The sequence below is a fragment of the Myxocyprinus asiaticus genome, chromosome 36, assembly GCF_019703515.2.
Source record: "Myxocyprinus asiaticus isolate MX2 ecotype Aquarium Trade chromosome 36, UBuf_Myxa_2, whole genome shotgun sequence".
NCBI lineage: Eukaryota > Metazoa > Chordata > Actinopteri > Cypriniformes > Catostomidae > Myxocyprinus > Myxocyprinus asiaticus.
Genome location: NC_059379.1, coordinates 33,032,025 through 33,608,740, shown reverse-complemented (window position 1 = coordinate 33,608,740; position 576,716 = coordinate 33,032,025). Strand labels below are relative to the sequence as shown.

The 576,716-nt window shown below is 39.6% G+C and overlaps 3 protein-coding genes across 6 annotated transcripts in view; 1 reads left to right on the top strand and 2 right to left on the bottom strand.

Moving 5' to 3' along the window:
* The window catches only part of pcdh15b (protocadherin-related 15b), a 423,399-nt gene extending 245,506 nt beyond the window's left edge, over positions 1-177,893 (top strand). The window contains exons 20-38 of the mRNA XM_051673714.1: positions 11,598-11,903; positions 16,505-16,732; positions 20,736-20,852; positions 41,940-42,080; positions 42,312-42,424; positions 87,211-87,320; positions 95,018-95,158; positions 102,896-103,023; positions 117,239-117,454; positions 121,433-121,521; positions 135,163-135,339; positions 138,201-138,419; positions 139,324-139,332; positions 141,156-141,266; positions 168,750-168,771; positions 169,923-169,961; positions 170,331-170,404; positions 172,388-172,517; positions 176,611-177,893. Coding sequence (XP_051529674.1) covers positions 11,598-11,903; positions 16,505-16,732; positions 20,736-20,852; positions 41,940-42,080; positions 42,312-42,424; positions 87,211-87,320; positions 95,018-95,158; positions 102,896-103,023; positions 117,239-117,454; positions 121,433-121,521; positions 135,163-135,339; positions 138,201-138,419; positions 139,324-139,332; positions 141,156-141,266; positions 168,750-168,771; positions 169,923-169,961; positions 170,331-170,404; positions 172,388-172,517; positions 176,611-177,183 — 2,943 coding nt within the window. The 3' untranslated portion in view covers positions 177,184-177,893. The remainder of the gene's footprint in view (positions 1-11,597; positions 11,904-16,504; positions 16,733-20,735; positions 20,853-41,939; positions 42,081-42,311; positions 42,425-87,210; positions 87,321-95,017; positions 95,159-102,895; positions 103,024-117,238; positions 117,455-121,432; positions 121,522-135,162; positions 135,340-138,200; positions 138,420-139,323; positions 139,333-141,155; positions 141,267-168,749; positions 168,772-169,922; positions 169,962-170,330; positions 170,405-172,387; positions 172,518-176,610) is intronic.
* A 100,576-nt stretch (positions 177,894-278,469) lies between these two features.
* Positions 278,470-280,046, bottom strand: dkk1b (dickkopf WNT signaling pathway inhibitor 1b). 2 transcript variants are annotated; one of them, XM_051673778.1, is made up of 4 exons: positions 279,785-280,046; positions 279,554-279,698; positions 279,292-279,432; positions 278,470-278,997 (listed from the first exon to the last, which is right to left on the bottom strand). In XM_051673778.1, the coding sequence occupies exons 1-4, from the start codon at positions 279,986-279,988 to the stop codon at positions 278,747-278,749; spliced, it is 741 nt and encodes a 246-aa protein (XP_051529738.1). In that variant the 5' UTR covers positions 279,989-280,046; the 3' UTR covers positions 278,470-278,746. The 2 variants fall into 2 exon arrangements, with proteins under 2 accessions (XP_051529738.1, XP_051529739.1); XM_051673779.1 differs by having other exon boundaries at positions 279,554-279,695.
* Positions 280,047-285,650: 5,604 nt separating this feature from the next.
* Positions 285,651-568,294, bottom strand: prkg1b (protein kinase cGMP-dependent 1b). 3 transcript variants are annotated; one of them, XM_051673736.1, is made up of 18 exons: positions 568,035-568,294; positions 527,821-527,987; positions 461,768-461,881; positions 383,861-383,966; positions 379,145-379,208; positions 350,789-350,866; positions 347,577-347,671; positions 331,461-331,526; positions 322,736-322,810; positions 293,887-293,983; positions 292,224-292,363; positions 292,022-292,111; positions 291,675-291,816; positions 291,399-291,562; positions 291,160-291,282; positions 289,281-289,343; positions 289,122-289,188; positions 285,651-286,850 (listed from the first exon to the last, which is right to left on the bottom strand). In XM_051673736.1, exons 1-18 carry the CDS (start codon positions 568,292-568,294, stop codon positions 286,752-286,754), a joined length of 2,010 nt encoding a protein of 669 aa, XP_051529696.1. In that variant the 3' UTR covers positions 285,651-286,751. The 3 variants fall into 3 exon arrangements, with proteins under 3 accessions (XP_051529696.1, XP_051529695.1, XP_051529697.1); XM_051673735.1 differs by lacking the exon at positions 568,035-568,294 and adding an exon at positions 557,293-558,054; XM_051673737.1 differs by lacking the exons at positions 293,887-293,983; positions 331,461-331,526; positions 347,577-347,671; ... (4 more) ...; positions 527,821-527,987; positions 568,035-568,294 and adding an exon at positions 324,379-325,382.
* Positions 568,295-576,716: the final 8,422 nt, after the last annotated feature.

Here is a 576,716-nt window from a genome sequence, read left to right as displayed (position 1 = left end):
ATAGTTCCATTTATGTTATTCCATAGTTTTGATGACTTCACTATTATTCTAAAATGTGAAAAAAATTATAATAAAAAATGAGTAATTGTTTCAAAACTTTTGACTGGTAGTGTATATACACCGATCAGCCACAACATTAAAACCACCTGCCTAATATTGTGTAGGTCCCCCTCGCGCCGCCAAAACAGCGCCAACCTGCATCTCAGAATAGCATTCTTAGATGCTATTCTTCACACCACAGTTGTACAGAGCTGTTATCTAAGTTACAGTAGACTTTGTCAGTTCAAAACAGTCTGGCCATTCTCTGTTGACCTCTGTCATCATACAAGGCATTTCCATCTGCAGAACTGCTGCTCACTGGATGTTTATTTTATTTTATTTTATTTTATTTTTTGCCACCACTTGGAGTAAATTCTAGAGACTGTTGTGTATGAAAATTCCAGGAGATCAGCAGTTACAGAAATAATCAAACCCATCTGGCATCCATGCGATTATTTAATCAGCCAATCATGTGGCAGCAGTGCAGTGCATAAAATCATGCAGATACGGGTCAGGAGCTTCAATTAATGTCCACATCAACCATCAGAATGGGGGAAAAAAAATGATCTCAGTGATTCGGACCGTGGCATGATTGTTGGTGCCAGATGGGCTGGTTTGAGTATTTCTGTAACTGCTGATCTCCTGGGATTTTCATGCACAACAGTCTCTAGAATTTACTCCAAATAGTGCCAAAAACAAAAAAACATTCAGCGAGGGGCAGTTCTATGGACGGAAACGCCTTGTGGTTGAGAGAGGTCAACAGAGAATGGCCAGACTGGTTCAAACTGACAAAGTCTACGGTAACTCAGATAGCCATTCTATACAAAATAATATAATCTCTATTCTGAAATGCGGGTTGACGCTGTTTTGGTGGCACGAGGGGGACCTAGACAATATTAGGCAGGTGGTTTTAATGTTGTGGCTGATCGGTGTATAAAAAGCAAGCTAAAGTAACAAAAACAAGAAAGACTCATAACAGTAAAACAAGTTTTATAAAATGGATCATTTAGACACCTAAAATCAGGATGGGCCACATTCAAAACAGTTGTTAAATACATAAAACTCATTTATAATTGTAAAACTCTACCTTGTTTTGTGCCTTATGGTGCATTCACGTCATGTCAGAATTGTCGTTATTATGAGATTATGAATTTAAGCATTCATGTACTTGTAGAACATGTAATTCGAAGTGGTAAATTTGGAATTCTTTGAAAGCTCCAACTTGACAGTCGTAGTGTCAAGTAAAAAGTACCAATATGGCAACAGCCTCAACAGTTAAAGGTAGCTTACACATTTCTGTTGGATATGCAGTTTTATTATGATATTGTTACTTTGAGTGTTTTCTTAGTTCTTAAAGAATTGCTTACCCAAAAATGAAATTTATCTCATCATTTACTCACCCTCATGCCATCCAAGATGTGTATGACTTTCTTCTGCAAAACACAAATGAAGATTTTTAGAAGAATATTTCAGCTTTGTAGGTCCAGACAATGCAAGTGAATAGTGGCCAGAACTTTTAAGCTCCAAAAAGGACATAAAGGCAGCATAAAAGTAATTCAAAAGACTCCCGTGTTTAAATCCATGTCTTCTATAGCAATATGATAGGTGTTGGTGAGAAACAGATCAATATTTAAGTCCTTTTTTTTTTTACTATAAATGTTACTTCCTGCCCAGTAAGTGCTGATATGCGCTAAGAATGAGAATTGCCAAAAACAAAAGAAGAATTTGGAATTGAAAGTGAAAGTGTAGATTTAAAATAAAAAAAGGACTTAAATATTGATCTATTTCACACCCACACACACATTTTATAGCTTTTGAAGACATGGATTATTTTTATTCTGCATTTTTGTGATTTTTGGAGCTTTAAAATGTTGGTACCCAATTCACTTGCATTGTATGTACCTACAGAGCTGAAATAGTGTTCTAAAAATAATAATTTGTGTTCTGCAGAAGAAATTCATACACATCTGGGATTGCATGAAGGTGAGTAAATGATGAGAGAATTTTCATTTTGGGATGAACTATCCCTTTAAACATTTTGCAAGAACATATAGAGGCAAATAATTAATGTAGATATAAATATTTTGCTATTATCAACAACAACAACATTTTTGGCATTATGAGTGTTATCATAGAAACAAATAACTTCCGAGATCTCAGAGCTGCCATCCCGAAATTACAGTAACTCTAACCATTTAAATATATATATATATATATATATATATATATATATATATATATATATATATATATATATATATATATATATATATATATATATTCCTTGTCCTGACTAGTTTGGACACATCCAGCTCTCTATTTCCACATTACTCCTTCTTCTTCTTTCGGCTGCTCCCGTTAGGGGTCGCCACAGCAGACCATCCGTGATCTGCATATTTGACTTAGCTATTTCCACATTACTCCATGTTTCTTAATTAATTTTTAATAATAATTTGAATAAACATTTTTATGCCTAGTAATAAGTTCATTAGCCTAGCTGTAGACTGTTTACCACTGCCAAGTGCACTACCAGCGCCACTAGGTTTTGAATCAGGGCTAAAAAATATAACAGCAAAAAAAAGTTAGAAAATTAGCCAGATAGTAAAGGTTAGGATTAACTTGCAAAATGGATATCAAATTATGTCAAATAAATTAATTGGCTGATATTTTTTGTTAGTAAAATGTATCATCTGTTCATGACCGCCACGCTGCGGCTGTGTTTCCGTCATTGTTGGTCTTGTGTAGGAGAGGATAGTTTGCTGACGTTTCCAACTACTTACTATTTACGGTTACCATGCCTAATTTCCATAGTCACAACCACTTATCAAAATTGGGCAAAAAGTTTGTCTGTAAAAAAAAAAAGGATGGTATAAAATTGTAACCTGAAAAATGATGTTTAAAAGGAATAAATGTAGCTGTAATATACACTACCGGTCAAAAGTTTTGAAACACTTGACTGAAATGTTTCTCAGGATCTTAAAAATCTTTTGATCTGAAAGTGTATGCTTAAATGTTTGAAATTAGTTTTGTAGACAAAAATATAATTGTGCCATCATATTAATTTATTTCATTATAAAACTAAAATTTTTAGTTTTTGAAATTGATGACTTGGGCCAAATAATAAAGAAAAGCAGCCAATAAGTGGCCAGCATATAGATGGGAAAATGTCAAGAGTACATGTCTGCAAATTTTAGGCAAAGGTTGACTACTTTGAAGATGCTAAAATATAACACAGTTTTGATTTATTTTGGATTTTGTTCAGTCACAGCATAATTCCCACAGTTCCATTTATGTTATTCCATAGTTTTGATGACTTTACTATTATTCTAAAATGTGAAGAAAAAAAAATTATAATAAAGAATGAGTAAGTGTTTCAAAACTTTTGACCGGTAGTGTGTGTGTGTGTGTATATATATATATATATATATATATATATATATATATATATATATATATATATATATATATAATAAATAATAATATTAATAATACTTGAGACTTGTAACTGAAAAGAGTTTACTTTCATTAATGTTTCTATTTCACAGATTCAAAATACCTTAGACGCTATATTGGCTCCATAAACATGGCTCATCCAATCATAATTTATAGTCTGAACTGTCTGTTTTATATACTGTCATTCTGTCCATCCCTACTGCTAACTATAATTGTTCAACTCTTGACATCAGGAGATATGTGTGTGTGTGTGTGTGTGTGTGTGTGTGTGTGTGTGTGTGTGTGTGTGTGTGTGTGTGTGTGTGTGTGTGTGTGTGCAGCACAGTACGGCAAGATTGATGAGCAAACCCCCACTTGTTCTGAACTTATTTGGCGCTCCTGACACGTCAAGGCACATTGGATATGGTCCAAAGCTTAACGCTAGCTAAACATCCTCTTCGGCTAACGCAGAGCAGTGGAGGTTTCCATATCATTATATAAATGCCCACAGAGCTCCATATCACTACTATCACAGCAAAGCCTGCCGTTCCACTCACAGACTGGCTACTGTGCTCATTCCAAATTACTCCAATTATGCCACAGCATGAGAAATTTAAACTTATTTAAAGTCAGGTAAGCTCAGCCAGAGAGTCCACTCTTATTGTCTGGAGAGGAGAACATGTCGGTTGACTTGCTGTCCAGTTTTCTGTATTTGTGTTTCATCAGAAAGCTTTTATGTAAACGCATGTATTTTCTATTTTGATGTGGGCCGAAGCAGACACCTTAATTTTCTGCCAGCGTTCTCTTTGAAGTACTTGTCAGCATTTCGTCAAAACATGCAGTAATGATTTCTGTGAAATTAATAAGTGGACTTCTGTTGTCAACAGAGAAGATAAAGTTGGTGTGAAGTTTGACTGTTAATTAGAAATGATGGTGAGGACTTGACTTACTGTTATTACCCGCCTGTTAACACAGTCAGCCTTCTTAAAGTCAATGTGAAATGTAATTCGCAACCCATTTTACTTCAGTAATCTTGCTTATTTCTGTGTGAAATAGTATAATGAATGAGACAAAAATGTAGTTCGGGACTTGATTTTATCCATTGGGAAATGATTGGATTGTGAAAAGTGGGTGTTACAGTACATTAAGTACAGAATGAAGGTAGGTGGTTGGAGGGGAGGGGTTGAAAAGTAAGAGGGATTCATAACAGCTTCTGAAAAGGAAAATCATTCACTGCAAAGAATCTTTTTCTTGATCAGTATTTTTTGTGTTGTTTTCCAAAGAATGAAGGTCTAAAAGCCTTAAAACAAGATAAAGTTACTCGTAAAGCAACATTTCCCAAGATTGCATTGTGAATCCCATCAACAAAACAAAGACAAGAAGAAAAAGACCAGCCTGATCTAATGAACATTACGTAATAATGGCAGTATTTTTGCAAAACGAAATGACATGCCTTATTACATGTTTCGCCACAGTTTACTAGTAAAATGTCTAGTGGGAGGCACCAAAAGCGAGTGAAATGGTGTCATAATCAGATGATGTTTTCAAAGCTGCACTACATAACTTTGTGCTCTCTAGCAACATCTGTGGTTGAAACTTAAAATTGCAAGCAATGTGCGGAAGAACACTTTACGTCAGTCGTGATTCGGCACTGCTCCTCTGCGCGGATGAATCTCATGATTTGAGCTTACCTGGACATTGCTTGTGTGTGATCATGACTGGGGGTTATTAAGAGCCAGAGTCATAATAACATGCTATTTTCATGTTGATATTATGTTATAGGATTAAACATTTAAAACGGAAATATTTCTTATTTACATATTTTTAATTAATTAATTAATTTGACACTTATAGTGCTTTTCTGACACTCAAAGCACTTTTACATTGATAACAAACCACCACGAGTTGCCAGCATATTTTTATATGATTTTTTAAGTGTTCTGAATAAGGATGGATGACATAAGCCAGTGAGCCATAAGCCAAATCCGACCCGACAGCTCACAATACAAATCATTTTTATAGGCTTATCATAGTGAATTCAGGTAATGTAAGGACATTGTTTTGAACAATGATTGTTTATATACTCAAACAATAATGTCAATTTGTTCACTTTGAAGCAAAAAAAAAAAAAAATCTTATGTAGTGCAGCTTTGGGTGAATATTAGGTGGAGGTATCAAGGAGTAAAACATAAATCCCTCGCCTAAAACCTTAATCTAAACCTAACCATTAGTGTCTTCAGAGCAAATGAGTGATGAACAAGACAGACATCCTTACCCTAAACCAACACCTAAACCTAACCAATAGTGTCCAAAAATAGAAAATGTAATGAAAAGCACATTATCTGAAGCAACCACGTCACTTATGATACTTTTGTTTCTTGTGTCAGCTTGTGTGTTTGGCTGGGCTCGAACCTCAGTCTTCTGAGTCCGAAGTCCAATACTTTATCAGGTGAGCAATTAAGTTGAATTGTAAATGTGCCGTTTCCTAAAAAAAACACGCTACATGTAATGCAATATCCTAAATTCTTAACTTGAGGAATTCACAATAGAGTAACTTCTAAAATGTAGCCGATACTTCAGTATATTCATTATATGTTATTTCAGGAGCTCGGGTTTTCAGGAAAGTTTTCTCATGTTGTTTAATCTTACATATTAATCTTTACTTGTAAATATTTTATACATTTTCCAAAACATGTATACATATGGTTAAACATTGGTCTGTTGCAGAAGTAACGTTTTTTTTTTATTTATTTTTTTTTACTTAAAATTTTTGTTGCCGTTGACTGAAATAAATGAATATAACAATATAAAATATTCACTCAATTTCTGAAAGATTTCCATCAAAAGACAAAAAATAAGATCAAAGAAACATTTGTGTGAAAATTAAAACTGTGAGATAGTAAGACTTGTTTTTGGAGAATATATGTTGATATAAGTTTAGTTTTCTTACCCCATTAGCATATCGTTCTTTCTTGTTTTAAGCATAAATCTCACAAAGTTTAGAGAGGATTATGTTTAAAACAAGAAAAAAAAAAATCTTTCACTGGGATAAGACAAATACTTTAATCAAGATATATTAATGTATGTAAATGTATCTTGTTTTAAGCATGTGTAGGTATTTTTATTGGAAAACAAGACTTTTTTATTTTTATTTTTAGTTTTTTATTTTAGTTTTAAAGGCAAGCTATTAAGTTATTAAAGTGAGTTAATTATTGTTAGTCTTAAAATTTATCCCAAATTATCATGAAGTATTGAGAAACATTTTCTATTTGGAATAACATGCACAGATAAATAGTATGCGATGACGGCAGAAATGTGCTTTAAAAGGTCAGTACTGTCCATTTTAATTTTAGTGTTGGGTTTGAGTCCACCTTAGTCAAGTCAGAGTCAAGAAACCCCTTTAGTGGCTATACACTTACAATTATTAATTCAAGTTTTCGTAACGTAAGGGTTTCTTGCAACTGGGCCTTGGTCTTTAACCAATCAAGTTTGAGTCAATACAGAGTCTGAACTAGATTTGTTGAGACCGGAAAGTGAATACGGTTATGAATCTGAATTTAAATTGCAACTATAAACTCAACACAGCCTGTAAATCGATATTTTAACCTTCTTTTTAACCTTCACAATCAATGTGTCAATATCAGGGGCTCAGCTATCCATTTATGGTTATAGCTGGACTCGAGACCATACTCAAGTCCGACTCTGACCTCGAGAACGAGTCCAGACTTATTTGAACTCTATTTGATTTTGTGTTAACTTAAAGGACAGAGCTTCAGTGAACCCGATTTCATGTTGCCTCAAATTTTGGAAGCATTCAGGAGTGAAATACCTCAAACACAACCACAAGCACTCTGATACTCCTGCTTCTTCAAAGTGCAAAAATTCTAGCCAGTGGGCATGCAACTAGGTTAGTTTGGAAATAGGGTTTTGAGATGAAAACAGCCAAAAATCTGTGTTTTCTATGCTAGTTTCATGATACACATAAAGTGCACTGATTGATCATTCACAGTATTGCCTGGTCACATTAATAAAAAAATAGCTTTTGCAAGACTTAGCCATGCTTAAAATGAATGACACATGTCACAGAGTACATTTTTATTGGGTAAATGAGAGAGTCCTCTGGTCAGATTATCTCTAAACACAGGCAGACAGACAGGTGTGATTTCTCAGGAGATCCACTTCAGTTAAATCAATGATATTCCATAAAAAAAAAAAAAAATATATATATATATATATATATATATATATATATATATATATATATATATATATATATATATATAAAATCCATTATTGTGTACTAAGACAAACATCATAACGGGAGCAGCACACTAATGTTCCTACAGACACTGTGTGACTTCCACTACGCAAGCAAGCATCATGTGTAGTGCTTCTATATTGAAGTTTAATTAACTTTCGATTGATTACTGAAAAGATGAATGCTTTCATTACAGGCCTTTTGCTTACCTTAGCAAGCGATAAACAACGAACACAAAGTTCTGCCATATCCGTACTGTTATCTTTGTCTTGTTTGTTTTCCTATTTCATATATATATATATATATATATATATATATATATATGCACAGGGCAGTTAGCCTAAATATTTTCAAATAACCAAAATAATGATGATCTATTGCAAGCTCTTTTGGAATTTTTATTATGTGCAGGATATGAATTATATATATATATATATATATATATATATATATATATATATATATATATATATATATATATATATAAAATTCAGTTTTCACTTAAAGGTGCACTAATTAATTATTTCCCCATCAAAAGATTAATTGTAATTTTGAAACATATGTATAAAATAATGAGCACTCACATGAGATGAGGACTCTAATCATATCAGTAACCTTATAAAAGCTGTTTTATTCAGCATGGGGCAGGGGCACCCTCATGGGGGCTGCCATTTTAGAATCATATGACCAGGTGAACACTGCTCGCTTAATCTCAGTAACTGTCTTGTTATTGGACACTTTCACTCTTGGATTAAATTAATCATGGCTGATTGTGAATAGTACATTTCTACAATGGCATCTGTAACTGAATTCTATTGATTTTGAATGATGCTGCATCCACACCAATAGGTGTCACTGTGAGTCCAAGATGACACAAGCAAAAAGTTATTTAGTGAACCTTTTAAAAAAATGGCAATTCTTTATACTGTATAAGTAATCACATTTGCACTAGTTAAAATGTTAATCCTTGATTTAAAAAAAGAGACCATTAGTCACGAAAATGCCCATTCTTGATATCAAAAATGAAATTTCAACTAGAGGTCTGCAATTCCACGGAAGTATCACAGGAGTCATGGGACCTGATTAGATTGACTGCGGCGCGTGATAACATTTTCGTGGAAGTGGGAGTGGGTGGTACTTCTGTGAGTTGTGGGTGGAAGCGGGCAGTCAGAGAATAGCCTTTATATATGCAGGTGCATCTCAATAAATTAGAATGTCGTGGAAAAGTTCATTTATTTCAGTAATTCAACTCAAATTGCGAAACCCGTGTATTGGTGGGTTTTTGTTAAATGTGAGCCAAAATCATCACAATTAAAAGAAGCAAAGACTTAAACTACTTCAGTCTGTGTGCATTGAATTTATTTAATACACGAGTTTCACAATTTGAGTTGAATTACTGAAATAAATGAACTTTTCCACGACATTCTAATTTATAGAGATGCACCTGTATATATAAATTTATGGATGCAAAAAAAATTATATATATATATATATATATGTATATGCATCAATTTATCCAATCCTTATTTAGAGCAGACTATGCAAGTATATAATTGGGATTTAATCTAAAGTCTAATTAACATGATGTAAATTAACATAATGTTATCAAAGGATGTGATACTGGGATTGGAAAATGGTGAATTTAGTGTTAAGGAACCAACCACAGGCAAGTCAAATGGGCATCATTTTCACACGTCGTCTCATCTGGTAATAGCATTAACAGAAAAATAAAATGTTCTTTGTGTAAACTTGCCTATTTGTATGGCTTTTGCTCTCTGTGGAAAACTAAATGATAGAGAGCAAGTTAACATGGAGTAAAATTTATCGGGAGCAGGCTGATGCAGGATAGAAACTTGTGGGAGCAAACGGGAGCGAACATCTGGGATAGCATGAGGGAGTAAATGATGAGAGAATTTTCATTTTTGGGTGAACTATCACTTTAAAGCATTTGATCTCTTAATTATATATGAAACGCCTCATATCATGGAACACATTTCTGTGCAAAAACTTGAAATAGCATTCATAAAGCGAGCAGTTGAAGTAAACATTGAATGAACCTTTTGTCCCTGACTTCAATACATATTTTGGTGCTTGATTGTTGTAGATTGTTCTTTTAAGAATTGAGAATGTCAAGAAAGCCTCTTCAAAGACCTGTCTATCAAAAGGTTGAGTCTGTCATTGACTATTTCATCACTGTTTGGCCCCTTCGGGTTTTAGCTTTGGCAAAAGTAATTGAGTTTTGGCCCTACCCTTTGCCTAAGGAGAGTACACACTATCTATCTATGTCTGTAAAATTTATAGCCAGTCTTTGGCCACTTTGTTTTGTTGCTTATCAGAGCACCACAAAAGCACTTTGCTAAAGTGTCAAAGAGGTGCTTTCATGCACAAGTGCTGGAGTGATAATAAGCAGATAACACAGTTGGGAGTGTGTTTGATGCCATTAAAGCTGGTATTTAAGGGGGCTCTAAGTGGAGAAACTTGTGAGCCTGTGGTGGGGAAGGGATGTTTTACTGTCCTGATGGTCCATTTGTACATCCTGCAGGCCAGCTCTTAACTTTATGATTAAAAACTGTTGGCAGGCTTTATATTGGTGTCTGTGAGCTAAAAGAGACGGAATAGAACAGCACTGTGCACCAGTCTGACCACTGCAGGAAGTCGAAAATGTTGCTGGCATTTTTGTTGATTGTTTCATCACCCTGCTAGTAAAACAACTGAGTGTGTGTGTGTGTGTGTGTGTGTGTGTGTGTGTGTGTGTGTGTGTGTGTGTGTGTGTGTGTCAGACAGTGTTCGGAAAGCTCCTTCGAAACTGTTGCTTCCCAAGCTACAAGCTGCTCATAACCTAAAATAGATAAACTAAAGTCAAGTTACTCTTTTAAATTAGTATTTAGCTACACTTCAGGCTGCAAACAAAAAGTAACTAAATTTAAGCTATTTAAAGTGATAGTTCACCCAAAAATAAACATTCTTGTATCATTTTCTCACCCTCGTGCCATCCCAGATGTGTATGAATTTATTTCTTCTGCAGAACACAAATTAAGATTTTTAGAAGAATATTTCAGCTCTGTAGATCCATACAGTGAAACTGAATGGTGACCAGAACTCGGAAGGTACAAAAATGACATAAGGAGGCATAAAAGTAATCCATATGACTCCAGTGGTTAAATCCATATCTTCTGAAGTGATATGATAGGTGTGGATGAGAAACAGATCAATATTTATGTCCTTTTGTACTATCAATCTCCACCTTTTATCAGCCCCAACCAGTAGGTGGCTGAATGTGAAAGTGAAATTGTAGATTTAGAGTTAAAAGAGGACTTAAATATTTACCTGTTTCTCATCCACACCTATCATATCGCGTCAGATGATTTGGATTTAACCACTGGTTAATGCCTTTTGGGCTTTCAAAGTCACCATTCACTTGCATTGTGAGGACCAACAGAGCTGAAATGTTCTTTTAAATGTTTTATTTGTGTTTTGCAGAACAAAGAAAGTCATACACATCTGGGATGGCATGAGGGTGAGTAAATGATGAATCGGATAATCTTATTTAATTCTGCAATCCGTTCTGATTAATATTACTTTAGTAAAGCTGTCTGATATATGATATGTGTCAGCTTGGGAACAAATGCCAGTTACTAATGTTAATGTTTGGGAGTCTGGGGCATGTGCATAGATAGTTTGAGGGTTACAGTTACAGATTGCTGGGGTAACTAAAACGGAAAATGAAATCATTAACAAGGTATTCTTTAGTATTGTATAATGTGTAATAAGAAGCCTTTTTATCCTATATTTGATACCTACTGTGCCATTGTAGCATTGATAGTGTCAAAACAATAATTAAAATGTGTGTGTGTTTGTGTTCATGCAGGCCACTGATCTGGACTTGGGTGTTAATGGGCATGTGCGTTACCGACTGGTCAGTCACACTGATCTATTCAGAATCAGCTCTGATGGCAGCATCTTCACCATTGTGCCTTTGGACCGAGAGGAGAGGGGACAGTTTGATTTAGTGGTGGAGGCTTGGGATGGAGCCAAAGACCCTCGCCGGACCACCCTCACACTCTCCATCACAGTTCTGGATGTGGATGACAACAGCCCGGTGTTCTCCCAGTCTGCATATCATGCAACTCTGCCAGAGAACAGCCCAGTGGGCATGGTCATCCTTAATATCAGTGTGAGTTACACAGAGACATAACATGAATATTCACGAAAACATGACGTGAACAAATTAGCCTTTGGAAAACACTTTTTGCGCACTTTCTAAACTTGACAAGATACGTTTTGAATTCATGCTGTGTTTCTGAATGGAAGTTAATTTATGTGGAATATGTAGCCAGTTTACTTGTCTCTGTTGAGGGACCTTTAGAAAACGGCTAATATGCATGTACCCTGCTAAAAGGAGAAGCTTAAAGGGATAGTTTACCCAAAAATTTTAATTATCTGATCATTTACTCACCCTTATGTCATTCCAAACCTGTTTGACTTTCTTTTCTTTTTTTTTTGTGGAACACAAAAGAATAATTTTGAAGACTGTCTGAGATGTTGTTTTCCATATGATAGCATACAGTGAAAGCACCATAAACATGACTTGTGAGTTCTATTTCTTCAGAAGTCATCCGATTGCTTTGTGAGTAACAGACGTAAGTTTAATTGTTGTTCCCTGAAAATCTTTCTCTCTGCTCTGAAGCTCTGAATGTCATACAAACTTCCACATATTTTTGTTTAAGTTGCCCCCCCCCCCCCCCCCCCCCACCAAGTTATCTTATGGCTTCAGAAGACTTGGAGTATATACTTTGAACAGTGATGCTTGTCTTTTTAGCAGGGTAATTGCTTTAATCTACTTGTGAATTTTAAAAGTGTGAAGGTTTTTCTATTATGTTCCCTGCCAAACATAAAGCTATGGTTCTGTCATTAAACACTGGCAGGAGCTTCTACTTTCTGCCTGATTTCTCCCTCTGATAAGTGGCCATTTCAGCTACACACACACAATGACAGCATTACACACATACACACATTATCAGTGGTTTCCAACTGGTTTTGCTTCAGGGCCCATGTTTTTACATTGGACATCAAGTGGAGAACCTACACAGTACCAAAATTGTTTACTGTGCAAAAGTGGGATTTTGCGCTTTAGGCAATGCACTGTTTTGGTGATTTGTTGTGATGTGTTGAAATCATGTTGCTGTCTTTTGAAAAATGCGTACTTTTAAAAATTACTTTTTGGTTTCTAAATGTCTTTAGAATTTCGATGGTTTCATGCTTTCTGCTGCCAATAATTCACCACTCAAAATACTTTGTGGTCACAAGCTACATTTATTCTCAATGCAAGCGAACACAGATTTAATGTAGTCTTGGTTGTGTTTTCTTGTTCTATGTATAGTTTTGTTCATGGTTTTCAAAGATCAGGGCGTGAAATGTTGGCATCCATGTTGACATCCTGTCTAAATTGACTAGCTTCTATCAACAGACAAATTAATCTGCGGCAGAGAACCATAAAGTTTGATTGGACGCACAGCCTTCAATGTCAATAGCAAAAGATATGTCAGCAAAAGATACAGTCAGCCAGTTCGCTTCACGTCGGGGTCCTGACCACCCCATCTGCATTTATATTGCGAAAATGAACTGTAGATTATCCTGCTTATTACATGCCTACTTACCAAATAAAGAATTAAATGTATACAAAATATTAATTGTTGAAATTATGTTTATTATGTGAGAAGAAAGAGACCGCAGACTCTCCAGAAACAGCTAAATTCAACCTCCAGTTTGCGTCTGAGTTTTGTTGGTATTTTTTTTTTTTTTTTGGCAAAAATGACCATCTTGCTGCTCATCATCCCACTTATTTCAAGACTACTTGGCAAATAAATGGACATTAAATATTGATTTGAGTTGAAATTTTGTTATGTGAGAAGAAAGAGACTGCGGAGTCTCCAGACACAGCAAAATTACATCTTCGGTTTGTTTCAGAGTTCTGTTGCGTTCTTTTGCAAACAATTACCATCTTACTGCTCAGTATCCCGCTTATTTCACAACTGCTTGCCAAATAAGTAAATATATAGAAATCAAAAATGTATTTAAAGTTGAAATTATGTATTTTATGTGAGAATAAAGAGACCACAGTGTCTCCAGAAACATCTGAATTTTACCTATGGTTTGTGTTTTCACAACTACTTGCCAAATAAGTAAATAAATGGATTTAAGTTACAGTTATTTTATTAGTGGCATATTTAGAAATATTATTTTTTTTTAACATAATTTGCATCACGTATATATATATATATATATATATATATATATATATATATATATATATATATATATATATATATATATATATACGATTATATAGTTATTTGCATTGTATCAAATTCATTTAAGAATTATTATTATTATTATTATTATTATATTTTTATTGTCTGCATTATAACTAGAGCTGGGCGATATAGCTAAAAAAAAAATAAAAAAAAACATCTAAATCTTTTGACAATATTTGAAATAGAGTACTGCATATCTCAATATTCCAAAGGGTGTTTTTATCAGAAGAAACTTTTTAATTTGATCAAGTTAAAGCCAACAAAGGCATATTTTCCACACTGTTTTTCACTTGGAAGAATGAACATAATAATGAGTTTGAAGCATATTCATTTTATCCGTCAATATATCAGCAAACAGCAGTATTTACCTAAAATAATTTAACTAAAACATTGTGATGATTTATTGATTTTTGTGCATATTTTGGCTGATGATGCAGTCATCGAATCAGAGTTTTAAATCTAGTGAATGAAATGGACAGCTGTAATTGATTCACTGGCAGAAGTGAATGAAACTCAGCAATTCCAGTTTGAGTACCAAAGTTTAAATGTCACTGTTTTGTCGCTCTCATCCTTTTCACAAGACAAGGAAAGGTCATATAATTAATGAGACACTATTTAGGAAACTTTGTTGCCAACTAAAATCTCAATATTCACAATGTTGCTTGCTTTTATATTTTCATATATATATATATATATATATTATATTTATACACCGATCAGGCACAACATTAAAACCAACTACCTAATATTGTGTAGGTCCCCCTCGTGTCGCCAAAACAGCGCCAACCTGCATCTCAGAAAAGCATTCTGAGATATTCTTCTCACCACAATTGTACAGAGCGGTTATCTGAGTTACTGTAGACTTTGTCAGTTCAAAACAGTCTGGCCATTCTCTGTTGACCTCTCTCATCAACAAAGCGTTTCCGTCCACAAAACTTCCACTCACTGGATGTTTTTTGTTTTGTTTTTGGCACCATTCTGAGTAAATTCTAGAGACTGTTGTGCATGAAAATCCCAGGAGATCAGCAGCTACAGAAATACTCAAACCAGCCCATCTGGCACCAACAATCATGCCACGCTCCAAATCACTGAGATCACGTTTTTTCCCCATTCTGAATGTTGATGTGAACATTAACTGAAGCTCCTGACCCATATCTGCATGATTTTGTGTACTGCACTGCTGCTACACAATTGGATGATAATTACATGGATGATTGTTGGTGCCAGACGGGCTGGTTTGAGTATTTCTGTAACTGCTGATTTTCACATGCAACAGTCTCTAGAATTTACTCCGAATGGTGCCAAAAACAAAATAAATGTCCATTGAGGGGCAGTTCTGTGGACAGAAATGCCTTGTTGATGAGAGAGGTCAACAGAGAATGGCCAGACTGGTTCGTAGTCTATGGTAACTCAGATAACCACTCTGTACAATTGTGCTGAGAAGAATATCACCTCAGAATGCCATTGGCGGCACGAGGGGGACCTACACAATATTAGGCAGGTGGTTTTAATGTTGAAGCTGATTGATGTATATGACCACGAGCACATGGTTGTCCTCATAACTTACACTCTTCCTCCTTGAAACATCTTAAAGGAATGTAACGGGATCAATCCAAGTTAAGCTCACTCGACAGGATAATTATACCACAAAAAATTATTTTGACTCGTCCCTCCTTTTCTAAAAAAAAAAATTTAAAAAAATAAAAATCGAGCTTCCAGTGAGGCACTTAAAATGGATGCGAACAGGGGCCAATTTCTGAATGTTAAAATACTCACTTTTTCAAAAGTATTGCCACAAGACAAACAATATGCGTGTAAACATGATTTTAGTGTGATAAAATCACTTACCTTTTTTGTTTTAGGTTTACAACTTCATTGCCATGACAATGTAATGTCAACAAACCCTAAAACAACTGTAAAATTACTATTTAAACAATTTATAGCTCAAATAATATATGAGTTTTAACAGAAGAATTAATGTAAGTGTTTTTTTTTTCAAATTAAATGCTTCAAAATTTCTGCCTTTAAACCCTCCAAAAATTGGCCCCATTCACTTCCATTTTAAGTGCCACACTGTAAAAAAAAAAAAAAAAAAGAAGAATAGAAAAGGAGGGACGAGTCAAAATATTTTTTTGTGATAATCAACATTTTGCCACAAATGCTGTCGATTGAGCTCAGCTTGTTTTGAACCCAGAATATTCCTTTAAAAACCTGTATTCTTTTGGCCTGTTCATACAGTAGCCGTATTGGTTAATTCCTCAATTCTAGCTGTGCTGTGTCTGGCTGGCAGTGAAGCATATCTTTCTAATTCACTCATCGCTTCAGGGTCACTACTGGATCTGTTTGTAATCATTAATGTAACCTACTCATGTAGTTTATTCAGACAAAGTTTGAGAGTTTAATTGATGTTGAGAGTTGAATTATTCATTGGAAATGATTTGGTAATGATTGTCTTATGTAGGCACTGGACCCCGATCTGGACACAAACGTCACCTACCGTATCAGGACAGAGAGCGCACGGGAGCTGTTTGCCATGAACCCCCACACCGGGGAGCTGAGGGTGCTTCGTCTACTTGACTTCGAGAAACTTTTACCCAATGGGACATCACAAACCTTTGTGGTTGAGGCAGTGGATGGAGGCAGTGGGAACATGCCCCCAGGATTAGCCTCTGTTACTGTCACTGTAATGGTAAGTTTCAATCACTATATCCCTGATGATTAATCTGTCTATTTACAAATGAAATGTAGGCCTTCCAGAAATTATCGTATGCCTTGCTCTTGCTTTCACTGTGCAGTGCTTCGGTAGCATCGGTAGCCTGTCTATGTTAGTGATGGGGATTTTGATTCATCCCATTTTTTATTCATTCCAGACTTGATTCTTTTGAATCAATTCACCAGATTTGTTCAGATTCGCTCACTGATTCTTTCAGCGACTCTTCCTTTAGGTTATATCATTACACCAGTATTGTGTCTACATACTTTTGACCATGTAGTGTCTAAAGTATGTGTTATGTTCTTCTCTAATAAGACTTTGACAAGAGAGCTAGAGCACATAATCCAAGAGTGTTTATAATTCTTAGACATTTAACCAGTGTTCTGTCATATTTTAGGTTTACGTATTTTTAACATTAGTTTTAGTTAGCAAACAGCCTGCAGTGTGACCAATTCCACCTCAGCTTGAGCTTCAAAGGAAAAGTGTTTAAGCAAAAACACTTTCATGCAAGGAAACATAGAGCTTATTATGTCCTCTCAAGTCTCCCAAGAACACCTAATTGTGTCTGTGTTTGGAATATGTATTGATATTCCTTATGTGCACGCTGTGGCTAACTGATAATTAGTTGCTGTAGAAAATGAAAAAGCGTAAGTAAAATGAGTGTGCTACCTGATGCATGAATGCTCGGGATATCAGAGTGATTATGATGTAGGTTATATAGGCCCCAAGGCAACGTCCCAATGGAGAAAACGGTCCCAGCGAGAAAGCACCGTTGCAGAAACACTTCCCTTGCATATTTCATTGAAGGCAGTGGTTCCCAATTTATTTGGTCACACCCCCCATTTTAAACTAGAGAGACATTTGAAATAAATAAAAAAAAAAATCATGAACAGTTATTAAAAAATACATTTATTCGTTCAGCAGATGCTTTTGTCCATGGCGACTTACAAAAGGGGAGGGAAAAAAAGCAATTTAACATTAAAACTGGATTTTCTTTTAGCTTTGTGTAACTTTTTGGATGAAAAAAAAAAACATTTTTCTGAAAAAGACAATGAATACTGCTATTCTTTCTTTTTTTTCTTTTTTTTTTTTGCTGTTTTATTTAATAATGAAAAGTCGATGTGACTGTTACTGTTTAGTAAAATGGCTTTTAAAATATCTAAAATAAATGCATTTATAAAAAGTGACATTGATTTGCGTGAGCAATATTAAAAGAAATATTGATCTTGTGTGCGTCATCAACATAGTCATTTTAATGTGTGACAACCACTGCAATAATACCAGATGCCTTTTATTTTTCATCTGTAGAGGTAAAGTAAAAATAAGAGAATTTAGTTTTAGCAATTTCCCTCCAAAGTATTTTCCTTGAGACCTTTTATTTTGGTGATGTGAGAAATAGCAACGTTTTATTAGTCGCTATTCAAGTCCCAAGGACATTCTTGAATAAGCACACTCACAGGAAGGACAAAGGTTGGGGGGACTGGCAGGGGGAGGGGGGTGTAATTTGGATATCTGAACCTGTCTGGCCTCTCCTTGGCTTATAGACGGCTTCTCTATTGAGTGTATTAGTTCGCATTGCATCTCTTCTGTTTTCCGCAATCACCAGTGGCATCAATATTCACGGCCATCCACTCTATTCACAATGAAAGATACAGTATGTCCTTAGCAGTGAAGTGCAACAGTGACTGTTCACTTTAATTGCAGCACTAGTTTTAGAAAGAATTCAAAAACGAGTTGTAAGCCATGAAACAAAACTGATGAAGCACAACATTACAAACTTTGGTTTGAGGCTAAAAGTATTTGACAGTTGAGGACAAGAAACCAATAGTATAATATAATGAACTTAAATTTGGGAATTAACTTATCCCATGAAGCAATGCAAATTACATCATATAAAAAAAAAAAAAAATCAATATTGGGGGCCTGGGAAGCTCAGCGAGTATTGACGCTGACTACCACCCCTGAAGTCGCGAGTTCGAATCCAGTGCGTGCTCCAGCCAGGTCTCCTAAGCAATAAAATTGTCCCGGTTGCTAGGGAGGGTAGAGTCACATGGGGTAACCTCCTCATGGTCACTATACTGTGGTTCTCGCCCTCGGTGGGGCACGTGGTGAGTTGTGCGTGGATGCCGCGGAGAATAGCGTGAAGCCTCCGCGTGCGCTACGTCTCCGCGGTAACGCGCTCAACAAGCCACGTGATGATGCGTGGATTGACGGTCTCAGATGTGGAGGCAACTGAGGTTCGTCCTTCGCCACCTGGATTGAGGTGAGTCACTACGCCACCACGAGGACTTAGAGCACATTGGGAATTGGGCATTCCAAATTGGGGAGAAAAAAAAAAGAAGCCAAGCTTAACAAATTACCAATTAAGCTCTTGTTTCTGTTGTAAAAAATACAGTGCTTTTATATGAATAATCAATGACTATAGGTTAATAGTTTTATATTGTATTGTAATTACTGATTCCATTATGTCCTTTGCAAATATTAAACAATATTAAACTATTGAATTATCTTAATTCATAATAACTATAAAATATATTTTAAGGTTATTGCAATATATATATATATATATATATATATATATATATATATATATATATATATATATATATATATATATATATAATATACATTGAGATTGTAGCGAGGCTTAATTGATTATGTCATTCGCAATGCTTCATTTCAATGGATTGTCGCTGCTGAACTCTTTTGCCATGGCTTTCATTTTGAGAGTAACATGGTTGACTGCTCTGCATGGTGAATCTCTCTTCAGGCTTATGGGTAGTTCAGATCTTCACCAGGAATTCAACTATTTAAAATAATTTTTACTGCAATTTTCTTTCCATGATAAAAGACACTCGTCTTTTGAATAAATAAAAACATTCCCTGTCTGTCTCTTTCTTTTGCGCTAGAATCTTTGCCACTGTGAGAACTTGGCAGTGCGATGCTGCAGATATTGTTGACTTTTGAATGACAAATTCAAAAGTCATAACAAGCTTGTTATGTTCCTCATTTGTAAGTCGCTTTGGATATAAACGTCTACTAAATTACTAAATGTAAATGTACAGTAAATCTCTCTTCAGGATTATGGGTAGTGTAGGTTTTCACTGAGAATTTGGCTATTAAACATGGATTTTGCTGCAATTTTAATTTCCACAGTAACAGCAAATCCTCTGATTGGTGGATCTCTCTCTTCAGCATTATGGGCAGTGTAGTTCTTCACCAGGAATTCAATTATCGAACACAATTTTTGCTGCAATTTACTTTCCATGGTAACAGTGACTCCTCTGATTGGTGGATCCCTATTCAGAATTATGGATAGTGAAGTTCTTAAGTGAGAATTTGGTTATTAAACATGATTTTTGCTGTCATTTTAATTTCCATATTAACAGCGACTTCTCTGATTGGTGGTTATCTCTTTAGCATTAGAGGTAGTGTAGTTCTTCACTGGGAATTCTACTTTTAAACATTTAAAAATTTAAATTACACTGACTAAAATCACACTCACATGACGCTGGCTTACTAAGTCACATATATCATCGCTTAACAATCTCAAAGCTCTTGCTAGGTCTGTCTTGAAAGCTTTATGCTTTTTTGTTAAACATAAAATCCTACTAAACCTAAATTCCAGAATCCTACTGTTGCGCTTTATTCAAACCCTTTTTTTCAGCATTGCCTCTTCATTCTCTCTAGCACCGTGGTCTTTTCTTCATCTGTCGTTAGCATTCTCTCAGTGGCTATAATTATCTACCACCCAACTTTTTCTTAAAAAGTCCCTGGGCTCCTAGTACTGTGTCACAGACTTAATGCACCACATAATCTACCACTGAATAAATGCCATTTTAGTTTACTGTTGTAGTGTTTGGAGCTAGCTATGAGGGTCTGAGCTAGCACACGTGCTGACAGTTGAAAAAGAGTTAGGCAGGCGAACTGAGAGTGTGAGGAGGCACTAATCACAGTTTGATGTTCTGTGTCTGCGCAGGACATGAATGACTTCTCGCCAGTGTTCACTCGGACGCTTTACCGGGGAATGGTGGCACCCAACGCAATCAAGGAGACCATAGTCACCACCGTGCACGCAGAGGACCTGGACCCACCGGTGAGTTGCCTTGATTCTTTATGTGCAAGCATGTGTTTGTTTCTTAAACCCTTGCACTTGAGAAAGCATTTTAAAGGAATAGTTCACCCAAAAAATGACAAATCTGTCACAGTTTACAGATCCTCATGTCATTCTAAACATGCATGTGTTAATTTCTTATGCAAAACACAAAAGGTAAAATATGTATGAATATTCTGGTGCATTCATGAGTGCTATGACAGAAGCTCACAGTGGCTTGCGTGTTCATGCGCAAACTTGTGTGCTTTAATACAGTGCAAGTGAACCATTCCTTTAAACATCAGATCGCCAAGCACTGGTATATGTTCTTCACCTCCTAGTTTTCTGTTTTAAAATCTATTATTTTTATGAAGATTGTGTTTTGGGGTGAATTTTTTGAAGGAAAAAAAAAACAAAAAAAACATTGCAAAACTTTTTTTTTTTTTTTTTTTTAGACAGTAAGTGGAAGTTTTTAATCCAACACAGTTCAACACACAGAAGTATATGAAAAAGTATTTATTACAAGCAGTACGGGGTCCGTGTACGTTGCTTTCATTCATTTTTCGAATAATTAAAAATAATAATGCCGTGAATTTTGGTTCTTCATTTCAAAAGAAATAGGCAGAAATTGAAAAACGGCTTGTTTTTTTTATTTTTCGTTTTGTTAAAAAAAAAAAAAAAAAAATAAAAAAATTAATACATTTCTCATGTTTATTGCTCATGGATATAATATGAATATACAGACTGAATATTTGATTTGCACATGTGGGTGGGTCTGAAACACGATTGGTCAGCCTGCACTGTCATCTGTCCTGTCTCAATCAAACCCATCCGAATAAGAGTTCAACACGATTTGCTCTGCAGATGGATTAATCTCATTTTTAATTCAGAAAATTAACATTCTTCCAAATATTTGACAGTTGGTTATTTATTACATTCTGATAAATACATTCTGATTATGTATTTGCTGGTATAATCATAAAACAAAAAAATCTAAATTAACTATCTCTATGTTATGTTGTATATTTAATTTAGCATATATTTAAAATATAATGTATTAGCATAAAACAAATATATTTATTTATTTGTTTATTTTATAACAGAATAGCACAGAAAACAGCTGAACATCATTTGAAATTGTTTTTGTGTATATAGAAAAAGTTTGACCACTAATACCAACATTATGAAAGTTTTTGAAGGATGGAATCATTTTTCAATAAGTAAACATTGGGAAGCAAGAAAAAAAATTATTGATGTGGCCTGTGACCTTTTTATGTGACTTCAGCAAGCTGTGGCAGTTAACACGCATTTTTATTTCTTGCCAAATCTGTTGTTTTGATACAGTTCAAGTGACCCATTTGAAAAAGTGAAACATTTATTTGATCCATATTTAATATAAATGACATACTATTTAATTGCTTAATACAAACGTTGCAATTTTGCTACGCTGGGTCTATAAGGGTGCAAGGGATCATATCTTGACAACCCTCATTTTTCTTGATCTTTTGAAATAAATAAGTTTGATGTACTCTGATAACCTTTGGTAACTGTCAGAACTCAAAACTTCCTCCTTTGTCCAAAAAGAGCATTTATTCAAATAAAGTGAACTTAAGCGACTTTCTAACATCAGCTAGATACAATACATAGAGTAACACATAACCGCCCACATTTACACAACAGTGATGCCTATTTGGTATTTGGTGACACTTATCATGCCCAGTCATGATAAGGTAATAAGGAGGAAGTAGGATAGATACATTATTTCCTGAAAACCAGAAGGAAAATAGTAATAGTTAATAATAATAACTAAGAATAATAGTTAAACTTGGGAAACTCTGTCAAACCTTATGCTGTTACTGGCTGTTTAGCACCTACCGCTCTGCATATCTTTCTGAAGAATGCCAATGGAAAAAAATCAAGTATCTGAAGTTTATTTCTAACAAAGTCCTTGATCGTTTCATTATTGACATTAAAAGTTTGTTCAGCACATTTCAGCACAGAGTGAATTTTGTCAATCAGTCACAATGTGCCTGTAATTGCTGGTTGGGGCGACACAAACTACATTGGACTCGACAGCAAAAGTTCAACATTTGTGAAAGTGTTCAAAAGAACAAAATTGTCACTTCCAGAACAAATGTAGCCACTGTGACTCTTTTATTAATAAAATACTCACGGATTAGAACATGCAGACAAAACACTGTAAAGAATTTGTCTCATGTCGGGGAGCGACAGCACATCACACAGTTCTGGGAGCACTATGTGTGTGCGTTCCTCCATCCTTATGACTTTACAGTGTGGATCTATAAAAATGTTTCAAAAGTGTTAATAAACCTGCTTTTCTGCACAGTTCAAGTTTGTTTTGGACTTATTTGCACTGGAAACTCTGCAGGCTTTGGATATTCAGGACACCATTATGTCAGTATGACCAGAGCAACATTTCAGATGCTATGATTGGTCCACTGATTATTCCACTTATGAATTAATTATTCAGTCACATTATTTTTTTATGCGCATCTTGTGTTCCTAATAAATTCAGTAGGAGTTTATTCAGTAAACGTGTTTCCGTCATAGTATGCACATTTATTTGTATTTTTTTTTTTTTTTAAAGTATCCACCTCAAGGGAGTGTATACTTTTCATGCACATTTTGGAGATTTTATTCGCATCTTGGTGTTTCCATCCAGCAGTTTGCATGTGGTATTCTAAAATGTGCATACAAAATATGTGGATGGAAACCCAGCTAGTGTACACCAAACCTGCAGATAGGAAGAGTCTGGCAAGACAGGACTTGATTGTCTTTTTACAAAGTGTAACTAAAAGTAATCCGAGTGTAGCATCAAGGTCTTTTTAGTTTAAAGTTGAGTGTCATTGACAATCCGTATTATTGGTTGTTGCCTGATTTGATGTTCAAGTAGCGAATACTGTATGTGTGATGTTGCATGACTTCAAAGAGCTAAGAGCAACAAATCAAAGATAAGAGGAGAGCCAGAATATCAGCAAAAGTCTGATGTGTGGATGTGTGTTCAACTGAAGAGGACTGAAGCAACTTCACCAGCCCAGTCTTCAAAAATGTTATGTAATTACTGAAATCTAAGTACTTTGTTTTTGTTTTGTTTTTGTAATCTGATTATGTAATCCACATTACATGTACAGTTGTCTGCTACCACCCAACATATAATTTCAATTTTTTTTCTTAAAAACAATTGTACCTATTCATTTAGATATCACATATTTATACATTATATTCATGTTGTCATTTCTTAATAACTGAGTCACGATGTTCTCTACAGAGGATATATAATAAAATATTAATTATTATATATATTTAGTAATATTTTGTTCAGTCATGGATCTAATGCTCGGACACCATAATGACACAGAATAATGACCTCCTGCTGGGTCCCAGGATGTCATACTTTTCAGAAACCACTGTCACACACATTCCGAACATCTGCCATAAAAACAACCTTTCTTCTCATCATCATAAATTTGGCTTCACTCTTTTTTCTTTTTTTTTTTACTCTTTCACTTCCATCGGTCTCACTATCTTTTCCCACTTGCCAATCTATCAACTGCATATGTTCGTGGAGTTTCTGTTGGTGTGAAAGGCACTCTGCAGATGTAGTGTCGCTATGCTTTCAAACCAAGGAAAGGAGCAATTGTGCCTCTCCATTCAGCCCATAACTCAGCACACATGCCAGGGCTGGTGAGGGGCAGAGGAGGTCAGTGGCACCAGCTTCGGAAGGAAATTGCATTCTGTGTGTCAGTCATGCTAGCACATCATCAGCTGCAGTATAAAACATCACTGATATGACTTTCTGGTTTTGATTTCAATATGTCTATATATATATATATTACACACACACACACACACACACACACACACACTGCGGCCAAATGTTTGGAATAATGTACAGATTTTGCTCTTATGGAAAGAAATTGGTACTTTTATTCACCAAAGTGGCATTCAACTGATCACAATGTCAGTCACATATAGTCAGGACATTAATAACATGAAAAATTACTATTACAATTAGAATTTCTTTAACTAATTCAAAGAGTTCTCATCAAAAAATCCTCCACATGCAGCAATGACAGCTTTGCAGATCCTTGGCATTCTAGCTGTCAGTTTGTCCAGATACTCAGGTGACATTTCACCCCACGCTTCCTGTAGCTCTTGCCATAGATGTGGCTGTCTTGTTGGGCACTTCTCACGCATCTTACAGCTGATCCCACAAAAGCTCAGTGGGGTTAAGATCCATAACACTCTTTTCCAATTATATGTTGTCAAATGTCTATGTTTCTTAGCCCAGTCTAAATTTTTCTTTTTGTTTTCTGTTTCAAATGTGGGTTTTTCTTTGCAATTCTTCCCATAAGGCCTGCACCCCTGAGTCTTCTCTTTACTGTTGTACATGAAACTGGTGTTGAGTGGGTAGAATTCAATGAAGCTGTCAGCTGAGGACATGTGAGGCATCTATTTCTCAAACTAGTGACTCCGATGTGCTTATTCTCTTGTTTAGTTGCACATCTGCCATTCCCATCTCTTTCTTGTTAGAGCCAGTTCTCCTTGCCTTTGAAGACTGTAGTGTACACCTTTGTATGAAATCTTCAGTTTTTTGGTAATTTAAAGCATTGTATAGCCTTCATTCCTCAAAACAATTATTTACAGATGAGTTTCTACAACCAACAATCATGCCACGCTCCAAATCATTGAGATCACATTTTTCCCCATTCTGATGGTTGATGTGAACATTAACTGAAGCTTCTTACACGTATTTGCATGATTTTATGCACTGCACTGCTGCCACATGATTGGCTGATTAGATAATCGCATGGTTGATTGTTGGTGCCAGATGGGCTGGTTTGAGTATTTCTGTAACTGCTGATCTCCTGGGATTTTTACACACAACAGTCTCTAGAATTTACTCGGAATGGCACCAAAAACAAAAAACATCCAGTGACTAGCAGTTCTGTAGACTGAAATGCCTTGTTGATGAGAGAGGTCAACAGAGAATGGCCAGATTGGTTCAAACTGACAAAGTCTGCGGTAACTCGGATAACTGCTCTGTACAATTGTGGTGAAAAGAAGGGGGGGGGGGGGGGACCTACACAATATTAGGCAGGTGGTTTTAATATTGTGGCTGATCGGTGTATATAAATAAACACCGATCAGACACAACATTGAAACCACCTGCCTAATATCGTGTAGGTCTCCCTCGTGCCGCCAAAACAGCTCTGACCCATTGAGGCATGGACTCCACAAGACCTCTGAAGGTGTCCTGTGGTATCTGCCACCAAGACATTAGCAGCAGATCCTTTAAGTCCAGTAAGTTGTGAGGTGGGGCCTCCATGGATCAGACTTGTTGGTCCAGCACATCCCATAGATGCTCAATCGGATTGAGATTGAGAGGCCAAGTCAACACCTTGAACTCTTTGTCATGTTCCTCAAACCATTCCTGAACTATTTTTGCAGTGTGTCAGGGTGCATTATCCTGCCATCAGGGAATACCATTGCCATGAAGTGGTGTACGTGGTCTGCAACAATCTTAAGGTAGGTGGTACGTGTCAAAGTAACATATCCACATGAATGCCAGGACCCAGTGTTTCCCAGAAGAACATCTTCCCATAGTTCATCCTGCTGCCATCTCTTCCCCAGGTAAATGATGCACATGCACCCAGCCGTCCACATGATCTAAAAGAAAATGTGATTCATCAGACCAGGCCACCTTCTTCCATTGCTCCATGGTCTAGTTCTGATGCTCACATGCCCATGCATGGGCACTCAGACTGGTCTGCGGCTACGCACACAGCAAGCTGTGATGCACTGTGTGTTCTGACATCTTTCTGTCATGGCCAGCAATTTGTGCTACAGTAGCTCTTCTGTGGGATTGGACCAGACAGGCTAGCCTTTGCTCACACACAAAGAGCCTTGGGTGCCCATGACCCAGTCGGCGGTTCACCGGTTGTCCTTCCTAGTACCACTTTTGGTAGGTACTAACCACTGCATACCAGGAACACCCCACAAGACCTGCCGATTTGAAGATGCTCTGATCCAGTCGTCTAGCCATCAAAATTTGGCCCATGTCAAAATCGCTCAGATCCTTACGCATGCCCATTTTTCCTGCTTCCAACACTTGAAATTCAAGAACTAACTGTTCTATTGCTGCCTAATATATCACGCCCCTTGACATTTTAATGATATAATCAATGTTATTCACTTCACCTGTCGTGGTATTAATGCTGTGGCTGATCAGTATGTATCTTTCCACAAGTCTGGTTCATCCTTGGGAGCAATTTTTAAATGCCTGAAGGTACCACGTTCATCTGTACAAACAATAGTACGCAAGTATAAACACCATGGGACCACGAATCCATCATACCGCTCAGGAAGGAGACACGTTCTGTCTCCTAGAGATGAACGTAGTTTGGTGCGAAAAGTGCAAATAAATCCCAGAACAACAGCAAAGGACCTTGTGAAGATGGTAGAGGAAACAGGTAGCCAAGTAACTATATCCACAGTAAAATGAGTCCTATATCGACATAACCCGAAAGGCTGCTCAGCAAGGAAGAAGCCACTGCTCCAAAACTGACATAAAAAAGCCAGAATACAGTTTGCAAGTGCACATGGGGAAAAAGATCTTACTTTATGGAGAAATGTCCTCTGGTCTGATGAAACAAAATTGAACTGTTTGGCCATAATGAGCATCATTATGTTTGGAGGAAAATGGGTGAGTCTTGCAAGCTGAAGAACACCATCCCAACCGTGAAGCATGGGGGTGGCAGCATCATGTTGTGAGGGTGCTTTGCTGCAGGAGGGACTGGTGCACTGCACAAAATAGATGGCATCATGAGGAAGGACAATTATGTGGATATATTGAAACAACATCTCAAGACATCAGCCAGGAAGTTAAAGCTCGGTTGCAAATGGGTCTTCCAAGTGGAAAATGACCTCATGCATACGTCCAAAGTTGTGGCAAAATGGCTTAAGGACAACAAGGTCAAGGTATTGGAGTGGCCATCACAAAGCCCTGACCTCAATCCGATGGAAAATTTGTGGGCAGAACTGAAAAAGCATGTGCGAGCAAGGAGGCCTACACAACCTGACTCAGTTACACCAGTTCTGTCTGGAGGAATGGGCCAAAATTCCAGCAACTTATTGTGAGAAGCTTGTGGAAGGCTACCCAAAACGTTTGACCCAAGTTAAACAATTTAAAGGCAATGCTACCAAATACTAACAAAGTGTATGTAAACATCAGACCCACTGGGAATGTGATGAAAGAAATAAAAGCTGAAATAAATAATTCTTTCTACTTTTATTCTGACATTTCGCATTCTTACAATAAAGTAGTGATCTTAACTGACCTAAGACAGGGAATGTTTTCTGTGTTTAAATGTCAGGAATTGTGAAAAACTGAGTTTAAATGTATTTGGCTAAGGTGTTTGTAAACTTCTGACTTCAACTGTGTGTGTGTGTGTGTATATATATATATATATATATATATATATATATATATATAAACTGAAATAAAATATATATATTTTTCAGGGAGTCATGTCCAACAGAAGTATCACGTATCCAAGTAAAGAGTGAAAAAAGAAATAAATAATAATAAAAATACAAAGACAATCAAATGTTAAATTAAATTACTGGCACAGTCTCCACAGCATGGTTATTTTAGTCAGTGCATTAATATTAATTTGCTGCTGTCTGAGTTTGACTGCGTATCAGGCCTGTAATTAAAATTAGATCAAAGTGTGATTTTCTATTTAATTTTTTTCTTCAGTTTTTGTGTTTGAATAATAACAATATTATAGGCAGCAGTAAGTCTGTTACACAGTTTCGTAACCAGATGTGAGCTGACAAATCGATAAGTGAATGGACAAATTGTCATTTCTTTTTTTTTCTGTTTCAACAGCATTGTGCTGGTTAGCCCCGCCCACAGAGAAATCTCATCGGTCCAAGATCCTGTTCTACATGATTGTACATTAAACATTAAATATGTTCTGATTGGCTGTAATTGTGTTATGTCACACAGCATCTTCACTTTCTATGTGGACAGACAAATTGGAAAGTTATTGCGTTGCATTTTTACTTTGTGAAAATTGAAGTTAATAGCACAGAAATTTGCGTTTAGCTACTTAACACTTAACTAAAATATATGAGTGATTTGAACAAATAATTATGTGTGCGTACTGTTTCATTTGTGGCATTTAATTAACATTCCAGGACTCTTCTAAGTTGAATGGTCATCATTTATTCACCTTCATGTCGTTTTAAACCCATACTGGTTTTTTTTTTCTTTCTTTCTTTTCTGTAGAACACAAAAGTAGAAATTTTAATGAAAATCTTAGTCCTTCAAATACAATGCTGGTGGATAGTGCCTCTCTTTAAAGCTTAAAAAGGACACAAAAGTATCACAAATTAGCATGAACTATTCCTTTAAGTGAATACTCTGGTACAGTTTAGTTTGCTCACTGCATTCACACGAGCAAACTAAATGTGTGAAAGTGACACTTTTTCTGTCTTTGAAACTGAGGGTTACTTATCCTCTTCACTGTATCAGATCATGCCGAAAGCTGTTATCAGTCATGGGAGATGTAACATTTTGTTGCACACGGTGGTTGTTGAATGCCACCTACTGTATATCTTTTGAGTCATGGAAAACATCTAGCCACTTGACAGTCTCTCACTTCCTCCCATAAATTACATTTCAATGGGTCAATTTTACCAGGAAAGCACTACTGAAGAAAACAAGGCTCCACTTTGAATCGCTTCACACACGTAATGCATTTTTTGATATTTTTAGAATAGTCTTCTGATATGCTGCTTGAAAGCAGTCTTTTTAAATAATATTTCAGGAAGTTGTATCTTCTAGTACCTTAAGCAGTAAATGGAAAACCAGATTGAAAAGTTGCTAAGAATTCTTATTACACAAAAAATAAATAGAATAACTAAATCCACAAAATATATTTTAGTCTGTGTGTGTGTGTGTGTGTGTGTGTGTGTGTGTGTGTGTGTGTGTGTGTATATATATAAATAATTGGCATTTTTTTCTTGTTTTCCAGTAAAAATAAATATCTAAACCACTTTTAAACAAGATATTTTATTTAAGCAATATCGAGAGTATATATCTTAAATTGAGTTTCTTTTTCTTCTTGGTTTATGCATAAATCAAACAAAAGTTAGTAAGTTCTATTTTTTAAGTAGTTGGCAATGGGGTAAAATAAAAAAAATTATAATTCAAGATAGTATATGCTGTTATCTCTGTTATATTGTGTTAAAGTGTTAGTTCACCCCATAAGGAAACAGGCCTACAGTTTTACCCAGTAGAGACCAGTATGTTACAAAAATGACCAGAATCAAAGTTGAAGTTCAATCAATAGAGAGAGAGTTTACTGAAGACAAAGTTCCCCACATTTCCAATGGTAAAAAACAGAAAGAGAAAATGAGTTGAGAATCAAACCTCAAACTAATTTAGATTACAGAAACAACAGTAATTATAGGCATATGCAAATGAATTGACATCATCTCTTATGAGTACAGAGTTCTGATAAATTAACAGTACAGATAAATCTAGAAACATACAACCATGGTGTTCTGTTTAACTATGTGAATGCAATCATTCAAAAGATTATATTTTTTAAAACATTAAGTCAAGTTGGTAAGCAGAAATGGGTCAGAGGTGAGTCTTTTCTTTAGATACACTGGCGTCCAGTTCCTCTGACTTAGTCACATGATTCTGAAAACTGCAAACAACCCCTGCAATGACATCATTGGACAGAACACAACATAGACTATCTTTTCTCTCAAGGATGATTCAGGCCACATCCAGCTGGAACAAACATGACAATAAAACAATTAGGTCCAAACGCAACAGAGCAAAGTTAGGCAGAAATATACTTTTAGTGATGAATTAGAATGTATTTGTGTCAGTAATGAATGACCTAAAACTTCAACACAATACAACTCTTACTTAAATTGAATAAGGGATCAATATTAAATGCACATGTATATTTGTCCTTTGGGAGCCGGGCTAAATGAGTAAGCACTGTTAACTGCATTCCTGATAGAAATCAGACCCTCAGTCACATCTCAGTGGACAAATACACTGACCTGCAACATTCATGATTATAACATAACCTTAATAAATGCACATGATTAAAAACAAATTGATTACCTTTTGATTAAAACAATTGTTAGTAAAAGTATTTAACTTATTAATAGGCTGAAGAGACAGGGGTAAACCAGCCCCTTCAACCCAGAAGGAAATATTTTGAAGAATGTTGCAGAAATGCATAGGCTATCACTTGTCCTTTTAGAAGATAGTCTATCTGATTAAAGGTCTGTTTAAAAGCCACTATAGGTGCAAGTTACTACAATGTAGTTCTCCATGAAATGTATGCTCATCTCAAGTTGTTTAAAATATACAGATTTCATAGCACAGTAATGTTAATTTGTTTAGCATGTAACCATCTCTCTATTATAACTTTACTGCTAAACAAACGATAAAGGAAAAATATTGTTTTAATTGTTTTATTGCATATTTCTGCATATTATTTTCACGTTTAATAAAGTATATTTCAACATCCCCATCATTATTGAATCCTCGTTTTATGTTTTTAGTTTACAGTGTTATTGTGTGCAGTGTATAGGCATACTATTGTAGTATCACGGTGTACTTGCATTATCATCTGGCTGTACAATATAAAATAAAAATACTGGTGTCTTCCATTGAACTCGTATCAGCCATATCATGAGTTTCACCTGTTAAACTGATAAGTGTAATACAATACAAACATAAACGTAGATAAAGCACTTGAATAATCATATTAAAATATGCTGGTAACTGATGGTGGTTTGTTATGAATTTAAAACTGCTTTGAGCGTAGTGTCAGAAAAGCGTTATAAGTGTAAAATTAATTCATTCATTCAAATTATGTAAATGCGAGTATTGTTTATTTTCACCAAAGCAATAAAAATATCTGTTTTAAATGTTTAATAGAAAAATATATCATCATTAAAATAGCACAATTGACTCCGGCTCTGAATATTTCCCAGTCCGATGTCCAGGTAAGCTCAAATCATAAGATTCATCCACCTGAAGAGCAGTGCTGAAACACGACTCGAGTAAAGTGTTCTGCCGCAAATTGCTAGCAATCTTAAATTTCAACCACAGATGTCACTAGAGAGCACAAAGTTAATTTAATGTGCTGCTTTAAATTATGATTTTGATATTTTTATTGGAAAACAAGACAAAAATACTGATTGATAAAGTGATTTGGTGTAGTGTTCTAGTATACTACGCAGTAAAAGAAAAAGTATTCCATAAAGTTTCTAATATTTCGAATTAGAAAGTATCCGTGTCCCTCATTACATTGTGTTGTTGTTTTCTCTAATACAAGGCTTACTTGTGATTACGCACTATGATTGCTGAAATTTTCGAAGTGCTATATCTTAATGAGAGTAGGGTAATCACAGTCTACTGGGCTTTTAGTATCAAGAGTTCAATTACCATTCTAATTTATCATCTTGCCTAATAATGTCTTCAACACAATACTCAATTAACAAAATCCTATAAACAGCTTGTGCGGTAATCATTTACTGAAGTGGGATGAAACAATGCATCCCGAAGTGAAAGCCTTTTGCCCTATTAATGTGACTGATTTGTGTTGTGGATCATTTGAATTCCGCTCCCCTTCTTGTGCCTCAGTTTATATGTTGTACTCCTACTGAACTGTGCATGTTCACAATATGTTCTGTATGTATTTGTGACAGTTGTGATGGTGCACGCACAGTTCTTTGTGTGTATTTGCACTCATGGGTCCAGGGTCAGGTATATTTGTGTGCCTCATGTCCCTGAGGTTTTCTGTAGCAGATGGTGATTGAGTCTATACATTTAAACATATATACATATAGTGACATAAATAATAATAATAATAATAACAAAAAATACGATATAACAGATAAAAAAAGAGAAATATGAAATAGCGCAATAATGTTGTTAGAATATTTTATATACAGATATACAGTTATGTGCCAGTGATGTAATTTATTGAAGAAGAGGTAGGATATGTTATAGAATATAAATGAAATATGGATATAAGTAGGAATGGATGGACTGAATATTGCACATGGTTGTATTGACCAAAGGAAAGTATTTGGGGGCAGTTTTAACTGTTCATGAGGTGGATGGCCTGAGGGAAAAAAACTGTTCCTGTGCCTGGCTGTTCTGGTGCTCAGTGCTCTGTAGTGCCGGCCAGAGGGCAACAGTTTGAAGAGGAAGTGTGCTGGGTAAATGGGGTCAAGAGTGATTTTACCAACCCTTTTTGTCACTCTGGATGTGTACAGTTCTAGCAGGGTGGGTAGGGGAGCACCAATAATCCTCTCAGCAGTCCGAACTATCCTTTGAAGTCTTCTGATGTCTGACTTGGTAGCTGAACCAAACAAAGACAGTTATAGAAGTGCAAAGGACAGACTCAATGACTGCTGAGTAGAACTGTACCAGCAGTGCCTGTGGCAGGTTGAACTTCCTCAACTGGCGAAGGAAGTACAACCTCTGCTGGGCCTTTTTCAAAATGGAGTCAATGTGGGTCTCCCACTTCAGGTCCTGTGAGATGGTAGTGCCCAGGAACCTGAATGACTCCACTGCTGGCACAGTGCTGTTCAGATTGGTGAGCGGGGTTAATGCTGGAGTGTTCCTCCTAAAGTCCACTATTATCTCCACTGCTTTAAGCATGTTGAGCTCCAGGTTGTTTTGACTGCACCAGACAGCCAGCTGTTCAACCTCCCATCTGTATGCAGACTCATCGTCATCTTGGATGAATGATGACTGTAGTGTCATCTGTGAACTTCAGGAGCTTAACAGAGGGGTCCTTGGCAGTGCAGTCATTTGTGTATAGGGAGAAGAGTAGTGGAGAGAGCACACATCCATGGGGGGAAACAGTGCTGATTGTACATTGCTGGAGGTGAATTTCCACATTCTCACTAGCTGCTGCCTGTCTGTCAGAAAGCTGGTGATCCACTGACAGATAGAGCCAGGAAGAGATAGTTGGGTTAATTTAGTCCATAGGAGAGTGGGGTTGATGGTGTTAAAAGCCAAACTGAAGTCAACTAATAGTACCCTTGCATAAGTCCCTGGTCTGTCTAGATTTTGAAGTATGTAATGCAGTCCCATATTGACTGCATCATCCACAGATCTGTTTGCTCTATAAGCAAATTGAAGGGGATCCAGAAAGGGTTCAGTGATGTCCTTCAGGTGGGCCAACACCAGCCTCTTAAATAACTTCATGACCAAAGACTTCAGAGCGACGGTTCTGTAGTCATTAAGTCCTTTGATCTTGGGTTTCTTTGGAACAGGGATGATTGTGGAGTATATGAAGCAGCTGGGAACTTCTCACTGCTCCAGTGATCTGTTGAAGATCTGTGTGAAGATGGATGCCAGCTGGTCAGCACAGGATTTTAGACAAGTGGGTGAAACACCATCTGGGCCCTGTGCTTTCCTTGTCTTCTGTTTCCAGAAGACCCGCCACACATCATCTTCACAGATCTTAAGTGCATGTTGAGTAGCAAGAGAGGGGCGGAGGGTGGTGGCAGGAAGTGTAAATGTTTGTGAGTGGGTGTGGAGTGTGTGACTGGGCTTTTCAAATCTACAGTAAAACACATTCAGGTAATTAGCCAGTTGTTGATTCCCTAAAGTGCTGGGGGATGGTGTCTTGTAGTTGGTAAAGTCTTTCAGGTCTCTCCACACTGATGTAGGGTCGTTAGCTGAAAACTGTTTTTTCAGCTTTTCAGAATAACTTCTTTTAGCCACTCTAATTGTATATTGTGTGTATACTGTGCAGGGGGATAGCAAAGAGCTTCATACTAGGTCAAATAAGAGCACACTGTATGTAATACTGTATCATATACCACATTCCAAAGGTGTTCTATTGGATTCAGATCTGATGACTGGGAAGGCCACTGGAGAACAGCGACATTGTCATGTTCATGAAACCAGTTTGAGATGACTTTTGCTTTGTGCCGTGGCACATTATCATGCTGGAAGTAGCCATTAGAAGATGGGTATATTGTGGCCATGAAGGGATGCACATGGTCAGCAACAATACTCAAAATAGGCTGTGGAGTTCAAGCAATGATTGATTGGTATAAAAAGGCCCAAAGTGTGCCAAGAAAACATTTCTTACACCATCACCACAAGCCTGGACTGTTGACACAAGGCAAGTTTGGTCCATGGATTCATGCTATTGCCACCAAATTCTGAACCTACCATCTGTGTGCCTCAGCAGAAATTGAGATTCATCAGGTCAGGCTACATTTTTCCAGTGTTTAACTGTCCAGTTTTGGTGAGCCTGTGCCCACTGCAGCCTCAGTTGGTGGCTTTTTGTTAAATGTGAGCCAAAATCATCACAATTAAAAGAACCAAAGACTTAAACTACTTCAGTCTGTGTGCATTGAATTTATTTAATACACGAGTTTCACAATTTGAGTTGAATTACTGAAATAAATGAACTTTTCCACGACATTCTAATTTATTGAGATGCACCTGTATATATATATATATATATATATATATATATATATATCACACACACACACACACTACCGGTCAAATCGACCATTTTTCTATTTTTTTTTTTTTATTTTTTTTTTACAAATCCAGCAAGCAATCATTCTATTTTTGAAGGATTGTTGCATACTGGCACATAATGTCTTTTTTTATTTTTTATTTATTTTTGTTTTTTTTTAAACAGGAGCTGTTATTAATGATATCTCCTCAGCCCGCTGGTTTGTTTTGCTGTCTATCAATATGGTTCTGGTCATTGCTCTCCTCTCCCCTATTCTCAGTGCATCTGTCAGCTGGCTCTTCACATTGACATCTGATATCTCGTCCTGCCCATCAGTGTGTTTTATTCATTAGCCATCATCACCAGCACTGAAGTAAATCAGAATTAAACCTGGTCGCTTTCCTCACCGTGCCTTTCTTAATACATATCACCTCGTTGAAAAGAAGTGCTGACTCTTTCTGGGCACGGTGCATTCACATCTGCAATTATTTAGTCTCTTCAAACTGAAAATTCATAAAATATTAAAGCAAAGTGAAGGGAGTAAAAAAAGTGTCACAAATGAATGTTGCATTTATATAGCGCTTTTCTGACACTATACTCAAAGCACTTTACAGAGTGAACAGGGACCTCAACCACCACCAGTGTGCAGCATCCACCTGGATGATGTGATGGCAGCCATTTACATTTACATTTTTCATTTGGCAGACACTTTTATCCAAAGTGATTTACAAAAGAGGAAAACAAAAGCGAATCATCTTAAGGAGACTGTGGTATGAAAAGTGCCATACTACAAAGTTTCACTAGCATCAGAATAGTATTCAAAACAGATTAGAGTTCAACAAGATTTATTTATTTATTTTTTATTTTTGACTGGTTAAGTGCTCATGGAAAAGATGTGCTTTTAGTAGTTTTTTGAAGACAGGGAGTGAGTCAGCTTCACGGATGTAGTTGGGAAGGTCATTCCATCATCATGGTATGATGAAGCTGAAAGTCCGGGAAAGTGTTTTGGAGCCTCTTTGTGATGGTACAACAAGGCGACGTTCCTTAGCCGACCACAGGCTTCTAGTGGGCGCGTAGCTCTGCAAAAATTATTTTAGGTATGCTGGAGCAGACCCAGTGACTGTTCTGTATGCCAGCATCAGAGCCTTGAATTTGATTCGTGCAGCAACTGGCAGCCAGTGGAGAGAGACAAGGAGTGGTGTAACATGCGCTCTCTTTGGTTCATTAAAGACCAGACGTGCTGCTGCATTCTGGATCATTTGCAGGGGTCTAATTGCACATGCAGGGAGGCCTGCAATGAGAGTGTTACCGTAGTCCAGTCTAGTTATGACAAGTGACTGGACAAGCAGTTGTGTGGCATGTTCAGAGAGGAAGGGTCTTATCTTCCTGATTTTGTAGAGTGTAAATCTACATGATCTTGCGGTCTTTGAGATGTGGTCTGTGAAGTCTAGTCTGTTGTCGATGGTTACCCCTAGATTTCTGACTGTTTTGGAAGGCGTTACTGAGCTGCACACAGCTGCATGGTGATATTGTGTTTTACAGCAGGGTTGGCTGGAAAGAAAAGGAGTTCAGTCTTGTCTGGGTTGAGTTGCAGGTGGTGTTCCTTCATGCAGGCCGAGATGTCTGCCAGGCAGGCTGAAATTCGATCAGTCACTGTGGTGTCGTTGGGCTGGAAAGACTAGTAGAGTTGCTTGTCATCAGCGTAGCAGTGGTAAGAGAAACCATGTGCCTGAATGATGGGTCCCAGTGATGTTATGTATATAGAGAAGAGAAGTGGCCCAAGCACTGATCCCTGAGGTACCCCAGTAAGTAGCTGACGTGGCTTGGATACCTCACCTCTCCAGGCTTCCTTGAAGGACCTACCTGAAAGATAGGAATTAAACCAGTCAAGCACAGTTCCTGTGATGCCCAGCGAGCAGAGGGTAGAGAGTAAGATCTGATGATTGACTGTGTCAAAGGATCAAGGATGGGGATTATTAGGAGGCCATGATGGATAAGGGCCCATGTGGGGATTTTGGCCAGGATGCTGGGGTACACCCTTACTCTTTTTTTTTTTTTTTTTGGAGGGGGGATTTTTTCCCCCCTTTTTCACCCAATTTGGAATGCCCAATTCCCAATGTGCTTTTTAAGTCCTCGTGGTCGCATAGTGATTTGCCTCAGTCCGGGTGGCGGAGGACGAATTCCAGTTGAGACTGTCAACCTCTTATCACGTGGCTTGTTGAGCGCATTGCCACGGACACATAGCGCGTGTGGAGGCTTCATGCCATCCACCGCAGCAACCACGCTCAACTCACCACGCGCCCCACCGAGAACAAACCACATTATAGCGACCACAAGGAGTTTACCCCATGTGACTCTAACCTCCCTAGCAACCGGGCCTATTTGTTAACTTAGGAGACCTGACTGGAGTCACTCAGCATGCCCTGGGATTCGAACTAGCGAACTCCAGGGGTGGTAGCCAGCGTATTTTACCACTGAGCTACCCAGGCCCCTGTACACCCCTACTCTTTACGAGAAGTGCCCTGGGAATTTTAATGACCACTGAGAGTCAGGAGCTCGGTTTAACGTCTCATCCGAAAGACAGCGCCTTTTTATAGTATTGTGTCCCCATCACTATACTGGGGTGTTAGGACCCACACAGACCACAGGGTGAGCACTCCCTGATGGCCTCACTAAAACCTTTTCCAGCAGCAACCTTAGTTTTCCCAGGAGGTCTCCCAACAAGGTACTGACCAGCCTCAACCCTGCCTAGCTTCAGTGGGTAACCAGTCTAGAGCCACAGGGTGATATGGCTGCTGATATGGAAATGAGAGCAATGTTAATTAGACTCCTCTGGATTCAAAAAGAGCGGCAAAGAAATGCAAATTCATGATCTGCCAGTATGATAAAAACACAGTGTGGCCTAACTCCTTGCTTTAGTACACTCCATGACCCTAATCCTCTCTCTGCACCCTGACATCAGCTCTCATATGCACACTCATGACTTTTGAAACTCACAGCAGGGGGTGGGACTTTAGAAAAAGAAATTAAAATGGGGCAAATTGTGACTGTCCAATTCATTTAAATCCTTTTAAGAGTGCTTGACCATTACTAGAATTTCCGGCAGACTTAGACAATGAATATGACACGCCCCCTCTTTCCAAACCCTGCCCTCTAAAGATACAGTTGTATTGAGGCCATTGAATGAATAATCATGTTTACATATTTCCGCTTGTAGAATAATACTTTGAAGCTTAAAAATGAATCCAAAAGTGTCCTTAAAGTTGTCCCTGTGACTCATGTGTTATATTTTAAGTTTTCTGAAGGCAAATGAAAGAAACAACTTGAAATTCATTTAAAACCTCAGAGACACCCCCCCCCCCCCCAAAAAAAACAAAAAAACTGATGTTTTGAAACAGTTCAGTGTCAAGTACTGTTACATGCTTTTTTTCATGAAAAAATGCTGCAATTCTGTTACACTGTGCCTCTCAGGATTAAGTAATTTTTCAGTAAAAAGCTTGATGTCCATTGCACGTTCATGAGCGCTGTAAGAGAACCTCTATGTTTAATGCTTAAAACAGTGCTTTGAACACACAAGCCACTTTGAACAAGCTTCTCTCATAGCATTCATAAACACGCACCAGATGTCAAGATTTTTACTGAAAAATAACTGACATTTTAAGTTGTTATTATTATAAGTAGTGATATAATTACTGAATCGACACTTAATGCCCAAGCAAGCCTAATTTTAACTGCAGCATGACTGTTTTGTGAAATGAACATCAAAAATCATAATTTTTCATACAAATCTACCAAGGAGGTCTATATTACCTGGAAAAATATATCTAATATTATTTGCGATTTAAATGTTGCTTGCAATAAATTTAGTTTCATCAGGGTACACGGTTATGCTGCGTTCCATTCAAGTTGGATGTGGGATATTCCTACTTGATATCTCCGACCATAAATGCATTCCATTCCCCGATATTCAGAACTGCAACGCTCCCGTTAACTTTAGGTGTACAATGTTTTATACACCTGTTTCTGCAGGCGTTTGTTAAACAAGCTTTAATATCATATAATGTGGAAATTAACTCATTTAGCGATATTACTTAATAAAGTGAATGTTTATCACTGACTTTGTATATCTCCCTGAGTGTCGACATGTTTGTGTGACATCACTGAAATCGGAGTTGAGAATTTCTGCACAAGCTTGCAAGTTGTAATTCTGACTTTAAGATGCATTCCATTGCATTCTTCCACTCACCACACACCCCACCAAGAACGAACCACATTATAGCGACCATGAGGAGTTTACCCCATGTGACTCTACCCTCCCGAGCAACCGGGCCAATTTGGTTGCTTAGGAGACCTGGCTGGAGTCACTCAGCACGCCCTGGGATTTGAACTAGCGAACTATCAAACTCCAGGGGTGGTAGCCAGCGTCTTTTACCCCTGAGCTACCCAGGCTCCACCTCTCAAATTACATCACTTAAAGCATGATTGAATCACTCAAGGCCAGCTGGAAGGCCTCAACTGGGACATATCCTAAAGATCACACCTACCAAGAACAAATAATTCAAATCTGATTGGCTGATGAATCTGACAATCTGACTTTAGTTGCTCATTCATTTGCACTGTTGAGGGATTCTGTGGTAATTCTGAAGGTCTGAGGTGGTGGAGCTCAAATTCACGCACTGCTTCGGCTAACGAGCATGGCTTCAGGCATGCGATTTGTGAAACAGTTGTCACACTTTGCTTGTAAACATCAAGGAATAAATTCTGACTGGATAAACTTTTAGTTTTTCTCTATTTGTTTGTAGATTAATTAAGAGTGGAAGGCGATTAAAAATACATAGGCAAAAAGGTGATTGAGAATGAAAAGATGAAAAATATTTATTTATTTGGCATGTTAGGCCAGCAGAAAAGGCTTTGATGGCCCTGAGAATTTGCCATATAGTCAAATTATTAAATGAATAATCAACCTAAATTACTAATAACTCAAATCAACCCGGACATATCATATATATATATATATACTGTATCTCTCTTTTGGCCGCCATTGTAAATATATACACTGGTGGCAAAAAGTTTGGATAATGTACAGATTTTGCTCTTATGGAAAGAAATTGGTTCTTTTATTCACCAAACTGGCATTCAACCAATCACAATGTATAGTCAGGACATTAATAACGTGAAAAATTACTATTACAATTTGAAAAAAAAAATTTCATAACTTCTATAACTACTTCAAAGAGTTTTCATCAAAAAATCCTCCATGTGCAGCAATGACAGCTTTGCAGATCTAGCTGTCAGTTTGCCCAGATACTCAGGTGACATTTCACCTCACACTTCCTGCACACGCTTCCTGCCATAGATGTGGCTGTCTTGTTGGGCACTTCTCACGCACCTTACAGTCTAGCTGATCCCACAAAAGCTCAATGGGGTTAAGATCCATAACACTCTTTTCCAATTATCTGTTGTCCAATGTCTGTATTTATTTTCCCACTCTAACCTTTTCTTTTCTTTTCTTTTCTTTTCTTTTCTTTTCTTTTCTTTTTTTCTGTTTCAAAAGTGGCTTTTTCTTTGCAATTTTTCCCATAAGGCATGCACTCCTGAGTCTTCTCTTTACTGTTGTACATGAAACTGGTGTTGAGCGGGTAGAATTCAATGAAGCTGTCAGCTGAGGACATGTGAGGCGTCTATTTCTCAAACTAGAGACTCTGATGTACTTATCCTCTTGTTTAGTTGTACATCTGGCCTTCCACATCTCTTTCTGTCCTTGTTAGAGCCAGTTGTCCTTTGTCTTTGAAGACTGTAGTGTACACCTTTGTATGAAATCTTCAGTTTTTTGGCAATTTCAAGCATTGAATAGCCTCCATTCCTCAAAACAATGATTGAATGGTGAGTTTCTAGAGAAAGCTGTTTATTTTGTCCATTTTTGACCTAATATTGACTTTTAAGACATGCCAGACTACTGCATACTGTGGCAACTCAAAAACAAACACAAAGACAATGTTAAGCTTCATTTAATGGACCAAATAGCTTTCAGCTGATATAATGTCAAGTGATTTTCTAGTACCACATTATCAATTTAGCATGATTACTCAAGGATAAGGTGTCAGAATGATGGCTGCTGGAAATGGGGCCTGTCTAGATTTGATCAAAAATGACATTTTTCAAATAGTGATGGTGCGATATTTTACATCAGTAATGTCCTGACTATACTTTGTGATCAGTCGAATGCCACTTTGGTGAATTAAAGTACCAATTTCCTTCCGAAACAGCAAAATCTGTACATTATTCCAAACTTTTGACCACCGGTGTATATACATATAAATAGTTAATTTAATTAAACATTTTCTTTTTCAATTTTAACAGCTAAGGATGTTCCAGTTTGAACTGGTTGAAACAATAACATGTACTTAACACCTGTTACTCTCGCCACCTATTATCTTGATGTAATGGTCACTTTTTCTTTATGACTTTAATTTTTTAAGTCAGTTTAACAGGTTTTTCTATTTTATTTGTTTTTATTATCTTGCAGGGTACTGCGGCCAGTCGAGTTCACTATAAAGTAGATTTGGAGCAGTTTCCTTACAGCACCAGCATCTTTGACATGGAGGAGAACTCAGGCAATGTTCTCACCAAAGTCAATCTCAACGAGGAACCCAACACTAAATTTAATGTGAGTACAGCACAACATCTTTTCTTTGGAACCCCATGAAATGGCTTGCCAAAAATAGTTTTATATCCTGCGCTGACATATTTCCTATTAAAACAGCTATATGAGGCGGGGCATATTCAATAGACATATTTAATATTTACATATTTAATAGAAAATAGACATGTATCCCGATGCCAGTTCCCAGTCCTCCTTGCTTTTTTTCTAAAATTGATTTTCTCTGTTTCTAAACAGTTGGCGGTTATTGCTTATGATGACGGGGAGCCCATGAAGTTTAATACGAGTCTAGTGGAGATCACTGTCCTGCAGCCTTCAGTCATTCCTGTCTTCACACAGGAGGAGTACAGGTGAAAACACCATTGCCTTCTGCCCCAGCTGCTCTGCTTTCACTCTGTGCTATGTTGTTTTTTATTCCTTCATGATAACTGAAGGCAAATCTAAATGATGTTCCATTTTAGCTTGCAAGCTAGCGATCAAGCTAACGATAGCTAGTAAACTCGCTAACGATAGTTAGACTAGCTCGCTAGCTGGCTGCTGACTCGTTATGATTTCTTCACTGTTGACATGCATTGCACTGGCTGGCGAGAAGTATCACAGCTACCTTAATATTTTAATGGAAATTAAATAACAGTTGCCAGCAATTATGAAGTTTTTGCAACAAGTAGAACCGACCATCACATCCTCACCTTATCTTATGCTGCGTTCCATTAAACTCGGAAAGTCGGATCTTCCAACTTCCTACTATGAAATGTGCAATGGAACGCCACTTCAAGTTGGAATTCCAACTGGGAAACTCGTGCGGAATGTTTCAACACTTGTGCCCTTCAAATGGAGTTGGAAATATCGTAATTACAAGTTCCGAGCACATGACTGACTGGGTGAGTCAACTAATGACTCACCCTTCATGGTTTGTTTTAAGCAAATTAATTAATGATATGCTAGATACCATCCATTAATAAATCATATATGTTGCTTATAAGTGATGCAGGTTTATTCACTAATGTTTATTCACCGGTACAACAGAAAAAGTTTGGCTTCTTCGGTATTTTGTTCCCACATGAATGTGTGACGTCATTGTAACAAATGCCCGACTTGGAGGTACGAGCTTCCTAGGTGCACTTGAAGGCAGCATTCAATTTTGAGATCTAGGTGCATGACGTCACACAAACATGTTGGCACCAGGGAAGATATACAAAATATATTGATAAACATTCACTTTTATTAAGTAATATCGATAAATGAGTCAAAGTTCCTACATGATATTAAATCTTGTTTAACAAATGCCTGCAGAAACAGGTGTGTAAAACATGGAATAGTATACTCTCTTTTGATAACCACACACATGTAGCACAAATGCTAGTGTTGCAGCATTGTTTCTAAATTGGGTTGCTAGGAAACATCTCTGGTGACAGTCAAACAGCTGTTAAGCTAACGGGAGCATTGCAGTTTTGTTTTTGTTTTTTTCAAACAAAGTACAAAATAGTATTTTGTATTTCAAATACGTATTTGAAATACATGTATCTAAAATACTGTCCATCCCTGACCCCAGGCAACAAAGCTTGAAATCAGAAGGTTTGACGGTAGCAAACAGTAACACAAAATATACAGTACATAATAGCAGTTTACTGCCGAATTACACTGACATCAGCCACAAACTGTACAGAATTGCATATAAACTAAACCCTAGAGCCCACTTTTTTAATATACTTGAGTGTGTTTTCTTTATGCGCATGTGAGTTTAAAAGACTATTTTCCTACTAATCAAATTTAATGGTCGATCGATCCCAAGTGTGCATCAAAACCTCTAGTGTGTAAGCAACATTGTAGCCCTGCTTGTGTCAACATGACATTCATTATGGTAATCTGATGTATTTTCAAGACAAATATTTGATTTTATACACTGGACATTGATTGGAATGTGAAAAGTGAGGGGAGGGGATAAAAAGTTGTCAGCTAAAATGAAAAGTTGTTTCAGAGGTGAAGCAAGTTATTAATTTTTTTGTTAAATCATTACAGAGATATTTTCCAGTTGAATAATGTGCACTGATGAATGTTGAACAGTAAGGCCATTCTGTAGTAATAAAGTATAGAGGGTCAATTTTAATTTCATGTTGACTTTAAAACAGCACCATGGCAAGATTCAGTCTTTAGTAGTATTATTCAGTATATAAAACTGTCAGCTGAGTTTTAATCATAAGCTTTATAAATATGTATAATTGCTGCAAGGTAAAGTGCACTGCAAGTGTACAACATAGCATTGTAGAGACACTACTGTGTATTTACTGAAAGGACATTTGCACTGCATCTGAATGCATTGCTGTGCTGCTTTATTCAATTACATGTTAAATATAATTGATACAAGGGGTAATCAGTTCAGTTCACTTGGTTTCCGATGCAAATAACACTTGTACTGGCTTGCCTAAATTGATTTAATGCTAGAAAAATTGCATCTGAATTTCTACACAACCTATTCACTAGTATGCTCAAATACAAATGGCACTGTCTGTGCAGTCTCTGCAATCAAAATGTATGTTATTAATTTATCTTATATAAGAATATTACTTGTTTTCTAGTAAAAATATCTAAACACACTGAGTAAAATGCAAAATGACAAAAGATATTAAGTTTTGTTATTATTTAGTGATCTTTATCCCTTAAACAAGAAAGAAAATGCTATTTGGATAAGTGTAACACAGTCAATTTGTGGATAAAGAGGAGATGGGGAGCAGTGATCCAGTCAGATAAGGCTCTTTATTTCTTTGCCTCTCTGTACAGTGTATGCACTCTTCTTGGTGCTTTTACTCAGTTCAATAATTAACACTCTCAAATAAACTTAAACTTCTAGAAACAATAAGCTTCTCAATAACACTCAGTAAGATCAAACACTCAATAGATAAACAGACACCAGTGTTGCACACTCGTTCTCTGTCCCATTTCTGGCATGTTTGGCTGCTTTTAAGGGCTCTCTCCGCCATCACTGTAATGAGAAACAGCTGTTAGAAATTATGCCAACCAGCTTGACGAGCCACACCACTCCCTTTCTCCCACAAACAGACACACGACCACGCCCCCATCCCCACAGTAAGAAAAATGAACCTTATTAAAACATTTTTTTTCTTACCCCATTGACAAAATAGGTTTTAAAGTGATAGCTCACCCAAAAATGAAAATTCTATCATCATTTACTCGCCCTCATGCCATCCTAGATGTGTATGACTTTCTTTCATCAGCAAAACGCAAACAAATATTTTTAGAAGAATATCTGAGCTCTGTTGGTCCATACAATGCAAGTGAAAGGTGATCAGACTTTTGTAGCTCCAAAAATCACATAAAGAATTCATAAAAGTAATCCATATGTCTTCAGTGTTTAACCCTTGTACGTCAATTTAAAAAAGTTACTCAGAGGTCCTTAGAGGACAAAAATGTCCGTGTCAAAAAACTGCAATAAAAATATTATATATTAATATTATTTTCCACTTTCACTGACTTAGATTTTTTAACCAGCATCAGTCCTGATCATAACTACCAAATATTCATTCATTTTCAGGATTTTAACCCTTTAAATGCCAGTTTGTTTACATAATGCCACTGTTGTTTTTTTACACACTGTGGCAGGGTGAGCAAGAGACAGACACAGTGGGTATGGCGTCAAGCCTCGGGGAGGCATTTATTGGAAACAATAATAAATGTAAAAGTGTCCAAAAGGGGTAATAAAGTGTCCAAGGGGGAATAGTGTTCATAATAAAGGGGGAATCTGGCATCCTCGCGGTGAACAGGGCTTCGTGAAAGGGGCGGGGTAGTGTCCATAGGATACTACAGGCATGGGCTGGGTCAGTCGGCTGCTCACGCTACCCTCCAAGGTCCATGGCACGTGGGCCGCAGGCGTCACTGGCGGCCTGTGGCAAGCGTGAGGGGAAGGCGGCCCGGCATCTAGCCTGTCGGCGGCAACGTGAGCACACACACACACGTTTCTCTATACACACATACAAAACACACTCTGACATCCATACCAACACACCCACACAATTTTAGCTGCATCATTTATTCAACTGGTCTGCAGTGCTCTATAATACAGCAAGCAGAAAATAGGAAAAAAGCATGTATTTGCTCCATAGGCTGAATATGAGAAAATGGCACCATCTGATGGAAAATATGAAAAATTAAAAAAATTTAAGCCAGGGCTCTGGAATGAAAGCATAATATCATAGAATTCATGATTTTATGCTTTAATGGCACTGATATCAAATATTGCAGTTTTAATGGGTTTCAACTGGGATATTTTTGTCCTGAGTGTAACTATTTTGTGTACACAGTGTAATATAGATGTATTATAGGAACTGAGGTTAAAATATCAAAATTCCCCAAACAATACACACCTTTAGCCAAATGTATGACGTTGGCATTAACACAGCCAAAATTATTGAAAAAACAAAAATGTCCCGAAGGTCGCACAAGGGTTAAGTCCATATATTCAGAAGCAATATAAATGGTGTGGGTGAGAAACAGATCAAAAATTAAGTCAATGTCCACTTTAACTTTAACTTAAACTAAACAGGCACCACATGTGACTTTCAGATGTGAAAGTGAAAGTGGAGATTGACTTTGAAATTAGATCTGTTTCTCACCCACACCTATTATATCGCTTCTGAAGATATGGATTTAACCACTGGAGTCTTATGGATTACTTCTATTTTTCCTTTATGTGATTTTTGGAGCTACACAGGTCTGATCACCATTCACTTGCATTGTATGGACCTATAGAGCTGAGATGCACATCTGGGGTGGCATGAGAGTGAGTAAAAGATGAGAGAATTTTCATTTTTGGGTGAACTATCGAGTATTAACCTTTCAAAATGTTCTTAAATTTAAATTTCTCTGAAAACATGACATAATATCTTCTCATTTTGCTTTTCAAGTAAATGTTTCTTGTTTTAACGATGTTTTACTTTTTACTGGAAAACAAGACTGAAACTGAATAAGAAAACTATATTTTCAGTGTAGTAGTTGTACGCAGTAATGCAGGTTTCGATGAGCTACAGGGACCAATGGGGTGCAAAATGGCCTTGATAACAACACCTCCTTATCTATTGATTAATCAGAGCCACCGAGTCAGAAACAAGAAGATGAAAAGACTTGGCCGAAGTTCTGAATTAATGCCGTGTCCTACAGAGCTGCAGAAAGGTCGCAGTTGATAGTAGCTTTGCTGTGCAGCAAGAATTACAATAACTCTGAGATGCAGGTGCTCTGTCCGCTCTTGATTATGACCAGTGGACACATTTGCCAGGTGTCGGTTGCCACTATGTGGTGAGCACAGGGCTTCCTAAATTTCTTTTCATCTACCCCAGCTTTAGTGGATCAGGAACCTGGTCTGGGTGGGATCATCTAGAGGCAGACTGGAGATAACCCTGCCTTCATAATTACCTGGTCACAGTGCAGTGTAGCAGTACTCTTTGTTGTTTTCAAGTTGTTCCAAATGAAGTAGTTTTGTTTAGTTTACTTAGCACACAATCTCATTGGTGTGAGAAAGTAGAAAGCTGTTTCAGTTGCCAGGTCTTTGTCACATTGTTCGTGGTGTTTGCTAAGGCAGGGGTCTCCAACCTTTTTTGCACCACAGACCGGTTTTGTTTTGGAAACATTCTCACAGACTGGCCTGTCCGGGGGGTTAAGTTAGTAACAGTACAGTAACTTCATCTACAGGAAGAGTGGAACTGATGTTTTCTCAAATCGCACCTTTTATGTCAATTTGGATAGTGCCTCATAAAGGGCAAAGGGCATATATCAGTGCTGCACAGAAATTTTTTCCCAGAACATTCTCGCGACCCGGTAGCAACTTTTCCACGGCCCAGTACTGGGTCGCGACCCGGGGGTTGGGGACCTCTGTGCTAAGGCATTCAACGTTTTTCAGTGGACAGAAGTACTATTTCAAATACACGCGATGTGTTGCTTCTAACTTTAGCGTGTTAGCCAACCTCGGTCCAACACTTATATCTCTTAATGTAAATATTCACACTGCGTGGGGTGATGGTAAAGCATTCAACTTATATTTGTAAGATGTTGTCACACTGAAGTTTTGCTAGTTGCCACATTCACCATGAATATCAATCGGTTTGTCAGTCCGCACCTTAACAACCACATTACACCACTCACAACACCCTAGCATTGTGGCGACGAGTTTTGCATGGACCAGCACCATTCACGTTTTCCTCCGAAAATCTAAAAATCAGTGATAATAAGGCTGGCACTCCAGGGAGTAAGATTTTAGTCAATAAAAATAATAATAATATGCGTTTATATATATATATATATAAACTCAGCAAAAAAAAAGAAACGTAACCATAAACAATTAATGAACATGCACCTGTGGAATGGTCGTTAAGACACTAACAGCTTACAGACGGTAGGCAAAAAAACTTAGGACACCACAGCACTACAGGGAGACAGGAAGGACAGCTGATCATCCTCGCAGTGGCAGACCACATGTAACAACACCTGCACAGGATCGGTACATCCGAATATCACACCTGTGGGACAGGTACAGGATGGCAACAACAGCTGCCCGAGTTACACCTGGAACACACAATCCCTCCATCAGTGCTCAGACTGTCCACAATAGGCTGAGAGAGGCTGGACTGAGGGTTTGTAGGCCTTTTGTAAGGCAGGACCTTACCAGACATCACCGGCAACGACGTCGCCTATGGGCACAAACTCACCTTTGCTGGACCAGACAGGACTGGCAAAAAGTGCTCTTCACTGACAAGTCGTGGTTTTGTTTCACCAGGGGTGATGGTCGGACTCACGTTTCTCGTCGAAGGAATGAGCGTTACTCAGGCCTGTCCTCTGGAGTGGGATCGATTTGGAGGTGGAGGGTCCGTCATGGTCTGGGGCAGTGTGTCACAGCATCATCGGACTGAGCTTGTTGTCATTGCAGGCAATCTCAATGCTGTGCATTACAGGGAAGACATCCTCCTCCCTCATGTGGTACCCTTCCTGCAGGCTCATCCTGACATGACCCTCCAGCATGACAATGCCACCAACCATACTGCTCATTCTGTGCGTGATTTCCTGCAAGACAGGAATGTCAGTGCAATATTTGCAGCCTGTGCATTTTCTGTGCAGTTTATCTCATAAAAATTCTTAATGAAGCTCTGTGGCTTTTACTTAATAACAGCTGAGCAGCCTTATTTTATGCTTACCGGATGTTTTTGTATAAATTCTATTTCCTTTTTAGTTGTGCAGAGATTAAACATGAAACACACTTTTATTTTTTTTTATTCTTGTTCCAGGTCTTTGTGCAAAATCCATTGGTGCATGTTAATAGTGTGTCAGTAGGAAATATCAATTTTAGATTTTCAAACATTCATTTTGCAATGCTATGGCCCCCACATTGCCCGGATCTTAACATCACTGAGTTAGTCTGGGATTACATGAATACACAGAAGCAACTGAGACAATATTAATACATAGAATTGTGGCAAGTTCTCCAAGATGCTTGGAACAACCTATTCACCATTAACCTTGAAAAACTGTGCCTAGGAGAAAAAGTGTACCTAGTAGTATCGGTGCTGCTTTAAAGGCAAAAGGCGGTCACACCAAATATTTAATTTAATTTTAGTTGTTTTTTTTTTGGGATGGGGGGGGGTTATGTTATATATATATATATATATATATATATATATATATATATATATATATATATATATATATATATATATATAAACAAGGGAATGATGACAGAATAATTATTAATAATAAAAACAAATCCTTAAAGATTCGCCCAAATCGAGTCACGTGGGTGCAGCGAACAAGATGGCTGCTTTTTAGAGATTTCTTTACTGCTTAGGAGTTAAATCCACTTTTATTGTCTAATATCCCACATATGTAAGTGCATTTAAGCTCAGCCCAGCTAGCTAAATAACTTCAGTATTGTGAAGACCGTGCCAGTAAAAGAAGGAAGACATGGCAACATCAAAATATTGTAAAAATTCAAACCGCCGGCCACGCGGAAAACTCCGCCACTCGAACTCGAGGATGAGGCCTCACAGTTCCCACTGCCCTACAGACGTGACTGTCTCGAGAAACTGTTCACAGAAATGACAAAAATGAGCTCCACAATGTCAAACATTGTGACTGATGTTTCAACTATTAAACAAACAATGGCAGAGTTGAAAGCAACAGTGATGGCTATTCAGGAGGGGCTGGGGGAAGCAGAGGCGCGCATTACCCACTCGGTGGATTCCTCAGAGTGACTACTAAATGACAGCGGTGCCAGAGACAAACAAATGGATGCTTTGTGGAACTGATTACAAGGCCTTGAAAACCACAGTGGACGAAATAATGTGAGGCTGGTTGGTTTGAAAGAGACTTACGGCACAAACATAATATTGTTAGCCTGTGTTCAGAAGATCCTGAGTGAGGGGCTCAATGTTGAAACAGGTGGAGAATTTGAGATTGAGAGGGTGCACCGGCAAATCGCACCAATGCCATACCCAGATCAGCCCCCCAGACCGGTTTTGATCCACTATATGAGACAGTCAGCGAGAGACGAGGTGATTTATGCAGCTAAAGAAAAGCAAGGAATTGTTTGGGAAGGATGCCATCTTTCCCTGTTTCCAGATATGTCTAAAGAACTTGCTATATGGAGGAAGACATTTACACCTGTGAAACCGAATCTGCAGGACCTCAGTGTGCATTTCTCACTCACCTTTCCTGCGATACTACACTTCAAATGGAACGGGAAGAACGAGAGCTTTCCAACTGCCGCAACAGCTAAAAAATTCATTAATGAGCACTGTCACGTAAAAGGGGACATTTGAGGACATTAAATCAAGGTGAACCAGTGTTGTAATAAGATCTGACTATGGGTATGTATGAAGTAAATTCAATGTAACTCTGGGTAGCATAAGCAGAAACGACCAAGAAGACAATCCTGCGGACCGAAGGGATTTCTTTCTTTTTATTTAATTTTCCCCTCTCCCTGTGAACTTGTCACTTCAGGATGAATAGAAGGGAGCAGCTGGTCACTTTTCTTTTTCTTATTTTTTATTTTATTTTTTATATTCATATGTTCCAAAGTTTGTTTTGATTGGAATGTTGCTGTTCTGTTTTCAATGTTCAAAAATCATGAGGGTATTTGTTAACAACAAATATTCATTCAAAGGGGCTCAAGTGTTTGAAGGCAGTATATGATAACAAATGGTTAATGGAAGTCACAGATTCAGAAAATAACATTAATAAATATAACAGATACATTAGATATGTCCAGGAGGCTAGTTAAATTCATCTCATGGAACATCAATGGATGTGGTTGTCCAGTTAAAAGAAGGAAAGTGTTGTCATATTTGAAAAACAATCAGGCAGATATTGTCTTTATGGAGGAATCTCACATGCAGGGCAATGATGCAGAGAAATTTAAAGTGGGGTGGGTAGGCCACATTTTTCACAGTTCATATACAAGTAAACATAATGGTGGGATAATTCTGATACATAAGAATGTAAGTTTTGTTTTTCTGAAACAAAGGACAGATGCAGAGGGAAGAATTGTATGTATTGAGGCCATGGTAGAAGGTACGCAAATGGTGTGTAATATTTATGCACCCAACAAGAGCGACTCGTCTTTTTTTCCCACAAAGTCAATAATATTTTGGGTGATACAGAGGGTCAGATAATCCTAGCTGGTGACTTCAACGAAGTGATGAATCCTGTCCTAGATAGACGTTCACGCCAGGCATATTTATTGACCAAGGAAAGAGAAGCATTACACTGCTGAGTAGTGACAATTGTCTTACAGATATATGGAGGATGACTAACCCAAGCAGGAGAGACTACACATTTTTCTCCCACTGTCATAAAACATATCCAAGGATTGATTTTTTCTTAATAACTACTCCCTTGATAGCTTGCGTAGCCAGCTGAACAATTAAGGCAATAACTATCACTGATCATGCACCAGTGGAACTGAATTTGAAAACAAATATCGATACAGAGAGAAAAGGCAGATGGAGCATAAACACTACCTTATCGTTAGATCGCCCTTTTAGGAAAGTGTTTGAGGAAGATTTAAACTATTTTTTGAAATTAATATTGGTAGCACTGAGGATATGTCAACTGTTTGGGAAGCCTCCAAGGCCTAAATAAGAGGGAAACTTATAGCTCAGGGTGTACAAAAGAAAAGAGAAAACTTAAATAGGTTACAAGAACTGGAAAAGGAAATAAAAGATAAGGAACTAGAGCTGATTAATCATTTTTTTGATAACCAATATCAAGAGCTTTGTAAGCTAAAATATCAGTTGCACAAGATATATAATAGAAAGGCAGAATATGTGCTGTTTAGATTAAAAATGAATTTCCCTCAGACAGCTGAGAGAAAAAAACTTTTCCAATGCAATACCAGTGATTAAACAGGAGGATAGATAGATATGTGCAGCTAAAGATATAAATAAAGCATTCCAACAATATTATAAAAAGTTATATATGTCGACAACATATACTAATTCTATCTGAGAAGAGATTGAATGGTTCCTTTCAAATGTGAAAGTACCTAGGCTTTCAGCCTGATGAGGTAGATGGAATGGAATCATCCATAACAGTAACTGAAATTAAAAAAAGCAATTTCTTCAATGGAAAATGGAAAATCACCAGGTTATAATGGTCTTCCGGTTGAGTATAAAAAAAATGTATTGACATTCTTGCACCGATACTTCAGGAGTTGTATCAGGAGATGTTTAGGAAGCGGCATGTACCTCCAACATTTAATGACGCTTTGATCTCTCTAATTCCTAAGAAAGGTAAAGACACTATAGACCCCTCTAATTTTAGACCCATCAGTTTGCTTAATCTTGATCTGAAAATTCGGACAAAAAGTTTAGCCACTCGTCTGCAAAGGGTTTTGCCAAATATTATTCACCCCAACCAAGTGGGTTTTATGAACAATAGATCTTCATCCAACAACATGAGATTGCTGTTTCACCTTATGTGGTTGTGTCAGTCTAAAAGGACCCCAATAATTGCTTTCTCTCTGGATGCAGAGAAAGCCTTCCATCTGGTGGAATGGACATTTTTGTTCTCCACCTTATTGCACTTTGGTTTTAGGCCCAACTTTATCTCATGTGTAGAAATGTTATATAAAGTACCAAAGAATGCTGTGATTACTAATGGAGTAGTCTCTCCCTTTTTTAACCTTTCTAGATGGGCTACTACTCATTAAGCCTACACATACTACTTAATGTGCTCATTAAGCGTACTACTGTTCATAATGTTTTTGTTTTATTTTTTTTAGAGAAATTGGCAATTACTATCAAAGCACACCCTGGGATTAGGGGGGTTGAGGGAGGCAACAAGGAACACAAATTACTTCTTTACGCAGATGACATTTTAGCTGTGGTAATTGAGCCCTTGACCTCCTTACCATAAAAAATTGTCAGGCTATACAGTTAATTGGAATAAATCCGAAGCCCCTTTCCAATCTATGTTTACCATATATGGTGGAAAAGTTCACATTTAAATGGGTCCCTAAAGGAATGAAATATTTAGGAATAAAATTGTCTCAGGACTTAGAGGAGATAACAGCACAACATTTTCATCTGTTGCTACAGAAGTTAAAAAACAATCTGGAGAAGTGGGAGAAGATTAAACTTACATTATGGGGAAAAATCAGTATTATCAAGATGGTAGTGGCCCCTGAGTGACTCCAACCAGGTCTCCTAAGCAACCAAATTGGCCCGGTTGCTAGGGAGGGTAGAGTCACATGGGGTGACCTTCTCGTAGTCACTATAATGTGGTTCTCGCTCTCGGTGGGGCACGTGGTGAGTTGTGCGTGGATGCCGCAGAGAATAGCGTGAATCCCCCACATGCGCTATGTCTCCACGGTAACGCACTCAACAAGCCACCTGATAAGATGCACGGACTGACAGTCTCAGATGCAGAGGCAACTGAGATTCGTCCTCCGCCGCCCTGATTGAGGCGAGTCACTACGCCACCACGAGGACTTAGAGCGCATTGGGAACTGGCATTCCAAATTGGGGAGAAAATAAAATAAAAAAAATAAAAAGATGGTAGTGGCCCCCCAGTTCAGTTACATATTAATGATGCTCCCTATTAAAATACCAACAACAGTTTTTAAATGATTTGACGATATAATGAAGCATTTCCTGTGGGATGGGATAAGGACAAGGATTAAATTAAGTTATTTTGGGTTTTCCTGACTGTAGACTATATCATTTATCTTTTGCAATGGCAAAAATAGCAAAATACTGGAATCAGGTAGAGGATAAAACATACTGGATGGATGTTGAATATAAATTGTGTTCACCTTTATCGCAGACTGCTGTTAATATTACAAATCCTGTTCTCTTACATTCAAAGGATGTCTGGACCAAAATTCATAAAATATAGCTATAAACTTTAACATAGTTCACAGAAATATTCTTCGCTATGGTACAACCCTGAAATCTGTATTAGAAAAATGGTTTATTGTAAGCATTGGCGTCACCAGGGTATAAGTACAGTTGATTATTTGTATGAGGATGGGTTTTTCAGGTCATATGAGAATTTAACAGAGTGCTATAATCTAGTGGGGAAAGATTTTTTCTGGAAGTACTTACAAATATGGAACTGTATAATGGCCAAATTTTGCAATGTGACTGATAATTTCATCAGCATATCTCAAACAACCACAGAAAGCTTGTAAAGCCTCACAATTTTATAAAATGGTTAACACTTTTAGGAACAGTGATTTTGGAAATGTAAAAATTATATGGCAAAGAGACCTTGGTGAAGAAATTGATTCTGAAAAGTGGTCTAGCATTATGGCTGGGTGTGGGAAATATGTAAAAGAAGCAAGGGGGAAGTTCACACAATACAATATATTTCATAGATTATACCACACTCCATCAAGACTTTGTAGGATGAAACTGATGAATGATCTTTTATGTTGGAAATGCCGGGTAGAAACAGGAACTTTCTTACAATGTATATGGGAACGTAGTTTTGTTAAACAATTTTGAATACAGGTTATAGTTGCTGGTTTTTATCTAAAATATCCTTTACACCAAAGTTATGTCTAATAAGTGATCAGTCCCAAATGCCAAATGTATCAAAATGTGCATTTTCTGTTATTTTGGTGGGCATCACAACAGCCAGTAGAATAATTTTAAGACATTGGAATGCAACTATAGCCTCAGAATTGAAAATGGGCTACTGCAATGGTGGAAGTTGCATCATATGAATCTATGCTTAGTAGAGTAAAAGTTCTGGATGTACATACAAATGAAAGATTAGTTTGTTTGTTTGTTTGTTTGTTTGTTTTTCTCTGTATATTATTTTCTCCCCATGTAAGAAATGTGCCTTGTGTAAATGGGACCCTAAATAGGTAGATGGTTGTAGGGATGTGCCCGAAGCCGAATACTGCATTCAGAACACGTTGTGATTTCATATCGGATGGCTGCGGTCTCTGTTAATTGTGCATGTCTGGAGCTTGTCAAGTGTAACATTAAGATACGACATCATATAAACTTTCCACTTCTTGAAATGTCTATGTTAATGTATAACATGATTCATACGTGATTATCATGTGTTAATTTATAGCCTTATTATCATTATTATTATTATTATTATTATCATAAAAATTCCTGATAGACTTACGGGACTTTCACCTGTTTGTAGGCTATATTGATTTATTTTCATTTTTATTAATGTATGAATTTGTATGTATTATTCACTGCAAAATGTGTGTTTAACACATTTTTCTTGACACCTCCTACCTCCAGAATAATGTTGTTATATGCACATACAAACAGAAATACCAGGAGAAACCACAGTTAAAACATATTCCAAATTCATCTTGTAAGAAAAAAAAGAGTAAAATAATAATTTAATTAATAATAATAATAATAATTATTATTATTATTATTATTATTAGGCTATTATCATGAATAGGCATATACAAGGCATATTTTATTAATAGAAACTATAAATGTAAGAGTAACATTTACAAATGGCCGTTTCATGTACCCCTAGTTGTTTGCATGTACCAGACCTTCCAAAAATCAATAAAAACTTTAATTCCAAAAATAAAGAAAGATTTGCCCAAATCGATTTGATATGCATCTATATCAGTTACTCGTACCAGTTAGTGTTACCGCAGTAAAAACATTTTAGTTTGGATGATGATGTGTATTTTTAAAAACTTGTAATCGATGTTGATGCATGGTACACTGTTGTCTCTTTACCTCGTCAGTGCCTTTTATTGTCAGGGCTGTCTGGCAGTTTGGGAGGTTCGACTTCCTCCATATAGAGCTTTATACTAGAAAGTTTTCTGTAGAATTCAAATGGGTCACATAAGTTTTGTGGTCACCGTGATATCGCGTGAAGCTCAACTGAATCACACAAGTTTCGCTCTGTGCTGTCCCAGAGCTCTGGCGATCTTATTTCTGGAGCATGCTGACGTGCCCTGTGGCGGTTCGTGCGCTTCATTCGTCCCACACAGATGTGTGTGCAAGTTAAGAGAGGCATATGTTTACTACTTATAAAGCGCTGTACGTGAGACGAATACAATAAAGTGGCTAGTAAGAGGGATGGAGTTATCCACCACTGCTAATTTCTACCCGCATTTGGCAGGTGGGCATGAGTTAATTAACATGTGGAAAGGGAAAAATAAAAAAATTCAGAAGAATTTTTTACTCTGGCATTTTTGCATCCACATTTTGAATTTCTTGGGCATTTCTGTAATTCTTGGGGCACTTTTTGCCCTGAGCCTCCCTTTATTTGACACCAGTTTATCAGTAGCAGCAGTGGAATCGCTAGATATCTGTTGAGATCTCACAAGCCATCCATCACGAGACCTCTGCTGCCAGAGTGCAGATTGTAAGCCCCTTTCTGTGGCTTCATTTGGCAGTGAATGAGCAGCACTTGAGCCGTGGCTGAACCACAAGTATGATTAGTTTCTCTGAGTAAAGTCATGTGGGCAGCACTACAGCTCCTCTCTTGACAGAAACAAATTACTTTGATGTTCATCCTCAAGTATCAATTTTGGTTAAGATTTGTGAACAATATCCGGCTCCTCGCAGTGGTTCAAAAGCATTTGGCTCGCAGTCGGAATGTGTGTGATGGCAGCGAGTTATGAGACTAGTTTTGTCTGGAGAGCCGGTTGATGATACATCCCTTGATCTGGAGTGCTGTTATGCTGTCAGGTCGCTCTACAGTGTATCACTTTCATGTGAGCTGAAGCGGCACATTGGCAGAATGTAATCTGCCATGGATTGCTGTTTCGGGAGCCATCTGACTCTAATTAGCCACATGGAGAGCCGTTTCTGATGCTCGCGCTGTCTCCTGTCATCCCCACCTCTAGTCTGGCGGAGGTAATGGATGCGTTTGGCCTGCCTGGGACTCCTCCCCGTCTCCATTGCGCTGTTGCACCTGCATGATTAGTATGCAGACATTCGTGGTCCCTTTGAGCGGTCCCACCAGCTCAGGGTTAGACAAACAACCACACCATTAGCACAGAATTCCTTATTAGCATGTAAAACCCCATTGCTCGTGACGCTTTCAGACCGCCAAACTGGCATGCTGGCAGTAGAATTGATAATGAATGTAACTGAGATGTTTTTCGATTCTAAGCTTCGTGTTTGATTATGCATTATCATGTTTGCATCTAGTGCTGTGCATAATTACGTAATTAGATGTTATAAGATTGGGTTGTGGATAATGCAATATCTGGTTGTGCTTGAAATGCTGTACAACTTTTATGTTTTGGATTAAACTATCATCATCATTGTCCTAAAACATTCATTTGGATGTTTGGGGAAATTTTAATTGATTTTGCTGATGCAATATTTTCTTGGGTGAATCTTGATTGCTTTCCTTAAGATGTTGAGATACTATGCTAGCTAACTTTTGCATCGTAAACAAAGTTGTTATAATGTTAGCACTCTACAATAAAGTTGTAATAATTAAAATTATTTAATGCATTATCATGAACTTCCTATGAAGTTCCTGTTGTATTGATCAAGTCACGGGAATGCTTTTTACATCAAGGCTCTTTTGTTGGTTGCGACTCGAGTCTCTGTGTGTGTGTGTGTGTGCGCGCTTGCCGTATGTTTGTGTGTGTGTGTGTGTCAGTGTGTGTGAATGTGTGTGTGTATGTGTGTGTTTGCATGGGTGCATAGGTGTGTGTTAGTGTGTGTGTGTGCGCGGATGTATGCGTGTCGGTGTGTGCGCTCTGTATATTTGTGTGTCAGTGTGTCTCTGTGTGTGTGTGTGTATGTGCTGCGTGTGTGTATGTTTATGTGTGGGTGAGTGAGACGAGAGGGAGAGAGATAGAGAGAGCTCTTTTCAATAGAAATTTAAATTTAGGATATTATAGACATTGTCATTCTTATCCAATGTTCTTAGCCAGTGTTTTTGTATTAATTAGTTATTTTGCTGTGGTAGCTTGTACTGCTCTTTGAATGAACTGAAATAATTTGGTGACGTGATATAGAACCATTATGTGGTCAGTACCTGGAACTACTTCGTAGCCGTGCATTTACTGGAAAATTGCACACCTTAGAACTGGTCAGTCAACCAGTCAGAATCAAGCATTCAACAGACCCGTGGTATAGCTAATGTTAACAAACACAACCTCATTTTGAAGTGTTACCATTATAAATGATAAATGTTCCCAAATGTAGCGGAGTGGAGGGCAATGAAAAATAAACTAATTGAGGTTTAAGTTAGAAAAAGAGTTTCACTATGCCACCCTGTTGTTAAAAGGGAAATACTGACCCAATCACAAATAGAAAGGGCACACAGGTTCGTTGTTTCAAAGCAAAAGAGCAAGTGACGTGGATACCAAATGACAAAAATATTTTATTTTAACAAAACTCAAACAAGGGTTTTAACACACATAAAACAATGTTAGTTTAAGGGCAGGGGAGAGCTGATGACGAATCACCCTGCTAAGATAAACTTCACACAAACAATAACAAAATAAAATAGTTTCAATAGGAACAAAATAACACATCTCATTGGCTCAAAACATACACATACAGAGGGAATGATCACACTTTTCTCTGTGAGTCCCAAAACAGCACTTTCGGAGCCAGAGTTTTAACTGTAAACGTAAAAAAAAAAAAGCAAAAGCAAAGTTAAATGCAAAACAAAAACACAAAACAGTGTAGTAAAACAAACAAAACAGCAGCGTTGGATGTTCAGCCCTGCAGCTTCAGTGCAGACAGACACATTCTGTTGAGAAGTTTTTCACTTATAAAAATGACCAACAATTACAAATAGCAAAAAACATTAAACCCGCACATGTTATAAATGGCCATTGTGTATGATTAACGATTTCAGGTACCAAAAATTATTGAGCCACAGCCATAAACACGGCCGCGAACACACAGAACTCCAAGAGCACAAGCAGACTGGAGGAAGGCAACAGTCAGACAGCGAAGCTCGATACGAGCCACGCACACACAACCGCTATCACATAAAGAAAAACTAGCATAAGCACTGGATACCAGAGCCAAGTGGTTAGCTCAACATCAAACAACAACAATATACTTTGTGAGCGGAAATGTCCGATAACGGAAAAGGGCGGTCATTAGACCATGACGCGTGTGTAGTTGGCAGGTAGCCGCCCTAATATACCCCACGAATGCACGCTGATAGGCTACCACAACCCACTTAATTCCGAGGGGGTGTGATACAATAAAACAGACATTGTATAATGCAAGTCGCATTAGTGTTAAAATATATTATGAATAAAAGGGGCGGAAAAATCACTATCATACACAACATAACAGAAATGACAAAACCAGGGGAATAATAAAAGACAGCAGTCTATCTCACTACACAAACAATTTTTGCCATTCATTTCTGAAGTCACGATAACCCCCCAGTGTGATTGATGCATTAGGCAAAACATTGCATTACATTGCAACTTTGTTTCTTTTTTATTTCATGGAAGTAAGCTAGACTTAATATTGCTTGTTAATTTGCATGGTTAATAACAAGCCGGTATTTCCTGCTAGTGCTGTAAAATATTAAGGTAAAAAAGTATAAATACCTTTAAATTTTTGAAGCTTTTGTTCATTTCATGTCTTTTAAGTGCTGAACATTCACACTCAAATTAGAGAATAGAAACATCTCATTTACATATATAACCCTGGTTCCGTGTGTAGAGAAAGAGAGGATGCATCGAGCTGACGCTTGGGAATCATGTATTCGAGTCGTGAGATCTGAAGTCCTGTACAATCATGCCAATTTATTGACTGATGGCGCCTCAAGCGACCCCCAATAAGGAGCTACGTCGGGCTCCTTTTAAGTGCTCGCTTGCTGCCATCCTCTCAGATTTTCTGCAAGAGGCACTAGCCTGTGCAGCAACCAGGGTGTATGGCCAGATACGCAGTGTCTCATTCCCTACTCAGGGAACCAGGATTACATATGTAACTGAGACGTTCCCTTTCATAGTTCACTTCGACGGTGTGCCGTGCTGCCACTATAGAAACAGCATTCTATAATGCCATATGACCAGTAGTTGCCAATGCTATCAGCCCTTGAGGCAATTGTAGAGCAGTGCACAAGCGGACAACACTTACAGCAATTAGATGGTCACCCCTCTTAAACCCTTGTCCAGATTATAAAATCTGACAAAAGTATGCGGAGAGGCCCAGCCTGCCGCCATAAAAAACATCCTCCAAGGACAAAAATTGCATGCCTCCTAAGCACTCAAAATTGTGTCCACAATCCAATGTGACAGCCCTGTCTAGTGACCAAAAACCCTCTGGCGGCCACCAAAACATAAAAACAACTGTTCTGACTTAAGCCATTGGTTAGTGCGATCAACATGAACTCGCTTAGCTCTAACAGGGCACAGCATATGTAACCTCTCACTCTTACATACAAGAGACGAGGTAATTATCTGAGATAACATTGCTCTGTGGCAGAATTTCTATATTATTAACATCAACTCCATATGACAGAATTAAACCTAGCATATGATTATGACGATGAGTTGGTCCTGTCTCCAAGAGAGTTGAGAATATCGATTAATGCTAATCCCAATGTGTTATTTTAATTATCTGTGTGAATGTTGAAGTCACCAACAATTAAAACTCTATCCACAGTAGCTACTAGATCTGATAGAAAATCTGCAAATTCACCAAGGAAATCAGAATACGGCTCGGGTGATCTATATACTGTAGCAAGGGCAAAAGGCGACACATTTTCTATGTCACATTAAGCATTATTAGTTCAAACAACTTAAACTTGTATCCTGTCCTCTGAGTAACACCTAAAACCTTCACTGTAAATTGTAGCACCACCTCCTCCTCGGCCCTTCAGGTGAGGCTCATGTTTATAACAATAACCTGGGGGAGTTGACTCATATAAACTAATATATTCATCCAGTTTAAGCCAGGTTACAGTCAAACAGAACACATCTAAACTTTTATCTGTAATAATTTAAATTATAATTAGTGCTTTTGTTGAAAGAGATCTACTGTAGTAGACCTACTTTAATGTGATGTTTATCTTCATTATGTTTTTTTTTTTATTTTCAAGTTTGACCTCAATCAAATATTTTTCTAAATGATTTAGTGAGGGGTTTGTGTTTGGTAGTGCAGAGAACAGGCACAGTAGTGCGGATAACAGACACAGTCTCTATGTTTTGTAGTTTATGTCACCTGTGTGACCAGCTTTCAGAAGGATGGTTAAGCCATTCTGTCTGCTTCCTGACCTGGGACCCAGTTAGTCAAATACTATCACTATTAAGACTATGAGCCATATTGCTAGATAGGAGAGTGGCACCTTCCCTGGAGGGATGGAGTCCGTCTCTCTTTAGCAGGTCAGGTATATCCCAAAAACTCTTCCAATCATCTATAAATCCTATGCTATTCTCTGGACACCACTCAGACATCCAGCCATTCAGTGACTCTAATCTATTATAAACCTCATCACCATGATGAGCAGGGAGGGGGCCAGAGCATATTACAGTGTCTGACACAGTTTTTGCAAGTTCACACACCTCTTTAACATTATCTCTAGTGATCTCTGACTGACGAAGCCAGACATCTTTAGTGCCAACATGAATAACAATTTTAGAAAATCTATGTTTAGCATTAGCCAGCACTTGTAAATTTGATCTGATGTCAGATGCTCTGGCACCCGAAATGCAATTAACAATAGTGGATAGTGTCTCTATTTCCACGTTCCTTACAATGGAATCACCTATAAACAGGGCTCTATCAAAAGGCTTCTCAGTGGGTGCATCACTGAGTGGGGAGAATCAATTGGAAATCCTAACAGGAACAGGAGAGTGGTGTCGCTTTGCTGAGCGACTATGCTGGTAGCAATAACATGTGCGGATCCCATAAGGTACCACAGTTTTTTGTTGTTGTTTTTGTGGTGGTGGTTATTGAGCAGCAGGGGTTTGAGATCGATGTGAATTCTTCACGCAATTGTTTGCTGTTGTTGTGGTGGTTCCTGATCAGCAGAGGTTTGAGATTGATGCAATAATCTATGTAAACACGGAGGAGTAAACCAATGCATGCAGTCAAATAGCGAAATGTAGAAAAGCAGAAAAAAAAGAAAAAATGGATGTGCGCAGTAAAATACAAGCAGTTGAAAAAGTAGAAAAGTGGAAAAACCGCGGTAAAATGCCAAAGATTAAGGATTCAACGATGAATGTAGAGGAATAAGCAATGATAAGCAGACTAGCAAGCTACAAATTGTGACTAAATGTAAATGTAGATATGTGAATTATCAACAAATATTATCATATTGGAAAAGGCCCTGAAACTTATTCCCTCTTAAAAGTCAGCAACCAGACTGTCAAAAATAATTAAATCTTCCCCCTTAATTAAAATTTATTGGTTACAATAGCATAATAAAAAAACAGCTAAAAAGTGCATTTGTTTTGGCTCTCAAAACATTGTGACCTTGCAGCACTTGAAATACAGTCATATAAACAAAGATATTTTATGTCTTTAATATATATGCCGTCAAGATGTTGTACTTCTTTGGTAAATCTCATCTCTTTACACTGCTGCTATTTTATAATGCAGTATAATATACTGCATGTGCTGTATTTCTCACCCATGTGAGAGAGAATAAAAGGCAGTCACAAGACATGTTTCCCATTAATCATCTCAATGGGCTTTTGTTTCTTTTATCCCAGAACGTGTCAATCAAAGTGCGATGCCTTACCACATATTATTTTATCTGGCTTTCACTAGGGCCTCTAATCAAATATTCATAGCTTTTTTTAATAATTTATCTCTCATACACCCTTATCTCATTTTAGGACACTTGTACATGTGATTAGTAAACTTCAAAAAGTGTTCTGTGTATGGAAATCAGGCCAACAATTTCAGCGAGAACAGCTGAGAGTTTATAGCTACTCGAGCTTTCAAGTGCAGCTATGTCATTTTCACATCATCTGTAAGTACCAGTTCTCATTCTAATTTTCCTCTCATTCCTTTGACTATTAATTTTTACCATTGACCCTCAAACATAATATCCCTAATATCCTTACTGGCCCTGTTTACACCTGGCATTAACATCCGTACTGGGTAATCCAATCACAAGTGGATAGTACTAAATAAAGGACCAAACAGGATACAATCTGGGGTGCATATCTCAAAAGCACCATAGCCAACTATGGATGCAAGTTCCATCATTGCCAACATAGTTCAATGATTTGAATCGCAAACAGCATCACACAGTTTATTGCTGGAACTACAGCTCTCCTCTTATGGTTAAAAGCATAGTCTCTTTTTTTAGTTTGCGGTGTCAACATCATTTGATTTCGCTGATGCTTCTATATCTTTCATCCCACATATACAGTATCTTTCATTGAAGGCATTAAGAGAAAGCAGTGTTACACACCTAGATTTCTGTCTGAGAATGTGGCCTATGCTCTTTCGAAAGGAACTTTAATTCACCAAAATGGCATTCAACTGATCACAAAGTATAGTCAGGACATTACTGATGTAAAAAACAGCACCATCACTATTTGAAAAAAGTAATGTTTGATCAAATCTAGACAGGCCCCATTGCCAGCAGCCATCAATCCAACACCTTATCCTTGTGTAATCATGCTAAATTTCTAATTTGTTGTTTGGTTTTGAGTTGCCACAGTATGCAATTGACTGGTATGTCTTAAGGTCAATATTAGGTCAAAAATGGCAAAAAAAGAAACAGATTTCTCTAGAAACTCATCAGTCAATCATTGTTTTGAGGAATGAAGGCTATACAATGCTTGAAATTGCCAAAAAACTGAAGATTTCATACAAAGGTGTACACTACATTCTTCAAAGACAAAGGACAACTGGCTCTAACAAGGATAGAAAGAGATGTGGAAGGCCAGATGTACAACTAAACAAGAGGATAAGTACATCAGAGTCTCTAGTTTGAGAAATAGAGGCCTCACATGTCCTCATCTGACAGCTTCATTGAATTCTACCCGCTCAACACCAGTTTCATGTACAACAGTAAAGAGAAGACTCAGGGGTGCAGGCCTTATGGGAAGAATTGCAAAGAAAAAGCCACTTTTGAAACAGAAAATCAAAAAGAAAAGGTTAGAGTGGGCAAAGAAACACAGACATTGGACAACAGATAATTGGAAAAGAGTGTTATGGATCTTAACCCCTTTGAGCTTTTGTGGGATCAGCTAGACTGTAAGGTGCGTGAGAAGTACCCGACAAGACAGCCACATCTATGGCAAGTGCTACAGGAAGCGTGGGGTGAAATGTCACCTGAGTATCTGGACAAACTGACATCTAGAATGCCAAGAATCTGCAAAGCTGTCATTGCTGCACATGGAGGATGTTTTGATGAGAACTTTTTGAAGTAGTTTAAGAAGTTCTGAACATTTTTTTCAAATTGTAATAGTAATTTTTCATGTTAGGGTTAATGTCCTGACTATACATTGTGATCAGTTGAATGCCACTTTGGTGAATAAAAGTACCAATTTCTTTCCATAAGAGCAAAATATGTACATTATTCCAAACTTTTGGCTGCCAGTGTATATACTCACAATACCAAAATTACAGTAGTTGGAAGTGAAATTTGATGGTTCTCGATACCAGCTTCAATACCACCACAAATAATAATACTACATAATTAGTTAATTATGTTTTAATTATTAAGTAATTATTCAAGACTAGTAAAGCGTTAGTAATAAAATAACAATAGGAAATGAATAGCAATGAATAGAATCAATTTTAAAACAATAGAACAAAAAATGCAAATTAAGAAAACAGTAAACAGCTTTAAAAGTTTTTAACAGCAGTATCAAGAATTCAAGTAAACATTAAGAATGAAATGTGACATAAGATTAATACTGGTCTTCACTGTATGAGTATAATATATCAGTACTTTTCAAAGCCACTAAAGTTATCCAGGCAAGAGCAGTGAGTGGTTTTCTCATGTTCTTATTATGGTTGTTTGATGAATATTAACAACACACTACATCAGCAAGTCTATTAGGTCATATTTACTCTCACAAGTCCGACATTTTGTACAAATACACTTTTCCCCACTGCTTATGTTCACTTTAGACATAACTTACTGTTTATACGAATACCTCACCAAGACGGGCATTTTGGTGGAATTTTGAAATGTACTGTATTTCATTGTTCAGGCATGTATCCGCATTACCAGGAGTGCTCTCAGAGCTCTCAGTTCCTGTGGATCCCTATTATAACAAAAGTCTTAATTATCATTTAAAGACGTCTGAAATTTGGGGGTAGAAAGACAGGAATCAAGATGTGACCTAATTTGATTATCAAACTTCAAAAGAATACGATCTAATTAAATAAATGCATGTGCTGTGTCCATCAGAGTGAAAATGTTGCTTGTGAGAGATTCCACCTGTTGTGGAGCAGTTTGCAATCATTAGGACATATCGTAAATGTATGACAAGCGATCACTAATGATCAACTATTGATGATGATGATATAGTGTTGATGAAATATGTTTACTTTTAATTGTTTATATTGTAATATTGTAATAAATTGTAGATTATAGGAGTGCACATTTTATTCCCCTAATCTGTTTGAATGAGCAGCTGGAAGCAGTTTTTTTTTTCCCCCTTGTTATTGTTATTTTGGTTGCACCATAAACTGCATCTCTCCCACACTTGCCCCTGGGCATCAGGCCACTATTTTTCTTGAGACCTGGCTAACGTACCTATTTGCTGTACACTGGTTATGCACATAAAGCACTGCTCTCTTAGTATTTATGTATTCTGCAAGAGTGAAAGTTGTTTTTAAATGGAGAAAGATGATCCACAGTTAAGCAGAATGAAGCCTTCCCTTTACCTCTTGTTTGGAGAGGACAGACACAGTATGCAACCTGTTTGCCGACTGCACCAATCGCAAATAGTTTGAAAAGGTCAATGCCTAATCCACAGGCAGAGCCTTTGAAAATGCTGGAAAGGGCTCTTTCATTTGATGAGGGGTTGAGTAGTTTTGCAGTGTCATGATGCTGCCTGGTTCCTGTTTTAAGTGCTGATTTTTGGATAAACAGTGGGTGTAATCGCACAAATGTAAAGATTTTATGCATCTTCCCTCACTTCCTTCATGTTCACTGAAAAAATGCTGTTCCGGTGAGCTTTTTAATCTTAATTTATACTAATTTAAGTAATCGATTTATTTCGACTTACCAGTCATAAAAACTTTAAACTTTACCGCATTAAGTATTATCCTTCACTAGTCAGAAGGTATCGGGTCCTTGATTCTCTCAATTGTTTAGGGCACCCAGCTGCTAGAACATTCATTGGTTCCTATGCATACAGTCCATTACCGTTAGCTACCGATGTATAATGAATGGGCTGTCTTCATTTATAGCTTGCACTTTGGGCACACAATTTCACCATCCCACTTACGTCTAGACTTAGTGCATGCTTGCACGAAAATACCAAATCTCCTTGGCCCTGCCCACTGATTTTGCACATATGGCCAGAGGTTAAATTGGGATTTCTGTCTTTTCGGAGGTGTGGAATCTGGTGGAGATAGGACTGCTGTGGCAAATTTAATGATAATCACGCATTCAACACTTCATATGCACAAACAAGTTCTCAACTGCAACAGGATATTTTTGCGGTGCGATTAAAACTTGTTTTTCAAGTGAGAATAACGGAACAACTCGCGGCAATTATCTGCTTTATTCTAATCTACTGTATCTCCGGCGTGCACGCACGAGAATCAACGCCCATTTGAATTCTAGTCAGAATTTTCTAGTTTAATTCACTATGGAGGGAGTCAAACCCCTCAAACAGTAGACAGCCCCAACATTCTAAACAGCACTGCGCCTAGTGAGGAACACTGCGCTATGCGGCAAAATAATGTTTTTTTTATTTATTTATTATTACACATCATCACCCTTACAAAACTGTTTCATGATTTTACAGTAATGTATTAGGCAGAATCTATACTGTTTTTCATTAACACTATAATGTATTATTATTATTATTATTATTATTATTATTATCATTTTATTACTATTAGAAAGAGCTGCATTGACATCATGGCCTTTTCTCTGCTTATTTGTCATGGCACTGTAAATATAAGGGCAAGTACATAAAGGGCTTTAAAGTCTGGACCTCCAAGGATTGTGGACAAATTATGAACAAAGTTTTACTCCATATATGTTTTATTTCCCACTGTATACTTGCTAGAAATCTTTTCTTTTCTTCCCAAAGAGAAAAAAAAAACCTGCACACAAAATAAAAAATAAATGCTGAATCAACAAAAATGGAGTACACATAAATATTCAGATAACAGTGTAACCTTTTAGACAAAATATTAAGAAGCCTAACTTAGGGCCTGGGTAGCTCAGCGAGTAAAGACGCTGACTACCACCCCTGGAGTCATGAGTTCATATCCAGGGCATGCTGAGTGACTCCAGCCAGGTCTCCTAAGCAACCAAATTGGCCCGGTCGCTAGTGTGGGTAGAGTCACCTTGGGTTAACCTCCTCGTGGTCGCTATAATGTGTGGCTCTCGCCCTCGGTGGGGCGCGTGGTGAGTTGTGTGTGGATGACGTGGAGAATAGCGTGAGTTGTGTGTGGATGACGTGGAGAATAGCGTGAAGCCTCCACATGCGCTATGTCTCCACGGCAACGCACTCAGCAAGCCACGTGATAAGATGCGCGGACTGATGGTCTCAGACGCGGAGGCAACTGAGATTCATCCTCCGCCACCCGGATTGAGGCGAGTCACTACGCCACCACGAGGACTTAGAGCACATTGGGAATTGGGCATTCCAAAATTGGGGAGAAAAGGGAGAAAAAAAAAAAAAGAAGCCAAGCTTAACAAATTACCAATTAAGCTTCTGTTGTATACATAAAAAAAAATACAGTGCTTTTATATGAATAATCAATGACTGTAGGTTAATAGTTTTATATTGTATTGTAATTACTGATTCCATTATGTCATTTGCAAATGCTTAATGGCATGAGTTCATTCCCCTAAAAAAAACTATTGATTTCACAGTCTTCATATACAATTTTTTGCTCCAAATGAAAGTTTGTAATGTTGTGATTCATCTTGGAGCTGGTTCGTTGGCTTTATGGCTTAAAGCTCTTTATTGGAAAATATTTTGAAATTTCTATAGAGAAAATTAATGGAAAAATAATTCCATAACCAAAGCTGCAGAAATAATTAGGCGGTCACTATTGTGTTCTATAGACTTCAGTTGGTAACACTTTACAATAAGATTCCATTCGTTAACATTAGTTAAAACATTAGGTATCATGAACAAACAATGAATAATATATTTTTACAGCATTTATTAATATTTGTTAATGTTAGTTGAATAAAGTACAATTGGTCATTGTTAGTTCATGTTAGTTCATACTGCATCTAACTAATGTTGACATATACAACATTTGATTAAAAAATGTATTAGTATATGTTAAAATTAACATCCACCAAGATTCATAAATTCTGTTAAAGTATTGTTCACTGTTAGATCATGTTAACTAATGTTGTTAACTAATGTTAACAAATGGAACCTAATTGTAAAGTGTTACCCTTTAGTTGGTACAAATCACATCCCAAGGAGGAAAAAAAATAATAATAATAATAATTTGTTACATACTATTACTAGTTGGTTGCAGGAGGTTTTAGTGACCGGACATTCTCATCCTACAGAACATTTTACTGGACAAACAAATGTATTCACCCCAGCTTCTAGGAGAACTTGCCACTGTTCTTCTGTCAAACAACAAGTCTTAACTGTTTCTGTCTCTTTGTGTATTCCCAGACTGACTCAATGATGTTGAGATCCAGGCTATCTGGGGATCATACCATCTGTTGTAGGGTTCCTTGTTCTTCTATTCAATTCCATTTGCAAAGGGAATGTTGAACTAAAATTGATATTTTGTACTGATACTGATACTGATTCTGTTAAAAGCAGAATATATAAAATAACTGTTTTAAGACAAATGCTTTTGTGAAAAATATAATGCATTTTTGCACAGTACTGTATTAGAATGTTCTGGTGAACCTTATAAATTGATATAAATAAAGGCTGACACTGTAGTTCTCTTATCATATGCCAAAAAATAAGTCTGCAGATCTAGAGGCATTTCAGATAAATCTGTGGTCATGCTATTTATACAAACAACCATATTTTATATTTGGATCAGTGTATATGGTATGCCAAAGTGTCACGCAATTAAGATCAGATCCATTCATGTTGCCAGAGCTCCTCTGTTTGGGAATTCGACACAGGGATTTAAAAAAAAAAACCATTGGCTTTGATTCATAAATGACCTTTTTTACTCCTAAATGAATTTGCATTCAAGTGGATTGGTGTAGATACCCTGAATAGCAAGTGTCTTTTGTTTTATTAAATAGCAAAATTAAATGTCCTGATATCTGTCATGTATTTCCATTTAAGGCATGTTGTTTTTCTCATTTTATAAAGATGAAGATCAAAGAACACGTTACTCAGGATTCAACTGTTTCACGTCATCAAAGCGAAACACTGCAAATCTACATGAAACACGTGTGATTTGTTCATTACAATCATCTTTTATGTCTAGATGGGAAGAGGCCAAAGGTTTAGAATTGCTTCCACAAGATATTTTGATATCAACATCTGAATCTGACAAACAGAAAAGTTAACATTAAACAAATGTGAACCAAGTTAGAAGCTGCCCATGACCCATCCTTAACTTTTGGATTAAACAAAGTTCATTCCTGATTAAATGCCCCATAGTGTCCTGGGCAAATAAAAAGTGGTTGGATGAAATTATGACATTGAAATGGATGTGATGATGATATGAGGTTGCAGGCTCAGTGGACCTAATTAGTTTCTAACATTTTAGTGTGTGTTTGTCTGGCGCAACCATCAGGATGTTAGTCAACTTATATTAAGGATGAGTGTGTTATAAAACTGTTTAAACAGTGCAAAACTAAAGTGAATACAGGTCCAGATGGAATTGGTGGTAGAGTGCTCAATCAGTGTGCAGAGCAATTGGGTCCAATTTTTATCTTTATTTTTAACTGGTTGAGCAACACGCATTATGTTCCGAAACTTTGGGAACAGTCCATTATAGTTCTTATTGCTAAACATAATCGCCCTAAGAGTTTGAAAGACTGTAGACCGGTCGCCCTGACTTCACTTGTTATAAAGACATTTGAGAAATTGATAAAATATAATTTAATAGAAAAAAACAAATAACTTACTGGACCCGATGCAGTTTGCCTTTAGAACCGGTAGAGGTGTTCAGGACGCAACCCTGACCTTGCTTGATTTATTATGCAAATATCTGGAGGTAAGCGATAATCATGCAAGGTTATTATTTGTAGATTTCTCTTCAGCATTTAACACAATCAGACAGAGTCTGTTGGTAATTGCTCATTGAGTGTTATGGTGTAAACTTGGATATTTGATTTCCTCACAAACAGATCTCAGGCAGTTATGGTTAACAGTAGTTTGTCAGGTCCAATAACTACATCAATTGGCTCTCCTCAGGGGTGTGTACTTTCTCCGCTCCTTTATATTCTTTATACCGATGAATGTCGTTGTCAATTTGAGAATCGGTATATCTTGAAGTATGCTGACGACACAGTAATAGTGAGTTTGTTGGTTGGCGAGGAGAAAGATCACTGCCCTGTTGCTGAGTACTTTGTTAAGTGATTTCGGGAGGCAGGTCTATATCTGAAGACTGGAAAACGAAAGATATGTGTATTGATTGCCGGTGTAATTCTACACCCAACACAAGTACTCGTATTGGTGAACACACTATTGAAATTGTGAAAAGCTATAAGTATTTAGGTACTATATAATAGATAACAAATTACATTTTGAGATGAACACAGACAGACTGTGCAAAATGAGTCAGCAATGAATCTCTTGTTTGAGGAAGTTAGCTAAATTTCATATTGGCAGGACATTGATGAATGTTTTTACAGGGCCTTAATTGAATCATGTCTAACATTTTCAATGGTTTGCTTCTCTAAAAGTTACACAAAATAATTTGTAAACATTTGTAGTAAAATTGTTGGAGTTAATCTGCCCGGACTGTCTGATCTATTTACTATGTATGTGCTTAGGAAAGCAAACAACATTATATCTGACTATACTCTTCCTATTCATGATGCTTTTCAGATACTGCCTTTAGGGTCTTTATACAGGGTTCCTTTTTGCTAAAATTCACAGATTTAAATTTTCATTTGTACCATATGCTATTTCTCTGCTTAACTCAAAATCAAAAAAGGTAGCCTTCATATCAAGTTTTCAGGCTGTAATGATGATTTCCAGCTGATGTCCTCTTGATTTTATTATTTTTAATATTTATTATATGATTTTAGTGTAATTTGTATTTGTATTGTTTTTTATGTATGTGTTGTATTTCACTGCTGCAGAACAACTGCCCTCATGGGGGACAATACATTTTAAGTAAGTATTAGAGTGCTGTCAGAACAGAGCGTGAACAAGGTTTCTTTCTATTATCAATGCAAACACAGTAGCGGAGAAACGTAACATGTGAATCAGGCCGGTTTCTATTTGTGAAAGCAGTGCACATTTATTTTAGCACCTATTGTAAGTTTCGTATTAACAAAGCCCGGCCTTGTGTGTGTGTGTGTGTTGGGGGGAAGGGTTAATGCACTGAACTCAGCGGAAAGCGTTAAAAACGCACAATGAATTATTATTTATTTTTATCAGAGCAATATTTTTTTATTTAGCCTTTTATGAAGCAACACAAAATACTGCAGTGAACTATTCACCCATTGTTTGAAACAAAGATGTCTGTTGGGCTTGATACATGCCAAAAAAAAAAAAAAAAAAAAAACTTTTTTTACTTAATCTTCCCATGTTCATATTACTCAAAAAACCATATAACAAAGGGAATTTAAATTAACTAAGTTGATTCAACTTTAAAATAAAAGTGTCTCGTCAGTTTTACTTAATACATTTGCTTTGGGACAACATATTTTTGTTTGGTTAACTGAAACTGGACAGAGGATTCACATTTGGTTTCAATTAAAATTACCAGGTAATGTCAACTTAATTACTTCAAGTAGAGGGAACCTAACTGAATCAAGCAAACCTGACAAAATTTTACATCTCAAAATAACTCAAATGAAACTCTTTTAGTGATATGCTAGCTAGTGAGAGGAAATGTTAGCATGCTAAATACATGCTGGTTGGAAGCACTACTGAGTGCAATTTGTTCACTATGTCTGTCTGTCTGCCATTGGTTGGGCAGTTGCATTGATCAGATAGTCCGTAGTTATGCAGTCTTCACCAATGTTGCTATGTTGGGCTTGTCAGGATGCTCAAACAAACCTTGAAACAACTCTTACTTATAGTTGTCTCTACTTATTATGCTGGGATTGGAGAAAATATTTTAACTTTGAAAAAAAAAAAAGACACTTCAGTTCTAAATGCTGCTGTTCATCACTTTGTTTTTGACTTGTTTTCATTTTTAGAAGTGACGATTCTGGTTTCATCAGTTGTATTTACTAAACATTTATCTGTTCAGTTGAATGTTGTCACCCTAAACAAGATCTTCATTGTTTTTGTACATGGCAAATACTGCTCTAATAGCAGAATCAAATAATTACACTGAAAATTAGGGTTGGGAATCAAGAAACTGTTCCATTCTTTTAAAAATACTGGAATCGTATGGTCTACATGACTTTCAGTTCCGTAAACGGTTCCCCTTCATGTCATTTTCTGCCAATGCGGATAGAACACTGTGCTAAAATACTCTGACAGCATTTCCAGCAGTGCATTTCTGCAGCAGCGCTGCCTTTTACTGGGTCTACAGCAGTGCTGTAACCACAATAAACATTGAGGGGGACAAATCCCCTCCAATAATCAGATATGGCCAAATTGTCCCCCCCAATAATTTATATCCTTGTTGCTGTTCTGATGCAGTCCATTATGTGCTGCTGTTTAATTGTCATTAATTTGTTGCAGGAATAACATAAATGTTAAAAAAGTTGCATTTTTAGTGTGCACAGTAGTCTAACACCGCTCGCCAATATCATTTGTGATAGCCAATCAAATCGTTGAAGGCGGGACTCAAGTTTAAGATACAAAATGGGAACCTCATGATGGATTATTCCAGCGCCATGCATCAGCTAGCAGTTCAGGTTAAGAGTGATTTTGTCATGTGAGATGTAAGTATCTAACTAAATATGCCAAATTTGACCACTGTTTTATGATTAAAATGTTGTACCAACCGTAAGTAATTTCCAAGTGTGCAAACTATTCTCCATTTTGTGAAATTAGCTGTTTTTAATTGAAAATATGCCATGTACAGTACATTATTCGGATGTCATTAATAATTGGGAATGGGAAAACATTAACGGAGCCGTTTTCAGCATATCAGGCTTAAGACAAAGAGCGAATGTGTGTATATTGTAAAGGAATTGAATGAATGTGGTTATCTGGCAAGCTTTTGAAGGAACTTTTTAGAAAATTCCCATTGTCTAAGAAAATAATTGATAAAACACAAAGTAGAGCGTTTCCACCCTCAGATTAGAACTAGAACATGGTAAGACTTGTGGCTTCCATTGAGTTTTTTAGATTGTGACAGTGTCATATATGTTTAGTGCAAATAGTATTAGGTAATAAATAACAATCAGTTTAAGATTTTCTAAATAATGACTTTAATTCTGAATTTTGTACAGCATCTCCTAAGAGTTTACTTTTAAAAGAGACCATTGTATTTTGAGGATGTCCTTATCAGGTCTGAGCTAAAAAAAAATGGAAAATGTACTTTTACTCACTCATTTACTCACCCTTATGTTGTTCAAAACCCATATGCTGTTACTTTTTCTTGGAACATAAAAATAAATATTTTAAGCAGCTCTATTCCATAGAATAACAGTTAGTAATGAGCAGGAGCTGTCAAGCTTCATAAAGGACAAATACTATAAATTATTAATAAAGGTTCAGTAATAAAGACATCATAACAGTAGTACATATAATTATGATTTTTTTTTTTTCCCTCTTTGGACCTTGACAGCTGTGGTCAATATGAAGTGTTTTTGTATGTAAAAGAGCAGCATTAGGATTCTTGAAGAAACGACTGTTTTAAGATTCTATGGGGGAAAAAATACAGTGAGGGACAACTTGAGGACAGTAAATCATTTTGTGTATTTTATTTTTGCTTGCCAGCTGATGTCACGTCCAGCACAAAAAAAAAAAAGAAAGAAAAGGTCACTGAAATAGGCAAATTTCACACACAGTTTTTGTCTTGTACTGTGTGAACTAAAAAAAAAACTAAAAAAACCCCATATAATTTAAAACCAAAAACTATCAAATTTTGGTCACATTTAAAGTCTTTATTCAGAAAATTATTGCATTTACCTAATTTACTATTTTAAAGGAGTGATGACACCCATGACCCCCCCACTCCCAAAATGGTTTGGTCCTCCCCAGTGTTCAAGACATGGTTACGGCCTTGGTCTACAGTGTAAACACACAGCACTACCAGTATATTTTGATTCCTGAATGAATGACTCTTATGAGCCAACTCTTTTGAATCTAAAGTTCAAAACATACGCCGCTTCCAGTATAGTATGTTTCCCGAAAGAATGATTCTAGTGAGCCGGTTCTTTTGAATCTACAGCGTGAAACATACAGCGCTTCCATTTACAGTCCGATATACAAGTAATCTTATAATTGTTAACGATGCACAAGTTTTGTTGTAATAAGTGGAATTTTATAAAAGAATAAATTAATTATGCCCTCACATTTTTTTGTTTGTTTGTTTGTTTAGATTTTTTTTTTTTTTAAATAGTCAGGATCAATTATTGGATTGTATTAATGTCACAAAAAAGTCTGCAAACACACCTTTTACAAGAACTGTATTAAATGTATTTCTGATTTGTTATATCTGCTCTGCAGAAATCTGAAATGATCTCATTATTTTGCAACAGACTGCAGTAGATACAACAAGAATTGTATTTTTCATTTAATAATGAAAATATTAGTAATCTCATCAAATAATTCTTCCTCAACAGTACTAAAAAAATTACTGGAATCGTTACTGGAACTGTTAAGGAACCGGAATCGTTAAGAGGAACTGGAATTGTCTCCGGTATAATTACATTTCTTACGATTCCCATCCCTACTTAAAATATGTACAGATCGTGGCAATTTGTCACGCTGTTTACAGTGTATTTCTCAGGGTAGGTTTATTTTTGAAAGTCAGTTTCTGTATTGACACATACCTTGAAGTTTTGGCTACAAATAAAATCAGTGAACAGTTTCACCGTTATTACCAGATAAAGGATACAAATCACTGATCACACGTTGCACTTTTGTGACAACTTGCCTCAATAGTGGGTCATATTGTCATTTTATATGGGGCAAGTTGTCACAATGGAGCGTGCCACTTAAACAGTTGTAGTTTAATGTGAACATTGGAGAGTGACAGAAGAATGCGTCCCCACCATCAGAGCCAACAAAACAAATTAAATGCATGCATTAAACAGCCTATTGTAGTCTAATGATCCATTAAACAACAACATCAAGTAAATAAATAAGTTGTGTACATTTTTGACATTTTGACTTTCATGAAAATACCTTTGTCCTAAGAACACATTTAAACCTTTCATTAAAATCTGCCTTAAACATAATAAAGTTGACCCTTGCTTTGATGTATGCCTCTTTATTTTGATTATGTTCACTTTTTTACCCAATAGATAGAATACAAATAGAATACAAATATGATGATAGTGAAAAGTTTGAGGAGTTTATTCAATTATTCAAATTTAAAAGGGTTTTGAACTTGGTGTTTGAAACCAACATACAGTCCAAAACCTCTCCTTGAGAAACACACATTTGACTCCAAATCTTATCATTACTAAAATACAGCTTTGATGACAACTTCCCTGTGTGACAACTAGCCCCAATCTCCCCCATATTTAAAAGATTTTTCCCACTTAAATAAAAATTAGCTTATAGTGTAACGTCATGGTTACTGGTGTAACCTCCGTTCCCTGATGGAGGGAACGAGACGTTGGTGTCGATGTAGTGACACTAGGGGTCACTCTTGGGAGCCCGAGACACCTCTGGTCTTTGATAAAAGGCCAATGAAAATTGGCGAGTGGTATTTGCATGCCACTCCCCCGAACATACGGGTATAAAAGGAGCTGGTATGCAACCACTCATTCAGGTTTTACGCTGAGGAGCCGATATAAGGTCCGGCCATTTCAGCGGGTAGTTCAGCGTTGTGGCAGGAGGGACCAACGTCTCGTTCCCTCCATCAGGGAACGGAGGTTACACCAGTAACCATGACGTTCCCTATCTGTCACTCACTCGACGTTGGTGTCGATGTAGTGACACTAGGGGTCCCTATACAAAACGCCACAATTGGCTGAACTGTGTTACGTGAACTGGCGGTGTGTGGTGGGCAGACTTGCTGTGTGCCTCATAGCCAGCGCATCAGGTCGACACGTAACCTCCCCCAACACAGTTATGAGTGTCAAACGGCCCTTTTTGGGGACAAGTCGACTACCCAGAGATAGAGACAGGCTTAACGCAGTCGTGGCCTCTTTCCCCTTCTCTTTTTCCACTCCCTAAAAAAGAAGGGGGATTATCTGACTGGGCCGCCAGGTCTAGTCTGGGGGTGTCCCTCCCAAGGGGAGGACACCGCGGAGACCACACCTCGCCCCAAGAGAGGGGGGGATATTTAAGTGGAAGAATACATCACATGGTCTTTCCAACCATGTGGAGAGCCTTCAAGGTAGATCCTGCCCAATGGGGGAGGAGTTACTACAACATGGAGACTGAGGAGCTCTGCCCAAGGAAGACGCAGTTTGCCAGTAGGGAAACGAACTAGCGGAAGATATAGATCGCATGGGGTTAGCCTTACAGGGAACCGCCACATGCGGAGCACCTACCTCAGAACCGGGCTCTTAGTTAGCGCGTGTACTGGGCCAGCAGCGAGTCTCTCCGAAAACTCAACTGCCACAGGGCTCGGAGGAAGTCAACCAGGGAACAACTTTTGTGAACACTACTGGGAATTAACAGCGCACGTCTTCAGCTCAAAAGGAGGTGGAAGGCGCTATGTGCAAGCGATACACCCGGCCGGCTATCCCGGGCTTATCCACTTGTTGCGTGCCACTACCTGGGATGAAACCGGTTCCACCCGGAGGTTGTAGAACCTTGCAAAAGTGTTGGGTGTTGCCCAGCCCGCTGCTCTGCAAATGTCTGTTAGAGAGGCACCTCTGGCCAGGGCCCAAGAAGCCGCTACACCACGGGTAGAATGGGCTCGTAGTCCTACCGGGGGCGGCATGTTTTGGGTGAGACATGCCATAGTTATGGCGTCAATGAGCCAGTGGGCGATCCTCTGCTTGGAGACAGCGCTTCCTTTCCGCTGTGCACCAAAGCAGACAAAGAGCTGCTCAGAGATTCTAAAGCTCTGCGTGCGATCCAAATAGATGCGTAAAGCGCGCACCGGACACAGCAACGACAGGGCTGGGTCTGCCTCCTCCTGGGGCAGCGCTTGCAGGTTCAGCACCTGGTCCCTAAAAGGAGTGGTGGGAACCTTGGGCACATAGCCCGGTCAGGGGTCTCAGGATCACGTGAGAATAGCCCGGACCGAACTCCAGGCACGTTTCGCTGACAGAGAACGCTTGCAGGTCACCTACCCTCTTGATGGAAGTGAGCGCAGTCAGGAGGGCAGTCTTCAAGGAGAGCGCTTTAAGCCCAGCTGACTGCAAAACTCAAAGGGGGCTCTCTGTAGACCCTGAAAAACTACAAAGGTCCGATGAGGGAACAAGGTGCGGCCTGGAGGGATTCAGCCTCCTGGCGCCTCTTAGGAACCTGATGATCAGATCATGCTTCCCTAAGGACTTACCGTCGACTGCGTCATGGTGTGCTGCTATGGCAGCAACGTACACCTTCAAGGTGGAAGGGGACAGCCTCCCTTCCAACCTCTCTTGCAGGAAGGAAAGCACTGATCTGACTTGCACACCTCTGGGGGTCTTCCTGACAGGAAGAACACCACTTAGCGAACAGACGCCACTTAAAGGCATACAGGCGCCTCGTAGAGGGAGCCCTAGCCTGAGTGAACGTGTCTACCACCGCAGGTGGGAGACAGCTTAGGTCTTCTGCGTCCCGTCCAGGGGCCAGACATGGAGATTCCAGAGGTCTGGGCGCGGGTGCCGGATGGTGCACCTTCCCTGAGAAAGAAGGTCCTTCCTCAGGAGAATTTGCCCAGGGGGAGCTGTCACGAGGAGCATGAGGTCTGAGCACCACGTCTGGGTGGGCCAGTAGGGTGCTTACCAGGACGACCTTCTCCTTGTCCTCCCTGACCTTGCACAGGGTCTGTGCGAGCAGGCTCACTGGGGGAAAACGCATATTTGCGAATGCCAGGGGACCAGCTGTGTGCCAGCGCGTCTATGCCGAGGAAGGCCTCGGTGAGGGCGTACCAGAGCGGGCAGTGGGAGGATTCTTGGGAGGCGAACAGGTGCATCTGTGCCTGACCGAATTGACTCCAAATCAGCTGGACCACCTGAAGGTGGAATCTCCACTCTCCCTTGAGGGTAACCTGTTGTTACGGCGTGTCCGCCGAAGTGTTGAGGTTGCCCGGGATGTGAGTGGCTTGCAGCGACTTGGTGCTGCTAACTCTGTTGGAGGAGACGGCGGGCGAGTTGTGACATACAGCGGGAGTGCAGACCGCCTTGGCGGTTGACATATGCTGCCGCTGCCGTGCTGTCTGTCCGAACTAGCACGTGCTTGCCCTGGATCAACGGCCGGAACCTCCGCAGGGTGAGCAGAATTGCCAGTAACTCGAGGCAGTTGATGTGCCAACGCAGCCGCAGACCCGTCTAGAGGCCGGCGGCTGTGTGCCCATTGCCAACAGCGCCCCAGCCCGTTTTGGAGGCATCTGTTGTGACCACGACGCGCCTGGAGACCAGTTCTAGGGGAACACCTGCTCGTAGAACCGAGAGGTCGGTCCAAGGGCTGAAAAGACGGTGACAGACCGACGTAATGGCCACGCGGTGTGTCCCGTGGCGCTATGCCCGTCTCGGGACTCGAGTCTGGAGCCAGTGCTGAAGCGGCCTCATATACATCAACCTGAGCGGGGTGGCCACCGCCGAGGATGCCATATGCCCCAGGAGCCTCTGAAAAATTTCAGTGGAACTGCTGTTTTCTGTTTGAACGCCTTCAAACAGGCCAGCACCGACTGGGCGCACTCGTTTGTAAGGTGCGCCGTCAAGGAGACTGAGTCCAACTCCAAACCAAGAAAAGAGATGCTCTGAACCGGGAGGAGCTTGCTCTTTTCCCAGCTGACCCGAAGCCCTAGTCGGCTGGGGTGTGAGAGCACCAGGTCCCTGTGTGCGCATAACACGTCTCGAGAGTGAGCTAAGATTAGCCAGTCGTCGAGATAGTTGAGAATGCGAATGCCCACCTCCCTTAACGGGGCAAGGGCAGCCTCTGCGATCTTCGTAAAGACACGAGGAGACAGGGACAGGCCGAAAGGGAGGACTTTGTACCGATACGCCTGACCCTCGAACGCGAACCGCAGGAAGGGTCTGTGTCGAGGAAGGATCGAGACGTGAAAGTACGCATCCTTTGGGTCTACCGCCACGAACCAATCTTGATGCCAGACGCTCGCTAGAATGCGTCTTTGCGTCAGCATCTTGAACGGGAGTCTGTGTAAGGCCCGGTTCAGTACTTGCAGGTCCAAGATTGGCCGCAACCCACCGCCTCCTTTCGGTACAATGAAGTAGGGGCTGTAAAACCCCTTCTTCATCTCGGCTGGAGGGACAGGTTCTATTGCGTCCTTCCACAGGAGGGTAGCGAACTCCACGCAAGGTAGCAGCGTTTCCGACTTTCACCAAGGTGAAGTGGACACCGCTGGACCTGGGCAGATGCCCGGCGAAGTGAATCGCGCAGCCGAGTCGGACGGTCCGGACCAGCCCTCGTGACAGACTGGAAAGCACAAGCCATGCGTCCAAGTTCCACGCAAGGGGGACCAAAGGGACAACGTCATCGGATGTACCGGCGGGTGGGGCCTCGCAGCGGGGTGGAGCTCGAGGTGCCACACCACATCGTGGCCGTGCTGAGTCCGAGGACATCGAAGCACTTACCTGGCTCCTTGTGACCACCCCTGGAACAGCCTGGGACGGGGGAGGAAGAGGCCTGTCCTCATGACCCGTGGAGACTGTCACATCGGGGGCGGATTTGTGCCACAGCTGGGCGCTCAGGACGGGATACCGCTGCTGGAGCGCCAACCTGCCAAATGGAGTGGTGGACGGTGGTCGTGATGCCAGCCGTACACACCGGATATGTGACCCAGGGAACAAGGAAACCACTCTTGCGGAGCTCTTGAGTACTGCAGCCACTTGGGCATGCAGCGCAATTAAATGCAAAAGGTAACAAAAAGATGGAGATCTGCTTACCAGCTCCAGAGCAGCAGGTTTTGTTGTCCCTGGGTCGCTCGTCTCAGGGGCGCTTCGAAGACCTCTGTGGGTTCTTCGGTGCCGGCTGTGAGACGGGTGGTGTCAGCTTCCTGCGGTGGGCTCCACGCCGGGGCCGGGCCGGAGGGGCGGGCTGCGGCGGAGCCGGTGCAGTCACCACAGGGGGACGCCCTCGGCGATGAGTAGATGGGGTGCGGGATCTTGAGCCACGCCGGGGCAGGATAAGCCAGCTAGCATCCATCTACTGCTCTACCATCGAGAACTGCTGGGCAAAGTCCTCGATGGTGTCGCCGAATAGGCCCGCCTGGGAAACGGGGGCAGCAAGGAATCGTGTCCTGTCGGCCTCACCCATCTCGACCAGGTTGAGCCAAAGGTGGCGCTCCTGGACCACTAGTGTGGCCATCGTCCGCCCAAGAGACCGCGCCATGACCTCCGTCGCTCGGAGAGCGAGGTCGGTCGCCGAGCGCAGTTCCTGCATCAATCCCGGGGCGGAACTACCCTCGTGCAGTTCCTTTAGCGCCTTGGCGGACTTGCAGGAGAGCCATGGTGTGCAGGACGGAGGCAGCTTGTCCAGCAGCACCATAGGCTTTGACCGTCAGAGACGACGTAAACCTACAGGCCTTGGACAGGGGCTTTGGGCACCCGCGCCAGGTGGCGGCGCTCTGCGGGCATAGGTGCACCGCGAGCGCCTTTATCCACCGGGGGATTGCCGAATAACCCTTGGCCGCCCCACCATCGAGGGTAGTGAGAGCGGGGAAGCTGAAAAGATCAGGACCGGGCAGTAAAAGGTGCCTCCCGCGACCTTGTCAGCTCTTCATGCACTTCCGGGAAGAAAGGAACGGGGCGGGGCGTGGCTTTTTTTTTTTTTGTCCGGGAAAGCATGTCGTCATCTCCGCGTCAGCCTGTGACTGGGCGATCGACCCCGAAGGGAGGAGCCCAGCTGAGGCTTCCGACTGGACGAGCCTGCTCTCCGATGCTGCGCTCGAGAGCTCATCACTTTCGCGGGCTCCGAATAAGAGGTTGAACTCGCCGTGAGACGAGCCGGCGGACTCACCCGGAAGCCCGATCGGGGCAGACGAGCGTGCTGGGGAATGGGAGGTCCGCGGGGGGATACCCGGCGGAGGCGGTCCCATTGAGGTCCCCAAATCACCCCCAGTGCTAGCCGCGCTGGCCTCAAACCCGTGGGTAAAAGGACCGAGGCGGGAGCCTCTGGGGTGGCTCGCTTTCTTACAAAGGCGAGCCGCGACCGCAACGTTGCCATGGACATATTCTCGCAATGAGAACGTGACCATCCACAAATGCTGTCTCCGCGTGAGCAGTGCCCAGACACGAAAGACAGTGATCGTGACCGTTAGAAGGCGAGAGATAACGAGCACAACCAGGAATAACACACAATCGGAAAAGCATCTTTAAAAAGACGCATCTTTAAAAAGACGTTCCGTGTGTGCGCTCTTTTAGAGAAATATATACTCTTTTAGAGGGGAAAAATGCTCTTTCAGAAAATATACTCTCTAGTTTTTCTGCCAAAGCGCTGGGGCGTTCTCTGCAGTGCACCAGTGCAGAGGAGGGAGAAGCCGCTGAAATATGCCGTCAGATCCAGCAGGTGAATGAACAGTAGTATTCAGCTCAGTGAGCATGACCGTTCGGCTCCGAAGAGAAAATCTGAATGAGTGGTTGCATACCAGCTCCTTTTATACCCGTATGTTTGGGGGAGTGGTAAGCAAAAACCACTCGCCAATTTTCATTGGCCTTTTATCAAAGACCAGAGGTGTCTCGGGCTCCCAAGAGTGACCTCTAGTGTCACTACATCGACACCAACGTCGAGTGAGTGACAGATAGGGACTTAATTACTTGCCTAGCATAATGTAGCTTAATTACTTCCGTATGGGAAAAGTAGCTTCCCCAAAAGCAGTGTGGATGGAGGGATTACATAAAAGCTACTCTATAATCTTTCTGAATAACCCTGAATTGCAAAAGCCTGTGTATCCATGCAGCAACCCAGGGGACACAAATCAGCCTCTTAGCCTGAGTACAACAAACTCTAAGTACATCAAATCAAGGATGAAGGTTGTCTCACCACAAAATGAGTGTGAGCGTTCCAATGTTCGGAAATGAAAATTATGATTCGTTACTGAAAGGAACAGATGATTCTGCAACAGGATTATAAGCTTTTGTATTCAAATTGTCCTTGACAGTTTTGTCCATGTTGTTGGGTATTTAATGGAAGACAATGCTTTTAACCTCAGTGTTTACTGGCTATATGTTTTGAAAGGCTGCAGCATTGCTTTTAGCAGACAATGAGCTTTGAGGAAAAAGCAAAACAAAAAAACCTGACTTTGTTGGTGTACTTTCAGTGGTTAATATTTGTCTTACAGAGGTATGAACAATATGACAGTGGAAAAAGGTACTTCTTACTATCAGTTAACATGTGCGGACCACTTCAGTGATGCATGTCAAAACAGAAAATCTAATTAAAAGAATGGATTATTATCAGTGAATAACTGCTCATTCAGAAGACTTAAAATGGAGTGCACAAGTCATATGTCCTACTTTCATGATACATTAATGGTGCATCTTTGGACCTTGACAGTCGTTGTCACTTTGAACCGTCATTGCAAGAACTGCATAAATATTCTTCAAAAATTTTATATCACCTTCTCAGATTATGTTATAAACCTGATCAGATTTAGTTGAAATAACTGAATCGCAAATACTGTTCTCTACACCCACTGTGGCTTGAAGTCTAATATATTTGTACTGAAGAAGCAACAGCTTATTTCAAGCATGCATTTCACTATACAGGTAAGGTCAGGCTCAGTCGACTCCCACACACTCATTCAATTAAAACCCTTTATTCTGCTTAGTTTAGCAACTGTGTAGGATGCCCAGTTAACACTGTGATATGGTTAATTTCCTGATTGATTAAATTTGTGTGGGTATATATACAGTAATGTTCAAAAGTCTTAGGCACATAAGATGTTTCACAAAAACTTTTATCTTTAGATAGTTATGTATATCTTCAGCTTTAGTGTGTCAATAGGAAATATACATTTTAGACTCCCAAACATTACTTTTGTAAATAGAAAAGATTAGAATAGAAGAACAGGGAGCCCTACAACAGATGGCATGGCCCCCACAACCCCCCCCCCACTGAACATCGAGTCAGTCTGGGATTAAATGAAAAGATAGAAGCAATTGAAACAGCCGAAATAGATAGTAGAACTGTGGTGAATTATCCAAGAAGCTTGGAACATCATATCTGCCAACAACCAAGAAAAACTGTGTCCAGGTGTACCTAGGAGAATTGGTGCTGTTTTAAAGGCAAAGGTGGTCACACCGAATATTGATTTAGCTTTTTTATGTTTACTGGACTTTGTATGACATTAAGTGATAAATGAAAACTATTTATGTCATTATTTTTTGAAGACATCCTCACTATGCAACATTTTTCACAGGTGCCTAAAACTTTTGCACAGTACTGTATATATTTTGTGCTTTGTAATAATGCACCAGAGTTCATTATAGCTCAAATGAGTTTCACGCTGCAATTTTGCGGACCCTGGCTCTTACTCGTCCCATCGGCCCCAGTAGTATTTGTGGTTTTGAACTCAATACTGACACCCATCATCCTGGATACTGGAAGTTTGTTTACCAAATGCTGCCGCTTTACACCGAATATATTTGTTTATCCTCTGTTTTGTTAATTTTAGTCTGTGTTTTTATCCATCTCTAAATACGCACATCCCTATAATGGACATTCTTGTATCCAATTTTGAAATTGCGCATTATAAATACTAAATGGAAATGCCTGATATGCAAATAAACTTTCTAAATTCGCTTAAAATTTAATGCGCTAGGAGGAGGTGGATTTTCTAGAGTTTCGCATTAGTTAAAATGCACATTAAGGTGATGAAAACAGTTTATTCACAAATCAATGACGTGTTTTGACCATTCGTGCATGTGTTATGAGTGTGCGATAGCTTGATGTGACTGTCCCAACGAAAGGTCCGACCTCACCACACAATTCTTTGAACATAGCCCTTGTCATTCGGAAGTGTTTAACCCACAGCTGCTTGTCAAAGTGGGTCCTCACAACCTGCCAGAACAGTTTTGAGAGAGGGCATTCCCAGGTATGCAGAGACTGGCAGCATGTGGGCATCGCAGCTATTTCAGCCCCATTATATCAAATATTAGGCTACACTTATTCTGCGGTGTCTCGTGGATGCATTCAATAAAATTAGATACTTGCTCCAATTTTGCAAATAAAACTGTCCCCAAAGCAGGGAGAGGTCATTCAGCTGCTCCATCATGACGTAGTGGATGGAAATGCATAGCAATTTGTATTTTCTTAAGTCGAATTTTTAGAAATGCGCTCTAAAAAATACAAAACATTTCGATGGAAACCCAGCTTGTGACTGTGCAGCCGCGGCTTGCAAGCTCTCTGCCCCGTCTCATCACCGCCATGTGCTCACGCTTGGCGTTCTATGTTGCACCGCGTATCCGTGAGAGCTGCAGGTAGTAGCAGTTTGTTTCATGACACCAGCAGGAACCTCTTGTTTTGACTTTTTAACTTTTCACTTGCACTTAGTCTGTTATGACTGTCTGGTGGATCACAATCCTCTTTATCAATATCATACATCACTCTAGACACTCTGGAGTATACAGTTGACTTGGGCTCCACTGTAAGTATAACGTGCTTGTTGTTCTATTGTTTGGCTTGCTTGTTTTGTTTACATGTACTTTTATGTTTGAGCATTGGCTGAAAGCGCTATGTGAAGTAAGGATGATATTATTATTGTCATTATTAGTGGTAGTAACTTAGTTAATTGCATGACACAGGTTGTCATGTGCTGTCATCATGGCAGTGCCCATGAGGGGGCGATCCGCTCAATGTAAAATTAAACAGCATTTATTAGGTTTCTGATATGACTGGAGTCTTCATCTATTGTGAATGTACATCATTTTCAACATATTTCTAAAAAATGCTATTCATGTCTTTGTTTTTTTGTTTTTTATTTTACTATTTTTACCATTACACTCTGTGTTAAAAACTCAACACTCATGGTGCAAGACGTGATGTAACGACCATATTTGCATATATACTGTACATAAAAGGGATTTGGGATTTATCAAGTTTAACATTAAGATACGATATCATATACACTTTCCATTTCTTGAAATGTCTTTGTTAATGTATCACACGATTCACACGTGATTCCCATGTATTCATTTATAGCCTAAACATAAGTGCGATGTTAAATTCCTGACCTGAGGTGATGATTTCACATCGGAGCCCATCTATCTGTCTCTTAAAATGGACCACATTTATGTCCACATCAGCGATTAAGGAAATTATCTGGTTAAGGCTTAAGATTAAAATGCTCCATAAAGGTTTAAATGCTCCATAGAGTATTCATATATTAGGGAGTAGTCCTCCTTATGTAAAATGAAGAAACTGAAACATGCTTCATCTTTTTTTCTTCATCTTTAAACTGTGCTACCTCTGGTAAGGCGCTATATTATTATTTATTTATTTATTTATTAATTATTATTATTATTATTTAATAATGGTGTCTTATCTTACAAATTCCTGATAGATTTACATGACTTTCACCTGTTTGTAGGCTATATTGATTTTATTTTCATTTATTGTAATGTTTGAATTTGTATTTATTATTCACTGCAAAATGTGTGCTTGACATTTCACATTTTGCTTGACACATCCTGCCTTCAGAATAATGTTGTTATACATGCACAGACAAACGAAAATTCTGTTTCATGCAGATATTAATATCATAAATACCCGGAGAAACCACAGTTAACAACATATTCCATAGTTAATGTTGCCTTCAAATTCAGCTTCATCTGGTTAGAAAAAAAGAATAAAAGAATATTTTTTAAATAATTGTTGCATAATAATAATAATAATAATTATTATTATTATTATTATTAGGCTATTATATGAAAAGGCATATACAAGGTATATTTTATTAATAGAAACTATAAATGTAGGAGTAACATTTAAAAATGGGCATTTCATTAAGTTTTGACACACTTCCGGTTTAACCCCCCCCACCCGGTTCAATCCGAATACAGATACAGATAATTTTGTCATATGAACAGATACAAATACAGATAATGGCTTCACTGCACACCCCTATTACATAATGTATATATGTTTTTCAGAAACTCATTAGATGCATTGTTATGTGCAAGTGTCCCGTCATTAATGCATTATATCATGTGTGTGTAGGTTCTCTCCAGTAACTGAGAATGCCCCCGTTGGAACAGTCGTGGGAGTCATCTTGGCAGCCGCCATAAACCAGACAATTGTCTACTCCATCATTGAAGGAAATGATGGTGGTGAGTAGAACATTTATACTGTATAAGCTCCATTCTACAAGTCAGAGCTCTTCTGAAGAGATTCAGGCCAATACCACTGACATGCACAGATTAGAGTATAAAACAGAGGCTTGATAAGGATTTTCTCTGAGGGGTGGATTCACAGAAAAGTTGCATCACTATTGTGCACTGAAATAAGGCCCAAAATCCTGTTTCTTATTTACTAACATCCCACAATCCAGTTTAATTTAAGTCATTTTTATTTGTATAGCGCCTTTCACAACACACATCGTTTCAAAGCAGCTTTACAGAAAATCGTGCATTAACAGAAAATGAAACTTTATATTTAACCAGGCAGTTAAGTGTCACTCTGTAAATTAGGCTGAATATACAGTAGATTACACTTTTTTTCACAAAAGTAACTGCCTCAACTAATGTTGCACTGTAACTGCCTGTGGAGAGCAGGCTTTTCTTGTACAATTTTGTACATTTTCAAGTGAACATAGCTGTAATTCATCACATGGTGGATACAGGCATTATACCTGGGCCTACATTCAGATGCATAGCATAGTAGAGTGCACTTTCGGCAATTCAGTCAATTCAGGTTACTGGATTGCAGTGTGGAGTGATGCTGTACTGTCCCTGTAAAGTAAGCCAGATCAGGGTAGTCTGCTGCATCCTCTACAACCTACAATTCCGGACCGACTCGATTCGAACCAACTTTTCTGTCATGCTCTATTTTTATCCATCAGTAGAATATTGTAGTGCTTGCTATTTTTTATGTGACAGTGATATCACAAGAACTTCTGTCACAAAAGCCTTGGCTTCTCATTTTATTCTGCACTTGCAATGTGAAAAAGACAACAGACACTGCAGTCTTGTGATCTGGTCACCTGATTTAATGAACAATATTCCATGAATTATTCCACTTAGAGGATACACTTAGAATCTCTTGTTTCTCTCCTCAGATCCTCACTTAAGTCTCTCTTTTGGTATATTTTCACTTTAACCATTAAATGCATAGGTGTTTTGCCAATCATTATTACATACCTTGGGTCTTTAGTAACCCAGCACATTATACAGTATATATCACAAATTGATCTATAAAATGCATTGTGTAACATTTTCAAAGCATTTTCAAGACAATTAGAAAACAATAGAATAGAATATAAATTGTTATATTCTGATGTTTAATGTTTGGATAATCAAAGAGATGATGCTACAAATGATAATTGATAGCATGACACATAAGAAACATAATAGATAAGCTACGCATATGTACTGTATTTTGTATTGAGTCTAAATAGATGTACAAATTAAATAAATTCAGTAGTACGACTAAATGGCTTGTTCATGTGTTGTACTTGCTATAGTTTAATTCCACGTTACTTCTTTGTCTTGCAAATCAAGTTAATCACTGAATCACCAGTGCCACAGACAGAAATCATAAGCTTAGTACTGTATACAATAGCATATATAAAGTAATGTCTTTTCAATAAATGTATTCTTAATATTCTTAATATTAATATTTAATATTAAATGTAATATTAAATATGAATACTTCATATTTTTTATATTTTTTTACATTGGTTTTTAAACTAGCTGTTTTTCTTTAGAATCAAAGCGCATGCTTAAATTCTACTAAAAAGAGAAAAGCCAATTGTTTTTTTCGGGCAACAGGAAGTGGTGTAATTCTGAAAAGTTACTGTGATAAGCCCTTTGGTCTTTCATTTCATGAAAAAAAAATATATATATATATATATATATATATATATATATATATATATATATATATATATATATATATATATATATATATATATATATATATATATATATATATATATTGGAACAAAATTAACCAGTTATTAACCGGCTACCAGAATTTAAAAATAATGTTTTCACTCTGGAACAATTGAAAGGGATTTCATTCCTGTTTTGGTTACGTTCTGCCAAAAAATATGTTCGTTTTCGGTTTTTGTTCCTTGAACCGTTTTTAGTCCCTGGTTGCTAAAGTAGGAAAACACAATAGACCATATATATATATATATATATCAGTTAAAATGACAAAAAGCATAATGAATTACCTGTCAGTGTTTTTAAAATTCTGTAAATTACAGAAATCAGTCTGTTAACCACCGAAATAACTGCAAGAAGTGAGTTAGAGTAAATGTGGTTTATTCCTTTCTCAGAAACCTTCCAGCACAAAAAGGCAAGATTGCGGTAAATGTCACACTGGTCTTTTATGAGTTTGATATTATTGTAATGCAGTGAATGACAGTTTGTAGACTTCAAGCACGGCGTAATGAAAGGCCACAGACTCCCAGACTGCAATTCTTAGGTGGCTGTCAGCCGAGTTATCTAAAGTTCCCTATCTGTCACTCACTCGACGTTGTATGATTGTAGTGACACTAGGGGTCACACTTGGGAGCCTGAAACACCTCCGGTCTTTGAAAAAAGGCCAATGAAAATTGGCGAGTGGTATTTGCATACCACTCCCCCGAACATATGGGTATAAAAGGAGCTGGTATGCAACCACTCATTCAGATTTTCTCTTCGGAGCCGAACAGTCGATGCTCACTGAGCTGAATTCTCACGGCTGTTCATTCACCTCTGCTGGATCTGACGGCGCATTTCAGCGGCTTCTCCCCCCCTCTGCACTGCTGCACTGCAGAGAACGCCCCTGGGTGCTTCGGCAGAAATAAAAGAGTATATTCTTAAAAAAGAGTATATTTCTCTAAAAGAGCGGCACACATGGAACGTCTTTTTAAAGAAGCGTCTTTTTAAAGATGCCTTTCCGTTTGTGTGTTATTCCTGGTTGCGGTCGTTATCTCTCGCCTTCTGACGGTCACGATCAGCCCACACGGAGACAGCATTTGTGGATGGGTCATGTACTCATTGCGAGAACATGTCCATGGCAACGATGCTGTCATGGCTTGCCTTTGTAAGAAAGCAAACCACCCCAGCGGCTCCCCGCCCCGATCCTTCTACCCGCGGGTATGAAGCCAGCGCGGCTAGCACTGGGGGCGATTTGGGGACCCCAATGGGACCACCTCCGCCAGGTATTCCCCCACAGACCTCCCATTCCCCAGCATGCTCATCTGCCCCGATCGGGCTTCTGGATGAGTCTGCCGGCTCGTCTCACGGCGAGTTCGACCTCTTATTCGGATCCCATGAAGGTGATGAGCTCTCGAGCGCAGCATCGGGTGCGGTCGCCCAGTCACAGGCGGACACGGAGATGATGGACATGCTTTCCCGGGCAGCCACAAGTGTCGGCTAGAGTGGAACCCTCCGCTCTCCCCTGAACCCTCGCGGCTCGATGATTGGTTCCTGGGCTCGCGGCCCAATCTTTCAGCTCCCCTGCCCTCACTACCCTTGATGGTGGGGCGGCCAAGGGCTATTCGGCGATCCCCCCGGTGGATAAGGCGCTCGCGGTGCACCTATGCCGCAGAGCGCTGCCACCTGTCAGAGCATTGTCCCCTTGGTCTCCCTTGCCCGGAGCTTGGACGCGTGGCTTGCGCTTTCCAACCCGTCGCGATGGCTGGTCTGGACCGCCCGACTCGGCTACACGATTTAGTTCGCCAGGCGTCCACCCAGGTTCAATGTGCAGAAACCTCCTACAGTAGGGTGAAATGCAGCCTATCCCTCCAGCCGAGATGAAGTCGGAGTTGTACAGCCCCTACTTCATTGTACCAAAGAAAGGCGGTGGGTTGCGGCCAATATTGGACCTGCGAGTACTGAACCGGGCTTTACACAGACTCCTGTTCAAGACGCATTCTAGCGAGCTTCCAGCATCAAGATTGGTTCGCATCGGTAGACCAGAAGGATGCGTACTTCCACGTCTCGATTCTACCTCGACACAGACCCTTCCTGCGGTTTGCATTCGAGGGTCGGGCATATCAGTATAACAGGACTTGCCGCTCCTGGCAAGGCTACAAGCCCATTCTGCCAGGAGCATGGCGGCCTCCTGGGTCTTGACCAGTGGTGCCTCTCTAACAGACATTTGCAGAGCAGCGGGCTGGGCAACACCCAACACCTTTGCGAGGTTGTACAATCTCCAGGTGGAACCGGTTTCGTCCCGTGTAGTGGCAGGCACAAGCAGATAAGTCCGGGACAGCTGGCCGGGTGCATCGCTTGCGCATAGCACCTTTCATCTCCCCTGAGCTGAAGACGTGTGCTGTTGACTCCCAGTAGTGTTCACAATCTGTGTTCCCTGGATGATTTCCTCCCCCTGTGGCAGACGAGTTTGTGGAGAAACTCGCTGCTGGCTCAGTACACGTGCTAACTAAGCCCTGTACTGGGGTAGGTGCTCCGCATGTGGTTGTTCCCCGTAGGTAACCCCATATGACGTATATCTTCCGCTAATTCGTTTCCCTGTTGGTAAACTGCATCTTCCTTGGGCAGAGACCCCTCTGCAACAGTCACCATGTTTGTAGAAACTCCTCCCCCGTAGGGTAGGACTTACCATGGGACCTCTCCACATGACATACTTCCGACAAAGCTCGGCAAGACCATGTGATGTATTTCCACTCAAAATGCCCAACCCCACCGACCCCCCAACCCCGCCCCAGTCGGTTAACTCTTTTTTTGGGGGAGAGAAAAAAAAAAGAGAGGATAAGAGGCCCCGACTGGGATAGCCTGTCTCTATCTTTTGGGCAGTCGACTTGTCCCTGAAGGGCCGTTCGACACTCATAACAGCGCTGGGGGAGGTTATGTGTTGGCCTGGTGCGTTGGCTACGAGGCACACAGTGGTCTGCCCGTCACACACCGCCAGTTCACGTTATACAGTTCAGCCAGTTGTGGCGTTTCGTATAGGGACCCCTAGTGTCACTACATTGACACAACATAGAATGAGTGACAGATAGGGAACGTCCTGGTTACTTGCGTAACCTCTGTTCCCTGATGGAGGGAACGAGACGTTGTGTCCCTCCTGCCACAATGCTGGACTACCTGCTGAAATGGCCGGGACCTTGTCTCGGCTCCTCAGCACAAAACCTGAATGAGTGGTTGCATACCAGCTCCTTTTATACCCGTATGTTCAGGGGAGTGGTATGCAAATACCACTCACCAATTTTCATTGGCCTTTTTTCAAAGACCAGAGGTGTTTCAGGCTCCCAAGAGTCACCCCTAGTGTCACTACATCAACACAATGTCTCGTTCCCTCCATCAGGGAACATAGGTTACGCAAGTAACCAGGACGCTCTGTGAGAGGGTTTTTGTTTTTTTTTTGAAGCAGTGTACTTCCTGTTGCTGCGTGTCATCGGAGAATGAGAGAGAGAGCCCGACAAAGGAGGTGTGCATCATTAGTGTGATTAATTCCTCTACTCTATCTGTTCAGAGTGTGTTCAGCTGAAGTTTGCTGTCACATTTGAATACATCTGGCGCTGATTTGAAATGATGGGGAAATTGATTTGGTACATTCCCATTAAGCGAAATCAAGGAGCGTAGATAGGTTATCAAAGGGCTGTTTTCATTAGGCAAACTAGAAAAAGAGAAGAAGCATAAGGTAATCATCACACATTTTAAGATGTTTAATACAATGGCATCACCTGAGATCAGAGCTAATCCTTTATAAATGTTAATGAGACTCAAGATGAGGGGGCATTCTGGGTCTGAAATCCCAATATACACAATATACACAAATGATACGGTGAGAGGAAATGGTTAGGGATGAGTTTTAAGACACAGTCCAAGAATGAGTGTTTTCAATGGAATTGTTGGAAATTAAATGAAAAAAAAAAGTTTCTATATTAAATATCCATGTGGTAATGCCGATGTTGGATAATCCAGTGAATGAAAGGTATTTTATCTAATTTAATTATGATGCACCTTGATGCAAATTGAGAGATAAGGTTATTCATAACAAATAAATCATTAGTCTCTCATTGTATTACACCTAACTAAGTTTGATTGTATAATGGGTATGCTCTGGCACAATGCAAAGTTTTTATAAAATGACAGTAATACCGATATAACAAGACACCGATGTTTCAATTAATAGTTGCATTTATTAATAATAATAACTGAAATAAGCATTTTTTGTTCACCAATATTAAAGTTAATTAGTAACTTGTCTCATTCATGTTTGATAATGCATGTTAATGTTTATCCGCATTTTATAGCGGTTTGAAATGTGGCATATCCCATCAGAATATGGATTCAGATTCTTCAGTGTCTGTTTTTTTACCAGTGCTGGTTGTAATCTAGTAACAAAGTAATTCATTACAATGACCCCGTTTAAACGCGGTATTAAAATGCATTTTTGGTTATCCGATCACATGTGGTCAGCACTAAATACAGGTCTAAAAGGGGTCTAAAACGTTTTGTGATCGGATAACCAAAAACACATATGAATGTGGTCAAAAACGCATGTGACAGCATCGCATTAGAAGTGTAAACACTAGTCCGTCCTGAATGCATCCCGGCAGCAGCAAAGTACCACCCCTCACCTGTCAGTCAATCACCGCGCTAAAACAAGAGGTTATGAGAAAAGGTTAAAAAGCAAATACATACACAAGCATGAGAACTTTACGGATCATCTTCAGTTTGTCTGATATAATACAGGTAATCCACTAAAATAACAGACAGTTCTGCTCAAATGTTGCATTTGTGGTTAGATTATCTTTCAGATGCATCTAGGAGAAATAGCGTGCCATTTTTTTTTTTCTGACTTTGTTTTGCTTTAATGTCATGCAGTAACACACTGACATTGTGACTGATGAATGTCGTCATGAAACAGAGACCCTCCCCTCCAAATCCGATCACAAGTGGTCACAAGAGACATATTTAAGTGACCAGGTGTAAACAGTGATGTGTCTCACCTGACCACGTGTGATTGGATCACCCGAGAGGCATCTTAATACCAGATTTAAACGGGGTCAATAATCAAATTACTTTTTAAGCCAAAAAGTATTGTAATACATTACATTTAAAATTCTTGTAATCAGATTAAATTTACTGGCATTCAATTAAATTCATAACTTTTTTTAAATTACTTACTTTTAGTCCATTACTATGGTTACACATATTTCTCAGAAGATAGTATGTAGAATACATTTTAAACAGATTTTAATATGTACATCTGTTTTAATTTGTGACAACTATAGGGCGTGCACCCCATAACGAGAACATTCAAAACATTGTTTTGAATTCAGTGAGTGGCAAAACCAAAACCTTTTAAGAAAGTAACTTAAAAATAACATAATTAATAATGTGATTACTTTTTCGATGAAGTAGTCATTACAGTATTTTAAATGTATTTAACTTTAGAGAGGTAATTAGTAATGTGTAGTTGATATATATAGATATATATATTTTATTTTTTTATTTTTTTATTAACTTACCCCACACTGTTTATAACTAACATTATGTGAAACCTGTGACTGTACATAAATTGAATTACATTTTAATGTGCCAACATTGCTTGGCAACTGTAAACAAACTCTGCTTTGTGTTGTGCCTAAAAAACATACCTTCAAAATTACTTCATACTGGTCTTGTCTTGTCAGGAACACATCCTGCTCATTATTTTCACATTACTCCATGTTTCTTTGTTGCTCTCACATGTAAATAATGTGAAGCAGTCATGTACAGTAGATCTCTCATTATAAACAGTAGATCTCTGATTTTATAGATCTCTGATTTTATAGTGCAAAATCTCTACTGGTTGACATATTTCTGTTCTGTTTCTGACACTGTTCTCTCTTCGTTCTTCACAGGTGAATTCAACGTGAACAACATCACTGGAGTTATCAGCACTGCCAAGCCACTGGACTATGAAAGCAACAGCGGTTACATCCTCCGTGTGGAAGCTGACTCCACGAGAGTGGTGTCATCCAACCTGAGAGCCCCGTCCAAAAGTGAGCTGCCTTCCCTATCCAGCCCAAAACTACATAAGATGTTAGTTATTGGAGAAGAAAAAAGCCTTGGGAAAAACCATGCTCAGCTGGGGGACCCAGTTCCCCAATGGCTTTGTGTGTGTGTGTGTGTGTGTGTGTGTGTGTGTGTGTGTGAGTGTGTGTGTGTTTAGTTTTTAAAAGAAAAGTCATAGATATGTGCAATTTATATTTGTACACAGAACTTATTTTAAAGGAATTTTCCAGTTTCAATACAAGTTAATCTCAATCAACAGCATTACCACAAAAATTTATTTTGACTCGTCCCTCCTTTTCTTTATAAAAAGCAAAAATCAAGGTTACAGTGAGAGACTTACAATGGAAGTGAATGGGGTCAATTTTTGGAGGGTTTAAACACAGAAATGTGAAGCTTATAATTTTGTAAAAGCACTTGCATTAATTCTTCTGTTGAAACTTGTGAATTATTCGAGCTGTAAAGTTGTTTAAATCATTTTTACTGTCATTTTATTTTAGGGTTTGACATTACATCATCATGGCAATGAAGTTGTAAAATTGGCTATAACTTTAAATAGAAAAGGTTAGTAAGTGATTTTATCACTTGTTTACAGGCATATTGTTTTCGTCTTGTGGCTATACTTTTGAAAAATTGAGTATTTTAACATTGGCCCCCATTCACTTCCATTGTAAGTGCCTCACTGTAACCCAGATTTTTGCTTTTTTTATTGATTGATTGACAGCTTTATTAATCCCTGTGGGGGAAACTCATTTGCCACCAGTTCAACTCATACATATACAAGCAGCAAACAATATAGACATTGCATTCACAGATATCAACAAATGAATAAAAAAGCCATAAAATCACAATTGAGACATGATTATCAGCTGAAGGTCTATAAATCTATACCAATTCTATGAGTGTTCATTGAAAAATCTGACCGCTGCTGGGACAAAAGACCTTCTAAGTCAGTCAGTAGTACACTGAGGCATCACTAGTTGCTAACTAAATGAGCTTCTAAGTCCATTAAAAAACAGTGTAATGGATGACCTTCAAAATACAAAGCCATTTTTAATTTGGCCCTTGTTCTCTTTTCTACAGTGACCTCAAGTGAATCTAAGTAAGGCCAATCACCGAGCCAGCCTTCCTAATCATCTTATCGATCCTATTTTTATCATTCGCAGTGATTCTAACCCCCCCCCCCACCCAGCAGAGCACAGCATAGAAGAGGACACTAGCTAAGATTCCCTGATAAAAAAACATGAAGAAGCTTCTTACTAATATCAAAGGATCTAAGCTTCCTCAAGAAGAATAGTCTTGATTCTTGAATACGATCTCACCGTTCTTTTTCCAGTTGAATTTACTGTCCAGATAGACACCAAGATATTTATAAGACTGGACAATCTCTAAATCTTTTAAAGAAAAGGACGAGTCAAAATATATTTTTGTGGTAATCAATATTATGCCACAAACGCTGTCGACTGAGCTTAACTTGTATTGAACCCGGAATATTCCTTTAAGCATTTAACCAATAACCAGTAGTTCAAAAGGCTTATTTTAAGATCATGACGAACCTTAATTTAATCAAGTGTATCCAAAAATGTTGACTGATAGTGTTTGTGTGTGGCAATTAGTTATTTTTGGAGACAAGTTTGATTTATCACACAGCTGGCATGTTTTCATGGATCTCATACAGGGCCGCACTAGCGTTTTTGGGGCCCTAAGCCGATTTTCAAAATGGGGCCCCCCTAGCTACAAGTACACCTATCCAAACACACCCAACATCAATAACTAAGCAAGTTTAAATTGTGCAAATAAACAAGACTATTTATTCAAATGCATAAAGCTTAAAAATGCAGAACTATCAACTGTAGTTTATCAGCACAGGTGTAACCACTTCAGAAGCACAAAAAATAAATATATATAAAACAAATTTAAACAAACCAAACACACATATCACATGCACAAAAGTATAAATATAGCCTACCTAATGAAATTCTGTGCAAATGAATAATAAAAAAAAATAATTACCATATTGAGGTATGGTACAATAGATGCTATTTACACTTACTGTAAATAGTGGCATATGCTATTTGCACCCTGGTGTAGGCTATAATAAAACAATATATATACAGCCTCCGCCACCTTTTCCCATTTACCTGCCTGTTCCTGTTGCTGACGGCATGCTGCGCGAGTGTTTGTAGCCTTCTAGCCTGTTTAGCATTGCTTATTCTTATTCTTATTCTCATATGTTCATCATTTTATCCTTTGTCATTTTACCGTGAGTTTCGGGTTTTTCCGCTTTTCTACTGTTTCAACTGTGTGTATTTTACCTGTTGCTGCTGGTGCCTAGCTCAAGTCTGTGTTTGTAGCCTGCTAGCTTTTTTAGCATCGCTTATCTATCTGTTTTTAGCTTTTAATCCTTAACATCTGCCATTTTTCAGCACGCATCGGGTTCTCCCCCGCATTATTCTCTTATCGCGATTCAACTGTGTGCATTTTCCGTGTGCATCTGCTTTCTATTTTTATCGCGATTAAACTGCGCCCATTTTACAGCGCGCACCCGTTTTATTCCTCTTTGGTACACGGATTATTGAATTGACCTCAAAGCACCGCTTATCAAAAACAACCATAACAACAAACAATTGCGTGAGGGATTCACATCGATCTCAAACCCTCACCGCTCAGGAAAATCCAACAACAACAACAACAACAAACAATTGAGGTAAGTCATGGCATCCACTCATGTTATTTTTTCCTGCATTGCATGCCACGTATACTATAGCTTCTTCCGTCATCAGTGATGGATTCACATGTGATAAATGTAAGGAATTAGTCAGGCTGACGGAGAAGTTTAACGAGTTAGAGACACGCATCTGAACGCTACTGGAGGTCAGTGAGAAAGAGAAGCCAGTAGATACTAGTACAATGAGCAACACACACACTTTGGTTACAGCTCTAGAGCCCCCGCTGCAGGGCATTTGGGTAATGTCTCAGCAGCATACTCGCTCAGCAAAGCGACACCACTCTCCCGTTCCTGTTAGGGTTTCCAATCAATTCTCCCCACTCAGTGATGCACTCACTGAGATTCATGTTGAAAGAGCCTTAATAATTGGTGATTCTATTTTAAGGAACGTGGAAATAGAGACTCCAGCCACTATTGTTAAATGCATTTCCGGGGCTCGAGCATCTGACATCAGATCAAATTTACAAGTGCTGGCTAATGCTAGACGTAGATTTTCTAAAATTGTTATTCATGTCGGCAATAATGATGTCCGGCTTTGCCAGTCGGAGATCACTAGAGATAATGTTAAAGAGTTGAATGGCATCTATGCTAATATTATTATATTTGTATCCCTGTCTCAACCTCGGGACTCCTATTCTGAGGTCACCAGAACTGGCTGGATCCAGCTCCATTCCTGCTTCGTGTTGGACTCCACTGCTATTTTTCTCTGAGTGATGACGACTAAATGCAGCCGGTGCCAGACAAACATCACTTCAGTCTATTTACGATGGACTTCAGAGGATGAACTGATGCCAACTCCAACCATAAGACATGGGATACGTCATATGCCATTGCCTGAACCTTGGATTTAGGATAGACCTCACCGAAATTACTAGCCAGTTGAACTGCGATGCACCTCACTGATCTCTGCCTGCATCACCTCAGTCTAATGATGGACTACACTCTTATAATGGAATACACAGACTAACAATTAATTGCCAACAAAAGCCTTCATCAGCCAACTAACAAAGGACAAAGCATCTATGTGAACTTCTGCAGTTAATCCAGGATGAACTTCAAAGACATTAGTCATTCATCTTACATTTCTTACAAAACCTTTGTTTAAACACTGACCTTTAGCACTTACTTAGTTTAATAATTTTAAACCATGACTTGCACTATACATAAGTAATATTGGTCATTATATTCATGATGTTGATATAATGAAAATAACCTTGGGAGAAACCAGGCCTGGTTTCTCCCAAGGTTATTTTTCTCCATTAACCAACATCTTATGGAGTTTTGTGTTCCTTGCCACAGTCGTCTTCGGCTTGCTCACTGGGTTTCTAAATACAATTATTATTTAATTACTTATTTTTAAACACAATTCACAATCATATTTTATTAAACTACACAATGATGACTCTAAGACATTGTATATATTACAGTTTCATTTTCTGTTAATGCATGATTTTCTGTAAAGCTGCTTTGAAACTATGTGTGTTGTGAAAGGCGCTATACAAAAAAAAAAAATTTGACTTGACTATATAATCTAATAAATATTGTGACAGAACTGAACTACATCGCTGGTTGCGGGAAGAAATGCACCTGAGGTGTCACGTTATGGTACCTCGTCACTGCTGTCTTCAAACGCCAAGCGCAGCTTTAGAGAGAGCGGTCTCTTCAGTATCTACTCAACACAAACTCCAAACGTAACCAAACATGATACACAAAGTCAACACAACATTTTGAAGATGTATGCAAAGTTTTGTACCATTCTGCCCATAGGGGGCCCTACAGCTAAAAAACTGTCATAACTCAGCAGCCATTTGATCGACATAGTTCAAATTAAATATGCATGTTCTTTGGTTCAAGCGCTTCAAAATAGATTTGTCAAATCAACAAAAATGGCCACCAGCAGCCAATCAAATTTCAGCACCTAATGACTCTTATTGGGAATGGCCGATGGTCATGAAACATATTTTACACAAGCAGGATGTCTATGTGAAGCAGTATATAACATTTTGTGAGAATCAGCCACAAGGTGGCACTATAATTAGCTAATTTGCATTTTTGCGAATAACTTGTGAACCGTATAGGCTAGAATAAAATTTTGTAGTTCCTCTGAAACCATCAGTGCCCCCAAATAATATGTTTCATTTTATACATTTTACATGAACAGGAATATTCTGAATAGATTAATACTCTAAGGAGCATTTAAACCTTTATGGAGCATTTTATTTTTTTCAGAATAAAGTCTTAACCATGTGGTTCACTTTAAAAGATGGATAGAGGAACTCCGACATGAAATCATCAATTCAGGAATTTAACATCGCGCTCAGGTTTAGGCTATAAATACATATATGGGAATCATTACATTGTGTGATACATTAACATAGACATTCAGATCTTACACTTGATAAGCTCTAGACGCACACAGCTAACGGAGACCGCAAATGGAGTCGAGACCGTGCCCATCCAATCTGAAATCACACCGTGCACATTTCTATTCATAAGGTTTATACATTAAACATATTGGCTGCACAGATTCATACATTTTTTTGTAATTTTGGATATGTTTATTTAAAATGTCGCTTTATCCTTGTGCTTCTTGGATAATCAGTCAAACGAATATTTTTTTTTTTCTTCTATTATTCGGATGTATCTGTTATTCGTTTTGAAGTCATTATTCGTGCTTTTCCAAATAAGGCATTTGGCTTTGGGCACATCCCTAATTACTACTAATTGACCTGTATCATGTGAGTGCAGTAACCAAACTTAAAACATAATACAAATGGGAAGTAGACCATTCTGAGGTCACATACAAAATGTATTCAATTTGTGATGCTAGGGGGCGATATAACATAAGAAAAACTTTTTGTGCTACTCTAAGGCAATTAGGGTTAGGGTTACCTAACCAACACCAAAACTGCTGTGTCGACGACATCCACTGGATCTTTTCTGTCAAATTAGTTCATTTTGTTATCTCTCCATTTGTGCTTGGACCCTGATAATTGCCGCTTGTGGCTATATTTATTATTATTATTCTCCCCTAATACTGATCGTGCAGACCAAACTGTCAGGCCTGGAGACATGAAACTTGGAATGGTAGTACCCACACAATAAACTCATATGCATGTTCTCACACCGATCGGCTTATAGGTGGCGCTATAACAAAGGCAAATGCGTTTTGGGTCATAACTCTTGAACCATAACTCTGAATTTGAGTCAAGCCCTACAAAACTTATATCTCCGATTTCATTTCTGTCTATAATTTTTTCCGGCATTTTGAATTTGTTGAAAAACCTACTTTTTCAAACTCCTCCTAGACCATTATTCCAGTCGGCATGAAATTTGGTATACATCATCTACATATTACTATACACAGTCAAGGTCTCAACTCCAAGCTGCATATCAAATTTTGTGACAATCAGCCACACGGTGGTGCTATAATTAGCTAATTTGCGTTTTTGCTAATAACTCTGGAACCGTTTAGGCTACAATAAAAATGTGTAGCTTCTCTGAATCCACCAGTGGCCCCAAATCATATGGTCTCTTGAATTTCTATTTCCACAATAAATGTTTTCTACAATTTCAATTTATTCGAAAAACCTACTTGTTTGAACTCGTCCTAGGCCATTTGCCCAATTTTCACGAAACTTTGTATACATCATCTACAGACCCTTCTGACAAAAATTTATCAAAATTGCAATACATCAAATCATTCCAAAGATATAAGCAAATATGTTTTGGAGCGTGGCCTATAATTACTAATTAGCCTGTATCTTGTGAGCGCAATTTTCAAATTTAAGACTTTGTACACATAGACAAGAGAACACTCTGAGGTAACAGGCCAAGTTTTATTCATTTTGATGCTGGGAGTGCTGTAACTTTAAAAAAAAATCCTAATTGTGCAACTGTGCTTAAAGCAGTTGAATTAACTCCAGAACTGTATAGGATAAAAAAAAAATGTTTTTATGCATTTCTGCAAAAAAACATGTGTACCATCTTGCTTTTTTTGAAAAACCTACTTTTCATACTCCTCCAAGGCTGTTTGCCCGATACACATGAAACTTTGTATACAATATCTACTGACATTCATGACAAAACTTTATCAAAATAATATTTGATATGTCAAATCGTTCAGAAGATATTAGCCGACAGGTTTTTGGGTATGGCCTATAATAACTAATTGATCCATATCTTGTGAGCACATGTTTTAAACTAAGCAAAACTTTGTATGCATGCTCAAAAGAACATTCTGAGGCAACATGCAAAATTTCATCAATTTGGCATGGCTATAACATAAGAAATACCTAATTTCTCAACTGTATTCAGGCAATCATAGCCATAAAATGCTATTGTAATGTTTGTCCACCAGATGGAGCCACATCACAATAAATCATTGAATGTCTTCAAAGAGTAAAAAGGGAAATATTCAAATATCTTGCCACAGCCATTTATTGTGAACAAGATAAATAAAAATAATAATAAAACATGTATTACTGTTTTATATATTCAGAGTGTGCTGATGTTTAAATAATTTGATTTTTACCTTAAAAATGTTTCCATGTTCATAACTGTGTAGTCTTTTACACACTCAACAGACTTCCCATTTATTTATCATTAAAGGTTTTAGATCTACATACGAAAAGGTTATTTAGTGTTTGACAAAGAAGCGCTTGGTGCAGATGTAACCTGACACCAGTTCTTGCTTGCACTGCAAAGCTTAATGCACAGATCATATCTGAACATATCCACACAAAAAAAATGTGTCCCACCTGTTTTCACTTAAGACATATTTGATTGTGTTTACAGACTTTTTACAGAGTGTGCGTTCCTACTTACTATAAACCTATATTGCTTTAGCTCTATTTTAGTGCTTACAAGCTACAAGCTGAATAATGATTTAACATCGTGACACATGCACTTAAAGGCCCTATGCCGCTTGAACCCAGATAATTGCTGCTTGCAGCTATATTTCTAATTATAGTTTTCTATCTGTGATCTTTGCCTGTAGGCAATACAGCGAAGGTCTTCATTCACGTGCAAGATGAGAATGACAACCCTCCTGTGTTCACAAAGCCCCTTTATCTTGGTGGGGTTGCAGAGGATGCCAAGACATTCACCTCTGTTTTGCAGGTCCAGGTAAGTCATCTTGCCCCTCAGGATTGTAACTCTATTCATGCTTTGTGTAGTCTCAACCTTGAGTCGCCCACAGACCATTCACTGACCATCGAATGCATGTTGCACACAAGAAAGGCAAGAGTTGGCTGAAATCGCCAGCTCCAATCTGATTGGCTACTATGCAATTTCAGGGAGTCAGGGTGCACAGGTTTGTATCAGTCAACCAGGAAACAAAGATGTGTTTACAGGTTCCCAAACTGTGACAATGAATGCTTCTAAGAAAGAACGAGTTACTAGATTTGCCAAAGTTTGAGAAGTTTGTTGCATTGAATTTTTTTGAAAAATATTAGAGAGTTTTGTTTAAGACTCTTAGCAGCAAATAAACTAGACTCATTGAGGAAATGTACAGTTGTGCTCAAAATTTGCATACCCTGGCAGAAATTGTGAAATTTTGGCATTGATTTTGAAAATATGACTGATCATGCAAAAAAAGTATATTTTATTTAAGGATAGTGATCATATGAAGCCATTTATTATCACATAGTTGTTTGGCTCCTTTTTAAATCATAATGATAACAGAAATCACCCAAATGGCCCTGATCAAAAGTTTACATACCCTTGAATGTTAGGTCTATGTATAAATAGTCAATGAGTTTGTTAGCTCTCATGTGGATGCACTGAGCAGGCTAGATACTGAGCTATGGGGAGCAGAAAAGAACTGTCAAAAGACCTGTGTAACAAGGTAATGGAACTTTATAAAGATGGAAAAGGATATAAAAAGATATCCAAAGCCTTGAAAATGCCAGTCAGTACTGTTCAATCACTTATTAAGAAGTGGAAAATTCGGGGATCTCTTGATACCAAGCCAAGGTCAGGTAGACCAAGAAAGATTTCAGCCACAACTGCCAGAAGAATTGTTCGGGATACAAAGAAAAACCCATAGGTAACCTCAGGAGAAATACAGGCTGCTCTGGAAAAAGACGGTGTGGTTGTTTCAAGGAGCACAATATGACAAAACTTGAACAAAAATGAGCTGCATGGTCGAGTTGCCAGAAAGAAGCCTTTACTGCACCAATGCCACAAAAAAGCCCGACAACACCTTGACACGCCTCACAGCTTCTGGCACACTGTAATTTGGAGTGATGAGAACAAAATAGAGCTTTATGGTCACAACCATAAGTGCTATGTTTGGAGAGGGGTCAACAAGGCCTATAGTGAAAAGAATACCATCCCCACTGTGAAGCATGGTGGTGGCTCACTGATGTTTTGGGGGTGTGTGAGCTCTAAAGGCACGGAGAATCTTGTGAAAATTTATGGCAAGAAGAATGCAGCATGTTATCAGAAAATACTGGCAGACAATTTGCATTCTTCTGCACGAAAGCTGTGCATGGGACACTCTTGGACTTTCCAGCACGACAATGACCCTTAGCACAAGGCCAAGTTGACCCTCCAGTGGTTACAGCAGAAAAAGGTGAAGGTTCTGGAGTGGCCATCACAGTCTCCTGACCTTAATATCATCGAGCCACTCTGGGGAGATCTCAAACGTGCGGTCCATGCAAGACGACCAAAGATTTTGCATGACCTGGAGGCATTTTGCCAAGACAAATGGGCAGCTATACCACCTGCAAGCCTCATAGACATCTATTACAAAAGACTGCATGCTGTCATTGATGCTAAAGGGGGCAATACACAGTATTAAGAACTAAGGGTATGCAGACTTTTGAATAGGGGTCATTTAATTTTTTTTCTTTGTTGCCATGTTTTGTTTTATGATTGTGCCATTCTGTTATAACCTACAGCTGAATATGAATCCCATAAGAAATAAAAGAAATGTGTTTTGCCTGCTCACTCATGTTTTCTTTAAAAATGGTACATTTATTACCAATTCTCCAAGGGTATGCAAACTTTTGAGCACAACTGTATATGTTCTTGTTGCAGTCCAAATTTGGTTACAGAGTCATGTCCAATTTCAAATTTACCTGCCCATAAATGTCATTTACAAAATAGGAAATAGTTCAGTTAGATTGCTCCTTTCTGTGTAACTGGACAGTGTACACAGAATTAGCTTCAGCGCATCAACTGCTCAACATTACAGTGATATTGAATCAAAAAGAATGAAAATAAGTTTATTGCAATATATTCAGATATGCAAATTTAGAAGTAATTTGAAAGTGTAGGTAAACTCAATCATGGTTAAATTGCAATGAAAAACAGTTCAGTTCTTCAACGATGGATGTCTGGAGAACATATGACATCATATTACTCTAGTTTATCTTTGTTCTGGTGTTGTTCATAAGTGAGTTGTTGGTCCCTGTAGCTGTGTGAAGTGTTTATTATGCGGTCAGTCGGATTTCTGGTCCTGGCTGAGGAGCTTATGTCTGACTAGCTGGGGTCCCAAAGATTGTATCATCTCAAGACAGCTTGCAGCCTGTAAAATGCAACGTGCAGATACAGATCTCAACACAACTGTCAATAGTGTGGATAAGAGCGGCGCATTCAGTGGAAGAGAAAATGAATCATAGATCCTCATAGATCAGGCATGCTCTCTCCTAGAGCATGCAGTGTGTCCTTTCGCAGAAACTGTTTCTCTGCCCTTCTCTGTGTTATTCCTTTGTTTTCTCTCTCTGTCTCTGTCTCTATATCTTTGTCTGCATGAGTACTTTTCTCTCTTTTACAATGACTTTCTCTTATTTTTCACCCTGTTTGTATGTGAGATTGTATTGTGGTGGCTTTTTTTCTAAGATTGAGACTTAGACCAGAAATACACTCACTGAGCACTTTATTAGGTACACCTACACCTACTTATTCATGTGATTATTTAATCAGCCAATCGTGTGGCAGCAGTACAATGCATAATATCATACTGATACGGGTCAGGAGCTTCCAATAATATTCACATCAACCATCAGAATGGGGAAATGTGATCTCAATGATATCGACCAAGTGATTTCGTAATGATTTTGTATTTCTGTAACTGCTGATCTCCTGGGATTTTTATGCACAGCAATCTCTAGAGTTCACTCAGAATGGTGCCAAAATCAAAAACATCCAGTGAGCAGCAGTTCTACGGACCGGAAATGCCTTGTTGATGAGAGAGGTTAATGGAGAATGGCCAGAGTGGTTCGAGCTGACAGAAAGGCTATGGTAACTCAGAAAACCACTCTGTACAATTGTAGTGAGCAGAATTGCATCTCAGAATACACAATGTGTCGAACTTTGAGGCGAATGGGCTACAACAGCAGAAGACCACGTTGGGCACTTTATTAGGACCATAGTGTTCCTAATAAAGTGCTCGGTGAGTGTATATTTTATGCCAAGGAGGTCTGTAATACCTGGAGAAAGCTATCAGTTACATTACCATTGAATGGCAGTTGGCAAATGGCAGTTTCTTGACTGGTGCAGAACCCTCTTGAAGTTTGTGATTTTTAATTTTTGCTCATGGGACATCAGAACTTTTTGAACCAAAACATGTGCCATCAATGTCATGCGACTAATCATTCTGCAGTCCCAGAAATATAATATCATGACAGCGCTGATTGGATGATGACACCAGAAGAATGCGTACAGTCCCAAGTCTTTGACTAGCTGCTGTCCTGAGCATTCAAGTGAAAGGCAGCAGATAGAACATTATAGCGGGCTATAAGACAGTAAACTGTCTCTTATGTTCAGTGTTCTAATTCAGCTGTACTACATGTCATGTTGGAGCAGCAGTTTGAAGAAAATCTTACTAAACAAGTTAATTAAACATCAACAAGTTTATAGTTAGCTACCTGAATAAGAACACATCCAGTTAAATGGTACAGATATTTTGATAACTCCATCGCCTTCTTGAGGTTTGTTACTGCCACAGTAGTCTCGCGTAGCCAGACCTTTGACTAAAATGGCGAAGGTCTGGACCATATATATTATGTCAGCATAGATTGGCCAAGAATCAATCACAGTCAGTTTTGCCATTATGTGAGGTTTAGGGATGGGGCTATACGAGATACTGTATATACAATACCATAATAAAATACAGACATTGGGAAATAAATCACTTATATATTGGCACAACAATGTCCGTGAATGAATAGCAGAAAATGTGTAGAGAGTCCAGCATAGAAAACCTCATAACAGATAATTTCAAAGACATAACAATAACAATAAAAAAGTCCTGTGTGCTTCTACTCATGGAAGTTCCATCAAACCAGCCAAACAGATTAGTACTGATTAACTTCAGAAAACGTTTTCCAGTTTTGTGTGCTATGTGCATCAGACGTTTGAGCAGTGATTCCCAACCGGGGGGGTATGCATATACCAGGGGGTACGTCAGCAGGTTCCAGGGTGTAAGGGGCCACCCACTGGTCCAATGGCGGCATCCAATGGTGTGGCTGAAGGTTTCCTGCGTGTTCTGTCTTTTTGTGCGCATTAAGGTTAAGTTATTTTGTTCCAATTAAATAACTATATTATTAGTTTTATGATCCCTGTTTATTTTATCTGACTCCAATTATAAAAGTTTCCAAGGATATATTAATGTTCCAATCTTAATTATTATTATTAAATTTGGTTTAACATTTGATCATCATATTTAACTCTATTTTATATTGTACTCATTCATTCAGATTCCTGTCACTTAGAGAGTCTCGCGCCGGCCATGTACGCGGATCTCACAGTCACAAATACACCAGTATTGGTCAGTAAAACAGTAATTGACTAAATACTAATTAGATGGCTGCTCATGCTTGCCTTTTTATCTAAAAGTATTTTGTTTAGTCCCCTTAGATATTAAACACTTAATTAGAGTAACATTATCTCTACCCAGAGGTCATGACCACTAAATTTACAAAGGTAGACCAACAATACCTAAGTTAAAATAGCTTTATATGATCATACCATAGTTTCCTATGTACACTTAGCTAGAAAATATTACAATAACCAGGGGTTTAGACTTCACCCTATTTAGGCTTGGCCAACAACTTTATGTTGTCCTAAACAGAAATTCCATAACAAGCCTGTACACTCTAAGTACACTAGAAGTAATGCCAGTTTGTTAGTCAGAGCTCTAAAGTCTCAGTCGGTGTGCCCCATGCTCCACTCAGAACTGAGCTTTAGTCCGCTACTAACCTGGTCGTAGATTTGCGGAAACATGGACTTAACATAATCTACTAAAGACAATAGTTTCAGAGTAAATCAGAATAAACTCAAATGTAACAATTTATTTACTAGGTAAAAAAATACATTCATCAATTCCAATTAGATAATATTAAGTCAAATTTAGACATGTTATCAAAACATAAGAAATTCAAATTGCAATTATCTGGTAACTACACACAATGTTTTCTGGGTGGGTCATCTGGCTACAGAGACCCTGATTCTTTTGTCATCTATCCTTAAATACCAATTCTATTGTTATTTCAGATGTGTGTGTTTGATGTTATTCAGGATTTGGTTTTACAATTTAGGCACCTAATCTGTATACAGCATTAGGTCTCTGTGAGAGATCTGGGAGGGGTCATGCCCCTGATAGCATACAGTATTGTACTAAATTCTTAAATCTTACTTGTGATTTGACTTTGCTGAAAGGGAATGAAACCATTTTACCAGTTGCACTGAGACCTCTTGAATGATACCAAACATGTATGATCAGAAAACATTTTACATTACAGAACAAGATAAGTCATAACTTAGTTTTTTGATGTCCTTAAAGTGACCTGAGGTGAGAGAGAGAGAGCAGATGTGAGTGTGGTTTGCGTTTTATGGTACCTAATCAGTGGGGTGTGTTGTCTCAGGTGGAGATGCTCCTCTGTGTGAGAGTTTTATGACGTTGGTTCTCGCAGAGTTCTTTGACTTTCCCAGAAGTGATGCAGACAATTTTGTGCCAGTCTTACAGTTCCTCTGCTTGGACCCCCGGGGACAGTTCCAGAAACTTCCAGGTGGGGTCATTGTAAAATGTCTGCTGGGCCTTAGTCACATTTTTTTATCTTAGTCGTTGAAACATTTGCAGATACAGTGGGCTGAGGGTCAGTGCCGCATTGGTTGATGTTCGTAAGGATCTGATGAGGCATATGAAATAACAGTACAATACAGCAATAGCAATACAGTGCTGAGCGTGTAGAGGAACTGGAGAGGATCTGTGCAGTCTTTTTGGCCAGATTTGTTTTTATCTGTACCTGGATGAGGTAGTATTCCGTCTGCAGGATCATTCTTTGTGCCAAATCCATTGTGTCTGCCACAGCTTGTGCGCTGTGCTTGTAGAATGTGTCATCCCACCATGGGGAAATTTCAGTGTCCAGGGGTATCCTCCCTAGGATGTTGATCTGACCCATAGAAAAGTCCTCTGTTACCTCCAAGCAAAGGAGTGATTGGTCTCCATAAGTGAATTAATTCATCTCACTGACGACACACCACTGAGTATGTGACACCTGGACTGCGTCAGAATGGCCATACAGTGACTGAACATTTATGAGTTTAGTGTCATTGTGAGAATTATGAGGTTGTAAGGTGTTACATGTACAAACAACATAGTGATGAGTTTCATGACAACATGTGCAACTGGTAAACAAGGTCTCAGTACCCTTCAAGGTTGTGTATCATTAAGGTGATCCCATTTTACTATCTGAATTTTTCACTACCACGCCAATCGGGTGTATAGTTGTGGAATTTGAAAAAACAAAACAAAAGCTTGATCTGGATGGATTAAAGGAAAGTTGGTACAGAATCCAAGGCAATCAGAACATTCATCACCAGTATACATCATTAATATATATAGTTCTAATAATAATAAATAGTAATAATAATTCTATGATTATAGAATCACAGTTACATATATAATAATCACAGTGCTAGTTCAAAATTATCCAATATGTGTGATTTGCTGGCTAAGTCACAATCGGTGATACATGTCTATTTTCAAAGTGTGTAGTGGATCGATAGAAGTGTCTGCACTTCATATCATCCACTTCTTATTACATTTGCATTGTTATTAGTGATGTGTTGAAAACCAGGTGCCCTCTGATTTGCAACCATGCCAACAATGATTAATTGGTTCAATTTATATGTAGGTAGAAATGTTGAAATTTGGGTGGCAAGTTTGCTTGCAATTAGTAATTAAATCATCGATGTGTGACTGTAGCCATGCACATGTCCCATGTACATTACAGTGTTTCAAATAAGTTGTCAGAAAGTTGTAAATAGTGTATGTAATGTGTGCCATAATTATGACTGTTTTATGGCAACAGGTTTGTAATGTCATATATGTGAGAGGCTATGTGTATGTGAGAGGCAGGCCGGATCTTCAGTAGATTAGTACTTTCGGAATCTAGGCCATTATTTTGTTCCATGTGTAGTGGTGGAGCCTGGCTAGTTTTACTGTCTGTACCAGGTCAAGATGTCACGAGAGTGTAATGATGAAAGTGTGTGCTCTGTATGTTCATGTCTGGGAGATGGGTGGAACCTGTTCTAGAGCAATTGGTGTTGCACAATTTGGTTCCGGTGCTAAACCGGGTGGCCATATATCTATTTTTTGTTTGTGTAGTGCTGTGAGGTGTAAATGGCCCCTTTAGATTGCCTTCGCACCCATCTCCTGCATGGTCAATCCGTTGTCCTGGCTTGAAGCAAGGGGCTCAGAAACCTTTTGGCATCTGTCCCTCACGAGATTGCAACCTGAAATGGGAACAACCACAGAGAGAAAACAGTTAATGTTGAACCTTTAAATAATTTGCATTTAGACATGTGGTACTTTATTTTCCTCTGATGGTCACAGCCAAGCTGTTACAGACATCTTCAGTATGGTTTGTGCCATCAGGGGGAAGATGCATTTTGCTTTACAAAAACATGTACCAATACAATGTCTAATGCAAATTTAGTTTCAGAGATCAAATTAGACTGTGAACAGTGATGGTGTTCACCTTTGAACAAATGATGGTGTTTTGTGCACGCGTGATATTCATACATGTCGACCTTCAATGATAAATAAATTCCACCAAATAAAGACTGCAAAGACCATATCATTTTTGTCAAATGTCCATCTGGATTTCATTTATAAACAATAATAAAGAACATTGACATCATATTTCTCTTGCAAAACTATTAACGCTTTAAAATGTCAATCATTAACTGGTTAATTTTGATATATACTCTTCACAATAATGATTTGAAGTAAAATGAAAAGAATATACATGCTTATTCAGCATATTTAACACAACGCCTTTGAAAATTTGTTGATAATTTATCACATTGCCCACATGCGCATGAGGTACTTTCCCTACCAGTTAACACTGCCTGCTGTGACAGAGAGATTGCGTGAGAAATACTGTACCTTGCAAGTGATAGCCTAATAAATGGTTGATTTCAACTGAGAAAAGACAAATGTGAAGAACTGCAGATTATTGTCTCGGGGCTGGACTGATTATTTTGATTTTATTTAATCCTCCTATTGCCTTCAAAATCTGCATACACCTTTTGCATTTGCGGGTCAGTTTTGATCTGGTGGAGTTTTAAGCTTATAAAACATTCATAATCCAGTTGTTTTCATCAAAAACCATGTTGTAGCTCATTGTTAATTTCTTAGCTGTTCATACATGTAAAAAGATCTATATTTTTGGCATGTTAACTGAAAAATATAAAATGTTATTATGTATGATGTCAGTTTTCAAAATATACATTAACTACAGCTAAACCAGTGTGACACATGTGAAGATATATATTTTTTGTCAAGGTTTATATGAAATTTCATTTGAATATAACATTGCATTCAGTTTATATAAATATTTAAATTGAGAAATTCTAGTAATTCTCCTATTAACGTCCATATTAATTAATTACTCATTACTGCTGAAAAACAACTCAGCAGTCAAAATATATGCAGCCAAATCAATTATATCCCAACCAAACAACATCAAAACAACACAACAACATAACATCTGTACTTATGTACAGTGTTTTTAAACAAAATGTATTCCATTTTGAGACAAAAAAAAGTATGTGTGAGAGTATGGGAAAGAGGCTAAATGTAAGTGAAGTATTTTTTAAGAAAAATAGAATTCGTAAATGTGCGAAAATATCTGCATAATATCATGTGTAAAGCCACAATTGATGTCCGGGTCAAAATTGACCCGGGGACGCAAAAGATGTAACAATTTTATAAAAATGGTTAAATCTCTTCAATAATTTATTTTAAAATCTGAAGAAAAAAATGTTGATGTTCATTTTGGTAGTCTTGACAAAATTACAAAGTTTGATTCCCATACGAAAAATTATATGGCATACAAAAATTATGATTTACCTCTACCAGGTCAAAAATGACCCAAACACAATAGGAGGGTTAAGATACCTGCAACTTTGTCTTTTCATTGTGGATTATTCCATGAAATCAGTGCCCTTTCTCATTTTAAAAAGGTCATTTTTAAAGTAGATATCTGTAAGGTTATAAATATTCTATCAGAAAAAGAATGTCTTTAATAAATTGCACTGTGCCATCTCAAGCTCAATTTATTTTTCTAAAATATATTGGGATATAGCTATACTTTAAAAACAGTAACAGGGTTGACAGTTTAACAGTTCATTTAGTCATACTAGAATTATGCTCAAGGTTATGACACTACAAGGTGTTTATTCGAAAGAAAATTTAGTCCTGATATTTCTTCAAATCAAATATCCACTTTTTAATTATCAGTTGTTTTCTGTACAAATTTATAGTAACAGGGATGACAATCTAAGATCGTTTCTTCTGGAAACACCTAACAAAATATAAGAAAGTGATAAAAAGATTTTGTATTTGTAGATCACATCCTGAGAGTTTATTTATTTTATTATTATTATTATTATTATTATTATTATTATTTATGAAATTGTATGTTAATAATGGAGCATTATGATAGTAACAGTGTTGACACATAACTTGGGGACACAATTTTAAGTCTTTAAAAATATATATTACATCCACTAAAAGAGAAATATTTAGAGAGAGATTAAATACTAAATACTAGCTTTTAATTCTGTTTCTTTTTTCTTTTTCTTTTTTTTTTTTTTGGTCAAAAAAGAAGTTTGAAACAGTCAGGGCGAGCCAAAAGGCATCATCATGTAAAAAAAAAAAGCACTTAAAAAGTTAGTTCACACATAAATTTTACTCATTTACTTATCCTCATGCCATCCCAGATGTGTATGACATTCTTTCCTCAGCAGAACACAAACAAAGATTTTCAAAATAATTTCTCAGCTCTGCACGTCCATACAGTGCAAGTGGATGGCGATCAGCACTTAAAAGCTCCAAAAAGCACAGACAATCGTAAACCCTTTCTGCAGTGTCGGAAATAGGTCTACCAAGTATCGACCTTAACATGTCAAGTCAATACTCAATGACCGCAATGTGGCTGCTTTTAAACGCACACATGCATAGAAAGTGCCGTGAGAGCGCTCAAGGTGATGCGGCTTCATTTACAGTATAAATGGTTATATGCACATGGTCAAAATGCCCATACTGGCAATAAATTAATGTAAACGGATGTATTCATATCTTGACTGAATGTAAACATGCAGGACAAAAAAAAAATGGATGTGTCAAAATGTTGAATCTCTTTATAAAATAGCAATACCGATAAGAACACAAGGAAAACCATTCACTTAGTATCTTGAGTGGAGAGTTTTAGTAGATTTAATAAGCCTGTTCTATTGCTCATTAAGTGTGTTTTTTGCTGTGGTATCAAAATTAATATCAAGACTTTCCCTGGTATTGGTATCGACTACTAAAATTTTGGTATCATTCAACCCTAGCAAGAATGTCCTCTCAAAGTCATCCCATTTAATTATCTCATTGTTACACTAATCTGACATGCTCCAATCACCTGTAGGTGAGGTCACATGCTGCAGCTCACACTGGAGTTCACCTTATATGGCTTCACCCCACCTTAAGTTCATGTGCAGTCTAGAAGAACAGTGGCAGTGATGCTATCCGGTGGCCAGCGTCCTGTATTTGTTCAAGGAGACCTTATCAGCCAAGAACCCAGACTGAGTTAAGCCACGCTGCAGAAGCCGAGGGTATTACAGGGTCACGTTCATTAGTAATACAGATTACTATCTTCTGTTTACTTGTAGAAAATGTTTAAGCCGCGAACTTTAGCGAGCAGCATTAAAAAGCCATGCATGCTGCCTCGACTCAGACAAAGTCATACATTTTGTCCATTTCTCAGTTGTTTCACAGTTGTCATGGTCATGGATTTGCTATGGATTTTTGTTCAAGCAGCTCAGCGGCTCATAGATTAGACAAATCTACTTTGAAATCCCTCTTTAAATAGTTTTGAGGAGAAAAAGGTGAGAAAATTGAAACTGTTCCTTGCTCTGTCAACCCTAAGGACAGGAATGTCGGTAAAAGGAATGCTTTTACTTAGTAAAAGCCATTGTGCTGTCCCTGATTAGTCATGTATTCATTGTTCCTCCCTGATCTGATAATTAGTTTATGTGATCTATCACCCTTCTGAGAAAACATAGCTTTTCTGATGTTCCTCATGTTAAATCTTAGGTAGAAAAGGACAAAAAATAAATAACAAAGGCTTTGCTTTGTCGTAGATCAAATTCAATTTCACGGGAGTTGCGGCTCAAATCTGCACTGTAGCAGCAATCAAAGGTTTCTACTGTTGAGTTGTGTGTAGAAACAGTCTGTCCAGGATTTTATCCACCCTTAAACTTGTTTGTACCAACAACCTCTTTCATACCCCAAACTGTTTGCGGACCCCTCACTCATATAACAAATTGCTAATGAAGTAATCAAATCTGCTTCCCTACACTTCCAATCAGCTTTGCAACCTTGTGTTCTCAACATGAGCTTTTGATTTGAGTATATTGTAATCAGTGTTGGGTGTATGCTGATGACAAAATAATTAGTTGCTGTAATCTTAATTACTTTTTAGTACAAAAAGCAGTGTAACACATTACATTTTACATTCTAGTAATCAGATTACATTTACTGACATCCTATTTAGTTAAAGCGACACCATGTAATATTTATTTTTTTTATTAGAAATTAACAAAATGTTATTAATGAGCAAGTGTATATGTGCGGTGATAGGCGTGGTGGTAGTTTGAAGCTGACAGCTTGTATCCACAACAAATGAGCAATACTGACCATGGATCATTCAAAAGGCAACCCTCTGGGAAATCACCCGTTTTCAAAATTAAGAAACCTCGAAATCAAGAAGAGTCTGTAAGCAAAAAGGGGAAAGCATCAGAGCCCGTTATAAAACACGGCTTGGCTTTTTCATAGGTGGTGACAACTTCGAGAAAGGATTTAAAACCGACCCAGATATGGAGTTTTTCTCGCTCAACAGGTAAGATATTTGATTGGACCGATACAATTGAGAGGTCTGGACCATTTTATTGGACCATCTCTTAGCTCGGTAGTTCATTAAATAATGTTAGCCACACAAATGGGGCATTTTATTTATGGTACTGCAGTGCTTTCAATTTCATTTTCGAGGAAGGACAATGGGGGAAAAAACAATACTTTATGCTGGTAACAATGCCAATTTTTAAACCAGTTACTACCTTGGTCTGTTTGCCTGCTACAGTAGCTAAGTTATCATTTCCACCATTTGCACTGTTTCCACTGTTTGACTTCATCTGATATAACTAGCAATCGTTATGTCTAATGTCATCGTTGCCTAACGTTTTTAGCATTTTTTATTTTAAAACAATTGTTTTCAAGTCAAAACAACAGTGGAAGATGTGCTACTTATCTGCTATTAAGACACATTTTTCGGATATCTGTCTTTTTCTTCCTTTCGTTATTTTTTTTATTTTTATTTTTAGGGTAGGGGGCGAGTTTTGTTGTTGTTAGTGACATTTGCACAGATTCATCCGCACAGAAGAGCAGAGCCAAAGCCTGACTGACATAATTACCAAAAAAGTGTGCCTCGGCAAGTAACTTGCAGTTATATGCTTCAACTGCTAGAGGGCCAAAAGTTACATAGTGTAGCTTTGCTATCTTGTAAATAAATTAATATTTTCTCAACAAATATAATGTTTAATACATTAAATAGATTAATTATGTTAATATGTATCTCTGGTTTTTGTTTCTGTGACTGCTGAAGGGCATGCATACCCAAACGAGTTACTCATTGCAAGGGAGAAACATGTAGGGTTTAGTTTATGTGCGCAAGGATGAACAAGGAGGAAAAATAGACATAATTTTGAATTCGCTGAGTGGAAAAACAGAACCTTTTCTGTGAAAAGTGTTTTAGAAAGTAAATTAAAAAGAAATAAATAATGTGATTATTTTTTCAATAGAGTAATCAGTAAAGTCAGTAATCTTGTTACAATTTTAGAGAAGTAATTGGTTGGTAATGGATTACTTTGTTGAGTAATTTACACAACTCTGTTTGTAAAAAAAAATAAAATTAAAAAATAAAAGGTATAATATTTATACTTCTAGTAAAGTTTTATATCGTATGCCATTGCTGATTTGACCTCTTTCAGAGAAACGCTGCACGACCTCAGAAAACTGCAGAATTCCTTTACTTTCAGAGTATGTACTGAAATTGATGAAGAATGTACTTCTTGATTGTTAATCAAGTATTTTCCTTTGGTATGTAGGTTTGTAGTAAATACATTCCCTGACATACTACACATTTTCTTGTGAGCCATATGTTCGTGGACCTATGATACATTAACAACTGTGAAATTAATTTACACAGATTTGGTTAAACAAGCAGTTTACCACAAAGAACTACTTTCTTGGCATATTTAGACATCTTACTCATTTGGCATACTGCTTTAAGGACCCTGTATATTTGGGAAGTATGCATATTTGGACGTGGGGTTAGTCACACTTCCTGGTCCATTCTCAGCCACACAAAATGGCCAATTAAAAGGGCCTTTGTTTGCAGGGCCTTTAATACACTGTTATTGTGGCTGTATGTAGTGGAATGGGTCTTCCAGGCATACTGGAAAAAGTCTAATTTGTGTTAATGACTCCTCCAGGGCAGGGGCACCCTGCTATCTTTGGAGCTGCGTGTCTCATTCGCTTGTAAAAAGCTAGTATAAATCATTCTCACTGCAGTGGAGCACTTTACCGTTCTGCTGAGTTGGAGAAAAATTGATGTAGGTGGAGTGAAATCGTAGGTGGGAGCTCCCCCTAAGGGCTGAAGGGAACATCGGGTGACGGCAGAGGTTAAGCAGCTCTGTGTTTTAGGTGATAAGTAGCTTGTGGCTATTCCTCTGTTCTCAGAGTTTCTTTGACATGTCTGTGCTCTATTGTTTGTGACAGGCTGCGGATAAGGACACAGGGAATTACAGCACCATGCTGTACAGGCTGATTATCCCCCCAACAACTGACGGCAAAGACGGCTTTGTTATTGAGCCGTTCACAGGCATAATCAAGACGGCCATCATGTACAGGAACATGCGCCGCTCCTACTTCAAATTTGAGGTAGTTGCCACGGACAACTATGGTGAGGGACTCAGTAGCAGCGCCCAAGTGGTGGTACGTATATGAAAAGCTGAAAGTATACTTGTCAAGGCAAATTTCAAGAATTGTCTCTCTTTTGAATCACGAGTTGGAAATTCCACAGCATGCTGAATTTGAATTTAATGAATTGAATTCAAAGAAATTTAACACAGTCACACTACAGAGGACATTAATTTCATTTTTTTTTTCTCAACTGGTATTTATAAGGTATATTTCTTTAAACTAAGTTCACTACGGTTACAACTATAAATGCAGCCTTCAAAACTAATTTTAATTTTGCCATATAGAACCATAAATGTCCACCATGTTGTTTTTAGATACTACTACTACTACTAATAATAATAATAATAATAATAATAAAATCTAAATTAATATCAAAATTGTAATCTATGCATTATATCAAATAGTAAGTAAATTACTGGCCCATAAAATAAAAGTTACTTTATAAAATATAATGTAGAGTGGAGCTATACTGTACTTTATTTTTACAGTATTATATTATATAATATAGCACCATATAATAAATATAATAATTTATACTATTATATTTCACATTTTAATTATATTTATAAATATAATACTTTCTCTTATATAATAATTTTACTTCAAATCTAATTCTGCATCCTGTTTGCTACATTTCCTGAAATATAGGAATTTAATTGGAATTTCAGAGCCATTCTCAATATACTTCTGAATGGCGCACAACCCTCGTATCTGTGTCATCTACTCTCCCACTGTTAAATACACTGTAGAACAATCCCAAGCTACTTTTAAACAGATTGATTAAAGTTTAAATCAGTAATCTGTCTAGAGATGCAATCCATCATATGAATTTACAGCAGAGAGAGGCAGCTTTGCCCGTAACCTCCGTTAGCTGATTTTGATTAGAAAAATACAGTCCCTCTAAGCTCTCTTGAAGACCGCCCAAAGCTGATGCATAGTAGCATCGATTTTGTTGTGGGCTCCGGGGCTCGAGCGGTATTCAAACCCATAAATCAATCTCATAATAGAACTCAATATCCTGAACCTGCACTTTGGCCCAGAAGTCAAATAAATGTGCTTTTTCCAGCATGCTAGTGGGGGCGTCAAGTTGATGCCAGTTGGACCGCTGCAAATTTAGATTTGGAAGGGTAACTAAGAGCCAACTCACTGAGTCCCCTGCCCCACAAACAGACAAATAATGACATGAATTTCCTGTGATGCTGTACCATTACTGAATTTACAGCACCATGGCAAAAAGAAATGATGTTTTAGCTGAGTTGTCAGAACTAAATGTGATGAGAAAGACTAGGTGGTGCGAAATAATAAAAAGACAAAGAAAAAAAAAACACATCTTGCTCTCGCTGCAACAACAAACATACAGCACGAGCGGTGTAGTCAGACTCAAATCTCTCATGATTTATACGTTTGAATCAATATATTGACTAAATTGGTCATGTCCAACCAGGGACGTGCACAGACATTTTGAGGGGCTGGGGCTTTAAACCTTTTTGAGGGGCATTTGCTTCAAAAATGTCTTTTGGAGTTGGGAGGTGGGCTGGGGGGGTGTGCTGTACAATCTCCGTCGGACTGAGTGTGTGACCTCAATTTCTTTTCCGCTGTAATTTTTTATTTTATTTTATTTTTTTAGCCAATGGAGTAGGCCTGTTAATATATCAAAATTTTCGCATGTTATAAAATATATCCAAATATTAGAATGTTATAAAATATTGTCATATATTTGCTGAACCAATAACTGAAAAAATAAATAAAATCTTTTATACAGGCACATAAGTATGGGCTCGTATTCACAAAGATTTTTATCTTACCACTAGATGTTCTCCAAAGAGTTCCTAACTAAGAGTTTGTGCTTAAAATCTATTCGCAAAACTACTAAGAGTAAGTAAGTTTTACTAAGGAAATCTTAATGTAAGAGTAAGGCGGAGTTGACCTCGTTGCTATGGATGACGTCACATTTTATGAGCACGCTCTTTTTAATCGGCCAAAGTGATTGGTAGACAGGGAAGCACAATTTGTCAGCAATTTGTCTTCATAGACAGACAGTGGTGTATATATATATATATATATATCTCAAATATAATATGGATGGATGGATGGATGGATAGATTTGTGCAATGAAACAAGCATGCATCTCATCTACTGTATCAAATACACCGGTGAGCCCCACGATGGCTGTGAATGCTGCCTTTTTTTCTCTGAAGTGAGTGCACGTCTGCAGGAAGACATACACTATGAATTGTTGGAGGATGTGTGGTCTGGAAAGGGCATAAATAGTTTGGTACAGTAGATGATTCTGCTGACGCATGACAGAAATTCCCAATTCATCCATATAACACAGTTTCATTTTGCCTGTGGCCAGAGAGCACAGAGTTGCCAAAACCAGTGTAATTTGGTTGTTTCAGTTCATGGGAGAGGTAACTGCATCTCTAACTAACTTTACAATAATAAAAACACCCTCCCGATCTAGACGACACATTTTTTAAAGGTCAATGCCAGTACTATAATGTTAATAATATTATAATGTTATATTATTAAAATACATCGACTCAGGTGATACCTTTCTAAAAGGGTTATGTCTTAATATTCTAAAACATTGTTTTTAATGTGGATTGACGACAGCAGGCATGCTTCGGAGGACTTCTAAAGTGTTATGGGATTAGGAGCTACTTTTAGCATTAAAATGCTTCATAAATTACTCTTCCGATAACATTTTTACCAGTCCTAAAATTAGGAGTGACACACCCCTAATTTTTAAGAGATGCTCCTAAATTTCCTCGTTAGGAGCTACTTTTAGCATTAGGATTTTTTGTGAATACGGGCCCTGATCTTTAAACCAAGCAGGCTCACAGAATTAAAAATGTAATGGCATGTAACACGTTAATGACAAATAATGATCACGGTTCAAGACGCAGTATTGCCACTTTTCCAAGTGTATTCCCAAGATATTCCACAATATGCATAATATATCGTAATTGGGGGAAAAAGAACATCACTTTACTTATTTTGCTGAAATAGATGCACTCAGTTATGAACAAAGAGGCAGAAATCTGAACTAATTAATTTAAAGGTTTGTTTCCTCAGTCACACGGCGCACGTCTGTTGCGAGAGTTCACGTGTAATCTGAGATGGCCTCTGTAACATATTGGGCAGTATTATAGTCATTATAATTGATTATTAAATTCAGTAATCGATGCATTGAAGTTTCAGCATAATTTTAATGTATTTTTACACACCTACATACTATTATTAAGCTTAAAAAATCATAATTTCATTTGAGTTTGCAAGTTTTTATTTTGGGAGGCATTTGAGGGGCATCTCAGCAAAAGGGCAGGGTTTCCAGCCCCTAGAGCCACCCCTCTGCACGTGCCTGTGTCCAACTCAAAATTAACTTTGTTGTGTACTTAAGGCTTGTGAGACTTGTGCAGTTATTGACCAGTTGTTCGAGTTGTTCTAGTGGTTTTTTTTTATTATTATTATTTTTTTTTTAATAAATGGTACTTTTAAAAAAGTGTTGCCACATGTTACCAAATTATTACTATTATTATTATTATTTATGTATTTATGTATTTTATTTTATTTTTTCAAAAAGTTAGGTTGATTTTCTTTAGTATATTTGTTAAGTAAATAGTATGGACCAATTCATAATGTACTTAAAGAATCATTAAGGAACTAGAACTGTTAAATTCCTTATGATTTGCATCACTAGTTAATAACCACCTCAAGCAACACTGTTTCAAAAGTGTATATGAAAAAATACATAAACTGCAGGTTTGTATGTTCACTTGCAATTTTTTAGTCCTGAAATAAGCATGGACTTACCGTTAATGGACCATCTAGATTAATTTTACTGATTTCTGTCTCCCATTTTCACCTACCATAGAAACAACATATACTGTATTTAAATGTTATTTATTTATTTTTTAAATAGACCTTTCATACTACATCTTCTGTCTCTCTTGAACGACTAAAGATTATTTATGTCCTGTTTCCCAGGTGTCTGTGGTGAACCAGCTGGACATGCAGGTGGTCGTATCCAACGTGCCGCCCACCGTAGTTGACCAGAACAAGGATCAGCTGATTAGGTAATATATGAACACACACACTTCTTCAAAGATAAAACAGAATTTCCCAATATAGGCAGCCAGAGGGTGCTTTATGTTGTAATGTATACATGAGCACTTAACTCCTGCAGACACAGATGTTTATGTTGGGGATAAATCAGGGGGCAGCTTGACTCTGTCAGCCTCTCATACTCAGAATCAGGACCCTGACTGTGTAGCATCTGCCTCCGGAGCAGAATATCCAGATACCCCCTGTTCCTCTGTGGGCCATTAGCCAGAAATGATCATCACCTTCCTCTCTAATAATATGCCATATTGTAAGTGTGGATCTCATGAAAATATGTCCAGGTCACATTTCACCCCAGAATTAAAATAAATAAAACAAAAAAATATACAGTATAATTTGCATAAATAAAATGAAGCTTTTTTTTATTAAGTTCAATATAATAAAGATATTTGTATTGTGACATTGTGAGCAGTGTGTGGCATCAAAAGCAATAGAACCCCATTATAATCAATGATGCTGTCTACAATAAACGGGTGTTGCATTCCATTTTGCACTGCACACGCTAGCGCTACTGCACAAATTAAATGGTTTAGAACATCCGTTTCGACGCGTCCAGTGTAGTCAGCCTCAAGCCGTTGCATCGCGCAACGTCAACGGACGCGCCTAGTGTAGACAGGGTGTTATGCCGTTGATTAAACATGTTAATTCTGTACAATTAGTTATATAAAAATAACACTTAAAAAAATAATGCAATTAATCAAGCCCCTGAACAATAATAAGGAGCTTTCCTACCATCTGGGCAGTCTCGGCTTGAAGTACCACCTTTATGTCTGCACCTTCATGTTGAGTCTTAGGGGGCTTTCACACTGGGCACGTTTGCTGCGGTCCAAATCCAAGTGCGATTGTTCCCGGTGCCCCCCGCAGCTTTGGTCTGGTTTCACACTCACTTGATTCTATCGAACCCCGGTCCATTTGCGTTCATCTTACGTGACACAACGTGACTCATCATACTTTTTGTTTTTTTGTTATTTTGGTGCCATTATGCACAGCAGAGTGAACGACAACTGTGTATATGTGCGCTTCATGGTGTAACTCATGAGGTGTCCAGGGGAAGGTGGCTTGCTGCTGCTCACAAACGGCATTTTTGAGGAGACAGCTGATTGCAAGGAATTAATTTGCATTTTTGTTTACACTGCACACTTACTCACGCTCGTGTCCAAGGTGAAGTTATCGCCACTGTCATCTCCTATTATACCCTATATTTATAACCTATAATAGTATTTATATATACAGTGGTGTGAAAAAATCACTTTTTCACACAGGGCCATGTAGGTTTGGATTTTGTTTTCCCTTAATAATAACAACCTTCATTTAAAAACTGCATTTTGTGTTTACTTGTGTTATCTTTGACTAATATTTAAACTTGTTTGATGATCTGAAACATTTAAGTGTGACAAACATGCAAAAAAATAAGAAATCAGGAAGGGGGCAAACACTTTTTCACACCACTGTAGTATTTATAAGGTGTATAGATAGATAGATAGATAGATGTCATCATCGGCTAAAATGCATGTGCAGGTTACTTTACTTCCTGATTGAATGCGCACCCGAGTCCGAGTTGCTTTCACATTCACGCAAATCGCGCTACAGTTCCATTGCAACCGAACTCAGACCACCTCCTACAGGTAGTTTCGGGTTCAGTACCATGGTGCGCTCCCCGGTCCACATGACAGCTTTCACATTACCAATTTTTCATGCGAACCTTGCTGTGATTTGAACTAAACTGCCAGTGAAAGCACCCTTAGTCAGCAGGGGGCAGTAAGCACAACTCCAGCTGTACAAGCAACAAACCACACTCATCAGCACAGATGAGGACTTGTCCATGTGTTCAAACTAGGGGTGGGAAAATGCATCGATGCATCAATCTATCAAATACATTTTGATGCATCGATTCCGAAATTTAAGAATCGATTATCATTACATATTAATACCCAATGTGTCTGTCTCATATTACATGAACCTTCTCGCAACAGACACAGAGCAGAGCATGCAAGATTAAAAGGAAAGAAAGCACACTTTGAAGTAAGAAAGCTTGTGCAGCTGAGTTCACCCCGTGAACCTACATAAGATAATATGAATGGATGGATGGATGGATACTGCGAGTTCGGCTTTCTGTGTCATTATTCGAAACAGTTTGCATCCATTTGACCAATGTAAGTTCATTGTTGTTGCCATCTTTCCCGATTATGATATATATTATGTTAATATTGCTTTTATATCTCCATAAAATTTGTAATTTCTCCATAAAACAGTTTAACCATGAATAGAACTTGGCTTAAATAAATGTGACTGGTGGGCAGACATTGGCTGTGAACGAAAACGAATTGATTAATTCTCTTTATAGGGAATGTCACAGAATAGGGAGTGATTTCAGACTGTTCTGAAGGGAACTAACCAGTTGATTACAGTTACCTGTGATTGGTCAATGACATGCCGCAGCCACAAAAAGATAAAACATTTTTATCTTTCGCAGTGTTTGCCGCAATCCGTCCTGAATGACAATGCGATTGATTTCTCGTGAACAGGCTTGACAAGCGGAGGTGTCTCCGTTTAATATGTCGCCTCTTTCTCTATCCCAAAATGAATAGGGAACTCATGGTTACCACATCCCGTGTTACTGCCTTTACGTGCTACTAATAGACAGTTTTTCATTTCATGAACCTGCTCGATTAAATTCTGGATGTATCTGCCTCCACTTGACATTTCATCTGTAATTACTGGTTTCAGATTTCAGATTGCACGATGCATCGCAACGCATTGTAATTGTTAGGTAGAGAATCGTAATAGAATCGTTGAGAGTGAATCGTCACACCCCTAGTTCAAACACAGCTGGACGGAGTTTAACTCTGAATGCACTGGTCTCGAGAAATGTTTTTTCTTAGTTTCAAATGTAGGTTAACTTGAAACAGTTTCTTAAAAATGCTGTATACAATGCAACACAACCAAAGTGAGATGCTCCAAAACATCCGTCTGATGCCTGTGTACATAGAAGCGTCCATAGAAAAGCCCTTATAATAAGTGGACCTCGGACAGATTGACGAATTAAATTGCAAAATGTATTGTTGTGTTCAGTAATATGGATATAAACAATATATTGCTTTTTAAAGCCACTTTTTGTATTGTCTAATCAACGCTTTACTGGTCTGCCACAATAATGTAATGCATGTTATCTGAATTATTATATTTATTTAATATAATAATAATGTATTAATTATATGACATTTATATTTATTTAAATATAATTATGTATAATTATTTAATCATTGTATTTGATTACTTTTTATTTGTGGGCCTTTTGTGGCAAATATTGATGTGCAATTGATTGTGATTAGGGCTGGGAAATTTAACGCGTTCATTTCTGTGATTAATATTTTTTGTGTTAACATGTTTAAAACAATTAACACAATTAATGCAGTATGTGTTTTTTTTATTTTTTTTTACTTAAAACTTCACATGATAAGAGTTGGGGGTTCCAAGTTGGGGTGGGGTTAGGCCATCTGCTGCCTGCCAGGAACATACCCAGGCATCTTTGTACAATGGGCAAAACTTCACTAATGTTTTTCCCCACTTGCTGTGGCTAAAACTGGCATATATAATATTTTAGGAGGTACACACTTGACTTGACTGCATATCCTCGCACAGAAATTGATTGTGTGGAGCAGTCCACACATATTAATTATGCGCAACACATGTCCCTTGTATAATAAACACGGGAGTGGATTAACTGTATGGAGAATGGAGACTTCACCCACAAGCGGTGAACCACGTGTGCGAGCAATACGGGCAAGCTGCAGTATTGCTTTGCATCATCCCAAAACGCTCATTCACATTCATCTGAACCACTGTCAAAAGCAACGCCACCCGAGTGAGACCCAGCGTGTGCGTGACAGAGACTGAGAATGACCTGGATGTTCAGCAAGCTGCAGTCTGGTGTACTTGTAGAGACTGACTGGCAGACAGAGATTTTTAATAGTTTTAAGATTTTAAACTTCAGCATTTAATGTTTTATATCTGTATTTATAGTGTCTAATTATGCATTGGCAATGTACACTTAAGTTTCTCTTGCCAATAAAGTTTGCTATGAATTGAATCTGCCCATTTGATCCTTTTTATATAAAAAGTACACTGGAAAACGGCAGATGTATTTTTCCCAAATTGTAATTACAACATTCCCACTGATTTTATGGCATGTATACATATACTTGTATGAAAGATTAATACCTGTAAAAATGTGTCTAGCTCTATCTGAAAAAAATTAAAAATCATGTACTTATTTAAATAATTAAAATAAATGATGACTAACCAATTTCTTGCGAGTTCTTTGAGACAAAATGTGCAATTAATTAGTTAAAATCGATTCACAGCCATAATTGTGATTAATTTGATTAAACAATTGGCATCTCATGATTAGATGATACAAAATATGGCTTAAGAAGAACTCAGTATATTTTTTGTTTTATTTTCATATTATTGAATATAATATGCTCTGCTTTGAGTTCGTAAATCTGTCCTAGTGTTCTTACAGAAGGTGTTCTTGTGTTCCGTCTGTGCTATTTTTAATTGTCGCTCTATGTAGATGTGCGTGCCTCAGACGGACGTGTTTGGAGTGTCTCACTGGTTTTCAGCATCATAAACGCCACGTATTTAGGATGCTGTGTCAAGTTAAAAGTAGTGGAAACTTTGAAAATCGTGTCTCAAGATTCTTCTATTCTGTTGTGCTTCGCCTACCTGTTGTGCTTTCTCAGTGAGCGCTTCTCATTCTGTGGCTGCACTGCTTGTGAGGTTTGTTGAGGCGCACTGCCACCTATTGACATGGCTCGTAAAAACAGATGTACTTCAAGCTTGAATTGCTCGTATTGTAGGAGAATTCGTACTTTTATTCTGGAAGATCCATACACGTCAGGGGGCATGATTAATTGAATTTATTTTTTTTAAATCGACAGCCCAAATATATATATATATATATATATATATATATATATATATATATACAGGTGCATCTCAATAAATTAGAATGTCGTGGAAAAGTTCATTTATTTCAGTAATTCAACTCAAATTGTGAAACTCGTGTATTAAATAAATTCAGTGCACACAGACTGAAGTAGTTTAAGTCTTTGGTTCTTTTAATTGTGATGATTTTGGCTCACATTTAACAAAAACCCACCAATTCACTATCTCAACAAATTACAATACATCATAAGACCAATAAAAAAAACATTTTTAGTGAATTGTTGGCCTTCTGGAAAGTATGTTCATTTACTGTATATGTACTCAATACTTGGTAGGGGCTCCTTTTGCTTTAATTACTGCCTCAATTCGGCGTGGCATGGAGGTGATCAGTTTGTGGCACTGCTGAGGTGGTATGGAAGCCCAGGTTTCTTTGACAGTGGCCTTCAGCTCATCTGCATTTATTGGTCTCTTGTTTCTCATTTTCCTCTTGACAATACCCCATAGATTCTCTATGGGATCAGGTCTGGTGAGTTTGCTGGCCAGTCAAGCACACCAACACCATGGTCATTTAACCAACTTTTGGTGCTTTTGGCAGTGTGGGCAGGTGCCAAATCCTGCTGGAAAATGAAATCAGCATCTTTAAAAAGCTGGTCAGCAGAAGGAAGCATGAAGTGCTCCAAAATGTCTTGGTAAACGGGTGCAGTGACTTTGGTTTTCAAAAAACACAATGGACCAACACCAGCAGATGACATTGCACCCCAAATCATCACAGACTGTGGAAACTTAACACTGGACTTCAAGCAACTTGGGCTATGAGCTTCTCCACCCTTCCTCCAGACTCTAGGACCTTGGTTTCCAAATGAAATACAAAACTTGCTCTCATCTGAAAAGAGGACTTTGGAACACTGGGCAACAGTCCAGTTCTTCTTCTCCTTAGCCCAGGTAAGACGCCTCTGACATTGTCTGTGGTTCAGGAGTGGCTTGACAAGAGGAATACGACAACTGTAGCCAAATTCCTTGACATGTCTGTGTGTTGTGGCTCTTGATGCCTTGACCCCAGCCTCAGTCCATTCCTTGTGAAGTTCACCCAAATTCTTGAATCGATTTTGCTTGACAATCCTCATAAGGCTGCGGTTCTCTCGGTTGTGCATCTTTTTCTTCCACACTTTTTCCTTCCACTCAACTTTCTGTTAACATGCTTGGATACAGCACTCTGTGAACAGCCAGCTTCTTTGGCAATGAATGTTTGTGGCTTACCCTCCTTGTGAAGGGTGTCAATGATTGTCTTCTGGACAACTGTCAGATCAGCAGTCTTCCCCATGATTGTGTAGCCTAGTGAACCAAACTGAGAGACAATTTTGAAGGCTCAGGAAACCTTTGCAGGTGTTTTGAGTTGATTAGCTGATTGGCATGTCACCATATTCTAATTTTTTGAGATAGTGAATTGGTGGGTTTTTGTTAAATGTGAGCCAAAATCATCACAATTAAAAGAACCAAAGACTTAAACTACTTCAGTCTGTGTGCACTGAATTTATTTAATACACGAGTTTCACAATTTGAGTTGAATTACTGAAATAAATGAACTTTTCCACGACATTCTAATTTATTGAGATGCACCTGTATATATATATATATATATATATATATATAATGTTAACACGCCTGTTGCTACTACCGATTGGATGGTTTAGTGAGGTCCTCAGATTGGCCCCGCCAAATCAAACCAGCCCATTTGGCACCAACAATCATGCTATGCTCCAAATCACTGAGATCACATTTTTCCCCATTCTGATTATTGATGTGAACATTAACTGAAGCTCCTGACCCATATCTGAATGATTTTATGCACTGCACTGCTGCCACACAATTGGCTAATTAGATAATTGCATGGATGCAATTATCTAATTGGACTCAAGATGGCGCCGAGTATGGCTGCTGCGTTGCGAGCTCCGACACAACATAGTAGTGTTTTGTTTGTTTTGTTCACAATTCTTATGTTTTTTGTCTTGGATGTTGTTGGCCTTATTGTCTACGACAGACAAACACTTTTGGACATTGGTTCAGCAATTTCACACCATAAACCGGACTTCAAATTTCTCAATGCCGACCCGCTGTTTACAAACACGCAAGCGGAGCCCTTTGTCTGGGCAGCACGGCAGCGGAAACGCAAAAGGAAAAGGGCCGGCGTTCTCATCAGAGTAAGACGCTGCGCAAATCGACCCCCGCTACCCACTATTCTACTGGCAAATGTTCAGTCTCTGGATAACAAGCTCTGCAAGCTGAAAGCGCGGATCTCTTTCCAACGAGATACAAGGGACTGCTGCATTATCTGCCTTACGGAAACTTGGATGTCTGCGGAGATTCCAGACTCAGCCATTGAACCTGCGGGGTTCTCTGTGCACCAAGCGGACAGAGCGAAAGACCTCTCAGGTAAAACCAGAGGTGGTAGTGTATGTTTATGATCAACAAATCCTGGTGTGATCAGAGGAACGTACATTCTATCAAGTCTTTCTGCTCTCCTGATCTGGAATTTCTCATGCTTCTGTGTCGACCATTCTGGCTACCGAGGGAATTCACAGCGGTCATTATCACTGCTGTGTACATCCCGCCACAAGCCGACACAGACCGGGCACTCAAGGAACTGTATGGGAGTATAAGTGAGCAGGAAACCACGCACCCTGAGGCCATGTTCATTGTGACCGGGGACTTTAATAAAGCCAGTTTAAAATCAGTCGCACCAAAATACCACCAGCACATTAGTTTCAACACACGAGGGGACCGGGTTTTGGACCATTGCTACTCTCCCTTCCGGGATGGCTACAAATCCCTCCCCCGCCCACCATTTGGCAAATCGGACCACTCTTCCATTCTGCTTCTGCCCGCTTACAGGCAGAAACTGAAACAGGAAGCACCCACCCTCAGAACGATCCAGTGCTGGTCGGACCAATCAGATTCTACGCTACAAGATTGTTTTGATCACACGGACTGGGAAATGTTCCGGTCCGCCTCTGATGACGACATCGAGCTTTACGCTGATAGCATAATGTGTTTCATCAAAAAGTGCGTGGAGGACATGGTTCCAACCAGAACTATACGGATCTATCCGAATCAGAAACCATGGATAAATAACGATATTCGCACGACACTTAATGTGCGGACCTCTGCTTTTAATTCCGGGAACACGGAGGAGCATAAACAAGCCAGTTATGAAAAACGATCAGAACCGCAAAACGCCAGTACAGGAGCAAGATTGAAGGACAGTTTAACACCACCAACTCTCGAAGCATGTGGCAGGGAATTAACATCAGCACAACCTCTCCCTCAACGTCAGTAAGACAAAGGAGCTTGTGGTGGACTTCAGAAGAAAAGACAGAGAACACAGTCCCATCACCATCAATGGAGCACCAGTGGAGAGAGTCAGCAGCTTCAAGTTCCTGGGTGTCCACATCACTGAGGAACTCACATGGTCCATCCACACTGAAGTCGTTATGAAGAAGGCTCATCAGTGCCTCTTCTTCCTGAGACGGCTGAGGAAGTTTGGAATGAACCGCCACATCCTCACACGGTTCTACACCTGCACTGTAGAGAGCATCCTGACTGGCTGCATCTCCGCCTCGTACGGCAATAGCACCGCCCACAACCACAAAGCACTGCAAAGGGTGGTGTGAACTGCCAGACACATCATCGGAGGTGAGCTTCCCTCCCTCCAGGAAATATATACAAGGCGGTGTGTGAAAAAAAGCTCGGAGGATCATCAGAGACTCCAGCCACACGAGCCACGGGCTGTTCTCACTGCTACCATCAGGTAGGCGGTATCGCAGCATCAGGACCCGCACCAGCCGACTCCATGATAGCTTCTTCCCCCAAGCAATCTTCCCACAATCAAAATACATCAGCACTGCACTTTATTACCCTTACTCTTATATCTCACACCGGACTGTCATAAATTATATTATTATTATATTATATTCTCTCTTAACAACTGACTATCAACCGACAGCCTGAATGTCAATACAGTACAATACTGTACATTCTATATATACTACTATATATACTTTTTTATATATTTTTATTTTTTATTTTTATTGAATAATGTGTATCTATATAGTGTGTATTGTATACTGTACAGTGTATGCTATTATTTGTATATTGTTGAGTGTAATTATGTGTATATCAGATGTTTAAATTGTGTTGTGTTAATTTGATGTTATTGTAAATTGGTATATGTCTCATCACTGTCACGACTGCTATGTTGATCGGAACTGCACCCAAGAATTTCACACACCATTGCACTTGTGTATATGGCTGTGTGACAATAAAGTGATTTGATTTTATTTGATTTGGGATGATTGTTGGTGTCAGACGGGCTGGTTTGAGTATTTCTGTAACTGCTGATCTCCTGGGATTTTCACACATAACAGCCTCTAGACTTTACTTCGAATGGTGCCAAAAACAAAAAACATCCAGTGAGCGGCAGTTTTGCGGACGGAAATGCCTTGTTGATGAGAAAGGTCAACAGAGAATGGCCTGACTGGTTCGAACTGACAGAGTCTATGGTAACTCAGATAATTGCTCTGTACAATTGTGGTGAGAAGAATATCATCTCAGAATGCTATTCTGAGCTGATTCGACAACGACAACGAATTTCATGATCGATTAGTTGGATATTTGCAGTAAGCACGGAGAAGCCCCGTCAGTGACGTCATTTCACAGCCAAGTGAAAAAAATTTGTTGCATGATGAAACTCGTTTGAAAAACAGCTGAGACGAGTTAAAATGGGAAAAACACGACCCAAGATGTCCAGTGCACAAGAGCACTTTATAAACACTTCAAAGAAGATCATAATAAGCATACAGTTTAATGTGGAGCAGTTGCTGCATCAGGTGCATTGACAGAGTGATTGTCTCGTTTGATGTTTGAGAGTTGTTTCTCTCCAGTGCATCACTTACATTTTACTGCTATTTTCTATATTTTATAATGTAAACATGTTATGAATTCAAAATAAGCTGCGTATTTCACAAAACGTTGTTTTTACCACAAGCGAGTCTCCGTTAAACTCTAAATGAGCAAGCGAGCACGCGCATCCGAGTCAATCAAACCGATCGCAATGGAGAAACGGAGCACAATCATTTTGATTAAACTGTCCAACATCATACCATGATTTCAGTTTAAATGTAATCAGTTGTGCAGCTTTTATGGATATCAGACTGAAGTCTCAGCAGTCAAGGTATGCCGGTTTTTATGGTGTTTTCTCCTGCTCATATAAGCACATGTTATACAGTGAGCACCGGCATGAGTCTTTTCAGTGCAAGAGTGAATTTGCACTGCGTTTACAGATGATTGGACTATGTTAAACTGTATAATGCTTAATATAATGTATAATAATGCTAAGGGTCCTGATATTTGAAAGTCCTCCTGATACTGCCACATGAAATGTCTGATTTCACTAGTAAATTTATGCTATGGCAAACATTATTTTACTGGATGACCATACACATTTTTTTTAAAAGAATAGTTTAGAACACAGGTGCCCAAACTAGGGCTCATGGGCCAAAGTTGGCCTATGATGAACTTTGATTTGGCCCGCATTGCCATAGAATTTGTTTTATTATTATTATAAAAAAACAAATTACAAAAAAATGGCATTGATGCAGTTCTTCATTTTTAATTAATCTTTTTGTTTTAACATTTTTTGTTTTATTTTTGCATTACAAATACTATAGCTTATTTGATTTTATTTTTTTTTACATGTATATGTGTACTTCAATGACCTTTAAATAAGTGCTGTCTGAAAATTTGCTCCATTGGCCATCCCAGGTGCCACCCCAAAATCTATTATTTGCCAGCTCCAAAGTCGGAGGTGGGTATTCAATACCGCCAGACAAACCTAGTTGGTTTAAAACAGAGCGGGAACTGAAGCAGTGTCAAGAAATGACAGGTAATTAGGTGGACTCACGGAACAGTGCATACAGTCATCCGAAATGAAATATGTCTTGAACGTGTACTATACGTTGTGCAACATTTCATATTCACACGCACCCATGAAGCGGGTTTGATAAAGCCAGGTGATGGAGCGTTTCAGTATAAACAACGGTTCCATTCACTCCAAACACCGCACAACATTACGACAAGCACTATAAGTGAACAGACCAGTACTCTCAAAAATACCTTTTCTGCCAGCTAGACAAAAACGGTAATGCAGTAAACTAATTCTTCATATTTCATCTTATTCTGACTAAAACCCGTTTTGGGGTGTGTATCTGTGTGCATCGTACTGTAATTCATTTGTCAGATGTGATATCTCGTGTACATTTTACAGTATTGTCCTATCACATTTGGCAGTCCCAATAAATGGTAATACTGAGTGAAATCAAGGACAATGTGTAGCCTAGGTCTATGATAAGAAATATATTTAATATCTTCTTTGTCACAAAACAAAACTACATATATATTTGTGTGTGTATATATATATATATATATATATATATATATATATTTTTTTTTTCTTTTTTTTTTTGTGTATTTCTATATATACTTATATTCTATTGGCTTTATTATTATTATTATTATTATTATTATTATTATTATTATTGCTGTATTGTTTGTGTACTGGAAGCTTTTGTCACCAAGAAAAATTCATTGTACACTGGTGGCCAAAAGTTTGGAATAATGTTCAGATTTTGCTGTTTCGGAAGGAAATTGGTACTTTAATTCACCAAAGTGGCATTCAACTGATCACAAAGTATAGTCAGGACATTACTGATGTAAAAAACAGCACCATCACTATTTGGAAAAAGTCATTTTTGATCAAATCTAGACATGGCCCCATTTCCAGCAGCCATCACTCCAACACCTTATCCTTGAGTAATCATGCTAAATTGATCATTTGGTACTAGAAAATCACTTGCCATAATATAAAGCGCAGTTGAAAGCTATTTGGTTCATTATATTCCAAACTTTTGTCTGCCAGTGTATGTGTAAGCATACTTGGCAATAAAGCTGATTCTGATTCTGATTTTTTGCATTTTTGTTCTGTGATTGCAGACTAACTTTCTGGGCACTTAAAGGAATGTTCCGAGTTAAAAACATGTTAAAATGTATCAGTAGCATTTGTGGCATAATGTTGATTACCACAGACAATACTTTCAACTCATGCATCAATAAAAATAAATAAATAAAAAAAACCTCACAGAAATCCATGAGCCTGCTTGCTGGAGATTTTAAAAAGCAGCAATGTGAAGCTTGTATTTTTGTTAAAGTACTTACATAAATGTTTCAGTAAAACATTTTTATGTTTTACATCTTATTACATTATTAAAACTGGTAACTTTCACATGATATGTATAATTTTAAATATACTGTATTATTTTTATATGTAATATATGATTTTATACTGTAATTTTTTGCTTTATTTAGCCTTTTGATGAAAAGTCCTTTAAATTTAGTCAATGTTTTATATTGTGTCAATATGTCATTTTCAATATTGTAAGTAAATTTTACTGTAAAATGTCATAAAATTTTAGTTGACAAAAGTAACATATTTTAGTTGATGATAATGTGCAAAATGACAAAAACATGCATTGAACTGTACCAGACCAAAAATTAAACAAATATTCAAATATTTTATAAAAATATATGAAATGCTTACAATTATTTAAGCATTTATCAGACAAACACCAAATGAAAAAACTGTCCTGAAAACAAACCCTCCTGAAATAATAGCAAATAATGAATATACTGAAGTATTAGCTGATTTTAACAGGTCCCCTGTTGTGAATTCCTCACGTTTAGACAGTTTAGCATATAGCAGTATGTGTAGCATGTTTTTAAGGAAACAGTGTATTCACAATGCATGTTGTATGTATAGCTGATTATTCTCACATACAGTATATAGGATATGTTTGAATGAGGTGATTAACCCTTTTGTAAAGTTCATTGTAAAGGTGTTCAGCTCTTGCAGCTCACACAGTTCAAGCGGAAAAAACTCCCTAACATACTTTGATTGGATTATTTCAATAAATTCTTTCTAGATTTGTTTATCTTTATGGTGTTAGTGCATTGATAATATATTGCAGTATTTATTCTCATCATTTTCATCAACAGTATATTTTAATAAAAAATGTCTGATTATCGTCATGATGCGTCTTTTCCATCTCTTCATTATTATCGTTGGCAAAATCAAAAAACCCTTCATCAGCAAACATTTTCATCAGTAATTTTGTTAATGAGATTAACACTGCTTAAAGGGCACTTAGTCTATGGACCGTCAGGGCAGACACCATTTTTAATTTTACACAAATTAATATGAGGCTGAAAGGGGTTGACGAACAGTCTGTTCATGATTTGTATTGTTGAATACCACAGTGTTGATTAGTTAGCCAGCAAAACATTGAAAACAGAAAACATTCCAGTGGACAAAATTCTAGAAAACATGGGTTGTGAAAATTAAAAGTGGCATTATACGTTTATCCACAGACATTGCTTCTATCACTCATAGGCTCATTAACATTAAATATGGCATCTACACTGACTAATGTCCTCAGTGTAGCGCTTTCCTTTGATAAGTCAATAAAATATTGTCTCAAGTAGCTTTGAAAATTCACTTCCTATTTTTATTCTCTATATTTCTCTGTATCTCAATGCAGGATTTTAGAACATTTTGTCCAGGACCAGATCGCTGGAGCTAAAGTAGTTGTGGAGTCTATTGGGCCGCGGCGTTTCGGTGACAGTTACGAGCAGGAGGACTACTCAAAATCTGACCTGATGGTTTACGCCATCGATCCTCTGACCAACAGAGCGCTCTCAAGGCAGGAGCTCTTCAAGTGAGTGCCTCCTCTCATCCAACACACCCTCTCAAACACCTCTTCTGCTGTGCTCTTTCCTTTCTTAACCCCTGACCTTTCCCTCAACCCATGCCCTTAACCATGGTTGACACGTTTGTCAAGTCTGGCCTTTGAAAGGTCATCAATTCAGCTGTGCTCGGAATAAAGCTCTGCCCCATTTAAGCAAAGTACTCACTGACATGCTGGGAAAACCTTATTTATCAGAAATGTTTAGTAATTAGCTAGTTGTATCTCCCAGACTTCATTAGCATTACATTAAATGGTTACATTACCCAAACATGAAAATTCTGTCATCATTTACTCACCCTCATGTTTTATCCAAACCTGTATTGACTTGATTCAATAAATCGAAAAATAGAAATTTCAAGAATGTAGAAACTTTTCTTTTCCATACAACAAAAGCATACTAAGACCACAGACTGTCAAGCTTTAAAAATGAAAAAAAAAAAAAAAAAAAAAAAATCATAATAGTAAATCATACAACTTCTACACTATATTCCAAGTCTACTGAAGTCTTGTATTATGAACAGACCAAAATTGAAGGTGTTATTCATTGAAAATCTTCCCCTCTACCGTAACTTTGAAATCTAATTTGCACATGCGCAGATTCAAACTTGGCATGCCAAGATGCATTGCACCAGGTTTGACATTACTGATGTCAAACATTATTGGTTCTTGCATGTCTCCTAACCAAACAAGACATGCAAAGTTTGAATATGTGTCAATTTGTGGAATAATATCAGTTAATAGCTGCTTAAATTTTGGTCTGTTCCTCAAACAATGGCTTTGTATGGCTTCGGTATTGTCAATGGTAGATACAAATTGTGTTTTTATGGTATAGTTGCCAAAGTAAAAGATCAGTTAGACTACATGGCATTACATGGACTATACATAGTATTGTGCATGTATAGTGATGGGCATGCATTTTCGGGGCTGTATGCGGCAGCTGAGCAACTGCCTTTGAGATGAATGGTAATGCTAACTGATAGCTTTCTCCAGGTACATTAGACCTCTTTGGGCTGGGCTACTCAAGACTGCAAAATGTCTTGATGTGCACAGCCTGATTGCATGAACATTACATGATCATGGCAACATTTTTGCAAAACTAAATTGCGTGCTTCATTCCACATTTCACTGCAGTTTCCCATTGAAATGTCCAGCGGGGGCTCAAAAAGCAAGTGAAATGGTGTCGCAATCAGACGTTGTTTTTAAGATGGATATTTGATGGAGGTTTAACTGAGTAAAATGGACCTCCCTAACGTAAAACTTCAACCTAACCAATAGTGTCCTAAAAGGAAAAGTGATATGAAAAACACATTTTCTAAAGCAACCAAGTCATTTTGCGTTACTTCTAAGACTTTCGTCTGACATGTCAGCTTTTGTGCTTGGCTGGGCTTGAACTGCTGTCTTCCGAGTTCAAAATCCAACACTGTATCAGGTGAGCTACTGCAGAAGCTAATCTCTTTGGAATAAGTGTATAAATGTAGGTGGGTCTGTAATACAAGCGTTAACAGAACGTTTTTCAAATGATGTGTTAGATTAAAGTTTTTGGATATCATAACATAACAGTTTTCATACCTGCCAACATCGGATTGTGAAAAATAGGGAGATTTTTTTTTGTGGGGCATGGGGGTACATTGTTCATATGTGCGGGGAACTGCAGCTGGTGGAGTTTCTGGTGCCCCCTTAGGGTAATATGCGCATAGGGAATGGCAGTACCAGTCAGTGATACTTCATTGAAGATTAATAATAACAAGAAATGTATTCAGATGGTCCCTTACCACCATCTACTTTTAGCAATAAATATAAGTAATTAATTATAAAAAGTGTATATCCATTCTTATATGCTGAGAACTTTCCTGACCCATGACTTACAGAAAAATATAATTATTTGTATTTCTTTGATTATTTATTTTCTTTACCTTATTTATGTATACATCTTTGTTGGTTTATATGTATTTTAAAGTTTTTTTATTATTATTATTATTTACTTTATTTTTATTATTTATTTATTTTTCCTTTAACTGTACTTGTTCTCTTTATGACTTCATGACATATTCTTACATTGTTGGATCTGTGTACATGTTATTGAACATTTATATTAAACCCTCTCTTTTTTTTTCAATAATAATTTAAACACAATGTGTGGACTTTTCAGATGGTCCCTTACCACACCCTCCATAGTATTAGCACGTTTCAGCACAGTGTGTGGACTTTTCAGATGACCCCTTACCCACCATATGAAACATTTCCAACTTAAAACAATATTAAATTAATGATCTGGAACGATTTCGCTGTGACACCATCTGACCAACTTACGGGACAAATCACATCCCATATTGATTTGAAACGGGACACATCATTTCATACTTAAATACGGGACGATGGGTGGCCACCCTACCTGGAGGTCTAAAACATTATCATGAGCAAAATGTATTTGCATAAAATCATTTATTGGGAGAAATTACAGCGGGAGGAGGGGTGGAAAAATGGGAAAAACCCGATAAAATCGGGAGTGTTGACAGGTATGGTGTTTGAGTAATAGTGCGGAAAATAAGTGTTTATAAAGTCATAATCAGCTGTTGTAGCCTTGATTTGTATGAAAGTGAATAAAACGCACAGTTGTTGTAGCACCTCTAGTGTTCATTTCATCAAGAAACCACAGAAAAACGTAGAACTCGCCACATAAAGGTATGTTCGTAAAAATGTAGTCATAGTAAGGTTCATTCTTTGAGACTAGGTTGGTTGTGCTACCATGGTTGTGACTGGTGAGGACAAAAACTCTGCTTTATCGCTTTATGGAAGGCCAGATGTTTAATCATGCATGTGGTTTGCTACAGGTTTTTAGATGGGAAGTTATTGGACATCAATAAGGAGTTCCAGCCATACCTAGGTCGTGGAGGACGTATTCTGGAGATCCGCACGCCGGATGTGGTGAAGAGCGTGAAGAAGGCAGTTCAGTCTGTTGGATACACTGAAGGAGCCCTACTGGCCCTGGCCGTCATCATCATCATGTGCTGTATCCCAGCCATCCTCATCGTCATCATCACCTACAGACAGTGAGTGGCACCACCATAGGCTAGTCCACATGACAGCAACAATTAAAATGCTTGTTAAAGATCTAAAAAGGGTTGCCAAGCCTGTGTGAAAAAAGACAGTCCATAAAACCAGCCCTATACAAAAAATCGAAAGACACCACACATTTTAGAGTCTCTACTATGCAAATATATAGAAACTAGCTATCAACAAATTTATCTGTTGTGAATTTTTGATGATTTTCAATTTAGTTTTTAACAGAAATTTTAATTTGTTGCTTTCATACCTTGTGTGGGAATAAGGATTAATAAGTGGGAAGAGTGTTTGGACTGCAGATTTCTCACTTCGCAACCAAGTTAAGTTAAAAACCTCTTGTTGCATTAAGTAGGCAGCTACTCTCTGCTGGGATTTCAGAGCAACATTTTTACTTTTCACATTCTTTCTTTTCAATTCACTATGGTTACACCTTTGAGAACAGTCTAATCTTCTACTTTTTCAGCATGAAAGCAGATTAATTATGGCCATGAGAGGTAAAAATGAGACACTGCCTGTGTTTAAGGGCGAGTTTTACATTTGGTGTCAGCTGAGGCAGTGGCATATGGCAGAAGTGCAGATGTCAGGGGCACACAATTGGAAAGAGAGCAGAGAATTTTCAGGAAAGAAATGAGAAAGTTTGAGCTGGTGAAATGAGGATCACTCTGGAATCATTGAGAACTCAGTTCAGGATGAAGATAATTAATACTCGAGGGGAAGAACGAGGAGATTTCCTCATTCCTAATGCAGTTTTGTGGCTGGAATCCAGCACATGTTTGATACTTGTTTGATATTGTTGTGCAATACAGTGTGTCCTGTTTTTCCCTGTTGTTACACCATGAGTCATCGTCCAATTTATCTCTCTCTTTTCTTTTCACAATGCTTCGACTTCAGATTCAAAGAGTAAGTATGTTTCTGTACTGTCAGTCTTGCATTCATTATGATCCATTGGTTCTAAGTCTTAAACATTTCTCCTCTCAAGCATTCTCAAAGTCGGTGGTTCTCAGCTGGTTTTGCTTCAGAACAAAAAATGTACATTAAGTGGCAACCCAAAAGAGTCATACAAAGATATTCTTAAAATTATTGAAATTTATTAATGGTTATTTATTAAAATTACAGTGAAACACTTTTGGAAAAAACTCAACAGGCTTTTTTTACATAGTTTGAGAGTTTGGATTTGAGATGGCTCTTGAATTTTGATGGTTTCATTCTCTCTGCAGCCAATAATTCACCACACAAAACACATTGTGGTCAGTACAAAACTTGTTTTTTCTCATTTCAACCTGTATTTAAAGTAGTTGCAGATGTATTTATTGTATTATTATTATTATTATTATTATTATTATTATTTACCTTGCATAGTTCTGTTCATGGTTTTAAGGATAAGGGCATACCACACAAACTGCCCATATTGACATCTGCCTAATTTGGCTAGCTTCTACCAAGTGGCAGATGCATTTGCACCTAAATACTGTCAACATTAAAATATATGGGAATATCTTTCCTAACTATGCATTCGCCTTTGATTGATGGATTGTTGCATTTAGCTATGTTTTTTTTTTTTTTTTTTTTGCTGTCTGTGCTTTTATCAAAACAGACCTGTGTCCCAATGTTGGATCTCCACTACAGGTCAACATTAATGGATTTTGCTGATACCGATAAGGTGAACTAAGGTGGTGGGAAAGGCAGATAACCGATTAATTGGCCGATAGTTTTTAAAATCAATTTATAGAATGTAAAAACATTTTTTTATTCTTTCCTTACTATGACGGGCACCGACAAAGAGTCCTAAATGAAGAAAATCTCAGACGCAGTTTATAATTCAACCAAAAATCCCAAAATAACCAGGAAAAAAAATGAAGATTTGGTGCATAATGCGGAACTTTTAAGAATAAACAAGCCCAAAACACACTGAAGAGTCTTACTTTGAAATTACGAAATGGTGAAAAAAACTATCGGCAACTAGCGGCATATATTTTGCTGATAATGATAGTTCCAAAAAGCAACTATCGGGACCGATTAATCGGTAAAACCGATATATCGTATACCTCTAATCTCCACCCACCAACTGTGAACCAATGGTCTAATTTATTGTATCAGTATTATCCGAGAACTCTTTATCTTCAAAAACAGCTAAATGTTCAGAGGACAAAAACTTGGTAATTTCCCTAGAGCAGGACAGAAGTGCTTGGAACACAACTTGTTTAAAGAAAAGCTTTTGTTACCTGAGCTGTCAGACCCTACTGAGGTTGCAAGTTCATCTCAGCATTCTTGTAAAATTTCAATTAATGCAATTTTCAGTTTATCTTAAAAGAAAATATGAAAGCAGAAGTAGTCAAAAACAATTAAGGGTTTCATTAAGCACAGCATGTTACCCAATTACAAACTCAAACCACCCCAATTCACAGAATACATAAAACACTATCCATCAAACTCTCTAATATTACACTTGAAATAAGAAATATGCTTTCCTTTTTTCATATTGTGTTTATAGCCTGAATTAAATTTTTTAATTATTATTGCATGTAAAATTAATGAAGCTTTCTAATTATAGCCAAAGTTACATATTACAAGAAAATATTCTTTTTTTTAAATTTGGTTACTTTAAAATTTTTTAGATTGAAGCCTGAATTATGTTTTTGATTTATGAGTGCATATATAAATTATGAATGTTACTTAATATAAACCAGTGCTCTTACATTGTCAACTTGTTATCTCATTTAAAGGCGGCAGGCAGAGTGTGCAAAAACAGCTAGGATCCAAATGGCTCTTCCGGCCGGCAAAACAGGAGTTGCTGCCACTAACAATCTGTATGAAGAACTCGGTGACAGCACAGTGTAAGTTTAATACCTTCAAAACTCACTTCTTGGTAATGTCTTGGTTTTACAAAACATTACTTGTCCTGCTTACATAACAGGAATACATACACTACACTGCAAGTAAAAATCTGTACGTTGAGGCCTTAAGACATTAAGTGTGACTAAAGCTCTTTTTGTAAATGAAAAAAAGTATGTTACTCTGAAGCTGCATTTGCTTTATATTATATCTCCATTATAAATTATGTAACTTAATGGCCCCATGATTTTAATTCAGAAGACATTTTTTTAATATGACACATAATAAGACCATAAAACTATGTGCCTACCTGTAAAATTATAAAATTAACTTTTTGAGTAGGCTAAATGGAAATTTTAATTTGATCATTAAGATGCTGATTCAGTGTTGTTCTGAGTGCAGTAGTTCTAATTAGTAAAGTTCTAATTATGTATTGTGCTAATAAATAGATATGATATAATGCAACATACTTTTGCTTTTCTTGGGGCTTTGCAAAGCTAGGACATCTGTGCATTTTTTATAAAACCTCTCCTCCAAATTACTAAATATTCTCTTTTTTGACACAATAATTTCTGATGTAAAATGACATGTGTCAGCTCTTCTGACACATTTTGAAACATAGGTATATATTTGTAAAATCACTGGTTTAGCCAAAAAGTTTGCAGGTTTGTTCCCAGGTTAGGGGACCCATAAAGTTACTGACATCACCTTTGTACCCTTGAGCACATATCAGGAGAACTGTCCTTCAGTTACTGTAGTTCAAGTTGCCATGGATAAAATGTGTCTGAAAAAATACCAGGCTCCTGCTAATGCATAGTTTTGGTAAAATAAATAAATAAATAAACATCCTCTCCAAATGCATTAAAGGGGTCATATCTGACATTTGTATAAGTTTATTTTGTTTCCCTTTATTTTGTTGTTCACATATATATTTAGTCATTAATTATTGGCACAAAAACAGTCATAAACATAGCAGCAAATATGTGGGCAAGCACAGCAGCAGTGGACACATTGTACCTTAAGGATGATCCAAAGAATAGCAGACCTCAGATTATATGACAATAAGTTCAAAGGGCCCAACCAGATTTATTTTTAAAATAGGGCTATAACTTTTCACCATCAACAAACTCTTATGGTACCCTGAGGACATGGTCACAAGGTCACTAAGTTTCATTTCATAAGCAAAATTATCACCAAATACAGCTTCACAACCTGTTTAGAGTCTTTACAAACTTGTTTGCAAGTTAAAGAAAATCGGTTTGGAAAATTAAAAATTGGATATAATAATGGGGAATAATGGGATATGAATAATAATATAATTGACCCTTTTTATTATGCATAGTCTGATGATCACCTGACCCAAAGTTGGTGAAGATTAGACAAAGTTTGTGGGAGGAACAGTGAAAAACACAGTTTTCACTTTAATTCAAAATGGCAGATGTTGGAAAAATGGGTATTACTGTGCTTTGTGTTACCCATGGAATCTAAATAGAACCAAAAGACATGCAAAATAATACGAAGGCGATGAGCATATATATGATTTTTTATATGATTTGATATATTATTTTTTGTAAACTGTAGTTGGTGCTGTGCCTAAACTGCTCACATACTCTGTGGGCACATTTGCAATGACACCAAATTCCAAATTGTGGCAAATCTCATTTCAGGAGCATGTGGCTAAAAAGTTATTAGCTAAAATGTACATTGAAATTTTAACCACTGTTGATGCTAAAGGGTTGTAGTTAGAACCCAAAACTTGCATGATAGAAGTTGAGAATCTCTCTTGTGAGTGTGCCAAATTTCATAACTTTTTATCATAGTAGCTTCCATTGACTCCCAATGGACAGGAAAATAAATACAACAACGCAAATTAGATGTCTATTATTTCAGATGCCACTAATTAACCATTGTCCACCATCTCTCTTACTCTCATCATTAGCAAATGGAATAATAGTTTTTTGTTTGTTTGTTTTTCCTGGTGTGTAAACATAATAGCATCCCTCCTACTTCCCACGTGTTCACTGTGACTGAGAGGGCCAGGTTGCTGAACAACTACTTTCCTTTTTTAAAGACCATCACAAACATACTATCATGCTGTTACATATTTGTAATATCGCTTGCATATTTATCTTTTCTTCCTGTCCTTTCTTTCTCATTTCTTGGATATCAGACCAAAGTAAGTAGACAGACATCTGTCTTTTCAATTGTTGTGGACAGAAAAAATAATGCGCAGTTTACTTTAACAATGGTTTAAAGTTATTTGTATTTATGGTTTTACTTGTAGTGTTTGTCAACAAGCTGTTGAAGATTCCTTTCTTGCAATTAGTTGCCTAGCGTTGTGAAAAATAAATGGTTATATTATGGAATCTTACTCTTGATCAGTGGTTTGGGTTAGTGTGATATTAGCTAGTAACTGTATTGCCTTTACTGAAACCTTGTTGTATTGGGTGTTTGTGTAGGATTTGGCTTGCACTGTGTTGTTAGCACTCTAGTCAATCAAGTAGGTGCTTTTCATAGTGGGCTTCTCCTCTCCCAACTCCCATCTACCTTGCTGTTCACATCTTCTGTTAAGCCGAATTTTGTCTCTTTTGCGGTTGTACTGAAAGCAGGGCTAAGAGGTGTGTTCTTCAGGAGAGCGATCGCCAGCGTCTCATTAGCACATTTGCCTCCCGTGCCATCACTGCTCACAAGGAGTCTACTGCTAATGGTATCCTGCTCAACAACTTGCCCAAATCGGAGAGCAACATCACCTTTCTTTCAGATGACAACCCCCTTACTACTACCAACCCCCTGTACCATGATGATGGCCCTGAAAACCAACGTCAGAGGTACCTTCTGGGCATGTATTCACCCTGCACTAAAGGTCTGAGAAAGTCCATCGTGCGCTTCCCATCTTCAAGCTCAGGTCAGTCCTGGACTTTACCTACTAGGCTGCACAAGTGGGAGACCAGTGATGTCTTGCGGGGCCGGAAGGTGGTCATGGACCCAGTTCAGTGGGAGTTGCAGCTGACGAAGTCCGAGTTCAAGGACAGTAAGGAGATGATTGATGGGTATGATGGGCTCGTAGATGAAGACCAAGAGCCCAAGCTGACGGTAAAGGAGCAGGCAAGGCAGTTTGAGCAGCAGGTCCTGGAGGACACGAGACAGAGGCAAGGCCAGGATTCTCGTGGATCACTCTCTTCAGAAATTATTCTCTCTGTTTTCGAGACCCCGCAGTCTTCACTTATGGGACATAACGGCAGACCCCCAGCCATCATCATCACCCAGACTGATGGAACACCTCCACCCAGTCACAAGCCCACACCACCGGTGCTGCGGAAGTACAGCAGAATTGCTAGCTATCCTGATGTAGAGTCCTACGAGGTCAATGTGGAGATCATTCCAGATCCTCCAGATACACCTGCTCCTCTACCACCATCACCCACTCCACCTCCCTCTAGTCCCCCACCTCAGTCCGCACCTGAGCCTCCAACCCCTCCACCTCTTCCCCATGCCACACCTCCACCTCTTCCCCATGCCACACCTCCACCTCCTCCTCCCCTTCCACCTCCATCCCCGGCCTTTTCCCGTCCCATGACTGCTTCTCCATTCGTCCTTCCTGCCCTTCCCTCAGTCTCATCCCTCCGACCAGTGTCCTCACGGCCTCCACCACCTCCGCTACAATCCGAGCCAGAGCCTCCCAAGAGGGAACTCAAGGGGATCCTTAAGAACATCCAGAACATAGCAGATATAGAGAAATCCATTGCCAACATGTACAGTCAAATAGATAAAAAGCAGCAGCCTCTAAAGATTGTCCCCAAACCACAAGTGTCTGTCAAATCAGAGGTGGAGCCTATACAGGAAGCACCCCCACCACCACAGCCCAATCCAAACATGAACTCATTGGTGGAAGAGCTGGAGAAACGCTTCCCATCTCAATCCACTGTCCTGTGACACTCTCTTTGTCCATGTTGCTATTTCTTTCTTAGGGGGTGTTCACACTAAACATTCTAGCATTAAGAGACAGGTAGCCAGAGCGCAGCTAAATTAAACAGAAGGATTGCTTATAGGCATATTAAATTCCATACACCTTTGCTAATATAAACACTTAATACTCTTGTCTATATGTAAATATTATACCCTGCCTCCAGATTCATCTGATTGGTCCATTGTTTTAAAACTGACATTGATCTGTTGCACAGCTTGTCACTGCATCTTAAATGTGCATTGCTTATGGTATGAGATGCTAAAAAAAAACCACTGTAATGCCCGAAGACATGAGTTTTGCATATTAGTATATAGTAGAGTTGGGGTACTTGAGTTCATACCAGTTTTAATGGACTTGGACTTGTCACGGACTCGGATGCATTTTTACTTGGACTTGACTCGGGCCTTTGGGATTTTTTTGAGTCCATGGCATTTGATTTATGATGCAATGAACAAAATAAATAAATAAAAATAACAAAACAGAAATAAATGGACACTCTGTCTGCAAGCAGTTTTAGCACCCCCTGATGTCGTAGACGTAGCCAGAGTTTGTTTCACCATGTTGAGCAAACACACCTGAGAGCAGCACACTCAGTCCACCAATACAGTTGAATGTTATTACGGAGACTTCTGTATAACACTGATTACCGAGGTGGCTGGCATGACGAACACATAAAGACAGGTATGTAGCCAATGTACTAGAAACTACAAGCCAGTTTCACACAGCAGGGGACCTGACAACTGGTAAAATTGCACACAGCATTTGTGCAGCCAAGACGGTGCTTGCATCGTGGTTTTATCGTGGTTAAGAACTTCATTAAGTCAAGTTACCCACATCATGTCTCTCACAGTTTACTAAAACAACATATTAAAAAAAAAAAAATCTGAAAAATATTATTAATATTGGACTATTAAGTCTTTTTAGGTGTAATGTATCCACACGTTTAGGCATCTGTAGTCTCTTATGGTCCACGCAGTGTTGTCAGCTTGAACTGGTCCTTGATCAATTAACTGTAACTTTTTAAATAGTTTGGAAAAAAATTTTTATTGCTAAAGCAGACTGCAACTCTGAAAAAAGATAAACAGCACCTATTTATTGTTTTTCTGTTTTAAAAGCATTGACGAGCTGCTTAAAATATGTTCTTTACAGTTTTTCCACAATAAAATGCACAATGAAGTATGAAGTTATTTTGGCAGCAAAATGTTTTGTTTATAATTGAATTATAGATTGGGTGACCAGACGTCCCAATTTATTACACAGGACAGTTCTGGTTTTTGGTAGGGTCACTGATTTTTTCTTCTTTTTTTTTTTCCTTTTTTTTTTCTTTTTTTCTTTTTATCCCCCTTTCTCCGAATTTGGAATACCCAATTCCCACTACTTGGTAGGTCCTTGTGGTGGCGCGGTAACACCTCAATCCGGGTGGTGCTGGAGAAGTCTCAGTTGCTTCTGTTTCTGAGATAGTCAATCCGCATGTCTTATCATGTGGCTCATTGTGCATGACACCGCAAAGACTCCCAGCATATGGAGGCTCATGCTACCCTCCGCGATCCACGCACAACTTACCACGTGCCCCATTGAGAGCAAGAACCACTAATCATGACCACAAGGAGGTTACCCCATGTGACTCTACCCTCCCTAGCAACTGGGCCAATTTGTTTGCTTAGGAGACCTGGCTGGAGTCACTCAGCACACCCTGGATTCGAACTCGCGAGTCCAGGGGTGGTAGTCAGCATCAATACTCGCTGAGCTACCCAGGCCCCCTGATTTTTTCTTCTTAAATTAAATCTTCTCCAATATTGTCTCTGGTATCGTTTGCAGAGAAGAAAATCAATTTTGTTGTGTTGCACATTGATTTGATGATACATTCTAGTCTTCAGCAAATCAACTGAAATGTATCTGGTTACCATGGTAATGATGTCATGCGCTTAGCACTTGAACTCTATGTCACCCTGTCAGTAGTGTAACTTTTCAGCGAGTACTACTTTGTTGACTCATTATTTTCCCAAACCAGTTGGCAGATAGAGACAAAATAATTCTCATTATGTATTATTTCTTTAGATAGGGATAATTTTAGATAAAACTAAATTAAACTGAAAGGACAAATTGAAAATGAAGTAGAAATAAAAAACAAAATTAAAATTCGAAAAAAAATTATAACTCCGGTTGTAATGAATAATTGCAGCTTTCAGTTTCTTTAGTCTATATTTGAGTGGAGGGGAAAAAGCAACAAATAACTGAAATGTCAACAGAATGCACTAAGAAGTGTGTTGAAGGAGAGTTTTGTCTTCATACACCTAAAGCATATGCTCTCATTCTGAAATCACTTTCAAGTTTGTTCAGCAGGAAACTATTCATAAAATATAAAGGTGTTTTTGTTACATTTATATTGACAATTGTGTTTTCTTAGTTGTGAAAGTTAAAATAAGCTTAAAATATTGATGTTGAGTTTACGGTTACAATTTAAATTCAGATTCATGAACAGATTCATTCAGACTCGACTCAGACTCTGCCTGTTATGGACTCGGTCTTAAGTCAGACTCGTTCCCTTTTGGACTCGGACTCAACTCAGTCTCAATTGTTTAGTGACTCGGACTTGACTCGGACTCGACTAAGGTGGACTTGAACCCAAAATTAGTATATAGACCAACAATTAAAGTGTCTGGTGTGAACAGCCCTTAAAATTATCATCACTATAATGTTGTCATCTTTGCTTTTTGTTTATCATTGTGTTTCATCTTACTGTAACACAATATTCAAGTGTTTGTTCTTTACTGTTTTTGTAAAATAAGCATTTTTTAATTGGTCTGTAAAAGTTGTGCAAATATGTTTTATTATTTAGATTAGTTAAGCCAGGGTTTATATTTTACCCCTATAAACTGTGTTTTAGAATTCAAAAGACTGTTATTTACTCATAGGAATTACAGTATCTTATTAATTTGCTCTAATATTGGGCTATAAGTTACCGTCACTGGATGGGATAAATATCCTCTATAAAGCTTTGCTCTGAGGCACACTACATGTGCTCACCTCTCATTTTCTTTTCTTTCTTTTTTTCTGAGTCAGCACAGCATTTTTGGCCACATTTACTGTCTTCAAGTTCCATTTTTTTCCACCGATATGTGGTACAGATTGGATCTTGTTGCATGTGCATAAACAGCAAAAACTCATTAGATTATAAGATCGGTTAGGGCAGTTTTAAAATACAGATCTCATGATATTCAGTAATCTCATCAATCATAACTAATTTCCTTCTTCATTCGGAAGGTTTCGTCAATAATAAATACATGATAAATTATCACTTGTCTCTCAGGTAATGATAGTGAATGCATAGGAATTCCTATTTGTGAATCAAGGAGGGAGTACACACATATAATCATTTACACATGCACAATAAGAGTTTTTTTTTCTTCTTTTTTTTCTGATGAACAATTTTTATTGATTCACATATTGAACACAGAAAAGCAAAACATATATACACAGAATCAACAATTAACACCCACTATTACCCCTCCCCCTCCCAACCCTCAGCCCCCAGCCCCACCCTGGCCCCCAACAACATCCCAGTGGTCATACATGATTATAGACACACACACACACACACACACACACACACACACACACACAATAATAATAATAATAATATATATATATATATATATATATATATATATATATATATATATATATATATATATATATATATATATACAGGTGCATCTCAATAAATTAGAATGTCGTGGAAAAGTTCATTTATTTCAGTAATTCAACTCAAATTGTGAAACTCGTGTATTAAATAAATTCAATGCACACAGACTGAAGTAGTTTAAGTCTTTGGTTCTTTTAATTGTGATGATTTTGGCTCACATTTAACAAAAACCCACCAATTCACTATCTCGAAAAATTAGAATATGGTGACATGCCAATCAGCTAATCAACTCAAAACACCTGCAAAGGTTTCCTGAGCCTTCAAAATGGTCTCTCAGTTTGGTTCACTAGGCTACACAATCATGGGGAAGACTGCTGATCTGACAGTTGTCCAGAAGACAATCATTGACACCCTTCACAAGAAGGGTAAGCCACAAACATTCATTGCCAAAGAAGCTGGCTGTTCACAGAGTGCTGTATCCAAGCATGTTAACAGAAAGTTGAGTGGAAGGAAAAAGTGTGGAAGAAAAAGATGCACAACCAACCAAGAGAACCGCAGCCTTATGATTGTCAAGCAAAATCGATTCAAGAATTTGGGTGAACTTCACAAGGAATGGACTGAGGCTGGGGTCAAGGCATCAAGAGCCACAACACACAGACATGTCAAGGAATTTGGCTACAGTTGTCGTATTCCTCTTGTCAAGCCACTCCTGAACCACAGACAATGTCAGAGGCGTCTTACCTGGGCTAAGGAGAAGAAGAACTGGACTGTTGCCCAGTGTTCCAAAGTCCTCTTTTCAGATGAGAGCAAGTTTTGTATTTCATTTGGAAACCAAGGTCCTAGAGTCTGGAGGAAGGGTGGAGAAGCTCATAGCCCAAGTTGCTTGAAGTCCAGTGTTAAGTTTCCACAGTCTGTGATGATTTGGGGTGCAATGTCATCTGCTGGTGTTGGTCCATTGTGTTTTTTGAAAACCAAAGTCACTGCACCCGTTTACCAAGACATTTTGGAGCACTTCATGCTTCCTTCTGCTGACCAGCTTTTTAAAGATGCTGATTTCATTTTCCAGCAGGATTTGGCACCTGCCCACACTGCCAAAAGCACCAAAAGTTGGTTAAATGACCATGGTGTTGGTGTGCTTGACTGGCCAGCAAACTCACCAGACCTGAACCCCGTAGAGAATCTATGGGGTATTGTCAAGAGGAAAATGAGAAACAAGAGACCAAAAAATGCAGATGAGCTGAAGGCCACTGTCAAAGAAACCTGGGCTTCCATACCACCTCAGCAGTGCCACAAACTGATCACCTCCATGCCACGCCGAATTGAGGCAGTAATTAAAGCAAAAGGAGCCCCTACCAAGTATTGAGTACATATACAGTAAATGAACATACTTTCCAGAAGGCCAACAATTCACTAAAAATGTTTTTTTATTGGTCTTATGATGTATTGTAATTTGTTGAGATAGTGAATTGGTGGGTTTTTGTTAAATGTGAGCCAAAATCATCACAATTAAAAGAACCAAAGACTTAAACTACTTCAGTCTGTGTGCATTGAATTTATTTAATACACGAGTTTCACAATTTGAGTTGAATTACTGAAATAAATGAACTTTTCCACGACATTCTAATTTATTGAGATGCACCTGTATATATATATATATATATATATAATAACCACACACATTGACAACTACACCTGCCCCATTTCCCCACAAACAAGTCCAATTTCCCCAGTCTTCTAAATGACCCTTCTTCAAAGGCCGCCACCCTACCCATCTCCGAGCACCACTCCTGGAATGAGGGCGCTCCAGCCGACCTCCAACCACTTAAATCTATCTGTCTGGCAATCAAGACACTGGTTAGGACCCAACTCTTTATGTGTCTGTTCTCTATATTGATGGCCGCCCCATCGCCCAAAATACAGAGTCTTGGGCAAAATTAAACTCGAGTGCCCGATACGTCACACACAAAACTCTGAACCTTCAACCAAAATTCTTGGATCTTAACACACCACCAAAAGAAATGGGTTGTGTCTCCATCCTCTGATTGGCATTGCCAGCAGGTGGGTGTGTCTTTAAAACCAAGCCTATACAATCTAGAGGGGGTCCAATAGAATCGATGTAAAATTTGTTTGAATTGCATAAGGCGCACCCTTGTGTCTCTAGACACAGACTTGATGTTTTTTAGAATCCTAGCCCACATTTCCACCTCCAATATCAAGTTTAAATCTTTCTCCCGTAGTCTCTTGTTAGAAGTTAAAGCTCCATCCCCCAGACTCTGAATTAGTAGGGAGTAATACACTGATGCCTCATGACTTTTTCCAAAAGCAGTAATCACCCCTCCCAGAGTGTCTGCCACTTTAGGTGGGTGTATGCTACTCCCAAAAATAGTACAGAGCAGGTGGCGCAGCTGTAAATAACTAAAGAACTGAGATCTGTGAATCCCAAAATGTTGAACCAAATTTTCAAATGATCTCAACATTCTGCTCTCATATAGGTCACCGAGTGTAGTAACTCCCCTCACTATCCACTCTGTCCAGCAGAAAGGGGACTTATTAATACATAATTTTGGGTTCAGCTATATGCTCGAGGCAACATTTAAATAAATGTCCGAATTAAACACTCTGGACACCTTAATTTCTCCAGTTAGTTTTATAGAAAGGCTTTGTAATGGCGAAATAGGGGCAAGAAATTCCTGTTCAGTACAAAACCAGGGAGGGGCTCTCTCAGGTGGAAGTGACCAATGATCCAAATGTCTGAGACCGAACGCATAATAATAAAACAAAATCTTGGGTAGGCCTAGCCCACCTTTGGCATATGCAGCTTACTGAAATGTAATCTGGGACGTTTACCATTCCAAAGGAAGGACTTCGCTATGCTATCAAATTGCTTGAAGTAAGAGAAGGGGACATATATGTGGAGAGACTGTAGCAGGTAGTTGAATTTTGGAATACAATTCATTCTAATAACATTAACCTTCCCAATCATCGATAAATGTAATGAAGCCCACTTGCCCACATCGCTTGAAAACAATTTTATTAAAGGGTCAAAATTAACTCTAACTAAATCACACAAATTTGCTGGGAATAAAATACCCAAATACTTAATGCTCTGTTTGGGCCACTGAAAGGCGCCTGGCTGAAAAGCTGTTATCGGGCAGTACGCTGTCAGAGCCAAAGCTTTGGATTTAGACCAATTAACTCTGTATCCTGAGAACATAAAAAAGGAATGAATAATTCTGTGGAGACGAGGCATAGATCTAGTAGGGTCGGAGACGAATAATAAAATATAATTTGCGTGAAGCAAAAGTTTATGCACCACACCTCCCACCATCACCCCTGGAAAATCATCCTCCTTTCTTATCGTGGCTGATAATAGTTCCAGGGCAAGACAGAACAATAATGGGGAAATCCATTTGTTTGTACCGCCGCTACTGGGTGTCTATAAAGTAACTTAATCCATCCAATAAATGTATACCTGAACCCGTACATTTCCAAAATCTTAAAAAGATAATCCCGTTCTACCATATCAAACGCCTTTTCGGCGTCAAGTGAAATGGCAGCGACTGGAGTCTGATCATTTGCCACTGACCACATGATATTGATGAAACGCATAATGTTATCAGAAGAGCTACGGCCCCGAATAAACCCCACCTGGTCTATATGTATAAGAGATGTCATAACTTTATTTAATCGGTTAGCCAAAATTTTTGACAATATTTTAACGTCTAGCTGGATCAGAGAAATTGGATGGTAACTCTTACACTGGCTTGGATCTTTGTCCTTTTTAGGAATCAGACTGAGCCGGGCTTGTGTCATGTTTGTTGGAAGCTTTCCATTCTTTAATGATTCCGTATAAACTTCTAGCAAAAGTGGAGCCAATTCTGTAGCATAAGATCTAAAAAACTCAGTGGCAAAGCCATCTGGCCCCAGAGCCTTACCTGTAGGCAAGGCCTTAATTACCTCGCCCAGCTCCTCCAAGGTTATCTCAGAATCAGGAGAATTTTTTTGCTCGTTCGTCAGTTTAGGGATTTCTAATGGTTTCACAAAGTTTCTAATATCTTTATCAGTAGACAAAGATGTGGAACTATAGAGATCAAGATAGAATTATTTAAAAGCATTATTAATATCAATGGCTGAGGTAAATATTTCACCACCAGCAGATTTCACTGAGGGAATGGTAGAAAAAGACTCTCTCTGTTTTATATATCTAGCCAAAAGCTTCCCTGCTTTGTCCCCCAACTCAAAGTATGACTGTCTTGCCCTGAATAGCCAAAACTCCACCTTCCGTGACAAAATAGTATTATATCTATATTTCAATTGGGTCAGTTCTCTGAGGCCATCAGACGACATTCGGCGCTTCAGCTCTGCCTCAGCACTTTTAATATTCCCTTCCAACTCAACGAGTTCTTGTGCTTTGGATTTTTTGATGAATGAGGCATACTGTATGATCCAACCCCTAAGAACCGCCTTAAGTGCCTCCCAAGCCACGCCCACAGAGGATACTGAGGACCAGTTGGTCTCCATATAAACACTGATTTCAGCCTTTAACATTTGTTGGAATTCAGGATTTTGCAAAAGGGATACATTAAAGCACCAACTATATGATTTATTTTTCTCCATATGTGGCAATGCCTCTAAACTCACCAGGGTGTGATCTGTGAATAAAATGTTTCCAATTGAGCAATCAACAACTGATGAAATGAGGGACTTAGATATAAAAAAAATTTATTCTAGAATAAATCTTATGGATTGATGAAAAAAATTTATAGTCCCTACCGGATGGGTTCAAAAGTCTCCAAATATGTGTAAGACCAAGATTTTTACACATCCTGTGAAGCGTCAGTGTTGGTCTAGGGGGCTTACACACTTTTGCTTCACTATGATCAAGGACTGAGTCCATCAAAAGATTAAAGTCTCCTCCCAATATTATATCATGAGGGGTGCCAGCAGCTTGCAACATCCCTTCAAGATCTATCAAAAAGCCCTGATCATCAGCGTTAGGTGCGTAAATATTAGCCAAAATCAGACTTTGCCCCTGAATTTCTGCTAAAACAATAATGACTCTTCCTAATTTATCTTTAATCTGTTTGAGACATTTGAATTGTAGATGCTTATCAGTGTAATGACTCTTAACCCCTCTGTACAATTAGGGTGAAAGCTGTTACTTGAGCCAGCACTAAAGAAAACATGTCAACCCCATATCTTCCCAAATTTTTCAGCTTCCTGTGGGGAAAGATGCGTTTCTTGAATAAACACTATATCATATTTCTTATGTTTAAGAAGATAAATAACTGATGTGGAGAGAGACAATCCACTCATATTAACATTTGACATTTTGACATATTGGAAAAAATAAAGGCCATATTCCACATCAATGCAACAATCAAACCCGAACCTCCCCCCAAACCAAACAAACAGAAAAAGGAAAACTTGCGCATTAACCCTGTGCACAACAGCGCCAACCGGCGTCCATCCCTCTAAACTCAAACAGTCCATGTACGCCTACGAGAGTCCCCGCAACAACTTTGCCATCGGAATGCTCAAGTATGGTGTTTCTATACATCTTTTGTAAAACAGAATTACACAACAGAAGATAATCTATAAAACATTCTCCAGCCAATAGGTGGGATAAACACAAAGAACATGTAGATTCATCCACATAACTGTCCCGAAGGTGTGTTCCTCCACAAAACAAACTCTAGCCTCTAGCGGAACCAGCACGCACACACACAAAAAAAGGCTGTTCAGTTTCCTCGGACAGTCAAACGAATGTTCAGTGAGCCGGCCCATTCAGCTGCTACATGAGTGCAACAAATGACCTAATCACTCCAGTGTCCTGCAAGAAATACTCCACAAAACAAAGTCCAGCCAATAGGAGGTGTAAGCACAAAGAACATGCAGATTCATCCACAACACTGTCCTGAAAGTACAAAACAAATTCCAGCCGCTAGGTGGAACCAGCACAAAAAGAAACAAAAATGGCGCTCAGCTTCCTCGGACGATCAAGGAGATGTTCAGTGAGTCAGGCTCACTTGGCTGCAGCATGAGGACCACAAAATAACTTAATCAGTCATTGACTTTATGAAGGACATTGCTTGCTGGGGACTTGTAAATACTTTATGGCCATCCTTAGTATCTGTTCTCAATTTGGCCGGGAACATCAGTGCAAAAGCGACCTTCCGCTGATGTAAGAGTTTCTTGTGTTCCTTGAATCGATCATGTTTCTCTCTTGTTGAAAGCCTTCCTTTACCCCTCGCCTTGTGTAACACAAGATCTTTATCGGATGATCTCAGAAATTTGTCCAGAATTGATCGGGGCCTGTCTCTGATCCACTGGATCGGAGACAGGCCCCGATCAATTCTGGACAAATTTATGTGAGCTCGCTCAATTTCCAGACTATGGCCTGTTATGTCAAGCAGATTCGGAAAGAGCCCATCCAGAAATTCCACCATATTCTGACCCTCTGCTCCTTCGGGAATTCCAACAATTCGGACGTTATTCCGTCGGTTACGATTCTCCATATCCTCCAATTTTTCCCAGACGCACTCCAAATCCGCCTTGGTCGCTAGCGGATTAGCAGCTAATTCCCTCACCGATGACTCCAGATAATCATTTCTCGACATCCGCCACTCTTGTAACTATCTCAGTGAATTTTGTCTCCATGGCCGTGATTGATCGACGTATTGCTGCAAGATCCTCCAAGTCAGCAACGACCTTCGTCAGCATTGCCGATACGTTCAGCAATTTTCGCTGAATCTCTTTCACCTCTCTGGCCAAATCGAGTCCCTGGCTCGAGGCCTCCGGAGGGGCATCAGCTTGAGCACGTAAGTGTCTTTTAATGTCTCCAGAGCCCGAGGATTTTGAATTCTTTGACATATTGCCTTCCTAGAATAGTTATGGATCAGTGCGTATCGAATCTCACCGGTTTATGACCCAAAAAGTATCAAAACTATCAAAGTGCGAAGAGCTCGCCGTTCACACGTCCAAACCTCGCATGCGTCACGTGACTCCCTGCAATAAGAGTTTATTTTATTAATTCGAAGTCCTTAGGGTTTGCATGTCGAATTACCTATTCCAGTTATTGCATCATGAGCTGAATGGGATGCCAAACACACCAAAAGGGGGATGAAACTGCAATTCAACTGAACCATACAGCATGGACCAATATCTGTACAACCTACTGGACAGCACAGATCCAGCACTTTTCTGTCTGGCATTGTGTTTATGTAAATCTTTTATTGGATTTGTCAAAATATCAGATCTGTGCATTAGGCCTTGCAGTGCAAATGCTGGCTTTGTGAAACCTGATGATTTAAGATGTTAAGTCTTTTCAAGGAGTGCCACATAGCTCAAATTGAGTCAAGTAACTGCTTTGATTACACAAGAAAGAAGGTTATGAAAAAAAAAACCTTCTGTTATTTTTAATGCAGAAGTGACAAAATGTCAATTCATGCTGCACTTTAAAAGGTGACAGTCATCAGTGTGCAAAACTTGTATCACTGCCATAAATGTATATTTCAAGTACAGCAGTTTTAGAACATTGTGTCTCTCTCTATCTCTCTCAGAGCAACCATTTGCTCCGAAGTGTCTTGTCTCTGCTAAACGAGATATTTCGGCACTGAAGGAGAACCGAATTTGTTTCAAATGTTAACCCTCTGGGGTCTGAGGGTGTTTTGGGCCCTAGATAAGTTTTGACATGCCTTGACATTTGTGCGTTTTTTCAGTTGCTTAAAAACATATTAATGTCTAAAGTCTGATAACACTGTATTCAGCACAAACTGGGCTACAATAATATGTGAGCAACATGTATGTACGTTTGTATTTTTGAGAAAATAACGTTTATGCGTGGTTTATGAAAAAACAAACATTTTAAGTCACTGAAATAAGGCCATATAACACATACTAAACATTTGTTCACAAGACTTTTGAGAACTGTATCTTGTAGCCTAGAGTTTTTGCTACAAAATTATGTGAAAACCATCCTGATCACTCATTCATACAAAACAATATAGTCATTTAACTTTTGTAAGACACTTTTAGTGTTAGAAAGGCCATATGCGAGGAGGCGTGGATGATCATGAATATTGATGTGATTCACACCTGAGGAGACAAAGTCCCCTCCCCTGAGAGAGAATGAATGTGAGGAGACTTAATGATTGAATGTATTGTTTGTAGCTTATTCACAAAATCAAGTTTAAGTTAAAGAAGTAATCTGACTATATATTTTCTTTACATAAAGACTTAAAAACTTCAGACCTACACTACCATTTAAAAGTTTTAGATTGGTAAGATTTTAAGTGTTTTTAAAAGAAGTCTCTTCTGCTCACCAAGGCTGCATTTATTTGATCCAAAAATACAGCAAAAACAGTGATATTGTGAAATATTTTTACAATTTAAAATAACTGTTTTCTATTTGAATATATTGTAAAATGCTATTTATTCCTGTGATCAAAGCTGAATTTTCAGCATCATTACTGCAGTCTTCAGTGTCACATGATCCTTCAGAAATCATTCTAATAAGCTTATTTTCTAATATGGGCATATTTACAGCACATTTTACACATTTACACCCGAATAGATATTTGCAAGCACAGGCTTCGTTGATGATAATGAGGCAGCATAAACACTAGTTAAAATATAATCTAAACATTCATATTATTTTTATATCATATTACATATCATATTGATATCATACAGCATACAATTTAAATACCTGCTTTAGCCGAAACAACATTTAAATGTTATGAAAACTTGCCTATTAGGACATATTTCCAATTTCAATACTCTGAGTTCTGGCTGGCAAGTCTGGAAATAGTCCAACTAGTAAAATATGTACATGTTTATATAAAATAGCATGTCAACTAATGTAAGTAAATCTAAATGACTTACTCATCCGAAATTGTATCAAGTCACTCTTCAAAATGCAAACGTTCATCGTCGGAGTCCTGTCTTCTTCTGAGGAAAATGTGAACTCTTCATCACTATCCAGGAGCTTCCTCACCTGTGTAGCATGTCATCTAGAGCCCGACCGATATGGGATTTTAGAGAGGGAAAATTCACAGATTACGATATGGTGACCGATATAGCTCATTTTTGAGCTGGAATGAAAACAGACCTTTTCTATGTGGATTGTGCACCGATTTTGCACCGATATGACTATGCAAAGGTACTCAGAAGGCTACTTTCTTAAATATTTTTATCAAAGAACATTTGACATTATTACTATACATTGTCAACAAATTCTAGAAATGAAAATAAAGAATAAATAAAAATACAATAAATAGCTAAATAAACATCAGTACTGTTTAGTGTCAGTCAATTGCTGACCACTTAAATAAAGAATAAATAAAAATACAATAAATAGCTAAATAAACATCAGTACTTTCTAGTATCAGTCAATTACTGACCATTTAAATAAATAATAAATAAAAAATACAATAAATAGCTAAATAAAAATCAGTACTGTATGTTTAGTATCAGTCAAATTCTGACCATTAAAATAAATAATAAATAAAAATAAAATAAATAGCTTAATTAACATCAGTACTGTATGTTTAGTATAAGTCAATTGCTAACCATTTAAATAAAGAATAAAAATACAACAAATAGCTAAATAAACATCAGTACTGTATGTTTAGTATCAGTCAAATGCTGACCATTAAAATAAAGAATAAATTCAAATAAAATAAATAGCTAAATAAAAATCAGTACTGTTTAGTATCAGTCAATGGCTGACCATTAAAATAAAGAATAAATAAAAAATAAAATAAATAGCTAAATAAACATCAGGGGCCGGTTGCACCAACTATACATACGTTACAACTTAGACTAGTTGTGGCGTAAATGGGCACTAAGTCACAATTTACACTCTACTAAATATTTGTGAATTGCACCATAACATTTATGTAGGACATAACCCTATATATATAAACTAAATATATAGGGCAGCCTCCGATCAGGAGTAACTGATGGAATAAAAAAGTCATTTTTATGTCATTTAATGACATCAATGAGCTCATGTTTTGGTTGACAGGCATCAGTCCTTTCGACATATATGATGATGTTGGCATTTACACTCATTTACATTTACGAGAGAGAAGAAAAAAAAACATACTTTTAAGCGGCTCTTCAGCATGAAACCGTTCTAACGGTGCCGTTTTTAGGGTGCGTCGCCCGATGTCAAGTTTCAACACATTCAAAATATAATATATAGGATATTAAAATGAATAAATGTCTATTTTTCCAGCCAGTTGTATTAGTATTTATCACCCCTCATTTATTTTAGATACAGTTCCTATATATTATTATTTACACAGGGCAAATATACTATTTATTAAATCTACTTTTATTACGCATCCTATTTTAATGTCTGGAAAACCAGACTTTTAAATATTACATTTTGTAAATGCAACGACTGGAATTGTTCGGTTGAAGAGGGTACCAAACTGTGAATCCTGAACAAAACTGTTTGGTGAATACTAGGGATGTGCGAGACTAGTCGACTAAACGGTTCTGATGCTGCTAGTCGACACTGGAATTTCTAGTCGGTTAATATTTCCCCCCATTAAACTGATCATCATTTTTACACATTTACGTTTGGCTTTATATTTGTACAGAGGCTGCACTTAAATTACTGTCATATTAATGTTACATATTTTAAATAGAATTAATAATACAAATATTATTTAAAAAAGAGGATATCTGGAGCAGATATAGAGTTTAATTTCACCTCAGGCTGCGCGTGCTTCTTCCCTCTCTCTCGCGGCGCGCGCAGGAAAATGTCCTCTCGCTGGACAAGCAAACTCAGTAAAGTAGTTAGGAAATCACTTCGGTAGTGCGGGAATCGGCTTTCCAAATGTTTGAAAGTCCCTAAGGATGTCTTCACATTTGAGTCTTCTTTAAATCTGTGCATGCTTGTACGTTATTTTTCCGCTGAGCAGGCTTTTTCAAGCGCAGGATAGCCGCCTCAGGTGAGTCAAGTCCCGTCTTTCACCAGACCATGTCGACGTGTTAATTTTACTCATCAAAAAATTTATGCTTTTGAGTAAGTAGCCTAGAAAATAACTGTTTTAGACTAGGTATGCCATTTTTTTTAATCTGCTGATTAAGAAGGCTATTTTCAACGAGGTGCTGACTGCTTAACGTGTTAAACTATCTGTTATTCTGTGTGCACGTCATGTTTAGAATACATTAGGTTTATTGCAGGCTACATCACAGGCCTATTTTTTCTATCCTATAGCTACTATTTTATTTTATTTTTTTACATCGTAACTGTTATTGGTTAACGTTCTTTACCGAACAGCTGTCATATTAGATCAATGGCTAATACATGACTGCACGTTGTGAAATACGCACAACTTTTCAGCGCATTTTTTTTCACTCTCATAGATTTGGCTTAGTCTACCTGTTCATTATTTTCAACAATGTCCTGACTGTTTTAATATGTTAAGTAACTTTTACTTGGTGATTTCCATTTAGAACAGGCTTTTAGGGTTGTTCCATTAATCCTGCACTATTCATTCAATTGTTTTCAATAAATATGTCTGTTAAATATTCGCTAATGTTGATTCAGTGAATGCGTGTCATGTTCTATATTTAATGTACAATGATCATAATTCAAGGTGAGCACATCGCAGATGAATGCCCCTTTTCAGTGGAATTTAGCATCGGATTTGGAATAGATTAAGTATTTTAAATGGGTTGCATAAAAACATTTTATATATCGGTCGGGCACTAGTGCCATCTTCCAAACGCGCAGGAAAGTGAATGAACTTGATGCTTTTTAAGGCACTGTTTGCATTGATCGCCTCAGCACATTACCGTATGAATAGCGCCCTCTGCGGGTGGGTGGGATCACGTTAGCGATAATTAGCTGAGTCAGGAGAAACTATACATCTCTTTAGTTTCATACAGATTACATTGCAGGAGAATATTTGTTTTAAATTTGAATAGTTTTATTTAAAAGTAGACATTTTAAGCTTTCTTTAGACATACACTATATTGCCAAAAGTATTCGCTCACCTGCCTTTAGATGCATATGAACTTAAGTGACATCCCATTCTTAATCCATAGGGTTTAATATGATGTCGGCCCACCCTTTGCAGCTATAACAGCTTCAACTATTCTGGGAAGGCTTTCCACAAGGTTTAGGAGTGTGTTTATGGGAATTTTTGACCATTCTTCCAGAAGCGCATTTGTGAGGTCAGACACTGATGTTGGACGAGAAGGCCTGGCTCGCAGTCTTCGCTCTAATTCATCCCAAAGGTGCTCTATCGGGTTGAGGTCAGGACTCTGTGCAGGCCAGTCAAGTTCTTCCACACCAAACTCGCTCATCCATGTCTTTATGGACCTTGCTTTGCGCACTGGTGCGCAGTCATGTTGGAACAGGAAGGGGCCATCCCCAAACTGTTCCCACAATGTTGGGAGCATGGAATTGTCCAAAATCTCTTGGTATGCTGAAGCATTCAGAGTTCCTTTCACTGGAACTAAGGGGCCAAGCCCAGCTCCTGAAAAACAACCCCACACCATAATCCCCCCTCCACCAAACTTCACAGTCGGCACAATGCAGTCAGACAAGTACCATTCTCCTGGCAACCGCCAAACCCAGACTCGTCCATCAGATAGCCAGATGGAGAAGCATGATTCGTCACTCCAGAGAACATGTCTCCACTGCTCTAGAGTCCAGTGGCGGCGTGCTTTACACCACTGCATCCGACGCTTTGCATTGCACTTGGTGATGTATGACTTGGATGCAGCTGCTCGGCCATGGAAACCCATTCCATGAAGCTCTCTATGCACTGTTCTTGAGCTAATCTGAAGGCCACATGAACTTTGGAGGTCTGTAGCGATTGACTCTGCAGAAAGTTGGCGACCTCTGCGCACTATGCGCCTCAGCATCCGCTGACCCCGCTCTGTCATTTTACGTGGCCTACCACTTCGTGGCTGAGTTGCTGTCATTCCCAATCGCTTCCACTTTGTTATAATACCACTGACAGTTGACTGTGGAATATTTAGTAGCGAGGAAATTTCACGACTGGACTTGTTGCACAGGTGGCATCCTATCACAGTACCACGCTGGAATTCACTGAGCTCCTGAGAGCGGCCCATTCTTTCACAAATGTTTGTAGAAGCAGTCTGCATGCCTAGGTGCTTCATTTTATACACCTGTGGCCATGGAAGTGATTGGAACACCTGAATTCAATTCTTTGGATGGGTGAGCGAATACTTTTGGCAATATAGTGTATGTTTCATGTTTGTCTGATAAGTATTTGCTGAGTTTCAGTTCATTTACGTGACGTGTTTCAGAAAGATGCTCGCGGAGACAGAGATGGCTGAAAGTGCATCCTGTTTATTTTCTTTATTTTACAAAAGCACATGGTTTTTGTTGTTATTGTGAGTGTACATAAATAAAAGTAGACCGTTTATAGTCTCTAATGATGTCTTACACTTATCTGTATGCCCAAAAATGACAGAGTATTTTAAGTTGTTTCCACTGTTATGAAGAAAAAAATCCAGCAGGACGCACCGGCGTGTCCTTCGACCCCTGAGGGTTAAAACTCTAAGCTACGTGTACTTTGCACACTTTAGCAGCTCTGTGAAGCACCTGAGTTGCTTGTAATTACCGGTCAAATCAATTTAATGTGTGTGTGTGTTTGCGTGTATAAGAGTGACATAGCTTGTGCGATTAACGAGATGTCCTCCATATCCTCTTTCAAATGGAAACACACCAAATTAAATTCAGCAAACACCCAACTTATTCCTACTTTACTCATTATAATCCTAATGGATAGATACTGCACCATTACATCCAATTTTGTTGACTCCCAGCAGTGCACAACTCTTGCATGTTATTTTCATTTGTGTGCTATAGCACATTGAGAAGTCTCGGTATTATGTCTCTATGATGATTGACCCTTATGTTTACATTGCTTGCAAGGAAGCATTGTATTGATATTTCTTTCTATATTCGAAACCCCTAATCCTAAGTAAGTATTAAACCTCTATGATTATTTTAGCCAAGACGTACAGACTCCATTCAAACTTTTTTTTGTAGATCGTATCAGTTTTAGGCGTGCTATCTATTTTTGTTTTTTTATAAACTTGAAATTGAGGTCTTTTTAAATGTAACCAGCAGCGAAGGCAGCATCATAATATTTGCATACTGAATTGTGATTGGTCCACTTTATTTGATTTGTCTATACATCGATCAGCCACAACATTAAAACCAGCTGCCTAATATTGTGTAGGTCCCCCTCGTGCCACCAAAACAGCGCCAACCCGCCTCTCAGAATAGCATTCTGAGATGCTATTCTTCTCACCACAATTGTACAGAGTGGTTATCTGAGTTACTGTAGACTTTGTCAGTTCAAACAAGTCTGGCAATTCTCTGTTGACCTCTCTCATCGACAAGGCATTTCCATCAACAGAACTGCCCCTCACCGGATGTTATTTGTTTTGTTTTTGGCACCATTCAGAGTAAATTCTAGAGACTGTTGTGCGCGAAAATCCCAAGAAATTAGCATTTACAGAAATACTCAGACCAGCCCATCTGGCACCAACATTCATCCATGCGATTGTCTAATCAGCCAATCGTGTGGCAGCAGTGCATAAAATAATTCAGATACAGGTCAGGAGCTTCAGTTAATATTCATAATGGGGAAAAAATGTGATCTCAGTGATTTGGATTGTGGCATGATTCTTGGTGCCAGATGGGCTGGATTGAGTATTTCTGTAACTGCTGATCTCCTGGAATTTTCACCTACAACAGTCTCTAGAGTGTAAAGAGATTGGTGTGAAAAACATCCAGGGAGCGCCAGTTCTGTGAGTGAAAATGGCTTTTTAATGACAGAGGTCAGAGGAGAATGGCCAGACTGGTCCAAGCTGACAGGAATGTGACAGTAATCCAAATAGCACACATAATATATATATATATATATATATATATATATATATATATATATATATACACACACACACACACACACACACACACAGTTGAAGTCAGAAGTATATATACACTCATTTTTTAACCAATCCACAGATTTAATATTAGCAAACTATAGTTTTGGCAAGTCGTTTAGGACATCTACTTTGTTCATGACACAAGTAATATTTCCAACAATTGTTTACAGTCAGATTTTTTCACATTTAATTGACTATATCACAATTCTAGTGGGTCAGAAGTTTACATAAACTAAGTTAACTGTGCCTTTAAGCAGCTTGGAAAATTCCAGAAAATTATGTCAAGCCTGTGGATGTATTTTAAGGCCTAACTTCAAACTCGCTTGACATCTAAAAATCTAAAGAAATCAGCCAAGACCTCAGATGGTACCACATTCATCTGTACAAACAATAGTACGCAAGTATAAACACCATGGGACCATGCAGCCATCATACCGCTCAGGAAGGAGCTGCATTTTGTCTCCTAGAGATGAACATAGTTTGGTGCGAAAAGTGCAAATCAATCCCAGAACAACAGCAAAGGACCTTGTGAAGATGCTGGAGGAAACAGGTAGACAAATATCTATATCCACAGTAAAACGAGTCCTATATCGACATAACCTGAGAGGCTGCTCAGCAAGGAAGAAGCCACTGCTCCAAAACTGACATAAAAAAGCCAGAATACAGTTTGTAAGTGCACATGGGGAAAAAGATCTTACTTTATGGAGAAATGTCCTCTGGTCTGATGAAACAAAATTTTACTGTTTGGCCATAATGACCATTGTTATGTTCGGAGGAAAAAGGGTGAGGCTTTAAAGCCGAAGAACACCATCCCAACCATGAAGTATGGGGGTGGAAGCATCATGTTGTGGGGGTGCTTTGCTACAGGAGGGACTGGTGCACTTCACAAAATAGATGGCATCATTAGGAAGGAAAATTATGTGGATATATTGAAGCAACATCTCAAGGAAGTTAAAGCTCGGCTGCAAATGGGTCTTCCAAATGGATAGTGACCGCAAGCATACCTCCAATTTTGTGGCAAAATGGCTTAAGGACAACAAAGTCAAGGTATTGGAGTGGCCATCACAAAGCCCTGACCTCAAATCCGATAGAAAATTTGTGGGCAGAACTGAAAAAGCATGTGCGAGCAAGGAGGCCTACAAACCTGACTCAGTTACACCAGTTCTGTCTGGAGTAATGGGCCAAAATTCCAGCAACTTATTGTGAGAAGCCTGTGAAAGACTGCTCAAAACATTTGACCCAAGTTAAACAATTTAAAGGCAATGCTACCAAATACTAACAAAGTGTATGTAAACTTCTGACCCACTGGGAATGTGATGAAAGAAATAAAAGCTGAAATAAATCATTCTCTCTACTGTTATTCTGACATTTCACATTCTTAAAATAAAGTAGTGATCCTAACTGACCTAAGACAGGGAATGTTTTCTATGATTAAATGTCAGGAATTGTGAAAAACTGAGTTCAAATGTATTTGGCTAAGGTGTATGTAAACTTCATAAATATACATATATACAGTTGAAGTCAGAAGTTTACATACACATTAGACAAATAAGTCCCTTGAAAGTCAAATATTATCGTTAAAGTCTGCATGAAACGGAAGTTGCGACCGATTTTATTTCCGTATTGTGATGTATTTCCGAGTGAAACACCTTATCAAACAAGAAAAAAAAAAAGATTATCTGAGATTATACACTGGTTGTTGATTAGATTCTCGAAAATATGGGCATTGTGTGTCCATGCTGCTGACCAATGTCTAGCTTTTGTCCTCTAGAGAATTGTCATTGACTTATTTTATACTTTGAATGAGAGGTGTTAACACAGATTCATGATGAGCTGAGGCCTGCAAGCTTCATTGTCATTTAGTGCTTACCACTGCTTTAGAAAAGTCTTCTTGTCCTAGACACGATCTGGCTCATCTGACGATGGTGGCACTTATGTGTGGGCAGCTTAAGTCTAAATCTGGCTTGGCATATGGCCTGATTCCATTTAATAATATAAAGATAATGCACTGTAAAATAAACAGGCATCAAAATTACATACTGTAAAGCCTGAAACATGGTCCCTGTTTTTTTGTTGTTTTTTTTACGGTTAATTTTGGCAAATTTAACATGTTTTGTTTTTACAGTGTAGCCTTAGTGTAATGTTCCTGGACACATCATACAGGTTCCGCCCTATTCTAACCAGTCTTTAGAATTCACACGAAGCTGAATAAAATGTTGAAAATTGATAAATGTGCTAATTGAGTTAAAAAATTCACGTTTAACATTTTTTATTAATTGTATGTGATAACATGTTAATTTTGACAGCTCTATATATTTGAGAGTGGGTGCAAAACTCCACAGATAATGCCAGAAATTTACTGTAAAAAATAAAAATACGGCAACCACATTTCAGGCTTTATGGTATATAATTTTGATGCCTGTACATTTTATAATTCACTACCATTTATATTATTAAATGATAGAAACCTGACATACTAACATTCTGAAACTATAAAAGTCTGCTTTTCACTTTGCTCAAAATGTACTGATAAACACCATTCTAAAAAAACAAGGCTACACATTGACAAAGTTCATCAAGAGTGGCCTTTCTGGAGCATTTATTACTACACATGCAGAGACAGTGTGCACACTCACACAAACACAAAACACCAGCAGGGTAACACATGTGACACTAAAATAATGCAATAAACATTAAACTACATAAAACATAACACAGAACACCTCAATGTCCATAACTGATATTAAAACTAAGAAGAAAAATACTAAAATAAAATATAATGAAATGTGAGGGGTCACGCAGGGACTTCTAGGAGTCCCATATTATTGTTTTTCCACCATCATTTTTACAATAGTCTACCCTAAAAAGTAAATGTATTCTCTTGTTAAAAATAATATAAAATTTTACTGCTAATTATGCAGAAAATTCATACTGTTCACGTCTAAATAAAAATAAATACATTTACAATATTGTACTGTAAAATTAATGTATGTTTAAGTAACTACCCATTAACCAATTAAGTTTTCTTTTTTTTTTTTTTTTTACAATGATCAATGATCTATATAACTATGGAGGATTTTATTAAAATGTCCATTTGCAAAAATGTTTTCTTTAGCAATGTTTTTTGTAAAAATAATAATAATAATAATAATTAATAAAAATAAAATAATAATAATAATAATTCTTTAGCAATGTTGGGTAAACAAGAGAATAAATTAAAACCTAAAATGACTGGCATACACTTAGGCAAGAGTCTATAAAATGAAGGTAGATTTTAACTGGCAGGTTGAACTGTGTTCTCAGGATAAGGGTATTTTTCATTAATGTCTGGTCGGGGTGAGCATGTTTTTTAAGCGCATCAGCATATTTTTTATTATTTTGCACCTACTTTCAAAACATGGCCTATTTGCTTCACCATTTGAAGAGGGTTATGCAGAAATTCACTCATTTTACTGTCAGAAATAGATTTTTTCCAATAACAATTTACTGTTTAACTGCATGCTAATCCACACACACACTCTGTTTTTACAGTTCTACATTATTTTTCAGAGTTTGAGGAAACCGTAAAAAAGATTTATGAACATTGTCTTCGTAAGCTCATCTCAAGGAAACGCTGTCTCATAACAACAGTGCTTCCATAAAGTATTCAGACACCTTTATTTTTTCACATTGTGTTATGTTGCAGCCTTATGCTAAAATGCTTTAATTGATTTTTTTTTTACATCAGTCTACACTCCATACCCCATAATGACAAAGCAAAAAACAGATTTTTGATAACTTTGCGAATTTATTAAAAAGAAAAAAAATTAAATATCACATTGACATAAGTATTCAGACCCTTTGCAATGACATTTAGCTCAGGTGCATCCCGTTTCTCCTAATCATCTTTGAGATGTTTCTACACTTTGATTGAAGTCCACCAGTGGCAAATTAAATTTATTGGACATGATTTGGAAAGGCACACACCTGTCTATATAAGGTCTCACAGCTGAAAATGCATATCAGAGCAAAAACCAAGCCATGAGGTCAAAAGAACTGCCTGCAGAGATCAGAGAGAGGATTGTGTCGAGGCACAGATCTGGGGTTGGCTACAAAATGGCAGGGACTGTGGGACTGGTCAGGGTTGAAGGAAAGCTGAATGCAGCAGAATACAGAGATGTCCTTAATGAAAACCTTGTCAAGAGCGCTCAGGACCTCAGACTGGGCCAAAGGTTCACCTTCCAACAGGACAATGTCTCTAAGCACATAGTCAAGACAACGCAAGTGTGGCTTAGGGACAACTCTGTGAATGTCCTTGAGTGGCCCAGCCAGAGCCCGGACTTGAACCCAATCGAACTTCTCTGGAGAGACCTGAAAATGGCTGTCCACCGACGGTCCCCATCCAACCTGACAGAGCTTGAGAGGATCTACAGAAAAGAATGGCAGAAAATCCAGGTGTGCAAAGCTTGTCGCATCATACCCAAAAAGACTTGAGGCTGTAATTGCTGCCAAAGGTGCTTCAACTAATTACGGAGTAAAGGGTCTGAATATTTATGTCAGTGTGATATTTCAGTTTTTTCTTTTTAATAAATTTGCAGAGTATCAAAAATCTAGTTTTGCTTTGTCATTATGGGCTATGGAGTGTAGATTGATGTGAAAAATATAAATAATTTAAAGCATTTTAGCATAAGGCTGCAACATAACACAATGTGAAAAAAAGAAGGGATCTGAATACTTTATGAATGCACTGTAAATTGTCCATCTCATGCATTTAAATCTGCTAAACATTTGGAGCCATTGTCACATCGAATAGTCTAGTCATTGAATAGTCACACAGTTTATACAGAATGCTAAAACACTGCCAAGATTTTAAATATCAAGGTATTATCATGATAATCTTACTGACTTTATTTCCATACTGTTATCTCCTCACAGGAGAGGGTACGGCCATCATGAGGTAAGTATTTTTATTCTTTTGAATTTTATCAATTTCAAAAGATGTCCCATCTTAAAACAGTTTTATTGGCCTTCATTTTTATCAGTTGATGTTATTTGAAAGGATGGTGACAAGGGAGGAAATAACTATTTGTCTAGATTCCATCTGTAAAATTGCTGAAGGCTAAATCTGTCAATCTGGTGTTTGACTTGCTGAATATATTTTATCTTTGGAGGTTTTATTTTATCAATGCCGATGCAAGTTTAAGTTAAGCAATAAGCCACAAGCAAGACCTCAAGTGGCTTTTTGTTTTTGTAAAACAGCAATACTATAAGAGAGACTAATGTTTAATTAATGGTTACATTTAAATATTAATAATCTAAATAAATTATTCCACAAAGTAATATAGTTCATTGCTACACAGCTCTCTGGAATAATTGATTCTGCTTGGTCAATTACATAATTCTGCAGTTAAATATGTTTTGTATTTTATATTATGCATTTTGCATTTTAAAATAAACAATATACAATTCTGATATACAGTAGAAACTGTAAGCTTAATATTAACTCGGATGGAAACGTTTCTTGCTTTTCTTTCTCTACATTTCTTTTTCAAAAACTCTATATACAAGTCTGAGACTTCATTTAAACCTGAAAACAAAAAGAAAGTTTTAGGATTTTCATAAAATGTAAAACACAGAAAGGTATGATGTAATATAAAGAAGAAAGAAAGATTTAGCACTAGGTGGTTAATCATAGATAAACAAATTTGTGACATTAGTTAATTTCTTTGTATAAAAGGTTTCAATTGAAGCATGCAACATGCTCTTTGGAACATTCTCATATCATGCTGGTTAACATGGGTCATCAGGTTTTCAAACTTGTAAGTCCATGCCAGCTCGAGAGCATGTTTTTTTTTTTTTTTTAAGCAAAAGGAAATTCATGAAATTCATGTAAAAATTTTCAATTAAACTTTTAACTCAAATTATTATGCTGATAATATGTTATGCAATAAAAAAATAGAAAATGCAGAATGTAAGCATTTTACTAGTCTCAGACTTCTGAAATGCATTGTATATTTCCCATTCAATTCCACACAGATTCAGAAATGTAATATTCCTCTTCTTCTCTCCTCTTGTTTTTGCTCTGTTTATCTGCTACATGATCTGTAGCAACAGCAGTTGCTCCGGCCCTCTCTTTTGAGACCAGAGGTAGTGCATTCCTCTATTTCTCCTTACAGAAAACTTTTTCTCTGTTATAGTGCGTCACTTAATGAATATTGATTTTTTTTATTTTTTTTTATACACCGAGCCAATTTAGTTTTCAGCCTTATGATAAAAACAAGTTACATACTGTATATATGCATGCTTTTCTTGTTTCTTTATTTTTATCAGCATATTGGATTGTTTTGCACAAACTCTGAAAGCACAGCCTATATGCTGGTCACTCTTTGAAGAGGGTTATGCTGTTTTTACCATACAAAGAAATTCACAAACCAATTTGTATGTGCTGTGCAGCAGTTTCATGTGTCTTTTCCAAGGATTTCTAATAAAGTGATGCACTCTTTTCTTTGACCACAGGAACTCTCTATGGAGTCTGGGATTGACCCAGGACAGGACTATTATACACAGGATTACTATAATTATGACCATGGGTGAGTGCATGTTCATTTCACGATCAGAATGAGCTGCTGCCACAGATCACACCTTTTTGCAGCCTGATTTCATGAACATTACATCATCGTGGCAACATTTTTGCCAAACAAAATTACGTGCTTCATTACACGTTTTGCTGCAGTTTCCCAGTGAAATGTCCAGTGGGGGGCACCAAAAGTGAGTGAAATGGGGTCGTAATCAGACGGAGTTTTAAAGGTGAATATTAGATGGAGCTTTCAATGAATAAAACGTACCTCCCTAACCTAAAACTTTAACCTAAACCTAACCCAGAGTGTTCAAAAAGCAAATCAGAGGTAGACACAAAACAGACATCCTTACCCTAATCCAACACCTAAACCTAACCCATAGTGTTCTAAAAGCAAATGCGACATGAAATGCAAATTTTCTGAAGCAAACAGAGTTATTTCATGTTGCTTCTTTGACTCTTTCATCTCTCGTGTAAGCTTGTTTCCTTGGCTGGGCTTGAACCGCGGCCTTCCGAGGTCAAAGTCCAACACTATCAGGTGAGCTACAGTGGAAGCCAATCACATTGGAATTCATGTTTAAATGTAGGTGTGTCTGTAATACAATCATTAAAATGTATCGTGTTTCAAATTATCTGTTAGTAAAATTGTGAGTAACAGTATGAAAAATAAGTGTTTATAAAGTCATAATTGGCCATTGTAGTCGTGATTTGTGTGAAAGTGAATAAAACGCACAGTTGTTGTAGCACCTCTAGTGTTAATTTCACCAGGAAACTGCGGCGAAATGTGGATCGTGGCACGTAACAGTCATTTTGCAAAAATGTTGATATAGTAACATTAGTTTTATGAGACTAGGTTGCCTTTATGGATACCCCCATAAACACTCTTGTTTTCATAGCCGTTACCTCTGTATTCAATTCCGCACTGCCCTACTACTTCCACATGCTACTGAGGTGTTTGATTTAATCTGAATTTGGGATTTGTTAAACAATAATTATGCTGCTATAATTATGTCCAATGGGATGTGTTTCTTAGGGAGTGTTTGCATAAGATGTTCAAAAACAGTAATGGAAACAGTTTAGGCTTGTGACAGGATGTTCAAAAAGCAGCGTTAGACACAACGCAAATGATTACAATGGCCAGAGACATCTGTCTAATTGTGTATGGTTGGTGTGGTGGTGATATTAAGGATGAATTAAAAAAATATACAATAAAAATTAAGATAAGGTATTCAACCTCACTAATCAACAAGTCAGTTGTTGGACAACAAGCCGACATCTTGACACACCCCTAATCTGAATGTAGCTTAGTTAAATGCCAGGTTAGTGCTTTTTTTTTTTTTTTGGCTTCTGGATGATGAATTTTGTCATTTTCCACAGACGTTGTGGTCACACATTTGCGTCTATTTTTAATTATTTACTTATGCATATACCATATAAATTGTCCATATGGCATTTTAATGAGAGGAGAAAATAGGAAGAGATGCTGTAAATTAACGGCTGTGGATTTCTTGAAAGGCCCTGAGGAAGAGGATGGTAATTGCAGAGGATCAAAGACATTTGCAATCAAAATTTAACACTACCCAAGTTTTCTCAATCAAAAGCACATACATATTTGATTGGGAGCAACTGTCTCTTAAATGTTAACCTCTAAGTATTCCGTGGTTGAATATAAAGACCCTTCCATACTAGCAAATACAAAGGAAAGTCATGTCAAGAGTTTGTAGTCTCTGCGGGCTGATGAAGGTCAGTATAATCCTGGATTTCAGCCTGTTTCCTGTGAAATGAATGAGCTCTCTAAAATGCATTTTGATTCAGACACCTTGCTGCTCCCCAGGAACACTCTGTTGTGTTTTGTACTGTTATTGTGACCCTTTGTGAAGACCAATGTCTAAGATGGAAAAAAAAAATTGGGGTGATCCTGAATGTCATCATAGGAACAGCTGTTTCATTTGTTTGCATGTTTCCGGTATATTAATAAATATATATTTTGTTTTAGCTATGACTTACCTCAATATGGAAGTCGACGGAAGCTGATCTCTCCGACAGGGATGTATGATGAATATGGAGAGGTAATAATGGAAGATGACGGCAGCTACTACTACAGCCCACACGAATCAGAGGGAGAGGTATCACTTATCCTTATTTTTTGTTATTAAACCAATGCAAATAGCAGTGCTTTTGTTTCTAAAGTTACTTTTATCCTCTGACTCAAGGCCATTTCACATGACTCGTGTCAGGACTTCAACACACTCAGCAAAAACATTATAAACATTTGACCTCCACATGAAGAGCATTGCAGATAACCAGGTAGCAAGAAATGTGCACAGTAAATAGTGAAAACAATGAAAGCAATTGAAAGAGGTAACAAGTATTTGAAATAAAGTGGTTATTGCTTTGATGCATCGCAGACAATCTACTGCAGATAGAATCATCAGATGTTTTTCTATAAATGTAATGATATACCTTCAACATTGGATTGTAATGCTTGATGACTGCTTCATCTAGATAAAGACAGAATCAATCTGTATTTTTTAAAGAGTAACCCTCAATCAGCAGAAAACACTCACAACAGCACATTTGCTCCAACTAAGGTTGGGGTTATGGGGGGGGGTTAGGGTGAATCACGCTAAAGTTTTGCAGAGCAAGGGTTAGCATCTCGCCATACTAAGATGTTCTCACTTATATCTTGTTTTGATTTCAGTGCTTGCATTGCCAGTGTATTTGCATGTCATGCAAAGTGTCTAGAATCATTGGCTGTGCTTCAAAAGGTGAACAGCAAACAGGTCAAATTTGAAATAGTTTTAACTTTGAGCGTCGCATTACAATGATTGCCTGTGCACAACACAGCACCAGGAGGAACGCCGCAGCTTGACACTACCTTCCACAGAGTTTAATGTATTAGGGAATGTTGACACAAGTCATGTGAAAGGGCCTTATGAGAACATATTATCTATATATATTAATATATTATATTATATTGTTATTATAATGTGAAATAGATTATGGCTGAACTGAATTGTTGATCTCAGTATTCAGAATGATAAAAAGCCTGGACTGATATCAATGTAACAGGTTGCCAGGCAACACGGAAGTCTGGCTCCACCAACAGTTGGGGTTCCACCACGTAGGCCCCCTAGACTAGTGTTTGAAGACCAGCTTCCGAGGCTTCAGCAAAACATGCCTGAGCCAGCAGAGGGCAGCACACACCCTCATCACTCAATGGCGGAAACCAAACTCAAAGCGCCCATAAAACTTGGCCAAATGTTCGACAGAAGGTCTGGCCCGCCAGCTCCATTCCACTTTCCGTGGAAGAACAACAGAATATTTCCTGCAGGAAGTGCCCATGACCCGAAACTAACCACGATACAATGTTCAAACAGTGTGGACAGTAGCGTGGTCATTGATGGCAGCTATTTCCAGACAAAAGAAGCAAAGCCTTCTGCCAAGACAAGACTTGGCAAAGTTTTAAGCCAGATGAACATTTTAAATACATTGCAGACTCAAAAAACCTCTCTGAGCAGCACTAGCAGCACTGGAGACACTGGGAGTAATGGAATCACCTCGATCTCTCTGGCAGTTAGCGAGTCAGAGAGGGAATCAGAGAATGTCCGTAGTGATAGTGAGGGAAGTGACAGAGAGAGAGGTGGTGTCAGGGAAGGTGTCATTCGACAGTCTTACACTGGAAGCGCCATGTCACTCACACCTTACCATCCATACAGAATCCAAGAAGGAGCACATATGAGTAGTTTAGACTCCGATGATGAGCAATGCCAGAGTCCTGTTGACTCAGACAGAGAGAGCCAAACAAAAACAGAGCTAGATGACCAAGAAATGGAGTCAAAGACGGAATCAGAGGCAGACCAACACAGCGAAACAGAGACAGAACAAGAGTCAGACACCAAGAGAGTATCAGAAACTGAAAAAGAGTCAGAGACAGAAGATAGCACTGAGTCAGATGAGGAGACTGGGGCTTCAAAGCAGTCAAGTTCAGAAAGTGAGGGAAGTAGTAGCAGAGAGGCGGATGTCAAATCCAAGGATAGAGGAACAGGGTTGCCTGTCAAATCTCCTCAGGCCAAACACAGCAGCACAACCTCTGAAAGCTTCAAGTCTACAGCTGCTTCTTCCGGCAGCGATACCCAGAGATCAATAACATCCTTGTACAGGACAATCAGTAGCAGGTCATCGTCAGAACCTTCACTTAAATTCATCCACAGGTCCAGAGCATCAGAAGAGACTGATCTGCAGGAGAAAAATAAGGACGATAAAGAAGACAAAGAGCAGTCAGAAGAAGGTGACTCTCAGGTACCAAAATCCCTTAGATCCAGCAATAGTCATTCCTCAGAAAGAAGACCAGATTCTAGCTTCCACACCTTGAGCAGGTTCTCCAATGCCAGTAGTAGTGTGAAAAGAACTTCAGAGATCGACAAACTCTCTCCTATAGCTGAGAATGAAGATGGGGAAATGACACCAGGGAGCAGTGATAGCCCAGATGATGTTTCAGGCTCTGCAGATGGAAGAAGAAACCTAAAACTAGATGAAGAGGTTGAAGATACAGATGCAGTTGAGGATGTCGATGCTTCCTGAATTCTATTCACATATGTTGAGTAAGGTTGAGCATTGCCTTCATTTTTTATGGGGATTTTGATTGCCTTCATCTGACTGGGGCTCGTCTTCCTGTCTTCCTTTTACGGGGAACTTCTGGCATTTCTCCTTAACCTCTGCTAAATTTCATGCATGCTTTCTCCTCTCTAGTCTTTCCTTTACAGTTCATCTTTCAAAAGTTTAGACTAGCAATGAATGCTCAGATCAGATTTAGATGAGCTTTTTTGTTGTAATGTCTAAAAAGACAAAACAATCCCTGTAATTTTTTTTTACAAAATAAATAAATCTTGATTCATTTAGATTTTTTTAACTTTTAATTGTTATCAATTAAAAAATAAACTACAACATGATTCAAGTAACATTTTCTTTATTAGAATACAAGACAATCTGTTTAGATAAATCAAAGCTCAGTAGAACTTATTGAAGTTCTTATTGTATAGAAATTAGAGAAAACATAGGTGTGCAAGAAAAATGTACAAAAAAACAAAATGCACCTCACACGGAGTTGTCAGCATAGTGTAAATGTAAAATACATGAACTTTTTTCCGGTGTATGAATATCTTATTTCCTTTTGTGTCAGCGCCATCAAAGAACGTAAGTGCATGGGTGTGCATGTATTGATAGCAATATATTTTAAACTTGACCTACAAGGATAGGCTAATTCACTTGAATAAATTTGATGGTGCCCATTTATGAGTACTTATGTTAATCCTTGCATGTGGCCATTTATATGGATTCACAGTAATCCTGAGGTAACAGATGTAATAATGCATTAAACCAGGGGTGTCCAAACTTTTTCTACTGGGGTAAAAATGCAGCCAAAAGTGACAAAAAATACCTTAAATGTACTGGTTTCAATTCCCATCTGCTGTAACAATGACATAACGGAAAACAGCTAAACATACACTGGCAATTGTAACGCGTGAGCACGCAATAGTTTTTGGGAATTCTCTGGATTTTCCCCCTGCAAAGGTCACTTAAGGGGCTCTGTACAAAACGGACATGGAAAAGAAAAAAAAAACATCCAAAATGCTTTGACTACTGGGTAGTTTTGGCTTCTAATTGATTGTATTAAGATTTAAATTGCAGTACAGCCTTGTGCAATTACTAAACCGCAAAAGGGTGCAGTCAGAGTGATGCAGCGACACCCTCTAGAGGGTGTGAGTGGCACATGCTGAGCAGCAATAAAGTATTATGTTTATCATATTACAATTCAAATCACACATTTATTCAAAATTTTCACCTCCCAAATGTTGGCTATATATGCAATAAGCTTAAAACACGTCACAGATCAAAGCAATAATTAGCGGTCTATCAGAATCATCATGGCAAAAGAATGAGTGGTGAAGGTTTGTGATACTACTTTATCCATTTTCTAAATTTTTTACAATTTGAAAATCGTGTCAAAACCGATAATCGATAACATCGGAAAAAACACCTAGCCCTACCTGTATTGCCTTGAAATTTAGTCAATAAGGACATTGCATTTAATGAGCTAATGAAAAGACATTTAGGGTGTGTTTGGCTGTGTTGCTTTCAGGTGGCGTCTGCAGTGTACACATAAAAGCACACTGTTAATCTGTTGTTGTCTTAAATCTCTATTTGTTTCTTTTTCAGTATGGTAGAAAAAAGAGGATCAAGCTTATTGTGGACCGTGAATACGAGACCAGTTCAACTGGAGAAGAAAGTGCCCCTGACTCAAACAGAAACCGGCTGTCTAATGTTAACAGCCACAGCAACATCAACGGCAGCATCTACTTGGTCCAGAACGGCTCGATCATCCGGACACGACGAGTCGCGCACACTAACAACATCAAACTGAACTCTCCCATACGGCTTGGGAAGCACTTTAAGAAACTGGACAAACTTGCTGTTACGCACGAAGAGCGAATTCCTCTAAACAGCCCCATAATCACAGGCGCCTCTGTGGATGAACCGAATCTCATGACCAGGCCCTCCAGTGGGTCCCTGGCCTCTAGTACCACAGACCCAGAGAGTATAGCTTCAAAATCAAACATTGCGAAAGCAGGGGGTGAAAGTATACAGAATGTGAATGAACAGGAGTCTACAGTGGACAATCAGGAGGTGAGAGACCCATTAGGGTCGCAGAGTGACCGCACCCAGTCAGATGAGGATGAGCTCTGGATGGGGCCTTGGAATAACCTGCACATACCTATGACAAAACTGTAACTTCTGTCGTACATGCAGATGCTAATTTCTATTGTCTTAATGGAGGAACACACTGAATTTGCAGCATAATACTGTATGATGAAATTGCACTTTCATTTAGTATTACATATTTGCTTTTTGTGGCCCGGAGCATTCTCATTGATTGTTGCATTCATGTACCTAAAAAAATCAAACATGTTTTTGGCTCACTGATTGTTGCTCATCAGTGTTTTATTATTATTATTATTATTATGATTATTATTATTATTATTTAAGTTGCCTATGTACTGTATGCTCTCATAAATATTTATTTTGTGTTTTTATTTCATAGTTTAAAAGGCAAGAAAACAAATGTCTGCTGAAGTGTATTTTAGGTAAATAATCATCAATGAAAACAATTGTGATTACTCTAAGGTGCGCTTATGCACTGTACATTTGCTTAATGCCACAGTCATTTGGATGGACTTGCACCAGAGTTGAAAGTGCTATATTTTTGTGCTTTTTATACCACGTTATATAAAACACATTCAGAATATGATCTGTTACAGACCCGTGCCAAACAGAAGAAAACTTTTTTTGTTGTTGTTTTTATTATTATTATTATTGGCAGAATGATATGCGAAAGCAATGCAGAATCTCTTCTCATTGTGCAGCCTTTAATAATAATATCTGACTGTTTCTACAAAGCAGACAAATAGGCACATCAAATAAACATTCTGGGTAAAACAGCACCTATCCATTTGTTTCTTATTGTATTCTTGTTGTCACCAATACAATGAGAAGAGAGGAAGGCACATCACTTGTTTATGATTTAAATAATATGTGGATGACAATACATAAAATGAACTTATTACATTTACTTTCATAGGAAAGTATTTGAGTCATTTGATGTAGTCTTTTCATCACGGTTAAGGTGGAAATTGGCAGTGTGCAAAATACACAAACCACTCAAATGAAAGTAAAAACTTAACCGTGGTAAGATTATTTCTGGGAACACGTTTTAGTAAGAGCATTAGAAGATGCTTCTCCACCTCTATTCTTGATTCAAAGCAAGACTTATGTTTTTCAGCAGCAAGAGAAGTTATCATAGACCTTATTCACAAAGCATGGTATTTGATTTTCAATGTGAATGAAAACGAGGCTGTGAGAGATAGACTTACAGTGTCTTTAATGGCATGCAGTTTAAAAGGATAGTTCACCCAAAAATGAAAATTCTCTCATCATTTCCTCACCCTCATGCCATCCCAGATGTGTATGACTTTCTTTCTTCTGAAGAACACAAAGAATTTTTGAAGAATATCTCAGCTCTGTAGGTCCATACAATGCAAGTGAATGGTGATCAAAATGTCGAAGCTCCAAAATCCACATAATGGCAAAAGTACTCCAGACGACTCTGGTGGTTAAATCTGTATCTTCTGAAGCGATATGATAGGTGTGGGTGAGAAACAGATAAATATTTAAGTCCGTTTTCTTTCACTTTCTCCTTCTGTTTTTGGTGATTCACATTCTTTGTGCATAACGCCCCCTACTGGGCAGGGAGGAGAATTTGTGATAATAAATGACTTAAATATTAAATCTAAATTCCAGATGGAGCACATGGTGAATTAGCCTGTATATCCAACTTCACACTTTGCAGAACACTATCAGTACACACCCAAAAAGATTGCAATTCCGTCTGGTGCCTCTAGTGGCACAGAAATTGCACACTTCACCTTCAAGGCAGAGGTAGAGAAACACCAAAGCTGGAATGCATAAAGGTCACTAGTGAGAGAGAGAGACAAAAGACATTTTCCACAAGAAACACACTTAAAGCCTGTCTCTGAAATTGCCTCTGTTAGCTCTGTGACCTTAAACAGCAATTCTCTCTTCTAACTCCTGTCAAATTAGTTTCGTCAGATGCCTTTAAACACAACCAAACACAGAATCCATCATCATAAGAAAGGTAAAACTAAGACTAAACCAAATGTTTAGTCCTCATAAATATATATATAAAAAAATCTCTTTCCTTAAAAGATGAGAATGAGAGAATGAGTTTTATTGCCAAGTATGCTTACACATACAAGGAATCTGTCTTGGTGACAGAAGCTACCAGTGCACAAACAATACAATAAGACAGAGATAATAAAAAAAAAAAAAAAATAGAATATATATTCTAAGTATATATATAGAAATACACAATAAGAATATATATATACACACACAGTGCATCCGGAAAGTATTCACAGCGCTTCACTTTTTCCACATTTTGTTATGTTACAGTCTTATTCCAAAATGGATTAAATTCATTATTTTCCTCAAAATTCTACAAACAATACCCCATAATGACAACGTGAAAGAAGTTTGTTTGAAATCTTTGCAAATTTATAAAATAAATTAAAAAAAAATCACATGTACATAAGTATTCACAGCCTTTGCTCAATACGTTGTTGAAGCACCTTTGGCATCAATTACAGCCTCAAGTCTTTTTGAGTATGATGCTACAAGCTTGGCACACCTATTTTTGGGCAGTTTCACCCATTCTTCTTTGCAGGACCTCTCAAGCTCCATCAGGTTGGATTGGGAGCGTCGGTGCACAGCCATTTTCAGATCTCTCCAGAGATGTTCAATCGGGTTCAAGTCTGGGCTCTGGCTGGGCCACTCAAGGACATTCACAGAGTTGTCCCGGGGCCACTTCTTTGTTATCTTGGCTGTGTGCTTAGGGTCGTTGTCCTGTTGGAAGATGAACCTTCACCCCATTCTGAGGTCCAGAGTGCTCTGGAGCAGGTTTTCATCAAGGATGTCTCTGTACATTGCTGCATTCATCTTAACCTTGATCCTGACTAGTCTCCCAGTTCCTGCCGCTGAAAAACATCCCCACAGCATGATGCTGCCACCACCATGCTTCACTGTAGGGATGGTATTGGCCAGGTGATGAGCGGTGCCTGGTTTCCTCCAGACATGACGCTTGCCATTCAGGCCAAAGAGTTCAATCTTTGTTTCTCTTGGTCTGAGAGTCCTTCAGGTGCCTTTTGGCAAACTCCAGGCGGGCTGTCATGTGCCTTTTACTGAGGAGTGGCTTCCGTCTGGCCACTCTACCATACAGGCCTGATTGGTGGAGTGCTGCAGAGATGGTTGTTCTTCTGGAAGGTTCTCCTCTCTCCACAGAGAAATGCTGGAGCTCTGTCAGAGTGACCATCGGGTTCTTGGTCACCTCCCTGACTAAGACCCTTCTCCCCTGATCGCTCAGTTTGGCCAGGCGGCCAGCTCTAGGAAGAGTCCTGGTGGTTCCAAACTTCTTCCATTTACAGATGATGGAGGTCACTGTGCTCATTGGGACCTTCAATGCTGCAGAAATTTTTCTGTACCCTTCCCCAGATCTGTGCCTCGATACAATCCTGTCTCGGAGGTCTACAGACAATTCCTTGGACTTCATGGCTTGGTTTGTGCTCTGACATACACTGTTAACTGTGGGACCTTATATAGACAGGTGTGTGCCTTTCCAAATCATGTCCAATCAACTGAATTTACCACAGGTGGACTCCAATCAAGTTGTAGAAACATCTCAAGGATGATCAGTGGAAACAGGATGCACCTGAGCTCAATTTTGAGTGTCATGGCAAAGACTGTGAATACTTATGTACATGTGATTTTTTTCATTTTTTATTTTTAATAAATTTGCAAAGATTTCAAACAAACTTCTTTCACATTGTCATTATGGGGTATTGTTTGTAGAATTTTGAGGAAAATAATGAATTTAATCCATTATGGAATAAGGCTGTAACATAACAAAATGTGGAAAAAGTGAAGCGCTGTGAATACTTTCCGGATGCACTATATCTATATCTATATCTATATCTATATATATATATATATATATATATACATACATACATACACACACACACACACACACAAATACAAATCTATTATATACAGATGCAGAAGAGGTTGGAGATATTAGATAAATATAAATAGACTAAGCTGTATATTGCACATAGTTATTGCTCATTGGGGCAGTTTTAACTGTTCATGAGATGGATAGCCTGAGGGAAAAAAACTGTTCATGTGCCTGACGGTTCTATTGCTCAGTGCTCTGTAGTGCTGGCTAGAAGGCAACAGTTCAAAAAGTTAGTGGGCTGGGTGAGTGGGGTCCAGAGTGATTTTTCCAGCCCTTTTCCTCACTCTGGAAGTGTACAGTTCTTGAAGGGAGGGCAGGGGGCTACCAATAATCCGCTCAGTTGTCTGAACTGTCCTTTGTAGATTTCGAAGCTGAACCTAACCAGACAGTTATTGAAGTGCAGAGGACAGACTCAGTGACTGCAGAGTAGAACTGTATCAACAGTGCCTGTGGCAGATTGAACTTCCTCAACTGGCAAAGGAAGTACAACCTCTGCTGGGCCTTTTTCACAATGTGAAAAGAGTCAATGTGGGTCGCCCACTTCAGGTCCTGTGAGATGGTAGTGCCCAGGAACCTGAATGACTCCACTGCTGCCACAGTGCTGTTCAGAATGCTGAGCGGGGTCAATGTTGGGGTGTTCCTCCTAAAGCCCACTATCATCTCCACTGTTTTAAACATGTTCAGCTCCAGTTGTTTTGACTGCACCAGACGGCCAACTGTTCAACCTCTCTTCTGTATGCAGACTCGTCGTTATCTTGGATGAGGCCGATGTCAGTAGTATCGTCTGCAAACTTCAGGAGCGTGACAGAGGGGTCCTTGGCGGTGCGGTCATTTTTGTACAATGAGAAGTGTAGTGGAGAGACACACATCCCTGGGGGGCATCAGTGCTGATCGTACAGGTGCTGGAAGTGAATTTCCCCAGTCTCACTACTCACTAAGATCTGACTTGAAGTTCTGCTGAAAATCCATCCATTCATTCGAAAATTGTATGTGATCTAAAAGATGATTGTCTAACAGGAATGGTTGGTTCACTCAAAAAAAAAAAAAAAAAAAAAACTCTCATTTACTCACCTTCATGTGATTCCAAACATGTATGACTTCCTCTCTTCAGCAGAAAAATGCTATTTTGCCGAATGTTGATTTTGCTTATGTCCTATATAGTGAAAATGAATGTGAACGGACACAACAGAGCTCCAAAAATGACAACAACAACAAAAGAGCAGCATAAAACTATCATTAATGTAGTTAATACGACTGGTAAGCAATAATCCAAGACTTCTGAATCTGTATGAAAGATCTGTGAGGAACAGACCCAAAATGCAAGTTGACATTAACTGATAATTGTTTTCTCAGGGAACTTTTTGTTCTCATATTTGCCACTATGTGGAAGAAGTGTCCATTTGTATGATCCCTGTGTTAGGTAAAGGCTTTGCCACTAGATGGCACAAGACTCCTACATTTGTGCTATCATAATCTTTGACTGCCATAACACTTCAGTTTCTCTTAGTAAGCTAGCTAAACTGTTATTATTGGCATGTTTTAATAATTCTCTTTGATTCAGGGAGTATCAGAGAGGCTGTATTCAGAAGTATGCCCACACTGTTGAGTAAACTAACTGACTTCAGCTAACATGCAAACATAAGATGATATGCCTGAAAACTCAAATGTGCAATCAGTCATGGATAGAGTTACTGGCCTCTAAGAAAGATCTTCCTCTTGCATTAAACAGCCCTTAGGGGACACGCTAATGTTTGAATCATACAGTTAAAAATGTCAAATGCCAGAAAAAAAAAAAAAAAAAAAAAAAAAAGATTATCCTGGGCTTGTCAAAGTAATTACACTTTAAAAGATTATCCTTGTCTGATGAGCGCATGTTAATAGCATTTCAGCTCTTTGATCCTCAGATCACGATACCTGCGCTGCATTATTTCAAACAAACATCCGAAAAGTAAATAAAGTCAATAATTACAAGCTGGCGTACATGTTGTTAAGGGTACCTACCTACGCGTCATGGATATTTAAAATTCTATAATTAACCATCAGATGAGAGGCAGACGGAGTATTTCAAAGTATTAAACTGCACATCCTGGAGCCAATGTAAAGTGTCAGGGTGTGCGAACATGTCTTTAAAAGGACCAAATACATAAACACTGGCTTCCATCCAAGAGCTCCCAAGCAGCCAGTTTGGCCTCAGTGGTTATTGGGTTTGTGGTCATGTTTTAAATGTACTGAATATGGAGAATGTGTCTGAGACAACTTAAGTCAAGTTTCAAGTCAAGTTTATTTGTATAGCGCCTTTCAAAATTCATATTGTTCAAAGCAGCTTTACAGAAAACTGTTCGTTTAAAGGAATAGTTCACCCAAAAATGAAATTCTCTCATTATTTACTCGCCCTTATGCCATCCCAGATATGTATGACTTTCTTTCTTCTACAGAACACAAATTAAGATTTTTAGAAGAATATTTCAGCTCTGTTGGTCCATTCAATGCAAGTGAATGGTGGCCAGAACTGTGAAGCTCTAAAAAGCACATAAAGGCAGCATGAAACTAATCCATCCAACTCCAGTGGTTTAATCCATGTCTTCAGAAGCGATATAATAGTTGTGGGTGAGAAACAGATACATATTTTAGTCCTTTTTACTATAAATTCACCTCCCTGCCCGGTAGGTGGCGATATGCAAGAAGAATGCAAATTGCCAAAAACAAAATATTGTGAACATGGACATTTATAGTAAAAAAAGGCTATGTTCCTCATTTGTAAGCCGCTTAGGATAAAAATGTCTGCTAAATAAAAATATATGTAAATTTATAGTAAAAATGGACAATCTGTTTCTTAATCACACCTATCATACCGCTTCTGAAGACATGGATCTAACCACTGGAGTCTTTATGGATGGATTACTTTTACCCTGTGGGGGGAGACAAACCTTGGGAGGAACCAGACTCAGCTGACAAGGCACACTTTACAATAAATACACATATGTCAAATATTATTTAATTTTATAGTATGTGTTTAAAAAAAAAGAATTGTTCATTGAATAATTATTACATGATTTAATATGTTAGTGAGATCACGTTTAAATTGTAAGGATAATGATTAAAGGGATAGTTCACCCAAAAATTGTAAATCTGCTATCATTTACTCACCCTCATTTTGTTCCAAACATGTATGACTGCTTTTCTATGTTAGTTAACTTTGAGATAAATAAATAAATAAATAAATCTCATTATAATCTTTGAAGTCTATCTCAATATCAATATCACACACTCACTGGGAAGTTGAAGACTTGATTTTAGATTGTAATATTGAAGAGTTCTTATCGTTGTTGTCTGAAAGATGGTACTTTTGTTTTTATACACACATATAGGCCTACCTACTGGCCCAGAGACTTGCAATGTGAAACCAGACGTAGCGACTATTTTTGTGAACTGCGTATATTTGGAGCCATTTTTTGGTTTCCTAAACTATATGCTGAGTATCCCTCTTCCTGTGTAAATTATATCCATACAGAGAAAGTTAGTATTTGAAAGATGTTTGTGATCGTCCTGGTGGAAAAAAAAAAAAAATCACACACGCTGCTACACTTGCAAACGGCACATGCACTTGGAGAGAAAAAAATTTGATGGCATCCCACCCAAGCATTTTATTATTTCTGAAAGGCAGGGCATATAGAAAAATATAAGTTTGGCAGTCTGGCTCTCATAATGAAGGGGTTCATCAGGCACTGCTCCAGGGCAGGCATTTGAAGATATGTCTTGGCCATCATGCCACTATAACCAGTAATGTAGCATGTCACAGTGACAGGAATACAGAAAAGAGTTGCTCCCTGGTTTGATGTGATGCATGCCGTTTGTACGCTTGTCAGTGCCCTCGTTTGAGTTGCTTTTGTTGAGTGGAGTTGACATGTTGAAAGTAATCCCTTGCATGCTGTCCACTGCTTAAGACCTTCCTTTCACACTGAGACAGCGTTTTTTTTTGTCCAGCAAAAACTGAGCTTTTTGAAAATGCTTTCCCAAGTGGATACATATTTGAAAACACCATATATATGTTGAAGTGTGGACTGTTGTCATGTGATGCAGCCATGTGAACCCAAAACAGTCAAGTTGGCAGCCCATGTTGTAGCAGCATTGTTGCAACTGCTGTCCACTTTGATAGTGTTGTTAAAGATACATTTTACTTCATACAACCGTCTCATTGCATTCCTTCAAAGGTGACGGGAAGTCAGCTCGGAATTGCTATATGGCGGTGGAACACGAGAGACAATTGCATTTCAGATCACACTTCATGGGCCCTATTTTAAGAGCACTAGTGTTAAGCGCAGTGCTATGCCATAAGTTTATAAGCACAAAGTCAGTGGGCATGGCCATGAAATTTTGATATTTTTGTTCAAGCATGCGCTAAGTCTAGGCGCATGTAAATTTGGCGAAAGTGCTAATGGACTGGATTAAGTGCAGTTTAATTCTGAAGTTTTCTCCAGTTATTATTCCACCGTCTGTGTCCTATAATATTGTTCATTCCTTAAGTTCCAGCAATATAAACCAAGACTGCACATTCATAAGAAGTTGGCACTGTAAATGGACTGTATGCAATGAAATTGCGTTCTTTTGTGCATTAAAATGCATCCTTGATGATTGTTGGGCATATTTCTATGACAGTGACACGCTCCTTTTATATGCATGGAAAATGTGATTGTCCTCAGAATTTGGATGTAGGCTCTGTTAAATGACAGAGAATGTAAGTATAATGAATCATTTTCATCTACTGACACACAAATCATGGCTAGTATTAACAGTGATTGTATCAGCACGCACTTCACTTCTACCGGTCGATTTTGTTAAATTAAATAAATGATTTGAAACATGATAAAAACAAACCAAAATGATTTCTAAATTGAAATTACACTTCAAACGAAACAAAAATATAATCAACATAACTATGTGGTCAAAAAATCATAGCCTACCAATTCCAAAAAATTTACTTTCTCCAACTTCTTCCACCGGCCTGTTTTGCAATGACTTAAAAATCACTCTACGACAAAAGATGGAAAAAATACCTTTAGACTTACAAATTAGACCATAAATACAATTGAAAATTTTAACATAATAATAATAATTGAAAAATAAACCATGACCTATAAATAGTTTAACACATATCAAATAAAAAATAAATAAAAAATAATTCATATAAGACTCATATAAAACTCTGAAAATATAGTAGAACATCAAAATATGTCCCTGACAATCAGAGTTTGGACATTAACTTTATTACCACCTGCTGGTGGAATCTCCAAACTGCAAATGCAGGAACTGAGTTTATTATTGCGCTAAGACATTTGAAAACCACGTCTTAACTTAGCGCAATGACCTATTTCATAGGAAAATACCAAATTGCACTTTGTGCCACTTCATTAACATACAATACATCCACAGTTTGTGCGCATACACCCACAATAGTGCAAACACTCCCACCCATGCCCACTTGTGCTTTGCGCTGGCACGAAAATTGCAATCTCTGTGTCTCTGTGAGTCCGCTGGTTTGTTCCATTTGTGTTTACGTTCTCTTCATGTGTTTCAGGTGCCGCTGACTTGCGGAATCAGCGTTGGCATGATCATGCCAACTTTCAGTGGACGAGCTGCACCTGATCGTGATTTGTTTTCTGCCTATATTTACCCCACTCATTTTCGTGTTCTTTGCTAGATTGTTGTTGTGTGTTAGTTACTCACCACTCTCTCTCTGCACTAGTCGGTCCTGTTGCGTGTTTTCTATGTTGGTTGCCAGTCTTCGCAGTAGTGCCTGGATTGTGGTTACCATCCTGTTGGACGCTTCGCTCGCCTTGACTTTTCACCTGAGTAGTCCTCATTGGTTTCCTCTCTAGACTGGATCTGTTCTTCACACTACCACAATGCACACAAGCTTACGAACACATTCTCCATCTCCACACCACAGTCGGTGCTGAGTTCCCCTCATGCTTCACCAGCTCTGCTATGTTTAGTTATCAATAAAATCTGTTCTTATGCCTCTCCACTGCACTGATCTCTGGTCTCATACCTCTGACAGAACAATCTAGCCAGGATGGATCCAGTGGAGGACGCTGACCTTCGAACTGCGCTGGCTCAGCAGGGAGTTTTCTTTGGTGGCCAGCAGGACCAGATCTCCGCCTCCAACCGCGCCATTGAGATGATGGCTTCCCAGCTTGTGGAGCTCACGTCACTGGTCCAACAACTTCGCCTGCCTCCCGATACTGGTCCCACTGTGGAAGCTCCCGCACCAGCCCCAGCGGTTCCCCCCAGCATCAGATGCTCAGAACCAGGTCTCAACCCTTCTGCTCCATTCTCAGGTGAGGCGGGGTCATGCCGCACATTCCTCTCTCAGTGCTCCCTGTTTTTCTCGCTGCAAGCCTCCGCATTCCCCTCAGAGACAGCTAAGGTGGCTTTTGTCATAACGCTCCTGTCTGGGAGGGCCGGCGAGTGGGGAACCGCTATGTAGGACAATGGCTACCCCTGCTGCTCATCGTTCCAGGAATTCTCGGAAGAGTCTGTCAAGTTTTCGATCATTCGGCCCAAGGCCATGAAGCGGCGAGTGTTCTGACCAGTTTGTTCCAGGGTAAACGGTCAGTCACGGACTATGCCATCGAGTTCCGCACCCCCGCTGCATCCTGTGAGTGGAATGATCGAGCGCAGTGGGATCAGTTCCTCCATGGGTTATCAGATACCATCCAGGATGAAATCTACGCCTTGGACTTGCCTCACCATTTTGATGACCTGGTGGATCTGGCCATAAGAGTGGACCAGCATCTCGCACTTCGACGCAGCCACGTAGTTCTCCACATCCCAAGCTGGCTGACCATCACCACCATCCCACTCCTGCTGTTGGGCTATCGGAACTGCAGTCTGAGGCAGAACCCATGCAGATCGGGAGGACACGGCTGTCACCAGAAGAGAAACAATGGTGCATCACCAGAAGAAGGATGGCTCACTTAGACCCTGTATAGATTAGCAGGGGCTGAATGACATCACGGTGAAGAATCGTTATCCTTTGCCGTTGATGTCTTCAGCTTTCGAACTCTTGCAGGGAGCATCTGTCTTTACAAAGTTGGACCTACACAATTCTAATCACCTTGTTCAAATCAGGGAAGGGGATGAGTGGAATACAGCCTTTAACACCCATAGGGGGCACTTTGAAAATTCGGTCATGCCTTTCGGATTGGTCAACGCCCCCACTGTCTTCCAGGGGCTCGTGAAGGATGTGCTTCGGGACATGGTCGACCGATTTGTGTTTGTTTACTTAGATGATATCCTGATCTTCTCCCAGAATCTCAAGGACCATGTCCAGCACGTCAGGCGGGTGCTTCAGCGACTGCTAGAGAACCGGCTGTTCATTGAGGCGAAGTGTGCTTTTCATGCGCAATCGGTTCCGTAACGGGGGTTCATCGTCTCATCCGAGGGAGTGCGCATGGATCTGGTTAATGTCAGAGCAGTTTCCGATTGGCCGACCCCAGATTCCTGCAAATCCCTGCAAAGGTTGCTGGGGTTTGCCAATTTTTATTGCTGTTTCATTAGAAACTACAGCCAGCTCACCGCGCCTCTGACGGATCTCACCTCCACCCGTACTGAGTTTTGCTGGTCCCCATGGGCTGAAGCCATGTTTTGTAAATTAAAAGAAAGGTTTACTACCGCCCCCATTCTAAACACTCCCGACCCTTCACATCAGTTCGTGGTGGAGGTGGAGGTGGATGCGTCAGAGGTCATGTCGGAGCTGTTCTAGGAAGGTGCATCTGTTTGCCTTTTCTCGTACCGCCTCACCCCAGCAGAACAGAATTACGATGTCGGAAATAGAGAATTGTTGGCTGTCAGATTGACCTTGGGGGAATGGCGCCACTGGTTTAAGGGTTTGGGGGTACCTTTTGTGGTCAGGACTGACTATAAAAATTTGGAATACATTCATGGACTAAACGCGGTCTAAATTCCAGACAGGCTCGTTGGGCACTATTTTTTATGCACTTTGACTTCATCTTGCCGTATTGTCTGGACTCTAAGAATGTCAAGCCCGATGCCCTGTCTCGATGTTTTGAGATCGAGACCTCCAGTGCCCCTCCGGACACCATCCTACCAACCTATCGGGTGGTGGGCATGGTGTCCTGGGACATGGAGGCTAAAGTCCTCGCTGCACTGCGCAATGCCACCTCACCCACCGAGTGTCCAACGGGTCTGTTATTTGCTCCACGTATGGTCCAGACACATGTCCTCCGGTGGAGCCACTCGTCCAACGTCGCCTGCCATCTAGGGGCTGCTCATACCCAGGCGCCTCTATTCCCTGCCCTTATTCAATGGTGCCGTCACACTTGGCAGGTATCCAGAGAAGTCCTCCTCCAGACTGGCGCACACGTTAAGAAGTCGGCAAACCATCACTAGTCTAAGCCATCCAGCTTATATCTGCAGGCAGAAGGTCTGGTTGTCTTCTAAGGACATCCCACTCTGACTCCCCTCTCGTAAGCTGGGGCCCAAATTCATCAGACCTTTTCCCATCATGAAGGTCATTAGCCTGGTGGCGGTCCATCTCCAACTGCCCCCCTTCCTCAGTCGCGTCCACCCCGTGTTTCATATCTCCTGAGTTAAGCCTGTCATTCGGTCTAATTTACATCCCTCCACACCCATCCCACCTCCCCCTTGACTAGTGGAGGGCGCTCCGGCTTATTCCGTCAAGCGGTTGCTCGAAGTCAGATGCAAGGGCAGAGGGGTTCAGTACCTAGTGGACTGGGCATTCTGGACCGCGCCCTCATCGATCAGTTCCAGTTGTATTTACGTTCTCTTCATGTGTTTCAGGTGCTGCTGGTTCATGGAATCAGTGTTGCCATGGGAACCCTGATCATTTCCATGGGAACGCTGATCATGCCAACTTTCAGCGGACGAGTGGCACCTGATTGTGATTTGTTTTCTGCTTATATTTAACCCACTCTGTTTCGTATTCTTTGCTAGATTGTTGTTGTGTGTTAGTTACTCACCAGTCTCTCTCCTGTTGCGTGTTTTCTATTTTGGTTGCCAGTCTTCGCTTGCCTAGATTGTGGTTACCATCCTGTTGGTCACTTCGCTCGCCTTGACGCTTCACCTGAGTATTCCTCATCAGTTGCCTCTCTGCACTGGATCTGCTCTTCACACTACCACGACGCACACAGACTTACGAACACACTATCCTTCAGAGGATTCCTCGCAGATCTACGCTCAACACTACCACAACCAGGGTTGTGAGGGTTACTTTTGAAATGTATTCCACTACAGATTACAGAATACATGCTGTAAAATGTCATTTGTAATGTATTCAGATTACTCAAGGTCAGTAAAGTATTCTAAATACTTTGGATTACTTCTTCAGCACTGGTAGATTTTTTCACTTGTTTTAACTATAAAATACTCTGCCAGTACAGTAAGACAAAATACACATGTTAAAAAATACATTCTCTGAAAAACCTAAATATCTTATGCAGTGTTGTTTCTAAAACAAGAATAATCTAATTGATCTTGTTTTAAGGATTTTTTGATATTTTTACAGGAAAACAATACAAAAATTATTATCAAGAATACTATTTTTACCCTAATATCAAAGGTCTTACTAGAAAAAAAGAAATTATGACCCAATGTGAATTTTCTTGATAAAAAAATATGATTGTGCCTGGTAACGTGCATGTAAAATGGCTAGAAATAGCATTTTAGCTTAGCGTAAAGCTGACAATTTACACAAGGTTTATTTCTTCTGCTCCAAATTTACTTCAAACTTTCATAAGAAAGTGTTTCACAGCTGTTCAAATGCACTTTGGATCACATCATTTATATGTATAAATGTTTTCCATCTGAAAGGACTAAATATTAAATGAAACAAATGACAATAAAATGCAAAGTAATCTCTTCAGTAATCAAAATACTTTTTGAATGTAACTGTATTCTAATTACCAATTATTTAAATTGTAACTGTAGTGGAATACAGTTACTTATTTTTAGTATTTTAAATACGTAATCCCATTACATGTGTTCTGTTACTCCCTAACCCTGACCACAACACACACAAGCCTGCGAACAACACTCTCCATCTCCACGCTGCAGTCAGTGCCGGGTTCCCCTCACGCTTCGCCAGCTCTGCTGTGTTTAATTAGCAATCAAATCTGTTCCTTTACCTCGCACTTGGATCTCTGGTCTCGTCCCTCTGACATAAGTGCTGTCGTGAAAATTAGATAAGATGTTGTGCATAGTGCTGCACCTTGCGCACTCACAAAAATAGAGCCCCTTAAGTTTAAGAGAGTTTTTCAAAAAGGAAATTCATTTTTTTTTATTTATTTTTTTTATCCAGATTAATGGGATAGTTCACCCAAAAATTAAATGTATGTCTTTCTTTCTTGTGCTGAACACAAAAGGAACATATTTAGAAGAATATCTCTGCTCAGCAGGTCCTCACAATGCAAGTGAATGGTGGCCAGAACTTTGAAGCTCCAAAAACCATATAAAGGCAACATAAAAGTAATCCATATGACTCCAGTGGTTAAATCCATATCTTCAGAAGTGATATGATAGGTGTGGGTGAGAAACAGCTCAATATTGAAGTGTTTTTTTTTACTATAAATCTACTTTCACACAGCCTCTTCATAAGAGTTTTTCTTCTGTTTTTTGCCGATTTGCATTCGCCATGTATATCGCCACCTACTATTCGCCCCCTACATACTATTGCTACTACATATTTGCACAACAGCCCAGTAGTTGGCGACAGAAGAAGAACTCTCTTGAACATGCATAGTAGGGCTATGTGAAAGTAGATTGATAGCAAATAAAGGACTTTGATATTTCTCACCCAAACCTATCATATTTTTCTGAAGATATGGATTTAACCACTGGAGTCGTACAGATTACTTATATGCATTTTGGACCTTCAAAGTTCTGGACACCATTCACTTGCATTGTATGGACCTACAGAGCTGAACTAATCTTTCTAAAAATCTTCATTTGTGTTCAGCAGAAGCAAGAAAGTCATAAACATCTGGGATGGAAAGACTGTGAGTAAATGATGAGAGAATTTTAATTTTTGGGTGGATTAGCCTTGTAATGTGAACGTAGTCTTAGCCTCTCCTTCTGTGCTTTCATATATGTTTTTTATTTAGCAAACATTTTTTTAAATAATGTTATATTTTACTGTATATATTTTTTGTATTGTATTTCCTTGTAATTAATTTCCTTTAATTTCCTGCTGTCTGCTATGGTCTTAACCATCTGCAGAATGCATTATACCATTTTCATACCATTTTTGATTGAATGAGAGAAGCTTGTTCAGTGTTTCGCATGTTCATGAGAGAAATTGCATCTTTTTAGAACTAAATAACACAAGTTTCGTGTGAACATGCAAGCCACTGAACGAGCTTCTCATTTGCGTTCATGAATGTGGAAAAGACGTCAAGATTTTCACTAAAAATGTACAGTTTCGGGTTGATTCTCACCAATCAGTTGCCTTCAGAAGAGTTGGAATATGACGCACAAGTTGCAGGACTACTTTATGATACTTATCTGTCCTTTTTTAGCTTTAAAGTGAGGCACTATCCACTGCTATTGTATTAAAAAGATGGACCATGAAACATTTCTATTTTGATCCACATGAGAAAGAAAGTCATATGGGTTTGGAATGGCATGAGGGTAATTTTTTGGGTAAACTATTCCTTTAGCTAATGATCTGTTATCCATAATAATTAAATAATGTTAGCTGATGTTATTAATGAAAATTTTTATCATGTATTAATGAGAATGTTTTTACATTTGGGAGTCCCTGGATTAGTTAAGAGTCTGGGTGGGGGTCCCTGGACCTAATGGTTGAAAACCCCTGGCATAAAGAGTTACGTTTGTTTGACAAACATAAAAATATTGTACATAAAACCAGGGACTCACAGATTAAACGTGCTTATTACACAGTACATAACATTTTGCAGATGCTCTGTAAATGCACCAATTCACCATGTAGCCTATTCCTCTTTTATAAAGAATTATTCTGGTTGAGTACAGTTGACAAGGCCAGATTTCATTAAAATTACACAAGTTTGAGTTTATGCCTGTTTTCTTTTATTTATGGTTTTATCGTAGTACAAAAGCTGCAAATCTAATTCCTGGAGCGAAGGTCCCTCCTTGCTGTGATTTAAATGTGCTTCAGCTACTGGGTGTTCTCTGCAATGAAACAGCCATGGAGCTTGACACAGCGGTGCTTGGCCAGCGGCCTGCGAGTATTAATGTGCGCTGTGGCATCAGCAGGGCCTCTAGTTAAAGAGAAATGAGATGAGAGGAGTTAAGAGCTCTGCGGTACAAGCGCCTGCTGGACTGAGGTTAAACACAGATTTTGAAATGAGAATTTGACTATCTGCTCTCATAAAAGCCTCAGTGAGGGCCGAGCGCGAGAGAGAAACCGCGGCGTCTCTTTCGCTGCTTGCTCTCTGAGACTAAACAGAAGTCCCGTGTGTTTGCCAGGCCTCTGTGGGTGTTGATTTGCCTTTCTGTTTTTTCTTGCTTGCCAAAACAGAATTTAGTTGAATGTCACCAATTACTAAGCCCGTATGTTCTTAACCACTGCCACCCCAATATTCAGAGCGTTAATGAAACAGATTAAATTTACATTCCCTGCAAGTTTAGTATAATTCTTGTGGTTTGTGCGTATGCTCAATAGAGACTTCTGGTCAAACAATTGCTGAAGTGTGCATTTTACAAGTAATGACTTGTATTTATCTCTTTCCATTTCCATTACATTCATGCAATCAACTGACCCTTCTATCCAAAATTAGTTACAGTGCATAGAAGGTATACTGTACATTGTATCAGTAAGTGTGTTCCCTGGAAATCAAGCCCTCAACCTTTGTGTTGTTAGTGCCATCCTCTACCAGTTGGGCTACAGTAACTGTACAAGTAATTTAACTCATGGAGGACTCAGGAACTTTATAGGTGTCTCTTTGCAGCAACAGCAACTCTGTATTACACTGGGTCACTTAATGCGTTTTTGCTGATCGGTTTGCTTTTTGATCATGAAAAGACCAAGTGTAATTTCCCTCCAAGATGGATATACACTGATCAGCCACAACATTAAAACCACTGACAGGTGAAGTGAATAACGTTTATTATCTCATTACAATGGCACCTGTCAAGGGGTGGGATATATTAGGCAGCAAGTGAATAGTCAGTTCTTGAATTTCATGTGTTGGATGCAGGAAAAATGGGCAAGCGTAAGGATTTGAGTGACTTTGACAAGGGCCAAATTGTGATGGCTAGACAACTGGGTCAGAGCATCTACAAAACAGCAGGTCTTGTGGGGTGTTCTCGGTATACCAAAAGTGGTCCTAGGAAGGACAACCAGTGAACGACAGTGTCATGGGCACCCAAGGCTCACTGATGTGCGTGGGGAGTGAAGGCTAGCCCATCTGGTCCGATCCCACAGAAGAGCTATTGTAGCACAGATTGCTGAAAAACCTAATGCTGGCCATGATAGAAAGGTGTCAGAAAACACAGTGCATTGCAGCTTGCTGCGTATGGGGCTGCATACCCGCAGACTGGTCAGAGTGCCCATGCTGACCCCTGTCCACTGCCGAAAGCGCCTACAATGGGCAACTGAGTTGTGCTGACAAAGAGTTCAAGGTGTTGACTTGACCTCCAAATTCCCCAGATCTCAATCCAATTGAGCATCTATAGGATGTGCTGGACCAACAAGTCCGATCCATGGAGGCACAACCTTGCAACTTACAGGATTTAAAGGATCTGCTGCTAACATCTTGGTGCCATATACCACAGGACACCTTGAGGGGTCTTGTGGAGTCCTTGCCTCGACGGGTCAGAGCTATTTTGGCGGCACGAGGGGGACATACACAATATTAAGCAGGTGGTTTTAATGTTGTGGCTGATCATTGTAAATTCGATCACTCAGACCACCTCTGGAGCCATTCCAGATCCAAACAAAACTCGGTCAAGTGTAAATGCATCTGGCTGTTCAAACCACATTTGTAAATTTGACTCAGCCCAAACAGTGCTACGTCAGCATAGGGAAAATGTAAAACACGACAGCTGCTACCGAGTATTTGCGTAGGGATCATGTTGCAAATAAATAATAACAAATTAAGAAAGGGATGCATGTTGTAGGTGAGACAGAACATTTTTTCTTCATTTATTTAATGCAAAACTAAACACTGACAATGAGCGCAGCTGACGCGCATGAACATATCTTACCTACGACAAGTCATGAGGGGAAAAATACACTTGCACACACAGACACACGCGCACTGGGCAAAGTCACTTGGAATCAAATAATAAATCACATATTTTACATTTGCTACCTGGCATTAGCATAGTCATCGAAGTGAACTCTGTTTTATTTGCATATAGTGCAGGAATTGAAGATCGGATTTATATCCATTTGGCAGAGACACATTTAGCCTATGTGTCAAAGTGTAATTGGAATGTGCTTAATAAACCAGATAGCAATCCAATCAGTAAAAACACATGAAGTGAGTGTAAATACCCCTTATTTAATTAATGCACAAATCCAATCTTTTGACCATATCTGATTTTTTGCCCCTCCTATTTATATTCACTTAATACAACTGACTGTGTTTACATTAATTTCCTGCCAAGGTGCACTAGGCTGTCAGTCATCACTATGTCAACACTATTTAGTGTTGTTTTCATAGTAGTCCTAATAAGTATTTTTTCCATGAACAGCAATAAAAATGCCATCATTTTGCATGCCATTATTTTTAGAAATATCAATAAACATATTAAGAATTGCCTACAATTAACTCTTTAACCCCCTGAGACCCCCTCGTGACTGATGTGTGCATTTTCCATTTCCCTTTTTGATTTGTAACTAGTAGCACCTAATAAACAAGCAAAATAATAATAATAATAATAATAGTAATTTTCTAGATCAAATCGTTTTCCTAAAAATTGATGTCAACATATGTGGACAGTGGTACTATGTTGTGAAATTTTAAGTAATACCAAGCTATAGAAAGTCAGATTTTTTCATCAAATAGTTTATTATGTGTCCAGGAGTGTTTGTTATTCATGTTTTTGAGATTTTATAGACATTACAGCTGATTTTCTATAAAGCTGAATTAATAATTATTATTAAAAGTAATGGCCAGCATCATCAAATTTTGCACTATAAAATTCTGAATCTATGTACTGATTATCATTGTCCAAACATCATCTGCAGACTGAAACTGAACTTTTGGTTGGATTTTAGGAGTGAATGCACTTTGCTGCATAGAAAGCTATAGGATGCACCCTTGCTCCCTATTTAGTGAATGACTTAACCTCCAGTGTGGTCTCAGAAATGCACCTTATTTTCATTCTAACTCCAAGTAAAGCCTCTGAAAGCAAAAATTTTTCAGATTTTGCATGAATACATTTATTCTCAATGTGAAAATGCATAGTAAATAGCCTATATAGGCGTTAGTAAAATACGATTCGAATGCTTTATTCTGCCTTCCTCGCAGTCACTCTTCGATCAGGAGATGAATTCACCGGTGGAAAGAATTACACGGACACAGAATGTCACAAGCAGTTCTTCGATTCATTAAAAGCAAGCAAGGGGTTTAATATAGTTCTTGTCACACAAGGCTGGTTACACCCTTTACCTCGAACTTTCTCAATCCTCCATATACGGGGTTGTTTCCTCTTGCTTACAGAAGTACATTCTTATCAAGTACATTTTGTGCTCAAGACAATACAAAGCAGATAAGCAAGCATCGGCATAGAAAGGTCACATTGTTCCATCTAGGTCTATTTCTCACATTGCCCACTTTTGTCTCGAAGAGACAGGTTCCTCAGATGGCTATTCAAAAATCAAATCTTGTTTACCTTACATTCTATCTTTTACTCATTACCATCATATTCCTCCCGATGTGTCCCATAACCATTTCTATCAGCATCTTCAAGGTTTATCAGAGCGTAATTAGCATTCAAAGCGTTATCAATGGTCCTGTTGACCAATGCTTTAGCACATGGAATCACGCAACAAATCAGCAATGCTATAATAAGTAAAATTACTCCAACAGGTATTAAAGCATTAAAAAAAAAAAAAAATGTCAATAATTCGTTGTCATCATCTACAGTTTCTCTCGCTGTCAAGTCCGCTGCTATCTTCATCACGTTTTTCAGGCCCATTTCTATGGCATGTCCATCTTCATCGTTTTCTGGAATGAAAGTACAGCAACTCGTTCCCATGATAACACATACTCCTCCACTGGCTGCTGTTAACTGGTCAAGGACCAGTCTATTTTGTAGAACTGTTAATCTTAGGCCTTTTAGTCCTTGGCGTATTGCATCAATCATTGTTTTTGTCGAATTTATGAATGATATCAGTTCATATCTAGTCATTTCAACTTTCTGTATTACTGCAACACTGTTGTGGGAACAGTGCTCTAAAGAATTTATCTGTTCCTCTCCATAACCTGTGTTCTCTCGGTGTTGTATTGGGTTAACTTAGACTACTACTTCTTCTGTTTGTTGTTTTCTCAATAGCTCAGACCACCATGGTGTGGTCACTTAATTCTACCATGGCACATCTACCTGTCCACAATTCCGGCAGAGCAGTTTACAAATTATGACCATATTGCCAATATTGGTCTCCTATCATTTATGTTCCTTGTTTAGTAGGTGTTATGGGGTTACCTTTACGCTGATGCATACATAACAACTACCTTTCTTTCCTGTGTTTTTAGCCATAAAGTTAGCTCGTTTCCACCACAAATTGGTAGCATAGGTATGTGGTGCATCACCATCATCTATCCATGTCTCATTACCGCTAGATATACGAGTATCGACTACTGTCATAAGACAGAACAATATAATGAAGAACTTCATTTTTCATCCCTTCTAATTCTCAAGTTCCCGGTTAGGCAATGGCACTGCATGTTCAGCTCCTCCAGTACTTTCACCGTTCGCTTTCTAAATAGTCAGGCTCTCCCCAGGTGCGGGCTTCACACGGCTTGTGTGTATCCACTGTGGTTGCAGATCTGTCAATACCCCCGTCCTGGTTACTGCCAGAACCGTTGTTGGACCCAGATACTTGGGCTCACCAAGCTTCATTGGTTTCAGACACTTCACTAGGACCTTGTTGGGCCTCATGTATTCAGATAGAAGACAAAGGCAGGCCTAACACAGTCGTAAAACCTAACTCAGGCCCCCACATAAGTCATAAATCTTACTGATAAAAACCATGCCAAAATCAAACAAAGGGAGTCCAAAACAGACTACAAACCCCATGAAGCCTTGCTCACTAAAGGATCGAACTCTCAACTCCTATTGGACCTCAACCATGACATCATCAGGAGTAGAAATACCTCTGAAATGCTTCCGGGATTTGCTTCCAGCAACTTTGCTTGCCGTGTGTAGACGCAGCTCACCGCTGCTCTCAGGTGCAGCCTCGTGGCACAAGGAAGTAACGTCCGACTTGAAACTGTGGCCATACAATCTCCATCTCGCTGGACGAGTTGAGATTACTCTGTGTTCCACCGAACACTCTAACGGATCTGAAGGAGACCACCAAGCAATCCGCATCTTCATCCGTTTGCCTGCAGAAGTGAAGAGAGAAAAGATTTCTCTTCCATCTTCAATCAAGTCGACGTTGCTGATTTCTCCGCCAGCCCGCCGAGAATCAGCAGCCGTACCGCCCGCGTACAGAGCGAGGAAATGGCCTCCCGTCATCACCCGAGCCTCGAGGAACCGAGTCTGAGTTAAAGGACGGATGAACACACATTCTGCATCCTCATGCGATTCAAGTAAGAGGTTTACGTCTGGGCAGAGATAGAATATTATAGTGTGTTATTCTTGTGTATCAAGGTTATTGCTTGTACAGTTTACAGACCGCCATGTCTGCTCATTATTAATACTCAGGGTATTAATTATCACGAATTTGATTTGCTGTATTGTAGTCCAACCACATTGGACTGTTGTGCATTTCCGCCATCGCAGGTGAGACTGGCAAACTGAGTTTATCCTTTAAAGAATCAAAGACTGCGGGATGGATTACGAGCCGTCCACCGCGTCTCTGAGTGATAAACTAACAGCTGCTTTCTCTCCCACGATCGCGAAATCTGCTTTGGGGCCGTCACTTAATTCTCTCTCTCTCTCTCTCTCATACTAACCACACACACACACACACACACACACACGACCCCTCACAAACATTCTGGCACACATTTTTGGCTAGTAGATAGCTTCGTGATAAAGCTCAGCTTTGTCCCTATGCTACCATTGACTGGTTTCTCTCCACCCACATTCGCGGCAATATTCCCTGGCCGTTAGACTCTCCACGAGAGTTTAATCTCCACAAGATTTTAATAATTAATAATTATCTTTGATAATTATTAATTATTGCTGATAACCAAACCCGCTCCTAAACGTAGCGCACTACATTTACTGGAGCCCCATATGAGGTTTTAATGAGTTAGATTCAATTAATTAATTTCAATATTAATTAATAACTAAATAATTATTAATTATTTCTGATAGTAACACTGATCTAAACAACCAGTAAAGCCCTACAACCTGCTGGTTTGGAACAAATAGGTGAGTGGGCTTTTCTGTGGGTATGGGGAGAGAAAAAGAAACATCATCATTTATGCTATTCAATGTTTTGACAAGGGAATCCACGTAATCAGCTACTACCACCTTCAAATCACCTGTAGACAAAGAGCATGCGCGGCCTTTGACCCAAGGGGTCGGGGAAGGCCTGCCCATTAGTATTTCAAACGGAGACAGTCTTGTTAACAGTCTCTGTTAAGACTGCTGGTAGTATATCTACCCATTTTCGGGCTGTTTCCAGGCATGCCTTAGTCAACCTATCTTTTATTGTTCTGTTCATGCGTTCTACCACCTCTGCTGATTGTGGGTGGTAGGGTATGTTAAAATGCCAATTAATGTTTAGCTCCTTAACTAGGAGTTGTGTTATTTTTTAAGCAAACAGAGTTCCATTGTCACTTTCAGTGACCGATGGAATTCCAAAATGTGAAATTATGTCTTTTGTCAAAACTTTTACCACGGTTTGTGCATTTTCATGGAAGGCTTCTGGCCATTTTGAGAATCAGTCAGTTTAAACAGAGTAGTTTAAAATTGCCACACACCGGCATGTGTGTGAAATTAATTCGCATATGTTGGAATGGAGCCTCTGGATGAGATAATGACTCATGTGTTTTTGGATTGTTGCTGTTATTTTGTGCACACACTAAGCACGCATCTAGAATTAAAGAGACTGTTTTTCTCACATTTGCAATGCAATACAATTCATTGATCATCTATATCACCTTTTCTTTTGAAATATGTGATATGCCATGATAATGTCTGTACAACAGCATTATTGCTGATGTTGGTAGTGCTAATCATTTTTGTTTGTCTTTTAGCAGTCCCCTATCATCTGATACCTCATTGGCTGCCCAATTCTCTAAGTCGTGTGCTGTTGGGTTTGCTTGCAAAATTTTGATGTCAAGATCACTAGTCAAATGGAATGCATCATTGGTATGATGCCCGCTTTGGTATCTCATTCCCATATGTGTAGGCTATGAATTACTTCTTTTCCTGCCCACTTTGCTACTTCATCTGCAAGCCTGTTGACCTTTGCTTCTTTTGAGTCACCAGTGGCATGGCCTGCCACTTTTATTACTGCTAATTTGGAAGTCAGCTGTGCTGTTTTAATCAAATCAGCTACCACATTGTGATGTGAACCAAAGTTTTATAATTTCTTTCTTCCCATAATTCTGTAAAATCGTGCACTATCCCATATGCATACTTTGAATCTGTATATATATTTATGCATTGGCCTTTTGCCAATTGACAGGCTCTTGTTAACGCTACTAGTTCAGCAGCTTGAGCTGATTTGTATGGCTTCAATAATTTGATTGGGTAGCTCTGTAATTGCGTAACCACACCAGTACACATTGTCATTTGGTTGATAGCATGAGCCATATACATACCAGTGTCTCCCCTCTTGCAGAGCAGATGCAGAAACATCCAGTCTGCATGCAGTGGAAACCTATATTCTCTCTGTACAGTCATGCGAGTCATGCTCAAAAGTGCCCTGAACCAACAAATTATGCAGATGGATTGTTGGTCCGTGGACCAGACTGGTTGGTTTTAGAGTCAAATTAGCAATAGATGTTAAAATAGCTCCATAACCAGACCGTCTTTGTGCAGTCATGTGTTGTGTTGAAATATTGTGCATAATAGCACCTACCTGGTGAGTTGTGTGCACAGTCAGAGGATGTGAAAGCACAACTTATTCTGCATCCTGTACCACCATCGCTGTTGCAGCCATTGCTCACAGACAACCAGGGAAGCCCTTTGCAACCTAATCCAGAGTTTTAGATAAATATGCCACCGGGCAGTAAGAACCTCCATGTTCCTGGGCAAGGATTGCAGCAGCAGTCCCCCCAGCCTTGTGCACATACAGATGAAAAGGCTTGCTGTAGTCTGTAAGACCCAGCATTGGTGGTTTCCCAAGGCATTACTTCAGATGTTTAAATGCCAAGTCCATTTCCGTAGTCCATTGGATTGCATCATCATTGTTCAGTGTTGCGAAATTGTCTTGATTTGATCTGCAGACATGTGTACAGTCCCCTTTGTTAGAACATGTCCAAGGTATTCAACCTTTTCTTTGACCCACTGTAGCTTCAATTAATAACTGATGTTTTTCTGCTTTTCTGCAATCCTGTGTTTCAGCAGTAACCAGGATGTCGTCAGTATACTGCAACAGGCATGTGTCAGGTGGCAGTTTCACATCCTGTAATGTACAGTGCACAACAGCTGAGAAGACGGCAGGTGAATCTCTGTACCCTTGTGGCAATCTCGTCCATGTATATTGTTTGCCCCCGTAGGTGAATGCGAACAATGCCTGGGTCACAGGCGAAACAGATACACTGAAAAAGGCAGAACATAAATCAATTACATTAAAATGACCATGTGTTGATGGTTTTGAATTAATAATTGTTTGTACATCTGGGACTACTGGAAAAAGTGGTTCAATTAAATCATTCTTGTGTCAATCTCCAAGTTCCGTTAGCCTTTCTCATAGGATTTATTGGAGTATTTTATGCAGAGTGTGTTGGTATTAGAATACCTTGTTCAATCAATTGCTCAATGATTGGCGTAATACCTTCTTCCTTTTCAATCGATAGTGGATATTGCTTACAGTATACTGGAGTGGTTACAGCTAATTTAGCCGTATATGGTTTCACATCTATAAGGCCAGCTTCGTCTTTGTGCTGAGCCCATAGTCTGGGGTTAATTATTGCTTCATCAGCCTCCAGCAGTTGCTGTCCGCTCACTTTCTCCCCCACACCTCCTGTAGGCACAGTGACTAAATACACAGCAGGAAACATGAGTTGCAGAGAAGCATTGTCAAAAACTATTTGTGCACCAATTTTATGCAATAGATTTCGGCCCAGTAAACAAAATGGAGAGTCTGGTATGATTACAAAAGCGAGCATTTTTAACAAATCTGGCAAAACATCTTGTTTACAGTCTGATAATTTAATTAGAAATTCTGTCATATGTGGACATCTGTGGGTTAGCCCATTTAATATCTAGTGTTCGTTTTAACATTATTTTACTGTCTTTCCATTTTCTTGTGATTTTAATTTCATGGATTTGGCTTTTTCTTCCATTTTTCTTTCCGGTAGATCGTGCGTGTTAGCCAATTTGGGGACTTCATCAATTAATTCTTTCTCGGTCACCTCAAATGATTTTTCATATATTTATAATCCCATTCTGGGTTGCCCCATCCTTTGATTGCCAGTGAATTGGCATTTTCTAAATCTATCTTTTTGAACGACCCCTCTTGTGGAAACGGATCTAATTGCGTTTTTCCCTCTGACCATGGTTTTTGTGAATTTATCGTTCTACGACTAGTGACACATACTGCAGTTGTGTCACGGATGGATGCTGACTGTCGCAGAGATACAAGGACGTGGTTTTGTGAATTTATCATTCTACGACTAGTGACAAATACCGCAGTTGTGTCACAGATGGATCCTGAACATCATAGAGATACAAGGAGTTTTACTTGAATCGTTTTATAACAATGTTTAATAGATATCTCACAGACAGGCAGATAAATTATAAAAAGATCTTACCTGTCCGGAGATACCCCACTTTCTGACACCAGGACTGTTAGTAAAATACTAATTTTACTTTTACTTTTTACATTTCACTGTAAAATAGTAAAATACGATTCGGACGCTTTATTCTGCCTTCCTCGCAATTCACCAGTGGGAAGAAATACACAGACACAGAATATCACAAGCAGTTCTTCGATTCATTAAAAACAAGCAAGGGGTTTATATGGTTCTTGTCACACAAGGCTGGTTACACCCTTTACCTCGAATTTTCTCAATCCTCCATATATGGGGTTGTTTCCTCTTGCTTACAGAAGTACATTCTTATCAAGTACATTTTGTGCTCAAGACAGTGCCGAAAACATACAAAGCAGATAAGCAAGCATCAACATAAAAAGGTCACATTGTTCCATCTGAGGCCTATTTCTCACAATAGGAATGCATTTACTAATGTTAACGAATAGAACCTTATTGTACAGTTATAATAAAATAAATAACAAAATTTACATTAAAATGAAGCAAATTGACCCACAGATGTGTTAATGTTAAAAAATATTTAAAACTAACATGTTTTTTCAACTTTAGAGGGAACGCACTAATGCACGAAAAAATGAAAGGATTTTTTAAAGCAGCATATCAAACAAAAATAGAGATGCTACTCTTTACAACCAAACAGGTTTCAATCAAAAAACGTAGAGGTTTCTTACCAGAGGCACTTTTGTTGCCACTGCGCCAGCAGTAGCGTTTCCTGGAAATCAATGTCACGCTGTTGTCACGTAACGCGGTGCGCCAAAAGTTTAACCCTTAAATGACAGTGTAGAGTCTTGTGAACAGTATTCGTCATTTTAATTCAAAAATTATGCGTTGCATATAGCGAAGCCAAAATACAACGTCCACGCATGTGGACGCGGGGTCGCACGAGGTTAAAGGAGAAGATGACTCAAAGGGGAAGACGAATTACACGTAAGAATTCCCATGCTAACATTCATTCACCAACCTAAGTGCTACCAAATGATAATTACACAACAAAACCTGCTGTCTGTCAACATAGATAAAGGTAATTAATTATACTGGATAAGTTTTTATTCCAAAAATAAATGTTCATGCTCCATAGATCTATTCAGAATATTCATGTACACATTGTTACGGATAAACTAAACCATGTCTGTTCTTTTACCACTGTTTTCTTCTGGAAATACTGGAGAGGCTCACTCTTGCCATTTATTCCACTGCATTTTGCTATATCTGCATTTTAACTAAATAATTATCATTGATGTCCTCCTTGTTATGCTAAAATATGTGTTCACACAATCAGCCTTGAGCGTAACATAAAAAGTTCTGATATACTTACGGTGCTTTCACCTGTTTGTATAATACTGATTTCTTTTCCATTACAAAATGTATGCTTGACACTTCACAATTGCTTGACATATCTCCACTCTCTACAGCTGAAGGAACCCTGAGTGTCACTCTGTAAAACTGACGGAATTCTACAAGTCACTTTTTACAGCTGGAGGAACTCTACAAGTCACTCTACATATATAGGAACTCTTAAAGCAACTCTGGAACCCTGAATGTCACTCTTTACAGCTGACGAAAATCTACAAGTCACTCTTTACAGCTGGAGGAACTCTACAAGTCACTCTCTACAGCTTCAGGAACTCTAAAAGTCACTCTGGAACCCTCAAAGTCACTCTCTACGCTACAGGAATTCTAAAAGTCACTATTTACAAGTTACTCTGTCCAACTACAGGACCTCTTTGTCACTCTCTACAGCTACAGGAACTCTACAAGTCACTCTCTACAGCTTCAGGAACTCTAAAAGTCACTCTGGAACCCTCAAAGTCACTCTCTACGCTACAGGAATTCTAAAAGTCACTATTTACAGCTACAGGAACTCTACAAGTCACTCTCTACAGCTATAGGAACACAACAAGTAACTCTTTACTAGGGATGCAATGGTACATCAAATGCATGGTTCGGTACATACCTCAGTTTTGGGGTCATGGTTCAGTACGTTTCGGTATAGAAAGGAAAACAAAGAATCTTTCAACAGTGATTGATGGGCAACAATTCTTATTGTAAAGGCTCATTTATACATGACTGCACTATGCATATTTCTTCAACAAAATTACAATACAACATTTAAGAGCCTCTTATGTGCACATTTTATAAAGACAAATAATTAAAGTAAAAAAAGTGCAATTATACTAATTGTAACAACATTAAGGCATTAGCAGTGCAGATTTCTGTGTCTTTTGCCTCTCAGCTCACCACTTGTAGTTATCACTCAATTTTCAGTTTTTGTTTTTTTCTTTTTTCAGGAAATCAGAATATCCACATTATCAGAGGAGAGGGCAGAAAATTAATGCACGTGCTTATTTATATAGAGCAGGCACTACAGAATTGCTGAAATGTGTTCTTGTAGGAACTTTATAAAGGGGCTCAAACACGTTAAGCAGATGCTTCAATCCTGTGTTCTCCATGACTGAGTATACTGCATATCTGCAGCAATAAATACTCCTATGGCAAAAGGCTGCTTGAATGCCGTGGCGAGACTAACTTGCACAGGCTGTTTATGCTTTGCTCCCGTAAGCTCAAGTGAAACATGTGGATGATGTTGCCGCAAATGAGTCATCATGTTAGATGTGCTTACTGAGACATACCCGACCTCGGTGAAACAGAGCCGACACACAGCCTTTGTCCTGTTCGCTACTTGCAAAGTAGTACTGTAGTTTACTGTGAAACCATAATGCTCCCAAACAGATTTTAGATACTGGTGGTAGGTGGTGGGTCTTCAATCTCTGGCTTATTTAATCTGACATATTTATATTTTGTTTAGTTCTATCACAGTTGGGAAAAATAGCGAGCTAGTTAGTATAAAATTCACATGCATTTATCTGAGCCACAGTTTCTAGTGTACTGTGTGGCGCTCTGTTCTACTAAGTTTTGGTTCCATGCGGTCCTCTTGTTGCTCCGCAATCTTTTTTCATTTTAGTTTTACATGGTTTGTGTTGTTTGTTATATGTTGTACCCTGAGTGTGACTCTGTACAGCTACAGGAACACTTGAAGTCACTCTTTACAGCTGGAGTAACTCTTAAAGCCACTCTTTATAGATGGAGGAACTCTAAAGGTCCTTATGTACAGCTATAGGAACTACAAGTTACTCTCAACAGCTACATGAACTCTATAAGTTACTATGTTCAACTACAGGGACTCTTTGTCACCATCTACAGCTACAGAAACTTTAAAAGTCACTCTGTACAGCTGGTGGAACTCTCTACATGTCACTCTGTATAGCTACAGGAACACTACTAGTCACTCTTCAGCCACAGGAGCACTACAAGTCACTCTTTACAGCTACAGGAACTCTACATGTCACTCTCTACAACTACAGGGACTCTACAAGTCACTGCAGGAACTCTACAAGTCACGTACAGCCACAGGAACACTACAAGTCACTCTTTACAGCAACAGGAACACTACAAGTCACTCTGTACAGCCACAGAAACACTACAAGTAACTTTTTACAGCTACAGGAACTCTACAAGTCACTCTCTTCAGTTACATGAACTCTGCAAGTCACTCTTTACAGCAACAGGAGCACTACAAGTCACTCTTTACAGCTAGAGGAACTCTACAAGTCACTCTCTACAGCTACTGGAACTCTATAAGTCACTCTGTACGACTACAGATCAAATCAAATCAAATCAAATCACTTTATTGTCACACAGCCATATACACAAGTGCAATGGTGTGTGAAATTCTTGGGTGCAGTTCCGATCAACATAGCAGTCGTGACAGTGATGAGACATATACCAATTTACAATAACATCAAATTAACACAACACAATTTAAACATCTGTTATACACATAATTACACTCAACAATATACAAATAATAATATACACTGTACAGTATACAATACGCTGTTTTTTTTTTTTTTTTACTATATAGATACACATTATTCAATAAAAATTAAAAATAAAAATATATATATATAAAAAGATATATATATATATATATATATATATATATATATATATATATATATATATATATATATAGAATGTACAGTATTGTACTGTATTGACATTCAGGCTGTCGGTTGATAGTCAGTTGTTAAGAGAGAACATAATATAATAATAATAATATAATTTATAATAGTCCTGTGTGAGATATAAGAGTAAGGGTAATAAAGTGCAGTGCTGATGTATTTTGATCATGGGAGATCAAGAGTTCAGAAGTCTGATTGCTTGGGGGAAGAAGCTATCATGGAGTCGGCTGGTACGGGTACTGATGCTGCGATACCGCCTATCTGATGGTAGCAGTGAGAACAGCCCATGGCTCGGGTGGCTGGAGTCTCTGATGATCCTCCAAGCTTTTTTCACACACCGCCTTGTATATATTTCCTGGAGGGAGGGAAGCTCACCTCCGATGATGTGTCTGGCAGTTCGCACCACCCTTTGCAGTGCTTTGCGGTTGTGGGTGGTGCTATTGCCGTACCAGGCGGAGATACAGCCAGTCAGGATGCTCTCCACAGTGCAGGTGTAGAACCGTGTGAGGATGTGGTGGTTCATTCCAAACTTCCTCAGCCGTCTCAGGAAGAAGAGGCGCTGATGAGCCTTCTTCACAACGACTTCAGTGTGGACGGACCATGTGAATTCCTCAGTGATGTGGACACCCAGGAACTTGAAGCTGCTGACTCTCTCCACTGGTGCTCCATTGATGGTGATGGGACTGTGTTCTCTGTCTTTTCTTCTGAAGTCCACCACAAGCTCCTTTGTCTTACTGACGTTGAGGGAGAGGTTGTGCTCCTGACACCAGTGTGTCAGAGTGTGCACCTCCTCTCTGTAGGCTGTTTCATCATTGTCAGTGATCAGACCTACCACCGTCGTGTCATCAGCAAACTTAATGATGGCATTGGAGCTATGTGTTGCCACACAGTCATGTGTGTACAAGGAATACAGTAGTGGGCTGAGAACACAGCCCTGCGGGGCTCCAGTGTTGAGGGTTAGTGATGAGGAGATGTTGCTGCCTATTCTAACCACCTGGCGTCTGCTTGACAGGAAGTCCAGGATCCAGCTGCACAGCGAGCTGTTAAGCCCAGAGCCCGGAGTTTCTCATCTAGCTTGGAGGGCACTATGGTGTTGAATGCTGAGCTGTAGTCTACAAACAGCATTCTCACATAAGTGTTCTTTTTTTCCAGGTGGGAGAGAGCAGTGTGTATTGTAGATACAATGGCATCATCAGCGGAGCGGTTGTTGCGGTAAGCAAACTGCAGCGGGTCAAGATTGAGTGGCAATACAGAGCAGATGTAATCTCTGATTAGTCTCTCAAAACATTTGCTGATGATGGGGGTCAGAGCAACAGGACGCCAGTCATTTAAACAAGTTATTTTTGATTGTTTTGGTACAGGCACAATGGTGGATGTTTTAAAGCATGTGGGGACTACAGACAAAGAGAGGGAAAGGTTGAAAATGTCCGTAAAAACACCAGCCAGCTGGTTTGCGCACGCTCTGATGACGCGGCCCGGAATGCCGTCTGGATCCGCGGCTTTGCGGATATTCACCCGCCGGAAGGATCGGGTTACATCCGCTACAGAGACGGAGAGTGAACTAACCTCTGTAGCTTCAGCCACGAGAGCTCTCTCCACGAGGGCAGTGTTATTTCCCTCGAAACGAGCATAAAAAGTATTTAGCTCATCCGGTAGAGAGGCAGCGGTGTTCATGGCGGAGTTTTTATTCCCTTTAAAGTCCGTGATGATGTTAATTCCCTGCCACATGCTTCTAGAGTTGGTGGTGTTAAACTGTCCTCCAATCTTGCTCCTGTACTGGCGTTTTGCTGTTTTGATAGTTTTTCGGAGGGCATAACTGGCTTGTTTATGCTCCTCTGCGTTCCCGGAATTAAAAGCGGAGGTCCGCACATTAAGTGCCGCGCGAACATCGCTATTGATCCACGGCTTCTGATTCGGATAGATTCGTACAGTTCTGGTCGGAATCACTTCCTCTACGCATGTTCTGATGAAACACATTACGCTATCAGCGTAAAGCTCGATGTCGTCATCAGAGGCGGACCGGAACATCTCCCAGTCCGTGTGATCAAAACAGTCTTGTAGCATAGAGTCTGATTGGTCCGACCAGCACTGGATCGTTCTGAGGGTGGGTGCTTCCTGTTTCAATTTCTGCCTGTAAGCGGGCAGAAGCAGAATGGAAGAGTGGTCCAATTTGCCAAATGGTGGGCAGGGGAGGGATTTGTAGCCATCCCGGAACGGAGAGTAGCAATGATCCAAAACCCGGTCCCCTCGTGTGTTGAAACTAATGTGCTGGTGATATTTTGGTGCGACTGATTTTAAACTGGCTTTATTAAAGTCCCCGGTCACAATGAACGCGGCCTCAGGGTGCGCGGTTTCCAGTTCCTTGAGTGCCCGGTCTGTGTCGGCTTGTGGGGGGATGTACACAGCTGTGATAATGACCGCTGTGAATTCTCTCGGTAGCCAGAATGGTCGACACAGAAGCATAAGAAATTCCAGATCAGGAGAACAGAAAGACTTGATGGAATGTACGTTCCTCTGATCACACCAGGATTTGTTGATCATAAAACATACACCACCACCTCTGCTTTTACCTGAGAGGTCTTTCGCTCTGTCCGCTCGGTGCACGGAGAACCCCGCTGGTTCAATGGATGAGTCTGGAATTTCCGCAGACATCCAAGTTTCTGTTAGGCAGATAATGCAGCAGTCCCTCATCTCTCGTTGGAAAGAGATCCGCGCTTTCAGCTCGCAGAGCTTGTTATCCAGAGACTGAACATTTGCCAGTAGAATAGTGGGTAGCGGGGGTCGATTTGTGCGGCGTCTTACTCTGATGAGAACGCCGGCTCTGTTTCCCCTTTTCCTCCTGCGTTTCCACGGCCGTGCTGCCCAGACAAAGGGCTCCGCTTGCGTGTTTGTAAACAGCGGGTCGGCATTGAGGAATGTGAAGTCCGGTTTTCGGTGTGAGATCGCTGAACCAATGTCCAAAAGTGTTTGTCTGTCGTAGACAATAAGGCAGACAACATCCAAGACAAAAACATAAGAATTGTGAACAAAACATTGCTATGTTGTGTCGGAGCTCGCAACGCAGCAGCCATACTCGGCGCCATCTTGAACTAAGGGTACAGGGACTCTTTGTCACTCTCTTCAGCTACAGAAACTTTACAAGTCACTCTACAAGTGTGTAAGTCATTTTAGTCATTAATTTTTTGGGGTCGAAGTTGTTTTTACCTTTCTCACCACAGAAAATTCACAATTTCAAGATTATGCAGTATGTGATGATCCCTGAATAACACAATGCACAAGGCAAGATGCAGAAAAATCCATCAACCACTCCCTGATGCCACTGGAAAACAGGGTTTTTGGACAGTGCCTGGCCTCATGGTGGGGGTTATGCTGAAGGACATTGCTTGCCAGCTCAGTGTGGTAATCCTGAACTATGCAACACCAGTTAAACACTGAGTGCTCAGGGCTGTGGTCGATTGAGGCAGGGTTCTAGAGCATATGTCCCACTACATCTCTAAGCTTTATTCTCAGTTTATCATGGCAATGCAGAGCCTGGCGCCGCTGCTGCCTTTTAAAACGACATTGGTTAAATGATGTTAACATCCCCGTTCTTCTGAGGTTTGAACTCCAGTTTTCAGCAGGCTGGTTTGTTTGTGTCTTTAACGTATGATCAAAGCACAGAGATTTGTACAGAGATTTCTTACCCATGAGAAACATCACATGTCCAATTGCTCTAACCTATGATGTGTAATCCTAACTATTTATTAGGGTGTTTGGTAAGCTTTGTGCTTGTTATGAGTACTTTTTTTTAAGTGATAGGCTTAACAGAAGCAGTGGGGTGTGTTTAAATATATGACGCTGAAACTTAAGCCAAACAAAAAATTTATGAATTTCATTGCATTAGATAACAAAATATCAAATCAAGTGGCATCTGCAAACATATGATTCTAGAGCTTTTCTCAGAACCAACTTCACTTTATTTTGCAAATACTTATAACCAACTGGTCTCAAGTGTGTTATGGCTCTTGGCTTGAGTCCACAAACTTTTTGGAGCCACTGTATATGAATTGTGTGCACTATTGTCATTGGCCTTGCAATGAGCAAGCTGTCTGCTTCTGATATACAACAACTGTCTAACACTCTGCTGACTTACAATCAGCAGGCATTGGTTCAGATCCTCAGGCAGCACCGCTCCCATCCATCAATTCAGTGATGGGGAAACAATAGTGGGCTGTGCTGTCCGTCATTGGCTTTGTTTTGATCTCTCTGTAATGCTAATGAGGCTATCAGTCAGTCCGGCCAAACCCATTCTCCCCAGTACATATTAAAACAGCTGGAACATTATTTCGTAGTCTCAGATGACTCAACAGATGTTCTGAAAAGCATATGTGATCCTTAAATGTCAGCTTTGCTTGTCACTGATTATTGTGCTGTAACTTACTGTATTCTGCTAATGATGGCAGAATTTATGTGGTTAATCAGGGTGACATTATTTGTTCAAATACTTTTCAAAATTAACACAAGTATTTGGACATTCTCTGGTTTTCGGGTGTCAGTGGAACATTAATGTAATGAACTCCACCTGTGATTACTTTGCTAGGACACCTGTGTGAACTTGAGGGGAACTGACTTCATACATCCACTAAAAAGGACCTTGACACACCTTGGTAAAAATTATTGCATCAATTGTTGCAAATGGTTTAACATTTTGTTAGCTAATGCAATAACATTCATACATTTTAAGTTTAGCTCAACAAGTACTTTTTTGGGGCCACTGTACAAGCAATTCCAACCGATTACAGTCAATAGTGCAGACACCTATTAAAAGTGATGCTAATTTACTATTAATCTTAGGATCATAATACCATTTGTAATTATAAATGATAAAATAGAAGCTAAACAATGTCGACATATACTCTTTCTCTGGAGTCATTAGTGGTCAAAGAGAAGATTTTGTGGCGCCAGTGGTGAATGAGACTCTTTGATTTGTGACCTTCCCCAGGTTAATTATAAAGAAGCGGCCCATTAGAACTAAGGGTGCTGGTTTTCATCTTAGTCTTGCATGTTTGCCATAGTGCTACATCTCTGTGGCCTCCACTTAGTGCTATTAATAACCAAAATATTTAATCATATGTTTTGCTGAATTACATGTCACTCTACAGTATATAGTTCTCTAATGCTAAAGGATGCTCTTTTTTCAGGAATGGGCGTGTAACTCTCATTACCTTGCAATTTTCTGCTTACTTTTACCTTCTGGTGGTCAATCTTCATTTGTGGCAGGTTAACTCAATGCTTTCATCTTGTGGACAGAGAGACCCTTGGAAGAGTGTTGGTTTGAAGTGACGACTTATTTGAGTAGCTAAAAAAAAAAAAGTCCTGTTACTTCTAAACAAAGGTTATGCACTGCAAATTTGATAAACCATTTTAGTGATTTAAATGTTAATTTGTTTATTTCCTTTTTTTTTTTTTTTTTTTTACATTTCTTTATCATTTAAATGGAAATTAAACCTAAAGCTATATCAAATCACATACTGGATCAAGTGGTAATCCATTATGATTCCAGTGTTAATAATATGAATGTCAAATAACAAATGACATCTCTTTTATATCTCAGTTGTTTCTCCAAGACAAGAATGAGATTAACTTGAGAGCAAATGGACACTTTTTTCCCCCGAGAAATAGGCCCTAGTGAACTCACATGCTTTTCCACTAGTTTCAGAAGAGATCTCAACAAAGTCTCAAATGGTGCTTAGGTTTGCCAAGATAATAGATATAAGACATTTAAACATGAAAATTATATAAGCTATGCTTCCCACAGCAATTTTAAAGTTGATACTATACTTAAATAAAACCTAACTGAGAACTCCATGAAGCAACTCTGGGCATATGAAAAACACATTTATCCACGTTCTGTGATTCAGAGTAGAAGAAATTTATGTTCTTTTTTAGTTAAAGATTGCCTAATTACATAATCAAAAGGTGTTTACAAAGATCCAGCCCATTGTTTGCATAGGTGTATTCAAATGAATGCTCTTGAAATATTTTCATGTATATTTTCTTTCAATGGCATATGACAAAACATAATCCAAATTTCAAAACAGTCAGTGGTTACTGAAAGGCTGGCAGAAATGCATAGCCTAAACTTTTAAACATAATCCACAAATTGCTAATGGTATTGTCATAGTAACATAAACATGTTCTTTTCTCCCTTTACACCTTGCTTTGTGTTTGAACTGGCCTGTAGCTTCAAAAATGTTTAATGGATGTCTTGTCTAATTAAACGTTTTGTCTGTTATTTTGTCAAGTTTGCCACAGATTCTGCCGTAAAGCCCTGCTTCAATGACACAGTCATGATATTGTCATCTCACTCCTCAGTAAACAGTTCTTGTTTAAAGAATCTGAGATGTTTCCGTCAGACAGCGTGTGTGGATGGAGACTGCAGCAATAGGATGTTTGTGGCATTTCCTCTTGCATAAGCACAGCTGTGTTTGGTATGCTGGTCCTGTCACTTACACTGACGCCTACTCGCTCTCACAAAACATGCAGGCAGGGAGACATGACTCTGCTGTGGAAAGATAACAACAGTTTGTGTAAACCATTGAAATGATGACTGTGCATGACACGGCATCATTTATTCCGATAATTGGCCGTCCCACATGTTTTATGGGTCTCAAAAGCTCTAGTGAATGCCAGACATTTTAAACATAATTTTGGGAGCATGCTGTTGTGCTTGTGGTTTGAGACACCAGAAATGTGTAAATTGAAGTTTACCCCACTACAAAGTGCCCCTCTTTCTTCTCTTTTAGACATGAAAATGCAAGGTATGACTTGTTTTGTATGGTCGTGTCTCTATCCAATATTCCAAAAATTTGAGACCAATTGTGAGAATGCTTATCTTTAGCATTCTTTATTTTATAATATAAAACATACTGTATATTTTTTACAAACATTACAAATGATATTTTCAACATCACAGTAAAAAGTAAAAAGTACATGATTTTCACAATTTCTTAGTATTTGTTATGTCCCTTTTGGCATGCACTCGAGCTGGCGTGGACTCCACAAGTTTGTACAAAACCTGATGATCTATGTTATCCAGCAAGATTTGACAATATTACAAAGAGCATCTTGTGTGCTTCAATGGAAGTAAGGAAATCTAATCTTTTGTCTAAAGGTGTTAATATGGTTAATGTCAAAAAATGAGTTTACATTCGATTAGTTACCAAGAAATAGTTCGGAATCTTAAACATTTCTAAATTTTACATCATAACACTTCTGTTTTTGGTTTTCAAATCCCTATAGTCTTAAAACATTCTGTTTATATCAGTGTTTAAAAGAATCCCATATTCAGATCCAGCATGTGGTCTCGTATGTTTTGGCTCCACTGGATGTCATTTACAGTTATGCATTTGGCTAATGCTTTTATCCAAAGTGAGTAACATTGCATTCAAGGCATACAGTTCATGCATTCCATGGGAATCGAGCCCGTGATCACTCCATACTGTTTGTAAAAATAAAATTCATTAAAAACCTTTAACAGATAAAAGCAGATTCAGTTTTAGATTCATAAAGCCTGTTTTTTTTTTTTTTTTTTGGAAGGTTGTTGACTTGCAGTATCCTAGCTTAAAATTACAGAGTCCTTCTTTTCAAGAATGCTGGAGTTAATTGCTTATGCAAGAGTTACAATGAGTATTTTGGTCCAGTGAGATGTGCAGTACTAAAGAGAGGAGGTGCAGTTAAGGGTCCTGCCTCTAATTAAGGTCTCTATGGGCAGATAAATGGGCTGTCTAGGGGTTAGGAGCAGTAAGAAAGAGTGATGATGGCTTACTGTCTCTTACTGTCAAAGCGTGATATACAAGCTACTAAAGTCCTGTCAGAGAGCAGAGTTCCACACTCTGGTTCTCATCACAGGCAGACTGGAACAGATCACTACTGTTACTGAGACGGTCTGGAATGGACTTGGTTGGATTTGTCCCTGAACATGGTAGATGAAACTATTGCAATTATAGTTTATGTTGCAAATGTGATGGGGCACATATCTGTACCCATTTTCACAATGTTTTGGGTTGTCTCAGGGAGAAATCAACCTGGTCTCATACAATAAACATTACTCTCTATCATGGGCGGCTCCATGGGCTGCCGGGGCTTAAGCCACGAATGTTTTCCGTAAAGCCCCGAATGATTTTATCATCTTTTTGTAGTGACATCATAAGTACCAGTGCTTATGCGTATGTAGTGCTTATGTACCAGTGGGTATCAAGTTGATATGAAAACATATTACATTTTATTATTTTAAAATTACATTTTAAATTTAGGGTAATATACTGTATATAAATGAATGATTCCTGTCTTTCTATGGTATTGACAACACCAAATACAGACTCAGTTCAGTACCCACATGCTGTCTTGTCAGCAGCTGCTTTCCAGCTCTTATGTAGCCTTTGTGTATGCATGCAAGAAGAGAGTTTGAGGCACGCGATTGCGGCTGTGTTTTGGAAACTGTGTTGAGTTGGTCCATCCAGATGCAGTAAGTACCAAATATTTAGATGTATAACCCTGAAAACAAGGAGTAATATATATAGATGTATTCGAGGAATTAGCTAACTTTAAAGTCGAGCCAGACACGATGCAATAAACATAGCAGACTTTAGGCGATCTAGCTATCATTTTTCATCTCTAGTACCAATTTGGCTTGTTTACAACCTGCTGTCTTGTAAATTAACTTAAGAACCTGACAAATCAATGAAAACTGTATACAGCTGTACACAATGTGTCAAACTACGGAAAGCCGAAAGTGACAAGTGTTTTTTTGTTGTTTTTTTTTAAATCGCGTTTTAAAGTATAGATGATAAAAGCATGCAATTTCTGATCTTCGAGCGTATCTGAGACAATAGTTAGTGAGACTTTAGTTTACTATATAAATGATACATCATAGATGTATTCAGGTTTTTATTATAAAGTGTATTATATTCTGATATTTTATCAAAGGATGGCCCCATATCCACAGAGGGCTGGGCAAAGCCCCGAATGTCCACTGACACTAGTACCGCCCCTGCTCTATATACATTTTTGCAAACTGACTTGTACATGCCGCGTTCTACTTTCGCTGCAATCTCCTGGTGAAATGAACACTAGAGGTGCTACAACAACTGTGTGGTTTAATCATTGTCACACAAATTACGCTATGTTATGATATCAAAACAATTTTACTATAATGCATGATTTGAAAAACTAAACATTTGAACACTTATAGTACAGACCCACCTATATATTCACACTTATTTCATTATCATTAGCTTTCTTGGTAGCTCACCTGCTAGAGCATTGAAATTTGGGCTCGACAGCTGCGGTTCGAGTCCAGCCAAAGACACATGAAAAAGAAAGTGACATAGAAGCAACACATAAGGATGTAGTTGCTTCAGTTAGTGTGTGTTTTCTTTTTTCGAATTTGCATTTTTAAAACACTATCGGTTAGGGTTAGGTGTTGTTAAGAAATCGGAAGAGAATGAACAAACTCCACAAGAACATTTATAAAACTAAATTTCAGGATTTACACATAACGCACATCCAACAAATTGCATTTTTAATATATAAAACTATTCATCTCAAGCACAACTGTTAACTGTTGTGTAGACAGCCTCAAGTCATTGCGTCGCGTCAACAGATGTAAACAGTGTAAACAGTAAACGGTGTAAACAGTGTGCCACATTTGACATATTCATGAATGGAACTCAAGTGTTTTAACTTCCCCATTCTTCAATAACAATTCCTTAGCAAAGCTTGAATCGTTTTATGACTGGTTCACAAGCAATCAGGCTGATACGAGTCGACAAAACATGCAGTCCATGCTGAAATACGCTGAAAACACATCCACATGACGCACACACAAAGTTCAAAGTACAATGAAGATGCACACATCCAGTTTCCAGTATCATCCTGCACTGAAATGCACATCGCTGGAAACGCATCAAAACTGTCAAAGATGTCCATCTAGTACGTGTTTACATACACCAACAATTAAAAGTAGCGCAGATGGGCGGTGTTCAGGAATAGTTAGGCCACACTAGGCCTGTTTGTCCTGCTCTCTCTCTCTCTCTCTGAGTATGAACTGAGGCCCAGTGGGTGGGGCCAAGGGTGCAATGATGTAAAGTAGGCACTGATGTTGTTGCTGTAGAGGCGGTCATGAATTAATGAGTACCCTTTCTGACATCACAATATTACGGAAGTAGAGAACGAGGCATTTTGGCAGCTTGGATTCAATAAAGGCTATTATTGCATTGGGGATTAAGTTTTGAGTTCTGAAATTCACAGTATGTTTTTATAGTAGAAAGACCTCTTATTTGTCAAATTATCAAGGAAAATTTGATTCCTCATGACATGACCCCTTTAAAACCTCCATCTAAAATTCACAACCTCATTTCACTCAGTTTTGGCACCCCCCGCTGGACATTTAACTTGAAAACTGCAGCCAGACTTATAATGTAGCACGTAATTAACATTTTCAATGCTCATTCAGTTTTCAGTGCTTACATAAATTTCATGAGACCAGGCTGGGAGAAATCCTGGATCCAGAATGGTTCTCAGCTAGTGGGTTGCGACCAAAATAATGGTCACAGGTATTTTGTTAAATTACATTAGGTCACACTGTAGCATGGACAGCAAGGAAAAACAATGATAAATGCAAATATAATGTAACTAACTATATAATCATGCTTAAGATAGCAAAATAAATAAAGCTTAGCCTATCAGTTTTTTAAAAGAGGGAGAAAACACTTCCCACATTTTTTGTTGTAGTCATCAAAGGCCCTACGTCCAATCAAACACTACTGTATTTAGACACCAATTTGTCACTTTGTAGAAATGACAGAAATTATACCAGTGGTGATTGCTTAAGGACTCCCTATTTTATTTTAACATGGTTGGCAGTGATTTGATGATGCTGGCCATTCCTTTTAATCTGAATTATTTATTCTGCTTTATAGAAAATCAGCTGTGATGTCTGTAACATCTCAAAAACATGAACAATCAACACTTCTGGAAACAATTTGATGAAAAAAAAAAAAAATTTATAGCTTGGTATTACTTAAAATTTCACAACTTAGTCCCGCTGTCCACATATGTGGACATCAACTTTTTGTAAAACTATTAACTTTAGATTTTTTTTTTTTTTTTGGCTTGTTTATTAGGTGTTACTAGTTACAAATCAAAAAAGGAAATGAAAAATGCATACAGCAGTCACACGGGGTCTCGGGAGAATAAGAACTACGGCACTGATGAGTTTAATATACATTAAAATAATGTATATCACTGACAGGTGAACCGTTAATATTTGATGTAACAGGTGGAAAAATATTTACATTGTCATTTGCGGTGCGGGTGTGGGTCGGGAATCAATAGGCACGGGAGGACTGCAGGTCAAATAGCCAAGGCCAGTGGTGCCTGCAGCTGTACGGCAGTATGCACTGTGCGTACCATGAGCACTCTGAATGACCTGAGAAACATTTACTCTCAGAATATGTCATCAATCATGAAGTGTGTCCAGTATTTCTGTTGGCGAATGAATAATTATTTTGAGTCAGTTCTTTTCAGTGCATTGGCCAAACAGGCTTTCAAAACGTTCTGAATCGATTCATGATTCAGTATAATTTGTTCGGAGCGCTCTCTCATTGAATCATTTGGAGCGGTTTCTCACACAGTAAAGCAGTATCGGGATATTTACAAACACAGAACAAACAGCGCTGGATAAAGTGGAAATTTTCCTAAAATCAACTGAAACAAAACACTGTTTTTTTGAGAGGTAACTTTAAGAAATTTCAGCAAGTGCTGTGTCATGTGAACAAGGGGCTATTCAAAACGAATATGTTTTTGCGTCCGCTCTTGCTTTTTCAATCGTTTTCCATTTAAAAATTCCCTAGACGGATGACTTTTGACAACTGCGCCACATTTCACTGTGTTTTTAGCATCTCTCATGGGATCGCTGCATTTTTAGATGCAATGTCAAGTTAAAAAGAACTTCTTCAAATGATAAAAACTAGTTTCGAGACACCTGTGTTCTGGTCTATTCGTTGTGGTGCGCTTTGATTTTTTAGCGTGAAAACGAGATTGTTCCTAACGGTTACTGGAAGAAATGCTTTAGCCAATAGTTACATGAACGCTACTCATACTCGAGAAAAAAAAAAAAAAAATGCTTCTCCTTTGAAGTTACCAGAATTTAATGCTTTGGTGTTGTTTTTGCAAACAAAAATCTCCCGGGGAAGGCTTTTTTTTTTTAAATGTCAAATTTTCTCACCTTTTTTTCTGATGCAGATTTATTTTAATGCGGGTACGGTTCGGATCGTAGTCTTTATATTAAACGGGTCGGGTTGGGTACAGAATTAAAGGAATGTTTCAGGTTCAATACAAGTTGAGCTCAATCAACAGCATTTGTGGCATAATGTTGATTACCACAAAATTAATTTTGACTTGTTCCTCCTTTTCTTTAAAAAAAGCAAAAATCTGGGTTACAGTGAGGCACTTATAATGGAAGTGAATGGGACCAATCAGTAAATGTTATAATACTTTCTGTTTCAAAAGTATAGACACAAGACATAAAGGATATGTGTGTGTAAACATGACTTTAGTGTGATAAAATCACTTACTAACCTTTTCTGTGTAAAGTTATAGCCAATTTTACAACTTTGTTACCATGATGATGTAATGTCAACAAACCTTAAAACCCTAAAATGACTGAAAAAATGACAATTTTAAAAACTTTACAGCTCAAATAAAACATGAGTTTTAACAGAAGAATTAATGCAAGGGCTTTTTTAAAATTATGAGCTTCACATTTCTTTGTTTAAACCATCAAAAAATTGGCCACATTCACTTTCATTGTATGTGTCTCACTGTAACCTCAGTTTTTGCTTATTTTAAGAAAAGAAGGTGTCAATTCAAAATTAATTTCTGTGGTAATCAACATTATGCCACAAATGCTCTCAATTGAGCTTAACTTGTATTGAACCCGGAACATTCCTTTAAATGATTGTAGCTGTCGGATAACGGGGTTGGATGTTCTGTTATGTACTGGGGGGCTTTGCCACACAGGACCCATGCAGGACTCTGACGCATGCAGATAGCTGTACCATTAGATTTGCGTAAAGATCAATATTCATTGGATGAGAGACTCTAAACACAACATTCTAGGTCTCATCCAGATGGTGAGGAGGAGGAGTCTATGGGAGTCTATGGGAGCTTCTTGAGCACTGTTGATTGAATCTGCATTGAATCTGTATCTTTTGGACATTGAGCTTTCAATCAATGTAATTTGGCCCACCTGGAATCCTGGCTTCTCTATATGATGATTGGGAATTTGCAACAAATGGCCAATAATTAAAATGGTAATGTATGTAATTGAAATCGTGTAGGTTGTAAAAAATGTAAAAGCCTCGGGCTGTCAAACACAGCTGTTTGGTGGCTCGGAGGTACCCGTGCAGTTATTTGACGTAACATATTTATTTCAGCTTTCATCATTTTTGCCTCTTGACACTTTGTTGAGGTTAGTTAATTATTTTCATTCAGAAATGCAATGTTTGAGTAGCAGTTTCAGCAGCTTTTGTGTTAACATTGCAGAAACCAAAACCAATAGTCTGTGCTTCCCCACTCTTGAAAAGCATCAGCCATCATTGGATTAGACAGATGCCAGCATGACCTGCCCTAATGCTTGAAAACCATGAACAAAAAAATGCAAGGTAAATAAATACAGTACATTACAAAGAATACATTAAATACAAGTTCATATGCAGCGAGGATAAACATGGTTTGTGTCGACAGTGTTTTTTTTTTTTTTTTTTTTGCAGTAAATTTTAACTTCAAGAGACCAAACCAAAAGGATCCAGTTTTCTATCGAGCATATGTCATGTATTGTTGGGCCTATGCAGTTCTTGGAAAAATTAATTTACTTGATGTCCAATGTAAAATCTGGGTCCTGAAGCAAAACGAATAAAGAACCAGTGCTTTACTCCAGTTACCAATGAAATTTACAGTCAAGACTGTTCCCAGACTAACTGTTCAGGCTAAACAGCACAGCTCAAATCACCCAGAAACTGTGCTCCTGCTGTAGCTCCACCATGCCTTGCTGTAATCCCCCCACCAACACCCCACCAGTTGCACCAGCTCCAGTACACCCATCCCCACTGACAGATGGGCAGTCCTGGCGACAGCGGTGCAGTGGCAGACCGCTGCTGTTTGCCTTTCATGTTCTCAGGGCGCACGCCACTGCGCCCGCTCCCCCCTCAGTCAGCCAGTGACAGTTTGTCATGTCGCTGCAGCTTTTTCCAGGCTGCAGACTGCTGAGAGAGACAGAGAGAGAGAGAGAGAGAGAGAGAGAGTGTCTCCCAGATCAGACCTCTCTGACAGTGATGAAATTAGAAGCTTGGGAAATTAGGAGCAAGCCAAGCAAATGCATTATGCCGAGTGGCAGAGACAGTGTGTGCAGAGTCAGCAGCGACAACAACAGAACGAGAGGAGTGTGTGGTTTATAACTGTGCCAATTAGTTGAGATAAAGTTGTTTCGGATAAAGTTGACCCTTACAAATTAAATTAGTCAGAGTATCACATTTAGCTGTGCTCCCATCAGAAAGAAAAATTACAAAGGACATCCTACTTGTTTCTCCTAGACAGCAGTGAGATTCAATGGAGAGAAAATGGAGACTTTTTCTCTTGAGAAAAATACTCTAGTAACTTCTCATGTGTCTCCTCCAGAGATTCAGAAGAGATCTCAGCAATGCCAAACTCTTCTCAGATCTGTCAGGATGCAAAAGTCTGTAAGCCTCCCAAGACATGCTACTTTATGCTATCCACATTCATTTTAACCAGGCAACATGATCACACAGGAACTCAACATGTTGCTATACCGAATGTTCCAGTATCCTGAAATCAACCCCATTTTGCCCAGTTACTGACAAACGCCATGTCGCATTAGACATTTTGCATCAATTCAAATATGTTTACCTTTTCCTGTGGTGCTATTGAGCAGGCTCACACTGGTTCTGGTCCCATGGAAACCAGGAAGTAATTGCATTCACATAATTAATGGTGAGCGAGATTCAGTGGTTGCATTTCCCTATGAAATAAAATGTTTACTTCACTGACAGATATGTTTAGGGTTGGATTTTGTGTTAGGGGGTAAGGCCCCTGCACACTTTATACAAAGTCAAAAAAGAATGGGTGTGACATCACACAAAATCTGGCCAAAAAGAAGGCATTTTTTAGTTCATTTTGATGGTTTGTAACAGCTCGCTAAGGCAAACTTTCAGGAAAACTTCTTACCAGCTGCTAAACACCTTCTTACTGCCATTGGTTGACATCATCAGTAGGTGTGACCTGGAGCTTCCCCTACTCTGAGGCCGACCACTAATTCCCATTTGGTCAGCTAAGATCAGTCAACAAGATCAATTTTATCAACAAGATAACAGCGTGCGTTATTTGCGAGCTTGTGCAAATTCACCAGCATCTGTATGATCGTTCGGGTAGAAACATTTTCCAAGAGCATGTCATACTATTTTTCTTTTTTCTTTTTATCTACAAAAGGAATCATATATACTCAAATATTCTTAAGCACCCATTCACACATGTGCCTTCTGAGCCTAAAGCCATTCACACATCTATGCAAAGTGAGATATGCCTATCATTCTTTTGTCTGTATTCTACCCATTAACACCTTTTATACACCCATCTTTCCAGTTGTGTCCATGGCATAATAAAGTACAATAACAGAGTGTAATCAGCACATATTATGGCCATGTATAGCATGTTAGCACATTAATGCCATGAGTGCACAAGGTTAACAAATTACACATTATCTACATCATATATTTATTTAAATCATCACCGAGTGGTTAAAACAGCTTATTTTACTGATCTCTTGTGGATTCTACTCTAGAATGAGTCATTGATTACACATTTTAATGTCATATTAATTTATGTTTACATGTAGTCTTTAGCGTCCTCATATTTATATACATGTCTGAATGTTTGCTAACTTCGAAGAACTTTCGACCTACTGTCACCAAATTCACAGTGAGATCAGTCTGGACCAGGTGCTATGCACTAAAGAAACAAGCGATAAAGGCTATTTCTTCCATGTAAATCTGAGTTATATTCAAACCAACAGCAATGAGCAATAGGACATTTTGTCACTCGTTGGTTTCCCCTCTCACTGTGAAATCACATTAGCCCAAAATCCAGCTCCTCATAACAACTACAGTTGAAGTCAGAAGTTTACATACACTTAGGTTGAAGTCATTAAAACCAATTTTTTTAACCACTCCACAAATTTAATATTAGCAAACTATAGTTTTGGCAAATCGTTTTGGACATCTACTTTTTGCATGACACAAGTAATTTTTCCAGCAATTGTTTACAGACAGATTGTTTCACTTTTAATTGACTATATCACAATTCCAGTGGGTCAGATGTTTACATACACTAAGTTAACTGTGCCTTTTATCCACTTGTAAAATTCCAGAAAATGATGTCAAGCCTTTAGACAATTAGACAATTAGCTTCTGATAGGAGGTGTACTGAATTGGAGGTGTACCTGTGGATGTATTTTAAAGCCTACCTTCAAGCTCAGTGCCTCTTTGCTTGATATCATGGAAAAAAAATTGTGGACCTCCACAAGTCTGGTTCACCCTTGGGAGCAATTTCCAAATGCCTGAAGGTACCATGTTCATCTGTACAAACAGAAATTACAGCCATCATACTGCTCAGGAAGGAGACGCATTCTGTCTCCTAGAGATGAACATAGTTTGGTGAGAAAAGTGCAAATCAATCCCAGAACAACAGCAAAGGACCTTGTGAAGATGCTGGAGGAAACAGGTAGACAAGTATCTATATCCACAGTAAAACGAGTGCTATATCGACATAACTTGAAAGGCTGCTCAGCAAGGAAGAAGCCACTACTCCAAAACTGCCATAAAAAAGCCAGACTACAGTTTGCAAGTGCACATGGGGACAAAGATCTTACTTTTTGGAAAAATGTCCTCTGGTCTAATGAAACAAAAATTGAACTGTTTGGCCATAATGACCATCGTTATGTTTGGAGGAAAAAGGGTGAGGCTTGCAAACCAAAGACCACCATCCCAACTGTGAAGCATGGGGGAGACAAAAGGACAAAAGGTGTTACTGTATATTATATCAACAATTGTCTTACTTGTATCTATTTGTCCCCCTAAGGAGTTTTACGAGAAATGTCTCAGACAATGAGTTTTACGAGAAACATCTCAGAAAAAGTTGATTATTAAACAAAACAACAGACAGCTCCATTATGTTTCCTGTGCTATGAAAGAGCAACCACTGAGCAAAAACAAAATTCACTTGCTCATTTTTCTGTCCTGTCTGTCTCTCTCTCTTTCTCTATCTGTCTCTCTCTCCACTCCCCTTTATCTTACTCATCGTGTCTCTGCTCTCTCTGCTTTGAAGAAATCATGCAATTTTGTGACTCCACTAATGAAACATCATTTAGCTGTGGGCTTTGATGTATCATTCATTATTCTCTCTTTGGTTGCCTCACGTTTCCTTTTAGATGTTAGCACTGTGTCCGAGACCGTCTTTTGGCTGTTGTTGTCTAATTAAATGTCTTTTTTTTTTTTTTTTTGGGTTATTGTGCCCTGCCTAGCTTTGTAATAAGAGCAATTGCATGGATGGACCACAGAGGAACAACACCACTGACAAGATGTTCCTGCTGTCACTCCTCAGAACGGCCTGTACATCTGCCATGAAGGATCTTATCATTACCCTCCTCTGACAGAAACACACACATTCACACCTGCAGAGGCTTGCTGCTGACCTGGTGAAGTCACCCACCTTATGGGAAAGAACTCTGACTCCATGCTGTCACTCAAAACTTTTGTGCAATTGTTTTTGTTTTGCATGTTTACTGTGTGTGGTTCAACAGAGCTGTACTCATCTGTGTGTGATACCTGTACAAGATTGTTGTATTTCAATCAATTTGATCACACAGGAAATCAACAAGTTTCTTCCAAAAGTTCATGTACCTTGAAATCCTTCCCATACTGCCAAATGACTGACAAGCATCATCCCCATCAGATACTTTTTTCCATCAATTCAAATCTGTTTACATTTTTTGTGGCACTTCTGCACGGCATGGTTTCTAGTCCTGTGGAAACCAGGAAGTAATTGCGTTCACATTACGCATATAATTTGGAGGCCCTTACCAAAAATCTAGAATTCTGTGGCAAGTTTGCTACTAATTATTTTCACATGCTCTCTATTCACCGCAAATGTTCGCCAGAAGTTTGCTGCTATTCACCAGTAGGGGTGAACCTGCAGCAAACCTTTGGTAACAATCAAGAGTTTGCAGCAAAGCTCATTTGCATGTGAAAATTAATGAGTAGCGAATTTGTGGCAAGTTTGCTGCAACTCTAGATTTTTGTTGGGGGGAGGGGGTTGCATTTTCACTCTAAAATTAACATTTTACTCCACTGATGGTTACGTTTAGGGTTGAGGTTTGGGTTAAGTAGTAGAGTTAATAAAATATGCATCAGTGTTCGCCATATTACAACATTTACAACTGGGCCTGTCGCGATTATTAAATAATCATCTGATCGTAGTTATTTGTTCTAACAGCTGTTACTTGAGAAAAACCCAATTATTGTGCACTTCAAATTCCAACCACATTTTAATGCCCAAATAAGGACATTTTAAGCGAATATTTAAATGCCATCAATGGCGCGTTTGTGTGTCATTCAGTTGAACTCCAAGCGTCACTGAGCTGCACCACGAATGTCAGCCAGAGCAGCTCCTGTCCGGAAGATGCTCTGATACACGCACCCAAACTCCTGTGAAAATATAAACAAACAAATATAAATATTGATTGTGAACGCAAAGTGCTTGGGCTTCACTTTAAATGATCGTTTAATAGCAAACGTTCAAGCAGTGTTAATGCGCACGCTTACTCTATTTCTGTGTGTAAAGAACTTCACAGCAGAAGGGAAGGAGGACACAGGGAAGTGGGTTTTCCAGGCACAGGTAAGACTTTTAATTGGCCACTTCAGTGCTTCACAACTTCACAAACTCATCAGCTTCACAGGCACGTAGTCACTTAAACACATTAGCTTTTACAGGCACATAGTTACTTAAACACATCAGCTTCACAAATACAAATACAACAGAATGAACGCAACAGCTTCAGAAGCACCATGGCCTTCCTTGTGCCAGACTCTCTCTCCCTTCTGCTGGTGGCGTGGCTGCTTATATGCCGCTCTCCCCATGTTCACTGGAATTAGAGACAGGTGTACACATAATCTAGCTCAGGTGCAAGTGCCCTTACCGCTTTCTCTCTCTCCGGATGGATGCTTGACCACGCCCCCGCTGCCACATTGTGGAGTGATAAAATGATGGAACAAATTCTCAAAGGTTTTGCTTCATGAGAAATAAGGGCTTGTGGGTTTAGCATCAGAGCATTAAAATAACGTGTGAAAGTGAAGAAATAGGGCCTATGTATAATATAATATAATATAATATAATATAATGAAAATTTATAAAAATATATATTTATATATAAATATTTGACATGTAAAATTTACCAAAACTAAAGTTGACCAAAAAGAGAGACTTATTTTAAGTATTTAGAAATATTCTGATATTTAAAATATAATTTTTATGTCATTCATAAGTTTTTAAAGCCTTAAAAGGAAATCATATATCCCTATTTTAATATTTGATTTACATATTTGAAGTTAAATATGTAAAAATGAATTCTATGAATCACACATGCAATTTAAGAAATATTATAATATATATCAAAATTAATAATAAAAGCACTAAAAGAGACAAATGATCATCACGGACACTTGACCACGCCCCCGCTGCCACATATCCCCACCGCCCGACTCAGGCCAGGGAGACATCCGGCCTGTCTACCACTACCCCCCCCCCCACCAATTCTGGAAAGGAAGTCGGCAACAGCCATCTGTGCTCCCGGTCTGTGGACCACCTTGAACTTAAACAGCTGAAGAGCCAAATACCAACGGGTGATCCACGTGTTGGTATCTTTCATGCGGTGGAGCCATTTGAGTGGGGCGTGATCCGAGCAGAGAGGAGTACCAGAGAGTGAGGACCACCCACTTGATGGCGAGACACTCCTTTTCTACGGTGCTGTATTTAGCCTCCCTCAGCGAGAGCTTGCGGCTGATGTACAGCACCAGACGCTCCTCCCCCTCCACCACCTGAGAGATTACGGCCCCCAGCCCTCTGTCTGAAGCGTCCGTCTGCAAGAAAAAAGGGAGAGAGAAATCGGGTGAATGCAAAAGTAAGTGCGGCTTTAACCTGCATGAATGCCTGTTGACACTGCTCCGTCCACTGGACTGGGTCTGGAGCTCCCTTTTTGGTGAGATCAGTCAGCGGGCTGGTGACATCTGAATAAGTAGGCATGAATCTCCTATAATAGCCAGCCAGCCCCAGGAACTGTCTCACCCCCTTTTTGGTGTTGGGCCTCGGGCAGGTCACAATCGCCGCAGTCTTGTCAATTTGGGGACACACCTGCCCCTGGCCCAAGTGGAACCCCAGATACTGTACCTCCACCCGCCCAATCGCGCACTTCTTGGGGTTTGCTGTGAGTCCCAATCGTCACAGCGATCTCAGAACCGCCCTCAGATGCTGCATGTGCCGCTGCCAATCATTGCTGTAAATGATGATATCATCTAAATAGGCAGCGGCATAAGCCGAATGCGGTCTGAGGATTTGGTCTATGAGACGCTGAAACGTAGCTGGGGCTCCGAACAAACTGAACGGAAGTGTCACAAATTGGTGTAATCCAAACGGCATGGAGAAGGCTGTTTTTTCATGGGAAATTGGTGTCAAGGGGATATGCCAATAACCCTTTGTCAAATCCAGTGTCGAATAAAATCGAGCAGTGCCCAAGCGATCGAGCAACATCAACGTGAGACATTGGGTATGCATCAAATTTAGACACCGCATTGACTTTTCTGTAATCCACACAGAACTGTACAGACCCATCGCTCTTAGGAACTAGAACAACCGGGCTGGACCAGTTGCTGTGGGATTCCTCTATTACCCCCATATGAAGCATTTCATCCAATTCTTCCCGGAAAATTTTATTTTTGTGCTCGGGCAATCAGCAGTACGGGTACATACCACCACCCCCGGCTCGGTCTCGATGTGGTGCTGGATGAGGTTCGTACGACCTGGTAGAGGGGAAAACACGTCTGCAAACTCCTGTTGCAACTTGGCAACCTCTGCAAGTTGCCCCGGTGAGAGGTGGTCTCTGCAAGTGACCGGGGTGAAATTATTGTGTTTTGTATTCACCTCCGGCCCAAGCTCCACCCTCTCCGGAACTACCAAAGCCAGTGTCACAGGGACCGCCTCCCTCCACAATTTCAGGAGGTTGAGGTGATATATTTGACGTGTGCCCCCTCTATCGGTTCGCTTTAGCTCATAATCGAGATCCCCCACTCGTCGTGTGACCTCAAAGTGTCCTTGCCACTTGGCGAGTAATTTGGAGCTCGATGTGGGGAGTAATATGAGTACCTTATCTCCCGGTGCAAATTTCCGCAGCCGAGTTCCCCTGTCATACAGTCGGCTCAGTCATTCTTGAGCTTGGAGAAAATTCTCCTGTGTTAGTTGCCCCAGAGTGTGGAGTTGCATCTTCCTTTGTTTGAGTGTCCTGCATCACTCTATACAACCGCTCATTTATAATTGCGAAATAGGGATATGAAAGTATGATATTCGGCTGGAGTTGTTGACCATCGATCACTCTCACTTGGTCGAAGCTGTGCTTGAGGGTTTCATCTGGCGACTGCTCCAAAGGGAAATCCCCTTTGGGAAATCCCCTGAGTATGGGAGGGGCTGCAGCCTCTCCCCCCCCACGTCAACCTGACGTGGAGCAGATGAAGATGGCCCCGGATCCGCCTCCCCTGCCAGAGCATCGCACATTTCACATCTCATCGCTTTAGTGCAGAACACATCCACGCATATTCCCTTTAATACATTTCTAAATTCAGGCCAATTAGTCCCCAAAATCAACGGATGGGTGAGGCGGGAACTAACCGTGGCCTCCACTCTATGTTTTGTTCCCCGAAATTAAATGATAAGGGTCACCACAGGGTAGCTGTGAATATCCCCATGCACACACTTCACCCTCACCATTTTAGCTGCGCCCAAAGCCTCGTGTTGAACCAAGCGTTGATAATCACAATTATTTGTTTGACAATTTCATAATCATGACAGCCCTACTTACAACTAGGGCTGGGCGATATGGCCAAAAATGTTATCATGATATTCTTTTTCATATTGTTCAATATCGATATTTATCACGATATACATTCACATTTACACACTGCACTTTTATTTTACATTTCCAAGTTGGCGGAAGAAAAGAAGAAAAATATAAATTCTAAACAGTCAAAATAGTCACTACAAAACTGCACTGGGGGCCCAGAGACAGCCAAAGCAGTGAGGTCTGAGGGATCTTTTACCCAAATATTAAAATATTTTATAGTTTATCAATCAAGTGCATTTGAAAATGAATGTTAAAAGATCATCTGTTCGTTTTGAAGCATAATGACAGCAGTCCAGTATTTGTTTGAATATTTTTACATTAGAATGAAATATTTTTATATTTCCTTAGATACAGATACCCAAGTATAGGGGCATAGAAGCCCTTGTTACTGTGGAATGATGCTGTATGGGAGTTCAGGGGTATCCCCTGAGAGAAAATTTAGAAAACGTAAAAGTCTAAATGGCCCGTTTTTATATTTTCATTAAAGTGAGAAAGACTACGCTACCAACTAATAATTTCTTGTCTTTCCTTGTCATCCATTCCAGAGATGATGACATCTGATTAATTTTCACAAAATTAGAACAGAAATCGATTTGTTTATTATTAAAGGCTCGTAACATGATGATTAATAATGCTAAATTTAGAAGGACAAAACGTTATGGTCTAAAGGCACTTTGGAGCCACGTTAATTTATGCGGTGCCTCATGTCTACACACATGCATGGAAAAGAGGCAACGTGTGCAGAGTGGGACAGGGCATAAATGAAGCATGTTAGGTGCTATAGAAAAATATTCAAGACTACAGTGCAGAAAGATCAGAGCTGGTGTACACAGCACATTTTGTTGCACTTTTCACTAGAGATGATGAGAGGGCGCAACCATCGTCATGAAGTCTTGCTGTGTGGGTGGAATCAATCCAGGGTCTGGACCGGTGCCCAACGTAGCCTAATCATTAGCAAGGCAGCTAACATTAGCAAGTTCATCCAATCTGACCCTACGTTTCTGCTGGCACGTTATGAGCGAAGCTAAGAGAGCATTTTCAATTAATTCCTACGGAAGCGGAGTGCCACGCTCACAAGGTGGATTGCAGGATTGACAGCGGTGCGGAGCAAGCTCTTTCCTAGTGTTGTGAGCGTCTTTGAGCGGATTTTTTCCGCGCCAGTGGAAACGCAGCCTGAGAAAGCCGAACTGCTTGTGCTTTTAGCAACATGCACTAAATATCGAAAATTCCTCAAAAACATATCATCGATATCGTGGATTTTTTTATCGCGATAAATATCGTGCAGCCCTACTTAAAACTAAAAATACAACTCACCTTTGGCACCACCCTGTGGACATTTCACCTGGAAACTGAAGTTCACACATGCCCATACGTTCAACAACACTTCCAGCATCAGCCACTGGGGGCAGTAGTTCGAATTTTTGTAAGCACAGACTTCTCAGCAGAACTTTCAGCCTTCTGTCGATGAACTGTGTGATCAGCCTGAAATTAAAAATGACTTATTATGTGATATATGTGATTGTGTTTGCCTTCTCTGCCAGTTCTTTTTTTTTTTTTTTTACCTCACATGATGTCAGTTTTTCAAAAAACACAGCAGAACACAAATTCCCACCAGTGTCCTACAAAAGTATCCCAAATATTTCGGCAGAATTCCATAAGTGGCTGAGACACCTATAGGTTTCTCTGGAGGTCCACTGACTCACACAGATTGATGGAATTTTACAGAGAAGACAGTAAATTACAAGCCAAGAGGCGATGTAATGAGGACCAGGGAGCATGACCAATCCCTACAGGCGCTCGACTGAAGGTCTGTCTCGCAAGCTGGATAATTAATCACGGCACTGATCTGGAGTCAGCTCCTTTAATGACAGGCCTTCTCTTCAGCACTGAGCGCTCAAGACCTCTTTGCTCTGGTGCCAGGAGGTCTGCCACCGTGTGCACACTGGCTCCGGATAAGGTTTCAGCACTGTATGAAAGAGTCTGGCCTGGGTAACATGAGTGTGGACCATTTACACAGATCAATATGAATCACACTTCCTGCAGTGTAAGGAAGGGTCTTTCAATTAATTAATGTCATGTTTGTAGAGGGCGGTATAGTTGCATGCAGTCACAAGTTTATTAAATGACAATTATTTTTTTTGTAATTATTAAATCTGTTTTTCCCCCTCAACTTTGTATTATTATTAATTATTAATTATAATCATTTTTATTGTATTATATGTGAATGTATTATGTTTTAAACTTATTTATGCTTTTTGTTGTTTTAATACTAAAACTAAGAAATTATTTTTATACAATTTTATTGTATTATATGTATTTTTATTCTCTTTTTGATGTTTTATTAAACTATTATTGTTGTTTTTATTATCACTAGAAATTACTATTATACATTTTATTATATTGTAATATATACAAATATATTTAATATTATTATCATTTTGATATTTTAATGAACTATTATTTGTAATACAATAAAAAAAAATAAAAAATACAGTTGGAAATGTGTGTTTTCCTCTCAATATTTTATAGTATTACTACTACTAATAATACTGATCATAATATCATCCTATTAATTTTAATTAAAAAAATTTATTCTTATAAATATAAAAATGCATTATATATATATATATATATATATATATATATATATATATATATATATATATATATATATATATATATATATATATATATTTCTTTTTTTTTATTTTTTTTTATTTTTTTTTATTTTTTTTACATCCAAATACTTTCAATACTTTCAAAAATGTGTTTTTCCCTCCTCGCTGTTGATGTGTCTTGGACAGGCTCTAATTCTCTTGACCTGGACTATGTCATTATTTATCCATGAATCTCAATCTTGTCTCTTTCAACACTTTATAATGTCTCTCTGGCTCCATGCTGCCCTGTACTCCACTGAGCATATTCAGAGTCAGTTATAGATCAACAAATGACTCAACAGAGGATGTCTGGGCTCACTGCTACCCATCTGATGTTAAAGAGCTCTCCTCCGGAAGCCCGTTTCCACATGCATTGTCCTCAAGCCTCCTCTCAAACACCAGCAGATGATAAGATCTGTCAAACGCTGTTATTACAACATTACAGCCACTCTGACTATTTTCAGAGTAGTACACTAGTAATATTTTTCCTATCTTTGCAGTATGTATACATTGAAAAAACAAAAAACAAAAAAATAGTAAGCAATCTACAGTGCACACTGTGTAGTATTCAGCCAGTAGTAAGTTAGTGTTCCATTCCAAAAGCAGCCTCAGTTTTATTTTGTCTGAGTGTTCCAGCAGTGAGTCAGGCCAATTAGTAATCATATGAGGGTGTGGACCGAAGCCAGCCATGAGCTATTCAGAGGATTAAAGGAGGACCACACCTTCCATTTCTCCAGTTCATTCGCTCACCCTACCTTGACCTCTCAATGGGCTCCTCTTAGGAGAACCGTGCTCTTCGATTCCCTCCAACCCCCCTGTCTCTACGAGTGGAGTGTACGTCACCACTAATCCTCATGACATTTCATTAATGCCCAGTCCAAACACCATAATCCCCCATTTATCCCAATGCTTTCAAGATTCAAGCACTAGAGACCTGCAAATTAGATAAAGGCACCAAGGCGGAAGGAAAGTGGGAGACTTGAGGACAGGACACAAATATCTGGCTTTCCTCTTTAAGCTTCTGTCTCTGAGAAGACCGTGAAGAACATGTGACATCAATTATCATTAGCATTGCGGTCTGTGTGTCGGGAACTTCGCTGCAGAGTGGGCCATTATCATCCTGCTACAGTGTCTTTAAAGTATGGCAGATAGTTCGGGCTATAAGGCATTCTTTTTTTATCTTTCAAAGGAGGAACACTTTTTTTATACAATTAGTGAATCCAGTTGTCCTTTGCAAGCAGAATCCAGGAAGAACGTCAACATTCCAAAGCATCAAAGAATTCCTTGGCCAGTTTAAAGGGAATTAAATGCTTTGAGAAGAGTGGTGCTGATTGGAAATGTTCATCAACGTTTGCCAGTTAAGTTGATGCTATATTTAGCTAATGATATGTTGCATCCTTTCAAACTACAATATACTACCAGTCCAAAGTTTTGACACACTTGACTGAATTTATGATTCTCATGATTTTTATGTAAAGGATATAAAAATCAAATCAAATCCCTTTATTGTCACTCAATCATATACACAAGTGCAACAGTGCGTAAAAACATTGGGTGCAGTTCCAAGCAACATATCAGTATGACAATAAACATCTGATTTACACATAACACAGTTTACAAATCTTGTTACACGGCACAATTTATAATATACACCTAATAATATAGACCTACCACCGTCGTATCATCAGCAAACTTAATGATGGCATTGGAGATATGTGTTGCCACACAGTCATGTGTGTACAGGGAATACAGTAGTGGGCTGAGAACACAGCCCTGTGGGGCTCCAGTGTTGAGGGTCAGTGATGAGGAGATGTTGCTGCCCATTCTAACCACCTGGTGTCTGCTTGACAGGAAGTCCAGGATCCAGCTGCACAGTGAGCTGTTTAAGCCCAGAGCCCGGAGTTTCACATCAAGCTTGGAGGGCACTATGGTGTTGAATGCTGAGCTGTAGTCTACAAACAGCATTCTCACATATGTGTTCCTTTTTTCCAGGTGGGAGAGAGCAGTGTGTAGTGTAGATGCAATGGCATCATCAGTGGAGCAGTTGTTGTGGTAAGCAAACTGCAATGAGTCCAGTGAGGCAGGCAGCACAGAGCATATGTAATCTCTGATTAGCCTCTCAAAGCATTTGCTGATGATGGGGGTCAGAGCAACAGGACACCAGTCATTTAAGCAAGTGATTTTGGATTGCTTTGGTGCAGGCACAATGGTGGATGTTTTAAAGCATGTGGGGACCACAGACAAGGAGAGGGAAAGGTTGAAAATGTCTGTAAAATCACCAGCCAGTTGGTTCGCGCATGCTCTGATGGCCCGGAATGCCGCCTGGACCCTCGGCTTTACGGATATTCACCCTTCGGAAGGATCGTGTAACATCTGCTACAGAGACGGAGAGTGAACTAACCTCTCTTGCTTCGGCCACGGGAGCTCTCTCCGCGAGGGCGGTGTTGTTTACTTCGAAACAAGCATAAAAATTATTAAGCTCATCTGGGAGAGAGGCAGCGGTGTTCACGAGTTTTTATTCCCTTTGAAGTCTGTGATGATATTAATTCCCTGCCACATGCTTCTAGAGTCTTTGGTGTTGAACTGTCCTTCAATCTTGTCCCTGTACTGGCGTTTGGCTGCTCTGATAGTTTTGCAGAGGGCATAACTGGCTTGTTTATGCTCCTCTGCGTTCCCGGAATTAAAAGTGGAGGTCTGTGCATTAAGTTAGAGTAGATCCGTATTGTTTTGGTTGGCACTACATTATCTATGCATTTCCTGATGAAACAAGTTACGAGACCAGCGTTAACCTTGATAAAGGCTTATACTTTCAGGTGCACTGAGTAATTTTTTTGAATATGTTGTCTTGGACTTTCACCTAGGGGCCTGAATGCAGCATCAGTCAAACAAGATATAATTTTCAGGTAATGATGCTAGAAATTCACTATTCACAGTTAGCCGTGATTAATTTAGGTTCTAATCCATGACTGCAAGTCAAATAACAGTTTGGTTACTGAGATTAAGCAAGTAGTATTTGGCTGGTCATGTGATTTCAACATGGCAGCCCCCATGTGGGGACCCTCTCAATGTAGAATAAAACAGCTTTTATAAGATAACTGATATGACTGGAGTCTTCATCTTTTTTGTTAGTGCTCCTCATTTTATAGGCCTATATATGTTCCAAAATTACTATTCATTTGTTTGGGAGCAACATTTTTTTTTTTTTTTTTTGGAATTACCAAAGAAGGAATTACTGAGTGCACCTTTAAATGCTTTAAATTAGTTTTGTAGTTTGACTAGAAGGAAAAGCAGCCAACAAGTGTTCAGCATACATGGTAACACCTTCATGATTAAAAGATGATTAAAGAATAAATCACCTGGTGAACAATTTTCTTTCCTGTATTGACATATTTGTCTACCTAGGTTTTTAACACGTTTCATGCTGTTTTAGTACATACCAACAGGTTCTCCTGTGCCTCCCGACATGTGCTACCCATATTTTAACTTTACATATCACTGTTTTTACTTCTGGTAGCACATCCTGAGCAGGTAGCACAGAATGTCAGAACACCGGGTCTTCTGAAACTACATCGCGAAACATACATGCTTCTGATATAGTCCAGTCCCGAAAGAATGATTCTAATGATCCAGTTCTTTTGAATCTACAGTGTGAAACATACAACACTTTCATTTATAGTCCGATATACAAGAATTGTATACTGATTTGCAAGTTATGAATGTCCAACTCGAAATTAAATAAGAACTGTTGAAGTCTCACAAGTCTGAAGTACAACATTAGGCTACATGACACAGTCTAAACTGTCTTGGAACGGTTACTGGGTAACATTTTAGAATATTGCTCCTTCATTAATGGGTAACTACACAGGAACAAATAAGTAGCACAACATTAACATTTTAGTTACTACTATTAACTAACAAGAAACTGTGATTAACTAATTAGTAAGTAATAGCACATAGATGAATGCAATAGTTCACTATTAGGTAATCAATAACCACTATTTTTTTCCTCCTAGAGAACTACTAAGTAATACTGTTTCATAATTAATGCTAAACTAATCAAGAACTAATGTAGGACAAAGGACTAGTGCTATATTAACATCTTAATCACTACTGTTAACTAATACACAAGATTGTTCACCTAATCAGTAGGTATTAGCAGACTTATGATTGGGGTTAGCTATTAATAACTAGTAAATGTTGTTATGCCTCCTATAGAGAACTATGTACCAAGGGGTCATTTAAAAAAAATGGCCTGCTTAATGCAAGTTCAGGTAGTTACCTAACTCCTGTGTCAATTCTTTCAGAATTTCTCCACTGAAGTTTAAATACTGGACCAAAAAGGACTCATCAGCCAACATTACCACAAATGCCATTTAAACAGTCACTACACTGATTTATTTTCAGAAATTTTTATTTTTCTTCAGGGAGTAGGAGCAAAGTCTTTATGATGTCACCAATTCCAGCACTTGAATGACTAAATGTAAATGATTATATTTTATTTAGTGAAAAAAATAAAGTACATCTTTACAGAAGCAGGACAGTGTCCCTCTTGTGCTCTTTAACCAGAAATTAACTTAAAGAAATAACCCATCCAAATTACTACATTGCCTGGTAGAATGTCATTACTAGCCAACTTGCCTCACAGAAATATATATAGTGAGGCTCATGGTAACCCGCTAGTAATGACTAAAGTGTTACTACATGCTTCTAAAGGAGTTATTGACCATTTGGAACAGTATTCTAAAGTGAAGACCATGGTAACTTGCTACTAATGACTAAAGTGTTACTACATATTTCTAAAGGAGTTACTGACTATTTGGAAAAGTATTCTAAAATGAAGATCATGGTAACGCGCTAGTAATGACTAAAGTGTTACTACATGCTTCTAAAGAAGATATTGACTATTTGGAACAGTATTCTAAAGTAAAGATCATGGTAACCCGCTAGTAATGACTCAAGTGTTACTACATGCTACTAAAGGAGTTATTGACTATTTGGAAAAATATTCTAAAGTGAAGATCATGGTAACCCCTAGTAATGACTCAAGTGTTACCACATCCTTCTGAAGGAATTACTAACCATTTGGAACAGTATTCTAAAGTGAAAATGCATTATAAACCATTAAAAGTAACTGAGGTGTTACTTGTCAGTTAATATTGAATAGTCAAGTATTTGGTTCTACAATTTATTAATTTAATCCGATACATAAATCAGTTGCGTAAACATAAAACATTCAAAACATTCAAAACATCTTTCTATGACATTAAGTTAATTGAACATAAAATTCATAATAAACAATTTACTGCTTTACAATATCTTTTGTCAAACCTGTAGCAGGATATAATGCTTTTAAAGGTTCTCACTGTTGCAGCCTACTACACAGGCTGTGTGCTGTGAATGAGTGCTGGAGGCCTTCCACAAGTTTTCTACGCAGTGATTAGTATAAACATTAACTCCACAATCGGCTTTCAAAGCATTACTTTTCAACGTAAAATAAAAACTCAAGATGAATCTAAAAATAAAGTGTCTACAGAAAGTGCACTGATCTCCAAAAGTCAACGGACAACGACGCTTCTCTGAGGTCTGTGTACTTCCACTAAAATGCTTCTAAAATATATTTTCCATGTGTTCCTTTGCCTATTTTCGATCTGAACAGAACTAAACATATCTTAACTGTGTGTATGTGTTCATCGCAGCGCATGTTCAGGTGGAGCGGTGTGAGCTCAGATCAACACAGAAGAAGTGTGGCGTATTCTTTTCCTCCTTCAGCCCCACCCACCTCCTCAGTTCCAGCATCCAGTATTGTGAATGCTGATTGGATTAGAGGCGTGATGGATGTGTAGTTTTACGATTTTGATTATTTTATTAAACTAGATTTATTAAGTAATTAAAAAATACTTAAAACTGCTAAATATAAAAATGACTGGAATACACCTACTCTATGATAAACATATTCAAACATATTATATGACTCAAAAATTAATTGTAAAAAAATAAATAAAAAAATTGAAACTTTTAAACTAGATTTTTAAAAGATGTATCTATACAACATCCTTATTTGTCATTGACACATATACAGATACCAGACACTTCTTATGTTACATTCATAAGTTGATTCAGTTCTGTTCTGAAGAAAACAGAGGCACAATCATTCTTCTTTGAAGATGCATTTTCAATTTGACAATAAAAATATAATTCTTCTCATTTCAGACACTGTATTTTGAGGAGTTAATGTGGTGATTAGTAATTAATTAGTAGTTATTTTAATTTAAACATAGTTATTAGTTCTCAAAGAGGCAAATAAAATTCAGTAATTATTGATTGGCTAATAGTAAACAACCACAGTCATCAGTTTGTAATTACTGATTAGTTAATCGTGTTTCCATATAAGTTAATAGTAGTGACTTAAGAGTTAATGTAGTACTACTCATTTGTCCTGCATTAATTCCTGCATAGTTACCTGTTAATGAAGGAACAGCATTCTAAAGTGTTACCTGGTTACTGTTTATTTAATGATGATGACCTGTGTCTCTATTAAATCAAGCAGTGCAGTTGCTGACTGGTTGTTCATATGATAATGTATAATTAAAGATACACGAGTTTTGTTGTAATTAGTGGAATTTTAGAAAATAATAAATGAACGTATGAAATATGCCATCACATTTCTTGTTGGTTTTGATGTGTTTATTTAAAATATAGTTAGGATCTATTATTGTATTGTATTTATGTCTCTAAAAACAGACAGCAGAGGGTAGTAATTGCAATAAGAATTGCATTTCTCATTTCCAAATAACTCGTTTAAAAAAGTACTAAAAGAATTACTGGAATCATTACAGTAACCGTTAAGGAAACGGAATCATTAAGAGGAATCGGAATCGGAACTGGAATAATAAGAAAGAAAGAAAGCTGCGGAACTTCTGAACTGGAACGAAAAAATACAGTTTTTTCTCAGAACAGATTTGACTTATTTTCATTTAACAATAAAATAAACATAACAATGTACCATTTAAATGTTTTCTGCATGTAGCTTTTGGCCGACAAGTGGCAGCCAGTTATTTGTCTGGATTAAAGGCAAGTTCTAAAATAACTGTCCTCCTCAAATTCTCTGTGGCTTTCTCTGCTTGTTACCCCACAAATCTTTAGTGTTGAATTAAATAACAAGGTCATGAATATCAGCAGAGTGCTTGCCAATGCAAAGTATTCAGTGTGAAGTTGGGATCTGACACTCTGTTTTATATGGCAGTACTTAGTCAGCAAAGCTCAAAAGGAAAACTTATGTCTTTCAAGCTTTCACTATATAAATGGTCTTACCACATAGAGTTTAGAAAAAGGCTTATAAGGCTTATGATGTGCACAGCATGCAATGAAGTGACTCAGTCCTCGTTACAGTGAATAATTAGTATAATTTGAAGAAATTTCAGCCTGAAATGTGATTGATATCAAGGGGCTATCATGGCACATGCCGACTTGATCAAAGAAATCATTAGGTTAAAATTTCAATACAGACGAACAAAAAATAGAAACACGGCCATGTTTATGTTTTTCTAAACATTTAACTGGTGTGAGAAGACATGGTTATGGTTTATGATGGCTCTTGTGTCCTCTCTTATTACAGATGATTGTATTTATATTACAGCACACATCTCTAATTTAGAAGATTAGGCTTTATGTCTTCATCTAAACAGCACAGTTACAAACTGCTTTAAGCGGTAACCCCAACCATTCGTAGGTCAGAAATATATCTACGGAGGAGTGTACATAACAGGTCAAGACCACAGGTTCTTTATTTATGCTACAATGTTATTTCAGCCCTGAGAGTGCCATTAAAGCCTGCTGTTGTTTTGGTGTCTTACTACAGCCATCTGAGAAGGAAAAAAAATGCAGCTTGTATAATATGTCCAGTGTCAGACAACACCACCTGTAAACATAAAAAAATTATGGAAAACATTCTCATAATAAAGTAAAAAGAATAATGTTAAAGGTGAAGTGTGTTAATTATTATAATTTTTTTTTTCTTAAAAGTCATGCAAGTTTGAAATGGCATAAGGGTGAGTAAACGATGAGAGAATTATAATTTAAGGTGAACTATTCCTTTGAAAAATATCTCTCCGGACTATATTTGGGTTCATTAATCCTCTGTATAGAGATCCTCTTGAGACGTGGCCTGTCGAGACAGGGCGTGAGAACAGGGCAAAGCCAATGGAAAGTGGGGCCCTGAGAGGCTCGAGGGGTGGAGCCGATGAGGATGAGGACCAAGGCGGAGCCACAGGGATGGAGATCCCCGGTGGAGCAGAGGCGGGCCTGGACCGTGGAGCAGAGCCGGGCCTGGACCGTGGAGCAGAGGCTTGCTTGTGACAAGGCATGGAGCAGTCTGGGGCTTGGCTTAGACATGGCATGGAGCAGACTGAGGTTAGGATGTGACATGGCATGGCGCTGACTCTGGCATGGCTGCGACATGGCATGGAGCAATTTGGGGCTTGGCTGTGACATGGCATGGAGCAGAATGAGGCTTGGCTGAGACATGGCATGGAGCAGACTGAGGCATGGCTGTGACATGGCATGGAGCAGGTTGAGGCATTGCTGTGACATGGAATGGAGCAGGCCGTGGTGTGAAATGGCATGGAGCTGACTCTGGCGTGGCTGTGACATGGCCTGGAGCTGACTCTGGCATGGCTGTGACATGGCCTGAAGCTGACTCTGGCGTGGCTGTGACATGACCTGGAGCTGACTCTGGCGTGGCAGTGACATGGCCTGGAGCTGACTCTGGCGTGGCGGTGACATGGCCTGGAGCTGACTCTGGCGTGGCGGTGACATGGCCTGGAGCTGACTCTGGCATGGCTGTGACATAGCCTGGAGCTGACTCTGGCGTGGCGGCCATGACGTGGAACTCGGGCTTGGCAGCCATGACATGGAGCAAAGTCATGGAAGGTGGAGCCATGGGAGGCTCAAGGGATGAAGAGCTTGCACGTTTGCACGTTTCAGTTCAAATTTTCCTTCAAAATCAAAAATGTAAACGAAACTGAAAAAAAAAAGAAAAAAAAAAGTCTTCAGATTTCACATGGGTCTATTGAAAGGCAATGTAAATCCAGAGGAATCTTTATCATTAAATGTAAATGTTTTGACTTGTATTGCCTGTTGTTATGAACAGTTTTGGGAAGTAACTACTGAAACTAAAAGTAGTGATGCATGCAGCTACTAAAAAGGTTTTCTGTCGCATGACACTAGCTCAGTTTTCAAAATAGGGTGGCTTTTTCCAGTAACAAGCTAGTTTTTCCAACAAGTCATTGTGCAGAATGACCAAACACTACATCGTCATCAAATGTTTTTTGTCACATTGTATCACACGCAGCTTTACAGCATGCAGAGGGAATAATCAAATGCCCATTACAAGAATTTCCTCTCTTGCCCACATCAGGATGTTTCGATTAATTTTAGAGAATTGGTTAGTAAGGACTATTAATGTAAATAAATAAATAAATAAATAAATAAATAAATCTAATGATCCACTTGAGTCCATGCATGGAATTGAACATATTTTTTTAGAGAAATATTTTGTGAAATGATGCAGTTTACCACAGTTTTATATAAATTATGTTATTTTCTATTTTTACTTGTTGTATTTAGTGTAAATGTCTCTGTTCAGATGCTGGAATGATTTTATAATGCTGCTTATTACACGGCTCTCTGGAATACTCGATTCTGATTGGTTCAATTGCGCCATCTAGCGGTCTGATATTTCTCAGTAACAACCGCACATCCACGTATCAGACCGCTCATCTGGGTATTGCGAATTTGCGAGTCGTCTTTCCTGCTTCTCAGATCACTGTGAGATCCCTACAAGTAAGCCAATAAAATAATTTCAACTCAAATCAATGCTTCATTGTGCATTTATTTGTTTATTTGGCATGTAATCTTGTAATAAGATGCATAACGAGCAGAAAGACAGTCATTATTTACAAAACAAACACCAACAGAACTCTGACACAAACTGGAGGTAGATTTTCTTCTCACATAATTTCATAATTTCAACGCAAATCAACATTTAATGTCCATTTATTAATTTATTTGGTTAGTAGCCATGTAATAAGCAGATAATTTACAGTCAGCCGGTTGTTATCACAAAATAAACCCTTTCAGGGTGATACAAGACCCCTCTGCATCCTGATCACCCTGTTAGGCTTTCTGTCTACATTATTCCATACTAAACACACTAATTAAACAACATTCAAAAGCTTCAACGAAGTTAACTAGTTTTTGCTAGTCACTGAAAAAACGTATGCATTGGATTTACTTAAAACATAAGCCCTGTCTGGATGGCAATTTCACATTTACATTTTACAAAATTCATGGCCGACACCAAGATTGTGTTGTAATTTAATTACCGAATACACATCTCTGAGCACTTAGGAGAGAGCGCACAACTTAAGTGATGCAGGTGACGAAACATGCATATTGTTTCAAATTTGCCCATGCCTATTGAGAAATGTATTTGGCTTGCGTTGAAAAACAGCATTGTCCCTACAGTTTCTTGATTCATTTAATTGCTTTTCACAAGAATTTTGGCTTGTGCCGTATCTGAAAATGTACACTGTAAATGTCCGCAGAACTAATTAGCACGGGTCCTTCATGCTTTAAAAAATTTACTTTCATTTTAGTGTAATTCCAAACATATTTAAATGCAAATACAGAGGACACAGTTTGTGGATTGATGAATTTTCCATATAACAAGCACAACTGTAATCATGTGATCGACAAATGTGATCGCCCCCCGTGATATAATTGTCATCTGAACACATCTTGCAATTACAACTTGTAAATTCAGAATTTTCTGAGAGCTCTGACTTGTACCACTTGTACCACCACTGCAACGTCATGCGGAAACACTCAAAATGGCGGCGGCTTCAGCAGTAAAATGTAGTTAAGTAGTTATCTCATAATATTCCTGTGTAATAATTCATATAATTGACTATTACTAATATCTTAATAATGCAAGATTAATCAGAAAATAAACAAAAGACATACAGTACAGTTTAATGTAGCTAGCACAGAGTTGGATAACCATTTAATGTCCCGCTAAAACTATACGTTTATTAAGAAAGCATTTGCATAACGACTGTTACTTGTTGTATGGTGGTTTTGTCTATTGATTACTCAAATTAGGCTGTGTTTTTGTTATTAAATCTGATGGTATGTTCTTTATTGTATAGCATAAAAATGTGATTTATTGTTGTAATTATGTATTTTAAAGTTGTCAACAACATCATCTCACACGGATTCTTTTTGACATTAATAGTGTTGCCATAGAAATGCATAATTCCGAGTTCCCAGGGTGTGAACAGCTGCGGATAGAATTTCCGAGTTGCCAACTCGTAATTACGGTAATTACGACATGGCGTGAACACAGCTCTATATAGAACTGGATTGCTCATGACGTCGTATCAGTAAAGCCACTGCGCCGCCATATTGCTATGCCCAAAGATTCTAATTTCCCTATTGACTAAATAGGAAATCATCTAATTTCAGTGAGTAAACATTAGTCATTCAATCACCGATTTTATATCTGAAATCTGCATGTACATCCCTACAACGCAAACGTCCTACACATGAAATCATTTATTTTTCTAAAGTCGAGAATTTTTCCTGTTTCTTGAAAGCCCGAGCAAGTTATGTATATCTACAGAATATCAAACAGTATCCACCTCTAACAAACTTCATCAGCGAACTGTTCAGCTGAATGTAAACAAGATCACTGAAACTGAGGTAAGAGCAAACAGATATTTTCAGACTTATTTATTGTGATCATTGAAGTGTTTATTCAGAGTTACTTGTTTTATGTTTTTATCAAAAAGTGCCTTGTTCTCACGGTCACTTGAATAAGAGTGCGTACTGTCGCTCCCTCTATCACACACACAGCGGGCACTGAGATAGAGGGAGACATGCAAAGCAAAGCTGGTTAAAATGAAACTGATATGGGTTCGACTGGAGTACATTGAATTAAACTGACTACAGAGAGCACTTCAATGTGAAAACAAGTCCCTTTTGGGGGTAAGGACGTATTGTCACCCTAAACAAGCAGATATTACAGCTTTTCCTACTTACATTACAACTTGTGGACAGTTTTACCACTTCCTTTAGTGATTGTTGTGCTGCATTGATAGACTGAACAGGTGAATGCTCTGACATTGCGATCCGAGTATATCTTCTCCCTCGTAACATCCATAACATGCAAATCAAACATTAAACATGATTGCCACTAAAGGGCGAAATGCAACTATCATATCCGTAGGTCGGAGACAGTGAAACTGTCATTGTCGCTCTATGGCAGTTTGGGCATACTAAAATGGCCGCTCGAACACTTCCGGTGGCTTCACCTCCTGCTGGCAGATTAATGTTGTGTCAGCGATCCAGTTCTATTTATATATCAGTTTATCACAGAGGAGCCATGAAAATGTACTTTTACAGATGTCACCCTGAGAAACAATTTCCATCCAAATAGGGCTATATATGTATTTATGCATCACCTTTTAAGTAAACTCAACTTAGACATTTTACGTCAGCACAACTAGAAAACCTTTGTTAGATATACACAAATGCATCAGTTCATTCAACTTTATTTACAGTATTTATGTCACACGAATAAGATTAAAAACGAATAGCAAGTTGTTTCAAATTTAACATTAATATCATTGTTTCTACTTAATTTAATGGACTCTAAAGAAAATAATGACTGAGGTCAGTCATTAAACTTGATTCCCCAAAAAAGTGCACATTAAGCTGCACTTTAGCAATGTACTGTACATTCAAAATCAAAATATTACGGCTTGAACAGGATCCCAGTTCACCAAAGGGAACACTAATCACCCTAATGGTGACTTTACAAAACAATGAAATACTGTATAGTAAAACAACATCAATAATACTAAAAAGAGCTCAAATACAGTGCATCCGGAAAGTATTCACAGCGCTTCACTTTTTCCATATTTTGTTATGTTACAGCCTTATTCCAAAATGGACTAAATTCATTATTTTCCTCAAAATTCTACAAACAATACCCCATAATGACAATGTGAAAGAAGTTTGTTTGAAATCTTTGCAAATTTATTAAAAAGAAAAAAAAAGAAAAAAAAAAAAAAAAAAAAATCACATGTACATAAGTATTCACAGCCTTTGCTCAATACTTTGTTGAAGCACCTTTAGCACCAATTACAACCTCAAGTCTTTTTGAGTATGATGCTACAAGCATGGCACGCCTATTTTGGGCAGTTTCTACCATTCTTCTTTGCAGGACCTCTCAAGCTCCATCAGGTTGGATGGGGAGTGTCGGTGCACAGCCATTTTCAGATCTCTCCAGAGATGTTCAATCGGGTTCAAGTCTGGGCTCTGGCTGGGCCACTCAAGGACATTCACAGAGTTGTCCCGGAGCCACTCCTTTGTTATCTTGGCTGTGTGCTTAGGGTCGTTGTCCTGTTGGAAGATGAACCTTCGCCCCAGTCTGAGGTCCAGAGCGCTCTGGAGCAGGTTTTCATCAAGGATGTCTCTGTACATTGCTGCATTCATTTTTCCCTCGATCCTGACTAGTCTCCCAGTTCCTGTCGCTGAAAAACATCCCCACAGCATGATGCTGCCACCACCATGCTTCACTGTAGGGATGGTATTGGCCAGGTGATGAGCGGTGCCTGGTTTCCTCCAGACATGATGCTTGCCATTCAGGCCAAAGAGTTCAATCTTTTTTCTCATGGTCTGAGAGTCCTTCAGGCCTTTTACTGAGGAGTGGCTTCCGTCTGGCCACTCTACCATACAGGCCTGATTGGTGGAGTGCTGCAGAGATGGTTGTTCTTCTGGAAGGTTCTCCTCTCTCCACAGAGAAATGCTGGAGCTCTGTCAGAGTGACCATCGGGTTCTTGGTCACCTCCCTGACTAAGGCCCTTCTCCCCCGATTGCTCAGTTTGGCCAGGCGGCCAGCTCTAGGAAGAGTCCTGGTGGTTCTAAACTTCTTCCATTTATGGATGATGGAGGTCACTGTGCTCATTGGGACCTTCAATGCTGCAGAAATTTTTCTGTACCCTTCCCCAGATCTGTGCCTCGATACAATCCTGTCTCGGAGGTCTACAGACAATTCCTTGGACTTCATGGCTTGGTTTGTGCTCTGACATGCACTGTTAACTGTGGGACCTTATATAGACAGGTGTGTGCCTTTCCAAATCATGTCCAATCAACTGAATTTACCACAGGTGGACTCCAATCAAGTTGTAGAAACATCTCAAGGATGATCAGTGGAAACAGGATGCACCTGAGCTCAATTTTGAGTGTCATGGCAAAGGCTGTGAATACTTATGTACATGTGATTTTTTTCGTTTTTTATTTTTAATAAATTTGCAAAGATTTCAAACAAACTTCTTTCACATTGTCATTATGGGGTATTGTTTGTAGAATTTTGAGGAAAATAATGAATTTAATCCATTTTGGAATAAGGCTGTAACATAACAAAATGTGGAAAAATTGAAGCGCTGTGAATACTTTCCATCAAAATGTATCTATTGTATCTATAAATTCTTAAAAACAATAATTAAATGCCCCAACTATTATTTTGACCAAACAAACATGCTTTAATTATTCAAGTGCAAGGGCTTATGGGTATTCCTCGCACCCTCAGTTCTCTACTTGATTTTTGAGTTAGCGGTACTTAAAACCTTAATTTTATGGATTTCTAAGCCAAAGAAGTTCAAGGAACTCACAATTATTCATTTACATCAAGTTCACCTTATAATTGATATTTTGTTTTGTACACATTAATGAAAGTTAATTAAGGCAAAATGTTATAAATATTTACATTTCTGAATAGGATCTACAGTATTTATTTTCATGTTATCTTTTTTTTTTTTTTTTGAAAGAATACTGTAGCTTGACTGTAGTTTAACTACTTGTATCTTGGGAAGCTACGATTTCAAGGTAGCTTTGCCAACAATGGTTATGACACAGACAACACTGAACACCCATCCATCAAATTAGCAGAAAATACCTTATGGCACAGAACATTTGGTCCTCAACTGTCGGGCCCTGCATTCCACACACATGCCTTTGACCACATTAATCTGGAGACAAGGCTTGATTTCAATACTGCGGGGAATGTAGCAGCTCTGTGGCATGTTGACAGTCGCTACACTGTGGTCTTGGCAGTTATCCCTTGCCGCCCTCTCGAAATGCTTAAACATCCTGATTACCCTCTAATTGGCCGTTAAGTAGCATGTCATTTTAGTCTAGTGGCCTGTCCATTGGACAGCCAATGAGGTGACGATGAGGTGGCATGGTTGTGGCTATGACTCTGGAGAATGTGCTATGTGTGATCAGTTGATGATGGAAACTTTAAGTGGCCAAAACGCATCATAAATCAAAATCCTAACGACCCATTATAACTCTGTGGCAAGCAAGCTGTTGAAGACATGCTCTCGAGTGACTTTACAGCACCACATTCTGAGACTATAATTCTAACAAGTAGGCTGTCTTGTAGAATTACGGAAAAGTCTGTCTGAATACTACTTTAACAATGGGTTAGTCTCACCTGCTTGGTCTACACTCCCTGTGGTGACAAATGAGTGGGGTTTAAAATTGGTTTTAAGCAAATTATAGGATAAAATTCAGAAAATTATTAGAAGAGTCCTTTTAAGTAGTTGCACTGTAGTCTGGCACAAATAAACTGGATAACAATATTTTACACTAAATGGAGAAATTGTTTATGTAATGAAATGTTTATGAAACTAAGAAATAAAACAAAAAACATTATTTTAAATAGATTTAACATTTTCTGAAGTAAATGTCACTGTCAGTGATGCTTGCCTGTACCAAACTCACATCTGTCGTCATCATCATCATCCTTATGTTTGCAAAGACTTTTATGTTGACATTCTCAGTGGACTCTTATTATGTATTTTTGCCTTCATGTCTGGTTTCCTGGTTCCATTCCTCATTGTTTTCAGTTGTCTAGTTTAGCCCATTAGTCCATGTGTATTTATACCTTCATGTTCCTCTTGTTCGTATGCTTGTTTGTTGTGTGATTAGCCAGCATACCGTTTTGGAGTTTGAGTTACCTTCTTTGTATGTTTACCGTCTTCATTGAATGCCCTTCTTTTGTTTATTATTAAAGTTCTGCAATTGGATCCTCACTCTCTCACCTCTTCCCTACACAAACTCCCAACAAGGTGTGGGTGAGAAACAGATCAATATTTAAGTCTTTTTTTGCTAGAAATTCTTCTCCCTGGACAGTAGGGGGTGATATGCATGAAGAATGTGAATCACCAAAAACACAAGAAGAAGAATGTGAAAGTTAAAGTGGAGATTGACTGAGCAGAGAGGAGAATTTATAATAGAAAAATAACTTAAATATTGATCTGTTTCTCACCCACACCTATCATATTGATTCTAAAAATATTGATTTAACCACTGGTGTCTTATGGATTACATTTTTATGCTGACTTATGTGATTTTTTGAGCTTAAAAATGTTCCATTAACTTGCATTGTCTGGACCTACAGAGCTGAGATATTCTTCTAAAAATCTTAATTTGAGTTCAGCAGATGAAAGAAAGTCATACACATCTGGGATGGCATGAGGGTGAGTAAATGATGAGAGAATTCTAATTTTTGGGTGAATTATACTTTAAGTACAGTAACCGAGTATTTGTATACACCTCTGGTTGCCAGGTTGTTGCTTAATGACCAATGTCAAAACATTCCACCCTCAAATCCCCTAGTTACGACTTTGTCCTTTACATGTAAATATATGCAATTTTTTTGCCTGCTTTAATGTTTGCCAGGTGAAAACCAAATGTCAGTTTGCTTAGCAAAACTAACCTCTACTCAAAAAGCCAGACAATTAGACAGGCTGATCTCATTAACGCTACATGGCCGTGGCCAAATTTTAGCAATTGCGTGCCTTCTTACATGTTTTGCTGCAGTTTTCCAGTGAAATGTCCAGCGGGGGTGGGCAAAAGTGAGTGAAATGGTGTTGTTATCAGACAATGTTTTTTAAGGTGAATCTTAGTTGGAGGTTTTAATGAGTAAAACGTACCTCCCTAACCTAAAACTTTAACCTAAACCTAACCAAATGTGTCCTAAAAGCAAATGACATGTAAACAAAACAGACATCCTTACCCTAAACCAACACATAAACCTAAACGATAGTGTCCAAAAATAAAATGTGAACTGAAAAGCACTGTTTCTGAAGCAACCATATAATTTTGTGTCGCTCCTTTGACACTTTTGTGTCACATGTCAGCTTCCATGCTTGGCTGGGCTCAAACCGCAGACTTCCGAGTCCAAAGTCTAACACTATATCAGGTGAGCTAATCACATAGGAATAAGTGTGTAAATATAGGTGGTTCTGTAATACAAACGTAACATTTAAAGTTTTTCAAATGATGTGTTATAGTAAAAGTGTTTCAGTATCATAACATAGCAGTGTGTGAGTAATAATGTGAAAAATATGTGTTTATAAAGTCATAATCAGCCGATGTACACGTGATTTGTGTGAAAGTTAATAAAACGCATCGTTATTGTAGCTCCTCTAGTGTTAATTTCACTGTAAATGTCAGTTTGCAAAAATGTAGTTATAGTAATGTTCATTCTATGAGTTTAATTTGCAATTAGAGGCATCATTCATGTCAGTAACACAAACAATGCAATGTGCCGAAGTTTAGACTAACCCTACATATGAGCAACTGTAATAGTGATGTTTGCTTTAGCAAACATATGAGCATGATTTAGCAAATATGGCTAAAATCTCTCAGATTATTAGCACTTGTCAGATCTGAGTGTGGTATAGCTATGCAGTGCAGTTACAGGTAATACCTTCTTCTATAAATATATATCACTTGTAAACTTAGCTAAATATTTGTTATGGTACTTTTAGCATCACAGACTATGTTTGGAATGGACATGGATTCAGTTTTAAATCAGTTGTTCTTATTAAGTTTCCATTTACTGTAAACACATTTGTATGAAAGGAAAACACCTGTTCTTGGTGAATGAGATTAAGAGTATCTCTCCGACTAAGTTTGACTGATAAGTAATGCCTCTGAAGTCTATCACAAAGACTTTAGGCTACTTATTGACACACGGTCTCAATCAATGACCGTGTGTCAATGCTGAGATTAAAGGAATTATTTACCTCTACTTTTCTTCCATTTTTTAAACAAACTGGTCTCAAGATGATTTTTAGTTGATGTATAAAGTCAGATCCACTCAAGTTCACACAGGTGTCCTAGCACAGAGTAACCGCAGGTGTAGTTCATCATTAATATTGACATGTATACAGACTAAGGTCTGACAACTGGAAAGTGTCCAAATTATTTTTGTCTTCATTTTGAGCAGTAATGCATTGTTTTATTAATTAAAGCCAAACAATCAAACTTCTTTTACTTAAAATTTGTGCTTCTGCTTTCTTTCTTTAAAACACATGGCACTTGGTTTGATGTCATTACATTAAATGTGACTGAAGGGTCCAAATACTTTCCGTGGCCACTGTATACAGCAAATCACATATCTTTCACATATTAATGTCCTTCACTTACCTTTTAACCCATGAAAGCTGCAGTGCCATTGGCTAATGCAGGAACATTCACTATATTGTATATATCCGAATAACTCACCTGGCTTCTGTGGATCTGATCTTTATTTGGGTGGTCAGCAAGTAACATGGATATAACATTTTTAACATTAGTTCCCTATCTGTCACTCACTCGACGTTGGTGTCGATGTAGTGACACTAGGGGTCACTCTTGGGAGCCCGAGACACCTCTGGTCTTTGATAAAAGGCCAATGAAAATTGGCGAGTGGTATTTGCATGCCACTCCCCCGAACATACGGGTATAAAAGGAGCTGGTATGCAACCACTCATTCAGATTTTCTCTTCGGAGCCGAACGGTCATGCTCATTGAGCTGAATACTACTGTTCATTCACCTGCTGGATCTGACGGCGCATTTCAGCGGCTTTTCCCTCCTCTGCACTGGTGCACTGCAGAGAATGCCCCTGGGCGCTTCGGCAGAAAAACTAGAGAGTATATTTTCTGAAAGAGCATTTTTCCCCTCTAAAAGAGTATATATTTCTCTAAAAGAGCGCACACATGGAACGTCTTTTTAAAGACGTGTCTTTTTAAAGATGCTTTTCCGATTGTGTGTTATTCCTGGTTGTGCTCGTTATCTCTCGCCTTCTAATGGTCACGATCACTGTCTTTCGTGTCTGGGCACTGCTCACGCGGAGACAGCGTTCATGGATGGTCACATTCTCATTGCGAGAATGTGTCCATGGCAACGTTGAGGTCGCGGCTCGCCTTCGTAAGCAAGCGAGCCACCCCAGAGGCTCCCGCCTCGGTCCTTTTACCCACGGGTTTGAGGCCAGCGCGGCTAGCACTGGGGGCGATTTGGGGACCCCAATGGGACCGCCTCCGCCGGGTATCCCCCCACGGACCTCCCATTCCCCAGCACGCTCGTCTGCCCCGATCGGGCTTCCGGGTGAGTCCGCCGGCTCGTCTCACGGCGAGTTCGACCTCTTATTCGGAGCCCGCGAAAGTGATGAGCTCTCGAGCGCAGCGTCGGAGAGCGGGCTCGTCCAGTCGGAAGCCTCAGCTGGGCTCCTCCCTTCGGGGTCGTTCGCCCAGTCACAGGCTGACGCGGAGATGACGACATGCTTTCCCGGACAGCCGCGAGCGTCGGTTAGAGTGGATTTCACCGCTCTTCCCTGAACCCTCGCGGCTCAGTGATTGGTTCCTGGGCTCGCGGCACCGCTCAAAGCCACGCCCCGCCCCGTTCCTTTCTTCCTGGAAGTGCATGAAGAGCTGACAAGGTCGCGGGAGGCACCTTTTACTGCCTGGTCCCGATCTTTTCAGCTTCCCCGCTCTCACTACCCTCGATGGTGGGGCGGCCAAGGGTTATTCGGCAATCCCCCGGTGGATAAAGGCGCTCGCGGTGCACCTATGCCCGCAGAGCGCCGCCACCTGGCGCGGGTGCCCAAAGCCCCCGTCCAAGGCCTGTAGGTTTACGTCGTCTCTGACGGTCAAAGCCTACGGCGCTGCTGGACAAGCCGCCTCCGCCCTGCACGCTATGGCTCTCCTGCAAGTCCGCCAAGGCGCTAAAGGAACTGCACGAGGGTAGTTCCGCCCCGGGATTGATGCAGGAACTGCGCTCGGTGAACGACCTCACTCTCCGAGCGACGGAGGTCACGGCGCGGTCTCTCAGGCGGACGATGGCCACACTAGTGGTCCAGGAGCGCCACCTTTGGCTCAACCTGGTCGAGATGGGTGAGGCCGACAGGACACGATTCCTTGCTGCCCCCATTTCCCAGGCGGGCCTATTCGGCGACACCGTCGAGGACTTTGCCCAGCAGTTCTCGATGGTAGAGCAGTAGATGGATGCTAGCCGGCTTGTCCTGCCCCGGCGTGGCTCAAGATCCTGCACACCATCTACTCATCGCCGAGGGCATCCCCCTGCGGTGACTGCACCGGCTCCGCCGCAGCCCGCCCCTCCGGCCCGGCCCCGGCGTGGAGCCCACCGCAGGAAGCTGACGCCACCCGTCTCACAGCCAGCACCGAAGAACCCACGGAGGTCTTCGAAGCGCCCCTGAGACGGGCGACCCAGGGATAACGAAACCCGCTGCTCTGGAGCTGGTAAGCAGATCTTCTTTTTGTTACCTTTTGCATTTAAATTGCGCTGCATGCCCAAGTGGCTGCAGTACTCGAGCTCCGCAAGAGTGGTTTCCTTGTTCCCTGGGTCACATATTCGGTGTGTACGGCTGGCATCACGACCACCGTCCACCACTCCATTTGGCAGGTTGGCGCTCCAGCGGCGGTCTCCCGCCCTGAGCGCCCAGCTCTGGCACAAATCCGCCCCTGATGTGACAGTCTCCACGGGTCATGAGGACAGGCCTCTTCCTCCCCCGTCCCAGGCTGTTCCGGGGGTGGTCACAAGGAGCCAGGTAAGTGCTTCGATGTCCTCGGACTCAGCACGGCCACGGTGTGGTGTGGCACCTCAAGCTCCACCCCGCCGCGAGGCCCCACCCGCCAGTACAGTACCGAAAAAAGGCGGTGGGTTGCGGCCAATCTTGGACCTGCGAGTACTGAACCGGGCCTTACACAGACTCCCGTTCAAGATGCTGACGCAAAGACGCATTCTAGTGAGCGTCCGGCATCAAGATTGGTTCGCGGCGGTAGACCCGAAGGATGCGTACTTTCACGTCTCAATCCTTCCTCGACACAGACCCTTCCTGCGGTTTGCGTTCGAGGGTCAGGCGTATCGGTACAAGTCCTCCCTTTAGGCCTGTCCCTGTCTCCTCGCATCTTTACGAAGATCGCAGAGGCTGCCCTTGCCCCGTTAAGGGAGGTGGGCATTCGCATTCTCAACTATCTCGACGACTGGCTAATCCTAGCTCACTCTCGAGATGGGTTATGCGCACACAGGAACCTGGTGCTCTCACACCTCAGCCGACTAGGGCTTTGGGTCAGCTGGGAAAAGAGCAAGCTCCTCCCGGTTCAGAGCATCTCTTTTCTCGGTTTGGAGTTGGACTCAGTCTCCTTGACGGCGCACCTTACGAACGAGCGCGCCCAGTCGGTGCTGGCCTGTTTGAAGGCGTTCAAACAGAAAACAGCGGTTCCACTGAAACATTTTCAGAGGCTCCTGGGGCATATGGCGTCCTCGACGGTGGCCACCCCGCTCGGGTTGATGCATATGAGGCCGCTTCAGCACTGGCTCCAGACTCGAGTCCCGAGACGGGCATGGCGCCACGGGACACACCGCGTGGCCATTACGTCGGTCTGTCACCGTCTTTTCAGCCCTTGGACCGACCTCTCATTTCCACAAGCAGGTGTTCCGCTAGAACTGGTCTCCAGGCGCGTTGTGGTCACGACAGACGCTTCCAAAATGGGCTGGGGCGCTGTTGGCAATGGGCACGCAGCCGCCGGCCTCTAGACGGGTCCGCGGCCGCGTTGGCACATCAACTGCCTCGAGTTACTGGCAATTCTGCTCGCCCTGCGGAGGTTCCGGCCGTTGATCCAGGGCAAGCACTTGCTAGTTCGGACAGACAGCACGGCAGCGGTAGCAGATGTCAACCGCCAAGGCGGTCTGCGCTCCTGCTGTATGTCATAACTCGCCCGCCGTCTCCTCCAATGGAGTTAGCAGCACCAAGTCGCTGCAAGCCACTCACATCCCGGGCAACCTCAACACTTCGGCGGACGCGCCTAACAACAGGTTACCCTCAAGGGAGAGTGGAGACTCCACCTTCAGGTGGTCCAGCTGATTTAGAGTCGATTCAGTTAGGCACAGGTGCACCTGTTCGCCTCCCAAGAATCCTCCCACTGCCCGCTCTGGTACGCCCTCACCGAGGCCTTCCTCGGCATAGACACGCTGGCACACAGCTGGTCCCCTGGCATTCACAAATATGCATTTTCCCCAGTGAGCCTGCTCGCACAGACCCTGTGCAAGGTCAGGGAGGACGAGGAGAAGGTCGTCCTGGTAAGCACCCTACTGGCCCGCCCAGACGTGGTGCTCGGACCTCACGCTCCTCGTGACAGCTCCCCCCGGGCAAATTCCTCTGAGGAAGGCCCTTCTTTCTCAGGGAAGGGGCACCATCGGGCACCCGTGCCCAGACCTCTGGAATCTCCATGTCTGGCCCCTGGACGGGACGCGGAAGACCTAAGCTGTCTCCCACCTGCGGTGGTAGACACGTTCACTCAGGCTAGGGCTCCCTCTACGAGGCGCCTGTATGCCTTTAAGTGGTGTCTGTTCGCTAAGTGGTGTTCTTCCCATCAGGAAGACCCCCAGAGGTGTGCAGTCAGATCAGTGCTTTCCTTCCTGCAAGAGAGGTTGGAAGGGAGGCTGTCCCCTTCCACCTTGAAGGTGTACGTTGCTGCCATAGCAGCACACCATGACGCAGTCGATGGTAAGTCCTTAGGGAAGCATGATCTGATCATCAGGTTCCTAAGAGGCGCCAGGAGGCTGAATCCCTCCAGGCCACGCCTTGTTCCCTCATCGGACCTCTGTAGTTTTTCAGGGTCTACAGAGAGCCCCCTTTGAGTTTTGCAGTCAGCCGGGCTTAAGGCACTCTCCTTGAAGACTGCCCTCCTGACTGCGCTCACTTCCATCAAGAGGGTAGGTGACCTGCAAGCGTTCTCTGTCAGCAAAACGTGCCTGGAGTTCGGTCCGGGCTATTCTCACGTGATCCTGAGACCCCCGACTGGGCTATGTGCCCAAGGTTCCCACCACTCCTTTTAGGGACCAGGTGGTGAACCTGCAAGCGCTGCCCCAGGAGGAGGCAGACCCAGCCCTGTCATTGCTGTGTCCGGTGTGCGCTTTACGCATCTATTTGGATCGCACGCAGAGCTTTAGAATCTCTGAGCAGCTCTTTGTCTGCTTTGGTGTACAGCGGAAAGGAAGTGCTGTCTCCAAGCAGAGGATCGCCCACAGGCTCATTGACGCCATAACTATGGCATGTCTCGCCCAAAACATGCCACCCCCGGTAGGGCTACGAGCCCATTCTACCCGTGGTGTAGCGTCTTCTTGGGCCCTGGCCAGAGGTGCCTCTCTAACAGACATTGCAGAGCAGCGGGCTGGGCAACACCCAACACCTTTGCAAGGTTCTACAACCTCCGGGTGGAACCGGTTTCGTCCCAGGTAGTGGCACGCAACACAAGCGGATAAGCCTGGGATAGCCGGCCGGGTGTATCGCTTGCACATAGAGCCTTCCACCTCCTTTTGAGCTGAAGACGTGCGCTGTTAATTCCCAGTAGTGTTCACAAAAGTTGTTCCCTGGTTGACTTCCTCCGAGCCCTGTGGCAGTCGAGTTTTCGGAGAGACTCGCTGCCGGCCCAGTACACGCGCTAACTAAGAGCCCGGTTCTGGGGTAGGTGCTCCGCATGTGGCGGTTCCCTGTAAGGCTAACCCCATGCGATCTATATCTTCCGCTAGTTCGTTTCCCTACTGGCAAACTGCGTCTTCCTTGGGCAGAGCCCCTCAGTCTCCATGTTGTAGTAACTCCTCCCCCATTGGGCAGGATCTACCTTGAAGACTCTCCACATGGTTGGAAAGACCATGTGATGTATTCTTCCACTTAAATATCCCCCCCTCTCTTGGGGCGAGGTGTGGTCTCCGCGGTGTCCTCCCCTCCCCTAGACCTGGCGGCCCAGTCAGATAATCCCCCTTCTTTTTTAGGGAGTGGAAAAAGAGAAGGGGAAAGAGGCCACGACTGCGTTAAGCCTGTCTCTATCTCTGGGTAGTCGACTTGTCCCCAAAAAGGGACGTTTGACACTCATAACTGTGTTGGGGGAGGTTACGTGTCGACCTGGTGCGCTGGCTATGAGGCACACAGCAAGTCTGCCCACCACACACCGCCAGTTCACGTAACACAGTTCAGCCTTGTGACGTTTTGTATAGGGACCCCTAGTGTCACTACATCGACACCAACGTCGAGTGAGTGACAGATAGGGAACGTCATGGTTACTGGTGTAACCTCCGTTCCCTGATGGAGGGAACGAGACGTTGGTCCCTCCTGCCACAACGCTGAACTACCCGCTGAAATGGCCGGACCTTATATCGGCTCCTCAGCGTAAAACCTGAATGAGTGGTTGCATACCAGCTCCTTTTATACCCGTATGTTCGGGGGAGTGGCATGCAAATACCACTCGCCAATTTTCATTGGCCTTTTATCAAAGACCAGAGGTGTCTCGGGCTCCCAAGAGTGACCCCTAGTGTCACTACATCGACACCAACGTCTCGTTCCCTCCATCAGGGAACGGAGGTTACACCAGTAACCATGACGGTTTATATATATATATATATATATATATATATATATATATATATATATATATATATAACATTTATTTATATATATATATATATATATATATATATATATATATATAAATAAATGTATAGGCCTTAGGGAAAGTGTATGTATTTTGATGCTGTAACTATTCACTATTACTTTAACGTTTGACACCATTTTTCATCTCCTTTTTGCAGTTATCTTAAATTGTCCTGCAGTGTGACAAATTACTTTTAAGTGAAAATATGCCATGTGGTCTCTCACATGAATGCATAATAGTTTTAGATGAAGTATAGCCTGTCAAACAACACAGGACACTGTTATGACAAATAAACTGCCCCTTCACTAGCTGGCATGGCTTCAAGCATACTTGAATTACAATTTTCTATTTTTATACTTGATCTAAACACATACGGCTCTAAACATAAAAACCAGTGGCGTATCCAGGACATTTTTACTGGGGTGGCCGAGATGTGGCACAGACCTAGTGTGGGGTGGCGATACCGGGAGAACCTTTATGAATGGCACAAGATCAAAATGTGTAAATATCGCATTGCTTTGCTTCAACATCTACACATGTAGAATAAATGAATTCTTAAACTCATGTTAGCATTCACTGAATTGTTTGTATTCAATATCAGACTGTTGTTTTGATATTTGACAGTTTTCTATTCCTGTTCTATTTCAACCTATTACAGTTTCTGGGAATCTCTGGTTATTTTAACATAACATCCATTTTTAAATCAGTAATTGTTTAGGAAAAGTCAGTTACACATTTTTAAAAGCTATTCTCATTGTAGAGAATTAATCTGCGTATAACATCAGGTATAGTGTATAATCATAAAAAGATACAAGTACAGGTGATAACTGATTGAGGTGCAATTCAATCAATTATTCATTCATTTATTAGCTATAACTGCACTGTCCAGCAGAAATATTGTTAAATTGGGTACAAATCAGTGTGTGAAATTGGCTACGAGGGCTTATAGGTGTCTGTCTGGAAACCCCAAAATTGCAGATTGAGCTCTGAATACAGTAAAAAACAAAACTCTGTTTACAGTGTCTACTCAGGTTTATTTTCTACATGTTCTGATAGCTTCAATTACTTTGAATATTACCAAATAAAATATTCAAATCATTTGCAGCATTTAAGTGCAATTTGCCCTGCCTCTGCATATTTAAAATGTCAAATAAGGTATAAAAACTTTGAAGATTTTATTGGTCTGACTGACCAATAATACACATAAATAGCTCATAAATAACTCATGTAAAGATTTAAAGTACAGTCACAGCACAAACCCTTCCATTTCACACACAGGTTAGTCATATATATAACTTTAGTTATTGAACATATACAGGTGCATCTCAATAAATTAGAATGTCATGGAAAAGTTCATTTATTTCAGTAATTCAACTCAAATTGTGAAACTCGTGTATTAAATAAATTCAGTGCACACAGACTGAAGTAGTTTAAGTCTTTGGTTCTTTTAATTGTGATGATTTTGGCTCACATTTAACAAAAACCCACCAATTCACTATCTCAAAAAATTAGAATATGTTGACATGCCAATCAGCTAATCAACTCAAAACACCTGCAAAGGTTTCCTGAGCCTTCAAAATGGTCTCTCAGTTTGGTTCACTAGGCTACACAATCATGGGGAAGACTGCTGATCTGACAGTTGTCCAGAAGACAATCATTGACACCCTTCACAAGGAGGGTAAACCACAAACATTCATTGCCAAAGAAGCTGGCTGTTCACAGAGTGCTGTATCCAAGCATGTTAACAGAAAGTTGAGTGGAAGGAAAAAGTGTGGAAGAAAAAGATGCACAACCAACTGAGAGAACCGCAGCCTTATGATTGTCAAGCAAAATCGATTCAAGAATTTGGGTGAACTTCACAAGGAATGGACTGAGGCTGGGGTCAAGGCATCAAGAGCCACCACACACAGACATGTCAAGGAATTTGGCTACAGTTGTCGTATTCCTCTTGTTAAGCCACTCCTGAACCACAGACAACATCAGAGGTGTCTTACCTGGGCTAAGGAGAAGAAGAACTGGACTGTTGCCCAGTGGTCCAAAGTCCTCTTTTCAGATGAGAGCAAGTTTTGTATTTCATTTGGAAACCAAGGTCCTAGAGTCTGGAGGAAGGGTGGAGAAGCTCATAGCCCAAGTTACTTGAAGTCCAGTGTTAAGTTTCCACAGTCTGTGATGATTTGGGGTGCAATGTCATCTGCTGGTGTTGGTCCATTGTGTTTTTTGAAAACCAAAGTCACTGCACCCGTTTACCAAGAAATTTTGGAGCACTTCATGCTTCCTTCTGCTGACCAGCTTTTTAAAGATGCTGATTTCATTTTCCAGCAGGATTTGGCACCTGCCCACACTGCCAAAAGCACCAAAAGTTAGTTAAATGACCATGGTGTTGGTGTGCTTGACTGGCCAGCAAACTCACCAGACCTGAACCCCATAGAGAATCTATGGGGTATTGTCAAGAGGAAAATGAGAAACAAGAGACCAAAAAATGCAGATGAGCTGAAGGCCACTGTCAAAGAAACCTGGGCTTCCATACCACCTCAGCAGTGCCACAAACTGATCACCTCCATGCCACGCCGAATTGAGGCAGTAATTAAAGCAAAAGGAGCCCCTACCAAGTATTGAGTACATATACAGTAAATGAACATACTTTCCAGAAGGCCAACAATTCACTAAAAATGTTTTTTTTATTGGTCTTATGATGTATTCTAATTTGTTGAGATAGTGAATTGGTGGGTTTTTGTTAAATGTGAGCCAAAATCATCACAATTAAAAGTACCAAAGACTTTATTTATTTAATACATGAGTTTCACAATTTAAGTTGAATTACTGAAATAAATGAACTTTTCCACGACATTCTAATTTATTGAGATGCACCTGTACATCTGTAAAACGCTTTACACACCTTTACACATTAAATCAGAAAACATGGAATTTCATATTTCATGTCAATATAAAGATAACATGCTGAATGTGGTGTAAAGTGTAGCTTACTCTTTAACCTAGCTACTGTAACAATGAAAAAATGTTTTCACATTCACATGGAAATTCGGGATAAATTAAACGTTAGATTAGATGAACATACCTCTCAAATAACAGCTTTCTTTTGACCATAAATCAACGTTGTGAACTCATTGGAAGTTGGAGGTAGACGCTAGCTCGTGTCAGCTTCATGCTTCTGACCGACCATTATACATTATACCTGCGGCACCTGCCCCTCCCCCCACTGATCAAAGATCAGCTCACACAGCTTCAGTCCCACCACTACTATAATGGTCAGAAATATAAAACTGACCCTGGGTCAGTGTGGCTCTAAATCAACAAATGACCTGAGATGCCATCTTTGATTGACAGGTGTTTCTATTGGTTCTTCGTTATTGTGTTGATGAACATGATGAACTACCAATCAGTTCTGGGGTGGCCACAGGGTGGCCAATGAGATTTCAGGGGTGGCCCAGGCCACCACAGGCCACCCCCTAAAATCGCCACTGATAAAAACAGAGGTTATTTAAACATGCTTCCATTTGGGACAAGACAAATTCCCATCCTTTGAAAACAGGAGCACTCCTATAGATACCATAATCAATACAGGATCTAAGACAATCACAGAGATTAAGATAACAACAGGAGAGGCAATGCTTAATTGAATAATAAAACAGTTCCCCTACAGATAATCTCTCCTGTTACATTAATGCAGTCAGTAAATGAAAACTTTGATGCTTCCTATTAATAACTCTCATACTAACATGCATTTTGTTTTATGTTTTTTTAATTATGAGAATGTTTCGCCTTGTGTACTTCTGAACATGAACTCCCTTAAAGCCCAATTTTCACATTGTGCTTTAATGTGAATAAAAGCACATCTTGTTAATAGAAAAAAATGTCATTTCCACTACATCCATTTATTTATTTATTTATTTATTTATTACATTCTGGGGTGGAAATGATAGTGATCAAATTTCAAACATTTTGGTATCAAATTACCAAAAAATTTTCTTGCTGAGGTTAATTTCTTGCAAGTATTTATGTGCCCTAGATACAAACAATAAAATAATATTTTCATATAAAGAATTTTAAGCTTGCATCATTTGACAAAATTACAGCTTGATTGGAAATGACGCACTATAATATATCTGTTCATAAGTGATGTCAACAAGCATGCTCTTCACTGACACTATTGTGTGTGTATATAAACACTACCGGTCAAAAGTTTTGAAACACTTGACTGAAATGTTTCTCATGATCTTAAAAATCTTTTGATCTGAAGGTGTATGCTTAAATGTTTGAAATGAGTTTTGTAGACAAAAATATAATTGTGCCAACATATTAATTTATTTCATTATAAAACTAAAATGTAATAAAAAAAAAAAAGTTTTTGAAATTGATGACTTGGACCAAATAATAAAGAAAAGCAGCCAATAAGTGCCCAACATAGATGGGAACTCCTTCAATACTGTTTAAAAAGCATCCCAGGGTGATACCTCAAGAAGTTGGTTGAGAAAATGTCAAGAGTACATGTCTGAAAATTCAAGGCAAAGGGTGACTACTTTGAAGATGCTGAAATATAACACAGTTTTGATTTATTTTGGATTTTGTTTAGTCACAACATAATTTCCATATATATATATATAGAGAGAGAGAGAGAGAGAGAGAGAGATGAAATACTGTTATTTAAATTTTTGTGTAAAATATCATAATTTTAAAATGTAATAATGTTTTTTATGATGGATTTTTGTATTTTGAGATTGAAAGCCTTATTTTTGCAAATCTCACACAATAAAATCTACTGTAGACATAAAGGACTATACATTTTTCTACACAAATTTGAAAAATAGAAAAAAAATAATGATAAAGGCATAGTAAAATGTTTCAGTGACATTTAAGTGACCTTCATGTAAGTAAAAAAATAAAATAAAAAATAAATCTGTTAATTTTAATAATAATAATAATAATAATTTAAAAAAACTAGAAAAGAATCAAATAAAATAATAATAATAAAAATAATAGATTAAATTCAACAGCTGGTACTTAAAAGTTGAAGAAATGCCCTTATATCACACTGAATCTGCAGTGGAATACACTCTTTTACCATTCAGCCAATAAGGTGTAGTGATGTCAATGACAACCAGATTGAGTAACTGCCATGAATACTTACTCATCCTCTTAAGGTGATGATGTGTGACTTATGACAAAGTTGTCACCATCTGTCATCTTTAAAGACATGAGATCAAAACTCTTTACAAGATCATTCAAGTAAAATAAAGTAATACTGAGCAGCTCTGCTTCCTTTGATTTAAGGGCACAGTGTTGTTTTTATGATATAATTGATGATCCTTAGCCTTTGTGCCAGTGTGTATTTTCTCACGAAGCCACCAACTGTAAAATGGGAGGTTAATTGATATAGCTTGGGGGGTGATGTGAGGTCATCGCTGTTGTCTCGGAAATATCCTCTCTGTCAGTTTCAAGTTCTCCGGGGTCTGTTTGGGACCCCCTCCCTTTCTTGTTTTGGAGGAAACTGTTAAGTGTCCCTCGGGTAACGGTGAATGATCATGCCCCAAGTTTCTACACATGAATAAGCACCTTGAACACAAGCACACTGCCTGGGCTCTATGGGGGAAGAGAGGGGCCCTTTGAAGTCATGTAATGTACACCTACCCCTCCTTCCTTCTCTTTGACTTATTTGTGGTATTTGTTTCATGTGTAATTGAGAAGAAAAACTTTTCCCCCATCCTTGCATTCATATTTAGAGTGAGGGCTCGGGAGTGAATTGGCCAGAGTTGGAGCACAGATTGCTCATCAGAGGAGATGGATGGTGTGCTCTTTTGTGTACAGAGGAAGTGTATTTGAAAAGGTCATTGATTGAGCCCCAAGGATGCCCTTATTTCATGGTTATCTAAGCAGCTTGTTTGTCATTAGCACTAGGCACTGAGGTGCTAAATGTTGTTTGCCTTTCCACAGTGGCTAAAGCCGCTCTTTTTGAAGTTGCCCCTCCAAATTAAGGCTGCCTGCTGTTTTTTCTTGAATGACACAAATAAACATGATGGACTTTGGTGCGTCTATTGCGAGTCCACCCATTGACACATACTCTATGCTCCTAAACCCTTGTGCAAATGAGCAAATGCACTGATAGTAATGTGAGGGTAATAGCTCGAATTAGAGCGGCTATTGTTTCGGTCAGCACATCACAAGGCCACACAAGGGCCTGCGGACCGATTAAAGCCAACACATTTGCACCTCACTGAGATCAAAGATTCAAGCCTGTTTTTGTGGATGCAATCACTTAGGCAAATTAGATTCTACTGTATGTAACCACCTCTTTGTGTTGCTTAAGTCTGGCTTTTGTGTAGAACAAATGGGGGCATTATGGGTTTGGCGGAGGAAGAGGTAATATCAAAGGGAAATGGCCTGCCCTATTTAGCCCAGTAAACTGTACACAGTACAAAGGAGACAATTGAGGAACATTAAATTGGCTTTGGCTACTTCCCTTCAGAGCACGCAGAGGAGAAGTGAATGTGACATAACGGTCTTTAATGATGAAGATCTGCAGTCTGAGTGATCCTGCGGAATGACATTGTCTCTTTCAGAGGGAGACAGGAGATAGTGCTTTCTTTTCCAAAGCGATTGTGATAACCTTTGCTGAGGTTATCTCACTTCAACTCTTGGTTACCTACAAACCTCAAAGTGAAAGACGCCTCCAGCATTTTCACTTCGGAGAATCTCCGATTCAGTCTTATGAGTAATGACATTATATTCTAGGCACCTTGAGATGTTTAGATGGCTATTCTTAGTTTTGTTTTAGGAATAGTTCACCATAAAATGGGTATTCACAGCCTGATCTCATTAACATTACGTGACCGTGGCAAAATTTTTGCACAACGAAATTACATGTCTTATTACACGTTTGGTTGCAGTTTCCCAGTGAAATGTCCAGTGGGGGGCGCCAAAAGTGAGTGAAATGGTGCTGTAATCAGATGAGGTTTTTAAGGTGAATATTAGATGGAGGTTTTAATAAGTGAAACGTATCACCCTAACATAAAATTTTAACCTATACCAAACCAGTAGTGATCTAAAATAAAATGAGAGTTACACAAAGTAGATATTCCTTACCCTAAACCAGTGCCTAAACCTAACTGACAGTGTTTAAAAACAATTTGAGAAATGAAAAGCACAGCTAGCGTGCTTGACTGGTCTCAAACCGCGTATTTCAAAGTCCAGCACTCTATCGGGTGAGCTACCGCAGAACCTAATCACTTAGAAATATGTCTGTAAATGTACACTGTAAAAAAAAAAAAAAAAACATCTGTTTTTACAAAAAAAAAAAAAAAAAAAAATGGCAGCTGTTGTTGCCAGAATAATTATGTAAACGATACAGAACAACCTGTAAATTTGACAGTGTAAAACTGTTGTTTTTACGGTATATTTTATGGTGCCGTACCATTGTTTATATTATTAAATGATAAACTTAATATATTAACCTTCTGAAACTGTCAAAATCTGCTTTTCACTTTATAATGTATCACCGTTGTAATCACCATAGTAATTAGAGCACATGATGACATGAAGTTCATCAATAGTGGCCCTTCCAGGAGTAATGACCAATAAACATGTAGAGACAGTGCTCAGTGTCACTCACACAAACATTTAACACCATCACACATATGAAATTAAACTTATGCAACAAACATTAAATAAACTACATCAGATATAACACAGAACACCCCAAAGTGCATAACTGATATTAAAAATAAGAAGAAACATAACTATTCCCATAAAATATAATGAAATGTAATGGGTCACGCAGGGAATTCTGGGAATGCCCGATTACTGTTTTTTACCGTAATTTTAACAATTATTTACTGTAAAAAGTATATGTACTCTCTTGTTAAACATAATATACATTTTAACCATTAATTATATGAGAAAATCATACTTATTACATCTAAAAAATATATTTATATTTTTGCAACCTTTTACTGTAAAACTACATGAATTGTCTTTGTAAATAAATTATATGAAAAAAAATTGAACGTATCTTTTACGGTAACTACTTGTTAATCAAATGCAGCATTTTTACAGTCTTTTACCATTAAAATTATGGAGATTTATTACAGTGTAGGTGGGTCTGTTATACAAGTGTTAAAATGTTTCGAATAATGCGTTATAGTGAAAGAGTTTCAATATCATAACATAACAGTGTGTAAGTAATAGTGTGGAAAAAAAAGTTTCTAAAGTCATAATCAGTCATTGTAGTCATGATTTTTGTGAAGGTGAATAAAATATTGTAGCGCCTCTAGTATTAATTTCATCAGGAAACTGCGGTGAAACGTAGAATGCGGCACCAAATGTCAGTTTGCAAAAATTTTGTTATAGTAACGTTTATTCTGTGAGACTAGGTTGGGTGATCAACATTTACTCACCTTCATTTTTTCCCAGTCCAAGGACTGATTAAAAATGCACTATAAATGTAGACTTTGTTAAGTGCACAATCTTCTGGAGCCATACGATAACTTTCTTCATCTGTTGAAGCTCATTTACCCCACCCACGGGCCTGATGTCACTTTGCTTAAATAAGTTCACATTTACTATATAGTCTACTGTCCAAAATTGTTAATAATATTGACAAATTATACAGATGAATATTATTAACCTTTTTTCTTTTTTTTTTTTTTTTTTGACAAGACTATATAGTAAATGTGAATTAATTTAAGCAAAGTCTTAATCACATCTCATTCTGCATTCCACATATTCAAATGTTGGCGCAAGGCATCAACACACCATTTTTGGAATCTAAATGCTGCGTGAAGATTTTTCACAAATTCTCCATTTGTATTTCATGGGAAAAAATAACAGCAAACAGGTTTGGAATGACATGAGGGTGAGGAAATAATGACAAATTATTTTCATTTTTGGGTGAACTATTCCTATAGATAGACAATTGGGTCCATTATTTTCCTTTTCCCATGCTAATGCAATGATAATTTTTATGAGTGGTTGTGGAAGATTTGGGGCAAAGCAGAGACTTAAACGATGAGAACACCCAGTACCATGGTGATAACAAATAAGCTGCCGCTGGTCTCCACATGACATGACCAAACTCTCACTATCATCCACATCCCCTACATCACAATACACATACACTACTTACACCTTTTTATTATTTTCCGCATTTTAGAATAAAATGAAACTTGTTAAAACTGATATAACACAAGTGGAAGAATGAAAATGATCAAGTGACAATAATTATAAAAAATAAAACCTGAAATTTAGCTTATTCAATATAGTCACCCCTCTGCACACTTGGGACATTCTCTCAACCAACTTTGTGAGGTGTATGGGATTTACCATGCATTATAGATGTTATAGCAGAGCGTTGACTGCTTTTTCTTCATTATCTGCTCCAACTCATCCATTTCATCATAAAAAAAAGAAAGAAAGAAATTGCTTCTCAGAAATATCTCACACATGTTTCCTCTAGAGATTCAGAAAATATCTTAATGTGATATTTCAATTAAAACTTAAACAATTGTCATTGAATATCAGCAAAACCAAATTATCAAAGCTATTTTATTCACATTTATTTTATAACCATGTAGGCTACTCTTACTGTATGTCCATTTACTGTATAATTTGGTTAAGTTTTTTATTTCACTTAAGAAAATAAAAAATACCAAACTTTGAGCAATGAAATTTGCCGCTTGGCAGAAATTTGCCTGCTGCATTAAAAGTAACATGATAATTGAGTTTATCTAAAAGGTTTGTGAAAAGAAACAAACATGATGGTAACTTGCTTTTCCAAATTTGGTCAGATTTAAATTGTAAAACCACTGGCATTTGCTAAGCCAAGCATAAATATTACTATTCCAACCATACAGAACAAAACACCTCAGCACCCACACCCTGGCATTTGGTTTTGCATTTGCAAGCATTCATATTTTCTTTAAAAAATTCTAAAAGTCTAGTGCTATTAATGCATTCCATTTAGAATGATCTTTGTTTATGTTTAACAAGTAACAAATTATTGCCTTTGTCTCAAAACCTTTGTTTGCAAGCAATTCAGAGAATAGCTAAAAGTCCAGTAATGTCTAAACAAACATGACAGGTACACAGCAGGTGTTTTCCACCATAATGTGGCTTTGCCACAATGTCATAATCAGTCAAAAAGTTATACAGTATCTATTTCCAGCACCACTTTAATAGAGAAGCCTATGGTGCCTTGATTCCACCACAGAATAAAATAGCAAAAGGTTATTCTGACTTTATACAGTATCTCACAATTCTGATTTTATTTCTCGCAATTGAGATTTTACAGTATATCTCGCAATTGCAACTTTATTTCTTGTAATTATGAGATATAAACTCGCAACTTAATATATATAATGCATTTGTGAGTTTATATCACTCAATTGGTGATTTTATATTTCACAATTGCAACTTTTATATCTCTTAGTTGTGAGAAATAAAGTTGAAATTGCGAGATATTAAGTCACAATTGTGAGAAATAAAGTAAAGATTTTATAACTAACATAACTGTAAGATATTAAGTCCAAATTGCGAGATATAACGTTTCAATTGCAAGAAATAAAGTGGCATTTGCAAGATATAACATACCTCGCAACTGTGAGAAATAAAGTAGAAATTGCGAGAAATAAAGTCACAATTGTAAGATATTAAGTCAGAATTTTTGTATTCGATTTTTTTCTACCATGGCAAGATGAAGGCACCATAATTCAAACCTTCTGCTCTCTACTAGTGAAAATTGAGAGGATACTAGTTCTTTTCTTCAGTGAAACAATTTGAAGATCATATAATCCACCTGTAATGTCTGCAGGAATGAGGCGAGAGAAGGAGGATCTATGTTCAGGCTTTTAATAGCCGCAGGAGGCAGAGCCGCAGGAGGCGGAGACTCAGAGGGTGGAGCTGTGAAAGACTCAGAGGGTGGAGCCGCTGGACAGGGATCAGCAGACTGGACGGCGGTCGCTGGACAGGGCTCAGCAGACTAGACGATGGCCACTGGACAGGGATCATACTGGAAGTAGGTGGCTGCTGGACACTGAACAGACTAGTAGCTTGTGCCTAACAGGTGCTGATCACTGGATTGAGCGACAGACTGGTCGACAGCTGCTGGGGACTGGACAGGATTGTCGATTGTCACAGGGGACTGAACAGGCTCGAAAGTCACCGGGGGCTGGACAGACTCATCGACTGCCTCAGGGAACTGGACAGGCTCAATGAGTACAGGGAACTGGACAGGCTCGTGGACAGACTCAGGGAACCGGAAAGGCTCGGGGAATTTTACAGTCTCAGGGAACTGGACAGGCTTGTGGACAGCCTCAGGAAACCAGACAGGCTTAATGAGGACAGGGAACTGGACAGGCTCGTGGACAGCCTCAGGGAACTGGACAGGCTCGTGGACAGCCTCAGGAAACAAGACAGGCTCGTGGACAGCCTCAGGGAACTGGACAGGCTTGGGGAACTGGACAGATTAAGGGAATTGGACAGGCTCGTCGACAGCCTCGGGGAACTGGACAGCCTTGGAGAACTTGTCAGGCTCGTCGACAGCCTCAGTGAACTGGATAGCCTTGGGGAACTGGACAGGCTCAGGGAACTGGACAGATTCAGGTAACTTGACAGGCTCATCGACAGCCTGGGGGAACTGGACAGGCTCGTCGGCAGTCTCAGGGAACTGGACAGGCTCGGGGAACTGGACAGCCTTGTCGACAGTCTCGGGGAACTGGACAGGCTTGGGGAACTGGAAAGATTCAGGGAACTGGACAGCCTCAGGGAACTGGACAGGCTCGAGGAACTGGACAGATTCAGGTAACTTGACAGGCTTTTTGACAGCCTCGGGGAACTGGACAGGCTCGTCGACAGCCTTGGGGAACTGGACAGCCTCAGGGAACTGGACAGCCTTGTCGACAGTCTCGGGGAACTGGACAGCCTCGTCAACAGCCTCTGGGAACTGAAAAGGCTCGTTGACAGCCACTGTGGTCAGGAGCGCTGGCAGTGACTTGGGAACGGCCTCCATGGCCCAGAGCACTGGCAGCGACTGGGGAACGGCCTCCATGGCCGGGAGCACTGACAGTGACTGGGGAACTGCGTCCGTGGCCGGGAGCGCTGGCAGCAACTGGGGAATGGCCTCCATGGCTGGGAGCACTGGCATAGACTGGGGAATGGCCTCTGTGGCCAGGAGTGCTGGCAGTGACTGGTAAACGGCCTCCATGGCCATGACTGCAGGCTGCGACTGGAGAGCAGGGGCCCTCCTCCTCTTCCAGACAGCTGGGAGCACTACTGTGGGAATGTCTCCATGGCCGAAGATGCTGGCACTGGAATGGCTGAGGCTTCAGGTGCTGGCTCTGGGACGGTTGAGGCTTCAGTTGCTGGCTCTGGGACGGCCGAGGCTTCAGGCGCTGGCTCGTTGACCGTGACAGGCATGGGCGCTGGCTCGTTGACCATGGCAGGTGTGGGCGCTGGCTCATTGACCTTGGCAGGCATGGGCGCTGGCTCATTGACCGTGGCAGGCATGGGCATTGGCAGCGGCATGGGATTACTGCCATACCCCACAGTGTAAGAGGAGAATGTGAGACTCAAAGCATGGTCAATGAACTCAACCAAGGAAATTTCACATCTGCCACTTGGCAGACAGGATTTCACTGGCTCATTAAGTCTGATCCAATAGCAGTCCTTGAGACAAATATCTCTCCAATTGAAATCCTGGGCGAGACTGCAGAACTGCTCTGTATACTGCTCGATGGTATAATTTCCTTGTCTGAGAGTCAACAATTGCCGCTAGATCCATAATTTGGTCAGTTGTTCTGTAATGTGTGCAGGAACGAGGCGGGAGTAGCAGGATCTATTTGCAGGTTTTTAATAAAAACTCAGATAAATAAACATAAAGAACTCCAAACATAACCATGGAACAAACCGTTACATCCATACAGGTTAACAACTGACAAAGACAGAGAGAACAGGAGGGCATACACAAGAACTAACAAGGGTAACAAGACACAGCTGGGATGACAATCAAGGAAGGAATCAGGAACAGATTAGGGATGGGTGGATCGATACTAAAGTATCGATATTTCCGATACTGATGTGGTACCAAGAATAACGACCCTCACATAAAAATATCGATTCTGAAGGTTTTTTTAACTAGTGATCTTATTATTTAGATAACATGAATATTAATGCATCTCATAAGCTTCGAAGCGGAAAAAAAAATAATTATATGAGCGAATAGTTGGATGGCACCGGAACTATTTTTTCTTCTGCTCATCTTGACGTGCAGAAACGTTGAAATACACTATCAGTCACAGACATCGCCCACCCCTTCGGTCACAGCGCTCGTTCAAAGAGGGAGCAGTGTTTTCCTGAGGTAATGACAGAAAAACAGCATCTGGAGTTATTCACACTAAGTAATGACAAACCTAGATGTGACATGTATTATAATGGGCTTGTGTGACCATTTTTACAGGATTATTTAAATTCAGAGTTGTTGAAACATTGACAGTCTGTAATCCTCGTTAATAAATGATACCCTCATGAAAATTACCCATGGACTTACTGTAGTAATATTGTATTAACCATGACTAGTAACCTCAACTGTAGTAACGATGTTTTTTTTGGTGTGTTTTTTTTTTTTTTTTTTTTTTTTTTGGCAGTAACCAAGGTTTGGATACAATTAACCATGGTTTTACTACAGCATTACTATAGTATCCATATGGTAACTTGGTTTTAGTAATAGTAACCATATAACAATATCTATGGTTAATTTTGTGGTTTTATATGTGGCTTATACTTACTAATTTTTAAAGGGTAAACAAAGCAGCCTAATAATTTTGTAATTTCTGTTTAGGCCTATAAATATATATACAAATGTAAGTAATAATTTAAGTTACTAATTTTATCCAAAGAATTCGTAAAAATTCAATTCATTAGAGGTATCGGTATTGGTATCGATATCAGCCATACTGGCCTAAAAGTACTTGGTATGGGATCGAAAAGAACATAAGTGGTATGGTCGGTCCCTGGAACAGAACTTCAAACTAAAAGTCTTAGTCCTCCTAGCGATCTCTAGTGGCCGCTAGGGCAAATGTCCCAAGTGTTACACCACCAAAGTTTGAAAGCATAATGCAGAGGCAGATAGGCCATAGGGAGAACTGGGAATTTTTGTGGTGGGCCGGCCACGAAACAGGGTGAGCGGGGCCTTAGTGACCAAGACATCCATAAATCACATTGTAAACCTACGTGGAACGAGAAAGCACATTCAGACCACACTCTTATGTTCCATAACATAACATAACACACCCTTTTAGTTTAATAATAATATAAACACTGAGATAATGTGTCAAGATTATGTGCAACTCATTGTGCACCATTCAACAAAATCAAATATTACACACCAAATGTCCAAACCCGAGCATTCCATTTGCAAATGTGGCTGTGGTTTAGTTACAACAGTTCATTCTGCCTCAAATTGCTGTACTAAACTTCTGCTAAAGTGTTGTCTCTTTCTTCCCTCTTTTGTTAAAAATATTAAACTGGAGAATGTGTCTGTACTTGCCCATTTATTTTCATTTTCAGCGTTCCTTTTGCTCTTAAGAGCTGTCTACAGTCATATCAGTTCCTAAGTGAATCTCAGTGAAGAGTACACCTGCACTAAATATGCTCAAATTATGGCTTTAAAATTTCCACTGCAGGATGTCCAAACCAAGAATGCTTACTTAAGGTTTCTTCACTATCAAATGAAGCTTCTAGGATAACAAGTCATTATGTCTTATTGGACATAAAACTGATATAACAAGCACAGAGCTGTCCAAGAGAAGTTTAACCTGGGTTTACAAAAATCTGGGATATTTTTAATTTTTAAATTGTTTCTCATAGGTAGTGTTGGGTAAGTTACTCTAAAAAGTAAGTAATTACTAACTACTAATTACATCTTCTACAGTATAATTAGATTACTGTACTAATTACTCTGAAAAGTAATTGCATTACTTATTACTAATTACTTTCTAAAACATTTTTCAATCTCGACCAGATGAAAAATATAACATGAAATTGTTCTTCTAATTCTTTCAAATAAATTGTACTAAATAAAATAAATTATTCATGAACTGGCCAAAGAATTTAAGGGGGCAGCATTAAATTAGAAAACATACATTTTAACATTAGATGTTAAATTTCAATTTTAAATTCAGTATTGTTTGATATAGAATATATCAGAAGTAACTGTAATTAAATTACTTTAAAATTAAGAGTTATCCCTTACTTTACTTTTTTCAGTGAAAAAGTAATTTAATTACAGTAATTAATTATTTAGTAATGCATTACACCCAACACTGCTCATAGGCAGCAAAGAGATTACACGTGAGCAAATGGAGACTTTTCCATTACTCTTGCAGTCAGAAGTCAGAGATTTCAATATGAACATTTATCATCAAATTCTTCCAAAACCGAATTATCTGAGCTATGGAATCCACATACATTTAATAGCTCGATACTTTTGCTGTATGTCAACAACTGTTTCATCTGCATCTATTTGATTTTTTCTCTAAGGAATTTTAAAAGAAACATCGAGAAAAAGTTATATATAAAACATAACTGAGAATTTCATTAAATCTCTGAGCATTAACAATTTCCTTTGGGAGTGCCAGACTCAGGCTCAAATATTTAAAATAAAGTTTTTTTTAAGTGGTCTATCTGTGAATTTGCAGACTGATCTTACAGTGAAATCGTAAACAGTAGGTTGACTTTTCTTTAGCTGAAATCGTCTGTGCTTACTAAAATTGCAAACACTGCCCGCAGTAGCCAAAGAAGTAAGTGCTGTTAGGCGTATGGGCATGTGTGAGCTCCATTTTTGGGGTGTAATTTCCACAGAAGGGTGCCAAAAGCGAGTTGTGAAGCGAGATGTTTTCAGCTGTTCAGGCTGTAATACAGTGAAAAGGAATGCATGTTTTATTAACTGAAACCCCCAAACCTAAACCTTACCATCAGTAAAGTAAAAATATAACGTTAGAGGGAAAAATGCAACCTCTGAATTGCGCTCGTCACTTATTATGCAAACGCGATTTCTTCCTGGATTCATCGCAATGTCTGAACCCAGGTCTCCCACGCTGCTGATGCAAAGCGCTTTCAGTCGCATCACAGGGGAAGGTAAACACACTGAAGCCAATGCAAACATGTCTGATTGGAGATGGCACTTGTCAGTGAGTCGGCATAATGTGGCCAATCCAAGGGTACCGGAAGTATCAGAAACAACATGCCGACCTCCTGTGTGATCATGTTACAGTTTGGAGTATTTTCATTACCCTGATATAAGTCTGAGTTTGGTACCTCAATTTTGTAGGACAGATTTTGGAATATTTTAGTGCCATATCTTAAAATCTTCATATTCATATATAGTTACAGTATGTTAATATTTTAAACTAGCCATTTTTTTACCCTCTCTGAATCCCCTACTGAAAAAAAAACTGCCTAAACTAGTCTTAGTTTGCTTACGTTTGCTTGACTTGCTGATCTTAGGTACTTTCCTTCTGGTTAGACTGGGAGACCAGCTGGCTACCCAGCTAAACCAAATGAATACCAGCTTAGCCAGGCTGTGAAACCAGTTAGACCAGCTTAAACTAGCTAAGTCCAACAGGCCATCTTCTCTGTCCTTTGACTTACATGAAAGACATTAGGTAAACAAAGCCTTGGAGAAGGTGGCGTTCTGCTTTCTAAATGTGTGTTTGGACTCAGGCTGTGTCAGCTTGCTGTCTGCTGCTAAAAACCATGCATCTTCAAGAGCTCATATCTGTGACGCCGGCCATCATTACTGTCGGATCTTGCTGTCTGTAATTTGCAGGCATGGCAGTCAGTCAGCTAGTAAAACAGCATTGGGTCATTCCAAGCCATTCTTCAGCCAGCACTAAGACACACAAAACTCCACTCTATATGACATAGACATGGCATCTCTGTATTTACTGCATGTTCATTGCTGAAATCCAGGGGCGGACTAGGAAGAGAAATTGGCCCTGGATTTTACATAGAAACTGGCCCAAAAGTTCCCTGTCAATTTCTGAATATCGTAGCCCCCTTCGGCATAACGTGGTGCCGTTTTGCGGCCCTCTTCAGCCAGTCGCAGCCCATTCTGCATAATGCGGCGGCCTGTTTCAGCTTATCGCCGCCCGTTCGGCTCCGTTTCGCGGCCGGCCCACTGGGAAAAGTCCCGGTTCTCCCTATGGCCAGTCCGCTGAAATCTGTATGGGAAATTCCACAACTACTATATATTAGGAATTTTCTGGGATCAATACAAGTTAAACTCAAGAAGCAGCATTTGTGGCATATGTTGACTCATCCCTATTTAAAAAAATAAAAAAAAAAATAAATAAATAAATAAAATAATTTAAAAAAGTGTGGTTGGGGGCCTGGTTAGCTCAGCAAGAAAAGACGCTGACTACCACACCTGGAGTCACAAATTCGAATCCAGTGCATGCTGAATGACTCCAGTCAGGCTTCTTAAGCAACCAGTTGGCCTGGTTGCTAGGGTGGGTAGAGCCATGTTGGGTTAACCTCATCGTGGTCGCTATAATGTGGTTCTCACTCTCGGTGGGGCACATGATGAGTTGTGCGTGGATGCCGCGGAGAATAGCGTGAAGCCTCCACACACGCTAGGTCTCCACGGTAACGCGCTCAACAAGCCACGTGAAAAGATGCGCGGATTGATGGTCTCAGACGCGGATGCAACTGAGATTCGTCCTCTGCCACCTGAACTGAGGCGAGTCACTATGCCACCACGAGTACCTAGAGTGCATTGGGAACTGGGCATTCCAAATTGGGGAGAAAAGGGGAGAAAAAAAAAAAAAGAAATGTGGTTACAGTAAGGCACTTACAATGGAAGTGAATGGGGCTAGACCATAAGCCATGAGCCAGTTCAAAAATATAGTCATGAGATATGTAAGGGCAGCATAGTTCTAGCGGGAAGACTCGCAGCTGTACATCATTGCACAATTGGCTAGTTAACTCCAAGCCAATCATGCGTCAGCCATCGCTTTATAAGTCTGCTTACAATCCATCACATTGCTGTTTCAGTGTGCTAACACGGCAACCTCCACCACCACAATGCCACCAGTTGAGTCCTGTCTTGCATGGGGGTAGGCTCCTCGCCCCTGCCTCCTATCTCCGGCAGGATATGACAGTTCCGAATACAACTTCTTCGGACTGCCAGATGGGGCTTACACCAAAGAGAGACATTACATTACTGTTTCATTTTCATCAAATAAATGTCATCTTAAAGTTTACTGAAGCCTGTGAGTCTTCCTGATAGAAATAAACACTATGTAAGTTATCATGAGTTTAGTGTGATAAAATCACTTACCCTGTCTGTGTAAAGTTATATCCATTATTACAGGGTTTCATTATCATGACAACGACACTGTAATATTAGATCTAACTTTACACAGAAAATGTTAGTAAGCGATTGTATCACATTAAAATGTTGTTATACTGTTTATGTCTCATGGCTATCCTTATAAAACAGTGAGTATTTTTATGTTTATTTGCTTGCCCCATCCACTTTCATTGTAAGTGCCTTATTGATTTTGTTTTGTTTTTTTAAATAAAGAAGGGACAAGTCAGAATAATTTTTTGTTGATTTTGTTAATTGTTGTAAATGTTGCTTGTGGTGAACCTGACACATTTCTTTAACATTACATTTTTTGTATAAAACATTTTTGATTACATTTTGAATGTATAAATATATATGGGAAATAGCATATTTTAGGTGCCATTTTAGACGTCACTATTTCAACGTTTTCACCATTTCAGTGGTCCTGTAATGTGAAAAAAATATTTTTACAAGCAATAATCAAGTAATTTTATAATATTCAATGTAATAAAATAATAGTCTCTCAATAGTTATGTTCATTAAAACAGCCTTCTTATAAAATAATTAGCAAAATGCTGTTTTTGATTAAGTTTAGCATTTCATAACACAGGACATTTCAACTTCTCAACTACCTTTATCTACTTTACATATAACACTTTGATTCTTTACATTCCCCTTCCAGAAATTACTGTATTCTGAAGAAAGCAGTAAAGCTGCTTGATTATTTTGATAAAACTTCACAATATCCTGTTTTAATCACCACATCAATATTTTTACCCCTTTGATCCAAAAATCTAACAGTGACTCTTGTGGTAGGTAAGATTGAAGCTACTCATAATTACACCCAACCTTTAAATTAAAGACATCTACTCAAATTGCCTCATTTATGCAGCATAGCCATTATAATACAGAGCTGTGAAAGCATCCTTTACCACACTGAGTTCAAGAAGTGTTTCCTAACTGAATCCTCTCTGTCTAACTTCCACCTGCTTAAGGTTAAGTAATATTAAAAGATTAAAGATTGCAATATCTGTGCTTTTACCCACTTTAAATGAAGCAGAAATAAAATCTATACATTTTGAGTCACTGACTTCTACACTTAATTTGATAAAAAATCTAAGTTTTATTTTAGTTTGGCCATTTGATGTAAAGTCTAATATCTGTTTTAATTTTATTTAATTTTATTTTATTATTCAAATAAAGCCAAACCTTAAATAATAGGTGATATTCTGATGAACCACTCAAACCTTACCAAAATTTAAATGAAATTAAATATTATATAGTCAGGTGTCCCATTTAGCTCACCATATGTCCTCGAAAACCTACTTTCAAGAGTAGATGCTCATTTCGCATTAATGTGTTTGGGTTCTTTTTAAGTAACTCTGCGTGTGAGCCCCAGTTACTTAACTATTTTTCAAAAAATAGTATGTGCCGCAAAGTGTTGACTGATCTCAACTTCAAAGTAAACTAGGCTTTAGGGGCAGTTTGGGGGCAGTTTGCAAGCATTCACACTGCTATGTTCAGGAGCACCAGAATTGCTGCTTTATTGTACCCAGTTTTGACAAAGCGGGAAATCCACCCTCTTACTCTCATGTTTGCAGATTATTTATAAATGATCATTATGATAATTTCCACAAAAAAAGTTATTTTGACTCTTAAACAAAATCATTAAAAAAGCACAAATTGCTGTTACAGTATGGCATTTAGAATGAAAGTGAATGGGGCCAGTCCATAAATGCTAAAATACACACTGTATCAAGATTATTGCCACAAAATTACAACTTTGTTGTCATGGCAACAAAACCCAGAAATCCCAGTATTAGATATAACTTTACACAGATAAGGTTTTTTAAGCGATTTTATCACAGAAAAAGCATGTTCAAATGTATAATGCGTACATCATGTGGCTATACTTTGAAAACGATGTGTATTTTAGTGTTTATAGACTGGCCCCATTCACTTCCATTTTAAGTGCCTCACTGGCACCATTTTTTTTTTTTTTTTTTTTTAATAAACAAGGGTGAATCAAAGTTATTTTTGTAGTAATCAATATTATGCCACAAATGTTAACTGATCTTCACTTGTATTGCACCCAATATATTCAGTTGAAAGGTAAAATGGCATCAATTTCTAAAACCTAATTGCAGATTCTAATTGCAACCTTTATTTTTTAGAGTGAACTTTCCCACAAATAAGTCAAAACCAATAAAGTTAAAGTCTGATCTCATAATAATGTAATGGAAAGTTAAAAATTTAAAAAATTGTATAAATCTGCTCTTGCTCTATGTAGACAGCATTATTTAACACTGCCGCTATCAGCGATTGCATCCTTGAACTCTAAAGAGTCTCCATGTGCTAGACCATATTAAAGCCTCTCACCTTCAAAGAGACAGACAGAATTCACAAGCAGACCTCAAACAGATGCTTGTTTGTAATGTGTGACTTGTATATATGAATGCTTTTGAAAGCACTGGATCAATCAGCCATGGGTAGCATTTTTGTCTTAGTTTCAAGGCAGGTTAGTTTGCATTACTGCTACATTAGCAGTCTTTTTGCCACTGAGTCTTTTAGGATGCTTCGTTTAGGTCAAACAAGTAATTTGCTTGTGATTTTGATGTAAAACTCCATGTTCTCTTAGGTATTTCATAGAAATTTGTTAGAACAGGTAAAAATGTAAAATGTAAAAATTACCTCCCAGACGGAATTAGGTACCGAGTGATCTCCCAGTGACCTATACATTTTCCATTTCAATGGTGGAATGGCCTCTTATGGCTTATTAAATATAGACACCTTATTAAATATACCTTAATTGTACTTCTGGAGAAAAAAAAAAAAAAGAAAAAGAAATACCAGCCCTCAGTTCTGACCACGCCTATCTAAACTTACATATGGTGCTTCCTTTATAAGCATCATAAGTGCCCGCCACACTTAAGTAAATGCATTCTCTTGAAAATCTGCTATATTGTTTGCACAGACATGACTTAAGACACTGCATACCATATAACATCATAACACTCTTTATTTAGAATAAAAATAGACATTTAAATCAGCTCTATGTGACTATATATATATATATATATATATATATATATATATATATATATATATATATATAAAACCCAGATGTATACACATTTAAGATAGACCAACAAAAGACCGATGCACCTTTTTTCAAAACAGGGTTGACAAAAAAATCTGAATTAAGTGCCAACTGCCTTATATTATTTACAGTAATTTACTGCAATATTTAAGTTCCGCTGAGAAACAAGTATATCTACTCTGCAATGTTGACATAAGAAAAGGGAAGACACCGGATGAAAAACAGAAAATCCCATTGTAAATCCAGCTTCCCTCAAGTCTGTTTTCGCCAGGAGTTTGTAGAAGAACATTCCTCAACGTTCATTCAGTGTCTCTGGCAAGTGTGCAGGCTCCGCGATGACTTGCTGCCGTCTCCTCTTTGCGTTCTGCAGGATAAACCTTCCCCACAATCACAACGCTGGAATATCTCCAAGCCATGGGTGCCTTTCCGCTTGTGCTTGGTGCAGACCTGGCCTTCTTTCAGGACGGGCTTGCACATTTTGGACCAGAAATGACGGGCGCAACAGAGTCCCTCTGCGCAGTCGGATGATCTGAGACAGTTCTCTCCCTCCAGACCTTTAATAACAAAATAACATAATGAATATCTTACAAAACTGCTAAATCACACTTTAAAATGGGCTGTTGCTACCTTAAGTATCCATTTGGAGCTAATGTAACCCTTCAAAATTACCATTAGGAGTCAGGTAGATTCAATCATACTATATACATTTTTTTTTTTTTTTTTTTTTACCTAATTTAGATGTTAACACATGAAGCACATTTTAGGTTCACCAATAAAACATTGAAAAAAAAAAAATCTGTATAGATGTTAATAAAGTAGGCATATAGATTGATTTCATCATTGCCTACCTTTTAGGATTTGGTTTTGTGGTGAGCCTTGAGTTGCAACTTTTGGCTGCACCACTACAGTGGAGTTCTCATGGGTGATGGACACAAACTCTTCCATTCCAATCTGTTGGATCATGTCAGGATCATATGGCTGGCAAACTCCTAATAGGAAGAAAAAAAGTCAGGTCTATTATTAAACAACATTCCTTTATACTTTCATACTATGCAATGCTAAAAATGTCTACATAGACACCGATTTCATTAGTTTGTTCAGCTGTCTTACCGTTGCTGCAGTGGTTGCCAGGGCAGCACATCGCATCCCGGATGCAACGCTTCCTGCGCTTCTTGCACTGGAGACAGACGCCGCGGGACAGGAAGCAGAACTCCTCGTCGCCACATTCCTCATCACTTTCACAGATTAAAGGCTGCTTTAATACAAATGCAATACGCTATTAGACCACGTTTAAGCACACAGCAGCCGTCTGCGACGAAATATGCTCATTATTTTGCTTACCTGTGGTGTATCAATAGCGATGTTCTGACTGCCGGTGTCCGTAGGTATCTCATCCGGGCTCGGGCTGACCGGATGGACTGGACTCGCCACACCTGGACCGACCTTAATGGCATTCGAGTTCAGCACCACGGATCCGGCGGATGCCTCTCTAACGCAGCCTAAAAGAATGAGCAATGCGGTAGAGAACATGGCAGTGTGCAGCATTATCAGGTCTTCTGGTATTCCTTGGATGCTCCACTGAGAGAGGATGTATTCCCGAGATCAGTCGAGTTCTTCTGTGGTTCCTCATGAGCGCAAGACGCTTCATTTATACGCGCCCGCGCTGTTTGCGCACCCGCCCCTCGCTGTGAGTAACAAAGGGCTGGATGACATTTCAAAGCGTTGTCATGAGCTGTCTGTCTATCGGACCTTAATGTGTTTAGGTGGCATCAAACAGCAATATCGGTCATTTGATGGGTAAATCAGCCCTGACCTAATGAAAAGTGACGTTTAATGGAAAGTTACTTGATAAATGCATGAAAGGAATATTAGAAAAAACTTCTCTTAAAAATCTTCTATGGTGTTGAAAATTTGTATATAGCCATGCATATTCTGTTTAGCATATATAGGCTATTTGATAGTTTTTCTATGTTCCTATGTATATTACATGCATGTTAGAAATTGAAAGGCTAATTGATATAGCAGAATAATTCATATAGATTTACGTGCAATAAATAGCAGAAATAAATGCATAACTGTGATGGGGGCTCTTTGAAATGCGTTTGATTAAACAAGTGGGAAAGATCAAAGTGAATATGCAAATCAGAAGTGAAAGAGTTTACCGAATTAATTACCATTCAGTCTGCGCTTTTAAACAAACAGTGCGTGATTAGCAATCTGAGATAAGAATGAGCTAGCCTATCTATTTACTAGTTACAGTATCTGATCACATCTCTATATTTTAGTAATGAATAAAACATTTTATCCTCACTTTATAAAACGTAAATACCCTCCACTAACTGATAAACCAATGTATATATATATATAAAAAAATAAATAAATAAATAAATAAATAAATAATAAAAAAAATTGATTATTAAATTGTTGGGGACGCTTTCTAAACAATGCAACCTAACTAATAACTTGCCAACTTGCAAAATAGATTATCTTGAGATATACTAGCCTACAACATGAACTTACAATATTTTATATATATATATATATATATATATATATATATATATATATATATATATATATATATATATATATATATAATAAATTAATTAATTAATAATAATAATAATAATAATAATAATAATAATAATAATAATAAATAAATAAAAAAAACGGATATGTCATTGCGCCAGCATTCTGATGGGCACAAAATGCGCAAACGATTTAACAGTTTCAAAGTGCCTGTCTGCCAAATACTCCGGGATAACTCCCAAATCAGTCTCTTTGATGTTGTTGACAGGGGTCAGTTCTAATAGACGACCACAGGACAAACGTTCAATAAGCTACACTTCATTAAGCGTGAATTGGCAGCGTTCATCCCCGTTCCTTTGTCTATTGGCTTTGTTTTAATTGTAGGCTACATCCAAAGCCTACAGTGGTGTAAAATGAAGCTTGTGTAAAGGCCCCTTTGATGAGCTCATATCAAACAGGACTGGAACCCCGTGTCTTAATCAATTTCAACAGCAAAGGCATCATCGCAAACAGTCCATTTGCGGCTTTTTGTAGACATTGTGCTTAGCAAATTCATTTAGTGGGATGCCAGGTAATCCCGTTTTAAAATATTTGAGTTCATGAGTGGACCTTGAGTTGATAGTATTCAACAAAGCAATAAAGTCGTAAAATCAGCGAAACGCACTACCTCCCGTTATTACATTTAGGTCTATTAAAAGTATTGACGTAAAGAGCTATGGCAATTCTTTAAAGGTGTAGAACCATATGTTTTTATTTTTTAATTGAACTAATGATTTAACAATTAGTATTTAACTGCTAATAATTTAGCTATCACTAACTGAACTTGTCAAACATTCAGACAGTACATATATATATATATATATATATATATATATATATATATATATATATATATATATATATATATATATATATATGTACTAAACAGCATTATTGAACAATGACAAAGTCCAAAATTAACCTAGCAATAGCAACCATTGGTAGGCAGTGGTGTAGTGTTGGGGATGTTTTTTTTTTTTTTTTATAATTTATTTTTAAACATGAATCTATAAGCCTTATAATGCCTCACGTGGAGCTGTTTTGGAGATAATATGTAATATATCTTATTTTTTTTAACATACCTGTAGAGTGATGCTGAACCATCAGTGTGTATTACGTGTGCCAGTGTTACTGTGTCACAATGATTTTTTGACAGTGACACCTCATCTGTTCATATCACTTCTCTACACTTTATTACAGATCAGGGTTCCATTCTCTCTTTCGCCCTGCTAGATAATTTCTCAATGCTCTTCTATCACTGCTGGCTGACTTTTCTTTTTTAAACGGAGAGCATGCACGTGAATTGAGGTTGAGATTGTCGCAACAAATATCAACAACATGTAAGCTCGTCAGTCATTCGATTTATAGAACATCCATATGCACATTAATCCAAATCCTGATGGTCAGGTCAGTCATATTACTTGAAACACAGGTGGGAGCTAGAGCACCGAGAAAAATGAGACATCATGAAAGAGCTGATGTTTTTTGTGCCACCAGATGTGGAAGAATGTCGCTAAAGCAGACTACAAAAGTCGCAAAAATTGTCACTAGTCGCTAGATGACTCTTTTACTAGCTAAGGGGGTCAAAAAGTCACTAAATCTAGCGACAAAGTCGCTAAGTTGGCAACACTGCTTCGAAAGCAGCTTATCCAACTAGAACACTACGTTTTATGAACGAATCGCATTGTAAAACGCGCGGTTAAATCGATTTATTAAATGATTATTTCGGGTTCAATACAAGTTGAGCTCAATCAACAGCATTTGTGGCATGATATTGATTACCACAGACATACATTTTGACTTGACCCTCCTTTTCTCTAAAAAAAGCAAAAATCTGGATTACAGTGAGGCACTTACAATGGAAGTAAATGGGTACAGTAAATAAGTAAATGAAAATACTCACTTTTTCAAAAGTATCGCCACAAGACATAAACGATATGCATGTTAACATGATTTTAATAACTTACTATCTTTTTCTGTGTAAAGTTATAGCCAATTTTGCAACTTCATTGCCATGACGATGTAATGTCAACAAAACCTAAAACCCTAAAACGACTGTAAAAATTACAGTTTAAACAACTTGAGTACTACATGAGTTTTAACAGAAGAATTAATGTAAGCGCTTTTATTAAATTATAAGCTTCACATTTTCGCCTTTAAACCCTCCAAAATTTGGCCTCATTCACTTCCATTGTAAGTGTAAGTTGCTTTTTTTTTTTTTTTTTTTTTTTTTTTTAAGAGGAGGGACAAGTGGAGATTATTACTACAATTTTTTTTTATATTATTATTATAATTTTTTTTGGTCATCAACATTTTCCACAAATGCTGTTGATTAAACTTAACTTGTATTGAACCTGGAATATTCCTTTATGCATTCTCGATGGATTCACACGCTCCATCTTGTGGTAGTGGTGTGTTGTTGACACATTCTGCACTTTGAATACAAAGTTTCATCGTGTTTTTTTTTTTTTTTTGTTTTGCAAGTTGCTGTCCTCCTTTGATGTGACAGTATCTAAGTGGGGGGTGATGCATCTTCTCTGATGACTCTCCAAAACAAACTTGTTTCTTTGTTGATACATTGTTGGATGTCGTGTTTAAAGCTGCATTAAGAGTTTGTTGCTGTAACTGGCCCAAAATGTATATTAATGAGTTTAGGTGAGGAAAAAAAATAAAGGTTCATTGTAAAACATATTTACGACAGTTATTCTTGTGGGTATCCGGCAACATTTACACAATCAAAAGTTTGGACACACCTAGTCGTTCTTTTTTTAAATTTTTTATATTATTTATATTTTAGAATAATACTGATAAGTCATCAAAACAATATAACAAATGAAAATATGGGAATTATGCAGTGACCAAAAATGATCAACAATTCAAAACTAAAAATGTCTACTAAAAAATCTATATTGATCAGTACTGGGCACTTGTTAGCTACTTTTCCCTCACTATCCGGTCCAACTCGTCCAATGAAAATAATAAAATTAAGTAAAACATTCAAGTAAATAAACATAGTTTCATGTAGAAATGTATACACAAGCACAATTTAAACATATTTAAAACATTTAAGCATTAGCCTTTAGCCTATAAAAAGGTTTTAAAGATAATTGGAAACATAAATTAACACAAAGTCAAGCATGTCCAAACTTTTTGACTGGAAGTGTATTTCTAAAGGCCATAATTATCCAATGTTATGCCCATTTATGTTTTCAAGAATTTTACAAGATTGCTTGTGTCTAATGCTAACTTGATGTTATGAACTTTCACTTTTAGTGTCTATTCTGCTGGGCATACAAATATGTCAAAATTAAACAAACCCTTTATGTATTGGTTAAAAATGAACTATTAGTAGTTGATATGCCGTTGACTGATGGCTTTAGCTGTGAACTAGAGGTCAAAGATGTATTCTCTACCCCCTGGGCTTACATCTTTTGATGTCTATAGGCCACAGTGCTTGGCAATGAAAAGCTACCATGCTCATGTGTTATCTGTTGGGAAGAAGGGAGGGCAGCTGTTTACAGAGCATTATCACCATACTGATATGGGTCAGACCCTTCACAGGACTAACACCTCAAGCTAAATCTTGTTTGTAGGACAAGATACTAAATCTTGTTCTAGGATGTTCAAAATCACAAAGTTTAGAAGGAAGACGATAAATAATAAACCATGAAATTGGTATTGAAATGAAAACAGAAAGGTGGAAATTTCAGAATGAATGAAATCTGCAGAATGTTACTTTGAAAGATGCTTTTATTGTAAGAAAAAGGCTTATAAATCTCAGAACCTTAAAAAAGCCACAACTGATTAAGAAGAACAATTTGAGGTGTCTGACCTAGTCGTGCAGCATCAAAACAAATGCAGGGTAAATTCTGGATGCCATTGCGTTAAGGCACTTTCAATAATGCCAAACAATTGTCTGGTAAACTTTTACATCTTGAAAGTAAGCTGAACAGAGAGAAAAAAAGCTTACTAAAATAGCTTACAGTTATAATGTATTCCAAATGTATTCCAAAGGGAAAAAAAAAAAAAAATAGCTTACAGTTATAATGTATTCCAAATGTTTTCCAAAAAAAAAAAAAAAAAAAAAAAAAAAAAAAAAAAAAAGAACTAAGCAATAGGACAGTTTTATTACTCTGACAATAAATCTCTACAATTATCACAAAAATATTACGACTGCATATACACATAAATATTTACCCCTGGTCCTACAATAAATAAGTTTACATAATTGGTTTTCCAGCACAGCACTTTGTGTTCAAGCTATTACAGACCACAGGCTATCTCGTCATTGTTTAATGAGTAGTGTAGAGTCATGAATGTTCTGAGAAAATAACGGAAGTAAATATTCTAAAAGAATGTCTGGTATCAATAATAGAGCGGATTATGTAACTTCGTAGACATCACTCTGAGCTTACTCACATTTTATCTGGGAAGTTGTATGCTACCCTTCCCAATGTAGGTGAAGTACAATGGGTCATATTTTAGTAAAAAGCCTGCCCTCTTGTGGTGCTCAGACTGTGTTGCATCTTGGCTGATTCATTGAAAAGTTAAAGTAGACTCCCTATTTCTTAAAGGAATATTCCAGGTTAAATACATGTTAAGCTCAATCTACAGCATTTGTTACATAATGTTGATTACAAAAAAAAAAAAAAAAAAAAAAAAAAAGGAAAAGAAGATTTTGACTTGTCCCTCCTTTCATAAAAAAGAAATGAAATTCAGTGTTACAGTGAGGCACTTACAATCGACGTAAACAGTATGTGTGCTAACATTAGTGTGATAAAATCGTTTACAAACCTTTTCTGAGTAAAGATGTCCAATTTTAACTTCGTTGCCTCGACGCGTAACATCATAAACCCTAAAACCTGTAATAACGACGACTTAACTTTACAGCTCATATAATAACAGAAGAATTAATGTATAGTAAGTGCTTTTGTAAAATTATAAGTTTCACATTTCTGCCTTTAAACCCGCTAAATTGTCCTCATTCACTTCCATTGTAAGTGCCACAAAGTAACATCGAATTTTGCTTTTTTGAAAGAAGAGTCGAAACTATTTTTTTGTGGTAATCAACATTATGCCACCAACGCTGTTGACTGAGCTTAACTTGTATCGAACCAGGAATATATTCTAAAAAAAAAAAAAAAAGGATCATTCATAAGCTTCCAGAAGCCTTCAGAAGAAGAATCTGAATTAACATTTAAGAGGAGTATGCATTTAAAATAAATGACCAAATGGAAATTAACATTTTCATCATACCTAAAATAAATCCCATCTACATCAACTACGGTACCTTTTAAGTGTTTGACATGGGTGTGTTTCCGTTCCAAATGTATTAGCCATATATACACGCAACTATGTCATTCTATCAAAATAAAAGCCAGCGCAATTTAAGAACCGTTCAACATTATCAATACCAATGTATTTGAAAATGCTGTTTGTGCAATCAGTAAAACAGCACAGCAAAAAATATGAACGGCTAGTTTATGAAACATCAGTGCAAGTCCATTTCTGAGGCAGTGTTTAGAATATGGACTCCAGTCATTATGATTCGGATAGTTACGGGAGTCATGGGGCACTGCAGGGTTCTGGGATGCCCCCAGTGGCACCGCAGGACAGGAGAAGCATGGGTGAAGGCATCTCGGTGTCACACAGCTGGACTAAACATCTTCTCTTATCTTCTGTGCTCCTTGAGCGTGATGTACGGCACGGGACACTCCAGGGCAGGTTATGAGGCTCAGTTTTAGAAATCAGTGTCCCAGCCAGAGTTGTCATCTGGGGGAGGGTCCTCATTGTCTTCAGGAAAGCTATCAAAGTTACTGGTGTCAGTGGGAGAGGCCACCTACAGGTACACGAGGGGAGGAAATGGGATATAAAGAAGAACCATCATTACACTGACTAATAATTAGAAGTTAATAGACACAAATGTGTTGTGAATAAGCTAAATCATACGAATTTGTGCCATAGGCCCTGTTGCACCTATTAAATGCCATCGCTGCATGTTGAAACAGAAAAGTTGTCATGCTGTTGCTCCCAGTATACTTTAATTGTGATGAAATGTGACATTTTGAGAGGAATGTTCATTGTTGTTTTAGTCGAGTAACGGTGTTAACTGACCTACAGGTGTGCATGCTTCACATGATCTACATTTATTCATTTAGCAGACAATTTTATCCAATGAATTATCTCTGTCACTGCACACGTCATACTGAATATGTTCTGTGCAAGTCTGTATATCTATAGACCACATTTTCTGAAAAGTTTAAAACCCTTGTTTTATCGGAATGGTTGATTGACAGATGAGTTGGCTGTCCTTTGCTGTTGTCTGGGATATATTAAAGAAATATTTCAGGTTCCATACCAGTTAAGCTCATTCGAAAGCATTTGTGGCACAATATTGGTTTCCATGAAAATTAATTTTGACTCGTCCCTCCTTTTCTTTAAAAAAAAAAGCAAGAATCTGTGTTACAGTGATGCACTTACAATGGAAGTGAATGGGAGCCAATTTTTGAACGTTAAAATAATCACTTTTTCAAAATTATAGCCACAAGACATAAACAGTATGTGTGTTAACATGATTTTAGTGATAAAATCACTTTCTAACCTTTTCTGTGTAAAGTTATAGCCAATATTACAACTTTGTTACCATGACGATGTCATGTCAACAAACACTAAAACCCTAAAATGACTTTAAAAATTGACAATTTAAACAACTTTACAGCTCAAATAATGCATACATTTTAACAGAAGAATTAAAGGTGCTGTAAGCGATTTTTTCATGGAAAAGTATACAAAAAATTTTCCTATTCCCTTAAATATATGAATTGAATATGAATATGAAGGTGATGCTTTTCAACTGTCAATCATTTTGCTCGTTCTCATAGTGTTGTATTTGAAGCAGATCATTGAGGCTATGATTCATAATGTTTGTCAGTTGAGGGCGCTATTGTGCCACTGGTGAATTTGACAGCCACAGGAACAAACAGTGCTGCTCTTTTGCTCAGTTTTGGTCTCAAAATTATCTTTGGAGGGCGGGGTTTTGGAATGAGGGATTTTGGCTAATTCAACGGCTCAGTCACATGAAAGCTTCAGAACGCTAAAATCACTTACAGCACCTTTTATGTAAGTGCTTTTATAAAATGATAAGCTTCACATTTCTGCCTTTAAACCCTCCAAAATGGGTCCCATTCACTTCCATTGTGATTTTTTTTAGAAAAGGATGGACAATTAGAATAGATAATGTGGTAATCAACATTATGTCACAAATGCTGTCGATTGAGCTTATCTTGTATCAAATACAGAATATTTATGCTACAAATGCACTGTGTATTTTGACTTTCACCTAATGTGAACTGGGGTGATTCTCCCGAAACCCGTGAAAATGTCCCATTTTACTCAAAAAAATTATAAATAAATAAATGTTAATGGGCCAAAAAAAAAAACAAGCTACATTTTCTATTTACAATTATTTATTATTATTATTATTATTATTATTATTATTATTATTATTTTATTACATTAACATGTTTTTTACCACCCCCACCCCCAAATCCTCATTATCGCAATGTGAAAAAGATGGTCATATTGATATTCTCATTACTGCTGCATAAAAAAATATTAATATATTATTTAAATTGTACAATATTTATACATCATAGTAGTACTCCCTTGGTACTGTCTATCATTTTTGCTGATTTTAATGTAAAAAAGGATATATATATTTTTTTTTCTGTAATACAATAAAAAATGGCTGATATGGTAATCAGAATTATCACTGAAAACAATAGGAATAGTAAAACTAAAACATTACAGTAAAGAGAATTGGTGGTAAAATGTGTCCTGAAAATAATGTCACAATGCAAAAAATTGTAATGGACCTAAATATAGGATTTATATTATTTAAGCAAATTTGCATTTTTTTTTGGGGGGGGGTGGTTATTAAATATGACCAGGACATTTTCTTGGCAGGTTTGTGAGAATCATCCATTGACAAAATGTTTTGGAACTGAACTCATCCGCCTGTATTTGACACTGTCCAATTGTGATTAGATGACCCAAAACGGATGTTAATATCAGGTATAAATGGGGCCACATGTGGATGTGGAGTACTCACATCAGGAATAATTGGAGGGGTGAGAGTTCCTTTGCGCAGACCCTCCCAGTTAAAGCCTTCAAACCATCTGTGATGGAGACAGAACAGTTTTCATTGAATTGTCTGAGATGAACAGTGAGTTTAGATTTTTCTCATAGAAAACTTATCCATCATACTCACTTGTGCTTTTGAATATCTTTGACTCCATTTTTCAAGTTTCCTAGTCTCTCAGACGGATTATCCCTAGGGAAACAGTATATTACGAAAACAGATTTAACATATGGAGTCAACTTTTTTTTTTTTGACTTTGACTTTGACTTTAGTTATTTTGCCATTTTAAATGTAAAGTGATTTCTTCTCCTACTAGTGTCACCAAACAGAAATGCAAAAATAATAACTGCTTTCAAACAAATTTTGGCAAATGGGTATTCCTGACCAAAGCTCACGCCATTGGTTGAGCCAATGTTGTTATAACAAGCCCAGTCAGGCTGTTCAAACAATCAGATTGCAATTCCGTTTGGTGTGTGAGTGGTGCAGAAATTATACACTTAATTTATTAGTTTTTAGGTATAAATTTCATTAATATGCAACATATTAACACCTTGAAAACTGTAAAATGTTTAAGTGGGAGTGAAACCATTTAAAACAATGATTTCATAAAATAATATGAACATCCTTTGAAAGAGAGTGTCAGCAACAGTTAATTGTCAATTAGGGCTGTCAATTAATTAGAAATTGTAGTCAAATTAATTACATGATGTTCTGATTATTCCTAATACTTAACTTGTCTGCTGCCACAATATAGTGTATGTATTTGATAATGCATCTGATTTATCTGGATATAATATTACATATTATAACTATAATTAATTGTTAGCATACATACAGTACTGTGCTAAAGTCTTAGGCACATAAGATGTTTCACAAAAGCATTTGTCTTAAGATGGTTATTTATATCTTCAGCTTTAGTGTGTCAATAGGAGATATAAATGTTAGACTCCCAAACATTAATTTTGCAAATAGAAAAGATTGGAATAGAAGAACAGGGAGCCCTGCAACAGATGTCATGGCCCCCCACAAAGCCCCCCACTGAACATCGTGTCTGTCTGAGATTACATGAAGAGACAGAAGCAATTGAGACAGCCTAAATAGATAGAAGAACTGTGGCAAATTCTTCAAGAAGCTTGGAACATCATATCTGCCAACAACCAAGAAAAACTGTGTCCAGGTGTACCTAGGAGAACTGGTGCTGTTTTAAAGGCAAAGGTGGTCACACCGAATATTGATTTATCTTTTTTTATGTTTACTGGACTTTGTATGACATTAAGTGATAAATGAAAACTATTTATGTCATTATTTTTGAAGACATTCTCACTATGTAACATTTTCAACAAGTGCCTAAAACTTTTTCACAGTACTGTGTGTATGTATATATATATATATATATATATATATAATTATTAAAATAATATGTAATATTATATTCAGATAATTCAAATGCGTTATCAAATACACACTTTGTGGCAGCAGAAATGTAAAGCATTTAGCAATACAAAAAGTGGCTTTAAAATCAATATATTGTTTGCTTTATTTCCATATCATTGAACATAACCCTATTTTTGGCCTAATACTGACTCACTTTGGTTGTCACATCTTAATCCTTTTCAGCGTTTCTTTTTTTTAGGACGCTGTGTCAAGTTAAATGTAAAATGAAATGATGAAAAACTTTTAAAAAAATCCCTGTATTCTGCTGTGTTTGGTACAACTGTCTTTGAAAGCTCATCATTTGTGGAAGACTGTGCTATCCGCTCTTGTTTGTTGAAGAGACGTGTTGTCTGCACAGCTGGAGTTGTGCTGACTGGCCCCTACTGCCACAGATTCGAGGTGGTACATCAAGCTCGAATTGCTCAGATTTAAGGAATTCCTTATCACTTAATTAATGTTATTTTAATATAATAATCACACTAAATTAACGTGTACAATCGACAGCCCTATTGTCAATTTATCAATGGAAATTGAACCTGAGGGGTTGTTTAATGCCATTTTTAAATGCACTCACCTGCATAGTTTTTTAATTAGATTGCCTGCATTTTTTGTGATCTTCTTTGGAAATTCTATCATGTCAATTCCTCTTAAAATTATATTATAAGTCTTCATTGGATCTGGTCCTGAGAATGGTGGGCTGAACAAGAAATGTACATTAGATTTTATAAAAAGTAAACTTCACACACAATCTAAAAAAAAATTTTTCTTTTTTTTTAATTTTTTAAACAAACAAGCTTTTATGATATGATTTACCTTCCAGTCAAGAGTTCATACATCAGGATTCCCAATGACCAGTAATCTGCTGAAATGTCATGGCCTTTATTTAGTATGATCTCTGGGGCTACATACTCTGGTGTTCCACAGAAAGTCCATGTTTTCTTCCCAAACCCAATCTTTTTAGCAAAGCCAAAGTCCACCTGCGTCCATGAGACAAACTTATGAGAGATACAACCCCTTCCTACTAGCTTCTTGAAATTCAGCAGCCTCAGAAACGGTTAGCTCATATCAGAAAGTGCTATGTTTACTCACAAGCTTGGCATATCCTCTATGATCCAGAATGAGGTTTTCTGGTTTTAAATCACGGTAGATGATTCCTTTGGAATGCAGGTAAGCAAAGGCTTCAACCACACACGCTGTGTAAAACCGTGTAGTGGAGTCTTCAAATGATCCTCTAAGATTAAAGATAAGAAACAATCATTGGTGTTGTACTGAGTTTGCATTATTAATTTCGAGATATTACCCAGCACTCTGGAATACACTGTTGTAATTGGTCAATCGCTGCATTGAGCGGTCAAATATTATTGTAAAAGTACTGCTAATCTGCATATTTGATTGCATTCGCCACCATTACAAGAGCAATTTAGCTGATTTACTACCTGTCCCGAAGAATGGTCCACAGTTCTCCTCCTAGACAGGCCTCCATCAACATGTACAGATACTTGCTGTCTTTGAATGTCCTGTACAATCTGAGGGAACATACCCATACAATTTTGTTTTGAAATATTGTTTTGCCTTGATTTTTTTAGGATATGATATTTAATAATACCATTTATGACCTTTAATGATTTCAGCCCCCACCTCACAATGAAGTCTGAATGAGCCTCCTGCATTATCTGTTTCTCAGAGCGGATGTGCTCCTGTTGTCTTGTGTCAACGATGTGTCGCTTCTTCAGAATCTTCATTGCAAACGTTTTGGTCTCTTCACTCTTGAGCTGCACCTGTGAAAATCAAAGCCATGAAAAGTGAGCTTTGCGAAAGTGCAAATAAACAAGATTTCATGTAGAAACTGCCTGTAAAACAAGTGCCAGTACCACTTATTATAGCACACTAGTCATAGTCTATTCATGTGTCAAGGGTCCTCAAAATAGTTTGACCGAAATAAGAAATTCTTCACATTGTGTATCTGTGGAAGCACTTGCATGTTCATTTGATCCAGTAGCTATCTAGCAAACAGATAGCACTACCGGCATATATCTTGGCCCTGGCGAAAGGCCACTGGCTTATGGGAAAGGGAATCCTCTTCAGACCAGACCACTGGGCTTTCCTTTACAACAGAATCTGATCCACAATGCATCAGTCTCTCTTCCCACCCTCTACGTCAAAGTTTCCATCCATTTCCCCCCACCTAAATTTGCCAGTTGACTTCATACATCAATGATTTAAGCTGAAACAGCACAATATAATCTATCTATCTATCTATCTATCTATCTAAATAAAATCCATTATAAAAATACAAACTATTACATGTTTTAAACTATGATAATTGAAACAAAGAGTGAAATCAATATAAACCATTTCAATATTTATTGTGTGAAAATGATTTCTGTCAATTTATCAAATGGCTGTGGCATCATTTCCACCATATCAAACAAGTTTGCCCCTTATAAAGTATTTTCAAAGGTTAGTGTACTTCTTAACCAAGTCAACAAAAGTGTCAGTGAACAGCATGCATGAAATAAAATATGAGACAATTGATATTTGAAGAAAACAAAGAAAAATCAAGGTAAATATCATTTGTAGAATATTTTTAATGGTCATGAATTCCAATCATGCTGTAATTTTGCCAACTTATGCAAAAATATACAGTATATATCTTTTATTGTGTGTATTTAGGATAAAAAGTTAACTATAAAATTAGCCTTAGCCAGACAAATTAGCTTTATTACAAAAATGTAAAAAATGCCATTTCTATCACCATTTCTATTTCCAGAGTGGAATTTTCATGATGTTCAAAAAAAAAAAAAAAATTAAATAAAAAAAAAAATGGGTCTTTTAAGATTAAAATCCCCTGATCTAGAGATATAGAGACATAGATATCGATGAGTAATATATCTTGGATCAAACGAGTTCTCTTGAACCTTGTGTGGTGGTAAGTCACATGTCTGCTCTATTAGCTCTTCTGTTGTGGAAAGTTACCCTGAATAGAGCTACAGCATTCCCAGTCTGTCCTTTAGCATCAGCACGCATGAGAGCTGCTCATATGTCCTGTTTTGCATACTGTAGATATGTAATGTACTCGTATGTATGCGTTCGTACTATTGGTTAAATTATTTTAAGAAAACAGACTATTTTGCAGGCTTACAGCACAGTTACAAAGCAGGATACCTTATGCAATTTACACTGACTTGTTCTTTTGAGATTTGTGGTGTTTTACTCTAGATGTTGTTGATAAATTGGAATTTGGATGAAAAAAAACAAAGTGCATGCATAAAGAAGGTGGGCCAATTCTCAGCCATCCTACCAGCTCAACTCGTCCGAATCCTCCAACTCCCAAGGTGTCGATGATGTTGAAGTCCACCAGCTTCAGGTTGGAGAAGAATGCATTCTCTGCCTCGTATCTGCATTTTATGAAGTGGAAAAAGGGAAACTTCTTAGAGGTCTGGATAGAGTATGAAACAGGGAATGTTGGAGCAGGTACAGGAGCAGGAAGGCTGTTTATTCGCTCCCTCTCTTTCCTCTCCTTTAAGGGGACAAGAAGCAGCTCACGCATTCTGCTCTCTTTCTTGCTTGACCAACTCAAATACTGCAAAAAAAATTCAATGTACAATTCTCAAAATGGCCTGTAATATCGTGAAGAGAATCTTGCAATATCTGGCTTGAAAAAATGCAGCTTTTTCCTGGCCTCACGAGCACGTAAGGCAAAACGATAACAGTCTTTGCTCAAAATTGGAGTTAAGGTGCCATTTCCAGATTACATTTTGAGATTTGAAATGCAAAGCAGACCAAATGTGGACAAGAGCAGATTGATCCAGATTGGTGGAGTCTTTCCGCATCAAGATCAGTCTGTGAAAACTCTTCTGGAGACAATGTTTTGATGTAGTAACACCGAAAGTTGACTTTATCATCAGCAGAGACACTACTTAGTAAAACTAGAGTCCAAAATATGTAAGTAAAGCTTGTTCCTGGTGAATTAAATGCAAAACGTTCCACAAGCCAGAGATCCTCTGATGGACAGAAGAGTTGAGTAGTGAGACTAGAGCTGCCAAAACAGAGTCTGACTGTGTTCCCTCTGTACGAGTCAGTCTCCAATAATACTGCCTTGCCCGGTCAAGCTTTATTTTTAGCTTTTGAACATGGATTAAGGTTCTCCTAGTCAGAAAAGGTTTCCCCACATTTCCCCACGCCAACATCTCACCTTAAAATTTTAAAGTCAACTTGAGATGAACACTGGCGGTACATAATTATGAGCCCATTTATTTTTTGGCCTTAAGTGAATGTGAGCCATTCAATGAACGTACATTGGCACATCATATAAATCGTTGTGATAGTTTGGTCCTCTGACTGGAAGAATGGAAACGTAACTTTAACAAGATGGAAACAAAGACTTTAATGTTGATGCTAACTGGTGTGGAGATATCTTAACAATTGTAATTATGCGATAGCAATTAAGAATGGGGAATCTTTAATCATAGATACACTAGCAAGCCTGTAGATTACTTGTAAAGAGGTGTAAAGTACTTTAGTAATTGTACTTCATTACTACACTAAGTATTCTTTTGGGGAATTTGTACTTTACTGAGCTTACAACTGAATAATGTATTTTTCCATAATAGTTCTGGATTCAAAATAAGCTCTTCATTTGTGGCATAAAGTCAATAACCATATATAAAAAAAATTATATGATAATTGTATAAAAAAATACAGTGGAAGTACAAGAGGCCAGGCAATAAAGTTTCAAATATACACTGATCGGAAAGTATAGCCACAAGACTTTTACTTAATACTTGTTAATGAGACTATGTGAGACTATCTGACACTAGTGTGATAGAATTGCTTCCTAACCTTGTCATATCCAATCATATATAGTTTTATCAAACTTCAATGTCATGAATATGTAGGAATAACATTAGTAAAATACAATTAAAATACAATTTACCTATTAATAAAATATTAACTTTTTGTCACACCTGCCACATTGGGAAAATGTTCTGGACAAAATGTATTAATAAAATATTATTATTTTTTTTATTATAAGATTGAATATGATTTTGACACTCTATCCATTTTTTAAGTATAATTTATCTGTACTTGTCTGTACTTCCACTTCCCAATGGAAGTACTTCCCCAAGACTGGATAGTAAAATGTTAAAAGTCTGAAGACTAAAGCCTCAGTATGAGCACAGAATCCCTCATGTCACTTTAGAAGTTGGAAAACACCCTGGAAGACCACTGCTGCTATTTGACACGGCAAGGACACAGTATCTGCAGTAAGTTTCCACATTCACTTAAGACAGAGCTTCATGGCCAGGGAACAGCTGCCCCCTCCAACCTTTCCCGACAAGAACTGAGAACTCTGTAGGTCACTGCAGATCATGCCACATAATGACATGGCTGTTGTATTCGTAATATTTACTTGAGAATCTTGAGAATACCCATGTTGAAGCCCCTCAGTTCTTTCAAGTTTCTAACAATATGTGTCCACTTTTGGGGAAAAAAACTGCACAATACTTCTTCAAACATTTTTTTGCCTCTCATTCACACAAAGTTGACATTTCTTAATTTTTTGACGCTTTCACTATTTGCTCTGCTCAACTGCCAATGACTCACGCCTGGCGCTCAGCTCTCTAGATTTCACTTTTCACTAAATCACTTAAGTCCAGCTTAACCAGGCGCTCTATACACTGACATAGCTTTGTGCCATAAATTTTTTAATTAAAGCTGAAGTGTGTCATTTCGGAATTGCAAAAAATAATCACTGTTTTTAAACAGATTACAGAACATTCTACCATCTTCCATTGGTTGTACAAACAGATAGTCCCGACCCGAACTCATACTATTGGTCGAAACAATGTTGCTGTGTCGGGCAGGGCTGTGTTTCCTGTACAAACACCATAACTCACTGCTTAACCACCATAGTATGATGCATCGTTGGAGAAAGTGGCCTTCACGTTAGCATGCACTGTTTGAGTGGCAGCGGCATTGCGCTGCAATAGTGGGGTTTTCTTTCTGACGTCATACTCCAGGACTCCCCTGGGGCACTTGAGCACATGCGTACATGCATACTAAACAGAATCCTTTGAGAAGTCTGCTTATGCTCTTACATGAACATCTAGAAGCCTAAGTGTTTTAAACCACTTTCCCATAACCCCTTAAACAGCATAAGGAAAACCATAAGTTCGCATTTACATGGCACGCTTACGCTGCTTTCTGCAAAAACAATGGAATAAGATCTTTTCTCAAGTGCATGTAAACAGCATCAAAAGTCTTGACAGAATGAAAAATACATACGAAATGAAAGATATAGAAGTCTCAGCGAAGTCAAATGATGTCAACACCACAAACTAAAAAGAAACCATGCCTCCAACCACAAGTGAAGGGCTGTAGTTCCAACCACACCAATTTGCGATGCTGTTTGGGAATGTTAGTTGGAAATATGGTTTCAGGAAACACCAAATCGCTGAACTATGTTGGTAACGATGGAACTCGTGACCATAGTTGGCTTATGATGTTTTCCCCTGGATGGGCCACTCAAACAGAGCAATGTTTTATAATAGTGCCACTGAGCCACAGTGTTACACCATTAGGTGAAATCAGTCTATAAATTGCTTACTTATATTTGTCTCTGCATAATAAGATGGAATATTAGAAAGTAATTCAACACTAAAAAAATTACACACATCATCTTTAAGTCATTGTTATTCCATTTAGTGCAAATACACCGTCTTTTATAACATGCACCTTATTCACAAAAGTCAGCATTATTTGCCAGTCCAATAGATTGTTTAATGCTTCATAATCACAAATACCTTGTTTAAACTAAAATTCAAGTCTGGAACAAAGAATTTTACTAGAACACATTTAGGTAATTATTCCTTATCACTGGGGCATAAGGCAAATAAATGGACAATATAAATCTGCCAACATTTTATGCACTGTTACCAATTTATACAAATTACAAATAGTCTTTTACACTGTATATACATTATCTCAATTTATTCTTGAAATCAACCACTTTTGCACATGTACTGTATCTCCAACTCAACTTGTTTTCTATTGTTATGGTTAGTGTGAATCCTCAATTGTTTGAGTTCCATATGTGGGCATAGGGAAGGTGGGCCTGGATCTCACATATGCTGGTGACAGATGATATGTTTGGTGTGAGCTTTGGGAAGAGCTACTGATGACTGGTGTCACGCTGTCATCTAGAGTGATTTTTCCACTGGCGTAGCTCAGAGCATGGGTTACAGTGTGTTATGAAAACCCATATACACTTGTAACCCTCTCATGGGACAGTAAACAAGTTCAAGGGGACTTAGATAAGACAATCTGAAAGAGCCAGTTTACAGTTCTGAAAAAGAAAAGGCTTGATAATCTCAAATGTTAAAGGAAAAAAATAATGTATCCATTCCACTGATATTCCACGAATAAAATTTTGCACTGGCTTGTTTTTTAAAAAATTATTATTATTTATTAATTTATGTGATTCATTATATGAAAAGTGACACATTAAAACAATTAACCCATGCCTCGACCCATATGTAAATTTTATAATAAATAATGTTCCTTCTATCAGAGCAATTAAAGCTTCATGTACCAACTTGATGTTTTTGCGAGTCTGTGGCAGTATGGTGCAGTCAGTGCATCTCCAGTACAGGCAATGCACCTCATCAAACCGACGAGCGCAGATAGCACAGCCTTCTACAGATGATGCGCTCTTGTGCTCCAAGACAGCTGGACCAGGCACAACAGAATGCAGTGATCTCGATACACTTTTCCAAAGTTTCAAACTACCTTTAACCTGACACAGCATCCTGAAAACACAGTGTTTATGGCTAGAGACGCAGAAAACTAGCAAGATGCGACACAACCAAAGTGAGATACTCCAAAAGCGTCCGTCTGATACATGAGTACATATAGTAGACCAACAATTAAACATAGCGCAAATGAAATTAGGTCAATAATAGGGTTATGTTCAATGATATGAAGACAAAACCAACAATATTTTGACTTCAAAAGATACTAACTGTATTTTTTAAATGTTTTACTTCTCAGCTGTCACAATGTATGTATATGATATAATGTATTTGGATTATCTGAATTATAATATTTATTATATATTATATTTATCATTATTTGAACTATTATATACTAAATTATCTTGATTTTGGGGCCTTTCTCAGTAAATATTGATATGCAATTAATTGTGATTAAATCAATTAATTAATCAGCACACAATGTAATAAATTCAATGTACATTTTTAATCGATAGACATCTCTTTTTTATTTCCCAATATATGCATGTGGTGACACTTATTTTTGTCACATGTGCAGTTTAAGAGAGACAAAGACTGCTTCATCTATATGATGCAGTGAGTGACAATGACCTGCACTGTTTGTCACAAATATGAAAAGAAAAATATGGAAAAATAATTCCATACATATATATATACATTTACTCGTGTGACCTCACATACACATGCGTGGACGTTGTATACGCAATGCCTGCCTCGCTATATGCAACGCATAATTTAAATTCATTTAAACCAACTGATCTCAGTCCAGAAGACTCTGGGCTGTCAGTAAATGGTTAAACTTTCGAAGCACAGAGTCATGTGACAAAACAACATGGTGGAGTTTATCTTTGGGAGAAACGCCAACACAACTATTTCTGGTAAGAAACCTAATTAAGTTTTTACATTGAAATCTGTTTGAGTTCTAGTGCTAGAAATCTAGTTTCATCCTATATGCCATTTTTAAAATTTGAGCGATTTTTCTTGAAACGGCACGCTGCTAAACACAATGTACACAATAATGTAAAATAGCACTACTTTTCCATAGAAATCCTAAATGTACTGTGCATTTTCAGACTGAGAATCAATGGGTTCATCCAAAAGCTGAAAATGTTTGCTTCCAGAGGCTTTATTTGGAGTAAGGATGAAAATAAGATGCATTTTGAACTGTTCTTGGACCAGTGCAGAAAGACAGCACACTGTAGGTTAAGTAATTTACTAAATAGGCAGCAAGGGAGCACCCTATAGCTTTCCTGTGCAGCCAAGTGCACTCACTCCTAACATAAGAGAAAAAGTTCAGTTTCAGGCTGCACATGATGTTTGGACCACTCAACATGTTTGGCAGACATGGGACAACTGTAAGCAGTACTTGGATTCAGAATTCATAATGTATAATTTTATTTGAACGTGGTTGGCAGTGATTGGACGACGCTGGCCATTACTTTGAATCAAAATTATTTATGCTAATTTCTGATTGGTAAAATGCTTCAGCACTTATTTCAGCACATCACTTATTTGTTTGACTGTGCAGAGAGAGAACACTGAGATTTTGTTGCCAAAGTAGAAATAAACATTGTAACATAAAATCATCTAGTTTTTTTAACTGAGCTTTTCCCAAATCACATTGTTCCAAAGCAGCTTTACATAAAATCAGATGTAATGTCTGTAACGTCTCCAAAACATGAATAACCAACACTCCTGGAAACACAGTTATCAATTTAATTTGATAAAAAAAGTGTTGTGGATCTTAACCCCATTGAGCTTCTGTGGGATCAGCTAGACTGTAAGGTGCGTGAGAAGTGCCCGACAAGACAGCCACATCTATGGCAAGTGCTACAGGAAGCGTGAGGTGAAATGTCACCTGAGTATCTGGACAAACTGACAGCTAGAATGCCAAGAATCTGCAAAGCTGTCATTGCTGCACGTGGAGGATTTTTTGATGAGAACGCTTTGAAGTAATTTAAGTAATTGTTCACATTATTATTGTCCTGACTATACATTGTGATCAGTTGAATGTCACTTTGGTGAATAAAAGTACCAATTTCTTTCCATAAAAGCAAAATCTGTACATTATTCTAAACTTTTGGCCGCCAGTATGTATGTGTATATATATATATATATATATATATATACAGGTGCATCTCAATAAATTAGAATGTCGTGGAAAAGTTCATTTATTTCAGTAATTCTACTCAAATTGTGAAACTCGTGTATTAAATAAATTCAGTGCACACAGACTGAAGTAGTATAAGTTTTTGGTTCTTTTAATTGTGATGATTTTGGCTCACATTTAACAAAAACCCACCAATTCACTATCTCAACAAATTTGAATATGGTGACATGCCAATCAGCTAATCAACTCAAAACACCTGCAAAGGTTTCCTGAGCCTTCAAAATGGTCTCTCAGTTTGGTTCACTAGGCTACACAATCATGGGGAAGACTGCTGATCTGACAGTTGTCCAGAAGACAATCACTGACACCCTTCACAAGGAGGGTAAGCCACAAACATTCATTGCCAAAGAAGCTGGCTGTTCACAGAGTGCTGTATCCAAGCATGTTAACAGAAAGTTGAGTGGAAGGAAAAAGTGTGGAAGAAAAAGATGCACAACCAACCGAGAGAACCGCAGCCTAATGAGGATTGTCAAGCAAAATCGATTCAAGAATTTGGGTGAACTTCACAAGGAATGGACTGAGGCTGGGGTCAAGGCATCAAGAGCCACCACACACAGAAGTGTCAAGGAATTTGGCTACAGTTGTTGTATTCCTCTTGTTAAGCCACTCCTGAACCACAGACAACGTCAGAGGCGTCTTACCTGGGTTAAGGAGAAGAAGAACTGGACTGTTGCCCAGTGGTCCAAAGTCCTCTTTTCAGATGAGAGCAAGTTTTGTATTTCATTTGGAAACCAAGGTCCTAGAGTCTGGAGGAAGGGTGGAGAAGCTCATAGCCCAAGTTGCTTGAAGTCCAGTGTTAAGTTTCCACAGTCTGTGATGATTTGGGGTGCAATGTCATCTGCTGGTGTTGGTCCATTGTGTTTTTTGAAAACCAAAGTCACTGCACCCGTTTACCAAGAAATTTTGAAGCACTTCATGCTTCCTTCTGCTGACCAGCTTTTTAAAGATGTTGATTTCATTTTCCAGCAGGATTTGGCACCTGCCCACACTGCCAAAAGCACCAAAAGTTGGTTAAATGACCATGATGTTGGTGTGCTTGACTGGCCAGCAAACTCACCAGACCTGAACCCCATAGAGAATCTATGGGGTATTGTCAAGAGGAAAATGAGAAACAAGAGACCAAAAAATGCAGATGAGCTGAAGGCCACTGTCAAAGAAACCTGGGCTTCCATACCACCTCAGCAGTGCCACAAACTGATCACCTTCTAGGCAGTAATTAAAGCAAAAGGAGCCCCTACCAAGTATTGAGTACATATACAGTAAATGAACATACTTTCCAGAAGGCCAACAATTCACTAAAAATGTTTTTTTTATTGGTCTTATGATGTATTCTAATTTGTTGAGATAGTGAATTGGTGGGTTTTTGTTAAATGTGAGCCAAAATCATCACAATTAAAAGAACCAAAGACTTAAACTACTTCAGTCTGTGTGCATTGAACTTATTTAATACACGAGTTTCACAATTTGAGTTGAATTACTGAAATAAATGAACTTTTCCACGACATTCTAATTTATTGAGATGCACCTGTATATATATGTGTATATATATATATTCTGTATATATAAACTTTTTTTTTTTTTATTAAAAAATAATGCAAACTAGAGTTTTATGGCTGCTAAGAAATTCTGTCCAGAACATTTTCCCAATGTGGCAGGTGTGACAAAAATTTAAATTTTAACCTTGAATCTACCTGCTTACATTGCCAACATAAACACAGAGTTTTCAGAAGGAATGTTCTAGACCTTGACTGGCCTCCAGTCTTTCATTAAACACTGGAGGCCAGATGCTGAAGAGTCGTGCCATGACACAATGGTCAGCCACATTCTTCCATGCAGAAACATATCCACTTCTACTGCTGCAGCTGTGAAAATAAGCCCTAAGTCCCAACTCTAGTGCGAGCGCGGGCAGTTTGATCAGGGGTCAGTGATTAGCTAAGAGCGGTTGGGTGCTGGGATTTGACCTTATGCCTAACAAAGAAAAGATGGATGAAATGACACAAAACAGTGTGCTATAGGCTGTCTGCCCAGGTGTTCTCCACAATACAGCATTTGACTGCATTATGTCCCCTTGACCTGAGATGACCTTTTAAAGCTTAGGTCAGCTCGTGTTGACTTAGTTCTTGTCACATTATATTTTACTCAGTTAAGTTTGCACGTGTCTTACATGGCCTATCTGACCACATTGTATTGTTAAATAATGTGCATATAATTTATCAACCCAGAGGCCATTAGACTTATGTAAAATAACAATCACAGATCTCCATAGTATTAACATCAATGGAAGTCCATTGGTGTGAAAGAAGCAAACTAAATCCAATGAATAGCTACAGGTACTAAACATTCTATATGGATGTAAAATGTGAAGTGCTGTAAAACCAAAATTGTGTCTATGCTACATGTTTTGTTTTAATAATAAAGTTCAAACTGGCACAGTTGTACACAGACTGATATATAATTTCTGTTTTTGTATTGAAATGTACTCATATAATTTATAAACTGGGTCATTCCGTGTCAACTCAACCAGAGGTCCCCGGCTCAAATTTTGGTTTATATATATATATATATATATATATATATATATATATATATATATATATATATACACACACACACACACAGTATATATATATATATTTTTTAATGGTGAAAGATGAACGTAAATGCTGATGAAAGCTAAAATCTTAAATGCTGTGGACTGATATTTACAAAATCCATTATTTTGAAGAGTAGGGTCAAAATTATAATTTTTGCCAATATTTTTGAAGCAAAACTACAGGTTAAAAAAATAATTTAGAAAGTTGGCAGCATCATTATTTTGTTCACAGAGATAGGTACTGCAAGTCTATTACTAAAATCTATTGACTTCAGCACCACTTGTTGCATTATATGCCAATGGGGTGAGTGAGTCCAAAATTGGGAAAGTTGGAGTGCCTATAACTCCAGAAGTACTAAAGATATCTAAATGTCTTTTTGGATTCTGGTTCAGAAAAAAAAAAAACATTCATTTTGAATCTTTATTTAAAGCCCTATGGTTAAATCCCAGAGATGTGGCTCCATCTGATAATTGCTACATTTTACCCATTTTCAATGGTCCAAGTCACATGGTATGACGTTAGCTTTATTGTCGAACAAAACTTGACTTTTTCAGGCCTAAAAAAAAAAAAAAAAAAAAAAAAATGTCCTAATATTTCTGTTTCCATGAGAATCAGCCTTTCCCCTTTTCAATCTTATTGCAAAACTAAATTATTTAGTATAAAATAAAAAATGAAATTGTAAATGGCCTTCTAAAACAATCTAATAACAAACTAAGAAAAATAAACACCTAACTTATCAGCTTTTACTGTTGAATGCAACATGATTTGTATAATGGCCTTAAATGGGGTTTGTTGCTTCGTCCGTGCAAAGTCTCAGTCACATGAAGCCTAACAGCATTACTGATCTCGCACCAATATCAGCTTTGTTCCTTTAACGCTATCTTCCGATGCCATAGATTTTATCTGTCATTATGATCAATGGGTGGCCTTTTTCCAAACAAAAGCAGGACAGGAATAACAGAGGAATAGCTTGTGGCTACTTCATCATCGCATGAAGCTCTTCAACCTACTTATATCACTTGTATAACTATTACCTTGAGTTCATTTTTAATCACCTTTATTTTGAGAAATCTTCATGTTATGTCAAAGTGATTTATTTCCTGCCTATTTTCTTTGCTTTCCTTCATCTAGAGAGCTCAACACTAAGGTACCACTAAATTTTCAATAGCAAATTCAATTTTCAATAGCAAAATCAAAATGTCTCTGTTCCATTCGTAACCTTGCTTCCCTGAGTGGGAATGAGATGCTGTGTATGAATGCTGTAGGGACACCGTCCGAGTGTCACGTGGTCTGAAGCCCTTATACAATCATGGCAATTTATTGCCTGATGGCGCTTAAGGGACGCACATAGGGAGCTACGTCACGGGCTCCATAAAGGCGCTCGCTTTCGTGACATCGTGTCAGATTATCTGCAAGAGGCACGAGCCTATGCAGTTACTAGAGAGTTTGGCCAGCTACGCAGAGTCTCGTTCCCACTCAGGGAACCAAGGTTACGTACGTAACCGAGACGTTCCCTCTCGTAGGAACTCTACGCTGCATATGAACGCTATGGGCACGATACACAGTCACGCCATGCAAACAGTAGCTGCCAACTGTCTAAGCCCATGTGGCAAGCATACAGCAGAGCACAAGTGAGCTAAAGCATCTGAATAACAGAGAGAACCTGGGAAGCAGGAGTCAAACCCTCATCCAGATTATAAAATCTAACAAATGTATGTGGAGAGGACCACCTTTCCACCATACAAATGTCCACCAAGGACACACCTCTAGCCAAAGCCCATGAGGATGCCATGCCCCTCGTAGAATGGGCTTGAATACCTGAAGACGAAGGTAAACTGTGCACATCATAAGCACTTGAAATTGCATCAATAAGCCAATGAGACAGTCTTTGCTTGGACACCGAAACATCTCTGTTGTGGCCACCAAAGCAAACAAACAACTACTCTGACTTATGCTATTGGCTAGTACAGTCAACATAAACTCGCAGCGCCTGAACTGGGCAAAGCATATGTAACCTTTCATGCTCCTCCTACTAAAATGGGGGAAGAGAGAAGGACTGCAAATTAATGGTCTGCGAGCAAAATTACATAGAAATAACCTTGGGCAAATAGCCCAAATGAGGTCTTAACACAAACGTCGAACACCCTGCCGCAAAATCCATACACAATGGATTGTTCGATAGGGCATGTAAATCACAGACTCTCTTAAACGATGCCAATGCCACTAGCAGGGCCGTTTTAAGAGTCAAAAACTTACCAATAACTGTTGTCAAGGGCTCGAATGTGGCACCCAAGAGCGCTCCTAACACAACAGATAAATCCCATAAGGACAGGGCAGTGAACTGGATTTTCACTTTGTGCTGTACACCAAGAAGTGAGAAAAAAATAAAAAATAAAAAACGGCAATTAAACGTACGCATATAGCCTCCTTGTTGATGGAGCTCTAGAATTTAGAAAGGTATCAACCACAGTGGGGGATAAACCATCATTCAAAAGAGTGCCCCATTGAGGGGCCACACCCATAACTTCCATAAATGTGCATCAATGCCCAGCGGTGCCAGAGGCAAGAGAGAAAAACAGAGGGGACAGTGTGACGTTTCGCTCGAAGCGAACAGGTCCACTTGTGGTGCTTGTGACTGTGTGTTTTGTGTACACTTGTGCTGGTTGAACATTGAATTCTGTTATGCATGTCTTGAGGCCCTAGGTCATGGAGACAGAGGCTGAATTCGGGATGTGATCTCTCAGTGTTCACTCCCCAGCGCAAGCTGCAGGGGGAAACTGAACTATACTCTGGTTGTCAGGCGTGTACAATGGCAAACTCATCCCGATACTGACTGAAGGGCAAATGGGAGAAATGGATATGTTTATATGGTTCAGTTTTGTTCACTGAATTGGGGGCTCACCCTTCGTTACACAGCAAAATGTAAGGCTCGTCTGTAGACCTATTTTTACTGTACATTCATTTATATTAGACCCTTGGTCATGGAGGCAGAGGTAAAACTCAAGCTGAAAATATGCAATGCTCATTCGCAAATTAAGGGTGAAACTGAGCTAAATTGGTGTACTGAAAAACAGGTTAGACACTAAACCGGTCCCAACATATACAATGGGGGAACAACGTGTAGAACGTGTAGAGACAAAGTGCTTTTGCACACTGGATGAGGCATGAAGAATGCGAACTTGACTCAATAATGAACTCCGCTTCATAAATAAATACTTACCAGGCCTCAGCTGGGCAGAAGACTGCGGTCCTCTGAACGGTGCCGATCTGAACCCCAAGTGCTCGTCCGTGAGACGCCATACATGTGGGGGGGTAGCGTTTGCTAACCTAGATTCGTAGAATGGGGCACAAAGTCTGTTGTCTATCACCCTTGCAAACAAAACATTGCCTTGACGAACTTGTTCCCCGGTGCGAGCTGCAGGGGTAAATCGAGGAAAAGTCCAAACGGAGCTGGTGAACTCAAAAAGGCACTCCTTAACACGATGTGCTTGGTTGGACTGCAAAACCATCGTGTGTAGATCCAACAGCTGTCTGAAAAGAGACATGCTGCCATCGAAAAATCGAGCACAGATAGCAGTGTTAAAACGAGTTAAAATACCTTGCCTGATAGAATCCCGAGAGAATAATGGTCCCAGTGAAGCACTCTACGTATTAATTTGCCATTACTCAGTTGGGGAATATTCTCCTATTCCAGCCCCCTTGTTCTGTGGCCGGGCTCACCAGTCCATGCAGAACCCCTTCTGCTATGAGCACCAATTCGAACAGGGAGGGGAGAGAGAGAGAGGCAGAGGCTGCTCCTCCATTGCCTTATTCATGTGCATTCTCCTAGAATGACACAGAAAAAAAACAAAAAAACAACAGGGACAAAGGGGCCAATTTTGTTTTCTAAATGCTCAAAAATGAAGTCTCTCATACAGCATTTCTTAATGGTGACAGCTCACGACACGCGTGGCTCTCACACGTGTTGTTCATCAGAAAATGGCTGCCGAGCTAGGCCTCAGAGCATGTCCGACGAGGGGGAGGGCGAAAAACACGAGGAGGATTCCGGTGTCCGATCGCACTCCTATTTTTTCAGACACAAAGCTGAAATCCCAAACGGCTCCAGCACACAGAGCTCCAAATCTGGAGGCCGTAGAGTTTCTACTAGAGGGAATACATTTTTAGTGATTACATCTAATGTTTTTCAGACAGAACCAAGATGATCTCAGATATTGTGAAAGATAAATGCCTCTGCTTAAGCCATAAATCAGTGTGATTTCAACTTTATTTAAAAACAAAACATTAAAAGAAGTATATGTTACTACAGAAATGTGGTAATGAAGTGGTGCAAAGTGCAATTTGCTATTTTTCTGAGAAATAGGTCATTGCGCTAGGATGTTTCAGAAGCACGTCTGTTCCTGCATTTGCAGTTTGGAGATTCCACCAGCAGGTAGTAATAAAGTTCATTTACAAACTCAAATATTGTGGAACATCAAATTATATCCCTGACCATCACTGTTGTAGCCGTTTTATGAAACAAACATCTATGAGATTTGTGCTAAACTTTCTAGAGGTCTTGGTTTATGTTTCAATTTTCAATGTTGTCGTAGAGTGCTTTTTAAGTCACTGCAAAAGGGGCCAGTGGAAGAAGGTGGAGAGGGTAAAATGGTTGGATTTGGGGAGGTCGTTATATAACTTGTATATAATTTGAATTTAGAAATATTTTTGGTTTAAGTGTCTCATGTTTCAATAAAGTAATTTAATTGTTAAATCAAAATTGACCAGTATAAGTGAAGTGCATGCAAAAAACAAAACAAAAAAACAATCAAACCGATCCCTCGATCCACAGAATAACTTGGAAGGCCGATACAATCACTGTAAATACTAGCCATGATTTGTGTGTCACTTGAAGTATATGATTAATTATACTTACATTCTCTATATTTGAACACATTTTAATGATAATTTTACACATCTCCCATGCATATAAAAGGAGTGTGTCACCACAAATATTTACCTAAAAACATTCAACAAGGACGCAGTTAATGCACAAAAGAACGTAAATCCATATTTCTATTCTTTTAATTCAGTGGTTCCCAATCCTGTTCCTGGAGGCCCCATTTTGTATATCTCCCTTATCTGACACACCCAATTCAGGTCGTGGAATCTCTACTAACAAGCTAATGATTTGAATCAGGCATGTTTGATTAGGGAGATATCCAAAATGTGTAGTGTTGGGGGGCCTCCAGGAACAGGGTTGGGAACCACTGTTCTAATTCATTGCATACAGCCCATATACACTACCAACTACTTATGAATGTGCTGTCTTTGTTTATATCACTCGTGCTTGACAGGGATGGACTATATAATAGGATGCAGATGGTGCAATAACTGGAGAAGAACCTCAGAATTAAATCGCTCTTGACCCAGCCCATTAGTGTGCAATTTCGCCAAACCCACTTGAGCCAAGATTTAGCGCATACTTGCACGACAATACCAAAAAAGCATTGCCATGCCCACTGAATTTGCATGTATAGCTTATGCATAGCACTGTGGTAAAATAGACCCCTTTGAGTTGAAGAATCTTCTGAAAAGCTTATGGAGGAAATGGTAATAGGAAAAATACTTCAGGAACCCAAGTTGGTTGTACAAGATACAGATAAGTAGTGCAACAGGATTCGTATCTTTGGTTGGCTAGTGAAACCACAACCAATGTTCTTCAAGTAAAGGCATATGATGTAGGCATTCATAGAGGAAAAAATGCCAAACACATGCAGTGTCATATTGACGGATGTCATGTGTGTGGAATATGGAACTCATCGTCAATGACACAGAATACAAGTGAACTTCTAGAATCAAGAGGATGTACAGATCTGAGCTATCAAGAGGGTTTTACTTGAGTGTAAAAGGCCAGATGCAAAAATAAGCGCCTTACATAACTGTCTCCAAGATTGTGTTTCTCGAGTGAATAGATTTCACTGTATTTGTCTGGAGAACTCCTACTAGATTAATACGGCAAAAAGGTGACATTGTTATACAGCGAAGTTCAAACGTTCACTTGTGACAATGCTTTTATTTTACATTTTTCAATTACAGCTTATTTTTTCATTACATGTTAATGCATATTATATGCATAACAACTGATGGAAAGATTTGAAAACTTTCAGAATATTTGGTATGGCCACCTTTTGCTTTAAAGATAACATGCACTTGAGCTGGCATGCATGGACTCCACAAGTGGAGACAAAACCTGATGATCTATGTTTTCCCATTATGGTTTGAGAATGTTTCAAAGATCATCTTGTGTGACTCAGTGTAAGGAAGTTAACATGTCATACCTTTTCTTATTTGATTATTTACCTATAAATATTGCTGAATCTTATTTCTAACTCATTTTACTTTGTTTAAATTTTTTTCAAAATCCTACAACTTTCTTTTTATTTCCACATTTATATTGGAGTTTTAATCCCAGATTTTCAACTGTTGACTTAGACTCTTGAATCCCCTGTATGTGTAGTATTTCTTAAATTAAAAAATGCTGCATGGCTGTAAACAATTGTATAAATATTGTTATGTTGAAATTAAATGCATGATTTGTTACAAGGTCATGTCACATTGATCACACTGTGAATTCAGAGACAGTATGTGGAAATTTCTGCTGCTGAAATCTGTCTGTGTTGACAGAAATTCAAAGCACTGCACCCAATGGCCAAAGCTGGAAGTGTTGTTTACGGCTTTCTAAGTGAAATGTCCAAAGAGTGGCGCCAGAAGTGAGTTGTATTTTTAGTTGTAAATGAAGTAATACACTCAATGAGGAATGCATGTTATTAACCCTTCTCTTTTACCCAAACCCCAACCCTAAACCTAAATTTCAGTGGAGGAAAAATGTCATCATTGATTATGTGAATACAATTAATTTCTGGTTTTCATGTGACCAGAACCCGTGTCTCAGAGGTTTCTCATGTCACGCACTATCAGTAGAACCAGAGGCAAAGGTAAACACATTGGAACTGATGCAAAAATGTCTGATAGGGGATGCAGACTTGTCAGTAATTTGGCAGAATTTACTACTACTGCTACTTTAATTTGAACAAACCCTTAACTCTTAGTATTAAACATCTGTGCGTAACTCATCCTGCTTGTTTGTGCTACAGACATACCGTAAATGATACCTCAAATCATATTTCTTGTTGAGGAGGAATGTGTGCTATTACTTTAATAAAGCCTGTCACACTAGTGACTCTAAACAACTCCCACATTAGCCGAGGGTGACACACTTGCCGACTGTTTTGCTGAGATCTCACTCTCTTCAGTCGGAGGTACAATATGACACACTTGCTGATTTAGAGTGGTGACTCTCTTTCTGATTTCTCTGTCACGTGGAGCTCGGCAAAATAACAACAGGAGTACCATGTGAACATTTGTTATAAAGTGATTTAGGATGTGATTCTTGTGAATCTGTGTGATTGTGTATTTATCCTCTGGAGGCTTGCCATAGAACATGTATGTCCATATGCTGTTTTTGGCTGATTACAATCAGTGTTTCTGATGATTTGCAGCTGTGTGTGATTACTGATGAAAATTTTTAGATAAGAGCATGATGTCTTGTCAGTTCTACAGTAAAAAATAAGCTCATTGGTCACTTGGTCTTTTGACCTGAGCATCCATTTAGCAACCACCTAGAACACTGTATTTCACCTAGAACACTTAGAACATTTTAGCATCTTCAAAGTAGTCACCCTTTGCCTAGAATTTTCAGACATGTACTCTTGACATTTTCTCAACCAACTTCTTGAGGTATCACCCTGGGATGCTTTTTAAACAGTATTGAAGGAGTTCCCATCTATGTTGGGCACTTATTGGCTGCTTTTCTTTATTATTTGGTCCAAGTCATCAATTCCAAAAACGTTTTTTTTTATTAATTTTTTTATTACATTTTAGTTTTATAATGAAATAAATTAATATGTTGGCACAATTATATTTTTGTCTACAAAACAAATTTCAAACATTTAAGCATACGCCTTCAGATCAAAAGATTTTTAAGATCATGAGAAACATTTCAGTCAAGTGTTTCAAAACTTTTGACCGGTAGTGTGTGTGTGAATATATATATATATATATATATATATATATATATATATATATATATATATATATATATATATATATATATATATATATATATATATACACACACACTGATCAGCCACAACATTAAAACCACTGACAGGTAACATGAATAACATTTATTATCTTGTTACAATGGCACCTGTCAAGGGGTGGGATATATTAGGCAACAAGTGAACAGTCAGTTCTTAAATTTCATGTGTTGGAAGCAGGAAAAATGGGCAAGCGTAAGGATCTGAGTGGCTTTGACAAGGGCCAAATTGTGATGGCTAGACGACTGGGTCAGAGCATATCCAAAACAACAGGTCTTGTGGGGTGTTTCTCATATGTAGGGGTTAGTACCTACCAAAAGTTGTCCAAGGAAGGACAACCGGTGAACTGGCAAAAGGGTCATGGGCGCCCAAATCTCATTGATGCACATGGGGAGCGAAAGCTAGCCGATCCCACAGAAGAGCTACTGTAGCACAAATTGCTGAAAAACTTAATGCTGGCCATGACAGAAAGGTGTCAGAACACACAGTGCATCGCAGCTTGCTGCATATTGGGCTGCGTAGCCGCAGACCGGTCAGAGTGCACAATGCTGACCCCTGTCCACCGCCGAAAGTGCCTACAATGGGCATGTGAGCATCAGAACTGGACCATGGAGCAATGGAAGAAGGTGGCCTGGCCTGATGAATCACGTTTTATTTTAGATCATGTGGACGGCCGAGTGCATGTGTGTCATTTACCTGGGGAAGAGATGACAGCAGGATGCACCATGGAAAGAAGGCCGGCCAGCAAAGGGAGTGTGCTACTCTGGGCAATCTGCTGGGAAACCTTGGGTACTGACATTAATATGGATGTTACTTTGACATGTACCACCTACCTAAAGATTGTTGCAGACCACGTACACCCCTTCATGGCAATGGCATTCCCTGATGGCGGTGGCCTCTTTTAGCAGGATAATGCGCCCTGCCACACTGCAAAAAATGTTCAGGAATGGTTTGAGGAACATGACAAAGAGTTCAAGGTGTTGACTTGGCCTCCAAATTCCCCAGATCTCAATCTGATTGAGCATCTATGGGATGTGCTTGACCAACAAAACTGATCCATGGAGGCCCCACCTCGCAACTTACAGGACTTGTAGGATCTGCTGCTAACGTCTTGGTGTCAGATACCACAGAACACCTTCGGAGGTCTTGTGGAGTCCATGACTCAATGGGTCAGAGCTGTTTTGGCGGCAAGAGGGGGACCTACATGATATTAGTCAGGTGGTTTTAATGTTGTGGCTGATCAGTGTATATTATATATATATATATTGTACAGTGCATTCAGAAAGTATTCATACCCACTTCATTTTTTCACATTTTATGTTGCAGCCTTATGCTAAAATGTTTTAAATTATTTATTTCACATCAATCTACACCCATACTGCATAATGACAAAGCAAAAACCAGTTTTTTTATAACTTTGCAAATTTATTAAATAGAAAAAACTGAAATATCACACTGACATAAATATTCAGACCCTTTACTCAGTAATTAGTTGAAGCACCTTTGGCAGCGATTACAGCCTCAAGTCTTTTTGGGTATGATGCGACAAGCTTTGCACACCTGGATTTGGGGATTTTCTGCCATTCTTCTCTGCAGATCCTCTCAAGCTCTGTCAGGTTGGATGGGGACCGTCAGTGGACAGCCATTTTCAGGTCTCTCCAGAGAAGTTCGATTGGGTTGAAGTCCGGGGGATTTTCTGCCATTCTTCTCTGCAGATCCTCTCAAGCTCTGTCAGGTTGGATGGGGACCGTCAGTGGACAGCCATTTTCAGGTCTCTCCAGAGAAGTTCGATTGGGTTGAAGTCCGGGCTCTGGCTAGGCCACTCAAAGACATTCACAGAGTTGTCCCTAAGCCTCTCTTGCTTTGTCTTGGCTGTGTGCTTAGGGTCATTGTCCTGTTGGAAGGTGAACCTTTGGCCCAATCTGAGGTCCTGAGTGCTCTGGACAAGGTTTTTTATTAAGGATATCTCTGTATTTTGCTGCAATCAGCTTTCCTTCAACCCTGACCAGTACCCCAGCCCCTGCCGCTGAAAACCCCCTCCCACAGCATGATGCTACCACCAACATGCTTCACCGTTGGGATGGTATCGCGCAGGTGATGAGCAGTGCCTGGTTTCCTCCAGACATGACGCTTGGAATTGAGGCCAAACAGTTCAATCTTCATTTCATCAGACCAGATAATCTTGTTTCTCACAGCCTGAGAGTCCTTAAGGTGCTTTTTTGTCTTGCACTGAGGAGAGGCTTCCGTCTGGCCACTCTGCCACAAAGCCCAGATCGGTGGAGTGTTGCAGTGATGGTTGTCCTTCTGTAAGTTTCTCCCATCTCCACACATGATCTCTGGAGCTCAACCAGTGACCATCGGGTTCATGGTCACATCTCTTACCAAGGCCCTTCTCCCACGATTGCTCAGTTTGGCCAGGCGGTCAGCTCTAGGAAGAGTCCTGGTTGTTCCAAACTTCTTCATGTAAGAATTATGGAGGCCACTGTGCTCTTGGGAAACTTCAATGCAGCCAAAAAAATTTTTTAGTCTTCCCCAGATCTGTTCCCCGACACAATCCTGTCTCTGATCTCTGCAGGCAGTTCCTTTCACCTCATGGCTTGGTTTTTGCTCTGATATGCATTTTCACTTGTGAGACCTTATATAGACAGGTGTGCATGTCCAAATCATGTCCAATGAATTTGATTTGCCACAGGTGGACTCCAATCAAAGTGTAGAAACAACTCAAAGATGATCCAGAGAAATGGGATGCACCTGATCTAAATTCCAAGTATCATTGCAAAGGGTCTGAATACGTTTTATTTTTATTTATTTTTTTTATAAATTTGCAAAGTTATCAAAAATATGTTTTTTGTTTTGTCATAATGGGGTATGGAGTGTAGATTGATGTGGAAAAAATAATAAAGCATTTTAGCATAAGGCTGCAACATAACAAAATGTGAAAAAAGGAAGGGGTCTGAATACTTCCTGAATGCACTGTATATATATACATATATACTTCCTCTTTAATAATATTGATAAAAATATTACTTGTAGTCATTATTGGTGTCCTTGAGGACCAGGCTTGTGGCCAGGCAATCACCATTCACAACAATCTGTCACATAATCAGCTATGTGAAGTACAACCTCTGCTGCCACATGTAGAGGCTGTTTATGCCAGGTGATTCCCAAGAAAAACAACAGCCTAGCAAAAGGGACAGCAGACAGCTGCCCACTGCATGTACAGCCCTCGTCAGTTTACAAACACAGTCAACACTTGAAGTTTCCTTATAATGTATAGTGAAGACACAGAAAAAAAAAAAAAAAAAAAAAACATCTCACAGAATTGTTTGACTGCCAATGTCAGACCAATATGTGTCCGCCCTGTTTGTGGAGGACAGGATGTAGTGTCCCCATTTTTTTGCAACAGCATAGTGTGAAATTACATCTGCCTTATCTGTGTGCTCAGCATGGTGTGTCTGGCCAAAGCTGCCAATTTAATGTGGAGCAACTTTTGGGGTTACTGCAGATCAGACAGTCTGCACACACCTCATTCTTAATAATTTACTATTTTCCAAAAGTCACGTGCAACATGCACAAACTATTGCTCATTACTGAGGGGAACAATCTACATGTATGAAACACACATTAAGCCAAAGGCCGGTATCCTAGTAACTAATGAATGTCATGTAATGCTCTTGGGAGATGGAGGTTGATTAGACACTTGCTATTATGAGCACAGTGCATTTCATTAACACAACTTTATGTGTTCATCACTCAAGCCCCCTCCACACGCCTGATGCACTATTGAGAACAGAGGTGCTGAATAAACATACACTAACCTGACGCCATGGCAACTGTTTACAGTAATGCACTTACAAAGGAAGACTATAGGCCAAGGCATTTATATAAATACATTTATATAATCTGTGCAAATATATTAACTTTACATGTAAAGATAAGGTTAGTAAGTGGCTTTATTACTTGTCTCATTTGAAAACCAGGGTTTCCCTTTGACTAATGCATTTCAATAACTTTTCCAATTGTTCGTGATAAATGGATAAGGATTTTAAAAAGCATTTTATGGAGAGTGCACTCACAAAGGTAATATTTTAGAGCTGAGAATACATACAAACACACACACACACACACACACACACACACACACACACACATATATATATATATATATATATATATATATATATATATATATATATATATATATATACAGTACTGTGCAAAAGTCTCAGACACATAAGGTGTTTCACAAAAGCATTTGTCTTAAAATGTTTATTTATATCTTCAGCTTTGGTGTGTCAATAGGAAATATAGATGTTAGACTCTCAAACATTACTTTTGCAAATAGAACATTTTAGAATAGAAGAACAGGGAGTCCTGCAACAGATGTCAAGGCCCCCACAAAGTCCCCCACTGAACATCGTGTCTGTCTGAGATTACATAAAGAGACAGAAGTAATTGAGACAGCCAAAATAGATAGATGAACTGTGGCAAATTCTCCAAGAAGCTTGGAACATCATATCTGCCAACAACCAAGAAAAACTGTGTCCAGGTGTACCTAGGAGAATTGGTGCTGTTTTGAAGGCAAAGGTGGTCACACCGAATATTGATTTAGCTTTTTTATGTTTACTGGACTTTTTATGACATTAAGTGATAAATGAAAACAATTTATGTATTTATTTATGAAGAACATTTTTCACAGGTGCCTAAAACTTTTTCACAGTACTGTATATATATATATATTAGACAGTATATATAAAAATGTCTTGATTTGTCCATGTTTTTCATGACACATATCATGTATAATACTTTTGGCATTACAATGAATTAGGCAATACCTGTTTGTGCATAAGTTTGTTAATAAACAGAGACATGAGTCACAATTATATTCTGCATTAAATTTAACCCTTAAGAGTCTAAAAACTGATATACTGTATATATATATATATATACAGGATTGGGAGGGTTATTTTTGAAATGTATTCCATTACAGATTACAGAATACATGCTGTAAAATGTAATTTGTAACATATTCCGTTTGATTACTCAAGGTCAGTAACGTATTCTAAATACTTTGGATTACTTCTTCAGCACTGGTAGATTTTTTCACTTGTTTTGAATATAAAATACTCTGCCAGTACAGTGAGACAAAATACACATGTTAAAATACATTCTCTGAAAAACCTAAATATCTTATGCAGTGTTGTTTCTAAAACAAGATAAATCAAATTGATCTTGTTTTAAGGATTTTTAGATATTTTTACAGGAAAACAATACAAAAATTATTATCAAGAATATGATTTTTGCCCTAATATCAAAGGTCTTACTAGAACAAAAGAAATTATTTTCCAACGTGAATTTTCTTGATAAAAAAATATGATGGTGCCTGGTAACATGTGCATGTAAAATGGCTAGAAATAGCATTTTAGCTTAGCGTAAAGCTGACAATTTACACAAGGTTTATTTCTATTTCTTCTGCTCCAAACTTACTTCAAACGTACTTCTCTGTCTGCTCGTATGAATGTAACACATCATAAGAAAATGTTTCACCGCTGTTCAAATGCACTTCGGATCACATCATTTATATGGATAAATGTTTTCCATTTGAAAGGACTAAATATTAAATTCATCAAATGACAATAAAATGCAAAGTAATCTCTTCAGTAATCAAAATACTTTTTGAATGTAACTTTATTCTAATTACCAATGATTTAATTTGTAACTGTAGTGGAATACAGTTACTTATATTTTGTATTTTAAATACATAATCCCGTTACATGTATTCTGTTACTCCCCAACCCTGTATATATATATATATATATATATATATATATATATATATATATATATATATATATATATATATATATATATACTTTGAATGCATTGTAAGTTGCTATGGATAAAAGTGTCTGCTAAAATGTTCATGTACCGTGAAATTAAGGATTGTAGCATCAATTCAAATGTGATCATCACCTTTCCCTTTGGCGCTACTCACATGTTGTTCAAGGATTTATGCTCTAAAGAGTGGCCTGGATATCAACTGAAGAAGCAAAGTCATACGGTTTTGGAATTACATGAGCATGAGATTTATGGGTGAAACATTCCTTTGATTGCAACAAAATTAAAAACACTGAAAAGTGGACTGACTTCATTTCAGTCTGATAATGCAGCACTTCAATCTCGTTCTCAAAACTCGTTCTCATCTCTAGGCTTTTAACAGGCACTCTCTTCAGTAAGTATGCATCTATTATAACCTCTATTTACAGCTAGAGCTCATCAACAATATACAGCTATATAATTTTACACATAATGAAACCACCTCTTCAAATTTTCAATGGTCTCCTGCATATTATTATATTGTGCAGTACACCATATAGTGCTTTGCTTTACTAGATGGGCAAATACTCTATCAAAATGACCTCTATTGAGTCCTAATAAAATAAAAACACATTATGTGCATTGTTATATTTGTTTTTATAGTCCACATACACACACCCACAAATAAAAATAAATAAATAAGTGTAACTTGAAACGTTTAAATCAAATGCTATTCCACAGTTGGCAAGAGATTATTCTACAAGTAAATTACGTGCTTTTACATCAATGAAAGTTGGTGTACAGATGTAACAATGTTATAGAAGATGTGCTGTCCTAATTTGGAAGGGTTCTTTATTAACTGTAAGCCTTTCTACTCGCTGCGGGAGTTTTCCTCATTTATTCTGGTGAGTGTGTATATCGCGCCAATCGCCAGTTTGAATGCCGCGCTGCAACAGCTGGCTGATCAAATCACAGACACAGAACAACAATTCCTGGACTCAGTTATTATTATTCTTGGGGTTTTTAACAAAGCAAACCTCACACGTGAACTGCCCAAATACAAACAGCACATTACATGCCCAACTCGAGACAGAAATATACTGGATCATTGCTACACAACAATAAAGGATGCATATCGCTCTGTCCCTAGAACAGCTTTGGGACTCTCTGATCACTGTTTGGTTCATCTTCTTCCAACCTACAGACAGAAATTAAAATCTGCTATGCCTGTAGTAAGGACTGTAAAAAAATGGACCAACAAAGCAGAGCTGGAAATACAAGCCTGCTTTGACTGCACTGATTGGAGTGTTTTTGTGGCTGCAGCCACAGACCTGGACGAGCTCACAGATACTGTTACATCATATATCAGTTTCTGTGAGGATATGTGCATTCCTACTAGGACTTATTTAACATTTAACAATGGCAATTGACAGTGGAACTCAGGCAGCTTTGTCAGGCCAAAGAGGATGCTTACAGAGTTGGGGATAAAGTCTTGTACAATCAGGCCAGAAACACACTGAATAAGGAAATCAGAGTGGCTAAAAGAGGATACTCTGAGAAGCTAAAAAAAAGTTTTCAGCTAACGACCCTGCATCAGTGTGGAGTGGCATGAAACAACTTACAAATTACAGAATTACAAAATGTGAAGAAAAAAATTATAATAAAGAATAAATGTTTCAAAACTTTTGACCAGTAGTGTGTGTGTGTGTGTGTGTGTACACTACCGGTCAAATTATATATATATATATATATATATATATATATATATATATATATATATATATATATATATATATATATATAATAATTTATTTATTAATTTATTATTATTATTATTATTATTTTTTTATTATTATTTTTTTTCACATTTAGAATAATAGTAAAGTCATCAAAACTATGGAATAACATAAATGGAACTATGGGAATTATGTTGTGACTAAACAAAATCCAAAATAAATCAAAACTGTGTTATATTTTAACATCTTCAAAGTAGTCACCCTTTGCCTAGAATTTGCAGAAATGTACTCTTGACATTTTCTCAACCAACTTCTTGAGGTATCACCCTGGGATGCTTTTTAAACAGTACTGAAGGAGTTCCCATCTATGTTGGGCACTTAGAGGCTGCTTTTCTTTATTATTTGGTCCAATTTGGTTTAATTGGTTTAATTAAATTTTAGTTTTATAATGAAATAAATTAATATGTTGCCACAATTATATTTTTGTCTACAAAACTAATTTCAAACATTTAAGCATACGCCTTCAGATCAAAAGATTTTTAAGATCATGAGAAACATTTCAGTCAAGTGTTTCAAATCTTTTGACTGGTAGTGTATATGTATGTGTATATGTATGTATATGTGTATGTATATGTGTATGTGTGTGTGTGTATATATATATATATATATATATATATATATATATATATATATATATATATATATTGTCTATTGTGTATTCTATATATACTTTTTTCTTTTCAATATTTATCTATTTTTTATTCAATTTTATTTATTTTTTAAAAGTCTTATTGCTGTTTTTGTATTGTTGTGTTATGGAAGCTCCTGTCACTAAGACAAATTCCTTGTATGTGTAAGCATACTTGGCAATAAAGCTGATTCTGATTCTGATTTATTCAGGATGTTAACAGACATGGTATATTCAGTTATGGCCACAAGAGGGCGCTGTTAGATCACTCACTGCTTGTGTAGACCAGACTGTACCACACATTTTGCGCCTGCTTGTATCAACATATCAGTAACAAGTAAGATCGCTTGTATGCACTACATTCATACAGTACACTTTGATATTATGGTTTTAGTGAATGGTGGTTCAACAAATCTGGTTTAGATCACACATAAACACGTAGAAATAAAAAAGGTGAACATCAAGATGGGCATATTGAGGATGATGAAAAATGTCTTGTTGCTCTACATGAGCAGAGAGCTTCAGCCAGTCCTTGGACATATTTGCTGAAGACGATAATGAGTCTCAAACTAGAAATAGAAAGCTTATCCAGACATGTTGGCTTGACAAAGCCTTGTCTAAAAGTTTTGAAAAGTTTAAAACGTCATGAAGTTTGAGGCTAATAAAGCATTTAGCATTTAGAACATTTAGCCTAAGAGTTGTTAGGGCATAGCTAGATGAATGGATCGATCGTCATTCTCTTATATTATGAGGCCTTCCTATCAACTATTGGTCTTTTGAGAATTTATGGGCAATCAGAACTGGCCACCATCACAAGCTGCTGTGACCTTATGAAGAACTGTTAATAACATCTTCCTCATTAACATTTGTGTCACTGAACAGCACTTAAAAACACTAATGAAAATTCAGTGTTGGCCAAATTAAATAAGAACTGTAAATGCACCGCCGGCTTAATATGTATTTTCGGGCTTAATCTAAACCAGAATGCTTAACACAACTCCAGAAATGGGGATTGCGAACAAACTTTGTAAAACCAGAATCTGATTGGACATCTTGGGCTACTCATTCCTAAAAAGCCTTCCAACTGAGATAATTATAGCCACAAGGAGATCAGAGCCACAGCCAGACATGCATATCAAATGAAAGACACAGACCAATTAATTTCTGTCTTGTCTGGACTTCAACGTACACCACATGGCCCAAGTACGGTGGCCATGAAGTGCAATACAAATCAACAAATCTAAAAACACAACGGCAAATCCAAAGCCAATATAACAAATTCAGAATCTCGACAACAAATAACAAAACACAACATGAATTCAGTCGAAACGGAAAGGGTAGGTACCATAGCTTCATACCTGATTGGCTGTGTGAATGATACCTAGTCCTTTCTTTAGGATTGGTTCACTGATTATATTAAAATCCATGCCAAAAATTCACGGGCTGAAAAACGAAAAACTCTGTCTTGGGAAAACAGGAAACTTTATAACACAGAGAGTAAAAACTGTTTTGTTTTCGGATTTGCCATTGTGTTTTATGATTTGTTGTTGTGTTTTTGAATTGTTATTTTGTCTTTGGATTTGCCGTTTTGTTTTGCACTTCACGGCCACCGTACCAAAGTCATTCCAGAGCAGATTTATCATTATCACACTGACAATTGGTGTTATTAATAAAAAGGGTGCATTGTGTTTGTGTGTGTGTGGTATATACAAAAATAACAATGAAAAATTACAGTCCATTTAACGTTATACAGCTTTCAAAAGCAGTACTTAACTGAATCAAACTGAATCTTAATGCACAGAAATAAAAAGGTGACTTTTGTCCCCCACACTTTTTCAAGCTAAACCCATTTCGAGTCCAAATGGTGGATTTGTATACAGTATTCTTTGCGTTTTGTTACTTTGGGCTGATTGAGCGACCATCCAGCCAATCGCAGGTGAGTTTCATGAGCCAAAACAACCCTTATGTAATAGGTCGTCAGTCAGACAGTCTAATCAACTCTGTTCATTTCTGCAAAGTTGCTTTCAACAGTGCTCATTTCTCCATGTTTTTATCTGCATTGATATTGATCTAAATTAATGATCTAGAAATGAGGAACACACAAGCGAGAGTTATTTATCGTCATATCATTCTTGATTGGCAGCATTACGTGAAATGCAAAGAAGGACAATCCTTCTTTTAAGCACACAGTGGAAGTGGAGTTTATATCAGCTCTTCATTAAGTTATGCTTTTTACATTATGTTTGTGAGGTAATAGTTTGATCAGTTGTGTTAAATATGTAAAGCTATTTTTAATATCAGCTCCTGTTTTTACCTCTGTGTTGGTGTGCAGTCGACAAACTGTAGGAAAAAAGATTGATCCTCTGTGTTCATTTTACTTAAGTGAATAGATATGTAGACACGCTTTTTAAACATGAAAACAAACAGACGTTATTGAAAGTCATTATAATTATTATAAGAATATTATTGTTGTCTTAAAATAATAGATTTGCTTTGTTCTTATAATGCTTAAAACATCTGCTAAAGTCTCTTTGTAGGTCTGTAGGCATACAAATTTTAAAGGATTAAAATGTTCGTTTGATCGTTGATTCAGTGACTAACTCATTTCACACAAGACACTCATTTGTCATCACCTTCTGGCATCACCAGAAATGGTCACTGAATCATTAAATGGATCTGAACGAATGTTGGTGAATGTAGTCAAAACACTCGAGCCACTTGGATATATTTAAATCCCACAATGCACAAGCACAGAGTAAAAAATAAAAATTGTTTGTCATTATTGTAACTGATTAAATAATTTATTCAGGACCAGCTTGTGCTCATTCTTTTATTGTAATGTGTGAAACAGAAGCAAATGCTCCACAAGATGCCCTTTATTTTTGCAGCTAATTTTGCAAAATTTTGCAATACTTGAATCTTTAAAATACTACAAATATTAAAAGTATATAATACATATGTATTAATAGAATACTTACTGTATATCATACTTATATATTAATATATACTGATATATATATATATATATATATATATATATATATATATATATATATATATATATATATATTATATATTTATATAATTATATAATTATACACTATAATACACCCCCCCCCCCCCCCCCATACTTTTAAAATGACTGCTACGCCCATGAACAGAACTCAGTATTGTCTGTTAATACAGTATTACGGAAGGTGTTGAGTCAACTTACTTTGCTTTGGCGCCAGCATCGTCATAGCCTTTGTTTGAAACGTCTTCCAGACCTCCAATCAAGTGCTTGAAGGACCTGTAAATTTCAGAAGAAAAAGCATTTAGTTTCATCCACTTTCATTTTCAGAGTCTCTCAGATTTAAAAAAAAAAAAAAAAAAAAAAAAAGAAAATCACTAGAGGATTAATTTAATAACATTGTAGAACCCTACCTGGTCTCATTGAATCATCTTTCTATAACTACATTTTTGTAAAATTATTTTCACATGGCTCATATGTATTGTGGCAGTTTCAGATGGTTTCTTCCTGTCTTAGTGTACAGTTTTTGGCCTGAAAAAGCAGCAAACTGGACATTTATGCTGATTTTCAAAAGTCTAGCTACATAAAATTTGGATTGCATGGCCTGATCCTGGGTCAGTAAAGATTTGAGCACATGCGGATGTCTTGATTAGGCTACATTGCATTTCAGGATGTGTAGAGTCACAGCCAAAGAAATCCAGTAATGTGGGTCTCCTTCTGTGGGTATACTGTCTCACATGGTCTGAGTATCTTAATGTATGTGTGTGTGTGGGTGGGTTTGGGTGGTTTACGAGGAATCTTTTTTTTTTATGTTACGAACTGGTAATTACAACGGTATTATGCTATAAATGTGGTTTATTGGGACATTTCTTGTGTCCCCATAATTCAAATCGCTTAAAAAACATACTAAACAATGTTTTTTTGAAAATGAAAAAAATACATTTTTTTTGTAAGGGTTAGGTTTAGGGGTAGGGTTAGGGAATAGAATCTATAGTTCATACAGTATAAAAAAAATTATTATGTCTATGGAGAGTCCTCATAAGGATAGCTGCACCAACATGTGTGTGTGTGTGGGGGGGGGCAAGGGCATTGAAACCAGCTTCTGCACATAATTTTCACACACGGAACATTAAACGTTTTTTTTTATTTAACTCTTTATTTATATTTTAAAAGTTAAATAAGTGATAATTATTATTACAATTATGGATTTTCATGTGTTAACCCCTAAAGCTCTGCTGCATATTTTGGCTGCCATCTGCAATTTTTCGCCCCCAAATTTATAACATTCAGTGGACTACAGTTAAAACATTGATCTTTTTTTATAGAACCACTTCCTTAATAATGCTGGACTTTGATCGGTTTCCAGGTCACTGGCTCGAGGAAGAGGAATGAGAAATTGAGGATGCACAATTTAAGAAATGAGAAGCTCATGTGCTGGTCCGCTGGCATTCAGTCTATTTTGTGTTCTCACACACCTTCCCTACTGAATATCTCGGCCTCTGAGTGGACTAGAAGCTTAATCTAGGTATCTCTGGATAGCTGACATCCTATAAGATTTCATCAATATATTTTGCAGATGATATGTTTATCACACATTTCTGCTGGGCTGCATATTTTGTTCTGGACATCTGAGACATAACATTGGAATATTTACCCAGGCAAGCTCACAGCAAGTAGATAGTGGCTCATTTAGAATAAAACAGCCTAGAGTTTGTGGGTACTTTGGGCTTACAGAAGCAGTGATTGAAGCAGACATATGGAGTTTATTAACAATGTTCAGGAGGAGCAAGTTCATTTAATCTGACCAATCACACTGCCAAAGCAAGCGTAGATAAACAGCTGCTTACCTCTACAGGGCATTGAGCCTTCCGACATTTGGCCCACCCATTTGCCCAAGAACAGACCCAAGCGAGAGTCCCGGATCGTCGGATGCTACTTCGTTGCAAAGCATTCACCCTCATCAGAACAGCTCTTCCATCTAAATAATCTTGTTAGTCAACAGAAGCCACCACAGCCACCACAGCAGCACTGACTGCTACCACTTTAAGTGCTATTTTTACTCTGTCTTTCTTTCTAATTTCCATTCACAGAAGCAGATCATAGCGTGAAGCTGCTTCCACAAACTGGCTGCTTCGGCGCTGTATACACGTCAAACAGCTCCCTATGACTGTTTACATGTTCTCTGATCTAAACTCTCCACCTCATTCCATCGCATGAGCCTGCCTTCGTGAACGAGAGCCGGCTTCATGCCACTCGAGCTCCATTACTGCTTTAATCGAACGCGAGGGAAACAAAAGATCAATTATTTAATTCAATCATCTTTCCAATGTTCCCCAGCATTTCAATCTGGTTCTCCTGCACAGGTGATTCCCGTCAGCCTGATCTCCTCATCACACAGCTCGTTTAGGGCGTGTTCCATTCAGTGATTCAGTTTGAAGTCATCTTCCAACATGACTATCACAATTGTTCTCTGTTCAAAGTGCCATTCGGAGTGTGATTTATCCCATTTGGAACACAAGGGCAATAATGCAACAAGCAAACTTCCTTTCAAACAACCACTACTTTAATTACAAACATCTTTCCAAATCAGTGCAGACATTTTAGCATGAGCTCGCCTGCCGCAACAGCATCCGCTCTGACCATGCCACAGCTCACTACAGCTACATACAGCTTCTGTCCGAACAGACACGAGCCGAATTCGGCTCCGCAAGAGGTGGGTTGCAACTCGTTCATTAATCATTCCGCAAACTTGTCTTGCCTCCTCGCAGCATTTGAGCTCGCCTCGCAGACCTGATAACCATGAAGCAAGCACTTCTACAAATTTCTACTCATCTCTAGACTATAACATGACTTTCCTCCCACCCAGGACAAACATTGATGCAGGTAAAATCAATCCAAAATCTTCTCTACTTCTTCATTGGATTACAAACTCTCAACAAGCTCGACCATAGAACCTAATTGCTGCATGACTTTAAAAGCGTTCAACAATCTGTCATAATCTTGCGCTCCACCCAAGTTTAAAGTAATCGGTTGAAATCGATGCCGGATGATTCGGCTTTGCATTTCGCTTCATACTCGCAACATTTCAGTTTCCTGTAGAATTTATATCAGGTTACTTTATAAATAAGTCGTCTCTATTTACTATACTACTGCAAACGGCACCATATAATACCTACTAAATCCATTCTCAGGCACAAACTCCTATGATTTTGTACGTCCTCATCAAAATTAGATGAGTCACCCCGTGCCAATCATACTGAGCTAATGGAATTACTCACATCATGTTGGAAAACAATCTATACGCTTCAAACCATACGCTTAAGTTAAATACATATCAGACTACAGTATTCACCTTGGTACCTAGTTTCAGGTGACTTCTTATTTCATGACAAACCACAATTTAAATGACTTTGTACGTATGCACATGCAAGCACGCATCCTGACATTGCTTCACACATGTTCCAGACATTTAATCTAGCAAACAATTAAGTTTAAGGCATCCGCAGACACTACGTTTACCATGTCTCCCTCAACAAACGTTCGTACAAGCTGTTCGCTGGTGTTTAGCAAGACCTAATCGTGGGGTAATTCAAAACTTCTTCCAAGAAGTGCTTTTACAGGGGATTCCCTTTTATGATCCTGGCTCAACTATTCGTCTGTTACCCCAATCACCAGCACCATTAAATGCTAAACATTTCTGCAAATGCTCGTTATACATAGTACTGTTTACATTATCCGTACATGTTATATGATCCTTAAACCCATCCCTCAAGGAAGCAGCAAGTAGCGGTAGCCCTGCTTCATGATTCCAACAATATACTCCCACTATCAGAGCTCAGGGCTAGGTCGTTATCTCAGCGAACGCGATGCCTGCCCAACCTCGAGCCCCGGCTAACTGCAACATTTAGCTGCGGACCAATGCGATCCATGTCCGACCGCTCCAGGCCCCATCGGCCACATTCACTTACGGCCCTAAAACAAACCTTCCGCAGCCTCAGCATTTTACCCTTCTTTTACCAAAGCCCCTTTCGTCTATGCCTCATCGCTGTCGTAACAAGCCCAGACTTTGCAACTGAAAGACCCTTTCTCCTCTAATTTATACGTACCACCCCGGCAGTGCGCTCAAGCTTGGTGACACTGCAACCACGGCATCCCTGTCATTGGCTCAATACATCCCTAAGCAGCACAAATGTGCTGTCCATGTGCCGCTACTGTGGCGTCTTTTGGACCATGCGACTAAACCTCCCACTACACTGCAAACAGTGCAAACACACCATACAAACGCCACAACTGTGGTGCCTTCTGGGCTAAGCAACACATTCCCAATACACTGCAAAACAGTGCAATTTGCCGGCCACACGCCACAACCATGGCACATCTTTCAGGCTATGCATCCAAGCATCCATAGCTCCGTAACTCCAAACCATTACCCACCTAATGATTGACAACAATTGGGCTGTTTTAAGTCTTCCCTAAAGTGTTTTCCATAAGCCTACTTCTGCATCTATCAATTCTTTCGAACATAGCCTACTATACGCCCCCATGTCGAATGCCATGCTTGTCAACTCAACCCATTCGTATCACAGAGTTACTTCCTGTTTACATGCAATGTAATCCTTTCACACAAAAGCACAGGCTCTCCTGTTCGTATCAAAGTAAGAGCTCTCCCATTCATAAGCTTTTTTAAGCCACCACGAGCTGGCTGTGGCTCTCTCATTCAAATCACAGTACGGCTCTCCTGTTCAAACACAGTACTGCTCTCCCATTCAAATGCAGTTCGGCTCTCCCGTTCAAACGCAGAATGAGCTCTCCTGCTTTGAATAGCAGTAAGAGCTCTCCGTTCTAATATAGTGAGAGTCACCTTGTGCAGGCCGTGGGCTCTCCCATTCGAATCACAGTACGGCTCACCCATTCAAACACAGTACAGCTCTCCCGTTCAAACACAGTACAGCTCTCCCTGTCCAAAAACAGCACGGGCTCTCCAGTTCAAATCACAGTAGGGCTCTCCTGTTCGAATGCAGCAAGAGTCACCACGTCAGAGCCATGGGCTCTCCCATTCGAATCGCTGCAAGGGCTCTTCCGTTCGAAAGCAGCATGGGATCCCCATTCGAATCATAGTAAGTGCTCTCCTGTTTGAATCACAGCGATGTCTCTTCTGTTCGAACATGGGAGGACCCCCATTCGAATGCAGGCTGGGCTTACCCATCCAATTCGAGATGCAGCAGAGTTATCATTTACGTGAATCAGATCAACAATGAGGACATTCAATTTACATTTTTAACCTGCCGAATTCTGTCCAGCTCTTCCAAGTTAAATCCCCTCTCGATCTGCTCTTTGTCGACAACAAAAAAATAAAATAAAAAATCAAGCATTTCCCAATTCTGGTTCAAAACTGCTCAAATCCGGCATCTCAGCAAAACTATTTTCAAGCCATTCCTTCCGCATCGGTGCCGCAACCACAGCAGCGCACAAATGCCTGCCCGAGCACCAAATACGCTTACAGGCCGCTGGTCATCCGATGCATATCTCAGCTACATCCATACCAACCGTCTCCACATCAGAAAGGCACAAAAACCCTCATCAATTAATCACGAAACATTCATATTCGGGGCCAGAGGGATTTTTGCTTAATCCTCGTCAGTTCACTAGGCCAGCCCCACCGTTTGGATGCTGCAGGGGTCCCCCTGGCCAGTACGGGAGCACCCCCATCTCAAATCGCTGTTAGGGCCTGCCGTAAGCACTCAAGGGCTCTCCCGTTCGAATCGCAGTGGGGTTCACCCTTTTGAATGCAGTGTGAGCTAACTCCCATTTATTTGTATCATGTGCACTCCCGTTCGAAGTGCAGCGAAGATTCCCCGTTCGAATGCAGTGAGGGCCCCCGTTCGTTCACAGGTTGGGCTCACTCGCTTGAGTGGCAGCCAAACCCCTCTCCAACGGGATTCGCCAGCTTCACGGGCCCATTGAACCAACTGTGTCTGAAGGGGGGCTTAACGTCGGGTCTGGGCGGCTTGGATTCACGTCTCCGCCCGGGCCACCCTGGCCGACCGTGTTTGGGCGTAAAGATCCCTCCAGCACATAACAGCTCCCGCAAGAGCTCATTTCCATGTGGCCGTAACCACCACTGTCTCTTCAGTGCTTCAGCCTATTTCATTCTTCATGCTCATCTCTTTTGGGGGGAATGAGAGGCATCGTAAACATCACTTCGTACTACAAGGCTCTGTAGCTAACGGTTTGCTGTCCCACTTCCTGGCTTCTTTTTGGGGGGTATTCGAGCTCGGGTCAAGTCTCGCCTTGAGCCCTTCGCCCAGGACAGCGAGCCAAACATGTTCACACTTTCCTCAAATGCAGGATCCATTAACTTGCAAACTACTGAAGAGACATTTGTGTGATTCGTTTGATAATCATTTGCACTGGTGTTATGGCAACAAAACAAACTTCAAAGTCGCATTCCTGATATTCAAAGTGTAAACTTATTACACACTCCTGGCCCTGCAACTGGACCCACTGGTGGAAAAAACAATAGAATTTATACAAACAAAATACTTGAAACATAGCAGAAATAAATGTAGGCATGGTTAAGTGTTCCCAGGAGAGTTTAAATATTACCTTTTTAGTTTGAATAAAAATCTACCCATGGGACACAGAAGTTCATATATAAAGCCTGTAGAGCCACCCAAAAAAGATTGAATGAACATGAAGTTTGTGCTATAAGGCAGGGAGACCTTACACTAAACTCTGTTACAACTTGACAGTGTTTAAAAGTTTGTTACCCTCTAAGTAAAATATATAGCAAGTGTTTTTAATATTATCCCTAGCCCCTTATTAAAGCATAGACATATTTTATTGCCAATGTTGCCACAGGATAAGAGACAGATTTGGACATGAGAGGCAGCCAGTAATAGCGTTCATTACAGAAGCTGCTGGTCTTCAGGATCTGACTTATCCATCAGTGAATTCCCAGATTATCTCATATTTTTATTACAACTCTGATGAAACATTGAAAAACCACAGAGAAATAATTAATGGTATAAAGTGGATATTTAGGATTAACTACTGGCTTTGAATCATAATGACATCGTTTTTCTTTGATGTTACTACAGTATGATTTAGAAGAACTTTTGAGTCTAGGCAGCTAAGGTCACACAGGACACTAGTAACCGGAATCATAATTAAGATTTAGTGGACATTTATAGTGTTAATGACTTTCAATCACTGTTGTATTCTTAGAATGGTCCTGAGTGAATTCCCAGAACTAGTGAATCCAATGTAACTCATTTATACTTATATTTCTAAAAGTATTCAGAAATGTACGTTAATGAAATACACTATTTAAGGAACATTGCACTTTTTGACTCAGATCTTAAAGGTGCTGTGAGTCATTTCTGTGCCACTAGCAGCACCAGACCAAATTGCAGAAATAATAGCTGTGTCCAACCCCCCAAAAAAGATCCTTCTCCGACTGTACGAATCCAGTGTTTATGTAACATCCTGCCTAACATCCTGGGGTTTTTAAGGCAGTATAGGTGTATCCTTCACTGCCTATAATATCATACAATACTGTGCATGAAGTTTGGTGGTCAGTTTAAATAATAAAAGTGGTGCCTGATGGAGTGGTTGAAAGAAACCATTGTTTAGCAGACAGACCCTGCGTTCCAAACAGGTTAAATAACCCTCCGAAGGACACTTTGAAAGTAGAACAATTATAGTAGTCATGCTGTAAGATTGCTTCAAACAATAAAAGACCTAAAAATTGAGTTCCGAATTAACCTTATTTTTGAGCCTCATACCTTTCAGCCCTGCAAATCTCTTACAGTGGATGGTCATAGGGATGATTACTTCTGGATGGAACGCACCCAGGTATGTTGATTTGCCAAATTCCTGGTGAAAAACTTTTAGAAATCTCTGAAGAAAATTAATGAAAAAACACTTTCAGAATCATGACTGCTAAAAAAGTGAACACAGGAATGGGTGGTTGATACTCCCACTGTTCACTGGTCACCCAGCACACAATATAACAAAAATGAGAGCATTTAAAATAGCATTCCCATAGACATATCACTGACTGAGAGGCTACCAACAGGTGATTTCCTGTAGTAAAAGTGAAAAGTCAGTCTGCATTAGGGGTTTCTTATTTTAGCACATCCTTAGACCGAGGCAGAATCAAAGTCTCTAGAGTATCTGGTGTCTACAGGGATGAGACCAGATCTGTGAGCTCTGATGTGCAAGGAATTGCACCCGCACTGCTCTGTCAGACGCAGTGCCACTCAAAATGATGGCATGGTTTTATTTTCTGGCAGTTTGCAGTCTAAGGAAGGGAAACAAGAAGATTTTGCTCCCTGAAGTTAAAGATCCCATGAAATGGCTTGACGAACCTAGGTTTCTTTCCAGTGTTGAAGTATTTTCTGTTGAAACATGAAGTTTGGACTAGACGTATTGAAGGGCTTGTCCCTTCCTTTTTGTATTAATTAGCCAGTAGGCTTTAGTTTACCTCTCAGCTATATGAGTCATTATATGCAACTTGCTATTGCTAACAAGAGGTAGGGGGTATTTGGGGGAGGGACATTCTCATTCCAAAGAGCATTTAATTGGACAATAACTTGCAAATGCCTATGATTTCAAGATGATATCATCAATATTTTTGGTCCATTTTCCTGGAAGGGAAAGGCTGTAAATTTTACATTTTGTCAGCTCGGAATACACTAGCATATACATGGCTTAACAGACATAGATCAATAGTCACAAAATTGCAAATTTGCACAAATTCATAGGTTTGTTAACTGGCGTAAACTAGCATGAACTTGCTGCAGTGAAAGTCATGAGAGGTCATTACAAATTAGCTGCGCTAATTTGGTATGCACACTATGGAAAAGAGGAAAGATTAATCACATTTCACAGCATTAGTACACACACACACACAAAGAAAACTCACTCTCTGTCGATGACGAGGCAGGTGACGGCCTCAGCGGCAATGACATTAGCTGTCCTAATGTCTTCTCTGTGGAAACACAAAGAATACTTGTCAGTCACACACAGGCAAAATCATTTGACAATATATGACAACACCTAGATATTATTATTTTATTAGCACATAATATGGCCCGGGAACATTGCGTCTCATAAAGTGTATGTATTTGTAGGCGAATAGCAATATTCAAAATACTCAGATAAACTAATTGCAGATTTAATAAAACAGAAAACTAGGACTGGGCGAATTTATATACAGTACTCTTTGAAGTTGAAATAAATCATCCAGTAGAGATTTTGCAACCGGTTTATAACAGTCAACATATTTGCACAGCTATTAGTGGGTGGCAGGACTGCTTTATAATTTTTACACATGAGAACGGTGAAGAAAGATAGAGTAATGCAAAAATATAAAACAGGATGTTTCCCAAGCAAGTGAAGACAAGGAAGAACTTGGTATTGAGAGGAGTAACACAACACAAGTAGTAGGTTAGTAGGTTATGTTTGCAGAGCAAAGTTGCAACTTACCGCATTAATACAGTGTATAATATAACTGACGTACAGTCAAAGGTATCAGGCAGTACATTGGATATTTTATAGTAACTATCCACTTTATAATATTAGTTTAACCTTGACTTGTCATTAATTTGTCAAATCAATACAAATCAATTGCATCTTTTGATTTGCATCCATCAAGCTCCAAATAAAAAGGGTAAATAATGAAACAAAATGCATTTCATTAGAATATCCAAAAATAGGCATTAAAAGCAAAAAATATCAATATATTGATGTAAAGTTACAGTGATATTACTTTGACCATGAAATACCACAACATGGAACTGTAAATAATTTAATCAATACAAGGAAAACAACAAATTAAAAGACACTAGACAGTTCCAGAGAAATTAGCACAGCATCCATGTAAGACTGATTCTTCATAATCAGAAATGAATGAGACTGTGTTAATCATCACCAATTATTACACAGCATTCATCACTACACAGCATTATATGTACACACAAATACACAAAAGTGCACTTTATTCCTTTGTTCAATTGCTTCCTGAAAATATAGTAGCAAAGGAGCCTTATAACAATCCACGTAAGTCTCTTTATTTTCACAATATTTGCAGTATCACACACTGTTTGCTTTTCAGCAACATACACCCCAGACTCTGCTGCGTGTGTGTGTCTCTCTCTTTCCTCCGGCGGTTTGGATAGCCCTTTTATCCCTCCCAGCTCTCACTAAAAACACAAAATCTGTTAGAGATAATTTCCGACAGGTGTCAATCCTTATCGTTCTTCATCTCTCATCCACAGATGTCGCTCAGCCATGCCCACATCACCACATACCCCCATCGCCCGACTCAGGCACCTCCCCATTTCTGGAGAGGAAATCCGCAACAACCATCTGCGCCCCTGACCTGTGGACCACCTCGAACTTAACAGGCTGGGGAGCATGGTATCCTTCATGCAATGGAACCACTGGAGTGGGGCGTGGTCCGAACAGAAAGTGAAAGCATACCCCAACAGATAGTACTGGAGTGTGAGGACCACCCACTTGATGGCCAAAAACTCTTCTATCGTGCTGTACCTAGTCTCCCTCAGTGAGAGTTTGTGACTAATGTACATCATGGGGCATTCCTCCCCTTCCACCATCTGGGACAGTACCACTCCCAACCCCCTGTCCGATGCGTCCATCTGCAATAAAAAGGGAGAGAGAAGTCAGGAGAGTGCAATAATGGCCTGCCACAAAGTGCAGCTTTCACCTGCATGAACGCCTGCTCACACGGCTCCATCCACTGGACCGGATCTGGTGCCCCATTTTTAGTCAGATCAGTCAGTGGGCTGCTGACGGTCGAATAATTAGGCACAAACCTACGATAATAGCCAGCCAGCCCCAGGAACTGACTCACCTCCTTTCTGGTCTTAGGTCTCGGGCAGGCTGCAATCGCTGCAGTTTTATCAATTTGGGGCTGCACCTGCCCGTGACCCATGTGGAAGCCCAGATACCGTACTTCCACCAACCAAATTGCGCACTTCTTTGGGTTTGCTGTGAGTTCCGCTCATCTCAACGACCTCAGGACATCCCTCAGATGCTGCAGGTGCTGCTGCCAATCATTACTGAAAAATAATGATATCATTCAGATAGACAGTGGCATAATCAGTGTGCGGTCTGAGGATTCTGTTCATGAGCCGCTGAAACGTAGCCAGGGCCCCGAACAAACCGAATGGAAGCATCACAAATTGGTTTAATCTGAACAGTGTGGAAAATGCCATCTTTTCACGGGACATGGGAGTTTTCCCTTCGTTAAATCCAGTGTCAAATAAAAGCGAGCCGTGCCTAACCGATCGAGCAGTTCACTAATCCGAGGCATCAGATACGCAACAAATTTAGACACCGCATTGACTTTTCTAAAATCCACACAGAACCGGACCGAGCCGTTGCTCTTCAGAACCAACACCACCGGGCTGGCCCAGTCGCTGTGGGATTCTTCTATTACCCCCATATTTAGCATGGCCTTTAATTCTTCCCGAACCACTTTTTTTTTGTGTTAGGGTAGTTCACTACCCCTGGGGTCATTTCAATATGATGCTCAATGAGATTCGTACTACCGGGAAGAGGCAAGAACACATCAGAGAATTCTCTTTTCAACCTAGCAACCTCCGTAACTGGCGACGGTGAGAGGTAGTCTCCGCAAGTGACGGGGGAGACTCGATCAGTGGCTTTTAATTTCACCTCCAGTACGAGCACCTCCTCCTCTGGAACCACCATCGCCAAAGTCACAGGGGCCGCCTCTCTCCATGGTTTTAGGAGATTGAGGTGGTAAATCTGACGTGTCCATCTCTATCCGTTCGTTTAACCTCATAATCAATTTCCCTGACTCACCGTGTGACCCTCCTCCCAATTTTCCCACAGGACATCAAGCAAACTGTGCGGTTGATGCTCATACAATAATTCAAATGAAGAGAACCCTGTGGAGGCTTGCGGGACCTCTCGAACTGCAAATAATAGGGGCTCGAGCCACTTTTCCCAATTTTGAGCGTCTTCGTGCACGAACTTATGAATCATATTCTTTAGTGTCTGATTAAATCATTCGACCAAGCCATCCTTTTGGGGGTGGTAAACGCTGGTCCAAATCAAATAGATTTAATCCCCAATCATTTGTACAGTTTTCGTAGTGGATGTGACATAAACGTCGTGCCCTGATCAGTGAGGATTTCTTTCTGAATCTCCACTCGGGAGATAATTCTGAAGAGTGCCTCCGCAACACTACGTGCTGAGATGTTGCGCAGAGGCACTGCATCCGGATATCACGTTGCGTAGTCCACCAGAACCAACACAAAGGCCGTGTGCCATCTGCTCTAATGGCCTGACGAGGTCCATGCCAATTCTTCGAAGGGGACCTCGATCAATGAAAGGGGGCACAATGACGCTTGTGGGGTTGCCGCGGGATTCACAAGATCGGGATACAGCACACTACCTGCGAACATCCGCGCAAATGCCCGGCCAATAGAAACGGGCCATCAGACGGCCTAGTATTTTTTCCTGCCCTAAGTGACCCACCATTGGATTATAATGAGCCGTCTGGAATAACATTTCCCTACAGCTCTTCAGTACTAACAATTGGTTGTATCCTCCTTTGTCTGAGCGTCTTACGTCACTCGATACAACCGATCCTTAATAATTGAAAAATACGGATATGCAAGTGCATTGTCTGGCTGAAGGTGTTGACCATCAATCACTTTCACTTGATCATAGGCATGCCTAAGGGTCTCGTCTCACGTCTGCTCCAGAGGAAAATCCCCAGCAGGGAATCCTCTAAGGGCTGGAGAAGCCGAGACTTCCCCCTCCCTTAAGTCCTCCTGAGGTGGAGCTGATGTAGACAGCCCTGGCTCCGCCTCCACAGCCAGCGATTCACACACCACACACCAATACTCTTTGTTGCAGGACCAATCCTCACACATTCCCCTTAATATGGTAGTAAATGCCAGCCAGTTAGTTCCCAAGATTAGTTACTACAGCCTTAACACTATGTTTTTGTCCCTGAAATTGAATAGTGACCGTCACTACAGGGTAATTTTGGATATCCCTGTGAACACACCTTACCTTCACCCACCGGCTCGTATCCAAAGTCTCGGACTGAACAAAGCTTTGATGAATGGAGGTTTGATTACAACCTGAATCCACCAAGGCTTGATATGTACCCCCCTTAACACACACAGGTATCCTGTACACTCCTGCTCAATCGGGGGCGGCCTGTGGTGCATCAGGGACCCGGACCAATGTCTCCACCTCCATCGTGGAGCATTGGTCCTGGAAATGCCTAGGTTCCCCACAGCTCTAGCAGACCAGCCCAGAATTCACAGCCTGTGGGGGAGAGCGGAGAGGGTTAGGGTTGAATGGCCCACGGGACCAGGGAACCGGCTTTGGGGTAGGAATTCCCCGTTTCTGGGGAACAGGAACATGATGAGGGGAAGGAGAGGGGGAGGGAGGAGAGAGGGAGAGAGAGAGCGAGAAGAAGAAGAGGGCTCGTCGGCCCCTGAATACGCCACCATATGGTCCTCAGCCAGCTGGACCGCCTCATCCAGCGATGCCGGGCGGTGGCACTGGACCCACTCTGCCATTCCTTTCGGTGGCTGGGTGATGAGCAGTTCCAGTACCACCAGATCGAGCACTTCCTCGGTGCCATTTTCTTCAGCCAGCAGCCACCTTCGGCAGGTGTCACAGAGCTGTTGGGCAAATGCGAACGGGTGGCTGTGCTCTACAAGTGTCCATGGGCGGAAGTGTTGCCAATGTTGTTCTGGGCTGCGGCCAACCCGTTGCAAGACGGCCTTCCTCAAGTCCTTTCTCAAGTCCAAGCAGGAAATTGTTGAGCCACATGCTGGGCTTCTCTGGACAACAGCAGCAGTAGGCAGGCCACCCATTGGGTGCTCGGCCACTTCCACACTTTGGCCGTTCCTTCGAAGAGCTTGAAAAAAGCCCCCAGGTTGTCCTGCGGTCCCATCTTGGTCAGCTGGATGTGTACATCCATGGGTGGGTCCAGGGTCGCGGCTGAAGACCCCTACTTGTGTATGAAGCACAGTAGCACCCGCCTGTCCTCTGCTTGAGCCTGGAACAGCACCTGGAACCGCTGCTCCTGTTTCACACGTAGCTCAAGCAGAGCCTGATGTTGGGCTTGGTGGATGCCGGCGAGGGTTTTGATTACTTCGGCCAGCAGCAAGGACTCCATGATGGCATTTCTTCCTCCTAATTCCCGGGTTTCAGCACCACTGTGACAAAGTTCTGTAACTCTCTCTGAAGGAGGAAGCAGGAGCCGGATAACAATCCACATAAGTCTCCATATTTTCACAATACTTTGCAGTATCACACACTGATTGTTTTTCAGCAACACACACCCCAGACTCTATTGCGTGTGTCTCTCTCTCTCTCTCCTCCATCGGTCTGGACAGCCCTTTTATCCCTCCCAGCTCTCACTGCAAACACAAACAGCTGTTAGAGATAATTTCTCACAGGTGTCAATACTTACCGTTCTTCATCTCTCGGCCTCGCTCTCCACAGACGTCGCTCAGCCATGCCCACATCACCACAGCATCATTTGAAAATTTTTACATTTTAACACATGTATAACAGACTCACCTACATATAAACACTTATTCCTAAATCATTAGCTTGCTTGGTAACTCACCTGTTGCGCAGTTGGATGTACTCGATGGGAAGGGCATTTTAGAAAATCATGCAGGAAAAGACTGGGAGTTCTGCTGGGCCCCATGTTTGTCCTGGGCCCTTAGAATTGTCCTAACCTCCCCCCCTCGTTACGGCACCTCTGCATGTATGTTACAGGGCAGCCAAAGCAGTGCAACTGCAAACCAGACATTAGCTTTACTCATCCACAAAGATGTGTTGAGGTGCAGTAACACACACCAGCTGAGAGCCACCACAAGTCGATGAGGCATTGAATGTCTCACGTGAACATGGGAAGCTTAGGCATTTTGAACACTTTAATACAGGATGGGGGTCCTCTTCAGGAGTCTCGCTGTCTGACCCTTTTATGCTTCATTACGGGACACAAACCCTTCAAAACATAAACAATGGCAAAAGATCCAATGCTAAACACACATAGTGAACATACGCAAGTTTGCATCATTACTATGACAGCTAATGTGGTTGTGCTAACAAAAGGGACTGCAGTCTGAACAAAAGAAAAACAAATCAGATCTGTCCACATACTGTATAACCTACAGTTTGAAGAGTTATTTGAAGAGTTTAAATAAAATTGGATTTAAAAAAAAAAAAAAATTCTGCTGTATGAATAGCTAAATAATCGTTCATGAAATTGCTAAGGAACCAGAATCGTTACCTAGAATCAGAACCATACTTGTTAAACTCCTTATACTGTAAGGTCCATCTGTATACCAAACTATGGGACAAGTTTGGGAAAAACTTTATTTTTGTGTAATTTTATGTTCATTATTTCATACTGAAAATTTTTCATGACTTCAATCTCTCCAAATCTAAGGCATGCCAGAGGAATATACTTAATAATGCTGCATATACATAAAACTGATAATGAAATAATACTGGAAGAGATATTCCTGTAAGACTTGAGATGTAATATTGAAATTAAAAAGAAATTAAACATTATATAGACAAACTCAAGTGGTTGCTAAATTGCAGTTTGATGCAAAGCAACCATAACTGTACTTTATTAAAAGCGCACACCATTACTGAATAACTTGTCCTTTTAGAAACTTCCTATCATTAGACGTGAAGGCAAGCATCACTTACTATTGCTCTTACTTAAGGGTCAGAGATTAAAAAAAACCTAACCCTTAGCACTAGACTTTAGTTCATAACTCGTCCTGCATCGTTTGGTGATCACTTACATTGATCTTACATTGAATGAGGGAACTGAGCAACTTCTAGGGGCCAGAATATCACATAAACTTGTTCAAATTGTTGCATTGTACTGAATTCAATTGTATTAAATTATATATATATATATATATATATATATATATATATATATATATATATATATATATATATATAAATAAAAACAAATCAGCTTGTGTTTCATGAATGAGGCCCATTGTTCTATTATAGCCTGCTGATACCTATAATATTACTGATAAATAATGCCTAATTTGTTTTGCAACTTTATCACACTTAACATGGACACCAACAAAACCAGCTGCTGACAATAGAGCTACACTATTACATGAACAGTTGGATCTATTTTAAAGCACATATCCATTGAGATCATAAATAGCCAGCAAATTACCTGCCACATCCAGCCTATGGGGAACAAAGTCATGGCGTACATACAGTACATGTGCTCTCAGAGGTAATCCGGTGTCAGACAATTGAGGCAGGCGGGTATGCTGGTGACACCCTCATCCTCAACTTTGACATTTGGGCCATCAATTAGCAATGAGCGATTGTGAATATTCCTCTCTTTCCTGAGGACAAGGCTATGTTTAGCGTGTCATTAGTGACCACAGTCTAGAGACACATCTGCAAGTGTTAGGATTTCACAGCCTCAAACTGGCTCTCATTAGATATGATACAACTAAAAAAAAAAAAAAAAAAAAAAAAGACAGAACACCCACTGACAGAATACATCAGAGGTGTCGTAGCTCTTGCGAATAAGGTCCAATTATATCACCTAAAGTGATTATTACATCAATCTTGAGTATTTCTTCAACTACAGTATGTCCTAGAGGTTGATTTTTTTTTTTTTTTTTTTTATTAAACTAACAGATTTTAACTTTTTTTGTTATATGAATGTCACATTAAAACGGTCTTTGGGGGGGGGAGAGAGTCTTGAGTAGAATTAATATTAATTATTGAACTATAAATCATTAAAGTGCCCACCGTTTAAGAAGCACTAAAGTGACAAGCTACACATTCTTCATCAGTATCACATTAGGATTACAACTGCCACTGAGAAAGTCTAACAGATGGAAATTGCCTTCAATTACTGTTTTAGACTTCAGAGGGATAGTGCTGTGACAGCATCAGATGAGGATTGAGTCAAAGACACATACAGGAAGGTTAAGAGCACTAACATGTTCCAGGAGTCAGTCAAAGTCTGCCTGTTGTGAGCACACATCACAGCAAGAATAGAGTGAGGTCGGTGAGGGAAAGGTTAGGACTGTCAATCAAACTGGGAGGATTACAGGATAAGGTAACACAGTGAGAGGTAGAAGACGCTAGAAACCAAGTCTGTTTCAAAGCTTCAACGCAACACTGTTATTAAAGGTTTAGATCACCCAGAAATTACAATTCTGTTGTCATTTACTCACGTATGGTTACGTTACACAAGAGACAATGCTGTTTTGTTCCATTGACGTCAAACCTGAGGCAGCGTGACTTGATGCACCATATTTGAATATATGTGGAGATTTGACAGCTTTAGAGGAGGGGAAGATTATCAGTAAATAATGACTTAAATTTGGGCCTGTTCCTCACACAAAGCTATTGTAAATCTATTGTGTGACTTCGGAGGACTTATAGCACACAAGTCTAAGTCTATGGACTGTTTTAATGATGCTTAATGGAGCTTGGCTGCCATGGTCACTGCTTTTACTGTATGGAAAAGAAAATTTTAAATTCTCCTTTTGAAACATTTACTTTCTCAGAAAAAAGAAAGCAACACGAAGTTGAGTAAATTATGACATAACTTTCATTCTTGAACGAACTATCCCTTAAGGCTTTTGTGGGAATCAAATAAATACATTTTTGATTTATGTTAAAGTTCTTTGTAAATGTTTTCTTACTCAACCTTATTGCCATGAAAATTAAGCACTTTTCATATAATTTCTCATTACATAAAAAAAAAAAAAAAAAAAATGTTATATATAAAAAAACAATAAACAAAATAATAATATATTAATTGTGAAGTATTTATACTTTAAGGTAGTATTTGCTGTACTGCCCTTTAATTTCTGCCTCAAAATAATTGTATTACAGTAAAAAAAAAAAGAAAAAAAAATATTAAAATAAACAAATTCAGTATAATGGTAAAAAAAGTCAAACGTCAGGCAAATTATGAGAATGAGAATGAGGGGGTGCTTAATTATCATCATAATAATGTCAATGCAAAAAATCATAATGGTCCTAAAATAGGCTTCACTTTCTTATTTATTTATGGAAAATACAATTTCATACTTTTTCTTTCAATTTGTTGTGAAATATGACCCATACATATTTTCATGTTTAGTTTAAATATAGACTAAAGACTCATCTACTCACAATTAGGCTGCTTTTGTTACAGTACTGTGCAAATGTTTTAGGCACTTGTGAAAAATGTTGCATAGTGAGAATGTCTTCAAAAATAATGACATAAATAGTTTCATTTAACACTTAATGTCATACAAAGTCCAGTAAACATAAAAAAGCTAAATCAATATTCGCTGTGACCACCTTTGCCTTTAAAACAGCACCAGTTCTCCTAGGTACTCCTGGACACAGTTTTTCTTGGTTGTTGGCAGATATGATGTTCCAAGCTTCTTGGAGAATTCACCACAGTTCTTCTATCTATTTAGACTGTCTCAATTGCTTCTGTCTCTTTATGTAATCTCAGACTGACACGATGTTCAGTGGGTGGTTTTGTGGGGGCCATGACATCTGTTACAGGGCTCCCTGTTCTTCTATTCTAATATATTTTCTATTTGAAAAAGTAATGTTTGGGAGTCTAACATTTATATTTCCTATTGACACACTAAAGCTGAATATATAAATAACCATCTTAAAGCAAATGCTTTTGTGAAACATCTTATGTGCCTAAGACTTTTGCACAGTACAGTAGGTATGCCAGAACCAGACACATTTATCATAATCTATAACTCTGCAATAAATTGAATGGCATCTACGCTAATATTATTCTATTTGTTTCCCTGTCTCAACCTCGGGTTTCATATCCCAAGGTTACCAGAGCCAGCCGGATCCAGCTCCGTTTCTGCTTGGTGTCAGACTCCACTGCTAAGTGTCTCTGAGTGATGACGATTAAATGCAGTCGGTGACAGCAAGACATCACTTCAGTCTATTACGATGGACATCAGAGGATAAACTGATGCCAATTCCAACCATAAGACATGGGATACTTCAAATGCCACTGCATGAACCTTGGACTTAGTATAGACCTCACTGAAATGACCTGCTGGTTGAACTGCGATGCACCTCACTGATCTCTGCCTACCTTGGTCTAATGATGGACTACACTCTTTAAATGAAATACATAGACTATCAATTAATTGCCAACAAAAGACTTCATCAGCCAACTAACAAAGGACAATGCATCTATGTGAACTTCAGCAGTTAATCCAGGATGAACTTCAAAGAAATTAGTCGTTAGTCTTAAAGTTCATACAAAATATTTGTTTAAACACTGGCCCTTAACACTTAGTTTACTAATTTTAATCCATGACTTGCACTGCAAACAAATAACAAATATTGACATTCTATTCATGATGTTAGCCAGAGGGGAACTGGCCCCCACAGTGAGCCTGGTTTCTCCCAAGGTTATTTTTCTCCATTTACCAACATCTTATGGAGTAATGTGAAAAGCATTATACAAATAAAATTGACTAGATTTGACTTGACTCGTGAGATTCACCCATACACTGCTCCTTAATTTCAGCTTGTTTGTATACAATATCCTTCCAGTGCGTAAACTTAAGATGAAGACAATTATCCTGAGCTTTGACCAACATCTTCATAATTGGCAGCAACTGACTCGATTTGGATGAACAAGGTGTTTTGCTAAAGAGGGACATGAAAGTTAACTGTTACACATCAAAGCATTGGGCAGCCTTTAATCCACAAGACCACAGCTATTGTTATGCCTATTACTTAGTCAAATCCAAGCCCCCATATTGCACAAACACGACTCAGAAGGGACTAAAAATACTGTTTAAGATAAAAGACTGACTTCATCCACTTCAGTAGAGTGCTGATTGATTTGCTAAACAATATTAACACTCCAAAAAAAAAAAAAAAAAAAAAAAAAAAGAATGTGTTCTAATTAAAGATAAGAGTAAGAGGTGAGATCAAAGACATGAACATCAAGAACACACATTTGCAGGAGTAACACCTCTTCAGGCGAAAACTAATACACTACACAATTATTACAACTTCTCATCAGCTCGGCTGTCCCTGGGCAAAGATCAAAGCAACAACTGATCAATACATCACACACTGTTTAACTATATATCTATAAATAACAATGTGTATATACAGCTGATTATCATTTGAGACAATGCATTACCCTTACATTTTTACTGCATTTATTAACCTTGACTAATGTTAATTCATAAATAAATGTAATTGCAGCAACGTAATTTCCCCACAACACTTGTGTAAATAACAGCAACATAATTTCCCCATGACACTTGTGTAAATAACAAACATGGGATCCGAGGAAGAGTTTGCTATTATATTGTTTTTTGTTTTTTTTTTCGCTTTATTTCCTGATATTCCAGAATTATTGCTGTGTTTGTTTCCTTCACCTTTTATCGTGACATGCAGTGGAATTGTGCTGCAATAGTGAGGTTTCCCTCTTATATAAAACTCTGTGATTCCCCCAATGTACTTGCATAAATGGGTAAAGTACTGTATAGTGTATGGCTTTTCCCACTGTACTCTGAGAAATGTTGAATTCTTTCCGCTGTGTTGACTTGTTGTAGGGCTCCATCCTGTGATGTTTGTTATCTGGTCTGTTCACGCACATGTGCACTCCTTGTCACGTGGTCTGAAGCCCTTATACAATCATGGCAATTTATTGGCTGATGGTGCTTAAGCGACGCACCAAGGGAGCTACGTCACAGGCTCCATAAAGGCACTCGCTTTCGTGCCATCGAGTCAGATTTTCTGCTATTAGGCACGAGACTATGCAGTTACTAGAGAGTATGGCCAGCTATGCAGCATCTCGTTCCCACTCAAGAATCAAGGTTATGTACGTAAAAGAGACATTCCCTTTCATAGGAACTCGAGCTGCGTATGAACGCTATGGGAACGATATACATTCACGCCATGTGAACAGTAGCTGCCAACTGTCTAAGTACAACACCAGATGGCCAGACGAGATCGTGCACTGAAGAACAGAAAATCTGACTCGATGGTGCGAAAGCGAGCGCCTTTATGGAGCCTGTGACGAAGCTCCCTGGTGGGCGTCGCTTTAGCTCCAACAACCAATAAATTGCCGTGATTGTATAAGGGCTTCAGGCCACGTGACACTCGAACGGTGTCCCACAGCGTTCATATGCAGCTCGAGTTCCATAAAAGGGAACCCAGGTGTGTTAAACTGCTTTCACTTAATCCCTTAAATGGCATAAGGAAATCAGCGTTCTAGTTTATATTTTAACAAGATTCATATTTTAATTTGATTATTTGATTTGTATTATGAATGTACTTAAAAGTAATTACCTTAAAGTCAGTAACAGTATTCTGACAACAAGAATTTAAAATGTAATTTTTTACTATACTTTTCAGTAATTAGATTACATTAACTGATTACTTTTTATACAGATTACACCCAAAATAGTCATAACAAAAATAAATTAAACAAAATGCTTCTTACATACACAGTAAAACGCTGCTAAAGGTAAAAAAACAGGTTATACAATTTTTTTTTAAATTAAAATAAAAAACAGTGCAAGAAACTATCGTATTATTAAGTCATCATATTATTCTCTGCTTTTGGCGCCAAAACATAAACATGAATGCGCACAACACAAGGTGGTTACATGCAACGAAAAGCCAGGTTAATCGGCAAAAATCTATAGTTTGATGAAAACGTGATTGTACACTATGCCTTAAAAAAAAAAAAAAAAAAAAAAAAAAAGCTTAAATAAATACAACTATATAACAAGGTGTAATGATAAGCACCAGTCTCTCCTCAACACAGTTTTAGTTCCACAGCTGCCCGCTTCTCTCTACTCTTTTGATCTACCGTAAGCATGTAGCTCAGAAACAATACTGCATGTGACTCTCTCCTGCTTCACAGGCTGGCACACCTCACTGAACCAGAGGGGTTATTGAGCTCCAGCTGATAAAAAATTTATTGTATGGTAAAATGCATCCTCGCCAAGTTAAATGTAATGTAAGTGTGAGAATTATGATCCAACTTAACTTCTCAGTTTAAATATGCTTATTTTATTAATAATTTTATTTATTAAGTTATTTACAGTATATTGCCCCGGACAAATGGTTAAAAGAAAATCTGCAATGTTTTATCAAGTCTTCTTAAATGTCTGAGTTAAAAATTGCTCAGAGTATGTCCTCTTTGATTAAAGCTTTCATCATAAGAGTTCCTCGCTTCCCACGCGTCGTGTGGCCTGAGCCTACCCTCCCTCTTTTTCATAAAAACAAATCCTGACAAATATAAATTTTTCCCTGCAAGGACTTTAAATTTTGAGTGCATTCAGAAAGCCTTTTTAAACTTGTCCATTAGCAGGTTGCCCCTTATTAAGGGTCAATGACAAGCTCAATTTCACAACACAGCTGCACAACATCAGCCAAGTGCATTGATGCATGCTCAGGGAGTGAAATGCAAAAATAAAATGTAATGTGTTTAACACTATTCAAATCCATTAGGGTAATTACCAAACAATAACAATAAAATGGATTATTGTTTGTCACTACCACCACCACTAATGCATGCTTTCCTCTAATCTCCACTAGGGGTCCCCACTGCATACATTGTGTTTCCATCTCTTAAAAACAGCTGATCCAAAAAGTTTCAAAAATGAATAAACCATGTAAAAGTACACCCCAACATGTCCTTATTTACTCACCCTTATGCTATTCCAAACTGGTAACATATGAGTTTTTATTGACTAACACAAAAGATACATTTTTAAAGAATATCCTGGCCACTCTTGTTCAAAAAATGAAAGCGAATGAAAACTGGGGCTGTCAAGGCACAAAATTACATTTAAAGGAATATTCTGAGTAATATCCAAGTTGAGCGTGCTGAGTGACTCCAGCCAGGTCTCCTAAGCAACCAAATTGGCCCGGTTGCTATGGAGGGTAGAGTCACATGGGGTAACCTCCTTGTGGTCGTGATGAGTGGTTCTCGTTCTCAGTGGGGCGTGTGGTAAGTTGAGCGTGGATCGCGGAGAGTAGCGTTAGCCTCCACACGCTGGGAGTCTCCGCGGTGTCGTGCACAACAAGCCACATGATAAGATGCACAGCTTGACAGTCTCAGAGGCAGAGACAACTGAGAATTGTCCTCCGCCACCTGGATTGAGGTGAGTAACCACGCCACCACAAGGACCTACTAAGTAGTGGGAATTGGGCATTCCAAATTGGAAAAAAACAACAAAAAAACATTATGTCACAAATGCTGTCGATTGAGCTTAATTTGTGTTTAAATATTCCTTTAAGTACCATAAAAGTGATTCAGAACAGTCATACACTATTACAAGTCTTCTGAAGCCATATGCTAGCTTTGTGTGAGGAACAGACCAACATTTAAGTTGATACTCAATTAAATACACTTGACATACACTCTTACTCTCTTTGTTTGGTGTTCATGAGAGAAGTATTGTTTCGTACCAATTTATGAATGAGTCATTCCTTATGTCTGTTCTTTTAATGAATAAGTTGATCCAGTTCACAAAACCAGTCTGACTGATTCGTTGATGAGTCAAATTGTTTGTTCTCGAGTGATTTAATTATCCAGTCGCAACAGTTTACAGCCCACTATGTGAAGATTGTCAGTGAATAAATATTTAGATTTCTGTCTATTCCACACACAATGCTATCGTATGTCTTTAATGTCTTCAGTTTTTGGACTACTTTTATCATACATTTGTGGTACTTTTTTGCCATTTTGGAACTTGACAGACCCAGTCCTCATTCACATTCATTATATGGAATGTGGCCATATGGATATTCTAAAAACAAAACAAAACAAAACAAAACACCTCTTGTGTTCTATGAAAGAAAGAAGTCATATGGCTTGAGTAAATGTAAACATTATTTCCATTTTTTGTGTGGACTATACCTTTAACAGGAATAACTTTCACTGAAACACAACTCAACATTTGTAATGGAAATACTTGAGTGAGTGAGGTTGCCTGCAGTTGGCCTCTACTGAAACAGCAGCATTGGAAATAGAGCAGGAATATAGAAATAGAGTGGGGGATGAGATTCATAACCGATCAGTCCTGTGAGAAATATGCATGGGGAGGACTGGGTGAGCGTCTGACTGTCAGATGGTCTCATCTTCTCTTCAAATAAATTCTCGCCAAGCGTCGTGGCTCCTCTGTGTCTCCCAGTCCATTAATGGTAGCCTTACAAATAAAGCGTCAAATATGACAGATTTTGTACAAGCCAATTTCATATCAGGCCAAAGTCAACATGAGCAACATTTACAATCCTTTCTAAAACAAATGGTTCTGACAGTACATTCTGATTGGCTGAGTTGATAAAATGCATTGGCCGCATGCGTGCTGTCCTTTAGGGTAACTCAATTAACCCGCGTCTTATTTGCGCCGGAATCCTAACTGCTCCTTTTCTGGACCTGCGAGGACACCAGCATGCATGCATTAGAGTTTGAGACCAGTCACTTGAGGTGAGGCGCGCTCTTCATTTTAAAGGCAGGCTCTATTCACATCAGGTGCGCCTCATCATCTGCTGCCAAACGAGACTTATTAAATTGCTCACATAATATCGTATATATATATTACTGCTTCGCAGCAAATATTGACTCGTGATCAATTCTATAAATAAATCGGCTAATCATGCAATTAAATCCATTTAAAAAAATCAGGAACACGTATTACGCAAGAGAGCAAAAAGGGTTCATTTTTACAATTTTGAAAGTTGACTTTAAATACTTTCTCCATCCATTCTGAGAAAAGCAGACCTGCTGCAAGTTGAACACATCTCAAAACAGATGCTTGTTGGATGGGCATTTGATTTTTCTCAGTTAACAGCCCATTAGGCATGTCCCTGCAGCAAACGATCCATTGAGCACATAATTGATGTCAATTGCCACTTTACAAAGACAGACAGGGGCCAGCTGTGCTTTCTGCTCTGTATAAGTGTGCAAGGAAGTTGTCTTCCTTACCCTTGAAGGGCTTTTTCTCCAAACCAATCTCCTTTACCCAACGCTCGCAGATAGACCGGAGTCCCATTGGGTGGATCCTCCCGAGTAACGTTCACCTGCAATTACAGATTATTGATCATTTAATGCTGGAAGACTGACTAATCCTCTGACCTACTCCTAACATAGCAATGACAATTAATTTGCGTCCACATTTGCAATAGGTCGGCAGTTTTCACATTAATGATACTATAGCTACAATTGTTGGTAATAGAAGTAGAGTGTGATAATAGAAAGGCACCTTGAGATTAGGGCTGGCCTAATCTAAAGGTTCATTATATATCTCAGTATTTATGTATTTTCTCTGACATGGCTTAAAATGTTTTATTTATTTTTTTTAATTTATTGAAGAAGAAGAACCATATGGTAAATCTAGTTAAAAATAATCAATGCATGTTTCCCTCTCTTTTTTACTAAATGAATACAAGGTAGAATGAATAATTTTATTTACATGCACTAATATAATAAAACATATTGTATATATATATATATATATATATATATATATATATATATATATATATATATATATATATATATATATATATATATATATATATATACAGGTGCATCTCAATAAATTAGAATGTCGTGGAAAAGTTCATTTATTTCAGTAATTCAACTCAAATTGTGAAACTCGTATATTAAATAAATTCAATGCACACAGACTGAAGTAGTTTAAGTCTTTGGTTCTTTTAATTGTGATGATTTTGGCTCACATTTAACAAAAACCCACCAATTCACTCTCTCAAAAAATTAGAATACATCATAAGACCAATAAAAAAAACATTTTTAGTGAATTGTTTGCCTTCTGGAAAGTATGTTCATTTACTGTATATGTACTCAATACTTGGTAGGGGCTCCTTTTGCTTTAATTACTGCCTCAATTCAGCGTGGCATGGAGGTGATCAGTTTGTGGCACTGCTGAGGTGGTATGGAAGCCCAGGTTTCTTTGACAGTGGCCTTCAGCTCATCTGCATTTTTTGGTCTCTTGTTTCTCATTTTCCTCTTGACAATACCCCATAGATTCTCTATGGGGTTCAGGTCTGATGAGTTTGCTGGCCAGTCAAGCACACCAACACCATGGTCATTTAACCAACTTTTGGTGCTTTTGGCAGTGTGGGCAGGTGCCAAATCCTGCTGGAAAATGAAATCAGCATCTTTAAAAAGCTGGTCAGCAGAAGGAAGCATGAAGTGCTACAAAATCTCTTGGTAAACGGGTGCAGTGACTTTGGTTTTCAAGTAACACAATGAACCAACACCAGCAGATGACACTGCACCCCAAATCATCACAGACTGTGGAAACTTAACACTGGACTTCAAGCAACTTGGGCTATGAGCTTCTCCACCATTCCTCCAGACTCTAGGACCTTGGTTTCCAAATGAAATACAAAACTTGCTCTCATCTGAAAAGAGGACTTTGGACCACTGGGCAACAGTCCAGTTCTTCTTCTCCTTAGCCCAGGTAAGACGCCTCTGACGTTGTCTTTGGTTCAGGAGTGGCTTAACAAGAGGAATACGACAACTGTAGCCTAATTCCTTGACATGTCTGTGTGTGGTGGCTCTTGATGCCTTGACCCCAGCCATTCCTTGTGAAGTTCACCCAAATTCTTGAATCGATTTTGCTGGACAATCATAAGGCTGCGGCTCTCTCGGTTGGTTGTGCATCTTTTTCTTCAACACTTTTTCCTTCCACTCAACTTTCAGTTAACATGCTTGGATACAGCACTCTGTGAACAGCCAGCTTCTTTGGCAATGAATGTTTGTGGCTTACCCTCCTTGTGAAGGGTGTCAATGATTGTCTTCTGGACAACTGTCAGATCAGCAGTCTTCCCCATGATTTTGTAGCCTAGTGAACCAAACTGAGAGACCATTTTGAAGGCTCAGGAAACATTTGCAGGTGATTAGCTGATTGGCATGTCAAAATATTCTAATTTTTTAAGATAGTGAATTGGTGGGTTTTTGTTAAATGTGAGCCAAAATCATCACAATTAAAAGAACCAAAGACTTAAACTACTTCAGTCTGTGTGCACTGAATTTATTTAATACACGAGTTTCACAATTTGAGTTGAATTACTGAAATAAATTAACTTTTCCACGACATACTAATTTATTGAGATGCACCTGTATTACCTGCATATATTTTTACTTAAGTTTTTCAGTATGAAAAACACCATACATATATTTTGGTGATCCATTTTGATTTATTTTTATTGATTCATGGAAATGAATTGAAATACTAATCCTAACTGAACTAGATTCAAATTCAAATAAATTCAAATTACACTTTAAATGAAATGATACTATAATCAAAATAACAAACTGGTCAAAAACGATATATATATATATATATATATATATATATATATATATATATATATATAATTCAAAATACCAATATACTGTAAATGAGATTATAAATACAATTGTAAATAAAGCCTAAACATAATAATAATAACGATGATGATGATAACTGAAAAAATACCATGACCTCTAGAAAGTTTCAAAGTTTTAAATTCATAAAACGGCTACAACAGTGATTTTCAGGGAAATAATTTTATGTTCCATTATATTTTCAGAATTTGGACATTAACTTTATTACCACCTGCTGGTGGAATCTCCAAACTGCAAATGCAGGAACTGATTTTAGCCTTTGCACTGAAAACAGACCTGCTACTGAAACGTCTTGACGCAATGACCTATTTCCTCTCAAGAATATCAAATTGCGCTTTGCACCACTTCATTAACATACAATACACCCACAGTTTGCGCCCATACACCCACAGATAGTGCAAACACACCCACACCCACTTGTACTTTGCGCTGGCATGAAAATTGTGCTTAGAATTAACACTCTCAGAGAAATTGGATGAGACTGAGAGCTACACTTAGCACAGTCACGAAAGTAGAGCACATAAAGTCATGAGACAAGGAAGTATCATGAAACTAATCTAATGAACGATCTATTGGAAGCTTAATCGCAAAATGCAAAAAATCATCACAACATTCACAATGGTCTATTTCAACAGTGAAATCCTCACGAATATTTTGTTAATAATTGATATATCGGCAACTCTACTTGAAATGTATTCTGATTAAGACGTTTGTTGGGGGCAGGCATTCTTGAGAGCTAAAACCTCTGTTGCAGCCTGCCACTGGGGCTGAAAAGATCTTACCTTTCCTTTGCTAATAATGAAGAACGTGTCCCCTCTGGCACCTTGTCTGATAATGTACTCTCCATCACCGTAGTGCGTCTGTGAAAAGAGATAAAGTACAATTACAATAAGTGTAGTTTATTTATTTTTATGTTTTTTTGTTCTGGTCCAATTTTTATGTTGTTGCTCCATCACAATGATCCCCAAAGCCATGAAGAATGCAGTGTTTCAATTGTGCAATGGCTTTAGGGCTGCAACACCAAAACAAGAACATACACAAGTGTTCTTAGTATTAATCCATGCTACCGGCGAACCACAACAATCTGTGTCTCCACATTGCAAATGTAAACCTAAACCTACAGAACTTTGAAATAAATTCTAATTTACCATTTATGTATGGAGTTATGTATGGACATGAATGATGAGGGGTGGGGAGGAGGGGGGTTCTGTAGACTTGAGTCAACCCTTACAAAACATCTAGACAAACTTGGTGCAAATGTTCTCACTCATTATTTTTACATGAAAATGAGCTTGCGGTTCACTGCAAATGTTTGGCAGATTTTTGCAACTCTTCACCAGTAGTGGTGAACCTGCAGAAAATCTTTGCCGACAATAAAGAGTTTGCCACAAAGCTCATTTGCATGTTAAAATATCAAGCGGCGATTTTTTGTAATCTCAAAGTGATAGTTCAACCAAAATGAAAATTCTCTCATGATTTACTCACCCTCATGCCATCCCAGAGGTGTATGACTTTCTTTCTTCTACGGAAAACCAAATGAAGATTTTTACAAGAACATTTCAGCTCTGTAGGCCCTCACAATGCAAGTGAATGAGTACCAATATTTTAAAGCTCCAAAAAGCACATAAAGGGAGCATAAAATGAATCCATATGACTCCAGTGGTTCTTCATAAGTGATATGATTGGTGTTGGTGAGAAAAAGATCAATATTTAAATCCTTTTTAACTATAAATTATCCTCCCTGCTCAGTAGGTTGTGATATGCACCAAGAATGCAAATAGCCAAAAACAAAAGAAGATGAATGTAAAAGTGAAAGTGGAGTTTGATAGTAAAAAAGGACTTAAATATTGATCTGTTTCTCACCCCTTCTGAAGACATGGATTAAACCATTGGAGATGTTTGGATTACTTTTATGCTGCCTTTATGTACCTTTAGGAGCTTCAAAATTCTGGTCACCATTCACTTGCATTGTGCGGACCTACAGAGATGAAATATTCTTCTAAAAATATGTTTTGTGTGTGTGTGTGTGTGTGTGTGTGTGTGTGTGTGTATTCTACTAAAGAAAGAAAGTAATACACATCTGGGGTGGCATGAGGGTGAGTAAATGATGAGAGAATTTTCATTTTTGGTTGAACTATTCCTTTGAGCAACTATTTACCAGACATAACCCTTTGAAGCAGAGCAGTTGTTTACAGGCTAATTAGAACTACTTTACAATAGAGAACAGTAGACTTGTGATAATACAATGGGACTGCCATGAAATATCAGTTTTCTAAATGAGCCTGCAATTCCTGGAAAAGAGTACTTTAAGTTGTTTTTCCAAACGGGCTTTGTCCTTTTTCGTTGGTCAAGGCTAAAGAAAATTCTCTTGGTAGGTATTTAAGCAAGGCTAATCATCCAGAGCCCAGTGCCCTGGATATCAAGAGCCAACACATTTGTCATAATTTTAGATATCAAGCCTAATTCACTAAGCCCTGAAACTCTGAAAGCTCCAATTTGATACAAACTAAAAAAGAGGGCTCAGTTTCTCAGTTTATGGATACAGTCTGAATTCTGTATGAAACAGAGTGCAGATCACTGGGCTTTCACCCATCTCACCTTGAGGAGGTAATAATGTGGCAGTTCAGGATTGTAGAGCTCTGGTTCCCTTACTGCACTGTGAATTATGTAATCAAATCAGAAACTACGATACTATTTATAAAACAATTGAAAATATAACTGTATAAACACATAAACTATACAGTGTATTATATAGTGTTGATAATAAACTATATAATACTAATATAAAATACAATTTACAGTATTTAAATTTTAATGCATTGATTATCATTTCCATTAAAAGAGACTTCTCTGATTGGTGGATCTCTCTTTAGGATTATGGGTAGTGTAGTTCTTCACTGGGAATTCTTTAATTAAACACAATTTCTTAAAATGAAGCTGACGTCACACTGACTTGAGGCTTCTACACAATCATATATCATCCCTTAAAAAACTTGTGGTAGGTCTGTCTTGAAATGTTTATATGTAATTACTAGAAATCAACTTTTCTATGTAGAATATAAATGAATGTCAGTTCATAAATGATTTTTACTTCCGGTATTGGTGCACTCTATTTAACAGTCTAAGAGGCCTGTTAGCTCAGCAAGTAAAGACACTGACTACCACACCTGGAGTCACAAGTTCGAATCCAGGGCATGCTGAATGACTCCAGTCAGGCTTCCTAAGCAACCAATTGGCTTGGTTGATAGGTTGGGTAGAGTAACATTGGGGTAACCTCCTCGTGGTCGCTATAATGTGGTTCTCGCTCTTGGTGGGGCACGTGGTGAGTTGTGCTTGGATGCCGCGGAGAATAGCGTGAAGCCTCCACACGCGCTAGGTCTCCGCGGTAACGTGCTCAACAAGCCACGTGATAAGATGCATGGATTGAGGATTCCTCTGCCACCCGGATTGAGGCGAGTCTCTATGCCACCATGAGGACATAGAGTGCACTGGGAATTGGGCATTCCAAATTGGGGAGAAAAAGGGGAGAAAATAAAAAAAAAAAAAAATAGTCTTTCATTATAGAGTTCACTAGCTTGGGCAACAGGTAAATATTTTGAAAAACCACTGGTAAAACTTTCTATGAATTATAAATTACAGTATAATGCATTATAAAGGCATTATACATACATTATACTGCATTCATAATGTCTCATAATACACCTTATAATAAGTTATAACTTCTATTATAACTTAACTACAGTTATAATACATTATAACACATTATAACACATGCAACATCCAATTTTAACGCAGCAGAAGCTAATTAAGTTAATTGTGTAAGTGCTGTATAATGTAAACAGTCAAAAGGCTTTATGACATGATCATATTAAGTTTGCCTACTTTAAGTTACAAAAGCGATATTTTCTTATAAACAGCCATAACATAAACTTGTAACATACAATACATTAGAAACCAAACTTATACAATGGAAGTTATTAATAATGTAAGTCTCCAAATAAGGTTCACAAACATTAAAGAATTTTGAATACTGTAGAGTCCAGTATAGAATCAGTTTGATTTTTTAATGTTTTTTTTTAATTTTTTTCTATTCTTGTGTTTACAGCCAAGAAGATTGGCTACATGTGTGATCAACATAAACTCAGCAAAAAAAGAAACGTCCTCGGGGGGGGGGACGTTTCTTTTTTGTCAAAATCAAAAGTAACAGTCAGTATCTGGTGTGGCCACCAGCTACATTAAGTACTGCAGTGCATCTCCTCATGGACTGCACCAGATTTGCCAGTTCTTGCTGTGAGATGTTACCCCACTCTTCCACCAAGGCACTTGCAAGTTCGCGGACATTTCTGGGGGGAATGGTCCTAGCACTCACACTCCAATCCAACAGGTCCCAGATGTGCTCAATGGGATTGAGATCCGGGCTCTTCGCTGGCCATGGCAGAACACTGACATTCCTGTCTTGCAGGAAATCATGCACAGAACGAGCAGTATGGCTGGTGGCATTGTCATGCTGGAGGGTCATGTCAGGATGAGCCTGCAGGAAGGGTACCACATGAGGGAGGAGGATGTCTTTCCTGTAACGCACAGCGTTGAGATTGCCTGGAATGACAACAAGCTCAGTCCGATGATGCTGTGACACACCGCCCCAGACCATGACGGACCCTCCACCTCCAAATCATCCCGCTCCAGAGTACAGGCCTCTGTGTAACGCTCATTCCTTCGACGATAAACGTGAGTCTGACCATCAGAGCACTTTTTGCCAGTCCTGTCTAGTCCAGCGAAGGTGAGTTTGTGCCCATAGGCGACGTTGTTGCCGGTGATGTCTGGTAAGGACCTGCCTTACAAAAGGCCTACAAACCCTCAGTCCAGCCTCTCTCAGCCTATTGTGGACAGTCTGATCACTGATGAAGGGACTGTGCGTTCTTGGTGTAACTCGGGCAGCAGTTGTTGCCATCCTGTTCCTGTCTCGCAGGTGTGATATTCGGATGTAACGATCCTGTGCAGGTGTTGTTACACGTGGTCTGCCATTGCGAGGATGATCAGCTGTCCTTCCTGTCTCCCTGTAGTGCTGTCTTAGGCGTCTCACAGTACAGATATTGCAATTTATTGCCCTGGCCACATCTGTAGTCATCATGTCTCCATGCAGCATGCCAAAGGCACGTTCACGCAAATGAGCAGGGACCCTGGGCATCTTTCTTTTGGTGTTTTTCAGAGTCAGTAGAAATGTCTCTTTAGTGTCCTAAGTTTTTATAACTGTGACCTTAATTGCCTACCGTCTGTAAGCTGTTAGGGTCTTAATGACCGTTCCACAAGTGCATGTTCATTAATTGTTTATGGTTCATTGAACAAGCATGGAAAACATTGTTTAAACCCTTTACAATAAAGATCTGTAAAGTTATTTGGATTTACAAAATTATCTTTAAAATAGAGTGTCCTGAAAAAGGGACGTTTCTTTTTTTGCTGAGTTTACATAAGAGAGAGAGAGAGAGAGAGAGAGAGAGAGAAAGAGAGAGAGTTTCTGATATATTTTAACCTTATAGCTTTAGAAGTGTTTTTTGTAATATCTCAAAATGTACTTTGAATGGGTGTTATTTTGTATTTTGTGCATGTGTATATAATTTCCAGCATGAGTTGTAATGTCTTATAACTACTTAAAAATATCTTATGAATGTTTATAAGAAGACATTACTTTTGCCACTTTACTTAAAGCATACCTATCATATATATTACAAATACTATATATATAATACATTATAACTTCTTTAGATAAAAATAGATGTTACTGGTGTTATAATGCATTATATTCTAAGGTATAACTATGATTAGGTAAGTATTATAATTTATTATAATTGCGGTTACAATTATTTATCAAATCAGATCAAATCAAATCAAATCACTTTATTGTCACACAGCCATATACACAAGTGCAATGGTGTGTGAAATTCTTGGGTACAGTTCCGATCAACATAGCAGTCGTGACAGTGATGAGACAGTACCAATTTACAATAACATCAAATTAACACAACACAATTTAAACATCTGTTATACACATAATTACACTCAACAATATACAAATAATAACATACACTGTACAGTATACAATACACACTATATAGATACACATTATTCAATAAAAATAAAAAATTAAAATATATAAAAAAAGTATATATTTATATAGAATGTATAGTATTGTACTGTATTGACATTCAGGCTGTCGGTTGATAGTCAGTTGTTAAGAGAGAACATAATATAATAACAATAATATAATTTATGACAGTCCGGTGTGAGATATAAGAGTAAGGGTAATAAAGTGCAGTGCTGATGTATTTTGATCGTGGGAGATCAAGAGTTCAGAAGTCTGATTGCTTGGGGGAAGAAACTATCATGGAGTCGGCTGGTGCGGGTCCTGATGCTGCGATACCGCCTACCTGATGGTAGCAGTGAGAACAGCCCATGGCTCGGGTGGCTGGAGTCTCTGATGATCCTCCGAGCTTTTTTCACACACCGCCTTGTATATATTTCCTGGAGGGAGGGAAGCTCACCTCCGATGATGTGTCTGGCAGTTCGCACGGTTGTGGGCGGTGCTATTGCCGTACCAGGCGGAGATGCAGCCAGTCAAGATGCTTTCCACAGTGCAGGTGTAGAACCGTGTGAGGATGTGGCGGTTCATTCCAAACTTCCTCAGCCATCTCAGGAAGAAGAGGCGCTGATGAGCCTTCTTCACAACGACTTCAGTGTGGATGGACCATGTGAGTTCCTCAGTGATGTGGACACCCAGGAACTTGAAGCTGCTGACTCTCTCCACTGGTGCTCCATTGATGGTGATGGGACTGTGTTCTCTGTCTTTTCTTCTGAAGTCCACCACAAGCTCCTTTGTCTTACTGACGTTGAGGGAGAGGTTGTGCTCCTGACACCAGTGTGTCAGAGTGTGCACCTCCTCTCTGTAGGCTGTTTCATTATTGTCAGTGATCAGACATACCACCGTCGTGTCATCAGCAAACTTGATGATGGCATTGGAGCTATGTGTTGCCACACAGTCATGTGTGTACAAGGAATACAGTAGTGGGCTGAGAACACAGCCCTGTGGGGCTCCAGTGTTGAGGGTCAGTGATGAGGAGATGTTGCTGCCTATTCTAACCACCTGGCGTCTGCTTGACAGGAAGTCCAGGATCCAGCTGCACAGTGAGCTGTTTAAGCCCAGAGCCCGGAGTTTCTCATCTAGCTTGGAGGGCACTATGGTGTTGAATGCTGAGCTGTAGTCTACAAACAGAATTCTCACATTCTCACAGTGTTCTTTTTTTCCAGGTGGGAGAGAGCAGTGTGTATTGTAGATGCAATGGCATCATCAGTGGAACGGTTGTTGCGGTAAGCAAACTGCAGCGGGTCAAGAGAGAGTAGCAATACAGAGCAGATGTAATCTCTGATTAGTCTCTCAAAACATTTGCTGATGATGGGGGTCAGAGCAACAGGACGCCAGTCATTTAAACAAGTTATTTTTGATTGTTTTGGAACAATGAGAAGTTAAACATATTATAAGGTGTATTATGATACATTACTAATGCATTTTATTGACTTTACAACGAATTATATATATGAGCTTCATAGAAAGTGTTACCAAAATACTTCATCTGTATTTATTTTAAAGATTTAATTAATTAGGTTTATGAATGCCTCTAGTCTTGTTTCACTTCTTTGGTATATTGATTTTTAGCCTTGTGGTGGTATTTTTGAGGCACTAAAGATAACGACATTGTGGTTTAGGCAAAAGCTACTACAGTATTAAAGGTCACTTTAAAGTCAGTGCAAACATTCCTGAGTTAGAATATACTGCCTCTTTGAAGGTGCTCAAGGTTTCTTTGAAAAAAACCATTTTGTCTTATCAGAAATATCTTCATCCTAAAAGAAAATTCTGCCATTTTCAAAACAATCTTTTAAGGTTTTAGGGCCTTGATGATCTCTTAATGATTATGCAGTGAACAGAGATTACTTTTCAACAAAATCAATATCCATCTTAAATTTTGTTTTTACAAAAATGTAGACACTGAAAAGTGGATATTTTCATTTCACGTCTGCATCTCGTCCTTGTGGTACCCTGGAGGACATTATCATCAAGCATCCATTTGTTTTCATTTTTTAAAAATGAAAAGCTTGCTGTCATTTCCCTCTCCAAATGGGTTTTGTGGGCATCATCAATTAAAATGTCATAAATCTTGAAACTGAAACATTAAGCTGAGAGGTTCTTTGTGATGACCATCTCCACACTAAGCTTCAAATATATTATACAGTAAACCATTCCTTTCATTGTGATTCATATAGCAATCATTTTAAAATGGAAACATTCAATTTAAAGTACTATATTGTATGTAGCCCCAAAAGTATTTGGACATTAAAAAATGTCTGAATGTCATTGTATTAGATAACAATATATCAAACCAAGTGTCATCTACAAAGAAATGGTGCTAGAAGTTTTCTCAGATAAAATGAGGTTTAATACTTATCTAAAGTAATGAAATGTATATATTTTTAAGTATGGCCTAAGTGTTGGTAATCATGTAAGAACCCTGGCAGTAACACATTTCTCATATATCTGCTTACTTGGAACAAAATTTCTTCATGCGGAGACAGTCTACCCTAACCCTAAACCTAACCTTAACTAATACTTCCTGATGTATTGGCTGTATTAAAGGAATATAAAACTTTAAACATCCAATTAGGACAGCTGTCTGACAACTCTTAAAAATGGATAAATATGCAGTTTGAAGGAGTGACAGCTGCAAAAGAAATGTCAGACATCTGAATCTAATCATAGTTATTTTTGGAAGTGTAGTTGTTACTGTCTTTTCTCTTTTTGATTGTGCTTCACTGTAGCTGATTTCTAAAGACAGAAGTATAGCAAAATCTGCTTTCTGTTACAGTAAACTATAAAGTAAGCTTTTTGTAGGTTGATATCCCTCCAAAAAAGTGTAAGTGTTGTGAACTTGTGACTGTGGCACTTGCAAAACAGTTATCTGTGTGTTTGAGCATCTCATCCAGGCCAACACAGTAACATTTGGGGAAGAGGAAAAATGGACATTAGGCGTTAGCAACTTGAACACATGCAATATTGGGGGGTAAACATGTTTGGAAAATCATTATTTTTGCTTTCCATTTGATGATGCTAGAGGCACATAAATTACACACTACACCTTAAACCACCACACCACACCACCCCTACTAATGTTTAAATGCTGTAATAGTATTCATATTCATATACACAGAAGTACAGACATGGTGAAAAATAAACAAGTGGTTTCATTTACTGCTAAAATTACCTGAGGATGTTTTTAATCATGTTATATCATCAAGTGTGCTCAGGGAACAGAACCAGCAGTTCAAAAACATGCTAGTCCTCTTGCTTATGGGTCATAAGCAAGCCTCTTGAAATTATATTTTTAGTTCTGCAATAACAATTTCACAATTAACCCTATATAGCCAATACAATATGAAATAATCTTCTTCTTTTTTTAAATACAGCTGAGAGTTTTCTGAACCATTTAACAAAAAACTTGAAAAAGTATGACATTACAATTCAGCAAATTCAGTAAAAATGATATGTCAGAATTTTCAAAGCTCTGTTATTTTTTAATTTTTAATTTTTTTTATTTTCTTTGGTGGGCATTAATGAAATGTAATGGCGATTGAGTGATATGCTTCAAAAGCCTGTTGTATCATATCTGATACATGGATTTCAATGTGCTTTTGCAATAATGTACAAAATTTGAACCAAGCACAAGTTGCTTATATTTATGAAATACTCATTTTAAAATATCAGTAACAACATAATCCTTATTGTCACTTTTACTAAATCAAAGTCAGCAAAGAATTAACATAACAAACTGAGTACATCGCAAAATGAAAGCAGATATTTTGGATTGAATAATAATAATAATAATAATAATAATAATAACTTCTACTTCTACATTGCAGACAACAGGACTTTTGGGGAAATTTTAATGTAAAGAAGCTTAAAAAAATAACATATAAAATTTGATACAGGTGGCTTTATAGGGTTAAGTAAACATAAAGGGGAGTTTTAAATAATTTCATTAGTTTGATTTGAGCGTATGTTGTCAACGTCTAATGTCCATTTTTATTTCTCTAATCAAAAAGTTTCAAACAAAACATGTTTTCTTGTGAATATTGTTTTAAATGGTAATTATTGTACAGTATAATACTTTTGTAATATTCCTTTAACTAACAAAAGCCAGGTCCTTAAAGGGATAGTTCACCCCAAAATGAAAATTCAGTTATAGCTTACTTACCCCTGTGTTGTTATAACCCCATATGACTTTCTTTTTTAAACACAAAGGGAGAAATTGTGAAAACATTTTGTGCTCAGTGATGTCATACAATGGCAGTTTATGGTGATCACCTCATCAAGCTTCAAAATGATGCAAAAGTATAATTTATAAGTCAAAATAAATTATTCCATGAGACTCATAATTGCTATGAAAGCATACAATAAGGTTTGGTGACAAACAAACCAAAATGTAATGTGTTACAAACTGAAAAGTAATGTATTATTTAGTGAAAATTTGAAACTGTTGACCGACCGTTGCTCTCCTCTACGCATTCATGAGACTGCATAAGAGCAAGTTCAAGCAGTCCCCGCTGCTTGTTTATCTAAAAACAGGTCTGCCACAGTGATAGAAACAACAGAACACAACACAGCTGCACACAAACCATAGAACAAAACTTTATAAATATGTCTGATGAGTTTGTAGTTGGAGAATAGATGCAATTCTATGCACAGCCTGATTAGTTTGAAACGGAGTTCTCAATCAAACTGAGATAGACAGAGGAGGCTGAAGGCAGCTACAGTCACACCATGTTCAAACCTGATGGCAAACATGATAAAATTTATATTTTCTATGTTAATCAGAGTTTTTGTCCCAACCAGCCGCGACAAGCAACAGTACATTTTGTTGATCGCTTGGTTTCTATTTTCGGCATTGCAGCGGGAAACCCCGTCGGCTATGAACTGGTCCAAAAACTTTCTCATAACAGTATACTGAAGCCAGCATCTCACTATCCAGTTAAAAACTACTTGATTCCCGCCTCCTCTTTCTTTCTGTTCGATTCAGAACTCTGTTTCAAATAAATAAGGCTGGGCATAGAAATGCATCTATTCTCTGACTACAAACTCATCAGACATATTTAGTAAGTTCTATTCTATGGTTTGTGTGTGAATTTTCATTTTGGGGTGAACTATCCCTTCAATGACGTCATCTTCCTGGAAGTGATTTAACTTTTGGTGGGAAAACAACGGCATCAACACAAGCAAGTATAAGCAATGGGGTTTTATGAAATCGGTGATTTGTTTTGTGATACTACTTTTACTCGCTTTAAACTATTGTATTCTTTTATATAAAAATACAAAATTGGTACAATATTTTCAAAATGGCTAAATATGGTTAAATTAATATAAAAATTAACTTTAGGTTGGCACCATCATGTAAGTTCAATGCCTATCCCTCCTCACTAAGCAGTGGCTAACTTGAGTCTTTCGTCTTGCTATTGTGTTAATAATCAAATTATAATTACAGTAATAAAGTATAATTGCCCAAGCTTGACCACAGCATAATTATGAAAGCCTGTTCTACCAATTTAAATAAATACTTCCTGAAACTGTACACCAGCATATTCAGTTTTAAAAGTTACTAAGTTTAAAAGGTACTGCCTAACAGGAATGAGATACCCTCACTATCCTAAGCCTAAAGCAACCAGTAGAACAAAAAGAGCATGTGGTGATGAAATGAGGGACTGAGAGAAAATAGATGAAGAGTGAAAGATCAAAGCAATCAGGGAGAGCAAAGTGCTGCTTTGTCCATATTTAGGCAGGGCAGTAGACTGCAGCAGTTTACTTCTAAGGATAATTAATCACTCTACCCACAGTTTTGGGCCTAGCTCATAGCAAGATGCTTTTAAAGATGATGGTGACTTTCATGAAGCACTCTAATCACAATTTGTCCCTTATCAAACTAAAAAAAAAAAGAAAAAAAAAAAAAGCGACTAAAACAAGTTGCGTTTCGGTTAAATAATTTTGCAGAGTACAGGGAGAAAAAGTTAATGAATATAACATAATTAACATTTTGGTCAAAACAATTACATTCCTTTTGGTTGACATGTGTGCTGAGGGAGCAGACAGCGCAGGCAGAGACAGTAAAGTGTACTGCGAGTACTGTCCTCACACTCAAACATCTGAACACACCAATTCACTAAAACTAATAAAAATTCCCAACACTATTTGGGGACATTTTGGGAAAGTGCACTTCATCCACTCCACTTGCTCGTCTCTGCACGCTCAATGTACTCTATGCACCTGCATTTGTCTGCTCGCTTTACACAAGCTTGAATGAATGGCAATGAATTAATGTCACAGATGTCATTAATCTTAAAATATATCCAGTCTACCGACATTTTGTTCTTTGTGGCAATATTTAAGCTACAAAAGTTGCATTTCCAAAGCATAGTATTGGTAAAATGTACGAGGGCCAGCAAAACATCAAAGGGGCTCAAATGATGAGGTCGACCGATATGTCAGTTTTACCATTGAATCGTTTACCAGATCATTTTTGGAACTATCAGTTATCTGCAAAAATCGTTGCAGATAGTTGCTGATATTATTTTTTTTAATGTTCCTCTGTGGCCAAAACCTTTCATCTGGTGAATATGTAGGCTACAGAAAGCTTAATTTGGTGAATATTTACATATAGAGCATTGTAAAAGAGCAAAGACTCTATCACAGTTTATGGACTAATTCGCAATTATTTATGCAAAATTTTATAAAAAAAGACACAAATTGACAAGTGATCACAGGTGATCTACTATTGATGAATGATGAGGTACATATGTTGATGAATTACTGCTCGTACAGTATTTATTAATGTTGGGTTTACGTTCACTTTAGACCAAACTGACTGCGTGTACATTAATGCCTCATCAAGATGGGAATTAGTGGAATTATAAAGTGTGTTTGATCGTTTAGGCGCATACCCGCATTAGCGCACAAACATTAGCCGCTTGTCAATCAAACAGCGCACAGCTACAGACGTTTTACAGATGTCAATCTTTCATATTTTATCTAGATCAACCAACCAGTGGTTGTCTTGCTATCGCGATTGATGTAATGAACACCCCTGGTCTAGATGTAGAACATAGGCTAAATGTAGAAAATTAATCAAAAGATAAACATCAAGATTGTTTTATCGCCCAGCCCTATTGATAACATTGCCTTAATCTCTCACATCAACCCAATAATCTCAGTGATAGATAGTTAAATTACAGACTACATTATAGACACAGAATCTAGTAAGCAGAAATATGAAATGTACCTCGATATGTTTCTTCAAATTAAAGGCAGGATTAATTTTAATTTAATTTTCTTTATTTATCACACATTATACATTTGCACAAATACAGTGAAATTCTTCTTTTTCACATATCCCAGCTAGGCTGGGGTCAGAGTGCAGGGTCAGCCATGATACGGCGCCCCTGGAGCAGATAGGGTCAAGGGCCTTGCTCAAGGGCCCAACGGTGGCATCGTGGCGGTGTTGGGGTTTGAACCCCTGACCATCTAGTCATTAACCCAGAGCCTTAACCGCCAAGCCACCACTGTCCTAATTAATGCTGATATCTGGCTTGAGCAAGTTAAACTCACATGACACAATCAAGCAATTAGCCTTTTTCACTGCGAAAAGCCCTTTCAGGTGCAGCCGTGATGTAAAGGTGTTGAAATGTGTTTGAGGCATCCTCCACATCCATAACAGTTGCCGCCAGATCTACAGCTGCCATTCAAGTGTGTGATTTTATTTGACGGGAGTCATGAGACTCTCCCTAGCCAATCATGTTGATAGATAAAAATAAAATTAGGACAGGGAAGAAGCTAACACAGATGGTGGGAAAATAGTGCATTAAAAGTGCAGTTACAGCACTTAAAATGTACTCAAGTAAAAGTATACCATTTTTAAACTACTTAAAAAAGCACAATTCCTGGGAAAAACTACTTAATTACAGTAACATGAGTATTTGTAATTCGTTACTTTACACCCCTGCCCAAAATATCCTAATATTTTATTGTGCATGGTTGAATGTTATGAATGGTGGACAAATGCTGTAAAAGAATGTATTTTAAGCAGCTCAACAATGATTTGAAAATAGTCAATCAATAATAAATAGGTGCTGTTTATCTGTTTAGAGTTGCTGTCTGCTTTAGCAATAATGCTTTTTCCTCCAACTATTTCAAAAGTTACACAGTACATTCATCAAGCTATTATGGCCCAGTTCAAGCTGACAACACTGCGTGGACAACAAGGGACTACAGAAGCCTACACTTGTAGATACATTACACCTAAAAAGACTTAATATCCGATATTAATACTATTTTTACATATTTTTATTTTGATATGCTGTTTTTAGTAAACTGTGAGAGACATGATGTGGGTGACTTGACTCAATGAAGTTCTTGACTTTAAGTTTTTAACCACGATGAAACCGCAATGCAAGCACCATCTTGGCTGCACAAACTCCACATGCAATTTTACCAGTTGTCAGGTCCCGTGTCATGTGAAACTGCCTTGTTTAGTTTCTAATATATTGGATACATAACTGTCTTTATGTTTTTGTTGTGCCAGCAACCTCGGTAGTTGATGTTATACAGTAGTCTCTGTAGTAACATTCAGGCGTATCGGTTGACTTATGAGTGTGCCTGTGCATGTGCATATGTGCGTGTTTGCTAAAACACAGTGAAAAAACACTGGCTACGTCTATGACATCAGGGGCTAATACAGCTGCATGCAGACAGAGATGTGTTCATTAATTTCTGTTTTGTTATTTATTTATTTGTTTTTCATTGCATCACATATGTCTTGGACTCGGCTGGAGTCCCAGAGTCAAGTCCGAGTAAAAATGCATCCGAGTCCGTGACAAATCCAAGTCCATTAAAATTGGACTCGTGACTCGGACTCGAGTCCAAGTCCAAACTCAAGTACCCCAACTCTAGTATTTATTAGCCCATATGACAATGTTTATTTACTACTAGCTAGTTTGATTCAATAGCAATACTTTGTAGATGATTGTAAGACTGCTTGTTATGTTTCCCTTGTGTGTTTGTGTGAGCTGAAAGCACAGAAATGTTTAAAATAAGAGTTCCCCAGTGTATTTCAGTCTTCTTTATAATTAAAATTCCTGCACTGTGGACCAAAATATTTTTTCCCCCTGCTTATTTATGGGATTTTGGTTACACAACAAACAAAACTATCTGGGATTTGACTAATTTTGGACTCTTGCAGCCTCCATGTCTGTGCTCATCTCTGTAAGGAAAACAAAGACATTTATTTTATTTTTTTATTATTATTCATTCAATAGATAGATTTTAAAAACTATCAGCTGATTAATTTGTTATGAGCCTTTTCCCCCACCTTAGTTATCCGAATCGTGAAATCCATTATCAGTCAACCTTTACTGCATACAAATTACCCACAAATGGGTAATTGTTTCAATGGTAAAATAAATACAAGAAAGATCCATAATTCAGTATGCAAATTTACATCAGGGGTGTCAGTTATTTTTAAATGACAAACTTTCTAAAAATGCACGTCTAAAGGGGAGTTCTAAAAAAAAAAAAAAAAAAAAAAAAAGCTAAGGCTAAAAACAAAGGCATCATGCCCATTTAGACTGAGGGGCCAATCAGATTTGAGCCAAGAGGATTTTTAATGGATTATTTGAACTTCCAAAACTGTATTTGTACCTTCAATAATTAAATAAAATAATGATTGCATGCACAAACTAATGCATGTGGCAGAAATCGTTATTCACATGTCCAAATTTTGTCAGTCCAAATACAATCAAGTCACACACTGTCCACTATATGCCATGTCCCGTGGCTGCTTAGGAGATCATGTTCATGGGGAAGGTCGAGCACCAAGGGAAAGCGTGGTGTTCTGGTAATAAAAACTAATTAATTGCATCATCTTCAGGGCTGTTAACATTTGCCAACTATGTCTGATCTCTGTGGAACAGTCAATCTGCGTTTTCATATAATCTAATATAGATTATTTCTATGTTTTTGTTTGATTGATTGCTGTTCATTTACTTTGGTGTTGAAATGCATCTGACAGGTTTTACGGCGTCTTTACACTCTCTTTTCTTAATGTTTATAGAAAGCAGTGGCTTGTTATCTCATTTCAGTGTGAATCCTGTTCTATCCAATAATTATAAGAACTTTAAGTATTGAAAGGTGGTTCTACATGGTTCCTCTGTTGCCATGTGTTCTGTATTTTCAAGAAGAAAGGCGGAACGGGTGGCTAAACAGATTGAAGCAGCAGCGCTTGTGTAGACGAGACAACAGCCTCTTTGTTTCAAGACTGCATAGCACACACTGCGCAAGATAAAAAATATTTTATCTTTTCTCGGCTGTTGCATGTCATTGACCACTCAGACACAAATTACTTTAATCAGCTGATATTTAGCTTTTATTGTGTTAGTTCCCTCAAGAACAGTCTGATCAATCACGCCCTATTCCCTATAGTATATACTGTCTTTGTTTCCCATAATAATGTCAATATTTTTTTTTCAATATATACACTACTGGTCAAAAGTTTTGAAACACTTGACTGAAATGTTTCTCATGATCTTAAAAATCTTTTGATCTGAAGGCGTATGCTTAAATGTTTGAAATTAGTTTTGTAGACAAAAATATAATTGTGCCAACATATTAATTTATTTCATTATAAAACTAAAATTTTATAATAAAAAATAAAAGTTTTGGAAATTGATGACTTGGACCAAATAATAAAGAAAAGCAGCCAATAAGTGCCCAACATAGATGGGAACTCCTTCAATACAGTTTAAAAAGCATCCCACGGTGATACCTCAAGAAGTTGGTTGAGAAAATGTCAAGAGTACATGTCTGCAAATTCTAGGCAACGGTGACTACTTTGAAGATGCTAAAATATAACACAGTTTTGATTTATTTTGGATTTTGTTTAGTCACAACATAATTCCCACAGTTCCATTTATGTTATTCCATAGTTTTGATGACTTTACTATTATTCTAATATGTTAAGAAAATAAATTATAATAAAGAATAAGTGTTTCAAAACGTTTGACTGGTAGTGTATATATATATATATATATATATATATATATATATATATATATATATATATATATATATATATATAAACTCGGCAAAAAAAAGAAACGTCCTCTCATTTTCAACTGCTTTTATTTTCAGCAAACTTAACGTGTGTAAATATTTGTATGAACATAAAAAAGATTCAACATCTAAGACATAAACTGAACAAGTTTCACAGACATGTGACTAACAGAAATGGAATAATGTGTCTCTGAACAAAATCAAAAGTAACAGTCAGTATCTGGTGTAGCCACCAGCTGCATTAAGTACTGCAGTGCATCTCCTCCTCATGGACTGCACCAGATTTGCCAGTTCTTGTTGTGAGATTTTACCCCACTAATCCACCAAGGCACTTGCAAGTTCCCAGACATTTCTGGGGGGAATGGCCCTAGAACCTCACCCTCCGATCCAACAGGTCCCAGACGTGCTCAATGGGATTGAGATCCGGGCTCATCGCTGGCCATGGCAGAACACTGACATTCTTGTCTTGCAGGAAATTACGCACAGAACGAGCAGTATGGCTGGTGGCATTGTCATGCTGGAGGGTACCACATGAGGGAGGAGGATGTCTTCCCTGTAACGCACAGTGTTGAGATTGCCTGCAATGACAACAAGCTCAGTCTGATGATGCTGTGACACACCGCCCCAGACCATGACGGACCCTCCACCTCCAAATCCATCCCGCTCCAGAGTACAGGCCTCGGTGTAACGCTCATTCCTTTGAAGATAAATGCGAGTCCGACCATCACCCTTGGTGAGACAAAGCCACGACTTGTCAGTGAAGAGCACTTATTGCCAGTCCTGCCTAGTCCAGTGAAGGTGGGTTTGTGCCTATAGGTGACGTTGTTGCCAGTTATGTCTGGTAAGGACCTGCCTACCAACAGGCCTACAAACCCTCAGTCCAGCCTCTCTCAGCCTATTGCGGACAGTCTGAGCACTGATGGAGGGATTGTGTGTTCCTGGTGTAACTCGGGCAGTTGTTGTTGCCATCCTGTAACTGTCCCACAGTTGTGATATTCGGATGTACTGATACTGTGCAGGTGTTGTTACACATGGTCTGCCACTGCGAGGACGATCAGTTGTCCTTCCTGTCTCCCTGTAGTGCTGTCTTAGGCGTCTCACATTACGGACATTGCAATTTATTGCCCTGGCCACATCTGCAGTCCTCATGCCTCCATGCAGCATGCCTAAGGCACATTCTCTCAGATTAGCAGGGATCCTGGGCATCTTTCTTTTGGTGTTTTCCAGAGTCAGTAGAAAGGTCTCTTTAGTGTCCTAAGTTTTTATAGCTGTGACCTTAATTGCCAACCATCTGTATCTGTCAGTTAGTGTCTTAACGACCGTTCCACAGGTGCATGTTCATTAATTGTTTATGGTTCATTGAACAAGCATGGTAAACATCCTGGTTACTTGCATAACCTCTGTTCCCTGATGGAGTGAACGAGCTGTTGTGTCGATGTAGTGACACTAGGGGTCATTCTTGGGAGCCCGAAACACCTCTGGTCTTTGATAAAAGGCCAATGAAAATTGGCAAGTGGTATTTGCATGCTACTCCCCAGGACATACGGGTATAAAAGGAGCTGTATGCAACCACTCATTCAGGTTTTATGCTGAGGAGCCGAGACAAGGTCCGGCCATTTCAGCGGGTAGTTCAGCGTTGTGGCAGGAGGGACACAATGTCTCATTCCCTCCATCAGGGAACGGAGGTTATGCAAGTAACCATGACGTTCCCTATCTGTAACTCACTTGACGTTATGTCGATGTAGTAACACTAGGGGTCCCTATACAAAATGCCGCAACTGGCTGAACTGTGTAACGTGAACTGGCAGTGTGTGACGGGCAGATGACTGTGTGCCTCATAGCCAGTGCACCAGGCCAACACGTAACCTCCCTCAACGTAGTTATGAGTGTCGAACGGCCCTTTGGGGACAAGTCGACTACCCAAAAGATAGAGACAGGCTAACCCAGTCGTGGCCTCTTTTCCCCTTCTTTTTTTCCACTCCCTAAAATACAAGGGGGATTATCCGACTGGGCCGCCAGGTCTAGTCGGGGGGTGTCCCTCCCAAGGGGAGGACAACGCGGAGACCACACCTCGCCCAAAGAGAGGGGGGGATTTAATATATATATTACAGGGTGGAGGCGGGTTGTCCAGCGGCACCGTAGGCCTTGGCCGTCAGAGATGACGTAAACCTATAGGCCTTGGATGGGGGCTTTGGTCACCCGCGCCAGGTGGCGGCGCTCTGCGGGCATAGGTGCACCGCGAGCGCCTTATCCACCGGGGGAATCGCCGTATAGCCCCTGGCCGCCCCACCATCGAGGGTAGTGAGGGCGGGGGAAATTAGAAATCGGGACCGGGCAGTAAAAGGTGCCTCCCACGATTTTGTCAGCTCCTTATGCACTTCCAGGAAGAAAGGCACTGGAGCGGGGCGTGGCTGCTTTGAGCAGTGCCGCGAGCCCAGGAACCAATAATTGAGCCGCGAGGGTTCAGGGGAGAACAGAGGGTTCCACTCTAGCCCGACGCTCGCGGCCGCCCGGGAAAGCATGTCCATCATCTTTGCATCAGTATGTGACTGGGCAATCGGTTCATTGAGATGTAGCCTATTAAGAAGAAGAATGCCACTAAATTATTTAATTTATAGTACATTTTTGGAATAACCTAACTTTGATTTACAAAAAGAATATATTTTTTCACTCTTTTTCACTTTTTATTCCCACCTTTACCATTATGTTTTTGTCTGCTCAGCTTAGTTGTTTGAGATGTTTGTCATAATACTTTGGTGCCTTGTTTGTTGTATATTTGAAATTGTAGCAATGAAAAAAGCAACAAAAAATCCCTATATAATGCATGGTGTGGTCATATTTAAGACATTTAAACCCACATTTGTGGTTAAAATATATTATGGAGAAATAACTCACACTCAGTTGGATTGAAGTTGCGGTGGCTGACCTTGATGCACCCTTGGCACATGATTCGTACATGATGCCCCTGGCTAAAAATATCTAAGTTTGATTGGAGTTTGTCTAATACATGGTTCTAGCTGAATTAATAACAGACAAGCAGAGGAATTTTGTTTTAAGCACTATAATGCTCTATTGTAACGCACTGGGCAAGAGTGGGAAAAGCTACATCACTTCTGTGAAATTATGTGTATTTTTTTTTTTTTTTTAGGACAGTATCAATTGCATTGTAAACTGCATTTTTAAAGTTATGAATAGGCTTTTGGCATTTAAGGTTCAAAAACAGAGCAGTTTTGCATTTGCTGATACAATCTGTTTTGCATTTACTGATACAATCTTAATTAGCAAAATAGTCTCTAGGCTGTCCTGTGAATTATATTAATTTGACAACATTATGAAAATGAAAAATAACATAAAAGAGGTTAATTTTCTTTGTTTGGTCTTCTGAATAGCTCCCGCTAGAAATCAGTAAACACAATATTCTGCTGATGAAATGGGTTTGTTGGGGTCAGTTGTACCCTGGCAAAGGAATTTTTAGACAGCCTAACACATTAATTTGCATAATAAACCAAGTTGTTCCTCTCCAGTTGATTGGCAGGTTATCTTATGTTTGGGTTGTTAAACAAAATGAATTTCATGCAGTGTGGGAATACTTTCCTTTGAGTAAATGTCTCTGATCTGTCCCAATGCCACCTGACTCGCATGATGTGTGGGTTTGTCAACATGACAAATCGAGCCCATCTGGGTACATTTAATCAACAGCAAAGGAAATACTTCAAAGAAAATCTCATCTTTATTCCAGAACCTATTGTTATTGGCAGTTTTATTATTATTATTATTATTATTATTATTATTATTCTTGCGCCCCAATATCTCAAAAAGTCACCACTCAAAATGTTTCTAATTTTGCACATTGATACTACAGGCCTCCGGGAACCCCCACACGAAGAATGGCCCAGATTTGTCCTTAGGGGGCGCTACAGGCCATGCCCAAAAGTCCTGTTTTCAAAGTGATGGCATTTCCACCCCATTTGTCCAATTCTTCTGAAACTTGGTGTACATGCCTCATTACTCATGGGGAACAAAAAAGCCTCAAGGACCCATAAGGTCCACCATGATGGATTTTCCTGTACAGTGAAAATTTGGGAAAAACTACAAAAATCTTCTTCTCTTGAACCATAGATCTAATTGACTTGAAATTTGGGACCCATGTGTAGAATTGATGTCTTTCAATTTGTTACTTAGCAAAAATGAATACAATACAAATTGGCTGAAAGGGGTGTATTTATATAAATGTCCACATTGCCTCAATATATATGTCAATAAATCAAATGTCATTTTGACTGATGGTTTTTCAAACCTAACATGCTTCAAGATGACATCACTCTGAAGTACCGTGCAAAATTTGACCTTGATATGTCAAAAGATGACTGAATTACAGCTGTTTGAACTTGGGCCAAATCTGACAATGCTAGCCACTAGTTCTTTTTTATACAGAAACTGAAAGTAAAAATACTTAGCAATGTGAATAGCTAACTTGGCTAAGATGTTGTGCTGGTAAGTGAAGGGTCAGAGGTTCAAATCAAGCCATAGTCATAATTTTTTGTTTAGGATTCAGACAGAAAGACATGTTTTTTTAGGATTCCTCCACCGAGCGTGTTTAACCCCAACCCTCTACTGATCAATTTTTAAATGATTTGCCATTTTGAGGAGGAATCCGCATTGCTGCTTGCAGATATATTTATTATTATTATTATTATTATTATTATTATTATTATTATTATTAAAAGTAGTATATGTTAACATTATTTGATGCATTGAATGAACTAACATTAAACATAAAAAATACACAATTGCATGTTTATCTATTAACTTAAACCAAGATTAATGAATGCTGTAAAACATTTTGAGTCTGTTCCAAAATTTGGTGAGCTGCCTCGCTGTCTCCTGCCTACATAGGCAGCTGTCTTCTATGGAAGCATCCTTACTGAAATTATGCCTTATAAGAGAGCGATTTGGAATGCTCTACATACAGCCTGATCTCACAGTGAAATCGGAAAGAGTAGATCGACTTTTCTTTCATCAAAATTGGTATACGTTGACTGAAATTTCGAAACACTGCCCCCAGTGGCCAAAGTGGTAAGTGTTGTAGGGCATACAGGCACGTGAGAGCTCCATTTATATCCAGGAGAGGTCACCAAATGCTAGTAGTGAAGCAAGTTGTTTTCAGCTTTACAGGATGTTATACAATGAAGAGAAAAGCATATATTTACAGATTCTATCCCCGAACCCAAACCTTACCTTAACCATTAGTGGAGTAAAAAAGTAATGTTAGAGAGAAAAGTGAAACCTCTGAATCATGCTCACCATTGATTATTCAAACATGGTTACTGCATGACTTTGAACCCTAGTCTCCCACGCAGCTGATGCAACACGCTGCCAATCATGCCAGGTGGAAAGGTAAACACATTGAAACCACTGCAAACATGTCTGATGAGAATGCTGCAAGTCAGCGCATCGGCATACAGTCGCCGATCCTAGGGTACCGAAACTATCGGAAACATCATGCCGACTTCAAATCAAATCAAATCACTTTATTGTGACACAGCCATATACACAAGTGCAATGGTGTGTGAAATTCTTGGGTGCAGTTCCGACCAACATAGCAGTCGTGACAGTGATGAGACAGTACCAATTTACAATAACATCAAATTAACACAGCACAATTTAAACATCTGATATACACATAATTACACTCAACAATATACAAATAATAACATACACTGTACAGTATACAATATGCACTATATAGATACACATTATTCAATAAAAATAAAAAATAAAAATATATAAAAAAGTATATATAGTAGTATATATAGAATGTACAGTATTGTACTGTATTGACATTCAGGCTATCAGTTGATAGTCAGTTGTTAAGAGAGAATATAATATAATAATAATAAAATTTATGACAGTCCGGTGTGAGATATAAGAGTAAGGGTAATAAAGTGCAGTGCTGATGTATTTTGATCGTGGGAGATCAAGAGTTCAGAAGTCTGATTGCTTGGGGGAAGAAGCTGTCATGGAGTCGGCTGGTGCGGGTCCTGATGCTGCGATACCGCCTACCTGATGGTAGCAGTGGGAACAGCCCATGGCTCGGGTGGCTGGAGTCTCTGATGATCCTCCGAGCTTTTTTCACACACCGCCTTGTATATATTTCCTGGAGGAAGGGAAGCTCACCACTCTTTGCAGTGCTTTGCGGTTGTGGGCGGTGCTATTGCCGTACCAGGCGGAGATGCAGCCAGTCAGGATGCTCTCTACAGGGCAGGTGTAGAACCGTGTGAGGATGTGGCGGTTCATTCCAAACTTCCTCAGCCGTCTCAGGAAGAAGAGGCGCTGATGAGCCTTCTTCACAACGACTTCAGTGTGGATGGACCATGTGAGTTCCACAGTGATGTGGACACCCAGGAACTTGAAGCTGCTGACTCTCTCCACTGGTGCTCCATTGATGGTGATGGGACTGTGTTCTCTGTCTTTTCTTCTGAAGTCCACCACAAGCTCCTTTGTCTTACTGACGTTGAGGGAGAGGTTGTGCTCCTGACACCAGTGTGTCAGAGTGTGCACCTCCTCTCTGTAGGCTGTTTCATCATTGTCAGTGTTCAGACCTACCACCGTCGTGTCATCAGCAAACTTAATGATTGTATTGGAGCTATGTGTTGCCACACAGTCATGTGTGTACAAGGAATACAGTAGTGGGCTGAGAACACAGCCCTGTGGGGCTCCAGTGTTGAGGTTCAGTGATGAGGAGATGTTGCTGCCTATTCTAACCACCTGGCATCTGCTTGACAGGAAGTCAAGGATCCAGCTGCACAGTGAGCTGTTTAAGCCCAGAGCCCTGAGTTTCTCATCTAGCTTGGAGGGCACTATGGTGTTGAATGCTGAGCTGAAGTCTCCAAACAGCATTCTCACATAAGTGTTCTTTTTTTTCCAGGTGGGAGTGAGCAGTGTGTATTGTAGATGCAATGGCATCATCAGTGGAGCGGTTGTTGCAGTAAGCAAACTGCAACAGGTCAAGAGAGAGAGGCAGCACAGAGCAGATGTAATCTCTGATTAGTCTCTCAAAGCATTTGCTGATGATGGGGGTCAGAACAACAGGACGCCAGTCATTTAAGCAAGTTATTTTTGATTGCTTTGGAACAGGCACAATGGTGGATGTTTTAAAGCATGTAGGGACTACAGACAAAGAGAGGGAAAGGTTGAAAATGTCCGTAAAAACACCAGCCAGCTGGTTCACGCACGCTCTGATGATGCGGAATGCCGTATGGGCCCGCGGCTTTGCGGATATTCACCTGTCGGAAGGATCGGGTTACATCCGCTACAGAGACGGAGAGTGAACTAACCTCTGTAGCTTCATCCGCGAGAGCTCTCTCCGCGGGGGCGGTGTTATTTCCCTCAAAACGAGCATAAAAAGTATTTAGCTCATCCGGGAGAGAGGCAGTGGTGTTCATGGCAGAGTTTTTATTCCCTTTAAAGTCCATGATGATGTTAATTCCCTGCCACATGCTTCTAGAGTTGGTGGTGTTAAACTGTCCTTCAATCTTGCTCCTGTACTGGCGTTTTGCGGTTCTGATTTTTCGGAGGGCATAACTGGCTTGTTTAAGCTCCTCCGCGTTCCCGGAATTAAAAGCGGAGGTCCGCACATTAAGTGCCGCGCAAACATCGTTATTTATCCATGGTTTCTGATTCAGATAGATCCGTATTGTTCTGGTCAGAACCACGTCCTCCAAGCACTTTTTGATGAAACACATTACGCTATCAGCGTAAAGCTCGATGTCGTCATCAGAGGTGGACCGGAACATCTCCCAGTCCGTGTGATCAAAACAGTCTTGTAGCGTAGAGTCTGATTGGTCCGACCAGCACTGGATCGTTCTGAGGGTGGGTGCTTCCTGTTTCAATTTCTGCCTATAAGCGGGCAGAAGCAGAATGGAAGAGTGGTCCGATTTGCCAAATGGTGGGCGGGGGAGGGATTTGTAGCCATCCCGGAAGGGAGAGTGGCAATGGTCCAAAACCCAGTCCCCTCGTGTGTTGAAATTAATGTGCTGGTGGTATTTTGGTGCGACTGATTTTAAACTGGCTTTATTAAAGTCCCCGGTCACAATGAACGTGGCCTCAGGGTGCACGGTTTCCTGCTCACTTATAATCCCATACAGTTCCTTGAGTGCCCAGTCTGTGTCGGCTTGTGGCGGGATGTACACAGCAGTGAAAATGACCGCTGTGAATTCCCTCGGTAGCCAGAATGGTCGACACAGAAGCATGAGAAATTCCAGATCAGGAGAGCAGAAAGACTTGATAGAATGTACGTTCCTCTGATCACACCAGGATTTGTTGATCATAAACATACACTACCACCTCTGCTTTTACCTGAGAGGTCTTACGCTCTGTCCGCTTGGTGCACAGAGAACCCCGCGGGTTCAATGGCTGAGTCTGGAATCTCCGCAGACATCCAAGTTTCCGTAAGGCAGATAATGCAGCAGTCCCTTGTATCTCGTTGGAAAGAGATCCGCGCTTTCAGCTCGCAGAGCTTGGTATCCAGAGACTGAACATTTAGAATAGTGGGTAGCGGGGGTCGATTTGCGCGGCGTCTTACACTGATTAGAACGCCGGCTCTGTTTCCCCTTTTTCTTTTGCGTTTCCGCGGCCGTGCTGCCCAGACAAAGGGCTCCGCTTGCGTGTATGTAAACAGCGGGTCGGCATTGAGAAATTTGAAGTCCGGTTTACGGTGTGAAATTGCTGAACCAATGTCCAAAAGTGTTTGTCTGTCGTAGACAATAAGGCAGACAACATCCAAGACAAAAAACATAAGAATTGTGAACAAAACAAACAAAACACTACTATGTTGTGTCGGAGCTCGCAACGCAGCAGCCATACTCGGCGCCATCTTGAGTCTTCATGTGTGATCATGTTGCTACATAGGCGGCAGCTCCATGCATCATTCAAACAGCGCTCCTCATGTGAGACTCGAATTGCAGCTGATTTCAATGCAGGCGACGCAAGAGAAACAATGCAACACTTGTCATGATGCATTCTGAGATCGCCTACCCGGGGAAGGATACATCCGATGCTACCTTAAAATTTGGCCAAAACAAGATATCTTAAGAGGCAGAATAATTAATATACCTACCTTTTGGAACAACCTTCGCATTGGGAGCGCACCTATGATGCCTTAAAATGCTGCCTCCGGAGGACGCTTACTAGGTTTTGGAACAGACCCTTTGTTCTTTGTTAGTTCATGGCAGGGTTGTGCACCATTCAGAATTGAATGAAAAGTGCCACTTCAATTCCAGGTTTTAATTTGAATTGAGGTAGAATTGTAATTTAAATTCAAGGATGTAGAATTAAAATGGAATGACATTTAAAGAAATTCACATAACTGTTTTCAAGCTTATCTTAAAATAACACATTTTATTTTTCAGTATAACATGGAACATGAAATATGTTATCATATTATCATATACGGTACATAACAAATGGGGTGTTCCCAGAAACATTTCACTGTAATGATGTAAAACATTTCTTTTTGTGTAAGTAATGCATCTCAGTGCAGCCTTTTCTTTTTAAATCGAACTAACAAGCACAGCAGCGAGTTGGATTAATGCATTTATTTGAGTTCAAATTGGCCTACACAACATGTTTATGTGGTTCAGTCTCATTTACCCTCTTCCCAGCATGCAGCGGGGCATGAATAATATAGTTGCTTTGTTTGGCCATTTACATAGTTCTATTTACATTGTTGCTGTTGACTGTGTTGTCACGGTAGGTTACTTGTTGTTTTGCGATGTCAGGATGAGCTTGTTCCTCAATATCAATTTGTTGATCGTTTTCCTAGTCGTGTTTTATGAACCAAGTGTTGAGGTCTGTGCATGCCATTTGAAAATACTTTGGGGCAGATTCACTAAACAGTTGCAGCACTTTTGTGCGTACTATTTCAGCGCAAAAATCGCCATCTTATTCACTAACCGACCGCAATCTACGTATTTTAGCAGGTGCAATCATTGCGCTGCGTCTTGAGTTTTTAAATTAAGTCACTGTCATTCCTTTCCGCGCAAACAGGCCTCTTTTCTATGTAAATTTGGCTAATTGTAGATTGCGCTTCATTCACAAAAATTGCCTGGCTCAATTTAGATCATGCTATTACCACCAAATGAAAGTAGGCAGTAAAATTAATTTTATTTAAAAGAGATGTTTGTGAAAATTTTCAACTGATCTTATCAGCAGTAATTAATCAAATACTTGTCAAATGATGGAGAAGAGCATCAAGCACACGTTCTGCATGTTTAAGAGATGATTCAGGTGTCTGGATCAAAGTGATGCTGTACATTCCTGGCAGGGTGTGTCAAATACGGTGGTCTGCGGCACCCTCTGCTATATAGCACTCAGAATCGGACCAAAAGATCAGAATTGCGCTTGCAATTTGCATTTAGCGGTGATTTTGTGGGCTCAGAATGTGGGCTCAGAATTGCGCCGTTGCCTTATCTGCATAATTTCATGAGTGAATCAGGTGATACACCAGTGCAGAAAGCGTGTGCAAAAAAAGAAAGAAAGAAAGAAAGAATCGGCGCTTTTACCGACCGCAAATCATTCTTAGTGAATGTGCCCCTTCATGTGTTTTTTCTTACTCATAAGTGTTCATGTAATGAGTTAAAATGTGATGTTATTGGTTTAAGACAGCAAGCACATCACTCTCCATGAAATAAATGTTTACTGAATTGTACATGAGATGCTTGCTCAGAATATTGAACAGTTTAATAATCAAGGAAGCAGTTGTCATAGGACTAAGCTGACAGTTTAAGAAATCTTTTTAAAAGTTACTTAATTTAAATATTAATTGTTAAATAGGTAAAAAAAAAAAAGCAATGCAAACTTAATTTCTTTATGTTCTACAAACACATCACATTTTACAGTATTAATAATCAATAATAAATATAACAATGTAAAAATGTTTAGAATGTCACCTATAGAAATTTTTATTTAATTTATTTTACTATATTTCATTGTCACATTTTCATTTTATGGACAATGGTGAATGAACGTTTCATTTCCTAGTTTGCTCAATATATTAAACAATCAATATAATACATTTTTATGAAGTTATCTGAAAACAAATGTTGGAAAATTTCTGGTGCTGTAAAGCAAAAACATAATCATTTAATGTCTATGTAAATTTTCATTTATTTATTTAATTTTATTTTTAGAGAGAGAGAAATATTATTTCTTTGAGAAAAAAAAAAAACGCAATTCTACCTATTTATAAATAGGCATAATTGGTCAAAAATAATAACGTAATTATTGCCATAAAATGTGTTGGAGTAATGCAATCATGTAGTGTCATTGTGTTGAATTTATTTGAATAGCAATTCAGTAAATTCCACTTCCTGTCATTCTAATTCAAATTCCATTTCAACTTCCTGTTAGGTGTGGCCAATTCAATTCAAATTCCAACTCTTGAATTGAAAGGGGGTTATTTGTGAAATTCTGAATTTTGCACAACCCTGGCAATTACTAATGTCAACAAAGAGAACTTTATTGTAAAGTCTGGTTTTGTTCAAGTCAAACATTTTATTTAATATGACTAAATCAAACTGAATACATTACATTACACCAAGAAAAGTTATTTTTAAAGGTTATATCCAGGAGAAATAGGACCTTAAGGTAACTGTATGTAACCACATTTTACATTGTTAATGTATATGTAAAATATATTTCTTTCTGAAACATATCAAAATAAACAGCTATATATCAAGGTTGGGAAAGTGAAAATATTGGCAGGGCATGTACAAATATGAACTGCTGTATACTACTATAAGTAGTCATGCAAGACATATGACAAATGTATTTTTTGTTGAAAACAATTTTATCACAATATAATTTTGTCAATTTTATTCAACTGGCTCTTTTGAGAAAAAGCGCAGTGTATTGTATAATACAGTTCACTGGCTATTGAACTTACCTCTTCCAGCACGTCAGCTAGCTTGCTGAGTATTTCTTCTGGAAGGCCTTGGAATGTTGGAACACTGTGGAGAAGATGAAAAAGAGCATGTTTGAGGTTATGAGAGTCAATAAAACTAGCAGTGTCTTTCAGGTCACACAGTATCATCATGCCTGGCCAACAGAAAAAAAGAACAACAACCCTAGTGCTAGTTTCAAAGGAATGGACTTAAAGGGACTGGCCATAAGTATTTGGAAATTAATTTGAAATAACTGAAATCAACTCAGAATCTCTGGGTAAAATCAATAAACAGCATTATAAAACAGGAAAATAAAGGAATATTGAGTATACAGAAATACTCAGAAATAATGCCTCAGGCCGAGGTGCAGGTGGACTTAATAAATAATAGCTAAATAAATAAATAAAGCTGTCAATCATTTTAAATAGCCATAAAAAACAGTCAACTAGAAAGACCTTCACTGGATGAACTTCACTATATTCCTGCTCTTGGTTGCTACATGAATTTACTTTTACGTGCTGCTTTCTACATTTCGCTGCAATTTCCTGGTGAAATGAACACTGGAGGCACTACAACAACTGTGCGTTTTATTCACACAAATCATGAGTACAATTGCTGATTATGACTTTATACTGTAATAGGGGTGTGCATCAAAACCATTATCTGTATTTGTATCTGTATCTGTTCATATGACAAAATTATCTGTATCTGTATTCGGATAGAACCGGGTGTGGGTGGGAATTAAAATGAAAGTTCATCAAAACTAAATTAAAAGCCCAATACATGTAATGGGAATACGTATTTAAAGTATTTCACTACAGTTACAATTTAAATAATTGGTAATTAGAATACAGTTACATTCTAAACGTATTTTGATTACTGAAGAGATTACTTTGCATTTTATTGTCATTTGTTTCATTTAATATTTAGTCCTTTCAGATGGAAAACATTTATACATATAAATGATGTGATCCAAAGTGCATTTGAACAGAAGTGAAACACTTTCTTATGATGTGTTACATTCATATGAGCAGACAGAGAAGTACATTTGAAGTAAGTTTGGAGCAGAAGAAATAGAAATAAACCTTGTGTAAATTGTCAGCTTTAAGCTAAAATGCTATTTCTAGCCATTTTACATGCACATTACCAGGCACGATCATATTTTTTTATCAAGAAAATTCACGTTGGATCATAATTTATTTTTTCTAGTAAGACCTTTTATATTAGGGCAAAAATTGTATTCTTGATAATAATTTTTGTATTGTTTTCCTGTAAAAATATCTAAAAATCCTTAAAACAAGATCAATTAGATTATACTTGTTTTAGAAACAACACTGCATAAGATATTTAGGTTTTTCAGAGAATATATTTTTAACATACAGTTTGTCTTACTGTACTGGCAGAGTATTTTATAGTCAAAACAAGTGAAAAAATCTACCAGTGCTGAAGAAGTAATCCAAAGTATTTAGAATACGTTACTGACCTTGAGTAATCTGAATACATTACAAATTACATTTTACAGCATGTATTCTGTAATCTGTAGTGGAATACATTTCAAAAGTAACCCTCCCAACCCTGCTTGTATATGCCTTTTCATAATAATAATAATAATAATAATAATAATAATAATAATAATAATTTTATTATTATTATGCAACAATTATTTAAAAAATATTCTTTTATTCTTTTTTTCTAACCAGATGAAGCTGAATTTGAAGGCAACATTAACTATGGAATATGTTGTTAACTGTGGTTTCTCCGGGTATTTATGATATTAATATCTGCATGAAACAGAATTTTCGTTTGTCTGTGCATGTATAACAACATTATTCTGAAGGCAGGATGTGTCAAGCAAAATGTGAAATGTCAAGCACACATTTTGCAGTGAATAATAAATACAAATTCAAACATTACAATAAATGAAAATAAAATCAATATAGCCTACAAACAGGTGAAATTCAAATAAATCTATCAGGAATTTTTATGATAGGACACCATTATTTAGTTAAATAATAATAATAATAATAATAATAATAATAATAATGTTACATTTATACAGTGCCTTACCAGAGGTAGCACAGTTAACAAAGACAGAGAACGTTTTAGTTTCTTCATTTTACATAATGAGGAATATTCCTAATGTATGAATACTCTATGGAGCATTTAAACCTTTAATTTTCTTAATCGCTGATGTGGACATAAATGTGGTCAACTTTAAAAGATGGATAGACGGGCTCCAATGTGAAATCATCACTTCAGGTCAGGAATTTAACAATGTACTTAGGTTTAGGCTATAAATGAATACATGAGAATTACATGAGAAAGGTGTGATACATTAACAAAGAAATTTCAAGACGCAGAAAGTGTATATGATGTCATATCTTAATGTTACACTTGATAAGCTCCAGACACGCACAATTTACAGAGACCACAAATGGAGATAAGAACGCGCCCATTCGATCTGAAATCACAACGTGTGCATTTTCATTCATAAGGTTTACACTTTAGAAATATTGTCTGCACAGATTCATAAATTCTTTGTAATTTTGTATATGTTTATATAAATGTCGCTTTATCCTTGTGCCTCTTGGATAATCAGTCATACTAATATTTTTTATATTATTCGGATGAATCCGTTATTCACTTTGAAGTCATTATTCGTGCCTTTTCGAATAAGGTATTCGGCTTCGGGCACATTCCTACTTTATAAGCACTTAATTTTCACTCTATTACTAACCCCCGCAATGTTATGATTTTAAAACACTTTTACTTTAACGGATGATTTGAAAAACTATACATTTGAATACTTCTATTACAGACTCACCTATATACACTTATTCTGACATGAATAGCTTGCTTGGTCGCTCACCTGATAGAGCATTGGCCTTTGGACTCATGGACCATGGCTTTGAGCCCAGCCAAAGACGAGTGAAAGTGTCATAGAAGCCCCAGGAAATTAAGTGGTTGCTTCAGAAAATGTGCTTTTCATTTTGAATTTGCATTTTAAAACACTATCAGTTAAGGTTAGGGGTATGGATGTCTGTTTTGTTAAACTCTCATTTATCTTTCAGGACACTATTTGTTAGGTTTAGGATAAAGCTTTAGGTTAGGAAGGTACATTTTACTCATTAAAACCTCCATCTAAAATTCACCTTAAAAACCTCGCCTGATTACAACCTCATTTCGCTTGGTTTTGGCACCCCCCTGCTGGACATTTCACTGGGAAACTGCAGCCAAACGTTTAATGAAGCACGTAAGTTCAGTTTTGCAAAAATGTTGCAATGCTCACATAAATTTCATGACATCAGGCTGCTTTTTATCCAGTTCATTTCCATACACTGTCTGAACAAACTGATTCACTTAGATGCTTTGGACCTCCCAATGCTATGAGAGAGGGTTTAGATAAGCATGTTTGATGACCTCCTCGGCTCACTCATGATAATTTAGTGTTTTGTGACACTGCAACTCATTGGAAAAAGAAGCAGTTTACTGAAAAAGCAACACTTTTGTAAAAATAACAGATACTGAAAAAAGTTTAGTTAGTACAGTCGCTACTTTTAGTTAGTTACTTCCCAACACTGTGTCAAAGTCATTACTATTCCTACCAACATAGAAATAGTGAATACTGACTACTCTGTCTGAACAAATCAGATTTCATCACATGCAAGATGTGGCCTGTCAGTCCTAAAGATCATATTCAAAAAACAAGTAGTTACAGTGTATTAAATATTACTTCAGAGATTTATTATTTATTGTTGAGAGAATGCAGGCTCTGTCATCTTTACTTAACATCCGAAGTGCCTCAGAGAATACAGACAAAGCCTCCAACACAAATTAAGATCAGTTTCTGCAGTCACATTCTCTGTGAGGGGGTGTCAACATATTGATTCCACAGACAGCATTTCTCCTCTTGCTGTTCTCTGAAGCCCACCCAGCACAAAAAAGCATCTTAAGTTTCCACTAAAAGCACATTTCCTTCATCTTCATCTTCATCATCATCCATAGACTCATTGTTTCATACCTCCAGACATTGTTGAGTGAATGTAATGTAATGTTTTAAAAAATGAAACGAATAAAAATCCCATAGACTTTCATTTATTTTCTTCCTGAATCTAGTTTCTACTGACAACGCATCCTGAAATACATAAGCAATATCTATTATTACTGTACATAATGCAGAGGATTAATTTTGGATAGAACACACGTGAATGCATTTTATAGCAAACGGGTGAGCAATCGAAATTTAATAGAGAAACAAAGGATGTTCAAATAAAGAAAAGCTATTCATAAATAACTGAAAGCTAAAAAAAAAATATTTTCTGACTAAGGGAGTTGAAAGGGATAAATTAGACTCAAACGAGCAGAGCGAATCTCCATAAACCGACAGCACTCTAATCATTATCTGCCCTCTTCAAGTGTCTAACCAATACACATTTCCCTCAATGATGAACATGTCGGAAAACTGCAGAAATAAGCGGACCATTGATTGGAGTAAAATGCCATTTCACATTCTAAAATATTTCAATCAAAACCCATCACCTTGAAGTTTAGCGATACGCAGCGAAGGATGCCGAGTGTAGAGCCCGAGTTACTGGTGATTGTGTAACCATTCACTTCTGTGTTATTCTTTCAAAAAGAAAGTAAATTTCTCTCATTCTTACTGGTGAGGGGGAGGGTACAATAAAGAATAAATACAAAGTGAAGGAGAAGCAGCCCACCTTTTAAGGAACTCCATGTACTCTGCCTGCTTGATGAGTCCAGTTCTCATCATGATGGTTTGGAAACACTGGCGGTCGATGGCCCATAACTTCACATTTGTGAGGGCTGAGGAATAAAATAGATGAGAAAAGAATTAGGCCTACCTCCAACACACACAGTGTATACACTACATGGCCAAGATTTTAAGAACATCCCCTTCTAATTGAAAGGTTTGGCTATCCATTACTAACAAGTACACAAAATCAAGCATACCGCCATGCAATCTCCTTAGACAAACAGACTTCATTTTGGTAGGGCCCTTTTCTGTTCCAGCATGACAATGCTCCAGTGCACAAAACAAGGTCCATAAAGAAATGGTGTTTTGAGTCTGAATTGTATTTTGACTGGCCTGCACAAAGCCCAGACCTGAACCCCATTAAACACATTTAGAATTAATTGTAAAGCAGACTGCAAGCCAGGCCCCATCACCCAACATAAGTGTCTGACCTTACTGTTGATGAGTCTGAATGGGAGCATATCACCACAGCTATGTTCCAACATCTAACGGATAGCTGAACCAGAAGAGTGAAAGTTGTTATAACAGCTAAGGGAGGAGCTCTCTCTACTCAGTTTTCAAAAATTTAGAAATAAAATGCCCAACAAGCACATATAGCATGGTGTAGTGTTTGGGTGTCCACATACTTTTGACCACGGAACATACGTGGTCTTATTTGCTTACTAATATAGGGTACAACCTGAAAAAAATTAAGTGTAAGGAGCAACCCAGTGGTCACCATGAGGGAAAAAGCTAAAGTGACTAAATGTTGTATTTGTTAGGCTGTCATTGGCAAGGAATAACTGACGATGGATTGTGTATGTTCTGTGTATGTTCTAGCAGTAACATACAGCAAGCAAGTCTTCATACTTGCTCTGCAGCAGCAGCAGCAGCAGTGTACCAAATCTAGTTCGCCAAGACCTAATCCTAGCAATATGACATAACCACATTAACATGTTAAACCATTCCAAGAGTTGTCATGACTGAACATAACTAGCAATAGAAGTTAATCGGTGGTCCCTATCAAGCAACATGATTACACAGGATGTCGATATGTTGTTTCTGATACTTCCGGTACCCAAGGAATGTCTACCTTATGCCGATGCACGGACAAGCTACATCTCCTCCTTCTATAAGACATTTTTGCATCTATCCCATCATGTTTACCTTCCCAAGTGGTGTGACCAGAAGTGTGTTGTGTCCGCAGCGTCAGAGACCTGGGTTCCGATACTGCATTAAAACCAGGAATTAATCGTGTTTGCATAATCAGTGACAAGCGTGATTTGAAAGTTGGATTTTTCCATCTTACAGTATATTTTTACTCCTCTGATGTTTATGTTTAGGTTTGGGATTTGGGTTGAGGGGTACATTTTATAAAATATGCTTTCCTCCTCACTGTATTTCAGCCTGAAAATAACTTGCTTCACAACTCACTTTTGGCACTCCTCTGTGGACATTTCACCCAGACATACATTCAACATACTCTTCGATTTCACTGTGAGATCACTCTGTATCGAGACATAAAGCATGATGTGTATATATTTGTGTGTGTTTATGTCTAGCTATTCATTGCATTTCTATTGCATAAAGCTGAAGCACTGCTTGGGGTAATCCAACGGTTTGAAATAGGATGATCCAGCATTATCATCATGTAGTTATCAATGGCAAGGTCTGCTATCAGCAGACCAAACAGATAGTCCCACCCAAACCCATGCCTTTGACATCGTCTCTTGTGTCTTATTGCTTTATGTTAAAAATCACGTTTTTAAACCAGACTATACCCTAAATCTGTTATTTTCTAAATTATTAACAGAAATTTGTGAAGAAAACAAATTGAGGGCCTGTGAACAATTAGAAGGCAATTCACATTCTCAGTCATTTCCTCAGAGTGATTTATAGAAACTGTTTATTCACCTTTCCCATAGTGCCTACTTTAACTAAATCAAAAAACTTTGTGTTTTGGAGACATTGTAATTGACTTTAGTCTCAGCCTAATTGATTTTGCTGCCTGGGAATGCAGTGATAGCTGGAGAGGTATAAGGCATTTTTTCTGTAATGACAGAAGCATAAATGGCTGTCACTCCACAACATTACCAAAATATTACTTGCCTTCAAAGATGTGTTTTCAGGAGGTGCTGCCATATTGAAATGGTCAACAAGGAGACATGTTGTAATGTAAGTCAACAGTAGTGATGGGTCGTTCATGAATGATTCGTTCATTTTGAACGAATCTTTTATGTGACTCAGAAGAATGAGTAGTCTCAGAGAGTGATTCGTTCATTTTGTGTTGGTCACGCATGCGCATTGCGCAACCCCCATTCGTTTGTTATGTGAAAACCGCATAGACGCTGTACAGGAAACAGAAATTATTAGTTTACTTTTCAACACTTTTGGTCCAAATTGTTTGTTCTTTTGTCACATGACAGCCGTATACGCTATGCATTGTTCACACAGGAAACAGAAATGATTAGTGTACCTCTCGAGTCTTCTTGTCCAAGTCATTCATTCTTTTGTCATGTGACAGCCATTTACATAGCGTATACGGCTGTCACGTAACAAAAGTACGAACGACTCTGACAAGAAGAGTCCAGAGATGAACTAATCTTTCTGTTTCTCATAATTTGTCCTTGGCTGCATTATAATTTGTTTCCTTTTTGGGACTATAATCAAAGTTTGCATAAGTAGATGTGTTGAGGGGGATTTGGCTATTGAAAATTTAACATTTTAATTTAATTCTGCTCGAATTTCTGAACGAAATGATTTCAGTAAAGATTAGTTCATATTGCTGAACGAGACTCAAAGATCCAAGTCAGTAAAATGATCCAATCTTCCCATCACTAGTCAACAGAAGAGATGCATCAGGGCACTGGAAACTATTATAAAAGTTCAGATAATAAGTTAACTGCCTGGGTGCTAAACTTTAATATGTTTGCCATGATGTATTAATTTGTACTATGACTTTACTTGCTACGAAAACTGATGTTTTATAAGATAAGTCATGGGAAATGTAAATAGGATTTATATACAGCGCTACTCTAAAACTCTGGAAGCATTTTGATATGCATATACAGTATAATGGTACTCATCAGAAATAAAAAGACTGTCTAACTGAATATAAATGGTGTATACTGCACTGTAATTATCTTCATTTAATACAAGCTCATTTTATGGTAAGAACATGGATATATATATATATACACCAATCAGGCACAACATTAAAACCAGCTGCCTAATATTGTGTAGGTCCCCCTCGTGCTGCCAAAGCAGTGCCAACCCACATTTTAGAATAGCATTGAGATGATATTCTTCTCACCACAATTGTACAGAGCGGTTATCTGAGTTACCGTAGACTTTATCAGTTCGCACCAGTCTGGCCATTCTCTGTTGACCTCTCTCATCAACAAGGTGTTTCTGTCCACAGAACACAGAACTGCTGATCTCTTGAAAATCCCAGGAGATCAGCGGTTACAGAAATACTCAAACCAGCCCGTCTGTTACCAACAATCATGCCACGGTCCAAATCACTGAGATCACATTTTTCCCCATTCTGATGGTTGATGTGAACATTAACTGAAGCTCCTGACGCGTATCTGCTTGATTTAATGCACTACACTGCTGCCACACAATTGGCTGATTAGATAATCGCATTGATGAATGTTGGTGCCAGACTGGCTGGTTTGAGAATTTCTGTAACTGCTGATCTCCTGGGATTTTCACACACAACAGTCTCTAGAATTGACTCTGATATATATATACTGTAGAATAATAGTAGAGAGAATTATTTATTTCAGCTTTTATTTCTTTCATCACATTTCCAGTGGATCAGAAGTTTACATAGAATTTGTTAGTATTTGGTAGCATTGCCTTTAAATTGTTTAACTTGTGTCAAATGTTTTGGGTAGCCTTCCACAAGCTTCTCACAATAAGTTGCTGGAATTTTGGCCCATTACTCCAGACAGAACTGGTGTAACTGAGTCAGGTTTGTAGGCCTCCTTGCTTGCACACACTTTTACAGTTCTGCCCACAAATGTTCTATCAGACTGAGATCAGGGCTTTGAGATGGCCACTCCAATACCTTGACTTTGTTGTCCTTAAGCCATTTTGCCACAACTTTGGAGGTATGCTTGGCGTCATTGTCCATTTGGAAGACCCGTTTGCAACTGAGCTTGAACTTCATGGCTGATGTCTTGAGATGTTGTTTCAATATATCCACATAAATTTCCTTCCTCATGAACATGCTATCTATTTTGTGAAGTGCACCAGTCCCTCCTGCAGCAAAGCACCCCCACAACATGATGCTGCCACCCCCATGCTTCACGGATGGGATGGTGTTCTTTGGCTTGCAGGTCTCACCCATTTTCCTCCAAACATAACGATGGTCATTATGGCCAAAAAGTTAAATGTTTTACTTTTTCTCCAAAAAGTAAGATCTTTGTCACCATGTGCACTTACAAACTGTAGTCTGGCTTTTTTATGGCAGTTTTGGAGCAGTGACTTCTTCCTTGCTGAGCAGCCTTTCAGGTTATGTCGATATAGGACTCGTTTTACTGTGGATATAGATATTTGTCTACCTGTTTCCTCCAGCATCTTCACAAGGTCCTTTGCTGTTGTTCTGGGATTGATTTGTACTTTTCGCACCAAACTTCGTTAATCTCTAGGAGACAAAATGCATCTACTTCCTGAGCAGTATGATGGCTGTGTGGCCCTATGGTGTTTTTACTTGTGTACTATTGTTTGTACAGATGAACGTGGTACCTTAAGGCGTTTGGAGATTGCTCCCAAGGATGAACCAGACTTGCGGAGGTCCACGTTTTTTTTTTTTTTTTTTTTCTGAAGTCTTGGCTGATTTCTTTTGATTTTCCCATGATGTCAAGCAGAGAGGCACTGAGTTTGAAGGTAGGCCTTAAAATACATCCACAGGTACACCTCCAATTCAGTACACCTGCTATCAGAAGCTAATTGGCTAATTGTCTAAAGGTTTGGCATCATTTTCTGGAATTTTCCAAGCTGCTTAAAGGTACAGTTAACTTAGTGTATGTAAACTTCTAACCCACTGGAACTGTGATATAGTCAATTAAAAGTGAAACAATCTTTTTGTAAACAATTGTTGGAAAAATTACCTGAGTCATGCACAAAGTAGATGTCCTAAATGACTTGCCAGAACTATAGTTTGCTAATATTAAATCTGTGGAGTGGTTAAAAAATTAGTTTTGTAATAATGTATGTAAACTTCTAACTTCAACTGTATATATATATATATATATATATATATATATATATATATATATATATATATATATATATATATAAAGTTTGTGGACACCCCCTTCTAATTAATGAATTTGGTTACTCCATTAAATCCAGTAAAGAAAAATTTTAATGTTTCTTTATGTAATGGCTTGGGCTTTGTGTGCTTCCAAATTTGTGGCAACTGTTTGGGGATAGCCCTTTTTTGTTCCAGCATGACAATGCCCCTGTGAAGAAAGTGAGGTCCATAAAGAAATGGTTTACTGTGTCTGGCGTGGAAGAAATTGACTGGCCTGCACAAAGTCCAGACCTGAACCCCACTGATCACTTTTGGAGTGAACTGTAACAGCAAATGTAAGTCAGGCCCCATTGACCAACATCAGTTCCTGACCTCACTGATAACCTTGTGTCTGAATGAGAGCAAATCACTGCAGCCATGTTACTATATACAGTATAGTGGAAAGCCTTCCCAAAAGAGTGGAAGCTGATAGCCTGTCTCTATCTTTTGGGTAGTCGACTTGTCCCCAAAGGGCCATTCGACACTCATAACTATGTTGGGGGAGGTTATGTGTCGGCCTGTTGCGCTGGCTACGAGGCACACAGTTGTCTGCCCGTGACACACCGCCAGTTCACGTAACACAGTTCAGCCAGTTGTGGCGTTTTGTATAGGGACCCCTAGTGTTACTACATCGACACAATGTCGAGTGAGTGACAGATAGGGAACGTCATGGTTACTTGCGTAACCTCTGTTCCCTGATGGAGGGAACAAGACGTTGTGTCCCTCCTGCCACAACGCTGAACTACCCGCTGAAATGGCCAGACCTTGTCTCGGCTCCTCAGCATAAAACCTGAATGAGTGGTTGCATACCAGCTCCTTTTATACCCGTATGTCCGGGGGAGTGGCATGCAAATACCACTCGCCAATTTTCATTGGCCTTTTATCAAAGACCAGAGGTGTCTCGGGCTCCCAAGAGTGACCCCTAGTGTCACTACATCGACACAATGTCTCGTTCCCTCCATCAGGGAACGGAGGTTACGCAAGTAACTATGATGTTTTAGTTATTAAATAAAAAATTTGGATGCGTTCAAAATGTTTGGTATGTTCAAAACCACATGAAACCAACATAAATATAGTATAGTATTACAGTTCTAAGATTTTTTTTTTTCATTTTGTTTTTTAGATTATGTAGATTGTCTATTTTCATTATATTTTAGACTGACCCATGTATTTTAAAGACAAATAATATATTACATTTTATGTATATTGTTAATATTATAGTGTTTATATTACCATTTTATTTTTATGTTTGTATATTATTACATATTAAAATTTACTGATTCATATGGCAGAGAATACCTGTATATGTCAGAAAAAGCTCCAGAGAGATTGAGATGAGAGATGTAACAGTTGTTTAAACATTTCTCTTCATCCTGTAGCTGGTAGCATTACACAAAGCATTTTTGCTATTTCTGCAGTTCTTGTCAAAGGTGCAGTATTATGACTTATGACGGAGTGCCACGATATGAAAGAATGCAAATCTGGATCGCTCCAATTTTATGCGCTTTGCAACGTTGACAGCTTTGTTGTTTATACACTGCCGGCTAAAAGTTTGGAATAATGTACAGATTTTGCTCTTACGGAAAGAAATTGGAACTTTCACCAAAGTGGCATTCAACTGATCACAATGTATAGTCAGGACATTAATAACGTGAAAAATTACTATTACAATTTGAAAGAAATGTTCAGAACTTCTTAAACTACTTCAAAGAGTTCTTATAAAAAAATCCTCCACGTGCAGCAATGACAGCTTTGCAGATCCTTGGCATTCTAGCTGTCAGTTTGTTACTCAGGTGACATTTCACCTCACGCTTCCTGTAGCACTTGCCATATATGTGGCTGTCTTGTCGGGCACTTCTCACGCACCTTACAGTCTAGCTGATCCCACAAAAGCTCAGTGGGGTTAAGATCCAAAACACTCTTTTTCAATTATCTGTTGTCCAATGTATGTGTTTCTTTGCCCACTCTAACCTTTTCTTTTTGATTTTCTGTTTCAAAAGTGTCTTTTTCTTTGCAATTCTTCCCATAAGGCCTGCACCCCTGAGTCTTCTCTTTACTGTTGTACATGAAACTGGTGTTGAGCAGGTAGAATTCAATGAAGCTGTCAGCTGAGGACATGTGAGGCTTCTGTTTCTCAAACTAGAGACTCTGATGTACTTATCCTCTTGTTTAGTTGTACATCTGACCTTCCACATCTCTTCTGTCCTTGTTAGAGCCAGTTGTCCTTTGTCTTTGAAGACTCTAGTGTATACCTTTGTGTGAAATCTTCAGTTTTTTGGCAATTTCAAGCATTGTATAGACTTCATTCCTCAAAACAATGATTGACTAACGAGTTTCTAGAGAATGCTGTTTCTTTTTTTGCCATTTTTGACCTAATATTGACCTTAAGACATGCCAGTCTATCACATACTGTGGCAACTCAAAAACAAACACAAAGACATTTTCTAGTATCAAATTAGCAACTTAGCATGATTACTCAAGGATAAGGTGTTGGAGTGATGGCTGCTGAAAATAAAATGTATTTTAATAAGTTATACAACCATACGCTAAATCACAAATAAACCCGTTCATTTTTTTGTTTTGTTTTTTTCATTTTTAAGGTTTCAGTCAGGCAACTTTGACTTGCCCTTGCAAAAATGACAAGTGGACAAGAGTTAATGTCGAGCCCTGAGTTGTATTGCCACTTTTCATTGCCACTGATTTTAAACATGTTTATAAACAAAGTCAACATATTGGCACGTTCATGTTAATGGGCACTTCTCTCTCATTCGGCTTAAAGCCAAAATGTTCCCATCCTGGAGCTGTGGAATGCGGCTTTGAAGCCAAGTCCATTTGGACTTATTCTTCCAAACTTTCTGGCTGGAATTATGCAGTCATCGGGAAAAACACCTATTAAAACACCTATAAGCCTTGAGTAACACGTAATCTTCACCTGTTGCTGTCTGCTCTCTCTCTGTGTGTGTGTGTGTGTGTGTGTGTGTGTGTGTGTGTGTGTGTGGAGGAGCTGCCTGACCCCCGACACAAAGAGCAGATGAGAGGACTTAAGCAGTGTGACTGGCTAAAATGTTGGTGACATTCATTCTTATGTAAACAAACACGCATGTAAACACAATGGGCAATATCGAGTTCAGCAAAAATTATCGAGGTCATGTCCATTTATCGTACGATAAGTGGATAACATAATTATCGTGACAGGCCTAATCACTAAAATATGCATGTTTGTGTGAATTGGGCTAAAGAAGCTAAATTTATTACATGTTCATTGTCTGATTTTATTGGTTATTTGAGTTTGAAAAGTAATTTTGACCAACAGTTGTGGAGATTCAGTCTATCGCAATTCAAGTAAATAGGAGCTATGCTGGCATGACTAGAAAATAGCTTCCCTGGATGACTAAATTGAGTTCTTCTCCAAAAATTGTAATTACCTGCTGGCTATCTGAAGAACAAAATACAAGATAATAAAGCTTTGCATAGTGACCAAAATACAAGAATGTTGAATGCCATCCCATCCAATCACATGAAATAGCAGCACAAATGTTTCCCACATAATGAGACCTCATTTTAACCAGAATTAATTTGCGACACATCATTTGTATCCCCAATGCACATGGCGAGCTCAAATGATGATTTTACGAGAGAGACCTCACAAAATACAATTTTCACAACAAAGTACATACACTATGGTGATGCTATATGAAATACAACAGCAACAGGCAGCTTATTACATCTTGGGCCTCATTTATAAAACATATGTACGATCAGACTTGATACTAAATTCCATGGATTAGATCCAACTTCAAAAGTGAGGAACAAATCGGAGTTATAAAGGCAGACACTGACGTGAAAATGTTCTTATGCGTACCAAAAATTTTTGTGCTCATGCGCCGCTGTGACTAATTGAATTGATTAATAAATGAGTGAGTGAATATGGTCATATTTAGATTATTTATGTGTAATGGAAATGCTTTATTTTGGATATCTGCTGTAACAGAATATTTATTTATATCCCTATCTGCATGTTTCCATAATAAATTAATTTTGAGACACAAGATAACAGTCAGGTGTAATATATATTGTATGTAATATGTCAAGCACATTTTTGGAGCGAGGTTTGAGAGATTATAATTTACAGTGTTTAAAACCTCAACATACAGATGGTTGAAAGCAACTCAACAGTCTCATATTTAAAACTCAACTACAATTTTTCATCAATTCATCCTTCAGCCTATTGTCTGCTGTTGTTGAGGGCATAAATAAAAGTGAATGCAGCGTCATCACTGGCAAAAACGAGCAGAAGATAATAGCAAGAAACAAAAGTAGTTTGAAAAGTACATTGAAAGTAGTAGTACACTGCTTGAAGAATACAAACAAAAGTAGCCATGTATTTTGACAGTTTTTAAAATAATGAAAATGATCCAAATAATCATTCATCCTTGTTTTCATTAAACAAGAAACTGTGTGGAAAACATGTCTGGATTAAAATTGAATGAAAAATTAAAATAAAACATTTTGACATCATTTACTCACCATCATGTTGTTCCAAACCTGTTACGACCTACTTTCTTCCACTGAACACAAAAGGAGAACTCTTGAACAGGGTTCTAGTATAACCAGTCATGCTAGACCCACTCCGAGCTGGATCCGAAACGACGTTGCCAGCATGGGAGGCGGGCGGGCTAACAAGTAGGCTAAAGGCTACAACCTCTAGCATCGGTCGCTAGTGTGCCTCTTCAGGCCAGGGGAGTGAGGTTTACACACTGCACATCACGTACCAGCTGGGTCCCGTTACACTCACCCCACTCAACAGTGTCACAGTACCACTATTACCGGTCCTGCTCGACCAGCTCCGAACGGGACTCGAACCAGCATTTCCGGCATGGGAGGCAGGCACGCTAATGAGGAGACTAAAGGCTATAGCCTTTAGTGATTGTCGCTAGTGTGCCTCAAGGCCAGGGGAGTGAGGTTTACACATACTGCACAGTACGGAAAAGCTGGCTGCCGTTACACTAGCTATAGGCAGATTAGGCAATTGCCTAGGGCCTCTGCATTTGGTATTTCTCATTCAATGAAATTGAATGGTGACTGAGGCTAACATCCCTTTTTGTGTTCCCCAGTATAAAGAAAGGCATATGGGTTTGGAACAACATGAGGGTGTGTAAATAATGACAGAATTTTCATTTTAACTTACTTTTGGTCTTTAACAAAATACATTTAATGTTGTTTACTATATTGTTTACTAATATATATATATATATATATATATATATATATATATATATATATATATATATATATATATACTCAATAATATATTTATATATATATATATATATATATATATATATATGTAATTAAATTTTTTTGCCTTGATATTATAATTTTACATTAATATAAATATAGCTTATTACAGTATTCATAGTTATAAACATTTTATGAAAAAAAAGTGGTATTTAAGTGCAATCACTTAAAACTCACTTTGAAAACTAATACAATATTTACAATAATCGCCTCATAGACGCAGTATCTGAGCTGAAGCAGTGGGTGGCATTATTGCACTTCTGCTAGCGCATTTCGCACCACTTCTCGAATGAATAGAAAAAGCCTGTACAAACGAGAAGCAGCAAGATCGCAAGCAAAGCCTGCTGCCTACCACGTCCCGTGTAAAACCGCCTGTAGAAAAAGCCAGGGCACTTCAGCCGTGTGCCCGAATGGAATACCTTATAGGTTGTATAAGAGGTGCCCAATAGTTCTTAAATTGTTATGGTGACTACTGAGAGTTGCCTGGGAGAAGCAGTGCATATACCTTGGAATGGTGAAGGGCAGTGGCCATCTTTAAACCCAAAGAACAGGAATCCACCAACATAAGTCAGTTTAGGAGTATTGCTCTACTGAATGTGGAGGGAAATATTTTCTTTTCAGTGGTAGCAAGGAGGATATCTGATTACCTCCTGAAGAATGGACACATAGACACAAGCTGCCAGAAGCCAGGTGTACCCGGTTTTCCTGGATGTGTGGACCATGCGTCAGTAATATGGGAGCAGATCCAGTCCACAAAGAGAGACAAGAAAGACCTCCATGTAGTCTGGCTGGACCAGGCAAATGCCTATGGATTGATTCCACACCAGCTCGTCAGCTATGCACTGGAGTTTTTCCATGTATCAGAGTGTATTAAGAGCTTGATAGGTAGTTCCTATAGGGACCTGAAAATATATCAAGCAACACAGGGGTACACAACTGGTTGGCACCAACTGAAAAAAGGAATTGCGATGGAATGTTCAATTTATTCCATCCTGTTCACAACTGCATTCAAGATCATCCCAACTGGTCCCAGACAGAAGGCCTAGGAATCTGTATGCAATCTGAGGTAAGATTGCCAGCACTGTGCAACATTATGGATGATGTCACAAGCATGCCCCAGACTGCTGCATGCACAAACAGACTTTTTAAAAGGCTGGAAGAGCTTTTGGCATGGGCCAAAGTGGAGAGTTGTCCCCTCTATGAGGCCCCAAAGGCAAATCTGCAGCACATGTAGGCTGGGTGCAAGACTGTATTCGCACAAGGACGCTCCAGGTGGTTGCATGATCAGGTTCTGTGAAAGCTGGCAGAAATCCTAGAGGTGTGTATAATAAAGGCAAACAAAAGTCATCATGCTCCTCAGAGGAAGTACATTGAGTTTGTCAAAAAGGGAGGTTCCACACAAGGCACTACATGGAAGGAGGCAAGGTCAATCCTGGCACATGGAAGTGATTGGTCAATGGTGATCGACTTTGGCCAGCAGTTAAAATCTCCTTCTGAGATCACCATTACCTCCTAGAGGCCGGATATAGTGTTATGGTTGGCATCAGCTAGAAAAGTCATAATCATTGAACTTACAGTCCCATGGGAAGAAGGACTGGAGGCAGCATATGAGAGGAAGAAGCTAAAATATGCTGATTTGGAGCCGAGTTCAGGGAAAATGGATGGAGGGCTGCCACTTACCCCGTGGAGGTTGGGTGTCGAGGGTTTATCATTAATGCAGCACCTGTTGAAAGAAATTGGCATCGTTTGATCAGTGTTGAAGAAGTCTCTAAAGGAAATGGCAGAAGAATCAGAAAAAGGGTGCTTCTGGCTATCGTTAAGAAGGAAAGATGAAACATGGAGTGTGCGGAAGTTAGAAATTAGGAATAGGGAACAACTGTAATATGTGGTGAGGTAGTATGTGGAAGACGAAAAGGGGTGGGAAGGAATTATTTCCGCTGACCCACACTGTCCTTATCCAGGGGTTTCTGGAGAGGGATTGAGTGGGGGAACAAAACCATGCTAAGCTAGGCACTGGAGGGGAGGCTGATGCAGTCTCTCTGCTCGCCTCTCACATCACTCTCCTACTTAATCTATTGGAGGATTGGTTGAAGTATAGTCACTGGACGGGTGGTAGGCAGAGATTGATAGCTTGTTTTTACAGAGAAGAGGCCTTGGATGTAGATAGTTCCCTGATTGCATGGTATGTCTAGATGGGAAAGGAGGAATGTCTTGATGGGAAAGTAAGAACGTGAGGCAATCAAAAGGATCCAGTTTCCAGCTGCGGGGGGTGGCAAGGAGACATCCCTAACCATTGCCCCACCACCAGGAGATGTTCCAGGATTAATGAGGCAAAACATCCATAGTAGGTGGCTCTCGGCTGATGACCCCGTAGCTGTATGACTAAAGGCACTGGCGGAAGTACGGTAGGCAGTAATGCCCAACAGGTTTAGACATCTACCTGTGCATCTGATTATGTTCAGTATACAGTATATATGTATATACTGTATGTATATATATATATATATATATATATATATATATATACTTTATACATACAGTGATGGGTAGTAATGGATTCCATGTAATCTGTAATGCATAATCAGATTACAAGTACAAGTACACATAGAGTGAAAATATGAGCTATTAATCTGCAAAATATCTGCAAAGATCTACACTTTAAGATGTATGTTTATTTATTTTTCTTTTACATATATTTATGTTTGTGTATTTATATATGTACATATTCTGGCCAAATTTGTTTTCTTTGTTTGTTTTTTTAATAAACATTTAAACATTCTTATGTGAGTAATTGACATGAAATTTTAAGCATTGTCATCAGTGTCCTGCTGTAACACTTTCTTCATCTAACTATTTTAAACAACATTTTATGATCTTATATAGCTATATATACGTATATAATATATTATTATACTTGTTTCCACAACCTCATATACAACTAAGACAATAGTTTATTTGCACTTCTAGAAAAAAATTGAAAGGTGATTAAGATCTTAAAAAACTTTGAAGAAATGCTAATTTGTCACAGCACCTAATATACACACTTTCCCTTGTACTTTCATATACATTTTAATCTAACATCTGTATGTAAATACGTTTTCTGACATGTTATTTGTCTTATCTTTGTCTGAAGTACTTATTTTTAGTGCTTTCTCTAAAAAAATCCACTCATCACATTTACAGTGGTTTTATATGTTTTAAAGTTATGACAATTGGGGGCCCATTGTCATGACTACAGTCAATAGAAATGTCTTTTTTTCAACATAAAAATTTGAAAATTTAATCAGTGAGCCAGTGTGTTGCGGGCTGGGTTTGGTGGGCCGCTCTGGGCCATAAAGTCCAGGGCCACTTTTTAGTCCCAGTCCGCCCCTGCTAGTCAGGTTGTTTGGCTCATTTTGATATAAAATAAACATAACATTTCCACTTGGCTGCTCTTGGACCAACACATTTTGTTTAATCTGAATGTGCCACAAAGCTTAAGGCTTCCAATTATCCATGAATCCAAATCAAAACCATTTCCCTTGTTTTAGGAAACACCTAGTCAAACACTGGCTGAGTGCTTCCACTTTTCACTGGAAGACAGAAAATGAAGTCTTTGTGGTTCTCTCTCTCTGAGTGGCCTGATAATGAGTGATGCTGTTGTTTCTACTGTTATTTGCATTTAGCAAATCCACTGATGAGCAGAAATCTATTTCAATGAAGCCTTTACACTCTGAATGATTATAACACATTTCTTTTGATCTCTTGTTATGATATTGATTAGAAGACATGTTGATTATGCAGTCATAAATCTATCTCTATCTCTGGTAAGAATGAAGAGTACTGATCAAATGCTCTTTGATGCTCTCTCATGAACAGTTTTGCCCTGCCATTGTCATTTTACACAGGTGTGCAATTACTAAATATACCATTAGCAGTACAGGCAGCCTTGTCTAAGTATTTGTATTTAACCTATAATGCAATCTGTCAATGTAATGTTTACATTGAAGTACAGAGATCTTCTGTGCCTCATGGACAAGTATTTAATAAGGCATCAGTAAGATTCCATAAGATATTGGAAGACTGTAACACCATGTCATAACCATGTGGTCAAAGTTAGGTAAGTGACAAAATACATATACAGTAGATAGAAAGTCGACTTGTCGCAGGGAACCTGTCACATTGTGCCTGGTTAAGACACAGTATAATGCAGCATGACCTGGTGTAGCATCTTACAGATATGATCAAGAGTTAATCTGCACATAGTGTCTTGTTTCTTACTGTGTATTTCACAAAAAAATGCAGGTCACATTTGGGGTCAATTACTACCTTAGACCATCAGTATCTCAACTGAAAGCCAAGCAATTTAGCACTGCAGGTACCCAGAGAGACGTATCGACAGGGACGCCTCCACACTAACAGTATGTATTGATTCTGCTGTGGGGCTTTTTTATCAGTGTCCCAAGAGGCGTCATGCCCATTCAGACTAAGGTTTTTGAGCAAAGGGGATTTTGAAAGGATTATCTGAACTTCCAAAAACATATCTGTACCTTCAGTAATTAAATTAAATGAGTGTTGCATGTAAAAAAGAATGTCTGTGGCAGAAATCTTTATTCACATATCTACATTTTGTCAGTCAAAATCCAATCGAGCTTGGTGCCCCCTAAAAATAAATAAATAAAACAATAGGTGAATGAGCATCCCCCATCCCTAAAATTAGCTGCAGCTATGCAACACAACCAGCTAAATATTCAGTCAGTACAAAAAGTGGACAGAATGGATGACTTTTGACTTTCATCCGAATGTCTGGTTTGGTTTGCTGCTTATTCTGGCCAGGAACCGCCCACTTTGACAATACTGACCCCAGTTCATTCTATTTTCATGGCAGGTGAATATGAAATTACCTAATTAATAAAATGGTGTAAAAACTCAATTCAAATAAATGCATAGAAGTGTCTGTTTGTGAATGGTTGTACAGACAACATTAAAAGAAATTGGTGCAAATCTGTGAAGACTTTATATATATATATATATATATATATATATATATATATATATATATATATATATATATACTGTATACGTAAGGGATAATGTACAGTCCAGTGGCGAGGCCAGAAATCTCCAAGTAGGTGGACCTTGGTGAAACGATGTGGACACATTTTCTGTGCCTAATTTAATTATGAACATAATGAAGCATATATACAGTATATATATATATATATATATATATATATATATATATATATATGTATGTATATATATATATATATATATATATATATATATATATATATATATATATACAGTATATATGGCACCTGTTACAGTGGCACCTATCGTAGGGTTGGGATATATTATGCAGCAAGTGAACAGTCAGTTCTTGAAATTCATGTGCAATTATTAAAAAGAACAAATGATTTATCAGACTCACATTACTACAAAAAGCCATTTCTAACTGAAAATGTTGACTATATTGAGACAAAATCAAATATGCTAGGGATCAGGGATATTTAAACTAATATGATGGATGAAATAGACCATGAAATTGTACAACTCAGTCCATCACATATTTGTAGCACTAAAGTTTTCAAAGACAAAGGACAACTGGCTCTAACAAGGACAGAAAGAGGTGTGGAAGGTTAGATGTACAACTAAACAAGAGGATAAGTACATCAGAGTCTCTAGTTTGAGAAATAGATGCCTCACATGTCCTCAGCTGACAGCTTCATTGAATTCTACCCGCTCAACACCAGTTTCATGTACAACAGTAAAGAGAAGACTCAGGGGTGCAGGCCTTATGGGAAGAATTGCAAAGAAAAAGCCACTTTTGAAACAGAAAAACAAAAATAAAAAGGTTAGAGTGGGCAAAGAAACAGACATTGGACAACAGATAATTGGAAAAGAGTGTTTTGGATCTTAACCCCTTTGAGCTTTTGTGGGATCAGCTAGACTGTAAGGTGTGTGAGAAGTGCCCAACAAGACAGCCACATCTATGGCAAGTGCTACAGGAAATGTGGGGTGAAATCTGGACAAACTGACAGCTCGAATGCCAAGGATCTGCAAAGCTGTCATTGCTGCATGTGGAGGATTTTTTGATGAGAACTCTTTGAAGCAGTTTACGTTTTCAAATTGTAATAGTAATTTTTCACGTTATTAATGTCCTGGCTATACATTGTGATCAGTTGAATGCCACTTTGATGAATAAAAGTACCAATTTCTTTCCATAAGAGCAAAATCTGTACATTATTCCAAACCTTTGGCCGCCAGTATATATACTGTATATGTAAGGGATAATGTACAGTCCAGTGGCAAGGCCAGAAATCTCCAGGTGAGTGGACCTTGGTGAAATAGGGTGGACTCATATTCTGTGCCTAATTTAATTTTGAATATAATGAAGCATATATACGGTGTATATACATATACAGGGTTGGGAAGTAACCAAATACATGTAATGGGATTATGAATTTAAAATACAAAATACAAGTAACTGTATTCCACTACAGTTACAATCTAAATCATTGGTAATTAGAATACAGTTACGTTCAAAAAGTATTTTGATAACTGAAGAGATTACTTTGCATTTTATTGTGATTTGTTTCATTTAATATTTAGTCCTTTCAGATGGAAAACATTTATACATATAAATGATGCAATCCAAAGTGCATTTGAACAGCGGTGAAACAATTTCCTATGATGTGTTACATTCGTACGAGCAGACAGAGAAGTAAGTTTGGAGCAGAAGAAATAGAAATAAACCTTGTGTAAAATGTCAGCTTCACGCCAAGCTAAAATGCTATTTCTAACCATTTTACATGCACATGTTACCAGGCACCATCATATTTTTATCAAGAAAATTCACTTTAGATCATAATTTCTTTTTTCTAGTAAGACCTTTGATATTAGGGCAAAAATCATTCTTGATAATTTTTGTATTGTTTTCCTGTAAAAATATCTAAAAATCCTTAAAACAAGATCAATTTGATTTATCTTGTTTTAGAAACAACACTGCATAAGATATTTGAGACACGTCTGGAGAGGAATGATGATCTAAATGCAGCCTTTAAATAAAACAAAAACCAGATAACTCTGAACATAATGAAACAAAACAGGGAACAAAGCCCAGCATAATAGAGATGAAGACTGACAACAAACCAGGGGAAAACAAGGGCTTAAATACACAAGGGAAAACAAGGGAATGAGGAACACCTGGGGAAACAATTGGGGAAAACCAATCATGAAAAGAAACTACAAAGGACTACAAAACTAACAGGAAACAGGAACAGGAAACTAAACCAGGATTTCAACATAAGTCAAAACAAACAACAGGGAATATGTGACAGAGCCCCCCTTTTAAGGAGATGATTCCAGATGCTCCAAAAACAAAACAAAATTAAATTGTCCAAGGGGTGTGGGGGGAAAAACAGGTAGTTCTGTGGGGGCACAAGGGGCAAGGGGAGCAGAGGAACAAGGCAAAGTCAGGGAGGCTTGAAACCAAGGCAGAGCTGGAGGGATGGTGAGCCAGGGCAACGCTGCAGGCTCGGAGGACCAAATAGACCAGAGAAGATCAGGCAGGTGGCCAGAAGACCAAGGAGACCAGAGCAGATCAGGCGGACGGCCAGGAGACCAAGGAGACCAGAGCAGATCAGGCGGACGGCCAGGAGACCAGAGCAGATCAGGCGGATGGCCAGGAGACCAAGGAGACCAGAGCAGATCAGGCAGATGGCCAGAAGACCAAGGAGACCAGAGCAGATCAGGCGGACGGCCAGGAGACCAAGGAGACCAGAGCAGATCAGGCGGACGGCCAGGAGACCAGAGCAGATCAGGCGGACAGCCAGGTGACCAGGGAGAAGACCTCAAGGTGGGGACTGGGTCAGGAGTCCTGGGAGGCGGCCGCAGGGCTGAGACAGGGTCAGGAGGAGGAATAGTCTCTGGGGGCTGAGCTGCAGGAGGAATAGTTTCTGGGGGCGGAGCCAGCAGGAGGAATAGTCTCTGGGGGCGGAGCCGCAGGAGGAATAGTCTCTGGGGCGGAGCCGTGGGAGGCTCGAGGGGCCAAGCTATGGAAGGTGGAGCTGTGGGAGGCTAGAGACAAAGAGTCCTGGATGAATGGGAAATGACCTCCATGGTCGCGAACATGGGAAGAGACTCTCCACCTCTGTGGTCGTGGGCATGAGCAGAGACTCGGGAACAACCTCCGTTGGCATGAGAGGAGACTCGGGAACAACCTCCGTGGGCGTGGGCATGGGAGGAGACTTGGAAACGACCTCCGTGGGTGTGGGCATGGGAGGAGACTTAAGAACGACCTCCGTGGGCATGGGAGGAGACTCGGGAACGACCTCCATGGGCGTGGGCATGGGAGGAGACCTTGAGTTATCTAACGGAATATGTTACAAATTACATTTTACAGCATGTATTCTGTAATCTGTAATGGAATATACATTTCAAAAAGTAACCCTCCCAACCCTGTATATATATATATATATATATATATATATATATATATATATATATATATACTGTATAAAATACATTATAAGGAATATTTAATCTTTCGAAAATTAATTCTATTAAATTTGGGAAATCCAGCAATTAGTTCCTACATAAATTCACAGTATGCTCACCTCTTCAGACACTACTACACTACTGATTTTAAGGTAGCATCGGATGTATCCTTCCCCGGGTAGGCAATCCCATAATGCACAGTGATGAGCTCAGAAAATGGCAGAGAGGAATTTAGATAATAAATATCTTTATAATCCATTCAATTCTGAAAAGTATAGATAAATAATAGTTTAATATGACACAAAACCGACTATTTGACCCAAATTGTGTGTGTGCCGTGCGTATTTTGGTCGGTCAGTACTTCTTGTCTGAGTTGGCAGTTCTTGTCAGGAGTGAATGAATGTAAAAGGAGAGACTGTTTGATGCACAGCGAGCAGAATAGCGGTTCTAAAGGACTTTATTTTATTGCGCGTATGAAAACGCTGTGATTAGTACAAGGTTATAAAAACATTCTGGGCTTTTCCTGAAACATCCGGGCCTTAAGCCTGGTAAGACCACCCCTAGCGCACGCCCCTGAATATTGATATATGCGATTTATTGTTAGTAATTTGATTTGCACGTCATTTAATTAATTTGATAAAACATTTTGAACGATTGACAGACCTAGTAACAATGGATACTAACTTAAAAACATAACAGACTGTTAACTTGGGACACTGATGTTTTCTGGCCAAACCAAAGAAAAATGGCATGAAAAGAACCCTTGTGAACTCTTTCAGAATCATTTCAGCTCCACAGACAAATATGAATTACAGCCAGTTTGTTCATCATTGTCAGCATTAATTAAGAATGGAAGTCACCTATCAAATACATACGTCACAAATTTAACACAGATACCATTCAAAGTGCTGAGATTATGCAAGACTTATAATTTCCATCAGCCTTTAACATGATCGCACAGGAAGTCGGCATGCTGTTTCTGAAAAATCTGTTACCTTAGGATCGGCAACAGTATGCCGACTCACTGACATGCCCTATCTCCCATCGGACATATTTAGAACGGCTCGGCAACGATTACTTTCTCTCATGGCTCGACTGGTAGTGCGTTGCGTCAGTTGCATAGGAGACCACAGATCAATCCCCAATCAAACGAGGAAGTAATTATGTTTGTATAAACAATCACAAGCATGATAAGGAGTTTGCATTTTTGTCCCTAACATTGCATTTTGTCTCTACTAATGGTTAGGGTTAGATTTGGGTTTTGGTTGTGGGGTAGATTAAATAAAATAAGCATTTCTTTTCACTGTTTTACACCCTGTTCAGCTGAAAATGTTTTTTTTGCAACTGGCTTCTGGTGACCTCTTTTAGATATTAATGGATGTCACACTTGTTTATATGCTCTGAAACACATACCACTTTAGCCTCTGGAGGCAGTGTTTTCAAAATCAGTCAACCTATACCGATTTCGGCTAGAGAAAAATCGGCACACACTTGCTGATTTATATGTTAGATCAGACTGCAGCCTTGGATTCACCTGAATGTGTCAAGTGATTCAGATGGGCTTTTCTGTATCAGCAGACAAATTAAGCTGGTCAGATTCATTTTTGGCTTAGCCTGCATACTATATTCCCTTGACTATTTTCAGTTCCCAGTACTGTCTGCAAATGAGTCTGACCAAGAAATAGAGATTAATATTGCAAATCATATGAGAGATAAAAGCACCTGACTCTGTTGCAATTAAAATTCCCGGTAGTACGCAGCAGGCACAAGAGCTCATGCCATGCCATTGCTTTTCTCTGATAAGCATCACTTTGGCTATAAGGGATGTAAAACATTTCTGCCAACAGTATATGAAACCTATTGATACTATACCTCTTATGTTATGAGTCAATAATCCCATGTCTATTATTTTATTGAGATAAGTGTCAAGTCAGTTCATTTCAATATCAACTTTGTCTCAGAAGTTTCTCCATAAATTACTTACGAGAACACAAATTAAGAGAAGAGCTACACAATTAATGTGGATAGTATGGTTCAGATAATTTGGTCTTGGATGAATTTGATGAGAAGTGCATGAGTTCTTACCAGTGTCAGAAATAAACTTTTACATTAAGGGCCAATATTTGCCTTCTGGATTTGATTTTAAAGGTATTTTTTTCTTACCTTTATGATTTATTTCCTTTTTCTAACCATAAAAACAAACTATATATATATAAGAGAGAGAGAGAGAGAGAGAGAGAGAGAGAGAGAGAGAGAGCGAGAGAGAGAATAGTTTTTCTAAAAATTGATGTCCTCATATGGTGACAGCGGGACTAGGACTAAGTTGTGAAATTTTTAAATAATACCAAGCTATGGAAAGTCTGTTTTATTTATTTTTTATCAAATTGTTTGACACACAGTTTGACACATTATTGGGGTCTCCTCTGGAACTCTGAAGTTGACATATAGACCATTTCAAGAAGATTTAAGGAAGTTACATCTTTTTATTCCATGAACAATTCCTGCTAAGTGTCGAAATCAGACTGCGTTCCAAATGGCATAAATCACCCTCCGAAGGATACTTTGAAGGAAGAACAATCATGATATTTATGCTGTAAGTTCACTTCAAACTGAATTTCCAAAAAAAAAATGACTTAAAAATTAAATTCGGAATGACTCTTAATTTTGAGCCCCACACCTTTTAGCTTTTCAAAGCTCTCAGAGTGGATGGCAAAGTATTTGAAGGGAATAAGGCATAGGGATGATCACTTCAGAATGGAACGCATCCTCATTCAAAACAACAGTGGGAGGCCACTTCATTCATAATGAGTTCAACACGATTAACTTTAATAACGCTAACACGATTGTCATAAAATATCTTTATTAAAATGTGAACCATGTTGTTGTTCGGTGAGTGGTTGCTCCCTGGATGCTCCCTGGATGCCTGGATCTAAGGGAAATTAAATTGTTTAGATCTCCGAAAAAGCAAACGCAAATGGACGCATGAACCGCTTCAGTGAAGCGAGACGTCTGGATACATGCAGTATTTTTATTTAATTTTTTCTCCCCTTTTCTCCCCAATTTAGAATGCCCAATTCCCAATGCGCTCTAAGTCCTCATGGTGGCGTAGTGACTCACCTCAATCCGGGTGGCGGAGGACGAATCTCAGTTGCCTCCGCGTCTGAGACCGTTAATCCGCACATCTTATCACGTGGCTTGTTGAGCGTGTTACCGTGGAGACGTAGCATGTGTGGAGGCCCACGCTATTCTCCGCGGCATCCACGCACAACTCACCACGTGCCCCACCGAGAGCAAGAACCACACATTATAGCAACCATGAGGAATTTACCCCATGTGACTCTACTCTCCCTAGCAACTAGGCCAATTTGGTTGCTTAGGAGACCTGGCTGGAATCACTCAGCACACCCTGGATTCAAACTTGCGACTCCAGGGGTGGTAGTCAGCGTCAATACTCAATGAGCTAACCAGGCCCCCAGATACGTGCAGTATTAAAAACGGTAGCACACATCTTTTAAACTACATTTGAACTACATTTATGAAAAATAATTATAAGTTTGATACAGCAGGTAGAGCTCTAAAAGTGACTATAGATCACTCCCATTTTAATGATTGTTTACATGCTTGAAATGGTCTATATGAGATTACTGGTGTCCTTTCCTTAGGAGAACAAAATCTGAGAAGCAGGAGACTCTGCAGGCTTTAAGGTCATCATTTGCTCTTCATTCAGTCTCATTGTTGTCAAGGAGAAACAAATGATATTTTAAGAGATCTCATTTGTGACTCACAAACCGGAGAACTGTTAAATCCAACGATTACCATTGAGCACTTGAGCAAAACACTTAACTGCAGGTTACTCCATGGGGAGGTTGCCTTTAGTAAGCTGCATTGGTCTACTAAATGACAGCAATTTTGAGTAAGTTTAGCCATTGAAGTAGAAAACAGTTTCAGATTTAAGAATTACATTCGTAAATTGAGTTTTCCCTCCTTTCCAGGGCTTGACATTAACTTTTTGGCTCACAGGCCACTGTGGATAGTGGTATTACAAAATCACTAGCCACGCATTTTCACTAGCCAAAATCTCCCGCCCCACAAAAAGTGATAAAAATAACTGGTGACTGTAACTGCCAGCATTTGTTTGGACATTTTATTTGAACAAGAATGATATGAGTTCAGCAAGAAAATGATTTAAATCGTCTCTTAGAATATCTGAATCTAAATTACTTTAAAGTACTTGGCTTCATGAAATTTTAACATCATTCTTCCATTTTTAAGAGTGGCATTTGTAATAATAAGGCCATAACCACAGGTCAGACCATGGATGGCTCCACATTTCATGGTTAGACTGATGTAGATAGTCTTTCTAAAAAATAAACCATAGCATTTGTTATGGAAAACTAATACAGCCTAAACATGTTTAGAAAAATTTAACTACAACTTTCACAATTTATAATTCCATGGAGTAAAAAAGGAGATGTTAGGTAGATTAAACTCAGCCAACATTCACTTTCATTGCACCTTTTTCCATAAATGGCCAAATAAATGAATCTTTTTTTTCCATTCATGGAAGAAAGAAAGTCCTATGGGTTTGGTTGAAGATAAAGTGAGTGAATGATGACAGAATAATTATTAATAATAAAAATGAATCGATCTGCCCTAATTGATTTAATATGCATCTATATTAGTAACCAGTTAGTATCACTGCAGCAAGAACATTTTGGTTTGGATGATGATGTGTATTTTAAAAACCTTGTAATCGATGTTGATGCATAGCACACTGTTGTATCTTTATCTCATCAGTGATTTTTATAATGTCCGCGCTGTCTAGCAGTTTGAGAGGTTTGACTTCCTCCATACAGAGCTTTATACTAGAATGTTCTCTGTAGAATTCAAATGAGTCTCATAAGTTTTATGGTCTCCGCCGGCCACCGCGATATTGAATGAAGTCCGACTGAATCATGCAAGTTTCCTCTATGCTGTCCTAGACCTCTGGCAATCTTATCTCTGGAGCACGATGATGTGCGCTGCGGAGGTTTGCGCAAAAGCGTGCTTCATTCACCCCATGGAGATGCACATGTCAGATATGAGAAGCATATTTCACTACTTGCTGTATATAGAACTGAACATGAGATTAATGCAATTAAATTTGCTTCGGCTGCGGCCACCCACCAAAGTGGCTAGTAAGGGTGGCGGTTACCACCACTTCTGATTTCTTGGGCTTGGTGTTAATGTCAAGCCCTGCTCCTTTCACTATGCCAGGCTGATATACAATCTAATAATATGTGTATTTAAAGTCAAGTTGATAATCTGTGATAACCATCATATGGGATCCCTGTGATGGTAACCTTTGTTTTCAAATCACCATTAAACCTTTTCTTTTTAGTTAAAGAGTTAAAACTGAGTGATTTCTGTGTAACTTGCTTCAACAAACTGGATTGCCAACACTCCCCCATCTTCCCCATCAGCCAAACAGATAGTCACACCCCAAACTCCCACAATTTGTAAAGGCAACAGTTCACCTCTGATCATGCTTGACACAGCACAATGCTGAGATCTTCCTGTGACTATCCTGGCAGGGTTCCATTTTAAGCCAATTACAGCACACTTCCCCAATAAAATAATGGCAATCTCCTGAATGATAAACACGATTGTTAAGACAATAATGCAGCTGGCACAGAGCCAGAGATGAGCAGATGTTATCTTCTATTACTCAGATTCAAGGTGATGAATATTCAATATCATAATAGCGGAGGCAATCTTTAATCTGCCATCAAGCAGTTAGTAACCTTTCACCGTTTTCCTGCGAGCAGGGACAGCCCACCTCACTTCAATCAAGCCCATTTAATATGTGTTAGGAGACACTGGGGAAGAAAATCAACACAGAAAACAGACAGAAATTGACAGTGGAACAGAGCGGAGAGGCTGATCGGTCAACTTAAATCAAGTCTAATCTTCTTATTGATTAGATGTCTTAATGTTATTCATGGCAACTTACAGCAAATCACTACAGCACTCTCCCACACTCAGATTGCCTTTCTGTCACTATGATTAAATGAGACGTCAATTAAAGCGGGGGAATTTTGCCACCTAATACACCTTCTGTTCTTTGACGGTCATGTTGTCAAATGTTTCTGCAGCAGATGTTAAGATAGGATTTTGAGCCTTTGAGGGGAATGGGTAGAGTGTTTTATAATATGTCCAAAATATGGTCTATCACAATTTAGTCAATTTGCCGTGTGTAATTTCTAAGTCATCAAACCGAAATATAAAAAATAATCACTGCTTTCAAACAGATTTCTGAAAACTCCCTTCCATTGGTTGTGCAAACTGATCACCAGCGCTGGAACGAGTTTTGAAGTGGGGGGCAGCAAACTGGTTTGGTTGTGACGTCATCACAACAACATTCCACAGTCAATATGGCCAATTCATAAAAAAATTAAATACAAATGAATATGGCCAATTTATACCAGACCGGCTTCCAACATGATCAAATCACAGTGACTGACTAGTTATTTATCAACATACACAGTTCGAATGCTGACGTAATCTAACTAAGATATTCAAATCTGTTTCCGTGCCACCCAGAACAGAGACTGGCTATACACTTGTCATTACACAGTTCACGCATACCTTTGAGGCAGCTGTCTTCAGTTTCGGATACTTCTGGTTCAATTGCATGTTCTTGTGTATGGGTCCCTCTGTTTTATGTCTATTAAATCGTTTGACAGTCGTTTTATTGTTTGTGTCTGTATTCAACAAAGTTACACAAGCACAATATGCCCTGTGTTTTATACCTTTTTAAAGCAGCATATTACATTTGACATTGTGTGACTTGAAGAGTTAAGGGTTGAAGTTATTTCCTCATCCCCAATAATAGGATACAAAGCAATATTGTTCATTATCCTACTTTGTCTAATTCTGCTGACTTTATGACTGATCTTCGATATCAGTCTTGTCATACTGTGTCTTAAGTCAAATTTCCCTCTTGAAAGAAGAATAACACGAAACCCACATATGTTTTAAAACCTGTTATTTTACTTGACAAGCTTGATAACATTGTGCAAACAGTTTAGCTTAATAACATTTGAAAACAGTATATAGACATTCTACGACTATCATATAAGTCATATAATGCAAGTTATAACTACTTACTTAAACATATGGACTTGTGTATAACACAACATCTCCTCATGGTTCAACACGTGTCTACAAACAACATAGAATGGCAGTGATAACTAGCCAGCGTGCTCTCATCCACTTTCATTCATTTCTGGCTATTTTATTCAGTAGTTAGATGGATCAATCAGATGTCTGCATTTTTTTTTTTTTTCTTGGTGCAAAGGGAAAAATGGCAGGTTTACCTATTTCAATGAATATCAGATGCTAAAACTACATCGAATTATAATCCATACCAGGAATATATTTTAATGCCAGTTGTTGTTAATGCTTGAGGACTTGCTATTGGCTGTTGTCATTGCATAATTAATGAGGTACATTTGTGTAGGTTATGGGGACTGTTTGGGGGTGTTATTAATTAACATTTAAAGGTTATTGGGGGTTATAGTTATGTTTTAAGTTCTGCTTAATATTAATTATGTCATTTTATGGGGCCTGGGTAGCTCAGCGAGTATTGACACTGACTACCACCTCTGGAATCGGGAGTTCGAATCCAGGGCGTGCTGAGTGACTCCAGCCAGGTCTCCTAAGCCACCAAATGGGCCCGGTTGCTAGGGAGGGTAGAGTCACATGGGGTAACCTCCTCGTGGTAGTGATTAGAGGTTCTCGCTCTAAATGGGGCACGCGGTAAGTTGTGCGTGGATCACATGAACCTCCCGTTCTGTGAGTCTCCGTGGTGTCATGCACAGCGAGCCACGTGATAAGATGTGCGGATTGACTGTCTCAGAAGCGGAGACAACTGAGACTTGTCCTCCACCACCTGGATTGAAGTGAGTAACCGTGCCACCAGGAGGACCTACTTAGTAGTGGGAATTGGGCATTCCAAATTGGGAGAAAATGGGATAAAAAAAATAAATAATAAAAAATAAATAATAATTATGTCATTTTATGTTATGACATGGGTTTATTTTTTAGTTACCCTGGGTGAGATTCAGTGTTGGGTGTAATGCATTACAATGCATTTAAAATTAATTAATCTAATTACATTTACAGACATTAATAAAATTACATTACTTGGATTATACATTTATTGCTAAAACAATAATATTAATTAATTAGAATGCATTTTTAAATATATAACGTTCCTATGTTAGTACTTTTATTTGTGTTGCTGTGTCAGTTAATGTGCATGCACTCTAACAAACCACCATGGCATAGAGGACACTTATCGAGGCGGCGGCAGTGACTAGTGGAGTGTAGCTGTTTGTTCAAATTGAAAACGAAAGTCAAGCATTTCAGGTTTTTATGTGCTCACAATCAATCTCAGCGAGCGCTGTGTCATTGTGTTCCCAGCCCTGGCTGGAGGAGAGAGAAACACCGGCGACAAATCCTCCTCAAATCTCCGCTCTCTACCCCATCCTCGCGCCCCTCCCTCGCGTGTCCTTCTGCAGCTGCCGCGGGAGGAGATGGGATCGGCTTTGGGCATATATGGAAAACAGCACACTTTCACGTTTGACAAAGGGATATATCACTCAAAAGGTGGAAACATTTGCGGAACGGCGTCTTGAAAAAGACATTGCTAAGCAAACGGCTCTTTTATGTTCTTTATGTACTGTACACAATAAAACACAAACACAAAAGAAAGAGATAAAGGATACTCAATTTGTCCGAGCACAAGCAGGGACATAGAAATAATTCACTCGCTGTAAAGTTGTGTAAACACACACATGCTGCATATGTTCACACACACACACACACACAGAGACAGACATAATGTACATGCACACATACACTTGCATGATGCAACACATAAGAAAACCTGTATATACACAATGAAAAAAAAAACAACAAGCATTCAAATACACAATGGTTTTACTATCAATGCTGTTTGCAAAATGTTTTCAGTTCATTAGTATTCTTTTTCTGTCTTTCACACCAACACAAACACAGGTAAACAAGCATACTGTACACATACATGCCACACACAGCTAAGAAGGTTGTAGATAGTGGACACACACACACACACACACACACACACACCTGAAGATACTACTACAGCATATGTGAGATAAGAAAGTTGTTGCATTTTTAGAAATGCATTGGATCTCTTTAGCCAAGTTGCTGTCTTTGTCATGTTGCTGTAATTTTGTTATTGTTTTCAGTCAATTATAAAGTAAAAAAGAGCTATTAGTGTCACGTTTGTAATTTTTGCAGGTTTGATTGGTTTTAGAAAGTAACTTCAAGGTAAAGTAATTAGTAATCTGATTACTTTTCCCATGAAATAATCAGTAATCAGATTATAAGTTTTGGAGAAGTAATCAGTAATCAGTAGTTGATTACTTTTTTTGAAAGTAACTTACCCAACACTGGTGAGATTTGTGTACCTTTGAGTTATGTTTGATACTGTTTGAGGCAATGATGCACACTGAAAAGTGCTTTGGAGCATTGAGTCAGATGAATCAATTGTTTCGGTCAATGATTTGGCTTGCTGAAGCACTTAAAATGTCACACACTGGTGACATCTGCTAGTGAACTCACATGACTTAGGCAGTGTGATTCAGGCCCTGAAATATTGATTCAAAACAAGTGATTTGTCAGGAATTTTAAGCTTTATGAAACACGTTTCTTAAGCGCCCGTCACTTGTTTACATTTGCTGAAGCTTGACCTAAAGAGTGTTTGAGCGAGACAAAATTTTGATCATTATTATCTATCAAGAACAGGAAAGCAATGATTCAAAGTGGCTAGTAGTCACTCCTTATCAGTCAATTCCCATGATAAACTACTATTAATTTGCGCGCCGGAAGTGCACATATTTTTATGCCAGCCGAAGTTCATTTGAGGTGAGGCTAAAAGAGGAGGGGGGGTGGGCTTCACCTCAACTGTATCTGGACATGAAAGTGAATTCAGATCTCTTTTTGGTCCACTTTAGTGTTAGGGCCAAAACTGAAAAAGACCTTTGAAGTTTTGTGTAAGTGTTGTCAACTCTACCTACAAAATCCTAGTTTTGTTACATTTGATTTGTAATAATCTTATAGTAACCTGTAGCAACAAAAATATTTGGAATTACTCAAATGTGAAAAGTGAACCTGGAGTGTTTTCGTTAACAATGCAGCTTATAATCGAAGCCAGTAACATTACAATGAGAGGAGATAGACCACTCACACAGTATGTGGGAGAAATTGTAATGCTAGATATGGCAGCTGTGGTGCTGCTTTTCTGTTTAAAGACCAATCACCTGTTTCACAGAGGCATTACAACACTCAATATGTCTGCTTTACAGTTAAAAGAGCTAATTGCCTGTTTGTTTGTTTTCTGCTTTAGTTTTTTGAGAATGCAACTGCCAGTGCCCGAATTTGTGTTTATGATATACTGTTTTTACGACGTGGGAAACTAGGGAGTGAGATGAGATGCACCCCGGGACCTGGTGAAACTCACTGCTGAAATTAACCATTGTGAAAAACTGCATCATATGTCTGGGCCTCTTTCAGTTTAAAACACAAAGTGCAAGCAAACCATATATTTATTTCATTAAATCACAGACTTTTGTGGTTTAACCATTTGAATTTGATTTGAATTTGAACTATTGTGCAACCCTTTTTAAAACTTAAAAAAAAAAAACACTTTTTTAAAAACAGTTTTTAAACATTCAAGTAAAGGATTTCATGGCAACGCAAGGCCCATACATTTCACTACGCATTGTATACAGCAGGCAGAGGCCTTTTATCAGACTGAGGGAAGGAAATCTAATCTAAATATAGAATCTGGAATGCACTCCAAACCAATTATTTGGCCAATTTCAGTGAACATCTATCTGTGTTATTTCAGCCACTCCAACAGATTTATACAATTATTCAATTAGAAGAGTGAATACGAGGCTTGCATGCTCATGACAGATTAAAACTATCCCTGGAGAGCAGAGAGACTCCGTTTCATGTAGTAAGCTGAGCAATATTTGGAATTCAAGTGTGCCAACAGTAATTTAAGTCATTACTTTACCTTGAAACCATATTAAATAATACACTAATCTACTGTGTTCAGTTATGCTGCATAATATTATACTAAACAATAATGGGCTTTGTTATTAAAAGAAACAAGACCTCTTCAGAATTCCATAAAATCATTTTGTAAATACCTGGAAATCCAATATGTAGCTTGAACACAAAGGGTGTGAAACAGCACAATAGCGGTTAGATTCTAAGCCAAAACCTCTTAAGAATCAAGTAGACTAAGACTGGTAAATTAATAACTCTTTTGTGAGGTGCAGTGCAGATTTGTGTACCCAGAAGAAAGACAATTTAGGGGTTTGGAATGTGACAAGGGAAGCGTAGTGCAGGTTATTGACATTCATCAGCTATTTGTATTGCATAAATAAATTGAGATTGAGATAAACTGAGGATTGAGAAACCAAAAGTATTCACTATCCAAGTGTTAGGAGGTTAGCTAAACTTTGATGTATTGTATTGTATTGTATTGTATTGTATTGTATTGATTTGAAATTCTGGTTGTTGATTGGTTGGTCTCTATGGGAATAAAAGCCATACCTTTTCATTTGAGCAAAGTTATACATTGTCTTACAATTTTGTCTCATACAATTTACATACGAGTTGTCATGCAAATATGTAGATATATCACAAAAGAATGTTAATTAGTCTGTTGTTTGCAATGTTTAATGTTTAAAGGTGCAATTTTGAAATATATTTATAAAATCATGATGACTCACATGAGATGAGGACTCTAGTCATATCAGTAACCTTATAAAAGCTGTTTTGTTCTACACGGGGCAGGGGTGCCCTCATGGGGGCTGCCATTTTAGAATTACGTGACCAGTTGAATACTACTCGCTTAATCTCAGTAACTGTCTTGTTATTGGACACTTTCACTCTTGGATTAAATTAATCAATGCTGATTGTGAATAGTGAACTTCTACAATGACATCTGTTACTGAAATCTATTGATTTTGAATGATGCTGTATCCACACCAATAGGTGTCACTGTAAGTCCAAGATGACACTAACAAAATGTTACTGAGTGCACCTTTAAATTGACAAATAAAACAACTGTTCTCACTGAGTAAAAAAGCATTCCCTGTGTGTTCAGTGACAACTGCTCTCGGACTAGATTAAATAGTCTAAATAATTCAATTTCAGTAACACTTAAAAATATTAAATAATGAGTTAAAAATATTGATCGTTTGGCACCAAAAGCAATTGCGTCACTTTAGAAGACATTAATTTACCTCTGGTGTCGTATGGATGACGTTTATGCTGACTGTCTGTGATTTTTGGAGCTTGAAAAGTTTGATCATCATCCACTTGCATTTAAAGGACCTACTGAGCTAAGATATTTTTCTAATTTTCTTCAAATGTGTTCTGCTGGGGAAAGAAAGTCAGACACACCTGGGATATCATGAGGATGATGAGTAAATGATGAGATAATTTTCATTTTTGAGTGAACTATCACTTTAAACCCTCCAAAAATTGGCCCCATTCACTTCCACTGTAAGTGCCTCACTATAACCTACAATTTAGCTTTTTTTTTAAGAAAAAGAGGGATGAGTCAAAATATTTTTTTGTGGTTATCAACATTATGCCACAAATGCTGTCGATTGAGCTTAACTTGTATTGAACCTGGAATATTCCTTTTAAAGTGAGCTGCTATTTTAAATAATTTTATTATTTTATTATATATAAAATAATTAATTGCCTTTAAGTCTATTTAACATTATGTTTTCCAATTTTTCACTTAATGCAATAAAACTCAAAATGTGTAGGCTTTCTTAAACTACATCCCTTACAAAATTTCTAAACAACAGTAGCCGCAAACTTGCCACTCGTTATTTTCACATGCAAATGAGCTTGTGATTCGCTGCAAATGTTTGCCAGAAGTTTGAAGCTCTTCATCGGTAGGGGTGAACCTCTGGCATACCTTTGGCAACAATGGACAATTTGCCGCAAGTATGCTGCAAAGCTCATTTGCATGTAAAAATTATCTGTAGTGCATTTGCGGTGAGTTTGCAGCAAATTTGCCATGAACTCTCGATTTTTTTAAGAGCTGTTTTCATATGAATTCACTCATGAATCTGAAGTACACCTAGCACAGTAACAGTTCTTGGTTTATTTGTGAGTTTATTAGTGAGTCAGTTAATTCATTCATACTATTTTAGTCATCTTTCCAATTTATTCCGAAGTCTTTTTGATTTACAAATAAGAGCCGACTCATGAGGGCCATTCTCTCAGGAACTGGTCAACACTGGTCACACTACATTTTGTTTATTCACTAAAAAGAACCACCTCAAAAGAGTAATTTGTTTGGGAATTGGACAACTTGTTTTGCACTCTATATTTAATAGCGGTGTTGCAGCACTGAATAATAGAGTAGAAATCACTGCTGGAATATTTTAGTAAGGTTTTCTGGCCGCATTGGGAAAAAAAAAAGGATGTTCAAGAACTGTTATTGAATTAACATGTTATATCGAATTAATTGAATCAAACATCATGAAATTAATTTGGTTGCAATGCAATGATTCAATGCAATCATTGATGATTAATGATCCAAAGCAATCATTACCAAAAAGTGTGTGAGTGTGTGTGTGTGTGTGAATGTGTGTGTGGGCGGGTTTGGGTGGTTTACAAGAAAATATTTTTTTAGGTTACAAACGGGTATTTACAAGTGTATTATGCTATAAATGTGGTTTATGAGGGCATTTCTAATGTCACCATAATTCAAATTGCTTAAAAATCATACTAAACAATGTTTTTTTTTTGAAAATGTAAAAATGCAGAATGTTTTTTTGTGAGGGTTAGGTTTAGGGGATAGAATCTATAGTTTGTACAGTATAAAATCATGTCTATGGAGAGTCCTCATAATGATAGCTGTGTGTGTGTGTGTGTGTGTGTGTGTGTGTGTGTGTGTGTGTGTGTGTGTGTGTGTGTGTGTGTGTGTGTGTATTATTATTGAAAAAAGTTAAACCCCGACAAGCACAAGACATTTCATTTTTTAACAAACCCATGAAAAGACATTTCATCATAGCATACCCAGACAAACAGTCCAAATCTCTTGGCAGCAGCATCAAATTACTTGCCTTGGCTCAAAAACCAACTTAAAATGCCAGAACAACCACTATATTTACTTTCTTCTTTGTGTAATTTCTACATTGGTTGACCAAAAGAAAAAAAAAAAAAAAAAAAGCCACCATGAAAGGAAATCAAATTTGCATACTGTTCCATTTCAAAACAGAGAAAGACATTTGAGATATTGTGTCTAGGCAAAAAGCCAATATGTCTGAAATGGCTTTCTGACATTATAATGTGTCTTGCATATTGATCAGTGTTTCAAAGCATTGTCTTTACTGTATTCTTGCACAAATATATTTTCTGCCTCTTCCCAAACCTATCAATTTTATTTTAGTAATTACACTCCTTTCTCTAATCTACTTTCATTTATGGACATTTTCAGCAGATTACAGGCATTCCATCATTTTTAATGGCAATTGAATCAAAGTATTTCAGCATCACCTCTGTCCCAATTGAGATTATGTTCAGATTCATTGTAATTCGACCTGTCACATCAAAGTCCCTCTAAGATGTAACATCCAGTTGTAAACAAAAGTGGAAAATGTAATATATTTACTCTGTGCAACTCTATAAATAAACTAAAAGAAATGACAGTTAAGAACAAGATAAGCTTTGTTCTACCAGGGTGAGAATGAGGGAATCATCATTGATTTTGACAAACAACCTGAGTCTATTTATTACTCCTGACACTCAATGATCTCTCACATAGAGGCAGTGAGTTATCTAACACAGTTCTTCTCAAATGTTTCAGGCACTTTCACCTTCAATGGAAGCCTTTTTGTATTTACAATCTGACGAGTCAAAATCATATTCTGTGGTAATCAACCACCTACCACAGATGCTGTTGTCAACAGAGCTTAACTTGTATTAAACTTGGAATTCTATCTTAAGCATATGATTATGAAAACATCCCTACTGACCAAACATGCATTAATTCAAAGTTGTTTTAATAATGAGAGATTGGTTCAGATATTTTCCTCTATGAGAATGAACTCTGCATAATTAAGAATAAAATAGAAAGAATGTATTAAAACTAAAGTAGGCTCACTGCTCCACTGTGTGGATCAAGACCAGACAACTTACATAAGGAGAGCGTGACAAAAATGGACTTTCATGGCTGTGCATTGCATGGATTAGAGTGTTCGGTTACCAGGTAATCTCGCTAAAGGGCTGATGGATATGACTAGCTTGAGCTGCCTAGGGTCTGAGATGCATCAGTGAGCCACTTTCAAAAGAACTGTCCGGAAAACCTGCTGCTTTCCACAATCCTCCACAACAACTACAATATAGCCACCAAGACATGACTGGCAGTAGGGCTGGGTGATATGTCTTAAAAAATGATATCTAGATTTTTTTCAGCCTATTGACGATTTTCAATATATATCTCGATTAATATGTATTTGCTCTGAAATGGCTCAAATGTGTGTGTGTTTTTTTTTTTTTGTTTGTTTGTTTGTTTGTTTTTGTTTTGTTTTTTATTATTATTTTTTTTTAATCATTTCATCCAAACAGCCATTGCAGCCAAGTAGATTCAAAATTTTAAAGACATTAAATAAAAATAAATATATTTAAAAATAATTAGTTTTCTTTAAATAACCACAAGGGAGAATGAAATCCAATCACATTCATCGATATGCACTTTATATTTATATTTCATTTACAATGATACACAGTAGCTTAATAAAAAGCATTATTTACCTTCAAATGTTTTTTATTGTTCATTTTTGTGGAATTAACATGGTGTGCAAAGCTACTTCACTGACTTATTTTTGAAACCCCATTTGAACATTGCATAATACAAATTATTACTGGGACACGTGAGTTTATTATTATAATATAATGCTGAATTATCATTAATATTCTGACTATTAGATTTGTGTTACATAAAAGTAATATATTTCTGTCCTGTTTACTTCACCTCCACCTGGGGGCTTTTATTTTGACACCGAAAGTGCTGTCGTATTTACTTCAACTTCACAAGGGGCTTTTATTGTGACACAGAAAAAGCAATGTGTATTTGACGGTTTACAATGTCCCGCATTTCCTGAAATGCTGTAATTTCCTCCTTGTCTGTTATTCTGTGCCGTATTTGTAGATTTGTTTAATAACTGATAGCGGTTACTAATGTTTGGAACTGTGCAAATGCTTGAACCTGCATTACTTTGATTTCACAATGCACGTGAACTGATCTGAGATCGCCGCCATGCGTATGCACACAGATTAGCACATCATCGGTTTATTCTGAATCACAAACAGACCAGTTTGTCTGTCTTTAAATTCATCTTTTTGTGGATTAATAATCACACATAACCAATTTGCCATTTTTATGTTATTTTTATTAATTGTGCAGCCCTGAAGGATCGTGAAAATAGTCTACTGATGCACTCTTTATGAAACTTAATGGCTAAATGAAAGCACATTAAAATCATCACAATATTCACAATATTGGTCAATTTTACATTGTCAGCAAAATTATCTCGATTATATTGTTAATATTCGATATATCGCCCAGCCCTAATTGGCAGGGCTCTTCACTTGAGATCTCAGGTTTAATACTCATGCAGGTCACAGAGGAGCAGCCCTCAGCCTTCATCCTTCATCTTAAAAGAAGCAGCTTCCTTACATCATGATTTCAGCATTCCAGATCTAAAATGATGGCTTCTCCTGTTTGCCAAGCACCTCTGATTGGAAAGAGACTCCATCCACATTAAGAAACAATCATACTCTGACTTTCGTCATAAATCTTGTCTTTTAAGATACATGGGAAAACATAAAAAGCAGGATATTGGTTGTCAGGGTCAGAAATGTATGGGAACTAGGGGCAAAAATGCCACTGAAAGTGACAAAAATGCACCTATGATTTTTTCCTCCTTATTTATATTTAATATAATATTTAATGTAAGTAACAGCCTCATTATAAAGATTGATAATTTATTTTAATGAATTAATTTAAGTATTTGACATAAAAGGCTAGCAGAGTAGCCATATATTTATGATTAGCACACAATATATATATAAAAAATATAAAGTGGACCATGGTACAGATCTGGAACCAAGATTGGTTCCTCTTTGATCTTTACTTTGATTGGCTAATGTAAGCAGCCTAGAGTTAGACTATTGTTCAATATTATGAGGAATAATGTTTTGTGTGATTATTATTAGAAATACTTGTAGTTTAGTGTTGAACATTTGATATCTTCTATTATATTGCTGTTGCTGGCAGTACAGCAATAAGCCACTCTCCAAATTAGCCATATGTTAAAAAGAGGGGAACCGTCACTAATGACCAATTACTGTATAGACCTATATCAAATTTGTTAGCACTTGCTAAGTTTTTGGAGGCCTTAGTAAGTTATAAACTTAAAGAATACCTATCCAGCAAAGCTATTTTATCACAGTTTCAATCTGGATTTAGGAAAAATAATAGCACAATCACAGCATGATATTTTTGGGATCTTGATAAAAAGCAGCATTGCATCTCACTTTTTATGGATTCAATGAAGGCTTTTGATATGGCAGACCATGACATTCTGGTACAAAGATTAATTCATATTAGGCTGTCTGACCTTGCAGTTCAATGGTTTGCTAATTATCTTGCAGAGTGAACACAGTGTGTTCAGTCAGATGGTTTATTTTCGAATGTCTTATCAGTCCATAAGGGGGTACCACAAGGATCAGTGTTGGGTCCCTTATTGTTCATTATTTATATTAAAGGTGCAATATGTAACAATTTTCATGTAATTTTCGCCCTTTTTTTTCCAATGTGTGAACGGCTTGTAACGCAACTTAAAAAATGTGCCCTTCCCGGACTTCCTAGTTTGCCTATTAAAGCCTGTAGACTGATTTTCATGCGAAGGGAGCGGGTCACATTTGCCGGGAAAATCCAAAGGATGTGACATTTATGCACGCTCCCGAGAGCCTTGCCTCAGTGCGTCTCTTCCGCTATTCAACAGCGACAACAAACTGCAACACTAGGTAACGTTATCTTAGAGATGGAATCCTCCCAGCACAACACCGACTCCTACACAATCTCAGAGTAAGCCAAAAAAACAACAAAAAAAAACAAATTCTGAATCCAGTCTGGCTAAGCGGGAACGTGATCGTGCGAAACCTAGAGTGAACATCGGCAGGGCATTTGATTCCTGGAGGGACATTCATTCGGTTTTGGGGATCGAAACCGACCCTGAATTGGCATTCTTCTTATTGGACAGGTAAGCTTACATAACTGCAAAGCATGTGAAATATAGTGCCATAAAGATTGATCTGTGTAATTTTAGCTAAACTACAATAACACATGAAATGAATGCTAGACAATGTTCAAGATAATGCAAAAAGATCCATGCATTAGTGAAACGTAACTTGGTTATACAGAAAATATATACATTCTATTATTATAAAACAATAGCGTTTCGATATATCAAAATGTCAGTTGTGATGGAATCACATCAATACTGAAATGTGTCAACATATTTATAATGTACAGTCTATTTTATAAACAGCTACTGTCATCATCCACCAAATTTAGCTAACAGCTATTGATAAAGCTGGCTAGCTAGCTAACGCCGACATAGGCTATCGTATAAATGCAGTCAATGTATCATTCAAAGAAAACGGATTACTTCAAACTACAGTCTCGCATAGTCAGACCTATATCCACACTTTGTTTTAGCCATGTTCCAGCACTGGAGAGTCAAATATAATATACAGTCTCAAAGTTTGTAGTAAAACAATCATAACTGTGTAATTTTAATTCCCTATCTGTCACTCACTCGACGTTGTGTCGATGTAGTGACACTAGAGGTCACTCTTGGGAGCCCCAAACACCTCTGCTTTTTTGATAAAAGTGCCAATGAGAATTGGCGAGTGGAATTTGCATGCCACTCCCCCAGACACACGGGTATAAAAGGAGCTGGTATGCAACCACTCATTCAGATTTTCTCTTCGGAGCCAAGTGGTTCTATTCATTGAAGCTGAATTAATCCGCGAAGTTCATTCACCTCATCTGCTGGATTCTACGACGCATTTCAGTGGCTTCTCCCCCTCTGCACCTGTGGAGTGCAGAGAACGCCCCTGGGCGCTTCGGCAGAAACAACTAAAAGAGTATATTCTAAAAAGAGTATATTTTCTTTCTAAAAGAGCGGCACACATGGAACGTCTTTTTAAAGATGCCTTTCCTTTTGTGTGTTAATCCTGGTTGCGGTCGTTATCTCTCCACTTCTGACTGGGCTTCCTCCTTTGGGAATGGTCGCCAGTCCCAGGCTGACGCGGAAATGACAGACATGCTTTCCCGGGCGGCTGCTAGCGTCGGGCTAGAGTGGAACCCTCTGCTCACCCCTGAACCCTCGCGGCTCGACGATTGGTTCCTGGGCTCAGGTCGCCACCCACAGCCATACCCCACCCCCGTTCCTTTCTTCCTGGAAATGCATGAGGAGCTGACAAGATCGTGGGTGGCACCTTTTACTGCCCGGTCCCGGTCTTTCAGCTCCCCCGCTCTCGCTACCCTCGATGGCGGAGCAGCCAGGTATTCGGTGATCCCCCAGGTGGATAAGGTTTTTTTGTTCCCTTGGTCACATGTTTTGTGCGCACGGCCGTCGTCACTGAGCAAGTGCTGTGATGTCCCAGGACTCAGCATGGCCACGGGGCTCGAATCCCCTCAACGTGGCACCTCGAGCTCCACCCCACCACGAGGCCACACCCGCCGGTACGTCCGACATGATCATTCCCTTGGTCCCCCTCACCTGGAGTTTGGGCGCATGGCTCACGCTTTCCAACCCGTTGCGGTGGCTGACCCGGACCGTCCGACTCGGCTACGCGATTCAGTTTGCCAGGCGCCCGCCCAGGTTCAACGGCGTCCGCTTCACCTCGGTGAAGGGTGAGAACACCACTACCTTGCGTGCGGAGATCGCTACCCTTCTGCACAAGGGTGCGATAGAGCCTGTCCCTCCAGCTGAGATGAAGAAAGGGTTCTACAGCCCTTACTTCATCGTACCGAAGAAAGGCGGTGGGTTGCGACCAATCCTGGACCTGCGAGTACTGAACCGGGCTTTGTACAGACTCCCGTTCAAGATGCTGACGCAAAAACACATTCTAGTGAGTGTCCGGAATCAAGATTGGTTCACGGCGGTAGACCTGAAGGACGTGTACTTTCACATCTCGGTCTTACCTTGACACAGACCCTTCCTGCGGTTTGCCTTCGAAGGCCAGGCGTACCAGTACAAGGTCCCCCGCTTCAGCCTGTCTCTGTCCCCTCGCATCTTCAAGAAGGTCACAGAGGCTGCCCTTGCCCTGCTAAGGGAAGTGGGCGTCCGCATCCTCAACTATCTTGACGACTGGCTAATCCTAGCTCACTCTCGAGAGTTGCTGTGCGCACACAGGGACCTCATGCTCCGGCACCTCAGCCAACTGGGGCTTCGGGTCAACTGGGAAAAGAGCAAGCTCTCCCCGGTTCAGGTCATCTCTTTTCTAAGTTTGGAGTTGGACTCAGTCTCAATGACAGCGCGCCTCATGAACGAGCGTGCACATTCGGTGCTGAACTGTCTGAAGGCATTCAGATGGAGAACAGCGGTTCCACTGAAATTTTTCAGAGGCTCCTGGGGCATAAGGCATTCTCAGCGGCGGCCACACTGCTCGGGTTAATGCATATGAGACCGCATCAGCACTGGCTACAGACTCGAGTCCCGAAATAGGCATGGCACTGCGGGACACATCACGTGGCCATCGCGCCGATCTGTTACCGCCTCTTCAGCCCTTGGACCGACCTTGCATTTCTACGGGCAGGGGTTCTCGTAGAGCAGGTCTCCAGGCGAGTTGTGGTTACAACAGATGCTTCCAAGATGGGCTGGGGCACCGTATGCAATGGGCACACAGCCGCCGGCTCCTGGACTGATCCATGGCTGCGTTGGCACATCAACTGCCTAGAGTTGTTGGCAGTACTGCTTGCCCTGCGGAGGTTTCAGTCGTTGATCCAGGACAAGCACGTGTTGGTCCGGACGGACAACACAGCATCGGTAGTGTACATCAACCGCCAAGGTGGTCTATGCTCCCATTGCCTGTCACAACTCACTCACCGTCTCCTCCTCTGGAGTCAGCAGCGCCACAAGTCGCTACAAGCCAATCACATCCCGGGCCACTTCAACACCACAGCGGATGCGATGTCACGTCAGGTTACCCTCAGGGGAGAGTGGAGACTCCACCCTCAGGTGGTCCAGCTGATTTGGAGTCCATTCGGTTGAGCACAGGTAGACCTGTTTGCTTCCCGGGAATCCTCCCACTGCCCGCTTTGGTACGCCCTGACCGAAGGGGGAGGAGTCTCTACAGAGCATGGCGACTGGGGGCAGAGGAGCCTCTGCCCAATGCAACGCGAAGACCCCCAGAGATGTGCAGTCGGATCAGTGCTTTCCTTCCTGCAGGAGAGGCTGGAAGGACGGCTGTCCCCCTCCACCCTGAAGGTGTATGTAGCCACTATTTCTGGCTCATCACGATGCAGTAGATGGTAAGTATTTGGGGAAGCACGACATGATCATCAGGTTCCTGAGAGGCGCTAGGAGGTTGATTCCCTCCAGACCACGCCTCGTCCACTCATGGGACTTCTCCGTAGTCCTTCAGGGTCTACAGGGATCTCCCTTTGAGCCCTTGCCGTCAGCTGAGCTTAAGGCACTCTCTTTAAAGACTGCCCTCCTGACTGCGCTCACTTCCATCAAAAGGGTAGGGGACCTGCAGGCGTTCTCTGTCAGCAAATCGTGCCTGGAGTTCGGTCCAGGTTACTCTCATGTGATCCTGAGACCCCGACCGGGCTATGTGCCCAAGGTTCCCACGACTCCTTTTAGGGATCAGGTGGTGAACCTGCAAGCGCTGCCCCAGGAGGAGGCAGACTCAGCCTTGGCGTTGTTGTGTCTGATGCGAGTTTTACGCATCTATTTGGATCACACGCAGAGCCTTAGAAGCTCCGAGCAGCTCTATGTTTGCTTTGGTGGACAGCAGAAAGGAAGCGCTGGCATATCAGGCTCAGGATGTGCCACCCCCTGCGGGGTTACGAGCCCACTCCACCAGGAGTGTGGCGGCCTCCTGGGCCCTGGCCAGTGGCGCCTCTTTGGCAGACATCTGCAGAGCAGTGGGCTAGGCAACACGCAACACCTTTGCGAGGTTCTACAATTTCCGGGTTGAGCCGGTCTCGTCCCGTGTATTGGCAGGCACGAGCAGGTAAGTTCCGGGACAACTGGCCAGGTGTACCACTTGAACATAGCGCCTTTCCCCTCCCTTGAGGTGAAGACGTGTGCTCTTGACTCCCAGTCGTGTTCACAGACTGTGATCCCTGGATGACTTTCCTCCTTAGCCCTCTGGCAGTTGAGTTTGCGGAGAAACTCGCTGACCAGCCCAGTACGGGCACTAATGAGCCCCTGTACTGAGGTACGTGCTCCACATGTGCTGGTTCCCCAAAGGCGACCCCATGTGATATCTTCCGCAAAATCGTTTCCCTGATGGCAAACTGCCTCTTCCTTGGGCAGAGGCTCCTCTGCCCCCGGTCGCCATGCTCTGTAGAGACTCCTCCCCCTTTGGGTAGGACCTACAATGTGACCTCTCCACATGACATACTTCCTACAAGACTCGGTAAGACCATGTGATGTATTCCACTCAAAATACACTCCCCCCCCCTTTTTGGGCGGGGTGTGGTCTCCGCGGTGTCTTCCCCTTGGGAGGGACACCCCCCGACGCAGACACTTATGGCTCCCAGTCAGTTAACAAATTCCACTCTTTTTGGGGAGAAAAGAGAGGGAAAAGAGGGCTCAGCTGGGCTAGCCTGTCCCTGTAGTTGGGCAGTCGACTTGTTCCTGATGGACCATTCGACGCTCATAAGAGCATTGGGGGAGGTTACGTGATGGCCTGGTGCGCTGGCTACGAGGCACACATCAATCTGCCCGTCACACACCGCCAGTTCACATAACACAGTTCAGCTAGTTGTGGCGTTTTGTATAGGGACCCCTAGTGTCACTACATCGACACAACGTCGAGTGAGTGACAGATAGGGAATGTCCAGGTTACTTTCATAACCTCCGTTCCCTGATGGAGGGAATGAGACATTGTGTCCCTCTTGCCACAACGCTGAACTACCCGGTGAAATGGCCGGGACCTGGTCTCGGCTCCTCAGCACAAAACCTGAATGAGTGGTTGCATACCAGCTCCTTTTATACCCGTATGTCTGGGGGAGTGGCATGCAAATTCCATTCGCCAATTCTGATTGGCCTTTTTAAAAAAAAGCAGAGGTGTTTGGGGCTCCCAAGAGTGACCCCCTAGTGTCACTATATCGACACAACGTCTCATTCCCTCCATCAGGGAATGGAGGTTATGAAAGTAACCATGATGTTATGCAACCTCATCTGTCAGCATGATGCCAGTGGATCTCATTCAGTCTCTTTGTACGTTACGTCATTGTTTTAGTCGACGCTCGCTCGCTCGCAATCAGGAATCTTACATACTGCACCTTTAATGATTTGGGATATAATGTTCAAGATGCAATTCTTCACATTTATGCTAATGATACTGTAGTTTACTGTTGTGTTTCTAAACTGAAAATTGCCTTGGAGAATTTACAAATAGCTTTTCGAATATTAGAAACAAACGTCAATTTTTAAAACTAGTTTTAAATCCAGATAAATAAAAAATAATCATTTTAGTAAGTCCAAAATACCTTGGAATGAACAAGGTTTATTTTATATTAAAACTCAAGGTACAGAAATTGAGATTATATCTACCTTTAAATAATTTGCTGGTCCAAGATGGTCATTAGCTGGTCCAAGCTGATCATTAACCAGTCTAAGCTGGTCATTAGCTGGTCCAAGCTGGTTATTAGCTGTCCTGTAGCTGGTCCAAGCTGGTCATTAGCTAGTCCATGCTGGTTATAAGCAGGTTCACGTTGGTCCTTAGTTGGATACCAGCTGGTCTTACCACCTTCAGGTGGTCAAGGTGGTTTCTTAAAAATGGTGGCTGGTCGACCAGCTAATGACCAGCTTAGACCATCTGATGACCAGCTTGGACCAGCTAGAAACCTGCTATCATTTTCCAAAACACAGCTAACAGGTTATGTTGGATTTCCAGCAGGGAAAACATAGTGGGGAATCATTATTTCAAGGTGTATTTATTCAGCACATTACCAGTCTGTCAGAACCATCCATGTGGTACTGCAACCGTTGAGAGTGCACAAACCTGGATGAGCTTGTGCTAACTGCTGAAAAGAGATAAAACACTCTGAGATTTCGATCCTGCCAGGTGGAATTTTTTCCATCAGTAAAGGTATAAATTTTAACTCCTGCTGTGAGCATGACTAATACAAATTTACACACATCTGAACAGATTCCAGGTGGGTGGGTGTAATGTGTGGTGCACTTTATCCTGAGGAGCTGAGATATGTAAAACAAGCTGACACGCTTCCAGTATCTAACCTCTGACCTTTGGTTCGACTTCTTCCTTGTTGCCTGAAGAAACACATAGGTGTGGACGACATTCTGATTTACACGCTCCACAGAACTCACTTCCATCTGGGGACAAGCTCAAGGAAATGCAAGTACATGCCCCAGCAGTCTCCTGGAACGTGAAATATCATCCCAGCAGGCAGCTCTTCGTGAGGTTGTAGAACTGTGTTGGAGAGGGTGGGGAGGAACAGTGGGGCACTTCAAGGTGAGCTCCATTTCTCTTCATTCAATACATGACAGTCTTCTGGTATATTACCAGCATAATCCACCACTGGAATTTCTATGTCAGTTCCTTCATTGAGGGCCATATTAATAACAACATCAACATTTCACTAGGGTCATCAACAATAACATGATCCAGCTCACCCAGGTACCTGGAAGTACTATTTGACAAAAAGCTGAATTTCATAGACCACATTGCAAAGACCGCCCAGTCATGCAGATTTGCACTCTACAACATCAGGAAGATCAGACCCTTATGAGCATACTACCTAACTTCTTGTCCAGACTCTTGTCATCTCTAGAGAGGACTACTGCAATTAGGGGTGCACAGATCAATCGGCCACCGATCTAAATCGGCCAATCAATTGTCTTAAGTCTGTGATCGGCAGATCTTGCCTACTATCAGGGCCGATCTTTTTTGCAGCCCACAGGGAATCACACATACACTGCTATTCTAATGAATGAGCACTGTCTCAGCTCTTGATGCATGACAGTGTGGCCTCTGGAGCGTGAATTGTTGGCAATTCTAAGTATTCATGAATTTAAACTTTCAGACATGCTGTTATTCAGATGAATATGCAGGTTTGTTTTTAAAAATGTGTAAGAACTGCACGTGTATGAATATTAATTTGCCCATTTTCTAGAGTCATTACGGTAGTAAGTCTGACTCTCTGCAATGTGAGCATGGAGAGAATAAAGAGACTGCAAACGGGTATAAAAACAAATTAAACAAAAAATAAACATCTCGGCGCTATTCTGTGATGATCCCAATTTAAATCAGATTAATGTTGGTCACATTACCACTAATCACAGCAATTATATTTTAACCATAACGGCACTGCATCTTCATGCATTTGCTTAATAATTAGTGATTTGTGTTACAGCAAAATGCCAAAGACAGTAAACAAATCATAGATATTAATGATTTCTCACTGGAGCAATTTTAGAGTTTGTAATGGATATATTTGTCTTATTTTTGAACGTATCTCTGCTGTGCTTGATGCTCTCATGCTTTTTACTGCTTCCCCAGTATGTCACAATGACCTTTTGATATTGACAACAGAACTATTCATAACTGTTTCAAAACAAATAAATGTTAGCAATTCACAATTATTGTAATTTTAATTTAATTTTGGTAACTTTATAAAAAGGTTCCATTCATTAACATTAGTTAATGCATTAGGTATCATCAACAATCAATGATCGAAGATCGGTATCGGCCTCAAATTTGCTAATCGGTGCACCACTAATTGCAGTTTTCTTATAGCCAGCCTTCTTGCATTCACAGTCAAACCTCTGCAATTGATCCAGTTTGGTCTTCAGTTAGCAACTACTTCCCACATCAAGTTTAGAGGTACAAAATAATTTTCCCGAACCTTCAAATTCAGTGGACCTTGATGAAGGAATATTTTTTCCCAACCCCATCAGAACAGTCCCTAGAGACACAACTCTTCCATGAACACTTGACATCCAACTGTCAATGCACTTACTCTTTCCAATTCTTCAAAAAAAGACAATGTCTTACATCTCTAAACTGTATGTACGTACTTTTACAAGTTTCTGAGCAATTTTGAAACTTTGTTTTGTAGTACTTCCAATGTTGTCTCCCTAAGATTAACCACTTTTATTGTATTTTTCTTCATGTATAAGTTTTGATAAAAGAGTCTGCTAAATTAATTCATGTAAATGCAATGTAAATTAATTTACAGTGAACACCAGACTACAGGGCACCTGCAGGTTTAAAAGAATGAAATGTAAGACATTTTAAGGCTTTTTAATGGCAATTTAAAAAAATAAAAAAAATAAATAAAAATAAGACCAGTTATGTAATTTGTAATCATTACATTTTTTGATGATATTACACATTCTCAGATAGCTTAAAATTGTAACCTGAGATAGTTTAAAAATGTTCCTGATCATCCTCTCCAAAATGCACCCCTGGCTTATTCTACAATGCACTTTACATGTATGCAGATTCAATGCTATTGTGAGAATGTTGTGAAATGAAAACAAAATGTATTGTGAATGTTAAGGATTTGCAAATATTAAACAAAATGTGTTAAATTTAAGAGACAAATATCAGTTCACATAGTTTGCTCGGATGAAAATAAATCATTTTTAAATGAATTAAGTCTTTAAATAAATGAACCATATGTGAAGATAATGTCAGTGATTTGTTAATGTAAAATAGCTTTGGGCCATAATTTCTCTACTTGCAAATGTTGCAGGTTTGATCACAGGCATGTGTGACCCATGAACTGGAGAGACCTTTCTTTTTATCTCTATATCTATATTGAACTAGACTATATGATTAACAGTTCCTCTGTAATCTTGGTCCAGAGACACATAATCAATACCTGTTAAGAAGCTCAAACTGCAGACCTGTTTATCTGTGGCTTCAGTTATCAATTTACCTGATGTTGTTACAATCTTCTAGGTGTACATAACAAACGGAACAGAAGGAAGTAAAAAAAAAGGTCCCGTTTGCACATCCTATTAACATCCTGTGACGAGGAGGAGAGAAAACCCAGTGCCGGAACCCGGGAAGGAGGAGGGATGCGCTGTCGTGGAGTCCACGCCACTGGCATCCACCCAAAGGAGCAGCCACAGCCGTCCTCTGGGGGACGGAGGAGTCCACGAGGGGAGGAGGGGCTCGCTGCCAGCCGCCAGAGGGTGGAGGAGTGATCGAGGACCAGGCGACGGCGTGTCTGGGAACCAGCGAGCAAGTTTTTTTCTCTCTCTCCTCACTCTCTCACTGCTCCACCTTGCCCTTTCCTTCTCCTCTTTTTTTTGTTTTTGTTTTTCCCTCCCCTCGTCCCCCTCCCCAGCTCTAGAGAGGTGGGGAAAAGCCTACTGGCAGGCGGGGCCGAGAGGGCAGGGGATGTACGTCATACCAGGGGTTCCCGAGCCTGAGGCAAAGGAGGGAGGCATGTAACGAAAAGGAGGGTGGGGCCGGGCCGTGACTACGCACGCCCAGCCCCCAGTTGGGCTAATCAGCCAAGGAAAGGGATAAGTGCAGCGGGATGCGGCAGTTCGAGAGAGAGAGAGCCACATGCAGCTGCAGTGTGTGTGTTTGTGTTCTGTGTCTTTTTGTTTAAGTTTTCATTAAACCATTATTTTGATGGTTCAGCCGGCTCCTGTCTCCTCCTTTCCCATTATAACCTTGTTACACATCCGTCTCGAGTGATCCAAGGAAAAGATTTGTGGTCTGATCAATAAAACCACATTTAGACACGCTTGTGACCGAAGTGTCAGGTGTTAAGTGATCTCAAAATCAGAGACCATTCTTCCCTTGTTTCTCCAGCAAACGCATGATTGTTTCTCCTCAGGCCAATTGGTATTGTTCTGCCTCAATTTGAACAGCTATAAGTTTTATACCTCTGGTGAAAACTTTGCATGCATGAAGGGTTTGAGGCTAATTGCACTGTTGTGTATTATTGAGTGTATGGTTGCCTAGCAACTAATAGATAAATATGCAATTTTCAAAACATCAGCCCACTACCCTCATTTGAGCTGGCACCCCTCTCCTCCTGGAGACAAATCTGCTTCAAAAACCTATACATTTTGGGAGATTATTATTTATTTTTTTATTGTATTTGACATTTTAGGTACAACTTAATAGTTCTATAGTGAGGTGTCAGAAAAATAAAGCAAATCCTGGAACTTTGGATTAATAGTTCAATAACGATAACAATTATGAGATCCATTCTGTCTGCTTTACAATCACTGACTAAACCTGCTAGATTCTGCTCATTGCTACTTGCAACTATTTTGAGTTTTTTTTTTTTTTTTTTTTTTTTTTTTATTATAGACATGTAATAATTAATATATTGTCCTCAAACTACAACTTTATAACAGTGGTTCTCAACTGGCTTTGCTTCAGGACTAAAAGTTTGAGAATTTTTTAAATTATTTGGTTCAAGGTTTTTGAAAATTATGACACGTCACACAACCTGTCCATTTCGGCATCTGCTTAATTTTGCAAGCTCCTACCAAGTGACATGAAATTGTGAGTTTGATTGGATGCATGACCTTGACATCAAAAAGGAAAGAAATGGGAAGTGTATTTTTTATATATATTTTAAGTATTTTATTTTATTTAAAAAAAAAATTTTGTATTTTGATTTATTTTTCCCCCTGCAATCCATAACCCTATAAGAACATATTTGAGTCACGACCCTCCAGTTGAGAACCATCGATCTACAGTATAATATCCATTGCACACTGTCATTGATCTCAGAACATTTTGCCTCTATGCAGTGCCCATGATGTGTAAAATGTAAAAGAAGCATAAGAGGACATAAAGTTAAAGTATATACACAGTATACTGTATATATATTATATTCAAAGTGTCACAGCTTGCTTGTACAGTAAAAGTTATCGTCAGTTGATAGACCATTATCAAGCACCCCAGTCTTGGAGATGTGAATTATAGCACCACAGGAATGAAACACATTGTTCCAATGTTTGTTTACAATGGCACAGACATATGTCTCTAAAACATGACTAATCATGACTAATGTTGTCTTTACAGAACAGTGGATATCTCTCGGTATCTCTCTTTACTTTTTATTTTGTTCTCTCTCTCTCTCTGAAAAAGAACTGCTACTCCACCCTCATTTCCTCTTTGAACGATTTCCATAGGTAACAGTGTTTCCAGGCAATGTTTTACATTTGTCTGGTCTCAGAGTGATTAACATTTATATTACAAAGTATTGAGTCTACAGCAACTCAAACTTCCTGTCTGAGCTGCATGAGAGCAGAACTCTACTGAGACTTTATAAACAAAACCAGTGCAGCTGTTTTGAGAAATCTTCAAAACCTTGTTACACTTCAAGATATATTGATGCGAACCAAATGCACAACAATGGAAATATTTAATGGCTGAGAGTTAGGAGTTCATCACGAATGTTAGACAGACAATTATTTGGGATAAAAAACATTCAGTTCCCTACTGGATCTTGAATGTTCTTTATCGGATATCATAGGCGGAGTGACCAGAGCCAAAATTGTTTTATCGTTGTTTGAGCATGTTGATAAAACAAATAAAATTAATGTTTTATTTTAGTTTTTTTTTATCACTGTTGTGAGTAAACTGGCGACTAAATTACTGTACTATATCATTCTACTGAATCTACCCCTCTTGCTCTCTCTCGCCTTAAACATTGCTGTTGTCATGACAATCACTGCATGTTTTTTGTTTTTTTTCTGAACGTTTGAAGTGTTATATATTGTTTTCCACAAATGTATTTACTGTGTAAGCATAGTTATGTTGCCGCTATATATAAAAAGGTTTGAATAAACCAGCCTATTTAATTAATATACATAGCTATTTGTACATTAATATTTGTAACATTTAAATGCACGTTTGTATATTTGGATAGACACTAAAACATAAAATATGGATGTTTGAAAGCATCTAAAACGTAAACATTTGTACGTATTTACAGCTTTAGAAACGTAAAATATTGATGAATCTATTACAAATATGTCTGAATACACGAATCGATTATAAATATATTTGTACATTTTTACTGTTTTATAGATATTTTAGATCCCTTAACCCTACACCAGCCTCTAAACCTAACCACATTTCAACAATATAAAAACATGTAATAAGTAGATTAATGTAAAGTAGCAATCATTTTTGTTACAATATATTCATTTATATATATTTTACAGCTGCTAATCCCACACCTACTCCTAAACCTAACCATAACCATAACCATTTATTAAGCATATAAAACATGTAACAGGCAGATCAATTTCACAATAATTTATTCAGAAAAATGGCAAAATTCAGTACAAAAGTAGTCCAAAGGGCGATGCGCTGCATCCCATGTGCTCCCTGACAGCATACAATAGCCTTGTGTGAGGTGGAGAGTAGAATTAAAATTTTTAATCGCTGTAAATCTTCTCCTGTTGCACTCCAGAATGGTGCTGTCATATCTCATTCAAACATGTACATTGCAGAATACGGCATTTCGCAAACAGTCACGAGACATTTAAGAGCCAATGAGCACGATAAAACCGCTGATCGTAATGCTTGAGGCGGCAATTTTTTTAATTTTGAAAATGAAACCAATGCGAGTTGACGGTTACAGCGGGCGTGACGGGGCTGCGGCGGATGGAGATGGAGATGGTTGAATAAAAGGTTTCAGTTTGGGTCTGTTCTTCACAGAAAGCAGTCTGAAGATTTGGATTATAGCTTACAAATGTATGGATTCATTTTATTATTGTTTTATGGTGCTTTTTGTTGTTTATTTAGTTTTTTGGCATATTCTGAAAACTTTTGTGTCCCATGGCAAACAAAAATGCTTAATAAATGATTAAACGATTACAGAGTTTTTATGTTTCTATAGGTGTTAATACGTGAAATGATACATTTAGATGCTGTCAATACGTCAATATTGTACGTTTCAGTGTCTATGCAAACGTAAGAGAATGTATGTTCACTTGAACCAAACTTTATGTAAGAATACATACAAATTCTCATGAGATCACTTTGAATAAACACATCTTTCATGATATATCACTCCAGATTCCAAAATTAATGCCAAGAGCCATATGCACATACATTTTGCCTTTATAAAAGAGAGAGAGAGAGAGAGAAAAAAAAAAGTTTAATGGTTAATGGGCCTGGTAACTTTATAAGGAACTGCAACAAGGCATGGTTTAAATTATTGTAAATTATATATATATATATATATATATATATATATATATATATATATATATATATATATATAATTATTAGTAGTAGTAGTAGTAGTAGTAATAGTAGTAGTATTGGATAGCATTGAAAAAAAAAGTTAATTTTGGACCCATTATATGAACCATCATATAATGGGCCATCATAGACTGCATGCGATGATGCATTTGCACCTTAATTTAGCAGTGTAATCTCCTTTTTTTATTTTTATTACTATTATTTGAATTGTTTAATTATTTCATTAACATTTGTATCACTATACTTTGTCTTATATTACCCTGGAATTAATTAAAAAAAATATACAGTCAACACAGCTGTAATAGGGTTACAAATACAGCTGCTGAGGGAGTGACAGTAAATTTGGCATCTTTCTCAATTCTGAAAGTATCTCTCTCTATTTTATTCCTGTTTTGGAAAGTCATAGAAATGTGATTGAAAAATTGTATTTTTTTATTTTTTTGCTGTTGGAACAAATGGGAACACAAAAATAATATTTGCTGTGGCCTCCTTTTTAGCACTACAGAAATTTACTCCACTACAGTAGAGTTCCTTGTTCGAAACGGAAATGTAAAAAAGGTCCATTGTGCTTCAGATACAGCTTCTATTACTCCCAAACCCCACCTGTTGGCCCCCGGCCCCTCCAGCTCAACAGTGAAACTCCACCTATGTTCAATATCTTCCAAACAATTTGTCCATTAAATATTTACACTGAACATTTTGTAAAGCACAGCTATGATAAACAAACTTGTTTTAAGCAAGTATCCAATCCATCTACTATTTTGACACAAATATGACTCAAAGATACATAACAGTCAATGGTTCTGGGTCATATCATTGAATGGAAACATAATTTGCTTCAACAATGTGTTTGTCATCTTGGAACAATATTCCAATACGTAGACTGGACCACCCTTTAGGAAAAGTAAGCAGAACAGGACAGATCGCTTTCTCCATTTTAGTGTGTAACTCATGGTTACAAAAGCCATTGCAGGTGTGGTACATCCTAATGAGTTTATTACAGTTTAATGTGCTGGAACACACAAAATAATACTGTATATATGCTTTCCCTTTTATACTGAGGTAAGGTCCTCTTTACACATTCACATCGCACACACTGTGTGACGACATCTTTCGCAAAGCAATCAAAAGTATTATGATTCAAGCTCAGTTTACTTGATGGAGTATAATTGTGTTGTCCATGGCAACAAAATACATTATTATCACCAGACATACTGAAAGCATGTCATCTGAGCAATTTAACTACCAAAGTATCTAGAGTCAGTGGAATGATGATGTTTTTGAACTCTCACGACCAGGGATCATGAGAGTTCATGAAGATAACACAGGCATATAAATACACTCAAATGCTCTTATGGAGAGATATACACCATCATGCACTAGGGTGACCAGATGACCATCAAAAAAAAAAAAAAAAACCAACAAAAAAAATGTTTACCTGTCAATTACAAATTTAAATAACTAATAAAAATTATAAAAAATGCATGACATTTTTTTTTTTTTTTTAATTATGGCTAAAATTATTTGTTTAGATTAGTTTTCAGGACATTTTACAGCGGAGGTCTCTAGTATATTGTCAATTCGCACAGGATAAGCAAAGTCTATAGGTGTGTCTATTGCATTTATACTGCCGTTTCACGCTATTGATTTATCAGGAAATGTATTTAGCTGTGCTGATTAATTACTGAGAAAATATTAAATTTATCATATCACTCAACATATAATGGGATTATTAGAAGAAATTGATTGGAATATTTGGCAAAACACAACAGAACTGATGAATGTAATGCTACTACTCTCTTGAAAAAAAAAAAAGGCCAATCTGTTACAGTATGTAATTTTATTTGTAGTTCAGGAAAATATGTCCAAAAATGCAGGGCTGCACTTTTCCAACCAAAAGAAAACACAATCCTTTCTTTCTCTTTAAATAAATAAACGCTTGACCACAAAAAAATGCTTGAGAAAAACATCAATCCATATGCAACAGTCAGCATTATTGAAGGTTGTGAAGCACTTCTTTTAATTTTCTGGTGTCTTTGACCAACGACTTCAGACACTGAGAAAAACAATAGTTAAAGTGTTCACGGACAGAGCAGATTCACTGGCTTTTTACCAGCATGTCAATTCGCAGTGGACTACCTTTACCTGGGGTTATTTTTTCAGGGCATTTTATAGAAGATAAAAGACACAGTAATCTTTACTGTAATCTAACTGTTATCCCGCGCTGGTTTCATTTTCAAATTTAAAGAATTGTCACCTCAAGAAGCATTACGATCAGAGTAATTCAACATTTGGACTACTTTTGTACTGAATTTTGCCATTTTTCTGAATAAATTATTGTGAAATTGATCTGCCTGTTACATGTTTTATATGCTTAATAAATGGTTATGGTTATGGTTAGGTTTAGGAGTAGGTGTGGGATTAGCGGCTGTAAAATATATATAAATGAATATATTGTATCAAAAATTATTGCTACTGTAAATTAACCTACTTGTTACATGTTTTTATATTGTTGAAATGTGGTTAGGTTTAGAGGCTGGTGTAGGGTTAAGGGATCTAAAATATCTATAAAACAGTAAAAATGTACAAATATATTGATAATCGATTCGTGTATTCAGACATATTTGTAATAGATTCGTCAATATTTAAATTTCTAAAGCTGTAAATACGTAAAAATGTTTATGTTTTAGATGCTTTCCAACGTCCATATTGTACAATTTAGTGTCTATCAAAACTTACAAACATGTGCATTTAAATATTACAAAATTGAACGTACAAATAGCTATGCATATTAATCAGATCAGGCAGAAAACTCACATACTTGCACATAAATGCAACAACATATAAATTATTTAAAAAAAATACTAAAAATGGCTGTCCTTCTACATGTTCATAGAAATGAGAAACGCTGGCACACAGCTAAAATTCCAATTTATTGACAACGTTTCGACACAAATTAGGTATTCGTCAGGTCAATCAAACTCACCTTTTTCAATATGTGCGTATACTACTTCTAAACTTTTGTTCTCCTATATGTAACATATATTTTCCTTAAATCATAGTTTATTATCATCTCATTTGACCTATATATATATATATATATATATATATATATATATATATATATATATATATATATATATATATACCATGCACACACACTCAAGCATGCTTAACTCCACAAAGATTCCAATGCAAAATCACTTATGCAAGTGGAGTATAAAAATGTAAATGTCATGTGTCACTTAGATATACCATGACCACACACAATCAAGTGAACTCTAAAGATCAGTTTGTCAAGCAGCAAATCTTTTGATTCTAAGCATAAAGTCTGGTCCAGTTTGCAGCTTATTCTGGCCAAGAACTGCCCACTTAAACAGGAAGATACTGACCAACATAAAAAGTGACCAATCAGACCACAGTTCATTTTGGTTTTATGCGGCATTGAGGGGCTGAACTATCTGAAATAGTTGATACCACAACAATAGACAGGTTTGGAAAAAAAAAAAAAATAATAATAATTCAAACAATTGCACAGTTTTACCAGCTGTACAAAAAACAGAGGACACTATTGGAAACTTGTGTAGACCTTTGTTTCAAGAACTCACTGTTTACTGCCTACATAGGCAGCTAACTTTTAAGAAGGCATCCTAACAGAGATGAAACCTCCTAAGTGAATGTGCTACATAGGCAATAACTTGTGCAGTGCTCTTCGTGGGTGACTCAACTCAGTTGACTTCAGTACAGTTTGACATTAGATAATGAACTGATCCTCTAATAAGCTTTAAAAACATAGCGCACACAAATATTGGGTAAAATAGTACATTTTTAATTAGACTGAACTATTTTTAATTATAATTTTTAGCACTGAATGAATTATATTTCTAATTATTCTAGTTATTCTGCATGTGTTTAGAGGTCTTCAACCTGATCTGAGTCCGATGGTACCTGACAAACCTACAGGTTTTGGGCCAGGTTCGGGTCAGTTTTTCAAGCAGGCTATAGGGCAAGTTACGGGCTGTTCACACGTGCATAATGTAAACACACACTGGATGGATGTCTTTGATCATTGTGCCACAACTCACTGTTAAGTTTAAAAGAACTTTCATATTTATAAATGCATCTCGAGACACCTGTTTTCTGTTTCAACATTTGTTGAGCTGCATCTAGCTTTTTCAGCTCAGGTGTCACAAATTGACATTCTGATGAAGTTCAGGTTGGAAAGAGGACAGTGGTGGTAGGGGCGTGGTTAAGCACCGGTTTGTGAATGGAGAGTGAGATCAGGAGTTGAGAACAGTAAGGATCATCACCTGGCAATGATCTTTAACAGCTGTTTGTTATTGCAGTGAGAACAGAGACGGGCTTTAAGAGTGAGCCAGATGCCAGTCCCGGGAGATAGAGAGATGAGCTTACAGCATGTGTGAACCAGAAACCAGTTCTGCTGAAAAGCAAACAATAAGTGTGTTAAATACTGAAAAGTATAAAAATAAAAGTACCTTTTGAGTTGGATTTCGCTGTCTCACACTTCCTCCTTGCCCCCATCCTAAAAACTTTGTAACAAGGACTTAATGTGACTGTTACACATGATTCCAGATTGTTTATCATCTGGCAAAGTTTTGGCGCTTGATAAACGGTGAGTCAATGTTTTTTCCCCTTTTGCTCTGGTGTGCAGACAATAATTACACAAGTTAAATGCTGAATCATTTAAAAATCAAAGCATCCGGAAGAAGTCCAATAATCCGTAGTGTTCGCTGCCTCGTGGAAATTGAACCTGCCTGAGACAAAATTAAGCATTTTCCATTTATTAAGAATAGGCCTACTGGGGGCCTGGGTAGCTCAGCGAGTAAAGACGCTGACTACCACCCCTGGAATTCGAATCCCAGGGCATGCTGAGTGACTCCAGCCAGGTCTCCTAGCAACCAAATTGGCCCGGTTGCTAGGGAGGGCAGAGTCACATGGGGTAACCTCCTTGTGGTCGTTGGGGCGACTGAGATTCGTCCTCCGCCACCTGGATTGAGGCGAGTCACTACGCCACCACGAGGAATTAGAGTGCATTGGGAATTGGGCATTCCAAATTGGGGAGAAAAAGTAATAAAATATAATAAATAATAGGCCTACTATGTTGCAGGCAGTGACAGATATTATTTGTGTTCGACTTTAATGTAATTTTATCATTTGAAGATCTATGTATTGTTCTATTTAGACTCATAGCTCACTCTGCACTTTATTCCCTGCTATCTGAGATTGTGTTTGACGCATCCATTGCAATAAAAGTTCTTTATTCCCAACTCCCGACAAATAACACAATAAACCTTCGTGAACTCTCGCGGTTAACCAAATATTACATTTTCTGTTGAGTAGTTGATAGCTTAGCTAGCTAAATTTTTTTGAGCAGCTTACCCAACATTGCCTGCCATCTTAAATTTATTTTTCATTTATTTATTGAGTTCATCACAAAGCATTCTCAATGTGCCTTCACAAAAGATCTTGAGTCGTGAGTGTGCCTATAATGCCTTAAAATGCTGCCTACATAGACAGCTCACTTGGTTTTGGAACAGAGAGTCTGTGATCAGAATTTCTGTCCTTACAAAATTACATACAGATTACAGAAAAAGACATTCAAAAGTACATAAAGTATAATCCAATTCTGTTTGAGGATATCTAAAAAATTTGCTACTAAGTGCCTCAAACAAAACTCTGAGAATCTTTTAAAGATTTGATGCCAAGAGCCTCACAAAATGATAATTTTTCAGTCATGAAACGCTACATAGTTTTGAATAAGGATGTAACGGTGTCACAGTTTCACGGTATATCACGGTATTAAAAAGAGATGGTTATGAAACCGTTGACATTTATAATTCACAGTATTGCATTCACTGTATTACTTAGATTTGTTTTCTTCTAAAATCCAAGTAAAGGAATTCAAGTTTCCATTGTAAATATCAGTTAAATTAAGAGAGAATCGGCTACATTTACACAGCATCATAGAAACTTCATCAAATAAATCTCTAAATTGCAACGTACATTTCCTGTTTCACTCAACCGTCACTTCATTTAAAAGCCACACGCACGAACTGCATAGCACAGACAGACAATAGACCCCCTGGAAAGCTAATTTGCGCATTCTTGGGGGGGGGGGGGGTCTCATTTGAAATCATGCGATTGATTAAATAAACGTTATTTTAATGCATACTATATATTCAATTTGACATCAAAAGTTTTTTTTTTTTTAGGTGTGATTTTCTAAAACCTGATCAGAATCGGAGCTGATCTAGAATGGATTGAATCCTTAAAACATTATACATGACCTGAGAAGCAACATATAATATATTTAGACTTGCTTTCAAATGTACCTTGAATATAAGTATATTTTGTCTTAACTGCATTGGCAGAAGTATAAACAAGTGAAAAAATACACTTATATTCAAAATACGCTTACATTCAAGATACATTCTCTGAAAGCAAGTCTAAATATCTTCTGTGTTGCTTCTCAAGTAAATGTGTCTTGTTTTAAGGATTTTTAGATCATTTTAAATGGAAAACAAGACAAAAACATTTGATAACAATAGGATTTGTTTGCTGTGAATTTTGTAATGAATTAAACAATAAATATCCAAGTCTTTTTTTTCCTTGTAATTCAGTGAATGTAATTTAGAGATATGTTTAAAAGATGATTTTGTCCTCTTTATTGTTAGTAAGCACGTTTAATACAACCTTTTATGTCGAGACAAGCTGAATAATCGGTTAAGAGCTAATGATTAATTGTTGCAATAATTACCCGAATAGTCGAATAATCGTTCTTATAATCATTAGATTAGTTGATTATCAAAATAATCATTAGTTGCAGCCCTTTCATAATGGGGAAGAACAAAATCACAGGGGGATTTTTTCCAGTCTTGCCATTATTATTATATTTCAAAACAGCATAAAAAAAATAAAATAAAAAAAATGTTATGCATAATTTTATCAATTTCCCAAGGCATTGTTTTTCCTTCATTCACAAGATGCACCTAATGGGAAATACCTGGGAAAAAAAGTCATATTTTAATAGGCCTATAGGCTTATGTATTATTATTTATAATGTTGCCTGTGTTTAAAAAAATCAGGTAGGGATGGCATCAACAAACTAAGATAAAGATTTAAAATGTATTTATTTATTCATCCAGAAAAATTATTATTCAGTCAGTTGACTCGATGCTGTATTTTTCTAATAATTTTAGCAAGGCACCCTAATCCCATGATACCGATACTGAACTTTGGTAAATTCAGAGATCTGTTCTCCCTCAAAAGCCTCTTTGTGTCAATCCAGTACATTGTAAACATGACTTTGTTTCCAGACAGACTGGTGATTTAAGGCAGCTCTTGCCATTTTTGTGTAAAATATGCATCAGGTGATCAGCAAAAGGACTATGGGCAGTCTATGGGTGTGCTGTCTCAAGGTGAGACTACACTGAACAATCTATCAACACAGTGCTTGAGATTTCATTTCACTCAGTGTGAGTACCTTTATTAGCTTCTCTCAGCGTGGCTTCTGGCATGTTTACATAGTGCAGCCTAGCAGGGGGATGTACTCTCCCTCCCTCCCCCAGTTTTACAAGGAGAGAACTGATATAACACAGGCCTCACAACATGAGCTACAAGCTCTCCAAGCAGTTAAGTGGTTGGCAGGATGTTGGAGGTGTTCTTCACAGAAAGCAGGGAGAAAAAGCAGACCATGGACAACATCCCCTTTCACCAGCTTGCTTCCTGATCAAAGTGAGCTGACTTGATTAGCCGTATGTGAATTTGCTGTGCTTTCATGAAAGCATCCGTTTGATGTCATATAGAAGCATCCTTCCTGAAATAGCAGATTTTGATACATGCATGCATACTTTATGCTATGCATGTTAGCATACAATGTAATTAGAGCTAACAATCTCAACAACATTACACAAACCTAATTAAACAGCTCCTGTGGTCATGTTTCTTTAAAACCTCATTGCTTTGTGAAAGAAAATGACACTACAATACACCCTAACAAAAATGTAACATGGAAACTATTGTTACTAATGAAACTGTGGTAACTTGGTATTAGCCACCACTGTCATTGTCAAAAATAAATAAATATATAACGACAGAAAGATTCTAAAAGCTTCCAACATGAACACTGACATCAGAATGTGTTTCATAATGAACACAAGCTTTTACTGTAGACTTTAATCTGTAGCATTTTGTTTTGAGTGAAAAAAGCTGATTATAGGAATGCTTACAAATGTTATCAGCTTGAAACAAATACAGAATCATGGTTTATATCCTAAATAATTTTTATTACAGAACATAAATGGCTGAACATGAGTGAAAAATTAGCAAAAAATCCCATGTACTTCTATTGAAAAGGTCCCGACACATAGGCTATCTAGGAATCAGGATATCACAGAGACTTGGAGTTGGTCTCTTTTGACTTGGACCAGTTAAGCAACCATCTAGCAATCATTTTTTAATGTCCTAGCAACCACCTATCAACTCCCTAGTAACCACCCAAAACACTCACTCATTTATGACTATGCATAAATACAAACAAATATCACAAAAATATATTTATTTAACTTATTCACTTATTTCTTGTTGTATAGAGTCCAAAGGCATTTTTGTAAAATACAAGACTAAAATAAAATGACCCGGACATAACAGTTTAAAAGGTTAACAAAACTTTTAAGTAGTATGACAGTAGTATTTACTGCATATATATATATATATATATATATATATATATATATATATATATATACTGTATGTACTGTATATACTGTATATAGTATATACAGGTGCATCTCAATAAATTAGAATGTCATGGAAAAGTTCATTTATTTCAGTAATTCAACTCAAATTATGAAACTCGTGTATTAAATAAATTCAATGCACACAGACTGAAGTAGTTTAAGTCTTTGGTTCTTTTAATTGTGATGGTTTTAGCTCACATTTAACAAAAACCCACCAATTCACTATCTCAAAAAATTAGAATATGGTGACATGCCAATCAGCTAATCAACTCAAAACACCTGCAAAGGTTTCCTGAGCCTTCAAAATGGTCTCTCAGTTTGGTTCACTAGGCTACACAATCATGGGGAAGACTGCTGATCTGACAGTTGTCCAGAAGACAATTATTGACACCCTTCACAAGGAGGGTAAGCCACAAACATTCATTGCCAAAGAAGCTGGCTGTTCACAGAGTGCTGTATCCAAGCATGTTAACAGAAAGTTGAGTGGAAGGAAAAAGTGTGGAAGAAAAAGATGCACAACCAACCGCAGCCTTATGATTGTCAAGCAAAATCGATTCAAGAATTTGGGTGAACTTCACAAGGAATGGACTGAGGCTGGGGTCAAGGCATCAAGAGCCACCACACACAGACATGTCAAGGAATTTGGCTACAGTTGTCGTATTCCTCTTGTTAAGCCACTCCTGAACCACAGACAATGTCAAAGGTGTCTTACCTGGGCTAAGGAGAAGAAGAAGAACTGGACTGTTGCCCAGTGGTCCAAAGTCCTCTTTTCAGATGAGAGCAAGTTTTGTATTTCATTTGGAAACCAAGGTCCTAGAGTCTGGAGGAAGGGTGGAGAAGCTCATAGCCCAAGTTGCTTGAAGTCCAGTGTTAAGTTTCCACAGTCTGTGATGATTTGGGGTGCAATGTCATCTGCTGGTGTAGGTCCATTGTGTTTTTTGAAAACCAAAGTCACTGCACCCGTTTACCAAGAAATTTTGGAGCACTTCATGCTTCCTTCTGCTGACCAGCTTTTTAAAGATGCTGATTTCATTTTCCAGCAGGATTTGGCACCTGCCCACACTGCCAAAAGCACCAAAAGTTGGTTAAATGACCATGGTGTTGGTGTGCTTGACTGGCCAGCAAACTCACCAGACCTGAACCCCATAGAGAATCTACGGGGTATTGTCAAGAGGAAAATGAGAAACAAGAGACCAAAAAATGCAGATGAGCTGAAGGCCACTGTCAAAGAAACCTGGGCTTCCATACCACCTCAGCAGTGCCACAAACTGATCACCTCCATGCCACGCCGAATTGAGGCAGTAATTAAAGCAAAAGGATCCCCTACCAAGTATTGAGTACATATACAGTAAATGAACATACTTTCCAGAAGGCCAACAATTCACTAAAAATGTTTTTTTTATTGGTCTTATGATGTATTCTAATTTTTTGAGATAGTGAATTGGTGGGTTTTTGTTAAATGTGAGCCAAAATCATAACAATTAAAAGAACCAAAGACTTAAACTACTTCAGTCTGTGTGCATTGAATTTATTTAATACACGAGTTTCACAATTTGAGTTGAATTACTGAAATAAATGAACTTTTCCACGTCATTCTAATTTATTGAGATGTACCTGTAGTAAGATATTACCTTTTACTAACTTTTGTTTAGTAGGTTTAACCTGTAGTGTAGCTCACTGCTATTCCAAATGGGTAGTTTAACTGTAACTACTTCAAATTTTGAATATCTTGTAGCTTATTAAGCAACAGTTACTTTTAAGCCATTAATGCCCAGATTTTACCCAGATGTCTTACATAAAATCATTTAGACCATTTTTTCCTATGAATATAGACTACTGTGCAGTTCCTTTGTACTACGTTTCAAGTGCATATTAGCACTAAAATATATAATATAGAGCACACTAATATACAGCAAATTTGGACACCAGTGTGCACATATCTCTGTATAGAAACTCATATAAAATTTGAGATAATAAAGAGTATGGCACACAAACGTTATCAGGTGCATTACTAAATAAACCCACAGAAATGTCAACATGAATTGAATACCAATATGACACATTATCGAGCAAGTTGAAAAAAACAAACATGGTTTCATGAAAATTTGTAATAATTAGAACGAGATGACGGAATCATAAGAAATCATACCATTTGGTTCATACAAAAATGTACAACTTTTACACCCATAAAAAAAAAAAAAAAAAACACAAGAAATAATGGTTTTATGATGTTTACAAAATTTAACCCCTATCCTAAACCTAAACATAACCATAAAGTATAACTCCTTAATCTAGCTGTAAACCTAACAATTACTGTAGTATGAAAATCACGTTTGTGTACCATAGAAGAAAGAGAAACATTCCGGTTTTGAATGAGTGTCCCTATGATTTTTTCCTAAATTTTACCCCTAACCCAAATGAGGGAAGCATATTACAGGTTATTGACATACATCAGTCGTTTGAATTGCATAAATTTAAATGGAATGAGAAACCAAATTCGTTAACAGATGTTTCCTTTCTTGAAATAAAGTTCTGGATAGGAGGCCAGCTAAAATGTGATGCCTGTATTTCATTGATAAGAAATTCTGTTTGTTGAGTGGTTTGTGTCAGTCGCGGTTCCGGCATTTGTGCCGGCTCATAGTGTTTTGTGTTTTGTTTTTTCTCTCTCCCTCATGTCTCACAGGTGGAGCTGGCATGCGTGATCAGCAATTCCATGGGAACGCTGATCATTCCTAGGGAGGCGCTGATCATGGCAATGATTTACTCGCCCGTTCCACCCGCTTCTCATTGATTGCTCACCCTACTTATTCCTTGTGTTTTCCCTCTTTCTTTGCTAGTTTATTGTTTGCTGTCAAGTGTATTGTGTGCTTGTGTGTCTGTTGGTTGCCTTGTCTCTAGAGGTGTGGTTACCTTCTTGTTCACCTTCACCTTCACCTGTACTGTCATCCAGTTCCCTTGGAGGAGGATTCCTCGGTCTCTGCCTGCGTGTCAGGGGAAAAACTCACCTGGGCTTTGCTTCGCACCACACCAGATTCGACGGACTCTCTTCAGATTGCTCCTGACTTCCATAATGCACGCACTCATCATACAAACACACTCATTCCTTAGCCCGCTGAGCGGCTATATCTTTTGACTCTGCTAATCACTGCAGCCGGTGCCAGGTGTGCCTGTCCTTGTTTACAAACGTTGTAGTTAATAAACTCATTGACTGTTTCCCTCTGCGTTTGGGTCCCTTTGTCTCCCCTCACCCCCAGACAGTGTCCATGACTTGGCCAAAACAGGCCAAGTCATACAATATCTTACCATTTTGCCATGTTGTACAAATTATTACGAGTTGTCATGAGACTATGTTGGACAAAACCTCTTCCTAAAGTTTTCTATGTATAAACCATTTGTTTCTAAAACATCTATAGTTAGCCAAAAGGTAATCACAGATAGAAAAAGCATGGAAGACTTTCCCAATTTTAGGTGCCCACAGCTAAATCCCTTGAAAGTCAGCTTGGACAATGTAATTTACAGTTGGAACCAAAATGACATCTAATGATGTTGATTGATGTTATCATAATATTTTAATACAGCCCAGCTGAACTTAGCAATATAGTGAAGCTAAGAGGTGTGAGGTGACATGCCACATTCTTTCCCTTCTGAAAGGGCAAAGCAAAGAGGTTTTTCAATCACTTTGAATTAGATTTATTTCCTGCTCAAAGAATGTTCTATCACTAATTCATTATCGGGCAGATCATGTTGTACAGAGGGTTATGATCAGAGCACATAACCCTAATCAGACTCAATAACCCAAACCCATCCTCCACTACCATCTCAAGAAGCGTAGAGTGACAGGAAGAGGAAAGTGAGAGCAGGGCATGAGGATGTCTAGTTCAACATCTCCATGTCATTTTCGCCGTGTGAAGAAGGCACTCCAGACCGTGACCACACATTATGCTCATTAGGGAATGTGTGGTTACAATCAAGCACTCCGTCACAGTAACGCATGAGCCAATCAGAACTCTTCTACTCGGTGGAGAGCTTCTTACAATCATCCAAGTAATTTCCGCAAAAGAGGTAAAAGTGTTAAAGGAGGTTGGCCATTGTATCTCTTCACTGATAATGAAGAATGAAGCAGAAATTATGCTGTTGAAATCATCTTTCAATCGAGTTCATTGTAAAATGTCCAGAAAATTGTTGAAGGTTAAGAGAATGTAAGATATACAAGGGACCCAAAAAAGAATTTTATCACTCAAGTCACACTTAAAACTGTCTGAATGTCATTATGTTTGATAACAAAATATCAAGACAAGTGGCATTTGCAAACAAACGATGTCAGAGCAGTGATCACTTCATTTTTCTGAGCCATTTTGCACTTTTAATCAACTTGTCATGTATTCCCTGTTTTTTGTCTAGACTTTTATGTTGAAATTCTTGTTTAGTTCCCCGTTCCTGTTTCCTGTGTTAGTTTTGTAGTCCTTTGTACATTGTTTCATTATTGGTTCACCCTGATTGTTTCCCCAGGTGTTCCTCGTTCCCTGATTGTTTCCCCAGGTGTTTCTTGTTTTCCCTTGATGTATTTAAGCCCTAGTTTCCCCTGGTTAGTTTGTCAGCCTTCACATGTATTGTCATGTTCTGTACCTGGTTCCCTGTGTTTTGTTTTCATTTTATTCTGAGTTACCTTGGTCATCTTTTGCTTACATTAAAAGCAAAATGTAGATTTAGATTTAGATCCTCCATCCTCTCCTGCCTCGTTACAGAAAGACTGACCAAAAATGGATCTAGCGGCTGTCAGAATTCTGCTCCTTAAACAAGGGGACCGTCCAGTTGAGGATCACGTCCGTGAGTTTTTAAAGCTAGCGAATTTAGTGCACTATCCAGACTGCTCTCTGGTGGTTTTCTTCCGGTCTGGTCTGAATAGTGCACTGAAGGAACTAATGCCTCCGGCTGATCCTCACTGGACACTCTACGACTATGTGGAGAAGGCTTTGGAACTTTGCGGTTCCCTTTACACAGTGGATTATGGCGGGAACCCCGGGCCTAAACCTGCATCTTCTGTGGCCACTGTCTTGAAGCCTTCCACGGCCCCTGTCTCCAAGTTGAATGATCTGCCACTGATGTCAGTGCATAGGGCCATGAAGACCCTACCTCACAAATTGTCAGCGCCTGCCACGGCCAACGAGCCAGCGCCCACACCTGCCACAGCCAACGAGCTGCCAGCCTCACCCGTCCCAGAGCCAGCATTGCCAGCCTCGCCCGTCCCAGAGCCAGCGTTGCCAACTTCGGCCATCCGGAGGAGGAGAAAAAAAGGCATCTGTTCCCAAGTCTCTTCCCGTGTACACGACCACGGAGGTCGTTCCCGAGTCTCTGCCACTGTTCACGACCACGGAGGTCGTTCCCGAGTCTCTGCCACTGTTCACGACCACGGAGGTCGTTCCCGAGTCTCCGCCACTGTTCACGACCACGGAGGTCGTTCCCGAGTCTCCGCCACTGTTCACGACCACGGAGGTCGTTCCCGAGTCTCCGCCACTGTTCACGACCACGGAGGTCGTTCCCGAGTCTCCGCCACTGTTCACGACCACAGAGGTCGTTCCCGAGTCTCCGCCAGTGTTCACGACCACAGAGGTCATTCCCGAGTCTCTTCCCATGTTCGCGACCATGGCGGTCATTTCCCAGTCATCCAGGACTCTTTGTCTCAAGCCTCCCATGGCTCCGGCTTCACCCCTCGAGCCTCCCCCTTGAGCCTCCCACTGCATTAGATATTTAGGTTTTTCAGAGAATATATTTTTAACATGTGTATTTTGTTTTACTGTACTGGCAGAGTTTGTATAGTCAAAACAAGTGAAAAAAATCTACCAGTGCTGAAGAAGTAATCCAAAGTATTTAGAATACGTTACTGACCTTGAGTAATCTAACAGAATACGTTACAAATTTTACAGCATGTAATCTGTAGTGGAATACATTTCAAAAGTAACCCTCCCAACCCTGTATATATATATATATATATATATATTGTGTGTCTATATAATGAAACATTTGAATGGATGACATCAAAGGCATAGTGCATCTGATTTTTGGAAATATTTGAGTAATAACTATATTAATATACTCCTAACCCTATCCCAAACCCTAATCCTAACAATAATCTTAATAGCAGTGAGACCAAACCAGCATTATTTCACTTACTTCTGTGCAAATGTTGAATCGTATGTAATATCCAGAGCATGAACATTTATCACATGGTGACATTTGTCTGGAATTCGGCACATCAACCTTTATAGAACTAACACACTGATTTCCTGTGTGATCATGTTGAAAAAAATATATATATACCCTCTGGGTTATCTAGAATGCCTAAAGTTTTTTTTTGTTTTGTTTTGTTTTTCTCTCCAGAATATCATATGGCAGAATATATTAAATACTCCTTTCTTCAAGCCACCAACACGGAAATATGAAGAGCAAAATCAAATTTTAAAGGGTCTTAAATGAATAGTTCACCTAAAAACTAACATTTTCTCATCATTTACTCACCCTCATGCCACCCCAGATGTGTATGACTTCCATTCTTCTGCAGAACACAGTTGAAGATTTTAAGAAGAATATCTCAACTCTGTATGTCCATATAATGCAAGTGAATAGTAGTCAGAACATGGAAGCTCCAAAAAGCACATAAAGGCAACAATAAAGTAATTCATACGACTCCATTGTTTAAATCCATGTCTTCAGAAGCGATATGATAGGTGTAGTTGAGAAACCGATAAATAGATCCCTCCCTGATCAAAAGTCCTTTTTTATTATAAATCACCACCTTTGACCTGCTCCAACCAGGTGGCGATATTCATGAAAAATGCAAATCGGCAAACATAACAGAAGATTGTAAAAGTGAAAGTGTAGATTTATAGTAAAAAATGACTTAAATATTGATCTGTTTCTCACCACCACTTATTTTATACCTTCTGAAGACATAGATTTAGCCACTGGTTATGGGTTACTTGTATGCTGCCAATATGTTTTTTGGAGCTTCAAAGTTCTGGCCACCATTCACTCTCATTGTATGGACCTACAGAGCTGAGATATTCTTCTAAAAATGTTTTTTTGTGTTCTGAAGAAGAAAGTCATACACATCTGGAATGGCCTGAAATGATGAGAGAATTTAAATTTTTGGGTGAACTATTCCTTTAATGTTTTTGTGACAGGTGCATTTTCACCAAAAGAGAGACCGTCTCATCTCGTATATATGTTGCTGTGAGTGGAACAAATGTCCTGAACTGTTTGTCACAAATATGCGACAAAAAGAAACAATAATATCTATTTTCATAGTAATTAAAAAATAAATAAATAGCAAAATACAGTTTCATGGCTGGGGGATTTTTTTCCGATTTACCCAGCATTGTCAGGTGTGACAAAAAGCTAGTTTTGCACCCTGGCTCCTTCACAGTGGTGCAGTATATAGCAATGACAAATTAGAAAAGCAACAGCAAAAAGAGTCTCACTCTGCCTTTTGAAGAGAGAAAAAAATTACTTGTTAAAACTAGCTTGTTATAACTTGTTAATGGTGATGCCCATTAGTTCAATTTTAAAACGTTAAACATGACACCCTACTTGTTTGGGTCATTAGTGACTGGAATAGAGCAGACTGTTATTTTGGAGTCACAGTGACTTTATATCATAGCCAGACATTCAGACATTCCCAACCCTCCATGACAAGTACTATTTCCTGAACATGCCAAAAAATTATTATAAGCCATGGGCAGTCCTAAACTTTCAGGTTTCAAAAAATGATTTTACCTTGTAATGAGGAAGTCAATCATTACAAATCACTTTTGGAAAGCCTATACCAGCTATCCTCAGTTGTGAGCAAATGATTGCTTATATTGGATTATAATTGCCATTTTTTTACTATAGCCTGAAATAAATGGCACTAGCCAAAAAACAAAACAAAAAAACAACAACAACCCCAAAATCACACTTGGGAATTGGATACATTGAAGTTCAAAAAGCTGAATAAGGAAGCACTTTTCTATTCATCCAAAGTGCTTTACATCTGAGAGAAGACTTCTGGCTTTATCTCACTGAAACAGCCTTGAACTTCGAACACTTACAGTATTTCCATCAGAAAAGCTGGTATTAATAAAGTCATATTTCCCTCCACTTGGACCCAAAGCAAAGGGACACTGCCAAAAACTAAAGGGGTGAAACTATCTATCCTGGGGATTTCACCACTAATATTCAATGTGGAGAGGTTTCTGTGGCAACAAGCGACTCACGGCACTTAATGCAACAATGAACTGGAGTGACAGATAATGCGCTTCTCTCTAAATTTTAGTTGCTAATGCCCTTAATGAGTCTGGATGCATAAATCAAAGGAGAACTGTGCCTTTGTGTTGTCTTTGAATGGGACTCTCCATACATACATAGCTAATGAGGGATAATATGGGCAGTCTACAACAAAGTAGACTACTCTCTCTCTCCCTGTCTATCTATTTCTCTCTCTCCCTTTGCTCAAGAGCAAATGTGGTGCACATGTGGTAAAACTCCTGTGCCAAGATGTTAGTCACCTGAAACACATACATTTTTACACCTCTCAAACCACACCGCACTAACACTGTGTGAATGGATGACATCCAGTTTTTGTAACTAATGTGAGGTGAGAATGACTGGTGTTCATCCTTTGACGAAACCATGCTTTTTGATCTTCTTGCATATGCTAACAAGCACACAAGTTTTGACTGTTATTGCGTAAATGACATCTGTTGCAGGTCAGAGTACCCACAGCCTGGCTCAATATATCGACCTTGTCCTGCAGATTATTGGTTCCACGTTCACTGTGGGGGAGGCAGATGCCGAGCCAGAGTTCCACGTCATGGCCGCCGAGTCAGAGTTCCACGTCATGGCCGCCGAGCCAGAGTTCCACGACATGGCCACCGAGCCAGAGTTTCATGTCATGGCCGCTGAGCCAGAGTTTCACGTCATGGCAGCCGAACTAGAGTTTCATGTCATGGCCGCCAAGCCAGAGTTCCACGTCATGGCCGTCAAGCCAGAGTTCCTCGTCATGGTCGCTGAGCTAGTGCCATCTTTTGCCCCGGATCCTCAGCCTGCTTCATGCCATGTCACAGCCACACCTGAGCCTGCTCCATGCCATATCACAGCCACGCCTGAGCCTGCTCCATGTCACGTCACAGCCACGCCTGAGCCTGCTCCATGCCACGTCACAGCCATGCCTGAGTCTGTTACACGCCATGTCATAGCCACATCTGAGCTAGTGGACCTGGAGATTGTTCCCGCCCTTGTACCCACCCTATGGATGCTTCCTCAGGATCAGACAATGGGAACTTCCGACCCTCCGAATTTGCCTAGACTCTCCGAGCCCTGGACTCCACCTTGGTTCTCCGAGCCCTCAGTCTCACCTTGGCTCAATGTCCCTTCGGCTCCACTGTGGTCCTTTGGCCAATCGGCTTCACCGGGGTCCCTTCAGCTCTGCCTTGGTCAGTCCACCTGAGCTCTCCAATCCCACAGCTATGCTTCATCAATCCGAGCCTGTGGCTCCACCAGGGACCTCCTTCCCTACGGCTCTGCCTTAGTCCTCAGTCCCACCGGCTCCGCTTCTGTCCTCCGATCCCCCAGCTCCACCTCGGTCCTCCGAGCCTTGGGCTCTACCTCGGTTCTCCGAACCTCCGGCTCCACCATGGTCCTTTGAGTCATCGGCTACTCTCCGAGCACCAAGTTCCATGGTGTTGCCCTTCAAGTCTCTCACGGCTCTGCCTTCCATAGCTCTGCCCCTCAAGTCTCAAGTCTCTGCCCCTCAAGTCTCTCATGGCTCCACCTTCCACAGACGTTGCCTGATCCCATGCTCCATGCCTTGTCATGCCAAGCCACGCTTTAAGACCCCCCCCCCCCCAGCTCCCTACATAACTTTGAGTTTATGCCATGTTTTATGTGTTGGTTCAGGTTTTGGGGCATTGGGAGCTGCCCAGTTTTCCATGGTCCATTGTTAGGTATTGTTTGTGAATGTAACTTTGTTGGATTATTCAAGTTTAAGCCTATTCTAGTTATGCCAAGCCAAGTTTGTGTTATGTCAAGTTCATGTTTATGTTTATTTATGATTGTAGTTAGGGTTTTGGATACACTGTTGGCACATGTTGGATACATTGCCACCGCCAGCAACAACGTTACAGTCATTTAAGACTTTCTTTTTTGTGGAACAACAAAAGCATTATGGAAAACAGTTCTTATTCCATTTTTGATAAAAATGTAGAACTGAATGTTTTTCATGATTTTCAGTTCAGTTAATTGTTCTCGAATGTGCATATGGTTTCCAATACATACGGAAAACCATACTAAAATACTCTAGAAGTGTTTTCTGCTCTAACATTTAGCTCCATTACAGCACCACTATTAAGTCAGCGGTGTGAAACATACACAGTCACCAGTGTAGCTCGATTTCCGAACAAATGACTCTTATGAGCCGGTTCTAATGAATACAGTCCAAAATATAAAGTGCGACCAGTATAGCCTGATTCCTGAACAAATTATTCTTATGAGCCAGTTCTTTTGAATCAACAGCGTGAAATATACAGCGTGACCAGTACAGCCCTATTCTCAAACTAATAACTATCATGAGCCGGTCCTTTTGAATCTGCAGTGCAAAAAATACAGTGTGACCAATGTAGCCTGATTTCCGAACGAACGATTCTTATGAGCTGTTTCTTTTGAATCTACAACGCAAACTATACAGCATGACCAGTTTAGCTCGATTTCCGATGAATGACTCTTATGTGCTGGTTCTTTTGAATCTACAGCACAAACTACAGTGTTACCAGTTTAGTTTGATTTCCGATGAATGACTCTTATGTGCCGGTTCTTTTGAATCTACAGTGCAAAATCTACAGCGTGACCAGCGTAGCCTGATTTCCGAACAAATTACTCGTATTGGCCAGTTATTTTGAATCTACAGCATAAAATATACAGTGTGACCAGTGTAGCCCGATTACTAAACAAATGACTCTTATGAGCCGGCTCTTTTGAATCTACAGCACAAAATATACAGTGTGACCATTGTAGTCAGATTCCCAAAAGAATGACTCTTCTGAGCCGGTTCTTTTAAATCTACAGCACAAAATCTACAGCATGACCAGTGTCACTAGATTTCCAAACCAATGACCCATGCATATGAAAAAACAAACTGCACACATATCCACATCTCAGCAGACACGGTGATGAGGTGTCGTTAAAATGTTATTTCCTCCTTTTGTATTGGTGCTGTGTTTACTGAAACACCACCAACAGAGTTAACGTGCCAACTAAAGAATGAACAAAACTAATTGGGTTTCACAATATTTTCATGACTCACACCCTAGTGATAGCTTCATGATAAAGTGTTGTTATAATGGAAATATTATGATCATTTCCATTTAATTTAAGCTCCATCAGAGCCACTCACGCAGCATTTCAGTACACCTCTCGTATGATAAGTGTGCTTTTTATCCAGCGGTGACTCACAGCACATTCTCTACAACGCTTATTCCTTGTAGTTTGTGACAAGACACTGACATCATTAAGCCCTGAAATCACCAGGGAATATCTCGCCACTAATAAATGTGCATAAACTCATTCAAATAATTTTTGATGTCTCATCTTAACACGTATATATGAATCATATTTTTTTCATCTCTCTCTGTCTTTCTAAAACTCTTTCTCTTTCTCTTGGCATGTCATAGACTTTTGAAATGAGGAGATAAAGCCTCCATTCTGCATTTAGGTTTTTTAGTCCTATGTTTATTCATGTTCCAATTATATTTGATGTTTACAGTTTCCGGGCTAAACACTATTTTACCTTATGCCATGTCTTAACCAGACGCAGCACGATTAGATTCCAGGGACAAGCAATCTGTCTGTCCAAACTGAGTGTGTCACTCAAGCTGCGTATGGACATGCGTCAAGGGAATAAATACACAATCACACAAATTCACAGGACAAAGTTACTCTATGAATTGTATCCTAATTCAGTGTTTTACAATTGTTTATCTTTTTGTGGATCTCCATGTGACAGGGAATCAGAGAGAAAGTCAGAGGGATTTGGTATTGATGATTGAAGAGAGTGAGAACTCAGCAAAACAGTCAGTAGGTGTGTCACCCTCAGCCAAAATCAAGTTGTTTTTATCTAGCTAGTGAGACACAGACTTTAATGTACTGTTATGATTTGAACTTTGAACCAATGACAGTTCACAGTGGACTGTGCTACCCGGCGCAAAATAGAAAGAAATAGAAATAAATAAAAAGAAAGCAATCGACAGAATGTCCTGTCACTCGTTTCGTTTCGCACTCATGGCTGGTTAGGAGAAAACTCTGATTAACATGGAAAAGATACTTTTTATTGTGTGTTGCGGTGTCAAGCCATGTCTGGTTAGAAAATGGTGTTACACTATAGACTGTCAACAAGCAATAAACACTATAATACAGGTGCATCTCAATAAATTAGAATGTCGTGGAAAAGTTCATTTATTTCAGTAATTCAACTCAAATTGTGAAACTCGTGTATTAAATAAATTCAGTGCACACAGACTGAAGTAGTTTAAGTCTTTGGTTCTTTTAATTGTGATGATTTTGGCTCACATTTAACAAAAACCCACCAATTCACTATCTCAAAAAATTAGAATATGGTGACATGCCAATCAGCTAATCAACTCAAAACACCTGCAAAGGTTTCCTGAGCCTTCAAAATGGTCTCTCAGTTTGGTTCACTAGGCTACACAATCATGGGGAAGACTGCTGATCTGACAGTTGTCCAGAAGACAATCATTGACACCCTTCACAAGGAGGGTAAGCCACAAACATTCATTGCCAAAGAAGCTGGCTGTTCACAGAGTGCTGTATCCAAGCATGTTAACAGAAAGTTGAGTGGAAGGAAAAAGTGTGGAAGAAAAAGATGCACAACCAACCGAAAAAACCGCAGCCTTATGATTGTCAAGCAAAATCGATTCAAGAATTTGGGTGAACTTCACAAGGAATGGACTGAGGCTGGGGTCAAGGCATCAAGAGCCACCACACACAGACATGTCAAGGAATTTGGCTACAGTTGTCGTATTCCTCTTGTTAAGCCACTCCTGAACCACAGACAATGTCAGAGGCGTCTTACCTGGGCTAAGGAGAAGAAGAACTGGACTGTTGCCCAGTGTTCCAAAGTCCTCTTTTCAGATGAGAGCAAGTTTTGTATTTCATTTGGAAACCAAGGTCCTAGAGTCTGGAGGAAGGGTGGAGAAGCTCATAGCCCAAGTTGCTTGAAGTCCAGTGTTAAGTTTCCACAGTCTGTGATGATTTGGGGTGCAATGTCATCTGCTGGTGTTGGTCCATTGTGTTTTTTGAAAACCAAAGTCACTGCACCCGTTTACCAAGAAATTTTGGAGCACTTCATGCTTCCTTCTGCTGACCAGCTTTTTAAAGATGCTGATTTCATTTTCCAGCAGGATTTGGCACCTGCCCACACTACCAAAAGTTGGTTAAATGACCATGGTGTTAGTGTGCTTGACTGGCCAGCAAACTCACCAGACCTGAACCCCATAGAGAATCTATGGGGTATTGTCAAGAGGAAAATGAGAAACAAGAGACCAAAAAATGCAGATGAGCTGAAGGCCACTGTCAAAGAAACCTGGGCTTCCATACCACCCAGCATTGCCACAAACTGATCACCTCCATGCCATGCCGAATTGAGGCAGTAATTAAAGCAAAAGGAGCCCCTACCAAGTATTGAGTACATATACAGTAAATGAACATACTTTCCAGAAGGCCAACAATTCACTAAAAATGTTTTTTTTATTGGTCTTATGATGTATTCTAATTTTTTGAGATAGTGAATTGGTGGGTTTTTGTTAAATGTGAGCCAAAATCATCACAATTAAAAGAGCCAAAGACTTAAACTACTTCAGTCTGTGTGCATTGAATTTATTTAATACATGAGTTTCACAATTTGAGTTGAATTACTGAAATAAATGAACTTTTCCACGACATTCTAATTTATTGAGATGCACCTGTATGTATGGCAGAAGTTATTTGCATTAAGTGCAAAAAGCGATAGATGCTTCTTAAGTGTAAATGGCAACAAAAAAGCATCTTATTTGCAAAAGTGTTGCAAAAAATACTAACATACAGTATAGGGGCATCACTGCAGTGGGTTTATCGTGTTTACTTAGAGTCCCACAGACACCCTACACCCACCACTAAACCTAACCCTAACCTTCCCTTACAAAATTAAACATTGTTTTTACAACATTAACCATAGTATCACCATGGCATTTTGTAGTAAAATAATAGTTGCAGCAAAATTAAACATTGTCACAATAGTAACACCATGCTACTGTTTTATCACCATGGTTGATTGCATTAAAACTATGGCTTCTGCCAAAAAAAAAAAAAAAAAAAAAAAAAATATATATATATATATATATATATATATATATATATATATATATATATATATACAATATTTCTATAGTAAAAACATGGTTAATTTTATCTATGACAAAATCACTGTGAGAGAATCAACCTTTATATTTGTTTTAATTATTATTGTAAGTAGTATTAAAGGAAATATTAATAGTGGAGGCAGGGGGCCTGGGTAGCTCAGCAAGTAAAGACACCAACTACCACACCTGGAGTCACAAGTTCAAATCCAGGGCGTGCTGAGTGACTCCAGTCAGGCTTCCCAAGCAACCAATTGGCCCAGTTGCTAGGGTGGGTAGAGTCATGTTGGGTTAAACTCCTCATTGTCACTATAATGTGGTTCTTGCTCTCAGTGGGGCACGTGGTGAGTTGCGCCTGGATGCCACAGAGAATAGCGTGAGCCTCCACACGCACTACATCTCTGTGGTAACACACTCAACAAGCCATGTGACAAGTGTGTGGATTGACATTCTCAGACGTGGAGACAACTGAGATTTGTCCTTCACCACCCAGATTGAGGTGAGTCACTATGCCACCATGAAGACCTAGAGCACACTGGGAATTGGGCAAACCAAATTGGGGAGAAAAGCAGAGAAACCCCCCCCCCCCCCCCAAAAAAAATAAATAGTGGAGACAGGAAACAGGATGGGAAAAAGTAAGACAAAAGGCAGAATTGAACCCGGGTTGTCCACACTTTCCTTTTTACTGTATTATTGTGGTTAGTTGAAGCAATGTAAAACATTTTTAAAAAACACAAACTTGATGAGACTGTAATATGACTTTGTTTTAATAAATTGTGGATTAATAGACCCTTGATACCGTCCCATCACTAATTTATGTTAAATTATGTTTTGTAGGCACATAGCACCTATGGTATCATTTTGCGTGTAAGATTCAGAACAACCCTGTCTCCTAAAAATGAACGTCCCACATAACTGAAGTATTCATAAAGGAAATTAAATTACGTTTACATATTTAAATCTAAATCTGTTGGTGGTAAACCATTGTGTATCACTCCTCACATTCTATATATTTAAAGAGATTTGTTTTTCCTGGGTCAGGGGTTGATGGGGGGTTGTGCGTGCATTGCTGTCCCTGTAGGTAGTGATCACGTTCCAGGGGCCCCACGATAGCGATCACCTTCCTTGGGAGTCCCCCTCAGTTACTGTAATTTAATTACTATTTTAGTCAAAAAGTAGTGTTAAACATTACATTTTAAATGCCTCTAATCAGATTACAGTTACTGACTTTTAATTACTGTAAGTACATTACTTGGGTTACACATTTCTAAAATAATATTATTCATGTAGAATGCATTTAAAACATGAATATGTTGGTGTTTCAATGACAGCGTGCGCCCACTAATAAGTAATTGTATGGGTGAAACGTGTGGTGCTGAGTGTATAACTTTGTGTGACAATGAACAAGTAGAAAATATAGACAGTGGAAAACACAAACTTTTCTGTGGAAAGTGTTTTAGAATGAGATGTATTTAGTAATTGTTAGTTGATAAATTTTTGAGTAACTTACCCAGAACTGTTCATGAGCACTATAAGAAGCTTCTTCAGAGTAGCTTGCGTGTTCACGCGAGACATTGCACTGTTTAGCGTAAATTACATATTAAGTAAATTATGACAACATTTTCATCTTTGGGTGAACTTTTCCTTTAAGGAAGGCAACAGAGATGCTGCCTCACTCTGAGACTTTATCTGTTGGTGTCGCTGTTGGACAGTGTGACTTTAAAATATTAGTGAGTTGACATAATCTTTGATCTCATATTTCGTAATATTTGTTTTTGTTTTATTGTTGTCAATTATTTTCTCATCCAAGTTGTTTTGCCAGAGAAAATGCCTCTGCTATATTTGCATTTAGGATGTGCTGGTTACAATTTCTCATCATGTATCTTGCTCTGCATGTGTGCAAAACTTCAAAAGAAAGGAAAAAAATCTCAGCAGTGCAATCAGTTTAAAATTTTAAAACAATTGAAATAGAACCGGCAGACACAATTGTTTGATCAGATTTTATAAAGCAACAGCTGCTACACAGAAAGTGAGAGAGAGAGAGAGAGAGAGAGAGAGAGAGAGAGAGAGAGAGAGAGAAGGGGTATTTGCATGTGCCTTAGCCTCAACAAAATAGATGCTGAAGATTGTACATGACAAAATAATGGCCTTGAGGTTGTTTTTCCCATCTAGGTTGCTCTCTTCAAATCGGAGGAAATGGCCTGACATTTTGTCACACTTAAGAGGTGCAGACGAGACACAGATGCTGACTCACCTCTCTCCATTGCTCGTATATGCTGGTATTATTTCACTAATTCATATCATACCTACCAGTGTCAATAACAATGATGCATATACATCCAACATCAGTGGTTTAGTAAAGGATAGAAGTAATATCACATAGCATGAGGCATCCAATTCGCTGTTATCTTTTAACAAATTACATTGCACAGTGTATGTATCTGATTTAACGCAGGGGAGAAGTGGAGCCATTATGCATTGTGAGTTTTGATAACTGATTTAAGTGAGGCTTGCAAATTATTTTGCCAGGCTGACATACATACAAATTCATTTTTATAAAAACAAGACTTGTGAACCTTGTCAAACTCATGCGTTGACGCAATCAAAGGAAAGTATTTGAATTATTTATGCCGCAGAGTCAGACAAAACATAAAATCATACAATAATTTATTGAAGTTTTGCTGGTAAATACACCTTAGGATTCAGTTTTGAAATATTCATGATAAAAAATAATAGGGATTCAGAAAAAAAAAAAAAAAAAATATATATATATATATATATATATATTCAAAGGAATTTGGACAACCTCAGAACCTGCTCATATCTACACCAATCTGCCACAACATTAAAACCACCTGCCTAATATTGTGTAGGTCTCCCACGTGCCGCCAAAACAGCGCCAACCTGCATCTCAGAATAGCATTCTGAGATGATATTCTTCTCACCACAATTGTACAGAGCGGTTATCTGAGTTACAGTAGACTTTGTCGATTGGAAGCAGTCTGGCCATTCTCTGTTGACCTCTCTCATCAACAAGGCATTTCCATCTGCAGAACTACTGCTCACTGATTGTTTTTGTTACCATTTGGAGAAAATTCTAGAGACTGTTGTGTGTGAAAATCCCAGGAGATCAGCAGTTACAGAAATACTCAAACCAGCCCATCTGGTACCAACAATCATGCCATGCTCCAAATTACTGAGATCACATTTTTCCCCATTCTGATGGTTGATGTGAACATTAACTGAAGCTCCTGACCTGTATCTGCATGATTTTATGCACTGCACTGCTGCCACACGATTGGCTAATTAGGTAATTGCATGGATGATTGTTGGTGCCAGATGGGCTGGTTTGAGTAGTTCTGCAACTGCTGATCTCCTGGGATTTTCACGCACAACAGTCTCTAGAATTTACTCCGAATTGTGCCAATAACAAAAAACATCTAGTGAGTGGCAGTTCTGTGGATGGAAATGCCTTGTTAATGAGAGATGTCAACAAAAAATGGCAGACTGTTTCAAACTTACAAAGTCTACGGTAACTCAGATGAACGCTCTGTACAATTGTGGTGAGAAGAATATCATCTCTATTCTGATTTGGCGGCACGAGGGGGACCTACACAAAATTAGGCAGATGGTTTTAATGTTGTGGCTGATCAGTGTATATCTCTCTGTGTGTGTGTGTGTGTGTGTGTGTGTGTAGTTCCCATGGCAACTCCCTCCTGAGAGTAGTTGTTCTTGCTAAGTTAAGGATGACAAGGCAGTGTATGTGTTTCCATGGATACACGCTCTTGACTGTGTTTTGTCTTTGCACAGTAATGAAGAGGAAGGGATTTTCATGCATGCGCATGCCTGTTTGCATATTTGTGTATGCAATCTTATATGTTCATACTTACAGTTATATGTTTGTGCAACAGATTGAGTGTATTGCAGATACATCCTATGCATACTATACATGCAGATATAGGAGCATTGTTTTCCACACTCACTCTGAACCGTTGCAGTCCTGGTGCAGTTGTAGAGAATGGCAAGCTCTCCGAACACTTTCCACGGCCCCATTGTGCAGAGTTTCATGCCCTCCTTGGTCACCTCCACCTTGCCATCTGAAAGCAATCAGATGTGAAAATCTTTAGTCTGTTCATGAAAGTAAGCACGACAGCCTGGAAATGCATCCGTGCTGGCTGCCTGGATTGGACCAAGCCTGGCCTAATACAGTCAAATAAAAGTCTCATTTCATTAGGCCAGCAGACATGAACAGAAGCTTCAGAGGGGAGTGGGGGAGGTAAAATCATTAGGAAAGGTAGGAGCTCTCTAATGTAATGGGCACAGAGAGAAATAGTCCAGTGAAAAGAGAAAAAAAAAAAAAACAGAAGGGGGAAAGGAGGATAAGTAGAGTATTATTTCTAAAGTGTTAGATGAGATGCACTGAAACCACACTGAGAGGGTCCGGGACTGTTACGTCACTTCCTTCCGGTGTTGGGAAATTATTTTGAAGCTTAAGCTTGACAAGCTACAACAGGGCTCAACAACAAAGCAGACCAGGCACGGGACCAATGTGACAAAACTGTCACTTTCCCTATCAGTCCAGTGCTACGGTGTGACTATATTTAAATTCAGTGATCTTGTACATGTGTTTTTATGCCTTTGATGTATTGAATATTGTTGATGAAAATTCTTCTGATTAAAAATCAAATTAAACTCACCACCAAAATGACGTATATCTAGCAGGCTAACATACATGTGGTTTTGTTAAAAGTGCATCAGCAAAAATAGGTTTAAAATTATACATATATAATCATTTTATATATATACTTCATGAATTTTTTTTTTATTATTTTTTTTTTTTTTGTAAAGAAAATATAACATTTCAAATATTATTATTTTTTTCTGGCTCATATAAAAATAGATTACTAATAATTAAATAATAAATAAATAATACAATTTGTAAGGTAAGACCAGTGAAAATGTTGGCAGGGCAAGTACAAATCTCAATGGCTGGCCTGATTGGTCAGTGCTTACAGAAATTCAAATCCCTGTCCTCGATGCTGGAAGTGTTGTTGAAAGTATGGGCACACGTGAGCTCCAGTTTCTGGGTGAAATGTCCTGAGGGTGGCGCCAAAAGTGAGTTGCATTTTTAGATGTAAATTATGAAATTCAGTCAATAAATGCATATTTTACTAACCCTACCCCATAACCCAAATGATCAATGGAGTAAAAATTACATTTTAGAGTGAAAATGCAACCTCAGTATCATGCTCACCATTATGTGAACACAATTACTTCCTGGTTTCTACAAGACCAGACCCCGTGTCTTGAGATTGCCCATGCACCACACTATCAGTTGTACTAGAGGGAAATGCGATCAAGTTTAAATTCATGCAAAAATGTCTGATGGGTGATGGTGCTTGTAATTAATTCAGCAGAATGGGATCCATTTCAGGGTACGTGAACATTTGGAAGCAACATGTCAATTTCCCATGTGACCATGTTGACTGTTGATCCCTGAACATGTTACTCATAATTTCAAGTATTTAAGCTACAGTAAGGCTACCCTGTGAAAATATAATTAGCTACACTACAAGCTGCACATTTCTGGCACAAAAACAATGAAGGTTTTTAAATGAATTAAACATTAGACTTAAGATGTAAGCCTAAAACTTAAACAGATACAAAAAAACAAACAAAAACAAAACAAAAACTACGCTACACAATAATAAGGCAAAAACAGTAATGAACAGCAGAATTTGACATAATATTTTGCTATAAAAAAAGACCTGAATGCATAGGGACAAATAGATTCACAAGAATAAATCAGACTTTCCAAGACTCCATATGAAAGAGAAAACTGTTTAGGAGAACGCATTTGATTATTGCCTCAGTTCGTTCAACATTGATATCGCTGCTAAATGTTGGAAAAAGAAGCTTGTCACTGAAAAATATATATTATTTGGAAAATAGCTGAACTAATATTGCATCAAAGAGAAATATAGGCAAGTTAAGTCAGTAGCATCTCAGTTATGCCACAACACCTCTACTGAAAAGACAATCTTAGACCAGCTTGAAAGTCCATGCTGTTCACCAGCAAAACTCAACTGGTAATGCTGGATTACTGGTGAAGCAGCATGATGATACTAATTGACATAAGAAGTCTTTCTGGCTAAGATCTTCAAGAAGCTTTACTGAGGGTGTGCTGAGTGACTCCAGCCAGGTCTCCTAAGCAACCAAATTGGCCTGGTTGCTAGGGAGGGTAGAGTCACTTGGGGTAACCTCCTTGGGGGCAGTGGTAGCTCAGTGGTTAAGGCTCTGGGTTACTGATCAGAAAGTCGGGGGTTCAAGCCCCAGCACCGCCATGATGCCACTGTTGGGCCCTTGAGCAAGGCCCTTGACCCTATCTGCTCCAGGGGCACTGTATCATGGCTGACCCTGCACTCTGACCCCAGCCTAGCTGGGATATGTGAAAAAAAGAAGAATTTCACTGTATATGTGCAAATGTGTGATAAATAAAGAAAATTATTATTATAATTGTGGTCGTGATTAAATGGTTCTCGCTCTCAATGGGGCATGTGGTAAATTGTGCGTGGATCGCAGAGATTAGCATGAGCCTCCACATGTTGTGAGTCTCCGCGTCGTCATGCACAGTAAGCCACGTGATAAGATGCGTGGATTGATGGTCTCAGAAGCGGAGGCAACTGAGACTTGTCCTCCATCACCCAGATTGAGGTGAGAAACCACGCCACCACAAGGACCTAGTAAGTAGTGGGAATTGGGCATTCCAAAATTGGGGAGTAAAGGCGATAAAATAAATAAATAAATAAAAAGATGCTTTATTGAAACACCAGCACACCAGCATCCCATGCTAGGGACCCTCAAGCCAAAGAAAACATATGCTGGTGATCAACTATGCTGCCGTTTTCAGTAGAGACTGCACGTTAGCTCATGGGAAATTCAACAATAGTTTAGGCTGTGGAGTTCAAATGTGACTTATGTGACTGTGTACAGCTGAAAACTAACAGCGAGTGTCCTCTCCACATGAAAAAAGCAAATTTTCTTCCTCATACTTCTTGGTACGCTAGTGTGCAGCTGTGACGCTATCAGTAAGGCTAATCCAAACAGGCTCCAAATCAACTGACCCAGAATCAGTTAGCAGTGGCTCTGTTCTCCTGCCACCTGGGGCCTGTCTGATGAAGCACCACTGGCCCTCACGAGCCCTAACAGCATGAAACAAAACACATCCACTTAAAATCCACCATTAAATTTAGCCCATTCACTCAAAATGTGTAAATATAATTCAACATTCTGTTTTAGATTTACAAACCAAACAGTTGGAAGACATACAGTAGGTTCAAGTCATTGTTTTAAAGTCATAGTCAATTCTCTAGTCCAAGTTTTCAGGTCTCAGATTACAAGGTTGACGTTCAGAGCTCTTAACCTAAATAACAATAATATCCATAGAATTATTTCTCTTTCAGAGAATTAGTTAGAGAAAATCAGGGAGTGTCAGAGATTCAAGGTGTAAAAAAGTTTCTTGTGAATTGACTTAAACTGGGTGCACAGTTTTTGCCATGATTTTGCCATTTGGGACAAATGTTAGGAGTTTTATTTTATCGTAAGGCAAAACGGAAAGTTTTTGATTGCTTAGTATGACACGTTCACCAACTGCCAATAAATCCTTGCAGTTAATCTTAGAATTGGACAGTGGCAGAAATCTTGGGTCGCAGTCCAGCAAGGCTTGTCTTTTGGTTTATATAAATTAACGACCAAGCAAATACAGCACACACCAAGCATGGAATCTCTATTTTATTTCAATCTAAAATAGCCAATGAATAGGAAATTTCTCATCATGTTTCCCATAGTAAATAAATGGGTATCTATGGTAAGCTAGATTTATTTGCTGTCATGTGAAACCACATTCCAAGTACATACAGTATGACTATATACATTTTATAAAAAGCAAAATAGTCTTTTAATTTATTTATAGCCTGATAGTATACATTTATTTAGTTAAGTTTAATGACCCAGGAAATCCCTAAAATAATAAATTAAAAATATTAGGGTTGTCAATCAATTAAAAGTTTTAATCGAATTAATTACATTACATGCCAATTCATTTTTTAAATTAATCACAATTACTCACACATATCAATATTTGCAGAAATAGGTCTCCAAATAAATACATTTATATAAATACATATTACCTGTTCCGCTGGAACTGTGCTTACTGCCCCCTGCTGAGTGTGACTCATGAAATGTGAAGGTAGAACTTTAAAGGGATGTTCCATGTTCAATACAAGTTAAACTCAATCGACAGCATTTGTAGCATCATATTTATCACCACAAAAATTAATTTAGACTCATCCCTCCTTTTCTTTAAAAGAAGCAAAAATCTGGGTTACAGTGAGGCTCTTACAATGGAAGTGATTGGGGGCCAATTTTTTTATGATAAAATACTCACTGTTTCAAAAGTATAGCCAAAAGACATAAACAATATGTGTGTTAACATGATTTTAGTGTGATAAAATCACTTACCTTTTCTGTGTAAAGTTATAGCCAATTTGACATCTTCGTTGCCATGACGATGTAATGTCAACAAAATCTAAAATCCTAAAACAACTGTAAAAATAAAATTTAAACAACTTTACAGCTTAAATAATACATGAGTTTTAAAAGAAGAATCAATGTAAGTGCTTTTATATAATGTTACGCTTCACATTTCTGTTTTTAAACCATCCAAAAATTGGCCCCATTCACTTCCATTGTAAGTGCCTCACTGTAACCTCGATTTTTGCTCTTTTATTTTAATTATTTTTTAAGAAAAAATTAGGTCAAAATAAATTTTTGTGGTAATCAACATTATGCCACAATTGCTGTTGATTGAGCTTAACTTGTTTTGAACCTGGAACATTCCTTTAAGCTTGAATTGCTCCAGTGGTAGGAAAATTCCTTATTAAGGAATTTACATATGCTCAGGGGCATTATTAATTATTATCATTATTTAGAATTATTATTATTTATATATTAGTGATTTTTATACAATTAATTACACTGAATTAACATGTTCAAATCAATCAAATCAAATCAAATCAAATCACTTTATTGTCACACAGCCATAAACACAAGTGCAATGGTGTGTGAAATTCTTGGGTGCAGTTCTGATCAACATAGCAGTCGTGACAGTGATGAGACATATACCAATATACAATAACATCAAATTAACACAACACAATTTAAACGTCTGATACACACATAATTACACTCAACAATATACAAATAATAACATACACTGTACAGTATACAATACGCACTATATAGATACAATTTATTCAATAAAAATAAAAAATAAAAATATATAAAAAAGTATATATAGTAGTATATATAGAATGTACAGTATTGTACTGTATTGACATTCAGGCTGTCGGTTGATAGTCAGTTGTTAAGAGAGAATATAATATAATAATAATATAATTTATGACAGTCCGGTGTGAGATATAAGAGTAAGGGTAATAAAGTGCAGTGCTGATGTATTTTGATCGTGGGAGATCAAGAGTTCAGAAGTCTGATTGCTTGGGGGAAGAAGCTGTCATGGAGTCAACTGATGCGGGTCCTGATGCTGCGATACCGCCTGCCTGATGGTAGCAGTGAGAACAGCCCATGGCTCGGGTGGCTGGAGTCTCTGATGATCCTCTGAGCTTTTTTCACACACCGCCTTGTATATATTTCCTGGAGGGAGGGAAGCTCACCTCCGATGATGTGTCTGGCAGTTCGCACCACCCTTTGCAGTGCTTTGCGGTTGTGGGCGGTGCTATTGCCGTACCAGGCGGAGATGCAGCCAGTCAGGATGCTCTCTACAGTGCAGGTGTAGAACCGTGCGAGGATGTGGTGGTTCATTCCAAACTTCCTCAGCCGTCTCAGGAAGAAGAGGCACTGATGAGCCTTCTTCACAACGATTTCAGTGTGGATGGACCATGTGAGTTCCTCAGTGATGTGGACACCCAGGAACTTGAAGCTGCTGACTCTCTCCACTGGTGCTCCATTGATGGTGATGGGACTGTGTTCTCTGTCTTTTCTTCTGAAGTCCACCACAAGCTCCTTTGTCTTACTGACATTGAGGGAGAGGTTGTGCTCCTGACACCAGTGTGTCAGAGTGTGCACCTCCTCTCTGTAGGCTGTTTCATCATTGTCAGTGATCAGACCTACCACCGTCGTGTCATCAGCAAACTTAATGATGGCATTGGAGCTATGTGTTGCCACACAGTCATGTGTGTACAGGGAATACAGTAGTGGGCTGAGAACACAGCCCTGTGGGGCTCCAGTGTTGAGGGTCAGTGATGAGGAGATGTTGCTGCCTATTCTAACCACCTGGCGTCTGCTTGACAGGACGTCCAGGATCCAGCTGCACAGCGAGCTGTTTAAGCACAGAGCCCTGAGTTTCTCATCTAGCTTGGAGGGCACTATGGTGTTGAATGCTGAGCTGTAGTCTACAAACAGCATTCTCACATAAGTGTTCTTTTTTTCCAGGTGGGAGAGAGCAGTGTGTATTGTAGATGCAATGGCATCATCAGTGGAGCGGTTGTTGCGGTAAGCAAACTGCAACGGGTCAAGAGAGAGAGGCAGCACAGAGCATATGTAATCTCTGATTAGACTCTCAAGCATTTGCTGATGATGGGGGTCAGAGCAACAGGACGCCAGTCATTTAAGCAAGTTATTTTTGATTGCTTTGGAACAGGCACAATGGTGGATGTTTTAAAGCATGTAGGGACTACAGACAAAGAGAGGGAAAGGTTGAAAATGTCCGTAAAAACACCAGCCAGCTGGTTCAAGCACGCTCTGATGACGCGGCCCGGAATGCCGCCTGGGCCCGCGGCTTTGCGGATATTCACCCGTCGGAAGGATCGGGTTACATCTGCTACAGAAACGGAGAGTGAACTAACCTCTGTAGCTTCGGCCGCGAGAGCTCTCTCCGCAAGTGCGGTGTTATTTCCCTCAAAACGAGCATAAAAAGTATTTAGCTCATCCGGGAGAGAGGCAGCGGTGTTCATGGTGGAGTTTTTATTCCCTTTAAAGTCCGTGATGATGTTAATTCCTTGCCACACGCTTCTAGAGTTGGTGGTGTTAAACTGTCCTTCAATCTTGCTCCTGTACTGGCGTTTTGCTGTTCTACTGGCTTGTTTATGCTCCTCCGCATTCCCGGAATTAAAAGCGGAGGTCCGCACATTAAGTGCCACGCGAACATCGTTATTTATCCATGGTTTCTGGTTCGGATAGATCCGTATTGTTCTGGTCGGAACCACGTCCTCCACGCACTTTCTGATGAAACACATTACGCTATCAGTGTAAAGTTCGATGTCGTCATCAGAGGCGGACTGGAACATCTCCCAGTCCATGTGATCAAAACAGTCTTGTAGCGTAGAGTCTGATTGGTCCGACCAGCACTGGATCATTCTGAGGGTGGGTGCTTCCTGTTTCAGTTTCTGCCTGTAAGCGGGCAGAAGCAGAATGGAAGAGTGGTCTGATTTGCCAAATGGTGGGCAGGGGAGGGATTTGTAGCCATCCCAGAAGGGAGAGTAACAATGGTCCAAAGCCCGGTCCCCTCGTGTGTTGAAACTAATGTGCTGGTGGTATTTTGGTGCGACTGATTTTAAACTGGCTTTATTAAAGTCCCCGGTCACAATGAACATGGCCTCAGGGTGCGCGGTTTCCTGCTCACTTATAATCCCATACAGTTCCTTGAGTGCCCGGTCTGTGTCGGCTTGTGGCGGGATGTACACAGCTGTGATGATGACAGCTGTTGGGCATCATGTATTCAGATAGAAGACAAAGGCAGGCCTAACAGTCATAAAACCTAACTCAGCCCCCACACATTCCATGTCGTAAATTTTACTGATAGAAATCGCGCCAAAATCAAACAAAGGGAGTCCAAAACAGATTACAGATCCATGAAGCCTTGCTCACTAAAGGATCGAGCGCTCAACTCCTATTGGATGAGGCACACAACAGAACGTCCCTCAAACATGACATCATCAAGACTTCAAATGATTCTGAAATGCTTAAAGATTTCGCTTCCAGCGACTTCGTTCACCGAATAAAGACGTAGCTTTTGCTGCTCTCCGGTGCAACCTCGTGGCATCAAGGGAGTAATGTCCAACTTGAAACTGTAGCCATACAATCTCCATCTCGCTGGACGAGTTGAAATTACTCTGTGTTCAACCAAACACTCTAACAATTCGCATCTTCATCCGTTGGCCTACAGAAGTGAACAGATTAAAGATTTCTCTTCCATCTTCAATCAAGTCAACATTTCTGAGTTCTCCGCCAGCCCGCCGAGAATCAACAGCCATACCGCCCGCCGACAATCAACAGCCGTACCGCCCGCCGACAGCGCGAGGAAATGGCCTCCCGTCATCACACGAGCCTCAAAGAACCGGGTCAAAGTTAAAGGACGGAGGAAAACACATTCTACCTGTGTCCTCATGCGATTCAAGTAAGAGGTTACGTCTGGGCAGAGATAGAATATTATAGCGTGTTATTCTTGTGTTTCAAGGTTTTTGCTTGTACAGTTTACGGATTGCCATGTCCGCTCATTATTAATACTCAGGGTATTAATTATCACGAATTTGTTTGCTGTATTGTGGTCCAACCAAATTGGATTGTTGTGCATTTTCGCTATCGCGGGTGAGACAGAAGCTGAGTTCATCCATTAGAGTCAAATAACGCAGGACTTTTACAAGCCACGCTCGTAAAACCGCATCTCTGTGTGATGAACACGGCTGCTTTAACTCCAGCTATCGCGAACTCAGTTTTCGGGCTGTCACTTAATAATCTCTCTCTCTCTCTCTCTCTCTGTCTCTCTCTCTCTCTCTCACTAACCACACTGACACACACTGTCACACACACACCTTATGTGTTATAGGATTATTTTTATTTCCACATCTAATCATATCACTGTTTAGTTTGTAGTTGTAAGTCGGAAGTTTATTGACTGCATTGTATTAATTATTAATTGATATTACTGCATAAATAAACTTTGTTTATATTACAAAGAGAAGTGTTTTGGTTTGTTTTGCATACGCCTGTGTCATGCTGACGGGATGTCAGTGCTCGGATTCAAACCTTCATTCATTGTTTTTTTTTCCCCCGAAAATTGATATTCTTAGGATGTCGATTTTCCTAAGAAAACAATCTAATATTGAGACTGTTTTACTATTTGGTTATTAGTCCCTAACTCTGGGGTGTTGCCATGTCAATGTTAATCCTTATTAATATTCTATTGATTTTTGATAATTGATAATTATCTTTGATTGAATTTGAATGATCAATAAGCTAGTGTTAATTTTAATTAATGTTCTCATCAATGTTCTATTGATTTTAATAATTAATAATTATCTTTGATAATTATTAATTATTGCTAAAAACCAAACTTGCTCCTAAACATAGCACACTACGTTTACTGGAGCCCCATATGAGGTTTTAATGAGTTAGATCCAATTAATTAATTTAAATATTGATTAATAACTACAGAAATAATTATTAATTATTTCTGATAGTAACACTGATCTAAACAACCAGTAAAGCCCGACACCGCTGTGAATTCCCTCGGTAGCCAGAATGGTCGACACAGAAGCATGAGAAATTCCAGATCAGGAGAGCAGAAAGACTTGATAGAATGTACGTTCCTCTGATCACACCAGGATTTGTTGATCATAAAACATACACCACCACCTCTGCTTTTACCTGAGAGGTCTTACGCTCTGTCCGCTCGGTGCACGGAGAACCCCGCGGGTTCAATGGCTGAGTCTGGAATCTCCGCAGACATCCAAGTTTCCGTAAGGCAGATAATGCAGCAGTCCCTCGTCTCTCGTTGGAAAGAGATCCGCGCTTTCAGCTCGCAGAGCTTGTTATCCAGAGACTGAACATTTGCCAGTAGAATAGTGGGTAGCGGGGGTCGATTTGCGCGGTGTCTTACTCTGATGAGAACACCGGCTCTGTTTCCCCTTTTCCTTTTGCGTTTCCGCGGCCAGGCAGCCCAGACAAAGGGCTCCGCTTGCGTGTTTGTAAACAGCGGGTTGGCATTAAGGAATTTGAAGTCTGGTTTATGGTGTGAAATTGCTGAACCAATGTCCAAAAGTGTTTGTCTGTCATAGACAATAAGGCAGACAACATCCAAGACAAAAACATAAGAATTGTGAACAAAAGAAACAAAACACTACTATTTTGTGTCGGAGCTCGCAATGCAGCAGCCATACTCGGCACCATCTTGAGTCCAGGAAAAAGGCATCTTGACACTGAAAAGGTTCAATCGGCATCTTAATAATAAAATAAAAAATATGATGTTAATTGTCCTGAGACATGGTTTATAAATTAATCTGTCCATTTAATGGGATTGGCCAAGTTAACAGGGTCCCTGTTGTTTTTTTGTTTTTTTTTTTAAATATATGTATTTTTGCTGTTGTTGCTGTTTTGTTTTTTCCCCCTGCAAATCTGTTTTCATTGCTTTCAAACAACTCATGATTTAGTAGCTTGATGGAAAACAAGTTTCTTGTGGAAACAGTGGAGTGATAAGAAAGAAAGAAAACATGTAGGAAACATAGATTGCCCAGATGAGCAGTCAGTTATACAGTGTTGCTAAAGACAATTTTCATAATTTTCATAATTGGAGAACATTTGACCACTAAAGAACATCACTGATCAACCAGAATCAAGTTTCTTATTGTTTTCAAGTAATAACAGGATACATTTAACATGATGCTTGTCCATATAAACAGCTTGGACAACCTGGAAGTCTTTTTGTATGAGTCAATTTCACAAAGTTATTTAAAAGTCAAAGTCGGGTCTGAAGTATTCTAATTTTTTACATATCAAAAAGTCACAAGTTTGGAGTGCACTGTGACACCTGCATCACAGTAAAACATCGTTGCTGTTTCTGGCATAATGTTGTATTACATTTCCATCATGTTCTGACAGATTTATCTTAATAGGACAATATGAGGAATGGACTAGACATAAAAGAAGGAGGTTTTTATCATGGAGCTGTGACTGTCTGTCTTTTTTCGGGCAGGTCGTACTGACTTGTGCTGTACTGCTGTGTGGTACGACTCAATTATCAATGCCTGCATCCACAACCAAGGGAAATAACCTGTAACAAAGAAATAAAATGAAGTATGCTTTAGGGCTTGTAAATAGAGTGATGAACAATCGATGCATGCATGCATGCAAAAATAACACAGGGTATCTTCTGAATGTAGTGCTATGATAGATGTACCCTTCTTGATGCTCACATCTTAATAAAGTGAGTTTATGTACATTACAGCTGGTGCCACTTATCAGTAATTGGTAGGGGTGGGCAGTAGGATCATAATCTTATATCATGTTATGAGTAATTTCATATAATTGTAATGGGACATATTACAATATTGTTACTTTGGCATGAAATTCTATTTAAAAATGGTTTATATTGTAATAAACAGTGCTGGATAGATTACTTTTGAAATGTAATCCAATAGTAATTACATGACTTAAATTGCAATCAGTAATGTAATCTTTTAGACTATACTTTTAGGTAATATAATCTGATTACTTTGGGATTACTTTTGGTTTACTCTTTGTCTATTTTGATGAAAATCTAATCATTAATTTTAAATTAAGTACCAAATTATTAAACCAAAGTATTAAACTCCTTTCATTAAACATTAATACCACATACAGTATATAATAATATATATATATATATATAAACATACAGTATAAACAGAACCTCAGAGTGCTTTATAAAATTGGATGTGGAGATTACAGCCTTATCTCATAAACATTAAGTGACCGTGGCAACATCTTTGCAAAACGAAATTACCTGCTTCATTACTCGTTTTGCTGCAGTTTCCCAACAAAATGTCCAGCGGGGGTGCCAAAAGTAAGTGAAATGGTGTCGTAATCAGACTTTTAACCCTAGAATGCATGACCCAAAAAAACCTGCATGAATGCATAAAGAGGGTCAAAATGTCCTCTATTGGTTTCAATAGATTTCTTCCAAGAAAAGATATCCTGTTTATATCTTTATCTTCAGTAATTTACGAATTAAATCATTCACAACTGTGTTAATGTTTAATTCATGTTTATTTATTCACTTTTAATGTTTTAAAATTAAAAGATAAAATTCAGTATTGTTTAAAATAATTGCAACTTTTCCTGAACCGATTATTGAGCCTTTATCAAAAACACATTCAAAACATCTAATAGTGCAGACAGCTTTCTCCACTGGAATGTTCTAAACCTCATCTGCTTCTCATTAAAACACCAAAAACTACACAATACTTTCTCACAATGACAGTCATCTCCAGCACAACACGTACTCTGATTTTGACTCCAAAATCATTATTAGTGTCTCACTGAACATTTCCAAAGTCTCCTCTGCAGTATATTCATCATATTTTTCTAATAGTTAACTTGCTAATGGTTTGCTTGCTAGCTGATTTAGAATATCTGAATTTCAGTGCTTCAAAATGTTTCTGTCATACATTTTAAAAAGTTGAAAAAACTTCCATAGGAAATGTATATCAGCCATTTTGACCCCCTTTATTCAGTCTTGGGGTTGTGATAGAAATTTTTTTTTTTTTTTTTTTTTTTTTTTTTTTCAGAAACTATTACCAATAAATATGAAAATGACATCGGTGAGGGTCACAAACAAGATTGCTTTCATGGAAGATCAAGAAAATAAATATTTTTTATTGATTAAATCTTCAAACATCAGACCCCTTCGGGCCAATTTGACCCCCTTTTTGCATTCTAGGGTTAAGGTGTATATTAGATGAAGTTTGAATTAGATGAAGTTTTAATAAGTAAAACATACCTCCCTAACCTAAAACGTTAACCTAAACCTAACCAATAGTGTCCTAAAAGCAAATGTGAAATGAAAAAGCAGGGCTCTGTAATACAAGCATTAAAATGTGTCGTTTTTCAAATAATGCACTGTAGTAAATTCAACATGATAAAATAGCAGTGTGTGAGTAATAGTGCGAAAAATAAGTGTTTATAAAGTCATAATCAGCCGTTGTGTTCATGATTTGTGTGAAAGTGAATAAAACGCATGGTTGCTGTAGCACCTTTATTTGTGTTATTTGTGTTACAATGTATGTACTGCTAGCTGGCTAGACCTGTCACACATATTGCAGGCTTTGACTCAAATCACTCTTTTATCGTTTAGGAGCATAATCAATAAATAATGCACTAGTTATTGCCATTGCCTGATTGTTAATGAAATCAAAAATATAATCATGTAATCTATATAAAGTAACTGTAATCTGATTTTACACATTACATAATGTAATATAATCCAATTTTGAAGTACTCAATTCCTGTAATCTGATTATGTAATACAGATTACATAATCTGTTACTACACAGCACTAGTAATAACTACATGGCAATGCCTATGGATAATCCAGGGAATGTAATCATTTACAAATAAATTTTACTTAATCTAATTTGATTAATTTTTATTTTGCTACCTGATGGAAGCAAATCAAAAGATAAGATTATTCATAAGCAAATGAAGGATAAATCTGGCAACAGTGTTAAAACAGCTTCACGTAATGTAACACTTGAGTATAAAAAAATAAATAAAAAAAATAAAAAAAATGGTAAAATAAATGAAACTGATAGTTCTAACTCAAAATTGAATGAATGAATGAATGTCCCACATATATAGTGCTTTTCTGACAGTACACTCAAAGCGCTTTACACTGTGAACACTGGGTTCTCAACCATCACATGTGTGCAGCATCCACCTGGATGATGGAATGGCAACCATAGTGCACCAGTATGCTCACCACACACCAGCTATTGGTGGCAATTTAGTGCCCTGGGATTTTTCAATGACCACAGAGAGTCAGGACTTCGGTTTAACATCTCATCCGAAAGACAGTGCCTTTTTTACAGTATGGTGTCCCCGTCACTATACCGGGGTGTTTTTCATCTTTTGGGACGCATCCTGTTCTGTATTTTCACATTACTCTATATGTTTTTGTCCCTCCAACATGCAAATAACGTAAAGCACTTCTGCCCACTAAGAGCTGTCCAAATTATATCTACCATGGTATCAAAGGAACAGCAAAATCTCTACCAGTTCAGTCATTTCTACCATCACACTGACAGCCCTAGTAAATGGGTATGCAATCTTCTGTAAACAATGTGAGTCATCATCTTTAAAGCAGGGTGAGGAGAAGTGGTTTTGAAGAAAAGACCGTTTGAGGTGAGCTCTGCTTATTGAGAATGACACCTGGGCTAACAAATGCGTAGAGGTCTATATATTAAAACTGGTGCTTTTATTAAAGCTAGCGTTATTCATTTCGGAGTGGGCTAAAGGTCTTTTGAGGATAAGCATCATCAGGTTTCCATCTGGGGGTCTATATCAGATGGCTGTGATCTTTCAACGTAATTCTCAAAAGAACAGGATACACTCAGGATTCATTTCACAGCATGCAACGCATTTCTCCTCTCTTAAATAAGTCAGTGGAATTTGATTCTGTGTGTTAATCAATACACTGGTTGGAGGCCAATTCCTTTCACTCACTCCCTCAATTAACATGACTGAAACTATTATCCTCCTACCTTTAGATCTTTTATTCAAGGACAAATGCAGGGGGACACTTAAAATGTGCATCATAACATAATTCTTCCAAAATAACCAAAAGAGTGTTGTCATGGGTGAAAACCACTATAAATCTGGTTAAATGACTCCCAGAGACTCGCTCTTTAGAGACAAGTTTATTGTAAGTTTATTTATTTTTAAAGGTATTTAATTTCTTCATCTGTTGCTTTCAGTCCTTGAGTACATGAATGTGGAGGCAGAGGCGGAGGTGTGGCCGAGCACCTTGCTGTTGAGAGTGAAGCAGGGGAGATGAGTGGTGAATGATTTCCACCTGTGCTTAACGCCTGTCTTGTGTTTCAGTGAGGATTGATTGGGGCTTTTAAAGAGAGACAGTGGCAGTCGAGAGAGAGAGCCCAGCTGAGAAGCTGCTCGTGTGATGGCTGCTGCCGTGCTGCAACTTTTTGAGTCTGTGAATTGAAGCTTCACCGTTGTGCGAACGTGTTTATTTTTGTGAATTAAAGAGTGACATTCGAGTTGGAATCACCGTCTCCTGCTTCCTCATTCCTGAACCTCATAACATTAGTGCCGAAACCCAGGATTGAGGGAGATACGTCCTCATGGAGTCCCCGCCGTTGGTGGACATCATCAAGACCCTCGCTGGTATCCACAAGACACAACACTAGGCCCTCCTGGTGCTTTGAGCAGAACAGGAGCAATGTTTCGAGGTGCTCCTACAAGCCCAGGCAGAGGACTGGCAGGTGTTCCAGAGCTTGCTTCTGCGTGGTATTCCAGAAGCGACACTGGCCGTGGGACCCCCATCTCAGATCACCCTGGCCAAGATGGGTTCCCAGGACAACACCGAAGCTTTCATTGAGCTGTTCCAGTGGGCCGCTGCAGGATCGGGCTGGCCCCAGACGCAATGGGTGGTCCACCTGTTGCTGCTTTTGTCAGGGGAGGCTCAGCTCGCGGCCCAACAACTGCCGGTGGCTAACTTGCTGTAGTACCCGGATCTAAAGTGGGCCATCCTACAGCGGGTCTGCCGAAACCACGAGCAACATCGTCAGCGCATTTAGGCGCTGACCTACTGGGAATTCAGCCACCCATTCACTTTCGTCCAGTAGCTCTGGGATGCCTGCTGGAGGTGGTTGCTAGCGGGGGGCCATGACGCCGGGAGAATCATCAACTTGGTGGTGCTGGAACAGTTCGCCGACCGGCTGCCCAAAAGGACCACGGAGTGGGTCCAGTGCCACCACCCGACATCACTGGATGATGCAGTCCACCTGGATGAGGACCACTTGATGGTATATCCAGGAGACGGCCAAGCTTTTTCTTTCTGTCTCTTCTCCTGCTGTCTCTTCCCCTCCCCTACCTCGCCCTGTTCCCACCCCTGCACCCCGGAGATGGGGGTTTCACTCCATGGGCTCAGGGGTTCCGGGCACCTCTAACCCACCTTCTGTGTCTCCTTCCCTTTCTTGCCAGGTTGGAGAATTTGTAGCCACAGGTATGGGGGGGAAAGTCCGGGTCAGTGTGCTGGTGCTGCGGGAAGCCGTAGGGTGAAGGAGAGGTGTGTGCATGGGGACGTTCACGAATAACTCTTAGTGCCTGTTCAGGGGCAAAAATATAGGATAGAGGTGGCGGATAGTCCTTGCTTCACCCATACGCTGATTTTGGGTATGAATTGGCCAGAATTTCAGTCGTTATTGGGGAGATAATGTGTGGATGGGTCCTGCACAAAAGTGTCTCGGTGTGTGGTTTGTGATTCGCTGCAGAGGAGGCGGAGCCGGGGCCGTCTGTGTCAGTTCCACATCAGGATGATGTAAGGGAGGGGGAAGTCCCGGATTCCCCAGCCCTTAGAGGTTTCCCTGCTGGGGATTTCCCTCTGGAGCAGACGCGAGACAAGACCCTTCGGCACGCCTTTGATCAAGTGAAAATGATTGATGCTCAATGCCTCCAGACAGACATTGCACTCGCATATCCATACTTTTCTACTACAAATGATTGGTTGTATCGAGTGACGCAGGACGCTCAGACAAAAGAGGATAAAACTCAGTTGTTGATACCGAAGAGCCGTCGGGAAATGTTATTCCAGACTCAATGATAGCGCGCCTCATGAACGAGCGTGCACAGTCAGTGCTGAACTGTCTGAAGGCGTTCAGACGGAGGACAGCGGTTCCACTGAAATCTTTTCAAAGGCTTCTGGGCCATATGGCATCCTCAGTGGCGGCCACACCGCTCGGGTTGATGCATATGAGATCGCTTCAGCACTGGCTTCAGACGTGAGTCCCGAGATTGGCATGGCGGGACACATTGCGTGGCCATCACACCGATCTGTCGCCACCTCTTCAGTCCCTGGACCGACCTTGCATTTCTACGGACAGGGGTTCCACTAGAGCAAGTCTCCAGGTGCGTCATGGTTACAAAAGATGCCTCCAAGATGGGCTGGGGTGGCATATGCAATGGGCACACAGCCGCCGGCTCCTGGACTGGCCAGCGGCTGTATTGGCACATCAACTGTCTAGAGTTGTTGGCAGTACTACTCGCCCTGCAGAGGTTCTGGCTGTGGATCCAGGGCAAGCAAGTGTTGGCCTGGTCGGACAACACAGTGACAGTAGTGTACATCAACCATCAAGGCGGTCTACGCTCCCGTTGCATGTCACAATTTGCCCACCATATCCTCCTCTGGAGTCAGCAGCGCCTCAAGTCACTACGAGCCACTCACATCCCGGATGACCTCGACAACGCAGCGGACACGCTGTCACGTCAGGTTACCCTCAGGGGAGAGTGGAGACTCCACCCTCAGGTGGTCCAGCTGATTTGGAGTCGATTCGGACGAGCACAGGTAGACCTGTTTGCTTCCCAGGAATCCTCCCACTGCCTGCTTTGGTACGCCCTGACTGAAGCACCCCTCGGTATAGATGCATTGGTAAACAGCTGGCCCCCTGGACTATGCAAATATGCATTTCCCCCTGTGAGCCTACTTGCACAGACTCTGTGCAAGGTCAGGAAGGACGAGTAGCAGGTCATCCTAGTAGCAACCTACTGGCTCACCCAGACATGGTTCTCGGATCTCACGCTCCTTGCGACAGAGAAAGGACCTTCTTTCTCAGGGATGGGGCACCATATGGCACCCATGACCAGACCTCTGGAATCTCCATGTCTGGCCCCTGGATGGGATGTGGAAGACCTAAGTGGCCTACCACCCGCAGTGGCAGACACAATCACTCAGGCTAGGGTGCCCTCTATGAGGTGCCTGTATGCCTTGAAGTGGCATCTGTTCGCTAAGTGGTGTTCTTCCCGACGCGAAGACCCCCAGAGATGCGCAGTTGGATCAGTGCTTTCCTTCCTGCAGGAGAGGCTGGAGGGGCGGCTGTCCCCCTCCACCCTGAAGGTGAATGTAGCCACTATTTCGGCTCATCACGATGCAGTAGATGGTAAGTACATGAGGAAGCACGACTTGATCATCAGGTACCTGAGAGGCACTAGGAGGTTGAATCCCTCCAGACCACACCTCGTCCCCTCGTGGGACCTCTCCATAGTCCTTTTGGGTCTACAGGGAGCTCCCTTTGAGCCCTTGGAGTCAGCTGAGCTTAAGGTACTCTCTTTGAAGACTGCTTTCTTGACTGCGATCACTTCCATCAATAGGGTAGGGGACCTATAGGCATTCTCTGTCAGTGAATCGTGCCTGGAGTTCGGTCCGGGTTACTCTCATGTGATCCTGAGACCCCGACCAGGCTATGTGCCCAAGGTTCCCACGACCACTTTTAGGGATCAGGTGGTGAACAGGAGGAGGCAGACCCAGCCTTGCCGTTGCTGTGTCCGGTGCAAGCTTTACGCATCTATATGGATCACATGTAGAGCTTTAGAAGCTTCGAGCAGCTCTTTGTCTGCTTTGGTGGACAGCGGAAAGGAAGAGCTGTCTCCAAACAGAGGATCGCCCACTGGGTCATTAACTTCATCACGATGGCATATCAGGCTCAGGACGTGCCACCCCCTGTGGGGTTACAAGCCCACTCTACCAGGAGTGTGGCAGCCTCCTGGGCCCTGGCCAGTGGTGCCTCTTAGGCAGACATCTGCAGAGCAGCGGGCTGGGCAGCACCCAACACCTTTGCAAGGTTCTACAATCTCCGGGTTGAGCCTGTCTCATCCCGTGTATTGGCAGGCATGAGCAGGTAAGTCCCGGGACAGCTGGCCAGGTGTACGGCTTGCACATAGCGCCTTTCCCCTCAGGCGGAGAAACTCGCTGCCGGGCCAGTACGTGCGCTAATGAGACCCTGTACTGAGGTAGGTGCTCCACATGTGCTGGTTCCCCCAAGGCGACTCCATGTGATATTTTCTGCAAAATTGTTTCCCTGTCAGTAAACTGCATCTTCCTTGGGCAGAGACCCCTCTGCCCCCGGTGGTCATGCCCTGTAGAAACTCCTCCCCCTTTGGGTAGAACCTACCATGGGACCTCTCCACATGACATACTTCTGACAAGACTCGGTAAGACCATGTGACATATTCCACTCAGAATACCCCCCCCCTTTTGAGTGGGGTGTGGTCTCCGCGGTGTCTTCCCCTTGGGAGGGACACCCCCCGACCTAGAAACTTATGGCTCCCAGTCAGTTGACAAATTCCACTCTTTTTGGGAGAAAAGAGAGGAAAAGAGGACTTGGCTGGGCTAGCCTGTCCCTATTGTTGGGCATTCGACTTGTTCCTGTAGGACTGTTCGACGCTCATAAGAGCGTTGGGGGAGGTTACGTGACGGCCTGGTGCGCTGGCTACGAGACACACAGCGGTCTGCCCGTCACACACCGCCAGTTCACGTAACACAGTTCAGATAGTTGTAGTTTTGTATAGGGACCCCTAGTGTCACTACATCGACACAACGTCGAGTGAGTGACAGATAGGGAACGTAATGGTTACTTTCGTAACCTCCGTTCCCTGATGGAGGGAACGAGACATTGTGTCCCTCTTGCCACAACGCTGAACTACCCGCTGAAATGGCCGGGACCTGGTCTCGGCTCCTCAGCACAAAACCTGAATGAGTGGTTGCATACCAGCTCCTTTTATACCTGTATGTCCGGGGTAGTGGCATGCAAATTCCACTCGCCAATTCTCATTGGCCTTTTTTCAAAAAAGCAGAGGTGTTTGGGGCTCCCAAGGGTGACCCCTAGTGTCACTACATCGACACAATGTTTCATTCCCTCCATCAGGGAACGGAGTTTACGAAAGTAACCGTGACGTTTCCCTGTTACTAGGTGTGATGGCATGATGTTGATTACTGCAAAAAACTATTTTCGACTCATCCCTCCTTTTGATTAAAGAGGTTACAGTGAGGCCCTTAAAATGGAAATGAATGGGCCAGTTTATGGAGGGTATAAAGGCAGAAATGTGAAGCTTATAATTTTATAAAAGCACTTTCATTAATTATTTGCTTAAAAATCATGTATTATTTGAGATGTAAAGTTTAAATTACCATTTTTAATAGTCATTTTACAGTTTTAGGGTATGATGACATTACATCGTCATGGCAACAAAGTAGTAAAATTGGCTATAACTTTATACAGAAAAGGTTAGTAAGTGATTTTATCACACTAAACTCATGTTTACACTCATATTGTTTATGTCTTGTGGCTATACTTTTGAAACAGTGAGCATTTTAACTTTCAAAAATTGGCTCCCATTCACTCCCATTGCAAGTGCCTCGTTGTAACCCCGATTTTTGCTTTTTTTTAAAGAAAAGGAGGGATGAGCCAAAATAATTTTTTTTGGTAATAAATATTATGCCACTAATGCTGTCAATTGAGCTTAACTTGTACTGAACACGGAATACTCCTTTAAACATGATTGTGTGTCCCAGCGAACTGACAAAAATGTGTTCATCCCAACTCCAAGGAGTTGCGTTGTAGTTGGGCAACCTGATAGTAAATTTGGCAATCTGATTTTTTTCTGCAGACTCTGTGGAATGTATTTAAACACTGTAAAATGTGTTAAATGGAGATAAGAGTACTACACTCTTATTGCCATTTGAAAGTGTAAATTAGCATGAAATTAGTCCAAATATTTAATGAACTAATAAGCAATTAGCATGGGATGTGTAGAAGTTTTTGAATGGCTAGTGTTCCAATTCTATAGAAATCTTTGTAGTTCCGTAGGCACAGACTGTTTATGATCATTCACGGCCCTGACAAAGTCTAGCACTATGTTTGTTTGTGCAGATAAACCATGTAATTCACAGAGACAGTGAGGTAATTTCAGACATTCTCAGGGGAATTCACTAAGAATGAACTGCATCCACTGATGTGTGATGCTGTCCGCATTGTTTAAGCACTTGATTCACTGAAGGAATTATGCTAATCAGGTAATGGCACAAACGCGGCAACAAAATTAGTGCTAAACGCAATCTGCATGCCACATTTCTTGATTGAGCCGGTTCTGAGTGCTAGGTTCTGAAGGATGCAGCAGGCCCCCATGAAATTACATACTTTACTGGGACTGTACAGCATTTCTCCACCACTGTGATGGAGGCACCTGAATCGGGTCATGTTTGCACTGAAAAGAAAGACATTGACTTTATTTAAATATTCTCAGTGCTATTTTAGTGCATTTAGCACCTGGTTAAACTGGATTAAGGGTATTTCATAAATAAGACACAGGTTATGGTGCACAAAAGTGATCCAACTGTTTAGCGACTTCTCCCTCTGTCTGACCTGTGGCACCACTGATGGTTTGTGTAGGAGTCCCATTGCAGAGCCTCTAACTTTAAAGTGCCTCTGTGTCTGCATCACATATGTTGCATCTCTTTTCTGCTCACTATTTCTCTTGTAAATGTGGGTCTACACCATATATAAACCCCATCTGAATCAAACACACATCCTCACAATGCTTTTAGCACTGGGGTTCTGCAGAGAAACAGAAGATGCATGAACTTGTGGATAAGGTGAGTAACCAAAAGCCATGTTTTGCATTTGCCATTTGCATCTAGGGCAGGACACAGGCCTTTTCAGTGTGGAAGGGAAATTATCAATATAAAAGATGTGGCTGAGCTGGAGAAACTGTCCTATTCAAAAACTCTCTGATCTAACAAAATACATAGACATTTTTAATGTGGTCAAAAAGGTTATTTTATGCAGGCTTTGTACCGGACACATTTAAAGGATGTCTAGTTCAGTATCCCCCTAACAACTGTTTAAAAAAAAAGAAAAAAAAGTTAAAGATCAACTTTTTAGTTCACCCAAAATATGAAAATTATGTTATTGTTTACTAACCCTCACATTCGAAGCGGAGGCTGACTATACATTATCCCGCTTATTACACGGCTACTAAACAAATAACCAAATAAATGGCCATGAAACATTGATTTGTGCTGAAATTGTGTAATTATGTGAGAAAAAAAGAAATTGCTGAACATCCTGAAATCAGCTGAAATCAACCTCCGGTTTGCATCTGAGTTCTGATGGTGTTTATTTTGTAAAAATTACTGTCTGACTCCTCAATATTCAGCTTATTACAAGACTACTTGACAAATAAATAAATGCACATCAAACATTGATCTGAGTTTAAATTATTTTATTAGCTGACATGTAGAGATCGCAGAGTAAACCAAGAAGCAGGAGAGACAGCTCGCAGAACCCGGATGAGTGGTCTGATATGTCTAAATCCCCAGATGAGTGGTTGTTACAGAGCAATATCTGACTGCTGGATGGCGGCATTGACCAATCAGAATTGAGTATTCCAGAGAGCCGTGTCATAATCATTGACAATCTGAGCCTTATTCTCTTATGGTGTTTTTTTATCTTTTTTGGAGCTTGACAGATGTGGTCACTTTGCACTGTCATTGTCAAAGCTGTGTCAGGATTCTCCTTTTGTCTTCTGTGGACATCATACAGGTTTAGAATGACATGATTCTGAGTAAATGATGGCAGAGATAACTATTTATTTAAAGTCATTTCTGATATCAACCTTTGGCTTTGATTTTTTTAATTTATTTTCTTTACCCTTAAATGCAGGCCTAGGGTCTTTAGTGACCTGGGATATACACTGATGAGCCAAAACATTATGACCAGTCACAGGTGAAGTGAATAACGTTGAACATTTCCTGACAAGGCCACATGTCGAGGTCTGGGTAAATTATATGGTAAGCGAACAATCAGGTTTCGTAGTCAACATGATGAATGCAGGAGAAATGGGCAGGAGTAAAGACCTGAACGACTTTGACAAGGGCCAAATTGTTATGGCCAGATGACTGGGTCAGAGCATCTCTGAAACTGCAAGGCTTGTGGGGTGCTCCCAGTCAGCAGTGGTGAGTACTTACTGACAGTGGTTCGAGGAGGGACAAACCGGCGACAGGGTGTTGGGCGCCCAAGGCTCATCGATGCGCGAGGGCAACGGAGGCTATCCCGTCTTGTCCGAACCGACAGAAGGACTACTGTGGCACAAGTCACAGAAAATGTTAATGATGGTTACGGGAGGAATGTGTCACAACACACAGTGCATCGCACCCTGCTGCGTATGGGACTGCATAGCCACAGATCGGTCAGAGTGCCTATGATGTCCCCTGTCCACCGTCAAAAGTGCCAACAATGGGCACTCGGGTGTTTGAACTGTACCTTGGAGCAGTGGAAGAAGGTCTCCTGGTCCGATGAGTCCCATTTTCTTTTACATCATGTGGATGGCTTTGTATGTGTGTGCCGTTTACCTGGGGAAGTGATGGCACCACAATGCACTGTGGGAAGATGACAAGCTGGTGGAGTTAGTGTGATGCTCAGGGCAATGTTCTGCTGGGAAACCCTTGGTCCGACCATTCATGTGGATGTCAATTGCTGCCGACCAGGTACACTCCTTCATGGCAATGGTATTCCCTGATGGCAGTGGCCTCTTTCAGCAGGATAATGCGCCCTGCCACACCACACACATTGTTCGGGAATGGTTTGCAATACACTGAAAATGCAATTTGTTACTCTGTTACTTTGTTACACTGTTGTTTCAGTGATCGACTTGGTTAACATCTAACATTGCTATTTAATGAAGAAGCAATGTGGAAGTAAACTATAGCAAGTGCAACACATGAACGGTATGGTATGGCTATTTTCATTTGGGAGCATGCAAGATGTACGTCTATTTAGACTTAAGTGCCTGATAAAATATACAGTATGTGTATCTTATGTCTTGCTTCTGTGTTATGTGTAGCTCAATATGTGTTTGCCAGATAGTTGCATCTTATAAAATTTCTTGTAAATGCTTGCAAATTTGACACTATCTGGGCATTATGTGGATCTATTTGTGAAATGAGTCATAAGTTGCATAGGTTTTCTATTGTTTAAAAAAAAAACAATGTCTCCGTTTTCAACTTGTGTAAATATTGTCAAAAATTCTAACTGTTGATGTTGTTGTTGTTGTTGTTTCGCTGCATATAGTGTAAGCTCCTCTCTTCAAATAATGTCTGTGAATAGTTTGGAGTCTTTAGAGGCCATTTTCTTCATAAAAAAAGGTTTTATGACAGCCTGCCTTTACAGTAAATGATAATATATTGGCAACAATCTGGGATAGAAACATACAAATTAGAAAACTGAGACCTTCTGTTTTACTGTAGTGCATAAATAAAATAAAAAATAACTCTGGGTCAATGTGACTCAAAATTATAGAGCAGGTCATATATGTGCCAGGTCCCTAAAGATCTGATGTATGTAAGAATGTTTGGTGAGACATCCATGCATGTAAGGGTTAATGAATTGTGATAGAGCATTTTTTCCCCTCAATTATACAGCAATTATTGTTATTTATTGTTAAGATCTATTACTGACCTACACACTGTCCTCTCTGAATCTGTGTGTTCCTTGTTTGTATACTAAATATTTAGACTCCCTCTTAAATGAGTCCCCCACAGCTCTGTACTTGGCCAATTGTTTTTCTATATCTACCAGATAACATCTGCTAGATGCCTTCATTAAAGCACATGCCTTTCCTTCCACAGTCATGCACAACTCCACATTTTATATCCTGCTCTCTTTCTCAGCCTGTATTTAATTAGAGTAGATTAATTTAACTGAATGTGGATATCAACACAGGGTAAATTCTTTGCAAAACTGAGCCTCTCTTTTTCCTGACCAAGACCTCCCTTACACTTTATCCACCTTGGCTGAATGTCACACGAGCATCAATTCTCAGTGCGTAGATTTTTACCTATATAACCAACTGACCTTCATTGACCACACTGCAGGAACTGTCTCTTTGAACATAGAAAGAAAATGTTCTCTGGAAAGACCCTAAATGATTCGGAAGAATTTTCCATTTTCCACAGTTACCTTTTCCATTCAAGGTGTACATGTACAGTAAGTGCAATAAAATTGATTTGCTCCCATCATGTAAAGTGATGCAAGTTTAGGAAAAAGCAAAGGTCAGAACATTGTCTTAAAGAAATAATTTACCCAAAATGTAATTTACTCACCTTCATGTCATTCCAAACTGTATGACTTTCATTTAACCACTGAACACAATATTGTTGAAGAATGCTTCCCACTCTTTTCCATATAATGAAAGCAAATGGGGAATTGATAAACCTTAATAAAATTCAGTGGTGTGCTGTGCATAAATCGGGTGCCCCTTCAAACCTAGCCTATTCCATTTGTCGCCCCTTTTCTGAAAGGTTTGAAGGGGCTGACTGCACACCAGTGAAAAAATTATTCCATATATCCATATGCCATTTTTCATATTTTATGATGCAAAAAGATATCATTGATAGTCTTATTAACTTATCTTCTTCCCATCTGCCAAAGCTCATTGAAAAAGTCATATGGACTACAAAAATAATGTGACGCCACCACTTGGTTCTTGTGTGTCCCGTGACCAAACATCATTGGCTTCATACGTAACACAGTGCATCTTTTGCCGCCATATCTGTTTTGAGAGGACAAGTTTGTTTCTCACAAAGCTACACTGTAAAAAGTGTCACTATGTTTAACAGTAAAATAATGTAAAAATCCAACAGTAAAAAAAAAAAAGGTTAATGGGTAGTTACCGTAACATATACAGTAAAAATTATAATATATTTATTTTATCATACATGTAATTTTACTGTAAATTATTTTTTAAAAATGTTTTTTAGATGTTAAATGTATGATTTTACAGTAAAATTAATGGTAAAAATGTATATCAGGTTTAACCAGAGAATACCGCTCTTTTTACGGTAAACTATTCTTAAAATTACGGTAAAAAACAATGACAGGGCATTCCCTGCGTGACCCATCACATATCATTATATTTTATTAGAATAGTAATATTTCTTCTTATTTCTAATAACAATTGTGTACATTGGGGTGTTCTGTATTATATTTAATGTAGTTTAATTTTTATTGCATTATTTTAGTGTTACCCTGATGATATTTTGTGTATTAATTATTGCTCCTGGAATAGCAGCTCATGATGAATTTTAAGTCATCATGTGGCCTTTTGTCATCACTATGGTGATTAACAATACATTTGAAAGTAAAAAGCAGACTTTTATAGTTCCAGAAATATAGTATATCATGTTTATATCATTTAATAATATAAATGGTAGTAAACCATAAAATATACAGGCATCAAAATTACATCCTGTAAAGCCTGAAAAATGGTCACCATACTTTTTACTGTAAATTTCTGGCAACCACAGCTGCCAGTATTTTACCATAAATGTAATTTTTTTATTTTTTTATTTTTTACTGTATGAATTCAGTAGACTTGAAATATACAGCATTAATTATAAATACACCTTTAATGACACTTTTTTTGGTGTCTTTTTATCACTTTCCAACTACTCGAATTATTTACCTTTTGTGTTCCACAGGAGGAAAAAAAAAGAAAGTAAAAAATAATTCCATACACATTTGGAATGTAATGAGGGTGAATAAATGATTAAAGCATTTACATTTTTGGATGCATTTTTTCCTTTAGAAGCTATATCTTGCTAACAACCTTGCTAACAATCTGCTGTATCTTGCTAACAACCCCCTGCCAAGTTTATGACTATGACCTGTAGATCTACTCGCTATATTGGCTCGTTATCTCCAGCAGGGAACACACAAATGAGACTGTTGGCTGCAGCTCCAGCTGGACTCGGCGGCTTGTTTCCGGTCCAGCAGTGACTTGTAGCTGTGTGTGATGCCAGGTGTAGAGCTGACATCCACCAACGGGGTTTATGCTCCTCCTGGCTGCTCTACAGCTGATCCCAGCCCTTCAAACAGCCAGCAGCCCTAAATCACGTGTCATCTGCCGACTGCCACACACAGCAGTGAATTAAACCCGCTCAGCCTCTGGAAAAAAAAGCTGACATACTGTCAAGCTGCTCATGGTTAGCTCTGCAGTCTTTTGGCTCTCCAATTATGTTGGGTTTGAAATCTGGTATTTCAGAGAAAACATGTTTTTTTTGTTGTTGTTGTTGTTGTTTTTTTTAATTAAAAACAGCATTACAATTTCAGAAAACAAAGGCTTTTTTGCTTCTAATCCAGTTACAGTCCTTTCTAAGACAGCATTTGTTATTTTGGAGATATTTGGTGAAAGAAACAGGGATGGTATGAATAAGTAATGCATTCAGAACCACTGAACCAAGCAAAGCAGAAAGGACCCTGCTGACTGAATTTTCATACTGGTCCAGACTGGTTTATACTGGACTAATGCTGGGGCAATTTATCTCAATATCAAAAAGTGTCCCAATATACTTTAATGCGGCAAATATTACTGATGAATAATAATAACTGTGTGACTATTTGCGCTAGGTGTAAATAGCACCTGGCGCACAACGTGGCTATTTGCACTGCAATAGTCTGGTGGAAACACAGAAATTGAAGACTAACTGCACCCCAATGGCAAGGGTTGTATTGACAATGTGGATGTGCTTTTTTTCGTGCGGAGTACCCAGGCTCGACTCTGCCTCTGCCTAATAATAAGAATAAGAATAAAAATAATAGTAATAATAATAAGAAGAATTCTATATTATATTAAAATAAATCAATACATTCACAATTACATTTATTCATTTGGCAGATGCTTTTATCCAAAGTAGTACGAAAGTGCTGCATTACCAAGTTTGAACTGCATCAGAAAAAATATATACGTATATATCCATACAGAATACTGACTCACCGACCACTTAATTAGGTCCACCTGTACACCTACATTCTGTAACTGCTTATCTCCTGGGATATTCAAGCATACCAGTCTCTAGAGTTTACTCAGAATGGTGATGGTAGGGTCAGACGTAGGCGTAAACAACTTGAATCCATTGATTCACCCTGCCTTGTGTCAACGGTTCAGGCTGGAGGTGGTGGTTTAATGGTGTGGGCAAAGGGGGGGGGCTCCTACCCAGTATTAAAGAGGTGTACCTAATAAAGTGGTCAGTGAGTGTATATTTATTTATGAGTGTATGGATATTCAATTTTTTCAATTTTTTGAAAACAGAGAGGGAGTCTGCTTCATGGATGGAGTTGGGAAGGTCATTCCACCATTGAGGTACAGTAAAGGCGAAAGTCCGGGAAAGTGATTTGGTGCCTCTTTGTATTGTATTGTTATGATACATACAATTGTTATTGTTAAGGTGCCGCTCATTTGCAAGCCGCAGGATTCTGGTGGGAACATAGCTCTGCAGAAATGCTTTTAGGTAAGCTGGAGCAGACCCAGTGACTGTTCTGTATGCCAGAATTAGAGCCTTGAACTTCATACATGCAGCAACTGGCAGCCAGTGTAGAGAAACAAGGAGGGGTGTAACATGCACTGTCTGTCGTCATCTATTGAATTCGCATTTGCAATATTTGTTGAAACACTGCTGTTGAAACTCAATATACTTCTTGCATACTTTTTCCCTAAATCTTAGCTGGGGACACTAGCACACCAGAATCCCATGCTGGGGGCCAGTACCCAAATAACAACATATGCTGGTGACATGCTGGTCTTTTCAGCAGGAGAATATTCTATGCTTTACAACAATGTGTGACTCCTACTCTAACTGCCATTACTTACAATGCCAAAGCAGAAAATTGCATTTACAGATTGAAATCATGCCAGGTTTCCCTTCTCTAAGTTCAGTAGCACTCAATTAGCACACACAGTACACATAATTACAAATAGAATAATTTGCTTTAAAGCTTTCATTGCTCCATGTCAGCGTAACATAAAATGTATGTTGGTGATTACTTTAAAGAAAAGAGGATTCGATGTGGGCTTAAAAACATATAAATGGCTCGTAATTCATCATTAGGCAAAACTTATCTCTGGATATAGAATGTAGCTTTGTTATTTGTTTCATAGTGACTAATTCCTGTTTAAAACATAGTAAAAATATTTAGCAACATTAAATTTGCAGCCAGTTAAACATTTATTATTATTATTATTATTTTTTTTTTACCAAAGTACCAGTGCTTGCAAGTCAACAAAAGAATATTGTTCAACTTTCAGGTAAGTTTAAGATTTAGGTTTTAATACTGTGAAACTGCAATGCTGCATTAGGGCTGCACATAATCAACACATATTACGACACATCTTTGCAGTGAGAAAATTCAGCTATAAATGGATATGTACATGCAAGAAAGAAGAAAAACTAATTATAATTCAGTGAGCAAATAGATGTAAAAATGAAAAGTAATTGCCATTCAGTATGCAAATCATCACTGTTAGTTAGATTTTGAAAGTCGATGCAAGATTTTCAAACTTCAATCTGCAAAACATAGTTTGAATTAAGTTTGTAAGTTAAGCTGGTAGGGCTGAATTAACTGCAAAAATCTAAAGCTGATGTAAGTAATTGTTAACATCCCTCTCCTGTTCTAGCTTAATATGCAGAATCAACCATAAATAAGCCAGATGTAGGTTGATTACCCCCCAAAATTTAACACCGTGGCTCTGTGGCACTATAACAACATTGTTCTATTAGTTTGGGGCGAGGCTCTCTGTTGGAAGATGAGGGGTGTGATTGGGATGTCTATTTGAAAACAATCATATTTTTACTATATTTGCAATTCTGTTTGGTGACGCTAGTGGCACAGAAATTAGACACATTAGCTTTAATTTAGACACATTAGCTTTAATTAGGGTTAGGGATTTAGAACAAACCCTAAGGGGTGTGCCTCCTAAAAGCATTGTTAGCCAACTCCAGTCGCATCATTACCAACATTGTTCAACAATTTGTAATTTACTGAAACCGTAGTTCCAACTAACATTTGCAAACAGCATTGTAAAGTGGTTGGAACGTCAGCTGCCACTTTTGTGTCTTAAGCAACTTCCTCGCAATAAACAGCTTTCTGGTGTCCATGCGAACATGCAATATTTTGACAAATATTCAATCTCCGCAGAAATTATTACTCCACCCACTGCGTAAAGTCATTAATGACAGCTCTACTGTATATTTTTGAACCAACGTGGTTTGAACGATGAATGTGCATCATAGTTACTACGGTTTTGGGAAAGACTCATGACTAGCCAGTTAATTTCACCAATGATGCATCGTACTATGGATGTAACTGGCAGTGAATCATTATACAGGAAATGCACTGTAGAATGTTAGTGGAATATCAATACAGTGCTGCTTTGTAATTCTTTTTTTTTTTTTTAAATACTCACAATTTTGTTTACTCCTTTAATGTTATTCTTAATTCACATAACGTCCTGGTTACTTGCGTAACCTCTGTTCCCTGATGGAGGGAACGAGACGTTGTGTCGATGTAGTGACACTAGGGGTCACTCTTGGGAGCCAGAGACACCTCTGGTCTTTGATAAAAGGCCAATGAAAACTGGCGAGTGGTATTTGCATGCCACTCCCCTGGACATACGGGTATAAAAGGAGCTGGTATGCAACCACTCATTCAGGTTTTATGCTGAGGAGCCGAGACAAGGTCCGGCCATTTCAGCAAGTAGTTCAGCGTTGTGGCAGGAGGGACACAACGTCTCGTTCCCTCCATCAGGGAATGGAGATTACGCAAGTAACCAGGACGTTCCCTATCTGTCACTCAATCGATGTTGTGTCGATGTAGTGACACTAAGGGTCCCTATACAAAACGCCGCAACTGGCTGAACTGTGTTACGTGAACTGGCGGTGTGTGACGGGCAGACAACTGTGTGCCTCGTAGCCAGCGCACCAGGCCGACACGTAATCTTCCCCAACATAGTTATGAGTGTCGAACGGCCCTTTGGGGACAAGTCGACTACCCAAAAGATAGAGACAGGCTAACCCAGTCGTGGCCGCTTTTCCCCTTCTTTTTTTTACACTCCCTAAAAAACAAGGGGGATTATTCGACTGGGCCGCCAGGTCTAGTCGGGGGGTGTCCCTCCCAAGGGGAGGACACCGCAGAGACCACAACTCGCCCAAAGAGGGGGGGGATATTTAAGTGGAAAATACATCACATGGTCTTGCTTCGACCATGTGGAGAAGTCTCATGGTAGATCCTACCCAACGGGGGAGGAGTTACTACAAACATGGAGACTGTGGCAGAGGGGGCTCTGCCCAAGGAAGATGCAGTTTGCCAACAGGGAAACGAATTAGCAGAAGATATACATTGCATGGGGTTACCTTACAGGGAACCGCCACATGCGGAGCACCTACCCCAGAACAGGGCTCTTAGTTAGCACATGTACTGGGCCGGCAGCCAGTCTCTCCGAAAACTTGACTGCCACAGGGCTCAGAGGAAGTCAACCAGGGAACATAGTTTGTGAACACTACTGGGAATTAATGGCGCACATCTTCAGCTCAGAGGAGGTGAAAGGTGCTATGTGCAAGCGATACACCCGGCCGGCTATCCCGGGCTTATCTGCTTGTATTGTGTGCCACTACCTGGGACGAAACCAGTTCCACCCGGAGGTTGTATAACCTTGCAAAGGTGTTGGGTGTTGCCCAGCCCGCTGCTCTGCAAATGTCTGTTAGGGAGGCACCCCTGGCCAGGGCCCAGGAGGCCGCTACACCCCTGGTAGCTCGTAGCCCTACCGGGGGCGGCACATCCTGGGCGTGATATGCCATAGCAATGGGGTCAATGTGCCAGTGGGTGATCCTCTGCTTGGAGACAGCGCTTCCTTTCCGCTGTGCACCAAAGCAGACAAAGAGCTGCTCAGAGTCCCTAAAGCTCTGTGTGCAATCCAAATAGATGCAAAAAGCACGCACCGGACACAGCAATGACAGGGCTGGGTCTGCCTCCTCCTGGGGCAGCGCTCGCAGGTTCACCACCTGGTCCCTAAAAGGAGTCATGGGAACCTTGGGCACATAGCCCGGTCGGGGTCTCAAGATCATGTGAGAGTAGCCTGGACCGAACTCCAGGCATGTTTTGCTGACAGAGAACGCTTGTAGGTCTCCTACCCTCTTGATGGAAGTGAGCGCAGTCAGGAGGGCTGTCTTCAAGGAGAGTGCCTTAAGCTCAGCTGACTGCTGACTCCTGCAAAGGCTCAAAGGGGGCTCTCTGTAGACCCTGAATAACTACAGAGAGGTCCCATGAGGGAACGAGGCGCGGTCTGCAGGGGTTCAGCCTCCTGACACCCCTCAGGAATGATGATCAGGTCGTGCTTCCCTAAGGACTTACCATCCACTGTGTCGTGGTGTGCTGCTATAGCAGCAACGTACACCTTAAAGGTGGAAGGGGATAGCCACCCTTCCAACCTCTCCTGCAGGAAGGAAAGCACCGATCTGACTGTGCATCTCTGGGGGACTTCCCGTCGGGAAGAACACCACTTAGCAAACAGACTTCACTTAAAGGCATACAGGCACCTCGTAGAGGGGGCCCTAGCCTGAGTGATTGTGTCTACCACCACGGGTGGTAGACCGCTTAGGTCTTCCGCGTCCCATCCAGGAGCCAGACATGGAGATTCCAGAGGTGTTGAGGTTGCCCGCTGCAGTGTTGAGGTTGCCCAGGATGTGAGTGGCTCGCAGTGACTTGAAGTGCCGCTGACTCCAGAGGAGGAGACGGCGGGCGAGTTGTGACATACAACGAGAGCGCAGACCGCCTTGGCAGTTGACATATGCTACCGTTGCCATGTTGTCTGTCTGAACTAACATATGCTTGCCCTGGATAAATGGCCAGAACCTCCGCAGGGCGATCAGAATTGCCAACAACTCGAGGCAGTTGATGTGCCAACACAGCCGTGGGCCCGTTCATAAGCTGGCGGCTGCGTGCCCATTGCAAACAGTGCCCCAGCCCATTTTGGAGGCGTCTGTCATGACCATAACGCACCTGGAGACCTGCTCTAGGGGAACACCTGCCCGTAGAAATGAGAGGTCAGTCTAAGGGCTGAAGAGATGGTGACAGACCGGCGTGATGGCCACGCGATGTGTCCCGCGGCGCCATGCCCATCTCGGGACTCGATTATGAAGCCAGTGCTGAAGCGGTCTCATATGCATCAACCCGAGCAGGGTGGCCACCGCTGAGGATGCCATATGCCCCAGGAGCCTCTGAAAGAGTTTAAGTGGAACTGCTGTTTTCTGTTTGAACGCCTTCAAACAGGCCAGCACTGACTGTGCGCATTCATTCGTGAGGCGCGCTGTCAATGAGACTGAGTCCAACTCCAAACCAAGAAAAGAGATGCTCTGAACCGGGAGGAGCTTGCTATTTTCCCAGTTGACCCGAAGCCCTAATTGGCTGAGGTGCGAGAGCACCACGTCCCTGTGTGAACACAACATGTCCTGAGAGTGAGCTAGGATTAGCCAATCATCAAGATAGTTGAGAATGCGAATGCTCACTTCCCTTAACAGGGCAATAGCTGCCTCTGCAACGTTTCTGAAGACGCGAGGGACAAGGACAGGCCGAAAGGGAGGACCTTGTACTGATACGCCTGACCCTCGAATGCAAACCACAGGAAGGGTCTGTTTCAAGTTAGAATCGATACGTGAAAGTATGCGTCCTTCAGGTCTACCGTCGCAAACCAATCTTGATGCCGGACACTTTCCAGAATGCGTTTTTGCGTCAGCATCTTGAACGGGAGTCTGTGTAAAGCCCAGTTCAGTACCTGCAGGTCCAATATTGGCCGCAACCCACCACCTTTTTTTGGTAGGATGAAGTAGGGGCTGTAAAACCCCTTCTTCATCTCGGCCGGAGGGACAGGTTCTATCGCACCCTTCAGTAGGAGGGTGGCGATCTCCACGTGCAAGGTAGCAAAGTTTTCGTTCTTCACCAAGGTGAAGTGGATACCGCTGAACCTGGGCGGACGCCTGGCGAACTGAATCGCGTAGCCGAGTCGGACGGTCCGGACCAGCCATCGCGATGGATTGGAAAGCGCACGCCACGCATCCAAGTTCCACGTGAGGGGGACCAAAGGGAGATGGGGCCTCGTGGCGGGGCGGAGCTCAAGGTGCCACACCCTGTCATGGCCGTGCTGAGTCTAGGAACATTGAAGCACTTACCTGGCTCCTTGTGACCACCCCTGGAACAGCCTGGGACGGGGGAGGAAGAGGCCTGTCCTTGCAACCCATGGAGACTGTCACATCGGGGGCAGATGTGTGCCACAGCTGGGCTCCCGGGTGTGGGGAGACCGCCGCTGGAGCACCAATCCTGCAAGGGAAAAAAGGTGGACGGTGGTCGTGATGAGGACCGTGCACACCGGGTATATGATCCAGGGAAGGAGGAAACCGCTCTTTTGCTGAACTGTTGGGTACCACAGCCACTTGGCCATGTGGCGAAATCAAATGAAAAGGTAGCCAAAGATTCTCCACCCGGCCCTCCACCAGGGGATGGAGTGGTCTTCTTACCAGCTCCGAGGCAGTGGGTTTCGTCGACCCTGAGTCGCCCGTCTCAGGGGTGCTTTGAAGCCTTTCGTGGGTTCTTGGCGGCCGGCCGTGAGACGGGTGATGTCTGCTTCCTGCGGTGGGCTCCACGCCGGGGCCGGACCGAAGGGGCGGGCTGCGGCGGAGCCGGTGCAGTCACCACAGGGGGACGCCCTTGGCGACGAGCAGACGGGGTGCGGGATCTTGAGCCGCACCGGGGCAGGATATGCCGGATAGCCTCCGTCTGCTGCTTCACCATCGAGAACTGCTGGGCAAAGTCCTCGATGGTGTTGCTGAATAGGCCAGCCTGAGAGATGGGGGCAGCAAGGAACCGTGTCTTGTTGGCCTCACCCATCTCGACCAGGTTGAGCCAAAGGTGGCGCTCCTGGACCACTAATGTGGACATCGTCTGCCCGAGAGACCGCGCCGTGACCTTTGTCACTCAGAGAGCGAGGTTGGTCGCCGAGTGCAGTTCCTGCATCAGATCTGGGGCGGAACTATCCTCGTGCAGTTCTTTTAGTGCCTTGGCTTGGTGGACCTGCAGGAGAGCCATGGCGTGCAGGGCAGAGGCAGCTTGTCCAGCAGCACTGTAGGCTTTGGCCATCAGGGACGACGTGAACCTACAGGCTTGGACGGGAGCTTTGGGTGTCCGCGTCAGGTGGCGGCGCTCTGCGGGCATAGGTGCACCGCGAGCACCTTATCCACCGGGGGAATCACCTTATAGCCCCTGGCCACCCTGCCATTGAGGGTAGTGAGGGCGGGGGAACTGAGAAATCGGGACTGGGCAGTAAAAGGTGCCTCCCACAATTTTGTCAGCTCCTCGTACACTTCTGGGAAGAAAGGCACTGAAGTGAGCCCAGGAACCAATCATCAAGCCACGAGGGTTCAGGGGAGAGCGGAGGGTTCCACTCTAGCCCGACGCTCGCGGCTGCCCGGGAAAGCATGTCCGTCATCTCTGCATCAGCCTGTGACTGGGCAATCGTCCACGAAGGGGGGAGCCCAGCTGAGGCTTCTGCATCCGACTGGAAAAGCCCGCTCTCCAATGCTGCGCTTGAGAGCTCATCAGCTTCACGGGCTCCGAACAAGAGGTCGAACTCACCGTGAGACGAGCCGGCGGACTCATCCGGAAGCCCGATCGGGGCAGACAAGTGTGCTGGGGAATGGGAGGTCCGCGAGGGGATACCCGGTGGAGGCGATCCCACTGGGGTCCCCAAATCGCCCCCAGTGCTAGCCGCGCTGGCCTCAAACCCGTAGGTAGAAGGACCGAGGCGGGGAGCTTTCTCACGAAAGCAAGCCGCGACCGCAACGTTGCCATGGTCATGTTCTTGCAGTGAGAACATGAACCATCCACGAATGCTGCCTCCGTGTGGGTCGCGCCCAGACACGAAAGACAGCGATCGTGACCATCTGAAGTTGAGAGGTAATGACCGCAACCAGGAATAACACACAATCAGAAAGGCATCTTTAAAAAGACGTGTCTTTAAAAAGACGTTCCGTGTGTGCCGCTCTTTTAGAGAAATATACTCTTTCAGGAAAATATACTCTTTTTTTCTGTCGAAGCGCCCAGGGGCATTCTCTGCAGTGCACCAGTGCAGAGGAGGGAGAAGCCGCTGAAATGCACCGTCAGATCCAGCAGAGGTGAATGAATAGTCGTGAGAATTCAGCTCAGTGAGCATGACCGTTCGGCTCCGAAGAGAAAATCTGAATGAGTGTTTGCATACCAGCTCCTTTTATACCCGTATGTCCGGGGGAGTGGCATGCAAATACCACTCGCCAATTTTCATTGGCCTTTTATCAAAGACCAGAGGTGTCTCGGGCTCCCAAGAGTGACCCCTAGTGTCACTACATCAACACAACGTCGAGTGAGTGACAGACAGAGAACTGATGATATCCATTACTTTAAACTACAATAAGTTGACTTCACATCCTCCTAAACTGTGGAAGTTGAAGTACAGCCAGTAATGCAAATCCCGACGGGCAGGAGCGTAGATTCCATGGGGGGATGGGGGGAGGTAACCCCAAATAATAAAAACATGCAAGTACAACCCCCCCCCCCCCCAGTATTTATACCATGATCAATGGAAACATGTAAATTTTTCACATTGTAATCCCCCCATTGTTCAAGCCAAAACTACGCCCTTGCCGATGGGTCCATTTGCACATTATCTGATCCACGAAAAGAGGGGAGTTGACATTGGATCGCTGATGCTTGTCTTGAACAAGTAAACAAAACGTCTGGAAACAATTCAGCAGTCTACTCTTGTTATATCATGACATTTCACAGGAAGCAACTTATTTATAACCCAGATGTTTGTGTCAAACTTTCTCGATTTCATATTTCTTCTCTGAGTTTTCTAGGAGATGATATGCGGTCTTGCTTAACATTAATAAACCTACCAAGCTGCCTCTGCTGCGTTTATATGCAGTTAAAAAGCGCATGGTGGCTACAGTGTTATACATTTATATAGTCAAATCATTGTAACTATTAAAAGTAGAGCTGTCAATTTAACGTTAACTTAGTGTGATTAATTATTAAAAAAAATAGCAAGATAAATAATTAATGCAACTTATCATGCTCCCTAACTTGTACTCAAATTACAAACTGACCATTCGCTAAACCCCGCCTTAAAAAGTGTTTCTGACCAATCCTGTCTTATCAAATGTTGGCCCGCCATTACTCTGACAAGCGTTTGACGGTTGCACTTTATTTTACAGTCTGTGTACTTTCTGTATACTTACTTACCCAAGAAACTACTGAGTAATTTTAGGTAACTACATGTGCTTAATATGGGTTAAGGTTAAGGTTGGGGTTAGGTTTAGGGTATTACACCACAGGTCTGTTGAATGCTTGATTCTGATTGGTTGACAGATGTTCTAAGGTGTGCAATTATTTTTCAACTAAATGCACGGCTATGAAGTAGTTCCAGGTCTTGACCGCATAACGGTTCCATATCACTTCACCAAATTATTTCAGTTATTTCAAAGAGTCGTACAGGCTACCACAGCAAAATAACAAATTAAAACAAAGACAGTGGTTAAGTACATCGGATAAGAATGACAAACAATGTTTATAATATCCTGAATTTATTAAAATTTTTGTTGAAAAGCACCATTGTGCTCCCTCTCTATCTATCTCTCTTTCACTCACACCCACAACAACACTGACACATACATGCATGCCCGTGCTCGTGCTCGTGCTCACACACACACACACACACACACAAAAACACACACGAGGTTCCTTAGAGAGGATACACGCACTGTTTTTCTTTCTTTAAAAAAAAAAACTTTAAGTAAATATTGAGAAGAGCATGCTATGGATTAAACTGTGTCAGCCCTCATTCCCAAATGAGCATGTATAACATCAGTGAGAACACCTACATTTCTTCCAAAATAAATAAACATGTGGCATACCGGCATCCATTGCTCCTTCCTCCAAGCCTTCCATGGCTCTTTCCCCCAAGCCTTCCACGGCTCCTTCCTCCAGACCTTCCACGGCTCCTTCCTCCCACTACATTTGTGACTCAATTCCCTGATCCTCCTGTGGCTCCGCCCCGCTCCGCCTGTGGCTCCTCCTCCTGAGTCTCAAGTCCCTGCTCCTCCTGCGGCTCTGCCCGCTCCATCTTCGTCTCCGCTTCCTGAGACTCAACCCCCTGAACCAACTGTGGCTCCACCCCCTGACCCCCTGCCAGTTCCATCCTGGTGTTTTGATCCTCTGCAAGTTGACTTCCTGGAGCAGCCTCCCAAACCACCAGACCCCTCTCCCTGCCTGGAGCCCCCTCCCAAATCTCTGGATGCCACTTCCTTTCCTGGAGGCTCCTCCCTGGCCTCCTGATCATCCGCCCACTCCTCCTTGGCCTCCTGAACATCCGCCAGCTCCTCCATGGTCTCTTGACCATATGACAGACTTCCCATGGTGCCCTGGCCATCCACCTAATATCCCTTCCTCAGTTTCTTTTTCTTCATTTGGGCGTCAGGAGCCGCCCCTTTTTTAGTTCTGTCACAAACTATTATGTGTTTCCCCCTGTCTTCTAGAGACATGTTGAAATCACCTTCACTACATTTCCCAAGATGCACCACTATCATCCTCACCTGTCCTCCATCACCGTTGTGTTCAGCTGTTTTGAGTTAACCATCATTTGTACCTCTATTTATACCCCCATGTTCAGTTATTCAGTGTCTAATCTCGTCTATTGTGCCTTGAGCAAAATCCATTCTTTTGTTATCATCTTTAGTATTTCTAGTGCTATTTCTGTTTGTATATTTGTCTTCATCTTGAATAAATTATGCATTTGGGTTCAACAGCATCTCTCTCCGTGTTCATGTGCTGACAATGTAATTCATTCTATTAAATCTTTTAATCAATTGACAGCCCGAATTTAAAAAAGCCAAAAATAAAATGCAACCTACATCACTGTACATGCAGTGAGATTACAGGTGGTTGCCTTAGCAACACTAAGATCACATAAAGCAGTGACTAACATGTTAAGAAATCCATTTTTTACAAATCCACCATTAAGGTCAATATTATGGTTACAGCTACTTAAAATATTTAAAGAAAATTACAGTACTCCCCCATTTGAGTTTATTTCTTGAACATCTCCTTTGCATGCACTACACACACAGGCCAAGGTTACAGGTTTAAAAGTAATATTCATGCAAAGACAAAAGGTCAGGAAATTTAGATCCAAATCATTGATTTATTAGTGAATATTTGTTATGGCCCTATCTAATCAAGAATAATAACCTGGTTGCTGATGGGCCTCCTGTTCTGGGTGGCCAAGGATGTAGACACTGGTACAACTAATTCTGGTATTCATGTCATTGCTCTTGTTCTAAATATTTGCCTCTTGACCATCAGCACAGCACATCATCCATTTCTAGAGGTACTTTTAAAGGGATAGTTTTCCAAAAATTCAACATTTGTTATCATTTACTCATACTCATTTAATTTCAAACCAGAATTATACCAATATATAGGTTTTAACAATTAATTGGTGCCGATAGTTGCTTTTTGAAACTATCGGTTATAGAAAAAAATGTATGCCGATAGTTGCCAGTAGTTTTAATCTAGTGAATTTAGGCTATAAAAAGCTAGAGGATTGTAACGGAGCCAAGTCTCCATCATTTCAAAATAAGTAAGTGTATTCCGGGCTTGTTTTTAGTTAAAAGTCCCACGTTATGCACCAAATCTTCATTTTTTTTCTTTTTTTTTTTTCTGGTTATTATTGGAATTTTGGTTGCACAATAAACTGCTGGGATTTTATTTGTTTTGGACTCTTGTAGCCTCAATGTACTGTATGTGCCCATAATAGTAAGGAAACACTTCGATTTTTTTTAACATTCTATAAATTCTATAAATCAATTTTAAAAACTATCGGCCACCTTTTCCACCACCTTAGTTATCGGTATCAGCAAAATCCACCATTGGCTGACCTCTATTTCAAACCCATAATATATTATTTCTTCCATAAAACATAAAAGAAAATTTTAGAGAGAATGTCTGCGGTGTTCCTCAAATCCCTTTTGCACTTTAAAAAAGCATCTTTAGTCAAACTCAAAGTCATATGGGTTTGGAACAACATGAAGGTGAGTAAACGATGACAGAATGTTAATTTTTGGGTGAAATGACAAAAAAACAAACAATACTATCACAATATTGTTTAATATTGTTTGTTCATATAGCTTTATCATTTCGATAATGTTTAACAGCCCTGCAAAATTGTATTAAAAGTCTAGCCTATGATCCTTATGACAAAAGTATAAAAAAATGAAATTATAATAAGTTGCCATAAAAAGTTCAATAAAAAACGTGCCAGTAAAATGTCTTCCAACAGCAGTGAAAAAATGCTTCTTTCATAAAACACTTCACTTTTGCTTTAACAATTTAGTCACATAGTTGGACAATGTTGGACATTATCTGAACAAAAGCTTGAATAATGGTTTTTGTCACACATTTTAAAGTTCATAAATGCCTAGAAGTAAAGTTCCATGAAAACTACTAATGTTTTTTTCAGGGTTTCAAAGAAAGATATTTCACAAATAAACTGGCATAATCTCTCTTTCCGAGCACAATAAAGAATATAATCCACTAGAAAATTAAAAGATCTTTGTGAACACTAAAACAGGCAATATTTCATCAGTTCCAGTCTGCGGCCTTACAGACACCTCGAGTGTGTTAGCCATAGCAAAGATTCAGGCTAGATAAATTCCATCAAACGTTCATGCCTTTGGATTTAACCTTTGCATTAGTGGTGCCTGCTGTTGACAAAGTCTATTTAATTGACACTTGATCCTCTAGTGGAAGATCTCACACATTGGGCCTGACCAATTAATAGTGAAAGCGGGCATGAAAAGCTGCGATCTGACCCAGTACCGCAATCTAAATTCCAGTCTGCAATCTCTAACTCCTACACACAACTTAGCACCGAATGCCGAACACCACCCACTGTAGTTTGAAATATTCCAAAATGCTATTATACGATTTATAGGTGAAGTGCATAATGTGTTCAATGTTAAAATGCTTTCTCCTACCCCAGATTAATATGTAGAAACAATTATTGTACAAGCCATTTGCAGATTGATTCCCCTGAAAACTGTAAACTTTGCAGCTCTACGGCGCTTTCAAAACATTGCTCTGTTTGTTCAAGCATCCCAACCACCCTGACACAGCAATATTGGCTCAACAAATGGCATGAATTTGGGGCGGGTCTATCTGTTTGCTGACCAGTTAAAGAGTTTTTGGAACACCTGTATGAAAACAGTCATCTTGTATAACAACAATATTTCAAGTTTATTGCAAAATTTTCAGATATACTGTTAACAAATACATACGAATTTTAAGAATTAAGGGAGACCAACTCTATTACGTCATTCACACTGCTTTGAAAAAATGTCCAGTCGCTGCTAAGCTCTTTCGGCAGGATTTGTTTGTTGCGATTCTGTATATTTATATATACAGCACCTTGCAAAAGTATTCAGACCCCTGACCAATTATCTCATATTGCTGAATTACAAATGGTACAATAAAATGTCCTTCTGTTTGATATTTTATTTTAAAACACTGAAACTCAAAATCAGTTATTGTTAGGTAACATTGGTTCCCTGTCTGTCACTCACTCAACATTGTGTCGATGTAGTGACACTAGGGGTCACTCTTGGGAGCCCCAAACACCTCTGCTTTTTTGAAAAAAGGCCAATGAGAATTGGCGAGTGGAATTTGCATGCCACTCCCCCGGACATACAGGGGAGCTGGTATGCAACCACTCATTCAGATTTTCTCTTCAGAGCTGAGCGGTTCTATTAATTGAAGCTGAATTCACCCGTGAAGTTCATTCACCTAATCTGCTGGATTCTACGGCGCATTTCAGAGGCTTCTCCCCCTCTGCACCCATAGAGTGCAGAGAACACCCCTGGGTGCTTCGGCAGAACAACAAAAAGAGTTTATTCTAAAAGAGTATATTTTCTTTCTAAAAGAGCGGCACACGCGGAACGTCTTTTTAAAGATGCCTATCCGTTTGTGTGTTATTCCTGGTTGCGGTCGTTATCTCTCCGCTTCTGACCGCCACGATCGCTGTCTTACGTGTCTGTACAATACAGCCCACGCGAGACATCATTCATGGATGGGTCTTGTCCTCATTGCGAGAACATGACCATGGCAACGTTGCGGTCGCGGCTTGCATTCGTAAGAAAGCAAGCCACCCCAGCGGCTCCCCGCCTCGGACCTTCTACCTACGGGTATGAGGCCGTGCCGGTTAGCACTGGGGGCGATTTGGGGACATCAATGGGACCACCTATGCCAGGTATCCCCCCACGGACCTCCCATTCCCCAGCACGCTCGCTTGCCCCGGTCAAGTGCTCGGACGAGTTCGCCGGCTGGTCTCAGGGTGAGTTTGACCTCTTGTTTGGAGCCTGGGAAGAAGACGAGTTATTGAGCGCAGCATCGGAGAGCGGGCTCATCCAGTCGGACGCAGAGGCTTCGACTGGGCTTCCTCCTACAGGAATGGTCACCCAGTCCCAGGCCGACGTGGAAATGACGGACATACTTTGGTCTCTTGGGCAGGCGATGTCCACCCTAGTGGTCCAGGAGCACCACCTTTGGCTCAACTTGGTTGAGATGTGAGAGGCTGACAAAGCACGGTTCATTGACTCCCCCATCTCCCAGGTTGGCCTGTTCGGCGACACCGTCGAGGACTTTGTCCAGCAGTTCTCAGCAGTGAAGCAGCAGATGGAGGCCATACAACACATTCTGCCCCGGCACTGCTCAAACCCCGCACCCCGTCTGCTCATCGCCAAGGGCGTCCTCCTGCAGCAACAACACCGGCTCCACCGCAGCCCGCCCCCGTGGCCCGGCCCCAGCATGGAGCCCAATGCAGGAAGCAGATGCCACCTGTCTCATTGCCGGCCGCTAAGAACCCAAGAAAGGTTTTGAAGTGCCCCTGAGATGGGCGACCCAGAGGCGAGGAGACCCGCTTCTCTGGAGCTGGTGAGCAGACCACTCCATCCCCCGGTGGAGGGCCAGGAGGAGAATTTTTTATTTCGTTTTCATTTAATTTCGCCACATGTCTAAGAGGCTGCGGTACCCAAAAATTCAACAAAAGAGTGGTTTTCTTGTTCCCTGGGTCACTGCTGTCGTCACGACCACCGTCCACCATCCCATCTTTGCAGGCTTGGCACTCCAGTGGCAGACCCCCCCCGCCCCTGTGTGCCCAGCTGTGGCACAAACACGCTACCCCCTCCTCGGCCAATCTTATGGTGGGTGGCATGAGCCAGGTAAGTGCTTTGATGTCCCTGGACTCAGCACGGCCACGGGGCTCGAATCCCCTCGACGTGGCATCTCGAGCTCCACCCCGCCGCGAGGCCCCACCCACCGATACATCTGACGTGATCATTCCCTTGGTCCACCTCGCCCGGAGTTTGGGCGCGTGGCTCGCACTTTCCAACCCGTCACGATGGCTGACCCGGACCGTTAGACTTGGCTATACGATTCAGTTTGCCAGGCACCTGCCCAGGTTCAAGGCCGCTACCATGCATGCGGAGATCGCTACCCTTCTGCGCAAGGGCACGATAGAGCCTGTCCCTCCAGCCAAGATGAAGAAAGGGTTCTAAAGCCCTTACTTCATCATACCGAAGAAAGGCCTACGAGTACTGAACCGGGCTTTGCACAGACTCCCGTTCAAGAGGCTGAAGCAAAAACGCATTCTAGCGAGCATCCAGCATCAAGATTGGTTCACTGCGGTAGACCTGAAGGACGCGTACATCCACGTCTCGGTCTTACCTCGACACAGACCCTTCCTGCGGTTTTCCTGCGAAGGCCAGGCATACCAGTACAAGGTCCTCCCCTTTGGCCTGTCCTTATCCCCTCGCGTCTTCACGAAGGTCGCAGAGGCAGCCCTTGCCCCGCTAAGGGAAGTAGGCGTCCGCATCCTCAACTATCTCGATGAATGGCTAATCCTAGCTCACTCTCGAGAGTTGCTGTGCGCACACAGGGACCTCGTGCTCAGGTACCTCAGCCGACTGGGGCTTCGGGTCAACTGGGAAAAGAGCAAGCTCTCCCTGGTTCAAAGCATTTCTTTTCTCGGTTTGAAGTTGGACTCAGTCTCGATGACAGCGCGCCTCACGAATGAGCGCACACACGCAGTCGGTGCTGAACAGTCTGAGGCATTCAGATGGAGGACAGCGGTTCCACTGAAACTTTTTCAGAGGCTCCTGGGGCATATGGCATCCTCAGCAGCGGCCACACTGCTCGGGTTGATGGGATATGAGACCGCTTCAGCACTGGCTTCAGACTCGAGTCCCGAGATGGGCATGGCACCACGGGACACATCGTGTGGTCATCATGCCGATCTTTCGCCGCCTCTTCAGTCCTTGGACCAACCTTGCATTTCTACGGGCGGGGGTTCCCCTAGAGCAGGTCTCCAGGCATGTCGTGATTAAAACAGACACCTCCAAGACAGGCTGGGGCGCTGTATACAATGGGAACACAGCCACCGGCTCCTGGACTGGCCCATGGCTGCGTTGGCACATCAAATGCCTAGAGTTGTTGGCAGTACTGCTCGCCATGCAGAGGTTCCAGCCGTTGATCCAGGGCAAGCACATGTTGGTCCAGATGGACAACACAGTGACGGTAGCGTACATCAACCGTCAAGGCGGTCTACGCTCCCGTTGCATGTCACAACTCACCCGCTGTCTCCTCCTATGGAGTCAGCAGCGCCTCAAGTCGCTACGAGCCACTCCCATCCCGGGTGACCTCAACACCACAGCGGATGCACTGTCAGGTCAGGTTACCCTCAGGGGAGAGTGGAGACTCCACCCTCAGGTGATCCAGCTGATTTGGAGTCGATTCGGTCGAGCACAGGTAGACCTGTTTGCTTCCCGGGAATCCCCCCACTGCCCGTTTTGGTATGCCCTGACCGAGGCACCTCTCGGTATAAATGCGCTGGCACACAGCTGGCCCATTGGACTATGCAAATATGCGTTTCCCCCAGTGACCCTACTTGCACAGACCCTGTGCAAGGTCAGGGAGGATGAGGAGCAGATCGTCCTAGTAGCACCCTACTGGCCCACCCAGATTTTCAGATCTCACGCTCCTCACGACAGCCCCCCCCCCCCCCCCGGCGAATTCCCCTGAGGAAGGACCTTCTTTCTCAGGGACGGGGCACCATCTGGCAACCACGACCAGACCTCTGGAATCTCCACGTCTGGCCCTTGGACGGGACGTGGAAGACCTAAGTGGCCTACCACCCGCGGTGGCAGACACGATCACTCAGGCTAGGGCACCCTCTACGAGACGCCTGTATGCCTTGAAGTGGCATCTGTTCGCTAAGTGGTGTTCTTCCCGACGCGAAGACCCCCAGAGATGTGCAGTCGGATTGGTGCTTTCCTTCCTGCAGGAGAGGCTGGAGGGGTGGCTGTCCCCCTCCACCCTGAAGGTGAATGTAGCCACTATTTCGGTTCATCACGATGCAGTAGATGTTAAGTACACGAGGATGCACGACTTGATCATCAGGTTCCTGAGAGGTGCTAGGAGGTTGAATCCCTCCAGACCGCACCTCGTACCCTCGTGAAACCTCTTTGTTGTCCTTTGGGGTCTACAGGGAGCTCCCTTTGAGCCCTTGGAGTCAGCTGATCTTAAGGCACTCTCTTTGAAGACTGCCCTCCTGACTGTGCTCACTTCCATCAAAAGGGTAGGGGACCTGCAGGCATTCTCTGTTAGTGAATCATGCCTGGAGTTCGGTCCGAGTTACTCTCACGTGATCCTGAGACCCCGACCGGGCTATGTGCCCATGGTTCCCATGACCCCTTTTAGGGATCAGGTGGTGGACCTGCAAGCACTGCCCCAGGAGGAGGCAGACCCAGTCTTGGCGTTGCTGTGTTTGGTGCAAGCTTTACACATCTATTTGAATCGCACGCAGAGCCTTAGAAGCTCCAAGCAGCTCTTTGCCTGCTTTGGTGGACAGCGGAAAGGAACATTTCCATCGCGATGGTATATCAGGCTCAGGACGTGCCACCCCTGTGGGGTAACGAGCCCACTCCACCAGGAGGGTTGCAGCCACCCGGGCCCTGGCCAGTGGCGCCTCTTTGGCAGACATCTGCAGAGCAGCGGGCTGGGCAACACCCAACACCTTTGTGAGGTTCTACAATCTCCGGGTTGAGCCGGTCTCGTCCCGTGTATTGGCAGGCACGAGCAGGTAAGTTCCGGGACAGCTGGCCGGGTGTACCACTTGTGCATGGTGCCTTTTCCCTCCCTTGAGGTGAAGACGTGCGCTCTTGACTCCCAGTCGTGTTCACAGACTGTGATCCCTGGATGACTTTCCTCCTTGGCCCTCTGGCAGTTGAGTTTGCGGAGAAACTCGCTGCCAGCCCAGTACATGCGTTAATGAGCCCCTGTACTGAGGTAGGTGCTCCACATATGCTGGTTCCCCAAAGGCGACCCCATGTGATATCTTCCACAAAATCGTTTCCCTGTCGGCAAACTGCATCTTCCTTGGGCAGAGGCCCCTCTGCCCCCGGTTTCCATGCTCTGTAGAAACTCCTCCCCCTTCGGGTAGGACCTACCATGGGACCATTCCACATGAAATACTTCCGACAAGACTCGGTAAGTCCATGTGATGTATTCCACTCAAAACACCCCCCCTTTTTTTGGGTGGGGTGTGGTCTCCACTGTGTCTTCCCCTTGGGAGGGACACCCCCTGACGCAGACACTTATGGATCCCAGTCGGTTAACAAATTCCACTCTTTTTGAGGAGAAAAGACAGGAAAACAGGCCTCGGCTGGGCTAGCCTGTCCCTGTCATTGGGCAGTCAACTTGTTCCTGATGGACCGTTCAACGCTCATAAGAGCATTGGGGGAGGTTACGTGATGGCCTGGTGTACTGGCTACGAGGCACACAGCGGTCTGCACTTCACACACCACCAGTTCACATAACACAGTTCAGATAGTTGTGGCGTTTTGTATAGGGATCCCTAGTGTCACTACATCGACACAACGTCGAGTGAGTGACAGATAAGGAAGGTCCTGGTTACTTTCGTAAGCTCCGTTCCCTGATGGAGGGAACGAGACGTTGTGTCCCTCTTGCCACAACGCTGAACTACCCGCTGAAATGGCCGGGACCTGGTCTCGGCTCCTCAGCACAAAACCTGAATGAGTGGTTGCATACCAGCTCCTTTTATACTCGTATGTCCGGGGGAGTGGCATGCAAATTCCATTAGCCAAATTCTTATTGGCCTTTTTTTTAAAAATCAGAGGTGTTAGGGGGTTCCCAAGAATGACCCCTAGTGTCACTACATCGACACAAAGTCTCGTTCCCTCCATCAGGTAATGGAGGTTATGAAAGTAACCAGGACATTTTATGTTGGGAAATATAAAAAAAAAAAAAGAAAAAAAAAAGAAACTGAAATATCTTGCTTGCATAAGCATTCAACCCCTGTGCTGTGGAAGCTGGCAGGTTACAATGATGAAAGAAATTGCCCTAACGAGGACACAATTACTTTAATGATTCACAGGTGGATGCCAATGGTAAAGTTGCAATCACATTTTCTGGATAAAAAACCCATTGTTGAACGATCATTGGTCAGGCTGTGAATCTGAAGGAAAATGAAGACCACAGAGCATTCCACAGAAGTTAGAGATAAAGTAATTACAATGCATAGATTAGGGAAAGGGTACAAAATAATATCCAAATGTTTGGATATCCCAGTGTGCTTGTGTTTCATGAATGACGCCCTTTGTGTCTGTTTTCGCAGTCAAACCTCATTACCTGCAAACACTGGATCTGTCACTTAAACAGTGAAATTAAGTGACAACTAACCTGTTTTCTCACCCTAGTTCACACATATTGTGCTCCACATCATTCAGTCTTTAAAAATCTTAGTCAATACACCATGCTGTGTTTGTGGGGCACTGTATATTAATGCAGATGTAAATAAATCACCCCGAGTGAGCATTCATGGGGTTGCTATGCAACCATTGGTATGTGGGGACAGTTTGTGGCAGTTTGGCACATGACTGGTGAAACTGTTACTTGCTGCTTTCTAGAGCAGAGATCTGCCGCATCTTTACGAAAGTAAATGTGACATCTCATGCTGTCAGTGTACAAATCTCACATGGCTAAGTATAGCGCTGTTTCATCATCACTTCTGGCATCTTGGGAGGGAATGGGGGAGAGGGGGTGTGCTTTTCCTGCACTCACTTGCGTGTTGGAAATGTAGTGGGTTTCTTGCCAACCCCTGACCCTACGAAAGCACAACAGGAAGTTTTACATACAATTTTGTCAACATTACGGCACTAATGGTCATTCCGAAACTGCCTGTTTTACATCCCAGCACTACTTATCATTGGCTCAACATTGATGAATTCTAAAAAATGTAGTTTCTAAAACAATATATATATATATATATATATATATATATATATATATATATATATATATATATATTATAAAACTTCAAGATAATCGGTTTGGCATTCTATAAACAATGCATGTTCCACTGCAAACGGGTTGCTTTAACAATACATAAATTAAAAGCAACTTCTCAATGTGCACTGTAACACAACAGTGCTAGTGGGCTAATTGGTTTAGGAGTAAAAGTCTTGGTTTGGGTGCAGAGTCCAAAATTAATGTACTGACTGCCCCCAGATCATCACCGATCATCCACCTGGTCGTCTAATGGTTAGACGGAGACCTGGAGAGGCCTTCAAGCCACAGTGTCTCACACCCACTGTGAAATTTGGTGGAGGATCGGTGATGATCTGGGGGTGCGTCAGCAAGGCTGGAATCAGGCAGATTCATGTTTGTGAAGGACACATGAATCAAGCCACGTACAAGGTTATTCTGGAAGAAAACTCACTTCCTTCTGTTCTGATAATGTTTTCCAACTCTGAGGATTCTTTTTTTTTTCCAGCAGGACAATGCTCCATGCCACACAGTCAGGTCAATCAAGGTGTAGATGGAGGACCCTGTCATGGCCAGCCCAATGTCCATACCTGAACCCCATTGAAAACCTCTGGAATGTGATCAAGAGGAAGATGGATGGCCACAAGCCATCAAACAAAGCCGAGCTGCTTGAATTTGTTGCGCCAGGAGTGGCATGAAGTCTCCCAACACAATGTGAAAGACTGGTAGAGAGCATGCCAAGACACATTAAAAGCTGTGATTGAAAATCAGGGTTATTTCACCAAATATTGATTTGAAGTTAAAACATTAGTATTGCGTTGTTTAAAAATTAATATGATCTTGTTTTTGTTTGTTTGTTTGTTTGTTTGTTTATTTCTTTTCTTTTCTTTTTCTTTTTTTTTTTTTTTTGCATTATTCGAGGTCTGAAAACACTGCATCTTTTTTGACGGGCTGGTTTGAGTATTTCTGTAACTGCTGATCTCCTGGGATTTTCACACACAACAGTCTCTAGAATTTACTCCAAATGGTGCCAAAAACAAAAAACATCCAGTGAGCAGCAGTTCTGCAGATGGAAATGCCTTTGTTGATGGTTTGAACTGACAAAGTCTACGGTAACTCGGATAACCGCTCTGTACAATTGTGGGCTGGCGTTGTTTTGGTAGCACGAGGGGGACCTTCACAATATTAGGCAGGTGGTTTTAATGTTGTGGCTGATTAGTGTATGTATACACACACACACACACACACACACACACACACACACACATACATATATATATATATATATATATATATATATATATATATATATATATATATATATATATATATATATTGTCCTCATGAAAGTGAGTTTATTTAGCCATTTCATTTTTGCATATTTGTGACAGCACCTGCACCTGTCGCAAAAACGTCAAGAAGACAAAATATATTTAGATATTTAACCACTGGATGATATAATTTAATTCTGCAATCAGAAGAACTTATTAATATCACCTGAGAGGTACTGTATATATTAAGTTAGGCTGACATTTGTTACAGAAAATTAACCGTGGTTTTACTACAGTAACCATATATTAAACATAGCATTTTTACTAAAACCACAGTAACCACAAAATTAACCATTCTTACTATTGTGATGATTACTACAATATTAATATTAGTAAAACCATGGTTACTTTATCTTAGGGTTGACAACAGTAAATAAATTAACAAACACCCTGTTTATATAATTTAATCAAAATATAGTGACAAACAGCAGCAATACACTAAATATTTCAGTCTCTTTAAAGAGCTCAAGTGAATCAGTGAATCATACATGTGAACTAGCTTTGCATGAACTGTCTGAAATAACAGACTCACTAAATTGAATCAGAGTTCCCAATGCTAAGTAGAAGGAAATTATTTATTTTAATTGGTTCATTTACATGAACTGTCCAAAATAACTTATCAACCTAAATGTTTGGGTTTTGCCATTGCTACATGAAAGAGAGAGGGCATCTTAGGTGAGCGCATTATAGACCTTATTCACACTAGTGCCATCTTTGATTTTTAATGGGAATGACAACGAGGCTGTGAGGGATAGACTTACAGTCTCTTCAATGGGCTGTACTGCAGTTTAAAGTGTTTTTGGTTTGTTCCATGCACAAAACATTGATAAAATATCTGTCCAAGAACATTCAGTATATAAAGAACTCCAGACAACATGAGTTGTAGAAAATCAGATATGATCTAGGAGCTTCATACAGCTTTGTGCCATTCGTGCCATTGAAGAGACTGTAAGTCTATCCCTCACAGGCTTGTTGTCATTCCCATTAAAAATGCAAAGATGTTGCTAACGTGAATAAGGTCTATTGATTACTCCCTCTGCTCCATTGCTGTGTTCACAATAAAATGTTACTTGTTGGAAAATGTAACTCGTTACTGGAAAAGTTACTGGAAAAATTGTCATGTTACTGAAAAATGTAGTTAGTAGTAGTAGTTTTGTCTTTAAGTTGGAAGAAAACGTCATGGTTACTGGTGTAACCTCCGTTCCCTGATGGAGGGAACGAGACGTTGGTGTCGATGTAGTGACACTAGGGGTCACTCTTGGGAGCCCGAGACACCTCTGGTCTTTGATAAAAGGCCAATGAAAATTGGCGAGTGGTATTTGCATGCCACTCCCCCGAACATACGGGTATAAAAGGAGCTGGTATGCAACCACTCATTCAGGTTTTACGCTGAGGAGCCGATATAAGGTCCGGCCATTTCAGCGGGTAGTTCAGCGTTGTGGCAGGAGGGACCAAAGTCTCGTTCCCTCCATCAGGGAACGGAGGTTACACCAGTAACCATGACGTTCCCTATCTGTCACTCACTCGACGTTGGTGTCGATGTAGTGACACTAGGGGTCCCTATACAAAACGCCACAAGGCTGAACTGTGTTACGTGAACTGGCGGTGTGTGGTGGGCAGACTTGCTGTGTGCCTCATAGCCAGCACACCAGGTCGACACGTAACCTCCCCCAACACAGTTATGAGTGTCTAACGGCCCTTTTTGGGGACAAGTCGACTACCCAGAGATAGAAAAAGGCTTAACCCAGTCATGGCCTCTTTCCCCTTCTCTTTTTCCACTCCCTAAAAAAGAAGGGGGATTATCCGACTGGGCCGCCAGGTCTAGTCGGGGGGTGTCCCTCCCAAGGGGAGGACACCGCGGAGACCACACCTCGCCCCAAGAGAGGGGGGGATATTTAAGTGGAAAAATACATCACATGGTCTTTCCAACCATGTGGAGAGCCTTCAAGGTAGATCCTACCCAATGGGGGAGGAGTTACTACAACATGGAGACTGAGGGGCTCTGCCCAAGGAAGACGCAGTTTGCCAGTAGGGAAACGAACTAGCGGAAGATATAGATCGCATGGGGTTAGCCTTACAGGGAACCGCCACATGCTGAGCACCTACCCCAGAACCGGGCTCTTAGTTAGCGCGTGTACTGGGCCGGCAGCGAGTCTCTCCGAAAACTCGACTGCCACAGGGCTCGGAGGAAGTCAACCAGGGAACAACTTTTGTGAACACTACTGGGAATTAACAGCGCACGTCTTCAGCTCAAAAGGAGGTGGAAGGCGCTATGTGCAAGCGATACACCCAGCCGGCTATCCCAGGCTTATCCGCTTGTGTTGCATGCCACTACCTGGGACCAAACCGGTTCCACCCGGAGGTTGTAGAACCTTGCAAAGGTGTTTGGTGTTGCCCAGCCCGCTGCTCTGCAATGTCTGTTAGAGAGGCACCTCTGGCCAGGGCCCAAGAAGCCGCTACACCACGGGTAGAATTGGCTCGTAGCCCTACCGGGGGCGGCATGTTTTGGGCGAGACATGCCATAGTTATGGTGTCAATGAGCCAGTGGGCGATCCTCTGCTTGGAGACAGTGCTTCCTTTCCGCTGTGCACCAAAGCAGACAAAGAGCTGCTCAGAGATTCTAAAGCTCTGTGTGCGATCCAAATAGATGCGTAAAGCGCGCACCGGACACAGTAACGACAGGGCTAGGTCTGCCTCCTCCTGGGGCAGCGCTTGCAGGTTCACCACCTGGTCTCTAAAAGGAGTGGTGGGAACCTTGGGCACATAGCCCGGTCGGGGGTCTCAGGATCACGTGAGAATAGCCCAGACCGAACTCCAGGCACGTTTCGCTGACAGAGAACGCTTGCAGATCACCTACCCTCTTGATGGAAGTGAGGAGGGCAGTCTTCAAGGAGAGTGCCTTAAGCCCGGCTGACTGCAAAACTCAAAGGGGGCTCTCTGTAGACCCTGAAAAACTACAGAGGTCCGATGAGGGAACAAGGCGTGGCCTGGAGGGATTCAGCCTCCTAGCGCCTCTTAGGAACCTGATGATCAGATCATGCTTCCCTAAGGACTCACCGTCAACTGCGTCATGGTGTGCTGCTATGGCAGCAACGTACACCTTCAAGGTGGAAGGGGACAGCCTCCCTTCCAACCTCTCTTGCAGGAAGGAAAGCACTGATCTGACTGCGCACCTCTGGGGGTCTTCCTGATGGGAAGAACACCACTTAGCGAACAGACACCACTTAAAGGCATACAGGTGCCTCATAGAGGGAGCCCTAGCCTGAGTGAACGTGTCTACCACCGCAGGTGGGAGACAGCTTAGGTCTTCCGCGTCCCGTCCAGGGGCCAGACATGGAGATTCCAGAGGTCTGGGTGCGGGTGCCGGATGGTGCCCCTTCCCTGAGAAAGAAGGGCCTTTCTCAGGGGAATTTGCCCGGGGGGAGCTGTCACGAGGAGCGTGAGGTCCGAGCACCACGTCTGGGCGGGCCAGTAGGGTGCTTACCAGGACGACCTTCTCCTCGTCCTCCCTGACCTTGCACAGGGTCTGTGCAAGCAGGCTCACTGGGGAAAACGCATATTTGTGAATGCCAGGGGACCAGCTGTGTGCCAGCACGTCTATGCCGAGGAAGGCCTCGGCGAGCAGAGCGGGCAGTGGGAGGATTCTTGGGAGGCGAACAGGTGCACCTGTGCCTGACTGAATCGACTCCAAATCAGCTGGACCACCTGAAGGTGGAGTCTCCACTCTCCCTTGAGGGTAACCTGTTGTTACGGCGCGTCCGCCGAAGTGTTGAGGTTACCCGGGATGTGAGTGGCTTGCAGCGACATGGTGCTGCTAACTCCGTTGGAGGAGACAGCGGGCGAGTTATGACATACAGCGGGAGCGCAGACCGCCTTGGCGGTTGACATATGCTACCGCTGCCGTGCTGTCTGTCCGAACTAGCACGTGCTTGCCCTGGATCAACGGCCGGAACCTCCGCAGGGCGAGCAGAATTGCCAGTAACTCGAGGCAATTGATGTGCCAACGCAGCTGCGGACCCGTCTAGAGGCCGGCGGCTGCGTGCCCGTTGCCAACAGCGCCCCAGCCCATTTTGGAGGCGTCTGTCGTGACCACGACGCGCCTGGAGACCAGTTCTAGCGGAACACCTGCTCGTGGAAACGAGAGGTCGGTCCAAGGGCTGAAAAGATGGTGACAGACCGACGTAATGGCCACGCGGTGTGTCCCGTGGCGCCATGCCCGTCTCGGGACTCGAGTCTGGAGCCAGTGCTGAAGCAGCCTCATATGCATCAACCCGAGCGGGGTGGCCACCGCCGAGGACGCCATATGCCCCAGGAGCCTCTGAAAATGTTTCAGTGGGACCGCTGTTTTCTGTTTGAACGCCTTCAAACAGGCCAGCACCGACTGGGCGCGCTCGTTCGTAAGGTGCGCCGTCAAGGAGACTGAGTCCAACTCCAAACCAAGAAAAGAGATGCTCTGAACCGGGAGAAGCTTGCTCTTTTCCCAGCTGACCCGAAGCCCTAGTCGGCTGAGGTGTGAGAGCACCAGGTCCCTGTGTGCGCATAACCCGTCTCGAGAGTGAGCTAGGATTAGCCAGTCATCGAGATAGTTGAGAATGCGAATGCCCACCTCCCTTAACGGGGCAAGGGCAGCCTCTGCGATCTTCGTAAAGATGCGAGGAGACAGGGACAGGCCGAAAGGGAGGACTTGTACCGATACGCCTGACCCTCGAACGCAAACCGCAGGAAGGGTCTGTGTCGAGGAAGGATCGAGACGTGAAAGTACGCATCCTTTGGGTCTACCGCCGCGAACCAATCTTGATGCCGGACGCTCGCTAGAATGCGTCTTTGCGTCAGCATCTTGAACGGGAGTCTGTGTAAGGCCCGGTTCAGTACTCGCAGGTCCAAGATTGGCCGCAACCCACCGCCTTTTTTCGGTACAATGAAGTAGGGACTGTAAAACCCCTTCTTCATCTCGGCTGGAGGGACAGGTTCTATCGCGTCCTTCCGTAGGAGGGTAGCAATCTCCGCGCAAGGTAGCAGCGTTTCCATCTTTCACCAAGGTGAAGTGGACACCGCTGGACCTGGGCGGATGCCCAGCGAAGTGAATCGTGCAGCCGAGTCGGACGGTCCGGACCAGCCCTCGCGACGGACTGGAAAGCGCAAGCCATGCACCCGAGTTCCGCGCAAGGGGGACCAAAGGGACAACGTCATCGGATGTACCGGTGGGTGGGGCCTCGCGGCGGGGCGGAGCTTGAGGTGCCACACCACATCGTGGCCGTTCTGAGTCCGAGGACATCGAAGCACTTACCTGGCTCCTTGTGACCACCCCCGGAACAGCCTGGGACGGGGGAGGAAGAGGCCTGTCCTCATGACCCGTGGAGACTGTCACATCGGGGGCGGATTTGTGCCACAGCTGGGCGCTCAGGGCGGGAGACCGCCGCTGGAGGTTATTAATGTGAATGCATGTACAAAGGTTACAACCCCATTGAGGTGACCTAGACATATGACCACAGTGCCCATGCACAATGCACTTTACCCCAGCAATTTGCTTGATATATTTCTCCATTTCCAACTGGTATATTGCAAAAAAGTATCTGCTAAAAATGATTATCTTTTATTGTTTACTTATATGCTAAAATTTAGAATGCTTTGGTACATGTACATTTTTTCGTCATGGATAAAAGATCTGATCATGGCCTTGATCAACCTTCAAGTGGATGTTGTTATAATGTGTGATGGTATGGATATTTAATATTGTGTGTGATGGAAATTACTTGTGATGGCAATGACATTCTTTCGTTTTTGGAAAAAAAGGTGGACCTGAATTGACCATTCCTGAATTAAATTTCTTAAAAACTGACCAGTTTGGTAAATGACACCTTAACCTACTTTCAGATCGTAATGTAAAATATTCAAATTAACAACACTGTTAAACTGTTCAGGCAGAGATATGCTCCTCTTTTTTTTTTTTTTTTTGTGACTATTTTTTGACCTTATTTAAAAAAGAAAAAAAAAATCAGTTGTTCTCTAAAATGTTTGGTGTGATAGTAAAGACAGTAGAATTGGGGACATTGATTGTTCATTATTAATAAAACGACAAATTGTACACATACAAACCAAATGAATTGGAAAATATGACTTTTAAATCTCTTAAGAAAAAAATGTAAAGAATGATTTTGTTATAATATAAACACTTAAGTTTACTAAAAAGGAAAATTGAAAGGTCAGGCTGGACAACAAGCCCAACAAGAAAATTTTGTCATATTTAAAGCTGCACTATGTAACCTTGTGCTCTCTAGCGACATCTGTGTTTGAAATAAAACATTTCAAGCAAGCTGCGGAAGAACACTTTACGTCAGTCGTGTTTCGACACTGCTCTTCTGGCGGATGAATCTCATGATTTGAGCTTACCTGGACATCTTCAGAGCCAGAGTCATAACATGCTATTTTCATGTTGATATTATTATGTTAAACGATTAAACATTTAAAAATGAAATATTACTTGCTTTGGTGAAGATAAACAACACTCTCATATACATATTTTGAATTAATTAATTTGACACTTTTTGTGCTTTTCTGACACTAACCTCAAAGTGCTTTAACATAGAGAACATGGGACTTTCCTCAATCATCAGTTACCAGTATATTTTAATATGATTATTCAAGTGTTTTATCTACTATTAATTTTTGTATTGTACTATACTTTAAGAGGTGAAACCCATGATATGGTTGATACATGTTAAATGGAAGACTGTATTATTTTTATTATTTCCAGTATGTTGGGTATTGATTTGAACATGCTAAGACTGGCAAAATGAACCACTTTAAAACGGGGTAAATACCTAATTGAAATGCATCCTATTTATATATGAGATTCTTCTGTAACGAGTGGCTGTTGGTGCTGGCAATGACGATGAAGATGACGATGAAACTAAGAACCCAAGTGCAATTTATTAATAAATGTGAAATCCCAAAACTGTAAATCCAAACATGAACAAAACATAAACATGGATTTGACTTTAATTTTACTTGACTTGACTAAACATGACATGAACAATCCATAGTTACATTCAACAATACTTGAAAAGGGACAATGGAAAACATGAGGGCTTAAATACTAGATATGGGAGAACATAAACCAATGAACAAACAGAAATCTAAACAAGATAATCAACCAATAAACCAATGAAAACAAAACACATGAACATGGAGGGAAAACAGGACATCACATGACTAGGGACACATGACATGAAACAGGAACTAAACTTTTCAAAATAAAAGACATGAAATACAAGAATAAACAAAATACACATGACATATCCCCCCCACAAAGGGGCAGCTCCCGACACCCCAACACATGAATAAAACACATAAAACGTGCATAAATTTCAAAGTTCAATAGGGAGCTGGGGGGTAGTCTTGAGGCATGGCTTGGCAGGGCATGGAGCATGGGATCAGGGCGGAGCCCATGGGGGGTGGAGCCATAAGAGGCTCAAGGGGTGGAGCTATGGAAGGTAGAACTGTGAGAGGCTCAAGGGGCGGAGCCATGGGGAACTGGATACCCGGAGAGTAGCCGAAGACTCGAAGGGCCAGGGTGGAGCCGGAGGCAGGGAGGACCAAGGCGGCACCGGAGGCTCTGAGGAGCATGGCAGAGCTGGGGGATCGGAAGACTTAGGCAGAGCCGGTGGGACTGAGGACTAAGTTGGAGCCGTAGGGAAGGAGGTCCCCAGTGGAGCTGATGGATCGGAGTGACGAGGTGCAGCCAGAGGATTGGAGAGCCAAGGCGGAGCCAGGTGACCAACAGACCAAGGAGGTGCTGGAGGAACAAGGGACCCTGGCAAAGCCGACAGGCTGAAGCCACAGTGGAGCCGAGGGAACGCAGAGCCGAAGCAAAGTCGAGGGACCGACAGGCCAAGGGGGAGTCCAGGGCTTGGAGGGTCCAGGTGGGGTCGGAGGGTTGAAAGTTCCCCTTGCCTGCTCAGGAGAACTAAGGGTGGGTACAAGTGTGGGAGCAGGCTCAGGTGTGGCTGCGACGTGGCATGGACCAGACAGTCTCAGGCATGGCCGTGACGTGGCATGGAGCAGACAGGCTCAGGCGTGACTGTGATGTGGCATGGAGCAGGCTCAGGCGTGGCCGTGACGTGGCATGGAGCAGGCTCAGGCGTGGCCGTGACGTGGCATGGAGCAGGCTCAGGCGTGGCCGTGATGTGGCATGGAGCAGGCTCAGGCGTGGCCGTGATGTGGCATGGAGCAGACAGGCTCAGGCATGGCCGTGACGTGGCATGGAGCAGACAGGCTCAGGCATGGCCGTGATGTGGCATGGAGCAGACAGGCTCAGGCATGGCCATGATGTGGCATGGAGCAGACAGGCTCAGGCATGGCATGGAGCAGGCTCAGGCATGGCCGTGACGTGGCATGGAGCAGACAGGCTCAGGCATGGCATGGAGCAGGCTCAGGCATGGCTGTGACGTGGCATGGAGCAGGTTCAGGCGTGGCTGTGACGTGGCATGGAGCAGGCTCAGGCGTGGCTATGATGTGGCATGGAGCAGACAGGCTCAGGCGTGGCTGTGACGTGGCATGGACCAGACAGTCTCAGGCATGGCCGTGATGTGGCATGGAGCAGGCTCAGGCGTGGCTGTGATGTGGCATGGAGCAGGCTGAGGCGTGGCCATGACGTGGCATGGAGCAGGCTCAGGCGTGGCCGTGACGTGGCATGGAGCAGGCTCAGGCGTGGCCATGACGTGGCATGGAGCAGACAGGCTCAGGCATGGCATGGAGCAGGCTCAGGCATGGCCGTGACGTGGCATGGAGCAGACAGGCTCAGGCATGGCATGAAGCAGGCTCAGGCATGGCTGTGACGTGGCATGGAGCAGGTTCAGGCGTGGCTGTGACGTGGCATGGAGCAGGCTCAGGCGTGGCTGTGACGTGGCATGGAGCAGGCTAAGGCATTGCGGTGACATGGTATGGAGCAGGCTCAGGCATTGCAGTGACATGGCATGGAGCAGGCTGAGGCGTTGCTGTGATGTGGCATGGAGCAGGCTGAGGCGTTGCTGTGACATGGCATGGAGCAGGCTGAGGCGTTGCTGTGACGTGGCATGGAGCAGACTGAGGCGTTGCTGTGACATGTCATGGAGCAGGCTGAGGATCCGGGACAAAAGATGGTGCTAGCTCAGCGACCACGATGAGGAACTCTGGCTTGGCGGCCATGATGGGAAACTCTGGCTTGGCGGCCATGACGGGAAACTCTGGCTTGGTGGCCATGACGGGAAACTCCGGCTCGGCATCCACCTCCCCCACAGTGAACGTAGAACCAGTGATCTACAGGGCAAGGTCGATATACTGAGCGAGACTGAGGGAACTGCGACCGCCAGGCATCAAAGTGGAGATTGGCTCACTTAATCCAAAACGGAAAATGTCTTTATGGGCAACCTCATTAAAGTTCACCTGGCAGGCCAGAGCGCAGAAGTCCTCGACATAATCCTGTAGGGGACGACTCTCCTGATGTAGATGTAGGAGTAGAACTGCTGGGTTCATGGTTGGGTCAAGTATTCTGTAACGTCGCTGCTGGCACTGGCAATGACGATGACAATGACATGAAATGAAGAACCCAAGTGCAATTTATTAATAAATGTGAAATCCCAAAACCGTAAATCCAAACATGAACAAAACATAAACATAAACATGGACTTGACTTTAACTTGACTTGACTTGACTTGACAAAACATGACATGAACAATCCAACCAAAGTAACATTCAACAATACCTGACAAGGGACAATGGAAAACATGAGGGCTTAAATACTAGACATGGGAGAACATAAACCAATGAACAAACAGAACTCTAAACAAGATAATCAACCAATAAACCAATGAAAACAGGACATCACATGGCTAGGGACACATGACATGAAACAGGAACTAAACTTTTCAAAATAAAAGACATGAAATACAAGAATCAACAAAATACACATGACATCATCAATGTATCCACAACATTTATGGAACAACTTACATCTGCACAGTGAAGCGACGCGCTCGTCAGAATATGTGTATTTGCATTGCGTAACTTGCGTTTTGAATACACGGTTTCCAAAAGAAACAAGCTACACACAATGTAATATAGTTTCACTGAAAATTAATAAGTCCCTAAAGCATGAAGAATTCAGAATACAGGCTAACTTATAAAAAATAGACACTTCAGTCTATAAATTATTTCTGGAGCTCAAGTTTTTCACAACAAGGACAGTATGTATATTTATACTGTATGTTTGATACATGTTTACATTAGTAATTGTTTATAAAAAAAAATTCTAAATGTTTCAATATTTGATTAACATTTGGTCTGTTACAGTTTGACACTTTTTTGTTCATTTTGCACATCAAGTAAAATATATTATTTTTGTTGACTAAAATGATATGTCATTTTTGTCAGAGTAAAACTGACTAAAATGAATGAGTATGGCATGTCGTAATATTGACAAGTTTTAAAGGACATTTTTGTCAAAAGGCTGAAACTATGACTAAAACAAAATTTAAAAAATTAACTGGTTCAGCCTCAGTTGATAAAGTAAAACCGTAATAACACTGTAAACTAAAAACTTAAAATGAGCAGTAATGATGGGGATAAAATATACTTTATTAAACATGAAAATAATATGCTTAAATATGCAATATATCAATAACAAGAAGTCAATTTCAGAAGCTGTACATTTAGTAAACATGCACAGTAACTTCACAGCACAATGTGGATACATCGTGATCGGTAAACACACGGGTAATGTTCGATTCATAAAAGCATTACAACTACACCAGACAACATACTGTATCCAAGCATTATAACAGATAAACATCCATCCAGCCTGCCATGATGCCATCCTGAACTGCATGACAGTGACTGACTGAACTGAACAGCGGCCGGAACACTAGACAGCCGGTCCTTCTTTCCTGTGTTTATGGACATGTCATAAAGAGGAACGACAAAAGCCATTGATTTTGTTCCAAATCCGACCCGACAGCTCAAAATACAAATCAGGTAAGGTAAGGACATTGTTTTGAACACTAATTGTTTATGTACTTAATCAATAATTGCAATTTGTTCATTTTTTACCAAAAATCTTACATAGTGCAGCTTTAAACTTTGTATTTAAACAATGATTTTCTTTAAAATCATTGCAGTAGAAAAAATTAAGAATACCCCCCTATACTTACTGGGGAATATTCCCAGTAAAGTATGTGTAGATCCTGTTACTATGTATCTAGCGCTCTACTCTTATTTGTGAATCTAAGCACAAGAAATCTGTGAGCATTAACAGCTGTCAGATTAATATGTTCCTAAACTTTCATTCCTTTATTTGCCTCTCAGGAAATCTGGTGACCCATTGCTTCAAATTCCAGACAGATGTACAGTAAAGGCATCTGTTTGAGCAAAGTTATTGAAGCATATTTAACAGAAGGGGTGGGGGGTGGGGGAGTAAAATCCATTTGTATGTTTTGCTGACCTATTGAAGTCTATTGGCCGGTTAAAGGATTTGTTCATCCATAAATTAAAATGATGTCATCATTTACTAACCCTCATGTCATTGGAAATCCTTCCAACTTTTTTCCTCCATGTGGCTCTTTTCAATGCAACTACAATGAATTGAGACTTAAGCTTTCAGTCTTAAAAATAGCCCAAAAGCACCATAAAAGTATCATAAAAGTAGGCTTGTATAACTTTAACATAACCAAGTTTTCTGAAGATTGCCTTGTGTGGTGAACAGACCAATATTTAAGGCGTTGCTGAAAATCTTGACATTCGCCCACAATCTTTTTTGCGCATTCATCAAGTTCATAAGAGAAATAGCAATGTCAAATTCATGAACAACTCATTCTTTTTTTCAATAAATCCATTGATCCAGTCCACAAAAGCAGTCTGAGTGATTCGTTCATGAATCAGACTAATCAACTCACTGGTAAACTCACTGATTTGATAATCCAGTCGCAGCAGTTCTTGAGTTGAGAGCTCACTGGAGGGGAAGATTATTACTGAATAATGACTTAACCTCAGGGTAAGTAAATAATGACAGTATTTTCATTTTTGGGTGAACTAATGCTTTAACAGCACGCACCTTTCAGCTTGTCTGTGACAAAGCCAACGCTCAGCAATAGGACAAACACAGGGCAGCAGTCCATTTACTTCACCTGCACTTTAATGCTAATAAAGCTTGGTAACATGTTTTTGAGATGGGCCACAGCCAGTCTTATGAGAGTGTGCAGTTAAATGAGAGGGCGGACACAAGGGCAAGTAAATGAATTAGATGAAATTAGCATCTCTGACGCTAGTGGCGACTACTGAGATGTATTCTATAGGGACAACAATACACTAGGATGAGGAAAGCGGCCTGTGGAGTGCACTTTACTGAGAGCAGATTGAAAGGTTTGGAGAAAAATAGCAAGCCTCATGTGGTGACTGGCAGGGGTTATTTTAGAAAGGCAAGCATGGCAGTTTATGGCGCATAGTTGAGGGGAAAAAACACCACAGCTAACAGCTCTACATAGCAGAATAGCAATTCTATTTAAAACTGTTTGGGTCCCAAACTATTTGTCCTCCCGCACTGGTGTTAGTGTAAATAGCTAAATCAAATGCATTCACTCCCACACAAATCACAAGTAAATGGCAGATAGTCAGTTCATTAACACTTAAGGCCCTGGCACACTCACGGCAAAGTGCTTCTTCATTCTTCGTTCAGAGCCAAAAAGATGTTCGAAACAGATGAGCAGCAACATACTGTTTGCAAACATTCAGACACCCGCCATGCTGCTGTGGGAGGCGTTTAGCGGTACATTTAAATATGAGAACGCTCAAGACTACATGTAAAACATCAACTAATATGGCATTAAAATGTGTAATCAAAGACTTCATGCTTCATTCTATGAGTAGAATTCACACGAGATCAGTAAAAGAAGCTGTTTTAACTACTCGATGATGATTTAAAGTAATATATACATATGCAGTAGATAATGTGTAATTTGTCATGTTTACCTTTTGCATTCATGACGCTAATGTGCTAACACACTAAGTGCACACTATATGTGCCGATTAAACTCTGTTATGGTACTTTATGATGGCACTGATACTACTGGAAAGATGGGTCCATAAAAGAGTGTTAATGGGTAGAATACAGACAAAAGAATGATGATAGGCATACCTTATTTTGGGCAAATGTGTGAATAGCTTTCAATGCAGACAACACATGAGTGAATCAGCATATTAAACAACAGAGTGAATGGGCACTTTAGAGTATTTGAGTAGATTTGTTTCCTTTTGTTAACTAATTAAACAAAAAAATGTCCATGCAAACGATCGTACAGATGTAGGTACATTTGCACCAGTTTGCTACTATCTCTGCACATCGGTGTCCATGTTGACTGATCTTAACTGACTGAATGGGAATTAGTTGTTGGCTTCAAAGTATGTGGAGCTCAAGGCCATGCCTACCGATGAGGTGGACCAATGGCAGTAAGGTGTTTAGTAGCTTGTACGAAGTTTTCCTGAAAGTTTGCCCTAGTGAGCTGTTACGAACCACTGAAATGAACTCAAAGACATGTTCATTTTGGCCAGATATTGTTTGAAATGACATCACACCCATTTGTTCTTCGAGTTCATATGAAGTGTGCAGGCCTTTACTATTCACCCAGCTCCTTGTCTATCTGTTGACATCAAAACACTTTTAGTGAGGGGGCCTGGGTATCTCAGCACGTATTGCCGCTGACTACCACCCCTGGAGTCGCGAGTTGAAATCCAGGGTGTGCTGAGTGACTCCAGTCAGATCTCCTAAGCAACCAAATTGGCCCGGTTGTTAGGGATGGTAGAGTCACATGGGGTAACCTCGCTCTCAATGGGGCACATGGTAAGTTGTGCGTGGATCGCAGAGAGTAGCATGAGCCTCCACATGCAGAGTCTCCACGGTGTCATGCACAACAAGCCACGTGATAAGATGCGCGGATTGACGGTTTCAGAAGCAGAGGCAGCTGAGACTTGTATACCGCCACCCAGATTGAGGTGAGTAACCACGCCACCACGAGGACCTACTAAGTAGTGGGAATTGGGCATTCCAAATTGGGAGAAAAGGGGATAAAAAAATAAAAAACACTTTTAGTGCATGACTTGTAAGGCAATACATGTTAATATTTGCATTGCATAACCAACTTCAATTACAAGCTTGTTCTTGTGCATTCAAATTGCACAGTAGCTCAAGTCATAAAGCAGTGCACTTACGATGCAAAAGACTAGGGTATGAGTCCTGAAGAGCATGCGAGTTGACACATGAGCAAAAATGTCATAGGAGCAGCACAGAATGACGTGGTTGCATCTTTTTATGACATTATCGGTTAGGTTTAATCTTAAGGTTTAGGTTAGGGAGGTAAGTTTTGTTGATTTAAAACTGAATAGAGCATTAACCTTAAAATCTGTTAGGGAGACATTTTTCAGTGCTTTTAGTGGCACACAGTGGACATTTCACCTTGGAACTGAACCACATAATATAATTTTGCAAAAATATTCCCACAGTCACATAACTGTCATGAGATCAGGCTAAATTTTTGTGGTCTATAAGACTTAGGTAGTCATTAAACTGAAATTTAAGCTATTAATCACAAAAAAGCATGAGCACAAATTGGGAAGACTCTCAATGAACAACAAGGTGTTTATTTATAAATTTTCCAGTTTGTTCCTCACACAAATCTATAATATGGCTACAGAAGATTGTGAAAATACTGAACAAGTTGTATGGACTACTTCTATTGGGCTTTTTTATTATTTTTGGAGCTTGACAGTATAAATCACCATCCACTTCCCTTGTATAGAAAACAGTGCCTAAGATCTTCTTTTGTGTTTTACTGAATAAAGAAAATTGTACAGGTTTGGAACATTTATGGGTGAACTATACCTTAATGGTGAATTTGAAATGCAATTGGAACACTGCATTTAGAAGCAATATTTTTATCCATGTCCAATGACCCTAGAAAACATTAAAGCAAACTCCTTGTTCTCACCTAATTGGCACCAGTGGCACCTGCAGCTGTACGGCATACGCACTGTGCGTACCTTGAGCACTCTGAATGACCTGAGAAACATTTACTCTCAGAATATGTCATCAATCATGAAGTGTGTCCAGTATTTCTGTTGTCGAATGAATAATTATTTTGAGTCAGTTCTTTTCAGTGCATTGGCCAAACAGGCTTTCAAAACGTTCTGAATCGATTCATGATTCAGTATAATTTGTTCGGAGCACTCTCTCATTGAATCATTTGGAGCGGTTTCTCACACAGTAAAACAATATCAGGATATTTGCAAACACAGAACAAACAGCACTGGATAAAGTGGAAATATTCCTACAATCAACTGAAACAAAAGGCTGGTTTTTTGAGAGGTATCTTTGAGAAACATTCGCTAGATGGATGTGTTTTGACAACTGCGCCACATTTCACTGAGTTTTTAGCTTCTCTCATGGGAGCACTGCATTTTTAGACGCCGTGTCAAGTTAAAAATAAATTCGTCAAATGATAAATGGATCCTGCTCTATTCGTTGTGGTGCATATTGCTTTTTTACTGTACAGCAACTTAACAGTAACTGTTACTGGAAGAAATGTCTTTGTCAATAGTTACATGAATACTACTCATAATCGAGAGAAAAGAAAAAAAAAAGGCTTCTCTCAAAGTCACCAGAATTGAAATGTGTGTGCCCTCAGATGAAGTCCTGCAGGTGCCCATGGTTGGCATCATTTCCTATAATTAATATATATTTGGCTTATTGCCTGCAATCAGTAGCATAGCACAAATCCGTGGATAACAACCAAACAGACACTCTGAAATCATCTCAAGTGTCTTCTTTAAAGCTCTTAATAAGGGTATACATTTTCAAAGTGCACCTGGAGAGAGACCAATTCAGGGAGAGCAATACCAAAAATGTATTTTTTACAAGGTGCACTTCACAATCAACATCAGGCTATACGTCAGACTGGTCATAAGAGATTTTTTTAAATGCTTCCAGAATGCACATCAGCACAGAAGGGGGTCACACATTCAGACAAACCCTGTGTGTTAGGATATTGTCACCTTTGTCAGTCATGTTTATTGTGGTGACAGGATTCTGACACTTATATTCTGTGTCTCTGTGTGAGCACACAGCTTTGGTTGTTTTCCTTGCCGTTTGCTCTTCTGTCTAGTCTGTGTTCCATGTTTAGAGCATGGTGTCGGAATCCTGACTCTTCGGTCTTGGGATCCAGACACTCATGCTCTATGTCTTGTCTTTGTGAGCGCATGGCTTCATGTTCGGTTTCGGTTCTCTTGCCATGCGCTCATGTCTGGTCTTGACTTTTGTTTGAGCACATGGCTAATGATGGCTTCATTGTGCTCTATTGTCACAACATTTTCTCAATTAGCTCGCCATTGGCAGATGTGGTAAAAAGTTGGACACTACCTGTAAATTAACTTGTACTAAAATGCAGTAAATCATATTACCATATTGCAATAACTATAAAACAAAATGCACCTAATCATCCTCTTTTCAAAAATACCAAACACAAATATTTGACATACCTTCCATGACATAGACAAGAGAGCCCACATCGCCTTCTTTGATTATGCAGCTTTCTTTATCATACTCCACAGGGTACATGCAGTCCACAATCTCCTGAATCTGAGACAGCTCCAGGTTTTTCATGAAGTCATTGTCAAGAATAGCTTCCTTGATGAGTTCTTTAGACCTGCGGATGACATGTACTAAATGAAAGACCTGCTGACTTTATTCCTTGATAAAATCAAAAAGAGATTGTGAAGTAATTTTCTGAGAATGCCTTATCAAAAACTAACTAAACTATGGGGTTCCTCTGACAAAACTTCAATTTCACAGCACTGAGTCACCCAAGTCACAAATCACTCTTTTTGTTGATCTCCAGACACCTCCACTCCACACCACAGCATGTGAAATTACTCACCGAAAATTGTATAGAAATTGATTTTTCGATAATATCCCTTGTTTAAAGTAGGTATTAGTAGCAAGTAGCACCATAAAAAGTAAATGGCTACCATGTTATAAAAACAGAACATGTGTGATATGCAAAACATTCTGTCAACACAGAAAAAAAGCTATTAATCTTGTCAGATTGAAAATCTGTTTGAAACCATTCAGTTTATTTTCAATTCATTCATTCATCGCACTGAATACTAGTTCTGTCAATATTTATAACAATGAATACTGTATCAAGTGTTGGGTGTAATCTAATTTCAAAACAATTCATTACTGTAATCTAATACATCTTTAGTTCAAAAAGTAAGCTTCTGATTACAGTTACTGACTTTAAGTCAGTTCCGCCAGAATTTCCCTGCATTTTTTCCTGATTATTGCGGCCCAAAATGACTGAATTTGCTGCAGCTTTTCTCAAAAATTGTGATGCCATTTTTTGCATTTTTCTTTGTGTTTTGCTTTGCAGTGAAAAGTCACAAAAAATATTTTTTTTATGTATGCAATTTTTGTCAATAACAGTGTAAGTGCAATTACCTGTAAATATTTTAGTGCGTAATAACTGAATATGCAGTTAGCAAGGAAAAACATCCTGGTTACTTTCGTAACCTCCGTTCCCTGATGGAGGGAACGAGACGTTGTGTCGATGTAGTGACGCTAGGGGTCACTCTTGGGAGCCCTGAACACCTCTGCTTTTTGAGAAAAGGCCAATGGGAATTGGCGAGTGAAATTTGCATGCCACTTCCCCGGACATACGGGTATAAAAGGAGCTGGTATGCAACCACTCATTCAGGTTTTGTGCTGAGGAACAGAGACACGGTCCCGGCCATTTCAGCGGGTAGTTCAGTGTTGTGGCAAGAGGGACACAACGTCTCGTTCCCTCCATCAGGAAATGGAGGTTACGAAAGTAACCAGGATGTTCCCTATCTGTCACTCACTCGATGTTGTGTCGATGTAGTGACACTAGGGGTCCCTATACAAAACGCCACAACTAGCTGAACTGTGTTACGTTGACTGGTGGTGTGAGACGGGCAGACCGCTGTGTGCCTCATAGCCAGCGCACCAAGCCGTCATGTAACCTTCCCCAATGCTCTTATGAGCGTCGAACGGTCCTTCGGGAACAGGTCGACTGCCCAACAAATAGGGACAGGCTAGCCAAGCCATGGCCACTTTTCCTCTTTTATTCTCCCCAAAAAGAGTGGAATTTATTAACCGACTGGGGGCCATAAATGTCTACGTCGGGGGGGGGTGTCACTCCCAAAGGGAAGACACCACGGAGACCACACCCCGCCCGGAGAAGGGGGGGTATTTCAAGTAGAAATACGTCACATGGTCTTACCGAATCTTGATGGAAGAATGTCACGTGGAGAAGTCGCATGGTAGGTCCTACCCGAGGGGGGAGGAGTTTCCACAAGCATGGTGACCAAGGAAGACGCAGTTTACCGACAGGGAAACGATTTAGCGGAAGATATATCATATGGGGTCACCTATGGGGAACCAGCGCATGTGGAGCACCTACCCCAGTACAGGGCTTAGTTAGCACATGTACACAAGGCTAAGGAGAAAAGTAATCCAGGGATCACAAATTGTGAACACGACTGGGAGTCAAAGGCGCACGTCTTCACCACATGGGAGGGGAAAGGTGCTATACGCAAGCAGTACACCTGGCCAGCTGTCCCGGAACTTACCTGTTCGGACCTGACAACACACGGGACGAAACCGGCTCAACCCGGAGATTATAGAACCTCGCAAAGTTGTTGGGTGTCTGCCAAAGAGGTGCCACTGGTCAGGGCCCAGGAGGCCGCTACACTCCTAGTAGAGTGGGCTCGTAGCGCCATGGGGGGTGGCATATCCTGAGCGTGATATGCCATCACGATGGTGTCAATGACCTAGTGGGCGATCCCCACTAGGAGACAGTGCTTCCTTTCCGCTGTCCACCAAAGCAGACAAAGAGCTGCTCGGAGCTTCTAAAGCTCTGCGTGTGATCCAAATAGATGAGTAAAGCACGCACCGGACAAGCAACGCCAAAGCTGGGTCTGCCTCCTCCTGGGGCAGCGCTTGCAGTTTCACCACCTGATCCCTAAACGGGGTCGTGGGAACCTTGGGCACATAGCCCGGTCAGGGTCTCAGGATCACGTGAGAGTAGTCCGGACCGAACTCCAGGCACGTTTCGCTGACAGAGAACACCTGCAGGTCCCCTACCCTCTTGATGGAAGTGAGCGCAGTCAGGAGGGCAGTCTTCAAAGAGAGTGCCTTAAGCTCAGCTGACTCCAGGGGCTTGAAGGGGGCTTCCCGTAGACCCTGAAGGACTACAGAGAGGTCCCATGAGGGGATGAGATGCAGTCTGGAGGGATTCAACCTCCTAGCGCCTCTCAGGGACCTGATAATCAGGTCGTGCTTCCCTAAGGACTTACCGTCCACTGTGTCGTGGTGTGCCGCTATAGCGGTTACATACACCTTCAAGGTGGAGGGGTACAGCCACCCCTCCAGCTTCTCCTGCAGGAAGGAAAGCACCGATTCGACTGCACATCTCTGGGGGTCTTTGCGTCGGGAAGAAGAGGGAGCCCTAGCCTGAGTGATCGTATCTATAGGTAGGCCACTTAGGTCTTCCACATCCTGTCCAAGGGCCAGACGTGGAGATTCCAGAGGTCTGTTCACGGGTGCCAGATGGTGCCCCGTCCCTGAGAAAGAAGATCCTTCCTCAGGGGATTTCGCCGGGGGGGGCTGTCGTGAGGAGCGTGAGGTCCGAGAACCACATCTGCGTGGGCCAGTATGGTGCTACTAGGATGATCTGCTCCTTGTCCTCCAGAACCTTGCACAGGGTCAGGGTCCAGGCTCACTGGGGGAAACGCGTATTTGCGTAGTCCAGGGTGCCAGCTGTGTACCAGTGCGTCTATACCGAGGGGTGCCTCGGTCAGGGCGTACCAAAGTGGGCAGTGGGAGGATTCCTGGGAAGCAAACAGGTCTACCTGTGCTCGACCGAATCGACTCCAAATCAGCTGGACCACCTGGGGGTGGTGTCCCCACTCTCCCCTGAGTGTAACCTGTCATGACAGCACGTCCACTGCGGTGTTGAGGTTGCCTGGGATGTGAGTGGCTCGTAGTGACTTGAAGCGCTGCTGACTCCAAAGGAGGAGACGGCGGGAGAGTTGTGACATGCAATGGGATCGTAGACCGCCTTGACTGTTGATGTACACTACCATCGCCATGTTGTCCATCTGGACCAACATGTGCTTGCCCTGGATCAATGGCCTGAACCTCCACAGGGCGAGCAGTACTGCCAACAACTCGAGGCAGTTGATGTGCCAACGCAGCTGCGGGCCAGTCCAGGAGCCGGCAGCTGTGTGCCCATTGCATATGGCACCCCAGCCCATCTTGGAGTCTGATGTAACCACGACGCACCTGGAGACCTGCTCTAGGGGAACCCTTGCCCGTAGAAATGCTAGGTCATTCCAAGGGCTGAAGAGGTGGCGACAGATCGGCATTATGACCACACGATGTGTCCCACGCGTCATGTCCATCTCGGGACTCGAGTCTGAAGCGAGTGCTGAAGTGGTCTCATATGCATCAACCTGAGCGGTGTGGCAACCGCAGAGGATGACATATGCCCCAGGAGCTTCTGAAAAAGTTTCAGTGGAACCGCTGTCTTCTGTCTGAACGCCTTCAGACAGTTCAGCACTGACTGTGCGTGCTCGTTCGTGAGGCACGCGGTCATCGAGACTGAGTCCAACTCCAAGCCGAGAAAAGAGATGCTCTGAACCAGGGAGAGCTTTCTCTTTTCCCAGTTGACCCAAAGCCCTAGACGGCTGAGGTGCCTGAGCACCAAGTCCCTGTGTATGCACAGTAACTCTCGAGAGTGAGCTAGGATCAGCCAGTCATCGAGGTAGTTGAGTATGTGGACGCCCACTTCCCTTATCGGGGCAAGGGCTGTCTCTGCGACCTTCGTGAAGATGCGAGGGGACAAGGACAGGCCGAGGGGACAAGGACAGAGGTTTTACCTCTATGTCGAGGTAAAACCGAGACGTGGAATTATGCGTCCTTAAGGTCTACCGCCGTGAACCAATCTTGATGCCGGACACTCGCTAAAATGCATTTTTGCATCAGCATCTTGAACAGGAGTCTGTGCAAGGCCCGGTTCAGAACTCGCAGGTCCAAGAGTAAGGGCTGTAAAACCATTTCTTCATCTCGGCTGGAGGGACAGGCTCTATCGCGCCCTTGCGCAGAAGGGTCTCGAACTCCGCACACAAGGTAACGGCGCTCTCGCTGCTGAACCTGGGCAGGCGCTTGGCAAACTGAATCATGTAGCCGAGCCGGACGGTCCGGGTCAGCCATCGCGATGGGTTGGAAAGCGCAAGCCACGCATCCAAACTCCGGGCAAGTGGGATCAAGGGGATAATCATGTCGGACGTACCGGCAGGTGGGGCCTCACGGCGGGGCAGAGCCTGTGGTGCCATATCACGGGGGCTCGAGCCCCGTGGCTGTGCTGAGTCCAGGGACATCGAAGCATTTACCTGATACCCACCATAAGATTGGTCGAGGAGGGGGGAGGAGGCACATTGTCCCCACAGTCCATCGGAGCCAACCCGGTGTGTGCGTGTTTGTGCCACGGCTGGGCGCGCAGGGGCGGGGGGGTCTGCTGCTAGAGTATCAAACCTGCCGAAATGGGACGGTGAACGGCGGTCGTGACGCCTGGAGAGCGAGGTCAGTCGCCGAGCGCAGTTCCTGCATCAATCCCAGGTCAGAAATACCCTCATGCACCTTTTAGCGCCTTGGCTTGGTGAACTTGCAGGAGAGCCATGGCGTGCAGGGCGGAGGCAGTTTGTCCAGCGGCACCATAGGCCTTAGCCGTCAGGGATGATGTAAACCTACAGGCCCTGGATGGGCACTTCGGCCTTATCCACCTGGGGTATCACCGAATAACCCTTGGCCACCCCAACATCGAGGGTAGTGAGAGCGGGGGAGCTGAAAGATCGGGATCGGGCAGTAAAAGGTGCACCCCACGTTCTTGTCATGCACTTCTGGGAAGAAAGGGACCGGGGTGGGGCACGGCCGTGAGCGGCGCTCTGGGCCAAGGAACCAATCATGGAGTCACAAGGGTTCAGGGGAGAGTGGAGGGTTCCACTCCTTTCTACTTTTCCCGCCTGCCCGGGAAAGCATTCTCCTTTATCTCCGCGTCGGCCTGAGACTGGGCGACCACACCCGAAGGAGGGAGCCCAGCCAAGGCATCCGCATCAGAGTGGACGAGCACGCTCTCCGATGCTGCGCTCGATAACTCATCATCTTCCCGTGCTCCGAATGAGAGGTCGAACTTGCCGTGAGACGAGCTGGCGGTCTCATCTGAGAGCCCGACCGGGGCAAGCGAGCGTGCTGGGGAATGGGAGGTCTGTGGGGGTTTACCCGGCGGAGATGCTCCCATTGAGGTCCTCAAATCGCCCCCAGTGCTTACCGGCATTGCCTCATACCCGTAGATAGAAGGACCGAGGCAGGGAGCCGCAGGGGTTGCTTTCTTACAAATGCAAGCTACAACCGCAACGTTGCCATGGTCATGTTCTCGCAATGAGGACAAGACCCATCCACGAACGATGTCTCCGCGTGGGCAGCACCAGACAGCGATCATGGCCGTCAGAAGCAGAGAGATAACGACTGCAACCAGGAATAACACACAAACGGAAAGGCATCTTAAAAAAGACTATCCGAGTGTGTTGCTCTTTTTTTTAAAGAAAATATACTCTTTTAGAATATACTCTTTTGCTCTGCCGAAGCGCCTAGGGGCGTTCTCTGCACTCCACGGGTGCAGAGGGGGAGAAGCCGCTGAAATGTGCCGTAAATCCAGCAGTTTTAGGTGAACGGTAAAGAGAACTGTGTTTGAATTGAATTCAGTGCACTGAATGCAACCGCTCGGCTCCGAAGAGAAAATTTGAATGAGTGGTTGCATACCAGCTCCTTTTATACCCGTATGTCCAGGGGAGTGGCATGCAAATTTCTCTCGCCAATTCCCATTGGCCTTTTTTCAAAAAGCAGAGGTGTTCAGGGCTCCCAAGTGTGACCCCTAGTGTCACTACATCGACACAACGTCGAGTGAGTGACAGATAGGGAACTATAAATGCACACAACAATATCATACATTTAAGAGGTGAAACCCATGATAATGGATTTGTAGCATAATATTGACCACAAAAATTAATTTAGACTTGTCCTTTCTTTAAAAAAAAGCAACAATCTGGGTTACAGTGAGGCACTCACAATGAAAGTGAATGGGGCCAATTTTTGAACATTAAAATACTCACTGTTTCAAAAGTATAGCCACAAGACGTTAACAATATGTGTGCTAACATGATTTTAATGTGATAAAATAACTTAATAACCTTTTCTGTGTGAAGTTATAGCCAATTTTACATCTCCGTTGCATGACGATGTCATGTCAACAAAACCTAAAATCCTAAAACGACTGTAAAAATTATGATTAAAACAAATTTACAGCTCAAATAATACATGGGTTTTAACAGAAGAATTTGTAAGCGCTTTTATAAAATTATGAGCTTCACATTTCAGCTTTTAAAACCTCAAAAAATTGGCCCTATTCACTTCCATTGTAAGTGCCTCACTGTAACCTCGATTTTTGCTTTTTTTAAAGAAAATGGGGGACGAGTCTAAATACATTTTTGTGTCAATCAACATTATGCCACAAATGCTGTCGATTGAGCTTAACTTGTACTGAACCCAGAACATTCCTTCAAGAGATAACTACTGATAACTGCTCAATTCTAACTCTAAAGTGCAGCAGTGAATATTCATGTTGTCCAAGTCAAACAATATCAGATTTCATGCATATGAATATGAAGGGGAACATAAGATTTAGACTGAACTGTGGGGTTCCTCTGACCAAATTGGAACTTCAATTTCACAGAACTGCCAAAATGTTGCTAGTTTCTCTAGAGATCCCAGACACCTCCATTCAAAACCACAGCATGTGAGATTACTCACAGAGAGGTGTAAATCTCAGAAATTAGCATTTGAGAAAATCTGAGAGAATCCCCCATACCTGGGTCTTTGTGAATGCAATCAATACTTCACCTCATCAATGGATTAATTCCTTCTTATGCAGTGGATCGGAGCTCTATGTGATGACTCATATTCAATGAAAACGGCAAAATCCATTTCACAATGCATTTCAAATGGCCTAGCTATTGCTACTGCATTACAAGTTCCCTGTCATGCAACTATTACATTTAATTTTACATCAGTTAGTTCCAGTCTTGTGGCAAATCCAACACCTTGCTTAAATCCTACTCCCTTGCACCCCAAAGGGTAGCCGTAAAAAAAAAAAAGAAAAAAAAAAAAACCTCTACAAAGGTTTGCTGTTATTCATCTGTAATAAACTGCATAGAGTATGATGGGCTAGGAGGCTAATCAGTTAGCGGTATGATGAGATGGGAAAACTGCTGGGGGGATATTGCATTTAAAATGGAAGTTACTCAATAAAATCACAGACAAGCTGAGTGATACAAACAATGAAATGCTCCACTGCAGTTATACTAAATATCAGTCAATTGGCCAATCAGATTAAAGGACCAGAACTAACTGTCGTATAATGCTTCATTAATCTATTATGGCACTGATTGCACAAGTGGGTCTGCATAAGGAAAAATTCGACCACTTGCCTTCTTCGATTAGAAATGGCAATATGGCATATAAAATGGCTACAAATGGATCATCTGTCCATGAGTACAGGATCCCCAAGGGGACATGGAGTGGTAGATGACTTCTCAGATGCACTGCATTACTATCACTCACACACTGGGTTCTAATATCCCATGGGCTAATGATAAGAACTCAAGATCCATGGATCTGTCTGGACTAATGACGTTAACAATCAGCACAATGTCTTCTGATTCATCATTCATGTGGGCACCAGAGCTATAAACAAAGGCAGTTCTTTGTACATAAAAACTGACCTCCAAGTAAACATAAATCACTGATTCTTGAGACAACTTCACCTGCGATCAGTTTGAAAATAGCAGCATTTCTACTTTTAGATTGTCACTAGAATGTTCTTAACACAAATGTAACATTTCATTTGATTTTCTGTTTATTTTCTATTTATGGCATTATATAATCACTCAATACCCATAAAACCATCAGACCAGAACTCAATATTTTATAAATTAAAAAATATATTCAAGTAATAATAATAAAAAAAACTCAAATATGAATATATCTTTAAAAGAACTATTACAATCATGTCCTGACAGAAGGAAGTGGTTAATTAAAAAACACCTCTTTTATAAGGTTTCACAGCTGTGTCCTTTTGTTTTTTTTTTACACCGTCAGATATTATGAAACATTAAATATTTTCATAAGATATTATGAATTAAACATAAAAGCAGTTAATGTGGCTCATGAATCATATTCCAGGTCTTCTGAAGGCATATGCTAGGGTTGGGTGATAAACAACCCTATGAAAGTTATTTTTTCAGTGTAAATTGCGTTCATGAGTGCTATGAGGGAAGTTCGTACAGAGGTATGCATGTTCAAGCAAGAACTTGCATTGTCTTCAACACAAAATAACACAAGATTTTGCATGAACCACTATGAACAAGCTTCTCTCATAATGTCAATGGATGTCAAAATTTTAAGTAAAAAATGACTTGCTTCATCCAAAATCTAGCTTATGTCTTAAGAGGACTTGGAATATGATGCACAAGTCGCATGAACTCTTTTTATGATACTTTTGGGTCCTTTTTTAAGCTTTAAAATAAGTCTATCCCCTGCTAATGTTTAGATGGTCACCTGTATTCATTGAAACATAATTTTGTGTTCAACATAAGAAAGAAAGTCATACATGGTTGGAACTCACCCACAAAATATGGGTGAGTAAATTGTGACAGAATTTTCATTTTTGGGTGAGCTTTATGAAATTGTGCTATATTTTCTGTCACAACCATGTTAACTCCATCAAGTAAATGGTTAACTAAATAAATTGTTTGGGATTTAGATAATTTCCTTATACATATGTGTACTTGATTGTATTTTTTTGTCCAGTTTTGGTGCAGTACACAAGAATACGTAAACTAATGGTCTGAAAAAAGCTGGCAAGTAGATCTTATAGTTTGTGTGACTGTTCACCATTTCATATTGCTTATAGGACTCTTGAGGGATCATTACTGATAACTGTTCAGTTCATACTCATAACTGCAGCAGTGGATATGCGTGTTGTCAAAACGATCATTTGCATGCATATGAATTCCAAGGGACACATGAGATTGAGACTAATGGAACATTTATAGGATTATAAACTAATTTCACATGGTGGTTTCTTACCCCTCGATCGTGCAATCGCTTAGAGAAGTATGGCCTCATTTGTTTCTTCTGTCTGATGCTGAATGGGGGATTAAATACAAATCACTTGATGAAGAGATTACAATCACACAATCTATTATTGCCAAGCACACATAGGCTACCATCGATCAACAATAATGAGTTTTATAAAAAAGACAAAGGACGGGGGTTTGAATTCAAAATTCCTCACATTCCTCATATTTAATAAGACATAGTTATATTAAGAAAATGTCTCGTTACGTATGTAACCCTGGTTCCCTGAGTTGAGTAAAAACAAAGTGAGTATGGCCAGCTACGCAGCATCTCATTCCCTATGTCCCCTAAATATGTAACCAAGACGTTTCCTTTCATAGTTCACTTCGACACTGCATCAGAGCTGATGCATTGGGAACAGTAGGGTGTGAATTACAGGGTGGTTTGTGGGGGGCCTGACCCCAAAGAACGTCAAAACGAGATGTTGGAGGGTCGTAAGAGGTACTCGTATCGTACTATGAAGACTTATTTCTAAATTTTAAGATACTTTCTATAGAGCTCTGTTTGAATTAAAGTTATAATTTCAGCCACCCCTAAAATGTGTCATTCCATTGGCATTACCTGAGCAGTTCAAATAAATCTGCTATAAAACTTGCATTCAAGGACGTGCATTCATTATGTGCATACCAATTGCCATTAGCTGCCAACTGTATCAGCCCATGTAGCAAGCATATAGCAGCACACAAGTGGACTATATATATATAAAAAATTAAGTTGACTCCTGTTCCAGCAGAGAGAACATAGGAAACAGAAGTGAAAACTCTCATCCAGATTATAAAACCTGACAAAAGTATGCAGAGAGGCCCAACCTGCTGCCATATAAGTGTACTCCAAGGATGCACTTCTAGCCAAAGCCCACGAGAATGCCACACTCCTTGTAGAACGAGCCCGAATACCCATAGGTAAAGGCAAACTGCGCACCTCATAAGGACTCAAAATTCCATCCATAAGCCAATGAGACAGCCTCTGCTAAGTGACCAAAATCCACTGGTTCGGCGACCAAAGCACACAAACAGCTGTTCTCATTTATGCCACTGGATAGTGCGATCAACATGGACACACAAAGTTATAACAGGGTACAGCATATGCAGCCACTCACTCTCATCTGACCTGAATGGGGGAGGAGAGATAGACTGCAAAGAATGACCTGTGAGCAAAATGGGGTAGAAGCAACCTTGGGTAAAAAACTCAAGCGGGGTCTCAAAACTAACTTTGACAACCCTTGCACGAAATCTGTAGACAATGTAATGACCGACAAGGCATGTAAATCCCCAACCCTCTAAAATAGTGCCAATGCCAGAAGCAGGGCAGTTTTAAGGGTCAGAAATGTATCAGAAACTGATGCCAAGGGCTCAGATGGGGCATGCAAGAGTGCCTCAAACACCACCGACAAATCCCCTGAAAGGACGTGAACAGGTTGAAAAGGCCTTAACATGTGCAGGTGCATAAAGTGTGAGACAAGAGAATGTCTACCGATTAAACCCCATTCATATGCCACTACTACTATGTTCTTCTGTTATGGCGGAGACATAAACTTTAAGCATTGCCGGTGCAACCCCGACCACCAAAATGCTCCTGTAAAAACTCCAGCACTGAGCCTACAAAGACCCAAGTGAAAGCCCAGATCCCGTATTTCCTGCCACCCAATTTTGCACTTTTTTTGGTTTGCCGTGAGTCCCACCCATCTCAATGACCTCAGGTGCTGCTTCCAATCATTACTGAAAATTATGAGGTCATCTAGAAAGGCAGCGGCATAAGCAGCATGCAGTCTGAGGATTCTGTCCATGAGCCGCTGAAACGTAGCTGGGGTCCCAAAAAAAATGAACGGAAGCATCACAAATTGGTGTACTCCGAACGGTGTGGAAAATGCCATCTTTTCAGGAGACATGGGAGTTAAGGGGATCTGCCAATATCCTTTGTTAAATCTAGTGTCAAATAAAAGCGAGCCACGCCTAACCGATCAAGCAGCTCATCAATCCATGGCATCGGGTACGCATCAAATTTAGACACCGCATTGACTTTTCTATAATCCACACAGAACTGGACTGAGCCGTCGCTTTTAGGAACCAAAACCACTGAGCTGGCCCAGTCACTGTGGGATTCTTCTATTACCCCCATATCCAGCATGGCCTTTAATTCTTCCCAAACTACTTCTTTGAACTCGGGTAATCTGTAGGGACGACTAAGTACCACTACCCCTGGTGTCGTGTCTATATGGTGCTCTATGAGATTCGTACGACCCGGAAGGGGCGAGAACATGTCGGAGAATTCTCCTTGCAACCTGGCAACCTCTGTGACTTGGGATGGTGAGAGGTGGTCTCCATAAGTGACCGGGCTTTTAAGTTCACCTCCGGGCCGAGCTCCTTGCTCTCTAGAACCACAGTCACCATCTCTCCATGGTTTTAGGAGGTTGAGGTGGTAAATCTGATGTGCTCCACCTCTATCCATTCGTTTCACCTCATAATTGATTTCCCCAACTTGCCGTGTCACCTTTCCACTTGGCAAGTAATTTAGAGCTTGATGTGGGGAGTAATACAAGGACTTTATCTCCTTTATAGCCGAGTACCCCTATTATACAGCCAGCTTTGACATTCTTGAGCCTGGAGAAAATTCTCCTGTGTTAATTGCCCCAGTGTGTCTCATTATTTCAGCTTCAAAAGTCCTCTTGCTGTCACGGTGACGGATGACAAACGCAACTTGTTTAGAATCAGCTTTGCAGTTTTTTAGTATCTCGCATAAGATATCTTCAACTGTTTGCCCTTTTGAACAATAACAATGATTGCTCGTTCATTGCCACAGATGCTAACGTTAGCATTGTTAATTTGCTATCGTGTGCCTTAACTCCGCTCTGCCTTTGACGTCACTCAGCTCGTTGTGGCTCCGCTCTGTTTTTCACCTTATTTCCTGACCCGCACCTTCTCATCCTAATTTTACAATGTTGCCAGTTAAAACACACACACAGCACCATCATCATCAGCACTATCTGATCGCAGCCGGGTCTTCTCGGATCGACTCGGGTATTACACACAATGTTAAACAGACCTGGGACCCGCAGCAATAGAATGGGACCCGCCCCGGGCCCAGCTGACCATATAAAACGTGGATCCAAACCCGTACAGAAGACCTTTAAAATATGGATATGCGAGTGCAATGTCTGGCTGGAGGCATTGACCATCAATCACTTTCATGTGATTAAAGGCGTGCCGAAGGGTCTCGTCTCGTGTCTGCTCCAGAGGGAATTCCCCTGCAGGGAATCCTCTAAGGGCTATGAAGCTGAGGCTTCTCCTCCCTTACGTCCTCCTGTTGTGGAGCTGACATAGACAGCCCCTAGCACCGCCTCCCCAGCCAGCGAATCACACACCACACACCGATACATTTTGTTTTAGGACCCATCCACACACAGATTCCCCTTAATAAAGTAGTAAATGCCGGCCAATTCGTACCCAAAATTAGTGGGAGGCGGTGACTAACCACCGCCTCAACACTTGCTTTTGTCCCCGAGAATAAATAATGACCGTCACTACAGGGTAATTTTGAATATCCCCATGCACACACCTTACCTTCACCCACCGGCTCGTATCCAAAGCCTCGGACTGAACCAAGCTTTGGTGAATGGAGGTTTGATTACAACCTGAATCCACCAAGGCTTGGTATGGTCCCTCCTTAATATTCACAGGTATCCAGTACGCTCCTGCTCGATCAGGGGGCAGCCTGTGGTGCGTCAGGGATCCATACCAATGTCTCCACCTTCATCACGGAGCATCGGTCCTGGAAATGCCCAGATTCTCCACAACTCCAGCAGACTGGCCCAGACTTCACACCCACACCATGGCAGCGGATTCACCAGGGAAAATCAGCAGGTTGAACGGCCTACGGGACCGGGGAACCGGTTTTGGAGTCGGAATTCCCTGTTTCCAGGGAATAGGAACAGGATGAGGTAAAGGAGAGGGGGAGGGAGGAGAGAGAGAGAGAGAGAGAGAGAGAAAAGAAGAGGGCTTGTCAGCCCCTGAATACGCCGCCATATTGTCTGGACCGCCCCATCCAGTGACGCCAGTCAGTGGTACTGGACCCACTGCACTGTCCCTTTCGGTAGCCGGTTAATAAACTGCTCCTGTACCACAGGTCGATCACTGCCATGGCGTCGCGTTCGGCTGCCAGCAGCCAACACCGGCAGGAGTCACGGAGCTGTTGGGCAAAGGCAAATGGGTGGCCACGCTCGCCAAGCGTCAGCAAGCAGAAGTGCATGCGGTGCTGCTCTGCGCTGTGGCCGACCCGTTGCAAGATGGCTCGCTTCAAGTCCTCATACACCTGGAGGTTGGACGCAGGAAGATGTTGGGCCATGAATTTGGCTTCCCCAGACAACAGCGGCAGTAGGGGGGCCGCTTCCATGCTCCAGCCATCCACTCAAAGATCTCGAGGAAAGCCTCTGGGTCGTACTGAGGTCCTATCTTCATGAGCGTGATGTGAGGAACGGCCATAAGGGAGTCTGGGGTCATGGCTGAAGACCCCTACTGGTGAACCAAGCTCCGTAACACCTGACGGTCCTCCGCTTGAGCCTGGAGGAGCACCTGGAACCGCTACTCCTGTTTCACGTGCAAGACAAGCAGAGTCTGATGTTGTGTTTGGTGGAGGGTCTTGAACAATTCGGCCAGCAGCGAAGACTCCATGATGACCACTGTGAAAGATCACTAGCTCTGCACTGAAGGAGGAGGTGGGGGCTAGGTGAACAATCCAACATAAGCCTTTTATTTTTTATACTTTTCAGTATAGCACAAACTGGTAGCGTTTCAGCTCAACATAAACGCACAGGTGTCAATCATTACCGTTCTTCCTCTCCCGGCCTCGCTCTCCACAGACTCCGCTTGGCCACGCACACATCACCACAGAGATATTTAATGAGACAAAACAATATAGGACTAGTCGATAAGGCTAAAACAGTTATGTCGCGAAATCATCAATCACCCAGTTATAGAGGGCAAGAAGTGATTGGATCCATTTGAAATTGATTGGATTGAAAGAAACTCCATTCAAAAAGAAAGTAGTTTCAGAGGTGGAGCAAGTTATTACATTCTGATTACAAAGACAAAGAAAATAATTAAAAATAATTGAAATAAAAAAATCATTGGAATAATGTGCCCCGATGAATAATTCACAATAAAACCAGGAATGTGTATTAAGAAGGTAAATGGAGTCAATTTAGATTTCATGCTGACTTTAAAGTCTGTTTCATTCATATCGTACCCTGTTCGCCACGTCCCATGCTGGACCATTCGTATCATGACATACAGTATTTGAATGGTAATTCACTAATCCATAAATCATTTAGAAGCAGTCCACATAGCAGATCACAGTCAGAGCCCACGCCCACATTTATAAGCAGACTGACCTGAATAAAGGCTGCTGATAACTTTTAGGGTGACTATGTTCTCATGTAAGATTGCAATTCACTCTTGTATGCCTAATTTTAGCTCATCTGTTCCCAAAGGCTAATATACCAGAAATGGTCCATGTGGCCCAAAGCCTACACACTGTTCCAGAGCAATTTTGATTTACAGCAAGATATTACAGAATAAATGTAACAGAAATTATGCTTTTGTGTTTCTGCAGCTCAACTATTAGAGAATGGCACTAGCAATGCTGAGGTCACAGGGTTCAAATTCCAGAGAACGCATATACAGAAAAAAATTACATCATGAATGTAATGTATGTTGCTTTGGATAAAAGTGTCTGCAAAAGGTGCAAATGTATATTTCAAAAAGAAATGTAAAAAAGAAAAACAGCATATAATGTAACATATTTCAAAGTTACATCCCACTTCTGTTTAAAGCCGGCTGTACACTATAAAATTTTGATCGAGATTTTGCAATCTGAGACAAATTTGGGGATTTGTAAATTATTTATTTCATCATAGGACAAAATCGGCAGTCTTTGATCACTTGGTATGACATATTCACTGATGGCCGATTAATTGCCTTTCTAAATTTTAAACCCTTCTTACACTGATGCTGAATTTTCTGTTTGAAGTGTTTGGATAGGAACAAAGGATTCCTAAGGCACTATTCACAATCGCCCACCGTCAATCCAAAGGTTTATTTACAGAGAATGTGCATTGTTTTCTTTGGACTGCGAAGATAAGAGCTTTTAGTCACGTGTCCTGAGCCGCTATAGCTACAAAATCCAGCCTGTTGGTGGCGCCAGCACATCAAAAGTTGCTTAAGAAACCAACAAAAAAGAAGAACAACTAGGAACTGGCATTGAAGATGGATGTGGAGCCAGAGATTCTTTTACATATATGGAGATAACAACCTCTGTGTCTCTATCAGAGGAGAGAGTGTAATGGCTAGTAATGGTCAACTAGCGTGTTACGCCAGTGAGTCAACTTTGGGGATACCAAACAAATGAATGAGGAGAGCCTTAAAGTGACACCTACCTGTCGCAAAATTGTGACTTCTCTTATAAAACAGCAATTGTATCATAGTAAACACCACACATACTGTATTTAATTCTAAAAGGATTGTTTAGTGTAAAACATGTTGAAGATTACCAGACTGGTGGTCAATTCATTAAATGATGAGCTGTTTCCTCATAAAAGAAGTTTATTCAGCGTACTGAGGCATCTCCTCCATAGACATTAATTCAAAAAGAACGACCTCTTGTCTCCTCGCCAGTGTACCACCACTTAGCTATTTTAGGCTAAGCTTGTAGGCCTACCTATTAGAAGGGTTCTGGTGGAGCTGCTCTTGTCTTTGGTATCTGAGCACAATAAATTATTTGATATATCCCACAGCGGCTACAAAAATGCGGAGAGGATGGAGTTATGGCAAGGAATTGCAGAAAAAAAGCAGAATAAATGGTGAGTGTTTATTAAATGTATTTTATTTGAAGTATTCTTGTGATTATGAAATTGTTAGTAAGCTTTACTAACGTTTCATTAACATTTGTCTGTTGTGAAGTGGAGTACATGAAATTTAAATCAAAAAGCTTATGAGATACACAAAAATTAGTGGAATAAAATTGCTTTTCGTTAAGTGCCACCTATTGTTCAGGAGTGAATTTGCTTTTTATATAGCCTGAGAAAAAAAAATGTCATTTTCGTGTGAATAGACCTTTCAGTGGCAGTTCATCTCGCAAATTCGGCCCGGATTTGGTGTGAATAGGCCTTTAGTCTCCAAAGAATTTCTGACATTTTAAGAAATTTTGGTTATGACTGGTATTACGAAGGCCATCTAATGATAGACCAATAGGAGTACATCACTTTTTATACTGTAACTGTTTATAGTTCTGAAGAATGAGCAGTCTACAAATTCCCTTTTTAGCTTAATTTTCAGACACTCCAACTTCTATATACTTTTCTGCGCAAAACATTGTAAACATTAGCACAAGGGCTTGCTTAGGTTTGTGCGGTCCTACATCAATTTTACATGTTAATGAGGACGTAAGAACGTGACACCACTGATCACCTAGTCAACAATCAGTGTGAAACCCTGTTTCCTCACATTCATTACAAGTGATCTAAGAGGCCATCACAGCCTAGTACCAAACTTTCTCTTTGAGCACATGGCTGCAGATGGGGGACGGATTTCATAGTCTTCAGAGGCTAGCAACAGCACCGTTCCGAAGGGGTTACCATAGCAAAAAAAGAGAGAAAATGCCAACTCGCATCAGGAGCCTCAATTTAATCAGAGTCTTTGATATTTGAGGCATCATTATGGTGTCCCGGCAGGCCACTCATGGAATGCAGACATGATTTTTTAGCCAGATGGAGCATGGCTTTATTAAGCCACGCTGAATAACTTCAGAGAGGCTGGCAGATAGTGACAGATTGGCACACTTGCGGTATGTGTTGCCATCTTCTCCTAACAGACCTTCTCTCCCAGCATGATTTTTACAGTTCTTCTTAACCCACTCTCTGCTCTTTTGTTTAACAAAGATTTATGTTTGCCCAGACATTGAGTACACACTGAGCGTTTGCCTTAAAAGGAGAAAATATGCTGTTTTGGTGGGAAGCAAGATGGATACATTCCACAAAACTTCACAAGGGCCTATTTGAAGACACGACTGATTGTTGTTTTGCCGGTGTCTCTAACAAGCATGTTAAAAGAAATGTCAGGTGTTGCAGCAATTGCTCTTAAAGGTCAGTGTTATGCATCAGCCCAGTAAAGGACAAAAGAAGTATAATTGTAACCTTTCTGAAATGTTTGTGCTTTAAAATATTCAATTGGGAGCATTGTTAAGTCTGTGGCTGCAACACAATTATTGTTGCAATAGATGTATTATTGCTTCCACCATTATAACCTGTGACAACAGCCAAACTGTCAATTAAAATAAACTGCAACCATCTCTCCAGTTTCACACAGAGATTAAAAAAATAAATGATGTTAATAAAATTATGCAACCCTGTCTATGCATGGTGTTTCTAGTCATATTTAAAAACCCCATGAAATGGCTTGACAAACAGTTTTCTTTCCTGAGTTGACTTGTTTCCATAAAAAACATTTAAGAATAGAGCCCCTTAGAAGACAGGGATGGAATTTATTTTATTAAGTTTTGCATTTTCTTACAAAAAGTTTCCTCACAATAGCTTGTGTTCCCTCGCAATAAGTTTTGTGATCCCTTGTAATAGTTTTGGGTTTCTGTGCCAAATATCCATCCATTATGAAAATTAAATATGGTTCCCTATCTGTCACTCACTCGATGTTGTGTCGATGAAGTGACACTAGGGGTCACTCTTGGGAGCCCGAAACACCTCTGATCTTTGAAAAAAGGCCAATGAGAATTGGCGAGTGGAATTTGCATGCCACTCCCCCGGACATACGGGTATAAAAGGAGCTGGTATGCAACCACTCATTCAGATTTTCTCTTTGGAGCTGAACGGTTGCATTCAGTGCACTGAATTCAATACCTCTAGAAAAACTCACCTCGCTAAAGACTGCTGGATTTGACGGCGCATTTTAGCGGTTTCTCCCCCTCTGTGCCTGTGCAGTGCAGAGAATGCCCCTGGGCGCTTCGGCAGAGCAAAAAAGAGTATATTCTGAAAAAAAGAGTATATTTTCCATTCATAAAAGAGCGCCACACACGGAATGTCTTTTTAAAGATGCCCTTCCGTTTGTGTGTTATTCCTGGTTGCGGTCGCTATCTCTCCGCTTCCGATGGCCACGATCGCTGTCTTACGTGTCTGGGCACTGCCCACGCGGAGACATCGTTCGTGGATGGATCATGTCCTCATTGCGAGAACATGACCATGGCAATGTTGCGGTCACAGCTTGCATTCGTAAGAAAGCAAGCCACCCCAGTGGCTCCCCGCCTCGGTCCTTCTACCTACAGGTATGAGGCCATGCCGGTTAGCACTGGGTGCGATTTGGGGACCTCAATGGGACCACCTCCGCCGGGTATCCCCCCACGGACCTCTCATTCCCCAGCACGCTTGCTTACCCCGATCACATGCTGGGACGAGATCGCCGGCTCGTCTCAGGGTGGGTTCGACATCTCGTTTGGCGCCCCGAAAGATGATAAGTTATCGAGCGCAGCATCAGAGAGCGGGCTCGTCCCGTCTGACGCTGAGGCTTCGGCTGGGCTTCCTCCTTCGGAAACGGTCGCCCAGTCTCAGGCCAACGCGGAAATGATGGATATGCTTTCCCGGGCGGCCGTGAGCGTCGGGCTAGAGTGGAACCCTCCACTCTCCCCTGAACCCTCGCGGCTCGATGATTGGTTCCTGGGCTCGGGGCCCCGCCCCCGTTCCTTTCTTCCTGGAAGTGCATGAGGAGCTGACGAGGTTGAGGGAGGCAACTTTTACTGCCCGGTCCCGATCTTTCAGCTCCCCCGCTCTCACTACCCTCGATGGTGGAGCGGCCAGGGGGTATTCAGTGTTCCCCCAGGTGGAAAAGGCGCTCGCGGTGCACTTATGTCCGCAGAGCGCCGCCACCTGGTGCGAGTGCCCGAAGCTCCCATCCAAGGCCTGTAGGTTTACGTCATCTCTGATGGCTAAGGCCTACGGTGCTGCTGGATAAGCCACCTCCGCCCTGCACGCCATGGCTCTCCTGCAAGTACACCAAGCCAAGGTGCTAAAAGAACTGCATGAGGGTAGTTCTGACCCGGGATTGATGCAGGAACTGCGCTCGACGACCAACCTCACTCTCTGGGCGACGAAAGTCACAATGCGGTCTCTCAGGCAAGTGATGTCCACTCTCGTGGTCCAGGAGTGCCACCTCTGGCTCAACTTGGTAGAGATGCAAAAGGCCGACAAGGCACGGTTCCTTGACACCCCCATCTTCCAGGTTGGCCTATTTGGTGACACCGTCGAGGACTTTGCCCAGCATTTCTCGATGGTGAAGAAGCAGACGGAGGCTATATAGCACATACTGCCCCGGCGCGGCTCAAGATCCCTCACCCCGTCTGCTCATCGCCAAGGGCATCTCCCTGCAGCAACATCTCCGGCTCCACCGCAGCCCGCCCCCATGGCCCAGCCCCGGCGTGCAGCCCATCGCAGGAAGCAGACACCCCCCGTCTCACGGCCGGCCGCCAAGAACCGAGGAAGGCTTTGAAGCACCCCTGAGATGGGTGACCCAGGGGCAAGGAGACCCATCTCTTTGGAGCTGGTGCACAGACCACTCCATCCCCTGGTGGAGGGCCGGGAGGAGAATCTTTTGTTTCCTTTTTTGCCGCATGCCCCAGAGGCTGCGGTACCCAAAGGTTCGGCAAAAGAGCAGTTTCCTTGTTTCCTGGGTCACATGCCCAGTGTGCATGGCCATCGTCACAACTGCCATCCACCGTTCCTATTTGGCAGGGTTGGCACTCCAGCGGCGGATCCCCCGCCCCTGGGCACCCAGCTGTGGCACGAATACCCCCACACGGGATTAGTGCCGATGGACTTCGGGGACGAGACTCCTCCTCCCCCTCCTCTGCGAATCTCATGGTGGGCGGCAAGAGCCAGGTAAGTGCTTTGATGTCCCTCGACTCAGCACAGCCACGGGGCTCGAGTCTCCTCGACGTGGCACCTCAAGCTTCGCCCCGCCACGAGGCCCCGCCTGCCAGTACGGGACAGGCTCTATCACGTCTTTCCATAGAAGGGACGCAATCTCCGTACGCAAAGCAGCGGCGTTCTCGCCCTTCACCGAGGTGAAGCGGACAGCGTTGAACCTGGGCAGGCGCCTGCCAAACTTAATCGCGTAGCCGAGTCGGATAGTCCTGGTCAGCCACCACAACGGGTTGGGGAGCGCTAGCCACACCCCCAAGATCTGGGTGAGGGGGACCAAGGGGACAATCGCATTGGGCGAACCAGCGGGTGGGGCCTCAAGCCTGAGGAGCCACTGGTGGCCGTGCTGATTCGGGGACATCAAAGCACTTACCTGGCTCCATATACCCACCATGGGAGCGGTCTGGGACGGGGGAGGAGGAAAATCGTCCTTGCGGCCTGTCGCAACCGTCCTGTCGTGGGCGTGATTGTGCCACAGCAGGGCGTGCGGGGACGGGGGGCCCACCTCTGGAGTGGTGTACCTGCCAAAAAGGAATGGTGCCCAGCGGTCATGATAACGATGGCCATGGACACCGAATGTGTGACTCAGGAAGTGAGGAAGCTGCTCTTTTGTTGAAAATGTGGGTACCGCAGCCCCTAGGGGGTGCAGCGAAATCAACAGAAAAGGTAAATAAGGACTTTCCACCCGGCCCTCCACCGGGGGATGGAGTGGTCTGCTTACCAGCTACTGTGCAGCGGGTTCCTGGCTCCCTGGTTTGCCCGTCTCGGGGGTGCCTTGAAGCCTTCCTTGGGTTCTTGGTGGCCGACCATGAGACGGGTGGCATCTGCTTTCTGCGGGTGGCTCCACGCCGGGGCCGGCCTACAGAGGCGGGCTGTGGCAGAGCCGGTGATGCTGCCGCAGGGGGACGCCCTTGGCGACGAGCAGACGTGGTGCAGGACCTTGAGTCACGCCGGGACAGGATGTGTTGTATGGCCTCCATCTGCTTTTTGACCGCCGAGAATTGCTGGGCGAAATCCTCTACGGTGTCGCCGAATAGGCCAACCTGGGAGATGGGAGCGTCAAGGAATCGTACCTTGTCAGCCTCCCTTGACTTGACCAGGTTGATCCAAAGGTGGCACTCCTGGACCACCAGGGTGGAAATCACCTGCCCAAGAGACCGCGCAGTGACCTTTGTCACCTGGAGGGCGAGATCGGTCACCGAGCGCAGCTCCTGCATCAGTCCTGGGTCAGGACTACCCATGTGCAGTTCTTTGAGTGCCTTAGCTTGGTGCACTTGCAGGAGTGCCATGGCATGCAGGGTGAAGGCGGCCTGTCCAGCAGCACCATAGGCCTTAGCTGCCAGTGATGACGTAAGCCTACAGGCCCTAGACGGGAGCCTCGGGCGGCTCTGCCAGGTGGCGGCGCTCTGCGGGCACAAGTGCACCGCAGCCACCTGATCCACCTGGGGAATCTCTGAGTATCCCCTGGCTGCCCCACCGTCGAGGGTAGTGAGAGTGTAGGAGCCCACGAAACAGGTCCGGGCAGTAAAAGGTGCCCACCACGATTGCGTGAGCTCATCATGCACCTCCAGGAAGAAAGGTACCGGGGCGGAGCGGGGTGGGACGTGGCCGTGAGCAGTGCTCTGGGCCCAGGAACCAATCATCAAGCCGCGAGGGATCAGGGGGGAGTGGAGGATTCCACTCCAGCCCGACGCTCGCAGCCCCCTGGGCAAGCATGGCCGCCAGCTCCGCATCGGCCTGCGACTGGGCTACTGCACCTGAGGGTGGGAAACCAGCCGAGTCCTCTGTGTCGAGCCCACTCTCCAATGCTGCTATCGACAACTCATCCTCTTCGCGAGCTCCGAATGAGATTGCGAACCCACCCTGAGACGAGCCCGCGGTCTCATCCCAGAACTCGACCGGGGCACACGAGCGTGCTGGGTAATGGGAGGTCCGTGGGGGGTTTCTCAGCTGAGAAGCTCTCATTGAGGTCCCAAAATCACCCCCAGTGCTAACCATCTCTGCCTCATACCCTTAGATGGAAGGAGCCTCTGGGGTGGCTTTCCCTCTGACGAAAGAAAGCCGCGACCGCAATGTTGCCATGGTCATGTTCTCACAATGAGGACACGAACCATCCACGAAAGATGTCTCCACGTGGGAAGCACCCAAACACGTGAGACAGCGATCGTGGCCGTCAGAAGCGGAGAGATAGCGACCTCAACCAGGAATAATACACAAACGAAAAGGCATCTTGAAAAAGATGCTTCGTAAGTGCCTCTCTTTTAGTAGGAAAATATACTCTTTGTGAAGGAAGAATATACTCTTTTAGCTGCTGAAGCGCCCAGGGGCGTTCTCTGCACAACGCCGGTGCAAGAGGGGGAGAAACCGCTGTTATGTGCCGTAAATCCAATAGCTTCACTGGATATTAGAGGTGAATGGATCAGCAGAGTAATTCAGCTTGCTGAACACAACTGCTCGGCTCTGAAGAGAATTATACCTGTATGTCCGGGGTAGTGGCATGCAAATTCCACTTGCCAATTCCCATTGGCCTTTTCTCAAAGATCAGAGTGTTTGGGGCTCCCAAGGATGACCCCTAGTGTCACTACATCAACACAACGTCCAGTGAATGACAGATAGGGAACATGAGGGAGACAAAATGTGACAGTATGCTTAAAGGTTTGAAATTAGTTTTGTACACAAAAATATAATTGTGCCACCATATTAATTTATTTCATTATAAAACTAAAATTTAATTTAAAAAAAAGTTTTTGAAATTGATGACTTGGACCAATTAATTAAGAAAAGCAGCCAATAAGTGCCCAACATAGATGGGAACTCCTTCAGTATTGTTTAAAAAGCATCCCAGGGTGATACCTCAAGAAGTTGGTTGAGAAAATGTCAAGAGTACATATCTGCAAATTCTAGGCAAAGGGTGACAACTTTGAAGATGCTAAAATGTAACACAGTTTTGATTTATTTTGGATTTTGTTTATTCACAACATAATTCCCATAGTTCCATTTATGTTATTCCATAGTTTTGATGACTTTACTATTATTCTAAAATGTGAAAAAAAAAAATAATATATATATATATATATATATATATATATATATATATATATATATATATATATATATATATATATATATATATATATATAATAAAGAATGAGTAAGTGTTTCAAAACTTTTGACCGGTAGTAAATATATATATATATATATACACACACACTACTGAGAAAAAAAAAATATATATATATATATATATATATATGGTCAGAATGATTATGATCTTTATTACTATGGTTTTTCTATTAATATCATGGGTAAAATATGGTTACTGTAGAATATGGTTACTGTAGTAAAATGTCCTGGTTACTTTTCTAACCTCCGTTCCCTGATGGAGGGACACTAGGGGTCACTCTTGGGAGCCCGAAACACCTCTGATCTTTGAAAAAAGGCCAATGAGAATTGGCGAGTGGAATTTGCATACAAGCTCCCACGGACATACGGGTATAAAAGGAGCTGGTATGCAACCACTCATTCAGGTTTTGTGCTGAGGAACCGAGACCAGGTCCTGGCCATTTCAGCGGGTAGTTCAGCGTTGTGGCAAGAGGGACACAATGTCTCGTTCCCTCCATCAGGGAACGGAGGTTACGAAAGTAACCAGGTCATTCCCTATCTGTCACTCACTCAACGTTGTGTCGATGTAGTGACACTAGGGGTCCCTGTACAAAACACCACAACTAGCTGAACTGTGTTATGTGAAGTGGTGGTGTGTGACGGGCAGACTGCTGTGTGCCTCGTAGCCAGTGCACCAGGCCGTCACGTAACCTCCCCCAACACTCTTTATGAGCATCGAACAGTCCTTCAGGACAAGTTGACTGCTCAACAAATAGGGACAGGCTGGCCCAGCCGAGGCCTCTTTTCCTTCTCTTTTCTCCCCTGAAAGAGTGGAATTTGTAAACTGACTGGGAGCCCTAAGTGTCTACGTCGGGGGTGGGGGGGGGGTCACTCCCAAGGGGAAGACACCACGGAGACCACACCCCGTTGAAAAAGGAGGGGGGGGGGTACTTCAAGTGGAAATACATCACATGGTCTTACCGAGTCTTGTCGGAAGTATGTCATGTGGAGAGTCGCATGGTAGGTCCTGCCCAAGGGGGGAGGAATTTCTACAAGCATGGCGACTGGAGCAGAGGGCCCTCTGCACAAGGAAGACGTAGTTTACCAAGAGGGAAACATTTTGCGGAAGACATGGGGTTACCTATGGGGAACCACCACATGCGGAGCACCTACCTCAGTACAGGGCCTTACCAGTGCACTTACTGAGCCGGCAGCGAGTTTCTACGCAAACTCACCTGCCACAGGGCTAAGGAGGAAATTCATCCAGGGATCACACTCTGTGAACACTACTGGGAGTCAAGAGCGCACGTCTTCCCCTCAAGGGAGGGGAAAGGCGCTATGCGCAAGCGGTACACCCGGCCAGCTGTCCCAGAATTTACTTGCTTGTGCCTGCCACTACACGGGACGAAACCGACTCAACCCAGAGATTGTAGAACCTCGCAAAGGTGTTGGGTGTTGCCCAGCCCGCTGCTCTGCAGATGTCTGCCAAAGAGGCACCACTGGCCAGGGCCCAGGAGGCCGCCACACTCCTGGTAGAGTGGGCTCATAACCCCGCAGGGGGTGGCACATCCTGAGATTGATATGCCATAGCGATGGTGTCAATGACCCAATGGGCGATCCTCTGTTTGTAGACAGCGCTTCCTTTCCGCTGTCCACCAAAAGAGACAAAGAACTGCTCAGAGCTTCTAAAGCTCTGTGTGTGATCCAAATAGATGCATAAAGCTCGCACCGGTCACAGCAATGCCAAGGCTGGGTCTGCCTCCTCATGAGGCAGTGCTTGCAGGTTCACCACCTGATCCCTAAAAGGGGTCGTGGGAACCTTGGGGACATAGCCCGGTCAGGGTCTCTTGCCATGAAAGTGAGCGCAGTCAGGAGGGCAGTCTTGAAAGAGAGTGCCTTAAGCTCAGCTTACTCCAAGGGCTCAAAGGGAGCTTCCTGTAGACCCTGAAGGACTACAGAGAGGTTCCACGGGGGAATGAAGTGCAGTCTAGAGGGGTTCAACCTCCTAGCGCCTCTCAGGAACCTGATGATCAAGTCGTGCTTCCCCAAGTACTTACCATCTACTGCATCATGATGAACTGATATAGTGGCTATATACACCTTCAAGGTGGAGGGGGACAGCCGCCCTTCCAACCTCTCCTGCAGGAAGGAAAGCACCGATCCGACTGCACATCTCTGGGGGTCTTCCTGTCGGGAAGAACACCACTTAGCGAACAGATGCCACTTCAAGGCATAGAGGCGCCTCGTAGAGGGAGCCCTAGCCTGAGTGGTAATTACTGTAGTAACATTTTTGTGGTGAAAACAATGGTTTTAAAAAACCATGGTAAATGTAGCCTATCGCAAATTAACCATGGTGTCACCTTAGCAAAACTAACCATGTTTTTGGCAGAATGTTTATCAATTTTATTGTTTTCCTGTATTGTAATTACATTTTTTACCAAGAATGTTATAATTTAAATATGGTTACTACAAATATTATAGTTGAGCTATAATTACTGTAGCAAAACCATGGTAAGTTTTGTATGTCCAGCCTTCCATAAATAAAGTAATGAATGTTAATAAACAAACAAATCAAAAATTATGAGCATGAATCATCATTTTTTATTGTTTTAGTGAGGTGTAACGGATTCACACTATGGGCAAGGAGGAGGCGGGAATCAGCTGAGCAGTCAACGTTAACTTTTAATAAACAAATGAACAAAACACAGCATAAAACTGCTTTCCAGCATAATACAAAACACACACAAGCCTGCTGCGTGCGTCTCTCTCCCTCGAACTGGTGTCCCTGGCTCCTCTTTATCCCTCTCCCAGCTGATTGGGCTGATTCAGTGCCGGGTGTCCATCGTTACGGCCCCGCCACTCCCTCCTCCTCGTCACATGAGCCTATCCACTACTCCATGAATGGTTAGTATTCATGAATTCCAACACAAAAGAATGTGACGTTTTCACAAAGATGGTAGGCTTCTGGCTCACGACCAAACTCCACTCAGCAACAAGAGTAAATATCCACCAGACATAAACACAAGGAGTATTGAAATGTTCACAAACTGTGAAAAAGAGACAGTGAGTGGGAGGAGATGAAGAGCAGAGGAAAATGACGGCAATGCCGGTGGATAAGGCAGGCTTCATATAATACTGCTCTAGAGATCCAGCTGAGGAGAAGATGAAAAGATTCTCAACAGTGCAGAGAATCGACTCTGCTTTCCAGTTGTGTGCATTTCATTACAGTTGTCTGAACTTCATCGAACTGGTCATGCATTATATATAGTTTTAAAGGCTTAAAAACCATTTCAAATGCTTATAATATTTGTCATATTTCATGTACAGTCTTCCGATTGACATCTGAGGACAAAATAATGATCCTAAATTTATCTTGAAAGGGTGCTGTAGAGCACAACAGTCTGGTTCTGGAAGTAAAAGTCCCATTCAATTTTTCCACAGACGAATTGATTTTCAACGATAACATATAAACATTTTAAGACAGACTTACCGTGTGCTCCAAGTTCATTCAACAATGGTAAATGCTTCCATTGAAGCCATCCGTCTGCATTATTTCAACTTCATTGTTTAAAAATTGTGTTTGATAGCGGAATTCCTGGTAAACAACTACATTACCCATGGTACAGCAGAGAACCGCAGCCAACAAAGCCCACGAACCGTGCCTCAGAGGGACCGCCCACTCTCATGACGCACTGTGAATGACGTTATCAAGTCGGCCTCCCTTTACCCTTAAACTACTTATCTAATTGTACATATCTGAATGTTATGCAATATATGTAAAATATATATAAAATATTGTTTCTATGCTTATAATCAACAACCTAAAATCAATAGTTTGATATATTCCCATAATTTTTTATTCAATTGCATCATTCGCAATGCTTCATGGGATTGTAGTTTGTACCCTCGTGAAAGACAGTAAGTGCACAGCTTTGTACCTTTGTCTTTTTTTTTTGTCTAATTTTCAAATACTTTTTTGCCTCAAAACAAAGTTTGTGATGTTGTGATTCACCCTGGAGCTGGTTGGTTTGGTTCATGGCTTATAACTCTATTATGGATGATTTTATGAAAAGCCTATGCAAAAAATGTATTGGAAAAATACTTCCGGAACCCAGATGCTGAATAAGTGGGTGGGGCACTGTTGTGCTCCAATATATGTTACTAAGAATTGTCTTTTATATATTTACATATTACATTAACTAGTGGTTAAATCCATATCTTCAGAAGCAATATGAGAGATGTGGGTGAGAAACAGATCAATATTTAAGTCCTTTTTACTATCAATCTCCATCTTTGACCAGCCTCAACCAGTAGGTGGCTGAATGTGAAAGTGAAAGTGTAGATTTTTAGTAAAAAAAAAAAAGAAAAAAAGAAAAGAAAAAGTATTAGATATAGATTGTTTCTCACCCACACCTATCATATTGCTTCAGAAGATATAGATTAAACCACTGGAGTCGTACAGATTACTTTTATGCTGCCTTTATGTCCCTTTTGGACCTTCAAAGTTCTGGTCACCAATCACTTGCATTGTAAGGACAGACAGAACTGAGATATTCTTTTAAAGATCTCAGTTTGTGTTCTGCAGAAGAAAGAAAGTCATACACATCTGGGATGGCATGAGGGTGAGTAAATGATGAGAGAATTTTCAATTTCAACTATAAGTTTTTATGAAAAAGTTTAAACAAAGAAACATTTTGATGTAAAATGAATAAGAAATGGTAAAGCTTCTATCTTTAACTCTATAATCAAATAAGCAAATTGTGACTTTGACCAAAAAGGTCAGATTTCCTTACTTCCATTGAAGAACAAAAGATGCTCTTTAAACTTTTCAATTCAACTTTTCGCTCAAATTGTTCTGCTGAAAATATAATTTTTTATAGAACAAACTATTACATTTAGAAAACGTTACACTCTTCTGAACCACATTCTGTAGGCAACTATACAATGTCTTCTACACAATGACCACTTGCATTATACAGACATTTGTGCCTTATTTGCCAGTTTGCACTTTACTATAATTTATATATACAGTATGCTATATTACTATTTGCACTTCTGGTTAGATGCTAACTGTATTTCATGGGCTGAAACTGACATTCATTGGCATTCACTTGTACTCTGCGCAATGACAATAAAGTATAAGCTGACATGTTTACGATGCAGAATAAGATTTAGTTTTCAATGCATTTGTTCTGTTTTAAATAACAGTATGAACTGTATTGTTGTCTGCATTCGAATATACAGTTTTTCTCTGTTTCAAAGTTGACACACAGAATCAACAGGTAGAAACAGCAGACATGCTGGCTGTTATGTACAAATGCCTGCCTATATTCATAATCCATATTAGAAAAGTAATGAATGAAAGAAAAGAGAGGGGTTTGATGGACGACAATGATTATGCTACTCATGCAGAACTCGAGGTGTACCACTGACCAAGAGCACTTGCATAAGATTTGATTTATATGTGCAGCACAATGGATGCGTCACTAAAATATTGCATGCATAATGGCATCAGTAATACAAATTATGAATACTTTAAATTGATGGTCACTTTCATCAAAACAACTGCATAAAACATTCATCACATATAAGTGACACCTACTGTGGGCTCTTTGGGTAGAAAGGAAGCGTGACATGATTGAGATCGTGAATGTCAAAGGCTGTTGGTTCGGCTGAGATCGCTTGTCTCTTGGTCCTCTGATGTTCTTGAAGGACGCTCTGCTTGTGGACTTGTTGAGTGGCCGGTCTGATAACTGATCGGTATTTGTCCAACTCATTCTGGAGCTTCTGAATCAGTTCATCTTTTTGGTCAAGCTCTAACTCCAGTTCATCAATAAGCGCGTCTCTCTGTCTCAGTTCCTCAATCTTCTCCTGTAACGCGTACTGGAGATCGCGTAAAGTACCCATGTCTCCCCAGAGTAAATGATCCACAGCCGTCACCAACTTAGCGAATACTCCGTTTTCGGTCATGAAATTAAAACAAACCGCTTCTGTCTGATATCCCGTGAGAATGCCGCAAAATACACCTCAGGGATACACCGGTGAGCTTTCTGATCACTTATATCGGAGGAATGAGCGGGGAAACACCCACGGCGCAAGCAAGCATCGCATTCGGGAGATGAAGTTTCACACGGCATTCATTTCTTGTCCAAATACGTCAGTCGCAGCTGTGGAGCGCGTCGAGCGCTAAAGGAACGCCATGAGCGCGCAGTGAAAGCGGCTACCCTGAAGAGCCAATGAGAAAAGACATAAGCGCGCACCTGTAGCCTACCAGCCGTGAAGAGCGTTCAAGTGCGCTACCTTACAAGAGCACATGAGAGCCTTTAGGCTACAGGGAGGTTCTACTGCTGGAGGACAGTTTCCTTTCCTTTAATCAAAGTGAACAGCTATGTTCAAATGCAGGCTACATAAAAACAAGGGATTGTTTTGTGACTACAGCCAGGAATAGTTCACCCAAAAATGAAAATTCTCTCATCATTCAGTTACCCTCATGCCATCCCACTTTCTTTCTTCTGCTGAACAAAAACAAAGATTTTTAGAAGAATATCTCAACCCTGTAGGTTCATACAATGCGTCAATGGTGACCAGAATTTTGAAGCTCCAAAAACACATAAAGGCAGCATAAAAGTAATCCATATGACTCCAGTGGTTAAATCCATGTCTTCAGAAGCAATATGATAGGTGTGGGTGAGAAACTGAACAATATTTAAGTCCTTTTTTTACTCTAAATCTCCACTTTAACATTCACTTTCAGATGTGAAAGAGAAACTAAACAGGCACCACATGTGACTTTCAGATGTGAAACTGAAAGTGGAGATTTAGAGTAAAAAAAGGACTTAATTTTTTAACTGTTTCTCACCCACACCTTTTATTTTGCTTCAGAAGACATCGATCTAACCACTGGAGTCTTATGTATTAATTTTATGTTTCCTTTATGTGACTTTTGGAGCTACAAAGTTCTGATCACCATTCATTTGCATTGTATGGACCAACAGAGCTGATATATTTTTCTAAAAATCCTTGTTTGTGTTCTGCTGAAGAAAGAAAGTCATACACATCTGGGATGGCGTGAGGGTGAGTAAATGATGAGAGAATTTACATTTTTGGGTGAACTATCCCTTTAAAAAATATATATATATATTTATCAAAATATATGATAATACACTACATGCTTGTAAATGAGCTTTGTGCATTTTGTGCTTTTTAACATCCATTGGCAAGAAACACAAGTTTTTAAAAATATCTACCTGCAGTTTAAAGGGGCCTCTAATTATTATGAAACTTGACATATTGCACAAATGTCACTTTCATAAAATGGACTTTGAAAGATGCTAACCAATACTAAATTAACTGGCAAAGGTGATATAAAATTACAATAATGAAATGTTCATAAAATCTGCTGGCTATCATTTTGGATGGTTTATTTGTTGTTGTTGTTGTTGTTGTTGTTGTTGTTGTTTTACGTTTCATTATCAATATTGTTAAAACCTTTTGTGCCTATTAAACTCAGACTTTCCAATGTAAATGGTGCATGAGTAAAACGCAAGAAGGTGTACAGCTATACAGGTGTATACCTACATTAAAATTACTCTCTACAGTTCATTTTATTCTATTTGTTGGCTTGTTTTTAATAAACAAGAACACATTTTACAGTAGTGTTCATGTTACTATGTAATTACATTGGTAATTACAGAGTAATACAGCAACACCATGTTTGTTATATCTAATTGCTTGTGGAACTCCTTGCAAATATATTTTGTTAGTGATATTATTACTACTTTAATTATATTTACATATGTACTGAAATTATCATTTACACACACACACACACACACACACATAATAATAATAATAATAATAATAAATAAATAAAAAATCCATCCTCTTTAAACACTGTTTCAATTATTCTGCCTAAATTTGAAAGGGATCTTTTAAATTTAGACATTCACCATGAGTTGAAAAAGAGGGCAAATATGTTACCCTTTTTTTGTAATATCATATATGCAACATCTTAATGATGTCCATTTCCTGCATCCCTAACAGTAGGCTATACAAAGGGATAGTTGACCCAAAAATGAAGCCTCTGTCAGAATTTACTCACCCTCATGACCTTCTTTAATAAAACACAAAAGGAGATGTTAGGCAGAGTGGCACAGCCTCTTCCAGCATTACCTTTCGTAATAAGTGCGGGGTGGGGTTACCATAAATCTTCATCTTATGCTATTCTATGATATTAAAAGGCATGTCAGGTGTAAAGGCTTATGCAATCCTATGAGCAAAAAACATTATAGACTTAAAATGACTAAATCGTTAAATTTAGCTATATGAAGACCACCACACCAAAATGTAAGTCTCTTTTATGAATAACAGTCATGTCAAAAGTTGCTATACAGGAGACAAAATGGATCAAAGGCGTCCTCTAGTGGAGAAGACCTGAAGCACACTTCCCAGACAGAGATGTCATAACATTTTTATTTATACACAAGTCTATTCTTACATATATGAGAGCTCACTTTGAATCAGTCACTCTAAAGCTGTATTAGGGTAGCTGACATTACATTTCAAGCATGTGCCATGCTGTGATTCATTTAAAACAAAATGTTTCCTTTTCTTCTAAAATTATTATACATGCCACTTGGATAACACTAAATTAATTGAGAGACTACATAGAACATTTGTACTGTTAAATGTGTATTTGTCACACCACATGACCATTTAAAAAAAAAAATAATGAATGTAAAAGGTGATTGAAAATAGTCAAAAGCTTAACAGAGGTGGTAACCAGTTACAGGACCTAAAATATTTACTTTCCCTAATAGTGCGAATACAGGTGGGATACTTTTTTTAAATTTTATTGAATAGTCTAATCAATTCCAAGAAGTGTCCCACTTTACCTATTTTCACCCTATAGGCATATATAAGTAAATGTAACTTTAAATATTTTTTATGTTGAATAAAAAAAAAAATTAAAAAGTTTGTGGATATGTTAAATATCAACTATCCATTACAAGATATTTTAGATTAGGCTATAAGAATAATTTTTTTTATTTTATTAAAGGAATATTCAGAGTTAAATACAAATTAAGCTCAGTTGACAGCATGTGTAGCATTATGCTTATTGCCACAAAAATTAATTTCAACTCGTCCCTCCTTTTCTTTAAAAAAAAAAAAAAAAAAAAAAAAAAAAAAGCAAAAAGAGTTACAGTGAGGCACTTACAATTGAAGTGAATGGGGCCAATTGGTAAATGTTAAAATACTCACTGTTTCAAAAGTATAGCCACAAGATGAAAACAATAAGCATGTTAGCTTGATTTTAATGTAATAAAATTGTTTACTAACCTTTTCTGTTTAAAGTTTTGTAAAATTTTACAACTTCATTTCCATGACAATGTAACCCTGTAAACACTGTAAATCGACAAACAGTGATCTAAACAACTTTACAGCTCAAATAATACATACGTTTTAACAGAAGAATTAATGTAAGTGCTTTTATACAATTATATATAGCCAAGGAGCTTGTTGATTATATAAGGAGTTCTACATTAGAACACACAGGATCAGAGAAGAGGGTGGGCACTATTTGTCTAAGAGATCGTTTTTTGTGGGTCGCAAGAACTTGACTATTGAATTTACAGTGTACATGATGCTTAAATACAAAAATGAGGACAAATAAAGATCTGCATTAAAGTTGCAATGTACAGTAACTGTTAAGCCATGGTGGAAAATTAGGCAGAATCCTAGGAACTGACATGCTCAGTCGCTATTTATTTTCATTGCAGGTTTTTTTTACTCATACAATGAAAGCCAGTGGGGACTGAGACTGTAAATTGTTACTATTTGTTTTTTTCTATTTTTATTATTTTTAACTATATATTCTCCTCCCTGCCCAGTAGGTGGCAATATGCATGAATAATGTGTATTGCTAAAAAATAAAGAAGAAGAATGTTGAAGTGAAAGTGAAAGTAGAGATTTACAGTAGGAAAAAAAAAGGACTTAAATACTGATCTGTTTCTCACCCACACCTATCATATTGCTTCTGAAGATATAGATTTAACCACTGGAGTCATATGGATTTTATTTATTTATTTATTTTTATTTTTATGCTGCCTTTAAATGCTTTCACTGCATTGAATGGACAAACAGAGCTGAGATATTATTTTAAAACTCTTAGTTTGTATTCTACAGAGAAAAGAAAGTCATACACATCAGGTAATGCATGAGGGTGAGTAAATGATGAGAGAATTTTCATTTTTAGGTGAACTATTCCTTTTAAGCTTTAAAGTGAGTCACTTCCAGCTGCCCTTGTATTGAATACACAGACCGGAATATTTAATTTAAAAAAATATATAATAATAATAATAATAATAATAATAAAGATCCGTTTTTTTGTTTTTGTTTTTTTTTTGTTTTTTTGCACAAGAAAGACAAATGGGTTTGGAACGCCATGAGGGTCAGTAAATTATGGCAGAATTGTTTTTTGTTTGGGGGTGTACTATTCCTTGAACTATTCCTTACAGATCCCCTACTGTTTTTAACTAACTTTCATGGGGTGATTTAAAGCATTTAAAACCTCCAAAAATGGGCTCCATTCACTTCCATTGTAAGTGCTTCACTGTCAGGGGTGTCATGCACCTAACTGTTTTTTGTTTTTTTGAGGGGGCACCAAGGTCAGCCAACGCAACTCCAATCCAGTCCAAACTGCCTGCTTTTACTTCAAAAATTTCAAATGTACAACAAACAAGGCACCAAAACATGATAAACATCTCAACAAAGCTGATGAGACAACAACATAATAGTAAAAGAGAGGAAAAAAATAAGAGAAAAATTGTGAAAAAAATAAATAAAATACATTCTTTTTGTAAACCAAAGTTAGGTCATTTCAAGGCTTTCTAATAAATTCAATCATTTGGCATTCTTCTTCTTCATACATCTCAATGAATTTTAAAAAAATGTACTTTAAATTATGTGCTGTTAAATGTAAATTATGACATTTATAATATAGCATGCTCCTAGTTTTTGTTCCCCATAATGATCCCAAACAGTAGTCTGTACACTATACTGTATAGGGAACAGGAAGCAATCGATCAGACTGTTCTTAAGGGAACTGACAAAATAAAAGCTAAATCCCGGCTGTTTAAAGTCATGTCTAACTGCTCAATGACACACAGCAGCTGCAAAAAGATAAAATATTTTTTATCTTGCCGTAAGCAGTCATGTAACAAAGCGGCTGATGTCCCGTGAGCGCGATCTGTGAAGCAGCACTGGACGTCGTGTAGTCTAGCGTAACATATGTGACTTGATTGGACTTGGACTGACAGAATTTAGACATGTGAATAAGATTTCTGCCACAGGCATGTTTTTTTTTTTTTTTTTTTTTTTTACATGCAGTAATCATTTAATTTAGTTATCAAAGGTACCAATACATTTTTGGAATTTCAAATAATCCATTCAAAATCCTCTAGGCTCAAAAATTTAAGGGGGCACGTGCACCCTTAGTCTGAATGGGCATGATGCCTCTGTTCACTGTAACCTTGATTTTTGCTTCTTTTTAAAGAAAAGGAGGGACAAGACGAAATTATTTTTGTGGTAATCAACATCATGCCACAAGTGCTGTCGACTGAGCTTAACTTGTATTGAACCCAGAATATTCCTTTAATTAATTATATTGCAGTGCAATGAATACCTATCCGGCCGTATCATAGCTGTTATGCTTTGTCGATATTTCCTTGTTCATGTACGACTCCCTTGTAAGTGGGATAACCTTGAAAATAATGATCCTAACACACTTGTTACAAGTGGTACATAAATATCACTAAATCTTGAAACTTATCAATATACAACACAAAATCCATACTAGGGCACATTATTCAGTATCTAGTGCATGCCTTCCTCTTAACTGATTTCCATGAGCACTACCACAAAATGAATGTGAATGCTATTTATCATGCATAGCAGAAAAGACCAATTAAGGATGATTGATGAGCCTCTGTCATTAACGCAAACCATTTACAAGAACTGGAAAACAGGCGCACATCAAAGTGTCTGTGCCAACATGGACGTGAGAGATGTGATGCTAATATGGAAAGCCTGAGCCCGTATCCACGGTGTGAGAGCAGGCAACCGTTAGCCCTGGAGCCTTTTATCAGGCCGGGAAAGATAACACACTATCCATTTTCAAGTGCTTTTCAAGGAGCTTGTTGATTATATAAGGAGTTCTACATTAGAACACACAGGATCAGAGAAGAGGGTGGGCACTATTTGTCAAAGTGATCGTTTTTTGTGGGTCGCAAGAACTTGACTATTGAATTTACAGTGTACATGATGCTTAAATACAAAAATGAGGAAAAATAAAGATCTGCATTAAAGTTGCAATGTACAGTAACTGTTAAGCCATGGTGGAAAATTAGGCAGAATCCTAGGAACTGACATGCTCAGTCGCTATTTATTTTCATTGCAGGTTTTTTTACTCATACAATGAAAGCCAATGGGGACTGAGACTGTAAGTTGTTACTATTTCTTTCTATTTTTACTATTTTAACTATATATTCTCCTCCCTGCCCAGTAGGTGGCAATATGCACGAATAATGTGAATTGCCAAAAAACAAATGAAGAAGAATGTTGAAGTGAAAGTGGAAGTACAGATCTACAGTAAAAAAGGACTTAAATATTGATCTGTTTCTCACTCACGCCTATCATATTGCTTCTGAAGATATAGATTTAACCACTGAAGTCATATGGATTTTTTTTTAAATCTTTAAATGCTTTTTGGACCTTCAAAGTTCTGGCCACCATTCACTTGCATTGAATGGACAAACTGACCGGAATATTTAATAATAATAAAAATATTATAATTTAGTAATAATAATAATAATAATAAATAATAATTATAATAATAATAATAATTATTATTATTATTATTATAAAGATCACTTTTTTTTGTTTGTTTTTGCACAAGAAAGTCAAATGGGTTTGGAACGCCATGAGGGTGGGTAAATTATGGCAGAATTGAACTATTCTTTACAGATCCCCTCCTGTTTTAACTAACTTTCATGGAGTGATGATATTTTACTGACATCTAGTGGCTACTAATAGGGACTTATTTACTTGGGAGCTACTTTGAAAGATGTAGTTGGGTGACAATTGTCAACACTGCTTATTACAGTCCAAAAGCAAAACTTGTCTTTTACTACCTACTAATTTCAAAAGTAAAATGAAATTGTATCATAGATCAAAATCATGTTCTGTGAATTATAGCTACATGGGTAGAAAGTGGCCCCTGCAGAAGTTAATAATGTCATTCATTTACAGAAATCTGGCTTACTTATTCCCTCAAAAAGTTGAAAATTTAACTTGTTTCCAGGAAAATTTACAATATATGAATTCTAAATATAGCAGCGTATATATGTGACATTAAAGATTTAACAACCTGCATTAAATATTCAACAAGGTTAGAGTTGTAGAGAAAGGGCTATTGGACATTGAACGAGAGTGTGAAAGTGAGCTTTTATGTCTGAGACCCTTAGATTACAGCATGTGGACTTAAATGTCAAGGCATTATAATTGCCTTTATAGACCAATACATGGTGATGGTCTCAGTTACAAATGATGCATGTACAGTATATAGCCTGATGCATGACAGTAGATGCTTCACTAAAACAAAGAGTGAAGACCCTTTCTGAATGTGTATGTGAGTGGTGATAGCCTGTATCCCATTCTATTCAATACATTAATAGACATTTTTTAAACCACCTGCAAACTAGATTTATATGACCATATTCTAAGGAACAATAAAATACTTTTAAGAAACCATGAGCTACACACATATTACTTAATGATCTGTGAGTAATTTCAGGAAGAAAAAATACAATATACAAAATACAGTAAATACAAAGTCAATAAGCAAGTCAATAACATACAGTAAATGATCTAATTGTTTATGGATATCATGTTTAAGTCAATTTACTTAAAAAGAAATTAGTGATTTCACTAATGAAATACAATGGCGACACATAGTCTAGCCATCTGCATTACAATCAGAAGCGCAGAAAAATACTAATAAACAACAAAATCTCCAGTCGCAAAGACACCTGATACAAGGATACCAAATTCAGTGAGCATCTCATACTCTGTACCCATATACTCAGTTCATATGTTAATGTAATCTTGTGTTGAAGCAGTAAACGTATTTGGCTTGCTGTCCGTATACTGGAGACTCGACTCAAGTCCTGATTAACCCCCCCCCCCCCCCCCCGAACTTTACTAATAGTATAGGAGAATAGGTGGAGATGGGGTGGAGGTGGGATGTCAGGAGAGTTGTCACATGAAGCACGTAAGCAGCGGCTTATATACTCCTGCTCGTGGGCTGTGATTTGTCAGATTAAAATTAACATGCTCCTCCTGAACCTCTGTTAATTAACTCCATATAGAATCGATTAATAATAATCAGTCACTTTTTTCTTTTCTTCTCTTTTTTTTTTGTTTTTTTGTTAACTGTATAAAGGCATACTGTATATGGGCTTTCATCCACATAACATACATCTATCAATCATTTCTTACAGAACATGATTTTGTATAGTGTAGACCATACGATTAGACAAGAAAAGGAATTACAAAGCATAGTATAGCATATTACAGTATAGTGTAGTAGTGTAGTTGCATAGTGTAGTATAATCAGCAGTGAAAATACAATCTTGTACAGTCTAGTATATTATAGTATAGTCATATGATGTTATAATAAAGTCTATAGGATATAATAATATAGTATAGTACAGTACAGTTCAGTATTGTATATAGTATAGTATCTTGTAGTATAGTCACACAACAAGATTTTGTATATAGTAGTGTTGTATAGAGGCATGTAGTATATTATAGTAAGTATATATTACTGTATAGTGCAGTTTGTATACAATTTTTGATAGCATAGTAGTATATACTGTACTTATATAGTATAGTTTAGTGCAGTATAGTATTGTCACACAACATGGTAAAGTCATGTATACAATAGTGTAGTATAGAAAATAGCATATAGTATAGTATAGTATACTATATTATACTATACTATAGTGTAGTAGAGTATAAAATATTGTGTAGTATAGTATAGTAGTATAGTCACATAATGTGATAATGTCTAGTACTTGACATTTATAGTATAGTATTGTATAGTACAGTTAGTATAGTATAGTAGAGTAGAGTAGAGTAGAGTAGAGTAGAGTGTGGTATAGTATAGTATGCTCATGCAATGTGATAAAGTTCTGTAAACAATAGTGTAGCCTATAGTATGGTATAGTATAGTATAGTATAGTATAGTAGATTATAGTAGAGTATAGTGTGGTATAGTGTAGTATGCTCATGCAATGTGATAAAATCCTGTAAACAATAGTGTAGCCTATAGTATAGTATAGTTTATACAATACAACACTGTACTATAGTATAGTATAGTATAGTATAGTATAGTATAGTATAGTATAACATATTGTCAAGTATAGTAATATTCACATAATGTGCTAATGTCTGGTATACCATTAAAATATTTTTATTGTATAGTATTATAGTATAGTATAGTATAGTATAGTATAGTATAGTATAAGATATTTTACATACTGTAATATAGTCACATAATGTGCTAATGTCTGGTATACCATTACAATATTTTTTAAAGTATAGTATAGTATAGTATAGTATTCTCATGCAATGTGATGTCTTCTTTACAATAGTATTATAGAAGTAGTATAGTATAGAAGTATAGTCACATAATGTGACAGTCTCATGTATATGAGTACTGTACTTGTATAGTATAGTATTGCGTAGAATAGTATAGTCAAGTGGATTGAAGTCTTGTATACAGTAGTGCAGTATACTAGCTTATAGTATGGTACAGTAAATATATTATACTTTTCTATATTTCAGTATGGTATAAAATATTGTATAGTATAGTAGTATAGTCACATAATGTAATAATGTTGTGTATACAACTACTTATAAAGTATTGAATACAGTAGTGTAGTATAGTAGCTTATAGTATAGTAGAGTAGAGTAGAGAATAATATGTGTAGTATAGTATAAAATATTGTAGTATAGTAGTAGAGTCGCATATACAATGTGATAATATTTTGTATAAAATTACTATACTCGTATAGTCACGCAACGAAATCAAGTCTTGTATAGAGTAGTTTAATATAGTTACTTGACAATATAATACATGTATTGTCTAATACAGTAGCCTATAGTCTTTATAGTCACACAGCTGTGTAATTGAGGCTTGATCTCGGGCGGATAGCATACACAGCCTGGTGCGCCTCCGCTGCAAAGAATGCAAATCAGTAGATGTAAGTCTTAGTCTCTTACCTGTCAGACTTGGGATGTTTGCCCAGAGATTCGCTTTTCAAGTCCTGGAAAGACCTGGTGGCCTGCGGTTCAGCTGAGATGCCCTGCGCCCGCCGAGTTCTGGGTCCAATAGCGCTCGGCAGCACTGACTGACATTTGTGCAGCTTTCTCTTCAGTTCATTTACCTCCCGTTCTTTCGCGGAAAGCAGTATCTCCATTTCCTTTATCCTCTCCTCTTTTATGAGCAACATCTTGGCAAGATTTTCGTCCAATTCACTCATGTTTGAACTTTGCGCGTGTTCAGAAGAAGCACCGAACGCACCGAACTCCGCGCAACTCCTGGTGAACGGAGTGGTCCTTTTCCTCTGATTCCTGTCCTGTATTTCAACTGTATTTATCAATTTTTACTTTACCAGACGAAGGAAGACCAACTGCGCTCCGTGCTTGCTCTCTCTCTCTCTCTCTCTCTCTCTCTCTCTCTCTCTCTCTCTCTCTCTCTCTCTCTCTCTCTCTCTCTCTCTCTTTACATGTAGACTAAGAGGTTTATTTCATTGACTCTCACTTCTTCCCCAGAGAGAACGGGTCACTCTCCTCCAGTGTCAACAGACTGCGCTCCTCAAATATCATCAATTACCATATGATATGATTGGTGATGTATTTAACATGCAAGTCCACATAGCACTCAAACAGTTAGTTAGTTAGTTAGTTAGTTAGTTAGATAGATAGTTTTGAGGACCACATTCTGATTTCAGTTACAGCAATTTATTAAGGAATTACTATGGCAAGCCAAATTGACTTTTAATTATGAATGGAATATGAATTATGGATATCAACAATTACATTTTTACTAGTTAAAATGCTAATTCTTGATACCAGGAATGGAATTATTACTAGTAACAGTGCTCATGTTTTCTATCAGTAATTACATTAGCATTTGTAAAAAAATAAAATAAAAAATAAATAAAAAAAGAAGTTAAATCTTGATGTAAAAATGGCATCATTACTCACAGAAAAAAAAAAACATTCTTGATATCAAAAATGTAATTTCAACTAAACATAATTCTTGATATCTGTGATTGCATTTTCACTAGTAGAATTTCACAATGATCTGTCATTCTATTTGTCATAAGCTGTTTCGACATTTAATATGCACTGATAACCCTAATAAGTTGACTCTAGTCGATTGAATAAACTCATTCCCTCAGTTGAATTGAATAATGGTGTCTCCAAAACTTGTGTAACAAATTTCACTTAACTTGGTGTTCATATATAATGAACTTAACTATTTAAGTTAACTAGATGCAAATTTAGGTCATACAATAAAACAGCCAAAATTAAGAAGATTATAACAGATTCTAGGTCAATCATTAAATAAACTTATTTCTCAGCATAATCAGCTGTACTTCCATTGCACATGCATTAGTATGACTGAGCTTGTGTTGTGTTAACAGGGTCCAACTTGACCAAAGGGGACACAGATCACCCTAATGGTGACATTAAATGAAACAAATTTGCAACAATGAATAATTCTACAAAAGAGCTAAAACCTCTATGAATTCTTAATAACAACTATTTAAATGCCCCTACATGTTCCTTATGACCAAGGAAACATAATTAAATAATTCAAGTGCAAGGTATTGTGGGTATTCCCCATAGCCTCAATTTTGTACTCAATAGTTTAAGTCATTAACACTTAAATCTTAAGTCTATGGATTATTAAGAAAAATAAGTAAAAGGAACTTAGATATTTGAGTTATAATCCCAAAACTTGACATATCAAGTAATATTTAATTAAGACAACTTGATTTTTCCAGTAATGACAACGTTAGGGTTTACAGTGTGCAAGCTACGAATTATAGATTAATATTACATTTTCACCAGTTAAAATGCTAATTCTTGATAATAGGAATGGAATTACAACTAGTGAAAGTGCAATTTTTCTTTATATCAGTAATTAGGTTTGCACTAGTAAAAGCATTAATTGCAAACCTAATTACTAAAATAAAAAATTGAACACTTTCAACTTGTAGTGAAAGCGTACAGTAGTCCATTCCTGATATCTAGAGTTAGGATTTTAACTAGTGAAAATTGAATTTTTGATGCATATAATTTACATTCTGCACATGATTAAAAGTCAATTCGGCTTGCCATAGCAGCATATATTAGTTCTGGCTTCTTCAGATCTACCCATATAGTTATGTAACCTCCTAAGGGTCACCCCTAACACTAAATTCCTGGTACTCTTGGTAAAGGACAGGAAAATGCTGTTCTGATTTATGTCCTGTTCTTATTTTACTTTATCTGGTGGCCCGTAAAACAATCAATTTTTTGTCGTTGAACAAAGGATGTTATTTTCAGCTTCTGAACGGAAACATTTTGAATATCATATATTATGCATATTGTGGTTTTGGCTCAGTACCCAGAGGTCATCCATGAAAGGCTAAAGTTAATATTTACAAACAAACTAGTCTCGAATACAGAAAAAGTTTTAACCCTTTAGAAGGTAAATACTAAGGCTTTAATATATATCACCCACAACAAAGTACACTACATGGCCAAAAGTATGTGGGCACTTTTGTGTGCACAACAGTTTCAGTTCCAGCATGACAAAATCCCCCTGCACAAAGCGAGGTCCATAAAGAAATGATTTACTGAGTCTGGTGTGGAAGAACTTGGCTGGCCAGCACAAAGCCCAGACCTGAATTGGATCACCGACTGCGGGCCAGGCCCATCGCTCAACATCAGTGATCTCACATCTCACTGATGCTCTTGTGTCTGAATGGGAGCAAATCCCAGCAGCTGTGCTCCAACATGTCGTAAAAAGACTTTCAGGAATAGTGGAAAGCTGAAGGAGTAGTTTACTCAGAAACTGAAAATTCTGTCATCATTTACTTTTTCTTTTTGTTTTGTTTTTCTCTTTATTTGTCAGTTTATATGGTACATTTTCAGCAATGTTTTTGAAAATAAAATATAGACCTGTTTGTTCATTTAGTTATTTTTCTTTTGTCTGACTGATCAGGTCACCTTGACTTCTGTGCTCTCTGCTCTGCTTATGTCACATAAGGGAAAACCTGCTGTGATTCACAAAATTTGAGCATGGTTGGTTATCTCATCCCAATGAGGCAATGCCATCCGCAGCTCTCCAGAGAAGGGAGGATCAGATTTCAAACAGACATTCAATGGTCTGACAGTCAGTGGTCTTCCTGTAATGCATACAGATTCTCTCATCGAAATTATAGTGAAGACAGGATGTTGCAAAATCAATAATGTTTATGTCATGTGCCTCCACAGCAGGATTCATCTAAATAGAGTGGGTAGAGGAGGCAATGCCTGGGCTGATGTTGCTGAGAGACTGTGCAGGGAAAGGAGGGGGCTGGGACTCTTGAGTACAAATTTAGTGCTCTTTGTTCATAGAATGAATGAAGAGGCACACTTAAAGGATTAGTTCACTAAAAATGAAAATTCTGTCATTATATACTCATTTACACCCTAATGTTGTTTCAAATCTATATGACTTTCTCTCTTCCGTGGAACACAAAAGTTTACATCATAAAAGTGGTCCATACAACTCGATACAATGTTTTATGATACTTTCACAGTGATTTTTGTCATTTCTAAATTAACCCTTTCGCACATACTATCAAACTGGTGTGATTACACTAGGCTGGGCTAAGACACGTATGATCAAACTGGTGTGATTACACTAGGCTGGGCTCAGACGCATACGATCAAACTGGTGTGATTACACTAGGCTGGGCTAAGACACGTATGATCAAACTGGTGTGATTACACTAGGCTGGGCTCAGACGCATACGATCAAACTGGTGTGATTACACTAGGCTGGGCTCAGACACCTAAGATCAAACTGGTTTGATCTGCATTCATGCTGCTTACCAGCAAAATAGGTTGTCATAATGAACCAGCTGCTCAAATAGTCTTTTCAACATCACAATATCTTTATTTTTATATGTTACAAACTTTCATCATTAAATAAAAGTATATAGCCGTTACCGTCGGAGCGCACTGTTTAGATGCAGCGCTGCAGCCATGTTTTCTGACGTCAAAGAATATACAAACTAGTCAGTCCACTTGATCCTTCTTCCATTCCATCAAAACCACTTCTGGGGCTGGGAGAGTGAAAGGGCTATGTTCTTAAAACCTTCTATTATCCTCCTTTTGTATGCTTCTATGACGATACAAACTCAGAATCCCATCTTGCATTACAACGAAAATATGGCGGTGCGCATAGCTGGCAAGTGCATTCGCGATCGCATCTTATCTATCATAACACTGTGTAACACTTTTTTTTTTTTCTGGGTAGTAAGTGTTATTTCCTAATTGCTTATACCTCAAAAGTATAGAAAATGGTTATTTTACCCCACAGACTTTGCTTTTGTGACCAGGACAGTGATATTTTGAAATGTACCTATTTCCAATGAGAAAACGGGCGAATTTGTGTTTTTTCGTTCACATAAAGTCAGAAAAAAACAACATATGAATCCAAATTAACATGTATTTACATGTAATATTCAAAGCCGTGCTGGTCCATAATGGTAACAAGTACCCGTCTCTTCCCCTGGCTCACTCGTTGCACCTCAAAGAGTATTACAACAGCATCCAGACCTTGGACGCCTTGAAGTATGATGAGTGCGGCTGGGAGGTCATAGGAGACTTCAAAATGGTGGCAGTCCTGATGGGTCTCCAAGGCGGTTTTCCCAAGTTTCCCTGCTATCTTTGCCTTTGGGCAGGGACACCACGGCGCACTACCACAGGCAGGACTGGCCACAGCGGACCAAGTTCTCTGTGGGGAGGAACAACGTCAAGTGGGAGCCACTGGTGGACCCCCGGAAGGTGCTGATGCCACCACTGCACTCCTTATGAAACAATTTGTCAGAGCTCTAGATAAGGAGTCGGCAGCCTTCAAGTACCTTCAAGACGTCTTCCCTAAGCTGTCTGAGGCAAAGTTCAAAGCCGGTGTCTTCATCGGACCACAGATAAAGAAGGATTTTGGATTCATATGTTGTTGTTTTTTCTGACTTTATGTGAACGAAAAGACACAAATTCGCCCGTTTTCTCATTGGAAATAGGTACATTTCAAAATATCACTGTCCTGGTCACAAAAGCAAAGTTTGTGGGGAATAATAGACATTTTCTATACTTTTGAGGCATAAGCAATTAGGAAATAACACTTATAAACATCTAAAAACCACATTATATGTTTGATAATATATAAACTGACATTCAGTGCACACGCTGTGATATAATCTGTCCTCCAGTGCATCTGCTGCGAAATGTAATGTAAGATTTATTTTAATTACAGTGCGCATTAATGAACTCTGGGAGATCCGTCAGTACAGGTGAAACTCACGTGCGAAAAGTGTTAGTTCACACAAAAATGAAAATTTTCTCATCATTTACTCACCCTCATGCCATCCCAGATGTGTATTTCTTTCTTTCTTCTTCAGAACACAAACAAAGATTTTTAGAAGAATATCTCAGCTCCATAGGTCCATACAATGCTAGTGATTTTGTGCCAGAGTTTTGAAGCTCAAAACAGCAAATAAAGGCAGCATAAATTAATCCATACGACTCCAGTGGTCAAATCCATATAATCAAAAGCAATATGATATTAAAATCTTTTTTTTTTTTTTACTATAAATCTTCACTTTCACATTCACTTCCAGATGTGAAAGTGAAACTAAACAGGCACCACATGTGACTTTCAGATGTGAAAGTGAACGTGGAGATTTAGAGTAAAAAAGGACTTAAATATTGATCTGTTTCTCACCCACAACTATCATATCACTTATGAAGACATGGATTTAACCACTGGAGTCTTATGGATTACTTTTATGTTTCCTATATGTGATATTTGGAGCTACAAAGGTCTGATCACCATTCACTTGCATTGTATGGACCTACAGAGCTGAGATATTCTTCTGAAATCTTTGTCATCAAGCCATACACATCTGGAATGACATGAGGGTGAGTAAATGATGTGAGAATTTCCATTGTTTTTTTTTTTTGTTTTTTTGGTGAACTATCCCTTTAAAGCCCTAGTTCCCATTTAATTTCATTGAATGGAAAAGAACAGCCAGGATATTCACTTTTGGAAGATCCACGGAAGAAAGTCATACAGGTTTGGGACAACAGAATGATGAGTAAATAATGACAGAATTTTCATTTTGGGGTGAACTTTTCACCCTTAAAAGCATGGGTGTTTCACCAAACATTCCAAATAGGACCTCGGGTCTTAAGCGGCCCGGCATGTTCTGGGTATATCGATCACAAATGGATCTACAAAATGCACAGGTAGTGTCAAATTTTCTAAGGATTTTCAGAACAATTAGATGTATTCTATTATATTTTAATGTTTTATTTCTCATATATCAAAGAGATGATGCAACAAATGATTGAACGGGATTAATAACTTCCATGCTGAAATTTTATGAGGTGCAACTGGCTGTCAAGCACAGACTGAGCTACACCTAACACATAAGCTACACATATGTACTTTCTCAAGCACTTAATGAGTCTAAATTGATGTACAAATTATAGAATTTCAGTACTTATAAGTAGTAATAATTCACCATCATTTATATAAATAGTACACTTTTGTATTGTAATAAACAATAAAATAGATATTCTGTGATAGTAAATATATAAATATTAAATAATCATAATAATATGATTTATGGAAACACAAATAGATATTGGGACACAATTACATATTTTGGTTCACTAATGACCCTATACACTTTTGATAATTAAGTAATTAGAAAATAATATATATTTTTTAGCATCTTTGCCATTTGTTACACTATTCTTAAGAGAAAGATTAAGGAATACTAAATAGTTGGGGGCATAACTCCATAAAATGGATGAGGTAAAGAGGGTGGAATAAGGTCCCAGGTCAATAATGACCTGAGGTATGCATTTAAGGGTTAAATATTGGACAGAGTAAATAGAGTGAAAGTGAGAGTCTGAAGAGATTTGTGCCCCAGAGAGAAAGACAGACAGAAAGAATGAGAGTTAAAGGAAGAGATACTGCTGGAGATCATACTGATGCCAGCATTGTTTGTTATTTTGCAGCTTTTCATTGGGTTTTGTGTGACAGGGTGTTATTTATTTTTAGTTGAACACACTCATTCTGATCTCCTATGGTGGAACAGATTATCTGCACAGCCGTTATGATTGCCAGGGGAAGAAACTAATCTTTTCAGCACCTCTCATCCGCTGAAGCTGCAGTGTTCGGATCTCACTCCTGCCAGGATGTAATTCTTAAGTGCATCATACAAATTCCCGGAGACTGGACATAGCTGACACTGAACATGCAGAAGATGATGCAACTTTTTGTCTTAAAGCTGCAGATACTGTTCTGTTGATTTCCAAATATATTATTTATATTTTATTTAATAAATATTTTATAAATATCAATTCATATTATATTTAATTTTATTACTGGCAGCCTCTTTTTTCTTTTCTTTTCTTTTCTGTTATTGTTTTGTGGGTGGGCGGGTGATTGTCTACATAGCTATACTTTGGGGACAAAATTGTCTTTCATAAACAATTTCAAATGTATGTGTGAGGGTTAGGTTGAGGGGATAACAAATATAATTAGCTCAGTATAAAAACAATAGAAGTCAATGGAAAGCCATAATAGTAAAACAAATATTGTAGTGTGTGTGTGTGTGTGTGTGTGTGTGTGTTGGTGCTTTGGCAATGTGTATGCAAAACAAACATGCCAATGAAGTACTTAGAAACAGAAACTGAATTATTCACAAGACAGAGCTGTGAAAAACAACAAATGGTGGCATACCAGATGGTCAATCTAACTCTAATCAAGTATAGGTGTACTTGCAATATCATCCTGTAACACAGGTCTCAATCTATAGAGTAGTCTAGATATTCAAATTCAACCCATGTCCTTAAAGGGATAGTTCACCCAAAAATGTTCTCATCATTTACTTACCCTCAGGCCATCTCAGATGTGTATGACTTTCTTCAGCTGAACACAAATGAAGATTTTTAGAAGAATATTTCAGCTCTGTAGGCCCATTCAATGCAAGTGGATGGTGGCCAGAACTTTGAATTTCCAAAGTCTATAAATGTGCCCTTTCACTTTCACTTCCACATTCTACTTCTTATGTTTGTTTTTGTTTTTTTTTGGGGCATTTCACGTTCTTCGTACATATTGCCACCTAGTGGTCATGGCTGGTCAAAGGGGGAGATTCATAGTTAATAGGACTTAAATGTTGATCTGTTTCTCACCCACACCTATCATGTCGCTTCTGAATAACTTGCATTGTAAATGGATTAACATTATGAAATTAGGCCATCACTTATGAGGCTGTATACTAAATTTTGTGAAAATCGGCCTCAAGGTGGCGCTATAATAAGCTAATATTTACTGCTTTGGTAAAACACCGGTACTGCAATTGCTAGCCTAAAAAATATTTTTGTCTTCTGAATCTTTAAGTGCTCTTGAATCAATTAGTCATATGAATGACATTTTTTTGACAGAAAAACTTCCACCACAATATTTTTTTTTTTTTTAACTCATCTTAGGTCGTTTCTCTGATTCACACAAAATGTGTTGTGTATCATCTTGAGGCTGTCATTTAATCATTTAGCAGACATGAGTTTGGTCCATAATGACAAATTGGACTGTACCTAAATTTCACAAAACTTGGTACACATGGA

Excerpts from the sequence above, each read along its gene's own strand:
- dkk1b (XM_051673778.1), bottom strand. The coding sequence starts at position 279,988 with ATGCTGCACACTGCCATGTTCTCTACCGCATTGCTCATTCTTTTAGGC. Across the intron at positions 279,699-279,784 it reads TCGCTATTGATACACCACAG|CAGCCTTTAATCTGTGAAAG; the intron begins GTAAGCAAAATA and ends TTTGTATTAAAG. Across the intron at positions 279,433-279,553 it reads TGGCAACCACTGCAGCAACG|GAGTTTGCCAGCCATATGAT; the intron begins GTAAGACAGCTG and ends TCTTCCTATTAG.
- prkg1b (XM_051673735.1), bottom strand. The coding sequence starts at position 557,660 with ATGACCGAAAACGGAGTATTCGCTAAGTTGGTGACGGCTGTGGATCAT. Across the intron at positions 379,209-383,860 it reads TACATGGAGTTCCTTAAAAG|TGTTCCAACATTCCAAGGCC; the intron begins GTGGGCTGCTTC and ends TCTTCTCCACAG. Across the intron at positions 291,563-291,674 it reads ATAGAGGATATGCCAAGCTT|GTGGACTTTGGCTTTGCTAA; the intron begins GTGAGTAAACAT and ends TCATGGACGCAG.